At 42.4% G+C, this 553183-nt stretch overlaps 2 protein-coding genes and 2 long non-coding RNA genes across 9 annotated transcripts; 3 read left to right on the forward strand and 1 right to left on the reverse strand.

Annotated features, from left to right (window-relative positions):
• Positions 1-449: 449 nt before the first annotated feature.
• AKT3 (AKT serine/threonine kinase 3) lies at positions 450-265930 on the reverse strand. 2 transcript variants are annotated; one of them, XM_045008483.1, is made up of 14 exons: positions 265780-265930; positions 149418-149543; positions 118736-118847; positions 116103-116247; positions 105774-105905; positions 100215-100280; positions 96934-97002; positions 73479-73601; positions 72369-72497; positions 43990-44204; positions 21716-21803; positions 13602-13661; positions 6225-6327; positions 450-2671 (listed from the first exon to the last, which is right to left on the reverse strand). In XM_045008483.1, the coding sequence occupies exons 1-14, from the start codon at positions 265823-265825 to the stop codon at positions 2586-2588; spliced, it is 1500 nt and encodes a 499-aa protein (XP_044864418.1). In that variant the 5' UTR covers positions 265826-265930; the 3' UTR covers positions 450-2585. The 2 variants fall into 2 exon arrangements, with proteins under 2 accessions (XP_044864418.1, XP_044864419.1); XM_045008484.1 differs by lacking the exon at positions 13602-13661.
• On the forward strand, positions 55768-65054 carry LOC123365681. Of its 2 annotated transcripts, XR_006577695.1 has the most exons (4): positions 55768-56037; positions 56286-56425; positions 56851-56934; positions 64352-65054. It is a non-coding gene; the product is annotated as an uncharacterized LOC123365681 (long non-coding RNA). The 2 variants fall into 2 exon arrangements; XR_006577694.1 differs by having other exon boundaries at positions 55768-56425.
• A 27477-nt stretch (positions 265931-293407) lies between the features above and the next one.
• On the forward strand, positions 293408-299464 carry LOC123367388. 3 transcript variants are annotated; one of them, XR_006578434.1, is made up of 4 exons: positions 293408-293502; positions 294444-294523; positions 297310-297435; positions 297958-299464. It is a non-coding gene; the product is annotated as an uncharacterized LOC123367388 (long non-coding RNA). The 3 variants fall into 3 exon arrangements; XR_006578435.1 differs by lacking the exon at positions 293408-293502 and having other exon boundaries at positions 294371-294523; XR_006578436.1 differs by lacking the exons at positions 293408-293502; positions 294444-294523 and adding an exon at positions 297098-297158.
• A 98005-nt stretch (positions 299465-397469) lies between these two features.
• On the forward strand, positions 397470-405352 carry ZBTB18 (zinc finger and BTB domain containing 18). 2 transcript variants are annotated; one of them, XM_045011969.1, is made up of 3 exons: positions 397505-397570; positions 399677-399760; positions 401765-405352. In XM_045011969.1, the coding sequence occupies exons 2-3, from the start codon at positions 399748-399750 to the stop codon at positions 403345-403347; spliced, it is 1596 nt and encodes a 531-aa protein (XP_044867904.1). In that variant the 5' UTR covers positions 397505-397570; positions 399677-399747; the 3' UTR covers positions 403348-405352. The 2 variants fall into 2 exon arrangements, with proteins under 2 accessions (XP_044867905.1, XP_044867904.1); XM_045011970.1 differs by lacking the exon at positions 399677-399760 and having other exon boundaries at positions 397470-397570.
• Positions 405353-553183: the final 147831 nt, after the last annotated feature.

Consider the following 553183-nt stretch of genomic DNA (forward strand, 5'->3'; position numbering starts at 1 on the left):
GAGGCATATATTGGAGATATTTAAGCAACACAGTTTGTTTGCATCTATGAGGCATTTCTAGAGAACTATTCAATGTTCTATTTACTAATTAGTTCATTTAAATCATCACTATTTCAGTGTCAAAATTTTTAGAAAAAGGTGCAGAATGTGATGATGTATTAATTGTGCACCTTTCCCTCTGAAGTGCCATTCTCTAAAGATGAGTAGTGTTACAAGGTGATAGGATGAGATCATATGTGGTTAGTGCAGGGGTCGGCAACCTTTCAGCAGTACTATGCCGAGTCTTCATTTATTCACTCTGATTTAAGGTTTTGCATGCCGGTAATACATTTTTAATGTTTTTAGAAGGGCTCTTTCTAGAAGTCTGTAATATATAACTAAACTATTGTTGTATGTAAAGTAAATAAGGTTTTTAAAATGTTTAAGAAGCTTCATTTAAAATTAAATTAAAATGCTGAGCTCCCCAGACCGGTGGCCAGGACCCAGGCAGTGAGAGTGCCACTGAAAATCAGCTCGTGTGCCGCCTTTGGCACTTGTGCCATAGGTTGCCTACCCCTGGGTTAGTGCATACACAAAAAGATACACCTCTTATCTGTTGATTATTAAAGGTAAAACTTTGCTTAGGTAGAAACATGAAAAATTATCTGAATGAGTCTGTCTTAGCTGCCTTGCTAAAATGCCCATCTACCCCTTGACCACCTCAGCACATCCACTGCCAGCAGTGATCTTCATGCTAAGATATCTAAACTTTAAACAGCAAGAGGATAAGGCATCTGCATATGAACATTTCTTCTTTCAAAAGTCGTTTACCAAGTGATACAATTCTATCAATAATACTTTGTGATATCACATTCTACATGGGAGCTAACAAGGTACTTCAATAATAATCCCAGGGTTTTCTGATGTCATTAGCAAGGGCACATACTCACCCTTACTGCACTTCCTGGCAACTTTGGAATATCCCAACTCCTAGCACCAAAAGGTTTATTATTAAAATGATCCTTTATGAAGACCGAAGCTAAGGTTTGTACACATCCTGCTAAATACAGATCTTCAGAAATGAAAAGTCATTTTCCTTTCAGTGTGGTGTTTACCATGATGGTTTAAATTCAGTCAGTCAGTTATCATACTCATACTGCACATGCTGGGTTTCATTACCTACTTGGTTCAGGGCAAATGTTCCCATCAATCTACTGTTTACAGAATTATAATAAAGTGCTTTTCTTGCAATCATTGTGGTCTCAATTGTTTGTATTTTCTCCATATAAAACCAAAAATTTCTGTTGTGCTGCCAGGATTTTATATTACTTTAGTGGAGCACAGACATAGCATTTTTGACCTCTTGGCACATAGAGTTGGAATGTCCTCATCTACAGCACCGAAGAATTATATGACAGTATTTCATCCACAAAAGCCCAATTCTAAGTAATATGTACAATTTCAGAGCCTTGTTAAAATTTCCACATGGGAGAAAAAGTGCGTTATTCTCTTCAGCTTGTACAGTCCTTCCATATATTACAAAATAAACTGCTATAAGCCTGTTCTAAGATGTAGCAGCATTTGCAAATATGACACATACAATCCTTATCACTAAAAATAAATACTACCGCGGTATAACAAAAAATATATATATTCAGAGTTAAACACCTGGAGAAAAGCTAATTCACAAACTCAAAATAAAAACAAATATGGCAAACACCTGTTTACCTTGGTGCACAAATTTTGGTGAAAAGCAATACCATTATGCCTGTCTACATTCTTCAGCCATCTGAGGTGATGTATATCAAGAAAGACAGAGAAAAGCATGAGAAAGATGTTATCTGGTGCAAATTATAAGACCTTTAAACAACTTCAAATGCTGCTTTTATGCCTTCGTTTCTTGCATGTAGAATGTTCAATTCTCCATGATTGCACATGAATCTGGAAGTCTAAGTGGCAGGCTGGGTGAGCCCAGCCCTTCTGCTTCTTCTGTAGCATCCAACAGTAATTAAAAAATAATATATATATATATTTATATATATGAACAGTTACAAGTTCTTCTCTCAAATGTTTCCCAAACGCATTCCAGCCAGATGTTAATGACATAGACCTGCTTCAAGTAATGATATGCCTAACAAAAACCTTGCATATTTACATCACCACCCCCTATCTTTCTTTGTTCTGACCAGCACAAACAGCTGCAAGAAAACATTATAAACTCGTCTTTTTAGACTAATTACAATTCTGATTTGTCTTCTAGAAGAAATGAGAAAATGCATTAGGAACCAACATGTTTCTTTTAGCCCCCACTGTATACAATGGAGGATGTAAGTCGTCTGACTTCAAAAGATTTCAAAATTACTTCTTGACGTTGCTATTATACTGAGACAGTGGGAGCAGCAATGGGAGGAGACCTCAAACTGATACAAAATTTCATGCAAAAAACAAAAAGGCCTGTTGGAGAGGGAGGGAACTTTTCAATTTTGAATGACCTCTGAAAGTGCCCTGCAATCTTCATGGCTAGTACTGGTGGTGATGTTCAGGAATCGTTTTCAGTGATAAACCTAAGATGACAGTGGAGCAGAACAAAAAAAAAATAAAAAAAATTATTCTCGTCCACTTGCAGAGTAGGAAAACTGGGGGAAATGTGGTCGCCTCTCATTGTCCATGCAGTCCATACCATCTTCATCATCTGTGGGAGGGGAAAAGCATCATGTTTTAATTTATTCACCACAAAATTATTTTATTTTCTAAGTGTCTGTTAAATAACGTTATTTCAATGACTGTTGTATAAAATGGGTCTAATTTAAGTAATAACAGATAAAAATTATGCAGTTTACATAGGCTTGTGCACACACAGTAGAAATGGCAGTGGTTTTGAGGGGGACTTTTCTTATGTAAGTATATATTTATAGTTTATTTCTTTTATATATGTATGTATTACTTCAGAATAGCACCTGATAATTCCAAGCACCTTTGCAACTGTCTACAACAGCCAACATGTGCCAGTTACAGACCGGTCAATATGGGCGATGGAAAGATGGGGAAGAAAACTCTCTGCTGTCTTAAGGAGAAAACTGCTCTATTGGCTTAGGGAGCAAACTATTTCTCAAATTGATTGGGGAACTATATTTTTACAGTGATCAAATTTAAAGTTTCTTCTATTTTGAAAGATTTGCTATAGTTAAAAAGGAGACTGCTGTGAGAGCATGTAATAATCTCAAAATGGAAAAAATATTTAAAAAAGAGTGACCACTTCATGTAAGTTTCACATAGTATTTTTTTTTTTAATTGGAAAATAGTTACATTTAGCTTTACAACATTTCCTGGAATGCACACTAAATTCTTAGGTTTTTTTATGTATATAATTTATCTTCAGAGACTCCAATTTAAATTGTTCTCCTCAATTGACATACTTATGTCTTCATATATTTCAGGCAAAGAATCTATAATTAATGCAACTTTGAGTAATCAAGTACTCAGAAGTGAATAAATGTGGAGGTAATAATGAATACTTAATTCTGCCCCATTGTGCTTATGCTTTCAAATATACTCTCCTTTTATATTTAAGTTTAAACTAGCACACTATATACTTTTTTTATATCACCATACTTAACTTAAGTTATAGGATGTATTTAAAATAATAAATCTGATTTTTATTTTAATAGCCTCGCTAATTTCCCTGAGCATTTCACAGTCACAGTCACAATCACCATCCTGGTCAGGTGGTTGATAGTATATCCTTACTGCTATATTCTTATGATTAGAGCATGGAATTACTATCCATAGATATTCTGTAGTACCTTTTGGTTCACTTAAAATTTTTACTTCATTTGATTCTACACTTTCCTTCACATATAGTGCTACTCCCATCAGCATGGTCTATTCTGTCTTTCCAATATATTTTGTACCCTGGTATTACTGTGTCATAAAATCATAGACTATCAGGGTTGGAAGGGACCTCAGGAGGTCATCTAGTCCAATCCTCAGATGGATTTTTACCCCAGTTCCCTAAATGGCCCCCTCAAGGATTGAACTCACAACCCTGGGTTTAGCAGGCCAATGCTCAAACCACTGAGCTATCCCTCTTCGCCCATCCTAGTGATTATCCTCATTCCACCAAGTTTCTGTGATGCCTATTATATCAATATCCTCATTTAAAACGAAGCACACTAGTTCACCCATCTTGTTATTTAGACTTCTAGCATTGGTATATAAACACTTTCAAAACTCCAAATAAGGACCATCTTAGAATCATAGAAAATTAGGATTGGAAGAGACCTCAGGAGGTCATCTAGTCCAACCCCCTGCTCAAAGCAGGACCAACTAAATCATCCCAGCCAGGGCTTTGTCAAGCCAGGCCTTAAAAACCTCTAAGGATGGAGATTCCACCACCTCCCTAGGTAACCCATTCCAGTGCTTCACCACCATCGTAGTGAAATAGTGTTTCCTAATATCCAACCTAAACCTCCCCCACTGAAATTTGAGACCATTGTTCCTTGTTCTTCTCATGGCCCAGATGTAATGTAGGAATGCTTACATCATACCCTCCAGCTCTGTTGACAATATAGCAGAGAAAAGGAAGTGAGACCATACAAAAGGGTGGTTGGTTCAGACACTTGAGTTACATGCTGAACCTGAGCTGCTTTTTGGGCCAGTAGGGCTACCGCAATTCAGCAAAAATGCTAGCAGTCTCTAGACTCCTCTAACATCGTGCAGGAGAACTGGCAAAGTACCAGTAAGCTTTTAGTCACCTAACCACACTCCTGACCTGTGCTCTGTGCAGCTGAATTTCAATTTTTTAAAAAAATTTAAAAAATTCAATTGATTTCATCTGAGTGAAAGCTAAAGCAGTTTAAAATGCAGGGCTCTCTCAAACTATGTACAGTCTTCAAACTGGGATAATCTTAAACTTGGAACTGTCTCAAACTCTAGGCCATTTAACTTAAAACATTCATGAAATTGATGATCAGCCCAGAATTAAATTCAAAGCTGAAGCACTTCATAATGCCCAAACTTTCTTTACCACACCTGCTTTACCCTGACAAAATATAGTCCATTTCTCCTGAAGTGTAAAGTTCATAGCTTCAAAATACTCAGCCCATTTTCTCTAAACTGAACTAAATTTAAAATATTATCAGTTTTTTAAAGTTATGCATATACAAAAATTCTCATTCAAATACATGGAGAAGATGGGGGGTTATTTTATTTTAAAAAAATATGCAGAACTCAAACAGCTTCTAAAAACCCCCACTTCTAGACTGGCACACCACGCCCAGAAAATCTGAGTCAAAAAGGAATGTGTTTGAGAAAGTTATAAGCCACCAAAACAGGGGGGCAAACTAAAGGAACTCAGCCTTAAGTATAGTGTGTGCTGCCTTCATATGCTATAATTATATACATACTTTTTTGTTACGCAAAAGGTAATAAAAACCAATACCTTTTTAGACAGGAAATCTATCTAAAATATTGACCACTGGGGTTTGGAATATTGTTTCCCATGTGATAACTTTTTATTATTATTATTATTAAATACAAGTTAGAATGATCAGATATAGATTTATAGATGTGTAGATAAACAGGATAAATGCAATGTGTATGAAGAGTGAAACTCGCCCAAGTGCAGGCGGCCTGCACAAGGTGCAATGCACCACTTAAATTAAATTAATAATGGCATTAAGGGTTCTTGTGCATGGAGCCTGGCATGAGGCCTCTGCACTGGAGTGAATTTAATCTAAAACAAATAAATCAGGCTGTCTAGATAGGAGATATCTGTTCTCTGTGGCAACATGTGCTCTTTTCTGGCCTTGCTTCAGAAAGGTATTTAAGTATGTGCCTACCATCTTTAAACATGTGAATTGTTTCATTGGAGTCAATGGGAGTATACATATATATGCTTGAAATCTAGCATGTGCTTAAGTACTTTGATGATTTGGGGCCTTTATTAGCAAACAAACGATGCTTAGAAATTGGCATTTGCTTCATTAAATAATCTATGGAATTGTGAGGTTGTTCAGAAATCTCATGGGCTAAAAATATGTAACCTTACTACGCTTACTGTAAGGAGTCTTGTGCCATACAGAACTACTCTTAGATGGTTCCACATTAAGTTCCACTAAAAGGGGTGAGAACACTTTCCCCATTAGAACGAGTAACCTATTTCATATCAGTTTTTGTAGTATATGTACATATTGATAATCTATCTTCTCAACTGTAGTTATACAGTGCTTTTCAGGCTTACTTACATTTTTCAGGTGGAGTAATTGTAATTGTCTGAGCTGTAAATTCTTCATCAAAATATCTGGTGTCTGTCTCAGATGTCACTTGAGGTTTAAAAGGAGGTACAAGCTGACGGGAACAAATAAACAAGAGGAGTCATGTTAATATACCTGAATTCAACCAAATTATTGTCAGGAGTAGACATTCCTGCCTTGAGTCCAGCCTTGAGTGCAGGGGACTGGACTATATGACCTGTTGAGGTCTCTTCCAGTCCTACATTTCTCTGATTCTATAAAGATCTCATGTAGCTCAGTGGTTAGACCAAAAGGAGGATCATGGATTGAATGACAGTTGAGTTCCTAACAGCTAGTATGACAGGCATGTCATTAGACTTGTGTGTGTCAGAGATGATAGTTTAGAAACTAGGTAAGATCAAGAGCACAAAACCAAAATGACTTTTCTTAGATAAATTGCACTTTAGAAAGATAATTAACTAGAAACTCTGAATGGGATGTTTAGGGCAGATAAAAATTAATGATATATATTTTTTAATTTAAGGTTGACTTTTTAAATTTAAATAGGTTGTTATAATTTAAAAATAAAACAGTATGTTAAGGTCTAAACTTACTATTATATATTAAAATCACTTAAATTAATTTTATAAAAAATTAAGCAGCACATTTGTTGCCAAGTTTTAAAGAAAGTAAAACCACTGAACTGATGGAAGTTACTACTAAGCACTAGAATTTGCTGAAGTGCCAAACCAGCTTTTGACAGTAGTATCCTCTTTTGCAGATGTAAAGAGAATATTTTCTTCATTTTAGTTTATTTACCGCGTTCAGTCCAACACTAATTCATTCAAAGTTTAGAAACTGACAGGGAACTAAAAAGGCAGGAAAGCTTGTTTTCCTTTCCTAATCTATGAATAAAAACTAGGTGTGAGAACAAGATCTACTAGTTCTAAAATCTTAAAAGACATGGCAAACAAAAAAACTGGCAGGACAGTTCACTAACTACAGCTAATACTTCCTTTGTTTAATTAATCCTTTAGTTTTAAATGCAAAGCATGTTTTGTTAACTTATCCATCTAGCACTAAAAGGTAGTTTTATGTAACTGATAAAAATTGTCTTAGGCATTTTAATTACCATCCAAACAGAGCTTGACACAAATCACAAGTAAAACATTAATCATCTAGTAAATAAGAAATGCATTATTCAGCATTTTCTAAAGTACGTACAAACATTAAGAATCTGAATAAGTATAAATTAAACTATATAACTGCTTAAATAAATGTGTAAAGATATAGTATATCCTCCTAATTACCAAAAAAAGACATTCCAAACTTAGTGTAAAGATTAGATTTAGTTGCAAATGAACATGTTTTAATGATTCCCAACCAATGAGAATCAACCTTTTTCTATAGGAACATAACTAAAAAGCACAAATGCAAAACAAGATTAAAATCAGTGATTAAAATCAAGCTTTCCTGGTTGCTGATTTCAATCATTTTGATTTAAATTAATCCACCCGGATGAGATTCTCATTCACTGAAAAACCAACATTAGAGCACTCATCTTACAAAGGTTTACACGTGTGCTTACCTTATACTCTGAGTAGTTGCAATCAAGTCAATAGGACAACTCAAAGTATGTAAAGGTAAGCTTGTGTGCAAGTCTTTGCAGGACAGGGCTAGTGTTTGTCATGAACTGTTTCTAAAAAATAATATGAACATGTACATTTTAAATGTCAAAAAGGTCAATTCATGTTTAGGTCAGCTTCGTGAACACAACATTTCTGGACTTTTTTCCCCACCATTTTCACAGTATTTTTTTAAGTGCAAAGATGAACTGTCATGGTTAAAAAAAACTGCTCCAGTTCACTGGTTTGTTAGTGCATGTGGACTACACACTGCCATGAAATTGGCCTGATCAATGGATGACAGAAGACATCAGAGGTCCATCAGGAATTTCAACAGAAGATAGGTCAGGGCAACACAAATGTGTAAGCTTCAGGAAGATCATCACCTTGGGGTGAAAAATGCAAGAGTAGGATTTTCACATAGGGTGCAAAGTTTTCACTATATCTTTAAGCAAAACTTGGAGACGCAAAATTGTAAACACACTCCCAGCTCTAAACTTGACTAAATGCTGAATAGCAGCAAAAATAGCAAATTTGTGTGAGAATTTCACAACACTGCTTGCCTTCAGTCAAGAAGATAATCCATTTCTAAGTGTTCATGATGCTTGCACATGTTTGGTCTATCACATATTAGAAAGTTGACCATGATAATAACCTTAGTCCCTTCAAATGAATTTAAGAGTCTTCTTAAAATCAATCTCCATTTCCATCCCACCCTTTACTACTAATATGCACACTCCTTACTAGATGATGCTGATATCAGATCCATTTAATTTTTTGAGCCTATTCTAATCCAATTTCATCCACCCAATAAGTGCTTCAGAACAACATGTATATTGTACTTGCCTTCCACATTACATGCATCAAGTCCCTTAACATGGCCTGTGCCAGACAATATTAAACTTTGGGTAACCTAGTTCCCAGTTTTGAACATACATTTTTGCTGTAGCTGCACAATGCTTAATAAGATGATTTTACAATCAAACAACTAAGTGAATGTCACTAGAGTGACTGGAATCTCTTTAAAAACTTCAGAAGCTGCTCATTGCTTACATGACAGTGTTATGGTTTAAAGCAAAGGATTTTTGCACCTCTCTCAAGTGGTTAAAGATAATCCGAAATGCATTTCTTTTCTCTTTTTAAAGAGAGACAAAAAACTGACTTCCCCAATCTTTAGCAGATTAGATAAACAAGTCTAGGCATAAATTGGTTCTAAGATGTATTTTTAAATAAATCTATTTGTTTTAAATGGGTTCTTCCTCCATTTATCTGCAAAGTCTTGCATTCAGGTTCCAAGGTTTCAGAGTTTTCACTGCTACTATGGAAGGCAACTACCACAACATAAAGGCAGCAGCTCCCTATCCTGCTTTTGATATTAGTCTTACAAGCCACTTTTGAAGGAGAAACAGAGTCAACATTTACAAATAGATGCATTTTTAATTTGGAGTCTCAACCTATATTGTGTTAATGATCTGGGACCTGTATGCCATCTTTTAAATTTATTCAATTTCTAAAAGGCACCTCTGTTCAACTTAAAATATACCAAGTTCCACATAATGTTATTTAATGTATTCAGAGACATAGAATAGTATCTGCATATTCTCAACTCAAACTCAAATCTGAAGTTAGCAGTTTCAGTGTCTTTCTTATATCAGAGGCCAAATCCTGGTCCCACTGAAGCCAATCGATTTACACTCTGAGGCCAGGATTTAGCTCTCTATCTCACCTTGACTTTGAAACATTATCACCAAAGAATTCACTTGTCAATTTACTCTACAACACACAGAACAAAACTACAATGTAACACTATAGCAAAAATATTGGCAAACTATTCTACACAGATCTCTAAGCAGTACAGATGTTGGAGGAAAAACTAAGCCTTCACACCTTAATCAATGGAGACTGTATAATCCTATCATATCTATACTGTGTAACCAGAATGATAATGTAACTATGTTCTAAGTAACTAGCCGTGTTGGGAACGTTTTTTGAACAGCATGCTGTCCCGATTAGACCTCTAACTGCCAACGCTTCACCTTTAGTTCTAAACACCTCTATACTCTTTTCTAGAAAGGAGGGAATTATTCAGACTGTGGTAAAATCCATGAATAGTGCATTGAAAAAAAACCCCACAAAACCAACCACACACACAAGTGAATTCCAACTGTTTTCATATCCAACTCTTGAAAATTCTATGCAGATGTTTTCATTCACCCAAGAATGTTTTAACTGACTGCTGTTAACCTGAAAGTTGTGCTAGTAAGAGGAAAATATCTTTAATACACTGTATAAACACCACAAAGACACAAAAGGATAACAGAATGCCACACAAACATTTTTAGTAATTGGAACAGATTCTGCTGTAAGTTATATCTGTGTAATTCCATTAATCCTTTGACACAAATTTCTAATTGGATGGTCTGTTTCTTTAAGCATGTTTTCCTGCTCTTGGTTACATACCTATATCTATAATTTGACCAAAATTTTCACCCAAAATCTATGGGTGGCATTGACGAAGGTGCTTAGGAGTTGTAGCGCTGAGCATCACAGTGTCTAACTTTTACACGCCTAGAAAATCCAGGAACCATTCTGGGATCCACAAAGCCAAGTCAAACACCTCGGCTCCCTGCACAATGAATGGGGAAAGAGAGGTGCCAAAAAAACATGATTCACGAAAGCCAGCACACTAGGCAGGGAGCTGCCTAAAATAGCCAGTGGGAGTTTCCAACCAGAGGGGTGTATGCTAAGCCCTACCCCATCTCTCAGAGATAGGCGCCAATGTCCAGGCTGCAGAGTGGCATTTATCTCCAAAAAATGGGTACCTGCCTCCTGTAGTTAGAGGGAGTAGACACGGAAAGTGTTTCTTGTGGGAATGAGTTAAGCACCTAACTCACAAGGTGATGGCAGTGCCCATCCTATAACTTTTAGCCCAGTGGTTGGAACACTCACCTTGGAGGTTGAAGACCCAGATTCAATTCCCTCCTTTCTGCCAAAGAGGAAGAAACAATTTTTACAGAGGTCTCCCACCTCTCAGGAGGGTGCCCTAACCACTGGGCTGTCCCACTCTCTCTCTGGTCCAATGACTGTCTCACGGGGCCAGAGAGAGAGTAGGAATGACTCTGTAGTCCAGTGGTTAAGGCCTGACTCCATGTCCAGTCCCCCTGTTCCAATCACTCTTTCATTATTTATCCACATTGGAACAGCTTCAAAAGGAGAGAGGCTGAGGGAGCCCCACCTCAGAATATCCCGTAGCTCAGTGGTTAGAGCACCCTCCTAAGAGGCAAGGGACCCCTGTTCAAATTCTTTGTCCCCCTCTGGCAAAGAAGGGGGAATTGAACCTGGGTCTCCCACATCCCAGGTGAGTGCTCTAATCAGTGGGCTAAAAGTTATAAGGTGGGTACCACTACAAGTGGAACCTGAACTAATAGGTGTCCTTTGAGCATATGTACTGAACCAGACCCCTAAGAGGCTGCAGGCAGTTGCACACCTATCTTCTTTCTCCTGGTTTGTGAATTTCTCTGGGGCTTAGACAGGAGACAGGCATTCAGATGCCTAGAGTGAGGTAGCAGCACACATGCCCAGGAGCAGAAACAAAGATGCCTACAGTCTATGGCAAGTGTTTTGTGGATTGCAATGAAGCCAAACTGGGATTTAGGTGCCTATTGCAATGAAGCCAAACTGGGATTTAGGTGCCTATGTCTGGGGTTTAGGCACTGAAATACTTTAGTGGATCCCACCCTATGTGACTAAAACATTCTTTCACCTACATATACTACTTAAAGGTGCTATGAAAATTATAATTTTACAAAAACGTGATTTTCATTTAACTTTATTTGATTGGAAAATATTATACCACAACAAAGGATTTTTAAATTAATATACTTAGTCATCTTATTATTACCTATTTAAAAGATAAATACAGATCTAAACTTGGAGTCAGAAAGAGAATTTATCCCTCAAATATAAACTAATCTACATACAACTTAAAAGGAAGTTGTTCATTTTTTTAAACCACAATATGCACATCCCTTTATTTACAAAAACACACACACATTTCCCAGCATTCTCCCCACCACCCCCCATTTAATTCTGCAACACAGCCAGTCTCAGACAGGAGGACAAACTAATAAGGACTTGCTGATACAAAAGTTCCCAAGCAATGTGCCCACCTATAAAATGGTCATAAGATTCCAGAACAAGTTGTACCTGTAAAACATTCCAGTTTTTTGGTCTTCTCAGGTTAAACTTTTCAACAATGCAGAGAGCAGGCCACCCATCATGGTTTGAAATCAAATGATCTGTTCCACCCGCAATTCAACAGCCATCACTATATTATCATTTTCCAAGAATCTGTTATGTTTTTCCACAAATTATATAAGCAACTTAGGTAGTACTAAATATACAGCAGACTGCACCCTATTTAGCAATCCCAGTACATATCTACAGTAGAACAGAGTGCTCAACTCATGGGAAAAAATCATTCAAGATATGACCTTTATGAGGGGAATGTTATCCTGACCTCAGCTGGGGGTGGCAGAGATGACAACATAGGAACATTTCTTATCGCTAAATACTGTGGCCCTATAGTAATTGTTAGTGAGCAACAAAATAACAAAGAGGCAGGAAATGATCACAGAAAGTAATAAAAATAAAGAGCAAAACACAACCCTTTAGTATATCAACCTACAGGTCCTTCTATAAAATTTGACTACAGCAGCAAGTGATGTGGGTCTGAACCAAAGCCCACTGAAGTCAGTAGCTCAAATGAAATATTCTCATTGACTTCAATGGGATCTGAATCAGGCCCTATGCAGACTTCATCTGTCTAAATGAGTGATGGTTCTTAGAATACTTTGAAAAATTGCTTGTTGGTTACAAAAGCAGAGTGTTGCATGAATCTTACGGCGCAGAAAGGTAAGAACAATAATCAGATGTCTTAAATACTGTTAAATATCAATTTTAGAGATGTTTCACAATAGAAAGGGAGTGGTGTCATCTAATCCCATCTGAAGAAAAAAAAACACTATTTTACATTAAGTAGTTAGGTGTGTCTCAGTAACATCCAGTGACTCAGTCTATGAAACTAAAAATTATGTCAATATTCCAGACAGTTGGGAAAATAAAACAAGAAAAACACACAAAACTCCAGGCTGTAACTGGAAGGGAAAAACTTGATATAAAATACTTTGTTGATGTTTTGGGATTAATTCTGATTACACAACCTTACATATTGCCTTTCACGATCAAGATATTCCACAGCAATTTACAGTGCAATAGGAGATGCTCGTAATGCAGAGACTGTGTAGAAAAATATGGCAGCCCCATCACCTTATGTGTGTGTATATAATATCTATATATTCACATACATCAATACAAAAAAAGCTACGAAAAAGAGAAAATGGGACCTAAGATTGAGATATACAAATACATGTGACACACAGTGCACAGGAGTGTCTCTCCATTCCTTTCATATTTTTTCCATTAGCAGTATCATTTATGTAATCATGACTACAAGTATAAATGCATTTATGCTTCAGTCATGATTGTATAAAATTATGCACCAGTCCTTTTGATCTATTCAGCCTATTCATGCACACACAACTGTGCCTCAATTATTTTTTCAAAACACCAAATCAACCTCCTGATCTGCAATCCCATGCACACTTCATAAAAATCTTCCCTGGACCATTGTAAACAAAATGTTGTGGCTATTTTCAAATCATACCACCCAATTTTAGAGGAAGAACCTCTACAAAAAATTTACCGGCTTCTGTAGAATTCTTGTCAAGAAATGAGGAACCGGCACATGGAGCTTCGGCACCACCTCCAGAAGAAAATGAGAGAAATGTAGTAAGAAATCCTTTCCTAACACCTTTCCCATAACGCGGAAGCATAAAAAGTGGTATAAATCATTTACATAAATCAAGACACAGAGGGATATTGTATTATGACTGCAAATTTATGGGATTAGAGGCATATGCTTGAAACCGACTTTGTAAGTGATGTCACCAGTGCTCAAGTTGGACCAGGTCACACCACAAAGTCTCCGTACTTTTTGAGGCTGCCATCTTGTTCTTTAGAATCTACACTTTCATTTAAAAACAAAAAAGTAAGTCTCCAGTGCTTACAGATGTTAAGAAATCCTTAAACATATGAACCAAGAATAACTGCTGCAGAGATGGCTATCTGAGTTTGTAGAAAGCCTGAAACAACAATTCCAGGAGATGTGAACTGCCCCATTCATCTCAAATGGGTTTTAGCTCAGAAGCTCAATCATGAGGACGTAAGTGTCCACACTGTTAACTATTACACTCCTGATTACAGCATTTAAGAAAGGACAATCATATTATGAAGATTTCCATAGTCTACAGTGAGTAACATTTCAATTTGGTGCCACAAATGGTGCTTGGGTGATCCCACCACATCTTGCTCCACCCTTCTGATCTGTGAAACCAAAAGTCTGGAGGGAAAGAGCTGAGCACAACAAGGGACCCAAGCCTACATCTGAACCAGCAGTTATGGTAGGAACTAAAGAGCCAGGTGGCCTTGTCCCATGGTTGCTGCTCCTCCCTCTGCTCCAGGCTCCCTCAGGCTCAGACAGAAAACACAGCACCAGTTACACTGAGATGACATGTTTCAGCCCTTTCTTCATAACCTAGGAAGACTGGAAATACTTTTTTTAAATTGAAGTTTAGAGTGTGACTTCACCACGTGCCTCTGGCAGCCAATGTCCAAGGCATGTGTCTATTGTGCCTATGCCTTAACGCAATCCCAGATCATGTGTTCCTTTATCCCACATAGAGGGAATCGCACCTGGAGAGCCCAAGAGAACCTGCAAGATCAAATTCTGAACATCTGCACAATCCCTTGTGAATGACATCTCCTTTTGGCATCCAAAGTAGGTGAAACTTTGGACAGTACCACCCCTTTTTTCCCCTCTCAGCTCAAGATCTGGATGCTACCCATCATTCATGAACAATAAGGGCAAATACAGTATCTCACTGTGTGCAATTATATAAAGAGATTTTATACCAGTCCAAGGCTTTTCATGCTTTCTAGATAATGTATCTCCACTGTACAAGTAGTTCAACATAGTAGAAAATATTCCATATAATCCAAAAGTTAATCAATCAAATGATAATCATTATGTCTTGGAAACTCCTGACCACCATTTTAGTTACTTACAAATGGCTGAACATATTACGGAGTAGATATACTGCACCAACGCTGAAACTACCAAACTAAAAAAATGAAGAAGCTGATTCTGACTTTGCCTCAAAGTTCACATAAAAAGGAATTTACCCTGAAACTGGCATGAACTGAACATCACATTAAGACCCTGATCATGTACTTATGTATGTGTTTATATCTAAGCATATCAGTAATTCCACTGAAATCAATAGGACTCTACAGATGCTTAAAGTTAAGCAAATACATACTGTTTGCAGGATCAGGGCCAAAACAATTTTCATTTCATACTGATGAAAAATATGGTAGCACAACACTAATGGTTAAATATGTCATTTAACTGCGTAATTCCCAGTGAAGGGTGAATAGCCACACCTCTTAATTCTTTAACACTTCTCCTCAATGTATTATCCAACCGAAATAAATTATGGCCAAAATGTCAAACCTGGATGACTGAAATTTGGCTCCTAAATCCATATTCAGGCACCTAAATAAAGTTTAGCCTGAATATCCATGTATTTAGATGCCTACATTTAGGATCTACATGCAGATTTAGGAGTCAAACTTCAATAAACAGAGGGCAGAGCCTCAGCTGGTATAAACTGTCTTACTTCCAATGGAGTGAAGACAATTTATACCAGCTCAATTTATACACCAAATTTGAAAATGCTGACCAATATTCATAACATACTGTTGGGGGTTAAATCATGGATACATGTCTCTACAGCTATATTGACAACTACAAATACACACAGAGATTTTTATTATCTCTATCATGGTTGTTCTGCAGACCTTCCATGAGCATCATATAAATATAATAAGAAACTGAACAATGAAAACCAATATCTGTGTTAATTCATTAGGGATGACCATTTATAACCTACTCATAATTACATTTTAGTATGACACTGTTTTTTCCCAATTCCTGACAACAAAATTACTGTACACTCGTTGCTCTTTACAGATATGAATTATAACATGGGAAGTATAATTTTCACTTTGACCACAGTGTGTATGTTTTAAAAGTATATAATATAACACATAACTTTAAAATATACACACCATTACAACTCACTAGAAATATCATCATATGTTGTACCTTAAAAGCTACCATCTAGTTTACTGTACACAGAGTCTTAATACAAGTCAAAGGATGTGTCAATTTTAAGGTTCTTTCTAGTTATAAAAATCAAGTCTTGGAATGTTATTGTAATTTACATTGTAATGCCCAGAAATCACATGTTGGGCCATCCTATCAAACTTTACTGGAGATCTATATCATTGATCCTATAAAATGGCTACTTTGCAGCATTCAACAGAATAAATCACATGCTGATAATAAATTTAGGTGTGATTTCAGGAGACTGATTTGTGAATTACTTAAAGCAGATGGAAAAAATCCTGAATCAATTGTGTAAAGAAAATGGGGAGAGCATGCCACTAGAAATACTAACATTCACTCTCTTTATATCATAAGTGTGCTCATCCATAACTTTTGAAAATACGTCTCACAACTCTCATATGTAGTCGCCATTTACAAAACAGTTTGGACTAACTGATCAATGAAGATTCCAAACAATTTAGGTATGTAATGTTCTCACACAAATTGGAACTCATTAGCCAAATCATTGTACATAGCAATACACCAATACATTTTAAAAGGGACACTGTCAAAGTTGGTAGTTCCAAAATCTGACCTACCTTTTTGCTGTTTTTCCTTACATATGTCTGCAAAGACTGTGTAGTTCTCTTGTGTTCTTTCCAAAACAATTTTTCCAATGCTCCTTCAAAAAGTAAATAAATGCTAACAGCTCAATACCTATCTGAGCAAGCTTTCAATAACAAAACAGTGTATGAATGCAATGGAGGGAAAGTGTTTTGGTAAAGAACAAGATTTCACATTAAAGTTTCCAATAGATTATCATAGTGATATTTTAACATTTTGAAAAATATATGTCAGTGTGTCCTTTAAAATGTTTTGTTTTGTTTTTTTAAACAGCTGATATAATGGGCAAAAAGTGATTGGAACCTCCATAACTAATTAAAACCAACATCCATAAGAATCCAAAATGCTTTTTGTGGTTTCTTTATGTCATGTAAATTCAGTCAGCTGGCATTATTTTGCTAATAAGTAGGTTTTGTGCATATAATTTAAATACCATTGGAAATCCAATGAAAAGATCAGACTGGTTAACCATTTTCTGATCCTTTTACTACTTTGCACAGAAGCAACAAAAAAGAGAATTGAGAAGATCTATTTTGCAATGTTTATGATGATGTTGCAGGCAACTACACTGAAGTATGATTCCCAAACAGGAATTGCCTAAAGAGAGCTGTGGGAATTCTCCCACTTCAACCTCCCTTCCTTAAACCCTGATTCAGCAAAGCCTTTAAGTATGTATTAAGCAATGAGAGTTCAGCACATGCTTAAGTGCTCTCTTGAATCAGGGGCCCCAGAACAACATTTGACAATTTAAAAATTAAATTTTCTCTAGCCTGAATAAAAGTATATATACTCCAAAAAAAGTCTTAAAGGAGTTAGAGAAAATTCAACATTCAATTATACCTAAAAAGAAGACTAAGATAAGACTTTGTCAACCTATTCAGTTTCTCAGTCTCATACACAATAATTAAAAAAAAATGCAGTAATCAACTCTATCAGGATTGAGATGATCATAAAGTGCCTGGCAAGGTCATTCTCTTTCCTTTGCCTTCATGATTTTTTTCGGCCAAAAAATAGATACATCGGAACAAAATGTACAATTATTATTCAATTTTCATTTCAGAACAAGGACTTTCTCTGCTCTTGCCTACTTTATAGCACATTATTATTATTCAGTTAATGTCAACAAACTGATCCAATTAAACAGCGGTATCAGACAGCCACTCATTCATTTGCATCTGTTGGTCAGCCAGAGCTACTAACTGTTGTCATGAAACATTTATAAACTTTAGGTTTTAGGTTAAATAATCTTGTTTCTAGTAACAATAGATTGAAGTTGGGTGAACAACAAGAGATGCACATTTTTCTAATAAAAATGGCAAGTTAGCTGTACGAGAGTGTAGTGCACACATATACAAAAGCAGGTGCTTTTTTGTTTTCCACTAGCCCAAAAATGAGGAAGCGGTCATACATTTAGGATAAACCCTTCCAGTACAACCAGTAAGAGAGTGCTGCAGTAAAACAAACACATTTTATATGTTTAGGATTCTGTTTTTCCCCGGCATCATCGTGCCTAACACATCCATCACATGCAGGTATTGTAACTAAGGGGATCCTCTTAATTGTTCAGTTAAGCAATTTTCATTTCTCATATCAGCACGTCTAATTTCTCAATGCAGTCATGGAAATGGTAAACAGTGATTAGGATCACTCCTATTTTAAGACCCTACTGAGGGCCCAATCCAACTCCCAGGGGCAGCAGCCGCTAGCACCCACCACAATGGAAATATTGTGGGGTCTGAGCTACGTTTCCACCCTGGCCCCCGCGTTTCATTCTTAAGCAAGTTGTTTCATGCACTCAGGCAGGGCGGGAGTGAGTCTCAGAGGGGCTGGAGTGGCTGTAGCAGCATCCAAGATCAGGCCTGGGAGCCTCAGCTCCCCTCATTCCCCATGTAGAGCACCACCTCACACTCCCCTTACTACTCCTAACACCTCAATTCCCCCTGCAGGGCACCTACCCTGCTCCCCTTCCTAGGGTGACCAGATGTCCCGATTTTAATAGGGACAGTCCCGATTTTTGGGTCTTTTTCTTATATAGGCTCCTATTACCTCCCACCCCCATCCTGATTTTTCACATTTGCTGTCTTGTCACCCTACCCCTTCCTGGCCTTAACACACATGACTTCCCTCACTCTACAAGCAGGGCATCCACCCTGACTTACACAGACACCTGACTTCTTCCCACTCTCCCCATTTCCCATGCCTAGTTTGGTGCTTCATACATTTAGGTTTTACTATGCATCTCCACCCACCCAATCCCCATTCAAAGCAAGCTTCCACCACCTCTGAATCAAAACACTTGCAGTGATTTCAGTGGGTGCAGGATCAGATCCTGATTGAGAAGCACTGTTTCATTGACTTGCAAGGAACTGAAGCACATGCTTAAAGTTAAGTACATGCATAACTGCATGTCTGGATCAGGGCCAGAGTGCTCGGCGCCATGCAGAATCAAGTCCATTGTCCTTAAATCTGATTCTTCTTTTTTCTTGTTTAGTTGAGAAAGATGCTTGAAGTTAGTTTGGCAGCATTTTTCCCTTGTTTCCCACTCAGAGCGCCCTTGTATTTATGCCTTTATATATTTTGCAACCCAAATAGTTTTAACTTAAATGTTAAAAACACAATTCCCTTGAGGGTCCGCCCTATTACATTTTCTCTGGTATATTTTTAACTATACTCTTGCAGGGGCAACCAAAATTTCCCTTAGAAGTGAAGGAGATTTTGTTTTAAATACCTGAGCACATTACATCACTTGATAAATTTATTTGTTCTAATTATCATTCTAAAGGTTCTTGCAATATTATGGTTGACTGACAGTAACATCATGGTTAAGGTTCTGTCAGATAACATTTAGGTTTAGATATTCTTGTGGCAGCAAATAACTTGCAATCAGCTTTGCAGAAATATGCATTTGTAACATAAAAATGGTAAACAACAAACCAAAACTGCCAAGCCATCACAAAATAGGGGGGAAAGAGCTCTATATTATAGTAACCCATGAAAAGAGACATAGCGAGATACAGCACAATGTTAGTCTTAATATCACACAGGTTTCTTTATCAGGTTTTCTTGTTTGCCAAAGAAATACCACACCAATCACAAATTCGAGTTTTCAAATTCTCACATACCAACAAGTGAAAAATATGTCACAGCAGCACAATCGCCACCCTGCACTTGAGCAGTTTGTCTGAGTTGGCTGGCTGGCTGGGAGAAGAAGGCGGCAATGCTTTCTGGCTTGGGGGAGGAGGGAAAACGTAAATCTGCTGGAAAGAGCAGTCCGCGTGGTAAATGACTCACTACATAGGAATGTGGGGTTTAAAAGGTCAGTTGGGCCTGGCCCCTCCCTCTTTACTCAGAACACACCTCCTTGTGGCGGTTGTTCAGTGCAGGTACTCCATAAATTAAGGCTCAAAAGAACCAAAAAAAATGGCTTGGAAAAGGAATTGAGGAGAGGTGCTTGGTAACTGAGGAAGCCGGGGGCAGTTGGGAGCTCCTATGACTGGTACAGCAGGGAGCCAACTTCCCCATCCTTATAGTCCACCTTAACCCCTCCTATGAGGGGGCGTGGTCGGTAAGGTCCTGGCAACGGAATTGCTGGAGGGACCTGGATAAATAGGAAGGAGCTGTGGAAGCCCCCTATTCTCCCGGAATTGGCTGGAATTGGTAAGGTCCCGGCAGTAAATCTGCTGGAGAGACATAAATTTTGCACCTGCACTGTACACATTTTTATCTGCCAGGTTAGTCCCAGACATCTGTCAATAATAAAGCTGCGGCCTGATTAAACCCATATCTAATGTCTCCTGTCATTCTTTCGGCATAGCCGGACAAACATGTTCTGTCCCTGCATGTGTTTTTGATCCTTCATTTAAGCAAAAACAAATAGGAAAGACAAATGTAACTTATAAAAGATATGACTTATTTGACAGGTAGATCAGTTGGCAGGAATGCCAAATGATCCTGTTAGAATACCAGGGACCTATAACAATACATAAGTTACCCCAAATACTACAAAAATGTCTGAATCTACAGAGACAGTTTATAAAACAGCTTAAATCAAACTCAGTTTCACTTTTAGAGGGAAAATAAACTAACCATCTTCTTTCCAGAAATCACCTGAGAAATGTCCAGGATCACAGTAACAGGCATAGAATTATACACAGTGAGCCAAATTAACTCACTAGAGTAAACATGCGCAATGTCATTGACATTAATGGGGTTGTACCACTTACATCATGAGTCATTTTGGCTCAGTATTTTGATACCACACTAGTTTTGTTAGACTCTCTTTTACAACCCATCTCAAAGAAAGGCTTCTGCTGGGTACCAAGACATCAGAAAATGCCTACTTGCTATGTATCCTATTTGAGAAGGATTCAATATTTAAATGATGACAGTCTTTTTCAAATAAAAAACAAATAAATTTTTTTTAAAGTTTAATAATTAAAATGGTCCATTTTTGAATACAGTTTCTGCTAACAACATAATGTGGTCCTAAAAAAGGAAACAATGATACATAATATAACTACTGACGCCACATAAATATGTATAATTAAATAATACTTCTTTGCCGGTGTATGGAGTTGAAAGAAAATGAGAGTCAATTCAGAAACACAGTGTTCACACTTTCTCACACATCATCACTGACTTTTTTTTCCTCCACTACCTCTTCATTTTTTGGTTAAAGTTATAGGCCAAAAGGGGGAAGGGGGAGGGGAGACTTAAACATTTAAACAATTAAACGAAAATCTTAAGTGATTCTAGTTTCTTTTTGGCACACTTTGGTTTTAGAATATTTCCAAGTTATTAGTAGTATATTAAAACTATAAATAATTAAATTGGCTATTAGTATACTATAATATCAAAAAGTGGCAAAGTAATTTATGTATAATTTTAGAAACTAGAAGTTCAGTAATAGTTTCAATTGATTATCGCGCAGAAACCAGACTATTCCATGCCATATAAAGACCTACCTTTTTATCATATACATCTTGCCAGTTTACTCCAACAAAGAAACTGTGCCGCATAATTTCTTTTGCATCATCTGGGCCTCCACCAAGGCTAAGGAGAGAAAAAAAGATTACACATTATACAAATGTTGTTCTTAAAATGAGACTCATTTACCATAATTGTTGGGAGATTAGCAGTTTGGTCATGAATATTTAGATACAATTCTGTCCCTTTTATGTAGGAAATGCTACATTCAGGTGACCACGACAATGGAGGTGATGATAAAGGTATTTGAGACAGTGCTCCATTTGACAGATAGGCTATTTGGTTATTCCCACTGAACTGTTCATTACAGTATATGTCAAGCTTCATCCACAAATCACCAACTCTATAACTGAGCTTACTTTAATTTTAATGAAAGGCTAAGGAGTCTGACAGTACTGAAAAAAAATCACTATACAAATTTGCAGGGGAAATGCCAGGCACCAAAATGAATCAATAACAATTCATGCATTATTTATGTATTTTTATACAGTGCCCATTGCTGTAGCATCAGGATGTTGTAACAATTAACCATTTACCATAAAATAGTCAGAATATGAGATAATTAAGCACAATTAAGCATTGTAGCCTGCTGAGGAGGTTATTTAAAGGCTGCTCTTTATATCCACACTACTCATCGTGACCTGAAGCTTGCCAAACCCAGACTCTGGCAAACCATCAGGAGTGAGTTCCCCGAGTAGAGCCCTCGAATAAGAATACCTAGCCAGTGGTCTAAAACAATGAAGTTATGGGAGCCACCAACAAAAGCAAACCACCTGTTCTGAACTGAGGCAATGGGATTGTGAAGGGACATGCCCTCACTCTGGCTGAGAGGAGACTAAGGAGCTCTTCTGGGCCTATTCAACACCAATGAGGTGCATCTGCAAGGCTTGTCCTGCCCGGTCCGACTGGGGGGAGCTTAAAAGGGAAAACCTGCCACAGGAAGGGGCGGTGAACAGGAAGAGAGCTGCCCCACTTCAGAAAGCTGAGACAGGCCCCAAGAGGGAGATAGCGGGCCTCACTACTCCCAAACTTCATGACCCAGCCTCAAAGCAGTATGCCCCAAGAGGAGGGGCTGGTGGTAGACTCCATTTTAGAGTAAGCCTAAAGGGCTGATCCAGGAAAACTGCCTGATATCCAGGTCACCCTTGCCTCTCCATTTTCATACAGACTCCTCTCTCTCATAAGGGAAGTAAGAGGGGAGCGGACTTTTCTTTTGTTTGTTTGCTTGAAGAACCACTCCCACCCTACCCTTGAACGTCAACCGACAGGGGAGGAAGACATTATAAAGGACCGGAAGCGGGGTCTGGAGAGATCTTAAGAGAGCCCAAGCCCTGCCCCCCACAAATGGCGGAGAATGCAGGCATAACCACATCTGATGCAAGCGGTTAAAAAAAGAGGAAATTGAGCTCAGCTGGTCCATGCAAGATGGAACAAGAGCGGTGGTATAAGTAATTAGCAGAATGCAGCAGCAAGCTGCTCAGCAATAGCATTTCCCAACAGCAATTGCTGCAGCAGTGGATCACTCAGCAGCAAGTTCAGACCACACAACAACAAGAGCTGCTGAGGAAACTGATGGCCCAGAAGCAGGAGTTTCAAAAGAAGGTGATGCAGCAGACAGTGCCAGCCCTATGCCCCCAGGGAATTCCAGCAGGTCATGCGTCCACCAAGGGTGTTCCCTTGTCAGTATCAGTAAAGCTAACCAATATCAGGCCAGACGATAACCCTGAAGATTTCCTACTTACATTTGAGAGGGTGGCACTAGCAGCCTAGTGGCCCCTGATCAATGGGATTTGATCCTAGCCCCATACTTGACAGATCATTGGAAGTGGTCAGGCAGATCGAGCCAGTGAATTATGTGAAAAGATTACCAGGGAGGAGGAAAGAAACCAAGATCTATAATGTAAATCTTCTTAAACCCTGGACATTTTGGATGGCCCCCCTGATAACTTCCTCTCCGATGAAACCTGAATTATGGCCCTTAAGTACCCAGCAGCCAACAACTGCCAACAGTACTGGGTGGCGAGGGGCTCTCCCCTGCACAAAGGATGCTGCTCCTCCAATTTGATCAAGGCTTTCGCAATAATATTGTCCACCCACCCAGGGAGAACGCACTTGGTCCAACATCATCGAGAGACCACCCCATGCCAGTTGGTCAGGGAGAGCCCTAGACCATTGCCACAGAGAATGTGGGACACAGTCTGAGAGGAAGTGCGAGCAATGCTGGAGATGGGAGTAATTGTGGAATCCAAAACTGAATGGAGGAACCCCATGATTCTTGTTCCCAAACTAGATGGTTCAGTTCAGTTTTGCACTGACTTTAGAAAGGTTAATTCCATCTCAAAATTCTACACCAACCCAATGCCAAGGGTAGAGGAGTTACTACAGTAGATGAGATTGGCAAAACACTAAAGCACTATCAACTTAACAAAAGGGTATTGGCAGATCCCTTCATCCCCTTCCTCACAAGAGAAAACACCTCTCTCTATCCCTTTAGCGCACTTCCAATTCAAGACTATGCCTTTTCCATGGAGGTTTTCCCACAGCTTATGAATAGGATCCTCAGCCCCCCACCATCAATATGCTGCAGCCTACATACACAACATCGTAGTCTATAGTTCTACCTGGGAAGACCATCTACAGCACTTAAAGGTGGTATTAAAAGCCCTAAAGGATGCAGGACTCACAGTGTAAGTTAGCCATAGATGAAGTAACCTATTTGGGGTACAACATATGAAACAAGTAGTCAGCAAGGTACAGGCCCTAACAGCGTGTCCCATTCCCCAAGTGAAGAGGCAAATAAGGTGTTTTCTCGAGCTGGCAGGATATTACTGGAGGTTTATCTCCAGTTTTGCCTCAGTTGTGGCCCCCCTTATGGACCTCATAAAAGGCAACAACACTAAGACAATTCAGTGGGATGAGGAATGCAAGGACGCTTTTAGCAAACTAAAACCACAACTATGCCGGCTGCCCATGCTCTCCAGTCCTGATTTTTCCTGGAAGTTCACACTGCACACAGATGCTTTGGGCTCAATGCCATACTCTCACATGACTTCAGAAAACACCCAGTGCTAACCTTCCTAGAGAAAAGGCTTACTCAATTATTGAAAAGGAGGCATTAGTGATTAAATGGGTTATGGACTCCCTCAGGTATTACCTGTTGGGTAGCCCCTTATCACTGGTCACAGATCCCCTATGCTGGATCCACTCCATGAAAGAAACAAACCCATGCATGATGAAATGGTACCTTGCGCTACAACCATACACCTGTTCAACACCAATGAGGCACACCTGCAAGGCTTGTTCTGCCCGGAGTAGGGGGAGCTTAAAAGAGAAAACCTGCCACAGGAAAGGGCAGTGAACAGGAAGAAGGCTGCCTTGCCTCAGACAGCAGAGATAGGCCTGCCAAGAGGGAAACAGCAGCAGGGCTCACTGCTCCCAAAGCTGCACAACCCACTTTTGAAGCAGTCTGTCCCAAGAGGTGGGGCTGGACGTAGACCCCTTTTTATACTAAGCCCAAAGGGGTGACCCAGGAAGACTGCCTGATATCCAGGTCACCCTTGCCTCTCGTTGTTTTCCTACAGACTCCCTCTCTTGTAAGGGCGGGAGAGGATTTTTCTCATTTGTTTGCTCAAAGGTCCCCCCTTCTGCGTCCGCGGTGGTAGGGGAAACATTATAAAGGACTGGAAGCAGGGTCTGGAGGGGCGTGAGGGAGCCCCGGCCCCCCACAGGGTCACAAGAAAAGTTTTAGGTAATTGGGTCCTGGCCCATCAGAAACTTAAAGGACAGTAAGTGTTATCTTGATTTTCATCTAAAGGTAAACAGATAGCCAATGCAGACTACAGAAGACCCATGTAATATGCTCATAATGACTCTACTAGGTAAGTTTGCACAAGTTGAAATCCAACTTCTCTTCAAAAGTTCCTCCAAGTGGAGCACATTGATCCTCGCCTGGTCTCCAGACCAGAACACTGCAATGTGGTGAGTTTCACATCCGGCCACCACTGCTCTCTGAAGTTCTAGACGTAGTAAAGTACTGGCTCGAATATGACCTCAGGACTGTGGACCATAATGGCAAAAGGCTAGCATACGCTCCAAAAGAGAGGATGCAGAAAGGGAAAGGTAATAATAATTGTTCATTATTTGTCCCCATGTCCTGAAATATACAGAAATGATGGCCAAACAGGGGACTTTGGATTATACAGCATACTAACTATAATTTCTTTTTGAGAAAATCAGCTGTCAGTCAAAGAACAAGCATAATATGTTACACTCTCTAATTTATGAGTACACAATATTGATATTATCCAGCAACATAGATATAGTAGAACCTCAGAAGAACACCTCGGAATGGCAGTTGTTCGTAACTCTAAACAAAACGTTATGGTTCTTTCAAAAGTTTACAATTGAACATTGACTTAATGCAGCTTTGAAACTCTACTAAGCAGAAGAAAAATGCTGGTTTTAATCATCTTAATTTAAATGAAACAAGCACAAAAACAGTTTCCTTCCCTTGCCGATCTTTTTTTTTTTTTTAAATGTTCCCCCTTATTTTAGTAATTTACATTTAACACAGCACTGTACTGTATTTGCTTTTTTTATTTGTGTCTGCTGCTGCTGATTGCGTACTTCTGGTTCCAAATGAGGTGTGTGGTTGACTGGTCAGTTCGTAACTCTGGTATTCATAACTCTCAAGTTCTACTGTAAATCATGCCAAAATGAGCGGGATCCATACAACCATTTTTAGTAGTGGTCTGTTTGTGTTTTATACTGACAGCACAGCAGATAAGCAGTTAGAATATACGGTCAAGTGACTGATGTACAGGTGTTAGATGGAAAACAGAAAGTTATGTTTCTTTGAGAATTTGCACATTCAGTCTCTGTTACAGGAAGAGACTGCAAGAAACATGAATTAGTGAAAATTGCACAGTGAGGCATATAACCAATTGGTGCCTCTTATATCCACTAATACATGAATTCTTCAGCACAGAAAAGACACACTAAGGCAGTCCTGTCCCACTCCTCCCTGGTCCCTCAGATAAGACAAGAAACGGTTCTTGACACACATACTATAGAGCAGAGGCTCTCAAACAGTGGTCCGCGAGCTCCATTCAGGTGGTCCGCGGATAGTTCCCTCTAAGGTGCGCACCTGGGTGGCCACACTTGAGAGAATGAAAGGCCACCCCCCTAATTAGTGGAGCCACGCCTGATTTGGGACAAATTTGGGATATGCAGAGCTGCGGCGTCCTGAGAAGGAAGTGACTTTCTCCAGCTCCAGGGCTGTGGCTGCTGAGGAGAGACTGCCCTCCTTCCCAGCCTCAGCTCTGTGGCTGCTGTGGCGGGGGAGAGACACCCCACTTCTTCCCAGTCCCAGCTCGGGGGCTGCTCCGGCAGGGGACAGAGGGCACATCCATCGCATTAGAAACGTAAGACTACTGATATTAAAATATGAGTTGTGTGCTTTTATTTGTAGAACAAAAAACGTTAATTATTATCAAGGTTTTTTTTTTTTTAAAAAGCGCTTTTATCCAAAACGCTTTACAATAGTTAGCTAATAGTACAAACAACATTTGGAAAGATCATTAAGTGGTCCGCCGAGACCCTCAGCAATTTTCAAGTGGTTCACAAAAAAACAGTTTGAGAACCACTGCAAAGTGTGCACCAACAAGAGGACAATAGAGTTCAGTTCTATCTAAGGGTATGTCTACACTACGAAATTAGGTCGAATTTATAGAAGTCGATTTTTTAGAAATCGTTTTTATACAGTCAATTGTGTGTGTCCCCACACGAAATGCTCTACGTGCATTAAGTCGGTGGACTGCGTCCACAGTACCGAGGCTAGCGTCGACTTCCAGGGCGTTGCACTGTGGGTAGCTGTGGTTAGCTATCCACAGTTCCCGCAGTCTCCGCTGCCTATTGGAATTCTGGTATCAGAGGGGTAGCCGTGTTAGTCTGGTTCTGTAAAAGCAGCAAAGAATCCTGTGGCACCTTATAGACTAACAGACGTTTTGCAGCATGAGCTTTCGTGGGTGAATACCCACTTCTTCGGATGCAAGTAGTAGAAATTTCCAGGGGCAGGTATATATAAGCAAGCAAGAAGCAAGCTAGAGATAACGAGGTTAGATCAATCAGGGAGGATGAGGCCCTGTTCTAGCAGTTGAGGTGTGAAAACCAAGGGCGGAGAAACTGGTTCTGTAATTGGCAAACCATTCACAGTCGTTGTTTAATCCTGAGCTGATGGTGTCAAATTTGCAGATGAACTGGAGCTCAGCAGTTTCTCTTTGAAGTCTGGTTCTAAAGTTTTTTTGCTGCAGGATGGCCACCTTAAGATCTGCTACTGTGTGGCCAGGGAGGTTGAAGTGTTCTCCTACAGGTTTTTGTATATTGCCATTCCTAATGTCTGATTTGTGTCCATTTATCCTTTTCCTTAGGCCTTGTCTACACTACAAGACTATTTCGAATCAACTTAGTTCGAATTTGTGGATTCGACCTTATGAAGTCGAATTTGTGTATCCATACTAAATACACTAATTCGAATTTCTGAGTCCACATTCACGGGGCCAGCGTCGACTTTGGAAGCGGTGCACTGTGGGAAGCTATCCCACAGTTCCCACACTCCCCGCTGCCCATTGGAATGCTGGGTAGAGCCCCCAATGCCTGCTGGGGGAAAAAATGTGCCGAGGGTGGTTTTGGGTAACTGTCATTATTGAACCGTCACTCCCGCCCTCTCTCCCTGAAAGCGCCGGCGGGAAATCTGTTCGCGCCCTTCTCTTGTCAGTTACAGCGCGTACGCCACAGCACTGCGAGCATGGAGCCCGCTGCGATCATCGCTGCACTTATGGCCGTTGTCAACTCCTCGCACCTTATCGTCCACCTCTTCCACAGTCAGCTGCTGAGAAATCGGGCTAGGAGGCTCCGGCAGCGCGGTGAGGACAGGAATTCACAGAGTGGCGCAGACCTCTCACAAAGCAGGTTACGCCGCGCCGTGGAGATCATGGTGGCAATGGGTCAAGTTCATGGTGTGGAACGGCGATTCTGGGCCCGGGAAACAAGCACGGACTGGTGGGACCGCATAGTGCTGCAGGTCTGGGATGAATCACAGTGGCTGCGAAACTTCAGGATGCGTAAGGGCACTTTCCTTGAACTCTGTGACTTGCTGGCCCCTGCCCTGAAGCGCCAGGACACACGGATGCGAGCAGCCCTGACTGTGCAGAAGCGAGTGGCCATAGCCCTCTGGAAACTTGCAACGCCAGACAGCTACCGGTCAGTAGCGAACCACTTTGGCGTGGGCAAATCTACCGTGGGGGTTGCTGTGATGCAAGTAGCCCACGCAATCGTTGAGCAACTGCTCTCAAAGGTAGTGACTCTCGGAAACGTCCAGGACATCATAGATGGCTTCGCCGCGATGGGATTCCCAAACTGCGGTGGGGCTATAGATGGGACTCACATCCCTATCCTGGCACCAGCCCACCAGGCCAGCGAGTACATTAACCGAAAGGGCTACTTTTCAATGGTGCTGCAAGCACTGGTGGACCATAGGGGACGTTTTACCAACATCTTCGTCGGGTGGGCGGGCAAGGTTCATGACGCGCGTGTGTTCAGGAACTCTGGTCTGTTTAGACGCCTCCAGGCAGGAACTTTCTTCCCGGACCACAAAATAACGGTTGGGGATGTGCAGATGCCTACAGTGATCCTCGGGGACCCAGCCTACCCGCTAATGCCCTGGCTCATGAAGCCCTATACAGGCGCTTTGGACAGTGAGAAGGAACTCTTCAACTACCGGCTGAGCAAGTGCAGAATGGTGGTGGAGTGTGCTTTCGGACGTCTTAAGGGGAGGTGGCGGAGCTTACTGACTCGCTCGGACATCAGCGAAAAGAATATCCCCGTAGTTATTGCTGCTTGCTGTGTGCTCCACAATGTCTGTGAGAGCAAGGGCGAGACCTTTTTGGCCGGATGGGAGGTTGAGGCAAAACGCCTGGCTGCTGTTTACGCTCAGCCAGACACCCGTGCCGAAAAACTATCCCAGCGGGAAGCGCTGTGTATCCGGGAGGCTTTGAAAGCAAGTTTCCTCAGAGAGCAGGGTAACCGATGACTCTACACTTGATTTTAAGAGAAGCTGATCCTGGGCCTGTGTCTCTATGTGTTGAGTGAGATCTGCAGTTACATACCCCGTTCTCCAAGTTTCCCCCACTTCCAAAACACGTTTTTAAACAAATTAAATGGAACACTTATTTTTAATAAATCTTTCCTTTACTTTGCATTTCTGTTCAGGGTTTGAAACATGGACGCATACTGTGCTGGGTACGGTGTGCACTGATGTACAGACCGCTTGTACAATACAGGACGGACAGCCTCCTGCTCCTACATAGGTCTCTGGGGTGGGGGACGGTTTCAAGTGGTTGTGCATGTAGGGGTGGGTTTGCAGGAAGGGGCGAGTGGTGCCGTCTTTGCATAGGGATTTGGATGCAGGCTCTGGGCTGTGGGTTTGGGCGTAGGAAGGGGTGAGGGGTGTGGGGGAAGGGTGAGTATCTGTCCGTGGATGAGGGCTCTTGTTGGGGCTCAGGGCAGCGGAGAGGATCGCGCCTACGGTGGAAGTGCATGGTAAGGGCAGCATGCCTTAACATTAGGGGGTGGCAGGCGCTAGGACCGTGGACAAGCGTACACATCACAGAATGACCCGGGGCAGCATACACCACACAGAGGGACCCTGGTGACTACTGAATGCAGTCTGTGTGTGACCTGCAGTTGATCCTGCCCCCGATAGTCTGTACCCTGCTAATGTAGGCTATCCCGTGCAATTATAAATCCCCTGCCCCCCCCCCAACATACACAGTCTTCTGACACGAAAGACGTGACGGAAAGAGTGAACAACAGCAAACAGCTTTTATTAATCTGCTACATAGTGGGGTGATGAAACTTGGATTTGGGACTGGGTGATCCTGTAAGGGAAGCGCTTCTAAACAGTTATAGCGTCAGAGGTGTGTGGAACATTAGCGCTCAGCTGTGGTGCAGTGACAGTTCTCACGGCCCCTACCGCCCCTCCGTCTTGTAATTTTCGGTGAGGGGGGGACAGGACTTCTTGGCGTTGGAGGGTGGTTGCAGATACAGTGCAGGGGGGCTCTCTCCTCCTGCCTGCGGTCCTGCAGCACATCAACAAGGCGCCAGAGCGTGTCCGTTTGCTCCCTCATTAGCCCAAGCAGCGTTTGAGTCGCCTGATGGTCTTCCTGCCGCCACCTATCCTCCCGTTCGATGTGTGTGCGATGCTGTTGACATAGGCTCTCCCTCCACTGTCTCTGCTCTGCCGCCTCGGCTCTGGAGCAGGCCATCAGTTCCGCGAACATCTCTTCCCGAGTCTTTTTCTTTCGCCGCCTAATCTGAGCCAGCCTCTGCGAGGGGGATGCCGGGGCAGTCCGGGAAAGAGCAGAAGCTGTGTGATGGGAAACAGTAAATGATTTCCTTGAACAGATACATGTTTGCGAACAGTGAACACAGTCTAGTCAGTTTCTCTGAACAAGACCATACAGGGCACCAAGTCTCACGAGATCTCAGGAAAAGTTCGAGATTTCGGAATACGCTCTCATTGGCGGCGCCATTGCACAGGAGAGCGGACAAGCGGGGAGATACAGCATAATCCGTCTTGCAGACAGTCCTGGTAAGCCTTAAAGTAGATCATGCTTATCAGTTAGTGGATAGCTGTGCTCTCCTGCTAAAGGCAATCTGGAAAGCAGAAAGGCTGAGCCTTTTCCAGCCCCTCCCGCCAGTGCACGGGAAAGATCAATGTCTGCTTGTTCTCTGTGGCCTCCAGCACGTGGCTGTTAAGCGAGGGTCGTTGTTATGCAACCTAATTGTAAACCGTTAACAATAGTAACAATACACTAATTGCCCGACTTAGATGCAGCCTGTCCAGACCGACATCACCCTGAGGCGGGTCACTCGCAGTCAGAGAGAGCGGATGCTACTGGAAGCCCTGCACAGACCAGGACCATATGCAGCAATGCTGGTGGAGGCGATGATTCCTCTCTACATTAGGATCTCCTGGCGCGGAAGAGTGTGCTTCCATGGAGCACCGAATAAGGCACCTCTCCCCAGGAACCTCCTGCGGAGGCTTTTCGAGCTGCTCTCTGAGAGCTTTGTTGAACTGTCCCAAGAGGATTATTGTTCAATCCCTATATGTGTGGACCTACTATTTATATAGTTTGACATGTAAAATTTTGTATATAGTATTTCTATTTTTCTATACCCGTTTTTTAAAAAATAAAAGTTTCCATGTTTATAGCACTTATCGCCTGATCCTTCCCCTGATTCTGAGTCCGGGTTAACGGGCGGGGAGGGTTGGTAGGGGATCTCTGTGAGGGTGATGAAGAGATCCTGGCTGTCAGGGCAAGCGGTATTGTGTTCGCTGTCGCCTGCGCCGTCCTCCACAAACCCTTCCTCATCTTCCCCATCGGCGAACATCGCCGAGGAACTGTCCAGGTACACTATGCCATCCTCAGAGTCCACGGTCACTGGTGGGGCAGTGGTGGCAGACCCACCGAGAATGGCATGCAGTGCCTCGTAGAAGCGGCATGTCTGGGGCTGTGCTCCGGAGCGTCCGTTTGCCGCTCTGACTTTTTGGTAGCCTTGTCTCAGGTCCTTGACTTTCACACGGCACTGCATCACATCCCGGCTGTATCCTTTCTCTATCATTGCTTTAGAGACCTTCTCGAAGGTCTTTGCATTCCGCTTGCTGGAGCGCAGCGCCGAGAGCACAGACTCCTCGCCCCACACAGCGATCAGATCCAGGACTTCCCGGTCTGTCCATGCTGGGGACCTCTTTCTATTCTTGGATTGGCCGGACTCCTCTGCTGGAGAGCTCTGCATCGTTGCAGGTGCTGCGGAGCTCGCCCCGATGTCCAGCCAGGACGTCAGATTCAAAGTGCCCAGACAGGAAAAGGAATTCAAATTTTCCCGGGTCATTTCCTGTGTGGCTGGTCAGAGAATCCAAGCTCAGACTGCTGTCCAGAGCGTCAACAGAGTGGTGCACTGTGGGATAGCTCCCGGAGCTACTAAGTTCGATTAGCGTCCACACCTAGCCTAATTCGAGCTAGCCATGTCGAATTTAGTGCTACTCCACCTGTCGAGGTGGAGTACCAAATTCGAACTAAAGAGCCCTCTAGTTCGAATTAAATGGCTTCCTGGTGTGGACGGTTGAGCGGTTAGTTCGAATTAACGCTGATAAATTCGAATTAAAGTCCTAGTGTAGACCAGGCCTTAGAGACTGTCCAGTTTGGCCGATGTACATAGCAGAGGGGCATTGCTGGCATATGATGGCATATATTATATTGGTGGACGTGCAGGTGAATGAACCGGTGATGGTGTGGCTGATCTGGTTAGGTCCTGTGATGGTTTTGCTGGTGTAGATATGTGGGCAGAGTTGGCATCGAGGTTTGTTGCATGGGTTGGTTCCTGAGCTAGAGTTACTATGGTGCGGTGTGCAGTTGCTGGTGAGAATATGCTTCAGGTTGGCAGGTTGTCTGTGGGCGAGGACTGGCCTGCCACCCAAGGCCTGTGAAAGTGAAGGATCATTGTCCAGGATGGGTTGTAGATCCCTGATGATGCGTTGGAGGGGTTCAAGCTGGGGACTGTATGTGATGGCCAGTGGAGTCCTGTTGGTTTCTTTCTTGGGTTTGTCTTGCAGTAGGCGGCTTCTGGGTATACGTCTGGCTCTGCTGATCTGTTTCCTTATTTCCTCGTCTGGGTACTGTAGTCTTGAGAATGCTTGGTGGAGATTTTCTAGGTGTTGGTCTCTGTCTGCGGGGTTAGAGCAGATACGGTTGTACCTCAGTGCTTGGCTGTAGACAATGGATCTTGTGGTGTGTCCGGGATGAAAGCTGGAGGCATGAAGGTAGGCATAGCGGTCGGTAGGTTTTTGGTATAGGGTGGTGTTAATGTGACCATCACTTATTTGCACCGTGGTGTCTAGGAAGTGGACCTCCCATGTAGATTGGTCCAGGCTGAGGTTGATGGTGGGGTGGAAGCTGTTGAAATCGTGGTGGAATTTTTCCAGAGTCTCCTTCCCATGGGTCCAGATGATGAAGATGTCATCAATGTAGCGTAGGTAGAGAAGGGGCATGAGTGGACGGGAGCTGAGGAAGCGTTGTTCCAGATCGGCCATAAAAATATTGGCATATTGTGGGGCCATGCGGGTGCCCATAGCGGTGCCACTGATCTGGAGATCTATATTGTCATTAAATTTGAAATAGTTGTGTGTGAGGATAAAGGTACAGAGCTCAGCAACCAGTTGTGCTGTGGCATCATCAGGGATACTGTTCCTGACAGCTTGTATTCCATCAGCATGTGGGATGTTTGTGTAGAGAGCCTCTACATCCATGGTGGCTAGGATGGTGTTTTCTGGAAGGTCACCAATGCATTGTAGTTTCCTCAGGAAATCAGTGGTGTCACGGAGATAGCTGGGAGTACTGGTAACATAGGGTCTTAGTAGAGAGTCTACATATCCAGACAGTCCTTCAGTGAGAGTTCCAATGCCCGAGATGATGGGGCGTCCAGGATTTCCGGGTTTGTGGATCTTGGGTGGTAGGTAGAATAACCCTGGTCGGGGCTCTAAGGGTATGTTGATTTGTTCCGGTGTTAGTGTAGGGAGTGTCCTGAGTAGATGGTGCAGTTTCTTAGTGTATTCCTCAGTGGGATCTGAGGGAAGTAGCCTGTAAAATTTGGTATTGGAGAGTTGTCTGGCGGCCTCCTTTTGGTAGTCAGACCTGTTCATGATGACAACAGCACCTCCTTTATCAGCCTCTTTGATTATAATGTCAGGATGGTTTCTGAGGCTGTGGATGGCATTGCGTTCTGCACGACTTAGGTTGTGAGGCAAGCAATGTTGTTTTTCCACAATTTCTGCCTGTGCACGTCAGCGGAAGCATTCAATGTATAGGTCCAGACTGTCATTTTGACCCTCAGGAGGAGTCCATGTGGAGTTCTTCTTCTTGTGCTGTTGGTGGGAGGGTAACTGTGTATCAGTGCGCTGTTCAGTGTTGTCCTGGAAGTATTCTTTGAGTCGGAGACGACTCCACCAGCTCAGGATTAAACAAAGACTGTGAATGGCTTGCCAATTACAGAACCAGTTTCTCCGCCCTTGGTTTTCACACCTCAACTGCTAGAACAGGGCCTCATCCTCCCTGATTGATCTAACCTCGTTATCTCTAGCTTGCTTCTTGCTTGCTTATATATACCTGCCCCTGGAAATTTCTACTACTTGCATCCGAAGAAGTGAGTATTCACCCACGAAAGCTCATGCTGCAAAACGTCTGTTAGTCTATAAGGTGCCACAGGATTCTTTGCTGCTTTTATTGGAATTCTGGGTTGAGATCCCAATGCCTGATGGGGCAAAAACAGTGTTTCAGGTGGTTCTGGGTACATGTCATCAGGCCCCCCTCTCCCTCCCTTCGTAAAAGCAATGGCTGACAATCATTTCACGCCTTTTTTCCTGGGTTACCTGAGCAGATGCCATACCACGGCAAGCATGGAGCCCACTCAGCTCACCGTCACCGTACGTCTCCTGGGTGCTGACAGACATGGGACTGCATTGCTACACAGCAGCAGCTCATTGCCTTTTGGCAGCAGACGGTGCATTAAGATTGGTAGCCATCGTCGTCGTACTCCTGGGTGTTCTTTTAGCCGACCTCGGTGAGGTCAGTCAGGGACGCCTGCGCAGACAGGGGAGCGACTCAACCAGGTCACTCCCATCTTCTGCCAAGCACCCAGGAGATGACGATGGCTAGCAGTCGTACTGCACCGTCTTCTGGCGAGCAGCCAGAAGATGATGATGGCTAACAACTGTAATGCAGCATCTTCTGCTGAGCACCCCTTTTGTTGATTTTAATTCCCTGTAAGCCATGTCGTCAGTCACCCCTCCCTCTGTCAGAGCAATGGCAGACAATTGTTTCGCACCTTTTTTCAGCGCAGATGCCATAGCACTGGGATCATAGAGCCCACTCAGATCACCGCGGCAATTATGAGCACTGTAAACACCACGTGCATTATCCTAGAGTATATGCAGAACCAGAAGCTGCAAAAGCAAAACCAGGCGAGGAGGCGACGCGGTGACGAGAGTCACGAGGACATAGACTTCTTACAAAGTACGGGCCGGGCAATGTGCCCCGGCAATGTGCACATCATTCTGATGAGCTCTGCATGAGCTCTGCATGGTCACCTGTGCTGATCAGCTCGCCACGCTGGCCAAACAGGAAATGAAATTCAAAAGTTCACGGGCCTTTTCCTGTCTACCTGGTCAGTGCATCTGAGCTGAGAGCTCTGTCCAGAGGGGTCACAATGGAGCACTCTGGAATAGCTCCGGAAGGCCAATACTGTTGAATTTTATCCACACTGCCCCAAATTTGACCTGGCAAGGCCAATTTCAGCACTAATCCCCTTGTTGGAGGTGGAGTAAAGAAATCGATTTAAAGAGCCCTTTAAGTAAAAAAAAAGGGCTTCGTCACGTGAACAGGTCCAGGGTTAAATCGAGGTAACGCTGCTAAATTCGACCGAAAACTGTAGTGTAGACCAGGCCTTAGTGCTATAATGACCATCTCAAACCAGACTGGTGGGGATTGAGAAATACATTTGGAAGTATTCCAACACCATTTTCTCAGGTCTCTTTTTGGAAAAGGTTATTGTCTATAACTGGCATGACTGTTTACGTCACGAGAGTGCATTTAACAAAGGCTAAACCAGATTTTAAGTAAAAATTCGAAACTTTTTTTTTATTTTATCCAAACCTATTCAACTAAATAGCAATCAGTAAACCCAACTCATTGTCAAATCCATCCTCGGTTCCATTAAGAGTTTTTGATTTAAAAAGGGCTGGTGATTATCACATCACTTCCTAGTGGACAAAAACCCTTTTTAAAAATGACACTGTTACTAGTCTTGTTTTGTTTGGATTCACTGAGGACTGAACTATTCTCTCATTCCCAGAAGTGGTCATTCTAAGTCTAAAGTGAGGCAATTCAAAGACAAATTTAGGGCAAATCTATGAATCTGGACCCTCCACCTCAAGGGAACACAAAGACAGTGAAGTATTCACTCCACAGGTATGTCTACATCGCAGTAAAAAAAAACCTGGCTAGCCCAGATCAGCTGACTTGCATGCACAAGGCTTGGGCTGTGAGGCTATAAAACTGCAGTATAGAGGTTCGGATTTTTGCTGAAGGCAAGGCTCTGAGACCCTGCAGGTAGGGAGGGTCTCAAAGCCCAGACTCCAGCCCAAGCCGAATGTCTACACTACAATTTTATAGTCCTACAGCCCAAACTCAAGCCAGCTGACCCTAGCCAGCTGCAGCTCTGCCATGGGTCTTTTATCATAGTGTAGACGTACCCCAAGAGACAAGTGTCAATCAAGGTCCAGTGCCCTTGGACGATAGTAGAAGAGAAGCCTACACTGTCACTGCCTTTTTTTTTTTAAATAGATAAATTCCGTTTTCAGCATGTCAGCAGTCTACCAACTTTCGAAAGGAAGGAAATGTTCCTTCCCTCCCCCCAATATATTCTCTCTGTCTCCTTCCTCTGAAGTATTCAAGATGGCCACAGCTGGAGATTGGATACAGGATGGAATGAGCCTATGCTCTGAGGTGGTATTGAGAAGTCACTGTCCCAGGTACTTGGCTGCTGAGCTTTGCTTTCATGCCAGGGCCTAACCAATTACCATATTCAGAGTTGGGAAGGAATTTCCTCTGGGTCAGATTGGCAGGGACCTTGGGACCTTTTCACCTACTTCTGCATGGGGCGCAAGTCTCTTGCTAGGATTATCTGGGTATATCTCACTTAATTCCCTGCCACTGAGGGGTCTCAGGCATTAGTGCACCTCGGTCCCTCCAGCTCTTTACCTGTGGCACACAGTATTTTAGTTTCCTGAGGGCTGCAATACTTTGGTCTAGTTCTGATTGTTGGGCTTGGTGTGGAGGTGGCTGAGTGGTGTTTAGTGGCCTGTTATAGACCAGAGGTCAGATTGGATGATCTGGCCATTTTGGACTTGAACTCTTATAATTCTATAATAAATAAAGATAAGAAAATAACCAAGAATAAAAAGGACAAATGTCAAACCTTAGTAAAGAAGGTGACATAAACAGGGAGTGTGTTTCATCAGGTAGATTAGACAATAAAATAAAAGCCCAGAGCAGTCTTTCAAACCATCTGTGTTCCTCTTTAAGGCTTGTTATTTCAGTGTGCTCAAAGAACAATAATTCCCACAAACAAAACAAACTGGTCTTATATTGCCAGAAATTGAAACGGAAAAATCCAAGCCTGGGCCATCACCTTAGCCACTGGGGCGTGGAGTACTTATTCTAACACATCATTCCCTTTTTGTTTCCCAAGCAATTATTCAGAGTTTCCTGCCTCTCTACTAAGGAACCTGATTGGCCTGCAGTCACCAGCCTGGCCTCTCAATATCTTTCGTGATCATCTGTGCAAAGAGAAGCCAAACTGCAGTTAACTTCCTCCCTATGTGTCAGTGGCTGGCATCCGCACCCGAAACAAAGTTGGTTGGTAAATATGGCTCTATCATAAATACTACTATCTGCAAAGAAGAATTACAGGGAACTATTTTTTTCCAACTCTAAAAGTTAATATTTTTGAAAGAACACCATGCTTGGAGATTAAAAAGCATCAGATGTTGCTACACGAACAAATATTTATTTTAGTCCAAGAAGGTATACTCTAAACCAGTGGGTCTCAAACTTTTTTACTGGCTACCACTTTCACACAGCAAGCCTCTGAGTGCAACCCCCCTAGTAAATTAACACACTTTTTAATATATTTAATACCATTATAAATGCTGGGGATAAGCAGGGTTTGGGGTGGAAGTTGACAGCTCGCGACCCCCCATGTAATAACCTCGCGACCCCCTGAGGGGTCCCGACCCCCAGTTTGAGAACCCCTGCTCTAAACTGAATTACATACTTAAATGCTACGTTAATTTACTGAATTAAATACTTATTTAAAAATAAGAGACAAAAATAAGGAGATATCCTCCCAGCTACCATACAGCCTCACTCTGCAATCCATTCAAATTCAACGTATCTATGCATAAATGCTATATTTTCATTTTTTCATATCACCAACCACATAACGGAATCACATTAAAACAACTAAAATCTAGGTAGGTATACTTAACACACACACAACATGGAAAGAGATTTTTTTTTTAAAAAAAAATATTGAGCAGTTTAGCCTGGATTAACTACTCCAGGCAGTAATGTTTCACAAACGTACACAGAAAATACTAAGTTACCCTACATGCTACTTGGAATGGAATACATGCTACCACCACATACATGTCTCAGATCAAACATACCTTACTATGACTTAGAGTTCATACTACCACGAGATATAAAGCAGAGATATTTTCACATGTTCCCTCAGACATACTTATCTAAGGTGTTAATGATGAAAAAAGGTTAAAAAAAATGTGTGGAGTGAAAATGTTTTCTTTTTAATCTCCACAGAAAATTCAAGAGTCTTTTTCAAATCTATAGCTTGCCCACATTAGCAACTGGAAGAATGTTTAAGCTGATCAAAGTAGCCCTCCATTAACATCTCAGACATAGGCCTTGTATAATTATGACTTTGGTCTAAAGCTATTTATTTGGCTCTACTCTTTTTATTGTATTTGTATCTATTGCTTTCTTCTAGGTAGAACAAGGACTCCCCAATTCCCTTCCATGACTGCAATAAGCTAAAACTGTCCCTGGCACTTGGATAACATAACATAACATTAGTAGTATTTGGCCTGGGCCTTTAGTTTAAAAATTCCTTCTGGTTACTCTGCTGCTGTATCCTTTATAAATCTTTGCACACTAGCTGAAACTTCAGATTTGATTCTGCTTCTTGAATTTCTTTTATTAAATTTAGAAAGGGGTGGGAGCAAATGAGTAAGAATTAATTTAATATGTATGTGATAATTTATCAGCAGATGATTGACAAATTAAAATGCAATCATCCTCCAACCCAAACTGGATTTTCTTTTGCTTTGGGCAAGGCTAACAATAGTGTAAACCTAATCACACAAGCCTTAAGAGCTCAAAATGATAACCTCAAGTAGATCCCACACATGGCTATCCGGAGGCAAAATAAATACTTCTGAACTCTAACCTAACTTTTCTAGGTCAGTCCATTTCTCATTCATATGATCACTATTAATAAATTAAATATATTTCCCTTTCCATTCTATTTTTACGCTGCTCAAGTATTAATATAGAGTCTTCCTTTGTGTGATGATTTTGAAATGCTAAGAGAGGTTAGAGAGGATACAAAAGCAGAAAGTGCAGTAATAATGGGTGATTTAAACTATCCTCATATTGACTACCTAGTCACCTTGGCATGATGCAGAGAGAAAATTTCTAGACGCTATAAATGACTGCTTGTTGGAGCAGCTAGTCCTAGAATCCACAAGGGGAGAGGCAATATTTGATTTAGTCCTAAGTGGAGCCCAGGTTCAAGAGGTAACTATAGCTGAACCTCTTGATAGTGGTAGTGCCCATAATGTAATTAAATTTAGCATCCTTGTAGCAGTGAAAATACCAAAAAAGCCCACCATGGTAACATTTAACTTTAAAAGGGAAACCTCACAAAAATGAAGACTCGCTAGACAGAAATTAAAAGGACTGTCATAAAGGTTAAATTCCTGTAAACAGCATGGGGAGTATTTAAAAACACCATAATCGAGACTAAGACGAAGTGTATACCCCAAATCAAAAAAGACAATAAGAGGACCAAAGAATGCCACCATCGCTAAACAGCCGAGTAATGACACCCATTAGAGGCAAAAAGGGTTCCTTCTAAATTGGAAGTCAAAACCTAGCGAGGATAATAGAAAGGAGTACAAACTCTGGCAAGTTAAGTGTAAAAGTATTAACAACATAGGCCAAGAAAGAATTTGAGGAGCAGCCTGCTAAAGATGCAAAAATTAATGGTAAGCGTTTTTTAAAGTACATCAGAAGCACAAAGTCTAACAAGCAGTCAGTGGTGCCACTAAATGACAAAGGTGCTAAAGGAGCACTCAAAGAAGACAAGGCCATTGCAGAGAAACTAAATGAATTCTTTGTATTGGTGTTGATTGCAGAGAATGTGGGGGAACTATCCACATCAGAGCTATTCTTTTTGGGAGACAAATCTGGAGTACTGTCCCACATTGATGTGTCAACAATACGAGGTTTTGGAACAAATTGATAAATTAAACAGTTATAAGTCACCAGGACCAGATGGTATTCACCCAAAAGTTCTGAAGGAACTCAAATACTAAATTGCAGAACTACTAACTACTACTAATTGTAGCATGTAACCTATTGCTGAAACAAGCCTGTCTACCCAATAACTGGAAGTTAGCTAATGTAATGCAAATTTTTAAAGAGGGTTCCAGAGGCGATCCTGGCAATTATTAGCCAGTCTATTAGAATTTGTTGACGGGGTCAACAGTCCTGTGGATAAAGGTGATCCTTTAGTACAATATACAATATTGTGAATAATATAGTGTACATGGATTTTTCAGAAAGCCTTTGACAAGGTCTGTCACAAAAGGCTCTTAAGGAAAGAAGTCATGGGATAACAGGGAAGATCCTCTCATGGATCCTAACTGGTTAAACTATAGGAAACAAAGGGTAGGAATAAATAATCAGTTTTCACAATGAAGAGGTAATCAGCACGGTCCCTCAAGGATCTGTATTGGGTCCTGCATTGTTTAGCATATTCATTAATGATCTGGAAAAGGGAATGAACCTATTCAAGATAGTTAAGTCCAAAGCTGACTGCATAGAGTTACAAAACAAGTGATAAGAGATTGGGGAACACTTCTAGTCATCTAGTCCAACCCCGTGCTCAAAGCAGGACCAATCCCCAACGAAATCATCCCAGCCAGGGCTTCGTCAAGCCTGACCTTAAAAACCTCTAAGGAAGGAGAGTCCACCACCTCCCTAGGTAACCCATTCCAGTGCTTCACCACTCTCCTTGTGAAAGAGTTCTTCCTAATATCCAACCTAAACCTCCCCCACTGCAACTTGAGACCATTACTCCTTGTTCTGACATCTGGTACCACTGAGAACAGTCTAGATCCATCCTCTTTGGAACCCCCTTTCAGGCAGTTGAAAGCAGCTATCAAATCCCCCCTCTTTCTTCTCTTCTGCAGAATAAACAATCCCAGTTCCCTCAGACTCTCCTCATAAATCATGTGCTCCAGCCCTCTAATCATTTTTGTTGCCCTCCGCTGGACTCTTTCCAATTTTTTCACGTCCTTCTTGTAGTGTGGGGCCCAAAACTGGACACGGTACTCGAGATGAGGCCTCACCAATGCCAAATAGAGCGGAATGATCATGTCCCTCGATCTGCTGGCAATGCCCCTACTTATACAGCCCAAAATGCCGTTAGCCTTCTTGGCAACAAGGGCACACTGTTGACTCATATCCAGCTTCTCATCCACTGTAACTCCTAGGTCCTTTTCTGCAGAACTAATACCTAGCCATTCGGTCCCTAGTCTGTAGCAGTGCATGGGATTCTTCTGTCCTAAGTGTAGGACTCTGCACTTGTCCTTGTTGAACCTCATCAGATTTCTTTTGGCCCAATCCTCCAATTTGTCTAGGTCCCGCTGTATCCTATCCCTACCCTCCAGCGTATCTACCACTCCTCCAAGTTTAGTGTCATCTGCAAACTTGCTGATGGTGCAGTCCACACCATCCTCTAGATCAATAATGAAGATATTGAACAAAAACAGCCCCAGGACCAACCCTTGGGGCACTCCACTTAATATCGGCTGCCAACTAGACATGGAGCCATTGATCGCTACCCTTTGAGCCCGACGATCTAGCCAGCTTTCTATCCACCTTATAGTCCATTCATCCAGCCCATACTTTAACTTGCTGGCAAGAATACTGTGGGAGACAGTATCAAAAGCTTTGCTAAAGTCAAGGAATAACACATCCACTGCTTTCCCCTCATCCACAGAGCCAGTTATCTCATCATAGAAGGCAATTAAGTTAGTTAGGCATGACTTGCCCTTGGTGAATCCATGCTGACTGTTCCTGATCACTTTCCTCTCCTCTAAGTGCTTCAGAATTGATTCCTTGGGGACCTTAAATCCCTCCTCCCTACACCGTTGTTTTATCCACGCATTGAGACCATGCAGTTCGGCCTGTCTTACTGGCCTTGGCACATGGAACTGGAAGCACTACAGAGAATGCCGCCATGGATGTCCTGAACTTTAATCTCTTACCTAGCAGCCTAAATTGGGCCTAAACGACCTCTCTCCTACTTTTCACTGTCATTGGTACCTATATGTGCCACAAGCATTGGCTTCACCTCAGCACCACCTGTATGTTTACCTAGATGTCTTGTGAAATCAGCTACCTTCGCACCCAGCAGACAAGTCACCATGCAGTTCTCCCACTCATCACAAACCCAACTATCTATATTTCTAATAATTGAAACCCTCACTACTATTGTCTGTCTATTCCCAGTAACTGGAGTGTCTGCCCCCAGAGGAATATCCTCAGTGTGAGAGGATATCATGACATGCGCTTAAAGGTGGGTCCCAACAATGGGATTGTTTCCCTCCGCTCAAGTTTGATGCTCTCCTGCCCCAAGAATTTTGTCCTCATTAACAGAACAGGGATGGTCAGTCAGGAGGAGGGACCGCTCTACTATGTCCCTAAAAGTCTCCTCTGTGCACCTCTCTGTCTCCTTTCGCTCCTCCAGTTCAGCCACTCTGGCCTCAGGAGCCTGTACTCTGTTTCTGAGGGCCATAAGTTGCTTGCACCACACATGCACATATGCCACCTGCCTATGAGGCAGGTAATCATGCATGTTGCACTCAGTGCAATAAACGGGGTAGCCTACACCCTGCTACTGGTCTTCTTGCCTGCATATTTACCCTTGGGACTTTTTTATTTAGCCTAAATTTATGGTATGTTTGTAACGTGTATTGGTTTTTCTTTATTCAATCAGTTGCTTTTCTAGGGGAATTGGTGACTATCTAATTGTCAAATCCTTGGGACTCTTCCCCCGCAGCCAAAATCTCCTTATCATGGTAGCTCACTCAGTTGTTATGCATTCTCTCTCTCTCTCTCTCTCTCCCACCAACCTGCCCAGGATAGCATTAGCCTAGACAATATTCAGCATAATCAGTTATTACACAGATATTACATTAATTTCATTTTTCTAATTTAATGAAGTTAAGATTTAAGATTATATCTCATTAGAGTTCTTTTACACTCACCGTTTATTTGGATCTTTTATCAGGAGACCTGAAAGTAATGACTTTGCATCTGACGAGAGAGTTCGAGGGAATTTTATGTCCTCCATTAGTATTAGTTCAAACAGTTTCTCATGATCCTGGTTGTAGAATGGTAATCTCCCACACATCATTTCATACATGACAACTCCCAGGCCCCACCAGTCCACTGCACGACCATAGTCATTGTCTTCTAATACCTAAAATTAAAAATTAAAAAACCCATGCATAAATCATATGGAGTTTCAAAAAGATCTTTTCAATCAGTTTAGATTTAAGGTTTTCATGTATTAACATAGGTAATAAAGGTAATAATTGGAGATATACCAATCTCCTAGAACTGGAAGGGACCTTGAAAGGTCATTTGAGTGCAGCCCTCTGCCTTCACTAGCAGGACCAATTTTTGCCCCAGATTCCTAAGTGGCCCCCTCAAGGATTGAACTCACAACCCTGGGTTTAGCAGGCCAATGCTCAAACCACTGAGCTATCCCTCCCTCCAACATATATCTTTCAACCTCGCCATGCTGTAATATGGGGCACAGATTCCCAAAACATTGGACACAGAGACACTGACCCTACAAAGTTTATTGCTTATTACAAAATTGAGCTCAACTAGTGCTGGTTGAAATTCTATTCATGCTAAATGGTGCTGTGACAGCACAACTGTCTGAGACAAACGGAACAGAGAAGGTTGTCATCAATGTGACCAGTGCATTTTTCCTTCCCCTGTTCTCTCCATTCCCCTATCATAGGGCCCTCCATTTCAGGAGAGGAAGGGAAGCTTGATCTACTGGCCATCAACCACCGCCGCTGTCTTTAGCGCCTCTCTGACTCCTGTCTTAGGCTTTTTCTCTTTCCGCCTCCCCAACTACCTCCTCTCATCACTTCGGCTCTCCAACTGCAGCAGGAGAGTCTAAGACTAACAAACATTTTAACACTCTTAAAGTATGCATAGCTTCCTAGCAGGCTGTTCATATGCTGGACCCCCAGCTACACTTCCTGCACAGTCCAAAGCACAGCATACCAGAACTGATTCTGGTGCATTGAAATATGCTTGTCTCCACTGTTTATGGCTCTAGAGGATTTCTTATGTCACAACCCTTCACCCCAATATCCCCAGAGAGAATGGAGATAAGCAACCTAGACAAGCTGATTTCAATACACCTTCATAATGAAATGGAGAAAGGTATCACAAAGGAACATGACCATAAAGAAGCCCTAAAAGCAATCCCGTTGAGGGGTACAATGTGTCTATACATATATACAGGCATCCTGAAAAGTGCTGATTTGTTCAAATTCCTTTAATGATTCATCTAAGAACCTTAAAAACTGTGTGACAAATAGAAGTTAATAATATGAATTCCTTCATATGAAAGACAGTAATTTTAAGAGCACAGGGCACAAATATTTACTCAGGACAGATACACTCAAGAGGCAAAATACAAAATGCAACTTTATTTTGTAAAGAATCTTTTAAATAAACGGTAACCCAAAATTTTATGAGTTCAATATAATGAATTATAGACCTGAATAATACATTCTAGAGATAATTTAAGAGACACAGGTAAAGGAAATAAGAGGTTTTCCTCTGTGACTTGATAACAAAGATGCAGAGATAGGGGAAGGCTGTTCCAAACAAAAGAAGCTGCTGAGGAAAAGGATTTCACAACGACAAAACTCTATTGAGTTGCCAAGAGTGGTCAGATAAATGAAGTGACCTGGAATGGAAGTAGAGAGACACAAGGCCCTGTAGGACAGTTATAGTCAATGCAGAGATACAGGGGAAAAAAGGTTTATTTAAAAAAAAGAGAAATCCAAATTTACTTGGGACCTTGGAATGAACAAGGAGCCAGTGTAACTGTTTGGGCATGGGGATGCACTTTTTTGTACTTGTGACAAAGCAGCCAGCAGCATCTGCACATGCTGGGGTCTGAAAGCCTAAGTCTTTTGGGAGAGGACAGAAAATGGAGTTGCAATAGCCAAGGTGAGAGGTGATGAAGATAAACAGAAATGGTTGGATTATATCAGTACTACTTTAAAAAACCTTTATGCAGTTGCTCTATTGTTGAATGCTGAAATTGAAAGGGAGCAAATCTGAAACAGATAAATGGAGAAAAGACAGTACCTACCTTTCATAACTGTTGTTCTTCAGGATGTGTTGCTCATGTCCATTCCAATAGGTGTGTGCGCGTGCCGTGTGCACGATTGTCACAAGTTTTTCCCCTAGCGGTGGAGCCCCCTGGAGTGGTGCCTTTGTGACTGTGTATATTGGTCCCTGCCAACCCCCCACCTGCGCAGTTCCTCTTTGCTGGAACACTCCGAAAGAGGGGAGGCGGGCGGGATTTGGAATGGACATGAGCAACATATCTTGAAGAACAACAGTTATGAAAGGCAGGTAAACATCTTTTCCTCTTCAAGTGATTGCTCATGTCCATTCCAATAGGTGACTGCCACGCAGTTTCAACGGAGGAGGGGTTGGAGTTCACCGAGTTGTTGATTGCAGTACTGCCCTGCCGAATGCCGCATTGTCCCTCGCCTGTTTAGTGATGGCGTAGTGCGACGTGAAGACCACGTTGCTGTCTTGCATATGTCCTGAATGGGGACTTGTGCAAGGAACGCAGCAGAACATGTCATCACTCTTGTGGAGTGTGCTGTCAATGCTGAGGCTGGGATCTTAGCCAGGTCTGTCTTCTAAGCTTCTCAGCACGTTCTGATGCAGGACGAGATGGGAAGTCCTTTCATCCTCTCAGCGATTGCAATAAAAAGCTGTGGTGACTTACAAAACAGCTTTGTGAGTTCAATGTAGAAGGCTAGACATCCAGGGAACGGAGTGTCAGCTCTTTGTTGCTGGCATGTGGTTTAGGAAAGAATACCAGTAGAATATGCCCTGGTTAACGTGAAACTGGGATACTATATTGGGTAGGAATGTTGGGTGACGGCATAGCTGCACCTTGTCAAAGACTGTGTAGTGGGGCTCAGAAGTCAGCGCTCTGAGCCCCTTCTGGCCAAGGTTATGGTCATCAGAAAGGCCACCTTCCAGGAAAGATAGGATATGGGGCAGGTGGCCAGAGGCTCGAAAAGGGGACCCATGAGTCTGGAAAGGACCAGATTAAAATCCCACTGAGGAACGGGCTGCCTCACCTGGGGGTAAAGCCTATCCAAGCCCTTAAACCAGCTCACCATGGGATTTGTAAAGACTGACCTGCCTGCCACACCCAGATGGAAGGTTTAGAGGGTAGAGGCTTGCTGCAGGGAGGTACTTTTCTGTAGGAACCAAATGGAGAAACACTTCCACTTTGCCAGGTATGTTGTGCGAGTGGAGGACTTCCTGTTCCACAACAGAACTTCCCTAACAGAGTCCGAGCACTGCAGTTCAAGTGTCCACCCACACCAGACTCGATCGATCCTCCCGCCCACCCTTCGAGGCTGGAGTCAACAGTGTTGGGACCGACGGACCAGCCTTCCGGTGTCTCGGTGTGGGATGCACCACACTGGAGTCCTGTCAGCAGTTCTTGACAGGGGAGCAGCATTGTTCTGCCTTCTTCTTCTTATGCAGCACCTGGGATTGTGATTGTGATGAGCCGGCCTTCCGCACAGGGAGCAGTGCTGATGCTCCTTATGCAGGTCCTCCCTCAGTGCTGAGATGTCCCACACCGAGGCCAGTGCGCTGTGAACTGAAGCTGCCGGTGCCGGCTCTTGAGTCAATTGGAGCCTGAGAGCGGACTCCATCAAAAGGAACTTGAGGCAATAGTCTCTCTCCCCCTCTTAGTTCTGGGCTTAAAGCCTCTGCAGATGGTGCACCTGTCTTGCAAATTACCCTCTCCCAGGCACTTCAGAATGCGGCATGTGGATCCCCTCTTGGCATAGGCTTACCACACCTAAGGCACGACTTGAACCCCTGGGGCTGCAGCATGCCCCGGCGACAGGGAAAAATATTTCCGGGGGAACACCCCCAACTTAAACTTACTAACAAACTAACTGACTAACTAACTAAGATAGTGAAGGATAACAACTATATACAGGGAAAACCACTAGGAAGAGTGGCTAAAGCAAGAGACCAGATGCTCTAACGACCATCACTGGCGGTAAGAAGGAACTGAACAGGCGCTGGGTTGGTAGGAACCTATATACACCGCCACAAAGGCGCCACTCCAGTGGGCTCTATAGCCGACCCCACAGGTACTGCTAGGGTAAAAACTTCAGATAATCATGCACACAAACCTATTTGAATTGACATGAGCAATCACTCAAAGAAGAATAGTATTTCACACAAACAAATTAGCTTGTGGAACTCATTGCCACAAACGATCACTGAGGCCAAGAGCTTAGCAGAATTCAAAAAAGAAGAGGACATATATGGATAATGAGAATATCCAGATGTATACTAGTCAGGATATTTTTAAAAGGAAAAAAAAATCAGAAGTGAAATAAACCCTCATACTTTAGGGCACAAGGCAATCTAACCTTTGAAAGGTAGGGAAAAGTTTCTTCCTATGACCAGGTTATTCCATAACTGTCTTCTAACAGAGCTTCTTGCACCTTCCTCTGAAGCATTTGATACTGGCCATGGTAAGAGACAGAACATAGACCAGGTGACCCACTGGTCTGGGTCAGTATGGCAATTCCAATGGCCCCATGTCAATGTATACGCTCGAATACTTAGTCTTCACTATCATTAAAGATTAGAAGTAGTATGATGAAAATGTATATTACTAAGGGCATGTATATAACTAAGATCAAGAATTGTAAGTTTTAACAAATTAACTCATGCTATTTATACATCAATTATATTTACTTATGCCAAAACACAGAGACTCATCAGATACTCTTTATTATATCAGAATTTGATATTTTCAAGGAAAAGGTGAGATTTTGGAGAGTGTAAAATTAAACTAATTTCCTGTATACATACATGTGACCAAATGAGCTAAAATTACTTCTGCTTTTTAAGATTAAATATTGTATGAGTAGGAGACTGTTGCAAGCGATTCGCTGAAAAACTGAATATCAATCTGTGATGTTTAGAATCTTTTAATCACCATTTTCTCTAACTTATTGGAAACGTAAATTTTTCACACATGCGGTCATTTCTACTGTTAGCATTTTTCTTGTAATGACAGCAAAATAAATAAAACAGTGACACAATGGTACCTATACTACACATAAGATGAGGTGTGGACTGAATGTATGAGTTAGAAAATGGCAATGGAGAAAAAAAAAGCTTTCATTTTCTGAACAAGGCATTATCACATGGCCAATAGCAGGAATGTACTGTATGTGGGGCTTTACCTAATAATAATAAAAAGTATGAGCAATCTTTTGCTGCATTCCCACAACAGCAACAAAACAGTACAAAGAAAGAGCCAAATGTGATTTTTAACTTCTTTTTACATAAAATAAAAAAAAGCATAAAAACTGGATTAACTGCCTCGCGAACCCGCTATCACCAGCCGGGTTCTCATCCCCAGCTGGCAAAACTGGCAACCCTTTATTTTTGTTTAAATACCTGGTTTACAGCCAACTAGAGAAGCAAGTGCATTCAAAGGTTTTAGTTTAGGAAAAAGAGCAATAAAAAATAATGGTAAATTATGGAAAATGTGTGTCAGTTTATCATAATATAAATTTAATAACATGTATAATTAAGTCATAGTAAACACATGAAATTAATTTTTTTCTTTACATCAGAAATATTATGTGCACAATTCTATCTTAAGAATTTTTCAGAATTTACAGAATGTGGAAAGTTAATGGCACTGGTTAGTGCTCAGTACCTCTTAGGATCAAATCTATATTAAGTGTATATGTACAAGAATGAGTGTCTGTGTAAGTATTTTCTCCTAATGCTATAGTATCTTTTTCAACCAACTCTTAAATCTTTTTTTTTCTTAAATTGAATGCATCTTAAGGTCAGGAATGCTTCAGCTCAATTGGCTATACACACCTTTTAGAGTTGCACAGCCTGTAAAGCTTAAAGGAGCATGACAAAAAGTTAAGTAGTTTACAAATGTCGTAAGAACAGTATTTAAGATTGTTCATGAGTACAGCACAGAACTGCAAAGAAACAGGAAGAAAATACAGAAATGATGACTATGCTGAATATATACTGAACAGCTGCATTTTCTTGAATCGGGGTGCCTATTTAAGTCATATACTTGGTGCTCCCCTCCCCCAAACAAAGTGTACACTACTCAAGCTAAATAAGTCATTCAAGTACACTTCTGTCTTTTCCTCAGGACTCTTTTATAGAAGGTTGCAAAAGTTCTAATGTCACCCCTCCTGTTCAAAGGGCATAAGAGCCTTCTAGAAGATTAGTAAAGAGGTGTGAGCTACAGTGTCTTTGATTTCAGTATGCAGATGAGAGCCAGCTCTACTTCATCAGATCAAGTCATTGTAGCTGGGGTTTACTTACCTAGTGTTTGATGGAGAAGCAAGCTGACTGGAGGTCAACTTGGATAAAACTGTGGGCTGTGGAAAGACTCAAGAAATGAGATATTATGGGCTCCCTTAAATGAGGGGGCATGGCTGTCATTCGTTATCATGGGTCACAACTTAAAAGATTATGTTGGGTTGCTTACCTACTCCTGTATGTCTAGACAGCAGCAAGAGCCATTTGAATTTGACTAGAAGATTATCAGTCTGATTCTCATTAAGGCCTTAAAGTGGCCATAAATTAAATTTACGATTAAATTGTGATTATTAAACTTTAACAGACCCTGGAATGACACTAAAATGTACAGTCTTATTTGTATCTAACACAGGGCATAGTATGGGTTGCACATGTGCTTTACCAAAGACCTGCACATGTTAAGGCGTACTATGGTGGACCAGGTTCCCACCCAGTAAGGACGCGGTTAAAGAGCTACTCTGTGCACAATCAGCACCAAACTGGTGCTTCTATGAGGACTGTCAAACCTGGAGAGGGGCAGCTCCTTATATGGTAGGATCGAAGCCCAGTGTGGGGTGGCACTCAGAGAGAAGCAGAGCTTGAACTCCTGGGCCCCACAAAGCAGGACTGCTTACCAGAATAGATCCTGAAGAACCTCTGCTGCCTGGATCCTCTGAAGAGATAAAGAGGACCATCTTTACTTTTTGGGGGGACGAGAGCATTATTTGTTTGTTTGTTTTTTAGAGCCCAGGGTGAATAGCCCAGCCTGCCCCCAGACACACGGGGTTAGGAACCCAATCGCCCCTGACAGAGACCGTTTATCTTCAATCTTGTGAGGAACAGTGGAGTTAGCCCAGACAGTTTTGTGGGCTGCAGGATTATTTTATTTGCCATTTCCATTTAGAACTGCTGGTATGCCCAGAAGGGCTTCATAAGACATACAGCTTAAGGATTGCACTTGGCACTTCGAATCAGGGCTACAGTGATGCCAGAAAAAAGATGTCGGGAATGAGAGAGGCACCCATCCCTACAGCAAGGGAATGCCCTACAGGTATATCCTACGACAAAATATTTGCTTCAAGAATATGCAGTTACTTAAGTGCTCTTACAGATGTTTTATGGACACTGGACAGTATTGTAATTTCAAACAGGGTTAAGCTATTGATTTGCATAACTTCAATTTTCACTGTGCTTAAAAGGCTAATAAACCTAATTATGTTATTATATAGATATAGCAAAATACCAGTACCAGCTAACAAAATTTAGTTAAATAGGTAGGCAGATATATTTCAGATCTGACTCAGATATCTGATACATAAAATGACTTTTTAAAGCAAAAATTCAAGAAAAAATAATTGTCCCATATTTATACTTTTATCATTTTAGACAGTAAATACATCATTAAATACAGTCCACACCCAAGGCTGTCAATCTCTAGAAAACCACTCTCACCTTTTCTCTATCCAGCTGCAATAGTGAGCCGATCAAATGTATTTAATGCTTTTAGTGAGTTCACCATCTGCTAACTGAGTGAGGTTTTAAGACAAATGCTATCAACCATTTACAGTAGTGACTGATTATGTGATGGGACACTGCTTTACATAACTGGGGTATAGTTTTCCAAAAACCCTTGCTACTGCCCTGGCATGGAAATAATGAACCAGAAAAGGATCTGAAGGCACCTTTCATAGAAAGGAGCATGTATCCGCACACAACCTAAGCACTGATTAATGTAGTGCTGTTGCTACTGCTTCTTGAGAGATTCAAGCCCCTACTGGCTTCTCAAAGTCTTCTTCCTGATTATAGGAGACAAGCTCATGCAATCCATAGTTTATTTAACATACGGTACCAAAAAGCAATCTGATGATTTTAACTTTTTTTTAAACTCTACTAATCTAAGACAAACACTCTTGTGACCATGAGAATGAAAGACTCCACATCCCATTGTCAGTCTCTTACAGACTGTTGTTCATAAGATGATTTATTTTTAAAGGCAATAGAAGAATCATTTTCACACTGTTGTGTGCATTAATCATTAATGTCATAAAAGATGACTTCTTGGGGTGCTGAACACCCTTGTCATTCAGTCTACTCACAGTCCCTCTCAACTCTCTAGAGATATGCATTATAAGACAATGCAGACCCTGACATATCTTATTGCTCAATCAATTCTGACAGAACAGATGGAAAAAGATTAAAACAACTAAACAAACTGTCTGCACACCTATGTTGTGAAAGAAAACTGAGAACTTGGATACACCAATTTACAGTTAATTCAGGAGGAAAAAACTGTTTTCAATTAACCTTACAGTTCAGGTGAATAGTATGCACCTAATAATTTTTACTAACACTTCACACATTCTTATCACTTCAGTTGTTGGTCTGTTAGCAAATATTCACCACCCATATATTTTTCAATAAAAGTTAAAAATATATTTGTTATAACTTTGTATGAATTGTGGCAACTGTTGCAGCAACAAGAAAGCACATAATTTAAAGCTCTGATCAACAGTGGTGATAACTATTTTATAAAACAGTCTCAGACACCTATCACTTACATAAAGTAAGAAAGTCACACGTACAGAAGGTTGTGGTGGTATCTGTCAGAACCTGCAGGGATAGAATCTGGGACCATGGGGGTTTTGGGCCATTAACATCTCTGCATCACCACAGGAGGACCCTGTGAGGATGGGCTCAGCAGGAAGTACCGCCCAATAGGACCTGAGTGGCAGCCCCTCACAGCCCACTGATGGGCTGGTACTAGTACTTAAACCAGGAACCCATGAATGGAGCTGCCTTAGCAACATACACTGCCTGCCCATTTCTGCTTGCGATAGACCCTAGATTCTGGCGTCTGATCCTTGTTTGTCCTCGACTGTGTTATTTGATTATCTGTAACCTGGAGCCTGACCTCAATCTCTTGGTAACCTGACCCTGCCTGATGCCCTCTCGGTTTGCCCTCTGGCCTGTTTCAGACTCTGACCTCCCAATATCCTGGCCCTGCCTGCCCCCAGATGATTGATTCTCAATCTGCCTCCTGGCCTGTCTCGGACTCTGACCTCCTCCTGGTATCTGATTCAGTCTGAATCCCAACTCCTGCTCAGTAGGTCTGACTGCCCATATGCTGGTTCTGACAGTGTCAATCAAATTATGAGTTGTGAGTTTAACTGTATCCAAAAAATGATAAATCTCCCAACTTTGTAGTTTGAAAAAACTGAATATTGACTTTATCTGGCCTGAGGAGTTGTTCGAGACTTTTCCAGTGTTCTTGCCGAACTGGGAGATAGGTATGTGGGATCTCAGTAAGAGAGGAGCCATTTTTCCCCATCTAGCCAGTTTTCTCAGGTATTTCTCCTCATTTTGAGATTAGCATTCATTGTTGCATGATTTGGCAGTCCTGCACAGGAGTTTTTCCTATTCACTTTTAGGAGTAAAGTTCCCCTTTTCTCCCTCCTTCTCGTTACGATATCTTAAAATACTTAATACACAGAATAAACTGGCTACTGTAAAACAGCAAACTTTTCATTTTTCATCCATTAAAAGACATGGAGCTTTTCCAAATACTGTCACAGTAAGAACTTACTGTGCTCTTACATGAGTTTAAAAAACCCCGTCAGAGCAAAAAACAATGAGATACCAACTTAAATCTGCAACTCCCTACAAGAAACAATAACTTCAACAGATTAAAAAAGGTGAATAATGTTAGGAATCTACACAGAAAAAAAAATCCCAATAAAAGACCACAGTACTGCAACAGCAGGGTTTGCCTACTCAAGAAAAATCAAATCCTCAGAGCTAATATGGAGACAATGGATAACAAAGTAAGAGGGAGATACATTCGTATTGTTGGATTACAAAATAATCTTCATGGAAGCAGGTGGGGTGACTGTGCAAATGGTTACTGGAGGCTTCAGATCCACAGAACCTATGATTCCTCCTTCAGTTTGATATCATTAGCTATTCCCCGATTAGGAAAATTGAGCAATTTATAGTCCTATTTGGAGTCTTAATAACACACACTTCCATCTATGAGATGCAAGACAAGCTGGAGAAATAATGAATACAGATACTTATGCAAGATTATTTTTCATGGTAATTCACCATTCTTGTTGAGAAGATGTAGCACCTTCGCCAGTGTCTTAAAAAAAAAAAAGGGAGAGGGGGATATTTTGGGCTTTTACTTATACCTTGTAGTTCTCAGAAAAACTAAGGACTGTTGGTGGAGGACACACTTACATTTTCATTATCACATGGACACTATTGAAAGCTGTACCTGGATGACAAAAGAGTTTGCCAGTCCTGATTAATTAAATTACTTAAAAGAACATTACCTTCATAAAAGCTTATCTTAATTTTATAGGAAACTGTCATATTTAATTGTTTTGGACAAAAATGTGGTTTATATTAGAAAACTGATCCCTACTTTGAAGTACTAGGTTGTACAAGATAGTTATAGACAGAATGTGGAACTGAAATGTCTTCTACTTTTGTTTTTTGATGTTTTTAGCATATTCGTTACATCTTTAAGAGGAAAGATGTCTGACACTGGGTGTGGACAATTAGGCTGCACGTCTGGTGAGATTAGCCAGACTGCATGAAGATTCAGAATTATTTACATTAGAACACTCGTATCTGGCCTAGGAAAAAGGCCGAGGGTAACTCTTCTTCTACTCTTGTAGGAGCTATTGAGTGTTCAAATGTACAAATATTTTCTCATGTCAATGCTGCGTGACCTTTTGATCTTGCTGCTGCTGTTTGCAAATAAGTGATGTTACTGATCTGTGTATCCTGCCTTGCCTAAATTTCATCATACTGACCTCAAGGCCCCTTGGTTTAATCCTAAAATGACAAAAATGCTGGCACTCAAATTATTAGCATTCATTTTATGACGCAGGTAGGTGCATGAGAAAGACCAATGTGGTCCACAATATTATAACAGAAAGGGGGGAAAGGATGAGTTGCTTGAAATTTTACAAGTACAAAATTTCAAGGAAAAATGGAATTTTTTCTATTTTCACATGCTTCAAAGTGAAAAATAACTTTGCAGCTTAAAATTTTGCTGTAAAGTGACTGGCAAACAGTTTCATGCAAATATAATTTTATATTCTTATTTATAACAGAAACATGAGAATCTCTTCACCTGCTGCTGAAATGAAGCTCAGTCTACAATAAACCAGCTCTTCAGCACCGCACTGCAACATCATTACATAGTATTTGTCTTACCTGCCTAACTATTATTGTGTTCCTATATATGATGTGACCAGATTATGCCTGTTAGTACCTTGGGAGACCTAGATAGTATGGAATGTATTTAAATTAGGAATAAATAATTTTAAAAAATCAATGTAAAATGAAGCAAAATTTAGGTAGGCAGAATACAACTACCTACATTTCAATTTGTCCAAGACAACAAGGCCAACACCTCTATGCTTATGAAAATTCCATGAGATCATTGATGACAAGTGGTCAGAACTTGGAGTTTCTGGTGTCATCCAGAAATTGCCACCTAACAGCAAAGTGCTCCCAGCCACCATGATAGGGCAGTGGTTCAGTATGGATTCAGAATAGTATGAGAGGTGTCATTCAACTAAATCACTAATGTCGTTTTCTATAGTTTTCTGAGTTTTCCTTGGAGGTTTCCTATTCAGGTACTCATTAGTCTAGTTGTTGCTTAGTTTATGAGATCAAATATACCGCATCCAGGGAAGTTTTGTAATAAATGATGTAGAAATGGAGGTTACTAACCTGTAACTGGAGGTTCTTCAAGATGTGTGGTCCATTTCTGTTCCCCACATTGGTACACATGAGCATCATGCACCTAAGACCAGAGATTTTAGATAAGCAGCATTTGTTGGTTTGCATACGCCCAGTTGTTCTCCTTTTGTTTTGAATCCAGGGCACAAGGGGCAGTGGACCGGTGCTTCTCCAGTTTCTTCCCCTACTGTGAATCCAGTTATCAGTTGCAACAGAGGGGATGGAGAGTGGGTAGTGGAAAACAGATAGGGACTGCACATCTCGAAGAACCACCAGTTACAAGTAAGTAACTTCAATTTTTAGTTTGAGTGATGGTCCCTATGTGTACTCCACACATGGGAGATTAGCAAGCAGTAGTCAACAGGAAGTGGGAGCGAGGATGCAGAAGTGATGGCTGACTGTAATACTGCTATCCCCACAACTGTATCTATAGTAGAAGATTAGACCAAAGCATAACGTCTTGTGAAGGTGCATAAGCAGCTCCAGATAGCTGCCCTACATAACTCTAATACAGGTATATCTCTCAGAGATGCATGCAGCTCTGATTGAATGGGCTCTCACCACCTCAGATGAACTAGTTGGTAACATAGGATAATGTAGCCAGAGATTCATTTAGAAAGTCTCTGAAAAGACATAGTTTGACCTCAATCTCTCTGCTATGACAAAAAAAGTCTAAGTGTCTTTCTAACTGCTTTTGTTCTTTGTAGATAAAAGGCCACTGCTATTCAGACAGCTAGATAATGAAGCCTTCTTACCTCATCAGAGGCATGTGTTTTTGGAAAAAACTATCAGTAAGTGGATGGTGTGACTTCTGTGAAATTCTGAAATTACTACAGGGATGAATTTCAGGTGGCAGAAAAGGGAGACCTTTATGGAATGTAATATATAGTGGGTCTGCCATGACTGCTCCCAGCTTACTGACCCATCTGGCTGATGCAATGATGATTAGGAAGACAACTTTAATCGTGAAAGGAATAAAGAACATGTGGCTAAAGGTTCAAAGGGAGGTTTGGTGAGATATGAAAGAATGGTGCAAAGGATCTAATAAGACCCTTCAGGAATCTAGTCATCCTGAGATGAGTGAAGCTGGTGTGTCATCGATGCAGGGGATGAAAAGCACTAATTGCTACTCAATGAACCTGTAGGGAAATAACAGCGAGGGTCTTAAGAGTAAATAGATTTTCTAGAATGGCAGGAATCCCAGTGGACTCTGAAGGTACCTGGCGTTGTTGGGCCCAAGAGGATAAACACTTCCACTTAACTGAATATCATCTCCTGGTAGAATCCTTCTTGCTTTGGTTGAGGATGGATTGAACTGCCCTGAAATATGAATTCTCTATATCTAATTGTGCAGTTCTGTGGTGAGAGCGTCAGCCATGAGGCTAACCCAAAGTATCTTGGTGTTACACTGGACCAGAATGTAAACTTTCAACGACACCTCAAGAACAACCATGATAAGGTGAGTTCTTGTGTCGTGCTTACCAGGAAATTGGCCAGAACATCATGGGGCTCCAGTCCACGGACCTTACGAACCGCAACAACTGCCTTGGTATATTTCTGTGGCTGAATACTGTGCGCCAGCATCATCTCACAGCAGTCACGCTAACCTCCTTGATACTCAATTCAATAACGCCATGCGCATAGTGTCAGGGACACTCAAATTGACTCTAGTTGACTGGCTCCCAGTCCTATCGCACATCCAGCCTCCACAGGTTAGAAGAGTTAACCAGATATCTCACTTTCTCAACCATGTCAATGCAAACATGAGGATCCCGTTGCTCAATGACCTACAGAACCCGCCAAAGATTAAAATCCCGCAAATCTCTATGGAACTGCATCAAGACCCTTATACTGAACTTCGATGCTGAGGCTCAATGCAGAGCCACATGGAGCGTTTCGACCACTCAAAACAAAACAGCTCGGTTGACCCTGTCGAGGAACCACCGGGTTTTGATTTATGTTGGAAAGACTGGTGCAGATTGAATCGTATCAGTACATCTCATAGGAGATGTGACAAACCCTCTTTAAATGGAAAATTATCCAAACACCTGTATGCAACTGTGGTTACCAGGCACAAATGATGGAGCACATCATATCTGAGTGTTCCCTTTGTTCTTTTGCCAGAGGCTTGAAGGGCATTCACCAGCTCACTGCTGTGGCAATGTGCTGGCTGTCAAATCCAGATATAAATTTGTAATTGTTGCTACCTACCCAAGCCATATGAAAGAAGAAGTCTACACCATCAAAATACCATGCCTTGAGTTGCAGTGGCTCTGGATTGAGATGCTTGATAGTGGTATTGTGTTGTGTTAGAAGGTCTGGAAATGGTCAGATGTTGACAGGCATATGGTTTGAAAGTCTCACTTGTTCCTTGCTCCAGAACCATCTCAGCTAGCTGGACACAACAAGGATGACCCAAGCCCTGTTTTGATAATACCACAGGTTCTGAAAATCTAATGAGATGAGAGGGAAGGCATACCTGAGATGATCCTTCCATGGTAGCATAAGGGCATCTCACTTTGAGCACCTGCCTAGAGCTGCTCTGGAGCCGTACAGGAGACATTTTTGGTTTGTCTCAGGGGTGAAAAGGTGCCAAGACAGCATTCCCCACTGATTAAAAGCCTTATTCAGGACCAAATTGTGAATCTCCCACTTGTAGTCCATGAAAAAATGTCTGCTAGGGAGTTCTGCACTCCTGGTAATTATGCTGCAGAAAGGGTTATATGATGTCTGAAACACCAATTCCAACTGTTGGCTGTCTCTACGCACAGAGGAAGGGATCTTGTTCCTCCTTGCTTGTTTATATAGGAGACAGGTTATCATATTGCCTTACATTAGTTGGATATGCCGGGATTGGCTGCAGGCCTGACGGACTGCTCTTAGTTCCAGTAAATGGCAATATATCCTGGACTCCCAAGGGGTCCAGTGGTCTTGTGCAATATGATCATCCATATGAGTTCCCCTGCCTAAGAGGGAGGCTTTGGTAATGACAGTCACCGCAGGTGAAGGCTGTTGTGTATTTGGTTGTCATGGTTTCTGTTCCTATGGCAACTGAGTTAGATTATTAGGGGATAGCCCAGCCGGTTTCGGCCGGTTGGGTGAGCTCTGTGTCTGTAAATAAAATGGTAGTTTTGTTAGCTGTCTGCTGTCTGGCCTCAAGTGATTTCTTCCTAAACCAGCTGCCCCCAAGGATATAACAAGTGGCGACGAGGGTGGGATTCCAGTGCTGCTCCAGTAACAGAAGGAAGTAGAAGTCAAGGTAAAGAACAAAAACAAAAAAGCTGCTTGTTTGCGCTGACTGTGAAAGTGAAACTAAAAATCATGGCTACTCTGACCAGGCCACTGGAACCTTTTGATGAGAATATAGAGCAGTGGCATGTGTATACTGAGCGTTTTGAGCTTTTTGTTATTGCAAATGACATTACAGAAGTGAAGAAGGTGCCAATATTCTTAAGTGTTGTAGGGGCTAAAACCTACTCCCTGCTAAGCCAGCGACTAAATCTTACAGTGACATTGTGGAAATCCTGCGGTCCCATTTTCCCCCCAAACCACTGGTAATTGCTGAAAGATATAGGTTCCACAAGAGAGACCAAAAGGAAGATGAAACAGTTGTACAATTTGTAGCAATTTTAAAAAAGCTAGCAGAACACTGTGAATTTAAGGAGATGTTAAATGATGCCCTGTGTGACAGGTTAGTGTGTGGCCTCTACAGTGAAGCTATACAGAAGCGCCTACTTACAGAGGCTCAGCTTACCTTACAGAAGGCTGTTGATATTGCTGTCTCCATGGAACTGGCTACAAGGGAGGCGCAATACATCAGTGCATCCTCTAGGGTGCAAAAAGTGTCACAGGAACTGACCCACAAAACTGTGCAGAGTCAAGAATGTTACCGCTGTTGTAAGCCAGGTCACCAGGCATCAGAATGCTGGTGTAAGGACCTGGTGTGTCGACACTGTGGCAAAAGGGGACACATTGAGTGTGCCTGTAAACAAAAGAAAAAGAGGCCTGTGGTCTGGCCGACAAAAAGAGGAATCCTGCATACCCTAGAGCAGACCAAGGATGATCAAAGTGACACCTCATCGCAAGAGGAAGTGCCACTGCATGTTTTGTCTTTGGCAATGGGCTCACATGAATACTGGGTAACCCCGTTGTTGGATGGCAAACCTATACGCATGGAACTGGACACTGGTGCAGCCGTCTCGCTGGTCTCCGAGACTGTGTATAAAGAAAAGCTACAGCATCTTCCACTTAAGGCAACAAAAACTGTTCTGAAGACGTATACGGGAGAAGCTGTGCCCATGTTGGGCACTATTGATGTTAAGGTGGAGCTCAACGGACAGGCTGCTAAATTGCCACTGTTTGTGGTGAGAGGTAACTACCCAGCCTTAATGGGTAGGTCTTGGCTTGGGAAGATTCAGCTGAACTGGGCAGAAGTGCACCGGATGACTAAAGAAGAAACCAGTCTAACCCCTATACTAAGGAAACATGCTGCTGTTTTTGGAGATGATTTGGGAAGTATGAAGGGAATCACTATGACATTGAACATTAAACCTGACAGTCCACCAAAATATCTGAAAGCCCAAACTGTGCCATATGCCATCAGGCCGAAAGTCGAAGCGGACCTGGAGCGCCTGGTCACCAATGGAGTCCTAATACCAGTTACCCATAGCTCATGGGCCACTCCTATCGTTCCAATAGTGAAGAAAGATGGCTCTCTCCGGATTTGCGGTGATTTTAAAGTCACTGTCAACCCAGTGTTGTGTGCAGAGCAATACCCGCTTCCCCGCATCGATGACCTCTTCGCAGGCCTGGCTGGGGGACAAAAGTTCAGTAAGATTGATCTGAGTCAAGCATATTTACAGATGCACGTCGATGAAAAGTCTCAAGAGCTGTTGACTATTGTGACTCATAAGGGGCTTTATCGATACTGTCGCCTACCCTTCGGAATAACGTCTGCTCCCGCCCTGTTCCAGAGGGCTATGGACCAGATCTTGTGTGGCTTGTCAGGAGTTCAGTGCTATTGAAGAGAAGGCAAAAGCTTGTATGTCATGTCAGGGTGTGAGGAATGCACCCCAGTGGGCACCCCTACACCCATGGGACTGGCCTGAAAACCCGTGGCAACGTATTCACATTGACTTCGCTGGCCCCCTTGAAGGAAGCATGTTCTTGGTGGCAGTAGATGCCCATTCTAAATGGCCAGAAGTCTCTATAATGCAGTCCACTACTGCAGAGAGTACTATCCAAAAACTACGAGGACTCTTTAGTCGTTTTGGTCTACCAGAACAACTTGTGAGCGACAACGGACCGCAGTTCATCTCTCAGGAGTTTCAAAATTTTATGAAGGCAAATGGGATACACCACATCACGTCAGCACCATATCATCCATCCACCAACGGATTAGCTGAAAGATTTGTGCAGACAATGAAACACGCTTTGAAATCAGCAAGGGGACAACACTCCATTCAAAAGCGTCTGGATACCTTCTTACTTTCCTACAGAAACACACCTCATGCTACGACCAAGGCATCTCCGGCCTTTCTAATGATGGGACGACAGCTGCGCACTTGCTTTGATCTGCTGAAACCTTCTGAACCCCGACAAATTGTGCAACATCAGCAGCAAAATCAAGTTATCAGACAGGCACCCAGAGCAAAAGAGCGAACCTTTAGCCCGGGACAGCCAGTTTTGGCTCGGAATTATACTTCCAGAGCTAAATGGGTCCCTGCCACAATCATCACTCAAACAGGACCTGTTTCCTACACAGTCCGGACTGCAGAGAATCTTACCTGGCGGCGACATGTAGATCAGCTATTGCCAGGTCATGCCAGTCCTCAGGACACATCTGCAGTTGAGTGGTCTGACTTCACCACTTCTGGTGAGACACCGAATCACAAATCACCTGTTTCTGACTGTTCTCCTCCATTACTGCCGGCGGCTGAGACACCCCTTTGCTCAGCACGAGCTGATACCACCTCCTCACCTGTTCGTGCTGCGGACCCAAAGCCCATGGTACTTTCGGGTGCAACAACACCAGGAGTTCGCCGTAATCCACCTAGAGACAGAAGGCCTCCTCATCGGCTGGATCTTTAGCTAGGGCGAACCCACGGTTATGGGGCAAAATAATCCCCAGGGTTTAGCTGGGAATGGAGGCAGTCTACCCTCCTTCTCTAGTCTATTGTGTGTTTTATTATGGGGATGTTCTTATTAGGGGGGGGGAGGAATATGTTGTGTATTTGGTTGTCATGGTTTTTGTTCCTATGGCAACTGAGTTAGATTATTAGGGGATAGCCCAGCCGGTTTCGGCCAGTTGGGTGAGTTCTGTGTCTGTAAATAAAATGGTAGTTTTGTTAGCTGTCTGGCCTCAAGTGATTTCTTCCTAAACCGGCTGCCCCCAAGGATATAACAAAGGCGTGAGCAAAAAAGTCCCTAATCAAACTTTTTCTGGCTTTGTCCACCAGATGAGAGGGGCCAGAACCTTGAACAAAATTATTACTTTGGCCCTGATGTTGACTTTTTCTAGCAAGCAGGCAGACTGAAGCCAGGTTTGGAAGCAATGGAGAAGAATCCTGGCAAATGGTGTCACATGTGTGCATGAGGTCACGCTGTCAAGGAAGGAAAAGCAAGTTCTGACTGAAGTCTGAGAGTGACCTGTTTTATGAGATCTCCCATGGCATGGAATCTCTTGATAGGAAGACAGGATCTTGCTGTAGTCAAGTGCAGGGTCACTCCTGTGAAATTTATGGACCTCAAGGGAGTCAAAATTGACTTTTTGTGGTTGACACAAATTCCCAGGGAAGGTAGTAGATGGAGCAGGAATCAGGCTGCAAACTGGACTGCCTTGTACATTCTGCCCATCACAAGCCAGTCGTTGAGGTGTGGGAAGACAGTAAATCCATTACTTCTCATTCAACAGCCATCACCGAAAAGACTTTTGTAAACACACAGGGGTTCCACAGCTAGCCCAAATGGAAGGACTGAATTGGCAATGGTCTTGACCAAGGAGGAGCCTGAAGAACCTTCTGTTCACCAAGTGAATATCTATGTGAACGTATGCATTTTTCATGCCAAGAAAATGAAGCATGTGCCCTCTTCCAGAGAGGGAATTATTGACATCAATGTAACCCCATGCAGAATTTTAATTTTCAGATGAATATATTTAGTCAGAATAGGTCAAAAATCAGTCTCCATCCCCAACACTTTTTGAGGATTAAGATGTGTGGGGAGTAGAATCCTTTCCCTTGATGTTCAGGTGGAATTCTTTCTATGGTTCCCCAGTAGAGAAGTAAGTCGTCTTCTTGTTGAAGAATTTCCTCATGAGATTGGTCCTTGAAAAGGAACTGGGAAGAGCTTTTTGAGTACGGATTGACAGAAACTCAATCAGATAGCTGCAGTGAATAATTTCCAAACACCAATCTTATAGCCCTCAAGTTGTGGGGAAACTGGGTACAGTGGCCTCAAAAAAAATTGAGGGGCTGATATTATGGCACTAATAAAGGGATGTGGGTCTTGACAGTCCCATCAAAAGAAATTATTTGGTTGTGGGGTAGAGTGAGGTGTGGCAGTGGATGGTGCAGGAACTGTGCACCTGTGCCTTTGAACCCTCAGTTGTGTGGTGGGAGTTGCCTACCCCTGACCTAAATCTTTAGGATCCCTGCCCGTGGACTCTCCAGACTTCAAAGGAGTTGGGGAGGGATCTCTTTTCTTCAAGGCAGCTTTGAAAGAAGGTGGTTTGTCTCTATGCTTGTAAGAGTACTCCTTATTCCCATGAGAAGCCTTCTCCTGAGGCCTGGAAGTCTTAGCTTCAACTCATGAGGTAGTGCTCAGAGTGGTGCTCCCTACTGATTGAGGCTGATGTACAGGGAGGTCTCCCCAGCCCGGATCTCACTGAGGTCTCACGGCCTCTTCCATCAGATGTTTTCTAAGTCTTAGCTCTCAACCCTCACAGGTTTTGGGAGGGAAGGAGCAGCAAATGCTGCACTTAGGTGAGATGTGAGCCTCACCTAGAGAATAAAATCAGCAGTAGTGTTCAGTGCTCACTGAAAATGAGCAAGGCAGGAAATGCAATTCTTGGACCCCAGAACTCTGGGAATAATCGTAGCCTTTCAGGGAGGATTTCCCCGGGGCATGGGTGGGGACACTTAACTAACCAATACTTAAGACTAAAAGAGTAAAAATAAAATACTAAAACTATTTACAATGTATTTACAGACTGAAGCAGTCGAAAGAGGAAACTGTGGACACAGAAGATTCTGACCCAGGCCATGTGGCAGTAAGAAGGAACTGGAGAGGCACCAGGACACATTGCCCCTCTTTGCCCTCAGAACAACGGACACTGCTTACTAAAAATATCTGGGTTTAGGCGCATGGGGCACATGCACACCCACATGTGGAATACATAGGGACCATCACTCAAAGAAGAATCTTTGTTTTTAAAATTAAATGAATATCAAAGTCTGTATTTTAAATGTTAAGTTATGGACCTACCAAACAAATGTAAGGACACGAAACATATTGGAGTAGATCCTCAGCTGGTGTAAATTGTCATTACTGTTGATTCCATTTTGTTCACTTATGCTATACAGGAGTTAATGCTGATTTGTGACAGCTTTAGCTTTGAATTTCAAGGGTTTTGTTGGTTTGACAAACAATTTACAGTTTACATATTTTACACATATGCCCACACAAACATATATACACATATGCATATTTAGTATTACAATATAGTGGAAACAATCTTTCCAGTTATACCTGAAATAAAATATTTTTTCATTCTAACACACCACCAATATCTCTAGCCAGTACGTTAAAGAAAAGCACTATAAGAAAATGCCTGATGTGAGAAAATGAAAGATTAATTTAAACATGGATCTCTGTAAAAGGAATAAAAATAAAATTTGCACTTTTTAAAATATTTGGCCAATAAAAAAATAATATATTATTCTTGGATAAGATAAAAATGTTGCATATACTTTTCTAAACAGAAACTGAATACTGATAAATTCATTTGTTTTCTTACAATCAAGTATTTTTTGCAATTCTATTTTGTTAGTTCTAACATGGAAATCAAATAAATTTTTATTTTTACACTATTACAGAAGTGCATTTCTCTAGGTTTCCAAAACCACCTTATTCAACCTTCCCCATCTGTCACCATCTGCTTCTTTTTAGCATGTACTTTTTGTGTGATCGCATAAGCATGTGAAAAATAACTAACATTCAGATGATTGTCTGCTGGTACATTTGAGGACTGGGCATAATAAAAGTGAACTGCCAAAACGTACTTAACACTTTTAATTTTGCTGGGTCTTGAGAGTGAGCTACATTTGATTTCCAAACTGTTTTACAGTTGGAAAGTTGATCAGGTATTGCTAACTCAACAGCAAAAGCCGAGACTCTAATAGCACCCATTAAAAAATTTATCTTCCATGAAGCCAGGCCAAATACAGATCTATGGTCCCAAGAGTTTACACATTTGACCTGATTGAATTTAACTTTGCACTGATGTTAGAAGGATGTGGTGGGGAGCTGGAAAGAGCCTATTTTGAACCCAGGGTAGATACAATCTAGGTCCTCCTTATATTCCCAGTGAGCAAGAAAACACAGCAGTCTAATACTGACAGTGGTGGAAGAAATCTCATGGGGAACTAGGAGGGGCAGAAGAGAGGAGGCAGAGCTCTGCCTGTTTCTTACCAGCCAATGGAGATGAGTAATATGGAAGAAGTATTTGGAAACACAACACAACTTTTTAAGAGTGTAGCAGATGCCTCCACCAAGCACAAAGCATTTGGAAGCTGCCAGGAATGCACCACGTTGGGATGGAGAAGATATGGGTTTCCAGAACTCTGTCTGTACCCATCAGCTAGGGCATATCCAGATAATGAGGATAAGCATACATTCCTGCTTGTAAATTCACTTGATATTACATTAATGGAAAATGAACACAAAAGAGATACAAACATAGACAAAGCAAGTTACACTTTTTGCAAGCAAAAAATGTTCTTCAGTATTCACACAGCTCTACCATTAACAGTCTTTGTTGCCATTTCTAGACCTTTAATATATCTGATATACATTGTAGATAACTGTTTATATCTGCATATGTTTTTGTTGACTTTTTCACCTTGCCGGGATTTCAGGTATGCTTTTCATGCTCTACCTCACCCACTACAGACCTCTCAGGCTGTCAAGTGAAAGCATTGTGAGCTCACAGGTACACTCATGCCAACATCCACAATTCTGAGATGCTGCATTCCTTCACTCTTTTTTTGGAAATCAATAGACGTGGACAGCATCTCACAGAAGAACTAAGCACCCCGCAGAAACAGGACTTATCATGGCTTCCCAATGATAACAAGTGGGAGTCTAGATGCACTGCCAGAGATATTGCCTGTTGCCCTCTACAACAGCATGAGCATGCTCACAGCCAGCGCTGCAAAGCCAAACTGGCCCCAAATTCAGTAAATGTTTCAGGTACAATCATTTTACAGATTTTGAAAATCCAATAAAATAATTTTACAGTTAACAATTCCAGGTCTAGAGTATTTCTTACAGCGAAGCAACCAGACTTGGACACATACTGCAAAGAAGGGCACATTATTATTCACTATGATATAATTTATTTTTCTATCCCTCATAAATGCAACCAAATATCCTATTTGCTTTATTTTTAAAATATTTGTTATGTTGAGGAAAAATAATGTGTGTGTGTCACTCATCTTCTGTTTTCAAACAGCAATTCCTGTCAGCATGCCAAAAAGAATTTTTTGTATACAGTCTACTATGGTATCCCTCCAGCTCTTACTTTTACCACACAGCAATCAAAAATATAAACCCAAAGTTCTTTGCACATTATTTTTCCCAACAGTTAGCACCATTACTATTCTGAAGGCTCCTTGTTAACTAATACATGTAAACCTTAAATTCAAAAACTATTTTCCCAAAATTTGTCCCCTCTTCCTCAAATTCATTTATCTTCCAATAATTCCAGGGCTGAACATTATTTACTATATTACTTATACAGTGCCAAAAATTTGCATAGCATTTTACAAAACAAATCAAGATTGCAAGATCATTGAGGCAATGACTCAATGTAAGTTAAGTTAAAAAGAACAGGAGTTGATCACAAAAGCAGAAGGAAGTTGGGGTGTACATATGGGCGTGCAGACAATGAGACCAGGCATTCACTTGGGTGAATACAGCCAATGTCTTCTGGGTTACATGGGTTTTTATTATGAAATATATATAAACCTACGGTTGATTTAAAAAACTTGTAACAAGTGACTTTTGAGAAAAAGTCTTAAAGGAGGATAGGATTAAGGAATGACAGCGTGTTATGAAATAAGTTCTGGGTGTAGAAGGAAATATGAAAGGTGGCACAAAGAGGACAGTCAGACAAGGAGCTTGGACTGAACAAAGAGGGCACCAGGGAGCAAAAGAAAACATGACCAGATGTAAGAAAAATTTAAGTTTTAGATGTGCTCAAAAGTGAAAATTAGGAGCCTGAATTTCAGAAGGGAAAGCAACAGAGACAATGAGAGGAGTCTGAACTGGGTTGAACTTGGACAGTGATGAGTGAAGCAGATGATTTTCACAGCAGAGTTTTGAATAGATGATTGATGTCTATCATAGTGGTCAGTAGAAAGAAGGTTGCTGTAGTTAAAGCATGAGATAATGAAGGCTTGTATAAGGGTTTTGTGCTGTGAACAGTGAAGAATAGGTGGATTTAAAAATATTGTAGCGATGAAATCAACAAAATTTAATGATCATTGCAGGAGGAGAGGAGGGGGTTAAAATGATACCAAAACTCCTAATCTGTGGGGTTGTCAACACTTATAGTGAAATTCAATGAGGGTGTAGAAGCAAATCTGGTTTGCAATGAAGTCTGCACATGCAGCAAAGCAATCAGAAGTTGGGGGTGGGTGGGATGAATCAGTCTGACAGATAAGGGGGCAAAGGAGCTGGGAAGAAAGGATGGAATTTTAGATGGAAATTGTGAATTGAATGGAAGAGAGCAAAGAAAGAGAAGGAATGAGAGGCAGGGAGACAAGTAAGAAATGTCAATGGATTAGAGGTAACAGAAGGAATATGAGCCAGAGATGGGGCAAGTGAGCAATACAGAGAAGGAGATAAGATAAGAGAGAATTCAGCAGAAGGCAGATCAGTGAGAGAGTAGTTCTTGTCAATGATATGGTCAAGGGAATGGCTTGTGTCTTGAGTAGAGAAATTGATCAAAGGCAGAAAGTCAGATGAGGGGGGTAATTAAGAGGAAATGTGGGTCATGAGTGCCATTAACATGAAGTTCTAAGTTCCCAAGGTGCAGAGGCTGGATGACTTTTCACTTATACAATGTTTAAAAGGCACACTGAAATTTAGTCCAATGTCATACGAGTTAAAAGCAGTTTCAGATATTATACCTGCATCTGAATTTTCCTGTCATTCTACACATTTTTTTCCAATCACATTTACTGATTTTCTAAAAGGCTTATTTATTTATTTATTTATGAAAGGCTTACATAAACACAGGAAACTAACTAACTTCATATGAGAAAGAGTGCAATCTCAGTAGAATTCCATTTGCATGGGTTTCCATGACCACGCAAATGACAACTCCCCTGAACTGATTCCCCAACTTTGCCTTAAATTATCACTGTGGTTTACAGATAACTTGCAACAGATGAAATAAGAGGAAAGATTACTAGAGTACCACTAGCAGATGTTCAGATTCAAGTCCAACAGTTTGCAAAATCAAGAATTTTTTTTTAAAATGTATAACATGGCTGTACAGAAAAGGAAGAAAAGTTTCATTCTGTCCACCATACTGCATTTGCACACTGAATAACTGTTCTGGATGATCAATACCCCGATCAATCCAAGCTGTCTCCATTTGAAAACAGAGGAGAGATTTTCTTTCTGTGAGGAATTTGCTGTTCACTTTGTTGATAAAATTACTCTGATTTGGACAGAGATGTCTGCATCCCTGGGTACAGGGCAATGTCTTGAAGGAACAAATAAAACATTTTCTTTCACTGAATTTTGACTACTGACACTCAAAGTTCTGGAAGTGTTGAAAACACTGAGTCACTACTTGTGCATGGGGCCATGTCCCTCTTGGCTGGTAAAGGCTAACAAAGAGATAATATGCCTGTTGGTGTTAAAAAAAAAATCTGTCAGATTCTTTGGTTCAACGTTTGGTGGCCTCAAAGAGACACTGGTAAGGCCTCTATTCAACAAATAACGACACAAAACTTTGCCAGTTACACAATCTCCCTCCTTCTTTTTGAGTAGTCAAACAGGTATGCTATCTGCAGTCTTCAGATTTCGTTGATCTCAGTCAGTCTTGTTTTAAAACAGGTTATGAGATAGACACCAGTGAGGGCTTTGATCACAGATTTCTTCCCATCCATGGATGAAGACAATGTACCTCATGTTGATTTTATTAAGATGACTAGTACCTTCAATACTGCTGGGCATGAGGTGGTACTGAGCTTTTTTTTGTGGTTCCTACCAGGAGTGGATAGAATTGTTCTTAAGTGGTTTGCTAATTTTTATATACAAGCACTCTCACTATGATTTAGGGCAACCGTTCATCCAATTCTAGGACACTCTCATGCAGAGTTCTACACAATTCTACTGTTTACCTTCTTGTTAAGATAAACTTGAAAACCAACCTGTGATGATGAGCAACTATGGAGAGACTTCATGAGCACCAATGAAGTTGCAACATGAATCACAGAATATCAGGGTTGGAAGGGACCTCAGGAGGTCATCTAGTCCAACCCCCTGCTCAAAGCAGGGCCAATCCCCAGACAGATTTTTGCCCCAGATCCCTAAGTGGCCCCCCCCAAGGATTGAACTCACAACCCTGGGGTTAGCAGACCAATGCTCAAACCACTGAGCTATCCCTCCCCCCATGGTCGCAATCACGGTCTTTTGTCTACAAAGATTAGGGTCCACAAAAGGAAAGTCAGGTACTTCATCCTGCATCTTCTGGGTGAAGCCAGAATTTAGCAGCCAGGAATATACCCCTTTAATTGTAATTGCAGATGCAACGGATTGTCATATCAAGACTGCAGACTTAGCCTCAAGGGATTGCTTTGTTAAGTCCAGACCTTTCTGAACCAAAGCCTTGAATATTTGTTAGTCAGTCACTGGCAGCATATCAATCACTGACAGCATCTTATCCCATAGATTTAATCCTATTCAGCCACCACAGCTTAATAATTAGTTATGCAAATAGCCAAAACAACTAAAAAGTACAATTTCCTGCCCAAATGGTCCAGTCTCTTGGACATCCTATCAGAGAATGAAGAATGAAAGGTCTTGTCAGCTCTTTGGTCTTTAACAAGTGAAACCATCAAGGAGCCTACCTGCTTTTCACAGTTGCAGGGTCTATGCTATGCAGTATGCTATCTCACAGAGGTAAATTCTTGAAGTATGTGTTTTACACCTTATTGCCTTTTGTAAACAACTGATGGTCTGCGGAAAACTGATAACATTCTTGTGACCCAAAGACCTCGATACCAACTGGCAGAGGGCACAGGTTTACATAAGAATACAGGGTGTCCTGGGTTCACCACAGATGTCATGCAAGGTCTCTAAAGAAAGCCTGTGGCACACTGCATCATAATCACTGTGAGAGGTATGTAAACACAATATGTACACATGATGAAAATAATATTCTCTAGGCCTTGTAGTTAAAAAGACAGGTCACTCAAGGCACGCTGTGTGCCTTGAGACAAAATTCTACAGACAGGAGATGAGACACACTTATCTATATTGTGTGTCTTCCAATAGAAGTCTATCAGCATACTGAATCAAATGCTAATGAAGAGCTTGCTTGCTGAGACTTCATAAGAAAATTAAAAGGAAGAGGTAAACAGAAGATAGGGAGGACAGCCCTGTTTTCAGGTGAAGATCAAAGTTCTGGTCTGCTATATCTGGGAGTGCAGAGAGATGTTCTGGTATCCTTCAGTCTGTAAAGACAGGCTGCCAGCAGGTTAGATCTTATAAAAGGGAAATCTCAGCCATCTTGGTTGAAAATGCTGGGGAAAGCGATCTTGTATGAGACCAGGAAGTCCTTGGGAGTTATGTTTAAGCTTTAGAAAGAGTATTATAATTGTGTTTTGTATGTAACCATTTGTTTCCAATATTCTCTCTTACTACCATTTGAATCTCTGATCTTTCAAAATATATTTATAGTGAAAACAAGAATAAGTGTATCTAAATACTGGGCATTAAGTGGAGTGGTGATCCTGAGTTAAAGCTAATAAGCTGGTATGTACTATTCCTTTGGGAGTAGCAAATCTGAAAGTTCTGCATGTGTTCAGTGGAACAGGGGCTGGGCTCTCAAGAGGGATGCTCAGAGGACTTGGGGGTTTGTGTATCATTAACCAGTACAAAGTGAGCAGGGCCTGCAGAAACCTGGAAGCTAGGGCTTGAGCTGCGGGAGGCTAGTGGAGTCCAGGAGTTGATCCACAGACAAGACTTCCAGCAAGCACAGACAAGACTTCCTCACACTAAGGGCACATGGTTGCGAGGTGCCTCACAACCCGGGGTACCCCTGGAAAAAATCATAGCTCTGTTTTTAGCCATGCCAGAATGTGGAAAGAAAGAATTTTTTTTTTTTTTGGTTCTTTTCTCAGAAACATAAAAAGGTCTGTATTTCTTAATCCTACTACACATTTTTCACACTGTAGGATCCTACTACACATTTTTCAGTTCAAGTCAATCCTTCTTCTGTGATACCATAATCATCTTCTGGTGAAGATTAAGCAGTGAAAGCAGCTAGGCGCCAAAGAAACAGAAGCCTGATTTCCCTGCAAATGTATCTAGGAATGAAAAATTAGCAATATTCTATATACCTAAAATGGGGATTACTGTGTAAACTAGTAATGTTTCTCAAAACAGAAGAAAAATTTAGGTATGACCACTATACATGTAATAAAGAAAGGATGCTGTTTTCAATTCTTGTATTGTAGATTATACTGGAGTTTTATTATATTTCAGACGATTTAGCTATATTTATAAACACCCAAATTTCATAAATTTGAAAATATGATTATTGGTAGATAAGGTTTCCCAACAGAAATAGTACAGTAATAGTAACAATAATCCAACCTATTGTCCATTCTTCACAACAGTTTTGATCACCCAAATAATATACACTGCAATTCAATGAAAGATAAAACATTTTATATTGTACAGAAAAAAGTATTCTAAATCATACCTCAGGAGCTAGGTATTCTGGTGTACCACAGAATGTTTTCATAGTAGCTGCATCTGTGATTCCTTCTTTGCAAAGTCCAAAATCTGTAATTTTTATGTGGCCATCTTTATCCAACATTAGATTTTCTAACTGCATATTAGAAAGAACACACACAATTAGTCCTTATGTAGTATATTAGCCTGATAAGAAATACTTGTCATCGAAAAAAACTTAACTAAGCTATATCTGCAAGGTAACAAATTGCACTGTAGTTTACTACTGTGTCATCAAGGAAGTGACTGTAGGCTCCACCAATAAACACCGTAAGAGTTTGCCCAATATACTTCTTTCCCACAGAACGAAAGCAAAAAACACTTTCTAAAAATTTCTAAGACTCACATAATTTCCAGAGGACCTACTGCAATCATCACAGAATTGTTTGTTCGGCAAAATTTTATGGTTCTTTATCTGTGCGTTACCTGCAGCTCAGGCTCATGGAAATAACCTTCAATTGCTACATTTTATTACATTTATTTATTACATTTTATTTACATTCTATTTTCAAATATTTAAGGAACCAGAATGAAAACAGGTACAATTTTTACTAGGAATTACCCCGGAGTAATGAATAACACTAGTTCTCCAAAAACTTCTTCTGTGTGCATAGAATTTGTTTGGACATTAAAAATAATTCAACAGATATATACAGCAAACAAGCAAAACATTGTTCTAAACTACTTTTCTAAATAGGAAACCTTAAATTTTCTCAGTAGAAAATGTGTTCTGAAAATGCTGATTCAACACTGGTGAACTACATGAATTCAAGTCAAATAATGAATCTCTAGCATTTTCCAAAGAGATATTAATTAGGACCCCATGTATTCTGTGATTCCACAACTACAGAAGAATGTGCATTAGAATTTTAGCTTTCTTTTTTTTCTTTTTTAATGTGTTTCTAGTCCTTGTGGTCTAATGTGTAGCATTTTAACTAAACACAACCTTCTCCCCCGCACACTCACATACACAGACTCTGCTTTTCTCAAAATGGTGTAACTTTATAATTACTTTGAGTTTGTCCCAATAGTCTTTGCAGAAACAAAAATTTGATTACTTGTGTTGGGTTATTTTTACCTTGAGATCACGGTACACAATCTTCCCGGAATGCAGATAGTCCAAAGCAGAGACAATTTCTGCACCATAGAAGCGTGTGCGGTCCTCAGAGAACACCCGCTCTCTCGACAAATGGAAAAACAGCTGCAGGGTAAACAGCAGGGACAGGATTGTAATAATTACTGATTTAGTGGGGGAAATTAACACAAACATAAAACACCTCTCATCACCATATTGTGATGATAGATAGTGTACTCTCAGTGGACACTCAGCACTCTTAGACAGCAGCTGGCTTATCTTTTCCAGGTTTCCAAGGGGGGAACGCGAGCTGTTAAATCAGCGTTTTAATCAATATACCAATCTTGTTTAAGGCATTCTGCTTGCTACCCATTTAACCTTCCGTTACCAGAGGAAAAAAGTATGCGACAGCATCATCCTGTACTTTCCCCTCCATCTCCTCCTCCCAAATTTTATTTTTTAGCTGTTCAGACATATCATTTAGACACCTGAACACGGATATTACTGTAAGATTTTTTTCTTTCTATTAATTGCCTGACTTACCTCTGAACTGAGAAGGTGTCTAGTCCTTAGCTGCATACTCACCAAACAAGTGAAGTATGACATTATGCAACCACAACATATTACAGTCTTTTACAAAAATGCCAGATAGTTATTTTATGGTTTGTAAAAGCAAACTTATAAATTGTGGTACAATTTTGGTACATAAAGTATACATTTACTCGATTTTATACTCTTCTTCTGTCCCCCTTTCAGCACTTCATAATTAAAATTTTACTCTGTAGACATTTCTTAAACTGAAAGTATTTAGTGAAAAAATTAGTCATTAAATGATACACATTATAAAACGCAAAGAAAATGTGTAGCATGAATCTGAAGTTCTGTAGCTATATAAGCCTCTTATGAATAAAAAATTATAAAATAACCCCTCCAAAAAAAACTTATAGCAGACTATGACTATTCATTCCATTCACTAGATATACCCCTTTTCTACTTTAGAGATGTTGGCAGATTCTTTAAACACAACTAATCTTCAAAATCCATTAGTTTCCATCTACAGGCTAGTTTTCTATTCTATATAAGACAGCTCATGGGGCTTGATATACACAGGCACCCTATTTTCTCCCCATAAATTATATTAAAAATACTAACAAGGAATAATGAACAACAGTCCTAAAAATATGGAAAACTTCACTGTTTGGAAACCATGTACTGGGCAAGAAAATCTACAGTAAAACTACATAGTGTTTTCATGCAGTGCTAAAAGAGAAGAAATAATTCCAAAACATAGGTCAAACACAAAAGAAACACATGATAATAGATTTAACTTATATATTACCAAAAGGCAGCTAAAAAAGTTTTAAATATTAAACATTAATACAGTGTTGGATATGAAAATTAAATTACTTTTTAAATGTTTTTGCAGTTATTTCAAGCTTGTAGATACTTCAACATATAAATTATACATTAAGCATCAATACAAACATTTTGGTCAACAACTGCCCTGCAATTATACTTGAACATCATTTTTATTTTTTAGTTTCAACCTGAAAAAATGCACTGTATTAAGCCAATATAGTAGTCTATATTTGTTGGTCCAGGTGCCTCATGGAAAATTTAGAAAATAGAATTAGGTACAATTTTGAGTCACAAGCATTATCTCATTTTCTGTGTAATCACCACCATCCTGTAAAAAAAATTATATATATTTGCATGAACACTGAAACTTTGTTTCCTAAGTATCTAATATGCTCCTGCTGCTTATTTCCTGCCTCACATAGCAATCTCCTTCTATGACATCACAATTACTGGCAGTGGGGAAAACGATATTAGAAACTGATAATCCTGGCACATAAGATACGGAATAAACAAAGAATTTATGAGCTAAGGAACTGAGTCTGTTTTCATACAATGTCCCTAATATTATAAAACAAGGGAGGAAAAATAAAATACCATGTATACAGTATTAGAGTAGTTTCTAAACAGAATTATTTATCAAAGGTTTCCATGCAGTGTTCACCAAATGCAGGTTAAAACTGAAATTTTCTAAAATAGTGTTAAAATATAAAAGTGAGAAACACTTAAGTATTATGTCCTAGTCATGATCTTCTTGTTTCACAGAAATGGAAACCAAGAATCATTCATCTTAAATTTTTTTAAAATACTCAAAGTAATATAAAATAATGTGATTTTATTTATTTTGCTTTATAAATCTACTAACTAGACACTCTGCAAATTTAACAAATATATACTCCATAAAAACTATGTAGCCCTCTCCTCTGGCATCTGGAAGAATGGTGAAAGAGAAGGAGATGTCTGGATGCCCCCGTATGAATGGCTGTGTACAAGAGAGAGTTACAAATTTTCCATCTTCAGACTGTCCCAGAAAAGCTTAGCAGTAAAACTCCTCAGAACATTCTGGGACCTCAGGGGCCCAGCAATTACAGAGCAGACAACAAAAATAGGTATACTATGATTCTCAATGCACTGAAAATAGAAAAGGTACTGATTTGAGCCGGCAGGAGTTGATAATCTATCTTGACAAAGTTTTTGATTATTTAGGGTTTGGTTTGATTTTTTTAAATCCCTTTATTGTAATTCTCATTCAAAATATCAAATCCATGGCCAAATTAATAGGGCTAGAAACTACTTGCAATAGGCCCATGGTTGCCACAGAAGATATGCGATCCCAAGTGAAGCTAATTCCAGTATCAGATCTGACAAGAGCTCTCAGTACACTCAGGTAGCAGTTCTAACAACTAGCAGCCTAGTCTGCACCAAAAGGTCCCATATTCATTTTATCCAAGGATGCATAAGGTAGACACACTTAAGTGAATCCATCTTTAAGAATCTTCTTGACCTGAGATTAGATAGAAAAAGACCAGTCATACCTTCTCTCTGGTACTTTCTAGACTCACAAAGGATCAAATATCCAACCAGACACAGTCGAGCCAATAAAGGATCACTCAGACAGGCTTCAGAAATAAATGCAAGGTCTGCCATCCTCTTTTATGATTAAATCAGGTCTTCGTAGCTATCAATTACGCTTTAAGCAATAGAAGCTTGTAGTTAAAACCACTGTTTGCCATTGACCCACACCCCTAAAAGAAGACCTCAGAAAAAATTAAGTGGTCAGCAGGTCAGGTAACAAGTGTCAACCACCTGGTCTACCAGTAAAAAAAGAATTTTCCCCCTACATAGTGTCATTATTTATTTGTACAACTGTAGAGCTTAGAAGCCCCAGACATAAACCAGGACCCCACTGTGACAGGTGCTGAACAAAGAACAAAAACACAGTTCCTGCCCCAAAGAGTTTACAATCTATGTATAAGACAAGAAACAATAGATGGATACAAACAGATGGGTGAGTAAAAAGGAACAAGACTATATTGTTCACCAAGGTAGGCATGGTCTCAGCACACCAGCAGCCTAACTGTTGTCAAGTTTGCCTCTCTTACCCCCTCACCAGTCAATTCAGGGATTCAAGATTTTCATCTATATAATGTTAAAATTCAGGCTTACATCTCCTTTTTCCATCCAAAAGCACAGTTAATTGTATACTAATTTATAATATAAATAAGATACAACAGAATCAATCAATCTTTTGGAAATAGGTACCTTAAACTAGACACTTATTCAGCAACTGACTGGCAGATTTTCTTGAAAATCCTTTAAAATGAGTCTTTGTTATAACCTAATTGAAATATATCAATTCACCTGACCAAAAAAATAGGGCAGGCCTTCTGGCTGAATAGTTGTCACCACATTCTTCCTTCTTCCATAATGCTAGATGGGTAGATAATTCAAAATGAATAATTTGCCTAACATCATCATCTTTGTAATTGTCTGTGAGGTAACAGTGATTTTTAGCAGATTAATTTATTAATCTCTGAATGACTTCTGCAGATAGTTCTTGGTTTGTACCTTGTCCCTAAGCACTCTGTTACAAATATTCAAAATATGGACGATTTTGATCATTTACATAATACTGGAAACAAATGTATGTTTCTGTGCCCTGAAGGGATGAACTTAGTTAAGAACTGGATTTCCGGTGCAAATATGTTAATTTTTTGCCAATATTCTGCAAAATACATTTAAAATTGGAAAGGTAGGTAACATTCCTATAGTAAACTCATTTACTAGAATGACAAAAATGTAAAGCCTACATATATATATATATACACACACACACACACATACACTGTATGACCACAGTCAATTTTTTATTAAAAATGTGAGCAAATATTCAAAGAAAAAATATGTTGCATCCATCCAGCTCTTGATGGCACTTTAAGTTTGGTAAATGAAGATCATGATGTTCTTAAATATTGTCAAAAATACACCCACATGTTATCGCAGATGACTTACTACAATAGAATATTATCTTCATTCACTGCTTCACCATAATATATTGTTAAAAGTTTAAGTAGTATTTTAGATACAGCTAAAAAGTTTCACAGTCTATTTAATACAAGTCTCAATTTCTATCATTATCATAAAATTAAAATACAACAGAACAAGTATTCTGAAGATGGCTAATCAAGCAATGAGAAACAATAACCTGTGTGACAGTGTTGATTATTATACCCACAAATGCACAGGGAGGCAGAAAGCGAGGCATTTTGAGGGAGCATTAATAAGTATTTCTGCACTCTCTGAACTGTATTAGTGGAATTATAAAATTTAAATTAATTAGGCCTGATATTCAGGCCCACTCCAGCAGAGAAAATCAATAGATAACTAGATGAACCTACCTAAAGGCAATCTCCAGATGGCAAAAAGCCAGCATAGAGGTTCACCCTGGCCCTGGTATAAGGGAAGGTCCCAGAAGAAAGGGAGTGGTACAAGGATGTTCCTATTTTGGGCTGCAAGAATGGTCCCCAAGGTATAACTTGGGTCATCTTTGAGGATGTTCTAAATTATGCCTGGAACTGGACCAGCCATCATAAAGCCACCTTTGTTCTCTATCCTGCTAGGCGTGCTCAGCATCTCTGTACCTTGCCAAGGATCTAGCCAATTTACTTTTAATTTTTAAATTAAAACATTCTTAAACTATGTACCTCGCAGAACATCATAATTGATTTTAAAAATCATGTGATTAACTAACCCACTAAATATAAATGCACAGTTCAGAACTTCGTTTCAAGTAGGTGGCCTCACCACAGTACTATATGAAAACAGAAATAAGCCATACTTGAAATAAATAAAAATCCTTCATTATAATTTTAAGATGTTTTACATCTACTTTTCTTTCAATGATTTCTAGGAAGGTTTTCTTTCTGTTACCCCTTTCCAAATTTCCCTAGGCTACACGCAATATGTTTAAGTTTATGTAACCCATACAATTTATTTTACTTGTCTGCATCATCTTTCAGTTACCACACCTGCACCTCAGCCTAGCGTCCCTACATCTTACAGCATGGCATCTGAACAGGTGGTGTTGATAGAGCAGGCCTGCTCTATCAACGTTACAGAAATTCCAATAAGCACCAGAAAAAAAATGAATAAGGCAAACCTACCTGAAAAAATGGACAAGGTTTTCCCACTGGTGTCATCAAAAATCAGTGGTACCCCAACATTCCTCAAGTACTCAACTACTTACTTGAACTAGGAGACCTGGGAATAGATAACGTTTTGGGTTTGGGATACCGATAGGTTCAGTAGATCTCTGAATCAAAATTGTCTGGACAACATTGGAACTATGAGGACTAGCTTGTCCAAGTCCTATTTGAATTTGCAGAGCACCCTGAGAATCAGAAGAGTTAGGGAATAAGCATACAACAGGTCTCCTGATCATGTTATCAGGAACACGTCAACTATGGATCCTGGGCTCATTCTACCTCTCAAGCAAAATCTCAGACACTTCTTGTTATAGTGAGTGATGAGGTCCATCTTCAGATTGCTCCAGTCCATGAAGATGTCCTCCAGTATCTTGTCTTTAATCTCCCACTTATAATTTGTGAGGAAGTGTCTGCTGGGGTTGTCCACAAAAGTGTTCTGCTGTCTAGGTAAGTGTACTGCCACCAGGGAAGCCAATGTTTCATGCACCAATTCCAGAGCCTGACAGCTTCCTGGCAGAATGGGAGAGATCTGGCTCCACCCTGTTTGTTGATATAAAACTTGGTGGTCATGTTGTCAGACATGATTTGCAGTGACTGCCCTTCTATCAGGGCAGGCCTTCCCTACAGCTCTGAGCTTTAGGAAAGCTATAGGATGTGCATTCTCTTCTCCCTTGGGGATCATAGACCCTTTATCTTTAATTTGTTCAAGTGGGTATCCCATCCTAACAAGGATGTGTCTGTATTCTGGGTGTCCCTGTCATCCAATACCACGAAGGGGACACCTCTGCAGGGATTCATTGGGTTTTTTTCCCACCATTTCAGTGAAGATAGAACCCAGGGTGGGATACCACAAGGCATATCCAGGTGATGTTTGGAGGATGTGTAAACCAGCTTGAAGCAAGCAGTGGAAGTGAACTCTGGCATGCAGTGTAACAAAAATGTAAAAGGCCATGTGACTGAGAAGTGTGGAGATATGACTTTTCATTGGTACATATGTTTCCCTCCATTGGAGAATTAGGGCGGACAGGTTCTTGAATCTGTCCTGAGGTAGGTAGGTCCGGTTGTGGAGGAGTCTAGGATTGGACCAATGAGTTCAATCCTCTGAACCTGAGTTAATGTTGATTTCTGTTTGTTGACTTTTAGGCCTAAAATCTGAAAGACTATGGTGCAGATTTCCTGCTGAGATTTCCCCCATATGAGCCAATTGTGCAAATAAGGATACATGTTGATGTTGCATCTTTCCGGAAAAGTTGCCACTACTGATAGCAACTTAGTAAATACACTTGGTATCATGGAGAATGCAAAGGAAAACACTCAATAATGATAGTGGTCCTGGTCCACTGTAAGCCTTAAGTACTTCTCGTTAGGCAGAATGATGGAGATGTGAAAGGATACATCCCAAAGGTTGAGAGAAGCAAACCAGTCTCCTGAGTCCAGAGTCAGGATCACTGATGTGAGGGTGACCACCCTGAACTTCAACTTATGAATGTGTTGAGGATTTAAGCATAAAAAATGGATCCCTTTTTCTTTGGAATAAGGGAATAGTTGCTGTAAAAGCCTTTTCCCCTGCATTGTGTAGTCTATCACTCAAAGAGAGAGGAGCATGAGGATCTCTTGATGTAAAAGATTATCTTAAGAAGGGTCCATTCAAAGGGATGGGAAAAGTGAGTTGGGTGTAGTCACCATCGAAATCTGGTGGAGTACCCATGTGTTAGTATCTCCTTTGGTTGGTAGTGATAAGGGACCAACGGTGCCTGAAGTGAGCTAAATGATTTCTGAAGGGAAGGACTGAAACGTCAGGAGTCACACACGAGACACATCTTGATCATCCCATCAAATCGAGTATTTCTAGGACTCTGAGGTTTGGTTGGTGTGAGTGGGTGGTTTCCTCCTGTGGAAGCACTGATGTTTCCTGGGTGGTCCCAACGTCCTTTGGTGACAGAAGGATGGCACAACTGTCTCTGTGAAGTATAAGGCTGTTTGATATATCTTTTCTTAGGAGCTGGTGTGTACACTCTGACGGAACGTGAGGTGGCTTATGAGTCCTTCAATATATGGAGTGCTCCATCCATCTTGGAACTGAATAATTCAACCCCTTCAAAGAACAGATCCTCCACTTTTGTTTGGACTTCTCTGGGGAACTTCAGTCCCAAAAGCCAAGATGACTGTTGCATAATGACTGCCACTGCCATAGATGTGGCAGCCTATCCACCACATCAACTGCTGTTTGCAGACTTAATCATAGAATCATAGAATCATAGAATTCAAGATCAGAAGGGACCAATATGATCATCTAGTCTGACCTCCTGCAAGATGCAGGTCACATAAGCCGATCCCCCCACTCCTTTAGCAAGCGACCCCTGCCCCATGCTTCGGAGGAAGGCGAAAAACCTCCAGGGCCACAGCCAATCTACCCTGGAGGAAAATTCCTTCCCGACCCCAAATATGGCGGTCAGCTGAACCCCGAGCATGCGGGCAAGACTCTCCAGCCATACCCTCTGGAAAAAGGTTAAGAATATCATATCATTGACCCATGTACTATTTACCAGTGCGGCACTTAATTAACCTATTGACTAAGCCCGGTATCCTATCATACCATCTCCTCCATAAACTTATCTAGCTTAATCTTAAAGTCATGGAGGTCCTTCGCCCCCACTGTTTCCCTCGGTAGGCTGTTCCAGTATTGCACTCCCCTGATAGTTAGAAACCTTCGTCTAATTTCAAGCCTAAATTTCCTGACTGACAATTTATATCCGTTTGTCCTCGTGTCCACATTAGCACTGAGCTGAAATAATTCCTCTCCTTCCCTGGTATTTATCCCTCTGATATATTTAAAGAGTGCAATCATATCTCCTCTTATCCTTCTTTTGGTTAGGGAAAACAAACCGAGCTCCTCAAGTCTCCTTTCATACGACAGGCCTTCCATTCCTCGGACCATTCTAGTGGCCCTTCTTTGTACCCGTTCCAGTTTGAATTCATCCTTCTTAAACATGGGAGACCAAAACTGCACACAATACTCCAGATGAGGTCTCACCAACGCCTTATATAACGGGACTAGCACCTCCTTATCCCTACTAGAAATACCTCGCCTAATGCATCCCAAGACCGCATTTGCTTTTTTAACGGCCACATCACATTGCCTGCTCATAGTCATCCTACGATCAACCAGGACTCCTAGGTCCTTCTCCTCCTCCGTTACTTGCAACTGGTGCGTCCCTAGCTTATAACTAAAATTCTTGTTAGTCATCCCTAAATGCATAACCTTACACTTCTCACTATTGAATTTCATCCTGTTACTAATACTCCAGTTTACAAGGTCATCCAAATCTCCCTGGAGGATATCCCGATCCTTTTCCGAATTGGCAATACCTCCCAACTTGGTGTCGTCCGCAAACTTTATCCGCCCACTCCTACCCTTGGTTCCCAGGTCAGCAATAAATAGATTGAATAAAATCGGACCCAAAACCGAACCTTGAGGAACTCCACTGGTAACCCCCCTCCAACCCAACAGTTCCCCCTTCAATACTACCCTCTGCAGTCTCCCCTTTAACCAGCTCCTTATCCACCTCTGGATTTTCATTTCAATCCCCATCTTTTCCAATTTAACCAGTAATTCCTCATGCGGTACCATATCAAACGCCTTACTGAAATCCAGATATATTAGATCCACCGCATTTCCCTTGTCTAAAAAATCTGTTACTTTCTCAAAGAAGGAGATCAGGTTGGTTTGGCACGATCTACCTTTCGTAAATCCATGCTGTAAACTATCCCAGTTGCCATCGGCCTCCTGCTCCGTAACCACTCTCTCTTTTAAAATTTTTTCCATGACTTTGCATACTACAGATGTTAAACTAACAGGCCTGTAGTTACCCGGGTCACTTTTTTTCCCCTTCTTGAATATAGGAACTACATTAGCTAATCTCCAGTCTAACGGTACAATCCCCGAATTTAGAGATTTATTAAAAATCATCGCCAACGGGCTAGCAATATCACTCGCTAATTCCCTTAATATTCTAGGGTGAAGATTATCCGGACCCCCCGATTTACTTCCGTTAAGCTGTTCCAGTTTGGTTTCCACCTCCGATACCGTAATGTCTACCCCCATATCCTCATTCCCATCGGTCCCTCTATCGCTATTCCTTAGCCCTTCATTAGCCTCATTGAAGACCGAGGCAAAATATTCGTTCAGATATTGTGCCATTCCAAGATTATCCCTAATCTCCACTCCGTTCAAAGTTTTAAGCGGTCCCACTTCTACTTTCTTGGTTTTCTTCCTATTTATATGGCTAAAAAACCTTTTGCTATTGGTTTTAATCCCCTTCGCTAGGTCCATCTCCACCCGTCGCTTTGCCTTTCTCACTGCTTCCCTACACCCTCTGACCTCAATAAGGTAGGTTTCTTTGCTGATCCCTCCCATTTTCCACTCCTGGTACGCTTTCTGTTTTTTCTTAATGACCCCTCTGAGACGCTTGCTCATCCAGCTCAGTCTAAAACTGCTACCTACGAGCCGTTTTCCCTTTCTCGGGATACATGCCTCTGACATCTCCTGCAACTTCAACCTGAAGTAACCCCAGGCGTCATCTGCCTTTAGATCCCTAAATATGTTAGTCCAGTCCACTTCCCTAACTAGTCGCCTTAGTTTAGTAAAGTTCGCCCTTTTGAAATCGTAAACCCTAGTCTCAGATGCAATATTGATTATCCTCTCATTTATTTTGAAACGAATTAGCTCATGATCACTCGAGCCAAGGTTGTCCCCTACAACTATTTCCTCAACAAGGTCCTCGTTACTTACCAAAACCAGATCTAAAATGGCATCCCCCCTGGATACTAGCTGGCCCTCGTTGACTAGCAATATAAGTTCCTCAGGACTCTCATTTGGCAGGTTACTACAAAGGCAAACAGTCTCTAACATATGTGGAACTCATACATGGCCAATATGGCCTGGTAATTGGATACACGGAACTGTAGGCTGGCCAAGGAGTAAAGCTTTTCAAACACATAAATCAGTCTCTCTGGCTCTTTCTCCTTTGGTGTGGGCCTGAATTGTTTTATCATTTCATTTGCCATTACAAGGGAGGATGGCAGAAGATGTATGTAAAAGAATTCCACACTTTGGAGGCACATGGTATTTACAATATGCCATACAAAAGATAGGGGATGCTGAAACAGATATCTGCCACAGAGTTTTGGCAGGATCCATAATAGCCTTGTTGACAGGGAGAGGGCTATTTTTACCACTGAGAGGCCTAGAGTATGTTCACTAACTTATGTGTCTGCTCCTGTACTTCATCAATAGGGATTTGGAGGGCCCCAGCCACCCTTTGTAATAGGTCTTGGAAACCCTTGCAGTCATCCAACTCTGGGGTCATTTGTGGCATTACAGCATCATCAGGGACAGGGAGGATGGCGTCACCCAGACTGGGAGGTTCCCCTCTAGGTCTGTTCTTTCATTTCTTCCTCTTCTACCTGTGATTGGAGCAGAGCCAGGAGGGGTGGTTGGGAGGTCTGTAGAGCCAATACTGTGGGTGAAATAACCTTCTGGCAGTGCTGTTTGTTCCCTCTGGCTAAAGTTGCTCTGAGCAAACCAGGATCCCCAGAAGGACCATGGGACATTGGCAGGTAACAGCCTGGAGACCAGGGGGTAGGGAACCATGGGTCACGGGTTTTGAGGCTCCCCATAGCTCTCTTGTGAAGTGTGCTGGACTCTCTATAGAATGTTGAGTAAAGATACTATTGGTATGGATCTTCCTCACTCTCCAACTCTAAAAGATGCTGAGAATAATGCAAAACTGAAATCCAGGGCCACGCTATAGTCCTTGATGTCTTAGGGACTGACAGTGCCACACCTGTGCATAGAGTGGGTGCCCCAGCATTGCTAAAATTGACATCAAGGAAGACTGCAATTTCAGATGTATCTGCAGCTCTATGGTGCCATAAGATGAGGTAGCGTGAACAGATGGGCTGGAACCAGATTTTCTTGGGGTGGCATGACAATGTCTGACATGAACAAGGAGGGAACCTTAGTGTGCAGCCCCAGCTGACCTGGCTCCAGTGCCAGGAGAATTGGGCATTGGGGCCTCAGAGACAGACAGCACCGGGGTTAGGCAGAGGTCTTTCCCAAAGGAGTGGATTTTGATGCCAGGCACTTTGATGCCATTGGGTTGGAATTGGCATGACAGTGAAATTCAGTGGGAACAATTCTAAGCCACGCAGTATTAGAGGATTTTTGGTGCCACGGGGAGGTATTCCTCTTAAAGGAAGCCTAGGTAAGTGACCTACCTATGGGGCTCCTGGTCCCTTGCAGTCTATCCAAAGAGGATGCTGTCTTCATATTTGTGGTCTGGGCTGCCACCACCAGGGCTCTTTAAGGCAGAGACCCTACACTTTCTCTCTTGGGCTCCAAAAGTCCCTGTATGGGGAGAGGGGGTGTCTAGCAAGCCCAGTTGAGAAGTGGGTCTCATGGACTCAGTCATCAGGGAGACTTGAAGGCGAGCCTGTCTCTCTTTGTCCTTCCTGGCACAAGAACTGAAGGACTTACAAACTGCATATTTACTGGGAATGTGCGAATCTCTAGCATGAGGGGCAGTGCTTGAATACAGAAGAACCGGATGACACCACACCGGCAACAAGTAAAATTCTAAGACACTAACGATTACAATCGTCAGATAACTATGTCTATATCTACTGACTGACTAAACTATAAAACAATTAAAGCTAAGAACTAGTATAGAAAGTCTGGCAGTCTCTCAGACAGTCAGGGCTCTGTCTCCAAACTTTTAGGCAGAGACACTGAATGGCTGTGTAATGAGGCGGCTGCCCCACACAGGCAGAAAAAAGGGTTAAAGCCGCCTTGGGGAGGTTGTGCAGAATCCAGCCTATTAGAAGAGGGCTTAATGAGCCAGCCAATAGGGGGAAGGCTTAGTAGAGCAGCCAATCAGAGCCAGGCTGGCCCATATAAAAAGGGCTGCTGAGTAGAACCAGGGGCAGTCTCTCCCTAGAGGCCAAGGAAGGAGGACTGGCTGCCCTGTAGGATGGTTGAGACAGCCTCACGGACAGAGCAAGGCTTGGCAGCATCAGGGGAGCCAGAGGGAGCTCCCAGCCTGACGTCTGCCAGACTGAAGTCCTGATACCAGGGCGGAAAAGGTGCTAGGGCTGCAAGGAAGTTGCCCAGGGAAACAGATGACGGAGCAGGAGGTGGTGCAATACGTGGCTGTCAGCTATAGGGTCCCTGGGCTGGGACCTGAAGTAGCAGGCGGGCCCGGGTCCCCCCTTCCATCCCTCCCACTTGCCACCAAAGGGGTGGACTGCAATTTGCCACTGAGGAGAGTGGCTAGACTAGAGACTGCAGTTTGCCACCGAGGCAAGTAGCTGGACTGAGGGCTGTCGAGTCCACCGGAAGGGGGTAGTGAACTGGGTGGGACACAGCGGGAGGGCTGTGTCCAGAAGAGGATGCCGCGATCTGGGAAGCAACGTGGGTCCTAGAAGTGCAGGCGAGAGTGACGAAATAAGAGCTAATTCCCAGGATGGCCAGCAGGAAGCACCACGGTGGTGAGTCCTGCCCAATTACATGCAGACAGTGCGCTTCACCCTTATATGCCCTCAGCACAGCTCACAAGATCTATGGGGCACATAAGCACCATCAGTACAATGTGCATATGGCTAATCACTGAAAAAAAGAATGTGGAATTATTTGATAACTATTTTAATTTTTATGATCTCTCAAGCTATAGTCTGCACCTCAGGAAACAAGTAACTTTTGTTTTAGATTGTAAGCAATCTGAGGCAGGGATTGTCATTTACAACATGTAGAGATGGTTGAAAATGGGATAAAACCCAGGAGCTTACAAATAAAAGCAGCAACTGTATACAGTTGTTTTTTTTCCCTCAAGTTAAGTTGTAATTCCTTTCAATTAAGTCTTGCCTAGAAACATTAATATCACCTGCTCTGATACAGCAAACCACTTGGTTCTTCCTTATCTCCTGAATCAAAATAAGAGCTATGACAAAAGAGAAAAAATGCAAAATATGGCAGAAATACTGTAAGTGTTTCAGTGTTGAGAAAACCATCTGGTTAGTTTTAAAATCAGATTTTACTGCGTTATAAATACATAGGTAACAACCAATTAATAAGTCTTATATTGAAGTCTAAATCTGAAAATATACTAAAACTATAAAAATTGAGAAATTAATAGGCATATTCAGAGTATTCTCCAGGAGAAGTTACATAGTATAATCTTTGCATTACTGCAAATTTCTGAGCTTTACTGCCAAATAATAAAAATTAGAGATAGGAAACATCTATTCAATTATATGGTATATTCCCCTGCCAGTAAAAGGTTGTTCCTGCAGTAGAGTTTATAGCGTTTTGGGTAGCAGATGATCACTGAGTGCATTCTGCTATACAAGACAATGTATGTAATATGTTGTGATACTAATTTATTGTATCAAACTACAGCCACACCAATTGCTGGTGCCTTTTGGTGGCAGGTGTCCAGTGCATGTGATAGTTCAATAGAGGGGTCTGGTTTCCTGATAAACTGGAATTGGGAGTGGATTAAGCACCTCCTAAAAAAGGTGAAGAATAGAACTGGGGCTCTGAATGATTGGTACAATGAGGGGAAAAAAACCTTTCCCGCTGCCTTAACCCTTGTACCATGTGATGGTGTTTTGGTCCCAGCAACAGTGCGGGGCCTAGGTATAATAGAGGGTGGGGTTGCCAGCAGGCAGCTCTCCACCAGGTAGAAGCAGGGCTGGATTTACATCTTGTGCCCCCAGGCACAGGATCTTTAGCGCCCCCCTGCCAACAGCTGAACTTCATGTTTTCTGTAAAATATGAAACTTTTAACCCACTTTTAACTTTTAGGCACCCCTTGGCACGTGCCTACTGTGCCTAACTGGAAATCTGGCTCTGGGTGAAATGGATTTCAAAGGAAGGATGCCTTCAACTGGACAAGTATTTCCAGATCTATTTCCAGGTTTGACACTTATTAAAGTTACAGCCTAGTTAAACCACAGTTAAACCAACAGTCTTGCCTGTCCTCCTTATGTTTCTGGAACTAATGCTATCTCTAACACCTTTATATAATATGTACAATATTTTTTAAATTTCTGTAAAAAAAAGTGATATATGTAATCAAAAACAGAAAGACTGAAGGATTCCTCATCTGGTATCTAACCTTCTGATCTAAACCGCTCAATTGCTCCCTCTGGCCCCGCTACACCATATTCTTGAGCCTCCCTTACACTTTAAGTTCTTAGTCATTAGGACAAATTCCTAATTCAAATTCAAAATCCTAGTGTTCACTTATGATTATGGAGTTATGACAGCTACTAATTTGGCAAATATGCATCACAGGAGAATATTCTTAAAGTGAGAGAAGAGGGAGAAGCCTGTCCAGCATTCAAGCAGAATATCAGGATATATTTCAAAGAAACAGACCCTAAAGGGCAAGCTGCAGAAACTGGCACCCATGGGCTGCACATAAGGCTACCGAAATGCAGAGTTCCTTTAGTTCTAGTGAAGAAGGAACCAGCAAACCTGCAAAGAGGCCTCATTAAACTCACTGAAACCAACACAGAGTGAATCAGAATTCCATTAGCGCTGAGAAAACCTTCAGGTAAATAGAGGATTTGCATTGACCCAAAACCACTGAACAGAGCATTGAGAAATCACTACCCATTACCAATGACTGAGGACACACTATTCAATTTATCCATGGCAAATGTGTTATCAAGAATGAGTTCTGGCAAGTGGAGCTAGGAACTGCAAAGTATGAATGCCTCTAGGCATCAGTCTGGCCCCAGAGGTCTTCCAGAGTAAACTGAACTAGGCCTCATCCGACAGACTGACAGGCATAAAGACTGTAGCTGATGACATTCTTATTGTAGGAGAAGAACATGACTAAAAAGAGGCAATCCAGGACCATGATACCAAGCTGCAGTAACTCATAAACTAGTGCCATGAGTGGAATATTGGGTTGAATGCACACAAGCTGAAGATGAGGAGAACTGAGATCCCCTATGTCAGACATCTGTTGACCTCTGAGGGACTCCAGCCAGTCTCCAAGAAACTGACAAACATTAAGGAAATGCCCTGGCCAAAGGAAGTGACGGGAGTCCAACAATTTATATTAATGGCCAACTGTCTACACAGATTCAGTGCACACCGATAAGAAGTCTGTGAGACCTTGAGACAGTTAACACACAATTATGCAGTGTGGGAATGGTGAGAGACTCATAAAGCAGCATTTGAAAAAGAGTTAAGAAAATCATAAGCAAGGTACCAGTCCTGAAGTACTACAGCCCTGCAGAGCAGCTAGAGCTTCAGCGTGATGTCTCAGCAGGAGACCTAAGAGCAACAAAGTCAGCAGCCCACAGAATTTGCTATTAGAGCCCTGACAGACACAGAAAGAGGGTATGCACAGAGAGAAAAGGATCCACAAGCTGTGGTATGGAATGCCAACAGTCAGGGGTGAAAGTAACTTAAAGGACTTACCACTACGCCAGAGTCCTGAGTGGGGCGTGGCCTCAACCGGAAGAGGCAGGGCCTTTAAATCACCCTGGAGCTACCAGCTGCACAGGCAGCTGGGAGCCCTGGGGTGAATTAAAGGGCCCGGGACTCCAGCCGCCGTGGAGCTCTGGGCCCTTTAAATCACCGCAGGAGCCCTGCCACCCGCTACCCTGGGGCAGCAGGGCTCGGGCTAGGGCTGGGGTAGCGGCGGCAGGGCTCCGGCGGTGATTTAAAGAGCCCAGGGCTCCGGCTGCTGCGGGGAGCCCGGGCCCTTTAAATCGCCTCCGAAGCCCTGCCGCCGCTAGGGTAGCGGTAGCAGGGCTCTGGCCACTGCAGGGAGCCCGGGGCCCTTTAAAGCGCCACCGGCACTCCGGCAGGAGGGCTCGGGCGGCGTTTTAAAGGCCCAGGGCTCCCCGTAGGGGCTGGAGCTCCAGGACCTTTAAATTCCTGCCCAAGCCCAGCTGCCAGAGCTACGGCGGTGATTTAAAGGGCCCGGGGCTCCCCGAAACGGCTGGAGCACTGGGCCCTTTAAATCACCACTGGGGAAGCCGGTCCTGTCTGGCAAAGCGTACCAGCAAGAGCTTACTTTCACCTCTGCCAACAGTTCACCTTTGGGCATAACATAGTTGTGCACTCTGATCAGAAGCTATGAAGTCATTGCTGAGAGCACCCAAGTGACAACAACACATTATGCGTACATCAACCTGCTGGAGTCTATAAAGTATTGTACAAGAAAATCACTACTGACAGCGAATATGCTGAGTGAGGTATACCTTCCAGAGCACAACACTGATGGCTTTGTGGAACAGGAGATAGTCTATCAATATGCTACAATACCTTCACATTTCAGATGGGAGGACCCAGGCAAACCAACAAAACACTGAATAGGGCGGAGTGCTACAGGAACTAAAACAGTTCATACTCCAAGGCTGGCCAGATGCCAAGGAGCAAGTACCGCAGGTGAGGGTTGAACTGTGTGTGCAAGACACAATTTTTTTTTTAAAGGAAACTGAGCAAATTTAAGAACAAACATCATGAGACTGATACATGCTTCACACCTGAAAAAGGAAGCATAGTTAAGATGAGCCAGGAAGTGTATCTACTAGTCAGGAATTAATGCCCAATTCTGAGCAGAGCATACACAGAGCACTGCAAGTTGTACAACAAATAAAGTAATCAACAGAAAGCAACTACAGCCTCACAAAATCCCAGCTCAACCCTGGGAAAAAGTTAGTTCCTGTTATTAAAAGTTATGTTGTCAAAGTAGGTTACTACTCCAATTTCTGGGAGGTGGACTACCTGGAAAAAACTCAGGCCAGAAGTGTCATCAGGAAACTACAGACGCATTTTACAAGGTATGGCAAACCTGACCTACTATGCTCAGACAATGGGTCACAATACATTACATCCCCCCAAAAAAACCAAAAAAACCCCACCAAGTTGGCAGTCAAAGCCAAGAGACTGATGCCAAAGGCAAAACAGACAGGAAGGGATCATTCTACCTGTCAACATTCAAGTATCACAATAAACCCTCCCAGGGACTAGAGAGTAGCCCAGGACAGAGACTGATGAGTCAGAGAACCAAGACTCTGCTTCCAAGGAAGGACTGTCTGCTGCAGCCCAGCAGAGAAACAAAGGACAGTACACTAAAACAGTTAAGAGAATGCCAAGCTAAGTGGGCATCCCACTACATCAAAGGAGCCAAGGATCTGAGGCCACATAGAGGTGAGCAAGTCTACAGTCCAACCTTCAAATAGCCACACAAAGCAATGGCACAAGGTAACAGTTCAAGCTGCAATGGAACACAGGTCAAATAAGGTAGGTACAGATTCAGAACAGTGGCAGAGACAAAACTGAAGACAACTGCGGTGTAGTGGTGGACAAGAAGGCAAGGACCAGGAAGACACAAGAAGAACCTCAGCTATCCTGGCCTGACACAGGAGAGTTGGAAGAAATGAGGTATATGAGCAATACAGAGGACCAACAGGACACCAACCGACAGAATAAAGGCAGCAACAGGATGGTTGCAGTGCCCCACCAACAGTGATAACACAAACAAGAAGTAGGAGACTGGTTCAAAGACCAGCACAACTGAAGAATTATGAGGCCTAAGAGGCAGCAGTAGGATGGCTGTAAAGGCCATATCTCTGAGGCCTTGTCTACACTACAAGACTATTTCGAATCTACTTAAGTCGAATTTGTGGATTCGACCTTATGAAGTCGAATTTGTGTATCCACAGTAAATACACTAATTCGAATTTCCGAGTCCACATTAACAGGGCCGGCATCGACTTTCGAAGCGGTGCACTGTGGGAAGCTATCCCACAGTTCCCGCAGTCCCCGCTGCCCATTGGAATGCTGGGTAGAGCTCCCAATGCCTGCTGGGGGAAAAAATGTGTCGAGGGTGGTTTTGGGTAACTGTCGTCATCGAACCGTCAATCACGCCCTCCCTCCATGAAAGCGCCGGCGGGAAATCTGTTCGCGCACTTTTCTGGTCGGTTACAGCGCGGACGCCACAGCACTGCGAGCATGGAGCCCGCTGCGATCATCGCTGCACTTATGGCCGTTGTCAACTCCTCGCACCTTATCGTCCACCTCTTCCACAGTCAGCTGCGGAGAAATCGGGCGAGGAGGCTCCGGCAGCGCGGTGAGGAGAGTGGCGCAGACCTCTCAGAAAGCAGGGTACGCCGCGCAGTGGAGATCATGGTGGCAATGGGTCAAGTTCATGGTATGGAACGGCGATTCTGGGCCCGGGAAACAAGCAAGGACTGGTGGGACCGCATAGTGCTGCAGGTCTGGGATGAATCACAGTGGCTGCGAAACTTCAGGATGCATAAGGGCACTTTCCTTGAACTCTGTGACTTGCTGGCCCCTGCCCTGAAGCGCCAGGACACACGGATGCGAGCAGCCCTGAGTGTGCAGAAGCGAGTGGCCATAGCCCTCTGGAAACTTGCAACGCCAGACAGCTACCGGTCAGTAGCGAACCACTTTGGCGTGGGCAAATCTACTGTGGGGGTTGTTGTGATTCAAGTAGCCCACGCAATCGTTGAGCAACTGCTCTCAAAGGTAGTGACTCTGGGAAACGTCCAGGTCGTCATAGATGGCTTCGCCGCGATGGGATTCCCAAACTGCGGTGGGGCTATAGATGGGACTCACATCCCTATCCTGGCACCAGCCCACCAGGCCAGCCAGTATATTAACCGAAAGGGCTACTTTTCAATGGTGCTGCAAGCACTGGTGGACCATAGGGGACGTTTTACCAACATCTTCATCGGGTGGGCGGGCAAGGTTCATGACGCGCGTGTGTTCAGGAACTCTGGTCTGTTTAGACGCCTCCAGGCAGGAACTTTCTTCCCGGACCACAAAATAACGGTTGGGGATGTGCAGATGCCTACAGTGATCCTCGGGGACCCAGCCTACCCGCTAATGCCCTGGCTCATGAAGCCCTATACAGGCGCCTTGGACAGTGAGAAGGAACTCTTCAACTACCGGCTGAGCAAGTGCAGAATGGTGGTGGAGTGTGCTTTCGGACGTCTTAAGGGGAGATGGCGGAGCTTACTGACTCGCTCGGACATCAGCGAAAAGAATATCCCCGTAGTTATTGCTGCTTGCTGTGTGCTCCACAATCTCTGTGAGAGCAAGGGCGAGACCTTTTTGGCCAGATGGGAGGTTGAGGCAAATCGCCTGGCTGCTGTTTACGCTCAGCCAGACACCCGTGCCGAAAGAATATCCCAGCGGGAAGCGCTGTGTATCCGGGAGGCTTTGAAAGCAAGTTTCCTCGGGAGAGCAGGGTAACCTATGACTCTCCACTTGATTTTAAGAGAAGCTGATCCTGGGCCTGTGTCTCTATGTGTTGAGTGAGATCTGCGGTTACATACCCCGTTCTCCAAGTTTCCCCCACTTCCAAAACACGTTTTAAAACAAATTAAACGGAACAGTTATTGTTAATAAATCTTTCTTTTACTTTGCATTTCTGTTCAGGGTTTGAAACATGGACGCATACTGTGCTGGGTACGGTGTGCACTGATGTACAGACCGCTTGTACAATACAGGATGGACAGCCTCCTGCTCCTACATAGGTCTCTGGGGTGGGGGACGGTTTCAAGTAGTTGTGCATGTAGGGGTGGGTTTGCAGGAAGGGGCGAGTGGTGCCGTCTTTGGATAGGGATTTGGATGCAGGCTCTGGGCTGTGGGTTTGGGCGTAGGAAGGGGTGAGGGGTGTGGGGGAAGGGTGAGTATCTGTCCGTGGATGAGGGCTCTTGTTGGGGCTCAGGGCAGCGGAGAGGATCGCGCCTACGGTGGAAGTGCATGGTAAGGGCAGCATGCCTTAACATTAGGGGGTGGCAGGCGCTAGGACCGTGGACAAGCGTACACATCACAGAATGACCCGGGGCAGCATACACCACACAGAGTGACCCTGGTGACTACTGACTGCAGTCTGTGTGTGCCCTGCAGTTGATCCTGCCCCCGATAGTCTGTACCCTGCTAATGTAGGCTATCCCGTGCAATTATAAATCCCCTGCCCCCCCCCCCCCCTACATACACAGTCTTCTGACACGAAAGACGTGACGGAAAGAGTGAACAACAGCAAACAGCTTTTATTAATCTACTACATAGTGGGGTGATGAAACTTGGATTTGGGACTGGGTGATCCTGTAAGGGAAGCGCTTCTACACAGTTATAGCGTCAGAGGTGTGTGGTACATTAGCGCTCAGCTGTGGTGCAGTGACAGTTCTCACGGCCCCTACCGCCCCTCCGTCTTGTAATTTTCGGTGAGGGGGGGACAGGACTTCTTGGCGTTGGAGGGTGGTTGCAGATACAGTGCAGGGGGGCTCTCTCCTCCTGCCTGCGGTCCTGCAGAACATCAACAAGGCGCCGGAGCGTGTCCGTTTGCTCCCTCATTAGCCCAAGCAGCGTTTGAGTCGCCTGCTGGTCTTCCTGCCGCCACCTGTCCTCCCGTTCGCTGTGTGAGCGCTGCTGCTGAGAGAGGGTCTCCCTCCACTGGCTCTGCTGGGCCGCCTCGGCTCTGGAGCAGGCCATCAGTTCAGCGAACATCTCGTCCCGAGTCTTTTTCTTTCGCCGCCTAATCTGAGCCGGCCTCTGCGAGGGGGATGCCGGGGCAGTCCGGGAAAGAGCAGAAGCTGTGTGATGGGAAACAGTAAGTGATTTCCTTGAACAGATACATGTTTGCGAACAGTGAACACAGTCTAGTCAGTTTCTCTGAACAAGACCATACAGGGCACCAAGTTCCACGAGATCTCAGGACAAGTTCGAGATTTCGGAATACGCTCTCATTGGCGGCGCCATTGCACAGGAGAGCGGACAAGCGGGGAGAGACAGCTGAATCCGTCTTGCAGACAGTCCTGGTAAGCCTTAAAGTAGATAATGCTTATCAGTTAGTGGATAGCTGTGCTCTCCTGCTAAAGGCAATCTGGAAAGCAGAAAGGCTGAGCCTTTTCCAGCCCCTCCCGCCAGTGCACGGGAAAGATCAATGTATGCTTGTTCTCTGTGGCCTCCAGCACGTGGCTGTTAAGCGAGGGTCGTTGTTATGCAACCTAATTTTAAACCATTAACAATAGTAACAATACACTAATTGCCCTACTTAGATGCAGCCTGTCCAGAACGACATCACCCTGAGGCGGGTCACTCGGAGTCAGAGAGAGCGGATGCTAAGGGAAGCCCTGCACAGACCAGGACCATATGCAGCAATGCTGGTGGAGGCGATGATTCCTCTCTACATTAGGATGTCCTGGCGCGGAAGAGTGTGCTTCCACGGAGCACCCAATAAGGCACCTCTCCCCAGGAACCTCCTGCGGAGGCTTTTCAAGCAGCTCTCTGAGAGCTTTGTTGAACTGTCCCAAGAGGATTATTGTTCAATCCCTATATGTGTGGACCTACTATTTATATAGTTTGACATTTAAAATTTTTTATATAGTATTTCTATTTTTTCTATACCTGTTTTTTAAAAAATAAATGTTTCCATGTTTATAGCACTTACCGCCTGATCCTTCCCCTGATTCTGAGTCCGGGTTAACGGGCGGGGACGGTTGTTAGGGGATCTCTGTGAGGGTGATGAAGAGATCCTGGCTGTCAGGGCAAGCGGTATTGTGTTCGCTGTCGCCTGCGCCGTCCTCCACAAACCCTTCCTCATCTTCCCCATCGGTGAACATCGAGGAGGAACTGTCCAGGTACACTATGCCATCCTCAGAGTCCACGGTCACTGGTGGGGCAGTGGTGGCAGACCCACCGAGAATGGCATACAGTGCCTCGTAGAAGCGGCATGTCTGGGGCTGTGCTCCGGAGCGTCCATTTGCCGCTCTGACTTTTTGGTAACCTTGTCTCAGGTCCTTGACTTTCACGCGGCACTGCATCGCATCCCGGCTGTATCCTTTGTCTATCATGGCTTTGGAGACCTTCTCAAAGGTGTTTGCATTCCGCTTGTTGGAGCGCAGCTCCGAGAGCACAGACTCCTCGCCCCACACAGCGATCAGATCCATGACTTCCCGGTCAGTCCATGCTGGGGACCTCTTTCTATTCTTGGATTGCCCGGACTCCTCTGCTGGAGAGCTCTGCATCGTTGCAGGTGCTGGGGAGCTCGCCCCGATGTCCAACCAGGACGTCAGATTCAAAGTGCCCAGACAGGAAAAGGAATTCAAATTTTCCCGGGTCGTTTCCTGTGTGGCTGGTCAGAGCATCCAAGCTCCGACTGCTGTCCAGAGCGTCAACAGAGTGGTGCAGTGTGGGATAGCTCCCGGAGCTACTAAGTTCGATTAGCATCCACACCTAGCCTAATTCGAGCTAGCCATGTCGAATTTAGTGCTACTCCACCTGTCGGGGTGGAGTACCAAATTCGAACTAAAGAGCCCTCTAGTTCGAATTAAATGGCTTCCTGGTGTGGACGGTTGAGCGGTTAGTTCGAATTAACGCTGCTAAATTCGTCTTAAAGTCCTAGTGTAGACCAGGCCTAAGGTTGGGTTATGTACTAGTAACCTCTGGCCCCAGCAATTCGAACGCTTGTACAAAAGACACAACTACAATTGTTAAAAGGAAAGATGTAGCAACCTGCATGGAACTTGGAGGGAGGAGTACAGGCTGCAGGAGGGAAGAGTCTCTAGTAGGCAGTAGGCATGCACATGGCTAGCCTGCTAGCTATAAAGCTAAACTTATTTCTTTGTCATGCACTGAAACTTTAAAATACGACAAACTAGATTTTCAAAAATCAAAGCACACTTTTGAAAATCTGGCCCTAAACTTTTTATAGGTAGTTTCCTATTTTAAGAAAATTCCATCAAACACAAATAAAAAATTCAGGACAAAGTACATCTTTAAAAAATACTACCTAATGGCAATAATACCAGTGTAAATGCATTTTTTTTCTTTGACTCACCTCTCCCCCATTAACATACTCCATCACAAAACACAAACGATCCTTTGTCTGGAAGGAATATTTCAAAGACTTAAAGAGAAGAAAAAACAAAAAAACAAAAAATTATCTTCACATATTAACCTGATTTCTAGTAATTAGAATGGTAACAAAAATTTAATTGTATCTTGTTAAACAGACAAATCTGATTGCTGGAATGTATCATCACTGTTTCCTACTTCTCTATCTGAAGCACTCTACTATGAGAGCCATTGACAAGAAAAGTCTACACTTTTTGCTCACTCAGCACAGTGTACATTAATAAGATAATTATTTTTTACTATGTTGCCATTAAAAATAAGCATAGTTTTCTACTGGCATTTCTAATCCTACTACGAAAGGAAATGTCTTCCTCACTTCCAAATGTGTGGTATTAGCCACACATCTTTCACCACCATACTCTCCTCATTCTAATACCACCCCAAACCCACTTTTTCTATGGTACCCATAAGAAGAAAGATTATAATATTGTGGGAGGAGGGGAGCAAGGAGGAACCTTCAATGGGATCCCTATGTCTGTCTGTCTTATCTTCAAAGCAGATACTACCTTTATTTTAATGTACTGTACAATGCTGAACATTTTTTCAGTGCCAAATTAGGAATACATAAAATTATATAACTTTTAAAAATTATTAACATTTATTATTCATATAATTTAAAATCTTGACTTCCCAAGGTTTGAATGGCTCATGATGGGCCAAAGTCATTCTTGGTGTAAATCTACTGACTATAAATCCATTACAGATATGCATTTGGCCCAATTATTTGAAATGCAGTGTAGAAAGATTCAATGTAATTATGAAAGGATAGATCATGACTTAACAACGTACCTAGAGTAAGTAGAGCTGCACGTTGTTGTGCTGTCCCTAGAGTAGCCCAGGAGGGAGACTGTGGCTAAGGGAGTCAACTGCCCTGCTGTTCTCCCGGCTGCTCTGGGAAGGGAGAAAACTGTGCTGGATCTATACCTGGTACAGCATATAGCTCCCAGACATACCAGCTATGTGACCAGTGGTTTGAGGAGCAAGGCCAAGGCTTTGCCCACTCCCCACCCCATGTACCCATATGCGTCATATGCGCCTTTGTGCTACTAGGCAAGCTGAGCACAATTTGGCCCAAAATGTCTACTTGGTCTGCCAAGTATAGCTATAATGTCAGCCTCAGCCTCCATAAAATAGCTTTTAAAACAGCAAAATGAACAAGTCATCACAATAGGACATTATGCTATATACAGAGTTTATGATGAAATTGAATATCTGAATTATATATACGACTTTGAAGGAGAAAATTAGTACTTTTTAAAGGGGGAAACTAAGAAATTATATCAATGTATGTAGCAGAAGCACTATCTATTCCCTGAAGAACAAAGTTAATTTCAGCTTATCTTCCCCCTTCCTATTTATCTTTACTTAAAAGAAGCTGGTCACAAATTTTTTGACTAAATTTTTTCATTGGAAACTACCGTTTCATCAAAACCAAACTTTTTTGTTTTGACAAATTTCCTGTTTCAATTTAAAAACAAACAAACAAAAAAAAACCCTGAAATTGCTAGTGCCCCATTCTCTGCATTTTCAAATCTGAAGTTCAATTTTTCATTGTGAAATCACTTCATTTCAAAATTTAATGTATAGTAAGAATAGTTTACAAATTAAAAAGGTCACAATCAAAATGAAACATTTTGAAATTAATTAAACAAAATGTTTTCACTGAACCTATCCAATATTTCTTTCAGATATTTGGTTCACAACAATTTTCAGGATTGACCTGTCATCCCAGTTGGGACTAGGAAAACTTTTTGAAATCTCAAAAATTCCTGCAGAAAGGGAAAACCACTTCCTGACCAGCTTGAGAAGAACTATAAGAGGGGCTGGCTTGGGAAACTCCAGGAAGACCTCATCTATATGAAGGCAGAGTTCAAGAACCAGAGTTACAGGATTGACTTGAAGCCGAAGAGGAGGAGTTTTCTATTTACTTTCTGTTTAATACCAAATAATAATTTTGTTAATTTATTTAATCTTTCTTGTTACAAATACTAACATTTTAGGAAATAACCTTCCAGACATCAAGTGTAGGTTTCTTTTATCTTGAGTGAATAAACAAATTTACAACTGGTAAATGATCATATCACTAATATTTGTTCAACACCATAAGCATGGAAGGCACTTTAAGAGATGATGAATCTACCTTCACATGTTCTAGATTAAGAAATGGGCTATGGTAGACATATTCTTGCCTATCTTGATACTCTGAAATTTAAGAAACTTCTGAAGTTCTCATATCTCCCGATATACTTTTTTAACAATGTTTTAATATATCTAGTTTAATATAAATCCAAAAAACCTTTTATCATCCATATATCCACTGCTGTCTAAATGGTTGTTTATAAATGTGTATATATAGTTTATCATGCTCATATTATAATTAGCCTTATTTTAAAAAATAAGATATAAAAATCTGTAATAGTCTCCAGATTAAAGTTACAACCCACTAAGCATTGTTTTTTTAACATAGTAGAAGACCAGAATAAAACTGTTTGTTTTTCTTAATTTTCTGAAAATGTGACATCAATATATTTTTGGGTAAATTGAGAGTAAGTAGGGATTTAACTTAGTTTTATGTTGGGAAACTGGTTTTCTTAACTGTAGACTAACCTTAATTTGCAGTGAACCTCAAATGCATTTAATCTGTCATTCTATTTCCTTTATTTTGTTAATACATAATAAAAATGGTGAATACATATTATTGTCCATATTACATATTTTAAAACATTTAATCAGCACACAGTACACAAAGATACTGAACTATTGTTATTATACGTTATGTTTGCCAGACACAAACGTGTGTTTCAGTATCTTCCCTTCAATTTCTAACCATTTAAAATCCACTTTCTTCTAATTAGTCTCTTGACAGTGTGTAAAAAATTCTACAACTTAATTTTTATTTTAATGGATAAAAGAATCCACAAAATATGCAACATTTTAATTTTACAACTAACTTTTTTTTGCTTTCATATAATTTAAGCTCTATTAAACTATTAGATCCTTTAGTATTTCTAAACCGCAAACCTTAAATGCATTTTCCAAACTCTAATATAGTTTACCATAAACTCAAGATATTTGCCACCCTAATTCACATGAGTTATACAAAGTTTTAAAATGTGTTTATTTACAATTTTTTCCCAGTAATTGTATATCCCTCAGGTTAAAAATTACCCGTTTAAAAAATTATTCTGTATTCCCAATACTTACCGTTAAAAAAGGGTGTCTAGTGTTTTTTAATACTCTGCTTTCTGTAAGAGTGTGAGCCACTTCATCCTGAATAATAAAGGGTTCAACATGAATTGAGAGATGAAAATTATATTTAATTTATAAGTCTAATTTCACTACTTCAGGCAAGACAAAGATACAAAATCTTAAAATGAGATAGCACATTCAGTTTTGATAATTGCTATTTCTTTTCAAAGAATTCTATCATTCAAATATATTCTAAAAACACAGGGAGAAAATTAAGCATAGCTCCTAATGTGGAAAAAGATGAATTAACACACCCTGTATTTGAGTCCCTATTTTTTCTAGTGCTAATGGATGAACTATTATACCACTTTCTGTATAAGAGGAAATTATTAAGGAATTGATGGTTTAAAAATACAGACAACTTATGGTCATACATAGCAGTTGTGATGTGAAGCATCTAGTATTACACATGTTACAATTTACTCATAATTAGAGTAGCAATGAATCTCTAAATAATAATTCAGTGTTTTAAAATAATTTAACTCAATAACATCAAAAACATAAGTCTGATTTGCAGTTCACAAAGAAAATTCATTAGAATAACCCCTTTATCTGCATTATCTTAAAAAGGGTAGGAGGGTCAGCAACTTACTGTGTGGGTTGCCTAGCAACTGCTGAATATCATAGTGAATGGAAGATTAGTTTGGTGTGAATCAGAAGTATCAGCAATAACAATAAGCAAATGCATTTGTTCAAAGTATACTTTTAAAATAATGATAGAAATAATGAAAATGTAATACTATTGCAAGGTACATATTAATTAATCTAAACTATGAAGAAAAGAAACCCTTAAGATACAAATTAACCAAAGATGCCAGGAGTTATGAATTATACTGAAAAGAAGACTGTCAAAATAAAAAGAAGACGGTCAAAATGAGAAGTTAAAAATAACAGCAACAAAAAGTTAGTGGTTAAAACTGTATGGTGTCATTTAGTGTATGAAAATGAATAGCACTGAAATGTTGGGCGAATGTAACACAACCACATACAAGAGGAAGCCATTAAAACAGTTTAGTGGAGGAACTATGAGGATTTTCTAGCATATTTGTAGAAGTTTATGGAAATTTTTTTTGATAAAGAACTAGAAAAGGCAATGTCAAGTAACTTTTTAGAACTCTACTTCATATGCTATGTAAATATTCCTCTCACCCTTTTTACTATCTGATAGTCTGAGAGTAGATTTAGTATCCATGAAAACAACAAAAATTCCTCTCTCTTCACTTCATTATCATTTTTCCGGAAAGCATTTGATGATATATCAGAATATTTCTGGCCCCAGCAATTCACACTTGGATCTTAACACATGGATTGGCCCTAACTCGTTACAAATTTTTCATGTTTTTCCTGTTCAGTTAATTTAATAAAACATCTCAATACTGCCCTAAACCTTAAATAAATGTTAACATCAAGTTTACATCTGCTTTGACTCCTTTCCCAAAAAGTCTAAGATACAATTTGAGTCCCTTGCTGATGAGGTCACAAGCAGCTTCCGTATCCATACAAAGAGAAGATGAAGTGAGGCACAAATAATTCTATCATGGGGGGAGGGGGGGAGGTCCTCCTTTTCAGCATGGAAACAAACTACTTACGTTGTCACCAATAGGATGACTATCAAATGCCCCTTGATTTTCATGGTGAAAAGAAACTACAGTGAAGCACAACATTTACCTATTATTTAAGATTTATGGAGCTGCTGAAACATTTTAGAGAACTTAACATTCAAATAACAAAAGTAAATAAAATGACAATACAATTCTGCTCTGAACAGTAACTATGTAAAAATATCACCCTCAGATTCAACAGATCTGCTGTCAGTTTTTACTACATCATACATGTTTACTTTTAGTTACTGAATAAGGCCTCCCATCCTGCAAATACTTAAAACATGTGCATAACATTACTCATATTAGGTCAATGGAACCACACACAAAAGCAAAATTAAACACATATTTAAGTGTTTGTAGGATCAGGGCCTAAGATTTTAGTACACTTTACTCTTGGTACCTCTGCAGAGGTCACACAGCTATGAGTATGAAAGGAGGGATCTATTCCCACTTGCACAAAAAATACTGACAGAACCACTGACAGAATTATTTGTTTAAGTTCCAGTCAGTTATACCTATGCAAACCCATTATAGGTAGGACTGTGCAGGTTTATTCAAGGGCCTATTTTGGCCTGCAGAACCTTTATTACTGGTGATGTGGGGAAAAGGACTGAGGCTTGATTTCTCAAGTTGAGTGCACAGAACTAAAAGTTAGAAAAAAAAACTGTATTACTTGTAAACTGAGCACATTTCAAAACAGCAAAGATTTTAAAAAATAGGAGCATTAAGTCATTTAGATATCTGCCTGAGTTTCAGAAGTGGTGAGCACCAACCAGCCCCCATTGGATGTCAGTGGGAACCTAATATAAGGAATCTCTGACACACAAGCAAACATGGAATCCCACAATGCCATTTGAGACACCTTTGGTAAGAATACTAAAAAAAATCAAGTAATTCTATTCTGATCTTGCTTCCTCACTCCTGGTGTTCAATTCTGGCACGATTTTCATAGCTGTCACATCACAAGCTTTAGACAGAGATTAATGCTTTATTTAATTTGAAAGCTAGGATTCCCAGCTGCTTTAAGTAGCATACAGCATTAGAAAGGGATTTTCAAAAGCACTAAGCATTGGCCAAATTCTGCTCCCATTGATTTCAATGAAACCTGAGTTAGACCAACATGGAATGCTGCTGTAAACCCCATTCCTGAGCAAATAAGAAACTAAGAGGAAGATCCTCAGATTGTGTAAATTGACACTGGAGCACCAGTTGAGGATGTGCCTCTTAGTTTATAGTTTTAGTGATTCTCAAAAATAATGCCAGAATTTACATGGGGGGGGAAAGAAACAAATTAAATTAAATGCAAAGTTTAGGTCCAATATAGTTCACTGTGCTTGAGGTGGAAACAAATGTGTACAAATGAAAGGCTGGGAACCACCAAAGATTGATACATTTTGTTTATAAGCTCAATTTTTCATGAGTTATAGGGCATTAAAAGCTGTCAATGATCCCATCGGCCCAAGATTTAATAATACTGGTAGCAAGTTCCGAACAAATGCAATGTTTGATCTGTCACCGAAATTGAACTGGGCAAATGCCATACAACCTTCCCATACACAGGTCTGCCTTTACATCTCAAACCTGAACCATAACACACCTACTGTTACAATCATGGTTTTCTCTAGTGCATATTATACCAAGCTGTAAGTAGATTATGTGATGTACTTAAATGAAGACTAGGTTGACACTGAAGAACTTATTTTAACTTGTGCCCTTAAGTATCAATTTAAACACTGTGCTCTAGAGGTTAAATGCTATCATTTATAAATCTCTGTGGATGTACTTGATGTTAGCGTGCCAATCAACTGTGCCTACTAGCCTGTCATATTTTTGCATGTGGTGGGAAGGGAAAGAGAATCTACCACACTCTTTCTGAAAACCCAAGTATATCCCCCCATTCTAAACTTCACCAAGATCTCACATCATCACTACCACCCTATCAACCATGGAAAACTGAACACCACTGCCTCCAAAGTTATAAACAGTAATCTAGCGAGGTCAAAGTTCAGAGATTAAGGAATGTGTTGCTTCCTCAGACATTAAAACTCCTTGGTTAGCATGGGTGAGACCAAACTAAACAAAAAATAAATAAATTTAAAAAAAAAGAAAAATCAAATCTGGATCTCTGGCACTATCCTAATGAGCAAGTTTCTGAATCTCTGAAGTAAACAGAGTAACTTCATTGACCCCAACAGAATTACTTTAGATTTTCACTAGTTTAATGGAGAGCAGAACCTGCTACACAGAAATAGAAAATATAAGTATGTTAAGAAATGTTATTTTAACTTTATTTTAAATTCAGTGTTACTGCAGCAGCCATCAGTGTGAACAAGGGAAGCCAAAATATTGGTTTTGTCTAACTGATATAAAAGCCACCCCAACTATGGCATCTTTACACTGGGTAAAAGGGCAAGAAAATGGCATAAAGAGGCTCTAAAGGCCCTGCATGCAGCCAGGTAAGGATTCTCTCAGCACAGGAACTAAGAAAGATATCCATAAGACTGTCTCTTGAGGATCCCTACACAAGCACTAATAAAAGGGCCATGTTGAGAACAAAGGTGTTGGGGGTAGGGCTGCTCTGAGAAGCACTTCCACCCACAGAACAACCAGCCACTCAGCCGCTGTACACCCACAGGGCTGTCTAAATTGCACTGAGAGCTGCTCTAGCCCTTGGAGCTGTCCAGAATCAGGAAGGCACAAAGGTAGCTTAAAACCACCATAGCTCCCATCCCCCTTGGCTGCAAGTTCTGGCATAGCACAGTTCATCCCACAATTATATTTAAAAGCAAAAATGTATAGAGTGATATTTTAAAAACGAAATATATAAAATGCATGAGAAAAATCCCATTAGAATTTTATGGTTATCAGTTTTGCCAACCCCAGGCCTCAAATATCATGAGCCAGACCAACAAAATCATCAGATTGGGGTTCTTTGGATTTGCCTCCTGACATTCAGAGTTCAGAGTTCAAATTTTTAAACTTTTCCACATGACAAGAAATTTACTTTTTTTTTTTTTTTTTTTAAGATGAAAGATAAAATTCTCACATAATAATCTGACACCAGCAGCTGAGGTTTTCATAAACCACCAAATATTGCAACGGTCACAATAAATTACTGGGCACAATACAGGGGTAACCAGGTGAAATTTAAGGGCCTGTGTTACACAGGAGATCACATTAAATGATTTAACAATGCCTCTGGCCTTGAACTCTTTGAGTCTAAGGCTATGGCTACACTACAGCTTCTCCCGCTGACATAGCTACCGCCGCTCACAGGGACTGGAGTAATTTAGCCAATGGGAGAGCTCTCTCCCATCAGCTTAGAGCAACTACACAGAGTTTACAGTGACAGCCTAAGAATCAAATCACAACAGTTGGCAATACCAGGCTAATCAAACACTAAGTTTAAACTATTTGATCCTGCCCCTTTAACATCAGCCCTACAGGCTTAAACTTCAGATTTTTCCTGTCCCACAGGAATGGAAAGTTTTAAATTCTTTATCCCATGAGCAAGGCAGGGAATAAAATTTAAGCTATATTTAATTGCTCCACTTCACGCAAATTACTCTGAGAATGATCCCAGTTTACTTTTAAATAATCTTTTCCTGTAAGCCTACAGTACTTCCCACAGTACATCTTCTTCTTATTTAAACCTGGCTTGCACAATCTTTCTGATGCTTTCCTAAACATAGATCCAGACGACCACAGCAAGGATCATCCAAATGCTTTCTGTTCATTAGATTGGTAAGGCAATGGAAAAAGGCTCATGAAGTACAAATGTTAAGAGAACTTAGATCCCTTTAGAAACTTATAGTTACCATCAGAAACCACTGGTGTTTTGCCTGTTATGTATGGAATTTCCCACCCAAAGGAATATTTGAGCAGGGAAAATATTAAAATATAAGCTTACCTTTGCAATAATAACTTCTTTTTTCAAAATCTTCATCGCATAATATTTTCCACTTGCCTTCTCTCGGACCAAAATAACTTTGCCAAAAGTGCCTTTCCCCAGTAGTTTTAAATAGTCAAAATCATTCATTGTCTGGATGGAGGAAAAATCAAGAATAGGATTGTACTATGCAGATACTATATATATGCACATTTGGTGCACTGCCACTACCAAACAGTACCACTGACAGCAAGTTAAGACCAAGTTATACAAACAGTTGATTTCCACAATCAAATTCAGAATAGTGAAGAACATTTTAGTTTAAGGCTTCAACTATACCTTTAATGCATTTATTAATATAATTATTTAAGTTTATATTCTCTAGAAAAACCCCAAATAATATAAAATAAGTGATTTTATATAATCATATGTAATGATTCTTAGCAACAGCACATGCAGAACAAATTAGTCTGAAATTCATGGATTCTGCCAGTTTAAGAAAGATTATCAACTCTAGCAGAACAAAGGGAGTGAAAGAAATATGGCCACTCACAAGCTTCCTTTAACATCAGGCTGCTGCTAGGTCTGGACTGACGGGGTTTTTTTTTTGTTTTTTTTTAAACATACATGATCCACTAACTGCAATACAATGCCAGTAACAGACCTTGCAGCTTAGCACCAGCTGTTGGCTTATTTAAGTCTTTGGGTATAGAGTTTACTGCTTGATTGTTTTCAGAACCAACCTGGTGTTTATGTTTGCATTTTTATTTTCTTTCACTTAACTGAACTACTGCAAAATGGATTCCAAGAAATCAAAATATTAGCAGAAAACAGATCTGGAAACCTTCATATCTATCAATATAAGCAGGCAGGGTAAGGAGGCTGATGAATCTGGTGAGTCTACCATCGCTCACTCCTTTTTTAGGTGATGGGTTTAGTTATCCTGAGGGAAACATTCTGAAGCCTCTTGACCTCTCTAAAAGCAGTTTTGAAGTTACAGAAGGCACAAATAAAGGGTGTCAAGATATTATGAACACTGAATACAGACTGAAAACATGAAAATAGAAACTGCAAATTTAAAAACTATATAAAATACTATAGTTTAAGAAAGTCTCTCTAAAAAAATTAAAAATCTGGAAAATTAGGAACCCAGAAATCACCAACTGTTAAAAATCCAGGAGTGTTTAGAAGGGGCTGAGCCAGAGAAAGGCATTTAGGAGCTGCAAGTAACAACATAATCCATTAAATCTGATCTTGTCAGTGAAAGGGTGCTCCTCATTCCTGGGATTTAATGATAATTCTCCCCAACTTGGCTACTCTCATCACATTTCCATGCCTAGTTATTTTTGCTCACACCTAATAAAGACCGTGTGTGCGCATGAGCATACACGTGTGTACACACACCCACAAATACCCCCTTCTTATGAAGGAAAAAAGATTGCTTGTACAGGCAACTAGGCCTCCCATCTGTCACCCATCTCAAATGATAATGATGCACTAGGCTGCTTTTCCACATACATGCCTTGCTAATGGTTCATCTACACTGGCAACGTGGCAGAGCTTTAACGTGGTTTGTGTGGTCACAGCGCAGCTCTAAAAAAACCACTTCCCCGAGAGGCGTGGCTCCCAGCGCTGAGACACCATCTAAAATGGCACTTTACAGCGCTGCAACTTGCTGCGCTCAGGAGGATGTTTTTTCACACACCCAAGTGAGAAAGTTGCAGCGCTGTAAATTGCCAGTGTAGACAAGCCATAAGTGTCACACATTCGGGGGGAGGGGAGAGAAGAGATGGAGAGACTATCCCTTAAAATAACCTTTGGTCCCATGTAATGTGTACTCAGCTAAGAGTCAGAATACTATGGGTTCTGGTCTCACCTCTTTTGCTGATTGGTGTTAACATTTCTATGCACTGTGTTCTTTACTGATCAAGGTCTCATATCCCTACCCTAGGGACAGGAAACTATCAATTCCCCACAGTTTACAAATAAGGTAATTGAGATGTTGCACATGGCCACTTCAGGCAGATGTGGAAAAAGAACCCAGGTCTCCAAGACAAAAGCAATGCAAAAATGCATCCACTTAGCCATGATGCCTTTTGGAATGAGTTTGCAAAACCTACATGCTTGACTGTGATGTCTCTAACCACTAGATCACACTCTGCTGCCAGAACCACAAACAAAACTCAAGAATCCCAATATCCAACATCCCACTGCTGTCTTACCTACAGCTGTGTAATCCACTGGCCAAGCATGTGTTATTTCCCTCTCTAGGGGCTGATACACATACAAAATAAAAGCCTATTCATGTATGTATCATTCACGCCTTTCGTTTAAGTGACAGAGATCTGTGTTGTGGCTCTGAAGCTCCTGGTTCAAATCCTGCTGACGATCCATGAGGGAAAAGACAGTATGTGACTATGTAATTAAAGTCTGTTAATAATGCATGTGCACAAGGGGCATAACTCAAAGTTGCATCAACAAAGTTAATCCTGGCATTCCATAGTACTTGGCTTTGCAACTTTAATGCTCAATGTAGAATTTTTGAAGCTAAAATATAAAAAGATACGGGACCACCACTTAAATTAGCACTTATGGGATGACTAAATACCTCATGACATTGCTAATGAGCTACACAGCCTGTTGCTGTAGGTCTCCAGTCTGAATCCAGCCCAACTCAGTGGTACTTAAAATTTGTTCCCATCTAATGTATGTTTTGTGGCTCCTGTATGACTATTTTAGTGAATCACATTTCCTGTCTGACAAACTATCATGCTTTGCACTACTTGGTAGATTCAGTAGAGATGCTCAGAAATGTGTGGACCATGGAGAACAAAATATCCCTGTAATCCTTAGAAAGAAGCATTATTTATCAAGGCCAAAACAGACCACTGTGATCATCTCATCTGACCGCCTGTATAACATGGGCCACAGAATTTACCTGAATTAATTCCTGTTAGAACTAAAGCATATATTTTAGAAAAATGTCTAGTCTTGATTTAAAGTTTTCCAGTGATGGAGAATCCACCATAACACTTGGTAAATTGTTCCAATGGTCAATTACCTTCACTGTTAAAAATGTGTCCATTAATTCTAGTCTGAATTTGTCTAGCTTCAACTTCCACCCACTGGATCGTGTTGTACCTTTGTCTGATGACTGAAGAGTCCATTATCAAATTCCTGTTCCCCATGAAGGTACTTACAGACTGTGATCAAGTTACCCCTTACCTTCTTTTTGTTAAACTAAATAGATTGAGCTCCTTGAATCTATCACTATAAGGCAGTTTTTCTAATTCTTTATTCATTCTCATGGTTCTTCTCTGAAACCTCTCCTCTTTATCAACATCCTTCTTGGACTACATTCTTTGTTCCTAGATGTATATCTTTACATTTGGCAATATTAAAACACTTGTGTGTTTGCGCCCTGCCTCCCAGGCAATCCAGAATGTTCCCTATCAATGACTTGTCCCCTTCATTATTTAGCACTCCCCAAATTTGTGTCATCTGCAAACTATCAGTGATGATTTTACATTTTCTTCCAGGTCACTGACAAAAAATGTTAAATAGCATAGGGCCAAGACCCAATCCCTGTGGAACACCATAGAAATACACACACTCAAAGATTCCCCCATTTATAATTATATTTTGAGACCTTTCAGTTAGACCGTTTTTAATTCATTTAAGTGAATATTAATTTTGTATCATCATAGATTTTTAATCAAAATGTCACGCAGTACTAAGTCAAATGCCTTCAAGAAGTCTAAGGATATTACACCAATACTATCACCTTTATTGTTGAAAAATCTGCCAGCAGATAAATAGAGGGTTTCATTTTCCATGACTGTCTATGCCTTTTACTTGCCCTAAATCTACACAACTGTGTTTAAAGATGAAGTTTATGATTTTAGGTAAACTGTTTGAAAATTTGATAATTAAATAATTTGTATAAAATGCCACATCTGGAACTGCACAAAACCTGAGATCTATGGGCAAGTGACTAAATATGTTTGCTGATTTAGCACAGGAAACTCAGAGGCATAAAAAAGAGAAGTCAAAAATTGCTAGTGGCTGGGGCAAAAAGAGCTGTGAAGGTCTTTCCAGCTAAAGCAAAGATAATTGATAATGGTGACCTCCAGAAGTTTAAACAATTTGATCATTCAAAGAAGTTTTTAGAACAAAAGAGAAGGAAGAGGATTAACAGGTAGAGATCATCTCAAAAAGGACCTAATCAAGAATGCTTCTTTTACTCGGTTTTAAATTTATATGATGATTTTCTTACAAAAATCTTTAACCAGTTTAAAGTTTTAGTGAAGGCTTAGCACAGTGGTTCTCAAACTGTGGGTCAGAACCCCAAAGTGGGTTCGCCAGGGCTGGCATTAGACTTGCTGTCGCCACTTGTGGGGAGCCACTCGAGGTGAGCACCGCCTGGATCAGGACACCTGGCAGCCTAAGGTCCCTGTAAGCTGCGCAGATGCATAGCCTTCTTAGTGAAACCCGCCCAGAGGCCTGCCACAATCGGGGGAGGGGCGCCCCTCTCCTGGTCCCAACCTCCCCTAGCCCCAACACTACCATGGCCAGGGCGCCCTTATCCCGGTCCCAACCAAGCTGCAGCGGCCCTCCCCAGGCCCGAACCCAACCCCGTCCCAGACCTGCCAGGGGATGGGTGCCTATCTTGAGGTCCCAGCTCCGGAGTTACTGCAGCAAGGAGAGGCACCTCTCTCCCCTAGCCCAGATGCTGCTCGAGGGAGTCCTCTCTCCCCGTCGTAGCCTTGGAGCACCCCTCCTGCACCCCAAAACACTCATCCCTGGTCCACCCCAGAGCCCGCACCCCAAGCCAGAGCCCTCACACTCCTTCACCCCAACCCTCTGTCTCAGCCCTGAGCCTCTCATCCCCAGCCCTACCGCAGAGCCTGCACCCTTAGCCGGAGCCCTCACACCCCTGCACCCCAACCCTCTGCCTCAGCCCCCTCCCACACTCCAAAGCCGTTGGCCCCACCCCCACCACGTGAATTTGTTATGTGATGTGTCACACATCACCTCCATATGGTACGCACAACAAAATTCATTCCAAACATGGGTGGGAAAAATGAGAGGGAATACTGCTGGCAACCCTGTCAGAAATGCTGGTTTCTAGATCTTTCCGGTTGGTAAAGTGCTGGAAAACACAGCTTTTACTGTAGCTAATTTTCTCTGTTCTATGTTCCGGTCTGCATATAATAAAGCATAATTACATTGTGGTTGACACATGGAACTTTTAAGCAGATGCTTGTAGAACACTTCTAAATTACAACTATGCTGTTGCAAACAGGTCCACCATGTAATGTGTGACCACAAGTGTGTGGTGACCACATGGAAGATGTTAATACATATCTTCAGCAAAAGACTAGTCTTCTCTAAAGTCCTGTGTTTTTTACAAATACAAAAGAACACAAAAATGAACAAAAAATGTATAAACTAAATAAAATGAAAAACTCACCCTGTAGCAACAGCTCCTGTTCCATGGGGCTGGGCCCAGCTCCCCGCTCCAGGCATAATGGGGCGGAAGGGGTGAAAATTTGAGTGAGTTGCGTTGCAACCTGGCAGGCCCGGTCCTACAGGACAGGTGCCTCTACTGCAGGGTGAGTTCAGGATGGCTCTCCCTGCAATCTGCACCTCCCAGGGCCTCCGACTTTCTAGGGGCAGGATCCAAACCATCCCCCAGAGCTTCTCACCACACACACAGATAAAACAAATTAAACAAAACAACATGAAATCCCCCCACCCGCTAAATGAAAAACTATAAAAAATAAAAAGAATTTCATGGGGCTCCAGTGTTCTAAAGGCATCAATTTTTAACAGTGATAGTAATTAATCATTGGAGTCATGGTGCATTCTCCATCACTGACAAATTTTAAATCAAGATGGGATGTGTTATACAGAAGGTCATTCTAGATCATCACAATGGTTCCTTCTGGGGCCCTGGAATGTATTCATCGCCCCACAAGTCACAATTAGAATTCTGGCAGAACAAGCCAGGTCATCTGCTCTGTTTTAACAGTCTTAGGGTATGGCTACACTTGCAAGTTGCAGCGCTGGTGGAGGCTTTCCAGCGCTGCAATTAGTAAGTGGCCACACCTGCAGGGCACTTCCAGCGCTGTAACTCCCTGGCTGCAGCGCTGGCCGTACACCTGGCTCAGCATGGGGAATAAGGATTGCAGCGCTGGTGCTGCAGCGCTGGTCATCAAGTGTGGCCACACACCAGCGCTGTTATTGGCCTCCAGGGTATAAGGATGTATCCCAGAATGCTTTTAACTAAATTACTCCCTTTGTTTTGTTATGCAGCCTCTCTTTGTTTTGTTGTGAACCTCCGGTACCAGAGCTGCTCTACCGGAGCTGTTTGCTGTGATCAATCTGTGAACAATCAAATGAGATCTCCTCCTCCCTGCGTGATTCACAGGGGTTGAGTGTTTGCTTTTTGCTTGACCAGCAGCGAGAAAAGGAGTCAGCAGCTGCTTATCTGGTCTGCAGGCTTTTGCAGTTAAAGAATAAGGGGTTGGGTTTTGTTGTCAACTCCGCTGGGCTCCGAACACTGCTTCATACAGCTCCTGTTTGCAGTCATCAATCTGTAACTACTGTCAACAATGAAATGAGATAACCCCCTGCCTGTCTCATTCACAGGGGTTGAGTGTTTGCTTTGCTTGAGAGAAACGGGGGGAGGGGGCAGAGGGGGGAAAGAGAGTATGTTGGATGCAGGCTGTTTGCAGTTAACAGTAAGGGGGTGGGAAAATTTTCTGATTTTGCACAGTGTCAGTTCCAAAAATCCACTCTCTCTTTCCCCCCTCCCCCCCGGTCCCTGTCACACTGCCCCACACCCCCCTCTTTTGAAAAGCACGTTACTGCCACTTGAATGCTGGGATAGCTGCCCACAATGCACCTCTCAGTACAGCGCTGCAAATGCTGCAAATGTGGCCACACAGCAGCGCTGGTAGCTGTCAGTGTGGCCACACTCCAGCGCTGGCCCTGCACAGCTGGACGACCAGCGCTGCAAACTACCAGCGCTGCAACTTGCAAGTGTAGCCATACCCTTATAAACAAACATGCAGCAAACAACTTTCTTGATCTTTTCTGTGTTAAAGTAGTGAAAACTGCCTGCCTGAGAATGGCCTGGAGATATGATTCTTGCAGAGTGAAAAGCACAAGAAATCCCCATTCAACAGAACAGTGGCTTGGTCAGGGTTGGGCAGAATCCTTTGTATCTTAACCTATAAGGCTGGCCATTCACTCCCTGGGGGATGGGACAACCGCTTGATTAACAAAGGGCAGTTGATCATCTACTCTGTGAGCCTGAAGAAGGAAAGTGAAAGCATTTTATGCCATACTACTTCTAAAAGTCAGAAATCTGTGCGACCAGCCAAAGCCGCCGTAAAAGGGATCATCTCTTCCCTCAGAATCATCACCAGACTGGGGTGAGTACAGTCTTGTCAAAGTCCATTCAGAAAGTTAGCACAGCATCAATGAAGAAGGGAATACTTTGGTCTAGATGAACACAGTTATAGCTATGAAAGGAAGGGCAGAAAGCCAGTCGTATTGTAAGAATCTGTAATCTAATATCTCCACAAATGAAACTAAAATCAGTGCTATCATGGATCTAGTTTACACACATGCCGCATCAAAGCAGATATTACAAAGGGAAGCAATAGCCTTGGAGGATTCTGAGTATGGCGTAACAGCAGGCCATGGTCATAGACCTAGTGGTGGAGACAAAAGTATCTTCCAGTTCTCTTCCTGAGTTTACCAGAGGGCTTAGAGATGGCAAACAGTGCAGAGTAACACAGTGAGGCCTGCCAAGGAATACAACGGGTGGATGTTGGGAGACTGAAGAAGCACCCCTCAACCAGAGGAATGAAAGAACTGAGACTACTAAAAACTTTGATGGGGTAAAGGGGCAAATACCCATTCACCTGAGGGTTTTAGGGAATTAAGACTCTTGAGGGGCTTCCATCTATTAGATGAGGTTCTCTTCTCTTGTCCCTCCCCCTCACCTTCTATTTCTCCAGTGTTCTGGTCTTATTTTTTTTTCTTACTTCTTACTCATTCTGCATCCTGAAGAACTAATTTATGAGGTAAGGGTAAGATGGAGAGAGCAGAGCTGCAGGTTCCATACTTCCGTTGTTGGAAGCCAAAATAACTAAGAAAGGTTCACATAGTTAATCCTTGTGTAGAGCTGACTGACTCCACTACTGGTGTTTTATTTGAAGGATGAGAAAGAGAATAGGTTTTACAACAAGTTGTGAAAAACTCATAAGAACATACTCTGTGCATAAAGGAACCAATTCCATTCCTATTTAAATCAACAGGAGTTTTGCCATTGATTTCAATGAGAGCAAGATCCTGCCCATAAAGAAAAAGTGCATACAGGAACAAAAACAATCTTCAGATCCTAATCTAGCATACTATATTTCAGGATTCTAGTGATGGTATTAGCATTTTATAGCTACAATATACATTAAGCTTTTAAAAGTTATTTATGAAAAGCACCACCTTTGATTTACAGAAGTACCCAGACTGAAGATGATGGAGCCACTTCTATCAAAATTAAATCATGTACTCAAAAGATCACTTTATTTACAGACTCAATTTACTACATTTCTAGAGCAGAGTAGTCCCATTTCTGTGTATTTGTTTCTTAATATGATTATGTTCTTATACTCATAAGTGTACCATATGGAGCAGGCAAAAGCAAAATTCATTGGGCTTAGATGTAGAATCCTGTGACAAAGCATCAACAAACCCTTGATGTTAAACAAACCCATATAGAAAATAAATGACAGAATAGATGGATTATATGGTTATAAATTGTGGTTCTGAGTATAACAACAACTATAAGAGCTTCACAAAATCATATGTCTAGACTGATTTCTAACCAGTCAATACTATCTTTTTTTCCTATAGAGAAGTCTTTAATAAAAGAAGCAAGAAAAAATATTCAGAATGATTAACATTATTATAGTATTCAGGACTGCTGGCTGCTGACTCTATGTACATACAGGGAAAGTGACGACACACCCTGTATTAAGGTTACTTCAAATTTTTCATTTAAAAAAAAATTCTTGAAACCTTCTTTGAATTTTGGGAGGGAAATAGCCATAGGGTCATGGACGTGCCCTTTACTGCCCTCAAAAAACTCTATTCAGATACAGCTGAGTTATTAGATATCAAAAATCACCATTTCCCATCTGAGGTTAGTTTTGTACAGCTTGCTTTAGACTTGCTGCCAAAATCCTTCAACGTTCTGTAGCACTGTACATGCCCTCATCTCAGGCATCTCACTTCAAATTTCACAGAGAGCTCATGGTCTCAATAGGACACAGAAAAAAATTAATCTGCCTCTTCCTACACCCTCCTACCCCTTTTGGCTTATGGAAAAATGCACTGCACGGTGACACAGGGAGACCATGAGTTCCAAATGCACTTCTTATGAACTGTGTTAATAATTCTGTACCGCTGACAACACTTATTGATATGCAATGTCTTATACTCCACTGAGAAGATACATAAACTGGGAATAATACTCAGATCTCTAGCCAGGCAGACCCAAATCCCTTCAATTTAGCCACATTGCCTATCAGAAAGACCCTGCCATATCTTTGGGCATGCTGTTTGTAAAAGAGTGCTAAATCATGTATAGGTAACCCACTGCTGGTTCATTGTGTTATATCTCCACCTCTAGTGGCTGGTTGACATAGGACTCTTCCTGTTAACTAATGTAGTCTGTCCTGGAGCATAACTAGTAGAAGTACGTGCTGCGATGCTAAAAGCTCAGGATTCAAACCTTCCTGATGATGCATGCTGAAGAGATTGTTACAGCTGCACATAACAGGACCTGGGTTTTGCCATATTAAAAACTAGAGCACAGATATTTTGCTTTCTGTGAAAGACAAAAGTCATTAAGAGCCAAATCCTGCTTACTGTTCTCGTGCAAATAATACATTTCTTTAAATGGGACTATTTGCATGAGAAAGGCAAATAGTTTTCCTTTAGGACAACTCCTATTTCCAAATTTCTAGAAAAGTAAAAAAACTAAAAGGGAAAATGTGAAAATGTATAATGGATTAGTTGACAATTTTTTAAACCCTGGTAAAGGCGTCAGTTGCCTGAAAGAGTGAACTACGGGCTCAAAGAGTGAGTTATATTAAAATAACGAAACCAGAGACATTGAGCTTTAATAAAAGAATCGTATACTTCCATGCTTTATGGTAAACAAACTTTTCTATAAATAATTGTCTTTGCATATTGCTTCTATACAAATACACAACTATACACAAGCTATTTACATATTAAGGAACCTTATCAGTCATCTCTGTATCCTGTTACCTTTCTTTTATGATGAGTTGTGGAAGCATCCATCTCCTCCTCTCCTATATTGTCTATCTGTGATGTTGGACTACAGTTCATTCTCTCCTCTTCTTGCCTCTGAAGCCTGTCTGCTACAGCTTGGATGGCTTCTGTCCATTCTTCCCTATCAAGAATAAACCAAAATTCCTATTAATAAAAACTAACAAGACTTGACCCCTTCTGTCAAATATTTTCTAATGAATGCACACATAGTAGTAGTATTTTACCTGCAAAGTTATTATGCTAGATAATAAAGGAACTACTGAAGTAATTTGCTTCAATTTACTCCCATATACTACATAGTCTGGCAACTGGTACATGATCTAGAGCATGTACCAGTTGCCAGACTATGTAGTATATGGGAGTAAATTGAAGCAAATTACTTCAGTAGTTCCTTTATTATCTAGCATAATAACTTTGCAGGTAAAATACTACTACTATGTGTGCATAGTAGATTATATCACAATAATTATGTGTGTTTGATTTTGTAAATACTTTAATAGCAAATTAAATATCTTAATGAGTCAAAGTATAGCTCAGGGTTTAGGGTAGACAGTATTCTGCAATCCTTATACAGTCTATGTTTCTTGATGGGCTTTTTAAAGGAATATCACTAAGAAACAAGAATTGCACAGTATAAGGCAATGTTGGGCTTTTAAAACAATCTAACTACATTTAAATGTATATATATGTATATATATATATATATATAAAACAAGACTGAAAGGAAAACTTGTAGCTATGCAATTTCTAAAATAATGCCAAACCATGGTATTAATCTCCACTGGAAGAGGGCACTAAGAAACAACAAGGATCACAATACAGCTAAGTAATGATACACCTCTACCCCGATATAACACTGTCCTCGGGAGACAAAAAAAATCTTACCACATTATAGGTGAAACCGCGTTATATCAAACTTGCTTTGATCCGCCGGAGTGCACAGCCCCGCCCCCCTGGAGCGCTGCTTTTCCGCGTTATATCCAAATTCGTGTTATATCAAGTCGCGTTCTACTGGGGTAGAGGTGTACTTACATGGCATCTCATCTCATGTCTCCTATACACTTGTCTTGCAAATGAAAAGTTTATTCTTATACTTAAATAAATGTATATACATCTACTCTAACAAGGAATTGTAATTACAACTAAAGAAATAGTCATACGATATTGCATTTTCTGACAAAACAAAAGATATACTGGAATGAAAAGAAATTCAGAGATACTGAGAGAAGAAAATGTGTTTCAAATTTGGTTTATGTTGCTGAAGATGTAACACTTCAGAGACATGTCATGACACAACTTTGGATAAGCTGAGCACATTCTTTCCCTTCAGTTATATAAAGTTCTTATCGTATACTTGATATGAATTAGGAATATTTTACAAAGGCTAATATGTAAATTCTTAAAATAATCGCACACAAATAATCATAGAATCATAGACTATCAGGGTTGGAAGGGACCTCAGGAGGTTATCTAGTCCAACCCCCTGCTCAAAGCAGGACCAATTCCCAACTAAATCATCCCAACCAGGGCTTTGTCAAGCCTGACCTTCAAAACCTCTAAGGAAGGAGAGGCCACCACCTCCCTAGGTAACCCATTCCAGTGCTTCACCACCCTCCGCATGAAAAAGTTCTTCCTAATATCCAACCTAAACCTCTCGCACTGCAACTTGCGACCATTACTCCTTGTTCTGACATCAGGATCACTGAGAACAGTCTAGATCCATCCTCTTTGGAACCCCCTTTCAGGTAGTTGAAAGCAGCTATCAAATCCCCCCTCTTTCTTCTCTTCTGCAGAATAAACAATCCCAGTTCCCTCAGCCTCTCCTCATAAGTCATGTGCTCCAGCCCCCTAATCATTTTTGTTGCCCTTCGCTGGACTCTTTCCAATTTTTCCACATCCTTCCTGTAGTGTGGGGCCCAAAACTGGACACAGTACTCCAGATGAGGCCTCACCAATGTTGAATAGAGGGGAATGATCACATCCCTCGATCTGCTGGCAATGCCCCTACTTATACAGCCCAAAATGCCGTTAGCCTTCTTGGCAACAAGGGCACACTATTGACTTATATCCAGCTTCTCGTCCACTGTAACCCCTAGGTCCTTTTCTGCAGAACTGCTGCCTAGCCATTCGGTCCCTAGTCTGTAAGAGTGAATGGGATTCTTCCGTCCTAAGTGCAGGACTCTGCACTTGTCCTTGTTGAACCTCATCAGATTTCTTTTGGCCCAATCCTCTAATTTGTCTAGGTCCCTCTGTATCCTATCCCTACCCTCCAGCGTATCTACCACTCCTCCCAGTTTAGTGTCATCTGCAAACTTGCTGAGAGTGCAGTCCACGCCAACCTCCAGATCATTAATGAAGATACTGAACAAAACCAGCCCCAGGACCGACTCTTGGGGCACTCCGCTTGAAACGGGCTGCCAACTAGACATGGAGCCGTTGATCACTACCCGTTGAGCCCGATGATCTATCCAGCTTTCTATCCACCTTATAGTCCATTCATCCAGCCCATACTACTTTAACTTGCCAGTAATCAAAATCAAGACTTGTGCCATACTGGTAGATGTGCTGAAACTTCTGCCCAAAAATTTTGAAGACATAACATTCCTCACCGTTCCTCTGGAGTGTCTACATGAAATGTCCTCTCTATGACAGTTGTCCACTGAAGACATCTAATAATAAATGTATTTGGCTTCGGTCGCTCTGTTTTCATTAGCTGGCATTCTAGAAAGATATAAAGGACATTTTTTTTCTTATAAGTATTGCTATTATAATATGGGAAGAGCAAATAAAATTGTTTAGTTACATTATTCATAGTTTATATACACATCCAGTATTTATAAGAAGCCATGGAATGAATTACCCAATGCCTAGCTGAACTTGGGGCATGGATGAAAGCTAGTTAGTTGCAGGCAAGATTGAGATAATATTTGTGGGCTGGAGGAAACATCCAGAAGAGTTGATGGAATTTTATCAGTGTCTCTCATACAGAGAGAGTGATCTCTATTTGTAAAACAGGTGTGCAACTTGAGGGTGGTGTTAGATCTTGGACTGCTCAAGGATGCTAAGGTAGTGCTTGTAGCTAAAGGCACCCTTTTCCATCTGCACCTGGCAAGATGAATGTGCTCTTTTTTCTACAATGCAAACCAAGCCACAATTATTCATGCTGTTGTCACTTTAAGATTAGATTGCTGTAGTGTGCTCTCCATGGGGATACACCTTAGGACCATTCAGAAGCTGAAGCTAACAGAATGTTGCAGACAGCTTATAAAGAGCATATTATGATCTGCACAGTCTTCTAATAAGCTTCCAGGTGGAATTCAAGGTGTTGGTTTTAATATATAAAACCCTAAATGGTCTGTGAGAGACTAGCTTCTTTCCCCTGCTATTCTGACACAGTTAAGATTAGCAGAGGGGCTCAACATGGAGCTCCCTCAATATAACGAAGAGGGAGCTGCTGGCAGGACATTCTCTGTGAGTGGTCCTATGTTTTGCAGCTTTCTCCCCCAATTCTGCCAGAGCCATATTTTTTACCTTTCAAGCATATTGTAAAGCCCATATTTTTTTTTCAGTTTGTTAAAGCAGCTGAGATTGCTGAGAGTTGAGGTGCATATATTTATGCTGTAATTTTAAAATGCATAAGATAGTTACCCAGACCACTAGATAGGAAATATCAAGGTATTTTTAAAAACTGAATACATTAAACATAATAAAATAAATATTTGCAATATTGTACATATGAACATACATTAATTCACAAAACTATATTCACAAACATATATTCCTATACAATGAATGGTAAGTAGAAGTTTGCTTTTTCAAGTACATTTTTGAGAGAAGAGAGTTATGTTTAAGTTAAATTCTTCAAAATTTCTTAGGGAAGGAGTAAGTTCATCCAGATCTTCCCATATATAACTGAAAATCAAGACAAAATAGATAAGGCATTTCAGAGAACGAGCTACACGACAGTTACCTTTTCCATAACTGGTGTTCTTTGAGATGTGTTGCTCATGTCTATTGAACAATAGGTGTGCATGCTCGCCACGTGCATCGGTGCCGGAAGTTTTTCCCCTAGCAGTACCCGTAGGATAGCGCCCTAGCGACCCCTGGAGTGGCGCCTCCATGGCGCGGTATAAGGGGTGCTGCGTGCTCCCCCCACCCTCAGATCCTTCTTGCCAGACAACTCCAACAGAGGGGAAGGAGGGTGGGATGTGGAATAGACAGGAGCAACACATCTCGAAGAACACCAGTTACGGAAAAAGTAACTGTCTTTTCTTCTTCAAGTGATTGCTCATGTGTATTCCACAATAGGTGATTCTAAGCTGTATCTGTTGGAGGTGGGTAGGAGTTCACAAATTCTCAGAACGGCGCACAGCCCTGCCGAACCCAGCGTCATCCCTGGTCTGGGAGACGATCGCATAATGCGAGGTGAACATGTGAACTGAAGACCACGTGGCAGCCCTACAAATGTCCTGAATGGGGACATGGGCCAAAAAGGCAGCTGACAAGGCCTGCACCCGAGTCCAGCCGGGTCATAACAGGTACGGATGCACGAGGTGATCCAGTTGGAGAGCTGCCGTGTGGAGATCGGCCAACCTTTCAGGTGCTCAGCCGAGGAGATGAACAGTTGTGAGGACTTTCTGAATGGCTTAGTCCGCTCCAGGTAGAAAGCCAGATCTCATCTCAAATCTAGCGTGTGGAGGCGGCACTCCTCACTGGACACATGGAGCTTGGGGCAGAGGACTGGCAGAAAAATGTCCTGACCCATGTGAGAGGTGGAGACCACTTTCGGGAGGAACGAAGGGTGTGGGCAGAGCTGGACCTTATCTTTATGAAACACCATGTACAGCTGCTCAGAGGTCAGGGCCCTGAGCTCCAAGACCCGCCTAACCGACGTGATGGCAACCAGGAAGGCTACCTTCCATGAGAGGTGTGACCAGGAGCACATGGGCTCAACCAGGGACCCCATGAGACAGGCCAACACCAGGTTTAGGTCCCACTGCGGGAAAGGGGGCCTAACATACGGGAAGAGGCGATCCAACCCCTTAAGGAATCAGCCAGTAATAGCATGGGAGAATACCATGTGGCCCTGCACCAGCGGATGGAAGGCCGATATGGCCGCCAGGTGCACCTTGACTGACGAGGGCACCAAGCCCTGGGCTCTAAGGTGAAGGAGGTAGTCCAGAATAAGATGGATCGGGGTGGCCACTGGGAAAACGCCGCTCGTCCGCCCATCTGGAAAACTTTGCCAAGTAGGCTCGGTGAGTGGAGGGCTGCCTGCTTTCTAGGAGGACACACTGAACCCTGTCCAAGCATGTCCTTTCCTCCCTACTTAACCATTGAGCAGCCACCCCGTGAGGTGGAGTGGTCCTGGGAGAGCAGGTCCAGGCAGGACGACAACGGCCACAGTGGGGCAACCGCCAGGTCCGTGAGGGTCCCGTACCAATGCTGCCTGGGCCATGCTTGGGAAATCAGAAGGACCCTGGCCTTGTCTGTCTTTATCTTTTCCACGACCTTGTCGATCAGCGGGAACAAGGGAAAGGCATAGACAAACTTGCCTGACCAGAACAGGAGGAAGGTATCGGAGATAGCGCCTCGTCCCAGCCTCCCCCAGAGCAGAACTGGGGACAGCGACGGTTCTGCCGAGTCGCGAACAGGTCCACCTGGGGAGTTCCCCACACTTGGAAAAGTCTGTGCACCACCTCTGGGTGGAGAGACCACTCGTGCTGAGAGGAGACGTCCCTGCTCAAGCAATCTGCCCGTGCATTCCGGGTTCCCAACAAATGGAAGGCCTGTAGGCTGATGTCGTGGGCTATAGAAAAGTCCCACAGCCTGAGGGCTTCATGGTAGAGGGTAGAGGATCGGGCCCCACCTTGCCTGTTGATGTACAACATTGAGGCCGTGTTGTCCGTGAGGACCTTGACCACCCAGCCCGCCAGGTGCAAGCAGAAGGCCATGCAAGCCAGCCATGCTGCCTTGACTCCTTGATGTTTACGTGGAGGGTCAGATCCTGAGCCGACCACATACCTTGTGTCTGAACGTTTCCCACATGGGCCCTCCATCCCAGGTCCGACGCATCGGACACCAGCTCCAGCAACAGGACCCTGCCCCTGAACGGGACCCACTGGAGCATTGTTCTTGGGGAGGACCACCAGCATAGGGAGGTGATCACTGGCTCGGGTACCGTGAAGACTTTGTCCATCCTGTCCCTGGCCTGGGAGAACTCTGAGGCCAACCAGAACTGGAGGGGCCTCATCCTGAATCTGGAGTAATGGACCACAAACGTGTACGCCGACATGTGACCCAAGAGCTGGAAGCATGCTCTGGCTGTTGTCACTGGAAATCTTGTGACCATGTCAATGAGACCGTTCAGGGTCTCGAACCTGTCCAGTGGGAGGGAGGCTCTGGCCCACGAGGCATTCAGGACCACCCCAATAAACTCTATGCGTTGAACTGGGACTAACGTGGACTTTGTGTTGTTTACCAACAGGCCCAAAGTGGTTAACATGGACAGAAGGAGTGCCACGTGATCCTGCACTTGTGACCAGGAGCTGCCCTTGACCAACCAGTCGTCCAGATAGGGGAAGATCTGGACCCCCCGGCGCCTGAGGTAGGCCGCCGCCACTGATGTACATTTCATGAATACCCTGGGGGCAGTGGACAGACAAAACGGGAGGACCATAAATTGGTAGTGTTCCTGCCCCACCGTGAAACGGCAGACGCGTCTGTGCCCCTCAAATATATGAATGTAGAAGTACGTGTCCTGCAGATCGAGGGTGGTGTACCAGTCCCTGGAATTCAGGGAGGGGATGATGGAGGCCAGGGAGACCATGTGGAACTTGAGCTTCACCACATATTGGTTCAGGCCTCGCAGGTCCAAGGGGGGCCTGAGCCCCCCTTCGGGATAAGGAAATAGCAGGAGTAGTACGCCCTTGCCTTTGAACTCTCCGGATACCACTTCCTAGGCCCAGGAGCTGCCCCACCTTCTGCTTGAGCAGAGACTTGTGTGAGGGGTCCCCCAGGAGGGACTGGGGCAAGGGATGGTTGAGTGGGGAGGAAGTAAACTGGAGGGTGTAGCCCCAGGAGATGGTGTTGAGGACCCATCAGTCCAAGGTCAGCTGCGACCACTCCGGGAGGAAAGCACACAACCGATTGGAGAAGGGAAGCTTTATTGAGGGTGGATCCCTGATGACAACTGGCAGGGCGCTTCCAGGCGTCCTGTCAAAACCACCCCACTTGCTTGCCCTTGGAGGACCCAGGCTGGGGGGTAGGCTGAGACTGCCTCTGTAGGCACCTCTTATAGTCCTGCAACTTCTTATAAGTGGTCTCATATTTTGAGTGGGTGGGCTGAGCAGGAGTCTGCTGCGACTAGAACTCAGGTTTAGCCAGAGCCGGAACATAGAGACCCAGAGTCTGGAGAGTCATGCGGGAGTCTTTCAAGCCATGTAGCTTTGTGTCCGTTTGTTCCATAAACAGAGCTTTGCGGTCAAATGAGAGGTCCTGCAGGGAGGTCTGCACCTCGCTGGACAGCCCAGAGAGCAGGAGCCACGACACCCTTCTCATGGACACCGCGGAGGCCATGGACCACGCGGCCATGTCTGCTGCATCCGAAGCCACCTGCAGGGTTGCCTTGGCAGCCACTGTATCCTCCTCCACCAGCACTTTGAACTCCTTCCTGTCCTGAGGCCAGCACGATACTTTGTGTGTCCACAGGCACCAGAGGGTCCACCACCTGGTCAGTCTTTGGGCATGGTGCTGAGGATATACGTCCCACCGACTCCTTCGTCGGAGGTCTGGAGAGGGAGGCTGATGGTCCTTCTGAGGCTCTGGCCACTGAAAGCTGCATGGGGGGCCCCGGTGCCCACTGCATCTGTTGTGGCACCGGTGGAGCCGGCTGTTCGGCCTGGCCCATCGATGGATGACTACGAAGGGAGGCTGGGAGGACATACGACCTGCCGCTGACCGGGAGGAGCGGCAGCACCAGGAGCGATGCTGACCATGGGATGGCGATCCCGACGTGGAGGACTAGTATTGTTGGTAAGAGCTGCTCCGCAATCAGCTCTGGCGGGCAGACCCGTGACGGTGATACGCCGGTGATCAACGCCCAGGGCTGCAGCGATGGTGCCATGGCGGGGTCCTGGAGTGGTACGCCAAATGGGAACTACGTCTATGTTCGTGCCATGATGAACTGCGATTGCCCCTCCAAGATGAGGACCTTTGGCGACGTCTGCCTCAGTCCCATCAGTGTTTGCTCCTCAAGACAGAGTGGTGCCAAGAGTCTCAGTCAGACGGAACCCAACCAGACAGCCTGGTGGGCGTCAAGGGCGATCCACGTGGACTTTGCCCTGAATGGTTGCTGGGAGGCAAACAGCATCAAGAATGTTCCCTCGACTGAGACCGCTACCAAGCCAGGGGTGACTGCGGAGATCCCAGCGGTGGCTTGCCTCTGGAGCGCAGGGCCGACATCGGCAGTGCTCCTGGTATCGGCATGGACCAAACATCCCAGGTTGCCTGCAGGGCCTCTGGTGTGGAGGGCATCCAGACATCTGGGAAGGCCTGCTCCGAATGGGCCGGGCTACTCCACTTGACTTGCGTTGGAAGCCTAGAGGCTGGTGGGGATCGAGGACTGCCCAACCTGGGTCTAGCCTCTGTCCCGGGTTTACTCAGGTGCCGCAGCGAAGGCGGCCTCTTCCTATCCTTCTTGGCATGCCCGACTAGTTGATGGCACCGAAGGGTTGCTGCGCACCAACACCACAGTGCCCGGTGCCGACTCGGAGTGGCGCACCAGAGCTGGGGTCAGCGCCGACTCCATCAGAATAGCCCGGATCCTAATGTCCCTTTCTCTCTTTGTCCGAGGCTTGCATTGATCGCTGAGATGGGTTTCCCCCTAACAGCATAGACAGTCTGCATGCGGATCACTCACTGGCATAGATCACCTACAAGTGTTGCATAACTTAAAACCCGGGGCACGGAGCATGCCCCAGCCCTCTAGCTAAAACTAAACAACTAACTAACTACAGGTACCATACACTGAACGAACAAGCAGTTTTGGGGACGAGCTACAGCAAAGCTGGAGCAGAGCAGTTCCGAAGCACCTTCAATGGCAGCAAGAAGGAACTGAGGGCGGGGGGAATACACAGCACCCCTTATGGAGGCGCCACTCCAGGGGTCGCTGGGGCACTCCCCTATGGGTACTGCTAGGGGAAAAACTTCCAGCACCGGTGCACGGTGGCGAGCACACCTATTGTGGAATACACATGAGCAATCACTCAAAGACGAATAAGAAATTCCACAGAAAAATTACATAAAGATCATATTCTTAAGGACTCATAATTCAGGAAATATAAGTTAACTCTTTACCTTTGCACCTAAGCATTAAGTTTTTAATATGTAATCGCACACTATTTTTCAAACAACAACAAAAACATTTCTACGACTGTAGAGACACATCTTTTTAAAATGTTGTATATATATTAAAATGTTGTGGTCAATGTTCAGTTAAGTTTATTGACTGAGGTCAAAATCTCAAGAACTGATAATCATGTGCAATTTCCATTGACTTCAAAGCTGGATGGTGTTGTGCACTGACTCAAGATTTAGCCTTTAAATCCTTTACAATAATAAATCTTTTTCCCGCACATTTTTAAATTATTTTTTCAGCACTCATTCATGTTCTATACATTTAGAGATATATTTTCTCCAGTTGCAAACACATATTAATATAATAAATTACTATTCAGGCAGGGTTGGAGTTCACTCTATGTCTTAAAAAGCACTGTTCATAATCTATAGTGCTATACAAATGTTTATTATTATTAAGAATAATAATACATTTCATTTTTGACTTCTTACTAGGCTCTGCAATTAGCAAACAGTAGTTTGGAAGTAATTGTCATTACAGTTGGTCAATATTGGAACGATTTTCATTAGAAGTGCATTTGCCAAAATTTTTAATTTCAAAGAAAAATATTGGAAAATCAAAATTCAGAAATTTTGACCAGCTCTGGTTCTAATACTCTCCAAACATATGTAGAACTCTTATTTAAAACTAAATTTTAAGAGTCTAATTTAATGTCTTTTCTTCAAAAAAGGAAAACAGTTTTAGAAAAGCAGAGTAACAACACACTTCAAAAATCAATATTTTACCCATATTTCTCAAGCAAGTGAAAGCACTAAAGTTTATTGGCATCTGGCATACACACACACCTCATAAGCTATCGTATGCACATTTACTTGGGTAAGCAACATTCCTACTATGATTCAAAAATGAATAATGGCTCATTTGTTGACCTCTCCTTTTACTGACAGCTAATGAAAAATATGTGTAAAGATGAATGAGCGAGTACTATAATATAGAGTATTACAATTCTTTTCTACTAGCTACTGAAAAACTGCATTACACTTACAAAGAAAAAATAGTTTGGAAAGTGAAGTAAAAAGCACAGAGGAATAAGTGAAGCTGGCTACCAAGAGCTGGCTCAGGATGTTCAAGCAATAGTTGGGTCACTACCAAGAGAAGAGAACAAGCCGCCATAATGTCTTCAAATTTGCTACTATACATAAACAAATGTAATTAAAAGGCTGAATCTCAATTCAAAACAGTTGGAAGTATAAATTATCATTCAAAAAGATGAGTAAGCCAGTAAACAGACTCAACTTTGTGTTCTTGTATGCTAGCCATCTATAATTTAGAATTACAAATTTTAATCCTAAATCCTTCAGTGACGTTAGGATTCAAGATCAACCATGAAAGTTTTCTGACCTTTTAAACCTAGGCAGGATACAACATCTCAGTGGAGACTATATGTTCAAAAGACTACAATACTAAATGAACAACAGAAATTGGCAATACAGTTTTAGAAAAAAATTTATCTTTTCAGGCCATTTCTGATCTTTTATCTAAGATGGGGCAAAAATAAAGAGAATTTTAAAAATACAAAGGACCTTTCTGAATGATTGAACTTATCTCCTTAAAATGAAAAGATGATGTAAAATGCCAAAGGTTAACTTTATTCATTATGGCTACAAAACGTTTGACACCTTCCGAATTATTAGGTAAACTACCATTTTCAAATAAAATGATGCTGCTATCTAAATTAGATAGGTTAGTTAAACTCTCCTGAGCAACTCTAACTACAAGCTGTATTTCAAAATGTTCTGTTTACTTTACACCATTCAGAACCACAGATGACAAAGTTTGCTTGAAGCTGTAATTACTCTGTAAAACTGGGAAGCCAATTAGAGGGCCTGAAACCTGCCAGTTCAAAAAAAAAAAAAAAAGGCAGATCATCTGTTCAGATTTTATTAAAAAGTTTAGTCTGAATTCTATAACTTTAACCATTTAATCACCAGTTTTCTTCTCAATTACATTAATTCACCATAAAAGCTAAAAAGAACACTAAATGGTCATCATGATTATTTCATGTATACAAAGTTACGACAGCAACACAATTTGTTGATGTGGCTAGACAAGAGTACTGATCACGTATTAAGCAATAAATATATACACACACACACAAACACACACAAGAACTCTTGCTAACTTGATCAGAAGGCTCCCAGCAGCAGATGCAAGAGATGACTTCTGCTATGGAGTGGGGAAACTTGAACACAAAAGGTAATTTCCCGAGATTACAGCATGATATGAAAGAAAATACATACAGTTATTATTAATATTATTGTACAGAGAGTAGGCATTACAACTTATTGATCAAGAGAAGTAACCTTTGCCATTGCACAGCAGACACAAACAGGTTAATTATATTCCACACTACAGAATAAAAAGTGCCTTGATGTAGTTGGTCATGCTCCAAATTCTATTACTTCTGATCCCCCAGGAGGTACTGTGCTGGCACCCACTGATGATTTATCATTGCATGCTCTCATTCAATAAGGGAGGGTGCAAACACTGGCGCCTCACATGCCAGTGGTAGGATTTTTTTTTTTAAAAATGAGAGAGAGAAGATTATATTAAACACACAAATAAATCTGACAATTTATTTGGTTAATTTAGTGCTCATGAAACAGAGGTATTCATAGCAATAACCTGAGCCAGATATAATACAGTCCCCAGAGCTCTTCTTATGCATCTCAACCCTGACATGCCATCCTCAAACCATTTCAGCCATAGGCCCCTCTTCAGCAGAAACTGAAAACTACAGTATGCCAAGCTGGTGAAGGTTATATGAGATAGACAAATGTCCATTAGCTTTAAGGATGAGACAAGCAACCCATTTTAATTGGTGACCCATGTCAAGATTGGAACCCAAGTCTCTGAAGCTAAATGATACCATACTAATTGCATACCTAGCATTCACATGCTATTATGAAAAAATCCCCAAAAGAGAATCAGACCCTAGAATACTAACTGTGGACCACTGAGAGCAAATCCTTTCTAAAGCTCTTTAGTGCCATACAATACAGCTGGAAGGAAATACAATTCTTCTCCTCCCCACCCGCTCAAACTCCCAAAAAAGAAGTACTATTGTGTGCTTGTGTGATGTTAATACCATGTTCATATATACAATGGAGAAATAGTTTATGCTAGTAGAAATATCCTTTCCCATTGTCCATCTCCACTTCCCCTACAATATTGGTAAATTAATTGGTACTTTAGCTTACCTAACAAACAAATGTTAGCTATATACATTAGACCTGAGTAGGAACTACCATAATTTACTTGTGCACAGTGTACTCATAGTTATAATAGGGGCCATCACTCAAAGAAGACCCTTAGTGCACTCATAGTCAGGTACAAATGCATATAACTTGGAAGGGAAAACCCATAAAAGAAACGTAGATAACTGCTGTTCTTTGAGAAATGTCTCTGTGCATCCCCACGTGTGGAATATGGTACTCCCTGGTGTTGATGCAAGGAACCTCTACCAAAACTCTGTCTGTTGGGGTGCACAATGCCCCCAAGTGATATTGATGGCTGAGATCTGAGTATATATAAAGGGAGCGGAGTCCCTACCAATCTCCGTTCATTCTCCTGAATCACTGAGACCCAAAGCGTGACAGGAAGTCTGAAAAAGAGAAGATGAGTGGAAAATGTGAATGCACAGAGGAGACTCCTGAAGAACAACAATTACCAGTAAGTTCCTTCCTTTCTTCTTCCAGGACCTCTGTGCATTCCCACTTGAGAGAAGGTAGCAAGCTGTACCACTTGTAAAGGTCAAAAAGCGAGCACTCCCTGCTTGAACATGGCATCTGAACAAGAGGCAAAGTTTAGAGGCTTAAGGGTATGGATGGGTACAAGAGGCATAATATTTAACACAGGTATGAACTGAATTTTTATGTGCCTTTCTGCATCTCTCCATTGTGGGTATCTATCATAGATATGCCACAGAGGAAGCTGTGGCTCGTGTAGAATGGACTCTAATTCCATTTGGAAGGGACATTTGCTTTAGCATAACACAAGCAAATGCAGGAAGTGTCTCTCAGTGACTAGAATGTGGATAGTAAGGTCTAGTTGTTGGAGCAGGTATCAGGCCTCGTGGTTAGAGCAGTGACCAGGATGTGGGCAGTGGGGTCTAGTGGTTAGAGCAGGCACCAGTAGCTAGGGTCAGAACCAAAGTCAGAGGCTAGATCCCAGAGCCAAGCATCAGAGCTGGAATCAGGAGTCAGAACCCAGTGTCAGAACCAGGTTACCCAGAGTTACACAAGGCAGGGGCAGGGCTGGGAAGAAGCAGGCACAGGCTAAAACAGCTATGGTTGAATGCTTTGAGCAGCTGCTGAACTGCTGCTGCTGGGCTTAAGAGTCAGTCTGACTCTTCCAACCAATCAGGAGGTATAGCCAACTAGGTATTAGCTTTCCAAGGACTACATTTAAATCTCTCACTGGTGTAGGTTCTTTATCAGAAGGAAAAGCATGGATTTGTCCCTTGAGAAACCTAGTTGATGTGGTGTGGAAAAACCCTGGATGACAGGCTGAAATAGCAGTTTGGCGTATGTTCTAGTATGCAATAGAGGCCAGCCTCCAGCCTGAATGTTTCCACTTTTATTTTTAGTCCTGCAGTCCAAGTCCCACAACCCCAAGTCAGCTGACCTGGGCCCTGAGACTAGGTGCCAGGGATTTTTTTAATTGCAGTGTAGACATACCTACAGGGGGCAGACTCCAGCCATAAGCCTTTACCAACTGTTGAGCATAAAAATGTCCATAACACTATTGTGCTGCAGGTTTTCTGGATAGGACAGGATCTCAATTACTCTTGCACCACAACTAAGGTCAGGACCCATTAGAAGCCAATCATCCAGACCTCCAGGTACCTGGATGGGAAATTAAGATGAGAATTTTCTCTGCTGCTTAGGATAGGAAGTCTATAGATTGGAGTAGGTGGTACGAAGGCTCCCAAGGGAGCTGTAACAAATTGGTGTAAAAGTGTTGTCTTGACCACACCAATGCTATCCACAGACTTTTTATCCTGTCCCTTTGGATCTTCTGTATACCCTAAGAGTATGGGCAGGAGTGCATATGGAAAGTCACTGGACTAGTGCAATAGGACGGTATTGGTGAGGCTTTGTCCTTGCCCACTCTGGATCACAGTAGGTTGTGTTTAGTGTTCTCTCTAGTGACAAACAGACCTATTTCAGGAGTTCCTCACCTGCTGAACAAGTGCTGAGCCACCATCTCATTCAAAGACCAAACAGTCTGCTTGGATACTATGTATTCTTGGCACGTGTAGGGCTACAGGTTGTACATAATGGTGGATGCCCCAGTGCCAGAGTTTTATCACTTTCTGGCAAAATATGGGGGAATAAGTACCCCCTTTTTGGTTCAGATAATGCATGTCAGTAATGTTATTGGTTAGGATCTGAACTATTTTCACTGAGACAAAGGGCAGGAATGATCTTAGTGTCAGTGTATGACCCAAAGTTCCTGGGCGTTAAAATGAAGTATGGAGTCTTGCAAATTCAACAAACCCTGCATTTGTGACTCCTGAAAGTGAGCTCCCTAGCCAACCATGGGCGCATCTGCTGAGACCATCAGTGCCTGGAGCCGAGGGCTGAACTGTACTCCCCTACTAGTGCATTCTCTCTGTACTTCAACCAAGAGAATTTCTGTAGCACCCCTGGTGGAATGGTCACATGCCTCTGTAGCCTGTCCATGTTTGGGGTGTATACTTGTGCCAGCCAGTGCTGTAAAGGTCTTATGGGGAGTCTTGTATGAAGTGTCACAAACAAGTCCCATGAAAAACCCTGTCCTTTGGCATGGTTGATTGTGTTGGGTGTACAGAACTGTAGCAAGGTGTGGGGAACCTTTTCGGTCCATCTCAATTTTACCATCTCATCCCACTGACATCTTTGTCCCTGTAACCAAATAGATACTCCACACAACTTTGTACGATGCATGTTGTGGCTTGCACTACAGGACACATTAAGGGCCATGGTTGATCTGCTTGGTTGAGTTACTTGGATCTATCATGATTGGCACTAGCATACTATGCTGATGACTCCCAGGTGTCAACATCAATATTGCACTGTTTCAACTCATGCTTCAGTGAGTCCTTGAATTGTTTCTTCTCACCACCTCATGCGCAGTTACCCACTTTCAATTCACCATACAGCAACTGCTTTGGCATTCTGGTGTCATCCATCCTCAACACATGACCAGCCCAGCATAATGGTGATGCAATGAGTATGGCTTCGATCCCGGTGGAGTGGCTGCATTCCAGAACAATCAAAAGGTCAAAGGGAAGAACTCTATATGCAGAACAACAGGTATTTCTCATTCCGGTCTGCATCCCTCTTTGTCCACAGTCTATTTGAGAGGTGGTCATGCTCTTTGATTTTTTACACAGCTGCTGTATGCATCAGGGAATTAGCACTAAGATGTTAGATGAAGTAAAAAAAAAAAAAAGAAAAAAAAGTTCTGAGTATTGATCAGGTACATCCTATTGCCCCTGCCCCTCTCTAGCTGGATCAAACAGCCCCCTATGGATAGGCCAGGAAATACTACCCTTTGGTTTCAACTTAAGGATGTCAAATAAAGGATCCCAATTTTCAACTGGAGTCTCAGCAGCACCAAGCTAGAGTGGGAAAACAATCCTGTTCAACAGTTCCAGGAACTGTTGATGTGGTGAGGAAACCACTGAAGTCACAATGTTCTCATCTGGTGACATTTCATAGATTGGGATGTCATCCACTGGGATGTCATCGGCACCATCATCTATGTCTGTGTAAACACACCCCAAGTATATCTGGGATTGTGAGACTTCAGTTTTCTAGAGATTGTCAGTATGGTGGCAAAGCAGGTGGCAGAGCCAATGAGGGTGGGAGTATCGGTAGTGCTAGTGCTTTAGGTGGGAACATTGATTGAATAGGTGGCAGTGTAAGCAGATCCAAGGCCAAAGGAGCAGGCGGGGGGGCCAGGTAGGATGCCAACAGGGACAAGTATTGTGCCAGTGGGATTGGACATTATGGCAGAAGATAAGACTGTGATGCTGAAAGCAAAGTTGATGGACCCAGGAGTGGCAAGTATGCTAGTGCCAATCATGATAGATCCAAGTAACTCAACCAAGCAGATCAACCATGGCCCTTAATGTGTCCTGTAGTGCAAGCCACAACATGCATCGTACAAAGTTGTGTGGAGTATCTATTTGGTTACAGGGACAAAGATGTCAGTGGGATGAGATGGTAAAATTGAGATGGACCGAAAAGGTTCCCCACACCTTTTCTTCAAAAGGGTTGATAATGGATCCTGAAAATCAAAGGCAAGGTTTGGTTCCAAAAGCAGAGACGCCATGGTCCAATGTAGTGGGTGATCCTCTTGTCTTGGCAATGCCAGAGACATAAATGGGATGCGCCCTGGACAATGAGCTCTCTTGTGTTGCCCAGGTGTTTAGGAGGGTCAAGGTGCCTTCCCGGGAAGTGATGTCTTTTCTTTTCTGATTGTCTCATTCAAGTTGATGCGTGATTCTTCTCTTCAATGCTCCGATGCTGGAGTGCCCAATGCCAATGAGGAGTGAGAAATACATGGTGCCACATCCTTTTTAGTACAGTGAACGTGGAGCACTGTGAGCCTTGAGAAGCTGTTGCCAATTATTTTTGGTACCAAGAAGGATTCTTGAGATTGCAAAGGTGTGGAAAATGGCAACTGAGGTAAGGGTTTTGAAGAGCCGGTGCTAGAGCCTTTCTTGGATGTCGGTGTCAAAAGTGGTGCTGACATGGAAGTTCGGTCATGAGGCTTAGACCATTTATTTGGCTTTGGTACTGAAGCAGATCTTTGAGGGCCATGTTATCAGCCTGGTCAACCAGTGACATGGCTGGAGGTTTTAGCACTCCACTAGTTAGATGCACTCTCAGTGTAAGGTGCTGGTCTCAGTGGATTCTAAATATAAACGGCTTACAGACTGAGCACTGTATTCAGGTGTGGGCCTCACCCAAATACATCCCTCAGTGAATGAGTCAAACCCCCATTTGTACTAAAAAAAATGAGAAGATTAAAACATCTTATGTTCTTTTTACATGCTTTCTTGGTTTTATACATTTGCCTCATATTTTTGAGATTTTTCAACAACAAAGAGGGCTTGAATTTTTTTTAAATTAAAGCTGGCATTCTCAGGTATTCACATGACTCCAAGGGCTCAAGCATTGGGGAAAACACCAAATATCATGAGACTCGCAAAAAAAAAAAAATCATGAGAGTTGGGAACACTGCAATACCTTTTGGAAAATGGGACCTAAAAACCCCAAACTACAGAATGCTCAGTTAAGGTCTCAATATATATCCCTGGGAAAAAATGTTTTTACAAGAAACAACAAATGACAAACTTATGAAAACCAAAAACTGCACAGTAAAGAGAGCATTTCCCATACAAGATACCTACAGACCTTAAATGTTCCTTTGAGGGTAGGCAATAGAGAGGTGCTGTGATGTTCCCATTCTCTATCACCAGACCAGTTTAGGACTCCTATTCATATGCACCAATGGGATCCTCAGTGTGGCCTTTGTAGCAAAACTAATATGGAAAACTAATATGGAAAGCAATGATCATACTAGACCTATTTTGCTATCTCTTCTTGTTTCAGTTGCACAGGCACAACAGAAGATCAAGCAACATATCAGGTATTTCCTAAAAGTAGGAGCTATGCTGACTCACAACTAGACAGTGCCTCACTTTACAAAGCCAAAGGCAAACTAAAACCTTTTTATTTTTAAGTTACAGAACTTGTTCTTGCTGCCACTGGATCACAATGGAAATAATGCAAAAACATCAGGCTAATGTCTCCCTTTCCCATCATTTTTCTCCTCAAAAAATTTATAAAGAAAGGTAATTTTGAGTGGCCTTGTATCTTAGGGGTGTATTGACAAAATGAATCCAAATTTGTACCACAAACGTTATCCCAGTCCCTGAAGAGGTATGCCAGTTTTACAGCTGATCTAATTATTCAAGTGCATTTTAGAGAGATTTTAAAATTGGTCTTCAAACTTCGTTGCAACCTTACCTATGGAATTGCTAGCATATAACAGCATGTCTAATGATCAGTTCCCTTAGACCTAAATTAAGCCTGTTGCTTAAAAAAAAAAAATTCACATCATTCCTTTATTGGGAATTCAAAAGACGACAAAAAGTTCACTGCTAGAACCTTTAGTTTCTTATCTTTTCAATATCTTAAAATCATATCAATGATGAAAAGTACCCTATGACCTACTGTAAGTTTAAAATTTAAGAAAAGCAACACCACGTCTCTATTTAGAAGGTAGTAAGCACTTTCATAATTAATTCCTAATCCTTCTACATTATTTAGAGGGAAAACTGTCATTAAAAGGTATCTGAAACTCTCATTATTAGAACGTATCTTCACCTTAACCATCTTTTTTAAAGACAAGAAAAAGCTCCACTGCAGAGTGCCTTGCAAGCACAAACTTTCAAGGTATCAAAGGTAAATTCCACTTGCTCTCACTTTTGGCCAAAACTCAAAGGTTCCTGTGAAGGGATGTATTTCTCCCCAATTACTCTTTAGATAAAACAGAGGATGAAGGCAGAGAGCCAGTTTTCAAGGATATCTAGTTACGAACATGCTGTGTGATTACTCGCATAGTCATTGCATGTGCAAAAGGTAATTTTTATCAGTGGGTCCCTGAAAGAGCACAAAGCACTTATGGCAGCCAAAGGGTGCAGTAGTTTACACAAAGTGACATTACAATAAGCTTTCATTTTTGTTTACACAACACTGGATCTGTTAATAATGATAAGCCACTGATATTCTGTGAAAAAAGCATCTTCTCATTCGCTCTTTGCTAGCCAGGTACTTCTCTCTCCTCTTTCCTCCTGTCAGCATGGTGGTAAAGTAAAACTTTTTGGTATCATGATGTATGTACCCCATTATACAGGACAGCCAGAGTGCCTTGTTTTGTATGGAAAACAGTGGTTTTCTAAAAATAGGAGGCTTCTCCAATATAAAATGAGAATTTAGGACCTTGCCGACATATTGAAGTTGCACTGGTTTAACAAAAAACATTATTAAACTAATTTTATTAAATCAATTCAAAACCCTGTATGAACATAGTTCCACTGTTTTAAAATGGTTTAGCTTGCGCCTGTAAATTTACCAATGCAAACTAAACCAACATATACCAGGCTGACATAAAATTAAGTATGTCCACAAAGGGTTTTCCAGCAGTTTAAATCAGTTCTTTAAAAAAAAACCCACACCTTTAGTTAAACTGGTATAACTTTTTGTGTTGGCCTATGTCTCAGAGCTTGGGAATTAACTGAAGGAAAAGGTCCTATAAGTCCATGGGCTTCTAAACTGGCCTCTAAACCAAACACAAGCCTGTTTGGTTTAAAACACATTGGCCCTTACAACCAGAGTGCTTTTGTGGGGGCAGAAGTGGTGGTGGTGGTGTTCACCCTCCTCATTAGTAAGGGAGGTCCCAATCAATAAATGGGACTGATCCATCTGGTACAAATGTTGCCCATAAAGAGTTTTATGGTGTGAAGGCCAGCGCTTTTCCAACTTTGCCCTGTGCTGCCGCCACTAAAGCTGTGGATGGGGTCTAATGAATCCCTACCACCTAACCCAAATCCTCCTCACCTTTCTTCCCTCCCACTATGAACTGCAGTGCTCGGCAGCAATATCCTCCCTCCTCGCCATTCTGGGAGCAGCACTGCCTTATGTTGCCATGATTGCACATGTGTTCCTGGATCCCTTCTGCTCAGGCCACCCTGTCCTTCCCTGGCAAGAAGCAGCTACTGCTCAGCTAAACACCTGGGTTCCTTGCTCGGGGGTGAGTGGCAGCTTTTTCTCCTCACATACTTCAAGCGTGCTTCCCCTCCATAAACTTATCAAGCTCAGTCATGAAGCCAGTTAGGTTTTTTGCACCCACTGCTCCTCTTGGAAGGCCGTTCCTCTAAAATTTCTAACCGTCAGTCTAATTTCAAGCCTAAACATGTTGATGGCCAGTTTATATCCAATGTGGACACACGAACAAATGGGGCTTAACTTAAATAACTCCTCTCCCTTTCTGGTATTTACCCCTCTAATGTATTTATATAGAGCAATCATATCTTCCTTCAGCCTTCTTTTGATTAGGCTAAACAAGCCAAGCTTGATAAGAGTATTGAGCCAAACAGAGGACTGACAGATTACAGAGCCTAGAAGAGGCTGTGAGACCCTGCTGCAAGAGGATGAAACAGCGTAAGGCATGGGATTTTTGTCCCAGACACCAAAAATAAAAATAATGCACCAGGAAGGTGGTTTAACTAGGCCACAACATTATTCATTTAACATATTCCAAAAACTATCCAGCAATAACTCTTCCAGTGCAATGTGGTCATCCTTACATAATCCATATCAACCAAGAGAAGGCTGCCCTTAGCCCAAACCCTATTCAAATCTTTAACCAGGTTGCAACATCAATGCTGTGATGCTACTGGCTTCCCTTCATACAAGGATTAAGGGTATGGAGAAAAGGAGATGGTCCATCTCTATGCCAGACAATATGAGCCTCAACCCCATCACCCACATTGTTGAAGGTATGCCTTCAGATGATCCCACTTCCAGTTAATCAGGGAACTGGATCTGTTGTAATAACTGAGACCTAGCAGGTCCAATTGTGAGCTCAACTGTGGAAAAGCAGGTGAGAGTTTATAAACTGTTACAGTCACCTAAAATAACATATGCTGACAGAAAAGGGTACAGACAGAAAGAGACTGAATTAGTCCAGAAACAAGGACTACGGATACAGTCAAAGGACTGTGTTGAAATCATGCCTGATAAACAAGAGGAGAACAGAATCAGAGAGCTTGTATCTTCCACAAACAGAAGCTGGCCCAATAAAAGATATTACCTCATTCAGTCTCTCTGATATCCTGGGACCAACACGGCTACAACAACACGGCAAACAAAACCGGGGTGTCAAAAATTAGGCCTAATTAGTTAATAGAATAATAATTCATCTCCCACTTTTGGGCTCCTTAAAAAGGAATATTTGGGGGGAGGGAACAAATGGGGAACAGATTCCTGGGGGAAAGGCAGACAGGCTTCTGCTTCACTCTAGAAACTGTCCTTTGTTCATGAGCCCTGAAGTTCAACATATTGAAATGTCAGGCCATCACCGCTGCACCAATGAAGACACAAGCCTAATTACTCTGTCTTCCCTTCCTTCCTGTATTCCTTTCTGTCCCTCCTATTTCTCCTCTCCTCTCTCTTTCTCAGCTTTTTATCTGATCCTGAGACCAAATGCAGCACACAGCATCACTACAACAAAGTGTAGTGTCCCAAAGTGTTTATAATCTAACCTAACCTCCCTACCCTGCCCAGGCAGCTAAGAGGAAAGCAAAACAAAACAAAACAAAACCACCAGCCAGCTGGTCCAGGCCAATCTGGCAATGAGGGAAAAATTAATTCCAAGCTTCAAAAAGTCAACTACCATGATGCCTTCAGCAAGGTCCAAAATCCTGGTCCTGCTCTAATTCTAAGGAGTAGAAGGAGGGAGCTGTTGTTCCCGGGTGCAAAACAGTGCCCTGGGCACAGGAAAGGGCTTATAAGCCTTCTCATTCAGTGCACAGGGGCCAATGGGCTTCTACTGCATCCTTCAGTCCAGTGTATCAGCTGGGAAGACATTCTTCCCCCAGCTGTCCTATCTTCAAGATCACAAGGAAGCTGATGTCCCATGATGGTGGGCATGGGGGGGGGGATCATTAAAGGAGAACCATGGCTTTCTTTCCCCCACTGACCCAGACAAAGCCATCCCATCGTCGCAACTAGAGCACTTATTGTGAACCCCGTGCTGCACAAGGGAAGCACTACTGCTATACTTATTGTGTGTAATAAATTAGACCATAAGTGGAGGGTGTTGTCAGAGTGCTACCGGTGTGGTGCTCTGCTCTCTCCAATGTTGATATTACTTGGCTGCATGCGTGTGTTCCCTCTGTGTGCTGCCCCAGCTCTGCGCAGATAGCTGACACAGCAGACCCGACGAGAACCCCCAATAACCACAGAGTCTAGTAAGATGCAAAGTCACGTTGACTAGGTTTATTGTGACCTCGGACACAATGGCAGTTCCCTGTAGGTTTCTTAGCCTAATTTAGGGCACACTACAAAAAAGTGCCTCTTGCACTTTTGGTTGCAATAAGGGAGGGGATCAGGGGGTTCCCTAGATCGAGGTTTGCTGCCATGTTGGATTGCGATTTTTTTTATTTACTTCCCTGCGATTACAGCGCAGTTCCTGTTTCCTAATGTGCTTTGTGAACTGTTTTATTTTTTTTTATTTGATTTACCAATTTAGTGAGAGTATTGTTTGCTACTCTTTCCTTCTGTGCACTTACTTGTCCCGTTCTGACAGGCACCAGTTTAGGTTCCGGTTTAAGTTTAACTGGAACCCGGCTTTTATCATAAGGTGATGGTTGCAATGCAGTGGACCCCGTTTCATCTTTTAATTTTACTAGGGCCACCTTTTTTCATTTTTGTCCCCATTCTTCAGGCACAGCGTAGCTACTTGAAGCCTGCTGTTTACCACCAATATTTATAACAGGGGACGGCACATGTATTTTTTGTAGGTTTCTTACAGCTGTTTTTAGTGTTTTACGCTGTTCCTGTACTGGTTGTTTTTGGGCTGCTTGCCACCTTGCAAGGGGGAGGGGGGGAGCATTTTAGGGCTGTGTAGCTTTTTTTGATTTTTTTTTTAACTTTTTCTTTGTTACTGTTACTTGCTTGGCCAGCATGCCAGCATGCTGTTTAAGCCATTTTACTGCCATAGACATGAGTTGCAAAATTTTTGCTTTTTTACTTTTATTACTATTTTTTAGAGCCTTGGTTTTTACCATTGCTTTACATATGCCAGTCCATATTTCCCCACTCTCTTTTTTAAATTTATATGGACCCCCCCCTTACTGGCAATCCAGCGGGTCCAAGAGTTATCAAACTCTGTGGGGATCATAAGGGAGGGGATCAGGGGGTTCCCTAGATCGAGGTTTGCTGCCATGTTGGATTGCGATTTTTACCACGGCAGGTTTGCTTACTCACCAGATCAGCGGTCGGGGTCACCAGTGTTGTTGAAGTGTTACCGGTGTGGTGCTCTGCTCTCTCCAATATTGATATTACTTGACTGCGTGCGTGTGTTCCCTCTGTGTGCTGCCCCAGCTCTGCGCAGATAGCTGACACAGCAGACCTGACGGAAACCCCCAATAACCACAGAGTCTAGTAAAATGCAAAGTCACGTCGACTAGGTTTATTGCAACCTCGGACACAATGGAAGTTCCCTGTAGGTTTCTTAGCCTAATTTAGGGCATACTACAAAAAAGTGCCTCTGGGCAATGGACTTAGCTTAGTCAGTGGCGAAACTTTCCACTGCCCCTCGGCTGGACAAAAACACCGCCCCAGGGATGCATTCTTATACACAGATACAAACAAGTTACACATCACACCTGACGTATTGAGGTGCAACCTTTCTACGTAGCAAGGTACAACCCCTCTACGTAGCAAGGCGCCGCCTCTTACCTTGTACATGTTGGTTCGATCAAAACAACTCTATCATATTACCCTTTTGCCCCTGTCATTGGGATGGGTCTGTTCCTTGTTATCTGTATGGAATGTGCAAGTATGTGAATGTTTTGCTCTCTAGTGTTTAGTACCTTTTAGGTACGTATCTTCTTGCAGCATCAGCCCTTTCCTTGCCAGCTTCTGTGAGCAGGGCCTGCCTCTAGCTTACAGCTTAACTTTGCTTTATGCTGGCAAAGTCTTGACCATTACTTTAGTTTAGGCCTCAGACCTCATACCGGGCCTCTAATACCAAGGTTTATATCTTAGGGCCTCCTCTTACTACAGAGGGATGCTGTTTGAACTCAACAGATCTGTACATGCATTCAGCAGGTATTCAAGAAGTGCAAAAATTAAGTGGCAGATGTGATCTCTTGGGCTAAGCCAACCGTGTCACACTTATCTATAGTTATCAAGGTTTTGGTTGAGTTCTCCTTCATAGTTTATTGAAATGAGATCTCATAATATTTATTTACAGATACAGGATTCAGGTGGATCCTTACCCTCCGCTGCCTCCCCCAACATTTATTTAGGAGGTTTATTGGATTCCTCTTCATACATTTGACAAATTTAATATGGACTTCTTTCTAACAGGGCAATTTTTCTGGGCATGTAGTCAGTCCCACCCCCTTTTTTCTTATAATTCCAAAGCTCCTTTGCTGAAGTCTTAAAAGAAGAGTGTGACCTTAAACATCTTTGTATTCACAGCCTTCACACGGTTCTAATAATCTTTGTACACAATATAACTTGTGAGGTATCATTTGAAAACTAATAACTCATTTAACATCAATATTCTTGTGTGCAGTATGAACATGTTATGTATTAAGAGTTATGGATGTATGCTGGAATTATTATCAAAGTATGTTAAATCCAAATATGTCAGGAGGAGTTGGTAAACAGGTCTGCCCTAGATAAAGGAATGATGATTTGCTTCTCTGCCCAGCCTGATCATCAGGCAGAGACAACGAAGGTCCAATTTTACATATCAGATAGCTTTGTTTATCAAGCAAACAAGTGGGGGAGGAGACAGCATGGCCTCGACACCCAGCAGAAGAGAGGAGTTTATTTTTAAGGAGTTTTATCTGGGTTTACTTTTCAAAGAATACATTGCAAAGGTTTACTGGTCTATAAAGGGGAAGGGGGCTGAACCTCACGTGATAAGCAACTGAAACAACTGATTGTATACAATATTACTATATTATAAAAGTATATAGAGTGTGGTCTTCTCTGAAAGCTAATGACACACTGGTGATTAATATCATGGTGAAATGTATAGATTAATACTATATGAGGAAATATGGATACTTAATGATATTAGGCTTTAAAGTCTGTGGCCAAACAAGGAGAAACAGATTCCCTCCCAGACAGGAGAAAAGGCAGCTATTTATCTGTCTCTTATGTAAATTAAGCATAGTGGAATCAAAACAATGAAAGCCCCATTTACATACAGGAAGATGGGAAGCCAACAGGAAGGGAAAAGACAGTATGAGGTCATCCTGTCTCTTGAACTAAAGTAACTGAACTTTGAAAGATACAAGAAAAGACAGAAGACATCTTTGGCATCCATCATTAGACAGACAAAAGAGGCCAGAGCTCTTTGAAGCTGAGAAAGATGGGGCCTTTAACCAAGAGCTGGTGGAAGTCACCGGAAACCGAATACAGGTGAGAAACCTGCTTAGGCAAAGATCTTTCATCTAGAAAAACAAGGAAAGCCAGCACCTTGTACTTCCATGAAAGGTCCTAACTAAGGGAAAGTCAGCCATGTGTGGGAAACAGAATGACTGGTGAGAAACCATCTTAATCTAGTACAGTACAGGCTTTGGTCAAGTTTTAGACTTTTAGATGCATGTTTTCACTTTTATTTGCTTATAACCCTTTCTAACTTTCTCTCTCATACTTTAATTCACTTAAAAGCCTATCTTCTTTTGTCAATAAACTTGTTTTACTGTTAGTATAAACCAATTCAGTACTGTGTTTATATGGAAGGGTATACCCTAGTTAAGGTTATAAGCTGTGATGTGCTTCTGTGTCTTTGGAGGAACAAATGAACCTTATTATTTCTCTTAACTGTTCAGGAGAAGAATAGACATTAAAGAGAACATAGTTTTGGGAAAATTCAGGACTGGGAGTGTGCTGGGGTTGTAACTCAGGCTTGCTGGTTGTAATAACTAAGGCTGATGGGCTGGTGGAATCAGAATTGCTGGACCAGGGCTGCCAGTGTACACGGACACTCAAGACATGGCCTGCAGGCTTATTGCTGGCTGAACATTTCAGGCGGGAAGTTACAGTAGCAAAGCTTTGTGGGGCACTCAGGGTTATAGGGTAAGAGATGACAACCCCTCACTGGTCTGGATTGCACCCTGAACACGGTGACAGAGAGATTTAGATGCGTGTCTCCACTGTCTTTACATTTTCAAACTAAATACTGTAGCTGTGGGTCAGAGGGGAGAGGTTTAAGCTAACTGTAAGCCATTTTAAGCAGTCCCCCATGTTTCCTCTAAATCATCCTGAGAAAAGTAACACCACTGAAATACTCTGTCCTGTGACAGAAAAGATATGAACAACAAAACTTAGGGCATTACTATTTAGACTCCTGCCCAAAAAAGAAATGATGAATCAAAGTCTTATCAATGTAAATATACCTAGCCTTGTCCGAAATGAGGGCCTTGCATAGAAAAATGCAGGTTCTGTTCCCTCAACATTTTCCTTCAGTTACCATAGAGTAGATAGAAAGTATTCACTGTGCAGGGTTACGGATAGAATAATTTACTGCTGTGTTTTTAATAATTTTGGAAGATATTAGGAATAAAACCACAGAAAGAGTGCCCACATGTCTGGGAAACAAAGGGCTTATCTAGACAGAGCAACAATGCTGTGATAAATGAAGGGGCGGGGGGGGGTAGCTCCCTTTTATGGACACCCAGCCAGACAGTTAGCTACAAAATCCCTGTTAGTAGCTGTTCTCTACTTGCTTTACCTGTAAAAGGTTAAAAAAGCCAATAGGTAAAAGGAAGGTAGTGGGCACCTGACCAAAAGGCCCAATGGGGGGGCTAGAACTTTTTTAAATTGGGAAAAAAATTTCCCTTTGACTGACTCTTCTGTTGTTCTCCAGAGAGAGGGGCCAGCAGAGACAGGGCTGGAGCTATGCTGTAAAAAGCTGTGGGCCAGGTATGAAAAATCACCAGCTCATACCTAGAAACTACTCATTTGAAACCCGCAGATATGTAAGTAGATCAGGAAATGTCTAGGAAGACGCGATTAGGTTTCTCTCTTTTATTTCTTTGTGGCTTGTGGACTCCTCTGTGCTAACCCCCAAATGCTTTTGTTTTGCTTGTAACCATTAAGCTGGACCTCAAGAAAACCATTCCTGATGCTTAATTATTATATTTACTCTTTTTAAAACTAGCAATACCCTAAGTTCCAGATGTATTTTCTTTCGATAAAATTTACCTTTTTGAAAAACAGGATTGGGTTTTTGTGTCCTAAGAGGTTTGTGCATTCTCCTGTTCTGTTCATTCACTCTGAAGCATCTAGCATTGGCCACTGTAAGATACTGGGCTAGTTTGACCATTGGTCTGATCCAGTATGGTCATTCCTATGTTTGTGCATATCTTATTTAATTAGCTGGTGGCAACAGCTGATTTCCTTTGTTTTCTTTCTCAGCTCTTTCCCGGAGGGGGTTGAAAGGGCTTGAGAGTACCCCACAGGGAGGAATTCCCAAGTGTGCCTTCCTGGGTCCTTAGCCGGCACAAAGTATTTTCTCTCCGCTTTCTTGGAGATGGGGGCCAAGGAAGCTGGGGTTTGCCACAGGGTAGTCGAGATATTGGCTACCCCCTGGTGGAGAGGCAGGGCGACCCAGCCAGGTGCCGAGGACGAAAGCACATTAAAAAGAGAATCAGATGGCTCCTCCATCTCCTCAGCCCAGAGCTGGAGATTGGACGCCACCCGCTTAAGGAGCTCCTGGTGAGCCTTGAAGTCCTCCTGTGGGACGGGTGGCAGTGCCGTTATGGCCTCCTCCGATGCCAGCGAGGGGACTGGCACGATGCCTAGGGCGTCGGTGGGTACCGGTGAGTCGATGCCCAGGTCTGAGTCCGGGTGCGGTGCCGTCAGCTTGAGACTCGTTGACTTTTCCCTCTGCCGAGGAGGGGAGGCCAAAGGAGCCTGGGACGCTCCAGCCACCGAGCGAGATCTCGCCTGGCCGGGCATCTGAGGCCACGGTGCTCAATGATACCACTGCCCCTGCCATGGTGTTCCATGCCACTGACCGACTTGGAGGCCGGGTGGCACAGTTTGTTCTCGCTGAGCCGCACAACTTGAAGATGGGCGACTGGGTGCCGATGCTGAGGTCACCATCGACTGTATGGTACCAAAGGAGCAGCGAGAGCGACAGTGCCTACGACGGTGCCGTCCACGTGACCGGGACCTCGACAATGAAGATTGGTACCCATCCAAGGTGCTGCTCCTGTACTCGCCCCAGCGGCCGGAGCTACGACACTTCGGTGCCAGAGAATCTCGAGAGGAGTCCCGCATGCGATGTCTGGTAGAGCGGGAACTCGAATCGGAGCGTCTACGTCGGGATCAGCTCCGGTAGCTGTCTGGCGTTTTCCCCAACCACTGGGAGCCCTCCAGCTCGAATGATATTGCAGGCAGGACTGAATCTCCATTAGGCGAAACTTAAAGAAGATGATGACCTGGAGTCACTCCCATTTATGTCCTGGCGCCCCCGACTGACATCACCGAGACCGGCCAGGAGCACCCATTTCTGCCCAGGCGCCCCCGACTGACCTCACCGAGGTTGACCAGGAGCAACCAGGAGACAGCAGCAGACAGTGGAATACGGCTGCTAACCATCTTTGCTAACTTGCAACGGCAAGGAGCTGCTGCTGTGTAGTAATGCAGTACTGCATCTGTCAGCAGCACCCAGGAGACTTACAGTGACAGTGAGCTGAGCAGGCTCCATGCTTGCCATGGTATGTCGTCTGCACGGGTAACCCAGGAAAAAAGGCGAGAAAGGATTTTTTGCCATTGCTTTCACGGAGGGAGGGGGACCTGACGACATGTACCCAGAACTACCCGCGACAATGTTTTTGCCCCATCAGGCATTGGGAGCTCAACCCAGTATTCCAATGGGGGGCGGAGACTGTGGGAACTGTGGGATAGCTACCACAGTGCAACGCTCCAAAAGTCGACGCTAGCCTCGGTACTGTGGACGCACACCGCTGACTTAATACACTTAGTGGGGACACACACAATTGACTGTATCAAATCGATTTCTACAAAATTGACTTCTATTAAATCGACCTAATTTCGAATTGTAGACATATCCTATGAGAAGTAACTTACTGACCTTTTATTAGGAATAAACATGCTACATTGCTAGAGGCTGCAAACCTGCAGCACCTCAGGAACTTTCCAATCAGAGGCCATTATACCAATTATTAAAGCTTACCAGGTGCTGTAAATGAGATAGAATGCACCTAGATGCTGTTTTCATTGACTTGTATAGACTTTTTTGGGGGGGGTGGGGGTGGGGAGGGAGGTGAGTTTAATTCAAATTGTTAACCTCCCCTAATTAAGTAGTGAACAAAAAAAAAAGTATATTCCTTTGCCAATTTACTGTGTGACAGCAACTTGCATTATGATTTTAAATCTTTCATATACAATGTTATTTTTATGTTTATAGTTAATGTCAGCTGCTACTCTGAGGGCAGTCTGTATACTTAATCCTCACTCAAACTCTCACTCAAACTTATTTTTATGTTCTGCAGCCACATCATGCATTTTTCCTCCAAGTATATTTCTGTTTCTGGTACATGGCTGTAAGGCAAATAACATCTAATGATTTATGAAATCGTTCTATTTTATTTAACCACAGACCAATGGCAGAGGATTCAAGTTTCTCAGACACTAAAAAATTTACCTGAATTTTACCTTTATGCTTTTCTTAAAATGTATTACCAGATTCTTTATTAGGCAAAAACGTATCCTTCCTCTATTCTTACAGACACTCTTAATCAACAATAATTTATGTTAAGAGTATCCAAATGATTCCCCTCCAAAACAGAAAAATGTATCTTGCTTACCAAAAATGTCCTCTCTTCAAGTATCACAGTCCACAGATCCATGATAACAGGTCTTCAGCCTGCATGGCACAAGGGAGGCACAAGAAGATCTGTCCATCCTTGGCAGGAAAGGAAAGCCACTCCAATCTGAACAGCCCACCAATTTGAGATGATTTCCACAGCCAGAAAAATACCAGTGACCAGAACTAATGATTACACATTATAGGAGCTATAATATATGTATTTAAAAATACATAGTATAAATGTACATAGTATATAGAATTTATACATAGTATAAATTCCACTACAGCGCATATAGGAGTACAAACTAATGTAATTAGTCAACAGATCCTAGGCCCTACATGGGTTAGATCTGTGGGCCACGCTATTTGAAGAACAGAAAATTTCTGGTAAACTAGAAACAAATTTTCCTATTCTCCGTCACATCAAGGTCCACAGGTAAGAAAAGGTACAGAGAAGGGCAACAAAAATTATTACAGGCATGGAATAGCTTCCATATGAGGAGAGATTAAAAACACTGGGACTCTTCAGTTTAAAAAAGACACAACTAAGAGGAGATATGATAGAGATCTATAAAATCATGAATGGTGTTGAGAAAGTAAGTGTTATTTACCCCTTCACATAACACAAGAACTAGGGGTCACCCAATGAAATTAATAGGCAGCAGGTTTAAATCAAACATAAGGAAGTACTTCTTCACACAACCCACAGGCAACATGTGGAACTGGTTGCCAGAGCATGTAGAGAACCAGCATGGCTTCTCCTGTCAATCTCTATTCCAGGTTTGGCAAGGGAGACCAAGACGACCCTTGCATCAAATACAATGATTTTGATAGCCCTAGTACCTCCTTATACAGGAAACATAAATTGCTGCCCTGACATTTGATGAGAGGCATAAAACAGGCTTTACAATACCAGGGCTTCCTTCATGGCTTGTCCACCATCATGTCACATCTCCAAGATATCAATACGTCGTCTTCTTTCTTCTCGTGCACAATACTGATTTCTACCCTTCAGATGTTAATGGAAATCCAAGACGCTAAACATAAGCATGTCCAAAAGGTAACACCTTATTTTCCTCACCCATGTTCTTAGAACTCTTCAATGGTTACTTGTGTATGTCAGAATCCAGTACAAAGTATTTTACCCTAGTTCCAAGGTGCTCCAATGAACTACTGCAACTACAATTACCAAACAGAACTTCTACTGTATTCTCCATGTTCCTTTGATACTAGGCTTCTTTCTATTTACCATCCTCATCTCTCCAGAGTAGTAGGAAGTTTCTTTTACAGATTGCTCCCACATGAAGTAACTTCCCTGCACACAGCCAATTCCCTAACTTTTCAAATCAAATATCAAGAGGCATTTTTTCTGCAACATATAACTTCTTAACCCTCTCTTTAATGTAACAATGAAATGCTACTCTCTGATCCTTCTACTGTTCCCATAGCCATTCTTTCTGAAACTTGGCCACAGGATCTCTCTTCACTGCTCTCCTACCTGAACTACAGATGCTATATGATATACTGTAATCTATATAAATTCCTATTAGTATGAGTTAACTAATAGACTGTGCACTGTATCAGCCCATACCAGTTTTCTTTTCTAACAGGATAGCTTGACAAGTATTACAATAACTGAACTTTATAATTTGTGGATCTGTATGACTGTTAACAGTGTGGGCCATCTCAAAATGCCCTGTTGTGACCAAGTGCGGTACTACAGGTGTACCTTGCCTATGGGTGTCAGTAAGTTCACATTCACAGATTGACGCAATGAGGAGCCAAAACAAACAAATCAAAATAAATGTGTCTCCTTTAATAAACCAGCATCAAAGGAGTACTTGGAATAATAAGGGCCCTAAACTCAGTACCCTGGTTCAGAGATCCCAAACTTAAGTCCAAAAACAAGGCCTCTGAGCCTGGTCGGGCTACTCTTCTAGAACTGGAGAGAGTTCATCACACCTTGCAACCTGGATGGCTTTTAGTCCCTTCTCTCCTGTTCAGCTTCCTGTTTCTGTTCAAACAGGCCAAGCCTTAGGGCTGACCAGACAGCCTCCTTAAATATACCCAGGCTGTTTTGGCTGAGAGTTCCTGGCTGTCTCGTAAAAGGGCAGAACACTCCTTCACAAAGGGTGTAGAATATGGATGAGATTTTCAAAAAAAGCCTAATAAGATTTGGGTACCTAACTCCTGTATGGTCCTTTGAAAATTCTGTCCAAACTCTAATTCTTATAGATCTACAAATTACAAGGCTTAGTTATCATATTATTTTTCAAGTTAACTTGCAATAGGATTTGGGTGTCTAACTCCCTTAGGCTCTTTTGAAAACCCCAGCCTTTGTCCACACAATATCTTTGTTCAGTTTAGTCCCTCAAGTACTTCCATTTTTGTGGCAAACACCATAGGCCATATGTCTTCATTTGTAAACACCTTTCTATTATCCCCACCTTCTGGGGATGAACTGAATCTAAAAGGTTACCTTTTAAACAAGTTCTATAAAAAATGGAAATCAAGATAGCTCCATTTTATCCGCCGGATGCATATTTCACAGCCTTGCTAATACATGTAAATTGTTTGATTGCTTGGAACTACTGATTACCCTGTGTGGCGAGCTGATTACCTGATTATCTAAGAGACTAATCCTTTAGCTTGATTTTGTGCCATTTGACAGTCTGGATAATTTTCTAATTACTTTGGGTTTTCAAGTGATTTTATAGATATTACTGGGGAAAGGTGGGAATGTCTTCCTATAGGTAACATTTTCCCACAAATGTACATTTTATGACAGTCACTTGTCTAATTTGTTGTTGTTCATTATCTGTAACCTTAACTAAGAAACTTTAATTAGAAAAGCCTCAAAACCTAATATTTGATAAAACTTTAGTGGTATTTCCAAAGGTGTTGTTTAGAGTTTGACTTCAGCCACAGTGGAACAACGTTGACCCACAGCATCAAACTTTTAGGTTTGACAGTGAATTTCTAAATTACACATATAAAGTGTAATGTAGTAGGTATTTATCAATATGCTAAGAGTTAACATTTTAAATTGATTGATAATGTATGTCCTTCCCTCTTTATATAAACACACTACCATGGGATCTAAAATATTTTAATACAGTCAATATATTTAATATAAGTAATATATATAATTATGTGCAAAGAATTAAACAAATTTATAGTGATTTAAATACTGTAGGTATAACAGATGCTGAAGAGAGACTCACTTGCTACAGAAAAGTTGTTGAGGGGATATGGTAGATCCACATCTTGGGGCTTCTCCTTATACCCTATGAAAGAACCATCTGTCTTCAACAGGAAGTATCTTGGCCGCCAATTTTTGATATATTCTCCTATATGAGAAAAATATGCATTAATACTAAAGAAAAGAAAGACTTTGATATGGGATGTTACAGTGCTGTATCCGTGCCCAACATTAACAGTGTCAGAATTTGCTTGAACAATTTTCTTCATTTAAAAGAGAAAAATGTCACACTTTTATAATTAATTACACCTTATGTCTCCAGAGATTCATTCAACAATACACACAGAGTTGTGGGCAAAGAGAAACCTTACACATAGATCACATACATTATTTTAAAAACACTGATATCCTAGATACTGTTCCCAAAGTGCAATGAACAATAAAGAAACAGCATGCGCTGTTTATTACATTGTGGTAAAATCCAGGGCCAAGAAGGTAAAAATGGACCTTCTCTCTTGTAAGAATTGTTGATTACAAATCAGCTTCCCAAAATTTATCTACCATGAAAAGACACAATGCAAAATCCAGTGTAAGAATAAGAATAAAACAGAGGCTCATAAAATTGTCCAATTACATATATGGACAGAGGAAAGTACATATACTGTATAAAATCTTATTGAGATCAAAGAGCTGTTAAAAATTGCTTTTAAATTTAACACATGCTTTGAAAAGATAATCAAATGCAGTTTAAAAGGAACTGGACAGATGCGCTGGTTACTAGAAGTGCTGTAAACCACAAGCCCTCAGACACTAAATCATATCTTCCACTGATGTGTGCTGAACATTTTCCACAAAGAATGTAAATCAATCTCAAGATCTCCCTATTAACCAGCTAAATGTGCACTTGATACAGCCAGAGAAGTAAGCAAAATCTAACACATACAGTTGTGATAGTAAAGGAGACAATCAACAAGAAGTACATCCGTTTTTTCATAATGCAAGTTTAAGAACTTCACTAACTATTGAAATGGTAGCCTGCTCCTTCACAGAAGTGTGGGTAAGAAAATAGTGAAACTAGTATGCCAAGCAGAAGATGTTGTGTAATTAACTTCTATCTTCTGAAAAATTACTAATGCAAGCTATTTACATGCATTACTAGATTAAAATATGGAAAACCAATCTTCTCCAATAAATCAAAATGGTCTGAATCAAGAACTTTGAAATCAGAAAAGTGACTGGTTTCAAAACTTTTTATGATGAATTTTGGAGAAATGTTTTATCTAGATGATCTATGCAATGATATTTCAGGAATAAAGGCAATGTCTTCATCCAAATAATTCACAAATCTGCTGTAGCGGTCAACCAGTAATGATGTATTGTCTACTATGAACAAAACCTCCTGCAACACTTCTTTATCTCTGGGTCTTTAAAGAGTTTCGTGAATACGCTTGTATATTATATGTAACATGGGAATTGATTTAAGTGCTAAACAGCATGATTTTGCCTTAAGTTTCAGCCCCAATATAGTAGCCCACAATGATAGCCAGATGCAGAACATGTCGTTCCAAAAGGAATATACAATACAGCACAACTTCTCAGGTCTCTTGCACCATGGATATCTTTCTTTAAAATACATTAACTCTGCCTGGTTCCTACAGATGAATCATACCCAAATTTGCTTTTTCAGGATGTTGTTTCCCCCACAAAAAGAAGTTAATATAATTTTTGCACACAGATACATTGAAGGGTGTGCCTTCTCTTGGACTGATCAATATTGCTCTAACAAAACTGTCCTGGATAAAGGCTATTGAAAATGGAGTGGGTTTAGGTAAATATATTTATGGGCAGGTTTTTGTTTATATTGTAATTTTTACAATTTTTCTGGGATACCATGCCCAGAAAAATGGATGGATGCCCACACTTGCACTTCAGAAATCTGAAGAATAAAATAAATAACATACTGGTTAACATTTCACTGAATTGCTGAAATAGCTTAATAGTTATCAAGATACACTCATTTTCCTCTGCTTAATTTATAAAATGCTCCCTTATAAAAATAATTATGCTCCCTTCTGCATAATCCAACTTTTTAAAGATTAAAAACAGTTTTCAGTCTAGGTTTCTTAAAAAGAGATCAGTGTTCACATGAAGCCGAAATTCTCACCATAAGAAACACTCATATACTACATATCTCAGGGATATTTGGAAAGGAGGCCAACTCTCTGACTTCCAAATGACCTATCAGCATTTCAACTTTAAGTTTTTATATTTTTCAGCAATAAAAATATGTGCATATGTAAACATCATTTAAAGTCTGTTATATTTCTAAAGAAGAAGCTAATATTAAATTTGAAGTCATAGTAAGAATATACTTTTCAGAATGGAACATATGTTTACCAAAGTACCTTAAACATAAAAGAACTGCAAAAGACGTACCGGTACATTTGAAAGTTTGTATATTCAAGTGTTAAGATTAGAGTAAAGGATTTTGTGAGAAAAGAGAAGTCCACACGGACTAACCAGCAGAAAAGATGGCCTGACAATTTAATGAATTACAGTCTTTGAGGTAGTTAAAATAGCAGTATTTTTCCTATAGAGAACTATTCAGTTTGTACCCAGCTTCCTGCTGGGTTAATGTAAGCTAAATTATTATTTTGCTTAAATGTATGCCCTTCTAAATTGAAAAACATGTTCTCCTAGAATCTGCTTACTAGACTTGGAAGAGATATCTAATTTTACACATTGCACTGAAGTAAACCAAGTTATTCATGCATCTTTTTAACTCTGATCAAAGTATTTAAAGCTATTACAGAATAATGGCACTTTCACATACAAGGAAAATTCTGTAACCTAGGAGTCAGCTTCAGCTTCTTCGCTGCTCTAGCAATATTTACCAGGGTGTTCCCCAAAATTGGGAATTGATATGGCAACAGAAATTCTGATTCACATGAAAATAAAAGTCTGGATCTTTGACAAAGGCAAAAAAAAAAGTTGAGGTAGCTATACAAGGAATATGGTAATATTGAGTACGTCAACACTGGAATAGAAGACTGCTGTGTAGACATTTGGGCTCAGGCTGTGGGGTCCAAGGGTTCGGGCTGCAGCCTGAGCCTGAATGTCTGCACAGCAATTTTACAGCCCCGCAGCCCAAGTCCTGTGAGCTGAGACAGGCTAGCCCCCAGGTGTTTAATTGCTGCCTTCACGTACCACAGGGTCATGAGAATGAAATCTGAATTGCTCTTCACCTGATATTCTTTGGTTGTTATTGCTACCCAATGTACAGTAACTCCTCACTTTAAGTCGTCCCGGTTAACACTGTTTCCTTGTTACATTGCTGATCAATTAGGGAACATGCTCATTTAAAGTTGTGCAATGCTCCACTCTTACATTGTTTGTCTGCCTGCTTTCTCCACAGCTGGCAGCCTCCGGCCCCCAACACCTCTGGCCCCCGCCGGCAGACCCCACAGATCAGCGCCTTCCCGCTTCCCCCCCCCTCCCCACCTGTGGCAATCAGCTGGCTTGCAGCATTTGGGAGGCAGGGGGGAGGAGCGAGGACTCGGCGCACAGCTTCCCCTCCCTCCCTTGCCTCCCGAACGCCACAAGCCAGCTGATTGTCCCGGGCAGGAGGCTGGGGGGAGGAGGGAGAGCCTGCATGCCCAGCCCTCGCTCCTCCTCCATCCTTCCTGCCCCCTAAACACCGCAAGCTAGCTGACTGCCCCAGGCAGCAGGGAGGGGGGAGGAGCGAGGACTCGGTGTGCCCCCCATCCCACCTCCTGCCGGCAGCAATCAGCTGGCTTGCAGCATTTAGAAGGGAGGGGAGGGAAGGGGGAGGACCGAGGATGCAGCATGAGAAGTAAAGGGGGAGGAGGTGGGGGAGGAAGAGGCAGGTCAAGGATGGGGGCTTGGATGAAGGGGGGGAGTGGGCAGGCTGAGGGTTGAGCCCACCCCTGGTGCTTGCTGAGTAAGGGAAGCTGCCACTGCTGTGCAACGTGTTTCTCCTAGCCAACAGCACCTTCAGCCTCCTTGCCTGCCTCATCTCCAGTGCCAGTGGGCTGTGCCTGTGTGGGGTAAGGCAGGGGCACCTCCCAACTATAGTACTGTACAGTATGTTTGTAAACACACAGTATGTGCACTAATCCCCCCCGCAGCATAGTATTAAATTGCTTGTTTAAAATTGTTTAAAATGTATATAATGCCTTTTGTCTGGCAAAAAAAAAAATTCCCTCGAACCTAACTCCCCCCCCACCATTTACATTAATTCTTATGGGGAAACTGGATTCGCTTAACATCGTTTCACTTAAAGTCGCATTTTTCAGGAACATAACTACAACATTAAGTGAGGAGTTACTGTATTAAGTGCAACCCCAATGAAAGGGGTTTTATACGGCCATTTCTTATGCAAGCAGATAGCAACGGTGACTTGCCTTCAGATTTTTTATTCTGATAAGGAGTTTGTTGTAATGATGTAATGCTTGTAATTTTGATACTTTGGTGAGAGGAGTCTTCAGTTTGCTCATGCGCACATAAAATGAATCTCTTAAAGTCAGTTATGTCTTTAAATTTATCTCAGGTCTCTAACTATGTCTTCAAACACAGACTTCACCTGACACTTTATCGTTCCTTTTACTATTAACATCCATTTGTAATCTTAAGAAAATGAGAATTCAGCACTCCTTTTGAGAATTACTAATTCAAAAATACCCAACCAATTTTATTGCTGAAGAATCACAGTAATTATTAAGACAAATTGGTCATTTTTGCAGTAGATAATTTAACCTGTTTTATTTAACAGAGTTTGATACTTTTGAATATAAAAAGGACTTCTGGAGATGTCAGGAAAACATTTTTAAGATACAGAGCTGACAGGCAACGGAAGGAAGCCTTTGAGTTCAATAACTTGCTTCCCAGAAAGGAGCAACAGCTGCCACACAGACACAAGTGAGATTTAAAAAAAAAAAAAATAGCAAGCAGAGAACACCAGAAATCTGCCTCAAATATTTCCTTATCAATTTACCAAAATGGTTTTAAAAGAAAGAACATTGTGGGGTGAACGATTGTTTGAGATTTTTTGTTTGGCAGGGTACTGGGAAAGGAGGAGAGGAGGGAAAAACCGTTTTGTTTTTTTAAGGGAGAAGTGTACAGGTTTTCTATTTTAAAATAGACTACAATCTCTCTCATGTCCAGATAAACAAATAGAGGGACAAAAATAACAATGTAACCTTAGAGTAAAGACTAGGAAAATGGGGCAAACAAAAACTGTTCAAAAGAAAACAAGGCTAAACCATATTACTATACAAGTTATTAAAATGAAGCAAGATCATGAGTGATGCCAGGTCAAGCAAGACATCAAAAATACTGCTTTCTGTTTTTAAATTGAATTTACTTACCTTGGCCCTCTGAGGGCAGTGTTACCTAACACATCATAAGAAGCATGAGAAGTGACTTTTTACCTAAGATGACAGTTATTAAATTTACAATGGTTTTATTAAATATTTACCCTTTGTGATTTATTATCATATGGAAATTGCAATGTAATCTGAAGCAACTGTTAAAAAAATTGAGATTGAAAGAAATGAAAAGCATATCTTCCCTTAGCATCAAGTGTATGCTGTTTAATATAATAGATTATTATAGATGCACGCACACACAAAAATTTACTTTAAGGAGAGCCAAATTTTGGCAATAAATGTTTAGATCCTATCCTTTGTCTTTTATATAGTAAGGCAACCCATATTTGAATAAAAATGCATGTTTCCAAGAAGCCACTGATAATACTAAATGACATTTTGAGTATATCTATATAAAGACTTGGAAAATTCAATTGTCTATTCACCAGTGGCAAGTGGGAAGAGGATATATGCCTACAATTTATGCAGTACTTAAGCCTTCTTTACGAAGTTTCCAGCCTGGGAGTGAAGATAAATGACAACTGAACGTAAACTGAGGCAATGTTGCTTTTCTGAGGCTACAGACAGTTCCAGTCCACCTAATGTTCCTCCAAGCTTAAAGTACCATCACAGTATAATTAACAAGATTGATCAATTTTACCACTGCTGTTCAGAACCCTCTGGGCAGAAACTATCAAGAACTTTGAGAGAGACCTTCCTTCTCCTTGCAGCAACCAGAAGGCACAAAAGGGAGGAGAAGGCAGAAATCATCTTCTTTCCAACAGGACATGGTCAGAGACCAAAATTAAGGGGTTGACTGAGTCACCCAGGAAAATCCCGTAACAGCACTCTAGTTGACATCGCAGCATATTTCCCAGGAGCTGGAGGTGAGTAGAAGAGCTGGGCTTCTTACCGGGGCACTGTTCCTGGATCTCGCTAATGGGGTCCCATACCTTCATCTTTTGTACATACCTCTAGCTAGAATTCCTCCCACCCCATTTATGTAGTAGGAGACTATATAGGATCTGCAGGATGCCAGACATCTTTGAAATGAAAGTGGGAGCGTAAGCAGGGGTAGGACCCTCCTACGCCAGGACATTTCACCACCCTATGGCCAGCCAGAGTAAGATAGGAGTCAAATGGCTTCTTACTCCCTATGGTAATTATTTAAACCTTTGTCTTGCCTGGGCTTCTTGAGCCTCTTGCTCTATTTTAGCTAGAAAGATTAATCCTCCAACTGGTAGAAAACTGGTAAATTTTCCAAGCTCTTTTGCAGACTGCCAAGCCAGTCGAACAGTCTTCAAAACAATAAAAAAAGGCTATTTACCTTACAGTAATTGGAGTTCTTTGAGATGTGCGGTCCCTGTATGTATACCATTGTGGGTGAGCATGCACTCTATATGCCTGAAAACGGAAGATTATTCATTAGCAGTGTGCATGGGTCTGTGCCTGCATCTCCTTTTGCTTTGGATCAAGAGCATAAGGGGCAACACAGACCAACATCCTCTCCAGTCCTTTCTCTAACACAAGTCACCTTAGGAAAGGATCTGAAGCAGAGGGGAAGGAGGGTGGTATACGAATAGGAACACACATTTTGAAGAACTCCAGTTTTTGTGAAGTACTTACTTACCTTGAGCAATGCTTTCTATGTGCATTCTATGTGGGTGTCTCACAAGCTTTACTCATTGAGGAAGATAGTACAAGGAACCACTAGGGTTGCCAATGTTCTGATTTCTGAAAATCAGACACCCCGCACCCCATCTCTCCTCTTCCCGAGGCCCCATCCCTGCCCCCAAGTCCCCACCCCCTGCTCACTCCTCGCCTGTTCCCCGTCGCTCACAGCTTTCCCTGACTCCTCATTGCAAAGTCTGCCAAGCTCTCTGCTGCTTTAATGTACATCCCTCCACACTTGAATTGTGACATAAGAATGACGGAGAAACAAATTCAGGCCTGGCATTAACAGACTATCCATCCCTAGGCGTTAACAGTCTTAGGCCCTCTTCTTATCACAGGTCTGAATTTGGCCTCTTTGCTTTAAGCGGAGGCCTAACAAGCAGATTCTCGTCCCACCAGCACCTTTCTAAACCCTGGGCAACTCCAGCATGAGCAGCAAGGGACATACAAACCCCAACTCCAGCAGGCTGCCTGGGAGCACAGGTCAGAAGAATGCTGTGGCCGCATGGGAGCAGCCAGGCAGCACCGCTGGTGAGATAGGACATGGCCATCCTGCACGGCAGCCTCCCACCTCCCCTTGCACTGCCTGCCCAGCAGCCCCCTTCGCCGCCTGCTCGAGCCCTTCCCACGCTGGAGCTGCCTGAGAGGGCAGCCAGAGGAAGCGCTGGCTGGCAGGGCAGCTCTTGTCCCTTCCCTCCTGGAGAACATTCCATGCCTGCTGGGAGCGCCTTACCCCACTTCCCATGAGTCCCCACACACTATCCTCTGCCGCAAACCGTGCTCCTCAAAGGGGCCGCTGGTGCATGCGTGTTGCCTTGGGAGCTGCCTCTTCAGGGCCGGGTGACAGGCTGCCACTCCTCTCCCTCCTTACCCCACACCTGCAGTGACCGAACATTGCCAGGTCCCCTTTTCCACCCAACTTTCCAGTTGAAAACCAGACACCTGACAACCCTAGGAACCATGCTGCACCACAGACTACAGGACCCCTGTGCCTAAAGATGCACCTGATGAAGAAGATTGTACTAAGGCCTAAAGTCTATAAAGGTATGCACAAAGCCCCATGTTGCTGTTCTACAGGAGAGAAGCAACCAAGCAACCCTGGAGAGAAGCAACCAACGTAACAGTAGACAATAATGAAGAAGCAGAGTGGGGAAGGAAGCAGTGTCCCCAGACCTGAAGAACAACTCTGTGTAGCTTAAAAGTTTGTACCTTCTACCAATAGAAGTTAGACCAATAAAAGATATTACCTCACCTAACTTTTCTTTCTGATATCCTGGGACCAACACAACTACAACAACACCGCAAACAATTATATATGACGATGAATGTTGAGATTCAAAAACTTAAAGCTTTATAACCATTAAAACAGTCAACATCATGTCAAAATACACAATGTAAATATTCTTAAGTTAAACTCCAGTAAGCTATTTCTTTATTTTGCCTACCTGTAATTTTCAATCATCATCCATGGAAATATTTTTTCATCTGTTTGTGTGGTAAAAGAAACATTTACCACTAAAAATTATATAAATTCCAAGCCTAACTCTGAGTCTGATCCAATATGGCAATTCCTGTGGCCTTAAATACTTTTGTGTCCTAGTATTTTAATTTACTTTTTTTAAAAGAAAATTACTTAATGGTAATTCTTGTTCTCAGAATGCTTGTAACAAACAGGCAAAAACCCTTTAGCTAAATACCATATCCAATGAATTCCCTTGCTGATCTTTTTGCTCATTCTAAACAAATGTCTTCCCCATTTTAAATTATTGGACTGAATCTCTGTCCTATGACCTGTACATTTAGTACTATTATGGATTCTGGTCATTGTTCAACTCTTTCCTTCCTGTTGCAGTAAACTCTCAATTTTTTTAAATATAAAAATATGGGAAAATATTAAGAATAAATATTCAACAAGAAAAGCGAGAGATTGCCCTATACAAATGCAATATCAGTCTCTAACTTAGCAGGTCTGGACTCAGTTTTTAAAAATGCATTTGCTTAAATGTGCACCTAACGTACTCACACAAAACTACTGATGCGCCATTGTAAGTCAAGGATTTGCACTCACAGGTTACCATAATGCAGATCCTCAACATGAGCATGCACAAGATTATCTTGCCAATTTAAACATTACTCTTATTCCCCCTTAACTCTTGAATGCTTCAGGATGACATGTAGCCAAATCAAATTCAATGGAACTACTCATATGTGTGAAGTTACTCACTTGCATACATGTTTACAGGTTCAGGTACAAATTTGGGTCCTGATCTTATAACAGTAAATGTTTAAAGTGGCAAGATTTTCTTCCTGATAGCTCAAACTGGACACAGAAAAGGTCAGTTCTGAATTTGGTCAGGATGTCTCTAACTCTTCATAATTGTGGCTTGAATTTTTAAAAGCAAGTTCATAATGTTATCCAGCACAATTTGTGGCTAATTATCAATATGAGAGTGCAGGGACACATCTTTTAACTAATTTGAGATGAAAAAGCAGGTCTTTGAATCAACTCCCTTGCTGACAGTCTCGAGGAAATATATCTTGAAATATATATTTTAAAATAAACTGTTTTTATTATTGGAAACTCTTGATGGATAAAGAATAACGTATTGCTGCCTAGAGCAACCTGGTCTTTATTATCTATAACTGTAATATCTAGATCACCCTGATTATATTTCTTGTTTCTCTTGAGATGAGCAAATTTACATTCCAATTCAGTAATAAGCCTAGCTTACTCTCCACTTCCTATGTCTGTTCTCACAAATTCCATAATTATATACTTGCATACTACAAAGTTTTAGTGCAAAATTCTGCTCTCAGATATGACTGCACCAACCAATTAGATGGAAGACCAGTTTAAACAACCATGATCTTTCTGGCACTATAGAACACAGAAGAACATGGAATAAAACCCGTCAAGAAGAAATGCCAACCCAACTAACAAAAAGAAGATGACTCACCATTTGCAAAACTACTGACCTCTGCCAGGACACAGATGTAGAAAGCAATACTTGGTGGGAGGCAGTCACACCTGAATTCTCAATTAAATTCCAACTGAAATAATAATTTCAAATTATGCCAAGACGACTGAAATGCTGTCTCCAAGGATAAAAAAGAAGACATTCAATGCTCTCAACGGTTTGTTTTCTTAGATCAGTAAACTTTAAGAAAATGTCTTTACCAGATTTAAAACTGGCATCTTTCTTTTTCCTATGAAGACAGAGAATAAGATTTCTGCTAAGCTCATTCACGTAATATTCCAGTCATTCAGTGACTAACCAAAAATCTTTGTTGTATCCTGATCGAAAAAGGTTAGAAAAGCAGTCTGAAGTACATAGACTAGGGTGAGCAGAGAGCAAGTGTGAAAAATCGTGATGGGGATAGGGGAGTAATAGGAGCCTATACAAGAAAAAGACCCAAAAATCGGAACTGTCCCTATAAAATCAGGACATCTGGTCACCCTAACATAGACACAGCCATGGAGCACTTCAAACTACTATTTCCATTTACCATTCTTAAGGCAATATCTTTATCCCATCAAAATAACCCAACTACCAGAACAGTAAAACTTAACTCTTCTATGCAGTGTAGTTGTAGCTGTGTTGGTCCAAATATATTAGAGAGAAAAAATGTGTGAGGTATGACTTTCATTGGACTAACTTCTGCTGCTGAGAGAGACAAGCCTTGAAGCTTACACAGACCTGAAGAAGAGAGTTCTGTGTAAGCTCGAAAGCTTGTCTCTCTCGGCAAAAGAATAAGGTCCAATAAAAGTTATTACCTCACCCATCTTGTCTCTCTAAACTTATTCTTAATATTTAAGAGGGGAAAGTCTGTGGATTTAACTTTCCACTTCCATAATCTAAAGTAAGAAGTCACCTGACAAATAGGAAAAGATTACATTTACACTTAACCCTTTCGGGACTGCTTTAGTCCTTTTCAATATGTCTGTACCCCTTTTCCTGTCAAAATTTTTCATACGTTTACTTCTTTCAAGTGAACCTGGAAACTCATAATAAACAAAACAAGCCCCCCTTCCCAAAAGGGGATATTAGAGGGGAGGGGAGAAAGTATGATTGATGCCAGTGGTTTAAAATCTGGTTTATATGCAACTGTCAATACATAGGAAAAAAATGAAAGGAAGTTAGCTGATGCTCTTCAGGAGTGGACCAGCCTTTCACCACTGGAGAAGATTCAAAATATGATCAAGTTGCAAGAGAAAATTAGTCTGCTAATCTAAGACTAGCCCTTAGTGTTTATTTGTCTAGTTTTATATAATTTTAGACAATTTCTAACTGGCATTTTCTGCACAGGAAAGGCCCAAGTTGCGATAGCAGGGGTGTGCAACATATCACTTTTGAGATACTTGAACAAAGCTACATAAGAGAGCTTACATAGCGCCTGCCTACACATTTCTTGGGATCAAAATAATTTTATTACTCTATTTCCATAAGTGCTAAATTTACCAAAAACTTAAAAATAGCAAAGAAAACTTAATTTCTCTCTCAGAAACGTTCCTTTTAGAAAAACAACAATGGAGGAAGGGGAAATATTAAACTCCTGAACTAATTAACAAAACTAAAGGAGGAGGTGGGGGACAATGATAATTAGTATGTACCCTCCCCCTAACCAAACCTCCAAATACACTCATTCTGTATATGCACACACAACAGCAGCATCATAAACCGTCTCAAGTTCTTGCCATTATTCAGTTCGACATCTGCACATGTTTATGCGTCTCTCCAAACAACCTCTTGAACACCCTGCTGGAGCTGTCATTTTTTTCTTCTCCCTATCTGGCAGATGGCAAGTCAACAATCGGCATCAACAGCAGCCGAATATCTCCCCCCTCCAGCCTACCCCCCCCCCAAACAGACACAATAATAACTTCTTTGTGCTTCCCCACAATGCAGCTGCTTAAACCATTTCGCTACAAGGCTGCTTTGCCTTAATAAAAAAAAATCCCTTCTGTCAAGTCTAAAAAGCAGCATAATGTTAAGCAAGCTAAAGCCACAGCACAGCTGCAAACGGGCAGACACATTGACAGCTCCTCCCTTAACAAAGCCCTGTGAATTGAAGGGGGTTCATCTGAGGCTCACACAGTAATTAGTATAAAAAAGTCCGACAGCCTCTATTATGCTAAGGAAAAAAAACTGGACAGAACTGGGCTGCTGTTTTGCGTCAAGAGTTCTGCTGCAAAGTAGATAAATCATGTTGGGTTTTTTTCCCCCTCTCTTTTTAAAGACAGTAATAAGGAGGATGAGAGAAGCTAATTTGAAAACTTGGACACAGTAATTGTACCATATGGTGAGCATTTATCCCTTCTGAAATACACGCTAACAGTCACTTACATGCACAGTGCTTTGTTTTACAGTTGTTATTCTCTCTACCATATTCATAAAATGGATCTGAATATCCGATACTCCAGAGAAGTTGTGTGTAATTAGCAACAAAACTGCCTGGGCTTATTATACTGGCCTAGCATACCAATCTAGTATACTGCAAAACAACTGCCTCCCTTCCTTTCCTCCCCTCCCTCCAAGAATGAAGTAGTGTCCACTTCAAGGTTTTATCTTCAACTCAAGCTAGTCAGATATCAAAATAAGAAATTATTTCTCTAAACTTTGTCATGACACTTTCATATATTGCTTCTTGAAACAGCTGGTTCTAGAACACATGAGGGGAGGTTAGTCTCATTATAATCCTATGTTACACAAAGAAGTTGGTTCAAGAAACAAGTATAATTCAGCCACTAGATAAAAATAACCACAAAATAATTAAGTTTAACCATCCTCAGGGGAGGAACTGTACCAAAAACTTCCATGGTGACATTAAGCTTAAGAAAGGGCAATTTAAAAAAGAAAGAACTCAGTTAAAGAGATCCTAAGAAAAAGTGAGGAAATTGAAATCTTTATTTTCTACCTGGATGATATTAAAACATACCGTACCATAATAGACTCACAGAAGATATGCACACAGCTGAACAAAAAAGGAAGAGGGAATATCAGAATTATTTAAAAAAAAATAAACTGTGGTTGAATGGCAAGGTTCAGAAATTATTCAAGTCAAACAGTATCTTTCAGAAAATGGAAATCCAATCCCGGAAAGGAACATAAACCAAGCATGCAAAATGTAAGGTAGCAATTTGGAGGTCTAAAACAGATTTTTGAGGAGCAAATAACCAAACACATATAAACAAAAATAAATTAAGGCGAACAACATGAGAGAATCAGTCCATCTGCTAGACACCAGGACATAAAGGCTACAACTGAGAATTAGGGTATTGTAGAGAAACTAAATGATTTCTTTGCACCAGTCTTCATTACAGAAGATAGTGAGGAGAAACCTACTGTGAACGATCACTTTTCAGGTAACAAAGACAAGGTACTGTCAGTGACCGTGGTATCAAAAGATGAAATACTGGAACAAAGTGATAAAGAGCAAACATGGATAGTATGTAGCCAAGATTTCTAAAGACATTTAAGAATGAAGTCGTTGAACAAACAAAAATTTCATAAAAGATTGCATAATCACCTTCTATTGTTGGATTAGAGGGTGGCAAATTTCATACTTACGATTAAAAAAAGAGGCTAAGGGTGATTCAAGGAATTGCAGGCCAGTGATTTTTACTTCAGTGCCACGAAAACTGTTCAAAGCCATAATTAAAAACAGAATTAGAAAGCGTATTAGGTCAATCTACATGAGATAGACAAACCAGCACTGCTTCTGAATAACATGCCTATCTTAACTACTGAAATTCTTTGAGTACCTCAACAAAATAATGAATTAAAAAAAAACAATTAGCTGACTATCTATCAGCTAAACGATTCCAGTAAGAGTTACTAAGGAAACTTGGTAGTTCGGGGGGTGGGGTGGAGGCAGAGGGATTAGAAACTAGCTGAAAGAAAGGAAACAGAATAGGATTATGTAGTCAATTTTCAATATGGGGTGCCACAAGATTCTATATTAGGAACAGTTTTGCTTAATAAATACATTAATGACCCAGAAAAATGTGAGGTGGAAAAACTATTTATGTTTGTCTAGAATATGAGGAATTTCAGAGGGCCCTAACAAGTTAATAAAATGGGCAGAAAAATAGCAGATGAAATCTAAGATGGAGAAATGCAAAGTAATGCCCATAAAAAGGAATAATTTACAGGAACTCAGACTGTCATGAGTCTTAAATTAACTATAACTATTCTGGACTGCTCTACAAAATCTTCTGCTCAACATGTGCCTTTGGGGAAAAGGAAACAAAATATTAGGGTATATAAAGAATGGGATGTAAAGTAATACTGAAACATTACAATGCCATTATATACAGATAAATATATGCCTTAATTTGGAATACTATGTTAGTTCTGGTCAAACTTTCTCAACAAGATGTAAAAGTAGTAGAGGGGATTCAGAGACAAGACAAAGGAATCAAGAGGCTTCGATATGAAGAGAGAATGAATGGATCAGGACTATTTAAGTTATAGAGAAGATGAAGAAGAAGGTATATGATAATGACATACAAAATAACAAATTGTATAGAGAAGATAAAGGATAACAGGTGACACCAAAAAGGAGAGGACAAGAGCAAGAGGGACTTCACTGAAAATGAAAGACAAGAAGTTTTTAAAAACACAAAAAGAAAATACATTTTAGACAGACCATATTTATTCTCTGGAAGTCACTGCCACAAAATATCATTGACACCAGGGGTCTCAAACTCAAATGACCACGAGGGCCACATTAGGGCTAGTTCATTGGCCCGAGGGCCGCATCACTGACGCACACCCCCTTTCTGCCCCCAGCCCTGCCCCCACTCCACCCCTTCCATGAGGCCCCGCCTCTTCCCACCCCTTCCCTGCCCCCATTCCAACCCCTTTCCTGAAGTCCCCACCCCAACTCCACCCCCTCCCTGCCCCCAGAGGGTGCATGAGGGGTGTGGCGGGGGCTCAGAGCAGGAAGTTGAGGTGCAGCAGGGGGTTGGGGTGCAGGCAGGGGGCTCAGGGTGCAGAAGGGGAGTGGGATGCAGCAGGGGGCTCAGGGCAAGGGGTTGGGGTGTGGGGTGCAGCAGGGGGCTCAGGGCAGGGAGTTGGGGTGCAGGAGAGGTGTAGGGTGCGGCAGGGGATTGGGGTGCAGCAGGGGGCTGAGGTTCAGGCAGGGGGCTCAGGGCAGGGAGCTGGGGTGCAGCAGGGGGTTGAGGTTCAGGCAGGGGGCTCAGGGCAGGGAGCTGGGGTGCAGCAGGGGGGCTAAGGGCAGGGGACTGGGGTGCAGCAGGGGGCTCAGGGCAGAGGGTTGGGGTGTGGGGTGCAGCAGGGGGTTCAGGGCAGGGAGTTGCGGTGCAGGAGATGTGTAGGGTGCGGCAGGGGGCTCAGGGCAGGGGGTTGGCATTCAGGCAGGGGGCTCAGGGCAGGGAGATGGGGTGCAGCAGGGGGTTGGGGTGCAGGCAGGGGGCTTAGGGCAGGGGATTGGGATGCAGCAGGGGGCTCCGTGCAGCAGGGGTTGAGGTGCGGGCAGGAGTTGGGGGGCAGGGGGCAGGAGGGCTTCAGGCTCTAGGGTGGCAGCAGTGCACACCAGGACCGGGGCAGGCTGCCGGCCCTGGACCCACTCCACTCCAGGAAGTAGGGGGACACAGGGCTCTGCACGCTGCTTGCTGCGCCTCCAGGTACCTCCCCCGAAGCTCCTATTGGCCATGGTTCCCCATTCCCGCCAATGGGAGCTGCAGGGGGGCAGTGCTGGAAGCCCGGGCAACACACAGACCAAGCCCTCTGCTTCCCCCTCCCGCCGCAGGGACGTGATGCCAGCCGCTTCAGGAAGCGGTGCGGGGCTCAAGGCGGGCAATCCCGTGGGTGTAGTTTGCCCACCCCTGGCCTGGAGGTAGGCCGGGAGGGGCGGGCACGGGCCGCAGGAAATAACCTCGCAGGCCGCGTGTTTGAGACCCCTGATTTACACCAAAAGCTTGTTAGGGGTCAATAAAAGATAAGACATTTATATGGATTATGAGAACATCTACAGTTATATTAGATAGGATTTTTTTTTTAAATATGGATTATAAATCCTTATGCATCAGGATATAAATCAGCCTAAAAGGTTTAGATTTTCAGAAGACCACAAGAGTAAGTATCCAAGTGCTCAGCACCCACAACTGGGACCAGATTTTCAAAAGTGCACAATTACAAGCATCCAGCTCTGTAATACTGATGGTCAAATTTTCCAAAAAAAGATCAGCAGCCACCATACCGAAATCTTCTGAAAAACTGAACCCTTATTTAAGGTACCTAAATGCGAGCTGAGCTCTTTTGAAAACCTGGCCTCAAATGTGTGTGAGCATTCTCTTTTTTAACATCTGGACCTAATTGTTACAGCTTAGGACACTAAAAATCATGGTCTTAATAAAGACACTGGATTTATGACTTATTACAACAAGAGGTAACTGACTAGCCCCCTTTTTTCCTATGACTACAGCATGTTAACAGGCCACTTCACCTTGAATGGTCCCTTAGAACATGTGCTAATTCCTTACCTTACACTATCTGTTTGATCTTGTATTAACCTGTGACACTCTGAGAACCCTTCCCAGATCTAAAAGCTTGTCTCTCTCACTAACAGAAGCTGATCCAATAAAACAGTGGTTCTCAAACTTCAGTAATCCAAGGACCAAATTTCGATTTGAAGTTTTGCTGTTGACCCCCAAGCCCCACCCCCACTTCACCCCTTACCCCAAGGCCCCACCTCCACCTCTTCCTACCCCTGCTCCACACTTGACCTTCCTCTTCCCTGCCTCTTTTGACCCACTCCCCTCAAGCACCCCGTCCCCCCTCATCCCCCTCCCTCCCAGCACCTCCTGCACTTTGGGGAACAGCTGTTCCCCAGAGCGCAGGAGACGCTGGGGAGGGAGGGAGGAGCTGAGGGAGGGAGTGGGAGGAGTGGATCAGCACAGTGGCAGGCCCTGGACATGATTCCAGACCCTCCCCCAAGTGCACCCCATCCTTGCTCCTCCCCCTCCCTCCCAGAGCCTCCTGCAGGTCAGGAAACAGCTGTTCCACTGCGTACAGGAGGCGCTGGGAGGGAGGAAGATGAGTTGAGGGAGGGAGGGGAAAGAGTTCATCAGTGGGCCCACAGATCCCCTGGAATTCCTCGTGGACCCCCAGGGGTCCGCGGATCCCAGTTTGAGAAATGCTGCAATAAAAGATATTATCTAGCCCACTTTGTCACAGATTCGGCTATGTCTACAATACAGCAGCTACAGTGGCACTAATGCACCTACATTGCTGTAGCGCTTCTGGTGAAGATGCTCAAAGCCAAAAGTACAGAGTTCTTCTGTTGGCTTAGTAACTCCTGCTTCTGGAAGAGGCAGTAGTTATATCGGCAGGAAAAGCTCTCCTGCCAACACAGTGCTGTCCACACCAGCGTTTACATTGGTATAACTTGCGTCGCTCACAGGTGTGGATTATTCACACCCATCAGTGACATAAGTTACATCGAAGTAATTTGTAGTGTAAACATAGCCTTAGGAAGAAACTTCCCTTATGGGCAGGTTAATTAAGTGTCCACTAACAGGGTTTCTTTCACTTTCTTCTGAACAATCTGATACTGGCCATTGTAACGGACAGGATAGCAGATTAGGTGGGCCACTGGTCTTATCTAGTATGGCATCTCTTGCAATTGTATGTTCAGCCACAAATGACCATTGTTTTGAAACAACAAAAATAGTCATTTTAACTAGAGTTTTTAAATTCAGCTACACCTCAAAGAAAAGATGCCAACATAATTCTGCATCACCGTTGCTAATGACCCATCAAAGGATATTACTGTACACTGTAGCATATAAATGACAAACCTTAACACCCCTTACTGCAATTTTATATCTGATACAGGCAAATGAACTCTCTTCTAATAATATTCAGTTTTGATATACATGTATAGATTAAAGGTATGTCTAAACAGCATCTGGAAGATGTGATTTCTCAGCTCAGAAAGGCACACATGCTAGCTCTGCTCCAACTAGCAAGTAAAAATAGCAGTCTGGCTGTGGCAACATGGGCAGTAGCTAGGCATCCTCGTACAATCCCGCCTAACCCCAGGTATGTACTTGCATGGCTAGCTCAAGCAGCCACCTGTGCTGCCATGGCCACACTGCTATTTTTAGCATGACAGCTCAAGCAGAGCTAGCACGAGTATGTCTAGTGAAGCTGGGAATTATACCTCCTGTAGATATACAAATAGACGAAACCACATAGAAACTTTAAAGGTTTGTATAATTTACCAAGTGCTCATGGAGAGCTGTAGGCTAAACCCTGTACTTGAAAACCCCTTGGATATCTTCAAAATAATTTGAAGTAAAATACTTTAACATCTACTTCTGAAGCACAAACCAAGAGTCAACCATGTCAACTAATTTTGCCATTCAAAAAAGAATTTTTGAACATCAGGAAGCCAAAAAACTGATTTTTCTTTAGGTTGACTTAGCATTGTAACACTAAATACAATGCTATAAAGAGCACCAAGAAAGTTAATGATGTCAATAATATATTTTCTTCAGCTTACATAAAAAGATCTTAACTAAATAAAGCTCAAATGTCCTTAAAAACACTTCAGTATTTTTAGATTAAATACTTTGTCAGTTCTTAAATATTTGTATTTGATTGCTAATGATCAAGTCAGAATGAGAATCACAAAACAATTTTAAAGAATATCATTTAGTGTTACCTTTTGTAATCTGTTTTTTAAGAATAGAAGTGTCAAGGTCAATAAATATTTACTTAGCTGAGATAATAAAGTTGTCTTACCTGTAATTTTGACCAGTCAGACCCAGCAGTCTAGAATTCATTAAGTGTTTCCATCCGCCTCCATTTTTGTAACTAGTGTACAAACATTAGCCAGTTTCCAGTCATAACTTGAAATTTTTTAAAATAGCTTTATACAACCCTATCTGCAGAATTTCTGTCATTGATAGGCCTTTTAAGTTGCATGACCCGCATCACAAAATTTTAATTTACATAGCCTAGTGCAACAACCTAAGAGAAACTTTTGTCCCTGATTTTCTGATTTGCACATACTCCATACAATACTAACCTATGTGTATCTTGTGCTTTTTCTCCACTAACAGAAAACCCAAGATTTTTTTCCTACTTTCTAAGTACAAGTTGGTAATTACTGGGTGTCTAGTACACTCCTGATGTAAAAGACAATTTTAGAACTTATCTGATTGTCTTAAAAATCTGCAGTCATATTATTCAATATTCTGAAATTTCACATCATAAGAAACATTTTTCCCATTAATTCTAAAATTGGCACTTCTGAGATTTTAGCTAATGATCCTTAGTATAACTTACTGAAGAATGCTATTTGTGACACCACAAGATAAGTTACAACATAAAATTGTAAATCTTTTACTAGTTTATTCTAATAATTAGTGAACAAAACACTACTGATTTAATATAAAAGGTTTTGTTTAAATATGAAAACAGCAAAGTTTGCTGATTAATAAAACACAAAAATGGAACCAACATACAAAACTGATTTTAGAATCCTTGAGTAATTCTGTACCAGTGGTGTCACAAAAGATGTCACATCTGAACAGGCCGTGGTCTGCTGAAGGTTCGGAAATGTCCAATTTAATTGCTTTTACAGATCCAGACTAACACGGCTACCCCTCTGATACAATTTAATTAAAATATTTATTAAAAGTAGCCATGTATTCTTTCCACTTCAGCGAGTTTCAGAATGCTTCTGAGAAGCATGGGTGCAACTTCCTTTTTGGGGGGAAAAAAAAAAAAGCAACACTGGTCTAAATTAAATGAAAACTAAATGTCTTCTTCTAAAATGTAGAATAGGATGTATAGGATGTGGGGAAATCTAGATTATACTTACAGTCTAATAAAAGCATGAACAACAATGCTTACAGAACCTTAATGAAACATCCATATTTTCTGATTGCTTTTAATAACCTCCAAACGATAATTTCCTCAGAGCACTAAAAACTGCTGACAAAAACACCAGCATATTAGCACAGCACTACAAGATGGGTAGGAGGGAATGAATTTCTACATACTAGTTGTATTCTTAAATTAACCTTTTAACTTCAAGGAAAAATACCAATTATTGAATAATATTTTCACTGTGTGTCTAACCTATGAAAGCTCTTTGTAAATCATCTGAACGCTACCATCTGAATTTTCTGGAACAGAATACCAGAAAAGCCTAATACTTATTAGCGAATGGGTCGTTGATATTTTAAAAATACCAAGAAATCTTAACAATAATGGCCTAAATCCTCTGGGTCCAACTAAAATGTACTCAGGCATAGATTTGCAGGGGGCCTTAGAGGGGGTTAGTCTCTGCATTCCCCCAATCGTGTGGGCAGTTAGGCTTCCGTAATTTACACCTAGGGATAAACTCAGGGAAAATTACACTCTTTTTCCTTCTTATGCCAGTCCAGATCCTAGGAGCCTTCTAAAGCAGTGCAGTGCTGTACAGCAAGAAGGGATCAGCATCTCAGAGGTGCTTGCTGCACTCCTAAACATTAATCTGTAGTATTAAGAGAACTTGAACAGTAGATGATGCATGATCCAGGTGGCTGCCTTAACTGGTCTCCAAAAATGATCATTCATCTTTTCAGCTCATAAAACTATTTACTATTATTTCCAGTGTAGTGTACTTTCAAAGCACCTGGGTCTTCTCTGCCTGAAATGAAACAAGATTTCCTGACTAGAACTTTTATCCATTTGGAAAGAATTCATTCAGAAGCAGTGCAGCTTCATTTTTTCCGCCCTCAAGGGCCATCATGCAGGCTAAAATGGCATTCCAAGGCCCTGAAATCCCAAACTCCTTTAAGTGATTGGTATCACTCTACTAACATTATGGAAAGTAGTTTCTTGAAGTTTCTAGAACTGGAATTAAAAAAAATAATTCTATAATCTTAATTCAGTCAGAAACAGGTTCTCTCTGCCACAAAATAAGGAACCTTCCCAAAAATGATTATTTTAGTGAAGAAAAAAAATCAAACGCAGATCTTCAAAGAACAGGGCTTGCACTTCTTTCGTGCTTTTCTAATTATGCTGATGAGGAAAGATGGGAAAGGAGTCCAGGAGAGCTGGCTGTATTTTAAAGAAGACTTATTGAGGGCGCAGGAACAAACCATCCCGATATGCAGAAAGAATAGCAAATATGGCAGGCGACCAGCTTGGCTTAACAGAGAAAATTTCAGTGAGCTTAAACACAAAAAGAAAGCTTACAAGAAGTGGAAACTTGGACAGATGACTTAGGAGGAGTATAAAAATATTGGTCGAGCATGCAGGGATGTAATCAGGAAAGCCAAAGCACAACTGGAGTTGCAGCTAGCAAGGGATGTGAAGGGTAACAAGATGGGTTTCTACCGATACGTTAGCAACAAGGTAGTGGTCAGGGAAAGTGTGGGACCCTTACTGAACGGTGGAGGCAACCTAATGACAGATGATGTGGAAAAAGCTGAAGTACTCAAATGTTTTTTTTGCCTCAGTCTTCACAGACAAGGTCAGCTCCCAGACTGCTGCACTGGGTAGCACACTATGGGGAGGAGGTGAGCAGCCCTCAGTGGTGAAAGAACAGTTAAGGACTATTTAGAAAAGCTGGACATGCACAAGACCATGGGGCCGGATCTAATGCATCCGAGAGTGCTGAGGGAGTTGGTTGATGTGACTGCAGAATCATTGGCCATTATCTTTGAAAACACGTGGCAATCGGAGGAGGTCCCGGGCGATTGGAAAAAGGCTAATGTAACGCCCAGCTTTAAAAAAGGGAAGAAGGAGAATCTGGGGAACTACAGACCAGTCAGCCTCACCTCAGTCCCTGGAAAAATCATGGAGCAGATCCTCAAGGAATCCATTTTGAAGCATTTGGAGGAGAGGAAGGTGATCAGGAACAGTCAACATGGATTCACCAGGGGCAAGTTATGCCTAACCAACCTGATTGCCTTCTATAATAAGATAACTGGCACTGCAGATATGGGGAAAGCGGTGGACATGATATATCTTGACTTTAGCAAAGCTTTTGATACGGCCTTCCACAGTATTTTTGCCAGCAAGTTAAAAAACTATGGATTGCATAAATGGACTATAAGGTAGATAGAAAGGTGACAAGATCGTCAGGCTCAACGGGTAGCAATCAATGGCTTGATGTCTAGTTGGCAGCCGGTATCAAGTGGAGTGGCCCATGGGTCTGTCCTGGTGCCGATTTTGTTCAACGTCTTCATTAATTATCTGGATGATGGGATGGATTGCACCCTCAGCAAGTTCGCAGTGCGGGGAGGGGGAATGTAGATAGGCTGGAGGGTAGGAATAGAGTCCAGAGTGACCTAGACAAAGTGGACGATTGGGCTAAAAGAAATCTGATGAGGTTCAACAAGGACAAGTGCAGAGTCCTGCACTTAGGATGGAAGAATCCCATGCACTGCTACAGACTGGGGACTGACTGGCTAAGTGGCAGTTCTGCAGAAAAGGACCTGGGGATTACAGTGAATAAGAGGCTGGATATGAGTGATTATTCCCCCCTATTCAGCACTGGTGAGGCCACACCTGGAGTATTGCATCATTTCCCCCCCCCCACACACACACACACTACAAAAAGGTTGTGGACAAATTGGAGAGATTCCAGCGAAGGGCAACGAAAATCATTAGGGGGCTGGGGCATTTGACTTATGAAGAGAGGCTGAGTGAACTGGGCTTATTTAGTCTGCAGAAGAGAAGAGTGAGGGGGGATTTGATAGCATCCTTCAACTACGGGGGGTTCCAAAGAGGATGGAGCTAGGCTGTTCTCAGTGGTGGCAGATGACAGAACAAGGAGCAATGCTCTCAAGTTTCAGTCGGGGAGGTTTAGGTTGGATATTAGGAAACACTATTTCACTAGGAGGGTTATGAAGCACTAGAATGGGTTTCCTAGGGAAGTAGTGGAATCTCCTTCCCTAGAGGTATTTACGGTCAGTCTTGACAAAGCCCTGGCTGGGATGATTTAGTTGGGGATTGGTCCTGCTTTGAGCAGGAGGTTGGACTAGATGACCTCCTGAGGTCCCTTCCAATCCTGATATTCTATGATTCTATGATTGGTGCCAGGGTCACAGGAAGCTATCTCCGAGATACCACTGACTTCCTGAGGAAACTACAATCCTTTGGTGATCTTCTAGAAAACACCATCCTAGCACCTATGGATGTAGAACCCTCTACATCAACATTCCACACAAACATGGACTACAAGCCATCAGGAATAGCATCCCGGATACCATCACAGCAAACCTGGTGGCTGAATGTTGTGACTTTGTCCTCACCCACAACTATTTCAGATTTGGGGACAATTTATACCTTCAAATCAGTGGGACTGCTAGGGGTACCTGCATGGCACCTCAGTAAGACAACATTTTTATGGCTGACTTAGAACAATGCTTCCTCAGCTCTCGTCCCCTTACGCCCCTACTCTACTTGTGCTACATTGATGACATCATCATCATCTGGACCCATGGGAAGGAGGTTCTTGAGGAATTCCACCAAGATTTCAACGATTTCCACCCTGCCATCAACCTCAGCCTGGACCAGTCCACACGAGAGGTCCACTTCCTAGACACTACAGTGCTAAAAAAGATGGTCACATAAATACCACCCTATACCGGAAACCTACTGACCGCTATACTTACCTACATGCCTCCAGCTTTCATCCAGATCACATCACATGATCCATTGTCTACAGCCAAGCTCTAAGATACAACCGCTTTTGCTCCAATCCCTCAGACAGAGACAAATACCTACAGAATCTCTATCAAGTATTCTTAAAACTGCAATATCAACCTGGTGAAGTGAAGAAACAAACTGACAGAGCCAGAAGGGTACCGAGAAGTCACCTACTACAAGACAGGCCCAACAAAGAAGGTAACAGAACACCACTAGCTGTGACCTACAGCCCACAACTAAAACCTCTCCAGCACATCATCAAGGATCTACAACCTATCCTGAAGGACGATCCCTCACTCTCACAGACCTTGGGAGACAGGCCAGTCCTCGCCTACAGACAGCCCTCCAACTTCAACAAATACTCACCAGCAACCACACAACAAAAACACCAACCCAGGAACCAAACCCTGCTACAAACCCCGGTACCAAATTTGTCCACATATCTATTCAAGGGACACCATCATAGGACCTAACCACATCAGCCACACCATCCAGGGCTAGTTCACCTACACATCTACCAATGTGATATATGCCATCATGTGCCAGCAATGCCCCTCTGCTATGTACACTGCCAAACTGGACAGTGTCTACGCAAAAGAATAAATGGATACAAATCTGACATCAGGAATCATAACATTCAAAAATCAGTAGGAGAACACTTCAGTCTCTCTGGTCACTCAATAACAGACCTAAAAGTGGCAATTCTTCAACAAAAAAACTTCAAAAACAGACTCCAACGTGAAGCTGCAGAACTGGAATTAATTTGCAAACTGGGTACCATAAGATTAGGCCTGAATAAAGACTGGGAGTGGTTGGGTCATTACAAAACCTAAACTTAATTTCCCCAATACTAATTTCTCCCTATTGTTACTCACAGTTTCTTGTCAACTGTCTGTAATGGGCCACTTTCTTACCACTTCAAAAGTTATTTTTCCTCCCTTGGTAGCTTGCTGTTAATTGATTTATCTCGTTAGACTGACCTCACACTTGGTAAAGCAACCCCCATCCTTTCCATTTATACCTGCTCCTCTATTTTTCACATCATACATCTGATGAAGTGGGCTCTAGCCCATGAAAGCTTATATCCAAATAAATCTTTTAGTCTCTAAGGTGCCACAAGGACTCCTTGTTGTTTTTGAAGTGTCCTACAGTTTCTCCCCTGAGGGCAGGATGGTTTGATGCTGGCAAGGGACATAAGCTCACTGATTCCCAGCCCCATTTTTAAAAAGTAGTAAACAAACACTTCCTCCATTTCTCCTCCTGCTGCCCAGGCTTCTCATCCACTGTCTACTGCTTCCAGCAAGGCCCACATTACACTCATCTGATCTTGACAGAAGCCATATGAATAGAAGAGGAGATGAAGTCAAGACAACACAATGTACAGTGATCTGCTTGACATCCTCATTCAGCCTCTCTTTCGGCAAGTCTGTGGTTGCACAGGTGCTAACACTGCACTGTTGACCCATAGAACATATCCAGCAAGAAAAGCGAGGTGTGCAGACACTGTACCTTCCTTTAAATGCCTGGTTTTGGAAGAAAGGCCAAAATGCCCATCCAAATAACGTATGGAGTATATGGGAGGCAAAGTGTTGAGGGTACAGAGACTGTAGAGTGCTGAATTCAATGCAAAGGATTGGCTAATAACCTAGGAAATGTCATGGTTCTAAGACTTTAACTTAAAAGGTGTTACTTTTACTAATAATATTTAACATTTTTAATGCCATGACTTATTAAAGGTGAAGGACAACCTTGATTTTTAATGTTTCATTCAAAAGATATGATTCTGATTAAGTCCTAGACAAAAAACATTAAACTTTCAGAAATTCAGTTCAGATTCTGATAAATATCCGAGTTTGGTTACTATTTTGAACCTTTTCAGTATGCAAAATTAGACAGGAGACTTTGGACGATTTATTCGTCAATTCATAGACTTTTAAAGCCAGAAGAGATTTTATATTTACATCCAGATCACTTATTCAACATTTGTATAGTGCTGGGTGTAGATCTGATCTCTGTAGAACTCCAATATAACCTTCTGCCTATTAGTCAAAAAAAATTGTTAAAAATACCTTTTAGCATGCCATTTTGGTATTTCTGCCCCCAGTCATGTAAAAATATAAAATAATTAAGTAACAAAGTGAATCCAACACAGCCTCCAAAGCTGTCTAGTGCTTTACCAAAGATTTCAAGATCTTATTCTTTGGATTAAATCAAATCATGTGACCCATCTTTAACACATTGGACATTAACACAATTTCAAAGATAACAAAGATTTTCAGAGTTCAAGCATAATTAATTCAAAATACCCACTGAAAATATAAAAGAAAAAACATCTTCAAATATTCAACAAATAGCATCATGCCATAACTATTGTTATCTGCTACTGCCAATCAGTATTGTTATGGTTGTACAAAGACTCCTGTGCACCAGACTGTCGCTAATTATGTATATTCAAGTGATTAGCAAGCACTTGTTGCCTCGTTCACACCACCCTCCAAACAGCAGCCTTTGAGAGGAGAATAGACTGCAAATTTATTGAGAGAACACTGTTAATCCTTTGGGGAGAATGTAAATGTAAACAGGACTACTCTACATCAAGGTGCTTTGACAACAACAATCATCTGCATAAACACATGCTCAACAACAAACAGGTGTTCTATTTCACAACTAGCACCGATTTGATGCTTTCAAGTAAGCATTATGCACAAACTGTTAGAAGTACTTTGAAACCAGCTGCAATTACTATAATTAGCTGTTTTCCTGCACTTTGTTCCCCACCCCCACCCCTACCTGTTCAGTATTGTGCTGGCTGCAATCTGTAATCTCAAAGTAAAACCAAGGTTCCAAGCCCTTGTTTTGAGACTACCATCCTCAGCAAGTTCATATTTACCATTAAAGCACTACCAGTAGTAACAAGATGCTTTGCATTAAATAGTTTAACATTCTTATCAGTGTTCGGTCACAAGTACGACACTTATTGTCAGGAATAGGAAAACAAGGACAACTGCAAAGTAACAACACTATAAACATAGTAAGCTTTCCGTGGTCAGGATTTACTTTTATATCATCATTAATCTGTCCTGGAAATGAAAAGACAAAGCACCTAGTCTTACCAAACAATGGGTAGAAGAATCATAGGGTTAGAAGGAACCATAAGGGTCATCTGCTCCAGTGGCTCTCAATCTTTCCAGACAGCTGTACCCCTTTTGAGAGTCTGATTTCTCTTGTTTACCACAAGTTTCACCTCACTTAAACTACTTGTTACAAAAAATCAGACATAAAAATACAAGTGTCACAGCACACTATTTGAAAAATTGCTTACTCTCTCATTTTACCATACAATTATAAAATATACCAATTGGAATATAAATATTGTGCTCGGGAAAACAGCATCAGGCCCCACTGACTTGAATTCATTCAAATTGGTCAGAAGATCTCAGACGTGTTCTTTACTTATCCCAATCTGCATCCCCTCCCCTTTATTGTCTATGGTAACTTTGCTAGTTTTCTGGTCACGTTATTTTTTGAGAGAAGACTGAAGCAAAGTAGGCATTGTGCAGCTCTGCCTTCCTATCATCTTCCACTACCAGATCACCTTTCTCTACTGAGCGGCAGCCCCATACCATTCTTGATCTTTCTTTTTTGTCTGACATAACAGAAGAACCCCTTCTTGTTGTCTCCAACATTCCTTGCCAGCTATAAAACTAATTCTTTGTCTTGGCTTTACTGACTTTGTCCCTACACACTCGCGCTATTCCCATATATACTTTCTTGGTGACATGCCCCTCCTTCCATTTCCTTTCTGTATCCCTTTTGATTTTTAGATAGCTAGAAATCTCCTTGTGTAGTCACACTGCCTCCTGTGGCTCTACTTATCTTTCCTCTGCATTGAAATAGCTTGATGTGGAGCCTCTAGTATTGCATCTTTTAGGAACTGCCAGCTCCCTTCGACTTCTTTTCTTCCTAAATGGTCTTTCTATGGAACCTTGCCTACTATTTCTCGGAGTTGGTTGAAATCTGCCTTTCTGAAGTCCAATGACCTTATTTTGTTTTTTCGCATGCCTTCCTTTCCATAGGATCTTTAATTCTATCAGATCATGGTCACTTCTCTCCCAAGTTCCCAATCACATTCGCAACTAATTCATCCCTGTTGGTCAAAACCAGATCCAAAATGGAAGACCTTCCTAGAGTTGTTTTCGCAACTTTCTGAATCAGAAAGTCATCCCCTACACATGGTAAGAATTTGCAGGACACATTATATTTTGTTGTAATAGTCTTCCAACAGATATCAAGAAAGTTAAAATCCCCTATTAACACTAGTTCATGTGTGTTAGCTAATCTTGTTATGTGCTTGTAGAATGACTCATCCATTTCCTCCTCCCGATCTGGTGGTCTATAACAGACCTCCACCCTTACATTGCTACTGTTCTTTTCCCTTTTTATCCTCATCCAGAGAGTCTCACTAGGTCTGTCACTGACTTCCCTCTTGGACTTTGGAGCAAGTTTACACATTCTTGACAACCAGTGCAACACCTGATTTACCGCCCCCCCCAACCTATCATTTTTGAACAAGCTATATCCCTCAATGCTGGTACTCCAATCATGGGAGCTGTCCCACCAAGTCTGTGTAATGCCAATTAAGTCATAATTTTCTTCATATACCATGACTTCCAGTTCATCCTGCTTATTCCCCATACTCCTTGAATTTGTATGCAGGCATTGACGGCATTTTGCAGATTGCCCTGTTGCTTTTCTTCTTTCTATTGTAATTCAGTTTTGATTTCTAGTCCCTTCTTCAGAAATTAGCCCCTTTCCCTTGTCTTCATCACTTGAGCAGATGTGCATTGGCTGGATTTTTGTCACCATCCCCCATAAGACCTAGTTTAAACCTCTCATTATTAGGTTAGCCAGATGCCCAAAGATGCTCTTCCCAATATTTGATAGATGAAGAACACTCCAGCACAGCAATCCTCTGTCCTGGACTAATCAGCCCGTTGTCGAAGAAGCCAGAGCCCTCTCACCAACACCATGTGCATATCCACACATTTACTTCCATGATTCAACAGTCGCTGCCTGGGCCTTTTTCTTCAACAGGAAGCATAGTAAGAGTTTTATTGACAGATAGCCACCATTCTCAATATGTATATGATTAAAAATAAAAAAAATCTTCTCTCTTTTGATTCAGTCTTAGTTGGAATCTGTATGTGCTTCTTTTTGTTTGGTGGATCTATAGTGTGTATATTCCCACCTACCATTCTTTTAATTATTAAACAACACATCAAGATGGCACACCTTTCCTGTTTTTCACCTCTCCTCTTTGTACTGACACAGCTGTTTGTTTTCAGGCCTCTTACTCAATTAACAGTTTCAAAGATGTTCCTGGTGCATTTGTGTGGGTGAGTTCAACAGGAACAACTGAATATCTATTGTGCTCTTCTCCACAAATTCAAATTTAAAAAGCACTAATAATTATAGCCAGGGCTGGTAGCATCACCTATTATTAGGGTTACCTGACACTTCCTATTATAAGACCCTCTTTTCAGTTGCTTATAACTTCACCAAAAACTTAATTTTGGCTGAAATTTTCCATGAGGGGTATCTGCCTAGGCTAAATATTAAATTATCATTGAAATTACAGTGAATATCGTTCAGCTATTCTTGAGAAAGAGATTAGGAAAAATACATATTTTTTGCCCATATGAAAATCTGGCAATCTTTTCTCTGAACAGCCTCCATGCTTTGGAGAAGGGACCTGAAAGTTGTCGGGGTGTGCCTTTTGCCATTATCATGAAAATCCACCAAATCTCACCAAGTTATTAATCAAAAGAACATAAGAACGGCTACACTGGGTTAAACCAAAGGTCCATCAAACCAAATATCCTGTCCAATGCCAGATGCTTCAAGAGCGAATGAACTGAACAAGGCAATTAACAAGTAATCCATCCCCTCATCCACTCTCAGCATAGGACCATTGCATCCCTGGACCATCTTGCCTAACACCCATTGTTGGCCCTAACCTCCATGAACTTACCTAATTCTTTTTTGAACCCAGTTATACTTTTGGCATTCATAACCTCCCCTGGTAACGAGTTCCACAGGTTGACTGTGCATTGTATGAAGTACTTCCTTATATGTTTGTTTGAAACCTACTGCCTATTAATTTTATTGGGTGATTCCTGATTCATGTGTTAAGGGGTAAATAACACTTATTCACTTTCTCCACAGTGTGATTCTATAGACCTCTTAGTCATCTCTTTTCCAAGCTGAAAAGTCCCAGTCTTTTTAATCTCTCTTCATATGGAAGCTGTTCCATACCCCTAATCATATTTGTTGCCCTTCTCTTTTCCAGTACTAATATTTTTTGATACGGGGTGACCAAAACTGGACAAAGTAATCAAATTGTGAGCATATCATGGATTAATATAGTGGCATTAAGATATTTTGTCTTATTATCTATCCATTTCCTAATGATTGGAAAGCTAATGTTAGCTTTTTTTAATGCTGCTGCACTTTGAGCAGATGTTTTCAGAGATCCACAATGACTCCACAATCCCCTTCTTGAGTGTGATGCTAATAGGCTGACTGTGCATTGTATGAAGTATTTCCTTATATTTTTTTTTTAAACCTACTGCCTATTAATTTTATTGGGTGAGGTCAACAGGAACAACTGAATATCTATTGTGCTCTTCTCCACAAAGTCAAATTTAAAAAGAACTAATAATTATAGCCAGGGCTGGTAGGCATCACCTTAATAATAGATGATGCTACCAAAAATAAAGGGAAATCATGCCTTCCAAAACAGATGAGCAACATTCACATAAAGAATCAGACACATCAGAAAAGGGCAGACAAATAAACAGCGACAAGTTTTTAAAGTGCTTGTACACAAATTCTAGAAGTCTAAATAATAAGATGGGTGAACTAGAGTGCCTCGTGATAAAGGAGGATATTGGTATAATAGGCATCACAGAAACCTGGTGGACTGAGGACAATCAATGGGACACAATCATACCAGGGTACAAAATATATCAGAAGGACAGAACAGGTCATGCGAGGGGGGGAGTGGCACTATATGTGAAAGAAAATGTAGAATCAAATGAAGTAAAAATCTTACGTGAATCCACATGTTCCATAGGATCTCTATGGATAGTAATTTCATGCTCTAATAAGAATATGACATTAGGGATCTATTATCGACCACCTGACCAGAACAGTGATAGTGATGATGTAAGGGAAATTAGAGAGGCTATCAAAATTAAGAACTAAATAATAGTGGGGGATTTCAATAATCCCCATATTGACTGGGAACATGTCACCTCAGGACGAAATGCAGAGACAAAATTTCTCGATACTTTAAATGACTGCTTCTTGGAGCAGCTGGTACGGGAACCCACAAGGGGAGAGGCAACTCTAGATTTAGTCCTGAGTGGAGCGCAAGAGCTGGTCTAAGAGGTAACTGTAACAGGACCGCTTGGAAATAGTGACCATAGTATAACAACATTTAACATCCCTGTGGTGGGAAGAATATCTCAACAGCCCAACACTGTGGCAACTAAAATGATTAGGGGTTTGGAACGGGTCCCATATGAGGAGAGATTAAAGAGGCTAGGACTCTTCAGCTTGGAAAAGAGGAGACTAAGGGGGGATATGATAGAGGTGTATAAAATCATCAGTGATGAGGAGAAAGTAGATAAGGAAAAGTTATTTACTTATTCCCATAATACAAGAACAAGGGGTCACCAAATGAAATGAATGGGCAGCAGGTTTTAAACAAATAAAAGAAAGTTCTTCTTCACACAGCGCACAGTCAACTTGTGGAACTCCTTGCCTGAGGAGGTTGTGAAGGCTAGGACTATAACAGCGTTTAAAAGAGAACTGGATAAATTCATGGAGGTTCTGTCCATAAATGGCTATTAGCCAGGATGGGTAAGGAATGGTGTCCCTAGCCTCTGTTTGTCAGAGGGTGGAGATGGATGGCAGGAGAGAGCTCACTTGATCATTACATGTTAAGTTCACTCCCTCTGGGGCACCTGGCATTGGCCACTGTCGGTAGACAGGATACTGGGCTAGATGGACCTCTGGTCTGACCCAGTACGGCCGTTCTTATAATTATCCAGTGGCTCCATTGATTTTTTGGGAGGTTTTTTGCTTCTGATGTATTTTTAAAAAAAAATTGCTGTTAGTACTGTATGTCTTTTTTTGTTAGTTGCTCTTCACCATTTTTTTGTTTTGTTTTTTTTTGCCTAACTATACTTTTACACTTGACTTGCCAGAGTTTACGCTCCTTTCTATTTTCCTTAATAGGATCTGACATCCCATTTTTAAAGGATGACTTTTTGCCTCTAACCACTTCTTTTAGTTTGTTGTTTAGCTTGGTGGCACTTTTTTGGTCCTCTTACTGTGTTTTTTTAATTAGTAGTATATATTTAGTTTGACCCTCTATTTTATGGGTTTTTTCATAGAATCACAGGACTGGAAGGAACCTCAAGAGGTCACCTAGTCCAGGCCCCTGTGCTCACGGCAGGACTAAGTATTATCTAGACCATCCCTGACAAGTGTTTGTCTAACCTGCTCTTAAAAATCTCCAATAATGGAGATTCCACAACCTCCCTAGGCAATTTATTTCAGGGTTTTAAAAAGTGTCAATGCAGCTTGCTGGCATTTCAGTTTTGTGACTGTACCTTTTAATTTCCATTGAACTAGCTCTCTCATTTTTGTGTAGCTCCCCTTTCTGAAGTTAAATGCTACTGTGGTGGGCTTCTCTGGTATTTTCCCCTCACACAACAATGTTAAATTTAATTACATTATGGTCACTATTACCAAGCAATTCATCTATATTCATTTCTTGGAGCAGATCCTGTGCTCCACTTAGGACAAAATCAAGACTTGCCTCTCCTTATGGGTTCCAGGAATTGCTGTTCCAAAAAGCAGTCATTAATGATGTCTAAAAACTTTATCTCAGCTTCCTGTCCTGAGGCAACATGTACCCAGTCAATATAGGAACCATTATTCTTGAGTTTTCTATTCTTATAGCCTCTCTAAACTCCTAGAACATTTCACAAGCACTAGCCTGGTCAGGTGCTCAATTGTATATTCCTACTGCTATAGATTTTACTGTATTTGACTCCATGCTTTCTTTCACATATAGTGCCACTCCCCTACGAGCATGACCTAATCTATCATTCCTATATATTTTGTACCCTGGTATTACTGTGTCCCATTATCATCATTCCACCAAATTTCTGTGGTGCCTGTTACATCAATAACCTCACTTAATAGCAGGCACTCAAGTTCGCCTATCTCAGTCTTTGAAAGACTGCAGTTCACACATGCTCAGTAGAGAATTGCTGAGCTTGCTTAACAGCTAAAATCTCTGAACATTGTCCTCACTGAGCATGCTCAAACCTCTCACCGCTCCTAATGCTGACTGGACTACATGCACTATCCCCACAGAGCAACTGGGCATGTACCAGAGTCACAGGGGCAAAGCCAAACTTTCCCTGTAACGGCTGCTCCAGGTTAGAGAGAGTCCATGTGCTAGAACCAAGAGCAAGGAGACCAGGGGCGGCTCTACGTTTTTGGCCGCCCCAAGCAGTCATGCCCGGGAGACGCCCCGGAGCCGCGGGAGCAGCGGACCTCCCGCGGGCATGACTGTGGAGGGTCCGCTGGTCGCGCGGCTCGGCTGGACCTCCGGACGGTTGGCTGGTCCGGCGGCTCCACTGGAGCTGCCGCAGGCATGCCTGCGGGAGGTCCAGCCGAGCCGCGGGACCAGCCAACCGTCCGCAGTCATGCCTGCGGGAGGTCCACTGGAGCCGCGGGACGAGTGCCCCCTCCGCAGTCATGCCTGCGGCAGGTCCGGTCGTCCCGGGGCTCCGGTGGACCTCCTGCAGGCATGACTGCGGCAGGTCCGCCGGCCCAGCCTGCCGCCCCCCCGGGAAAGGGCCACCCCACGCGCGTGCTTGGCGCGCTGGGGTCTAGAGCCGGCCCTGAAGGAGACTCTCTCTTGTGATCTCAAGAACTAAACCAACCCTTCTTGCTTGTACCAAAGCAGCATGAGGGAGGAAGCGGTCTGATTCAAATGCAGCGGGGGCAGTAGCCAGACCTGGTGGTAGAGAAAGGAGTGGGATGAATCTGGTGAGACTGGGACTTACGGGGTAAGGGGAAGATATACTGGGACTGTCTGGGCAAGGAGACTGGGACTGGGTCAAAGGTGAAAAGAGGTAACTGGGAGTCAGTTTGCTTGGGGTTGAGCAGGACATTTAGATTGGACAAGGGAGGGGGAACTCAGACTGTCTGGATAAGGAAACTAATGTCTCTTCTCTATGCTTTTCACCTCTTCTTCAGGGGAAAAAAATTGCAAAATTCTCAGATCATCATTCCTTTGGTCGCATGAGGCCTAACCAGTGACAGAAATGAGCTACCTCAAGCTGATCTTCCTTCCTAGCCAAGATTTGCAAGTCTGTCACCTCCTTTTGTTATCTGTCTTAGAAACACTGTACACCATTTTAACCTAGTGGTTAGCAAGACAAGAGTGGTAGGGAACAGACTGGGAGTGGGGAGAAGGAGATTGATCTGATAAGGACCTGGACTACAAGGGGGGAGAGGGAATAAGACTGGCTGGGCAAAGAGACTGGGACAAAGGAGCTAGAGAACAGGGTTGGGATTTTTGGGGAGGAGAGGGGCTTAGTAGGGAGAGAGGCTGTGGTTGGATGAGCAGCCCCAAGAGGAAGACTAAGGGCATGGCTACACTTGCAGATGTAGAGCGCTGTGAGTTAAACCCACCTTCGGAGAGCGCAGTAGGGAAAGCGCTGCAGTCTGTCCATACTGACAGCTGCAAGCGCACTTGCAGCAGCATTGGGAACGGTACATTATGGGCAGCTATCCGACAGGGTACCTCTTCCCATTCTGGCGCTGTGGCTTGTGGGAAGGAGGCGTGGAGTGTGGGGCATTCTGGGTCCTGTCCCAACGCCCCATTATGCATCGGTTTGCATCCCAGCATTCCCTTTGCTTCCATCCACATTTAGCGCCATCTTTCAACATTTTTTGTACTGCGCGCTCTGTCTTCTCTTTCAGTCTGCGGGAATGTAGCCCGAACTGCTGAGGAGTATGCTGACGAGTCTCGCCAGCACGTCACATTTGGCAAGCAAGTTATTCCTTTTGATCCGAAGTGACAGTGAGAGCTCCAATGATGATATCGACTCAAGTAACAGATAAGACAAGTCTGCTTGTGGCATTCACGGACATGCTCACCACTGTGGAATGCTGCTCAGGAAACAAGCACTGAGTGGTGGGATCACATCGTCATGCAACTCTGGGATGACAAGCAGGGGCTGCAGACCTTTCGGTGGAGAAAAGCCACTTGCATGGGACCGTGTGAGGAGCTTGCCCCCATCCTGCGGCGCAAGGACACAAGATTGAGAGATGCCCTAACGGGGGAGAAATGGGTGGCTATTACAATCTGGAAGCTGGCAACTCCAGACAGCTACCAATCGGTCGCTAACCGGTTTGGAGTGGGAAAGTCAACCGTTGGAACCATGTTGATGCAAGTTTGCAGGGCCATTAATTGCATCCTGCTCAGAAGAACCGTGACTCTGGGTAACGTGCAAGAGATTGTGGCTGGCTTTGCACAAATGGGTTTCCCTAACTACGGAGGGGCAATAGATGGCACGCATATTCCAATTCTGGCACCAGCGACCTAGCCTCCAAGAACGTTAATCGGAAGGGGTATTTCTCAATAGTTCTTCAGGTGCTTGTGGATCACCGTGGATGTTATCATTGACATTAACACAGGCTGGCCCGAAAAGGTGCATGACGCACACATCTTTCGGAACACTGGCCTGTTCAGGAAGCTGCAAGCCGTGACTTTTTTTCCCAGATCAGAAGATCACCGTAGGGGAAGTCGAAATGCCCATTTTGATCCTTGGAGAACCTGCTTACCCTTTAATGCCATGGCTGATGAAACCCTACACAGGGAGCCTTGACAGCAGCAAGGAGTGGGGGAGGAATAGCTCAGTGGTTTGAGCATTGGCCTACTAAACCGAGGGTTGTGAGCTCAATCCTGGAGGGAGCTACTTAGGGATCTGGAGCAAAATCAGTCGTGCTAGTGAAGGCAGGGAGCTGGACTTGATGACCTTTCAGGGTCTCTTCCAGTTCTATGAGATAGGTATATCTCCATATATTATTTATTTTAGCAGGCTGAGCCAGTGCAGAATGACTGTGGAGTGTGCTTTTGGCCATTTAAAGGGCCACTGGCGCTCTCTGTATGGGAAGCTGGACCTGGCCGAAGACAGCATCTCCGCAGTTATATCCACATGCTGTACACTCCATAACATTTGTGAAGGGACGGGTGAAAGATTCACTCAGGTATGAAACTCAGAGGTTCAACACCTGGAGGCTGAATTTGAACAGCCAGAGAACAGGGCTATTAGAGGGGCCCAGCGCGGGGCTGCAAGGATTAGGGATGCCTTGAGGGAGCAATTTGAGGCTGAAAGCCACCAGTAACGTCTGGTGCCCTGCATGGGAGTGAAGTGCAGTGGTTCCAATGTTAGTAGGAATCTGTGTTTGCTACGCTGACTTGCAGTGCTATTTCTTTCCTGGACTAAGGTATCTTTTACTTTATGCAATAATAAAGAATGTTTTCAAAGCCAAAAAATCCATTTATTAAAAAGAAAATGCATTTATTAAAGAGAGACAACTGCTTAGGAAACAGATAGGGCAAGGGGGTGGGGAATGGTACAATCACAGATTTGCGTATGTCCTGTCTGGAGTGCTGTGCAATGAGTGCTGCACTTCAGGATGGCTATACTGCATGGTGATGGGGGTTAAGTGCAGTGGGTAAGGGTGGTAATTTTAAGGGCTGGGTGGTGAAGCTACAGGTGTTGGAGGCAGCTGGTGGCAGTAAGAACCCGGATGTTGGGGAAAGTGGGTGGGAGGTGACATGGGGGCACAAGGGAAAGAGTTTTGGGACAGGGGCTGCCGAGGGCCGGGGGGCGCAGTAGTGCCCTGCCTGCATTGCTACGTGTGCCTGTATCGAGTCCGCTTGGTGCTCCATGTTGCTTAGCAGCCGCTCCATGCTTTGGTGCCGGTGATCTGCATTCTGCTGGCGGACCCTCCTTTCACTCTCTCGCCACTCCTGCACTTTTTGATTTTCATTGCATGAAGTAATGCAGCATTCAAGTAACATGTCTTCCTTGCTTCTACGTGGCCTCTTTCTGATTCTTTGGAGTCTTTCAGCCAGTGATAACACGGACAGCTGAGAACTCAAGGTTTCATCTGTAAAGGCAAAATGCAACACTTAACAGAAGCAGCATTGTTCATACCAGACAGAGCAATGATTCCCCCATACTTAAGAGCAAGCACAGTCTACACAATAGCGTAATTTTCCCATCCTAAAGCAAGCGCACATAACGCACAGGAGCCCCAAAATGGTGAGTAAGCACAGGGTCAAGCGTGACTGATTGTTTCACGGCCATACTGTCCTCTGGGTTTCTGTGCCTTCGAGACAGCCAACAGTGGCAGGGGGCACCTATACTGAACACTGTCCCCACATTTTCCAGAGGAGTTCATCTTGGAAGATATCTCGCTGGGAAGCAAGGGAGGGTCTTCTACTGCAATGCGGCTTCTGCCCTGGCCCATATGCAGCTTGCTTGTGTGCAACAATGGTCTCCCGCCCCTCACGGCACAGTGGCGCAGACAAGTTAGCCTGGCTGGGACAAGGACCACAGTGGCTCTCCCAAGAAACATGCGTAAGCGCATGCCCAAGTTCTGGATGAAACCTTTAAAGAGATCACTGAGGCTGATTATCGCGATGTGAGAGAGCATATCAACACCCTATTCCACATCTAGGCATGCATGCAGCCCTAACCCTCCTCGCCCCAAGAGCCTGCACCTAAAAACTTCCTTCCCAAAATAAAAGTGGCTTACCGGGAACCTCCTCTGGTGTTTGTCCTTCCCCAAGCACCGGCTGCCGCGAGTGGCTACCTTCCTCCTGGCTTGAGAACAGCTCTTGGCTGCATGTATCTAGGGATTCCGGGGTGTCTTCCTCTGCCTCAGCACCCTCACTCCCACTTTGCTCCTCCTCCTCCTGCCTTGTTGCACTGGGCTCTGAAGGGTCTATGGTGGTCCCCAGAGTGCAGGTGGGGTCGCCACCAAGTATCGCGTCCAGCTCTTTATAGAAATGGCAGGTTGCGGGGGCAGCACCAGAGCGGCGGTTTGCCTCATGGGCTTTGTCGTAGGCATTCCGCAGCTCCTTCACTTTAATCCTGCACTGCAGTGCATCCCGGTCACGGCCCCTTTCCATCAAGTCCCTTGATATCTGCCCCAAGGTATTGTAATTCCTACGTCTGGAGCGCAGCTGGAACTGGACAGCTTCCTTCTCCCAAACACTGATGAGGTCCATCAGCTTGCCATTGCTCCATGCTGGGGCTTGCCTGGGGCATGGAGGCATGGTCACCTGGAAAGATTCGCTGATAGCATTCCACGCCTGGCTGAGCAAACAGGAAGGGGATTTTCAAAATTCCCAGAGAATTTAAAGGACGGGTCTGATGGTTGGTCACCTGAGGGCAGGGCAGTAGAGTTCAAAGTGATGACCAGGGTGGCTAGCACAGGCATTGTGGGACACTTCTGGAGGCTGATCAGAGCGCACTACAGGACCAAGGCCTCCACACTGGCACCGCAGCGCTCCAGTGGGGGCTCAGCAAACGTTATTCCACTCGCTGAGATGGAGTACCAGCAGCGCTGTATCTGCGGAGTCAGAGCGCTCTATGTGCCTTCCCAGTGTGGACGGATAGTGAGCTAGTGCGCCCAGGGCTCCTTTATTGCGCTGTAACTCGCAAGTTTAGCCAAGGCCTAAGACTAGGATTCAATGGGAGAAAGAGGAGACACAGATCAAACAAGGAACCAGGAGGGGGGAACTGGGACCAGTTGCGGAGATAGGGACTTGGACAGCAAGACCAGGAGGGAGACTAGGACTGTCTGTGCAAGGGTACTTGGATGAGAAGCCTGAGGAGTGGAGCTCGGAACTGGGACAAGGAGACAGGAGACAGAGTGGAGAAGAAACAGGACTGGGAAAGGAATAGACTGGAAGGGACTGGCCAGAAGAGGTCAAGCTTCGAGAGAATGGGCAGAAGTGTCTGAACTCTCTAGAGAACACTCCCCGCCACAGCCTGAAATAAAATCCAAGATTCCTGAGTCTCACCACTCCTCTGCTATATAATCCACGGGACAAGTGTCTCTCTCATTACCCTTTAGTGCTGATCCACACAGAGGATGAAAATCTACTACTGATATCAGTTACTCCATTAGTTCACGTAGCAGAGGTTCATAGATCAATCTAAAGCATTGAACCTTGTTGATGACCCAGCTGAGTGTCAACATGAGTTTTCGTTTTTCAGTTAGCTTTTTTTAAAAGCAAATGAATTAGACACAAAAAACTATATCAAAAGAACATTACTGAGGTTGCAAAGTCAAGTACTCAAAAGTTAGGAAACGGTTGCCTATGATACCTTAAGATCTCAATGTTCTGTGGAAAGGAGTATTTGTCAAGAGGTAGGAGGACTTCTCCAGGGTTCTATTCCGAACTCTCTCACACACCTTGTAATCCCGAGTGAATCACAATTTCTCTATCTCAGTTACTTCATTGTAAAATGCATCAGAGTTGAGACATTTAATAGTGAATTGAAAAGGAAAAAAAAAAGGATTCTCCCTTTACTGCTTCATACATTATAAAAGTTCCCACACAAACTCTCTCAAAAAAATGTTTTTCTTGTTTCTTTCCATTAGAAATGTCAGGACCTGATGCCCCTCTTTTTGCTGAAGGACTCTAGAAAACTGGAGTGGAATGATTGGGAAGGTGATATTACACTGGACTGAAACATGAGCTTCAACTTTTCTGCGGCTTATTCATATATGAGCACCACCTCCCGCTCTTCAGAGTCCTGCAGCAAAAAAAAAAAAAAGAAATTAGATCATGGTATTCCTAAATGCTTTTAAAAAAAAAAAAATCACAAATCTTTTTGTGTTGGAAATAAAGGTAAGGAGGAACACAAAAGTGTACAGCCAAAAATTTTCCTTGCAGTACACCAGTAAAGAAACATCAGATACTTTGAGAAAATTGTTAGATAATTACAAAGCAGTTAAGACCTACAAAGACCTATACATATGCTTCAGTTGGCTACAATGGGACTACTACTTACCGTGCATAAACACGTGCCTAAATCTTTGCAAGATCAGTATGAAAGCATTCCCAGCAAAATGTATTGAAATAGATGAAGTTTAAAATAAACCAGACATTGAAAAAACTAACCAAAGGAAACGAAGAAGCCAGGGCCCCTAGGCAAAAAGAAATTAACATACATTTAACATAAGACTATGTTACTATTTTACAAAGTCTGTCAACACAAATTTTAATATTTTTAAAAACAAGATGCATTTAGAATCCCTCTCCCATGAACATACTATTTATATTATTACAATTTTTTGTTGAGCTCTGATGAAATATGTGTTTTTTATAGGAATAAGTTGGATGGCTGTGGAGAAGGCCACAGCACAGGTAAAATAAATATACCAGACCGATGTTCTAAAGGCCATTGTACATTTTTCTATGAATATGCATATAAAGCATGACTTACAGCGACATAATACAGGAATGATCCAGGACTGATTGCTGTCACCTGTAGGGCTTTCCCGCAGGAAGACAGGGAAATTTTAGTACTGAAGAGGTACCTCTTTCCAAATCTTGCATCTGCAGCTCTGTCAAAATCCTGTATCTGGTGGTTGGGACTATGTGCACCTGACAGCAAGAGGGTACCTCTCTCAAACTCTTGTGTCTTGCAAGAGGTGCCCCATATTTTCCTTCTTCCCCTCCCCCACAAAAAATAATATGCCTGGAGAGAGCCATCCTATGTTCATGCATACTCTTCAAAGAGTGTCTTGGTGAAACCAATCTAGTGGTTTGTTTTACAGATAGCAATGACTAAGGCTAAGATTATGTCTCGGAGGTCACAGATTCCGTGACTTCCAGAGACCTCCGTGACATTTTCTGCTTCAGCCCCAGGGTGGCGGGGCTGAAGCTGTCAGCCGGCAGGGGGATCCCAGAGTTCCCAGCCACCTGGGGCAACAGGGGGACCCAGGGACTCCAAGCTGCTGGCCCTGCAGCTCTGAGCTGCTTCGAACGCTGGGGGGGACCCCAAATCTGTCAGCCAGAGCGGCACAGGTGCTGGACCCTTCCCCCTCCCTACCCTCTCATCCCACTGCCCCCTCCCGCAGCAGGGCTTGGGCTCTCATTCCCCCATCAGTCCATTTTGCCACTGTTATTTTTCGTATAAGTCAGGGACAGGTCATGGGCGTCCATGAATTTTTGTTTATTGCCCATGACCTTTGTGTGACTTATACTAGTAATAACAGTGACAAAATCTTAACCTTAGCAATGACTAGTGGCTGGAAGTATTGCCAGGGGGGGAGGGGGAAGGAGGGGAGTGTAGTACACAAGAATATTTAAATCACAAAATATACTTTTTAAAATGTTTTGTTAAACAAGGACATGATACAATTAAACAATCTAACACATTTATCACTATGGCTAATTAAATGAAATTGCTTATGTCAGAATATCCAGAGCAAAGAAAATGCATTGTAATGGAGATTAGAGTTCCCTGTGCTGCTGTAACTGAAGTACAATAAATCTTTTAAGCAGCCTTTGTAGTACTCACATTCACTTCTCTAATTCAGAGTGAAACAGTTGCTCTCCTTACATCCTGTTCTTATGTGGCTTTCAGGGCAGTGTATGAGTATGATGTCACCCTGGTGCTGCCTGAGAACAGAAAGTACCAGGAAGTGTCAAACCTTCTCAATCTGCATGGGAGCTAGCACGCAGACAAGGGTTGTAAAACTGGTTGTAAAAATTACAAATAAGATTTTAAAGCAAAATTTGAATTTTTGATTTCTAAGGCATTGTTAGTAATATCTAATGGGGAAAGTGTTGGATTTTTTTTTTATTTTTGTAATTTGTAATTTTAATTGAACAGCTGATTTCCAGCTTACCCCTACTGTCTTAATTTAAGATGACAAAACAGCTGAAATATAAAAAGCTGACCTCTAACAAAAGCAGTAAACATCTGTCAATGTTAAGATTCCAAAACACTTTACATATATATATATACTTTCTGTCCATTTCCCTCTTGACACAAAACAGCTATAGTTTCAGATTACATCTGTAGTCATCACATAAAATAGCGAACTACATTTATTACCTTGAGAAGTTAAAAAGAACCAGGAAACAATGAATGAGCTCATCAGTGAAAAAAATGTTTCTTTTCACAAATTAGAGGCTTTTTAAAAAAAACTTTTACTTAAAAAAAATTTGCTTCCTGAAGTGCTACTCAGTCTCTCCATTATGTAATAGTTCTTTTGGAAACAGTCAGCTACCTTGACAACTGGGATGTTTTGCCAGTGTGGCTTTGTCTAAATCCTAAAGCAGTACTTGGTTATGCATTAAGCCCAGTGGCTGTCTGTGATCTGAATGCCAATTAAGAGTGCCGCGGTCCCTGTCATCTGACAAGCCCGAGACTAAAAGGTCTATCTGAGGTCAAACTGTCTGGACTACTTTCATAATCTTAGATTGGGAAATGCAGACCACAATGCATTCTATTCCTTAAAAGTATGACAGTGAGGAAAAAGAGCACCTGATGTAAAATCTTCATTACATGATATGTAAGTAGGAGAAACAAATTCTTCAAATTTTATTTCTGTTTTGATTTCTTAACATAATTTTCTGAATTACAAATGAAGATTTCACCCCCTAGTGGAGAGGTGGAGATGAGAACAATCTCTATATTTCTAGTACTTAAAAAGAGAACACACAATAGATGTTTCCAAAACTCTAATATACATACATAAAATAAAATACAGACAGCATCCTTGAAAAAGACAGACAATTAATACTGATATAATGGGATCTGTCCTATTTCCCACATATTTTTATACTAAGGCCACCACTTGCACTCACTTAGTCAAGTATCTACAACCACTACTACTTCGATTTCATATATTATAGGGGGGAAAAGTCAAATGTTTTAAGTATTCGTTTTGAAACGGACCAAGTTACTTTTCCAACAGTTTGTTTGCTCAGCAATGCTGAGCTGCTTCAAATTCCTTTTTCAGGCATTTACAATAGAACTCTGAAAATGACAGCAATTTGATATATGATCCCTCAATTTTAACTTTTGAAATAACTTCTACTTTTGGACAGAAACATCAATTTCTACACGTTACACATAGTATCAACTTATTTTCTACTATTTTATTTTTGTTTAGTGCCAATTAACTAACTCATTCTCTTTATGTTTGTGCAAGTATATTGTCCTAGGCAGCATAGGTCAATTTATTCTTGAACTACATAGCTGAAGTTGCAAGGTTATACAACATTACAATCAAAGAAGCTACTGTTTAAATGTCTATTTTAAGGACCTCTGAGAGAGATTATTAACTGCTTATTTAGGGTATAATTCTTTTAAAAAATCAGCATGGGAAATCTAAACTCAAATGTTCTATTCTGCACTCCTTACATCAGTGGTCCCCAATGTGGTGCCCGTCAGGGCATTTATGTGTGCCGCCTAGTGCCCAGCAGGGGACCTGCCGGGGACAGAGAACTCAGGCTGCAGGCGCGATGTTCTCTGTTCCCGGCAGGTGCGGGGCCTGCCTAGTTCCCAGCAGGGGAGAGAAGCTGCGGCCCCACGCCTGCCGGGGACAAAGAACTCTGGAGCTGCAGGCGCTGGTGTTCTCGGTCCCTGGCAGGTGCGGGGCCCATCTAGTGCCCAGCAGAGAAGAGAATCTGGGGCCCCGCGCCTGCTGGGGACAGAGTACTCCAGGGCTGTGGGCACCGGTGTTCTCTGTCCTCGTGGCTTTTCTCCGGCTTTTCTCTACTCTCTGGATTCATATATTATATAATATTAAATATGTTTTTTTGTATTATTTAATGTACAAATACAAAATAAGCCTTGTAAAATTGTTGGCGCCACCACGCTCTTCTGAAAACATGAATGTTCTACTGGTCACAAAAAGGTTGGGGACCACTGTCTTACATTAATTCCATTGACATGAGAGAGGATGCTCTGCTTTCCTCACTTACATAATTTTCCCCTTGCTGCAGTTTTTCAATTGACATATGCAGAAAGAGTACAATATCAAGATTAAACTTCTAGTGGATTCTTAGGTGGAATTATGCCTTAATTTTGTATCAGTCTGTATGTAGCGTATAGAATTACAAGAGATGAGACAAAGAGCTGTGAGTTTTGTGGGGCGGAGGGGTTCGATCTTGTTTTATATGCTGTAGCTCAATTAATTCCTTTTAAATGTATGTGGTTATTCATTAATGTTTGTTGTGATATTCATCCAACTCAGTTTACTACAGAGCAGCTATTAGAATGTGTCGGAGTAACTCACTGCTGAAATATTCTTGGCATTTTAAAGTAAGATTGTTTTTAGATATATACACAAACTAAAGCATGAATAACATATTTAAGAAGAACTGTTGAAACCAAGGCCAGGTGTACACTAGACAAGGTTTGCCAATGTAACTATACTGGCACACTCTCCTAGTGTGGATGAAGCTTATATGAGCAAAAAACGAGCTTTTGTTGATATACTTTATACGAGTTCCCTAAGTCAAATGAGTTATACTGGCAAAAGTGCTTTTATATGAGCACAAGTGTGTCTATACCAGAGTTTCTGCTAACATAAAACGTCATAAAAAAAAAGTACTCCTCTAACTAATATTACTATACCAGCAGAAATTTCTAATGTAGACCTGGTCTAAGAAATGGATACATCTCATTCTACTGTCAAATGGCGTCACTTTTTCATTTAATAGTTGATTTCAGTAAGTTATTAAATTAGCTCCCCCAATTCCCTGAATCCGGTTCCGTGCTTTATATTCCTCCTGTCCCCTGAATCTGTTTTGCACCCTCCATATCCCGTGAGTCTTCTGTTCCACACAAATAATGTTTTTCAATTTATCTTGTGTCTTATTCCAATATAACTAATCCACTATGGAAGCAATATAACTATTTCAGAACGAGTTATTCCACTGTAAGTTTACATCATTCCAGTTTTGAGTTAACTATACCACATCAGGTACTCCTGCCAATGCTATCACATACTGTACTGCTTCACATGTCAATTGGGAGAGCACTGCAAATCCACGGATATCTGCAGACCATTTTTGTAGATTGCGCATCGGACGTGGATACAAATTTTGGTCTGTCAGGTTACTTATGTGCTCTCCAATGCTGTGATGTTCCCCCTCTACCAATGAACTGTAGCAAATTACAAAAATGCAAAAGACAAAAACAAGACTTCCAGTAACGTTCCCAGTACTTGTGAATACATCAAGGTGCTGGACTGGATTTTTTGCCCAAGAGCCCCACAGAACCATGACATATGTTAGCTAGATTGACCATGGCCTGCAATAAAGCAGGCATCTTTGAAAACCTGACCAGGAGGAAGTTCCCCGGGATAACCAAGATCTTTTTACTCTGTGTTTGTGCCTAGCACAATGGGGTCCTGATCCATGACAAGTACTCCTAGCTGCTACTACAATACATATAAATTAATAATAATCTCTTCAGCACACTTTACAGCCAGAAAGAGCCCCAGTTGGAAACAGACCTTCTCTCCCCTCAAATCAGAGTGACCATACTGCAGAAAGGATCTCATCCACTAAGTATTATGTGCTGTTTATAGGAATCTGGAAACTTTTCTTTCAGGTACCAGGGGAGATGTCTGTTGGCCTCATGAATGGGTCCCCCCACAGAGGGCAAAAGAAGCCCAGACCAAGGGATCTCAAAGTGTGGGTCCCCATTTTTGATGGGGGTTGCCAGGAGGTCCACGGGCAAAGGGAGGCTGAAGCCCCAGCCAGCCCACCACTCCGCTGGCAGCTGCAGCGGCTGGAGGCTGAAGGTCCAGCCAGCGTGCCTCTCTGCCAGCAGCTACCACGGCTGGGAGCTGAGGGCTGAAGCCCCAGCCAGCCTGCCACTCTGAGTGGCTGGGGGGTTGGGGACTGAAGCCCCAGCCAGCCTGAAGCTCCCCTGGGGGTTGAGGGCTGAAGCCCCAGCCAGCCCGCATATCCAGAGGCAGCTGAAGACCCAGCCCACAGCTCTGCAGAGGCCTCAGGGTTGAAGCCTGCGCCTAAGGCCCCCTCGGCAGGACTTCAAGCCCAAGCAGTTTAGTTTGGCATCGCCCCTTGTGCCTGCGGTCCTGCGATTGCCCCGCTTTCCACCAGCTGCAGGCCCCTTGCACCAGTTCCTGTACGGAGGTACTTCCTGTACTCAGGCACCTGTGTTTACTTGACAGCCTGTCTCAGCACATGTTGTGTTGAAACCATTTTGAAAAGTTGCTGTATAAGTAATTTTAACAATGGACCGTTTTCTGAAGAAAAGTGAAGGAAAGGGGTGTAGTGAAAAGGAGTCAATTGCCACGTGCAACAGAAGAAGGGCGCATGAGGATTCAAACAGCAGTTAAAAGCCAAGAAACCGCAAATATGATCCATAATATTTGGAATATGGATTTACATGGACTGTTTTTCAGGAAGATCCATGAACACGGTGTGTGGTATGTGGCGAAATTCTGGCAAAGGAGTGGTTAAAACCATGTAAAATGTTGTGGCACTTGCAGATATGGCACAGTTCTCTTCAAACAAAACCACTTGACTTTTTTCAGTGAAAGCTGGGAGTGCTAAAGGCCCAGAAAACAATACTGAGAATGGCAGCCAAAGCAAATGAGAAAGCCCTTGAGGCATCTTTTGCTGTGTCGTAATGGATAGTAAAACTGGGATATCACACACTACTGAAGAAACTTTTTTCTACCATGTGCCATGAAAGTGTTTTCGATTATAGTGGGGCAAGGTGCATTAACTCAACTTGATTCGATTCCCATCTCTAACAATACTATTGCCAGGCGCATTCGCATTATGGCAAATGACATGACTTAACAAGTGATTGCCAAAATCAAGCAAAGTCCCTTTTTTTTTCATTCAGCTTGATGAAACAACAAATGTGTCGGGTGCCGCTCAGATATGGACATACGTAAAATTTGAGAATGATAAAAAACTCCAAGAGGAATTTTTGTTTGGCAGACCATTATCACGGTGTGCTACAGGGGAATAGCTCTTTTCATTTTTTGATGCTTTTGTCTCCGATTCTGGCTTGGAATGTCAGCGCTGTGTAGGAACTTGCAGTGACAGTGCTCGTGCAATGACTGGAAAAAACAGCAGGCTAGTCACCCGAGTGCAGGCTATTGCATCACAAGCAGTTTGGACTCACTGTACTATACACAGGCAAGCCCTAGTTGCAAAAAAAATAAAAATAAATAAAAAATAAATAAATAAAAAAATGCCACCCGTTCTAGAACAAGTTCTCGATGAAGCTGTTCGTATAGTCAACTTCATCAAGAGTAGCACAAGAAGTGTACATTTGTTTGGAGTTTTGTGTGATGAGATGGGAGCTGAGCACCATCAGTTACTTTACCACACAGAAGTTCTACTTCTAGGACATTCTGTGCCAAAAAATTAAAAATTCTGCACCAAAAAAAATAAAACTATGCACACAATATTTTCACATTCTGCAAATTTTATTTGTCAAATACATGTGGAGGCTCCAGCATGGCATTGGGGAGCACAGGCCACTGGCTGCACGGAGGTGGGAGATCACTGTGCAGCTCCCCCTACCCCTCGAGACACAGACACATCGGTGAGGCTGCACCCAACCCTGACACAGTGCGAGGACCGGGCCTGCACCTGAAACACCTCAGGGCCCTGCCCTTCCATGCCAGGTGCACCAGGTGTGTGCAGGCAGGCTCAGTAAGGCAGGATCCAAGTGTGGAGGGGCTTAGTGCGGGGGGGAGGGAATCCAGGTGTGGGCTGAGAGGGTTCTAGGGGGGGAGGCGCAATCAAGGTGCAGGCAGCTCAGTGTGGGGAGGGGATCTGGATGCACAGATGGCTTGTTGGGGGGTTCTGGGTGCAATGATAATGGGACTCTGCAGGGGGTCCAGGTGAAAGTGGTTCAGGCTCAGCGGGAGCATCTGGGTGGGGAGGAGATAGAGCTCGGCAGGAAGTCTGGGTTTGGGGCTCAGTGGGGTGAGGATCCAGGTGAAACTGGTTGGGGCTCAGTGGGGTGGAGATGCTGGTGGCTCGTCGGAGTGGTCTAGGTGCAGGGGGAGCAGGGCTCATCAAGGGGTTTCTGAATGCAGGAGGGCCTGGGTGAGGCTTGGCGGGAGGGTCTGGGTATGATGGGGTCTGGATGCACGGGGGATTGGACAGATGGGGAAGCAGCTCCCTATACAAGGAGCAATGGGTGCGATGGCGGGGGAGGGAGTTTGCACAGCTTCCTGCAGTCAGGTGAGAAATCTGGGGGTGGGTCTGACCAGGCCCTGTATGCCATGCAGGCGAAGAGGAAGTCCCGTCTTCCTCAGACCAGCCTGGACTAGCAGCTGAGACCAGCACAGGGTAGGAGTCACCAGCCAAGTGTTCCCCAGTCCCACCTCCTGCCCCACAGTGATTTACCTCTTTGTTTGGTTGATGACAACATACTGCCAGGGATGGTCGCATGATCACTCGTCGCTTCCCTTTGCTTCCCCATCAGAAAGTTTTTTTGTTTTTTTTTTAAGGAAAGCAAAGAAATCAGTGGGGGACAAATTCTGCGCATGCGCAATGGTGCGGAATTCCACCAGGGATAAAATTGTCTTGGGGAAAGGTTCTCAATCATTTGTTTGAGCTCAGAGAGGAAGTGAGAATTTTTCTTTCTGACAAAATTCACCCCCTGCCTGAAAAGTTTGCAGATAACCAACTGCTTGCTTTGCTGGCTTACCTGGCAGACGTTTATTAACATCTAAATGTGTTGAACACCTCACTTCAAGTACGAGAAGCTTCTGTCTTTTCTCTCACTGAGAAAATAGATAGTTGGATCAAGAAACTTTCCTTGTGGCATGCTCACATGGACAATGGCAGTTTTGAGGCGTTTTTCTTACTGGATGACTTTTTGGATGAAAATGCCTTGCCAAAATGTGAGTTGCAACCCATTAACATCAACAACCTGAAAAGCCTTAAACTGCAGTTTTGGGAGTACTTCCTTGAAAAGGATCAGAAAACAGAGGCGTGGATTAGAAATCCCTTTAATGCAGAAGCAGCTGCAAGTGCTCTTATGTCACTTACAGTGAAAGACACACTAATGGACCTTTCCTGTGATGAGACGTTGATGCTGAGATTTTCTGAACAAGCTCTTGCTAACTTCTGGATTTCTGTGCGAGAAGAATATCCTGAGCTGTCATCTGCAGCTTTGAAAGCCCTCATGCCATTTACATCTACCTACCTGTGTGAAGCCAGCTTTTCAGCACTGACTTTACTGAAAAACTAATACAGGTCCTGTCTCACTGCTGAAGAAGACCTCCATCTTTACCTCAGTCACACAGAGTCCCACTAAAAGGATTTGTGTTCATCAATGCAAGCTCACCCTTCACATTAGGTGCATATTTATTTTTTACTACTGGATATAAAGATTGTCTTGTGATTATATTGGGAATTAAAATATGTAGTGGCTACTTTTCATTGATATGGCCTTGTAATGCATTAAAAAAAAACTATTCTGAATAACACAGGGCACTGGGGTCGTGCAGTAATTTTTCTTGTCAGAAGGGGGTCATGGTGCAATGAACCTTGAAAAACGCTGGCCCAGAGGAATGGAGGGAAGAATTTCATTCTGGAGGACAAGAATAAGAGAAAGATGTGCAGGGAACAACCCAAGAAATTGTCAAGGGGGTGCAAAGACCACCTGGAAAGAAAAAGACATGCAGGAAAATGTTAGACATGATGCACAAGCAAAAAGTTAACTGGAGAACACTGCTGCACTGTGCTCACTTATAATACCCAAACCTAACCCTACAGTGCAGCCTGCCGAGAACACAGGAGATACCGGGAGCTCCCTTTACTCCCCAAACTGCAAGGAACAGATAGTTCCTATACCATTCCATCCCTCAAGGCAACAAGAACAGTTGCAATCCCACCTACACATTTTGGTGACTACCTATACAAATGTGGTCACTCTGCAGTTTGACTATTTTTGCCCCAATTTAGTTGGTTTTAAGTTTGCACTGTCTTGTGTATCAAATCAAATAGTGAGGATCTCTGCCTTGCGATCACAGATGCTCTGCAAAACATCACCTACAGCACAAGAAAGATCTCTTTCAAAAGGCTCCAAACCTTGTCATGATATATTACCACCTTCCTTTCAGTCTTCCAAATCCACACTCCAATTATACCCTGATTAGCTGCAGAATAACTTTGAACAGCCTTTTTTCCTATCCAAGTGTCCAGTAAAAGCATCATCAAGGCAGGGAAGAAGAGGTAAAGTTGAATCTCCCAAAACAGCTGGAACCAAAACATTATTGACCACAGTGATTTTGGGAGCAAAAGTTCCATTTTTCATTGCATAAAATGGGGGGTGAATTTCTAAAGATCCTGACATCACAGACCATTCTAGACTACCTCACATTAATATCACAGAATTTATCGGCAATCAATGAGGACTTGCATGACAATAGAGCAGGGGTAGGCAAACTACGGTCCACGGGCCGGATCCTGCCAGCAAACTGTTTTAAACTGGCCCGCAAGCTCTAGCCGGGGCACCGGGTTGGGGGACAGACCCCGCAGCTCCCGGAAGCCGCGGCATGGCCCCAATCCGAGGATCGAATCCACACCTCTGAGCCAGAGAAGGGACATGCCCACTGCTTTCGGGAGCCACTTGAGAAAGTGCCGCTCGGAGCCTGTACCCGAGCCTCTCCCCACACCCTAACCCTCTGCCCCAGCCCTGATCCTCCTCCCGCTCTCCAAACCCCTTGATCCCAGCACAGAGCGTCCTCTCATCCCCAGTCTCACCCCAGAGCCCACAACCCCAGCTGGAACCTGCACCCCTGCCTCAGCCCTGATCCCCCTCCAAACCCCTCGGTCCCAGCCCAGATCACCCTCCTACATCCCAAATTCCTCATCCCCAGCCTCACCCCAGAGCCCGCACCCCCAGCCAGAGCCCACATCCCAACCCCAATTTTGTGAGCATTCATGGCCCGCCATGCAATTTCTATTCCCCGATGTGGCCCTCAGGCCAAAAAGTTTGCCCACCCCTGCCATAGAGGAATAATCCTTTTTGTTCATGAACACTGAGGTGCGGTAGGTGGGGGAGATAATTTACAGAAATGCAGAACCCATCAATGGCCCCTATACAATCTGGGAACCCCAAGCATTCAAAGCTATTCAACCTCCTGTATACTGCCAAGCTTTATGACCCGTGGCAGCAGCAACGTCTCAATAGCAAGAGCACCTTCTTGACAACATACAACTAACTAGCTATTAACAAAAAGGTAGCAATCAGATGCGGCCAGTTTCCAAATGGTGATAGCCACATATCCTTGTGGATGGGGACTCAGGTTGGTAGGCCTGTGATGCAGCTCCAGGGTGAGCACTGCACAAATTTCCAGTGAACTGACCTTCCATATCCTGAAATTCTACAACAACTGCTGGTCAACTCATGTCTGCAGCAATATCCTGTCCTACTAATCAATGGTGGTTGGTCAGGCACTGAAGAAGCATTCCATTGCGTGAAGCTGGTCCAGGAAAATATCATGCAGAAGTAACTGCCAGGTTTCATCCTCCTCCTTCTCCAGAATCCACACAGCATCCTGGTGGTTATGGTGACGGGTAATCTTCCATCTCCTTCAAGGTCACTCCTGCCTGTGAAATTGCCATTCCACATGGAATACTCTGTTCATATTAGCAGTGGTAAGGATCACAAATGCTTTCCTCCATACTGTCAAAAAGCAGCATGAAAACTTTTTGGAAACTGAAACAGTGTGAAAATGGAACTGACTAGAGAAAACCTGATAAATTATGGGATGTTAGGGTCAAACTCACATGATTCTTTTCATAAGACCCAGAACTGTAGCAGGTTTTGGTACATACACCAAATCCATCATAATAAATAATCTATAATATGTATTGAGCCTAGCAATGGATCATTGCCCACTGGGATACCTATCCAAAATGGTGCACTTATTTAAAAAAAGCATAGTGTTGTCTAGATGTTATGATTCACAAAAGTAGCAGCATAAGCCATTTTAGACAAAGCAGTTTAGATGCACTCTTTCAATTAAATTATACCTGTCTTTAGGGCAGGGGAAAAAAACGATCGCAACCTTATGTTGAAAAGCTTTCCCACGCAGATACGGCATTCCAGGATCTCTATGCTTCCTAGCCAGGGAGTGAGAACACTTCCTTCTTCTGCCTCCAGTCTCACTCCCCAGCCATCTTGCACCTTTTATTTATCTTACTGCTCAAAGAGACCCCTAGTTAACCCTTTTCCTGTCTCCATGACATTTATATTATAAAGCTGCTTATAATATAGTTTTGTAATTTCCCATTTAAACCAACATCAATCCCCACTTCAAGATCACACACTGAAAGGCATTTTCTATCAAGACCAAAAATAATTAGAGAATTTGTAGGCCAATCAATTTTGGAAATATGAGCAGCCAAATGGGCATAGTCGGCTGAGCACAATCCTTTCAGCCATTGGGAGGCAATGAAGATAACTGACCCTTTCTCCCTTTTGTCACAAATCCTAGCGAGTGCACCCACCTGGCCTTTAAGCAGAACTGCTGTGAGAGGTATCCAAGTTTCTATGTTCTGGATCCCTAGGGTGTTTCAAGCTCCTGGATCCTAAAAAGAGTCCACCCACTGCCCCAATCTCTGGGTCCATAGGAACATACTCATTCTGCAGACCTAACTGGTATCCCCCTCAGAGTGTTGGAGCCAACTGTCCAGATGCCCAGCCCCTCTTGGCACAACACTGATGGTTCAGATGCCCCCATACTTAAAGACACCCCTCTTTCAGAACTCCACCTCCCAAAGATGTGACACTTCTGGTTCCAATTTCCTGTGCACTCTCTTGATTCTTCCTTACAATTAGTCTGGTTAAGCTCAAGATACATTCTAACAGTTTCAGATACCTTTTAAGGACAGTTTTTCCCTCTAAATAATGGAAAAGACTAGTGATTAACTTCAGTACCAAGAAAACTGATTGAAAACTATAGTAAAGAACAGAACTATTAGACACAACAGGTGAACATGGTATGTTGAGGAAAAGTCAACACAGGTTTTGTAAAGGGAAATCATGCCTCACCTGGCAGCATTTTTATCATTAATAACAATAAAATTAATCACATATTGGAGGGGAAAAGAACCCTTAAAATGACTGAAAAATAATAGAGATGACCTCTTAAAAGGTATTAGAAAACTTAACGAATATTTTTAGAATGAAGAAAAACTGTTCTGCCTCTGAAGAATTCTTTGTAGTAGTAAAGCAAGTACCACAACATAGGAAAGGAACAACTGCACGTTGTCATGGTGAGTTTAGAAACAATCACTAAAAGGGTCTCTGGGATCTCATAGCCAGTAGTATAGTTTTGTACTGAACTATGCTTCCATTGAGAGGAGGGGAACCCCTAAATAACTATTATTCCCATATCCACCCAGCTATTGTAACAACAAAGTCCATTTGTCCTTAATTAAATTTAAGATCTTAAACAATTCTTGGGGGGAAAGGGAGAAGTAAGTACTTCAAAATGGCTTGTCAAATGCATAATTCTTACTACAAAATATATTTTCCTAACCTTTTTTTTTTCACTCTGGAAAGATCAACTTAAAGGAATGAGATGTGTTTTCTGGCAATTTGTATTAAGATTCTGCATAGCACTTATATGTATTAGTTGCAGAAAAAAATAGGGTATGGTAAAAATAAAGGGAGTGACCCTTGAGAACATTGTTTTGTGAGAAACCTGGACCTGGACTTTTATAACTGGAATGGTTTTACTACTGAATTCAATGCCACTTTACACTGTAAAAAATAATACTCCCAAATTTTACACTGAAACTCTTTGGCTGATACCAATTGTAAAAACAACCCTCTACCCACAGAGCTGGCACATACAAGTAATATTAATCTTCCTAGAGTTACCAATAGATACAAGCAGATCAACACTCTTGGGTTCAACCAGCAAAGAATGACCAAGAGGGAATACAGAAAAACTTAGAAATTATACTTTTTTAAAGTCAGTCAGATGTAGATTATCTAAAATACTAATTCGCTCGGTCAAGATTTGCACTACTACTATGGCTAGTCATGGCTAGAGCTGCTCAAAATTCAGAATTTCCTGTTCACATTTTGAAATTTGGTTTTGGTTCAATTTGAAATAAAAACAAATATTTTCAAATTTTCCTGATAATCTTAAATTCTGGGGGGAAAAAAGGTTTTGGAAACTGTTTGTTTCAGAATTCTGAAATTTCATTTTCAATTTATTTATTTTTCATTTCTATTTTTTTTATTTCATTATTTCATAACATTTCAGCAGAAATCAGTGCAACTAGGTTTCCAATGGAAGTTGTAGAAACCCAATCACTGGAGGCTTTCTAGAACAGGATGGACACATATCTGTCAGGGATGGTCTAGTTTTACTTGGTTCTGCCTCACTGCATAGGGCTGGACTTGATGGCTTCTTGAGGCCCCTTCCAGCCCTACATTTCTATGATTCTATAATATGCACTGTGTCAAACTATTTCAAACTTACAACACAAAAAAGAGACACTTTGATCTAAAACAAATGATAAAATATTTCAATCAGTACTAAACAGCTGCTCTTAATTGAAAAAATACTAAAAATAGAACATTTCAACTACTATGTCATATTATGACGCCAGCAGCAGTAACGCACTGCTCCTACGGACATATTAGTTAATAATGTAAAAATAAACAATATAAAAGGAAAAAATAAAATTTGAAATGAAATTTCAAAATCCAAAAAAATAAGTTTTCCAATATGAAAACTTTGTGATTTCAATTTTTACCCTGCTTGAATGTTCACCAAAATTGACATTTTCTTAAATGTTTCAATTCTAACAAGAACAGCATTTTTCCACTGAAAAACATTTTGATGAAAATTTCTAACCAACTCTAGTCATGGCCAAGGGAGGGTCACTTACAAGCGTGACCAAAACTGGACAACTTTTGCATGGGACAATTCCAATGTAATTAAAGCTAGAGCCCTACGCAGATGAAAAAATGTGGATCCGCATCCGATCTGCACCTTGTATCCAACCCGCAATCCACACTCCGTCTTATCTGTATCCACACCCGCAGCATCATGCTATCTCACAGTGCCTCTCAGGAGGAGCGTCTATGTGCAGGTATCAAGTATCAGAGGGGTAGCCGTGTTAGTCTGGATCTGTAAAAGCAGCAAAGAATCCTGTGGCACCTTATAGACTAACAGACGTTTTGCAGCATGAGCTTTCGTGGGTGAATACCCACTTCTTCAGATGCAAGCGAAGAATCCGAAGAAATGGGTATTCACCCACGAAAGCTCATGCTGCAAAACGTCTGTTAGTCTATAAGGTGCCACAGGATTCTTTGCTATGTGCAGGTATGTGTATGTACTGTATAAGAAAGCTATACAGCTTAATAAATGTGGACATTATTATTATTATTGCTATTGTTATTCTGAACATCAATCTTATTATACACAGGTATCAGAATAAATAGCTTTTTACATTAAAAATAATAAATGTCAAGTCATTAATGCTCAAAATCACACACACAACTATAAAATAAAAAAGTCTGCTGCCTATTTAGCTTGTAATTTATAAAGTCATCACACTTAGAGCTCAGCAATCCCAGTTTCTTTGCATCAGCCACTGTTCTCCCTTTGGAAGCCTGCCAGGGGAATACTATCACAGGGCTACAGTGCTTAATTTTTGTGGGGGCTTGGCACCTTTCGGCTTGGCAGGTCATCCTTCTATAGGGGGCTGTGAGGGGGGAAGCAAGGAGCAATAACAAGCGCTCCATGACACCAGGTCAATTTCCCATATAGGCACAGGAAGGGGGTGCAGAGGTGAGGGGCACAGGAGGGAGGTGAAAGTGCTCTCCAGCCACCTAGCCAATGCTTAATTTTTGCCAGGGATGAGCCACAGCGTCTCTCAGCTTGGTAGGTCATCCTCCACACCCCACCCCCACCCCGAGGGGACTGTGAGGGAGGGAGTGGAGCAATGACAGCAGGAACTCCATGACTCTAGGTCAGTTTCCGCAGGTGGATGCAGGAGGGGGGTGCAGGTGCTAGGGGTGAAGGGGACACAGTCAGGGGTTGGGGACACAGTGAACACAATGTTCCAGGTACAGATGGATCAGAGCAACAAAGAGTCAGGAATTTTATCCACATGCTTAAATCAGGTTGTTTTATTTATGCAACCCAAAACCGCATTTGCATTTTTGCAGGCTTATCCCATTGCAAACCATGTCTAATTTGTTGTCCGTCACCTATCATAGATCTCCTTCAGCATTACTGCTACCCTCATTTCTTCCACCAATTTAGTATGTCCATTTCATATAATTTCTCTCCATGTGTATTTGCCTGAATTTTTTTAAAAGTTGAATCTCATTTTACTATCTTCCCATCTTTATCATCTCTCTAAATGATCCTTTGTATTAATAAGTTGCTAAGAGAGAACTTATTAGCAAATTATCCCTCCCCCCTATGAACAAAACAACAACAGGAATTCTGATATGTGGTCAAGTTCCAGAACCAAACAGTAGCCACTGCCTAGTTTCTTTGTTCAACACAGGTTACACAATATTTTCTAGAGCTGTATCTAACAGATTAATTTTAAGATTTAGTACATCAATTTTAGTCCAGAAAGGAAAGGGAACATAACTATGTAGATTTAATTTCATTTTGATTTCTCTGTGTAAATGCAACAATCAGATTGCCTTCATAGTATTTAAGAATGAAAAGGCTGTTGAGAGGGTTGTGTGGGGTTGTCTGTTACACATGTTGAAAAGTGAATGTGAATATGCTTATATAAAATGCATTTTAAATCTTAGATCTAATTTCCATGCACACTGAACCTAATTTTTTCATAACACAAACCAGTAAATCAAAATAATCTTTAATTTACAGAGAGGAACTTTTTAATGTTGTCCAAACTCAATTCTCCTTTTTCCCTTAATTTCTGTATGAGAAAATAAGAGTATTGAAGAGCAGCCATATCTCATTCAAAGCAATCTTCTACAGGAAGCATTGATTGAAGCATGACACCCCAGGAGCAGTCACCTTATTAAGCAAGGTGAACCCTCAGAGTCTGATCTAACTTTCTTGGAAAATAATGGACGTTTTTCCAATTATTTTAGTGGAAGCTGAATCAAGCACTTAATGAGACAACAGTAATCCTCAGGAGCCTTTGCCTCACTCAGAGTGTACACCTTGCATGTAACAGGGCATCCTGGTAGTACCAAACCAAAATGATTCTATATTATAGAATATTTAACCTATATTTTAAGAAAGCTTTTGAAATTCCATTAAAACACACTAGTTGTGCAATCATAGAATCATAGAATCTCAGGGTTGGAAGGAACCTCAGGAGGTCATCTAGTCCAACCCCCTGCTCAAAGCAGGACCAATCCCCAACTAAATCATCCCAGCCAGGGCTTTGTCAAGCCTGACCTTAAAAACCTCTAAGGAAGTGTCGGATTGTTTTGCATAAGAGTGTGGGAAACTGACATGCAAGTCTCAAGGATGAGGCTCGTTCTTATCTGCTGGGAGGCAATAACAGAGGCGGGGAGTGCTTATCCGACGTGACTCGTATCGAGTGATGATAGTGTCGGGAGCTTGAGCCCAGAGGCGAACGGCCAGGAGCCTGAGCCCAGAGGCGGGCGGCTGGGAGCCGCAGGGGAGAGTGCCGGGAAGCCTGGGCGTCCAACAGAGACGCGGTGAGCGGCTGGGAGCCGCAGGGGAGAGTGCCGGAGAAGCCCTCGGGCGTCCAACAGAGACGCGCGCCTGAGCTCAGGGGCGAGCGTCCGAAAAGAGAGGCGCACCCAAGCTCAGATATGAGTACCGCTGTATCAGCTGAAGAAAAGATAACATAGAAGTTTTATTTGCACATTATGAACCGACAAAGGGAAAAGATCTTCCCTGCTGCACTGATTCACTTATTAAGAAGAGAGGGGGAGTTGTGGAGGCTTCTCCCGACCGGCCTTCGGGCACAGGACGAGGAGGTGCTCCGCTGGAAGCGAGCCCTGGACGGGAAGACGTTGGAGTGCACGGCGCAGGTAGAGGCTCGTGCCGTGGCCCCGGAGGTCGTTCGGACCTACAAGCAAGTAAGTTGTTTTGGCAGGAGCCCGGAGAAGGCTGGCTGGTTTGAGCCTGGGACAGTGCTGGGAAAACCATTATGCTTCTCCGGTATGAGCAGCAATAGCTGACACAGGATTCACAGATTAAAAGAAGCCAAGCAGGGAAGGAAAAGGAACAGCATGAGTTAACTAAGCAAGCTAAAGATAAGACTTGGCGAACAGCCCAGACTAAAGAGAGCGTGACTGGGCCCAAAAAAGTTAATGAGAGCTGACCCTGGTGAAGAAACAAAGAATTACACACTGGCAGGACGAAATTTGTGGGACTTATGTTTGGAACTGTGGTATTAATTGAATTTTGGGGTTTATTCTACAGGCTGCGCCCTGTGTTTTGGATAAATCCTTCAGTATGTATAGCCCACCCTAATTGAATTGTAAATGATATGTCCTTATTTTATTGAGGCTGAGAAAGCATTGCCGTGGGAGCTAGTATGTTTGAATTTTTGAATGGCCAGCTGATGGCCATTCGGAGTGATTTTGAGCACCAGGATAGCCCACTGCCCTTACAAATATATTAGGAGTACCATCTGATCTGGAGTTGTAAAAATATATTTAGACATTGTTTAAGTAAAAGTGTAAATATTTGCAGTGCCCCTCCCCAGCATGTAAACCGGTTGAGTTGGGGGGTGAGGGCTTTTACATACCGAACCCTGCCGGGTTCATGGGGAGGATGATTGTGGAATTAATTGCCCCAGCTTTTTAGAGTTTAATTGTTTGTTGTTTTTCAAGTTTGAGAAAACTCAGCCAAAGGGTTTGTTGAGTATTCTCAAGGGGGGAGTTGTGTGTTATTTAGGCATAAATTTAGGTAATTTGGGAGAATGGCTTTGAATTTATGTGACCCTAAGAATTTTTATGTAAAGTGCCTTTGTTAGTCTATTTAGACTTTTTGTTAATTTTGTGTTATGTGCTGATTATTGGCCGTTGTAGACTGCTTGATATTAGATGTGGCCTATATTATAATAGACAGCGTATTTGGAAAGGAAAACAGGATCGGGCCCAAGCGGACAGGCAACAGATAAGGCTTGGAAAGCTGGCTGAAAAACTCTTGAGGGCGTAGCGAGACTAAAAGTTTAACTCTATGGTTGCCAGAGGGAATAAAGGTTGAATTTTGTAAAAATGCTTAGAGAAAAGTTTTTGGTGTTTTGAAATGTTTGTAAATAAATTTAGGCAAGAAATTAGTTTGCAATTGTTTGGCCATGAATATTTTGTTGCATTAGTTGAAGATTGTATATTGTGCTATGTAATTGTAATTGTATTAGGCTAAGGGCATATAAGTGGTGCTGGTTTTTTTTTTTTTTTAGTGTTTAAAATTAGAAGCTAATAGTAAGAAATTTTAAGCTGTGATTAGCTTTGAATTTTAGGAGTAAGCTAGGAAGCAATTGTATTAATGTAAATGATTTACCTGATGAAGTAATTTTTTTGTTTTGCCTGCTAGCTATATAGGGTTTTGGTATATTTTAAGTAATGATTAATTGCCCAGAAGGGGTAGTTTTGTTTTTGTTTTTTAGATATTAAAGAAAATTGGTGTTAGCTGTATAGCATTTAATGTACCATGTAATTATTTATGAATTGCATGGTTATGGATAAGCCTTATAGATTGAGGAAGTATTATTTGGCTTTTAGTTTTGTTTTGTTTAATTGGTTATTGTTATTTTTTTATGTGTTTTTGGAATAGAGGGGAGAATTTCCCTATGCTGCCTTGGTGGAAAATTACAGCTGCGTGATTACGAGAACAGAGGGATGAGATAATGTTGTTATGAGAAAGTAGGGAACTGCCAGAGCGAGGCAAAGGCCAGGTGGCCTAACTGGATCAGATACGGTGCATGGGAAATGGGATGACAGTAAGCCAGGTGGATTCCGGCGAAGTGGGTCCGGCCTTGGCTGATTTTGGCGCAGAGTGCCATAAATACAATGGCGTTCTGCTTGCTGCCCCATGTTGCTGCAGTGGAAGCCCTTATTGGAAACCTGCTTTGTGGGTGTTTGCACATTGGCAGAACCCTCCTGGCCCCTTGGGCCACTTGCGTTACCTGGAGGAGGGATGTTTAGGTAAAAGTAGGGCACTGCGGAAGATATTGTTACGGTTTAGTTAGGCAGCTGGTGTTTAGATTTGCTTTTAGTTTTGCTGTGTAATAGATTGTAGTAATGTGATGCTATAAGTAGAAAATGTTTTGCTGTGCCTTCCTTTTTTTTATTATGAGAAAAGGGGGGAAGTGTCGGATTGTTTTGCATAAGAGTGTGGGAAACTGACATGCAAGTCTCAAGGATGAGGCTCGTTCTTATCTGCTGGGAGGCAATAACAGGATAATAAATTAAAAATCTGTCTAGGATGATGTTACCCAATGAAGTTACAGCTGCTGCCTGTGTGTATTTTATTAACCAATTAGCAATTGCTTGATTGCTTGCTTTAAGTGTATAAAGATGTATGCTGGGGAGAAATAAAATGACTTTGCTATCCAATCATACTGACTGTTGAGCATATGTCCAGGTCCGCCTGCGATGCGACAAGGAAGGAGATTCCACCACCTCCCTAGGTAACCCATTCCAGTGCTTCACCACCCTACTAGTGAAAAAGTTTTTCCTAATGTCCAACCTAAACCTCCCCCTCTGCAACTTGAGACCATTACTCTTTGTTCTGTCATCTTCTACCACTGAGAACAGTCTAGATCCATCCTCTTTGGAACCCCCTTTCAGGTAGTTGAAAGTAGCTATCAAATCCCCCCTCATTCTTCTCTTCTGCAGGCTAAACAATCCCAGTTCCCTCAGCCTCTCCTCATAAGTCATGTGCTCCAGCCCCCTAATCATTTTTGTGGCCCTCCACTGGACTCTCTCCAATTTATCCACATCCTTCTTGTAGTGTGGGGCCCAAAACTGGACACAGTACTCCAAATGAGGCCTCACCAGTGCTGAATAGAGGGGAATGATCACATCCCTCGATCTGCTGGAAATGCCCCTACTTATACAACCCAAAATGCCATTAGCCTTCTTGGCAACAAGGGCACACTGTTGACTCATATTCAGCTTTTCGTCCACCGTAACCCCTAGGTCCCTTTCTGCAGAACTGCTGCCCAGCCATTCGATCCCTAGTCTATAGCAGTGCATGGGATTCTTCCATCCTAAATGCAGGACTCTGCACTTGTCCTTGTTGAACCTCATCATATTTCTTTTGGCCCAATCCTCTAATTTGTCTAGGTCCCTCTGTATCCTATCCCTACCCTCCAGCGTATCAGCCACTCCTCCCAGTTTAGTGTCATCTGCAAACTTGCTAAGGGTGCAGTCCACATCATCCTCCAGATCGTTAATGAAGATATTGAACAAAACCGGCCCCAGCACCGACCCTTGGGGCACTCCACTTGATACCGGCTGCCAACTAGACATGGAACCATTGATCACTACCCGTTGAGCCCGACCATCTAGCCAGTTTTCTATCCACCTTACCGTCCATTCATCCAGCCCAGACTTCTTTAACTTGCTGGCAAGAATACTGTGGGAGACTATATCAAAAGCTTTGCTAAAGTCCAGAAATAGCACATCCACTGCTTTCCCCTCATCCACAGAGCCGGTTATCTCATCATAGAAGGCAATTAGGTTAGTCAGGCATGACTTGCCCTTGGTGAATCCATGCTGACTGTTCCTGATCACTTTCCCCTCCTTTAAGTGGTTCAGAATTGATTCCCTGAGGACCTGTTCCATGATTTTTCCAGGGACTGAGGTGAGACTGACTGGCCTGTAGTTCCCTGGATCTTCCTTCTTCCCTTTTTTAAAGATGGGCACTACATTAGCTTTTTTCCAGTCATCCGGGACCTCCCCCGATCGCCATGATTTTTCAAAGATAATGGCCAATGGCTCTGCAATCTCATCGGCCAACTCCTTTAGTACCCTCGGATGCAGCGCATCCGGCCCCATGGACTTGTGCTCGTCCAGCTTTTCTAAATATCTTATCACTGTGTTAAAACTCAAAGAATCAGGAAATACCTGCATTAAGGGTGCATATGCCATTTTAATTTTACCTCTTGGACATACACATTATAAGGTCTTAAATTATATGAAGACATATTAGTTCTCGTATATATATTTACTACAAACTTCTCAGGTGCATTTGGAAAAGTGACTAAGGGAATGAGACATGATAACCAATGCACATATTTTTATATTTTTATGTTGGTAGTACAACTCATAATTAAGGTTGGTCACCACTTTGCATTATAAGACCCTACTTTCAGTTGCTTATAAAACAGCCAAACGTTAAGCGTTTTGACTGAAATTTTCTGTGCCAAGTGTCTGCCTCGGGTTGAATGTTTTAATGAAAATCTCAACTAAAAAAGGTCAACCATATTTGAGAATGAGATGAGAAAAAGATGCACGGTTTTGACCATGTTAAAAAGGTTTTATGACACCTTTGTTGAAAATCTCTAGTGACTTTGAAACGAAATCTGCAAGGGGAGTCACCCTGGTGTCATACACTTGCCATCCTAGTGAAAATCCACCCAAATTTGACCAAGTTAAAAACCTCCACAAAATCTCACTTTGCAACAGCCCAGTAAACACTTGAACAAGTTGGCAAGAAAACTCTCCAAAAATGTAATTGATACTGAGTATGCTCTATTCCAGAGATGCAGGGGCTGAACAGGACTTTTCCTGCTATTGCGTTTACCATCAGGGGCTGCAGTAGTGCCAGGCACAGGAACCGACAGCAAAGAGAGTGTTTCTCTTCTGCTATTAATCCGCACCCACCACCACTGGTGGTGCCCAGGCAGCACAGAGAAGGAGCAAGCAGCCTGACTGGCATGCAGAGGAGCGAGGAATAAGGTGGGGGAACAAGACTGCAAGAGCCGGAAGGCAGGGGGAAGCAGATGCAGAGGGAAGAAGAGGGCCTGGTAGGTATATATAGGTGCAATGGAGAAGGGAAGCAGGAGCCAAAATGGTACAATGGCTAGTAGGGGCACCATTCAGATGGACAGGGGGCTGCTGCCCCCTGTGTGATCCTGGGGAGCCTTAGCCAAGCTGAAGGCCAAGCTATAGTCCAGATTCCCTGGATTGCAAGTGAACTACATGTCCTCCAACCTGAGCACAGAGGACAGGCTGCAGTTGGTGCTCCCAACAGATCCCAGGGTTGCTTCAGAGCCCCACACTCACATGACAGCCATGACTGGCCTGAGGTGCTGTCAGTCACCGAAGCTCTGATTTGGAGGGAACTTCCCCTGCCAAAGCTTGTGAACCTGTGGCAGGGAGCACCAAATCAAGGTGAGCAGGAAGCAAGACACCTGAAGGGAGTAGGACATGGAACAGAGAACTCCCACCCCCCCCATCCCACCCCCCCAACATCTCTCACTACAGACACAGGCCATGGACATGTGATTGAAGGGAGGGAGAGCTGCTTAGTGGTCATGCTGCCAGGTGATTTGGGGGCAGCACGGTGTGGGGGAGCAGTGCAGGTGGGGTTGGGGAAAGTAGGGGGGTGGGAAGATGCTGCCAGGTGGGGGAGAATGCTGGGTAGGGAGTGCTGCCAGCTAATTTGGGGGTGAGTAAGGAGGTATGGGGCACTGCTGGGAGGCATAGGAAAATCATAACAAATGCTCCCCAAATAAACTGCTTTTTGTAATTTGACCTTCAAAAAATTCCAACAGCTTACAGGGGCCTAAATAGCCCTGGAGCCCCACTGAAAGTTGCCTCTCTACTGAAATCCCAAATGGGACCCCCATGGATAGGTACAGAAGACAAAGATGATGGAATGGAGAGATTCAAAAGAGCATAAGAGGACAGAGGTAAGAACCAGAGGATATGGGGAAGGGCATCGAAAGGTACAGAGGAGCAACTGGCCAAGAACTGGAACCGAATGGTAGATAGCAACAGAGGAGGTGGAAAGTAGGAGTTGGGGGCGAGGGAGGTGGATAGGAGCAGAGGAGGACTCGAGCAAAAGGCAGGTAATGGGGGAGAAGTGGAGAGGAGAGGGGGACAGGATTTGGGGTAAGGGATAAGGCAGCGGGGGACAGAGGCAGTTTGGGGGAACAGGACCAAACCGGTCTATTACCACTAGAGTACACTCTCCTCTAGAACCTGGAATTGAGCCCAGGAGTTCTCAAGTCTTTACATTCTTCCACTGTCAGCAAATAGCTGTGAAATCCATTGGCAAAATGTGTGTGTATTATTCCCACACTGAAGCTAAAGACCTTTTACTGTTACCAGTTCTCAGTTAGCTCAAGTGGCAGAATCTATGTTGTGGATATAAAGGTCCAAACCCTGTTGCTGATCCATACTGTGGGTTGATATGGTTCCACATGATAATTTTTTTAAAAAAATTGGGAGACTAAATCCAAAAAACGTACATTAAAACCCTTGAGGTTGCAAAATCAAGCGCTCAAAAGTTAGGAAATGCCAGAGTTAAGGTTGTCTATGCAACCTTAACCTGGCTCTGTTGTGTGTAATAAACTGATCACATACTATCTTTACCATAGGAACGGTCCCTCATTCAGTGAATGGGTAGTTACTCAATATTTATTTTTAGCCTTCTTATTCAGTGTGTGGCCCCAGGCTTTATTTAATACACACTATTCAAAACATGCATAAATACTCTGTATTTAAGAAATCATATGTGGTCATGTAACAAAAGACTTTCGTGCACATGCCCTAGAAGCAGTTAGGACTTTACTTTTACAAAATGACATCTCTGATATTGAATTTCCCATTTTGTATAACTATTTACACTGTTTTTAGTTTGTGTTTCTGGTTTTGAATATTCACTAATTGTTGGAGAAGTGTCATATTAAAATGTTTTATTTATTTATTTTTAAGTCACTCCCACGACAGAAATCACAACAGCAACTATAATGCAAGTGCAAGTGCTCACTACTAGAATCAGTAACCAAGCATTTTGCAGACCCAACCGTTATTGTAACAGCACATGCACCATCTGTAATACATCAGATTATCTTGCACAATGTGGAAATATTCAGGTAAATCAATATTTACTGATTTACTACAATTCTAAATTTTTTCCAAGACTGCATCTGCTGCTGTAGAATGCAGCACACACAACAGTAGAATATAAAAGCTAATTTATGTTCTGGACATGTGCTATACAGAACTTGCAAACACATTAATCATTTTTTTCAAACATAGGAAATCGATTATTCATCAATAAAAACAACCATATGCCAAGTTTCATGTTTTAACATTTGGATGTTTGGAATTATTTCAATACTGCAAATTGCAAGATCTTGTTTAGAAAATAAAACAAAGTAAAAAAAATTGGGCTTTGGGGTATTTTTTGTTTTCTATTAACTTAAAGATAGCTAACCTGTTTTTATTTTAAAAAAAAAATAAAATTTATTGTTGAACTGGGACGAGACAAACGGAGTTTCAGCTATAAAATTAACATTTCTGACAAAATTATGAGCAATTGAAAATAAATTTAGAATTGACTGCCTTAAGCTTTATTATCATTCCTAATTATAGGAGAGCTGTGAGTCTGCTTTGTTTTTCAGGTTTGTTTGGTTTTTTTAAATAATCTGTCGCTGTCTTTGCACATTTATTACATGAATGAATGGGTTACATGCACTCTTAGTGAACTTACTTACAATTTTCTGTTACTCCTATACTTTAACTGAATAAATGTGCTTAGTAAATGAATAATTTGGGTATATGGCAATTTTTACTAGACTTTCCCAATATATGAAGACTAAATTACGAACACTGAACATCAAACCTTAAAAATGTTATGTTGAAATTATTTTTAAAACTTTAGAAGCTGAAGCAAAACTTTACATACAGTATCCTACTTTTTACGTGATTTTTTTTATTAGATGTATGAATCACTCATGGTTCCCTTCTGTGATTTATATGGTCAACAAATAATAATGTACATAGTCACCAGAAACAATGTTTATACCGTGTGTTTTCTATATAATATACACTTTCTATTGCCCCCTCAAACTATTGTTTTCATCGTTTGATCAATTTAACAGGCAGTTTTGGAGCAGTAAGATATTTGGGGAAGGAAGGAATGTGTCAAAATGGTCTCTTTTATCTGGCTGATGCATAATCAATGATCCACCCTCCACAGATGGCTATGAAAGCATCCAAAAATGCTTAGATGCGAGAGTTCATCATGTGCCATAAAATGCTTTTTTTTTTTCCTTATTTTTTTTTAATTAGACTTTTAACATACACACACTCTCACACCCTCCTCCCTGATCACCAGTCCCTTCGGGGCTTAAGGGATTTTTGAGAATAAATAAGCAGATATATGTGAATAATCAGAGTACTGACCTCATCACATCTGCCACTACTATTTATGCATAGTAAGATAAGTGTACTATTGCTGATATTTCAGATGCAAATCCTCCGAAAATTATACACACCTAGTTCTAAGCAACAAAGCTAAAAGAAACCAGACAAATGGTTCATATGTGCATTCTATCAAGTGTATTAGATTTTAAATAGCTATGTTTACCGTCCCCCCCATCTCGCCACATGTAGTGTCAACAGGTACTTAATTACTTTATGATATGGAAAGACAAAATAATCTAAACAGAAAATGAGATAAAAGATTTTTGGCCTTAACCCAAGAATGCAGATAAACAATCAATAGTATTATAGCGCAAAATAATTACATAGCTGTAATAACAAATCTCCTTGTTGGATCAAAATTAGTATCCATTTCCGCAAAACCTACTTCCCTTGTCTATGATTATGCTAACTCTGTATGATTTGTTTGTATCTAGATAAAACAAAATTTAGAATGGCTTAATTAAAAAACAAAAGTGATTCTGGATTTTAAATTATTTATACTTTTGTCCATGCTTATGCGCTTAACACTCCAACGACACTCCCAAAAAGTAATGGAACACTCAGATCAACACTGCACTGTTGGGTTTTTTTTGTCTGGGAAACAGGGCTATGGAAAACTTAGCACTCATTTAAAAAAAAAAACCACTTGTTGCTATTCATTCCTCAGAATAAGTCATAAAAAACTGGGCATTCCCAAAAGCTTCTAAAGGGAGCAAAATAAACATTGTAGTACATTAGTATTTCATTGGTGAAGATTTGAATACTTTCTTGGATCAAGGAGTCTGACAGGAATCGCAGGAAGAAAAAGGAAGTGTCATACGGGGAACTACACACACACAAAGCAAGGATCATGTTAAGACTTATTAAGACATGTTAAGGGGAGAAGAACAAAGGAAATAAAAGATTTAACTATGTAAGAAAGCAAACCAATGAGGGCAGAGAATATACTAACACCCCTGTCTTGATAAAACCAGCACTCCCAACATCTGTTTTATCATCATATTTTATATCTCCACTAATCCTGCAGTTACAAAACTTCGTAATTTCCTTCTACCTGTCAAATAGTCCACTTCCCCCTCCCAGGCAGTAGTAAGACTGTCTTTTCTCTCTCTAGCAACTCAGACTGATTCTCTTTCCCATGTACGAAAAGCCTGAACTCATTCCCATCACTCAAGTGAGAAAACAGTCATTACTCCTTCTACTCACAGCATACAAACCCTTCAGCTCTTAGCCCTTGGCCTACCGCACTGGACCCAGACTTCTACAATGCAATTTTAAAGTACTGTCAATGTTAAGTTCTGTGATATCCTAGCATTCATATATGAAATCAATGAGAAATCATTAAAAAAGTGGTCTCTTCTTTAAAATTAAAATGAAGTTAATTGCTCATTTTTATAATTAATAAAAATCTTGTTTAATACTTCTCCATTTACGACACTGAAATTTAATTGATAAGTTAATTTGCAGCAAAATTTAGATCCAGCTGACCACAGAATCCAATGCCCTAATTACTCCTTGTCCTATTTACTGCAAGACCTTCACCTTCCTTTTCCTCTGAAAAGGAAGCAATGGTATTAAGTACTTTCTCCCACTTTTCCTTTTCTCATTATTGTGTAAAACACATTGTTTGCTTCCTTGTTTGTGTACCAATGTATCAAGTTGGCACTCATTGTCACTGGCCTTTAGTCACTCGCCCTGCAGCAATACAGCCAGTTTTTTTAGAAAAATTGAAAGAATGGGCTTTTTTGTTTCATTTAATTTTTGACATTAACTCCAATTTTCAACAATTTAAAATTAGGTCAGACATTTAACAGTTTCCCTTTTATTATGAGAGAAAACAGTTCCCTCTGTTCAAATATCACCTTTCTATACCTCCTGGCCTTGTTTCACAATTCCTGAAGTACAACAGAATCATTACAATTCTGGAGCCGGGGAAGCAAGCTACTGAAATTCAAGCAGGGGTAATTCTATACTTAAAGCTAAGATTTCATCATGGTTATTTTTAGCAAAAGTCACGGGCGATAAACAAAAATTCACGGAAGCCATGACCTGTCTGTGATGCTGCAGCTCTATGGTTTCCCCCACCACTCTGGTGGCTGGGAGCTGTGGGGTTCCCCCTCTACCCACAGCAGCTGGAAGCTGCAGGGTGACCACATTTCCCGAAGAGAAAACGGGACACCCCAAGCCACTTACCTGAGGCATCCACCTCCCTCCGCGCAAGGCTATCACCCATTGCTGGAACCCTGAGGAGGGCTCCCTCAGGAGTCTGTCACCTGTTGCTGGAACCTTGCAGGGGGCCCCCTTTCCCTGTCGTCACCTGTCACTGGAACCCTGCCAGGGCCCTGCTGGCTGCCAGGACCAGAGTCCTGCAGCCCTTGAGGATGAAGCAGAGAATGTCACAGGGGTCCCTGGAAGTCACAGATTCCGTGACTTCCATGACCTCCGTGACATAAATGTAGCCTTATCTATACTCCTTACACATTCAGAACACTACTTTTGAGCAACTCTCTGTGGCAGTGCAGAGGTGGGATTTGTGGCTGCCTGGGCCTGCAGCATAATCAGCATGTCTGCGGACTACACAGATTAACTGTCCTAACTCCCCACATAACTTATGCATAAGATTCTGCAGAGACCACAGCAGGCATGACCTTAAATATTTTGCCAGCAGAGCAGAAGACATTTTTGGTGTCCCTGCACTTACCCTGAAACAACTAAACTACAAACAAGAAGCCAGACAATAACAGACCAAAACAACTCAAGCCAAGTAGCATAACATTACACTGCCGCCTGGGAGTTGATGCCCAAACACCCAGATTGTCTGCTCCTAGAATCAGCCTGGCCACTAACACACGGGCTGCAACAGCAACTACAGAATGGATGGATGAGCAGCCTATCTGCATACTGGCTCCAGATTGAAGTAAAAAGAATATCACACCAACCTACCACCTCAAAGCAGATCTCTGTACAAACACAATTTACTACAATTTTGGGGACTGAATAAGAATTTAGTCGAATATTATTTCTAATCTAGTTTTTATTAAATACATATTCTTATAAAAGTCATTTATTAAGGTTTAATATATTGTTTAAATTGAGGGGAGCAATGTGCATTTTCCCCCTATATCCCAAAGGAATCATCATTACTATTATAGAGAAGATACAGCTAAACACTCAGTAGCAAATATCAAGTTTTACTTAAAAGGTCAAAATGCAATTGATTTTAATTAATGTTCTAGTCTACTCAGAGTAGAATCAGATGTATGACAAAGAAAGCTGAACTACATGTTTCAGAAAAATCATGGCAAATCTTATCTAGGCATGGCAATATTACAGCATACTAATATTTACTTTTTCATATTTCCATTAAAATACAAGGAATTAAATTCCACATACAATCAAAAATAAGAGTAGTTAAAAGTGTAGTAACAAAGAACTGCTATTAGAAGAAGTGAAAAATGGGAAGTCTATATTTAACTTGGTGCTCAGTCATTAGAAAGGTGCCCCATAACGACCATATGTTACTCAAATATGTTATCACACCTACAATTTCATCATATGTCTCCCAAGAAATTAATTAGTTCTAACTTTTTCAACTTTGACAAAAATGTCTGCAGTAAGTCAGATTACTAGCTGTTACAAACATTTCAAAATTCAAAGCTTTCTTAAGCTTTTAGTTAACCTTTTAACTACTATCATTGAATAACATTTAGAAGGCAGATGTTCCCTTTTTTGCACAAGTATATTTTATTTTTTATATAAATAAAAATTAGATTTATATTATATTTTTCAAATACAAAAAACTTAAAAAAGAAAGAGTGATCACTTTATACATGACAAAAAGAAAAGTGCCTTACCTGGAATTCTCTCTCAAAGGAATGAATTCTAATATGACCACACAGTGTGATCACACACAAGATTCAGAAGCTGAATAGCAATATAGGATCCTCCAGTGAATCATTTGATCTTAAAGAGCCCCAACAATGTCAACTTTTAACTGCCAGTTTCTTTTCAGACAAGGAACGAAAAAGAATGTAATTCCACCTCTCCAGGGTAGTAAATGGGGTGGTATATGGATATACTACCTACAATATTTTGGAACCAATAAAATGCAACAAAAAAAGTCAGAACAGCATGCCAAAAAACCATAAGTTAAGTGGGAAATGAAAAATGTTGATTTATCCAGCAATGGTAGCACAGTACTGTCCGACCTATTAAATATCAGTCGTGTGCACACCATTATATTTTCCATTATGCTATTTGTAATAAACCTGAAAAAAATGTAGTCCGAAACATTTCTCAGCTCCAGGGTGGATAAAAAACAATTATTATAAATAAATAAATAAATTTCGGATTTTTTTTTTTAATTTAAATCCAATTTTTTTGATAAAATGCTTTTTGAGGAAAAAACCTATCTAAAGATAGTTTTAATTAAAATACATTATAGCTCAAAGATATCTCATCATGGAATAGAGATTATAAATTCTAATTCTATTGTATGAGACAATATATTCATGTAATATTTAAGAAAAAAGTTTTATAAATGAGTTCCGTGGATTAGGGACCCAATCTTATGGGGTTCCAGGAACTTCTGTATAGATTATTTAGGTTAACCTTTCTATCTTCCCAATGGACACGGTATCTTCTAGACTGAGCACTATAAGAGATGCTTAGTTTTGCAGTTCTCAAACCGTGGATTTGTCTCTCCAGAGATAGAATCATAGAATATCAGGGTTGGAAGGGACCTCAGGAGATCATATAGTCCAACCCCTGCTCAAAGCAGGACCAATCGCCCATTTTTGCCCCAGGCCCTAAATGGCCCCCTCAAGGATTGAGCTCACAACCCAGGGTTTAGCAGGCCAATGCGCAAACCACTGAGCTATCCCTCCTTATTAACAGGAAAAAGGGGGTTTAAAATAAACAAACAAATAATATATGGAGGTGAGAAACAACAGACTTCAACCCTATTGTCCCTCTGCAAAATTGTGTACACAGAGTCAATCCCTTATTTCTCTCTAAAAGTGCAAAGTTTCAAAAAGTTCAATGAATAAAAGATTGTTGGGGGCGGACTATATCTGGACAAGGAGAAGAAGTCTGGAGATAAATGTGAGAAGGGAAGGACAGGCAATAGAAACAAAAGTGAAACTATTTGAGCAGCATATTCCAGAAGTCTTGAGTGTAGCCTTCTGAGTTTCTGAGTGTAGCCTTCATTGATTTGAGATCTACCATACCATACTCTCACTAGAATGAAAAACCTATAATGGCAGCAGGCTGTAAAAGAGACCCAGCTTGGGAATATTTTAATGAAGTTCCTCTACCTGTGGGTAAGACAGGCATGTGTGCAAAATGCAAACAGTGCAACAAAGAAACGCAAGACCTGATTGCCCGAATGAAACAACATCATGAGAAGTGTTCCTTCTCAGGAAGAAGCTGCGCTGATGATGATGAAAGGAACATGTTTGAACATTCAGGATCTTCAGGTTGGTAAACTTTTTTATTTCCTACTTCTTTCTTAAAGACTGCCTGTCTTCCTTCTGGACTATTCTTGCATTCTCATGTTTGAGCAAAGAATATAGTTGTTACTCTATGGTACTATCATTTTAGATGCAGAAATAGGCAGATCTTCCTTTTACAATTTCACCTTCGAAGTAGTACTAGTGTCAGTGAATGCAATGAGTAATACTAAATGAGAAATAACTGCACTGACTTATTTCGTTTAGGAAAATCCATCCTCAACACAGGATTCTGAAGACTATCCACTTTCAAGATCACCATCATTTTCTATAGTTTCAGAGTTATCTGCCAATGATAGTGTTTCAGTCACATCATGTATATCACATAGTCACAGTAGATCACCTGTAGCAAGAAAAAAAATCTCTATCATCCAGAAACAACCATAGATAAGTTTGTGATAAGAACCAGCAGATTACAAAAAGAGGTAATTGATGAAAAAACTGCCCGGTTTGCTTATGCAACAAACTCTTCTTTCTGTAGGATTGAGAACCCACACTTCATTAACATGGTTCAGTCATTAAGACCAGGATACAGTCCACCCAACAGAGCAGATGTCGCAGGCAAATTGCTGGATAAAGTGTATGAAAGAGAAATTGAGCAGTGTGCAAAAAGGTCTAGAGGGTAAAATTGTTGACCTGTGTCTTGATGGGTGGAGCAATATCCACAATGATGCTGTTGTATGTGCTTGTGTGACAACAGAAGAAGGGAATGTCTTCCTTACAGAAACAATTAATACATCAGGAAATGTGCACACAGCAGAATACTTACAAGAAGTAGCAGTAAAAGCTATAACAAACTGTGAAAAAAATATTCAAATGTCTAGTAGGCAGCTTGGTCACAGACAATGCTGCAAATGTATCCAAGATGAGAAGAAATTATTTAGAAGAGAGTCCCAAGCTAATAACATACAGTTGCTGTGCTCACTTGATGCACCTCCTAGCCAAAGACTTCAGTGTTCCAGAAGTAAAGGCTAATGTTGTTGAAATTGCAAATTACTTCCATAACAACCACTTTGTAGTAGCTGCTCTGAAAAAAGTAGGAGGAACCAAGCTCTCTCTCCCACAAGATGTGCAATGGAACTCAGTAGTGGACTGTTTTGAGAACTATATCGTGAAAAAATAGATGGCACTGTCACAGCCAAAGTTCTCAACACTGGGCTTAAGAGAAATGTTGAACACATGGATTTTTCACAACCCTGAGAGACATAGCTATACTGCTGAAAGCTCCTAGTATACACCAGTCCATACTCAAGAGTCTCAAGGTGGAACAGATTGTTTAGCATAAGTAGTTAACACATATTTCAAGGAATAGCCAAGGTGAAGTGGCCTGTTAACACCTCTCCAGTCATAGGGGGGAAATGGAAAGAAGCGGAAAAATTAAAATAAGGGCAGCTGGGTAGGAAGGGGTTAGTGGGCTATAGACTGTTGTAAAAAGCCATAAATCCAGTGTCTCTATTCAGTCCATAATTTTTAGTATTCAGCAAAGTTGTGAATTTATGCTCTCAGATTCATCTTGTGAAGGTGTTTTGATATCCAGTGTGAGTTCATTCAAGCACATAGTGATTGTCTGGTTTCACCCACATAGCTGTTATTGGAATGTATACCATATGTTGTGATAGGCAGGTGTAGCACCCATGGATCCTGAAAAGGTATGTTGGTCATTGTAGCAGTGGAGATACCTATAAAGGTTTTGCATCTGTTATCGCAACATGTGGTGTACCTCATTCAGTGCACTAAATGCCCCAACAACAACAATGTAGGTATGACATTCCACGATGCAATCCAGACCAATGAGGGGCTATCACGCCAGCCATGAAAACCTGGGTGCCTCACAAAGATTTGCTGCTGTAGCTCTGTAGTGAGGCGGCCTGGCTCCCGGCCACACCTGAGAGGGAGGAGCCAGAACAGCCGCCACAGTGGGCGGAGCCACCACCGCCTGTCCCCGCCCCCCCCAGAAGTCAAGGGGCGGGACAGGAAGTATAAAGGCCCAGCCCCAGCGCTCAGTTGCACCCCGGCGGCCGGAGAGGACAGACGCTCCTGACCGAGCTCCTGCTGGACCGAGCCTTCCCAGAGCCCGGTACCCGGAGGAGGACTGGCCGAGCCTTCCCCGAGCCCGGTACCCGGAGGAGGACTGGCCGAGCCTTCCCCGAGCCCGGTACCCCGAGGAGCTGCCCGAGCGTCCCACCGACCCGAGCCCTGAGGAGCAGCCCGAGCTAGCCAGCCCTCAGCACACCGAGGAGCCCATGGTGTGGGACCCAGCGCCGGATCCCAGAGATGAGCAGGTACCCATGGAGGGGGAGATGGAAAGTAGCCCGGGGGTAGCTGACCCCAGTCTGGCTACAGCAGACTTCGAGCCGATGTCGGTGTGTTGCGGTCAGGACCCCACCGACACAGCAGCAGACTAACTGCTGCTGTTAGGGCCCCGGGCTGGGACACAGTGGAGTGGGTGGGCCTGTGTCCCCCCTGCCACCCCCGCTCACGGGTGGTAGTCTCCCCCTCACACCAGAGCTCAGACCCAGAGGTCTGGACTCACCTATTGTTGCTGCTCAGCTCCTGCTTCAAGGACCTGAGCCCCTGAACTATTGTTGCTGCTCAGCTCCTGCTTCAAGGACCTGAGCCCCTGAACTATTGTTGCTGCTCAGCTCCTGCTTCAAGGATCTGAGCCCCTAGAACTGCTGTTTGTTGCCCGCCCTGACTGAGGGCTTGGGCTTCATTGACTGTTTGGTTTTGCTCAGCCCCTGCCTGAGGGTCTGAGCCCTTGGACCTTCGGAGACTGACCTGCTGATTTAGGCCGTGTAGTGACGCGGCCTGGCTCCCGGACGCACCTGAGACGGCCGAGCCCCTACACCGGACCCTTACAAGCTCCCACATGGGCCACTCACAAACAACCTTCCAGCATGCAGCTCACACCCTGAACATGTGTGTTTAGCTGCAGCCTGCCAGCCACACATCAGTTACACTCTGACTTCTACTAGCATTGGTTACCGCTTGCAGGGTGATCCCAACACACTCCCCATATTAGATTTCACCCCAAAATATTCAGACAGTCCAGATATATTAGGTCAGTTGCCCTGCTAAGGGGATCAATATACAACAGTTCACTATCCTAACTAGAGTTGACAATACCGAATTAGTTTTGATTAAAGAATAAAACAAGTTTATTTAACTACAAGCAGATAGGTTTTAAGTAAGTACAAGTATAAGGCATTAAAGTCACAAGAGAAATACTGTAAAGATAAAATGCTTCCTAGTATTAAAACTAGACTTGGTTCAAGATGAAATCCCTTATCATATGTTTCAGTAACATTGCTGATCAAGTCCTTAAGACAGGATCTGCTCCCAAAGTCCAAAGGCTGTTTCTTTTATTTTCTTAGATGAAAGAGAGAGTGATGGATAGGGAGAGAAAACTTTGGGGTGTTTTGCCCCTCACTTTTATAATTCAGTCACCTTTTGAAAATACTTTTGCCTGAGGGCTATCCCTAGATCAGGGGATAGGGGTGTGAGGGCTCTGGCTGGAGGTGTGGGCTCTGGGGTGAAGGAGGGTGCTCTGGGCTGGGATCGAGGGGTTTGGAGGGTGGGAGGGGGATCAGGGCTGGGGCAGGGGCTTGGGGAATGGGAGGGGCTCAGCGGTGCAGGCTCTGGGTGGCGTTTACCTGAAGCGGCTCCCAGAAGCAGCGGCATGTCCCCACTCTGGCTCCTACACAGAGGCGTGGCCAGGCAGCTGTGTGCTACCCCGTCCACAGGCACTTCCCCTGCACTTCCCGGCCAATGGGAGCTGTGGGGGCGGCGCTTGGGGCAGGGGCAATGTGCAGAGCCCACTGGCTGCCCCTATGTGTAGGAGCCAGAGGGGGGACATGCCGCTACTTCCGGGATCTGTGCAGAGCTGCGGCACATGTGCGCGGAGCGGTCCTCTACCCCGCTCCCCGGCTGGATTGTCCTTTGCCCTAAAGGAACTAGAACTGCTCCTGATTCTTTCAATCTATGGCAACTTGAAAGCTCTCCAGGGCCCTTCTTTGTCTGTCTCTGCTATGTCCACAGTGCCACTCCTGCCCTACCAGCAAAATGGTTTCCCTGTGAGTACTGGAATGTCTTGGCAAGTCAAAGGCAAGGCTAGCATTATATTTCACTTATCCTTTGAAGGAGCCTAGGAAGTCCCTCCCCCCCATAACAACTGTGCTGCTGAAGGCCACAATATTGATACTTTTTAACCATCTCTGGAATGCTACTATTACAGCCCCCTTCCTTCAGAAAACTTAAGACTTACGAGGAAGGAGCTAAGAGTAAAAAATGTTAAGATACCTGCAGTACTGTTATTAAAATGTTGCACTGTTTACAGTGGATCAAAGGACCAGTTTGGGGTGGAGTTCAGTTCCTTTCCAGGATGACGTAGGTTAGTAGTTACGTATTTCTTCTTTAACAGCAGGCCGTCATTTGGATAACACAGCTATGTTCAAGGTACTGGAATTGAAATGAGAAGAGGCTTTTCCAGTCCTCTGGAGGACACCCAGCCACCTATGACAGAGAGATGTTTCTGCTAATGGTCACCCCTCCACATATTGCTGGGTGGAGGGATTTAGTGAGCTACGCAGCTGGACCAAACATTTGCCCTGCCATTAAGCCTGAAGAACAAGCTTGAATTTCTGCTAGACGAAGAATGTGCTGAATTTTGTGTACAGGCTTGGGAGGCAATTCAAGAGGAAGCTGACTGTATTCCTAGCTAGCAGATGGACTTCCCAGGGAAGAATCACAGAAAACTTCCACCCACCCCCTAAATTCCACTGCATTACCAAAAAGTCCAGCCCGTGTCCAGCAAACAACCAATCGATTCCCTTTCCCGGACCTAGGCAGGCCTGCACACAAGAAACCAACCACCCCTGCCCCACGTCCATGTGGCTCTCATTCATATAGGGTTGGAAATGCAAAGGAGATAAGAAGGGAGGCTGTTGGATCTTTGTATAACCATAAGTGTCAAAAATGGTTCTTTCGCCAATCAGGCCCTTTCAGAACCAATCCTGCCCTCCCCCCTCCCTCCATCTACACACCCAAGGACCATCACTGCCAGAGTGCTAGCCAAGAAATGCCCAGACACCAGGGCATACTGACAGGTCATTTGCAATGAGGTATAGCGTCCTCTAAATGCTTTACAGAGTTCACGGGATTTCAATAAAATCACTGATTTACAGCAATGTCCTGCTTGGGGACCATGTCAGGATAGAGTGGGGGAATGGGAGGCACAGAGGGGCACCAACTTCAGGCATGTATTAATGTCATCTCTTGCTCCAGTAATGTGGGGGGAAGTTATTATGATTTACCAGCCTCAGATTCTAGTTTCTGCAGCAGCTTGGTGTCCTCCTCAGGCTCGGGGCAGGGGGAGGGGGAAGCTTCGTCAACTGGGTCTGTCCAGTAGAGATGTAGAATCACATATGCTTACCCTCTGTTTCTCCTGGGGCTTCCTTTGAGGTCCGTGTAGCCTCCTCGCCCTGCCCCTGATTGGCATCCAGTCACACAACGAGGCCAGCAGGGTTGAGGAGGGGATCGAGAGGCTTTTCAGGCTCCATACTCACAGCCCTGAGGAGTGCTCAGTCCACCTCCTCATAGCATGGGCATGTGCTAGGTACCCTCCCAGAGAGATTATTGGCATCCTTTACCCTCCAGTACAGAAGCCTGAGATACTTCATATGCTCCCAGCTCTGGGACTAAGTCCAGTGAATGCCCACCTCCTCCAACTTCCATGAAACTTCCTGGCATGGGTGCATATTCTTGCTGCTGCAGGCGAAGTCATGGAGGACAGTGTACTTTGAATCACAGCTTGATCAGCACGCAAGCGTGCTCCAGAGATGGGGCAGCAGCCCTTGGAACATGATCCATGATCGCTGTGCTGATCAACAGCATTTACAGAAGAACTGATATGAAGTGCTCAGCAAAGGTCATTACTACCACTGGCAACGGGGGGCCAGGGACCTTTATACCTTTGGATAAGAATCAGGCAGCAAAGGGTCAATGCATTGTGGAAATAGCCTTGGAGGACTATAGATACCTGTGACCTGGTACAGACCCTTTACTCCATCCACGCTGCACTGCAGAACAGTTATGGGGCCATGAAATAGAGGAGGCATGTACATATCCACACCCTTTCTGAGTGCTAGCTTTCATGCTGTGGACTCTCCTTCAGGAATTTGCTTCAGATGTGGCCAACAGGGGGGTTATGGCAGAACAATGCACGTGTAGCCATGTACAGTCACAAGTGCAGACAGTCTAAGAGTACGAAGACAAGTGACATGAAGAATGAGGTTTATGGATACAATCACATATGTACAATGTGTACACATATATACAACTGCAAATTTTTCTGATAATTATAAATATATTAAGTGCCAGCTACTTCCACCTGCCCCTCCAGTAATTATTAATAGTCTGATTTCTGTAGGAGGACCTGGAGGGAAGATTTACAGGACAACTGGACAGTTGGTTTGCATACTTATAATGTTTTTCCATGGGAGTTCTAACTTAATGTAAAAATCATTTCAAGTCCCCTTCTGCCATTCATATGGTCACCAAAAATAAAAACCAAAACCACAATCTAGTTTCCATTTCTGCAATCAATGAGACTTCACACAGGTAATGTGAGTAAAGAATACGGTCTTTGTGATCCACACTTTTATTGCCACCTCTTAAACTATATGCTCAAGTACATAATACTTCCTGGTAATTTTAATGTTTTCAACAATTCGTTTTAAAAATATATTCATTTCTTAGATCATGTTTCTTATTATACAGTTGATCAAACAAAATATTACATGCCAATTACTGCAAAACGTGAAGCAATCACTTTGTAATGTTTTGTATTATATTCTTATTCCCAAATGTAAAGGAACAAAGTAGATCTAAGTAATGTTCATTTTGAAAAACTAAATACAAAAAACATTTCAAACATAAGAAACACAATCCATGAGGAAAAATACGGCCATAATTCAGATATGAAAAAAACCTCACCATGAGAAAAACTTAGAAAATATTGAGCATCAAATCAAGCCCTCTAATGCCAGTAAGCCATATTTGTAGTCCACACATAATCCATATAATAGTTGTTCATAAATTTACATATATAAAGAACTCCATATGGCTGCTCTGCATATCACCAGTATGGGAACTAATCTAATGCTGTCTACAACTGCTGATGCACCTCTGACTGAAAGAGATTTAACAAGACCTTTTACCCCCCTGGTATTTGTTAACCTTCTAGCTCAATGAGTTTTCTTCATAATGTATACATGTTCCAATAGTATGGTGCTGTATTTCAACAGATCACCTCTCACTCAGACTATCTGTTCTCTGCAATTTGACTTTACTAAACACTAAAAAAGTGTTCTCTAATTAGTTCGCTTTAAAATTCAATTAAAACCAAAATCAGGGTCTTTGGTTCATCACCCAGGTTACAGAAACAGACTGCCTCATTATTAAGTAAAAACAATAGTTCATAATATCATGGATATTACCACGGTAATATCAGGGTGACAAGTTAAAATCTCTGTTTTTGGTAAAAACTGCTTACTTTCCGCAAACATACAGATTACATTCTCTTTAGCGTGGGCCAACTAGGGTTGGTAAAAAAAATCCAATTTGTTCGGTGAACACCAAGCATTGTATCTGTTTGTGCATGTACTGCCATCCTTCACAGGCAAACAGGGAGTCTCATCATTCTCATGCTTCATCAGACATACTGCTGTTACTATTGGATCTAGGTTGTCAGGTGCATTTGATGAGCATTAAGATGTAGCGTTTGTGGTCTACAACATTATGCTCCTAGGGAACATAAATAAACTATCCAGAAGTTGTATTATTCTATTTGAAGAAAAGGTATATAGTGATGTTTCCACAAGCATATAGAGGAAAGTTTTGCTAGAGTCATCCATGTGTTCTCCTAAATAGTGGAGCAATATGAAACACTTTACTAAAAGTTCCCAAACTGCCCCAGTTAAATTCTCCAGATGTAATTTCTTTTGTGGCAATCAGACTTCACTTGTTATTTCATATCCTAATCAAAAGGGAAAAAAACAAAATAATTTGCTTACTGAAGACACTATCAGCTTTTTTCTTTAAAAAAAAAACTGTCTTTTTAGCCCTCTTCCTCTCCCACTTTCTATTCCATTTAAATAGCTAATGACATCAAAAAGCAGCTGTACTGCATTCAATCAGAGACAGAAAAACAACTGTATTAGATCTTGCCAGAGTTAATATAAAAAGTTTATAGTTAATTAAAATTCTTCGGATAGTGTTATGAATATTTTAAATGATGATCATTTTTGGGTGTAGTATTTATCATCAAAGTAATAGATACCTTTCTTTTTATAATTTTAATCTAAAAATATTCTGGTGCTTTATACAAAGTGAAGAAAACAGCCAAAAAGGTTTGGTTGCCTGTTTTGCACCTGCACTCTTCCATTCCAAAAATGTTACTCATAATAACAGTCTCTTGAGGGCAGAGGTAAATAATTTTCAGAGACTAGATCTCTAACATAGTTTAAGAGTCTCCGGTGGATGATTTTTCTCTCTCTCTCCTTCTTTAAAATACATGATGTGATAAAAAAGCATGTACCATGAATAAACTTAGAGGAGATGACATGACTGATGCCCTTGACTCTGAAATTATACATTTCTGTCCTCTCTGCCAAGAAGGTGAGAAGGGAAACACTTTCTAAATGCTTTAGTACAGGAGGTATATTTCTAAACCACCTGTTTGAAGTGGTAACAGCCAAGAAGAAATGAGGATAAAATAAACATTCACCTCTTGTTTTATGGAATTCTGGACCAGCAGATTCACCATGTGTGTTTGAGATGTTAAAGGAGGATATGAATTGATCTATTTCTTGCCAAAATTCCATGGTTCCAGATAAACTAAGCAGCTAAAAGAAATGCAGGATAGAACTACCCTGACAAAACAAAGAGGACTATCTACCTCCTATACCTCTTGCAGTATTTCATCCCAGAAAGAAGAAAAAGAAAGTTGAACTTATCCCTTAGAACGTTCAAGGGATTTCACCCAATAACTTAAATCTCTCTGGAAAAAAGGCGGTTTCTTGTTGATCTTATATTTTTTTTAAAAGGAAAACATATAGAATATTAAAAACACAGATGTTTATCATTAATATATTTTTCAGGGACCTAGACAAAATTAGGAATATCTGCACCAGTACTAGAATTAATACCTTTAAAGGCTAATATAAGTCCTTCTTAATAGGTCTTCCTTTGAAAGATAACACCTGGTATAAAGCAGAGACCAGTCCTGACAGCAAAAAAAAAGATTTGGTAGTGTTTGGTAATTATTTGATAAATAATTGAAGATCAACACAAGTTACTGACTTTTCCAGTTTTTCCTCTGCCTAGGAGCAGGCAGCAGGCTGTCATTTTGGCAGCAGTTCTCCCTCTTCAGCCCCTCACCCTTTTCCATTTTTTTTCCTCCCTTCAGAAATAAAATCTCAGTGGGTTTTTCAGGCACTAGAAACTATAGGTTCCCATTTAATCTCAGTTCAAGCAAGAACATAAACTGAATTCTGGAAAAGTTTTAATTTACTTTCACAGCTTATATAATTGAATGGCTACAAAGCGCAATCTGCAAACTACTGCTTCAAATTCTGAAACTGTTGATAGGAAATCTCTACAGTTTCTATGAGAGATACCTAAGACAAGCCTAGGCTGAGTGAGAAGAAGGTAGGATTTTAAGAACCAAGATTTCAGCAAGAAGATAAGTACCTTATGGATGCCTGTGGATGAGACTTATTTTGAAGTTCAATGGTAAATCTCATACCTACACTACTAAAAATTAATACCATGTAAAATCCAACAAAGGGAGAGATACTAGATTCCTTTAGGTTGGTAAGGTAAAGGAAATACATACCTATACCTATCTCATAGAACTGGAAGGGACCCCGAAAGGTCATCGAGTCCAGCCCCCTGCCTTCACTAGCAGGACCAAGTACTGATTTTTGCCCCAGATCCCTAGAGTGGCCCCTCAACCCTGCATTTGGCAGGCCAATGCTCAAACCACTGAGCTATACAATTCTTAAAATTTTAAAGACAACAAGAGCCAAGAGGGACAAAGATCATAGCAACTAGAATCTTTTTCTTCCAAAAACCTGAGCCCAGTTACACAAGTCAGGAGAAAAGAAATTGTCGCAACATAGTAGGATTTTGATGTCAAAAAACTAACCACTATGATAGTATTTTCTGCCAAACAAAATTCACTATATTAGGAAAACGTATGTCATCCAGGTTATCAAAATCCATCAAATGAAGAGATGGACAACTGACAATCAAATCAATTCACAGTTAGTTCAACTGCTTCCAAGCTATCTTCTATCTCAATGTTTTGGAAAGTCATCCAAAGCTGAGCTTAAGTGGTAAATTCAATATTTGTCTGTGCTAACACTGGACAAGCCATTAAAGGAGAGTACAAAGAAGGTTGTCTGGTTGGACATTGCATTCCAAATGATTATTCCATATGATAGATGGCAATAATTCCAGGGAAAGTACAGGCAATAGTTCTGAGTAGAATAGAAACTGAGTAACATGCCCAAGAGGAAGGGCTAAACAGAAATGATTATTTTAACCACACTGCCAATTCTCAACCCCTACCTCATACTAGGTAAAAATGAGGAAAATCAGGTCAAGGGCAAGGACAAACCAGAATGGACAAAAAGCAGTATTGCAGAACAGAAAAGTGAAGCTAGCAGCACTCCCATTTTAGTGCAGGAATAATTCAGTTAAAGATCTGGCAAAAACTCAACATAATTGCAGTATGTTGACCTACACAACCTGGTTCATGGGAGTTGGACATCTATAACCAACAAATCAAGGATCCTGGTTAATTCCACTCTCTTTGGTCAACCCATTAAACCTAATTTACTGGGGACATTCGTTCAACTGTGTAATAATCTTCAGTCAATGTTTGGTAAAATGAACCCACCTGGGGGCGGTCAGCACTTTTAGGTAGGAGACTGACTAGCGAGAGTCTTCTGTGGGCTTTTAGTCAAAATACTGAAAGACACAAAGAAGAAGTATACCAAATATAAAATTAATTTAAAGCGCAATCACCAAATTTATGACCAGAATCCAGTATTTTTCAGGTGAATCTCTGTATGTTAAGTTTTCCTTACATTCAAATTTTGTCTAAAACAATCAAGCTGAGCTCTTAAAATCCTGCTTCTTGAAAGTATGCTTTTACTTTTCCACCCATTTGAAATAAGCCAATATTTTTAATTATCATCCTATCATTGTTTTCTCTGAGCACATTGTAACAATACATGACTACTCCTTCCAAGTTGCTGAGTGCAACTCAGATCATGTGAATTATGTATTTTTAGCATTTAATCAGTGCACATCAAAAACAAAAGCATTTATTCAGAAAAAATATCTAGCAGTGGATGTGAGACCATAGTTCATTAAAAGTAAAAAACTACTAGTTAATATCTAACCTGAAAAAGAAGTGTACCACAAAAATGGGTTTCCACTTCACTTACTTGAATTTACATAGTTTACAATTTGTGTCCTTGATTTCAAGGGAGACTTTTTTATGTATTTCAAACACACACTATTTCCAGGCCCAACGTAAATCTATTCCACACTGCACTAAATCCAGAGGAATGATAATTACTCATAACATAAAAGAACTGAATGGGAAAGAGAAGTGAAGATCATCCAGTTTTTACTGCAAGAAAAAGCAGTTTCTTACCAGTACAGTAACTGTTATTCTTCAGGATACACTGTGCATACATACAATTCCTCTGTAGGTGTATGTGCAGCCAATGCACGTGAGTCAGAGACTTTGCCAGCCATTCCAACAAGCAGCACATGCACCACCATTCATCCGCACACACAGAGCCAAAGGTTAAAGGGGCATGTCTGCTCCCTCCCTCTTTGGTCCTTTGCACCATCAGTTAGCTAAAACCCAAAGTAGCAGAGAAGGTGGAAGAGTCATGGAAGGTATATGTGCACAAAACATATCAAAGAACAGGTAAGCAACAGTTTCTCTCTCCTTGGAGTGATTGCACATACAATTCCTCTATATGCGACTCACTAACAGTTTCCTTTTTCAGGTGGTGGGACTTCAAACAAAGTGAGACTGCAACAATGACTTGACAAAGATAGCAGTGTCTCGGAAAGCTTGAGTAATAGCATCAAGTCTGGACTATGTCACTGCTTTACAAATGACTAAACGGATATTAAATGGACTCTCACTGAACTGACAGTATTTCAGATGCAGTAGATAGTCCAGCATGTGGCTAATGTCTGTGCTATCTGGTGATTACTGGTGTGATTATACTCAGATTGAAAACCTTTTTCATTTTGCTTTGTACATGGCTTTAGTGGAATCCTTTCAGCTGTTCACCAAACTAGTCTGGATACCTCAGGAGCAGACTCCTCATTGCTCAAGTGAAGAGATTGTAGGATGGGGTTACTCCTGGGGGAATTCTGCACCACTGCGCAATGGAAAATTTGCATAGAATTAATGTTCTGTGCTGAATTTTTTGTTCCCCCTTGTAGCAGGATGGTCCCCTGCTCCTGTCCTGAAGGGCTTAAAACAGCCCAGAAGAGGGCTGGGCTGGGCAAGATAAAACCCTGGCTGATTGGGGGAAGTGGCTGCAGCTGGGGCCATGCCCCAAACTGAGCAACAGGGCCTTATAAGAAGGCCAGAGAAGCCAGGAGAAAAAAAGTCTTCCTCTGCCAGTAGAGGGAGAAGGGCCTGGCTGCAGGAAGCTAAAGACAGAGTACCTGAGTGAAGCAGGGCTGGGGACAGGCTGAGGAGCTGGGGAGCTCTAGCCTGGAAAGCCCTAGGCTGCGACCTAGCAGAAGGCCAAGGGGTACTAGGGGCTGCAGAGGGCAACCTAGAGGTAGGCCAAGGCAGCAGGTCCAAACCCTCCTTGCCAGTGATGAGTAGGCTGATACTGCAGTCTGCCCCAGAGTGTGGGGCTAGACGATGACTGGCAGTAGCCATACACTGAGGTGAGGTGGGAATAGAGGGTGGCGGTTTCCCAGGGAGGGGAGACCCTGAGAGAAAGGGGTTACTGCCAGGGGGCAGCACCCCATGTAAAGGGGCACCGGGTCCAGGGAGGGACACGGGGGCCAGAGGACAGGCGGATCACCAGCCTGCAGAGGGCGCTCCGGAGCTGGAATGAGCTAATTCCCTGAAATCACCAGCAGGAGGCGCCACAGGGGTGAATCCACTCCTCTACACCCCTCCTCACAGAAATGAACTGCAGAGCTGCTGGTCACTACTAGGGGCTACTGGATCCAGCAGCTTCCCAGCTCACAAATAGAAGACACTACCAGGAGAAGGGGGAGGAGGAGGAGGAGCTGGAGGGTTCCCAGCAGCTGCAGTTCCCCACATGCCCTGAAGGAAGGAGGCAGCGTGCAGGAAATTCCATACAAGCCCAGGACCCATCATCAGGCTATTCCTCCCTCTGGATCCCTGGGCTCTGGGGGACAAGGGATGCAGGTGTCTGAACCAGAGGATGCCCATGGCTGGGCTCTGGAGGGGGAGGGATGTGAGTATCTGGCCCCCCAGATGGGCTTTGGGTGGGGGGGAGGGTGCAGAGAAACAGGAACTGGGTTGTTGTAGGGGTTTCTTTAACTCTCTATTCCTGAGGGAATTTTGTTGTTGTTTTCTGTATAGCCAAAATAATTGAAACTGGTGTGATCATGTAGTGTTATTTTGACAAATAAAATATGCAGCATTTTAAAATATTGTGTACAGAATTTTTAATGTTTTGGCACAGCATTCCCCCAGGAATAATGGGATGCAATGATTTGTCTTGGTTTTGAGACAAGAGATCCTCATCCACAGGTAGAGTAATGAGTGGTCAAATTGAGAAGTGATGCAGGTCCATGTATCGGCCAGGCAGCTACATGTATCGGCCAGGCAGCTACAATGCAGTAATTCAGGCGGCCCTATCTTTTTGTATCTACCTGATCATCCTTGGAATCAGAGGGACTGGAGGAAATTATTCAGCCAAGGAAGAAGAAAGGCATCTGTCAGGGAACCCTGGCTGTGACCTCCCCGGAACAGATTCTCCTACATTTGTTGCTCAGGTTGGTTACAAAGAGATTTATCATCAAGTATATCACCACTGATGCAAGATTTGCTGTAGAATGTCCCTCTATTGACCACTTGTGATGATCAATGACATTCCCTGCTGAGGGGATCTATATTATTGTTCCTCACTTGTGGAAGGTGAAAAGCATTTGGCAAGACAATGTTCTTTATACAAAAATTCCACAAGTAGATCACTTCTTCATGTGGCTGAGATGACACAGCCCCCACTTGCTTGCTCAGATAAAACACAGCAGTGTTGTTGTCGATGAGAACTTGAACCACCTGCCCCAATAGTGGAAACCAACGTTTCACTTGCCTGGCAAACAGCTCAAAGTTCCAGCACATTTATATGAGACACAACTCCATGAGGCATCTACAGTCCTTGAGTGTGAAGTTGACCCAGACACACCCGCTAATCTTTGGTGGACACATTTGTTACAAGAGTTGTAGTTGGTTCTGGTAGTAAGGAACACCTCTGCATACAATCTGAGGGTCTAATCACCAATTCACAGACTGAAGCAATTGTGCAGGCACACAAAAATCAGCATGTCTAGCAAATACCTGCTTGGGCAATATATCAAGTGAAGCCAAGCCTGCAGACCTCTGAGGTAAAATCTAGAAGGCTGAGTCACATACATATACAAGGCCATGTACCCCAATGGCTGTACATATGAACATACTGTTTATAGATTCATAGACTTAAGGTCAGAAGGGACCATTATGGTCATCTAGTCTGACCTCCTGCACAACTCAGGCCACAGAATCTTACCCACCCCCTCCTGTAACAAACCCCTAACCTATGTCTGAGTTACTGAAGTCCTCAAATCATGGTTTAAAGACCTCAAGGTGCAGAGAATCCACCAGCAAGTGACCATGCCCCATGCTGCAGAGGAAGGTGAAAAACCTCCAGGGCCTCTGCCAATCTTCCCTGGAGGAAAATTCCTTCTCGACCCCAAATATGGCGATCAGTTAAACCCTGAGCATGTGGGCAAGACTCACCAGCCAGCACCCAGCAAAAGACGGTTACTCACCGTAGTAACTGTTGTTCTTCGAGATGTGTTGCTCCTATCCATTCCATGTAGGTGTGCGCGCCGCGCGTGCACGGCTCTTCGGAACATTTTTACCCTAGCAACTCCGGCGGGCCGGCTGGGCGCCCCCTGGAGTGGCGCCGCCATGGCGCTGGATATATACCCCAGCCGGCCCGTCCGCTCCTCAGTTCCTTCTTGCCGGCTACTCCGACAGTGGGGAAGGAGGGCGGATCTGGAATGGATAGGAGCAACACATCTCGAAGAACAACAGTTACTACGGTGAGTAACCGTCTTTTCTTCTTCGAGTGATTGCTCCTATGCATTCCATGTAGGTGATTCCCAAGCCTTACCTAGGCAGTGAGGTCGGAGTGAGACGTGGCAGAGTGTAAGACTGCTGAGCCGAAGGCTGCATCGTCTCGAGATTGCTGCACCAACGCGTAGTGAGAAGCGAAGGTGTGGACAGAAGACCAGGTGGCCGCTCTACAGATGTCCTGGATGGGGACATGGGCCAGGAAGGCGGCCGACGAGGCTTGCGCTCTCGTCGAGTGAGCGGTGAGGCGGCATGGTGGCACGTGAGCAAGCTCGTAGCATGTCCGGATACACGCCGTGACCTAGGAGGAAATCCGCTGCGAGGAGACCGGCTCGCCTCTCATGCAATCAGCAACCGCTACAAACAGCTGGGTCGAACGCCGGAAGGGCTTCGTCCGCTCGATATAAAAAGCGAGGGCCCTGCGGACGTCCAGGGTGTGAAGCTGTTGCTCCCGAGGTGAGGCGTGCGGCTTCGGGCAGAAGACCGGAAGGAAGATCTCTTGATTGACATGGAAGGCCGAGACTACTTTTGGAAGGAAGGCCAGGTGTGGGCGAAGTTGTACCTTGTCTGCATGGAAGACCGTGTAAGGTGGACCAACCGTTAGGGCACGAAGCTCGGACACTCGTCTTGCTGAAGTTATAGCGACGAGGAAGGCCGTCTTCCATGACAGGTAGAGGAGGGAGCATGTGGCCAAAGGTTCGAAGGGGGCTCCCATAAGCTTGGTCAGAACCAGGTTTAAATCCCAGGCCGGGGTAGGACGCCGTATGGGCGGGTACAACCGGTCCAGGCCCTTCAGGAAGCGGGAAACGATCTGGCCGGAGAAGATGGATCGGCCATCTATTGATGGGCGAAAGGCAGATATGGCCGCCAGGTGTACCTTTAAGGAGGAGACCGCGAGACCCTGCTCCTTAAGGTACCAGAGGTAGTCCAGGATTGTAGAAAGAGGGACTACGAAGGGATTGAGGCCTCGTTGATCACACCAGACGGCAAAGCGCTTCCATTTCGCGAGATAGGTGGAGCGAGTGGAAGGCTTTCTGCTTTCCAGCAGGACTCGCTGTACTGCCGCGGAACAGGCTCTCTCCGCCTGGGTCAGCCACGTAGGTACCAAGCTGTGAGATGGAGGGACTGCAGGTCCGGGTGGCGGAGCCTGCCGAAGTCCTGTGTGATGAGGTCCGGCCACACTGGGAGGGGAATGGGCTCCCGAACGGAGAGCTCGAGCAGCAGGGTGTACCAATGCTGCCTCGGCCAGGCCGGAGTGATGAGTATTAGGCGGGCTTGGTCCCTCCAAAGTTTGAGCAGCACTCGGTGGACGAGCAGGAACGGAGGGAAGGCGTAAAGGAGGTGATCTGTCCAGGAGTACAGGAAGGCGTCCGACAGGGAGCCCGGAGAGCGACCCTGATAGGAACAGAACTGGTGGCACTTCCTGTTCTCCTTGGAGGCAAACAGGTCGACCTGGGGAAAGCCCCACTGTTGGAAAATCGTGTGTACCACGTCCGGACGAAGGGACCACTCGTGGGCGAGGAAAGACCTGCTGAGGTGGTCCGCTAGCGTGTTCTGTACTCCTGGGAGAAAGGACGCTTCTAGGTGAATCGAGTGGGTCACGCAGAAGTTCCACAGGAGCATCGCTTCCTTGCAGAGGAGGGAGGAGCGGGCTCCGCCCTGCTTGTTCACGTAGAACATTGCCGTCGTGTTGTCCGTGAACACCGCGACGCAGCAGCCTTGCAGGCGGGTGCGGAAGGTTTGACATGCTAGACGGATCGCTCTTAGCTCCCGGATGTTGATGTTAAGAGCGAGCTCTTGGGGTGACCAAAGACCTTGGGTGTGAAGGTCGCCCAGATGAGCCCCCCACCCCAGCGCTGAGGCATCCGTAGTCAACGTGATGGATGGGCGAGAAGGGTGGAACGGGACTCCTGCACACACCACCTCTGGGTCCAGCCACCAGCTGAGTGACTCGAGGGTGGGCTTCGTGACCGTGACCACCATGTCGATGGGGTCGCAATGTGGGCAGTACACCGACGCCAGCCAGGACTGGAACGGGCGAAGGTGGAGTCTCGCGTACGCAGTGACATACGTACAGGACGCCATGTGGCCCAGGAGGCGGAGGCAGGACCGAACCGTTGTCGTGGGAAAGGTGAGGAGGTCTCGGATGATGGAGACCATCGTCTGGTGCCGCGATCGCGGGAGGCAGGCACTGGCCAAATTGGAGTCGAGCACCGCTCCAATGAACTCCACCCGCTGAGACGGAGTTAAGGTGGACTTCTCGGCGTTGATGAGAAGACCGAGGTGTCGGAATAGAGACAGTATTTCTGTCATCTGGTCCGTTACCAGCCGCTGGGACGTCCCGCGAACCAGCCAATCTTCGAGATATGGATAAACGTGGATATGACGACGGCGGAGGGCTGCGGCGACCACTGCCATGCACTTGGTAAAAACTCTCGGCGCGGTGGATAGGCCGAATGGCAGCACTGCGAACTGGTAGTGCGCGTTGTTGACTACAAAGCGCAGGTAGCGTCGATGAGGAGGATAAATTGCGACGTGGAAGTATGCGTCCTTCATGTCGAGGGCGGCAAACCAGTCTCCCAGATCCAGGGAGGGAATGATGGTCCCCAGGGTGACCATGCGAAACTTGAGCTTGAGCAGGTACTTGTTGAGCTCGCGGAGGTCCAGTATTGGACGTAGACCTCCTTTCGCTTTGGGGATGAGAAAATATCGGGAATAGAATCCCCTGCCCCGCATGTCGTGAGGCACCTCCTCTATGGCACCCACGCTCAACAGAGTCTCGACCTCTTGTAAGAGGAATTGCTCGTGAGAGGGGTCCCTGAAGAGGGACGGGGAAGGCGGGTGGGAAGGAGGGGGCGAAACAAATTGAAGGCGGTAACCAGACTGGATTGTTCGAAGCACCCAGTTGTCCGTTGTTACTCTGGACCACGCCGAAAAGAAATGGGAAAGGCGGTTGTAAAATAAAAGGGGAGGATCCGGTGCAGAGACTGATGGGCCGTCCTCGGGCGTCCCATCAAAACGCCTGCTTGGGGCCCTGGGGGGCCTTGGAAGACGGATGGGTTTGGTTACGCCGGTTGCCCGATGGTCTACGGCGATTCAGGCCTGGCCGTCAGCTGTTATAGGGACGGGACCTGGGCTGATTAAACCGGTAGGGTTGCTGCCTGAACGACCTGCGCTGGGTTGCAGGTGTATGCATCCCCAGAGTGCAGATGGCTATGCGACCGTCCTTCAGGGTCTGGATTCTGGAATCAGTCTTTTCAGAAAACAGACCCTGGGTATCGAAGGGCAGGTCCTGCAGGGTGTACTGCACCTCGGGCGGCAGTGTGGAGGATTGTAACCACGAGATGCGCCTCATGGTCACTCCTGAGGCCAGGGTTCTTGCTCCCGAGTCCGCCGAGTCGAGAGCGGCTTGGATGGAGGACCTGGAAGACTTTTTGCCCTCTTCCAACAACGCCGTGAACTCCTGGCGGGAGGCTGTTGGGATCAGCTCTGCGAATTTCGCCAGGGACACCATGATGTCAAAGGTGTACCTGGCGAGGGCCATCTGGTTGGCGATCCGGAGCTGGAGACCGCCTGCAGAGTAGACCTTGCGGCCCAACAAATCCATGCGCCTCGCCTCCCTGGACTTTGGCGCTGGGGCGGGCTGGCCATGTCTCTCCCTGTCTTTGACCGACTGTACAACCAACGAGTCTGGGGTAGGATGAGTATACAAGTACTCGTACCCCGTGGGGGGGACGGAGTACTTCCTTTCGACCCCGCGGGCGGTGGGAGGAACGGACGCCGGTGACTGCCAGATGGTAGTGGCGTTTTTCTGGATGGTGCGGATGAACGGCAAGGCCACCCGCACCGGAGCCTCCGCTCCAATCACATTTGTCACTGGGTCTTCGTCTTCCGTCACCTCCGCCACGGGGAGGTCGATAGCCCTCGCCACCCGGCGAAGAAGGTCCTGATGGGCCCGCAAGTCAATTGGTGGAGGGTCTGTTGTAGCAGCCCCGGCCACCGCCTCATCCGGTGAAGACGACGAGGATAGGCCTTGAACCACTGCCTCCGCGGGTGGTTCTTCTAAGGCGTGGGTAGCTGACTCGGGCCGAGGATGTCCCTGGGGATCAGGTGGCAATTGATCCGAACCTGGTGGAGAAGGGGGCGGCCTGCTGACTGTGGCCTCCGGTACCCTGTGTTCGGAGGTGGGGGCCCTGGGAGGGAAAGACATCCCTTGAGTATCGTATTGGGCCCAGGGGACCCAGAAGCCCCACTGCTGCGCCCCCTGGGCTTGACCTTGCGGGGCAGCGGGAAGATGAGCATCGCTGCCAGTCCCCGAAGCGACCGACGAGTGTCGAGATGGCCACGGGGGTGCAGAGGCGCTGATGGACTGCGCCGTTGAGGTCAGCCATTTGTCTCCGGACGGTGCCGATGATCGGTGCCGGTCGTCGCGGTGCCGAGATGGCGAACGAGACCATCGAGCGCCTCGGTGCCGGGAGCTCGACCGGTGCCGGGAGTTCGACCGGGATCTCGACCGGCGGTGCCGGGAGCGGCTCCGGGAGTCACGGTGCCGGGACCGGTGCCGGGAATCGGACCTTCGTCGGTGCCGACGGGAAGGCGATCGGGACCGGGAGCGTCTCCGGAAGCGCGACCGGTACCGCGATGTTGAGCGGTACTGGGACTGCGACCGGCGTCGAGAAGGCGACCGGTACCGCGATGGTGAGCGGTGTCGGGATCTCAAGCGGTGCGACGGTGACCGGCGTTGGGACCGGGAGCGGGACCGGGACCTGGAGCGCCGTCTACTTCGTCCATCCAGTGCAGGGGGCCGCATCATAGCCGGCTTACCCGCTGACACAACAGCCCGCACCGGCGGTGCCGGGGGCCGGAGGCTCGGTGCCTCTGTGAGCTCGATGAGCTCCCTCGCCGTCGAGAAAGTCTTGGGCGTGGATGGCAGCTGCAGCTCAACCGCGGTCGGTGCCGGGGAGCAGGGTGGTGCCAGACTCGACGGCCCTTGCGGCGCCGGAGTCAACGGCACAGTGCACGCCCTGTGCACGGCCACAGCCGGTACCGGAAGCGGTGGAGGTGGCTGGGCGATAGGACCCTCAGCATGGGTCTTTGCAGCTGTTTTCCCCGGCTTACGCTTCCTTGATGGTGAGAGGGAGCGGTGCCGGGTCGTCGGTGCCGCTTGCGGAGGACGAGGAGCCTCGGTGCCGGAGTGGCTCGGGGCTGCCAGTGCGCTGCGCGCCGATGAAGACTTCGGTGCCAGCGCGGTCGGTGCCAGGGTCGGGAGCGTTGCCTCCATGAGGAGCTGTTTTAGGCGACTGTCCCGCTCCTTACGTGTCCTGGGCTTAAAGGCAGCACAGATAGGGCACTTATCCGTACGGTGAGTCTCTCCGAGGCAGCGCAGGCAGGAGTCGTGCGGATCACCGACAGGCATGTGCCGCTAGCAAGACGCGCAGGGCTTAAAGCCCGGTGCCTTGGGCATGAGCCCGCACCGGTTGCGGAAAAAGGGGGGGTAACCCCTCCTTATTCCCTTATACCTAAACTATACTAACTAACTAAATCAACTATCTAACAGTAACTACTGAAACAACTATATACAGACAAAATTAGCGAACGCTAGGGTTGTGGAGGACAGAGAGCACTCCACTGTTCCAACTGGCCATCACGGGCGGTAAGAAGGAACTGAGGAGCGGACGGGCCGGCTGGGGTATATATCCAGCGCCATGGCGGCGCCACTCCAGGGGGCGCCCAGCCGGCCCGCCGGAGTTGCTAGGGTAAAAATGTTCCGAAGAGCCGTGCACGTGCGGCGCGCACACCTACATGGAATGCATAGGAGCAATCACTCGAAGGAGAAAGAATTCTCTGTAGTAACTCAGATCCCACTCCATCTAACAACCCATCATAGACCATTGGGCTTATTTACCTGCTAATAATCTAAGATCAATTAATTGCCAAAATTAGGCTATCCCATCGTACCATCCCCTCCATAAACTTATCAAGCTTAGTCTTGAAGCCAGATACGTCTTTTGCCCCCACTACTCCCCTTAGAAGGCTGTTCCAGAACTTCACTCCTCTAAGGGCTAGAAACCTTCATCTAATTTCAAGTCTAAACTTCCTAGTGTCAAGTTTATATCCATTTGTTCTTGTGGCCACACTGGTACTAAGCTTAAATAATTCCTCTCCCTCCCTGATATTTATCCCTCTGATATATTTATAAAGAGCAGTCATATCTCCCCATAGCCTTCTTTTGGTCAGGCTAAACAAGCCAAGCTCTATCTTAGCACCTGGCAGACAGCATACCCTTCTGTTCTCCGGATCAGCTCTAGTTACAGGCCTGTCTATTCTTCTAAGTAAGGAGTCCCCAATCATGTAGACCTGCCTTTTCCTGGTGACAGTGCAATTCTCCGGTCTATCCCCTGTTCCCTCTGGCTTCAAGTCCTCTCGATTTCTATTGTCCCTTGCAATCCTCCGCAACCCATCCTGTATCCTCCCGGAACTCATATTTGGTGTTGTCTCCACTGACTCTTCGCCTCTTCCTATAGGACTAGCTGATCTTCTCTTCTTCCCTGCCCTCTCACCTTCAGCGACCACCTGCTGTGCCCCTTCTTCATTTTCCAACTCTGCAAACCTGTTCCTGAGTTCTATTTCTTCTTCACTGGCCCGTCTTTTCTTCTGCCTGGTTCTCTTAGTCACATTCTTTCACCGTCCACTTTCCTCACTCAGCAGTCTCCCCTCAGAATTCTTTGGTCCTGCTTCCATCTGCAAGTCTGAGCTTTTCCCTTCAGCCTCCTCATATCTTTGCTCCATCATCCGCTCAAACCCCCTTCTAAACTCGACCAGAGTGTCCACCTGCATCTCCAGTCCTCGGATCTTTTCTTCCATCAGCTCTATTAGGCGGCACTTCATGCAGACAAAACTTTTCAGATACTCCCTCCAGGATCATATACATGCCGCAGCTTCCACATCCAGTCATCCTCATTGTGTCTGTCACTGCTGCCTCTGTATCGGTCATAGCCTTCCCACCTAAAAACTTCTCCTCCAACAGAAGTCCCACTGAAACTCCCCTGTTTACAGCTCTGTTTGCTGGCTTCTGTACCACTGCAGCTGTTGTCCGTGGCTTGGACCTGAGGCTCTCAGACAGAGACTATGGACTGGAACATGTCTGTCAGTGAAGGTGTATAGGAGAGGTGTGTCCCATTTCATGATTAAAGCATTACCCAGGGAGCAAGGACCCAATCATGCTCTGGATCAGAACTGAGAACAGTTGCCATTCTGTGTTGTTGCAAAGAAGTCTATAGTTGGGAACCCCCAGTGTTTGAATACATTTTGTAATACTCGTAGGTCTAATTCCCTCTCATAATCCTGGGAATATTTTCTGCTTAATACATCTGCCGTGGTGTTTTGGCATCCTGGCAGGTAGGAGGCTGAGATGTCGATATTGTGACTGATGCTCCAGTTCCAGAATAGCATGGCTTCTGTCCACAGGCAGTGTGAACATGCCCCCCCACCCCCGCCCCCTTGCCTGTTGATATAGAACATGCATGTAATATTTTCGGTGAGGATCTTTATGGTCTTGTCCTTGATTGTAGGCAGGACATAGGAGCATGCATTGTGAACGGCACATAGTTCCAGTAGGTTCATATGTAGGAGGGATTCTGATGGGAACCAACAGCCCCGGATAGTTGGGAGAGTTCAGATGTGCTCTCCAATCTAGTAGTGAAGCGTCCATCATGATTATCACTGTTGAACCCAGAGAGATGTAACCAGGATGGATACCTCATAACTAGTGCTGTGGTTATAGACCACGCTGCAGTGTCCGCAGAGTCTAGTGCAGCCGGCAATGTTGTTCTGTCAAGAAGATGTCCTTCAGAGATGATGGCCCTAAACTGTTCTCTTCTCTTCCGGTGTGAGTTTAATAAAATTTGACAATTTTGAATAGTTTGTGTGGTTGTATTTGGCAAATACCTCATAGTTGGCGATTCTGAGATGTAACGTCACCGAGGAGTAGGTCTTATGACCAAAGAAATTTAGCCTCTTCCGAACTCTATCATATGGTGTGGTTTTGGGATGTTGTTGCCTACCTGTTCATTTACTGCGTCCACGACCAAGGAGTTTGGTGCAGGGTATGAGAAAAAGAACGCCATTCCCTTGGCAGGCATATAGTATGTTTTGGTCAGACCTTTTGCACATAGGTGGAATTGTTCCCAGGGTCTGCCAAATTGATTTTGCCAGTTCCATGATTGCATCATTCATTGGTAAAGCGATTTTGGAGGAGGCTGAGGTCTATAAGACATCAAATAGTTTACGTTGTGATTCTGGCACTTCCTCCAGTAAAATGTCCAATGAGTCCTCCACCCTCTTAAAAAGTCCTGAAATTGCTTCAAGTCATCCCCCGTGCTGGGAGGTGAGGGCCCGATGGTTTCATCAGGGGGAGAGGATGAGAAATTGGCTACCGATGTCATCTCCTAGTCCAAAATCTCCTCCTCCTCTTTGACCACCTCTTCTGGGGACTCAGAGGGTCCAGTATGACCTCTTGTACAACACTGGCCACAGAACTCCCCCAAAATAATTCCTAGAGCATATCTTTCCGAAAAACATCCAATATTGATTTAAAAACGGTCAGTGACAGAGAATTCACCATTTACTCTTGGTAAACTGTTACAATGGTTAATTACTCTCACTGCTAAAAATGTATGCCTTTTTTCCAGTCTGAAATTTGTTCCACTTTAACTTCCATGCATTAGATCACATTATACCTTCCTCTCCTAGACTGAAGAACCCATTAGCAAATTCTTGTTCCCCATGTTGCATTTGGCTGTGTTAAAATCTGTTTTGTTTCCAGATGCTCCGCTCACCAAGTAATCCAGATTGCTCTGTATGATTTCCCGGTCCTCAGTTATTTACTATTCTACTAATCTTTGTGTGCACAAATTTTATCAGTAGTCATTTTATATATGCACCGTATATACTCGATCATAAGCCGGTTCGTTTATAAGCCAACCTCCCCCACCCGCCCCAAGATGGATAAGTAAAAATGGAAATTTTTTATGACACGTTCATAATTCAGGGGTCAGCAAACTTTGGCTCCTGGGCCACCAGGATAAGCCACTTGCAGGCCGAGATGGTTTGCTTAGCTCGAGTGTCTGCAGGCACGGAGGTAAACCTAAGTAAACAAAGTGTCCCGATGTGCCAGCTGCTTTACCCTGATGGGCCAGGACAGCAACTGGTGGGGAATTTTGGGGGGGGGGGGGGAATAGGGAGAAGCTAGGAGTCAGGGGAGTAACCCCTGTGGCCACCCCCCACATGACCCCACCCCTAGCCCAGGACCCCCAACACACTCCCCATCCCGTCCCTTCTCACCTTATCTGGGGAGGGCCAGGGGAAGATGTCTCTGGCCTGGCTGGAGCTGCTCCGGCAGGCTGGGCAGCGCGGCCACAGCCTGCTCCGGCAGACCAGACCAGGCGGCGCGGCTGCAGCATGTTCCAGCAAGCAGCGTGCTCTGGCGGGCCGGGCGGCGCAGCCACAGCCTGCTCTGGGGGGCGGGGCCGAGCGGCACAGCTACAGCCTGCCAGCCCTGGAGCTGCAGCTGCTTCAGAGGCTGGAGGGAAGCAGCATGGCAGAAGCAGAGAGACTCTGGCCCTGCCTCTTCCCTTCTGGCTCTGCTGGCTGTGCTGCCTCTCCTTGCTCCCTCTGTTGGGGGGAGGGGGAAGTTGTGTCCCACCTCTCCCTCTCTATACACGTTCATAAGCTGACCCCCTTCTCTCGTGCTTCCCTTTTTTACTAAAAAAAATTTGGCTTATGAACGAGTACATACGGTACTTCCAGATCATTGATGAACGAAGTAGTAGGTTGTCAGCTCCTATCTGGGCCAGTCACTAGAGGGAGACAAGATATACATTCTGCATACACAAATTTGCTGACAGCAGAGGAATGATGAGACTCAAAAATCCCTGGTTCTATTCAAGTTTCAGAGAGAAGTGTACTCTCTACTGGTGTGATGTCATGGCATGAATCCTTAGGGGATGTCTGTCTCACTGTGGATGAAGTGCACTCATTTCCATGGTGAGGAAAACCACATTCTTGTAGCTGTGCTAAAACACAGGACAAGGGGAATGGCAGTACCAGTCCAGAAGCATGCGGCTCCTATCCTTTAGAGGATGGCCATCTCCCAAGCATTAAAGATCTCTGAGCAACCAGTCTGTGGTTGGCAGGTCCATTGTGGCTGCTGTGATGATGGGTGTTGGTCAGGCAATACATACATTGCTGCACCCACGTGAGGTTTAAATAGCCGATGACCATGTTACTGCAGGCTCTGAGCAGCTGGGGACCAAAACTGTGATAGAGCCAGAGATTGGGCACATTTGTGCCCATAATCTGACTCACAATCATTGATACTTTCTGAATCAACACAGAAGTATATTACTCACTCCACTGGGATGCAGGCCTTGGTAAATCCAGCTGGGTTGATGAATAAAAACAAGTTACTGGGGCATGTGTATACCATGCACTACTTGGGTAGCTATTCCAACTTCTGCTACAAGCAAACAAACATATAAGGGACTTTTGTGTTTGAAATGAAGGTGAACTAGAGGGAACAATCAATTTCCAACTCAAGATACATCTCTACTGTAGACAAACCAGTAGTATCAGTAGTATACAGCACAGCATATGCCTCTGGAAGCCCCTTACAACTCTGGAGGCAATTGTTCCAAGGTTCAGTCCCCTCCATTTCCAACCCCTCAGCCTTCAAAAATAGCTATAGGAGCACCTCTGTTGTGCATACTCTCACAAATACTTATTCATGGAATTAGTTATAATGGTTTTACCTTCCACAAACACTTTTGTAAAAAAAAAAAAAAAAAAACCTTGCTTACCTGAATATTCATAAACAAACAAAAGGCAGTTCAAACTCCAACAAAGCAAAGAGGTGGATTTTATTCAGAATACTAGTTTGTGCAGTGTTTCTGCGGTATTCATCAAGTATTGATGGTGGGACTATGATAGAGAGGGAAGAGGTGCGAGGGGGAGGGATAGCTCAGTGGTTTGAGCATGGGCCTGGGTTGTGAGTTCAATCCTTGAAGGGACCATTTAGGGATCTGGGGTAAAAATCTGTCTGGGGATTGGTCCTGCTTTGAGCAGGGGGTTGGACTAGATGACCTGAGGTCCCTTCCAACCCTGATATTCTAGGATTCTATGACTGGAAGTCAAGAGACCTGGGTTCTATTCCAGGCTCTGCCCTTGACTTGTTTTATGACATTTGTCAAGTCAATTTCCCCCCCTCCATGCCTTCATTTCCCCCTCTGTAAATTGGGGATGTTACCTCCATTGTAAAGCACTTTGAGATTTAGAGATGAAAAACACTGTAAGAGTTAGGCTTTGCTGCTGTTATTATCTTACTGTATTTCTTCTCTCTTTACTCATCGTCCTCATTAACATATGGCAACTCTACCACTATTTAATAATTTTTGCTATTAAATACAGATTAGAATAAAAAATTAAACCAGATGAAACAAAACAAACTTATCAGGAGACACTCAGAATTAAGTACTATTAGCTGAGACAATTAGAAAAAAGAATTTTGTTTCTACTTTGTGTAACAGATGTTCAAGATAGTCTATTTAAATTTCTCTTTGTTAGAGGTGTGTTAATCTACTCAAATAATTCAGACAATCTGCAAACAAGATATCTGACAGGTTGTGAACAACAGTCAATTAGTAGCATAACTTCTGAAACTATTTTTTCAAAGACATCCTCCTCCCCCCAAAAAATACCAAACTAGGTCTTTAACGTACATTTCCAAAATTAAAATCTCTTTGGCCTTTGCATAATTTCAAAGCCTTGCCTAACAAATTCTTCAATACTTTTCCAGGTTTCATAGTGAAAGTACAGAACACTGAGAAGGCAGTAAACCAGTTGTATCTGAGATAACAAATTCAATTAATATTTTGAATCAATGGGTTTATTCCAATAATTCATCTTTGACAGTAGATACAGCAGGAAGTTTTTCCACACAGCTATAAACTTAAAATCTGATGGCATGTAAACTGCTCATTTAAATTTTTAAAACTGCACAGCGTTAGTATTAATCTCAGAATTAGTGATCTTTGCAATACTGAATCGATCACTGGATAAATTAACAGTTATTCAATATTAATTTCTATCCCATAAGCTCTCATTGTTAGAAATATTAAACACACTGTCTTCCAGAAGACCATTATTTAAGAATATCTAGCATTGTAGTGCTATGGCATCGTGACAGACTTTTTTTTATGTAAAGGAAGAAAAAGAGGGGGGGAAAAAACAGTATCATTACAATACACACATTACAAAACAACTCTCTCATTACCAGAAAACTTCTCCAGGCTCCAAGGAAGTATGAAGGAGTATCTATCATTCATCCCATGTTGGTTTTGTTAAATTATAAGCATGGATATATATTGAAATACTGCCTTCAGAAAAAAAATAAAAAATGCATGAAAACAATCAAGGTAAATCCTCACTCCTAGTAAGAGAAAAGCTTAAGGATTTCTCTAGTGATAGGAATATACAAAAGAATTAATTCTGCTAACCAAAACACAAAGGCACTGATGCCCTCAAGATCGCACACACTTCAAGGAAAGACATTATTACGGCTGTCAATTAATTTCAGTTAACTCACATGATGAATCACAATTAATTTTTTTTAGTTAAATATTGCAGTTTTAATCGCACTGTTAAACACTAGAATACCAATTGCAATTTATTAAATATTTTTTATTTTTTCTACATTTTCATATATATTGTATTCTGTGTTGTAATTGAAGTCAAAGTGTATATTATTTTTATTACAAATATTTGCACTGTAAAAATGGTAAACAAAAGAAATAGTATTTTTCAATTCACCTCATACAATGCAATCTCTGTCTGTAGTGCAATCTCTGTCGTGAAAGTGCAACTTACAAATGTAGATTTTTTTTGTATTATATAACTACACTCAAAAACAAAACAATGCAAAACTTCAGAGCTTACAAGTCCACTCAGTCCTACTTCTTGTTCAGCCAATCGCTCAGACAAACAAGTTTGTTTACATTTACAGGAGATAATGCTGCCCACTTCTTATTTACAATGTCACCAGAAAGTGAGAACAGGCATTTGCATGGGACTTTTGTAGCCAGCATTGCAAGGTATTTACGTGCCAGATATGCTAAACATTCATATGCCCTTTCATGCTTCAACCACCATCCCAAAGGACATGATTCCATGCTGATAACGCTCATTAAAAATAATGCATTAAATTTGTGACTGAACTCCTTGGGGGAGAATTGTATGTCCCCCTGCTCTGTTTTATCCACATTCTGCCATATATTTCAAGTTATAGCAGTCTCGGACGATGACCCAGCAAATGATGTTCATTTTAAGAACACTTTCACTGCAGATTTCACAAAATGCAAAGAAGGTACTAACGTGAGATTTCTAAAGATAGCTACAGCACTCGACCCAAGGTTTAAGAATCTGAAGTGCCCTCCAAAATCTAAGAGGGACGAAGATGCTTTCAGAAGTCTTGAAAGAACAACACTCCGATGTGGAAGCTACAGAACTCGAACCACCAAAAAAGAAAATCAACCTTCTGCTAGTGACATCTGACTCAGATAATAAAAATGAACATGCGTCAGTCCACACTGCTTTGGACTGTTATCAAGCAGAACCCGTCATCAGCAAGGATGCATGTCCTCTGGAATGGTGGCTGAAGCATGAAGGGACATATGAGTCTTTAATGGATATGGCATATAAGTATCTTGCGCCAGCTACAACAGTGCCATTAAACGCCTGTTCTCGCTTTCAGGTGACATTGTAAATAAGAAGAGAGCAGCATTATCTCCCATAAATGTAAACAAACTTGTTTGTCTGAGTGATTGGCTGAACAAGAAGTAGGACTGAGTGGGCTTGCAGGCTCTAAAATTTTACATTGTTTTGTTTTTGAATGCAGTTATTTATTTATTTTTTTTTACATAATTCTACATTTGTAAGTTCAACTTTCATGATCAAGAGATTGCACTACAGTACTTGTTTTAGGTGAAACGAAAAATACTATTTCTTTTGTTTTTTTACTGTGCAAATACCTGTAATCAAAAATAAATATAAAGTGAGCACTGTAAATTTTGTATTCTGTGTTGTAATTGAAATCAATATATTTGAAAATGTAGAAAACATCCAAAATATTTAACTAAATGGTATTCTATTATTGTTTAACAGTGCAATTACTCATGCGATTAATCATGATTATTTTAATCGTGTAATTAATCATAATTATATTTAAAAAATTGTGAGAAATTAGGTACCCTCCAATAATGAAACCACAAACACATAATCAAGATAAAGTAAGGAGTGCAAAGGACTGGGCCACTTAACTCAAAAGAGTAAGCACACTTTACTTGGTCTCTTCATTTTGAATCAAAGGAAGGATGATCCAGTGGTTAGGGCACTAACCTAAAACTTAGAAAACCTAGATTCAAGCGCCATCACAGACTGCCTGTGACATCTTGGGTAAATCACAATAAACTGAGGCATAGGGAGACCATCTACGAAATGGGCATAACAGTACTTTCCTACCTCACCAGGGTGTTGTGCGGAAAAATACACTGAGTATCATGAGGTGCTCAGATACTATGGCATAATATGACCCATACAAACAGAAGACAGAAGTAGTAAAAAATGCATAGTAAAAACATGGACAGAATGCCATATCAAAAATACAGAACTGCCTGGCATATTATTTTGAATGGAAAAAAGTCGACTTGGCTCTTATTGCCAACATGCCTCTTGAAAGATTAACACTAAGGCTCAAAGTCAAAGAAATGTTGACCTTACACGCTTGGGAAACAGGATGACCTAATATCACAGTTTCAAACTAAATACATACATACGCACACTTTCAAATCTAGTTTGTGAGTTGTCTCACTGGGATGGATAGAATTTTTTTAAAATTCATGAAATTTATTTTAAAGTTTGAATTTTATTGATCCTCCCAGGTAAAGTTACTGGTTTCAGAAATTTAAAATAAAAAACCTTTTCTATTTAAGAAAATTCAACACACTGGAATCTAGTGGCACTAACGAGGTTTATTAATTGATTAAAGACTATACTGACACTTCATAACTATGTTCTATTTTGCACTTAAAGCATGAATTCAACCTCGTTATGTATGAAAAAATACAGTGCATCCTCCTCAAACTCTACACACTTTACTCCTTGGAGACAGAATGAATTTTCTGAGAACTTAAACTAGCTAACAAATTTACCTTATGGGTTAAAATTAATTTAAAAAGGATTCTTAAAAAATGGAAATTTAGCATCTGTGATAGGGTTTTTTTTGTTGTTTTTGTCCCAAATATGTTTTAATAATGGGATAATAGAGACTCTTAAAACTTTCCATATACTTAAATTAAATAAAAGCTTGTGAATGAGTTATACCTGAAGAAATTAAGTTGCAATTAACCAGTTATTATGACTATTGGAGGGTACAGACAGGGTCAAGTTAATACTTCAGCTAACTAACTTTCAGGTAAATTTATCTGAACAGACTATATACCACCACACACTTCTATACTGATATAATTGCACCCACACTATTGATTGTGCCTGTTAAATGTGCTGTTTTTTTAGCTGATACAGTTAATTTGGTGTAAAAAACCTCTGTGTAGTGCAAGCCCTCAGTCTGCCACTTAAAAGGACAGTTCAGCGTAACCAAAACACAAACACTAAAAAATGGAAATCAAATATTAACACATTATCCAAATCACTTCCGAAGTATTTTGCAATATAAAATCATTTAAAAAATTATTCCAGGATCAGGGCTTGGATCCAGAAACTTCATATCTAGTCCAAACCTCTTCCATTTCAGGTACAGGAGTAAATGATGGAGGGAAAGAAAGCTGTTATCCTGTGTCCAGATCACCCAGGCAGGGAGACAACACACATTACCAATGGCTTGCACAGGTAGTTGTCAAACAGCACTGGAACATAAGGCATGAAGGATTATTGGTTTCTATTCCTGGCTCTGTGATTAAACTGTCTCTGAGTTACAGACACTGCTGGGAAATGTAACACACCCTGATTGCATAGTCTGCAGGAAATGAACCTGGGACCCATTGAGCTGTAGGACCAGAAATCACAGCATGGAGGCAGCAGTTGAATAATAAACTTCTGGTTGTGGTTTAGCCACTAGAGAGTGACAGAGCCACACTGTTAGTATGAATTACAAAAGTACCTAATTTAGCAAGTTCCTTCTGAAAAGCTGTGGGGGTAAAGCAGGTAAGAGCTGTATTATAAGCCTGTTTCTATTCCCAGCTCTGACTAAAGTAACCTTCTGACAGGTCTCATTATCTTATCTTGGAATGGATGGACACAAGTTACTTCCCAAGGTACCAGTACGTGGCCTTGACTCATAATAAGAGTTATGAGGAACACAGAAATATTAACAGCAGTCAACAGAAGAGGAAGGACTAGAACTCAAGTTTCTGTGCTTCCAGTTTAGTGCTCTTTCCCTAAATTACAGGGCATTGTGGGGCAGAGGGGAAAGTCTCTCACTCATTTGGTTTTCCCCAAGTCCTGGGAAGACTGAAGTTTTTCCATCAAGTAACTTCCCACAGCAAAGGCAACATCATTTGCAATAAGTTTCCAACAGTTTGCAACATTGGGTTTATTTGTGAAGTGACACTACTTTGAGAGAGAGGATAAACCTCATAATAGGATAGAGAGGATATGCTGCACTTAAACTATAAGTTACTCAGTGTGTTGAGTATCTGGGTTAGATCTGGAGTGCTTAGAGAACAGTTTCAATTCTCCATAAATCCCTTTGGACCAACCAGAGTTACTCAGAATTCAACTGCAGTACCTACCACCACAATTATCAGGTAGTTTCCTTTAAATCAGCATTTTCAAAAGTGCAGAAGACATATAAATGAAGATGGGTAAACCTTTAGCAACACATGGCAGAACTGGGGAGGGAGAGAAGGCACAACTCGTTTTGCTTTCTTGAATGGGGACTGATCTTTGAAAAGTTTGGGAAACTTCTTTAATTTGACTGAAATTTTCAAAATTTTCCATCTGAGATGAATTCCACAATGTCTGGAGAAAGTAAGTAGCTATTCCAGTCTGACCGTGTTACACAATTTCAGAGAACAAGCATATGCTCTCACAGTCGCAAAATATATAGAGAGCTATTGAGGAACAAAAACAGATAAAAGCTATAATCTCCTGAGCCAAGAGAAACAGATTCATTAGATGTAACCAATCTTTTCTCAGAGCCTTCAAAAAGAGCAACCAAAACATATGACCTCTTATCCTCAAACATAATTCAAGGGTATATTGTTAGTGCTCTCCTTCACACACAGAATTGACAGGTTTTCCTTTTTGTTCTCTGGGCACTATAGCCAAATTAAAATTAAGGGAGGTCTGATTCAAATGGAATTTGGTAACTAACTTTGGTAATAAGTGCCGTACTATTTTGACTCATTCATGATAAAGTTTCAGGCAGGGAAGTCTAAATAAAATGGAGTATCTTTCCAATCACCCTCTTGGCTGATCAGAAAGCATACTTAAGTTGCAAAAGTGAGATGCCACTCACACTAGATTCTCCAAATGTTCAAAATAGAATCATGCATGCTCTGCTTGGGTTGGCTCCTCTTTTGGAGGATCTTGGATGCCTCACAGAGCTCCTTAGGCTCTGCTCCCACTTTGTGGGACTCAGATGCTCCACTGGGCTCTGTGGAGCTTCTCAGGCTTGGCTACCCCTTGGTTTTCTTCCCTCTTGCTTGTTGTCTCCATGTCTCTGATCAGGGAAAAAATAAGTGATTATATTTTCATAAGCATCATCTACTCGGAGTGCCAAAATGAGAGTTCATTTACAGTAAACAGTGCAGATCTACACTAACAGACTAGTCCAGGGATCGGCAACCTTTGGCACACTGCCCGTCAGGGAAATCTGCTGGTGGGTCGGGATGGCCGCCGCTTCCCGCAGCCCCCATTAGCCTGGAACGGAGAACCGCAGCCAGTGGGAGCTGCAATCAGCTGAACCTACAGACGCTGCAGGTAAACAAACCGTCCCGGCCCACCAGCAGATTTCCCTGATGGGCCGTGTGCCAAAGGTTGCCGATCCCTGGGCTAGTCTATAATTTAGTAACCTTAATTCTGGCATTTCTAATTTTTGACTGCTTGATTTTACAGACTTAACATAGTTTTTTTTATATGCAATTTCCTAGATTTAAAAAAAAAATCAAACTGAAAAAAACAAAAATTTGATCCTGTGGAACTATATATACTCACATCAGTAGAGTTAAAAAAAAGGTTACTAGCCTTGTGCAATAACTGATTCTTCAAGATGTCTGTCCCTATAGGTGCTCCAGTTCAGGTGCAAATGTGCCTCTTGAGCCCCCAGAGATTTTCCATTAGTGTCTTTTCGGCCCACACATGTGCTCTATGCCACGTAGTGCCACACTCCGAGCATATATAAGGCTGCATGGGTGAACCTCCCTCAGTACCTTCTTTATCCAATGTTCAACAAGAATAGTCCGAAGTACAGGGAAAAGGTAGGTAGTGGAGCACCCAGAGGGACATACATCTCAAAGAACCAGTTACAACCTGAATAACCTTTTGTTCTTCAAATAGCGTTCCTACGGTGCTCCATTTCTGAGCAGTATCCTCAAAGGGAGAAGGGAGCTTCTAAATCAAGTCCAAGACTGAAGACAGTACAGAAAAAACAAGTGCAGCATCAGATCTGACGCTGTGAATCAAGTCGCACAGTGTTTAGAAAAGGTATGCACTGAAGCCCATGTAGCATATCTCAGGCACTGGAATGTTTTTGAGTAATGCTGTGAAAGTTGCTTAAGATCTGATAGAGTGTGCTATAATCGGCTGGGGAGGCAACACATCAACTGAACCATAGCAAACAGTAATACCCCCAGAGATCCATCTCAGCAGTCTCTGTGAAGAGACTGTGAACTCTATATTTCTGAGATGGAGGCAAAAGTCTAGATAATTTCCAAAACTGCTGGGTCCTATCCAGATAAAAGGCCAATGCCAATTATATATCTTATATATGAAGGGAAGTCTTCCAATGAGATTGATGTGGTTTAGGAAAAAATATCCATAGATGAATAGGCTGATTAAGAAGGAAATCTGACAGCACCTGGTCGTAGGGAGACCATGTTCTTGAAAATATTGTAAAGGGGGGGAGGTGTCTGCCATCAAGTCTCCAACTTCTCCAACCCTGCAGGCTGATGTGATAGCTACTAGAAAGGCTGTCTTCATAGAAAAGTGAAGCTAGGAGCAGGAAGCCACAAATTCAAATAGAGTCCCATAAGGTATCTAAATACCAAGCTGAGATTCCCAAGGCAGAATAGGATCCTTAACCTGGGGTAGAGAGTCCCCAGACTCTTAATAAATCTCAAGGAGATAGAATGCACAAAAACAGAAGAGGAATGAAAAGCTGATATCACAGCAAGATGAACCTTAATCAAGCTAATTGATAAACCCAATTTTTTTTAATCCATCAGATAATCCAAGATGGCTGAAGGCAGAAAAGGTTCATGCACAAGGTGGTGATGGTGACACTAGTGGTTGAATCTCTTCCATCTCTAAGGTAAGTAATTTGAATTAACTCCCCTATAGTGTTTAGTAATACTTGTACTTCTGTTCAGCAGGTGGATTCTAATCCCATGAACCACCTAGGAACCATGCTTGGAGGTGGAGGATCCCATGTTGGGGTGAAGAACATGATCCACATCCTCTGAGAGAAGAAGAGGAACTGTCGAAAGCTTGAGCACCGATTGGACAAATAAGTAAAACAGGTAAGGATACTATGCTTGCCTTGGCCAGGTCAGTACTATGAGGATAATCCTGGTCCTGTTTTGCCTGATCTAATTCTAAGAGTGATGAACAAGAGGTGTGGGAGGGAATGCATAGAACAGGAAGTAGAAAGGTGTCTCTCAAAGAGATAACCTACTCATCCTCTTAAGCAGAGTAAGGAGCATTTTCTGATACTAGAAGTGACAAATAGGTCCACCTATAGAAGTCCTCACCTCTGGCATATCTCATGAAGGAACTGAGAGTCCAACACCCATTCAGAGTCCTGGGAGAAGTGCCTGCTGAGCCTATTGGCTGTGACATTCTGGACTCCAGTAAGGTAAACAGCTGAGGTCTGAATCTGATGGTCTATACACCAGTTCCATAAATTTTTATCTTCAGTGCACTTGCTCCTCCCTGTTTGTTGATCTAGAACATGCAAGCCACATTGTCAGTAATGATTCTAACTGATTTGCCCTTGATAAGGGGCAGGAACTGAAGGCAAGCATTTTTGACTACCCTGAGTTCCAGCAAGTCGATAAGGAGACTACTTTTCTGAGGTGAGCATCTGCCTGAGTTGTGTGAGTGTGTACAGGTGTGCTTCCCACCTTAACAGTGATGCATCCATTGTCTCAGTTATTTTTGGAGCTGGGCAGATGAAAGGAACACCTAGGCAGAAATTGTGTTGATATTTCCACCAACCCAGGGACTTCTTCACCTAGAGGGGAACTATAACCTGTTTGTCCAAGCCACCTCCGGTTAAGAAACAGGTCCTCCTGAACCAGCCCTGAAAAGTGGCAGAGGTGTAATCTTGCATGCTCAGTCACAAAGGTGCAAGCTCCCATATAATCCAGGAGCTGCAAACAGTTCCTTACTGTACTACAGGGGCTTCCTTGAATTGTCCTGACCAGATTCAACAAAGTTATGAATCTGTCTATGAATCAGGGAAGGCAGGCCCTGGCTGCCAAAAAAATCCAACTATCCCCCCTATAAATTGTATTCTCTGTACAGGGGCTAACTTGGACTGCTTTATGTTCAGCTGCAGACCCAACTCTGGGAAGAGGGAGAGAACTGTCTAGATGGAAGTTAGTACTTCTTTGTAGGATTGGCCCTTGAGTAGCCAGTCATTGAGATACAGAAGACTAAGATTGCTTCCAGAAAGTAAGCAGTTACTACCACTAAAACCTTAGAATATACCATGGGGTCAAAGAGAGGCCGAAGGGAAGTACCCGGTATTAAAAATGATGCTGGCCAACGGTGAAGTGCAGATATCTCTTGTGTGCAGGATGTATCACTACATGGAAACAGGCATCCTGTAGATCGAGGGCCAAAAAACAATCTCATATCGCTAGAGAAGGCATTACCGCTGCTAGAGTCACCATCCAGAACTTCTGTGCATTTACAAAGTTGTTCAGTTGTCTTAGATCTAAGATCAGCCTCCACCCTTTGTTCTTTGGCATGAGAAAATACTTTGAGTAAAACTTTCCTCCCGTGAGGAAATGAGACTGTCCCTATTCCTACTAAACAAAGGAGGGCTCGTACTTCTTCACTCAGTATAGTCTTCTGAGAGGGGTCCTTGAAAAGGAATGAGAGGCATAAAGTGCAAGATGTAGCCCTATGTTATAACCTCCATTACCCACTTGTCTGTTATACACTGCCAGACCTGTTGGAAATGGGAAAGGCAGTCTCTAAAAGTGGGGAGGTGGGCAAAGGGTTGCAATTTGCAAACTAGAGTGAGGAAGTCATCAAGCCCTCGACCAATGTGCCAAAATTGCTGTTTTGATTATGACTGGGTACTGGCTGAAGGAGGATGGGAACCTCTTTTCCTCTGGGATCTCTTTCTTTTTCTAGCAGATTCAGTGATTTTGTCAAAACCAGATAACTGAGCCAGGCATGATCTCTGAGCAATCTGAGACTTACTAAATCTAAACTTGTTTGTGGGGTGTGTATACCCAAAGACCTCAGTATAGCCCCGGATGTCCTTCAGCATGTGCAGGGACTCATCCATAGTTCTCGGAAGAGCTTCTGACCATCAAATGGGAAGTCCTCAACTGTATTTTGAACCTCTCTTGGGAATCCCGACAATTGGGGCCACAATGCCCTGCATATGACAAATGCTGTGAGGATGGATCTAACAGCAGTGTCTGTGGCAACCAAGGACACTAGGAGAGAGGTTCTGGATAATAACTGACTCTATTTAATGATGGCCTGGAAGTTTTCTCTATGTTCCTATGGAAGATATTCAATATAGGTAATTCGTGTAGTCATACTTGGCCATGATCACCTCATAGTTTTTTATCCAAAATTGAAGGGACACGGATAAGTAGGTGTTTCATCCAAAAAGGTCCAACCTTTTCTGGTCTACATGTTTACAGCATCCGCCACCAGGAAATTAGATGGGGAGGGATAGCTCAGTGGTTTGAGCATTGGCCTGCTAAACCCAGGGTTGTGAGTTCAATCCTTGAGGAAGCCACTTAGGGATCTGGGGCAAAAATTGGTCCTGCTACTGAAGGCAGGGGGCTGGACTAGATGACCTTTCAAGGTCCCTTCCAGTTCTAGGAGATTGGTATATCTCCAATTATTAGAACACAATAATTCTAAGTCCCTGGTGGGGACGTATTTCTTGACAGCCTATTTACAAGTTAGCAATACGATGGCAAGAATTGGCTACACAGTCTTTGCTAGATCCAGGAATGCTTCATTAATGGGTAGAGCAACCTGAGTGTGTGTTGCCAAGTGAAAAATGTCCAGGAGCTTGTGAGACGAGTCTAACCTGCTCAAACAATATCTGGAGGGTGTCGGACATCTTTTCAAGGTCCTGGAATTGACAAAAATTGTCAGCCTTCAACTGTGGAGGCATGATTACCTCGTCTGGAGACAAAGACGAAACAGAGGTTTGATGGGCAGCCTCTTTGGGAACTGCGACCAGTGGGAGCTGCGGGGGTGGTTCCTGCAGGTAGAAGCAGCACACAGAGCTGCCTGGCCATGCCTCCACCTAGGAGCTGAGTGAGGGGGATGCTGACACTTCTGGGGAGCCCCCCCAGGTAAGCACCATCCAGAGCCCGCCTCACCCTGTCCCATATCCCAACCTCCTGCCCCCTCTCACACCCAAACTCTGCTGCGTGGGGGGGGGGGTGCAGGGGTCCGAGACTGCCCCAGCAGCAGCCGGTGCACCTGGCACAGGGTCTGCCTGAGCTTCCCCTGAGCCAGGTGCACCAGCCACTGCAGAAGTCAAGGAAAGTTACGGAATCAGTGCCTTCTATGACAAACTCACAGCCTTAACTATAAACACTAAGCTGAGTAAACAACTACAAAATATGCTGAGACATGCACAAGGCAGAAAAACTACAGCTTTATCTCAGGCCAAGGAAGTAGAGAAGGAATTGAGGGCGGTTTACCTGTGAAGCCCTCTACACCTTGAGGCACAGCACGAGGTTGTATAGTGTGTGCTTGCAGGCTGAATGGACACAGATAACAGACAATCTCCTATCAAAGGCTCAAGAGGTGCATGTGCACATGACGTGGAGCACCCACAGTGACACTACTTGAAGAAGACCTTCTAGATCCACAACACAGACCTCTGCCACTTGAATAAACAGAATAACCTACTTCCGGAGCTCTCACTCCCGCACCTGCAAATATCTCTGCACAGCAATTAATGCTGCCCCAAATCAATTCTGTCCCCTCAGGCACTCATCAATTCTGCCCCCACATTAGAAGGGATTTTCTCCAGGCAGGGCTGAAATCCATCAGGGATATGAAAGTTCTCTCATCTTTGCAAGACTGGCTCCTGTCCAGGCTGAAATCCTGTGACATGCAATCATTACAGGAAGATAAGGCACACACTTTGTCACTGGGTTTCACAGCTGTTTGCTGGCTGCAGAAAAATGCGGAGAATCAGCAATCCTGGGTTCTATTCCAATTTCTGAGGGGAGTATATCTAGTGGTTACACAGACCTTTCTGCCCCAGCCCGCCCATCCTATCACTGTTCCTGTCCCAGTTCCTCCCCCTCCTGCTGCTTCATGTCCACAGTTGTAACATTCCCTACCTCAGCTCCATGCCCAGGCCCCATATGCCCTAGCTCGTCAGCCACCCTCAGTCCCAGTTTTCCACATCCCAGTCTCCCCATTACCACCTAGCTCCTCATCACAGCTCCTCATTTTCAGGCTGTTTCCTCTTTCCCCTCTTCATTGCATGGGCAATGGCACAGGAAGCATTAACGGCAGAGGAGAGAGTCTCTCCCTACTCACAGTTCCAGTTTTTGGCAACTGGACAAGCAATACAGGAAAAGTCCTGCTCAGCCCCTGAAAACCTGGGATGAAGCATTCTCAGTACAAAAGAAATCTTTGGAGAATATAACTCTCAAAACTCAAAGTATCTGCAGTTTACGCGTGCTCAGCAATTTTGTTCACTTAATTTGGATGAATTATCACAGAAACGGCAAAAGGCACATCCCTGACACAAGGATGACCTCTTCCCAACTTCTGAGACCCTGCTCCTGAAAATGTAGGCAGTACAGCTTCTCAATTCAATGGCTATAAAAAAAAATTATGTTGAGGTTTCCCTGAGACCTCTTCCACTTTTTTTAGATTTAACTTACTCTTTCAGTGCCTGGAAACCTTCTCACATTTAAACCCTTCCAATACCAATGCTAAACTGCTGGGTGCGATCTTTGGCAGTAAAGCTACACATTCACAGCAGCACTATGTTGAGATGCCCTCCAAGGCTTCTTTTCCCTGAACTTTCTGAGAACTCAGTTCAACTCCAGATTTTGTCACTCAGATTTTTATTTGGCATACAGCAAAGCTATGTTGAGTTGATCAGACTCAAGGAGTACTGGATGGGTACAGGGCATACCACACATCCAAAGTTACACAGAAACCTCCTTTACATACATTTACAAATTACATTTTCTATCCATTGCATTACACGTTTTGGGGGTAGCGTGGTTACTTCGTAGGAATCAAACCCTATATAGCATACTCTGTCTATGCACTGTCCGTGTATGACTTAATCTTTACTTCATCTTTCATTTCAGGCTTATCTTGTCCATTGTAAATGATTCCCTGGATATTCCCCCTTAGGCAAACATTCTGTGTTAGCTTACTTGCTATATACCTCTCTTAATTAGCACAGACATTCTGCTTCCAGCCTGGCTGATCCATTTACCTCGCTAACCTTGTCTCCCAAGAAATGAGGCCTCACCCATGTCTAATTACTCATGTCAAGCAAGGCCTAAAACATATTTTTCTCTAACATGTTCTGAGAAGAGAGAAACCATTTTTACTGGAATATTCAAAAAAAAATTTAAGTGAGACAAACACTCAGCATGGAAAATTTCAGTCCAAATGGTTGAAGTTTGCTGAAGTTACAAGCAACTGAAAGCAGAGTCTCATAATGGAGAGCACTGGGCCACCTAACTATAGGCATCGCTATCTATGCTGTCTCTAAACAAGAACAAAAAGTCTCACATTGTTCCAAAATAAATTAAAACGAAGGGAAAAAAATAGGCCGTCAAAATGTCTTTATTTACAAAAGAGGAAAGAAATATTAACCAAATTATCAGAAAAATGCCAATTAAAGAGGCCTTGCTTCAAAAAATAATCACCAGAAATAATTTTTTTTGCTGATTTCAGATTCTTAAATACTCAGTAAAATATTAAATTTCATTTTTCATATCCTAGTCCTTTTCTGATCCCAACAGTCAATAAAAAACATACCATGCATTTACAGATTCAATGCCATAGTTCATGAGACTTCAAAAATTATGGTGGAGGCTTCCTGCTGTGTAATTAACAGTCAATCAGCTTGTCAAATTCATTCCTCCTAAGCGTATAGTAACTTACCTTTAAAGTCATATTACGAATAAAATTCTCAAAACAAAAAGGCAAATATCTACATTAAGCAACCAATTTCTGAGGGAAATTCAGAATGTAAAGTATTAATTACTGTGAGAACCAAACAAATTATCTTGTGTGTTCCAGACCTGAAAATATGCCATGTTAGACAAGATTCAGTTTACCACATCTTTACCCGTAGTACATATTATACATTCCAGAATACAGTTTCTATAAGATCAGAGGTTCTCAAACTGTGGTCCAAGCTCCATTCAGGTGGTCTGCGGATAGTTCCCTCTAAGGTGCACACCTGGGCAGCCGCACACAAGAGAATGAAGGGCCACCCACCTAATTAGTGGAGCCGTGTAGGTGTGGCTCCACTAATTAGGTGTCTGGATCCTGGAGAAGACGCACATGTAAGGTGAGATGGCGGCCTTGAGGGGAAATAGGGGGTAGATGGGAGGGGGCGGTGGGGTGAAAAGAGGGGGTGGGGGGAATTTGGGACATGCAGGACTGCAGCGGCCAGAGACAGAAGCAACTTTCCCCACCTCCAGGGCTGCGGCTGCCGGGGAGAGACGGCCCTCCTTCCCAGCCTCAGCTCTGTGGCTGCTGTGGTGGGGGAGAGAGGTCACATCCATCGCATTAGAAAGGTAAGACTGCTGATATTAAAGTACGAGTTGTGTGCTTTTATCTGTAGAATAAAACAACATTAAGCTTTTTTTATATAGCGCTTTTATCCAATGCGCTTTACAATAGCTAGCTAATGGTACAAAAAACATTTGGAAAGATTAAATGGTGCGCCGAGACCCTCCGCAGTTTTCAAGTGGTCCACGAAAAAAAGAGTTTGAGAACCACTGTATAGGAGGAGGTTTAGGATTTTTTTTTTCAGCTTTTCCTGGTTTCAGTGACATTTAATGAAAATATGAGGTCACTATGCCAAATGACAGTCTTTCTCTCTGCACGCCATGCTATTTAGACAACCCATCTCATTGCTAAAATTAAAAGGTTATTCAGCACACAATATTCTTGGATTTAACTAGATTATGGAGCCATGATCCAGACAACCTTCTTGCAGTAAGAAGAGATGAGTCTCATTTGGAACTGTGTCTAGTTAAGGGCATGCCCAAAATATAGCAGTATATATCATGGGGAAATCTTGTTGCAAAGTATTACAAAGGTGATAACATATGATACAGCTATCCAACATTTCTAGTTTCCCACTTCAAGTAAAAAGCAAGTCCTCTTATTCTGAAACGGAACTAAATGAAGGAGTCAAATACAAAAATACTCATTCAGTTTACAGCTTTTTAATTAGCCTAGCTATATACTTTAGTCCATTGTTGCCGCTTGGTCAAAATATATAAACAAACGTGAGACACCACCAATAAAGGGAAGTTACTCCTCTGATTTACATATAATTATGCTATAAAGAAGCAGATACTGAAATACAAAAGAGCCCAAGCAAGCTAGTATTCCTAACCAGACAGAAAGAGATCTCTTTCTGATTATACCAATATCAGCTCCCCGAGTTCTTTCAGCACCAATTCAGATATTCTTATTTTGTAGTCTCCCCTACTTATACAAACTGGAGGACTGTGAGCATAAGCTGTTGAGTTTCATATTCATACTGGATAAACAAAGTCTTAATTTGATTCCTTAAGACACTTTAAACAAAAGGATGTTCTTTTATCTTAAGAGTTTCCAAATGGTCTTGTTCTTGAAAAATCACTGCTAGGATAACCTAAAGGTATTTAAACAATTAGAAGCCAAAACTGTTTCTGTTATCAGCAAATTATTTTACTGTTCTTCGGTTTTTTCTTCTTGCTACTTTTTTCAGTTGTGCTTTATCTGCGCTGTAGTTTTGCCAGATAAACAGTCATTACATTTGTTGTAAATAAGAAAATACTCACAATATAAAATAGGAAAAATGTTTTTAAGAAACCTTACTATAGTCATTAAAAAGGAAGTCATGGAGCAATACTACTTATGTGTCTTCTTTACTATCACTTGACTCGAATGCAGTGGGTCTCGAACTGTGGGTCAGGACCCCAAAGTGGCTTAAACTTGCTGGGGCCCTGGGCTTCAACCCTGGGCAGCAGGGTTCAGGTTACAGGCCCCCTACCTGGGGCTAAACCCATTGGGCTTTAACTTTGCCCTCCCTTCCCGTGTGGGCAGATGGGCTCGGGCTTTGGCCCTACCACCTGGGATACAGGGGCCTGAGCAGACTCAGGCTTCCGTCACCCCTCCTGGGTCATGTAATAATTGTGGTTGTTAGAAGGGGGTGCGGTACAATGAAGTCTGAGAACCCCTACTCTAATGTGTATTTTCTTCCAAGTGAGATAAAAGAACTTATGGGCTGTAAGCTTTGATTTTAACTGGAAGCTGCCACAGATTTGTGTAAACTGTGGCAGAGAGCAAAGACGCCAAAGTCAAGCTTAGGAAACGTTTTTAAAACTACACACTTTGATACTACAAATAACTAAAAACTTGGGAGTGATCTAAATATCCCCAAGCATGAATTAGTTCCCACCCTACTCAACCTGGTTACGTACATACATACACTAGTACCCATGTACACAACACAATAAAGATCTTTAACAACATATTCAGCATGGGAGCAGAAAAGAATTTTTGTGATGGAAAAGTTAAGCTTTGGACAAATCAGTCCATCCTCTCCTAAAGTGACTCCTTTGGGTTAGTTACAAAATGAAATTTGTAACTGCTAACAGCTACCAATTAAGTTATAACTACTTAAAAAGGGATCAGACAAAAAAAAAAACTAAGTATCAGCTTTAAATGGTCAGTTATACTTTAACTAATACGTGTGCTGAATTTAATTTATAAAACAAAAAAATTACTGAGATTAAATTAAACAGAAGCACATCTAAACATTTTTAAAGGCATTGTTTTCACATGCACTACCAATCAACTAAATGCCTAATCTTGCTATGGGCACATTTTAATACTAAGAAAATAATTTTAAACTGACCTCCAAGACAGAGATATTTCTTCACAGATTAGCAAAAGTTAAAAAGTAAACTTTATAAAAAAAAGTTTCTTAAAAATGCAAATGGCACAGCTCTAAATCAAAGATCAAGCACACTAACAGTCCTCAATCTGTGACATCACTCAATGACATTATAAACAGTCAACCCAAAAGCTAAATTTAATTCAATTAATACAAAATTGCTCTTTATTTTGGAAAACATTTGTAACTTTATTCCCATAGGCCCCAGTTCAGCACATGCTTGATCATTCAAATAGTCCCATTGACTTTTGCAGGACTCCTCACATATATACTACTAAGCACGTGCCTAACTGTTTGCATGATCAAGGTGTCAGTGCCCATGTAGTCTGGATTGTCGCATTAACAGAGAGAGAGGATACTTGCTATTAACTGGGAAAGAACATTACAGCAAAGTATTAGTCTTTTCATATTCCCAGCTGCAAAATATGGTTATTGAGAGCATGCTAGACTTTAGAAGAATTTTCTGTTTATATTTGGAACTTACCCCTCTTCTGAACCCAGCCTTCTTTCACAATGGTAACATCGCTCATGATGGCTCCACTCTGAGCCCTCAATTCAGAGAAAAGTTCTGTTGAATTATCAGCTTGAACGTTTGGCTTCTCTTCTGCTGCCTTTCCCAATCTCTACTGAGGAGTCAGCCTGGAAGGAAGTATTAGAGAAGGAATGAAAAGAGTTAAATTCTAACAGCTAAGTCTTTACAAATGTCTCTCATTGATTGACACATATTGAAAAAAAGGGCCTGTTAAAACAATTTTTGAATAGCACTATAAAGAAAGTACTTCTCTGGTCTTATGGCAGGTTTCAACAGCAAACAGAACTTAACTAAAATACAGTTGTTGCAAACAATGTTAAATAAACTATTATTACCTACACCAACTGTAGAATATAGAGTTCTGCCCATGTTTGGAAAGCAATTAACGGACACTGTCAATGGTTGGACCTACAGCACCTTTCCCTGTTTTCAGATGTTATCAGTGTCCATGTAATTCATAAGTGGTTCTATTTTTAAACTTTCAGTGCTCTTATGTTCTGTTTTTTATTTATTTAAAATACAGTGCCAAATGCACAGCACTCATGAAAAACGGCAAGAACACACATATACATTAGAAGAAAACTTATTTAAAGAAATATTTCAGTCTGAAGCCAATTAGGGATTATAAATGAGAAGTTACTTTTCCATGATTGCTGAAGTCTGTTTTTAACTGATTTGTAATTTTAACAAATATAAGGTTATAGAAATATTTCCATACCTTACCCAATCCAAACCCCTAAACACTTCGAAATTGAAGTAATTAGCAGAATCATATTGTCTACAAAACACCTCTTCTGTTAAAAAAAACATATAAAAAGCCTCTTAAGAGTTGTTGTTAGCACTCCCCCCCCCCCAAAAAAGGTATAATTTTAGGGCATGCAGAAGTACATATCTTCCCACAACTGTCAACCCAGTTTTTAGATGGTAGGGTAGAACTGAGCCTTATATACATAAGTGTCACTGTCAGAAGCCACACGTTTCCTCCTAAACACCTCCCTCCACAAGCCTGCACCACATTACAAGAGAGAGACTAAATCAAGGAGGGGGGAGAAAAGGAGGATTGCATAGAATATCAACTTCTCTGATAGTAGAGAGACATGCATGCGCATACCCCGCACACACAGGAGACAAAGGCTCTGGCACTGGGGGGAGCAGGTGGGGATAGAGACACTTTTTATTTATATATTTTTGTTTTATAAAACATTACTATCATTCACACTTAGTATAGAAACTAAGTGAATGTAAATGTGTGATAGACCCGTACATTGCACTGCTGCTCAGAGCCAGTTGGGAAAGTGAAGGGGGACAATATTTTCTGTGCAACCAGCAATGTGTCCCTTCCAATGTTTGGTTCAAAATTATACCACTGTAAATAACTTACATATACAACTGTAAATAACTTACATATACAGTTTCATGTTATTTATTATTTGATTTTTATTTCCTTTGTATAGATGCTGGAGGAAAGGTTATGTTTGAATCGATATTGTGCTGTAAAAAAATAAATTCTAGGTAATAATTGGAGATATACCAATCTCCTAGAACTGGAAGGGACCTTGAAAGGTCACTGAGTTGAGTCCAGCCCGCTGCCTTCACTAGCAGGACCAATTTTTGCCCCAGATTCCTAAGCCCCCTCAAGGTATTGAACTCACAACCCTGGGTTTAGCAGGCCAATGCTCAAACCACTGAGCTATCCCTCCCCCCATAATGACAAATATATCAGAGCTATCCCTCTGTCATAATGACAAATATATTTTCCTTACATATTAATTTATGACATGATAATATATAAATATCAAGTGTATTTAGTTTAACATTTTATGTTTTTCATATATTGTTTTTCAGAAATATACAGGTGGATTTTTGTTTTTTAATTTTCTTTCGTTCAGATACTACAATCATTGCTACACACTATAAGGCCCAAATCCTGCAAACTCTTACAATTGTGCTTAAATCTAACCATCTATACAAAAGCACTGGATCCCATATACTCTAGAAAAACACCTAAAACAGAAAGATTTTGTTTGGTTTGTTTGCACTCTTGCGGATGGCTTTATTTAACTGTAAGAACTTTCTTTAAGGTCAAAACAACAGATTCTCATCAGCTGACTCAAGGCTTTTAGATGCTGTTCTTTAATGTTCATATCTTTAAGCATTTAGGTTTCATTTTAGGTATTATTTAGGGTGATGAAGGGGATATATAGTTTTGCATTTCTGCAGCATTAACCTTAGTACACAAAGTTTATTAGTGATTTTCCTAGGTTATTTTATGATTTTGTACATGGCTCATGAGAGTTTTAATTTGTGCAATTCAGATTAGAGTTTTAAACTACTGTCTGAGAGAAGTGAAAAAACTATGAAGACATAACATTGTACATACAAAAAATATTTTTCAGGAAAACTCTGACTCCAGTTTCACTCTCACAGGAGACTTCCATCTATTCTTTAAGAAGACTGAGAAGCCATTATTATTACTACAATAAATAACAGTCACAGTAATATATCTTCTCATACGACATCTCCATTATTGGAGGTTTGCAACCATGGCAGCCTATTCTGTAAACCCCTCTGCTCATCTCTTTGTGAGCCAAAAGTCCTTTTGATCCACCCAAGATACCATACTGTCCATCCAAGATCTCTTTTTTTCCCTTCCTCTTTTTGTTCAGCCATAAACTTTCCCCTTCAGGGCCTGCAAACATGCATCACCCGCTGACCTACTTAAAAAAAATGTGCCCTGCAAATCAAACCTTTCTTTTCTTAAGATCTCTAACTAGTATTTGCTGAGTTCTTATCTCCAATACTTTTTTCATCTGTTCCATGGTTTATCAATATTTTCAGAATTCTTGTATAACCACATAATTTGAAGGACTGTAGTTTATTGATTGTTTGAATGTTCACACTTCATAGCCGTAATTTAACACAGACCATACGAAAGTTTTTAACAGTCAGAATTTAGTTGTGAGATATGTGTCCCTTCTCAAACGTTTATTCTTCCAGAATATCTCTTTCGCTCTTGCTATTCTGGTGCTGACTTCAGGATCCAATCTCCCATCTTCTGTAATGATGCTTCCTCAGTAGCAATAATTTCTTACTTGCTGTATGGCTGTGTCATTTATTGGAATCTTGCATCTCTTCCCAGGATCCTTGCATACCACCATAGTTTTTGTCTTCTCCATATTCAACTCTAGACCATATTCTTCGCAATATTCATCTGTAATCTCTACGAATTTCAACTGACTACCTTCTGAATCAGCCAACAGCGCTGTGTCATTTGCACAGCAAATGTTATTAACCTATTTTCCATTCATCTTAAACCTTCCTCTATTTCTTCTATTAATTTAATCAAACACACACTATAAACATTGAATAAAGTCACTGACATTATACAACGCTGTCTCTCATTCCTTTTGATCTCTACTCAATTTTCATTTGCATCTCCCATTATAATTGCCTTGATTCCAATATAATTGTTTATTACTCAGAGTTCGTATCCATCAGTCCCAACAGCTCTAATATGTTGAGCACTCTGTAGTGGCAGATTCTTTCAAATACCTTTTGAGGTCAATAAAACACAAATATCATAGAATCACAGGACTGAAAGAGACCATGATAGGTCATCTAGTTCAGTCCCCTGAACTCATGGCAGAATTAAGTATTCTATACAGGTGTTTGTCTAACCTGCTCTTTAAAATCTCCAATGACGGAGATTCCACAATCTCTCTAGACAATTTATTCCAGTGCTTAGCCATCCTGATAGTCAGCAAGGTTTTCCTAATGTCCAACCTAAACCATTCTTGCTACAATTTAAGACCATTGCTTCTTGTCCTATCCTCAGAGGTTAAGAATAACAATTATTTTCCCTTCTCCTTGTAAAGGCCTCTTAGGTACTTGAAAACGTATGTACCCCCCAGTCTTCTCTTCTCCAGTCTAAACAAACCCAATTTTTTTCAATCTTTTCTAGACCATTTTTGTTAGTCTTCTCTGAACTTTCTCCAATTTGTCCACATCTTTCCTGAAATGTGCCACCCAGAACTGAACATAATACTCCATTTGAGGCCTAAGCAGTACGGAGTAGAGTGGAAGAATTAGTTCTCATGTCTTGCTTACAACACTCCTGCTAATACATCTCAGGCTGTGGCTACACTTAGCGCTTCAAAGCGCTGCCGCGGCAGCGCTTTGAAGCGCTAAGTGTAGTCAAAGCGCCAGCACTGGGAGAGAGCTCTCCCAGCGCTGTCCGTACTCCACCTCCCTGTGGGGAATAACGGACAGCGCTGGGAGCCGCGCTCCCAGCGCTGGGGCTTTGACCACACTGGCGCTTTGCAGCGCCGCAATTTGCAGCGCTGGAGAAGGGTGTGTTTTCACACCCTGCTGCAGCGCTGCAAATTTGTAAGTGTAGCCAAGCCCTCAGAATGATGTTTGACTTTTTGCAACAGTGTTACACTGTGATCCACTATGACCACCAGGTCCCTTTCTGCGCTACTCCTTCCTGGGCAGTCATTTCTCATTTTGTATGGGTGCAATTGATTGTTCCTTCCTAAATGGAGTACTTTGATACATATCACTTCGTTCTCTTTATCCAATTATTCAGACTATTTCTATTTCTCATTCAGACATTATTAATCTGCATTTATTCTTCGTCATTTTATTTAGTCTTCCATATTCCCCTTTTTCTGTTATCCATCTTTGTGCTTTTACTTTCCTTCTTTCATCCATCAGAAAAATGATTTCATCTGCTATCCATGGGTTTTTCTTACCTATTAACTTCCTCAAAGTGTATGCCTGTGGGATCTCCCCCACCTAAGTACCTTACAGTACTTCAACCAACAGAACTGAAATATACAAAATGAACTGGATGAGAAGATAAGTGACTGAATTATCTCCAGCATTACAATATTACTTAAGAATTACCTGGACTGTTTATGGGACCCTGACCACGGTGGATTTGATTTAAATCACTAGTCAGGAAGACTCAATTTAATCATGGATTGCTACATAAAAGTGAATTCTTGTTGGCTGTTATAACCTTAATACATATTCTTCACAACTCAAAGATAGATGTAGGTTTCATTTTTTGAAGGTACACACTACACATTTTTAAATGATTTATTGAAAACTTTTCAGATTAGTTTTACAGCTATATCAGAAAATGAATGATTGTTTGGTTATTTCATTTACCAAAGGTAATTGAAGCAGATAATTATGAAGTCATTGGGAGGTGAAGCATCTCCAGTTCAACAGGTTAATCATTAATATTTGGAGGATTTTCTTGCCATGCTGTATTAGGAGGAGAACATCACTAGACAGACATTTAAATTGTTTATTTAACTAAAACAACAGTGTTATGTACTCTAGATTTTTTTTTCCTTCGACAGCAAACATATAATATTTTAACAAAACAAGCATATGAATTTTTAAATTTAGTTAAACAGTCAAGTTTTTTTAAATCAGGTTTGTTTTTGTTAAAATTGTTTTTTTTATTAAAATAGTTAAATGAAATATTTTTTAAAAATTAAATCGACTACGTCAGCCAGGTCAACATGAGAAATAAAAAATATTGGCTTCTGCAGCTAACTCAGTCACCTTCACCTGGAAAAGAAAAACAAGCTTTCCTGCTTTTTCAGGTCCCAAACAATTTCTCAATTTGAAATGAATTAGTCCAAAGGAAGAGAATATTCTTTCTACACTGGCAGAAGAAGCTACTGCTGTTAAAAGTGAGATTATCACTTCAACAGTCTCTGAATACAAGTGCCTAAGTGACTTTCACCAGTTCACTGGTGTGACTTTCTTTAAAACATCAGCAAACATCTATATCTTGAATGGTTCACCCTACGCTCTGAAGTTTATTATAGTTGGCATTATAGAGGGATGATTGCTGGATGTCCATGTCATAGCCAACTCCTCCTCGTCAGCAGTTAAAGTTTGGTACCAAGAATTGAGAATATTTGCAAGAAAATGAGCTGGAGATAGTGCTTTTCCCATTTGTTTTTTGGGTTTCTTTTTTATTTTTTTAATACTTTTAATTTAATTCTGTCATTGCATATTTCTCTTTTTAAGATCTCACTCAGTTCCTTTCAAATTTCAACAGCATCAGCAATAAAACAGCTATTTCCCTGCATTTTGTTCAAGGGTACAGAAATAGGCTTCAGGTACTCAGCATGTGTTCAACATTTCTCTTAAGTCCAATGTTGAGAACTTTGGCTGTGATAGTGCCATCTATTTTTTTCACAATTTTGTTCAAAAACTGTGATCAGATTAGGCCAATTCTTGATATAGTGCTCAAAACAGTCCACTACTGAGTTCCATCGCACGTCTTGTGGGAGAGTTAGCTTGGTTCCTCCCACTTTTTTCAAAGCAGCTGCTGCAAAGTGGTTGTTACGGAAGTATTTTGTAATTTCAGCAATGTAATTATTTATTTCTGGAGTCTTTGGTTAGGAGGTGCATCAAATGTGCACTGCAACCATATGTTATTAGCTTGGGACTCTCTTCACTCTCTTCTAAATCATTTCTTCTCATCTTGGACACTATTGCAGCATTTTCTGTGACGAAGCTGCATACTAGATATTTGAATTTTTTTTCACAGTTGGTTATAGCTTTTACTGCTACTTCTTGAAAATATTCTGTGCATTTCCTGATGTATCAATTGTTTCTGTAAAGACGATGTTCCCTTTTTCTGTTGTCAGACAAGCAAATGCCCTGTCACCCAATCCCAGCTTCTGGCAAACAGAGGCTAGGGCACCATTCCTGCCCATCCTGGCTAATAGATTCATGGAAGATAGGTCCATCAATGGCTATCTAGCTCCCTTTTGAACCCCGTTATAGTACTGGCCTTCACAACACCGTCTGTCTGGCAAGGAGTTCCAGAGGTTGACAATGTGTAGCGTGAAAAAATACTTTCTTGTGTTTGTTTTAAACCTGCTACCTATTAATTTCATTTGGTGGCTCCTTGTTCTTGTATTATGAGAAGGAGTAAATAACACTTCCTTATTTACTTTCTCTATACCACTCATGATTTTATAGACCACTATCATATCCCCCTAGTAGCCTCTTTTCCAAGCTGAAAAGTCCTAGTCTTATTACTCTCGCCTCATACGGAAGCTATTCTATACCCCTAATCATTTTTCTTGCCTTTTTCTGAACCTTTTCCAATTCCAATACATCTTTTTTGAGATGGAGAGACCACATCTGCACGCAGTATTCAAAGTGTGGGCGTACCATGGATTTATATACAGGCAATATGATATTTTCTTATTACCTATCCCTTTCTTGATGATTCCCAACATTCTGTTCGCTTTTTTGACTGCCGCTGCACATTGAGTGGATGATTTCAGAGAACTAACCACAAAGACTCCAAGATTTCTTTCTTGAGTGGTAACAGCTAATTTAGACTCCATCATTGTATATGTATAGTTAGGATTATGTTTTCCAATGTGCATTACTTTGCATTTATCAACATTAAATTTCATCTGCCATTTTGTTGCCCACTCACCCAGTTTTATGAGATCCTTTTGTAGCTCTTTGCAGTCTGCCGGGGACTTAACTATCTTGAGTAGTTTTGTATCATCTGCAAATTTTGCAACCTGACTGTTTGCCCCTTTTTCCAGATCGTTTATTAATATGTTAAATAGGACTGGGCCCAGCACAGATCCCTGGGCGACACCACTATTTACCACTCTCCATTTTGAAAAATGACCATTTATTCCTACCCTTTGTTTCCTATCCTTTTACCAGTTATCAATCCATGAGAGGACCTTCCCTCTTATCCCATGGCAGCTTACTTTGCTTAAGAGTCTTTCTGAAAATCTAAATACACTATATACACTGGATCTCCTTTGTCCGCATGCTTGTTGACCCCCTCAGAGAATTCTAGTAGACTGGGGAGGCGTGATTTCCCTTTACGAAAACCATGTTAACTATTTCCCAACAAATTATGTTCATTTATGTGTCTGACCATTTTGTTCTTTACAATAGTTTCAACCAATTTGCCTGGTACTGAAGTGAGGCTTACTGGCCTGTAGTTACCAGGGTCACCTATGGAGCCCTTTTTTAAAAGGTGAATAGTCTTCAGAATCCTGTATGTTGAGGATGGATTCTCCTAAACAAAATAAGTCAATGCAGTTATTTATTACTACCATACAGCTCATTTAGTACTACTCATTGCATTCACTGACACTCAGTACTACATTAAAGGTGAAATTGTAAAAGGAACATCTGCCTTTTTCAGCTATTTATTTTTTATCACAAATGCATCAAAAATGATAGTACCATAGAGTAACAACTATATTTTTTGCTCAAACATGAGAATTCAAGAATAGTCTTTTGTTTCTACTGCCTGTCCCTCCCTTCTCACATATATCTCCAGACTTCTTCTCCTTGTCCAGATCTATTCCACCCCCAAAAATCTTCTATTCACTGAACTTTTTGAAACTTTGCACTTTTAGAGAGAGGTAAGGGATTGACTCTGTGTACACAAATTTGCAGAGGGACAATAGGGCTGAGGTCTGTTATTTCTCACTGCTACGTATTATTTATTTAAAAACATTTTTGCAGTTAAAAAGCATGTTATCTCTGGAGACACAAATCCACAGTTTAAGAACTGCAAAACAGCAACTTTGATGGTATCTTCTAGACTGAGCACTGAGTCCCATTGGGTAGATAGAAAGATTAACCTAAATAATCTATACAGAAGACCCTGGAACCCCATAAGATTGGGTCCCTAATCCATGAACTATTGGAACTCATTTACAAAACTTTTCTGAAACATTACATGAATATATTATCTCATACTATAGAATTAGAATTTATAATCCCTAGTCCATGATAAGATATCTTTGAGCTATAGTGTATCTTTAGATAGCTTTTTTCCTCAAAAAGCATTTTATCAAAATAATCCGATTTCTTTTTATTTTTTTAAATAATTGATTTTTATCCACCCTGACTATAATCTTTAGTCCTGGATACAACAATTGTTAATAACTTTGCTTACCAAAAGTAAACTCTTCAAACAAATCATAATATGTGAAGTTAGAGGAGATAGTAAATAAGTTAATATTGAGCTACAGAAATTAAAATAAACGTACAGTCAGATCAAATTTCAATGGGGCTATTTTAAGATTTGTAACTTTAAACCCCATTTATTAAATTTTGTTGAAACTTTGTGAAAACATTTTACTTCACTCTAAAACTAAGTCTGTAAAACACTGATTAGATTTTCAAGAGTTACTCGGTACCAGGGATATCAAAATTGATCTTATTGTGAAACTTCATTTAAAATGTACCTGTTCAGAAACACACTCTCTCTCTAATATGCAATGAGGGGCTTTTAGGACAACACAGATTTCATTAGAGACAAGTAGGATGCAATGTGTTATTTACAAGTAAGAGCCTCATCTATACTAGAACTTCACCTATTTCAAGAGACCCAATAATAATGTTCCATTTTGTAGCATAGACAGGACCTTAACTTTGTTCCCAAACAACACTGTAATTTGGTCAGTCAACAACACTGATGTTCCCCAACACATTTGAAGTTCCAGAGTAGTGATACTGAGAGGATCAAATGTGCATAGTCACCTGTAGTCACTTTCACTGTTCCCAGTACATTAATTTTCCCATTTTTGTAGGTCTGTCTTACAGCAAGAGATGAGAAAAAAGCTTTTTACGGTGTTTGGGACAGGAAACCTTAATTTTACCAACGCTGACAGAGACTGAGGGTTGACTAAACTTCAATTTTAAATATTCTGAGTGGGATGAGGGAGTGATAAAAGCTTGAAAAGGAGTGTGGTGCTGGCAACAAGACAATATATTAGGGAGTATATTGAATATAAAATAATACAAGAAAATAGGAGCTAAAATACAATATATACAAAATAATAAGTATAACAGGGCAAAATTTAGGTAAAAAAATATTTTCTTCCTAGGATATTAAAGTTTCCCCAAGCCCCATTAAAACAAGCAAAAAATCATAGTTTAATTTACAGTTAGAAAAAAACAAAGTACTATATTTTTATCATATTTCTTAAGGAAATGCATCTTTCCTAGAAGTACTATTTTAAATGAAAGAGACGATAGAGCAGGTGCTTGCTGATCTAGGGGCATGTTTTAAAATACAATTTCCTCTTATTCACAAAAAGTTGCAATGGCAGACAAAAATACTTGAAAGTCATGAAGGTAAGTATCAGAGGGGTAGCCATGTTAGTCTGGATCTGTAAAAGCAGCAAAGCGTCCTGTGGCACCTTATAGACTAACAGACGTATTGGAGCATGAGCTTTCGTGGGTGAATACCCACTTCGTCGGATGAGCTTTCGTGGGTGAATACCCACTTCGTCGGATGCATCCGACGAAGTGGGTATTCACCCATGAAAGCTCATGCTCCAATACGTCTGTTAGTCTATAAGGTGCCACAGGACGCTTTGCTGCTCATGAAGGTAAGATGGCTTGCAGCAAGAAGAAACGTAAAGGACAAATATTAACTTTAGCCATAACCGATATAACCCAAACATTTCTTTGTATATATTGTCAATGATACTCAAAACATAACAAATATTGGGAATTTTAAATTGCAATGACAGTACCATAGTAGCTAGCATCCTAGAAAGTAAGTTTATCTAACAAAGCAAGCAAACTCAGTGCATGAAGGAACTAGAGTTAAAGATCTCTTGCAGGCCAACTGCCGCCTAAAAAGGAAGAATTTACCTTATATTCTACTGCTGGAAAATATATCAGAATGGATTGGGTTGTTTCTCCCTGCAACAGCAAGAACTTTTACAGACAACCTCCTCCGGTGCTGTACTAGCAAATCATGCACATGATGTATCATATGCACACTCAGGAACCTATTCTTTGATACATTTGAAAATACAAGTCCAACATTTAACCCCAGCCAGGTAAGTAATTTTTAAATCATATAAAAAAGGATTCTACTTTGGAACCAATTATGATAACATTTCCCCTCTCTGCTCTGGGATGCTATGAAACCAGTATTAAGGGGTTACATTCAGCTATTCCACATACAACGAAAACTAACATTTCATTTTTTTAAATTAAGTTTCTAGCCCTTATAATTGCAAAGACATACTTCCCAAACATGAATTAAGTGTCAACTGATGCAGTGCTGTCTTAAGAATGAACCACACAGACAGTGCTAGAGCCTCTGGTGACAGAGGTTTCTCAAGCTGAAGATGAATGAAAACTGACCAGTGTCTTTTTAGCTTTCATTACTACTATTCTCAACTCTCAGAACAGTGAAACTGACAAAAATCAGGTCAATTATACTTTGCTGCTGCATAGGAACAATAAGAGCAGCTACAAACATAAGCACTGAAACTATTCACCAAAAAGAGAACTTAAAAATAGAGTCTGGGAAGAGCAAAGAAGCTTCCATGGGCCACTGTAGCAGTCTGGTACCTCTAAAAGTTATGATGGAGTGTGCTCTTTCTCCCTTCTAGAAATAAGAGAGGTTAGGGAGCTTCAAATTTATCAGACACCTAATAAGCAGAACGCTACAAAACATGGAAGTACCAAACAAGATCCCAGGAAAGGGACAGCATCCTGGTAGGAATCCCAGCATCCTCCCCTTTCCCAACAGGAAGGGATAGCTGGAGAAGAAAAGGGAAACAATGTTGCCAGCGCGAACAAAACAATTTTGGCCCCTTCTGCAGGTACTCTCACAGGGTACGTCTACACTACCCGCCGGATCGGCGGGTAGCAATCGATCTATCAGGGATTGATTTATCATGTGTAACTTATACACAATAAATCAATCCCCGATCGCTCTCCCGTCGACTGCTGAACTCCAGCTCGGTGAGAGGCAGAAACAAAGTTGACGGGGGAGCCGCAGCAATCGACCCCGCGTTCTGAGGACGCGAGGTAAGTCAAACTAAGATATGTCGACTTACGCAACTTCAGCTACAAGAATAGCGTAGTTGAAGTCGATGTATCTTAGGTCGATTCCCCCCCCCAGTGTAGACCAGGCCACAAAAACATAAGCTCCTACCCTCAAACAATTTTGAGCAGACACACAGAGATTCAAGGCGAGACTCACAAAAGGGACTTGGACATTACAATGCTGAACCTAATTTTAGGCACTCTACTGCATAATAGAATCCACAGCCCAACGCTAGGCACCCAGGCTCCCTGTACAATGAACAGTGAGTTAGACACTTAAGGTGCCTATGCCCTTTGCCCTATGCCCTATGCCCTTTCTCATAAACGAACAATAAAAACGGTGGTGGTGCTCCCCTTATAAACTTCAGCCTAGTGGTTACAGCATCAAGCAGGATGTGAGGGAGACAGATTAAATCCTCCCCTCTGCCTGTTTTAGAGCAGGAATTTTAACCCATGCCTTTCAGGAGAATGCCCTGATTCTAGGGAACATCTCTTACAATCTCTCCTGTTGAAGCAATTGCAGTTTGTATACATATTTATCTGACCAGATAAGAGTGAGAATGAAGCCAGGAATTGTACAAAATTGATAAAAGAAACAATCTATGGCAAACAGAGATTAGGACAATAAGAAGTTTTGGTTTTGAGATTTTTTTTAAATGTATAACAGACACAAAAAGGATCCTAACACAGAAACTGATCCATTACTAAGTGAAAATGGTAGAACTGTCAATACTAATGCAGAAGAGATGCAAGTGTTCAATAAATATTTCTGTTCTGTATTTGAGGGGAGGAAAGATGACTTAATTATATCTGATGATGAAAAACATTTTCCATTCCAATAGTAACTCAGGAGAAGGTTAAACAGCAGAAATAAGCAGGTCTGGATAACGTGCATCCAAGAGTTTTAACAGAGTTGGCCAAGAAGCTTGCTGGATGATTAATCATAGAAATGTAGGCCTAGAAGGGACCTTGAAAGATCATCTAGCCCATCTCCCAATGCTGAGGCAGGACCAAGTATCTCTAGACAGTGATGAGCTGCCAAAATCTTAACAACGGGTTCCCTATAAAAAGTTCTGATTTAACAACGGGTTCCCTATAAAAAGTTCTGATTTAAGGGATGTGCGACAGCATGTATTTTTTGTACCAATAGGGTTACCATACGTCCATATTTTCCCAGGAGGTGATTAAGAACCGAAAAGCCTGACATGTCCAGGAAAATACAGATGTATTTTAACCCTACCTAAAGTTCTTTTTTAAAAAGATGGGGCTGAACTAGAAATGAGCTCCGTTTCACATGTGTGGGTGGTGATCAGGGACAGTCTCAATTTTTGGGTCTTTTTCTTATATAGGCTCCTATTACCCTTACCCCGTCCCGATTTTTCACACTTGCTGTCTGGTCACTCTAGGGTGTGCACATGTGTGGGTCCCAGCTGCTCCCTGCCCCCCCCCCCTCATTAAAGCAGGTGTGCAGGGTTACTGCCCTGGGAACTGCAGGGCACCAGTGGATGTGGGGCTGGCTGCAGATAGGGGCGTGGGGCAGGGCTAGCTGGAGGCAGGGAGTGACACGGGCTGGCTGTGGGCAGGTGATGCAGACGGGCGGGCTGCGGGTGGCTGTGGGCAGGGGGTGGCTGCGGGCGGCTGTGGGCAGGGGGTGGCTGCAGGCAGGGGGTGGCTGTGGCAGGGGCTGCAGGCAGGGGGTGGCTGCAGGCAGGGGGTGCAGGCAGAGGCTGGCTGCGGGCAGAGGGTGGCTGCGGGCAGAGGGTGGCTGCGGGCAGAGGGTGGCTGCGGGCAGAGGGTGGCTGCGGGTGGCTGGGGGCAGGGGCTGGCTGGGGGCAGGGGGTGGGGCAGAGGGCGGCTGTGGGCAGGGGGTGGCTGCGAGCAGAGGGCAGCTGTGGGCAGGGGCTGGCTGCGGGTGGCTGTGGGCAGGGGGTGGGGCAGAGGGCGGCTGTGGGCAGGGGCTGGCTGGGGGCAGGGGCTGGCTGGGGGTGGCTGTGGGCAGGGGGTGGGGCAGGGGGCGGCTGTGGGCAGGGGGTGGGGCAGGGGGCGGCTGTGGGCAGGGGGCGGGGCAGGGGGCGGCTGTGGGATCCGGGGGGCAGGCGCTGGCTGGGGGCTGCGGCTGGCTGCGGTGGCTGTGGGCAGGGGGTGGCTGCGGGTGGCTGTGGGCAGGGGGTGGGGCAGAGGGCGGCTGTGGGCAGGGGCTGGATGGGGGCAGGGGCTGGCTGGGGGTGGCTGTGGGCAGGGGGTGGGGCAGGGGGCGGCTGTGGGCAGGGGGTGGCTGTGGGCAGGGGGTGGCTGTGGGTGGCTGGGGGCAGGGGCTGGCTGCGGTGGCTGTGGGCAGGGGGTGGCTGTGGGTGGCTGGGGGTGGCTGGGGGCAGGGGCTGGCTGGGGGCGGCTGGGGCTGGCTGTGGGCAGGGGCTGGCTGGGGCAGGGGGTGGCTGTGGGTGGCTGGGGGCAGGGGGTGGCTGGGGGCAGGGGCTGGCTGCGGGGGCTGTGGGCAGGGGGTGCCGGCGGGTGGCTGTGGGCAGGGGGTGGGGCAGAGGGCGGCGGTGGGCAGGGGCTGGCTGGGGGCAGGGGCTGGCTGGGGGGGGCTGTGGGCAGGGGGTGGGGCAGGGGGCGGCTGTGGGCAGGGGGTGGGGCAGGGGGCGGCTGTGGGCAGGGGCTGGCTGGGGGCAGGGGGTGGCTGTGGGTGGCTGGGGGCAGGGGCTGGCTGGGGGCAGGGGCTGGCTGCGGTGGCTGGGGGCGGCTGGGGCTGGCTGGGGGTTAGGGGGTGGCAGGGGGCGGCTGTGGGCAGGGGGCGGCTGGGGCTGGCTGTGGCAGGGGCTGGCTGCGGGCAGGGAAGGTGGGGGAGGGGCGCAGACACTCACACGGGGGGGGGGGGCTGGGAGCAGTAGGAGGCAGCGGGGAACTCACCAGGGCCAGAGGTCCAAAGAGCAGGAGCAGCAACAGGGCCAGGAGGCAGCTCACATGGCTCTCGCAGCACAGCGCAGCGTCCCCCGGCGGCCGGGAGGAGGAATTACAGGCTTCCCAGGCAGAGCCCATCAAAGCTTCCCTCGCAGGGAAGCTAGTTAACAAGCGATTCTAAAACCGCTTCTAAATTTAACAACGGGTTCGCGCGAACCGGTGCGAACCGGCTCCATCTCACCCCTGTCTCTAGACCAGTGGTCCCCAACCTTTTCTGTGGAGTGGGCACCGGATGACTAGCTGCCGAGGACCATGGCCACCGGACAAGCAGCCACCGAAATGCCGCCGAACTTTGGCGGGATTTCGGCAGTAGCGCTTCTTGACGTTGCCACTTCTGAGCAGCATTTCGGCGGCTGCTTGTCCAGCGGCCACTAGGCGGGCGCACATGGATGCCCCGGCGGGTGCCATGGTGCTCGCGGGCACCGCATTGGGGACCCCTGCTCTAGACCATCCCTGACAGGTGTCTAATCTGTTGTTAAAAACCTTCACTGATAGGTTACCAAGGCAAGGTGGTGGAATTCCTATTCCAGCACTTAACTACCCTGTTAGTTGGAAAGTTCTTCCCAATATCCAACCTAAATCTCCCTTACTTCAGATTAAACCAATTACTTCTTGTCTTATCTTCAGTGAACATGGAGAATGACTTATCAAGAAGACAGTGATCAATGTATCTGAAGACTTATCAGGTCTCCCCTTCGATCTTCGTTTCTCAAGACTAAACATAGATTTTAAAAAAACTGGGTTTCTTCAGAAGTCAGGTTTTCAAAATATTTTATCATTTGTGTTGCTCTCTTCTGGACTCTCTCCAATTTGCCTCATATTTCTTAAAATGTGGTGCCCAAATCTGGACACAATAGTGCACCTGGGAGCTCACCAGTGGCTCCATGCTAGCTGTGGCCTCAGCGTCAACGCACATTGAGACTATGCTGCTGGGGGAACTGTGGCAGAAGTATAGGAGGCGCTCTCAAAGCATAGAGATATTGAGTTCCCCTACTTTCCCTTCACATAGCACTAATCTAACACAGCCCTCTAAACCAGTGAGTCAATTGCAAACTAAAGACTAGATTCAGCAGTACACTTTCGTTGCTCTGTTCTTCTCTGATGACGCAAAATATCTGTAAAGCCAGTTAATCCGGCTGCTATGATCTGACTGCTCTGGTTGTTTTGTTGTTTAAAGTCTTAAAAACCTTTAGTCTTATTTTTTTTTATTTAAAGTTGATACTACATATTTTCCCATCTTTAGAAATATTGCATTGTAGCATGGAGTTTCTAGTTCAGTGTTTGTGCATGATATTTTTAAAAACTAAAAAAATTCACACACGAAAACTGTGCTAATATTGAGTTAAGGTTGAGAGTACTTATAAGTAATACCAGTGTAAAAAATATTATAAGGATGTACTAATTCTTCCAAAACCAAGTAATACAAATCCACGAAATTCAGAGCTTAGGTTACAATTAAAAGAAATCCTAACAAGTTACGGTAATAAATGCACCATTAAGCAACTTAGACAACCTTAACTCTGGCCTGTAGTTATATCATGAAGAGAAAAAACACGAAAAAAATCTAACACGTCTGTAAAATCTTAACTGGCACCACAAAATGCTCAAATATTACATGTGACTTGGGGAATACATTTTAAGAAATACTGTTTAATGTGCTCATAAATAAGTTTTCAATATCATTAAAAATGAAAGAAATCATCAGTTACTAAGCTCAAATAATTATGAACAATTTTTTTTCAATTCAAACTCTACAGTAACTAAAATATAGCAGCAAAACCCTGCAAATCTAGAAAGGTGATGGTACCTCCTATAGAAATGGAGACAAATTATGAAAGGAACTAAGGCTCCAGAGCCAGGCAGCCTTGCTATAGTAATGAATGTGGCCTTGTAATAATTGCCTCGTTTATATGAGTTTAATGATGCCCTCAAAATCTCTAAATTCTTCTATCATTCAACTAACCCAGAAGGAGAGAGATACCAAAACCAGACAAAGGTCCATATCTATATCTTCTTCATATCAAAAATATTAAATTATAAGTTGTGTGCATCCACTATCATTTAGAATTCTAATCAAAACAACTAGAGATGTTGTCCATCATAATTAGCTAGGACAAGAAAGGCCATGATGCAGGGGACACGGTGGCACAGGATGTAGCTATTTAATTTAGTATACATGTCTAATGAAAGCAACTCAAATGATACAATATCGAGAGAGATTCCGGGTGGCCGAGTGCTCTAAGGCAGTGGTCTCCAAACTTTTTTGATCGCGCACCCCATCAGTAAAAATTTTTTGGCTAGGAGCACCTGGCTCCTAGCCAAACTGTCGAGGGAGGAGGGAAAAAAAGCGGTGCTGCTCCGGCGCTGCTCCTCCTGTTGCGCACCCCGAAGGATCCTCTTGCGCACCCCCGCGCACATCCCACTTTGGAGACCACTGCTCTAAGGAACCAGATGCAAGGCTCTGTCTTGCCCTCACTCGGACGGAACAGCCAATAGCCCACTGGTTAGGGCACTTATCTGGGAGGTGGAGGAACCAAGTTCAAGTCCCTACTCCAATTATTATTTGTACAGGGTAAATTTGAACCTGGGTCTCCCACCCAGGCTATATCTCATAAGAGATGGGGAAGAAGGGCACCACCACCACCTGTTCCACAAGTTGTTTGGGGGGGGAGGGATAGCTCACTGGTTTGAGCATTGGCCTGCTAAACTCAGGCCTGTGAGTTCAATCCTTGAGGGGCCCACTTAGCAATCTGGGGCAAAATCAGTACTTGGTCCTGATAGTGAAGACAGAGGCTGGACTCGATGACCTTTAGGGGTCCCTTCCAGTTCTATGAGACAGGTATATCTCCATATATTTTTATATTAAAGCATAGGACTGAGTAGATAAGCTCTTAAACAAAAAAAAAAGTAAAAGTAATCCAGAACTTTGCTTATAACTAAACATTTGCAGAATAGATTACATCTTTTGTTGTGATCTGTACAGTCTCCATGGGGTTAAATGGTTTAAACACCACCATTACTCAACAAAAGGGACCAGGAAGAGGGGTATTACTGATTAATTCATTTCTGAAGCTAATAAAAAATTGATTACACAGGACAAAGGTAATATGAGTAATATAAGCTAGCACATATCACTATAAAATACCGATCTTTTAGTATGTATAACTTAAGACACTTAAATTAATCTTTAAATTCCTTCCCATTAGTCTTCTATCCTCTGTAGTTTATAAAATTAACCTAACAATTTTATACTCTTTTGTAATAAGCATTATATATATTTTTATTTTCATTTAAAATTTGCAGCAAAAGCCATAAAATATTTCAGAATATTAGTATTAATCTATTTTTTAAAAGCTTTATCTCATGGTTAAAAAAAGGATTTACTTGAAGCTATGTGGTACATGGAAAGGCAGCAGTGTCTCCCTCTTACACTGGGGAAAGAGGTACACTGAGAAAGATAAATGGGTTATTGTGATTCCCGGATTGCTCCAAATGCACCCAGATGTCTGATGTGTGTCTCGTATTAACAAAAAATAATTCTAGCTTCATTAAATTTGCAAAAATAAACCAAGAAATGCATCAAGAATGCAGCAATTAAGAAAATATGTAACAATGTAATATTAGCAAAATATACTCTACATGAATGCTCTTTTTTAATTAGTTTTTGTTTGAAAAATTTTACTGGTAACTATAAATCTGCATTTCTGGTCCATATTAATAATGAAAAAAACAAGTTGTTCCTACTGACTGATTAACACACAGGGCTATAGATAAAGTAATTTGAACTGACCAACTCTGTTCTTATTTACCAAAGAAACAAAAACTCATTACATACATGAAGACATGGAAACCTTTAAAAATTAGTGGATCCTTCTACCGGCTTTTAAGAATCTTAAGGATGTCTCTTTTACCTTCTCTTTTCCCAGGTGAAATAGCTTTAACATGCCTCCATTTTTTCAAGTTCTTCCCCCTCTCAATACAATGTCAAACATTTACTGACAAATGCTATTTTAAATATTAAACTGCCAGTTTACCAAAAAAAAATACAAAATAAAACAGAGTCTTGGAAATGTAACAAAGGGAAAACATTAAGTAGTTTCTCTTTTTAACTGAAACTAAACAAATATCCTTAAATTAACAAAATTTAAAACTAGATGTCAAAGAAGAAAAGGCACCAGGAGATTAAACCTAGTAGTGGTATTACTTTATTTAAATAAAGTGAGTCATTTCATTCATTTTACTAGCGATAAGTATCAGAACTATGCTCAGCATTCTCTACTGAGAATTTTAAATTGCATGTAATATAGTTAGCATACTATAAATTAAAATTGGAACACCAATTTGTCATTTTTAATACAGATAAAGTTTTGTTTTAAAAAGGCCTAGTAATGACTCATAATAGCAAAGCAAAATAAATTTTAAGGCAAAGATTTAGCATTTTCAAGATTGGATGCCTAAAATCAGGAATCTAAATCCATATTTAGGCACTTAAGTGGACTGATTTTAAATGCATCCAGAAATTCCCATTAATCTGGATTTTAATAAGTTATCAAGCACACAAGAAGCACACTTGACCTCACCATTCTGCTTCACCCCTTTCTCTTCTCCCAAGCCCTCTCTGCTGTCTACTTAGGCTCTGATCCTGCACACACGCATATGTAAACGTGTGTGTGAGTGAGTAGTCCAACTGAACTCTCATACGAAAGTTCATACATGTGCATTTTACTTTTCTGGAACTTGATTATCTAACCAGGCATAAAGAACCTACTATCCTGTTGCCGCTATACAGATTAAAAAGTAAAATCCAAGGGTCTGTGAGCCATTATGAATAATAAAATGAAGTACAGGAAAATATTCAGATCAAATTTAATTTTTTTTCAAAATACTTTATTTCAGACTGAGAAGTACAATAAAACTTTCACCAAGAGATTACATTCTGCATTCTCAAAGTTGTATTTATTAATTTGGGGGATATGGTGCAATGATACTTAATAAGAGTATACAACTCTGGAAATATAACTTAGAGGTCCCATCCCTCACAGCATCCAAAAATTGCCAGAACTTTAATTTGGTAACATTGAACCATGCTCTAACTTCTCAGCTAAATCCATCTAATAGCTCCTATTTATTATAATTTTCTTCAAAAATCGGGGATCCTTTTAAAGAGCTACACTCAACTTGCATATTTCCCAAGGATTTGGTGGATTCTCTAATCACTTGAAAGTCTCTAAATCAACACTGTATATCTTTCTAAAAAGTATGCTAGAGCTCAAATAAGTTAGGGGCTTGAGGGTAAGGATCCTTGGCTTGTGTTCCACAAGAGGTCAGATTTAAATGATCATCAGGGTCTCTTCTGGCCTTTAAATCTATTGATGTCCTTATACTCTATTATTAACTGCTTTTTAATGGCATTTGTCTTAATTTTGGTTATACTTTTGTTTACAGATTTTAAATTTGTCCAACATTTAACCATCAACTCATTCTAATATTCATACTTTAACCTCCAATTTTTCCCCTCAAAAACCAAAAAATTATATATTAAAAAATTATACTTTTCAAAGAAAAAAGAATTAGAATTCAATAGACATTTTGCTTGTTGGTAAAGGGAAACTCTGCCTTCTCAAAAATTGTTAGTCTACAGTGTTCAGAAATTTAGACTTTCAATTTGAGGATTACTGAGTTATGGTATTAAACTACCCCTGAAAGAAAATTTGGCACACTTATTCATTAAACATTCAACACCAACCGAAGTTAATGGAAAGACCTTTATTAATTTCAGTGGACCTGGATCAGGCGGTTTGCCTCAGTGCTACAAATAATGGCGCATACAAGTAACTTCACCTACATAAGTACATAGTCCAATTAAAGTTAAAATATATAAAGTGAGTAAAATTATGCTGATACATGGGCCTACAGGAATGGGGCCTCAGTACGTAAGAACAGCCATGCTGGGTCAGACCAAAGGTCTATCTAGCCCAGTATCCTGTCTTCTGACAGTGGCCAATGCCAGGTGCCCCAGAGGGAATGAACAGAACAGGTAATCATCAAGTGATCCATCCCCTGTCGCTCATTCCCAGCTTCTGGCAAACAGAGGCTAGGGACACCATCCTTGCCCAGCCTAATAGCAATTGATAGACCTACTCTCTATGAACTTATCTAGTTCTTTTTTGAACCCTGCTATAGTCTTGGCCTTCACAGTATCCTCTGGCAAAAAGTTCCGCAGTTGACTGTGCGTTGTGTAAATACTTCATTTTGTTTGTTTTAAACCTACTGCCTATTAATTTCATTTGGTGGCCCCTAGTTCTTGTGTTATGAGGAATAAATAGCACTTCCTTATTTACTTTCTCTATAGCAGTCATGCTTTTATAGACCTCAATCATATCCCCACTGAGGCCTTGGCTACACTGGCACTTTACAGAGCTGCAACTTTCTCGCTCAGGGGTGCGAAAAAACACACCCCTGAGCGCAGCAAGTTACAGCGCTGCAAAGCGCCAGTGTAAACATGGCTCCCAGCGCTGTAAGCTAATCCCCATGGGGAGGTGGAGTACCTGCAGCGCTGGGAGAGCTCTCTCCCAGCGCTAGCGCCGCGACCACACTCGCACTTCAAAGCACTGCTGCGGGAGTGCTCCCGCGGCAGCGCTGTATGGCTGCAAGTGTAGCCATACCCTCAGTTGTCTCTTTTCCAACATGAAAAGTCCCAGTCTTATTAAGTTCTCCTCATATGGAAACCGTTGTGAGCATACCATGGATTTATGTAGAGGCAATATGATATTTTCTCTTTTATTATCTATCCCTTTCTTAATGATTCCCAACATTCTGTTTGCTTTTTTGACTGCTGCTGCATATTGAGTGTGTAAGTTTTCAAATTCCCATACTTCTCTGTAAATCTAGTTACTATGGTCACCAACTCAAAAAACATAGGACTGTTACTACTTGTTTTCAACCACAGTTTCTAACCCTGAACAGGCGCGTGCACAAGGGTTGGGAAGAAGCAGTGGCACAGGCCTCCTCTATGATCGGCAGGGGACCCAAGAACTCCTCTGTCCCTGGGGCTGCAGCGGGGAGCGCAGACCTTCGCCAGCCCTAGGGGAGAAGAGCTCACTCACTCTCCCCACCGCAGCCCAGGAGCAGGAAGAGTTCTGTGCCCCTCGCTGGGGACCCGGAACTGGAGGAGTTTGCTCTCCTCCTCCCCCCACAGCCCCAGGGACAGAGAAGTTCTGCGTCCCCCACTAGGGCCCTGGTGAAGGTGGAGCTCACTTTCCCTGCTGCAGCCCCAGGTGAGAGGAGTTCTAGACCCCCCAGCCTAGGCCCTGGAGGAGCTCTCTGCACCCCCTCCCCTTTTTCTACTATGGTATTTCCTCCTAACATGCAGTGTGCAAACTCAGTGAGGTTACACACATATCCCCATAATGTGTGGTTATGGATGTACGTGTGTCTATTTGATTTGCACACATTCCCCCCCCCATAATGTTAAGGAGCTTGTATCCAAGGTGGATTAAAGGTACATTTAGTTGAAATGGTGAATATACTGTTATTTATTTGCATATGATCTATGTGAGTGTGTTGATATGGTTTAATGTCTATAATGTGTGTGTTTAATGTGCCTTCCCAAAAGTGATAAAATATAAATTCCTGAGCATGCCCCTGAAGATCAGTACCTGACCATTAAAATAAAAGGGGATACATGAAAAATAAATAGGGGGGACTGTACTTAAATAAAATGAACCACTATCTATTCTAAACAGAAAAGTGTGTTAATGGTACTAAGAAATTGAAAAGAAATTGAGCCTACACAAATTTTGAGTATCTTAAGTGCTGAAACTAGCAGAGGCAGATTTACAATGAAACACACAGTGCCCTGGCCTGGGGCCACCAGCCAAGCACCATCCAGCACCCCCTGCCGGGGGGGAGGGGGCCGCTGTGGGGGCAGAAAATGTGGAGAAGAGCAGGGAAGGAGCCATTTAAGAGTGTGCTCGAGGTGCGGTGTGCGGTGCGTTTTCCCAGCTGGCGAGCCAGGCTCCCGGGACTCCTGCTGCAGGCTGGCGCTGGCAGCCCTGTGTGCCACAGCAGGCAGGCAAGGGGAAGGCTGGGGGCATGCTATAGGGAAGGCGTGCGTGCGTGCTCCCCTAATGGGGCGTCCGTCTGTGCCTGTCCTGCTGCCCTGCTCCTCTGGACACCAGGCAGAGCAGGTGCAGTCCCTGGCGTGCACTGCTGCTGGCGGCCCCCTGGAAAAAGGCCAAGGGAAGGGAGCGGCAGGCCAGGGGGTCTCCGCTCTCACATGCTGCCGCCACCGTCACAGCTCCCTTTGGCAGCGGCAAGGACGCATTCACCAGCCAGCCAGGTAAGGTAACCCAGCAGCCGCAACTGGAACTGCCTCAGCCTCGATCTCCGCCGCGCAGTATCCCCCACCCCCACCCCACACACACACACCCGGCCCACATCCTCAGCCCTCACTCCTGCACCCCCCCCATCCCCACCTGTGCCCTGAGCAGCAAACGGGAGCTCCTGCACTTTCCCACCCCCACCTGCACCCCTCGCACCAAACAGAAGCTGCCCCAGGTAAACACTCAACACCCCAACCCCCTGCCCCAGCCCTGAGCCCTTCCAACACCCTAACTTGTGGCCAGACCCTGCACCCCAATTATTTTTACCTTTTTTTTTTTAATAAAGCACTCTTATCCAAAGCACTTTACAATAGTTAGCTAACGGTACAAACAATATTTGGAAAGATCATTAAGTGGTCTGCCGAGACCCTTAGCAATTTTCACGTGTTCTGTGAAAAACAAAGTTGACTACAAAAACAATCAAGATCCCTCACTTTATTTTCATTTACTTCCTATTACTTATAATATAGGCAGAGGATGAAGAAAAAAAGAATGTAGTACAGGGATGAGGGAGATAAGAAACAATATTCTTTTTCTTGGCTGGGTCTTGAGGGGGCCCCCAAAAATGAAGCTGAGCACAGGGCCCCACTAACTCTAAATCTGTCACTGGAAACTGGTATACTCTTTTCTCACTCTAATTTCTTTTTAACAATATCCAACCCCTGTTCTTAAGATGTTTAACTTCTCCTCAGATTTGTGGTGCACCTACTAATTATTAACTACAGGGACTGATGACTTTGCTCAACAAAACCTGCTTGAAATCCATTTCCATACCTCAAAAATTCAACTATAGCGAAAATACTGAAATTGAGTCTATGAGGTCCATGAAATCAGGCTGCCATGCTGAGTCAGTATGCTGTCATAATTATGTAGTATTTTTGTTTTCTTTCCTGTTATATATTTAGGGTTTCCTCAAGTTTAAACTACTCTCATACATTTTCTCTTCAGAATAAACAGATTCCTTTAGTCACCTCCTTAAAACTGTTCCACAGAATGCAGTAAGCCAGCACTTAAAAGGAGGTTTTCACAGTATAAGAAGTTATAACATTTTGCCTGCAGTTTTCTGTTTTCTTGCTTTCATTAGATTTTGACACCTAAAATAACTCCCCTCCACCTAACTTATCTTTTTGTCTATTACTTTAAGTGCAGTCCCAATCTTCATGTATCACATCAATCTGTTACAAAAGAAGTGACTGATATCAAAACTTTATCAATGAAAACTTGTGATGCTGTGAATGTGTTTAGTACAGATCAAAAGGAAAATGTGTTAGTTGAGACAAAAGTTTTGTTAAACACAGAATTGTAAACAGTAAACAAAATTAAGCCAGGAATGTTCCAAAATAAAACATAATGGAATATCTAAAACAATGAAGGGTATGTATATTTCATATGGAGATTTTAACTATATGAAATTTTAATATTTAAGCCTGCTCAGTCATCTTAGGAATCTACATGTTCTATTATTTCCCTTTACAAGTCGTCTTATAACAAAAACCAAAAACCCAATTGTTTTAGACAGAATGTTTAATTTAGTCTGAGGAAAAACTAATCTTGAGTTTTAATATACACTAACATCCTCAAAAGTGCAACTGCAGTATCATTCATTACACTTTCACAGAATATCAGCTAATTTAGAATCTATCTATACTAGAAACGGAAATATGTTTCAAGACTTTGTTACAACACAGCTCTCTTCCAACACAGTTACAGGATGTTTCCATTGTCCCATGTTTTTAGTGAGTTGCTTTGTTTTGGTTTTAAGTTTAGTAATAGTTTTTAGAAGCACGTTAAAGCCTTGGATGATTGCAAGAGATGTTAGGTCCCTTCTGTATTGCAAAACAGAACTGTACTTTAACTGTGTACTTTGGATTTGCATCATGGATGGGAACAGTCAAACTGGATTAAAGCAACCGATATTTTTGTTATGTTAATCATGGCACAAAGTAAACAAGGTTTCCAAGTTACTTTTAATGGGAATCACTGCATTAGTGTACTGGTATCATAACAATAGCTTCTAAAAATGAAACATTTTAAAAAGTTATTTTAAAACTATTTATAACGTTTATTGGGAACAGGAGAGATTATTAGCTATTTACCCATTTAAATCATTAAGACTTGTACCCAAGAAATGAGAGAGAACTTTGCAAACTGTTTCCTGATACACGTTTTCTAGGCATTTTGAAGGCACTATTTGTCTGGGGATGGGGGCGTGTTTTGTTTTGTTTTTTAAGAGTAACAACTACAGAAGCACTCAGTTTGAAATTGCTTTCGTAAATCAATATATAGTTTCTTATAAACCTGCTCACAGAAGCTTAAATTATAAACAGTTCAACTCTAGAGACGTTTTCATGTTCATCTTAATACAGTCCCTTTTCACAATAAAATTTGTTTTAGTTTCAAAAGCAATATAACTTTTCTAAGAGGAACTAGAGTTTGTATCATAGTTCCAATCCAAACAAAATAAATCAAAACCTGCTGAGAGACTACCAGCTTCCTACAGACAAAATGTAACAACTGCAACAAAACATTCCTGATTTCTTAATTTGGTTTTGTGTCAAACAAAAGTATATACTAAAACACTGAGATACTAACTTTCCATACAGCTATATAAAAGTTAGTAGAATCTACTCAAGGTAACATTAATACCAACCTAGTTATAACAAACAGAGATGAACCAGGGAAGAAAACACCTACAACAAAAGATTATTACTAGTCTGTGTAAAAATCTGCAAACGTTATGCACTGATATGAGAGAGAGAATTTGGACTAACCAAATTATCACACATACACACACACACACCCCTCTCAAAGAAAATCATTTAGCTCTGTAAAGTTTTCCTTTGAATTTCCATGTTTGTCTCCTCCAACCAGCTCTCACACACACACACACACATTCTATAATTAACAGCCCAATCCAATTAAAGATATTGGGGTCAATTTAAAACTCCCAGCAGGAAAACAAGAAGACCTACAAACAGAATATCCTTAATGAATATACTTTCAAAAAATCAAAAGCAACTTTCTTCTTTTGTATGCACACTTTCTTACTTCAGTCCTGACTGCCCTAAACTGTGTTATGCATGTGGAGCCATACAAAAGTAAAATACAATGCATGTGGAGCTATACAAAGTAAAAAGCAAAGCACTTTGTTAAAAGTTTAGCTTGTTCATTTTTATGCTACTTGTTTGTAGGCAGGTAAGAGGTTTTTTTAATATATACAAAATATGCACCAACTATGGTTGCTAAATTCAAGCAGCCCTATAAACAAAGTTACAGTAAGTCAGAAGCAAGTACCTGCAGAACAAACTGCTATAAGAAGTATCAATACTGGCTAATAGTTTACGGGATATCTACATCCGAACTTTGAGAATAAATGTCTCTGTCATAAGAAGTTTACTTTAACTAAAGTAGATCTTAAAGATTTATTTTTGCAGAATAAATTAAAATAGCCACTCAACTAGTAATTATATTTAGGAATGTTATGTTATCCAGAAGTGTTAAAACCATTTATCATCCACTTAGCTTTACATTTAAATTTTAAGATAACAAAAGTCCTGTTTTAAAACCACTCATTTTAATTAAGGTACAAGGAAGAAAAAAAACTGTTAGAAGTGATGTAAAATGTCTGTTTATTGCCCAGAAGTAAACTGAGAATTGCAATTCACATATAGCAATTAAACACTCTATAAACCCCCTGTCTGTCACCAGTAGTTACTTCATGACAATATAATCTAAATATATGATACTTCTGTGATCCAAAAACTTTCATTCAAAAGCAATTAACCCTCAAATAGCCAAAGTATCATATACCTATATACATTGCAGTTTGTATTGTCAGAATAAATTACACTTTGTTTACAGAAGCTAATAACTAACCCTGCAGACAATAAACCCTCACATTACTAGGTCAGGCCTTTTTATTCAACTGTGCTGCCTATAATTCTATGCAAGTCCTTGAAATCACAACCGAGAGCAATGCACCAACTAACAACAGTTCACTTCAACGTCAACTTTTGGATGTGCAAGACAGCCACCATAATGGCTGATCCAGCAGGACTGATGCGCAGGAGGAGGTTGGTTTGTTTACTTGCTTGCCAGAGCCGCCAGCAGCAGCAGCACCACTTGAGCAATGCAATGCCACGAACAGACCATCCTTCCACATTTCTATTCTTAGCACAAGCGCAACTTCCAAGCTGATAAAAAATTTACTACTAACAACACAGACTTCTACGTTGCAATTACCTCAAATCCACTGCCAGGCGAGGGGGAGGGGGGGGACCAAGGAAGGCGATGGGGTGGGTCGTGGGGGGAGGGGTTTCGGCGTGGGAACTAGCCCCGTGCACCTCCCCCCGCCCCGCCATCACCTCGGCGATGCAGTAACCTGCGGTGCCAGGACAGGCCGCCCCGCCCGCGACAGCGTCCCCTGCCCGGCTCGGGGCGGCGGCCGGTCAGAGCCCCCCCCCGGGCCGGCGCCGCTGGGACCAGTCTCGGGGGGTGTCTGGGGCTGAGGGGGAGGAGCTGGGCGCTGATGCAGCCTCCTCCCCACCCAGACAGGGACGGTCTGGCTAGGCCACAGGCGCCCCCTCCCCGGCTCCCCGCGGGCTGCCTGCGCGCCCGGCTGCGGCCCCGTCACCCCAGCTGCCCCCAGACCCGGCTGTTACCTGCGGCGGCGGCGGCGGCGACGCTGCGGGGCGGGCGGCGGCGGCGGGAGGGGGATCCCCGCTCCCCCTGCCCGGTCCCCCCGCCGGGCTCGGTCCCTCGCGGCCGGTGTCTCCGCGGGGGGAGGGAGGCGGCTCCGGCCCCGGCTACATGGAGCGAGCGTCGCCGCTACACAGGAAGGCGCCCGGCCGGGCAGCGCGGCCGCAGCATCCGCGGGGTCAGGGCGGCGGCGGCTCCTCGCTCCGGCTCGCTCGCTCGCCCCGGGGCCCCCGCTCGCGGCTCCGCCCGCCGCCTCCGCCGGGCTCGTTATTGACTTTCGGGAAAACTCCCGACGTCACTGGCTCCCCCCGAGTGTCTCCCCCTCCGTCCGCGGCGGCGGCGGCGGCATCCCCCCGCTCTCGCGAGAAGCGCTGCACCGGCGGGGGGGAGGGGGTCTGCCAGACAGAGGGGGGAGGAGAAGGAGGGGGAGCCAGACAGAGCGCGGGGGGGGGGGTTTGACGGAGACAGCCCGACCCACCCACCGGCCAGACAGACAGGCAGCCCGGAGAGGCTGGCTGAGGGGAAGGAAGGGCCAGAGGCCGGGAGGGCTGGAGAGGAAAGGAGCTAGGCAGAGAGGGAGATGGAGGGGATGAGGAGAGGCAGGCGGAGGGAAGAGGGATGGAAACTCATCACCTGGGAAGGGTTCTGGGGCTGGAAGAAGTTCACCTAGGTTTCAGTTTTCCTTTTCAGGCATGTGTGGCTAAGGTTACCCAGCCAGAAAGTGGTGAACGTTTCCGTAGCTTTTGGATTTTTGTACCAACACGCCCTATGTAAGGATAATAACCATCCCCCTGCTGCTATCTCTACACTTTATGGTTAAGCCCTTTTGTTTTCAGATTTTATTTTGTTTACAAGTTCTCAGCTATTTGTTCAGGTTTATTACAAAAATTTTGAAAAAAAATAATTAACCTCACACTTTTCTGGGTAAATATCAAGGTAACTATCTCTCTCTTCTCCAGATCTTGTTTTTCCTTTTTAAACTTTCAAAATAAAGTTTTGTTTATTTTCCTTATGTTCTGAAAGGAAAGCAGATAGTTTTTCATTTTCAACCCATTTTAGCCTGAAAAATAATTCACCAATCTTTATTTGCTTTGATGTACAGATAGTTATCAGCATATCTGTAAAGCTGATAATGTGTGTGTGTAGTGGGTGTGGGATTGACAATAGTAATATATCAGTGCTCAAGTCATTCCGTTACTTTTGCCCTTGCTCCCCACTCCTGTGAAGGAAATAGCAACTTGGTTGTGGAGCTGCCATCTCTCTTGGAGCAGGCCTAGAAGTGGAAGAGATGGAAGAAGCAGAGTGAGGAGGTGGCACCCTCATCTCCATCTCTTCTGCTTCAGGGCCCACTCCAGAAGAAGAGGTGGTTGCCCAGTAACCTAGGTGGCCCAGATGATCAAACTGTCCTCTCGCCTGCAAGAGCATGAAGCCAGATCTGGGGAGTTCTGGCATTTCTGAAATTCAGGTGAAAACCAAATAATGGCTTCTGTAATGGCAGCTGGTTTAAAAAAAAATGGTAAAAATGGTAAAAACTGAAAACAAAGGGCCTTTGTTAGGGTATAGTAACTGTTCCCTGTACTACCACCCCTCTGAGGTGGAATGTGAGCTCTTTGGAACAGGGACTTTGTTTATGATCTGTAAAATACGGAGTACATTTATATCCCTCTTTAATAACAGCTCTACTTTTTCCAATAGTGTTATTTGCCCGTTTTCTCTCTCTATTGTAATTTAAATGAAAATTCTTCTATAAAAATTGTGTAGTTTATAGCGCACAAGAGCTATCTAATCTGGACATGTTTTCAGTTTTATTTCATTTTCTTTAAACACTTGTCTTCCCCTGACAACTGATGGCACAGTTGGCTCTGTACAAACTTCGAAGAATGGAGCAGTAATACCACAAGGGAAAATGTTAAAACTCGCTCTAGCTGAGATATCTATAGAATATCTCAAATCTGTATCTTTAAAAAAAATCATTTTTAGCTCCTTGCTTAATTTCTCCAGTGTTCACATATATATTTTATCCTCATAGATGTCTAAGAAAGATCAAGAATTTTTTCCACTTAAAGTTCTCCTTGATCGTTGACTGAAAAAACTATAAACTTTTGCTTCTCAGATCTTGATCCTGCAATACATAAGAATCACTCGTTCAAGTTAGTATCTAGTCCCATTGACTAAAAGACTATATGTCAGCAGACTGCTGCTTCATTAAAATACATTTTTTGGCAATATACTGCTATCTTTTGATTTTTATCAGTTTAATGTTTTGCATAATATGTATGCAGTTTTATTTGTGCTGAAGTACATCCATGTACAGTGACATGTATAAGGATCTATTATCACTCCAAAAGGAAAAAGATGTTGATTGATCAAACTAAAACTTTTCAGTGTTTCTTTACCCAAACATTTGTTCTAAAAGTGACCTGCAAAGACAATATTTATTTATGGGAAACAGTGGGTTATGTTTCAGAGTAGTTATGTTGTTTCTTTTCCTTGCTACTCCACTGCCTTTAAAACAATAATTGAAATTGCAGGTCCTTGTTTCCTTCTTTTGCTGGAGGACCTGGTGAGATCTCTGAAAGACTTAAATAATCACATGGGGCTGTAACCAAGATTCAGCTCTCTGTCTCTTCAGTTGTGAAGGAGAAAAGCAAAAATTACTCCCTACATTAATTAATAGATACTGTTCTAGAAAAGCATACACCATATATTGCTACCTTCTTCAGTTCCTACAGTGAGGGACTTCCCCTTTTTCAGTAGCTCCTCAATGAGATGAGTAGACTGTGTCATCAGTCACTATTTCTGTGGCACACTGCTATTCTGTTTGTTGTAGAGTAACTGCAAAAGAACCCAAAACTTGAGCATAGGCAGAGGTGAAAGCAAGCCGGTCCGGTCTGATATGGAGTACCGGCAAGAGCCAGTACACCGTCCTGAACCGCACCAGCTTCCACTGCTGGGATGGAAAGGGCTCTGGGCTGCCCGTGGCGGCTGAGATTTAAAGGGCTGAGAGCTCCCCGCCACTGCAGGCAGCCCAGAGCCCTTTGAATCCTGGCTGCGGCTGGGATTTAAAGGGCTCAGAGCTCCCCGGGGCTGCAGGCAGCCCAGAGCCCTTTGAATTCTGGCCGCAGCTCTGGCGGCTGGGCTGGGGCCAGGATTTAAAGGGCTCGGGGCTCTCCTCAGCGGAAGAGCTCTGGGCCCTTTAAATCCCAGCCCCACAAAGCTCGGGGTTCCCCCTGGCAGCCAGAGCCCCGGGGAGGGCTCCCAGCCACCTCTGCAGCTGGGAGGCCCTGATTGATTTAAAGGCCCTGGGTCTCCCAGCCACAGCTGGTGCCCCAGGGCCTTTACATCTTGAGAGGCCACACCTCTTCTGGATGAGGCCACGCCCCCCTCAGGACTCCGGCAGTACTGGTAAATCCTGTAAATTACTTTCACTCCTGGGCATAGGCAATAACTAGTAGACTAGCTGTCACCCTGCACCTTCCTAGATGCATGCTTTGTTTGATACTAGTGTCACTGGCTCACTAATATAGCTCTTTTATTCCTCTAATCTTCCTCTTAGGACACTTATGTAGCAGGGTGGCTTGCCCAGAGGCTGGAAAGCCTGGGACTAAGGCAGCCCCAATTACAAGATGAGTACCACCTGAGAGGAATCAAGGACTCCAATATAAAAGATAGCAGGAAGGTGGTGAGTATGATGTCAGGGTGTGAGTATAGGGTAAGAGGGCTGAGCTTTAGCAAGAGAGGGCTGGGGCTGGGGCTGGTTTCAGGCAGAGTTTATGATTTTCGGACTTTGCTGAGAACAGTTTGGATTATTTTGTGATTAAGGTAGTGTGAACTTTATATGACATTAAAGTAGCCTGAGAAATGGGTGCTAAGAGTCACAATAGAGACTATCTAAAGTACTTAAGTAAAAAGTCTATGAGTAGGGGCTAATAGGGACAGAGTGCCTCTAAATCACTCCTGGACATAAAGGGGTACTCAACAAGCGGCCACCGTGCTATAACCCTTGCTTGGGAATATTCAGCAATCTTTTCTGCTTTACTTAATTTGATTTTGAGGGCTGTACAGATGTCTTCACAACCTACTGATTGACCATAACTACAATTTCTGGCTTTGAAAAACTACTAAATTTGTATTTAACCAGAGTAAATATACCATAAACATTAACAATAGCTTTCAGTATTGCTTCTACTTATTTTTTTCACAGGGAAAGGCTAATTTTATGAGACCGGAGCACTGCTTCCCTTCCTGATTACAATCTGGCTCCCCAAACTGTTCTCTGATTTTGATCCTTCTCTCTTGGAGAGCCAGTCAGCAGCCCTTCAAAACACCTGAAGTTTCAAATAAGCAATATGTGTGGAGCTTCTATCTTGGAATTCAAGCCTTTGTGTCTCAGTGCATCCAGTATGTTCTTTTTGGTCTTTGTCCCAAGACAAACTCCATCAAATAGTGTTAAAATAAATTATCTCATATCATACAATTTCAAGGTAATAAGGACCCTTCTGCACAGTTGCAAGTATTCAAAGGCCAAACTTTTTCAGTGAAATCCTTGTCCCATTTAAGTTAATGGCATTTGATATCAATAGAATCAGAAAGTCACCTTATGTTTCTACTAAGTAGATATGCCTTACTTTCAAATACTAATCTCTGCCACTTGCAATGAAAAATGCCACACTAGTAAAATAGATACATTGTATCTTAGTTTATTTCTCTTATTTTTTAAAAGCTGTCTATTTTCATTACTTTCTTTAATTTTGTTAATGGCTACTTTGTATAAATAACCTAGAAGATCCAACATGAAACCACATTTACTTTATATTTTAAAATTAAAAACCAAAAATGCTGCAGTAATGACACTTTCATTATTGATGAGGAAAACATTTTTCTTCTTTAATGAGAAGTACTTTGTTATATTTAATTACATTAACTTACACATTTCTGAAAAAATGACCATGGGCTAAAATTGCTTGTATTTACTTTGAGCCTAAATGTGAATTTGTTTGGTAAGATTCCATTAGAATATTCTTGCTCTATCCCAAGGAGGGAAAGGGGTTGTTCATGAGTTAACACCTTCTGAAAAATGTACCATTTTGTATTTAGATAACTATCTTTAAAAAATTCAGATTCATCATGGATTTAGGGCTAGATCTACAAAATAACTTAGTTGCCTAATTGCTACTTTTGGCATCTGTGAGATCTAAATCCTTACTCAACTGCTGCCTGACTCTGTGCCTGAAGTCCCTAGGCATCTGATTTTCCACTATTAGAGTCCCCTAGATATCCATGTTTCTGCCAGTTAACATACACACAGCTGCCTCAATTTGGGTTTTTGGGTGCCTATTTCACCCATAAGCCCCAGTGGGATCCTTAGAGGTGCTGCTCCATCTGTTTCACCCGTGGGGCCCAGCCCAGTAGACAATCTCAAAACATGTAACCCCACACAAAACAGCCAGAGGAGAATGTGGAGCTTGTGCCCCCCCCCCCCCCGGCCTTTTAGCTCCATGGCTAGAGCACTCACCTGGGACATGGGCTCACAGGGGACTGGAACCAGGGTCTTTCTCTGACTCAATGCATATTTTAATTATTTATGTACAGTGGAACAGCTTCAACAGGAGAGATTGAGTGAGACTTGCCCTTGAATACCCCATAGCCCAATGGTTAAGGCACTCTTGCAAGGTAGGAGACCAGAGGCGGCTCCAGGCACCAGCACGCCAAGCGCGTGCTTGTGGCGGCAAGCCACTGGGAGCGCTCTGCCGGTCACCGCAAGGGCGGCAGGCAGGCTGCCTTCGGCGGCATGCCTGCGGAGGGTCCGCTGGTCCCGCAAGAGGTCCACCGAAGCCACGGGACCAGTGGACCCTCCGCAGGCAAGCCGCCGAAGGCAGCCTGCCTGCCGTGCTTGGGGCGGCAAAATGCCTAGAGCCGCCCCTGTAGGAGACCAATGTTAAAATTCCTTTTCTACATCAGACAGAAGGGGGATGAGGGAATTGAATCCTGGGTATCCCACATTGTGGGTGAGTGCCCCCAAACAGTGGGCTAAGAGTTATAAGGAGGGCTGCTCCTCCTGGCATTTCTTGCAAAAAATAATTGAGGCACCTAACTCCAGGAGAGGGTTCACAGATGAGACTCCTAAGCAGAGATAGGTACCTGCCTCTGGCCTGGACCTAGACCATACACCTGTCCTTGACATTTCTTTCAGGCTAGTTTAGGGACTCCCTGCTCAGTATGCTGGCATTTCTGGATCCCATTCTTAGACACCCAACTCTGCTCGTACAGAGGGAACCAGGGCACCAAACTCAACACTGTGGATTGATCCGGGTGACAGGGTGCCTAAAATGTGCTACACTGCTGAACATTGTAAAACCTAAGTCCTTTTTTGGATCTCACACTTAATCCCCAACAAGTACCCTTGGCATGTTTGAATACTTCATTTGGAAATAGCAAAGTTCATAAGTCTTGCTAAGGGTCTGACCATGCAAAGCTTTACATACATAAGTAAGCCTTATTTGCATGAATAATTGTTCTACAAGTAGTCTCACTGAACTCAGTGGGCCTGATTGTAATCTATTTTTTTTATTTGTGTGGATTGTGAAGTGTGTAGTTCAGCAAAGATTTACTATGCAATAGTTTACAGAAACTGTATTTCTCATTAATTAATAAAAAAAAATTTCATTTGGGGCCAGATTATGCCACCATTATTTTGATTGGTATTACCCTGCTCCATTATTTAAGTGGGATTTCTCATGTAGTAAGGTATTACTCAATATATGTTTTGTAGAAATAAGCCCCTTGATTAATAACTATTTTAGTGATATATCTACTTTAGAAATAATATGGCTGTAGTGTGCCTACTGTGAAAATTTAATAACGATGACATAGCTTCTGAAGTAACATTATTTTCAGATTAGCTGCTCAAACTTAGTGTACATATTAATGATATATGGGGAAGAGAAGCATGATATTAATCAAAAGATTAATTGTATGAGGATAGCATAACTGTATGGAAATTACAGATCTTGTTGGTGAACAAATTGCTATAGCTGATCAAATTTTTTGCAAGTGGGATAAGGACAATAGGTCTATATGCTAACTCCCTAAGAGTGGGAAGCTGTGATGTTACACATTACACAAATAGGGACATGGAAGTATCTGAAGAGAACCCATTCATTGTCATCCATATTGGAAACACCAATATGTCTGAGACAAAGATAAAAATGATCATTTATAACTTCAGAAACCTGGACCAGAAGCTAAAGGAGAAAACTGTGGCAGGTAATCTCTTTGGAATTTTTGCCTGTACTGAGAGACAAAGATGGAAGGTCTCTTTCTGTTCAATTTAATACATTTGTGGAGTACTGAGATCCATATATACATTAATCCTGACAGTAAACAGGTGGCTTAGAATGTGGTATAGAGAGGAGAGGGTTGTGTCTGCAGAGCATTGGTCCTCTCGTAGCAAGAAGGGGCTGTGCAGATTGCATGGACTCCACTTCATCCTCATTCCCTTTCATTGCTGGGAGACTAATGATGTCAGTTAGGAGGATTTTAAACTAAAATAGTGAGGATTGTAAAAAAGGTAAAGGGGCAAAGTGCCTAATCAGGAAATGTTGACAAGGTATTAAAAAGGAAAGTTAGGAAAATACATCTAAAATAGCTCTACGCTATTATTAGCAGCTTGGGGAAATAAATAGGAATAACTCAATATTTTCATGCATGAACACATTTAAAAGGACAGGGTTAACTTAAAATGTAGTCATTTTAAAAATGAATACATAGTAGCTCAAATTACTATTCTTACCCTTGAGTTCCCCATGCCAGGTTATGTGGTTTAACAATCACATATGACTAGTTTCCCTATTGTGATATGAAAGACCCACACCGGTAACAGGGGGAAATGACTGGCAAGTGAAGTAGTGATATTCACGATACACTAAGTGCTGCCAATTGCATAAACTGAAAAAAAAAAGATCAAATCACTTTCAATTATAGGGGCTACTTGCAAAAACAATGCTTAAACTTTTTTAGACAAATATGATTTGTTTGTGTAATTAGATGGCACCATAGATATAGTGAGTCTGATCCTGTGAGGTGTTAAATGTCCTCAACTTCCATTGGGCTGTGACTCTGAATCCTCTTTCTTGTTACATACACACAAATTCTTCTCCTCATGATAACTAGATTCTTAGGGATAAGAATGAGCTTATTTGTAGGGTGAAGGAACATAGAGTGGGTACCAATTTCACCTCATCAGACACCCACCATGCATTGAGAGATAACAGGTGGGTTGGTGTGTTCAGGTGGATTTTACAGTCTTTCTCTGTCACTTTGATTTCTATCTGGTTCTGTCTTTCTTTCCTTCACCCCTCCCATCTCTGCTTCTCATTAACCTCAGTGCCTGTTCCCTGTGTCACGGGGCAATGTGTTCCCACTGCAGTTACTATGCTTTCCTCAGCTTTCTCCTCCCTCTCCCACAGCTACCCATTCAAATGACTACTCACAACTGCAATGGAACCTTTCAATGCCAACCTCCTCCTCCTTCTCCTCTTAAAAGGGGGCATTATCCATCGTGTTCTGCATGTTGGCAGTAACAACCACAGCACACATAATAAGCATTTATTTATTTTAGACCAACAACATGTAAGCACTCTACAAACATGTAGGAAGGTGAGGTCCCTGCCCCAAATTTGTTACAGAAAAACAGTAGAGGAACTAATGTTATTTTGTGTACCTTGTTACTGTAATTAGTTTAGCTATGCTGAGCACCATAGGATTCGTGGATTAACGTCAGTTATTTTTACAGCACTTATATTATTTGGTGTTTTATCATTTATATATGTAATGGCTTATTTATTATTATTTCAGTATTACTCAAAGCCCTCAATAAAAGTTGGGGCCTTTTGTACTAATTGTATGCTAATACTGAACAAACACATAGAAAGACATGTTACCTGCCCAGATAAGTTTAGTCTAATTTGAAACAAGACAAAACAATTGTGTGTGACAAACAATGGGAGGAGAGGGAGGAAAAGAGTAATGACAATATGATCACACAGTTATATAGGTTAGCTATATCCATAACTTGATGTAAATATCCTCTAAAGTTCTTGAAAATTTTTCCTCAAAGTGAGCACATAAATTGGCTCCACGGTCAACAGATTTATCTGAGGAAGGTCAGTCTACTACAGAAGCAACCCCCCAATCCAATCCAATAACAGTCTTTTTTCTTGTGTTCTCTATCCACCTTTAATGTTCCCCCTCCGTCCCTCTCTCTCTCTCTAAGGCCTGGTCTACACTACGCGTTTAACCCGGTTTTAGGAGCGTTAAACCGATTTAACGCCACACCCGTCCACACTAAGAGGCCCTTTATATCGATATAAAGGGCTCTTTAAACCGGTTTCTGTACTCCTCCCTAACGAGAGGAGTAGCGCTAATATCGGTATTACCATATCGGTGTAGGGTTAGTGTGGCCGCAAATCAACGGTATTGGCCTCCGGGCGGTATCCCACAGTGCACCACTGACCGCTCTGGACAGCAATCTGAACTCGGATGCAGTGGCCAGGTAGACAGGAAAAGCCCCGCAAACTTTTGAATATCATTTCCTGTTTGCCCAGCGTGGAGCTCCAATCAGCCCGGGTGGCGATGCAGTCCGAAATCAAAATCCAAAAAGAGCTCCAGCATGGACCGTACGGATGTGATCGCTGTATGGGCAGGCAAATCTGTTCTATCAGAGCTCCGTTACAGAAGACGAAATTCCAAAGCATTTTTAAAAAATCTCCAGACAGACGCCATAGCAGGGACTCAGCGCACTGCTGCGTGACAAGCGTAATGGAAAGCCAAAGAATCAAATGGACGCTCATGGAGGGAGGGGGGACTGAGGACTCAAGCTATCCCACAGTTCCTGCAGTCTCCGAAAAGCATTTGCATTCTTGGCTGAGCTCCAAATGCCTGTAGGGTCAAACACATTGTCCGCGGTGGTTCAGGGCATAGCTCGTCAATTTACAGCCCCCACCTACCTCCAGAAGTAAAAGGGAAAAAAATTATCTCTTGACTCTTCTAAATGTCACCCTATGTCTACTGAATGCTGCTGGTACACGCGATGCTGCGGCACTCAATTGCAGTATCCTCTTTGCCCCTCACTGGTGGTAGATGGTGCAATATGACTGGTAACCGTCCTCATCATCAGCCTTGTGGCAGATGGTGCTGCACAATAGGACTGGTACCTGTCCTCATCATCAGCCCGTGAGTGCTCCTGGCTGGCCTCAGGTGAGGTCGGCCGGGGGCGCCTGGGTAAAAAACTCCTGGTCATTCCTAGTAGATGGTACAGAATGGCTGGTAACCATCTTCATCGTAGCAATAGGGGGCTGAGCTCCATCAGCCCCCGCCCTTCATGTGTAAAGAAAAGATTCTGTACTGCCTGGACTATCATAGCAGCTGGAGGCTGCCTTCCCCTCATTTTTTTCTCACTAACAAGTCACTGTTTCTTATTCCTGCATTCTTTATTCTTCATCACACAAATGGGGGGACACTGCAACGGTAGCCCAGGAAGGCTGGGGGAGGAGGGAATCAACAGGTGGGGTTGTTGCAGGGGCACCCCCTGTGAATGGCATGCAGCTCATCATTTCGGCGGGATCTGACATGGAGGGGCTGTGCTCTCTGGTTCTCTGATACACTGCTTCTCTAGTACACTTGCGCGAAATGATTGTCTGCCGTTGCTTTCCTGGAGGAAGGAATGAGTGACGTCATTTACCCAGAACCACCCGCGATTTTTGCCCCATCAGGCTCTGGGATCTCAACCCAGAATTCCAAGGGGCAGGGGAGACTGCGGGAACTATGGGATAGCTACGGAATAGCTACCCACAGTGCAACGCTCCAGAAATCAATGCTAGCCTCGGACCGTGGACGCACACCACCGAATTAATGTGCTTAGTGTGGCCGCGTGCACTCGATTTTATACAATCTGTTTTACTAAACCGGTTTATGTAAAATCGGAATAATCCCGTAGTGTAGACGTACCCTAACTCTCTCTCTCTCTTTAAGGAATTAAATGCAAAGCAATTGGCAACAAAATCTTTGTTGTGGAATATAATAGCACAACAACCAGCATAAAGTGATTTCTAATTAAGCACCTCATAAGAGGGCCTGATCTTTCTCCCCTGAAGGTGGTGGGGAAAATGCCAACTGATTTAAATGGGAAAGGATCTAGCCCATAATGCATGAGCACAAGCAAGGAGATTAGGTTACGAGGCAGGGGGAACAGGTGGGAATCTTACTGAATGTCCTATGCTTAGAGGCTTTGTTGGTTACGTGTCCCCAGTTCTGAGAAAGGCATAGGTATCCAGAGAGAAGGAAAGGAGCATATGAAGAGAGAGGCGGCTGCTGCTGAAGATAAAAGAAGCCAGCTCCTGCCAACTGTAGGCCAGACCGTCCCCTTGGCATATATAAATAATCTTTCCCATCTTCTTTAGCAAATAATTAGAGAATCTGAAGGTGAGTGAACCTTATCCTTTGAATAGCCCTTACTTCAGCACATGACTGCCCTGTCAGTACTCTCTTTTCCTCCCAGCAGCCATACAGTCTCCTTTATGTAACTTGCTTGCATCAGTCACTTGGATTATAGCCCTCATTATTCTGGACCCTTAGAGGTGTGGGAAAGATCTTTTAGGCTTAGCCATAAAAGTGGTTGAGTAGCTGCTCCTGGAATGCTCTCTATGCTGCTTCCCTAATTTTGCCTCTGACCTGCCTTATGTCAGAAAGTGCCTGCATTTCCTGAGAACTAAAATGTGAACTGAAATTAAAGAAAAGTAACATTTAGACTACTACCACAGATTGGGTTTATACCAGCAAGGACTTTTGCAGGTCTGATAAATGTAGTTTGGTTAATAATCTGGTATAACCACACATTAAAATCTTAACAATAACATTGCATTAACAATTTTCAAAACTATGGGCTAGATTCACTTGAAGGCTTCAGTTCATTTGCACCAGTTTTGCTGACTAAGATGGATTTACAGCTGCTTTGCTTCATCTGGGCAATGCAAAGCATCCAGAGAATACTGGTGAATCTGGCCTTTTATATACATATGTTTTGCAGAATAATCCAATGTGAAACACGAGAAATATTTAAAATGAGATTTTCTGCCAAATTGAGTACTGAGCTGTCCAGTCCAAACTTTTTTGATAACAGAAATTTTATCAATTATGAACCTCTTATATCTTTCTTTACCCTGTGCTTGGGGAGTTGAGGGGAAGGGAAAGAGTATCAGCAAAGACTAGCAACTTGTAACTCAGTACAAGAGACAAAAGTATAATATTCACCCATCCTCCAGTAATGCCAAGATTTGAACACGGTGCTCCTGAGCAGATGGTTTAACAGACTAAAGCATTAGTTTGCTGATCCTCTGTGCTTGCTAATTAATTCTTCAGTTTACTAGGATTTAAGATGATTGTTAAAAACAAGGCTTCCCTTAAAATAAACTTTAGGTAAATGTTGGAAAATGATAGTGGAGATTATAATGATTATAAGAAGCATTTGTGTGTCATCTTTTAGAAATGACATTAATCAGTTGACCTGTCTTACCTGCTATCCTCATGTGTTTCAGATTTTCTTCGAAGAAGAATTCTGTTTTGTTTTCCTAGTTAATTAATCCTCTAACTTCTTGTTGATACTGTTGGGTCAAGATTATCCCCTTGAATTCAGTGGGAGTGCCGTATGCATAGCCAAGGGAAAAACGTAGTCCTATGTTTTCAAATTTTACTTCCCCCCGACCTCTCTCTCTTCAGTTGTTCTAAGATTGCTTGTTATATGCTTATTTTTGCAATTTTCATATAATGGTTTATATTATATTACACCAAAATGGAAATATTATGGAGAAAATATTATGAAAAAACATATTTTAAAAACAACATTTTCTGTGAAAAGAAGGTCTTTACTCACCAAAACAAACAGTTATGAATTCTGAAGACAAAGGTCCATTTTTTCTAAGTGCTTACATGATCCCCATTATTATACTAATGGCCTGATCTGATGCTCATTGAACTCGGTGGAAAAATTTCCCATTGATTTCAATGGACTTTGAATTAGGTCCTATCTGAGTCTTTCTCTCCATTTTGTTGAGGAGGGCTGGATGGATTCAGTTAGTTCTCACTACTTGGCCTTGTTGCAAACAGAGGTTGCTGTGGAGTGATACAAGTTGTTTTTGTTGGTTTTTTTCCCCCTCTAGTTTTGTTTACGAAATTGTTTTCTTAGTTATAGCCAAGTCTACCGCTGGATGATTAGTTATATCTTCTTTCATTTGACCAACATGTCTGAATTAAGAGTTCCATTGCATCTCCATAATTGTTGATTTCATCACAAATATTATTGAGTTGTTTGTTTTTGTTTAAAAAAAACAAAAATTTGTAGATAATTTATACCTTATCATTATTTAGGCTATCCATCTGGTAAACCAAGAAGATGCTATTACTGCACAGTGAAAGAGTGGACTCTTTAGTAAACCTTCAGTATTTTTTTGCACCAGTCTTAAGTTAATTATAAAATGTAATTTTCTGATCCAAAATAAATGGAAAAAATTATGAAATAACAAAATCCTTAATATACCCTTAAAGAATCCACTTCTGAGGTCACTTACAATATTTTTAGGCTGTCAAGTGATTTAAAAAATTGCACGATTAATCGCATTGTTAAACAATAATAGAATACCATTTATTTAAATAGTTTTGGATGTTGTTTTTTACATTTTCAAATATATTGATTTCAATTTCAATACAGAATACAAAGTGTACAGTGCTCACTTTATTTTTTATTACAGATATTTGCACTGTAAAAAACAAAAGAAATAGCATTTTTCAATTCACCTAATACAAGTACTGTAGCACGATCTCTTTATCATGAAAGTTGAACTTGCAAATGTAGAATTATGTAAAAAAAACTGTTTTAAAAAACAAAACAATGTAAAACTTGAGAGCCTACGAGTCCACCCAGTCTTATTTCTTGTTCAGCCACCTAGCTCTATGGGGTTTAAATTGCTGCCCTTGATTGATTACTCCTTGGTTGATTACCCCATGTTTTAATTGATCTCTGTCTAGAAATTCTTCCTGATGTTCACCCTACATTTTCCTTTTCTGAATGTCATTCCATTGCTCTTAGTTATACTCTCTACAGCACCCAAAAGTTTCTCTCTTGCTATTTACAACCTTCATATATTTGTAGACTGTATCCCGTCCCCTTGCATGTTAGTTATCCTTCAGTCCCTCCGGCCTCCTAATCCTTTCTGTTGTCCTTTTTTGACTCTTGTTAGTTCAATAGGTCTAGTACTTAGGTTGCCAGAAATGAATTCAGCATTCCATATGTGGTCAAATAGAAAAAGACTATTACCTCTTGGCTCAGTGACATTATGTCTATGCAACACAAAATGACATTTGCTTTTTTGTTGTCAATTCCATTACAAATTCATGTTGGACTCACAAGTTGTTGTCCATTATTACCAGGAGGTTTCTTTCAGTGACACTACTTTCATGTTTCTCTCTCTCATCATATCTTCCATGAATTTTATTAACATTCTTGTAATGGGATGTACCAGGAAACCCCGAGCAGTTGGTCTGGGGCCACCTAAGTAAATCTAAGGTCCCAAACTTATTTTCCCCAAACCAGAGAGGATATCTATTATTTGGAGATATTTATACCCCGGAACTCAAGAATTTTTTTCTTAATTTTACCACTAATGATATGGAATCCAACCTGTGATTTACTTCACACAAACCCTACTGGCACCTCTGTTAACCTCTAGAAAGATCAGTGCTTCTAAGTTAAACTACTAAAAAGGATCTAATTCTTATATTGTCTATATCTTGCTTTTGATGTACAAGCCATCTCCCTTTTCTGAAATCAGATAGCCCCACTTCCCATAACTGTGAGTTAGGATAACAGAAACCACCAGACCTGAATGGCTAACCCACAGGTTAGGCTCAAATGTCTATCCTCATACTCTGAACATAATGAAATGGAGAAACTCCTGTTCAGCTGTCTGTCTGGAGTTCCTCTCCTAGAGACTCACAAACTGACCCTGTAATCACCTATGTACATGCATAATTTTATGCGCTGTGAGAAGTCTCTTTGAAGTGAGATTCTTAGTGTGTCAAGTTAAGCATATGTATAAGTCTTTGCAGGATCAGGATCACAAGGATTTGTTATTGATTTTCCTAATTTCCTGGGAGCAATAATAGTTTTCTGGGAAGCTTCTGAAACCTTTTCCAGTTCCAATGGAAATCTGATCTATTTTATAAACTAGAAAGGATATTATTGTCTTGAGAGATTTCTCCAGAAAATCCCAAAACAGTTTGTACATAATGTTCCAAAAGTACTTTATTTTTGTGGCAAAAAACTCCAAGTCCTTGTTGGGTGGTTAAGCATCTGTGGTCGGTAGTGTTGCCTAATAGCAAGAGGCTGAAGGGCAAGTGATAGGGGAACTTGGTCTCTCCCTGCTCCCTGGCCCTGTGATTGGCAGGTTGGATATGTGGCCTGGGGTGGCTCCAAGCCTGCTCTCTGGGTCACTTGCTAGCATGGCCTGTGCCCCTCCAAAGTCACCTCAGCATCTGCTTATGGACTCACCAAATACGGGGGGAGGAGTCTCCTTGGCAGTGGCCTGGAAGCTCTTCTCCATCAGTTGTGGTCCGCCGTCCCCTGTCTCCATAGGGGCCTGCAGTGGTTCGGTAGCAGGGTCTGGTCTGGTCAGCATGGAGCTCCAGTAGCCTCTCTGCAGGAGCTAAAAGCATAGGACTTCACCCTTGTTTTAACTGACCTGGATCACTACCTTTTGAGCGCTGGTTCCATTGTGAGCATGCCCACCAGGTGTGGCTGGGTGGGCCTCTGGATCCCAGAGTAGCTCGCTAACCATTGGTTCCCCATCACAGTCCTTCACAAAAATGTCACTGAAATATCAAAAAGTGTCAAAAACTCAACAAATGAGGGGTCTCCAAGCCACTCTTAATAGGGTGAAAATTCTGTGACCCTTCTAAGGCCAAGAAGAAGAATATAGCAGTAACCCAGGGCTGCTGTCAGAGTCTTCATTTAGGCATACTTGCACTAGCTCTTTGATATGTTCTCTCAATGTGTAGTTTTTATTCTATTTTTAAGGAGCCATTTGTCAAAGAAGCTGATGTATGTTCGTCTCATTTCCGTCAGAAAATCTTATAATTCTCCTCTTTTTGCAGCAATCAGTTGTTGTTTTTTTGTGTTGTCCAGTTATAATGAAAGTTCTTTTTAATTGCATTTTGGCCTGATTATGCTTATCTTATACTAAACTTTTGTGTCTTCTAGGCCAGAAATATGTCCTTGTACCTTGTTAACGGTTCCTGGTGATGAAGTACCTAGAGAATTTCTTGTTGATTAAATTCACTCTTCCTTTCCAATTTCCCAGATCAGGTGCCCAAAACAGTTATTACACTGAAGAAATATTTTTAGTAATGCTGTTTGTTCTCAGTTCCTCAGGTGCAGATTAATTTCCTCTGGTGACATCTCTACCACTGATTTGTTTCCCTTTAATTATTATAATAATTTGTATATTTTTCTGTTTTCAGAAGGGCCCACAATGTTGGTTTTTATGAGCACAATAACCTAATTTAGACCACAATTCTGTTGAGGATCTTCATACAATTTAAGAATTATACTCATTATACTTGCTAATTCTAATGTTACATCCGTGTATTTCCATTGACTAAATCAGGACTTACCTCAATGAACACCGGTGTGAGATCAGAATCAGCCCCTTTATGTTTACATTTGATGTAAAATAACTAAGAAAAACAATATATGTGAGGAGGGAAGAATTTATTTCTCTAAAATTTCCATCCCTTATTAGATTAGTTCTCTGGGATTATGGTAGAAAGGCCAAGCTAACAAATCCTCCCACAGGAATGGAATGCTTTCATTTTGAAATTTTAGAATATTAGAGTGATTGCTCAAGTTTAACTTATAAATGGATGTTAACTTTTTAGTTATGTTAGTAGATTGAAAGGTGCTGCATTGACACCTGTGAAAAGTAATTTATCCACAGAATAGGAATATCCTTGATCCAGCAGAACAAGCTTTTCCATACTGCTCCACCAGTATGCCTGAGCCCTGAAATGGAGGGTTGACATCTAATCACAAGAGGGTAGCCCTGTCTCCCTGTCCTTTCATTTGTTGGCCTCTTTGCCAAGATCGCCAACAAGGATGCCAATTGCTACCAGTTATGGTGATATTTTTTGTAACGAGACCACTAAATCATTTTACAAAGGTCAATAAGCAACCATATTATGAAAATAACTTTTGATTACTAACAACCAGGGCTGGGTTTGATGCTTAAAAGTCAAAGCCCCTGCAATCCAAGACCAATTGCCTGAACTAAGCTATCTAGTGCCCTTTAACCTATGTTTGTGCCGGAGTAAATTAACTATAGACAGTGTCTCCTAAAGGATAGAAAGAACACCACTCTCTCAAATGAGGAAGCTAACACCAAAGCGAGTGCAATGTGTGAATTTTCAGGACAAATGACCAAAAGCTTTCCTGTCAGAGTACAAAAGCTGTTGCCAAGAGGAAGAAAGGTTGGATGAGAGGAGCAAGATCAGCAATGTATATTTCTAAGAGTCTTCCAGATTGCTCAGAGCTCTGCAAGAAGCAGAAGTAGATATTATTCTACTCATCTGATAACCTTCAAAGACCTATTCTCCAGAGATCCCCCATTCACTAGTTTCCATCCCATTGCTCTTATTCCTGCTGCTGTAACCTAACTATCTTCCTGAGGCTAAAGTTAATTTATACTACAGTCCTATGCTGGTGTTATGTATATCTGGGGAGCAGCACTCAGTTAGTTACTATAATGATTTTTGACATGTTTAACTTGCATTTTTCTTGGCATCTCATTCATAAATCACACAGTCTTTAACTTCTGTGACCTAGATATTGAAATGTATTGAATATTATTCAAACTCTGCTTCTTTCCCAAATTCAGAATTGAATTTTTTCCATTGGCTTTTAAATATTTTACCCTTTCAAGAATAGTTCTCTCATGCATGGTTGAACTGAAGAAGCTTATGTAAAATTTTGGTTTATTTAATAACTATTTCTATATTTCAGGGTTTCCTGTTTCAGTACCTTGGAGAGCATCTAATTCTATTCTGCCTTAAATTCACAGTAGAGTACATTAATCTGACATTGATCTTGCTTTTTATATTTTTAGGGGGTTCAATAAGCATAATAATTTTGGAACATATTTTGAGATCCATCACTAAAAAACATAAAAAAATACTGTGGAAGCATTATGCATGATATCATCAGTCTTTAAAACTGAAGGATAATCCAGTGACTGCAACCTTTTCAGTCATATGTGCCTGAAATAGTACTCTAATGATAAATGTACATTGCTACTTTTTGGTACGGAATTGGGGTACGTGGGTGTGTTTTGATCCTATTGTAAGCCAGTGTGGGTTCCTCAAGTGAACAACAGGATTCTTTCCAGAGAATTCTAGATGCAATCCATCTATGCTGGGCTTCTGCAGTTGTAAAACTGGTTGAAGGCACCAGAAATGGAAATTTTGCCCACAGGATATGGCACTTGCAGAAGCAAAAAGGTGTCACACTCCCTCCATCTCAGGGAGTTAATGCAATCTCAAAAGTGGGTGTTATCTGACTAAGGAGAGTGAATCTCCATAGTAGGTGGAAGATATTCTTGCTTAGAGCATCTTTTGAGCCATCTTTGTGGCTCCTATGGAATCCAAATACAAGTTTTACCTAAGGTTCTGAGATCCAGCCTGGTGCAAGGAGATGTAACTTAAGGTTTGCCTACACAGGAAGGTTAAAGTTCTATAAACTGAGATGTGAAATTCAACCACCATAGTTATACCAGTATAATCCCCATGTGGACACTAAGATAATCTTTTTCCAGTTTAATTTATGATGCTTTGGAAGGGGTTTAAGTTAAACAAACAACAACAAAAAAGCCACGTGTGTTCTGGAATAAGGGTGTCCACATAGGGCGTTATAGTGGTATAAACATAGTGGTTTAACTATACTGGTATAATTATACTGGTAAAACTTTCCCATGTAGACAATCCCTTAGACTTTCCTGGACCAGCTTGAGTGATGCTAGCCCTTGAACACTTAAAATTAGATATTTGTAAGTAGCATGTTGACACTGTGTAGAAAAGCTCCATGAATTATAAGAAATATGTCAAATGTATTTTATGTAATTTCCATGTAACTTTCATTAAAATCAGTGGGTGGTCTAGAATAGAAGGAATTGGCACAGCAACATTAAAATGAAAAGATTGTTGAAGGACAGAGTCATGGGAAAAAGTTTGTTGGCTTGCATCCACTTCTTTTTTAAAGAAGGAATTCCACAATAATAATTTCCAATTAAAACGGATTCCTTTTTAAATTAAATAAAAAATAGGTTTCCAGGGGCAAGCTGATAAAACCAAGTGAGCATGTCAGTGTTAGTGCCATTCTTCAAAAAAAGCATACCACTTTATTCAGCTATTAAACATTTATAACTTATGAAAGGGAAATAAAAAATACATTTGTTGGGGCTATTGAAATTTACCATTACTGGAAATCTTAAAATGGTTTTGAATCCATTGTCAGGGATAGTTTTCCTGTGATAATTTCTCCACTAAAAGTGTTCTGGAAACAATAAGCAAAGACATCTACAGAAAAATGCTCAGTCTATGTTAATTATTCCTCTTCTGTCTCATTATCTAGCAATCCCAAGTAATGAGACTGTTCACCTACTCAGTAGCCAATGTTTTTACATTATAAAAAAATAAGAAGGATGACATTTAATGTGATGTAATATTCCCCCAAGTGGATAAGCAGGCAGATTTTGCTTCATGTTTCTATTAATGTTTAGATGCCCATTTCCCCTCAATATGTAGTGTAATGTCTCTTGCTTTCCTTTTATACTTTTGGTCTCCTTTCTTATAAGTTTCTTTTGCACTTAATTTCTTTTATTTTTTAGATGAGCATTTCTAAAATTTACATTTTAAATGTGCCCTACTTCTTTTTACAAATTATATTTAAAATTTCTTTTTTCAGGCTGGCACGCCTTATCCAGACCATTTGTTAATTAGAACAGCTTCATGATTTGTGATTATTGATGAAAAAATTACCTTTAGGAATAATTTCTAGGGTTGAAAGTGTTGCATGTTTAGGTGTGGTTCATGCATTTTTCAGGGGGTAGGAGAGAAGGGAAGGGGGGGCCAGGAAACAGCATTTGTGGACATCAAACCCTTCTACAAAACAGCACTGACATGCATTAAGGGGAGGGATGCTATTAGATTACATCCTGGCCCAAAAAAATATTGTCACTAAGATGGAGAAAAAATGGTAGAGGAAAGGATAAATTCAGACATGATGATAGTGGAATTGGGATTGTTGGGACAGGGAGAAACAGAAATGTTTTTCATTTTAGGGTAGTCTGTGTTACATTTACATTAGCCAGCCAGTTACAGGGTGTAACTGTGAATCTTTTAGTTTAACTGAATATCTCAGTACAAAGTCCTCAATGAGTACATATTTTATTTTAGTGGATTTCAGATTTCTGTTAGTAGAACAGAGAATTTATAATGTTGCTTTACTCAAATACACTTATTTAAATAGTTTCCGTGAATATACATAAATGCATTTAATTCTCATTGCAAACCCTTTTATTTTTCCATTCATATCCATAACCATGTATCAGAAAGAAATGTGAATTCCATATTTTTTAATACTACCTGCATTAAAAAGCATCTTTGAAAAGATCTATCACACAGGTGTGTTACTTGTTTTAGTGGACACACTGAAATACATTGAGAAATAGCTTGGCAAACAGTTCTTTCACAATGTTTTCTACCAGCAAAGATACAGATGAGATCACAAGAAGGATTACCGCACTGCTGAGCTAGTGATCCCCTCTCATCTTAAACAATCACTTATATGATGTCATCCCTGCTGCTACTAGAGGAGATGTTGAAATGCTCCTTTAAAATAAGAACACTAATCTTCACCAATGATGTAAGCATAACTATCCAAACAGATGAGTAAAAAGCATGCTTTATTTTGATTAATACAGCGCTGTCAATGTTGAAATGTAGAGTTCTTTTAAATCTATTATTTATTCGTTATAAATTAAAATTTTAAAATGAGAAAACATGATCGATGTAAAGAAACTAGACTAAACAGCCTAATCCAAAAGAAGCAAGGATTTAGCAGAAATTGCAATATCGTTGAAGTTCAGCTGTGTGAAGAAAACTGCCTCCCAGTGGGTACAAAGTGGCACAATAGCTACAGTCTACACATTATCAGAGTGAGCTGAATTGAGCTGATGTGTGTATTCACTGTTTCATGGATTAACTACGCTTTCCCATGAACTACAAAAGAAAGCTTGAAATCTGGGACATTTGTCATCCAGGATGGGGTCTACTCAGGACACAAGATACCCAGAACCTATTCTGGGACTGTTCCAGTCTTTTGAGACATGTGGTCATTCTAATCCTTCCTGTTTATGTTGTGAATGCACATGCAGTGAAGCTTAATCTCTGTAATAGCAAACATGCATTACTATGCAGGCATTCCCAAACAGCTACATTCTACAGTTTGGGAAAAAAAGAAATGAGTGTTGTTTTGGGTCATCTATTCAGTTCTATAACAAGCAGCTAACTTGCAGCAGTGCGGTATGCACATATTCAGTGGTTTCTCTCCAGCCGTGAGCTTTTCCCTACAAAAGATTTTAGATTTAAAACTCCATAGTACAAATTTCCATGCTTTTCTTTCCTATTTTAATTATTCGTACTGCAGTTTTTTCTCCCACTTTTAAAGTCACAGTACATCTTAAATTCCACCAAAACATAAAAATAAAAATGAAGTTTGTTCCCTTCTGCATAGTTATTGTTTCTTTTGAACATTCTACCTTTAAAAAAAACCCAACATTTTCAGGTTATTTGCTGAATATTTAGTGTGTGTGGTTAGGCTCTCTAAAAGTATATTTTATTATTATTTTTCAAGTATAACTAATGCATCCAGTTATAACTAGTGAATCATAATATAACTATTATTCACTGCCAGTAGCGCACACAAAGTGCAGTTTTACTCTGAAGAGGGATGCTGTAAAAATATGATGGACTCCTCTGTTTATTGTCTCTCTATAACTTCATTTCAAGTGTATTCCATTTAGAAGTTTAAAAATATCTTTTCTAACAGCTAGCTATAAAATAAAATATATGGAGATATATCTATCTCATAGAAATGGAAAGGACCCTGAAAGGTCATTGAGTCCAGCCCCCTGCCTTCACTAGCAGGACCAAGTACTGATTTTGCTCCAGATTCCTAAGTGGCCCCCTCAAGAACTGAACTCACAACCCTCAGTTTAGCAAGCCAATGCTCAAACCACTGAGCTATCCTCCCATATAAATGCTACTTGGGATCTTAGAGTCAAGTTGAGTTCTTTCCATATCTCATATCATCACCAGGAATAAAGGTTCTGCAGATAAAATTTAGGCCTTCAGTTACACCTGCACAATCCAATAGTCTTCATGGGCCTGATCCAATCCCACTACATGAATGGAAAGATCCTACTGACAACAATGGGCTTTGGAACAGGCCCCATGTAAAGTTCTCAGAATAATAGAACTGTACAGGTGTAAATGATTATGGCCGAATAAACAGATCTATTAATGAGCTGCATTGGCTCTGCAGTTTGAACAGGAGCAGTAAAGAATAACTTTTGACATTAAAGCAAGTAGACATGATGGGATACGTTAAAGGAGAAAAACTATTGAGTAAGAAATTGATTTCTCCACTCCCTCTTTTCCCCTCTCCTGTTTCTGTAATTGGTCTCTTCCCGCCTTACCTCTTTACCTAGTCTTCTCCACATTGGTGAGCGGGAGTTATTGGGGGGTGTGTGTGTAATAATTTATTGATTTTTTTTCTCTCCTCTCCCATAATGCATAGGTAAGTGGAGCTCCAGAATTCATTACAGGGATATTCTCACCTTTCACTTGAGAATAGGAGGGAAGGGAATCAACAGGGGAAAGTGCACGTTGACAGACAGGCGCATGCTAAAGATAGCAGTGTAGCTGCATAGGCACAAGAAACAGCTCAAGCTAGCCACCTGAGCATCGGGTTGGGTGGGTTTGTACTCGGGACTCTAGCCTAGCCACTGCCCATGTCACTGTGACCACACTTCCCATTTTTAGCATGCTAGCTCTAGCAGAGCTACTGCATGTCTGTCTACCCACACTGGGAACTATGCTCCCAGCTGCAGTGTAGGTATACCCTAAGGATCTTCTTTCCCCACCCAAGTATCTGTGGGAGATAGAAGCTCCAAGGGAAGACTACCAATATAATTGCTCTCTCTCTCTCTCTCTCTCTGTGACCTAATTTCTCCACCTGCAAATTGGAGATAATGATGCTTATCCATCTTTGTAAAGCACTTTGAAATTGATGAATGAAAGGTGCTCTTTAACTACTAGAGGATAAATTCACAAAAGGACTTAAGGTATGTCTATACTGCATTGTAATTGCCCAGGGCAGCGAGTCTCAGAGCCCAGGTCTGCAGACTTGGGTTCATGCAATGGCACTAAAAACAGCTGTGTAGGTGTTGTTGCTTAGGCTCTGAAGCTCACCCTCCTCTCTGGGTTTCAGAGCCTGGTCTCCAGCCTTAATATCTATACAGCTGTTTTTAGCACCTTAGTATTAGCCTGAGTCTGTAGACCCGGGGCTCTGAGACTCACTGCTACAGTTTTAAAACGCAGTTGAGAAAACTCCCAAATGCCTAAGGCCAACATTTAGCAGCCACTGAGATCCTCAAAACCACTGTTCATCTGTTGCCTAACTCTGGAGTGCCTAAAGTCCCCATGACACCTAAGCTTTTGTCAGTAAGCATATTCATAGCCATATGGGCACCTAGCTTCAGGGACTACCAACTATGATGTTTTCTTGCCTTCTGCTACCTGAGTATACATATAATAGGCGGTGTTGTCTACTATTGACTGCTAATGTATAAACTTTACAATGTTTGAGCTATGAAAATACAACTTTCTTTTCAAGAATGATCTGATGGTATTTACTCTGTTTTCCCGAACAGTAATAATTGAACAGGTAGATATTACAATGATGGATGCCTTATAAATAGAACTAAGAATAATAATAGAGTGCTGAATTGAGAATTCCAAAATACTGTTTAATACACAATTGCAAAACACTCTGTTCAAAATCTGTGGAATAAAGAAAATACTGGAGGTGGTAAAAAAAATTTCAGATGAAAAATTTTCATCCAAAATGGCTTCTTTTCAAAATCAGAAATGTTGTGAAAAATGGTTGTTTTTTTAAATGTTGCAGTTCTCCAATGAAAGTGGAGCATGAATAATTTAGAACATTTTTATGTTTAAGGGTTTTTTTTTCTTTTTCAGTTTGTTTTATTTATTTTTACTTCTTCCTTATTCCTCCCCCCCACACACACATACTTTTCAGTGACAAAAACATAGAAAAGGGGAAAATTTATAATTTCAAAAATGAAAAAAATTAATAAATTAAAAGGAATTAAGGGAGAAATAATTAAGGTACAGTTAAGAAATAGAATCTTCCATGAAATAATGTATATCTGAGAACCATGAGCCTACGCAGAAATTTTCAAAAGTGGCTGTTAAAATGTTATTTTTAATTTAACAGTCTATCACTGTTAATTTACCTTTAATATGCACATAAAAATGACTTGCCAAATTGTTTTGGGTTTCATGTGTGTCTTTCTATTGCAGGTTGTACAAATGTAAAAGAAAATTACAAATGACTTTGTGTATGCTGGGTGCAGATTACTGGTGCTCACAAAGAGAGGATTATTACTTGAAGTGGAGAATGGGGGTTATTCTGTTGATAATGCACTACAGTAACCTCTGTTCATTCCTTTCATTCCTTTGAAGAAGCTCAAAATATGGCCATGCACTTTAACATCCCATGCCAAGAGAGAGACTGTAACAGCCACAGGCATCCCACACCTGCTGCCCGCTAAGTCACTGATCAGCAGTACTGAGTGGCCTTTATAAGCAAAGGCTCAGACAATCCTTTTCCTGGCTTAACCATGACCAGGAAGCACACCAAATCTTTTTCCATTTTATCCATTTAAGACACTACTGTCACTTAATGGAGAGTCCTTGGTGTACTGTTGTGCTGAGGTTTCTACAATTTGATTTTTCTAGATTTTATAATTCATGCCAAAATAGTAAACTCTACAATATTGAATTTTATAGATTAAGTAAGCAAAATTTATCTCTCTGAAGCTATGGTACATCTATTTGAAATGGGATATTTTAGGGATGAATTCTCTCACAATGACATCTAATTACTTCATAGCGTGAGAAGAGAATTAGTCTCACTGTTTGTTTTTTGAAACATTTATTTCCTGGATAGGGCTTTAGCTTTACATATAATGAATGTCTCAGTACAGCTTGATATCAAACTAAATTCTTCTACATTCTTTATGCACAGATCTTGAAGTCTTCACTCAGTTATGACTTGGCCCTGGTCTACACACAGCCCCTGGTTCGAACTAGGGTACGCGAATTCTGCTACATGAATAACGTAGCTGAATTCGAACTACCCTAGTTCGAATGACTTACCGTCCAGACGCCGCGGAAGCGAACTCCGCGGCTCCAAGGTCGACTCCGGCAACACCTCCTGCCGCGGTGGAGTACCGGAGTCGACCGCAGCGCTTCCGGAGTTCGAACTATCGCGTCTAGATCAGACGCGATAGTTCGAACTCCGAGAAGTCGAACTCGCCGCGTCGACCCGGCGGGTAAGTATAGACGTGGCCTCAGACAAAATTCCCATTGATGTCAATGTTGGTGTTGCCTTTAGGATTTGTTCCTTAGTTCTTAGCTAGAATACACAACTGATTTGTAAAGACAACCATGGTATGTAAGCTCATGTAATTAGAGCATACTTGTCCAATGTAACTATAATGGTCCACATCCTCACCTAGTACAAGTTAGTGTAGTTCTGTTGAAATCAGTGGTGCTATGTAAATAAATTAAATGAGTGTTAAAGTTGCAAAGTCAAGCACTCAAAATTGGGAAATGCCAGACTTAAGGCTGTCTGTACAACCTTAATTTGGTATGAATTATGATACATCTTTAATAATGTGAGCAGTTGAGAAAACTCCCAAATTTTTCCTACAGGCCCCCAGTGCATAAATAGTTACTGAATGTTTCTTTTATCTTCAGTCAATGTTTACTGCACACTTTCCAAACCTTGCACTGAATACAAAATAATTGATTTCCACCCGGGTGTTCTTATGGTGCTCTCACCACAATATCTGAATGCCTCACAAACACTGATGAATGTATCTTTACAAGACAGCTGTGAGAATAGGTGGCTTTATTATTCCCATTTTACAGATTGGAAACTGTGGCACAGAGCGAGTACCAGCTAAAATTGTCAGGTGTCCATTAAATTTGGGTGCCCTACTTGAAACTTCTAGGCCTTGATTTTTAGAGTACAGATAATTTTTACAGCACTATATATGTTCAAAGCACAACTCCAATAGACTTCAGTTACAGTGGTGAGAGCTCACAACTTACTGCTGCAAATTTCAACCCAGCTGTCCCACCAAGAAAACAAGAAACACACAATTAGGGAACAACCATGAAATTTTTATTTAAGTGAGTTGCCCAGCATCACACAGGAACTTTGTGGCAAAGGTAGGGACACATTCCAATTCTCCAGGGCAGCATTCAACTGCCTTAACCAAGAGATCCTCCCTTCTCTTCCTGAAATCCTTTGTCTCATTCATTAGTCAGCTTCCAAATGCACTCCACACCCGTGGCCCCACAGAGACGTGGGAACTCCTTGTCAACCTCCTTCTGGCACCAGCCAAGATGGCCATCTGTCATACCAGGAGGAAGAAGTTGGACAGGGGGTACTGTGAAGCTTATTTCTGGTCCCTCATCCAATCATACCTCTGAGCTGAGTCCATTGACTTCTTAGATGCCTTTGAGGAGTGGTGGGTACTGTCAGAGTTCTCTGCTTAGTGTCCTCCTCTGGCTCCCTCATATTTAACCTTTGATCTCTCTCCTGCTCCTGCTTTCTTCTTTGTTGTCCCCAGTACTCAATTGTGGCCTGGGCTTAGTGGTTCCTTCATCTTAGTTAAGGGAGTGGGCCTTTAGTCTTGGGCAGGCCTAGACCCATCTGTTCCAGTCCTATAAATAGGACTCACCTTCCAACTTTTGCATAAAATTATGCAGGGGTCCTAAATAGAAGAGTCTCCTTCACTACACATTGCTGATACATTCTCAGAGTACCATCCATCCTGTGAACTAATTAAGCAGGTCCTGGGGGGAAAAATAGCAGATGATCATGTAATTAAAGACTGTATTATAATGCCTATATATGAGGGAGTGCTTGACTTTGCAACCTTAACAGTCTTAATGTAATGTTTATGTAATTTCTTCATTAAAAAACTGAATAAAAAGTAATTCCATCACATGGAACCATATTCAGGTCAGAATAGATGATCACAGATCACTCTCCTGGCCTTAAAATCTATCAATATTGGGGCATCAGCTGCATTTGAACCTTCAAATCTGAAGTACAGACCTCTTATCACTTGAACTACTGGAGTACACCTCTACTCCGATATAACGTGACCTGATATAACACGAATTCGGATATAACGCGGTAAAGCAGTGCTCCGGGGGGGAGGGGAATGGGGCTGCACACTCCGGCGGATCAAAGCAAGTTCGATATAACGCGGTTTCACCTATAATGCGGTAAGATTTTTTGGCTCCCGAGGACAGCGTTATATCAGGGTAGAGGTGTATCTGGTAGCAGTAATAAGCTGTTATGCTCTAGAAGGACCAGCCACTAGAGGGTGATGAAATGCAAGAGGGTTTCACAGCTATTTGCTGACAGCAAATATATTTAAAGACTCGGAACTCCTGGGTTCAATTCCACCTTCTGGAGGGGCGTGTAATCTAGTGGTTATAGATATTTCTGCCTCTGTCCCCATAGCCCATCTGCTCCCATCCCCCTCTCTCCCTCTTTTCCTCTCCCCCCTCTGCACCTGTCCTCACCCACATCCCTCATGTCCTGCCCTCCTCCCCTATATCCATGCCTATATAGCCCCCAATCCCTCCCCTCTGCTTCTATCCAGCCACTCCTCCTGGTTCCTGTCCCCTACACACTCTGCTGCCCCCTCAATGGCTCCTGCCTCCCTCTACTTCTCCCCCTTTCTGGCTACTGACCTGCCTCTCCCACTGCTTTTCACCATCTATGGCTCCTGCAACTCCCTTTCTCCATGTTACCCACAGTCCCACTCCATTCCTCACCTGTTTGAATTCTACATCAGGCCGCCTCCTCCACAGGCTGCCTGGGCCCAGCAGGTGGAGCATTGGAGCACAGAAGAGACAGGTTCTCTGTTCTCAGTTCTGCTGTCCAGAACCACAGCAGCCTGGAGCAGCAATTGCAAACATAGTCCCGCTCAGCTCCTGCATCCCTGGGCAGAAGCATGCTCAATTGCTCTGTGGGGATGGCACATATGCAGTCCAGTTGCAGGTAGGAGCTGTGAGCAAAGCATGAAACATGCTCAGTGCAGACAGAATCTTCAGAGAATTTGGCTGCCAAACTCTATCAAGTCTCCACTGAGCATGTGCAGAGATATTTTTTGAAAGGCTCATAACTTGGCCAAATTTGAGTGTTTTTTTCACAGCAACAGCAAAAGGCAAATCCCTGACACCAGGGTGAACCCCCTGCCAAGTCTCAAGTCGGTACTCCAAAGGGTGAGGGTGCTAGAGCTTCTAAAAATATTCTTACAACTCATTTAACATGGGCAAAACTATTTTTATCTAATCTTGTTCTTTGCTGTGGCTGAACTGATGCTGCTGAAACGTTAAAAAGAAAATCAGCCTGAGGCCAACATCCATCATGGAAAACTTCAGCCCAAGAGGTTAAAGTTTGGCAAAGTTATAAGCAACTGAGAACATGGTCTTGTAATAGAAAATACTGAACAATCAACTATTGGTGGTGCAGGTAGTTGTTTATAATCTAGATAGAATGAGAGAGATACACTTTATATATGAGAACAGGGTTACTGGGGATTACAAACAAGTGTTAAAATGTCATGTTCACTGTGTCCTTCCCACTGTGTTTGTGTGTGTTTGCACATCCATCCATCCCTCCCCGTCCCTGACTAGACACCAGCTAGATGGAAAGGAATTTCTGGATATGGGGGGCCAGTATGGAAAAGGAGATCCCACTATGGAAAAGATTGTGTTAGAACATGGATTATAGACTAAAATGTATCTGTTCTAAATCTTCTTTTGTATGCGTCACAAGTTGATATCTAGATTATTCAGTTAACTGCTCTGAGGGCAGCAAGGTATTGCAGTTCACCCTCCAATTTTCTAACTGTGCACTCCTCCATCACACATTTACATCTGCAGGGGTAACCCACAGTCAAATTGTGAAGATTGGGCTTAGCCGAACTTCTTTATTGTGGTAGCCACTCTGACTCTTTCTGTCAGCAGCCTGTTAAGCCTCTTTCAGGGTCCACATCCCAGGTTGCAAACAGGTGGGTGTAAATTAGAGCATCTGAGGTTCATCAGCATGCCTATCTCTCTGTCCCAGAGTTGTTACCACTCTGTGAGGACCTCTTGTCAGCCCTGGTATGCTGTTGTTCATTTGAGATTGGCAGTGGATCACCAGCACTGGATATGAGTGCATGAACGGCCTCCAAGGATGTCATAAATTCTGTCATGCCAAATCAACAGAAACTGCAGGTGTAGGTGTTTTCTTCTGGAGGCAGGCAGATCATCTTGGGGAAGTGTGATTTGCTTATTTGTATCTACTGGAACAATAGTCAACCTTGTGTGCACCAGGTTGTTTTCATCCACCGTAGCTCTCCATGCAGTTTTAAAGGCGATGGCATCTCGCCAAACTTTTGGGGGCACTATATGAGCCAACACATATAAATTAGATGTTAATGTGTGGCTGATATGAATGACTGCATTCAGCTCCAAATCAATGAGATGCATATGCCAACTTCTGCCCCAAATTGCTACCCAATATTCCACTGGAGTGAACACAAGTCTCAGGACAGAGGTTTATAGAATATTTGCCTCTGCTCCCCAGCAAGTACCCTCTAACTTCTGAATCAAAACTGTGTGGGAGGTGTTGTTCTTTACGTGTTCTTGATGGGATTGGTATGTTAGACTATGGTCCAATTTGACTCCTAAATAAGTGACAATTGTCTAGAAAGACAATGGGTGATCCTCAACACTTACTGGATGGGGTTGTTTGGCCTGGGTGTTGTTCAGGTGAAAGTCTGTGGCCACTGTCTTAGACTCCCTTAATGTAAAGTCTCAGCTGACAAAGGTAACTGACCAGAGCATTCGTGTCCTGGCTGAGTGACCCTTCAATATTGAGTAGATCATTACCCACATCAATGAGACAGATGTCATCTTACATGTACATACTTAATGGCCTTAGTTGTTGGTAGTCTGTAAGTATATATGTTGAAAAGGACAAGTGCTAAAATAGATCCTTGAGGGAGTCCGTTACGGAGACACCTAAGCCAGCTGACTTTGTCTCCAACTTGTAAGAAGTTCTGATTTGTTGTCATTTCCGTGATGAACTACACCATGGGCTTACAGGGAATAGTGTGCAACTACATGGCAGTCAGTCGCACATGCCCAACAGTGTCATGTGCAGCTGACAGATCCATCAGAATGGCGCCAACTTTATTGACCCCATCAAATGGCTTCTTTGATGTCTTGTGTTAGGTGAAAGACTTAATCTTAGGTACACTGTCCATATATGAAGTCAGCCTGAACAAAGTGCAGTTGTGGTTCAGTAACCTCATTGATGCACATTAGAATCAGTCTCTCCATAAGCATCTACGTGACACAAAGAAAAGAGATCGGTTGATAGCTCTTAGAATTGTCCAGCAGTTTTCCTGGTTTTGGAATGGCTATGACTTTTGCCCTGTGCCAGATTTTTGGGATGCAGTTGTCCTGGAAACATTAGTTAAGGAACTGAAGCAGCCAGCATTTGGCTTTTGGGCCTAGATAAAAATAGGAACTCCATATGGATATAATCCAGGCCTGGAGACTTTCCTGTTTTCATAAGCTTTATGGCCTGGTCCAGCTCTTTGTCTGAAAAAGGAAACATCAGGTTTAAATCCACACTAGGAGACTGCTACCCCTATGTAACCTCAGTTTTCACTGCCCAGCTAAAAGACTTATCCAAGTCTGTATATGGCCTTTAACCACTAGCTGGGATGCAAGATCATTTGCAGTGACTGGAAACTCCATTTTGCCAACGCTGGAATCTCCAGAAAGTCTCTTGATGATCTGCCAGGCTTTCTGGCTAGAACGAGTGAAGTCTATCTTTGTAACTGTCACTCTCCGTTGATTGGGTCTGGTCTGATCTAGCATTGAATGAGTTCCTTGCTCTTATTAACGGTTTTCTGTTTGTTACCAGCAGATTTGAATTTCTGGTAGAGCTTAATTGTCTCTGACTACCACCCAGGGATATACTGTTGGTGATAGCCTCTAGGGATTTATTTCTTAGCAGCTCCCTGAACTAATTTGCAGAAAATTTGGGAGGGATCATTTATATTAGCTGGACATATTAAGCCCAACTCAGCCAGTTCGTTGACAGACGTATCTAGTTCTGATTGAAAGACGTCCCACTGAGCCTTCCGAAAATTCCACCAGGCCTTCCATAAGCTGTTTGTTGTTGATATCCACATGCCTGTGGTGATCAAAGATGACCAACGCTGAAACTTTGGGAAAGCTTCAAGCACCTTATGCTCTATGACCACTGGCTGCAGTTGTCCGGAAGGTGAAAAAGTGATGTCAGGTGAAGAGCCTGTTGCCCATCTGCTACTATGGAACCTTGGTATTTGCTTTGGGTCATAGAGGAGTTGTAGGTCAACAAATGATGGGCACTCCATTAGAATCTCTCCATCTGCATTGTTTTCCAGGTATCGCCAATTGATAAGACAGCAATTTAAGTTGCCACAGTCATTGGAAAGGCCTGGGAAAGTGGGCAGAGCAGAGGTTAGCCAGTTAACTGATTGATGTCTACAAGCCTCAATCAGCATAAGCTCATTCACCTTTATTGCCTGCCAATCTAGGATGTCATGTGGGCCAGATGTTGATATGGTGACAGTGAACAGCTCTTCTCTAACATAAAATGCTGCTTGTGATAGTGAGGAGCCATGACATCGTAGCCTGGAACTGAAAGTTGCACATTGGTGGTGGAGTGTGTCTCCTAAAGCAAGATTGCACACGCTTCAAGGTTTGTAGCTAGATGGAGGAGGGTATACCTTTTCACAGCGTATATTCCCTCAACACTGAAATGCAGCAGCTTGAGAACTGGCACCAAGCCCTAGGATTTGCCTCAGGTTTGCCTGAAAGGACTTCTCTTGGCGCATGGCTCTTTTGGCTTGATTGTCACTTAAAACATAAACCTTTCTGCTGCATTTTGTCTACTTTTGTTTTGCTGCATGCTACTAAATAGTTTCAGTTAAAAAAATATCACAGGCCAGGTCCTCAGCAGGCATAAATTTGCATAGCTCCATTGGAGTCAATCAAGTTATGCCAATTTACACCTGCTGAGGACTTGGTCTGTCATATTTGACAAACAGACATTTTAGAAAAGGTGCGAACTGTCAGAGTGATCAAGTGGAGCAAGAGAGAATAGGGTTAACTTGACTCCCTGCTGGTGCTTGTAAACCTTTTATGAGAGCTCTGAGTCTGAAGGTGGTTCTTACCCTTTTATATACTAATTTCCAATGACAGGATTTGAAGTAAGGCCTCTGTTTTGAAAAAGGGGCTTCTTGTATTTCATTTCTTCATTCAGAAAAAAGTAGACAATGAAGAATTTCCCTATATTTTGATTATAATGTCTCTCCATAAATAGGTTATTTAAGTAAAATGAGTTCAATATAAGATGCTAGCATGATTGAGGCCAATGCAAAACCACAAAGGGCCATAGTCTGCCCTTGGATGGTCTTTTGCATTTAATGGGAGCATCATAGTTGTACCTCTATGGGCAGAATTCAGCAGCAAAGATGAAATTCTGGTCACATAAGTGACGTATATGTAAGAAGATTTTGCCCAGGGGACCTAGGCAATGACTCGGTGTGTGTGTGGAATTTTTACCCACAACACAAAAGGGCATCTGCACAGGGATCCTGTACACAGGGATGGATTTACGCCTTATGTGCCCCTAAGCACAGCATCTTCAGTGCCCCCATGCCTACAGCTGACTTTCATTTTGCACACAGTTTTAGAGAGGTAAGGTGCCCCTAGAATGCTGGCACCCCATGGCACATGCCTACTGTGCCTAATTGGAAATCCAGCCCTACCTGTATACCTGATTTGTGACGACTATCACATGTTATGAACCTATAGGCTGTATTATTTATGCAGCAATCAAAACACTGTGCCTCACTGATCGTTAAGTAGGGTTTCTGGTCAGTGGGTAGTACAGTGTAACTTATTGGCTGAGAGTGTGGCATGGGTGTTGCCAATCTGCAAACTTCCCTCTAATCCCCCAGAGAGCTGCTATATAGCAATGCAAGGAGTTATGAGCTTCCCCCTGCACAAGGTCTGTGCAGCCTTGCCAGCACCAACCATATGGAGAAACCTGACATTTCAAATCAATTTCTGGCCTAGCTTGTCTGCAGAGTGGCTCAGGATCTGGCCATAAGACAGTATGTTCTGTGTGCCTGTAAAGCTCCTTCAAAATGGAATGGCATTGATAATAAAGGAAAGACTCACTGAAGATTAAGGAGTTGCTCCACTCCCCAAAAAGCTATTGTTTTCATGAATATAACTGTGCTATTATTTTTCCTGTAGTAGAGCTATGCAAATTTAGGCTGTAAAGAAGACATTTGTTTGGCCTGCATTAATTTCTTGCAAATTGATTCTGAAGTTGAAACATCTTAAAAATTGCTTTCACTGCATCATTGCCCTTTTCTCTGCACCTGCATCACAACAACATTTCCTGTTGTAGCCCGCCTGCCCCTTTCAACAGAGACCTACAGAAACATATGCAGAAAATACATAAAAACTCCACTGTAACAACAGGTGTTCAACCAGTATTTCACTAAAATAAAACCAAATGACTCCTTAGCAACTTGGCTTGTAAACAGCAAAAGAGCTACCTGCGTTTGTGTTCTAACAGCATCTTTGTGAGAAAATGAGCCTTTCCTACTGACCTGGTTTGGTACATTCACTACTCCCAATTCCAATCTCTCAGGTTCTTCCCATGAACTCTAGCCTTTGGTGTCTTCCTGTCTGCTTGTCACTGATCTCCCAGAGCATTTATTGGCCAGAATCTGGAGTTGTAAAGATAAGGACTCTCTTTCGGCCTTGACAGTGCTTTCCCTTCTTTCTAGAGAGTACCTCTTCTGACAGCTTCGAGCCATAGACTAAATCATTCTGGCTTGGTCATACGTGCTCTTTTTCTTAATGACATACCGTTCTGAGAGAGGATCTCAAACTATGGTTATTAAGTGCAATGATTTTGAACAAAGCAAACCACTGTACAGGGGTCACCATTAAAGAATTTGCATTCACCAAGCGTGACCACATCACAGTACCTGAAATATTATAGTTATTTCCTATTCTGCGGAAAGCCATTGTCTATGTTGAGCTACCAACAGTGTACTAATTCTTGGCAAATGACATGATTGATTTTTTAAAATGGAAAACACAGTAGTATATGTTGAGACACATTAAGGTAACTACAAGCTGTAAAAGTAATGGCAAAAGCCTCATGCTCCAGATTATAGGGTTTGCAAGTATTTTTTTCCTTTTGCTTTTAATTGTTTACATTATTGTTTTTGAATTTGGTGCTTTAGTATAAAAATGTTTAGTACCTGTTGCAAAGGACAAAATATTGAAATTATTTACAATTAATAGGACAATTACCAGAATTAGAGTGTTTTAAAAAATCATATCAGAGCTTTTCCTTCTTTCTCTGAGGTTGAAATTCATCCCCGTATAGAGGAACAGCACAAGTTCTACATACCACTTAAACACAATTGATGCCATGAAAAGAAGAAGTAAAATATGGCTTTTGCCAGCCCTCTGCATAGGGATAAATTTATCCACAATGCATAATTATATACCATTTGGAAAGGCACTAATAATTTAGGCCTGTCTTTAGAAAGTTATTTGGAATTGAACAGTTTTGATGGCAGAATTTTTGTGGTCTTTCATGGGCTCAGTTGTCTCACAGCATATGTTTCATTTAGGAGATAAAATATTTCCCCTCATTGTATCTGGGAAGCTTGGATTTTAGTTGGTTCAGCAATTCACATAGAATAGGATACTGGACATAGGCAAACTCTTGTCTTTTTGCCATTATATAGAAATTGGCTCTCATCTTTGCTTCTCTGCTTAATTAAATTGATGGTAGACAGAAAGAATAGGTGGAATAGGTAACTGTACTCCAAGGCTAAATGACAGCCTGTAAGCGTCCGCTGTTGGGGTTGCCCCTCTCTGGGGCGGCTGAGAGCCAGGCTGCCTCACTGCACGAGTCCGGTGAGTGGACGGATAAGCCTGGTGATGTAGGAAACAGTCAGGGGCTCAGGCCTTCCGGGGAGGGCTGAGCAAACAGTTCAGTATTTTAGGCCCGGGCCCTAGGTCAGGGCGGGGCAGCAAACAACAGTTCAGGGCTCAGACCCTCAGGCAGGGGCTGAGCAAACAGTTCAGTATTTAAGCCCAGGCCCTAGGTCCTGAGAGTCAGGGTGAGGGGGAGACTGTCACCCGTGAGTGGGGTGGCAGGGGGGATGCAGGCCCGCCCACTCCTCTGCGTCCCAGCCCGGGGCCCTAACAGTGGCAGGCAGCCTGCTGCTGTGTCAGTGGGGATCCTGGCCGCAACACACTGACATTGGCTCTGGGTGTGCTGCAGCCAGACTAGGGTCAGCTGCCCCTGGGCTACTTCCAACCTCCCCCTCTACCAGTACCTGCGTCTCAGCGACATCTTCCACGGTGTTCAACACCATGGGCTCCTCAGGATACTGAGCGAGCGGTAAACTGGGCAGCTCCTCTGGGTCCCTTTGTACCGGTCGGCTTACAGGCAGCAGGAGTCTTCCCAGTGGGAGCTAGGGCATCAGTGTCTGGCCTCTCCGGGGGCCAGGCAGCTTCTGAGCCCTGGGGTTGGGCTTTTATACTTCCTGCCCTGCGCCTTGACCTCTGGGGGGTGGCGCAGGCTCCAGCGACTCCCATCCATGAGTCCGCAGGGGCTCATCCCTCTCTGGGGTGGCTGGGAGCCAGGCCGCCTCACTACACAGCCTTTCAATATTTATGCAGAAATTTGCCCATCTCTTGCTTGGATTGGCCAGCTGGCCATGTGACAAGAAGTACTAGATTCTAGCTATGACTGCTTTCTCACAGCTAGTTCTATTGTTGTCCATGAGTGACTACAGGTAGAACCCAACAGAGCTGTGCTTCTACCATCACCTATTCCTCTTACAGTCTAGAGTGTTTTTCATTCAGAGCCAACACGTACAAAAATTCTTGCCTTTGTGCCACAAAGAATATGTAGCAAATATTGTTGATCAGATGATGTCATGCATCTTTGATTAGTTGCTGAATTACTGAAGTGAATGCACACTGTATATCTTGAGCTCTTTTAGGGTTAGCAGCTTTAGAGATGCCCATTCAGAATAATTATTTAGAAAGAGGGATCTGTAGATGGTTACAAAATAGTATTAAAAAATTCCTGTTCTTCATAAATCTTCACTCTTCTTCTTTGATAGCTATATCTTAAGCATTTCCCTATAATTCTGAAACACATGACTATATGAATCCACTAGTTCATAGCAATTCAGCTACCTCATTTTTTTAGACACATGGTGCTGAGCACATTAGTGAGTCTCAAAAATGGCAGCAACAATAAAGAAAAATCAAATAGGACAGAGGTAAGGCATTAGGGGGTCACATCTTCTGCTGCTATAATTCAGTGTAGCTACACTGATTTACTCCAGTTAGGATCTGCCCTTAATGTAGATATGAGAACTTGCTGGGCTAGGAATAAAGACACCAAGTATTTGTAGTTGCAAGCAGGGACAGAAAAATGAGTTATATATTAGCAGCAGCAGGAGCTCATCAGAGTTTCAGGGCAACTGTACCTGTAGTCCCCCTCTGTAGTACCTGGAGGGCACCTGCTTAAACAGAGATGACGTGTGCCTGCTGATGGTGGGGGGACAGAGTGAGAGCAGCCAGCTTCCGCAGTGTTACTGAGCGTGTTCAGTCTGTGTGAGCATGCTCAGTACAAGCCAAGCAGCAGATCTTGGGGGGTCATGTGACCCTGCATGCCCCTCCCCACGCATCACATCTGCATTTAAAGGTTTCTGGCTCCCAGATATCACCTCTTCTGAGCAGAGAACCTCATCTCTCTCCCTCCTGACCAGGGGTTTTAAGTCTGCCCAGATCCCTGGATTGCACTGTGATATCCCCAGCAAGCCAGACAGCCTAAACAGGCCAGCACATGCACTTTGCTTTCCCTCCAAAGGCTTTGCCCGCAGTTTTAAGTTATCATACAGTTCCCTCTAAGCAAGCACACTTATTCTTAAGGTAAATTCATTGCAGAGTAAACATATTAAAACAATAAAAGAACCTAAACACATGCTAAACACCTTCCCAGGGGTCACCCCAATGCCAGCCTAGGACTCTACTAGGTTTCAGTCCTTCAAAACCCACAACTGGATTTTCCCCGTGGCTACAAATTCGTATCCATCTTAGATCCAGAATGAGAACAAACACTGGGCAGATCAGTCATTCCTTTATACAGCTCAGGCCTTTGCTCTTGGCCTTCAGTAACAGGTAATCAGCAGACAAAGACCCTCTGCTCAGCATGTTGCTTCAAAAGGCTTGCTTTCTGCATAACCGGACTTGGGTAATTTGCATTCACATCTCCCTAGGGAATCCTCAGGCAATCCACTTAGCACTCATTGTCCCAAAGGTCCATACTCGTCTAGCACATTTTCAGTATGGTCATTTGAACTCTCAGGTCTCATATCTATCACATTTCCCACCTAGAGAGGTTACATATAATCATGGCCCACAATAATTGATAAACTTAATACAATAAGGTTTTTCGAGGATATTGTAGGAAATTGCCATGTCAGTCACAGCTCTATGCCTTGATTTTTGTATATTTTATGTCTCCTGCAGATACATTTCTAAATGTTTTAGGGAAATTGCAAATGATTGGTTCCTTTATAGCTGAGCTTGTGCACTTGTACCATTGTCTGATACAGGCTTGAGTTAAAATAGAGCAATTGTGAACTCTGCACTTGTAGTGCTTACCATTTTCAGCCTGTTATCCTGAGGGGTTTCCCAAGTGCTCTCTGTAGTGCAACCTCTCTCACTGGAAATCATAAGTACTGGAAAATGTGTTTCTCTTTTCTCTGCTCCTTCTTTGCTGAGGACTTGATTTTGCCATCCTTGCTCATGTCAAGTGGTACATTATTCTATGAGTAGTTCAATTTAAGTCAAAGTAAACCAGTAAGGTACTACTCATTGAGAGTAAGGGTTGCAGAATCTGGGCCTAAATAAATGGAAATAGGATTAGAAAGTGTGTGGTACCTATACCACAGTGCTCTCATTGTGGTGCTACTTCCTGCAAAAGAAGAATCATTTGCAGTCTTTATGCCGGCAGCCTGACTCCCCATGATCTGAAATTGAATAACTCATGTAAAACTGTGGAATGCTGGAAAAGCCGCACAGGGGCACCCAACAGACTATAACGTATTTGGGAAGTTCAAACTAAACCATTGTTTTTGTTAAGGACATAAGTTACAGTCAACAGCATTCAAACCATAGCACATCCACTGATCACTAACTTATGGTTGAGGGAGGAGTTCACGCTGGACCAACTGTGAATAAAAAAGAACATTTACTCTAAAATGAAATTGGCTGTTTTCATTTGTTTACTTTGCTTTATTTAATATATATATATACTGTAAATATTTAACTATATGTAGCAGGTCAGTCTGATAGCCAGCTGGCCTAGTGGTCAGGCAGTTGCTATGCCATTCTTTCTGGCCTGATCATTCTTGAGGGGGACCCCAGCTGGGTCATAGGTAGCAGGCCCCAATTCCCCTGTGGGTCTCTTCCATGTGTAGGGTTCTGTGATGGCAGAGGATGAGGGAGCAAGGTAGGGGGACCCAAGTCTCCCATTCCACCAGGTCCCAATTCAGGTCCCTAGAGGGGCATTATAATATCTGGACGGGTTCACCCCCCAAGTTATGCTCCTCCCAGGTGTCTTCCTACCAGGCTGTGGCACCTCTTTTGGGGGCATGGTCACAGGTTCAGGAATATCTATTTAGTCTGTCAATGGAACAATGTCTGTTCTTCACAGTCTCTTGTAGGTTTTCATCTCCCAAAGAGCTTAATCATGATAAATCTGAATCACTGCTTCTAGAGTAAAGACTGTAAAGTGCAACTGAAGCACCACGTTAAGGTTTTATGTAAGACTTTGCATGGTTCCTCTCTACGGAAGGGAATTTCACTTTGTAGGTATATAATATGCATTGCAAATTAATTACTGTAATGAATATCTTTAATGTAATGTTTCTAATTCAACTATTTGTAACATATGGATTAATGCAAACCGTATTGCTCACTACTATTCACATACATTTTCTTATATAGACAATAGCAGCAGTATGTCAATTAATATGATTAGAAATAGTTTTTTGTTCCATGCAGGATGGCAGAACACACCTAGAGGAGAAAGGTAACCTTTCCTCTGATTTGCTGACACAATCTATGTGCTTCTTTCACACAGGTGTGATCTTTCTCCCATTGGTTTCAATTATAAAGTATAATATTCAGGTACATTGTTTCTTAGGACAATCTCTTCCCTCTGCAACCTCAGCATATGGTCTTCTGTTTTTGTAATTCCACTGGATATTTAGCAATGTGAAAAAGCTTTCTGGATTAGTATCTATAATGTCTGAACATATGAACTACTGGTGAAAACTACAGGTGTGTTCTGGGAGGAAGGAAAGATCTGACCCTCATCTGTTATTCTCTACCACTTTAGTGAAATGAGAGATTCAGTTGGAATTAATAATACCCAAGTGGATAGACAGAAATCACGAACTAGCCTTTTGAACCTTGGCCTGAACAACAGAGCACTGATGGCTCAAGGCATTAGTTCTTTTCAGTGACCTTCCAACAACAGTTCTGCTTGAAATCAATTCCCAACTTGCAATTTTGCACTTTAGCTGTAACTGATATAAAATACCAAGTACCATCACTGAGCTTACTCATGCTTGCAATGTTGCTTTTATTTGCAATGACTGAAACCCCCTGAAGTTCTCCTATTTTGTCTATAACAGGACATAGTATAATGGTAAGTATTCATGTTGCTAAGGATAGTCACAGAAAAGATGTACCACAAAGGATAAGGTAGTATATGCTGGCCCTCACTGCTCCATCCATGTGCCTCAGTTATTTTTGGTTGCACCATCTCTATGGGTGAAAGGATAGTTCACAGCTAAGAGTACCAACAAAAGGATTCCAAATTGTAGTGATGCATTTTTAATGTGGACACTTGTCCAATAGGAAATGCAGTAGAATCGCCAGCACATTTTACAGTAGCTTGTGAATAGTCATCTGATAGCAGGAAAGGGATGCTGCTATATAATCAGTAAATAAGTAGGTGAATTTCTGTCTACGCTATGGAGATTTTGGAAGACAAATCTGCTGCAAAGCTTCTTTCCCAACTAGAGCTGTATACTTTTATTTTATTTTTTTAGAAAATGTCTATCATTTCATATCAGTCCCTTGTGCATCTCAGAATTTTTTTTCAAAAATATCCACAAATTAGTCACGTTCTTATGAAAAAAAAGTTTCCGTTTGATGTTTTTAGTTTTTTAGTCACCTCACAAAGTTATGCAGCTGGGACCTCATCACTCAAAGTTTATGTCTATGCCCAACTGCTCAACCACTTTAGGTTTAATCTGTGAGGGCACAAAAAGTATACAGTATATGTAAAAGCATGTATATGATGTATGTAACATGTTTTAACAATGTTAAGAAAACAGGAAGTGGGAGGAATATATATATATAAATTTCCTCCCACTTCCACTGTTTTTTTTAAAAGTACATGTAATTTAAAAAGAAATTCATACAGGTGGGTGTTTGCGACAAAGGCAGTTAGCCAGTTTTCCACTCCTCCTCTCTCTCTGCCTTTCCTAACAGCTGTTTTTCTCCCCTCTTCTACTGTCCAACAGTCTCAGGAACAAAAGTGCCATGAAAACTCTTAACAACTCACTGTAATTTTTGGATGGAAGAAATTGAATTAATTAAAACATTTAAAGCAAAAGCGAAGGGTTAAAAGAGCACTTCATTTCCTGGTGACTAAACAGGAAGTTCCCCTCGCAAAAAAAGCTGTGAAAGGGAGCTCAAACAGCCCTTCACTTTTGCCTGAAAAGGTGTGTTCTTTCTAAAGGTTTTATTTCTCTACAGGAAAAATGCTTTTCAATCAATCCTGAGGGCTGTTTGAGTTCCCCTTCCTACTGCAATTTTAGAAGGAGGCATTCCCTGCCTGGTCATTCAGGGGCCTAGAAGTGGCATTATACAGCTCCTGGTTGCTACCTCACCAGGCAAAACCAGAAAAATACAAAGTCACTTTGAAGGAATAGGAACATCTTACAGTTCTCAAACACAATTGGCCATATTAAGTCCCATTTGCACTACTCCATTAGCAATTTAAAGCTGCTGAAGCTGGAGTAGGAGAATCCCCTGATGGTATAAAACTTGGTACTCCTCTAATTTGGGGAGTCCAGGGATGGGGTGAGGGCAGGGCCAATGTGTGCTGTGTTCCACCAATCCTAGGCAAGTGGAAGGACCCCATGGAACAATTCCGCCCACTTTAGTTAGAGCAGACCTGTGGGTGCAGTAACCTGTGTGGGGGCCATTTTCACTCCAGACTCACCACAGAGTTAGGATAAATAGAAAGGTAGAGTGAGGGGCAACTGAGAATCAAACTCATTGTAGCCAAAAATGGATCGTTTTCCACAAATCACCTTGGATATTTTAATTCTCTATGGAAAAGGCTTGATAAAAATTCTTAATTCTCCAGACTAGCATTTTTAATAAGGCATGCTGGGCCTAATCTATGGCCCAGTGAAGTCAGTGGAAAGCCTCCCATTGACTTCACTGGGCATTGGATTGAACCTCCTGTGAGGATGGCAATAAAGAGATAAAATGTGTGTGGCGGGGAGTCAGGAGTTGAAGAAGAAAAAGTGCTTGTATTAGCCCGGTCCTTCCCCTAAAGTGGCAGCTGCAAGGCATGGCTTTTTCTGGCATTTTGATTTAGTCTTCTAAAAGTTAAACTGGGAGTGGTTCAATATTGCACATTTCATTTTTATAAAAGAAAGTGAGTTAAAATTATCTGCTGAGGATCAAAATGGGTGATGAAAGGACAGCCATGTTTCTGGGGATAAGGAGAGGGTGCCGAGAATGCAAGAAACCTTAAAGAAGAGAGGGGCATGGCTTAGGAAAAAATGAACAAACAACTTTATTCAGAATAGAAGAAAAATATTATAACATTTGTCCAATTATTTTCTCATCATTTTAGGAACTACTTTTTACAGTGGAAGAAGCCATTGCTTTACCTTTCTCCTCCAAAACTGCTTTTCATTTTTTAAAATGAAATGTAAAATGAATGACCCATACGCTAGCAATATGATATGACAGGAGGTGAAATTTTCACCCCCATTCTGGGCCTTTTACACCAAGTGGTGTAAAGGGGCTCTAGAAGCTCTGTGTCTTGCTGGTGCCACATCATCCAAGTAGCACTCTCCTTGAGTGCCGAAACTGAGGAAGACAGCCATAAAGCTGCCCTGCAAGGACCTCCTTACAAGCCCTGGCATAGGGAATTGGAGGGGCAGGTTTGTGGGTAGGGGCTCAGCATTCCATGCTGGGGAGACACTGGGCAGCACTGTTATCCACAGGGCAGCCCGGGCAGGCTACCATAACTTAGATAGGCCTCACGGCTATCTAAGTTATGCCAGGGACCTCTTTAGCGCCTAGAGCAACCAGGATTGGGAGGGCTCAAAGATGGTTTATAGCCACCTTAACTCCACACTCCCCCTGGGTTGGGAGTTCTTGCTGTGCCTTTAAGTGTTGCAGCACAGCCTCTTGCCCGGGGCGTGCATTAGTAGGTTATGGGTATACTTCTCAGCTGATTGAAGGCACTTGGGCAATGCACTTGAAGCAAGAACCAATAACCTACAAATGTGTATCCAGTCATGGCTTATTGCTGTATTACATTTACACCACATTGTATAAAACTAAACAAAAATAATGTAATATCATATTCATCTTAGGATATTGCATTTATAATAAAGAGGAAAAGTTAGCTCTACCAGGCTTAAATCACATATATTATTATTTCACCCCAGTTCACTTCTGCACTGTGCTTTATATTGTATTGTTTGAAATTGGTTTGTGTTCTGTTTTTGGAAATGCTACAAAATGGTGCATATAAATATACTGATGCAAATGAGAAGAAATTGCCAAAGGTCACCCTGAGTTGACAGGTGATGGACTCTAATTGGGTAGTAAGTCCAAATTCAACAATAGGATGGGAGACTTTGTCAGAGAGATGAGACACCTGTTCCAGGGCTCTTGGTATGCTTTGGAATTCTTGCCCAGAGACTCTGAACCGGTGTGGTTCCCATTTAGCAGGACCGCACCTGATATCAGCAGAGCTGACTTTGTGGGATTGGACCTGATAGCACTGGAACTTACTTCATGGGTTCAGACTTGGTATCAGCCAACCTGGTGGTGTTGATTTCACTGAACTACGACCTGGCAGTAGAAGACTTGAGTGGAATATGGGAGGGTGGACTTCACTGGACTGCAGCAGATAGGCTGAAGAGAACGACCTCCTGGCACCCATGTAGCATGCAGAGAGCTGTGTATGGTAGTGTAAATATAATATTTTTGGTGTAAGAATTGGATTGGATGCGAGGGCTATTTTTTCTAGCACCCTGTCCCTAAAAGGGGTGTGTAAACGGGTCGACTCACCCCTGCGGCGCCTCCTACTGGTTGCTCTGGGAAGTTAGCTCAGTCCAGCCCTGGAGCACCCTCTGCAGGCTGGTGATCCACCTGTCCTTAGGCCCCCCGTGTCCCTCCCTGGACCCAGTGCCCTTTTACATGGGGTGCTGCCCCCGAGCAGTAACCCCTTTCTCTCTGGGTCTCCCCTTCTGTCTCAGGGAACCCCCACCCTCTATCCCTACCTTGCCTCAGTATTTGGCTACTGCCAGTCATTGTCTAGCCCCACACTCTGGGGCAGACTGCAGTATCAGCCTACTCATCACTGGCAAGGAGGGTTTGGACCTGCTGCTTTGTCCTACCCCTGGGCTGCCCTCTGCAACCCACAGTACCTGTTGGCCCACTGCTAGGCCGCAGCCTGGGGCTTTCTAGGCTGGAGCTCCCCAGCTCCTCAGCCTTCCCCAGCCCTGCTGCACTCAGGTATCTAGTCTCAAGCTCCTAAGCAGCCAGGCCAGTCTCTCTCTGCCTTCAGAGAGAGACTGCCTGGACTCCTGGCTCATAGCCTTCTATGGGGGCCAGCTGTGGCCTGATTGGGGTGTGGCCCAGCTGCAGCTACTTCCCCAATCAGCCCAGCTTGAGAGTAGCAGCTCTCAAGCCCTGCCAAGCTGCTTTCAAACCCCTTCAAACCCCAGAGCAGGGAATCCACCCTGCTCCCGCTCTGCCTGCTTGGGCTGCTCTGCTGGCTGGAGCATTCCCCCTTCTCTGGCTGCCTTGCTGGTTGGAGCTCCTTCTCCCTTCCTGGGCTGCTACTGCTGCTGCTGGCTGGAGGACTCCTTCCCTGGACTGCTGCTGCCACTACTGCTGAGCAAGTGAATGAGGGTGGTGGGGGGGCCTTGCTGGCGAGCCCCCACTCCCCCATCTCTGGAGGGAGAAGCCAGGACCCCACCACCACCACTACAGCTACCACCTGTGGGGGGTCCTTCCTGCCTGGCCACCAGGGCTGCTGGAGGAGGAGCTGCTGCTGCTACTGCTGCTGGAGCTGTGTTTGTCCTGGGGAGCTGCTGGAGCCTGGAGTAGGAGGAGGAAAGGGACTGAGAAGGCCACCGGCTGCTGGGGAGCGCACAGAACTCTGAAGACCACTGTGGAGGGGGCCTTAAAGACTGAGTAACTCTCTAACTGTGCTCTAGTGGTGGGGGTTTAGACTGTGTTTGTGGGGGCACAGGGGGTGTGGCGTGGAGCCTGCCCCCCGGTCCATCTGTGTCCCCCCCTCCAGCCCCCACCACCACCGCTGCCCCCTCCACCACCCCTGCAGGCCCCTTACCATCTGCCTCAGTTCCTGCCTCTGGGACTCAGCTGCTCGCCTGGCCTGCCACACCCTATTGCCACCGTTTGGGCCTCTAGCAGCAGCCAGCCAGCCATTGACCGTGCACAAGTGCTTGTGGGTGCACGCACCCCCACCTTCCCCTGGACTGACCCCTTCCCCTCTGCAACAGGCCCCCTGGCTTTGCCCCTTGTTGCCTGCTCTGTTTGCCCCTTGTGGCCCCTCCTCCCCCGGCACCCAGCTTCAGTTTGTTTGCCAGCCCCGCCCATCTCCATTTGCAGCTTTGTTTGTCCTGCCCCAGCCCTGAAGCCAGCCCCTTGGTCCCTCTGCCCCACTCCCAGCCTGGTTGCTCCCCTCCCTCCGCGGCCCCTTGCCCTGATTAGCCCCTCCCCTCGTGCGCCCATAGCCCCATCAGTGCGCTTGTGCCTCTCCCCTGTTTAAGTTTGCCCCTCTTGCACTGCACCCCCCATTGCTCTTGTTTCCCCTCCCCTCCCCTAGTGCAGCTAGAGGAGCCGGATTTCAATCCTCTGTCGATACCTGACACCCCCCCCCCAAGTCCTTGGTAGTCCCCGTATCTGCCCCCCCCCGCGTTTTGGCACCCTCCTCCCTGCCCACAGCCTAGCAGGGAGGAGTGGGTGACCTGTTCTTCTCCCCTGCCCCCTTTCTCCGGTGTTTGCCCTCCCTCCTGACTCAGCATGGCGGGAGACGCGGCGGGTGGGACCCCTGGGACAACGCCTGTCCCCCCTCCCCCGCCTGCTCCCCTCAAAACCCCCCCAGTCTCGACCTCAACCGCCGCTGCCGGACCATCTGCCACCGCTCCCGCTGAGGCGCCGGCAGCAGCGACCGACGGGGTGCCCTCTGCTGCTGCCACGTCCCTCGCCCCTTCCGCCTCTGGGGGAGCCCCCCCCCAGCCGGCGGAAAGGGCCAGGGCAAAAAGAAGGGAAAAGGCCCCACTAGGAAGACTAAGCCCTCCATGGCGGAGCCTGCCACCGCTGCCGCGGCCCCGCCACCGGCCGCGGCGTCCCTCCCCGCTGTCCCCTCCACCAGCTCTGCGGGTGCCCCTCCCTCAGCCCCCAGAGCATACGCCCAGGTGGCGGCGGCCCCCCCGCCCGCTGCTACATCATCTCCCCCGACTGCCGCCTCCGCTACCATCTACAGCGGCCGGGGCCCCTTCCCCACCTTGACCCGGAAGCACGGCGTCCGTTGCCTCCTGGTGCCCGCCTCGCCCCACGTGGAGACCTACGTGCAGGCGCTGGCGAGGGTGGTGGGGCCCACGGCCATCGTGGCGGCCTCCAAAATGTACGGCAAGGTGATCTTCTTCCTTGCCTCGGAGGCCGCTGCCCAGGAGGCGGTGGAGAAGGGCCTGGCGGTGGGGGCCGTGTTCGTCCCCCTCGAGCCGCTGGAGGACCTGGGTGTCCGAGTGGTCCTGACCTCCGTCCCTCCCTTCCTGCCCAATGTCGCCCTGTTACCCGCCCTCTCTACTCTGGGGAAGCCCATCTCCGTGGTGAGCCCTCTTCCCTTGGGCTGCAAGGACCCCGCCCTCTGTCACGTCCTCTCGTTCCGCCGGCAGGTGCAGCTTCAACTGCCGCCGGCGGCGCATGGCGGAGAGGCGCTTGAGGGGTCTTTCCTGGTCCCATACCAGGGGGCCCATTACCGGGTGCACTACTCAACGGGGGAGGCCCAGTGTTACCTCTGCCAGGCGACGGGGCACGTTCGGAGGGACTGCCCCTTGGCCCGGCATGGGGGAGCACCCGGGACCCCTGAGCCCCGGCAGGGTGCCGGCCCCGTCATCGCCGGCGCCCCTGGCCGCCCAGTGCCCAGAGTCGCCCCTCCTCCTCCTCAGCCCATCACTGCTCCCGCTCGGGCCTCAGGGGTCCGTCCTCCAGTGCGCCCAGACGAGCGGGAGTGCCCTGCCTCTGCTGCTTGCACTCTGGTGGGGCCTGTGGAGGATGGTGCGGCAGGGGTACTGCCGGGCGTGGCAGGGGGCTCTCCCCAGGGGGACTCTTCCCTCCCTCCTGCTGTCCCACCAGTGACTCTCCAAGCCCCCATGCTGTCGTCCCTGCCCCCTGACCCACTCCCTGTCGACCAGCCCGCAGGCGATGCCATGGAGGGCTGGACCCGGGTACAGGGTAAGCAGGGCAAGTGGAAGGCTCGGACTCCGCTTGTGCCATCTGATGCGGAAGCCCCCCGTAAGACCAGGAAGTGGGCTGCAGACACCGAGCCTTCCACCATGCCCACGGGGTTGACCCATCTGCCAATGATGGCTAGGGAAGACGTGGCAGCACCGGAAGGTACCACCATCCCTCCTCCGCAGTCCCTCCCTGCGGAGGCCTCCGCTGCAGCCCCTCCTGTTCCCTTGCCGCCTATACCCCTGCAATGCCCGAGGTGAGCGTCGCCTCGGGCGCGAGTGGGGAGGACCCAGGGGTGGGGGGAGGTGAGCTCCCCTCCATCTTCGTGGAAATCGAGGCCCTGGGTCTGACCCCGGTCACCCCGGGGGAGGACGACCCTCTGCTAATGGGCCTTGACCTAGCTGACCTCACCCCAGCTTCCCCTTCCCCATGCTCCACCGTCCCTCCTGTTGTGTCCGCTCCCGCCTCCGAGGGTCCCCTGGACCCCTTGACCTGCCCGGCTGCGGACGGCACCCTGCTGCTGGCCGCCGAACCTGTTGAGGCAATGGTCGGTGCCTCGTGGCCGGGAGAAGGGCTACCAGGGGTGTCCCTCGGTGGTGCGGGGCAATCGAGTTCCTTCCCGGGCGGGGGCCCCCCTGAGGGTTCTGCATCTCCCCGCGCCGAGGCTGCTCTAGCTGCCATTGAGCCCGAGCCCGGTGTCGCTGGGGACCCCCTCCCTACCCCTCAAACCCCTGTACCTGGCCGCGAGGAGCCGCTTACTGATGGTTCAGCTCCTGCGGCCCAGGGTCCCGTCTCTGCCCCCTCCACCTCCCACGATGTTATTGCCGCCCCTGGAGCTGTCTCCTTCCCTTTCCCGGAGGATGACTCCCAGGGAGCGGCCTTTGAGTTTCACAGTCCCGACCCACTAGGGGCTGCACTCTTCCCTCCGCCGCCCCCCACTGAGCCAGGGTCCGCCCCTTGCTTGTCCGTCCCAATAGGCCACGGGGCTGCGCCAGAGGCCCCGCTGGTGAATCACCGGAGGCCAGTGACCCCACCCCCCCATGTGCTGAGAGAGGAGTTGCAGGAGTTCCTGGAGGACGTCCGGGGCTCCCGCAACAAGATCCCGCTTGCTCTCCAGTGCTGGGGGGACTTCCACAAGATCCTCCTGGCCACGAGGGCCCTCCTGGGGCAGGGCAAGAGGACCGGGAAGCAGGGTGCCGCGGCTTACCATCGGGTACGCAAATTCCGTGACTCCTTGCTCACCTTCGGGGAGGGCCACGGCTTGCTGCGTGGCCCACCGGGGGCCGTGAGTGCCCCTGCCGACGAGGATCCCCCCCAGCCCTCCTCATGGCACTCGTCACCTTTGCCACACTGAACACCCGGAGCTGTAGGGTGGGTTTCCGCAGGAGCCAGGTGCTCTCCTTCCTTCGGGAGGGGGGGTACTCTGTGGTGTTCCTGCAGGAGACCCACACGGATCCGGCCGCCGAAGCTAGCTGGCGACTGGAGTGGGGGGACGGGGTCTACTTCAGCCATCTCACGACCCGTCGGGCTGGAGTGGCTACCCTGTTCTCCCCCGACCTACGGCCTGAGGTGCTGGGGGTCGCCGAGGCTGTGCCGGGCCGCCTGCTGCACCTCCGGGTCCGCATGGAGGGGCTCGTGGTCAACCTCGTCAACGTCTATGCCCCGACATCGGCCCCGGAGCGGCTGCGGTTCTATCAGCAGGCGTCTGACTTCCTCGGCTCCTTGGACCCTCGTGAGTGCCTGGTCCTGGGCGGGGACTTCAACACCGTCCTAGAGGAGCGGGACCGCTCGGGGACCGAGCAGTGCCCGGCCACCATGGACGTCCTCCGGGAGATTGTCACCCATCACTCCCTGGTGGACGTCTGGCGCGACCACCACCCGGACGATGTCTCCACGTTCACCTATGTCCGGGTGGAAGCCCATCGGTCGTGCCGCTCCCGGTTGGACCGCATCTATTTGTCACGTTTCCATCTCTCACGGGCCCAGACCTCCAGCATCCAGCCAGCCCCTTTTTCGGACCACCACCTCGTCACCGTGACGGCCTCTCTCAGTGCGGAGAGGCCGGGGCCGGCCTATTGGCACTTTAACAACAGCTTGCTGGAGGATGGGGGCTTCGTAGCGTCCTTCCGGGAGTTCTGGCTGGCCTGGCAAGGACTTTCCCTCGGCGCGGCGGTGGTGGGATGTGGGGAAGGTGCGCGTCCGGCTCTTCTGCCGCGACTACACCCGGGGCACCAGCCGACGGAGGGATGCGGCGATAGGGCAGTTGGAGCGGAAGGTCTTTGAGCTGGAGAGGCGTCTGGCCACCAGCCCCGAGGACCCATCCCTTTGCGGAGCGTGCCGGGAGAAGTGGGAGGAGCTCCGGGTCCTCGAGGACCATCGGGCCCGGGGCGCCTTTGTTCGATCCCGCATCCGCCTCCTTCGGGAGATGGATCGCGGCTCCCGCTTCTTCTACGCCCTGGAGAAACGGAGGGGGGCCAAGAAGCACGTCACCTGCCTTCTGGCGGAGGACGGCTCCCCCCTCACGGATCCGGCAGAGATGTGCGAGAGGGCCCGGACCTTCTACGCACGCCTTTTCTCCCCGGATCCGACCGATTCTGCCGCTTGCAGAGTGCTCTGGGACGGGCTCCCGATGGTCAGCGCGGGCAACCGGGACCGGCTAGAGCTGCCTCTCTCTCTGGCCGAGTTCTCGGAAGCCCTCTGCCGCATGCCCACCAACAAGTCTCCGGGCATGGACGGGCTGACCGTGGAGTTCTACCGCATGTTCTGGGACGTCCTCGGCCCGGACCTGGTCAGCATCTGGGCCGAGTCCTTGCGGAGCGGGGTCCTCCCTCTCTCGTGCAGGCGAGCCGTGCTCGCCTTACTGCCGCATCCCTCTCCGCCGGAGAACTGGCAAGGTTTGCAGGGCAGGGTGGCGGAGCGGCTACGGAAATGGACAGGACTCCTCCGGTGCCTTTCCCTCCGAGGGAGGGCTCTGGTGCTCAATCAACTGGTCCTGTCCATGCTCTGGTACCGGCTCAACACCCTGGTCCCGGCCCCAGGGTTCCTGACCGACCTCCGGAAGGTGGTTCTGGAGTTCTTTTGGCCAGGACTGCACTGGGTCCCTGCAGGGGTGCTCCACCTGCCCCTGGAGGAGGGAGGGCAGGGCCTGAAGTGCCTGCGCACTCAGGTCCATGTCTTCCACCTCCAGGCACTGCAGAGGCTCCTTTATGGTGCGGGTAGTCTGGCATGGAGAGCCCTGGCGCACGCCTTCCTGCGCCGCTTCCGAGGGCTCCGATACAACCGGCAGCTCCTTTATCTCGACCCGAGGGGCCTTCCGCGAAACCTCTCCGGGCTGCCAGTCTTCTACCAGGACCTCCTCCGGACCTGGAAGCTGTTCTCTGCGACCAGGTCCGTGGCGGCCACCGAGGGGGCAGACCTCCTCGCGGAGCCCCTGCTACACAACCCCCAGCTCCGTGTGCAGGTGGCGGAGTCCCCCGCGGTGTGCCAGAGGTTGGTCCTGGCAGAAGCCATCAGGGTCGGAGACCTCCTGGACTACGACCGGGGAGACTGGCTGGATCCCCTGACGCTCGCTCGGCGGATGGGGCTCTCCAGATCTTGTACTCCCCGGCTCATACTACAAGAGGTGAAGGCCGCTTTGCCGCCCGCTGCTCGGGCTTACCTCGACCGGGTCCTGCGTGAGGGCACGCCCCGCCCACCCCCTACCCCGAGCCCTCCGGACCTCTTCATCGGGCCCCTGCCCCGTGGACCCGAACGGCCCCCCCGCCCCTTCACCGCCAGCCGGCTGCACGATCTGCAGCCGGTCCGTTTCCAAACCACGCCAAGGAAGCAGCTCTACGCGCTCGTGCTCCACACCCTTCACTTCCTCACCCTCGTGTCCCGCCCTGACACCAAGTGGCGGGACCTCCTGCCACCTCTGGAGGGTGAGGAGCCCCGGTGGGCCAGCCTGTACTCCACCTTGATCCCGAGGCCCGTCGGGGACATCAGTTGGCGGCTCCTCCATGGGGCCGTGAGCACGGGCGTGTACTTGGCGCGGTTTACCCCTGTCCCAGACACCTGCCCCTTCTGCAGCGTGAGGGAGACCCTGGCGCACATTTACGTTGAGTGCACCAGGCTGCAGCCCCTATACCGGCTCCTCACCAATCTCCTATTGCGTTTCTGGCTGCACTTTCCCCCCCACCTCCTTCTCAATGCACTCCCTATCCGTGGCCCCACGAAGTCGCGGGACCTCCTGGTCAACCTCCTCCTTGCCCTGGCAAAAATGGCCATCTACGTGACCAGGGAGAGGCGGTTGGCCAATGGGGACTCCTGCGACTGTGGGGCTTGTTTCCGATCCTTAGTCCGTTCACGTATCCGGGCGGAGTTCCTCTGGGCGGCGTCCGCTGGCTCCCTTGACGCCTTCGAGGAGCTGTGGGCGCTGTCCGGGGTTCTCTGCTCGGTGTCCCCATCAGGCTCCCTTCTTATGACCCTTTGACCGCACTCCTGTCCCTGTTCTTTTATTAGTTGTCCCCCGCAATTAGTGGGTTTCTGAGGCCCTGTGGAACCTCCCCTTAGGCTGGGGGGGATCCGTTAGCATGGGGCGGGCTTTGCCCGCCCCGTTTCCCGGAAACCCAATAGATACAGGGTGGAACTCTGCTGAAAGGGTCAGATGGACTTAGCTCTAGTGAGCAGGATATGGTGCTCCTGGGAGATTCTCCACCAATGGGGCTTGTGCAAGCCATGTGTATGCATGTGTGCATGTTGGATTCTAACAAAAGATTTAGTAAAATGCTCCATCTTAGAACAGCTCCCTGCTCTGTGAGTGTAATACCCACATGAGCACCCCTGAATATAACTAGATTCATGAGAGAGTTTAAGGTGGGTGGAGATTGTTTTGTGACTAAGACTTCTGGCCCTAACAAACTTAACTGGGACTGGGGGGACAGCCACTCCCATTCCACACTGTTTGGGTCTTGCTAATTTTGTTTTATTATGTAAATAAATATTTACCTGTTTTTTCTCAAACAAATGTTATTTCTGGTTTCATATTCCCGAGGACTGCTAGGCACCTGTCAGTAGGGAGAAACACCTGTAAAAGTGATGAGGGGATTTAAGTGTAAAGTGCCTAAAACCAGGGAGAGAGTAAGGTTTTAGGTGGGAGCTCAAGACTATAATTTTATAATCAGCACGCCGAGACAATATTTGAACCTGACCTTTACTGCTGCTAATGACACGTGGTAAAAGGACAACATAATAAAGATAGTAACAACAATTTAAAAAATGCTTTTGGAGACTGACAACTTGTTCTTCTAAGTCCTGTTCCATGCAGTTTGAAATGGGCTAAAATGAAAAAGCTTCCCTGAAAATAGAGATTTAAATGGAGATGCCAACCTAGGCTTTGGCCCAATCCTGCAAGCCTTCCTCCCATAAGTGGTTTCACTGAAGTCGGTAGGTCAGCTGGCATGAGTGAGACTTGCAGAATTGGGTCCCTTATTTTTACTATTGTTTTACAGTCTGATCTTTTATTATTATTTATTTATTTTTACGGTTCTACCCAGGAGCTTCAATCAAGGTCAAGACCTCAATGTGCTAGGCACAGTACGGCATAACAGAAACTGCCTGCCTCACAGAATTTACAGTGTAAATACAGACAAGGCATAGCAAGTTTCTATAGTATGTGCTAGAGGGGTTGGCAGAGGGGGAAGAAAAGGATATCATCAAGAGAAACGTAAGATTATGTATACTTGGTATGTGCATAATTTGTAGCTTTAAGGATTTATTTTTAAATAATGAATCATTGACGTCAATGGGAATTTTGTCTGGGTAACTACTGCAGGATTACAATCCGTCAATTCAGTGTGTAGTTTAGGAGTACTCTTGGGTTCCTCACTGATGCTGAGCTCAGGGCCGCCCAGAGGATTCAGGGGGCCTGGGGTCTTCGGCGGCAGGGGCCCCCCGCCGCCAAATTGCCGTCAAAGACCCAGAGCGGAAGAAGCTCCGGGGGGCCTGGGATCCACGAGAGTTTTCTGGGGCCTCCAGAGTGAGTGAAGGACCCCGCTCCAGGGTCCCTGAAAAACTCTCGTGGGGGCCCCTGCGGGGCCTGAGGGAAATTGCCCCACTTGCCCCCTCCTCTGGGCGGCCCTGGCTGAGCTCTCAGATCACAATGGTCTTGAGTAAAGATTTCTACCATCTCTGGGTGGCTAAGAGACTCCATCCCATTCTGGCAGTTGAAGATCTGGCCTCATTTCTTCATGCCACCTCTCAGCTGGACTACAGCTACACAATATAGCTGGATATCAGACCTGCAGCACTTAGGAAACTCCAGCTAATACAAAACACTGCAGCACATCTCCTCAGCAACACAGGCTACCATAAGCACATCACACCAGTCTTTGCTTGCTACACTGGCTACCCATAAAATTTTGAATCAAGTTTAAGTACTCGGTCCTCCTCTTCAAAGTGCCCTATGGTGAGGACCAGGATACCTGAAAGATGATTTAAAGCTCTGGGATGAAGACTGTGGTTGATAGCATCACTTCTCTGGTACATTGGAACTCTCAACAATAAAAATAAAGCTCTTTTGTGCAGGAGACAGGTCCTTCTCGAGGGGTTGTCCAAGACTGTGTAATGCAGTGGTTCTCAACCAGGGGTACGTGAACCCTTGGGGGCACGGAGAGGTCTTCCCGGGTGTACATAACTCATCTAGATATTTGCCCAGTTTTACAACAGGCTACATAAAAAGCACTAGCAAAGTCAGTACAAACTAAAATTTCATACAATGACTTGTTTCTACTGCTCTATATACTGTAAACTGAAATGTAAGTATTTATTTTCCAATTGACTTATTTTATAATTATATGGTAGAAATGAGAACGTAAGCAATTTTTCAGTAACAGTGTGCTGTGACACTTCTGTATTTTTATGTCTGATTTTGTAAACAAGTAGAATTTAAGTGAGGTGAAACTTGGGGGAAACTCAAGACAAATCAGACTCCTGAAAGGGGTACAGTAGTCTGGAAAGGTTGAGAGCCACTGATGTAATGGACTCCCCAGGAACTAAGGACTATCGTAAACCTGCTCCAAGAGCAAGGTGCATTTCTTTGACTTTGCCTTCCCTAATACAAACATATTGCAACAGGTATGTTTAATGAAACACCACCACCAACTACCTATCAAAACAAGACACTCTACTCCATGCGCTTCTCCCTCTAGGGAAAGGTGAGAGAACAAACAACATGTGCCAGGTGTGTAGTCACGTACTACAGGAAGGTGCTCAGACTCTACAGTGATGAGCATGGCATAAAAACCTATATAGAATAGAACAGACTAGTTTCTCATTAGAGAACTGTCTATCTGCCTGTCAATTCAAAGTTACCTAAAATATTTATATAAAACATTTCTCCATACTTTCATTATATTTTTAACCATCTCAAAGAAATGACCATACAGAACAGAGAGAGATTCAGCTTTTGATTCACTGTAAACCATGTAGAACTTATGAAACTTTTAAAATAATATTTGTTTATCATGACAGCCAAAGAAAAAGATTGAAGGGGTCTGCAAAGTTTCACATCTCAAAGTTCTCTCCTAGTCCATCTCACTTAACAGCTGAGCCCCACTTTCATGTAGCAGGGACTCCTTGTCATGCAAATTAGGAGGCACGATTGGGTCTACAGTTTTTCATTTTGTGTGTTCTATTTCCCTCTCTATTAACTGCCTCTCTCGCTCCCTCCACCTCCTCCCGATTAACTGACTCGTTTTTTTTTAATTTGTACCTTCCTTTGATAATGAGCTGTCAGTTCTGTTGATTCCAATAGTTGCAGATTGAGTTTATGCAAACCATTTGCTGGCTCCCTGCACAGCACAATGTCTCTACAGTGACACACTGCTGTCTGTTGTAGGCATGAGTAATTCCAACATGGCAGCAGGGAGCTCAGATAAATACACAGACAACACCTCCAACATAATGGGCCCACTACTGCAAGATACCAAGTACCTCATGTGAGGTGCCGAGTGCATATAACTTGCACTTAGGTCAGTTAGAGTTGAAGGCACCTGATACCTCACAGGAAGTGAGGCTTGAACACCAATGATATGATGAGACATCACAGATTGAAAGGGTACGATTTAAGGGCCAGATTCTGTCCCCTTCAATCACTCTGTGAATACTCCTATTGATTTTACTGTGACCGCTGACTAAGTAAGTTCCATCTGAATGGGTGAAGATCATCCCTACGCAAGGGGCCAGCACTATGCACTATTTAAATCTTACTTACGTTCTATTTTGTGGGCTTAAGTGGTATCTGAGTTGTGCATAGACCTTGTGCTGGTCCTCCCCATGGGGATGAATTTACCCAAGAGGAGTAAGGGTAGCAGAAATTGGCGTATAATTCTTACTGAGGCAAAACTCTTATTTAAGTCAGTGAGCCAATGTGAACCCAAACCTCCCACTGAATTCAGCGAACATTGCAGAGGCTCAGCACCTCTCATAATGTGGCCCACTGAATTAAATGGGAGAATTCTCTTGCCATGCAGTGAATAAAAACTGAGTAAATAACCTGAGGATTCGGTGCTGTGATTTTTTTAGTTAACATCTTTAGCAGCACATAGAACAAGATCCCATATGTCCTCCCTATTAATTTAGAAAGTTAAACCTACTAATCAGTAGACCAATCATTAGATAAATTAATAGCAAATCACATAATACTTACATAAGGCCTGATTCTCCTCTGATTTACCTCATTTTACACCAATGTAACTCCACTGACTTCCATACAGTTAGTTCTGATTTACATTGGTATAAATGAGATCAGAATCAGGCCCACAGTTCTTTAACCAGTTCAACATAGCAATATTTGGACAATTTTATTTGTAGCCATTAAGACTATTTGCAGCCTGCATAGCCTGACTTTTTTTTCCTCCTGTTCATTTCTCTGCAGCTACATAATCTACAGGAAAAAATATCTTCTCATTAATACTGAACTTGCTATCATGATGCATGATTTAATCTGATCAAAATAATTTTGACTGAATGTACATTGACAGACAAAGTTGTGTTTACAGATAGATGGATGGATAGATGTAAAGCGATTGTAGTGATTTAGCATTGATTCTGTCTCAAAAAATTGTGAAATAGAATCTACCAGCTAAAACTAATGAGCACAAAACTACATTGATTTGGCCCAGGGTGGACAAATAGAACATCTGGCATATTTGGCACCAATGACACAGCTGGCATTGTTGGAACCGTTTCTGCAGAAGGTACAGATGCAGAAATGGGAGAATTGGTACAAACAGTGCAGATGGAACAGTTGGAACAGATGACAGTGGGCAGAGCTGGCGATGCTGGCACAGGTGTCATAACCTCAACAGCTGGCACAAGTTGTGACAATCCTGGGATTTCTTAGTGCAAGGCACATGTTCATTTTGGCTTTGGCTGCAGAGAGATAAGAGCATTTTATAATTAGTAAATGTGCCATTTAAAAAAGAACTTTCCCCCCCCCTCCTTAAGGACATCCACCTCCAACTGTTAAAGCTTGGAATGTAGAGCATTTTTGCAAATTATAATTTCCCAGAGAAAGCCACAATTGATAACTACAGATTTAATAAGAAGGTAATTAGACATTTTTATTCTAATACAGACAATAATCATGAATAGGATTTCTTCATAAGAGGTTTTTAAAAAAAACATGGTCAGATCTGTAGCCTGATCGTGGAGATTAAAACATGCTTTGTCTTAAAGCCAAAGCTTGTTTACCACCAGATTGGTGGGTTATATTTTCCTAAAGTGCAATGCTTCACAACAAAATGAGTTTGCTGTAAACCATGTACAGAACAGCACTGGATGAGCTCGTACAGAAATGGTTAACTGTTTGGCCAAAAAGGAACTGTCTTAAAGCAAGACTAAACAATGGAGAAACCACTATGTCCCCTTTCCTTAGCAATGTGGCTTTGTTAAATGTTATGGAAAATATCACCATTCAGAATCTGATTTTGATCAGAGAAAGCAAATGCTTCTCTCTCCTTAAAGCCCCTGCTGTGTAAGTGGCTATAATAAGGTAAGATTCCTTGAGCCCTCTGAAGAGATGAGCAAAGAAATCAACTTGCTTGCTAAAGATTTAGAATAGAAATTAGTACCTGCTTTTATTTAGGATATTAAATGTGTGTGGTTAGTAAACTGATTAGTCAGAGAGCAATACTGAGCTCAAAGGTCTGTTCCTGGCCTGTAACCTATCTCACAGGAGTGTCCCAGTTGTCTTCAATGGAATGATATGCATGAATAGCGATTATTTGTATGAATTAGGGCTTGCAAGATGGGGGTCCTATTCTGAGCAGACATACACACTACAGAGAGCTTACCTGTTGTATACTTTTCTGATGCAGCTTTTGTCATCTAGCTTACATAAAAGCTTACATAGCTCACCAACCTCATTTCATTGTACAATAGAACCCTTGGCTAGTAATTTTTAGTAAAGTAAAGGAATTGAAAAGAGGATGAAGGAAAAGGGGAAATACCAGGACACGCTAGCAACAATAACTCTGAAATGAAAAATATTTAACAATTTTGAAAAGCAGCAACCACTGCATAATATGTTGCTGCTAGAGGAATGTCTTGGTTACTCAGCAACATCAAGCAGTTTCTCTTGGCTTCTTCCTCGGCAGAGTCACCCATACACAGTCCTACCAAACTATTAGTTAGTCACCATATTTCATTTCAGTCTAGTCCCTCACAATGCAAGCAATGTGTCTAGTGATTGAGGCAGAGAACTGGAAGCCTGGCCTCTGGAGTTAAGTCCTAGCTGTGCAAATCCCAACAGTTCCGTGCCTCAGTTTCTTTAAGCTGTAAAACGGGGATAATATATACCCACACTAGAGGATTCCTGGGAAGCTTAATTAATGAATGTTTGTAAATTGCTTGAGATGACCCCACAGAAGTGCAACAAGGAAGAATTTCAGTTTGACTGAACAAATATAGTTAATTTATTTGAATTTTAACTACACGTTCAATTAAAAATCAAGGGCCAGACCCTTAGCTGGTGTAAACTTACACAGCTCCATTAATTTCAGTATTCGAGTTTTTCCCAGCTGAATGTGGGAATTGTTTTAGAACAATGTATTTTTAAAATTGAATTGTCAACAATGACTGCATCTTTCCTGTTTCCTGCAATCTGATATGCAACCTAATTTAGAGCCTGACTCAGTAAAGGGCTGAAAGTCTTCTGTGGGGTACTCAGCACCTCACAGAATTGATCCCTGATTGGTCACAGGAATTGCACTTCACATCTCAGTCTGTTTTATAACTTACTTCAGCTAGCTCCTTAATAACAAAATAGTCATATGCTTTAATTTTCATAAATACCTTAATATGCTGTCAGTAGCCACAAACCACAGAAAGCCTGGGCAGAACAAGGGAGAGCATTATTCCTCCAGGCTACAGTGCCAATGGCAGATGTCCTTTGTTTGGGTGAGTGGGCTAAACATTACAAACCTTCCCTACATCTGATCATTCTCCTTCATATTGGGTTGGACAACTATCAATTCAAAGACATTAGTCATTACTCTCCAGTCAGTACCTAATCCACGTAAATGATTAATCCATGAGACAAAATAACTAGTGGCATTATAGAATTTAGCATTACAGGAAAGGGGCAAAGAATTAGCCCGGGATATTAATTGACTCACTGCCCTCTTTGCTCCCAAGTACTGCAAGATTTCTTTTCTTCTTCTTTTTATTCTTTTTTTTAGTTTAATCACTAAGAACATAAGAACATAATAACATAAGAAAGGCCGTACCGGGTCAGACCAAAGGTCCATCTAGCCCAGTATCTGTCTACCGACAGTGGCCAATGCCAGGTGCCCCAGAGGGAGTGAACCTAACAGGCAATGATCAAGTGATATCTCTCCTCCCATCCATCTCCATCCTCTGACGAACAGAGGCTAGGGACACCATTCTTACCCATCCTAGCTAATAGCCATTTATGAACTTAGCCACCATGAATTTATCCAGTCCCCTTTTAAACATTGTTATAGTCCTAGCCTTCACAACCTCCTCAGGTAAGGAGTTCCACAAGTTGACTGTGCGCTGCGTGAAGAAGAACTTCCTTTTATTTGTTTTAAACCTGCTGCCTATTAATTTCATTTGGTGACCCCTAGTTCTTGTATTATGGGAATAAGTAAATAACTTTTCCTTATCCACTTTCTCAACATCACTCATGATTTTATATACCTCTATCATATCCCCCCTTAGTCTCCTCTTTTCCAAGCTGAAGAGTCCTAGCCTCTTTAATCTTTCCTCGTATGGGACCCTCTCTAAACCCCTAATCATTTTAGTTGCCCTTTTCTGAACCTTTTCTAGTGCTAGAATAATTTACTGCATTTTATGAATGATTTGAGTTTTATCTCTTATTTAATATCTATCCAGGCACACAGCACTCTCTAATTTACTGGTGTCTCATGCAAATATTCCTTTCACTCTCTTAGCATCAAGATTTTACGATGTGCTTTAATCCCACCCTTCAAACAGTTGCTGTACATTCTGACTCACTGCTGTCCCTGGAGAACTATTGAATTGTATGTGATATTTCATCTGGCTGGCAACTGGGGGTTGGCAACTAATCCCTCAGACATATCTCCACAGTCACACCCCTGAGTAAAAATTCTGTAGGCCTTGAGAGGAGCTTGCTACTCCATACATGTTCAACAAAATACACTAGTTCACGCTTTAAAATGAGATGAAATTAGGATCAAGTGAAAATTTACTTTTCTCTCCCTTGTGTTCAGTGACCATAGGAATGTAGTGTACACTGCAAGCCTACTTAGGGAAGACAGCACCTATCATTTTATTTTAAAAAGTTTGCCATATTTGTACTGTTTTTCCAAAATGTTGTTCAATAGAGGTTGAGTGCATGGGTAAAATTCAGCCCTGTGCAGAAAAACAGCACAAGGCCTATGTGCCATTTATATCTCACTTAAACCCTCAAAATATGGGTTAAATGGAATGTAAGTAGTGCCTGTGACTGGTGCTGGCTCTCTGTGCAACGACTGAGTTTCTCCCATTGCCTCATAAATGAGCCCTATTAAGAATTTTCAAATGTTGGCACGTAGAAATTTAAGGATAACATTTGCTCTTACATCAATATTCTGAAACTAAGGATCAGTTCTTTGGCTGGTATAAATTGTCAGAGCTCAATTAAAATCGATGTAGCTATGCTGATTTCCATCTACTGAGATCTGGCCCCATACGTGGACATGCCATCTCCATCAAATTATGATTTGGAAGCATATGCAGCACCTTCCCAGAAGTGAGCACCATGATGCAGCAGATTAAGCACACAGCTACTATGACAGCAGGCACAAGTTGGTTCTTCGTGCCTGTAAAAGTCATTTGTATGCTCATTCACGCCATGCCACCAGCCTTGATGCCCCTTTCATTTCCTTTTCCCACTCCCATTTCCATTCCGCCCACTGCCTCCTATGCATGCAATGCCATCCCAATACCTGTTTAGTTCCTGTGGTTAGGGCACTAACCTAGGATTAAGAAACTTGCATACCACTTCCTGCTTTACCACAGACATCCTGTGTGCAGGGCCGGCTCTACAGTTTTCGCTGCCCCAAGCAGCGCGCCGAATTGCCGTCGTGGACAGCGGGGGCAGTCCGTGTGCCCTTAGGGCGGCAGGTGCGTTTCCGCGGCGGCAGCAATTCTGCGGCAGCTTCTATGTTTAGCTGAAGCCCCCGCTGACAGCTAAACATAGAAGCTGCTGCTGAATTGCTGCCACTGCGGAAACGCACCTGCCGCCCTAAGGGCACACGGACTGCCCCCGCCGTCCACGACGGCAATTCGGCGCGCTGCTTGGGGGCAGAACAACAGGGACTGCCGCCCCTTGCAGATTGCCGCCCCAAGCACCAGCTTGGAATGCTGGTGCCTGGAGCCGGCCCTGCCTGTGTGACCTTGGTCAAGTTACTTAGTCTTTCTGTGCTTCAGTTCTCAGTCAGTAAAATGGGGATAATAGCACTTTCCTACTCCATAGGGGTGTGGTGAGTAAAATACATTGAAGACTGAGAAGCGCTCAGATACTACAATAATAGGGACCATTTAATTACATAAGACAGAAAGATAGATACATAGGTAATTGCCATGTCACTCAACTTCACTCACTCAGTTTCTCCCATTTCTTCTGTTTCCTACTAGAAATGAGTTATTTCCAATAAAACCCCACCCATAAAACTTGAATGAAACCATCAAGATGGCTCTGTGCCTACATTTGTGTAAGCTTATTACTGTAGCCCGTGCCTTTCCTCAATGCCCCCTATTTGGTGACTCTCACTGTTTATATCATGCCTAAAATTATGATGTAAACTCTTTGGGAAAGTCTCTGGATACAGTCTGTAAAACATCCACCATTGTGAGTCACAATGTAAGTATTCTATACTACTTCCATTAATTAATAATATGCAACCAGAGTCACAGAAATTGTTTGTGCAACTATAAACGTAACTTGTCTGAAACTCTGTCCCCATAAGTATGGAATGTGTCTAGCTACCTGAGTGAATTTTTAAATAGATTTCTATTATTTAAAATGATGAGCATTAAATTTACTGCACAGCATATTGTTTAGGATGGAATTTTCTGCTTCATTTAGCAGCCTGTGTTACTTGCTGTATCAGATAATTACTTAACTTTTGTGTATGTTGTGTAGGCCTTAAAATCAATTGAATTTTGTAAAGAGATGATTTAAGGCATTTAGGGCCTGATCCAAAGCTCTTTGTAATCAGTGGAACTCTCTCTGTTGAGTTCAATGGGCTTTCAATCAGGCCATTATTCATTTGTCAAGATTATTTAATCCCCAAATCCTCTCTCCAGTACTCAGCCTGGCTTCTTAGACAGTGCACTGGGAATCTCCTTAGGGACTGGGGAGGGGGAAAGGGAAACAGCTCTGTGATTGTTATTCTAAGCTCAGAGCTGGAGTCATTTCTGTGATACCTGTGCTTCCCCTCCACAGAAATAGGGAGAGGGGCCAATGTAGTTATGAATTACCCACCTTTGGCCCGATCCCAAATCTATGCAGAACCATGCTATGCAGGAAACCCCCATAGATCCGAGCTCCATGGAACACCAGGGGCGTGCACCCTGACAGAGAATTCCCACATTCTGCAACTCCCCTTGTTGAAGAACCCCAGCTCTTTCACTGTAGGCAGTACCCATAGGGTTGAGATGTGAGGGGATTTGTTCCTATATGCACGTCCTAGGTAACCAGTGTGGACCTCCAGCAAAGCACTCATGTATGTGTGTAGTTTTAAGCACCAGAGTAGTTCCACTGGAATCAGTGTTTAAAGTTACACAAATGCTAATGCTAATTCTGATGCCTTTCCAGCAAGTAATATTTTCTTCCATAAATAGCCCCATTGGCTTCAATGACACTATTCGTGGAGTAAGGTACTTGTTAAATCTAGTATGAGAATCTGGCTACTAAGTGCTGTCCTGGACCAGGGCCTAACACCTGTACATTTGCCTTGGAGAGTAAAAAAAAAAGGGATGATATATAGACCCAGGTAAGAGTCATCTGACTGTATTGTCTGTTTTTTTCTTGCTACTTAGGGGACTCCTGACATGACGTAGGGTGACTGAGAACATGTGTATCATTGCCACTCCTCCTTTGTGATTTACCCTGTTTTATGTAGTGGAATGCTGTAAGATTTTTTTCATTCTAGACTGGATCTTCTTTCAGATTCAAATCTAAAACTTCAGAAACTAGCCTGTCTACATGCACAAAGGGGGTCTCACTCCTCATGCCCTGACTACTTGAAGCATTACTTTTGTTCCTAACAGCCCGAATCACTTTTCGTAGGTTACAAAAATTTTGGTTTCAATTTTGGCTTTTTGAACTCCTTTTAAGAATGTGTTACTTTCCACATCGTTTATGGTCATTGCTCTCTGCCCTTTTTACTGCATGACTGACACAGAATCTAAACTGGCTAGGTGAGCAGCAAAGTTCCTGTGTTTGCTCTTTCTATCAGATATGAAAGGTTGCATTGTATTTACTTTCCAGCTTTGGAAAAAAACTTACAAGGTCTTTCCTCATCATACTCAATAGAGGGATCTTCTCCCTTGAGAGGGAAAAGATGGTACCACATAAGTATCCAACACTGAAAGGGGTAGTGCGTAGCATGAAAAAAGCCTATGATGCTTGTTTCCTCTCATCATCTTAGTCTTTACTTTTCTTTCTGATTCCCAGTACATCAGACTCTTGGATGGAGCACAATTTATGGGGATTTCGGGCATTAATATTGGTGAAATATGTTTAATTCAGCTCCATAGTCAGCAATCTACAAAGGTCTGCTCCCTTTGCACATTAGGTGTCTCCAGCTTCCAACAGGTTTCTATATTCTTTTGTTTGTTAATTTCAACATTCTCATAAAAGCAGGGAAAGTTTGGATACTACGTAAACGATGGAAATGAACTCTCGGGGACAGGAACTGTCTTACTATATGTTTGTATGGTGCCTAGCATAATGGGGTCACAATCTTGTTCGGGACGTGTCTCTAGATGATACTATGGTAAAAACAATAACAATAATAAATAAAAGATGGAATTGTGTTTCAACATCAGAGTAAAGATGTGTTTTAATTAGAATGCCTACGCTCAGAACTAACAATTGAGGTGTGCCTTAAATTAAAAGGTTAGGGTTTTTTTTTACTGTTTTAATTTGAATGGCTAGAATTTTGCATCAGAGGGAGTATGGTCTAGTGATAAAAGTAGAATACTGGGAATTGGGACTCTTGGGTTCTATTCCTACTCTGACACTGGTTTTCTGAAAGACTTTAGGGAAATCTCTCTGTGGTCCATCGTCCTATACACTGAAGTATTATTTCTTAGCCGGTAAGCTCTTTAAGGTCAGGGAGCCCCTGTTCACATGGATTTATGCAACATCCAGCTTAAAATGGGGCCCTTCTGTAATACCTGTTACACAATTATTAGTAGCAATAATAATTGCATATTGCTGACATTGGTGTGTCCTTAGCACATGAATTCAATATTCTTTCATCATTAGAAAAATATTCAAAATTACCCTGTTGTCTTTCAACTGAAATTGTTTTGTAACTGTAACCAGCATAAAATATTAGGTTTGATGGAAAATACAGGGGGGAAAATCTGTGTAACACTGATGGAATCTAGTAAAATCAGTAGCAAGGGTTCTGGAGCTCTTTCCCCCACACCCGAAAGAAAATGTGTGTGTTGTGGACCTTGGTGCCTGCAAATCAACTTCTTTATTTTATTGAGCACAATGAAAAAGAAAACGACTTTTCCAGCAAGAAAAGTTCCATAATATAAAAAGCAAGGCATGAAACAGTGAATGTTTTCCACTAACCTTTATGGGTTTCCTACCAGGAATGGGTGCAAAAAAGGGAGTCTGATTCTCCTCTCCAATCAGTGGGAGCTGAGAGCACTCAGAGTTTCACAGGATCAAACCCAAAAGTTAGAGCTTTATGAAACCAAAGGTTACACAAGGAATTCTAGCAAGCATTTGAATAAGAAGAAAAAAACAGCTGCCTCTTAAGTGGAAAAAAAGTTTCACAAAGGGACCCAACACCAGCAACTGACAGAGGAAGATCTTTCTAATCCCATTCACCAGCTGGCCAGTGCTCACTCATGTAATGTCTTTCACATAGGAATGAAAATGAGTAAGAGTCTTGTTTAAGGTCAAAGCTTTCTGATACTGAAACCTAGCTGAATTTAAAAAGAACTTGTTACTCTCCCCAGCGGTCATACATAAAAGACTGATCCTGAAAACCTGACCCATGCAAGTAAGGATTGCAGGTTGGGCTTACCATACCGATTGGTAATTGTGTAATCAGACAAACCAATTTACTTTTATCATAAGCACTTGCTAATCAGTATCCATGTTGGTTCCTGAGGTTGAGTAGGTAGGTTTGGGATCTCATCACGGAGATCAGCATCCAGAGGCAGGAACAGGACTGTGGGAATAGGGGACAAATTAATGAAAAAAGCCAGCATTTATGGTCTAATTCAGTGTTCTTCAGTGGTGGCTCCCATCGATCCTATATATGTTTCCCTGAGTTCCCTCTAAGCTGAGTGGCCACACAGCAGGCTATAAATAGCTGTGCAGCAGCTCTAAAGGGCCACGCAGCAGGGACCTGGAGAGGAGAGAGGTCAGGGTTGGGCGGGAACTGGGGAGAGGAGCAAGTTGGGGCTTGCAGGGCTGCTGTGGGCCTCTCCTCCAGCCCCGGAGCTCCCGTGCTGTCGGCGGGGGGAGAGAGGGTCCCTTCCCCCCGGAGCTCCTGTGCTGTCAGCAGGGGGAGAGAGGGCCCCTTCCCTCAGAGCTCCTGTGCTGCCTGCCAGAATGGGAGAAAGGGCCCCTTCCCCGAGCTAGCTGCTGCCAGCAGGAAGAGGGCTGGGGGGAGTCCTCTGGCCCCAGCCCTGGGGCAGCCTGCCTTCAGCCCAAACTCCTCATCCCCGGCCCCACCCCAGAGCCCGCACCACCAGCCAGAGCCCTCACCCATCCCCTGCATCCCAACCCTCTGCCCCAGTCCTGAGCACCCTCCTGTACCCTGAGCCCCTCATTCTGGCCCCACCCCGTAGCCCTCATCCCTCCACACCCAAACCCTTCATCCCCAGCTCCACCCTAGAGCCCTCACCCCAAGCCAGAGCCTGAACCCCGCACCCTACCCTGGGTCACCTCTCACACTCTGAACCCATTGGCCCCACCCATGTGACTCTCATTTAATTCATAAAGAGGGCTTTGCAGCCAGGGCTTCTCGGTGCTGAACTGGGAACCCGTTCCCAGGTTGTTACTGATGAAAAGTTAATATAGAACTCAACATACCATTTGTAATCAGTTTTTCATTGACATATATTTATCTACTGGACTTCACACCTATATCAGTTCAGATGTTACCATATGTTGCTACAACAAATACTCTTTATAGAAAATCAGAGTACATAGTTCTCAAACATTAATATACAGTACCTGCTGGTTGGTGGACAATATATACTACAAGGGGCTCGCATTGGCTTGTGCATATGGCATATTGGCTAGAAGATGAAATATTGCTTTCTGTGCAAACATTTTGAGCTCTAACCAATTAGAAATCCCATCGTTGTGTTTGTCTCTTTAGAAATCAAACTGAAAAATGTAGGGTTGTAAGTAATGGAGAATTGGCTGCTTGCACGCAGGAAAAAAGGGGATGAATAAAATGTCACATTGATTATTTTTATCCCAGTAAAGTATGTGAAATTATTTACAAAAGCCAAATTTTGCCCTTTTGAAAGTAAAGTACATAAGTTGAAAATCTGGGTGGTTCTCTCCAGGCTACCAGGAAAGCAAAACATGGACTGTATAGCTGCCCTTTGAATCTGTATTGAATCTTGCAGATCTTTATTTGCAGATCTGGCTGTGGCTGGTGTTTCTAAATTTGTGCTCCTGCCAAATATAGGGCCAGACTCTTGTCTTGGTTACGCTGGTGTAAATCTGGAGCAATCCTATTGATATCAATATACCTGGTGGAAATGAGAGCAGAATTTGGATCCCCTCTCAATTTATCCCTAACCTCTACCCATATATGGGTCTCTCTATCTATGCTATTTTGTGATCTATACACCCCATGCCCTCAGTTATGGGAACGTAGCTCCCACTGACTTCAGTGGCAGCTGCATCCCTGTAACCTGGGGCAGAATTAGGCCCTAAAGCAGGGGTGGCCAAATCATGGCTCGCAAGCCGCATGCAGCTCTTTTACAGTTTCAGTGAGGCTCATGGAGCCCCCGCCCCATTCTCCACCTACAAGACTGGGAGGTGGGGAGCTCAGGGCTTCTCCTTCAGCAGGTGCAGGGCTGAAGCCCTGAGCCCCAGCAGGCACCTCCCACGGGGCTAAAACCTCAAGACCCCCCTCCCTGAAGGGCAGAAGTCCCTAGCCCCACCACCCTACTGCAGGGCAGAAGTCCCAAGTCCCGCCAAGTGCACCTGGCTCTCAAACTTCTGAAGATTGTTGTACGTGGCTCAGAGGGTGAGTAAGTTTGGCTACCACTGGCCTATAGGCTCGATTCTCCTCCCTTGTACACAGGTTTTTCACTAGTGTAAGTCTATTCACGTCAGTGTAATCACAACAATGTGAGAGCTGAAACATTGCCCAAACCCTTGTCAATACAGAATAAGAATTCCTCTCCAGACATAATATTAAACCTATGCACTAAAGGTCATTAGCAGGGGTTTAAATTCAATGCACAAATTCACACTTTTAGAGCTGTCCCTGAGTTTTCATTCTGTCCCAAGCAAAATCGTCCTGCTTTACAAGTAGGCCAGCTGAGTCCATGTTAAACTGGGGAGTTTTGCTCTCTCCCACTTCAGCTCTTTAGCCAATAGGCTGCCTAGAGGTTCTGGTGGAGGGAAGTACCTTGAGACTCTGTTTCCCACTCTGCCACCCAGCCAGGGGCTCAGCAGCAGCAGCTGCTATAGCAATGGCACACACGGAGAGAGGGCTGGACCTAGGGTTGCCACCCCTTCAGGATTGTCCTGGAGTCTCCAGGAATTAAAGATTATGTCATGTGATAACTCCAGGAATATGTCCAACCAAAACTGGCAACCTTAGTTGGACCTGCTCAACAGGAGCATTTAGCTTCACTGGCACTCAGCTCCCGCAGAAAGGCCAGGCTACTGGTCAGCTCTACATATGCAACACAGGAACATCTATTGGAAAACATAGCCATTCAGGTCACATACAGGCAGGTCAGTTAGTGGAAGGGTTATAGATGTGTTTTAAATGGCAGAATCTCTTTCACCTGGGCTGTTCAGTTATTAGCTGGAGCACAGAAATGAAAATTTTAAAAAGAGTAAGGTCTAGAGCAGTAGCCTTTTTTCCCCTGCACTCCGAGCATGGGGGACTTGAAGTACAGTGAAGATACCATTCAAGCCTGGAGGACATAGCCTAGCTTCAGTTAACTGGAAGTTTTGATTAGCTGGAATTTGGTTTCATGGGTTTGTACTGTACATGCTCACCGGGGGAGGAGGGATTAAATAATTAAGGAGAAAGGGATCCAAAGGTTTACCCTTATTTCTCCTCTGCTTTCTTCTTTTGCTTTGTTCTTTACCCCTGTCCTTAAAACTCCCTCTGGTTTCCCCTCCTTTGTCCTTCTCCATGCTCAGGGGAGGTGGCTAATGATGGCTTTTGAGCCTTAAACTTTCCACTGCAAAGTCCACTTTCTACTTGTCTGTAAATATGGCTCTCAGTCTCTCTTCTCTCTTTATAAAACACAATGGTATCTTACAGGAATGGTCCATGGAACTCTAGTAGCACAGTCATAAGTTCTGAGGTTGGAAGATCGTAATATATATTTATATAAAGTTAGGTTGATGCCTATCTGTTTCCATAAATACAAGTGACAGCAAGAGAAGGAGCCAGGCTCAGTATCAGCTACTTACAAAGGAGGCAGACCAAACCCATTAGATTTTTCAGGAAAGGGGCTTATTCCCTGCAAGGCCCATGAGCTCTGCTGCTGCCACAGTAAGAAACTGGAGGGCAGTGCATTAAGAAAACTGAAAAAGAGGTGATAGCTAGATGGAAAAGTATCAATCTAAGCACACAAGGCCAGATTCTGATACCCTTACTCACATTGGCCAGCACCTTTCTCCACAGCTAGTTCCCCTGATTTCAATGAGCCCACTCCTGGAATAAGGTAGTATTCAGAGTATCAGAGTCTGATCCACGAGAAACATGTAGCACACGTGTTACTATTCATGTAAACCTGCACCAAAAGCCATGTTTCCATATGTACTTGTAAGAAAGAGTTATTTTTATTTATTCCCATTCTATTTAGCACTTAAACAATGCTGTTCGTCTTGAGGGCCCTTTGGTTGGGGGACAGGGATGGGAGTCAGGTAACTTGGTTTCTCTTAACATCATTGCCAATGACAGGCTGTGGGACTTTGGTCAAGTCACTTAACCCTTCCACGTCTCCATTTCACCATCTGTAAAATAGGGAGAATGATTCTTACCCTCTGCAGTGCTAGTAGGCATGAAAAGTAGTATAAATAAATACACTAAATGTGTGTTACTCAAGACCCTCAGATGAAAGGCCCATGTTTGGTATTATTCTTATTGCTTACAAACATTAACCCAGGTATTAACAGAGACAAAAAGGGTAGATATTCTTTTCCACAATTTTTTTTATTATGGCGGAAGTGTGGCCCTTGGTTCCCAGTTAACTCTATTCATTCCCACTTCACTCCATTTTATTCTGTTATATTGGGCTATCAATTACTGGAAGTCATGCTTCGAATGCCATACTGATTACTCCACAGCTATCGAAGGTCTTGTTACTGCTTGGCATCAGACGAAGAAAGGCTGCCCTACATACTTCCTGCTGATGCTGCTGATTCCCCTGAGAAGGTCAGGACTGTTATGAATTGCAAGATAACATCAGAATCCTTAGCAATCGGCACAGGTAAGTGGTATAGACAGTAGTTGTTTTTCTATAGAATATTTATTATGACTATTTTAGAGCAAGAAGTTGATATCCCACTAATATAAAATGATTTGGTGGCGTGGATTCTGTATTGTAATTCAGATTTTGGATACCAGTCTCCTAAATGTGCTTTGTTGCTCCCTCCTTCCTGTATCTTCAAAATGTACTAGAGGGAAAAGACCAAAAGGTGAAGCTTACAGTATTGTAATAACTCAAGCCTGTTCCCCTTACTTCTGAATAGAAAATGGATTTGCTTATTCAGTCACTTAAAATAACAGCCAAGATATTGAAAAGGTTTCTTAATTTTGCTCTGGCAAATCTATGCATAATCTACATTTTTAAAGAAAATCGTATCAGTGAATTTAGCCCTAGTGAAAATGAAGGGTTAATAGCACTGGCTTGAACCTGTGCAGCCTTTCATACACAACTCTGCCAATGCTCCTCAGTCCTGACCTGCAAACCCGCTACTATTCCAGTCTGGGATCTCTCTTGAGCAGAGACGGCCAATTGTACTAAATTGGTGTGGTTATTTTGTGCTATACGCAAATAAGGGTTCACAGGAGGCCCCATTTGAACTTGTACATAAGAATGACCATACTGGGTCAGACCATGGGCAGTGGGTGAAGCTTGCTGTCGGGGAGGCTAGCTCCCCATCCCGCCTCTTCTGCCTGCGGCCCCACCCACACTTCACCTCTGTTCTGCTCCAGGCCCTGCCCCTGCACTGCCCCAGGCCCCGCCCCTTCCCCCGCTCGGCTCCCTCCCCAATCTCCACGTGCATCTTTCCTCTCCTTCCCCCCACCTCCCCGCTTGTCCCCCACCCCCCACTGCTGCTCGCTGCATGCATCCCTCCTCTCCTCCCCTCTCCCTGTTTGGGAGGGATGCAGCAAGCAGCGGTAGGGGTGCTGAGCGAGGAGGAGAGTAGGAACCGGCGAGCAGCAGTTGGGACTTCTGGAGAGGGGGCGGAGTGCTGGGGAGGACCACTCAGGCAGCGGCGGGCAGAGAATGCTGAGCTTTTATGTGCACCATGCAGGTTCCCGGGCAGCTGAGGAGGCGGTATCTGCTATTCAGCTTCCCGGGTTCATCAGTAATCTCTCTGGGGAGTCCAAGGGACCTGGGAAGCTGAGTAGCAGATACCGTCTCCTCAGCTGCTCAGGAACCTGCATGGCACATAATAAATAAGCAATAACTTCTGGCGGAAGCCCTCTCCCAGCAGGAAGGGGAAAAGGTGGGGCCACCACGGCCCAGTCATCCAGTGGCAGGTGCAGTGGCAGCTGCGCCAGGGGAGGCTTAGCCTGCCCTGGCCCATTATACCTGCTGTGCATGGGTCAGACCAATGGCCCATCTAGCCCAGTATCCTGTCTTCTGACAGCGACCAATGCCAGGTGCTTCAGAGGGATTGAACAGAACAGGCAATCCTCAACTGATCCTTCCCCTGTCATCCACTCCCAGCTTCTGGCAAACAGAGGCCAGGGACACTCAGAGCATGGTGTTGCATCACTGACCATCCTGGCTTATAGCCATTGATGGATCTATCCTCCAGGAACTTATCTAGTTTTTTTTAACCCTGTTATAGTTTTGGCCTTCACAACATCCCCTGGCAATGAGTTCGGTTGACTGTGTGTTGTGTGAAGAAGAACTTCCTTTTGTTTGTTTTAAGCCACCTGCCTATTAATTTCATTGGGTGAGCCCTGGTTCTTGAGTTATGTGAAGGAGTAAATAGCACTTCTTTATTCACTTTCTCCACACAAGTCAAGATTTTATAGACCTCTATCATATCTCCTCTTAGTTATCTCTTTTCCAAACTGAAAAGTCCCCATTTTTTTAATCTCTCCTTTTATGGAAGCTGTTCCATACACCTAATCATATTTGTTGCCCTTTTCCTACGTTTTCAATTCTAAGACATCTTTTTTGAGATGGGGTGACCAGATCTGCACCCAATATTCAACATGTAGGCGTACCATGGATTTATAGGTATTATGATATTTTATGTCTTATTATCTATCCCTTTCCTAATGGTTTCTAACATTCTGTTAGTTTTTTTGACTGCCGCTGCACACTGAGTGAACTGAGTGCACATTGAGTGACACAACTTTCCAGAAGTGAACGATTAGTTATCTCACTAAGGGCCTGATCCTACAGTCCTTATTTATGCTGGTAGTTCTTACTCATCTGAGTAAAGTAGTTGAGGTTAATGGTACTACTTGCGTGAGTAAGGGTTGCAAGAGCAGGTCCTAATTGCTGCTTATCATTGTTATTAAAATCTCTGTCAAAACCCATTGTGAAGACTTTGGCCAAGGAGACTAACCCTATTTTTGAGGCACTTATATGATTTTCATTACCACAGTATCTATCATTAACTGAAACACTGGGCTTTTGTTGCTGAAAATAAAGACAATATTATCAAAGCTACTACAGAAATACATAGTAAATAAACAGTTTTTTTCATATACTGTTTGTCCACCCACAGTTGCAACTATGTCCCTCCAAACATATAATCAAATGTGTTGTTGCAGTACCCCAGATACTTCAAATATTGTAGTGCAGCCATGTCAAAACAAAAGAAAAATATAAATGTTCAGTCTTTATACTGAAAAACTACTGACATGACATGCTAATTCATTAAAAAATTCTCATTCATCAAAGAATTCATTTTTTGTCTGAACAGGCTGAATAAACAGTTTCTTACTAATTTAATTCTGGCAGCCTTTCCAGCTACAAGTGGCTACACTTCATTTAGCAGCTCAAATGACTCCTTAAATATTAAGAACTAGTTGGGTATATATAAAGGCGTTTAAATGATTATCTCTTCTCTTTATGGCTAACTATTCCACTGTAAACTTTTTCTTGTTTTCTTTCTATTTTAGTTCATGACATTGAAGTCTTGCATTTACTTGATGAACATCTGGACTGGATTCTTTCTTTTTCTTCCACTGTCAGTGAAAGGCTGCCATGGCATGAAGCATTTGATGGAATCAGCACTAGATTGTGTACACTTCAAGAAAGGTCACTGTGTAGTACAGTCTTGGAACGGTGAGCAGCCTCCAGCAATCATGTTTGCCACAGAGCATGCACTTGCAAAAATAAAGGAAAACTTGTAATATTTTTAAAACGTTGAACGTTATAGATTCTTTTGTACTGTTTTCTTTTTCAGCTGGCATTTATTAAAGTATAAATGCAGAATCAGCCCACAGTAGGACCTAGAATATGGCAATAATAACTAATGACTACACAGGGTAGTTAAAAATGAAAAATTAAAAGTAGATGCACCTATTTATTATTAAGCCACTAAAATGGCCCATTATCCTCAAGTTCAGTTCTTTCCTTATCACCTCTGCTTATTATCATCATTCAGTGTCTGGCTAATCATCTCCCTCCCACTGAATATTGACATGATTTTGCTCAGTCTGACTATATACTTTCAGTATCGTCCAGCAAAGGCTAGTACATTTTTACAGAGCCCTTTCTCTGTAACTGTGTAGTAAATATGTATCTTCATTTGTAAACTTCATGAAAATGCACTTCTGCTCTGAAGTGCCTCCAGTAAAATGGCACCATCTTACTCCTCACTCATGAGATCTGTTCCTTGTATATATTCAGCCATATTACCTATTTTAGTGAATTAAAAATAAGTGTTTACTACTTGTCATGTGGATCAGTGCTGCAGACTTAGAACAATTATGGAAGAGGGAGCTGGATTTTATTCCTTTTCATGCATCATTAACAGAAGTATTAACTGCTAAATTCCATTTCCAGGGCCTAATTCTTTCTATATTTATACCTGTGCCACTCCACTGAATACGATGGGGTAGCACAGGGAAAAGTGAGTGAAGAACTTGGTCCATGTGATCTTTATTATTTGTGATTATATGGCAGCCAGAAAGAATCCAGCTTCTCTTTCAGATCCCAGGCTCAGTCTGCAAGATTGGCAGATAGAAAAAACATCTTTTTGTGTGTGAACCAAGTACATTTTATCTGGAGAAACAAATATAGAATCCCACAATTCCATTTTTACAGTCAATTTTCATAGTCGGAGCACCTCTGATGGCTTGTTAGAATACTAACTAATGGACAAAGAACTCTTTCCCCCTACCTCCCCAAGTACAACTTTTATGGAGCAGGATCACAACCTTATTTCGTCCTCACAGTTCCGGATTCGGGCCACATGCTAATTGGAAATATACCGGCATAAACGAGATAAATTAACAAAAGAAATCCAGGTTATAATTTCAAGAATTAAATCTCGTTTCTACTAAATTAGTTGCATAAATAAAGTTCTACCACTTCTAAAACTCTACCAATTGTCCCTATTGCATAAACTGTCTGTGCCCTTACACATTTAAACTGAATGAACTCAGGCTGCCAGTGAACATTTTGCATTTTTATAAGCCAACAATTTTACACATATTTTTCATTTTTTAAAAGGGAATCCTTTCCCTTCCCAATTTACTGTTCACCAAAAAGAAAAAAAGAACCCTCTAGCTATAGTAAGCATGCCCCGAACTTACATGTCCCCTTGCACCTCCAATACATGGGAATTAGTCGGTTAGTCAGAGAGTACTTTAAAAATAACCCAAACTAACAAGTAAGGGCCTTGAGTCATGGAATTTGTCTTGACTTTTAGTTGTATGTTTTCATATGAAAGCCTAGGAACTGTTTTATGAGAGAGTCTTTTGATATTGATGATTGACTTTTTTTTTTTGTCTTGTTTTTTAGTGGCTGGAGAGAGGTTCTAACAGGTTTAATAAAAATACTGCTTTTGGTCTGTTTGGAAAGGGCTTGAGCCACAAACAAACCATATAGAAAAGGCAGCTTAAAAATATTCAGCTATTTTTCTCCATTATGTGTTCATTGATGTTAGATGGGGAGCCCACAGGACTGCTTTTGGTCTTGTGATCTGTAACAAAGTCTAAAAGAGGGAAGTTAGTCTATGTGCCAAGAAAGGTAAAGAGAACTTTAGAGCAGTTAGTTAGCCAAGGGAGGGGGAGTACAATAAATCCTACTCATTGAAATTATTCATATACTATTCAAGGCTGGAACTAAGCTTTAGATTTCCCTCCTTAAAGAATCATGGCACAGCACTACAGTGTAGGGGATGTGGGAAAAGCAAAGGCATGGGGAAAGAAAGATTTTACCTGCCTATTTTCAGACACTGCTTTCTTCAGGGACCATAAAAGGAAGAGGAAAATGCATCTGACATTCTTTATGGGATCTGCAAACGTCAGGTGATCAAACTTTTAAAGTATTTGTTTTTATAAACAATACTTGTTCTGCGAGGCATGTTGAGAGTGCCTGGGAGGGTTAGGGCAGGTAGCAGAAAAGGTGTCTGTGTATATAACCCACTGTCAACCATTTCAGAACTTGAAAACTGGGTCCTGTTATTGGAAGGGACAGGATGAGAGAAAGCACTATTTATTCCTTTGCATCCCCTTCACTGTGTTCTCCCCAACCCCTGACTCTATTCTCTTCCCTATTCAAGCAGGCCCAGCTCCTCTTTATTTTATCACGCCCAACTTGCTTCAAATCCCACTTTATTTCTTGCTCCTACCTGTATCCATGTTTGAGCCCACCACCTGTTCTTGTCAATCTCTATTCACATCCCCAGCTTTCGGCCTCCTATCTCTCCCTTCAATCTCTTTGTTCCCCCTTTCTCAATCTCTGTCTCTTCTTTCTCCCTGCACACATCTAACCATCTCTCCCATCTCTCACTCTCTTGCTCTGGGGCTAGGTGGTGGTGAAAGAAGAGGCACTTCTGCTTGCATTTCTCAGCTATTCAGGGAGAATAGATGGGGCATTCAGTGGGAGTCAGTGCACTTAGTGTTAGAGCATATTGCTGACTGTCAATAGATCTGGATTCCATTTGCAGTTCTGATGCTGACTTGCTGTGTGACCTAGGGTAAGTCACATTGCACCTGAACGTGTTTCCATCAATGATTTTAATGGGAGTAAAATCAAATACTTGATTGCACTGGGCCTCAGTTTCCCCACTTGCAGAATAGAGATAATAATAGATCTGCAATGATCCCACAAGTTTTGATGTGTGAGTGGATCCTGCATCCACATGGTGGAGCCCTACAGATGAGCTATGGTGAGTTGTGAAGCTTATTAATTGTGGACTGCTTGAGATCTTCATTTGGAAGGAGCTAGGTACATACAAACTAAAAGCTCTTAAAAATGTACTCAACCCCCAAAAGTTTCTCTGAAGGTTCAGGAAGATAGTGCTGTACCAATTTGCACTCAGTTCACATTCTGAAGGTTTTCTTTCTACGTTGCCTCTTATCAAAGGGGGAACCAATTCCTTACCAAATGTCTGCATTATGGTATAAAATTGGATTAGAACAGAAAAAAGCAAAGTTCTATATCTCAAATGATATCACTTTAAAGAATGGCACTCCCAATTTTTTCAGCAAAACAAAGAAGTCCTTGTCAGGCGTGGTGGGCACCACTTCCCCTGCAGCTGGCACTGGAGGTGGAATAGCTTTCTTTGCCAGTTGTGGACTACTTCACAGATGTCCTTTTGTTCCCCTTTCACACTAGCCACAATTTCCTCTTAAACTTTAATCCTCTTGCCGTTTGCTAATGTATGCAAATATATGCCAAAAAAATCAAGTGTGAGATATGAGACCAAGTTTTTGCGGTGGGGGAGGGGAGGAGGGAGGTAGCGGGGGAGGTAGCAAATTACTTTATTAGTAAAATGTTTTAAAATCCAAACTGTTTTGAAAAATATGTGAAAGTGATGAGTGAAGCTTTTTTCTTTATCATTTGTGCTGGCTTGTGAGAGCAGAGAAACACAATTTTCTATATTGCAAAATTTATTTTAGCAGTACTCTTAAAATAAGACGGAAGAGAAAATAGCTTGTTTGGGGCAATGTATGCAAAATTTCAGCCATATTTTTGACTAAAAGTCCCTCTAAAAGATTTATTGTGTAATTCTTTAGAACATCTATCTTGAATCCTTTCAAGCTGATGCCATGAATTTACCTGACTTTCACCTACCTTCTCAAGTTGCATGAGGAGCTGCTTCAAGGGGGTCAAGAACAAAGTTAACTAGTCTTGTGAAGAAGATTATGTGTGTGTGATATATGAATATGTTCAATGAGAGACAAAGGCAAGATTGAGGAGCTGAGCACTAAAGGAGACCCGAGAACTTAGAAAAGAAAGGTGGAAATGTTATTTATTGCTCTAACAGCATGAGAAATTTTTCAGTGCTATTGTCAGTATGTGGCCCCCAGTGACTTGGAAACAGGCCTGGGAGCTGGGAGACGTTGGTACTATTGCTGGCTCTGCTGCTGTCTTTCCTTGGATAACTCATTTATTCTCTCTGTGCTTCAGTTTCTCAATCTGTAAAATGAGGAGATGGATACCCACTTTTGAGATCTGTGGATGAAAAGTGCTAACTACAATTATATTAAAGCTCGGGAAAGAAGAGGAAAGGCAACTATCACAGCTTCTACTGCACAGCTCCAAGCTCGCACTTGCCACCTGCCTAAAGGAAATTTGCTTGTAACCTCTATAGCATGCTGGGCCAGATTCACCACTGGCACAAGTGGGCACAATTCAATAGCCTTCAGTGAAGTTGTGCCCATTTAACCCAGTGTTGAACTTGGTTTCCTGCTATGAATGTGAAAACATGTTCACTGAATATACTCCCAGAAAGGAAGTTCTTGGGAAGGGAGGCTTCTCCCACAGATCATGTGTGCATTTTGTTCGTTGTTCTCTTATTCACTTTTGTCATCCCCCACTTTCTCTCTGTCCTCCCGCCCTTTCATTCTTCTCTATTCTGGCCACCTCATCTCTCCTCCTCCTTCAATTATTTTCCATTTGTTCCCCCATCACCAAAGGTCCAGACTTTTTCTCCACAGCCTTTCTATATCAGACAAACCCACCCAAACCTACCTTGTGATCCTGAAAGACTAAGTAACCCATTACAAAAATGAGCAAATTCCTAAAACTTTGAGTACCACCAAACTGAGAGAGGGAGTTTAAAAGATCATGGGTAAGTTGGTTGTTTTGTTCATTTTGGTGGGTTCAAACTGGAATGCACATGGATGAGTTGTACCAAATGATTCAGGGCATTTCTTCATAAATGAGGAGATAGATGCATGAGTGGAGAATGAAGTGTGCGTCTAATAAAGCAGTAAAAGGGCAATGCTATTGTAATCCACTGGCTGCCATATGTTACATATCTCCTTTGGTTCCCAATTCAGAAGTTCTCAAGTCTGTTACATTCTCTATTAGACTATCTGGCTCTTTTGCTCAAACTGTGAAGGTTCATATTTTCACCTGTGGAAATCCTTGGTTCAATCCCTGGGGCCAGCTTAGTTGGTGGCTGTCACACAAGTGGAGGCTTGTCTAGGATTCAAACTGCTGCTGCCTCACACATTCAGGGGAAGTTTCCTCTGTCCAGAGGAAATATGAAACCCGCTGGTTGATGTGTTTTAAATATCTTCCTCTGTGCTTGATGCATGGATGGTGTGAGTCTGTTAAAGCTCTCCACCAGAGAGTTTGACTCTTGAGATTACATTGTAGAGATTCATGCTCTTACAGCTGAAGATCCCCAGTTCAATCCCTGGTTTGTTAACCAAGATGGTGGCCATCACACTACAATCAGGTGATGGAGCAACAGAACGTTTATCGTTGTGTATGATTATGTGAGAAATAAGCCCAAGTATTATTTGGGCTTTAGACATACTAGATCAATAGGTCTCTATGCCTGTAATGAACTGGATAGAAAACTCATACAATCAAGTGCAAACTGACCATTCCTGACCATAGAGGGGGAGGTTTAGGTTGGATATTAGGAAAAACTTTTTCACTAGTAGGGTGGTGAAGAACTGGAATGGGTTACCTAGGGAGGTGGTGGAATCTCCTTCCTTAGAGGTTTTTAAGGTCAGGCTTGACAAAGCCATGGCTGGGATGACTTAGTTGGGTTTGGTCCTGCTTTGAGCAGGGGGTTGGACTAGATGACCTCCTGAGGTCCCTTCCAACCCTGAGAATCTATGATTCTATGATAGATGACATCAGGGACAGGAGGGGAATGTCAAGGCTGGATTTTTGGGTTTACAAGAATTAAGAACTCCAAAAGTAAGACCAAGATGGATATTTGGTGTCGAGTGTATAGTTACTATACCTATACAAGTCAACATGTTCCCCTGTAACCACTTCTGCAGTATAATGCTTTGGTTTACTTCTATATACAATGTTGTATGCAAACTCCACAAACCCAGACAAAACTATCATAATGTTGTACAGACTTGCTAAAACTAAAACACTATGGAAGTCCATCCTATCCTGAAACTTAGGCCATGGCTCCTGGTCTGCAAAAAGTAGTACTATTGCAGATGCTGATGCCTTCATGGAGTCACAATGAAGTTAACTGAAGCCATTGTAGGTGTGAGGGTCCACACAAAGGCATCTGTTTTCAGGATCATGGCTTTATTTAAGACCTCCATATACAAATATAACTCATATTGATTCTAACTACTGATGGACTGAAGCTACAGAATTCCAATAAGGATTTCTTACAGAAGTATTTGGATCAGGTTTTGACCGAAGCTGAGTTCTAAAGTTTTGTCTACGCTACAGAAAACACTGGGAGAATGGAGCAGGTTTCAACCACTGTTTTCTAAAACAGACAGGAGCACAGCTGGTCTTCTTTGAAGCTTGCAGCTAAACTGTGTTCAGCACCAGTTCAGTTGATGTTCCAAAAGTTGTCACCTGACCCCTGTAGAATATTTTAAAAACTTTTTTTGGCTGATAAGTATTTCAATTTTGTTTTTTTGCTGAGAGAACCTGATTTTTTTTTCCAGCAGGAAGGCAAATCATTTTACAATACTGCCAAATATAACAAACATCTACAGATGGGTTGGTCTGCAGCTGGAGGCTTTAACTTTGTAGTATTTATTTGAAATATCAAAGCCAGCAGTGCAAGGCTAAAACATAGTGGGCACAATTCACAATGTTTTGGCTCTTCAGCAAATAGCAGTTGAACTCCCCCCCCCCCCACTTCTTTTGCTGAAATGGAATTTATGCAGATGTGCTTTGCACTAAATTCATTAACAATTACATCCTGGTGCAGTTTTCACATTTTTGTAAGGGATCTGCATAAGCACTAATTAGGTCTAAAACAATGTTACTGTGCAAATTACAGTGCTGATTGTTCCAGTAGTCTTACATTCTGCATCTGCTTTACAATGATGATAATATAGGTGCATGCAGTACAAATGGCAGCTTGTTACATTTAGCCGAACTATTTATTTAAAATATAGCATTGAATTGATAATGCAGTCGTTTAAATTTCACAGGGCACTTTTAGGTAAAGTTGTAAAGTGAAATAAATAATAATGATGATAAGGTGCAAAAACTAATTGGTATTTCATTAGCAAGGAGGAATCCTGTAAAGCAGCTAAATGTTCCATTTGGCTACAGGAACAAATGGGGTGTAGATGAATTATAGCAGCTTTATAAAGATTGCTTTACAACTAAAATAGAAAGAGAGTGAACAGCTCAAAAATATTGCTTCAGACCATGGAGACCCAACCACTGACTTCTTTATTCTACTTCAGTTTCCAGATATTATATAGCACTAGAGGATCATTTGGAAAATAGTGTGTTTTCAGGCATCTGAAGAGACATTTTAGCATAGAGCCTTGATCTGCATTCCTTCTATAATGCCCCAAACAGTGTTAATAGAGCATTAAGGTTTAAATCCTCAAAAGTCAGGGAGACAAATTCTGCCTTACAGCGTACAGTCTTGCAATACATTTCACTTCAGTGGGTGTTGCAAGAACACAGAGGACAGAATTTGGCCTAGGAAGTTCATAATGGGAACCCACCTGTGTTTATGCAGTAACCGATTAACCAGCCCAAATTTACTTTTAAAAGTACTTGCTCAGAAAGATTCCTTTGTCTCTCCAGCTACAAATTTACTCTGGCTTCTATCTAGTCCAAGGATACGCGCTATGGTATTATAGTACCTAAGCCCTCCCCTTTCTTAGGGATCCTGGCAATGATGCCAAGAGGTGGGGAAGGCATAGTGATCATGCTCAACGAGTCTACCAACATTTGGGAAGATATGTCAAAGGAGTTTTGTGGTCATAAGGCATCTTTGCAGCAGAACTCCATTGCAAAATGAAATTGGGGAGAAGAGTGAGGCCTTCTGGGTTGAAGATACTCCTTCAAATACTTACCAGGGAATGAAAGATCTCATATTTGCAATGGGACCCAGACAGCTGTGATAGGAGAATAGGGCCAGTTGAAAACATCTTGTATTTCCTGATAACTATATGAGGGAGCGTCTTCAGCCCAAGGGAGCTGTCTCTGATGAATGGAGCAGGAGTTATTCCCTTCCCTCTCCAAACTGGTCCACCAGAGCAATTGGACAGTTGGTGCACCTACTCCAACTAAAGATCAGTAGTTGTTCTCATTCTTTGTTTTCCAACTGTGCACTGCCTTGAAGATATTTGTTAAGGTAGCCATTGGCCCTGTTCTTGTAGTAACCAACATCATGATTCTATGTTGGCCTTTGTGTTCAAAATTTTCATACACTTACTATCAGTAGACCACTGCACTTTAAAGATTTACTGTATGTGGTGACATCTTTCTCACCTGCAGTTATTAAGCTACTCGATTTTACAAAATAAACTCTCCTTTTGATCTCACTATGTTTGACGCTGTGTCATTGGCTGACAAGGACATTGTACTCTTTCCTACACCAAAGGAATTGGGTCAATCTGCAATTGTGTTCAGTGGCACAAGCTGTCAGAGTTGGGGAGAGTCACTTTATTGTAGAATAGTCACAAAATAAATGCAGTGTGATAGCTTGAAATTGCATTATGATGTCTGCAGTATGATGGTGCAACTTTGTGACTCAGTATTAGCATTCACTGGGCACCCTGCCATGGTGCAACCACTGTATGATAAGAAAATTACTGGGTCCTGATGGAAAGTTTGAATAGCCACAATCTGACGCAGTATACTCAACCACTGAAAGTTCTTGAGAGCAGAAAGACTAACTTGAAATGGGCCAGAACTGGAACCTCATTTTGGATGCATGCAAAATCTCTCTAGAACAGAGGGCAAAACTTCATTACCATTGAACCATAGCTCTGGAACCCTAGTCTAAATCTACTCCAGATTCTTACCCTGTCTTCCCAGACCATCTCTAACTTAATATGACAGCACTATTCCATCCACTGCATTTTTCAATATTAATCCTGAAATTAATAACTCACCTTTAGCATTAATTTTACACAAAGATAATCCAAGGAAAACATTTGAATAATAATAATAGAAAGGACAACCTTGTTAGTGATTAAAATATACATTTTTGAAGGATTTAAACTGAAATAGTATTCTTAAGGTCAAGTAAAACACTGCTCATTCATGGCTCCCTTATGTCATTAAGAACCCACTGCTCTCTTCTATATCTGAGCAGGCATGAGCACTGATAACGCTCCAGCTCATGAACAGCTAAACTGGTATTGTGCTTATGGACCATGGATAATGTTTTCAAAAGTATGTAAGTGATCTGTCTAAGTCTCATTTTCAAAAGTGACCTTCAAGCTTAAATCCTATTGTAGCAATGTTGGGAAGTTTTCCCCGGTTCCTTGAATAAACCCAGTTGTTAGCATCACACAATGACAGATAGTAGATAGTACGGGATACAACTACTATGTCCTGAAAGTGATATAAAAATGTTGGTCTCCAGATCACATGCAATACAACCAACCTTCTGTCAGCACATCCTGGATTCTGCCATCCTGAGGAGTCAGAGTTGACACTTGGAATGGTATGTTTTAATTCACCCACTTGTTCTCAGTGTTTTTCGTTGCCCAGCAGGAGTGAACCCAGAGTTCAGTGAGAACCCTAAAGTAGGCCATCAAGTGACCTAGATTACAGCAGGGGGAGATGGGTTTCTATTTCTGTTTCTCCTGGCCTATCTGGTCACGGTAGTTGTTTGAAGATTTAGCTTCAGGGCAGGATGTATCCAGGATGAAATCTGCTGTGAGGAGTAGAAGATGCATTAGGAAGAGCAAAAATGCCTAGAGAGGGAAGGGGAGAAGATGGGGGTAAATAAAACTATTGGGCCTGAGGAATAACTGGAATACAAAAAAAAATCAGTTGAAATCCAATCCTTCCTTATGTTTGTGGCTTACCATGTCAGTTGGCATATTAACATTAGCATATGGGTTGCTCTTATGTGAGTTACTGCATACAGTATGTTATGTTCAGGCCTAAAGTATGTAATTCTTTGGGATTAATGTTGGCAGATCTCAGTGTGCAGTGTACAGTAAATGTTCATAAGTTGTATGTATTTTAGGTTTTTCTATGGTGCTCATCACTGCAGTATTTGAGCACCTCACCTCGCAAACATTCTCACGACACCCCTGTGAGGTAGGGAAGTGTTATCCTCATTTTACAGCTACAGAATTGAGGTAGAGAGAGATTGGCTTGTCTGAGGTCACCCAGGAAGTTTGCAACAGAGCAGAGAACAGACCACAGATCTCCTGAGTCCCTATCCAATTAACTGCAAGAACAGTCCTTCCTCTATAAGTGATGATTCTTGTCTAGTATAGGAGTTCATTACAGTATTGCAGGAAATGTGGGTTTAGGTGTGAGCTAGTGGCCAGGAACCTAACTCTAGCATTTTCTATTGTATGCTTCCTATGGGTCTTGGAATTAATGTCAGGTAAATGCCATGCTTTGTTTTTACATGAAACTCATATCATACTTGCAAGATTCATTGGAGGTGTCATTCTTGGGAAGATTTATGAGCTCAAGTGATTTGAACCAGACAATACTTCCTCTTTGTGATCCTCCAGCTCCTCTGGTTTCATGTCATCCTTGTATCACCATAAGATTACCCTCATATTTTATCTTTTTACCAATCAGACCAGTTTTGCCCCATACAAGTAACTTTCCTTTCAGAGCAACTAAGTGAACAAATCTGAGCTTAGTTACTCATGGTGGATGTTTCTGCAGGTGGCTGGGAAAGCCTGCATATTCTTTCAGCTACTGGCTGTTAATAGTGCTGTGTACATTTGACTCTTTCATGTATGCATCTAGATGGAAAAAGAGCTGTGGGATTTTGCTTTCTCCACAGGTCCAATGTTAGATTTCCATACAGTTATCGGTGCTCATGCTGCTCCCTTGGGATTTGAATATTGGTCCCTTCTCCCTATCCTCTTCCTCACTAGCCTCCACCCCCAGTTGATATGGGTACCTCGTAAAGTGGCAGATTTAAACTCAGTAGAGGTCTTGAGGGGTGGAAACTATTCAGTAACTAGTCTGTGCTTGAAGTAAAAATAACAGGGTGGAGGGGAATTATAAAAAAACCTGATTGGATTAAAAGTAATAAGACTTGTTTCAACTGAAATTTAAAGGTAACTTCATGTGCTCGATGGAGAGGAAGAATTCTGGTTGTGTTCAGTTCCACAATGTGTTTACTCACCCACACAGATTCTAATGAACAATATTGGTTTACAAGCCTCACGCCATCAGAACAAAATCATTGGCTCAGCATATCCTGAGGGTGTGACACTTGCTCATCAGTAGTTGATAAGGAATTATTTTGGGGACATTCTATGGCCTGTGTTAATGGTTTCTTCTGGCCTTGAAATCTATGAAAAATGCTGTTTGCCCACTTGGTTGGGATGAGGAACTTTTTCAATGGGTAAGTAAAATATTTGTTTCATCTTCATGTTATAGGTAGGATGGTAGATTTTTGTGCCTGGAAAATGTATAATAGTTTTTCAAAGCTGCTCTTACTAGTGGCCCAAGGAAACAGGGTCCTTATTAAAAAAAACCTTACCTTTTCATGGCTGTTGCAAGACAGCCCAGTAAGTATGAAACATGAAGACAACTTAATAGCGACAGCTGTGGAGAGAAGAGGAAAAATCATTCTTGTTAACAGGAAAAGGCAAACCAACTTTAAAGAGAAATTGTTGAAATTAATATGAAAAATAGAAATTAAGACTTCTGGAGCTGTAGGATCCAATTCTGGGCCATGTTCCAGACCCTTTAAAGCCAATGGGACCAGCTGGGAGCTCCATCAGTGGAGCATATTTTCCTTTGTGGTATGAATGGCCATATGCCACTTACCCTCATAGCCCCTAGTGTGGAGATAAAGTGGAAATGGGAAGTGAAGTGTATCCGGATCATTCTCTGTTCTGGCTGTTCTCATCTGCTGGACAGCTCCATGGGGAGCCACGGGCAGCAGTCACAAGTCAAAGTAGTCTCTAGAGATACTCTAGTCTAGCCTATGCTGGGGTCTGATCTGATTGCTGACCACCTCTCGAATCTCCGCAACACACAGATGGCACACAGCCACCTTTCTCCCCAGCCCCTGGGCTACAACTCAAAAGTTGTGCCACTCAGGAAGGACTGCTCAGGATTTGGGCTGTAATATCTGAGGGAGAGAATAAGACAGTTAAACACAAATAGCCAAATCAGTAGCATTATAGAAACTAAGCAGAAAATAGTCATATTGGTTTGTAGTTTGAGGACTAATTTGAACAATGTGAATTGATCACAACCAGAAGGGATCTCTTGAAGATTGTAATGGGCATAATAACATTATCATGCTATTTGGCAATCTTCTCACTCCCCCACAATATTTTGACTTTGGCAGGCCATTTGTTTATTTGAACGTGCACCAGTTCACTGCTCTTTTGACAGAGTCCATATTCTGGTATCTTCTAGGTATAACAATTGGTAAGGAAGTTGCTTTGTTCTCTAGCCTACTATTTACAAGAAATTGTGTTAATTCTTTTAATGATAACACACATTCATAGATTTATTTTTCTTGTTTAGACTCCAACTGCACTTGTCCACTCCCTCTGCCCCTTTACCACATGTATATTATGACTATGTTCAAAGTGGTTTGAAGAGAGATTTCAGGATTATTTTAACTACAAGCTGAAAATGGTACTGGCACTTAATTCTCAGCCATGAGGCCTTCCTTTGGAACTATCTACAAAGGAAAAAGTAGTTTAGATTTTTTTAAAGCTATTTCTGCTGAGAAAACACATTGTGCCATTCACCTATACCAAGAGAGCCAATTATGCCACTAATGACTGACATCAAGAGTATGTTGACAAGGGCCAGCTTTTAAGTCAATGGCACATCAGGTAGCTCTGACTTATCCTTTAAACATAACAAAGGAAAGTTACTCTGCCCCTGGAAAATGAAAGTGTTTGTATGCGGGTTAATGGGTGTTATAAAACCCACCCAAAGCCTATGAACAGCCTAGGTGAATGTCAGGCACTGTAAAGGCTAGATTTTCCCTGCCGCTGTATTGGGGATATATAGCGAGTGCAGAACAAATACCCATGAAAATGGGGTGAGGCTTGCATACAGAGTGGAGAGGTGACCACACTTAATGTTTCCCTTATGACAGCATACAAGGGCACAACCTAGTTCTCCCTAGGGCTAACTCTTGCTTCCCCTTCCCTTCTATCTTGAAGGCTTGTGTTAAGGGGAGGCTATAAAAAAGGCTGCTGTAGAGAAAGGATGAGGATAATATCTGGGGATCTTTTGTTTGTTACTCATTATACCTTGTTTGGTTTATGTTTATGAAGGGTCTCTACAGGCAAACATATCTTCCTGCCTGTTCCTGTGGTTTATTTCTGCTCAGTCATCCCAACCTCGTGTACCCCAGAACTGGAGGAAGTCCCTGGGCATGTCAAACTCAGCTTTGAGGCTCTGCTGGCAACTGGAATGTATGGCTGGCTGGGGGTGGTGATGGAGCTAGGGTGCTGCTGCTCTAAGGAACTAGAAACTTTTGCTGCCCATTTCAAGCTCCATGCAACTCTAATCCCGTGTGGACAGCCAAAATATGGCTTTATGGTTTATGTATTTTCAGAGGAAGTGCAAAAGTTTCCAGCTGGGCACCAGTTCTTTCAATCCCATGGCAAGAGGCACCTCATCTCCCTCCCCAAAAGGCTCACTTCACTATCACCGCTGCAATCTTTTCCAACTGGCTTTCAAAATGGAAAACTTACATTGCCACTGAGGAGGCAGCTCTCGATAAAAGACTGCCACATGCAACCACACAACTCACACTTCCCTCTGGCAACCTCCGAGGAAGTAGGAATGGTGCAGTTATAGTGCAGGAGACAATGACACACATTCTGCAGTAAAGGGGTGTCCTGGAAGCCAAGCTGTCCCTGTTTACCCATTAAATTTGAAAGGGAGCTGGGCTGCAGATGGGGCCTTAAAACCCCCACCGCTTTTCAAAGCAAGTTTACCCCTTTGTCAAAGAGCTGATCTAGGACTAAGCATTGCTCAGTGACACAGTAGATGAAGGACAGAATACTGACACCCTGTATAGCTGAGACAGGATTACCAATCTTTTTAGAAAAGCATCATTGTTTGACAATGGAGAAAGAGAAACAGCAGTGCCAGAAATGTGTGCACGCACAGAGAAAAGCAGAAATGCCAACTACTGAAGTGTATGCTTGAGCTCTCCAGGGATCTGCTAGGAGGGAGCTCCTTGTTACAATTTTGCCATCGATCTGAGGAGAAAGGTTGAGGTGATTTCCCTGCTCCTGTTAGAGTTCACCACCTCTCTGGGTACTGCTAAACCATAGAGGTGAGTTTGCAATGCGACATGGCAACAAAAAAGGCTAATTGGATTTGAGGCTACAAAGGCACATTATAAAGCAGAGTGCTAATAATCCCTGTCTATGATTCTGGTGTGACTGAACTAGGACTATTTTGTTCAGTTCTGGGCATTTAATTGAGTCCAAGATATTGATAAACTGGAAAAAATGTGGAGAAGAGCCCAAAAATGACCAGAGTCTGAAGGGATTTTGGAGGGAAGATTAAAAGAGCAAAATAGGCAATGTTTAACTGACAACTGAATTTGGAGTGTAAGACTACTAACATTTGATGGATGTAAAGGACAAGAAGGGAGAGGAATTATTTAGTTGATAGACTGGGATGTAACTAGGACTAGTGAAAGGAAACTAAGAGAAAACATTTAAACTGAATGCCAAGAAAATATTCTTATTTGTGGGCGGACAGTAATGAGGTTTGGGTTTAAACCTGAGTCTGACCCCTCCTCTCTTGCAAGGTTTCAGAGCCCAGGGTCCAGTCCAATCCTGGACAGCTACCCTGCTATTTTTAGTCCTGTGAGCTGAAGTCAACTGAGATGGGCTCAGAGCCACAGGTCTTTCATTGAAGTGTAGACATGCCTTTAATGTCCCCAGTGGTCTCCCACGGTAATTGGTGGAAGCCTCATCACTTGGGACTTTTAAAACTAAACTGGACAAAGCACTAGAAAATGTACTGTATGGGACAATCTTGCCCCAATGGTGAAATGGACATGGACTTAGAGATCGAAAAGAGATCGAATTGATGTGTTAAATCATCAATTTGTATGTATACTTGGTAGAATTTGATTTTTTCTTATAATTTCAACAAACAATATCAATGTTTATTTTAAAACTTTTTTTAGATTTCAGTTTCAGTTTTACCAGTTGTTCAGAATTATGGGCTTTAAGCCCTGTTTTAGCTTTTTACCTATTTAAATTTTCATAGTTTCAGGAAACAATGGAAGGGGTCAGACTATTATTTATTGACAGTGGACTTTTAGATTTAAAAAGTTATAGCTTTATAAACCATTAAAATACATTGTTGACATCACATGTCAAAATATACATTAAATTAACAAATCATATCTGTGTTTACTGTTCATTTACTAGTTCGTTTGTACCGAGTCTAATTCAAAAGGTTGAAATCACTGGATTTTGACTCTTATAGTTCTCAAGCCGCATTTTTCTTACTTCGCCTGCCTATAAATTTTGATTCTCAGTGTAAATATGTTTTCTTCGCTTTGTGTTTATATGATGAACTAGATGCTTATCGACATTTACTGATAAAAATCTAATCCTTCCAAGCCTCTTCACATGATTCTAATGGTAGAAAACCCTATTAGGCAATGGTAAATTAGCAATCAGACTTCTAATATAATTCTCTACTCCCTGTTTCCACATTAAAAAAATTAAAATGACGAAGTTGGGTAATTAAAAATAACTTCACTCATTCTGTGTGTGTGTACACACCGAACCAGGCAAAATGTATATATATGTAGAGCCGGGCAAAACATTTTAACCAAAAATCTTCTCAGTGAAAAATATAGATTCCAGTTGATCGAAACGTTTCATGAATTTGTACCAAATTTGCCAAATTGTTTCCACCAACAAAAATCAAAACACTTCATTTTGACATTTTCAAAATGAAATGCTTTGATGTTTTGATTCAAAATGACTGTTTTGAAATGTACTTCAATTTTATTTAAAATTAAAATACTCTTTAAAGAACAAATGAGATGGAAACAATTGATTTTTCAGTATACACAGCTCTAATTGCATGGTCACTGATTGTGGTATTATGGAATTGCACAATACCATAATGCCATCACAAGATTTTGGGGCTCTCTACCTTGCTACAGTGTCAAACCTATGGATTTGCCAAAGTACAGTTGTCTTCATCTTGCCAAAGAAGGAACATATTTGCCTTCTAATTTTCTTTTTTTAAAGGGAAACTAAATGCAGAAAACTTTTATTGATGCAGTGCTAAGGTTGCAAATCTGAACCTGGAAAAGTCAGCAGTTGCAAAGGCAAAGTGCAACAACTTCACTTGCTTCCATTGGTTGTACTGTGTATTAAAGAAGGCCTTTCTCCTGCCATGAGACACAGATGCATGGAGCCCCATTAAAAGTGCCCACAGAGTTCACTGGAAGATGGAAACTCTAGAAACATATAAATTTGTAAGATCATTTTTCTGGCATCTGAACTGAAGATTAGTAGTTAGCTTAATTTGAATCCCCCCCCCAAGTCTTTATGTTAAAAGTTGGTTCAGTTTAAAGTGAGAAAGGAAAAAGAAATGAAGTTTTTAATAGATTTCCCCTCTTTTCTCTTCTTTCCTAAGAGAGGCATAAAAAGAAGCCTCCATATTCCTTTCCCACATGCTGTCCTGAATTTCTCTCATTCTTTCCTCAATGTTTTAGTTTTTCTTGGAATGCCTGTATGTGCCAGATGACAGTGAGTTACAGTGCTAATTGCTTTATTCTTCAATAAGGACATTTACTATACCAAACTCCTACAATACTTATGTGTAAATTAAAATTTGGCCTTAGAACAACCCTACCTTTGACAGTCTTCTTTTAACAATTAAAAAACCCTCTTCCTTGAATGTAGCTAGCTTTTGTACCCTAAAAAGCTTTGAGGGATAGCTCAGTGGTTTGAGCATTGGCCTGCTAAACCCAGGGTTATGAATTCCATCCTTGAGGGGGCCATCTAGGGAACTGGGGTAAAAATCTCTCTGGGGATTGGTCCTGCTTTGAGTAGGGGGTTGGACCAGATGACCTCCTGAGGTCCCTTCCAACCCTGATATTCTATGAGTCTTGCGTGGTTTCTCAGTTTTAGGTGCATAATGCAAAAGCAGCTAGTATCACATAGGGAAAGAAGTCTAATAAATCACCAAATTACCCTGTTCGTTCAATAAAAGTACATTCCATTCTATTCCATAGTCAAGAATTAGGAGTCCCACATATAAATTTCTTTTTTTTTAATTAACAGAGTGCTATTCAAACAGACAAGCTGAAGTCTTAAACAAATGTTTATCAACCTGCCAGCTATGTTGGACAGGGATGCAGCTGCATGATAATAAAGATGTGCCATGGAGAGGAACAGGGCAATCTACCACTTATTTCTTTTTGCCCAGAGAAGAAATAATCATTTTAGTTATACTTTGCTCACTTGCAACAGTAAAAACAAAATGATGCCGCAGAAGAAAACTGTCATGTTACTCCCCTTCCATCTGTCCTGTACTACACACCCACATAACCCGTCATTCTACAAATTAATCTTTCACACATTTTTAACAAAAAAAGTGTTAATGTTATAGAAGAGAAAATAAGGTAAACAAAGAGCTGTGTAAAAAGACATTAAAATTAAAATATGGTGGCAGTTATGGATTTTCTTAATTGAAAAGGAGAGTACATATTCACACAAAATCAATGCCAATGGCATGTAAATTAAAGCTCCATTAGGGTAGCCTTGATATAGGCACTATCATTTTTGATATATCTGTGCTTTAAAATATATGGATAAATGTTCTTCAATTATATTTCCCCTTGTGACTTTATACTATTTTAAGTAATATTTTTCATTCAAAATCGAATCTCTTCACCCTATGCGCCCCCATTAATGTTTTCCCCTATGATTGGAGGGCCTCATATACAGAAGAACTACTGTGGTTCCACTGACTCTCTTCTTTAGGGTTAATCTGCACCCATCATCATAGTATTTAACTGCTGCATGGAGGGGGATGTAGGACAGGAGGACACAACTTTAGGAAGCTGCATAGGGCAGAAGGGATGCAACTCCCAGTGTGACATGGAACCCAGAGCCACTGGGAAGGGGAGAGTGGGGGCCAGGGCCAATGAATCTGCTACTTTAAGGGTGGAGATGAAAGTGCAATGGCTACAGTAGCCCCAGGGCAGAAGAGCAGTTGTACCGCTGCTCTGTAGTGTGCATTCCTCTCCTGGTTGGGAGGAGATTTATATGAATGTAACCCTTACTCCACTAGAGCAGTGCTCTAGCTGATGTCTATGAGGGCTCTGGGTTTTTGGAGTGGTATTGACCTGGTTTAAGAACTCATCTATTCACTGGCAACTGGAGCATCAGTTATTACAAGTGTTATTACATAGTGCTTCCAGCTCTTGTGGGGCCGTGCCTACAATGGTGTCACAAAGCCGCCCAGAATAAGCTACGGCATAGCTTACACAGTGCTCTAAGGAATGATAAGAACTTTAGTGCAAGAAATTAGGGGGGTAAATTTATTAGTGAAAGGGAAAAAGAAGGAAAAGCAATACTTTATAAAGCAATCAGTTCATCAAGATCTCAAACTTGACTATTCCTCCTTCATCCCTGAGGACTCTAAAGGTGACCCTGGAAGTCTTGCCAAAGCATAGATTTACAACTAATAGTTCTGAGGGCTCTATTTTTCTTTGGGTCCTATGTACAGCCAATGGGTGGGGCTGGAAGGTACAGACACAATAGCATGGTTCTGATGGAAAGCAAAAGCTCAGTACTTAGTGACAGGGTGTATCTGGCCGTTGTGGCTCCCTACATGATGCCCCAGGGTCCTACTACACCGAACCCCAGGAAGCAGTGAAGTTATAGGAGAGAAGAAACGAAGGTTGGTCCTGTGTGCCTGCCTAGAGAGGCCTCATGGAAGCAGCCAGTTAGAATCCAGCAGGCTCAGATAAAAGGAACTGCAGGATCTTAGTTCCTGGCTGGGACTAGAGAAGTGAAGAAGGGGACACCTCTCTGGCCAAAGAAACTGTCAAGTAGTCAGAGTTTATGGCCGGCTGAATTTACATAGCTGGGACTGCAGAGAAAGAAGGAACTGAGGACACTGGCCCTGAGAGAAGGCTGGAGATAAGAGGGGCCTTGTAGGAAGAGGCCATGGGAAATTTCAGCGACAGATGAGAATAAGCAGTACATAGATGCTGTGTACAGGATCCCTGGGTTGGAACCCACAGTAGTGGGTGGGACAAGGTTTCCCGACCAGCCACAGGTAAAGTGGCCTTATTTGGGAGGATTGATCCAAAGTAGGCAGGTCACTCCACTCCTCACAGAAGTTAAAATACTGCTCATTCTCAGTAGGTGTGGCAGAACTTCTGAGGACTATTTCAGCAGATCGGATTAAGCCATAGCAGGCAGCTTGTGCTATGGCCTCCTTCACAATCTTTTCCTTTTCTCCTTTCCCATAGGGGAGGGCCAGAGGGTTGGGTGAAGGGCCAGTAGGATGTGGATGGGGTGATGCCACAGAGCTCTCTCTGTTATGTTGCATTCTTCTCTTGATTGAGAGAGAGGAAGGGCTGAGTGAGATAAAAAAAACACCTTCCTTTGACTTGGGAAAAGAGAAAAGCAACAAACTTCAAGAACAAATACGGACAATGTCTCTAAGCACTTTGTACTGGTGCAGAGAGCTTCACTCGAATCCAGGCTGCACTCAGAGTGGACCTTACTTCTGAAAGTGCTACTAAAGTGAAGGTTACATTAGTATACATAAATAGACGACTTTCTACTTTATTTCTTTTCTCCCACATTTCTTCTTATCCAGCTTATTTTCTCATTTGTTGCTCTCACTCTTTTTCTTTCTCCTTAGCTTTGCTCTCCACCCCAACATCTTCCATTTGTATTTTTTCCCTCGATAAAATTGTGGTTCCTAGTCTTTTTCTTTCTTTGCCCTAGAGAAATGAGCACAGGGTTTTGAAGCCACCTAGCTCTAGCGCTGACTTGCTGTGTGGGCTCGGGCAAGTTCCTTCACCTCTCTGCCTCTGATCTCCCATCTGAAAAACAGGGATGATAAATACCAACCTCAAAGGGTGGTTGGTTGTGAAAGTTCATTAGTGAGTGTCTGAATAGCACGTTAAATATCTAAACCACTATTAAAGGATCTTCTGCATGAGGAGCACTTGGAGCTGCCATAAAGACACTATCTGAACCTGATGATTAATGAGCCCATAGCCACACTTTGCTGTTGAAGTTAATGTTGCTTCCTGAGGGCAACATGCCTGATGAGAAAATTCACAGCAGTCCATATACCATATTGATTTGAAATGCTACTGTAAATTTTAATTGTCTTTTCAATCATTAAAATCTTCTGAAAATTAAAATAGCTTATGCACTTATGCAGCAAATTTACTTACCAAGAAGGTGATCGCCAGCTAATGCTAGAAGCGTCAACAGTGAATCACCGCTGGCAGCTCTAGGTCATCTTCGTTTTAGCTGTGTCTGTTAATTCATTTCCACAGTTTTTCTTCTGTTAGTTTTGTGCCACATATTCATTTACAGCTGTTCTCAAACCTGAGCAGTTGGTTTAATTTACCCTGGCTATCTTCTGAAAATTCAAAAGTCTTTAACATGTTATAAAGATTTAATTTGAGGAACTGTGTTTTAAAACAAATCTGTAGAATCACTGACTATCAAGGTTGGAAGGGACCTCGGGAGATCATCTAGTCCAACCCCCTGCTCAAAGCAGGACCAATCCCCAGAGAGATTTTTACCCCAGTTCCCTAAATGGCCCCCTCAAGGATTGAATTTACAACCCTGGGTTTAGCAGGCCAATGCTCAAACCACTGAACTCTTCCTCCCGTAAGTATTCCATAAAGATAGACACAGCATCACAATGACTCTCTTTATTGTGACAGTCCTTAATATCATTATAACAACTAGCCATGGCACTTATATAACCCTCATTACCATAGTATTTGAGCACTTCCCAATCTTTAATGTATTTATCCTCAAAACAACCCTGGTGAGATAGGGAATTATTGTTACCATCTTACAGACATGGAACTGAGGAACAAAAAGACCAAGTGAAGGAAGTCTGTTGCAGAAATGAGAATTGAACCTGGGTCTCCCAAGTTCCAGACCTAATTTATCATCTGTTCATATGCCATCACAAAAAAAAAAAAAAAAGATTTTGGCCAGAGCATAAAAAAATTAAGTACTGTTTTCATGACCATGACATTGTTATTAACTATTGTATATAAAGCTATCTAAACAGAGAGTGGGGAAGGCTAAGTGGGGAAGGAGAGAATAGGGAAAACAAGATGGTGGAATTGTGACATTTTACAAGTGAATTTAAATAAAGGACTCTCATTCAAGCCTAGTGACTACTTGTTCTTGTCAGTTAAAATACAACGCTGACAGCATGTGTCCTGTCATGTAAGTCAGGCCAAGTCTACACTAAAAAGTTAAATTGACCCAACTAGGTCGCTCAGGAGTGTGAAAAATCCATAGTGACATAGATAAGCCGACCTAACCCCTGATTTAGATGGCACTAGGTCAATGGAAGAATTCTTCTGTCAACCTAGCTGCTGCTTCTCGGGAAGGTGGATGAGTGTAGTGATGGGAGAACTCCTCCTGTCACTGTCGTGAGTGGCTAGACTGTACTGCTCTGGCTTGCCGTTGTAGAGGTTTAAGTGTGGATATAGCCTCAGTTTGCAGACAGGACTTTTCCTTGAACAGCTCTTCACTTCTTGAACCTGCCTTCTGTTTCAGGGGCAGAAAGTAGGTGAAAATGGTATTCCTGGAAAATCTCAGGGAGAAACAAAACAAATCTTTCCGTGCCTCTTTTCTTTAATGGTATGGGTTTGCTGGTTCATCTTTGGTCTTGTTGCATATTAGAAATAGCGCTCATGGTGATAGAATGTTTTCACAATAAACTGTTTCACAGAAATCAAATGCCTCAGCTTTACTTCAGTTTTTAATCACCTGCGAAAACAATTTATTTCCTCATATATTTCTCCTAAGTGATCATTCTCTTAGGTAAGCATAACTTACAATTGTAATATCTCTTTTCTGAAGAAAGTTAGATGTCCAGGCTTGTACAGTCAGTCCCTTTATCAGTTCTTTATCATTCTCTAAGGGCTTTGTGGTTATCTTAAGAAGCAGGAAAGGGAGGCGTAGCACAGCTGTACTGAGCTGAAGTACTTCAGAACGGAATGTTTTTCCATGCTCTTTTTAAGTGTTACGGATTGAAGCTATCAGAATAATAAATAAATAAAAAGATCTGAATCAAAATCCTGATCAGATACCAGAAGCCTCCTTATGGTCTTAGGAGTTTAATTTCCATTTAAACAACAATAAATACAGGCATAAAGGTTTAAGATAAATTATGTAAGCCCTTTAGCCATAGCCATTACATTCTGCCACAAAAATGAGCTGCTGTTCTCACTTTGTTTTATGGGCTCAGTGTAGCCTGTTGTTATTGTAGCTGCCAAATAAAAACCAGAAAGCCATGCAAATGAAAATATAATATTTTATGCTTATATAGTCTCAGGATAAACAACCATGTGCAATTTTACAATTTTTTTTCCAGTTTGCACTGTCATGCCTCAACCTTCAGGGGACTTTGACTATGGAAGGAGAAGCCTTCTCCTCTTTGGCAGCTTCTGTTTGGCTCCCTCAATCTCCTTTGGCTCGACACAGCTACCCTCTAATGGGCTGAGAGAATTGTTCTACAGTTTTCAGCTTCAACTTTGTCAGAGACGTATCTTTAGGGTGACCAGATGTCCCAATATTATTGGGACTGCCCCAATATTAGGGACTTTGTCTTATATATGCAACTATACCCTCCCCTTGAAAAAAAAGTGTTTTGATTTTTCACACTTGCTATCTGGTCACCCTACTTGTGTTTCTCTGCCAGTTGTAACTTTCTAGAGTTATGAAGAAAAGAGGGATTATGGGTCTTTTCATAGAATGAAAATACTGTTGATTTAAAAGTACATATGCTCCCCAGGATATGCAAACCCGACTTACGCAAATCCGTACTTACGGAAAAAGTTCCGTAAGCGGTTTTTTTTGCGTAATTGTCCGGTATACGATCCCAACTTAATGCAAAATTTGACTTATGCAAGGCGTTCCGGAACGGAATGCTTGCGTAAGTCGGAGAGTGTCTGTAATATATTTGCAGCATTCAAATACTTCCAGACCTCACTGTCTACCAACTAGCACAAATATCCTGTGATTTCTTTGGAGACGGGTTCCCATGAGATTTGCAGCACTCAATGAATGTGCGGGGAGGAAAATCAGATTGGGTTACCTCAAAAGAGAACTGCAACTGCAGAAGAGTAACCAAGGCATATGATGCCATATTCAATATACCTGGGACAAAATGCATAACATCATGTGTTAATATGTGCAAGTAACACTGATTGTGTGGCCTGGAGGAAAAGGATGCAACAAGGAATTGAACTAGGGGCATCATCTCATCCATGAGATATGGAAAATAGTAATGTATAATGGGCATGAGTTAAGGTACTTCAACCTAATTGCAGCAGAGAGCAGCTAATACGACAAAGAATAGGAGCTTTTGCTGACAGTTTAATTGAACCCAGAGTACTAACACATGGTTTTTACTTCATAACCCGTGCCCTCAGATCACATGGCTACACTCCCCTTTGCCATGTACCTTCCTTTCCTTTTGCACAGCTGTTGCCTGGTCTATATATATTTTGTAACAATAGCCACTACATTTTATATTTTATGCTTCACAGTGGGAGCTATGTTGGAATTCTGGCGCCCACTTTTGTGCATAGAGTTTTACGTTTTTTTTCCTCCTTCCACACCTTTTACACAAGATGATAACATATGGCCTTGGGTGATTAAATGATTTAGTCAATGAACTGAGCAGAAAGAACAGGCTGATTGGAAGAAGACAGCTTCTGTTTAGGCACAAATGTCTTTGTAATCAACAATAAGAGGAAAGGAAATACAGAAAAAGCACAAGAAAATTTAATTGGGTTTTGTTTAAATATTGTATGCCTTAAAAAGTGAAATAGTAGTGTAGCCACAATAAATTAATTATAATTTCTGTAGTATGCCCTCCATTAAACGGAACAAGAGGCAGATGTACACAGATGTGTGCACCAAATATATAGAGACCAAACGAAAAAATAAGTTAATGGTAGTTCTTTCTTTCTGTAAAGCTAGGTCTGACTTTCTTTTGACTTTTAAACAATCATTCCTGCAGAGCTTAATGTTCAGCCTACTAAATGAAAAGCACTTCATGCTTTTGTACTTTTTAATAATGAAGCAAATCACAATACGCATCAGGTAGATATGCAGCCTCAAAGGGAAATGGAAGATTTACCCAAAATTATGTTGATCAGGCTGGAAACTAGCATCATTCCTGTAGGCCAAGATAAAATATTTTTGTATTGGTTCTGGTGGTTCTGAGTTATCCTTACAGTAGAACCCCTCTTTTACAAACTAATTGGGGACTGAGTTCATAAAAACCACAAAGTTCATAAAATTTAACATCTCAAAATTACAGGAAGTACAGTGCCCCAGTTGCAGTATGGTACACTGCATCACTTTCCCCCTTGTCCTTCAAACTATTATAAAGCAATTTACAATGCACTGAAGGCATCAGCACATGTAAGGATGTCAACTTGTTCTTCATCAACATCACTTTCATTATGGGATTTTCCTCCCTCCTGTCACAGGGTACTCACTCACCATGGGTGGTGCCTCCTTATGGCTGCTTTGAGGAATAACTTTCTTCCAGGTCTGACGCCTCCCCTTGTGGTCTCTCAACGCATTGTCTTCTCTCTTACTCTCCGGCTCCTCTCTTGCTCCAAGAGCAGTAGTTTCCATTTTGTGATGCAGCCCGCTGGCCAATTCAATATGTGGTTTTCCCTTGCAGGGTATATAATCTCACTGGATCCATCAGTGGCTGGCAGGAAAACTCAGGCCTGCTCACTACTCTGGGTTCCAGCCCTGGAAGTTTACAACACGCCACCAATGTCTGCTCAGTCCCCAACCTTGCTACTCTCTCCCTGGGCTGCTTCTTACTCCGCCTCCCACAAGCTTTCTTTTCCACTTGTCTGCTGGGTACACCCTTCCCTCAGGGCCAGGCTCCCAGGGTCCTACTCTTTCCCTGGGTTCCCTCCTTCCATCTCTAATGCATAGATAGCTCAGCCCACACCTGCTCAGCTGAGCTCCATCTTCGAAACAGGGGTTGCTTCTCCAGCCTAATCCCCCTATCTCACTAATTGGCCCTTTTTCAGCTTCCCTCACTTTTTCAGGGCTGGTGTGGAGTGAACACCCCATCACACACCCACACGGTGGGAAAATGTTTTGTATAACTGGTCCTTTATAAGATTGGTGTTCATAAAATCAAGGTTTGGTTGTATTTGGTGAAAGTGACATTAATATTCAGAGATGAATTGTGCTAGACTCCAGTTTTCAAGTCTCCAGCCATTCAGTCTTGAGATGACTCCATTATTCTAGATAACCATTTTGCTCATCACGCTACGGTACTTGATCCCATGCATAAAGAATGGGTCATTTATCTCAAAAGCTGTCCCCACATAGAGTAGCAGCTGTTATTTAAAGACTTGCAAGTCTGTACACCAGAAAAGTGTAGCAGAACTGGGAGAAGGTACACCAGCCCGTCATCAATCATAAATATTGGTCTTTATGAGTAATCACATGGGTGCTGGTACTGGTCATGGTAGTGGAGAAACTTTATCTCATGGTGCTGCTATTCCCCCATATTATACCATGTGAAAGGAGAGAGAAATTTCTGACCAGTATGCTGAGATGAGCTCTTAACTGAGCACATCCTGATGACTTATCCAGCATAGCTAAAGCTGATAAGAATTACTGATCCATTCAGACTGGCACAATATACTATACATCAGGGGTTCTCAAACTGGAGGTCGGGACCCCTCAGGGGGTCACGAGGTCATTACATGGGGGGTCGCGAGCTGTCAAGCTCCACCCCAAACCCCGCTTGCCTCCAGCATTTATAATGGTGCTAAATATACAAAAAAGTGTGTTTAATTTATTGGGGGGGTTGCACTCAGAGGCTTGTGATGTGAATGGGGTTGCCAGTAAAAAAGTTTGAGACCCACTGCTATACATGTAGCCAATTCATGCAGTTCAAAGACTGCATTATATTACCTCGGAGATCCTCCAACAATGATTCCCCAGAGAGACAATTCAGTTCCATAGTGACATCACTTCACCATCATGCTTGAGGTTGGATTCAGAAAATATTTAACTTTTAATTTTTCTGAAAATCAAACTGTCATCAATTAACTTTTGTTGTGGCTCAGAATAAAAATGTATGATTGTCAGCAGCACCAGTCCTAACTTTCATTCTCTGGGATCAGAAAACAGAGAGACTCTGCTGTCACCTCTAATTCCATTTTACTACAAACATTTCTAAAATAGCTTTCACTATACTGAGGTGCCTGTTTCTGCTTTCCTTCTTAATCAAACCAGCAGCAATACCTCATTGGTAACTGAGTCTCATTGGACTGAGATGATCCATACAACATAGATACTAGACAACTGGTCTCCGGTGGGTGGTTTCAGTCCATTGTTTATTCTTTTCTAAGAGCAAAGTAGAGGGAATAAATGGTAACTATGGTACCTCACAACACACCTAGACAACAGATTCAGGGGCTTCTGCAAAAGAAAATAACAAAGTCCATGAAGTATCCACAGGTACCAGGGATTGTCAGAGGGCACTATCAACTACAGAATTGTGTTACAATTAGAAGAAAAGATTAAAAACTGTAGAACAGAGAGTACAAGCAAAATGTGCTAACTGATCACACAATTTTAAAACATTTTAAAATTACTTACAGGTTTGGCCCTCAGTCTTGTGTTTTTACCCTAGATTTTTTGTGACTCAACATTACCCTCTTTGTACCCACCTTTAGAACAGAATTTGATCTTGTACAGTCTAGCGCTGTATACTCAAGCTATTTCAAAGCCCTTAGCAAAGTAATGAATTAAATCTGGGTATTACACTAAGTGCAGGGAAACATGGCAGCTACAATACAACATGCTCAGCAATAGTTCATCATCCACAGCCTTTGAAGTTGGAAGCAGATCTTTTTTATGTTGAGAAGTAATGGTGAGCCATGTGGAGGTTCACCATTCCTCTTTTCAAAACATGACACGGGGTCTCCAACTTCGATCAGAGACAAAGAGGATCTTGGATTTAATGAATTATTAGAAGGACAGGACCTTTAACAGAGCTGGAACCCCTCCCACGGTACTACACTGCAGCATCAGCACTGGTTATGAGCCAAAGGCCTTCAGGCTTACTTGTTGCCTGGAGGATACAAACTAAAGTCAGCAGGCAAAAAGGTGCAAGAGCTTTCGCCTGAGTTGCACCAAAACTGTAGTATATTCTCCCAAATAGTATTTGTGCAATAAATGGGATTAATTTCTTATTTTATAATAAATTGAAAACATTCCTATTTTCTCTGGCTTATGAATGTTCTTAGTTTAAATTTTGTGATTTTGTATAGTACCTTGGGATGCCTGACATGAACAGTGCTTTATAAATGTACATAGGAGCCAGATGTATTGCCAGATGTTTATGTCCCTTTACAGCAAATCTTCCCAACCCTTTCCAGCTGAACAACTCCTGTTTATATTTAAAATTTTGTACAGAGGCTCAATTAGTCCATTGGCTTCAAATGAATTACTCACATCAGTTAAATTACACATATATAAGGATTAGGAAGATAAGGCCTTAGTGCACTAGACAGACAACTGAAGATATAACATACATCAAGAAGGAAAATGGGGAGGAAGGACATGGGTTTCAGCCATGACGATATGGTTACTCACTTCAGGCATACATATTGGCAATTCAAATGTATGTACATGCATGTGTTTACGTAAAATATAGTTTAAATATATCTGTGTAAATACATGTAAAATATATTTAAAATATATAATATAAAAATAAATGTAAATCCATTTTTAGCAAATGCTTTTGAAATTAATTTTTAATGTTATTTAAATTAGTTTTAAGAGTTATATGAATTAGGTGAGGGTGCAGGCTTAGCAAAAAGATTTTGGAAAGGCATTCCAGACATAGGAGACAGGTACTAATTTTTGTCAAGAGATGAAAGCGTGTCCGAGAGGAATTGATGGGGTGAGGTGAGGGAGAAGAGACTAGGTTTGAGCTGTTGGGCCTTGAAGACAGGGATGCAATGCATAACACAATGTGGAGTCCGTGGCACGATTGAAAAAAGGGACAAGTTACATAGTTGACACAATATGTAAGTAAGATTTTGGTGGCAGCAGTTCGGATGGGCTGGAAGGGTTTGAGATTAGTATAAAAAATCCAAGGAGTCTGCAGTAGTCAAGATGGAAGGTAAGATGTGTATGAGCAATCTGCCCACGAGAAACTAAAGAATAGGGTGGATTTTTGTAATGGTTGAGGAGGAAAGAGAAACAGGATTATTACAAGATGGGCACCTGGACTCCAGATGCTACATAATATGCAAAGTGATGCTGTCAAATAAACTAGCCAAAATAGGACTTGGTGTACCTTTATTATAATGCTGTAAGTTAGCGAAGTGTGCTTTCCAGATCAAATAATTATACAAAAATATATATAAAAAGAGAGATATTTTCATTCCATTTTGGATTCACATAATATAGCTGTTTCCCTTTTGATTCTTGTTCTATTGTTACTTTTGTGCACTTTTTTGTCAACATAAATTCATACTGGAGTTATATGCTATCTTTTAACCTGAAATGGTGGGGAAAAAGATCACACACACACGCCCCACAAACTACTCCTTTGCTAAGAACACATTATCGTTGAAAGATGCATACACATAGTGAGGGTTTATGGTGAATGTGAGCAGGGCCTGTTACCACAATTGTGGTAGTCTTGGTGATTTCCAACTTGTCTTGGCAACTGTCCCGTGTTTACCAAAGTCCTCAGCTGTTCAAGTCTGTCTGCTGCTGCCTTTGTTATACATATTCTAACCCACCACAAAGCTGCATGGAGCTGTCATACCAAGCCTTGTCCTTGTTGCTGTGGCCCAACAGCAGGCCTGAACAATCCCTACACCCCACACTGTTTTCACTCCCCATTGAGCCTGGACAGCACCAAAGTCCCTGGCCTCACTTCTAGTGGTCGTTCTTGCCATAGAGGAAAGCATACACTTTGCCAGTGGATTAACTGTTTGCTTAAACAATAGTAGAATTTTGGAGACTGGAAATCCTGAGTTCTGTCCCTGGGTCTGGGAAGGATGTTTGATCAAACAGAGGAAGAACAACCCAGGCCCATAGATTTGATATATTCTGTCTCAAAGGCAACTTGGCTGAGTAAGAGATCTCTTATGTCACAAACTTGGGTTCAATTCTAAATTCCGCCTTAAGTGACCTTGGACAATCTCTTGTATAATGTATTTATAAAATGTGATAGGCTAATAGTTGCCAGCCTTTTAAGTTAAGGTATAAGGCCTTGGTCAGTAACTTGGGCTATGAGGTACATAGAAACATGAATATCAATTAGGAGAGGAGGGACCAGAATTTATGCTCTCCGGGCTCCTAGCTCAGTGCATGTCCCCCTAGGTTACAGGGCTGGTATGTATTGGTGCACCCCTTCCTGTTCACACTGCTCTGTCCCACTGTGGGGGAGGCAGGCCCCACCCCTTGCTGCTGATCTGAGCGGCTCCCATTCAGCTGGGGAGCTGGGAGCACCACGGTGCACTGCAGTGGTGCAGGCCAGACAGCCACCCTGCCCCGAGGCAGAGGGTCACAGTGGGGCAGGTCCATGAGCTGCCCCTGCCCTTGCCCCTCATCTGGATACCACCCTCCAGTCCTACACTGTCCCACAGTGCACTACGCCTGGCCCCGCTCCTTCAGCCCCAGAGTGAGGCTGGGGGGGGTGGGGGGACAGCACTGGTAACGAAGCCCGGCTCCCTCCCGGCACGAAGAACCCCGCCCCATCTCTCGCTCCGCCCCTTCCCTGCGCGCCGGGAACAACCCTTCCTTCCGCCTTTGCGCCGAGAGCCCCGCCCTCTTTCTTCTGATTGGTCAGAGGTGAAGGCCTTTCGTCTTCCTTCACTGGGCGGCAGTCCTTGTCTGTCAACACCTGTTTGCCTCTCCGATTGGAGGAGAGGGCGGAGTGGGCAGGCTAGCCTGTCAGTCAGTTACGGAGAGGGAGGGGTGGGGAACATCTGGGTGCCGCAGCCCTGGCCCGTCTGTGCCGCTGCTGCCGCCGCCGTGCGTGCGCCCGGCTCCCCCCCCCCGCCCTTCCCCGACCCCCCCCCGCCCGGCTGGCCCCGGGCTCCGCGCTGTCTCTGGCGGCTGGTGCCATGGGGAGCCGCTGAGCGTGGGGCCCGCTTCGCTCCGCCGGCTGCCCCGCTCCTCAGCTGCCAGCGGGGGGGAGGGGAGGGGTGGGGAGCGGGCGGCGCAGCCGGGCGGGGGGAGGACGAGAGCCCGAAGCAGCAAGTGAGTGAAGAGGCGCCGGGGCAGCGGCGGCAGGAGGCGGAGGGAGCCCGGGGACTTAGGGCCGCTCCGGAGTGTGTGAGTCCCGCTCTCCTCACCTCCCTCCCCAGGCGCTGTGAATGGGGCTGGCACCGGGGGGGGGGCTCAAGTTGAAGAGGAAGGGGGGGGCAGCAGGTGGGGGGTAGGGAGTGACATGGGGCAGGCGATGTAGCGGGGCTAGGCTTGGGGGCAGGCGGGGCGAGTGGGGCTGGGGGCTGTGGGGATGGGAGCAGGTGGGGCTGGGCTGGGGCCGCTGGCCATGGGGGCAGGTGGCGCAGTGGGGCTAAGGGGCGCTGGGGGCCAGGTGGGGCTGGGCTGGGGGGCAGGCGGTGCAGCGAGGAACGAGTCCCTTGTGTGTGGTGGGAGCAGAGTTAGTTGATGTCCCTGGGCTCTGGGGTGTCCGCGCAGCTGTACAGAGGGGGGAGCGCAGCAGCCCCACGCCACAGACTCGCTGCTCAGCGCTTCTGGTTACTTTTGTTTTGTTGCTGCTGCTGCTGTGACCTAGGTCTGTTTTTCCTGCACGTTTGGCTGCTTCCTTCCCTCGGCTCTGAGCGCTGCCGCTGCTTCTGTTTTTTGTCTCTTTGCTTTGTATGTCCTGTTTTGTCCAGTGCACGTTATACATGTACACACAAGGGAGCAGAGTTAGAGGTGCTTTTATCTGCAACCTTTCGCAACACTTTCTGAGAAGCAGGGGGAAATATTTTTTTTATAAATAATAGTGACAGATTCTCCCCTAACCCTTGGTAACTGACTGGTCCTAGTATTGTATAGTAACCGAGGAGGTGCTGTAATTAGTTGGTAGCTGATGAGGGGAAGATGTGGTGAAGCACTGCTGAGAAGTTGATTTCATGAGCATCTTATCTTGAGTCTGGTTCATGTGATAAAGAAAGTTACCCTGACAACTTGCTCTGTCCTGTTTGACTTCTTTGATTTTGATGATTGATCACCACATCCCATTTTAGATCTCCACATGGGAATTCATTACCTAAGACCATTGCTTTTTCAGTCTGATAGGAGGCCACAGTCTTTCCTCCTACCCTTTGAATGTGTATGTATGCAGAGATGCATTTGACATTCACAGATGTCAGCACAGTGAACACAGCATAAGTGTGTCCAGCTTAGGTTGCAGAACTGTTTTGTCAGCCTTTCAAAATATCAGAACTGAACTTAAGAGCTTTTTACAACAAACGTATTAGACATATATTTGACAACTTCACAAGAATATTACAAAATGGACTATAAAAGGTTTTGGAATGGGGCAGAGGGGAGATAAGATCACATTTCTAGGTACAAAATGCACAACAGTGCAATTTAAGCTATTTCTTGCATTCCTGATCTTTAATTTTATTTCACTGTTATGAAATAATATAGTCTTAAGGGTTTCTCAAAGAAAAGTCCAACTTCAGTGTTGCATGATATTTATGCATCAGAATAATAATGACAGTCTAAGGAAACATACAGAAATGATCTACAGTATAAGTAGTGGCTAAACATGAGTAAAATAACGCTTTAGCAAGGCTGACAGCCTTGGTCAAGGCATATATTTAGATTGTTAGGTTACTATCTCTGCTGTTTACCCCCTCCTCCCCCCCCCCCAAAAAGTTAAAGGTAATGATGTTGAAGTGGTGGACTATAAATTGAGTTCAATAGATTTAGTTAAAAATGTCATCTTTGTAACTGAACCTCTGGGTTCAATAAAAAATGAATCAGTGTGGATTTCCTGGATAGCCCTGTAGCTTGAGTATGCTGTCAATATATAAAGCAGTCCACCATCTTTAGACAGAAGTGTTGCTATCCCATAAATACAGTAGAGCCCCATATGTTTAGGATTTTCAATTTTTTTTCTGTTAGAAAGTTTGAAAAAAAGAGACTTTGAAGTATTTTGTTTATACTAACAGAAGAGAAAAGTTCTCCTAAGAAAAAGCTGGTGGCAGGAGTGTAGAGGAGTAGCATATGGCATTAAAAGGAGCACAGCTGGAGGTAGCATTTCCATCTGAACATGATGTCAGAGCAGCTGACAGCCTGCCATCCCTCAGCCTTTTATTCTAACACACAGACAGGGAGTTAGTGTGTGCAGATCTGTGTGTGGAGAAGGTATCTCATTCCTCTCTAACATCATCTCCACTTTGCATCTGTCTCTCTTAGTCTGCTTTTTTTCCACCGATCTAACAGACCTGGAGCCAGCAAGACTCAGAGGAAAGGACTTAATCAGGTTTATGTGTACTAAAGGTAGGAGTAGTAATAGATTAGATACAGCATATTTCTGTTTTGATGTTTATTTAATTTCAGAAAAATCACATTACTTTTCTAACCAAGTTTAGGGATAATATATGAAATTGAGTATTAAATGGATGTGTACTTTCTGCAGTTGAAAAGCTTAGGATGTAGCATGAGAGTATGTGTTCCTGCGCATGTTATCAGAAGAAACTTATATATTCTCATTTTAGAGCATAGAGATAACAAGTTTCCTCATCATTTCTGACCAAAATTGAGAAGATTTTAGTTGCAGACAGTATGAGGATTCTGGTTTCTATTTTGTATTATTTTTTTTAAGGGTGATAAAGCAAAAATATGTTTTGGAATGAAATATGAAAACGTATATAAAAATAATGCCAGTTTAAATGTTCTGTGAATTCTACCATTACACTTCATGTTTAAAGATCCATCAGCCTAGAACTACAAAAGCATACAGCTGTACTGTCTGAAAGATAGAAATCAGTTGTGTGTTTCAAAACTTTTGTCCCCAGGAGAATAGCTTGACTGGTTTCCTCTTTTTTTTTTCTCAGATGCATATTTGAGATCTTTTATTTCAGCATAACAACAATTATTTGAGGGAGTTTTTGTGTTCGCGACTAATTTAGAACTTGTAGATTTGAGCTGCCTGAATTGGCCAGACAGCTGTAATCGCACTCCTCTATTCTTAATCTCTTTATCTGGGCAGCAGCTGCCATATGGCCACAGTCAGCTGGATCAGATGTTTATAAGCTTCCTTCTTCGTCCCTCTCTGTCCTTTCAGCCTCCTAATTTGATCACAGCTACCTTGTGAGCTGCCCTCCAATCTTTATTTTTAGCCCTCTTAAGGATTAGGATTGATGTTGGCTGTTGGGCACTTAAAGTGATTGTATTGTAAATCTTCTTGCTTTATTCTAGCAATGGTATTTTACAGAATATATTTCAGGTTGGGTTGTAAGTTTTAATAAATCTTGGATTGTGAGGGATAATTATTTTTCAGTAATCCATGCCAACCCAAAAATGCACAATCTGTGTTTAAATGGTTTCATAGAACTTTGCTTTTAGTCACAGAAGAGGGGAAATAGATTAGCCTTTTTTTTTTTTTAAATTGAAATTTTACATTCTAGCTGAGTTTTGACTCTTGCACTTCCTTGACTTTCTCCTCAAGGAAGGTGAATAGGAAAACAATGCCTTTGGAAAAATAGTATCTGGAATAATTGACACAGCCATGCTGAAACACTTTCTTTTAGTTTGGTATTGCAAACTGTAGGGAAAAAGCATCTTTTAAAAGCCTCTCTCTACAAAGAAGAAAAGTCTTCTTGTATAATCAACACTTGTTTTCATTTTAGTCTATAGCTTTCTTCAGAAGTTTTACCTATTAATATAGACTATTTTGCTCTCATATTGCATGGGGAAAGTTTAAAACCTTAAAAGTATGTCAACATAAGTGTGATGATTTTTTCTTCTTTAAATTTCTAAAATCTTTGCTTTTGCTGTTTGCGATCCCTTACGTATGTTATACCTGTAGATTTTAAGGTAGGAACATCTGTCTTCACGCAGTAAGCTCTCTTGTTGTTGTTACAATTTGACTTTGTCGAGAAAGTTGCTTAATTCTCAAAATACACTTTATTTTCTTTGCTGTGAAAATCCAACTTTTAAACCTACAGTATTTTGAGTCTATTTTAAATCTACTGTTTTAAGTAGCTTAAAAAGGATCACTGAACAGACTTAAGGAACAACAATGATACTTTTAAAAATAATTAGTGATTGCTTTACCTAAATTCTTATCAAAAGCAGTTGTGGTCTGCTGTAGTCTAGTCATAAAAATAACTTTAGTGTGTTTTGTGGGGTGTTAATCATTGTGTGTGTTTTGTAGTTGTGGTATAGTTGTCACTTGATTAAAATCCAGGGAATTAAATAATAGTTTCTAGAGCATAATTGTACATGTAGATTTGCTATATTTCTACCTATATTTAATTAAAAAAATCTTTTTGCTTATAGGTTATGAAGACAATATGGAGTTTCCTGATCATAGTAGACATTTGCTACAGTGTCTGAGTGAGCAGAGACATCAGGGTTTTCTTTGTGATTGCACAGTCTTGGTAGGAGATGCCCAGTTCCGAGCTCACAGAGCTGTACTGGCTTCATGCAGCATGTATTTCCACCTCTTTTACAAGGACCAGCTGGACAAAAGGGACATTGTTCATCTGAACAGCGACATTGTTACAGCCCCAGCTTTCGCTCTCCTGCTTGAATTCATGTATGAAGGGAAACTCCAGTTCAAAGACTTGCCCATTGAAGACGTGCTAGCAGCTGCCAGTTATCTCCACATGTATGACATTGTCAAAGTCTGCAAAAAGAAGCTGAAAGAGAAAGCCACCACAGAGGCAGACAGTACAAAAAAGGAAGAAGATGCCTCAAGTTGTTCGGACAAAGTGGAGAGTCTCTCCGATGGCAGCAGCCACATAGCAGGAGATTTACCCAGTGATGAAGATGAAGGAGAAGATGAAAAATTGAACATTCTGCCTAGCAAAAGGGACTTGGCGGCTGAGCCTGGGAACATGTGGATGAGATTGCCCTCAGACTCAGCAGGCATTCCCCAGACTGGCGGAGAGGCAGAGACACACGCAACAGCAGCTGGAAAAACAGTAGCCAGCCCCTGCAGCTCAACAGAGTCTTTGTCCCAGAGGTCTGTCACCTCCATGAGGGATTCAGCAGATGTTGACTGTGTGCTGGACCTGTCTGTCAAGTCCAGCCTTTCAGGAGTAGAAAATCTGAACAGTTCTTATTTCTCTTCACAGGACATACTTAGAAACAACCTGGTTCAGGTGAAGGTGGAGAAAGAGGCTTCCTGTGATGAAAGTGATGTTGGCACTAATGACTATGACATGGAACATAGCACTGTGAAAGAAAGTGTGAGCACTAATAACAGGGTACATTATGAGCCAGCCCATCTGGCTCCTATGAGGGAAGATTCTGTCTTAAGGGAGCTAGATAGAGAGGACAAAGCAAGCGATGATGAAATGATAACTCCTGAGAATGAGCGAGTCCAAGTGGAAGGAAACATGGACAGCAGTTTGCTCCCTTATGTGTCAAATATACTTAGCCCTGCTGGCCAAATTTTTATGTGTCCTCTCTGCAACAAAGTCTTTCCTAGTCCCCACATTCTGCAGATCCATTTAAGCACGCACTTTCGAGAGCAGGATGGGATCCGCAGCAAGCCTGCTACTGATGTCAATGTCCCGACCTGTTCCTTGTGTGGTAAGACTTTTTCTTGCATGTACACCTTGAAACGTCATGAGAGGACTCATTCAGGTGAAAAGCCCTACACTTGCACCCAGTGTGGGAAGAGCTTCCAGTATTCCCACAACCTGAGCCGCCATGCTGTGGTTCACACCCGGGAGAAGCCACATGCTTGTAAGTGGTGTGAACGCAGGTTCACGCAGTCTGGAGACCTTTACAGACACATTCGGAAGTTTCACTGTGAGTTGGTGAACTCGTTGTCTGTCAAAAGTGAAGCACTGAGCTTACCTACTGTCAGAGACTGGACCTTAGAAGATAGCTCACAAGAACTTTGGAAATAATTTTTTATATATATAAATAATATATATATAAATATCTATATAGTTGTGGTACAGTCTAAAAGCAATCTTGTTTCCTTGATCTGAAAGTTTGGCTATTAGCTTGTTTTTGCACTTTAAGGCAGCATGAACATTTCACTAATTTAGCACTCTGAGAAAATGAACTTTAGAAATAATATGACAAAATAATAAACTACAGAGGATTTTTTTTTGCCCCTCTTTTTGGAATATAAGCCAGTAAATACTTCGCTGTTAAAGGAAATCTCGAATTGTAAAAAGATTTTACATTGCTTTATTCTCTTCCACCCCTCAAACACTGCATTATTTTAAGACCCAAATGTTTTTCATTATTTTTAAAATATGAATGTAGAAATCCCCTTCAGTTTTATTAGTTCCTTTACATTTCTAAAATTGTATGAGTCCTTTCTAACTGTTGGAAACCTGAATGCTTTTAGACCCAAATGGGAAATTTCTGAAATGCTGGATTATCTATTTTTAAACAAGCAGTTGACTTAAAACTTATTATGGCAACTTCTGGATTTCTGACAGTTCCCACTGGAAAAAATAATTCTGAAAGTACACTGGGATCACTGGGACTCTGTTCAGTCTGTGAAGGTTTGCTTGGGATGAAAACGGATATTGCAGCTTCAGCAGTGATGAACTGTGTGTTTAAAAATGTGAATTACTGTTATTGTATACTGTAATTGATTACATGGGCTGGGGGGGTGTCAAAGAACTTGGCAGGTTGTGTTGATGCTCTTAGTTGAGTTTTGAAAAGTAAATATTAACGCTACAGAAATGCATGAGTTTCAGTATATTTTTGTCTTTGTTTGCATTGTATAACTTTAATGAGTGAGTTTAAAATTATTTAATTTCCTTAGGAAAAAACACCACTGAAAAAAACTGGTGTTATGAAGAACATAAATGCACTGTTTTTATTTTATATAATTTAAATTTACTTTCCCACTGTCTTTAAGTTGAATAAAACTTAAGCTACAAGTTGATAATTTAGCAACATAAGAGGAAGATATTAATGTTTACAAACAGGCTTAAAGATTTGCATGTGCTGTGTGCATTTATTAAAAGAAAACCTAATTGCACAAAATCCACGCCAGCTCAAACTTTAGATGCATACATTTACCCAGATGAGCATTTTTAGAATTCCTGCTGCACAAATTAACAATAAGTCATTCTTATTCTTCTCTCCCCCCCCCCCCCCACCTTTTGAAAAGATTCTAGGGACTGAAAAAGCCCCAGGCTGAAAGGACTAGAAAGCTTTGATTGACATGGGGAAAGGCGGGGGGGGGCAGGGTGGTTAGTGGACTCTGTGTATCCAAGCAGCAGAGACTGCAGCCTGATGTGTGGTTTTAATGACCAACACACAGGTCAAAAGCATTTTGCACAGTGTTTGTTTTCCTGTCTTGCACTTACAAATAAGGTCTATGGGAGTAGCATGGAAAACGTTTGCTGTTTTTCCTTCTTTTTCTGCTTTTGTTTAAAATTTGAACGCCTTAACTACTGTAAACATAGCCTATTTTTGTGCTTAAGATACTGAATGGAAAACTCCATTGTGTATTGCTGGACTGTTTTGGAAATATTTGGTCAAATGTGTGTTAAGTTGGCTGTACCCTGTAATGGCATTTAAAACAAAACAAAAAAAAAGCTGTGAAAATGGCCTTGGAGCATTATCTTTAGTTACTTGAATAGTTTCTAGGTTTTAAAAATACATTCTTTTATTAATTTAGAAAAGACAATCAGTGTCTGAGAAAAATGGATTTTCTCTTGGATTTTTTTGTGGTCCTCATGAGTGATTGCTTATTTTCTTTTATTAGTTTCACATTCTTCTTTTGTTCTAAAACTTAGACTGACATCTAGCTTTGACAATCATAGTATGTTTTATTTTCCTGAGGGGGGAATAACTTATAATGCTGTTTAGTTTTGTACTATTGGTGTGTTGGTGAATTTTTAAACTGTGTGCTAACTGCAATAAATTATATGAACTGAGAAATCAATTCCCTTGTCTTTTTTTTCCCCCTCTTTTAAATTATAACTATGGAGTATTTTTTATATTGTGTAACTTTATTACTTTTGTACAGACTTCTATTGCTAACTGTGTATGGAATATGTTTTCGGTATGCTTTTAAGCACTCTGTTGCTAACATGCATATATATTTACCTCTCTCATTTAACATTTAAAAAATTAAATGCTTGTGATTTGAAAGCATTCATCTGTGTGTAGCGCTCTATCATTCTGTAGAGGGGAAAATACATTTTCTTCAGAGACCTGTGTACAAACATCCTATTAATTTCCTAGGGATCGCTAATGTTTCCTAACACTGTAAATCTCTAACAAAACAGAAGTGAGTGTTGTTCTTATGTTTTAAATTTACCCTAAATAGATCTGTCGGACTTGTTCTTTAGTATTCAAGTTTCTAATAGAAAATTAGAGGAGAAAGGAAAAACTTAATTTGAAGCACTGCTTGACTATAAACTGGCATCCTAGGCAATAGAATTATTAGGCATTTAAAATGTCCTGTATTCCAAAATATTGGCTGTACTCCAATCTACTCTGGGTTACTATAAGAAAATGGTAATCATCCCTCATCCGCCTGGTCTGTCTGTAAATTTCACCTACTGTACAAACCAGGTTATTTTAAATATGCCTGGGATACCTCTGACCCTGAACTATTCATTCTTGTAACAGGGTAGTCCTGAAATGTGTTTCCAAATCTGTCCTATCCTGCTCTGAACAGAACTACGACTGTAAAGTCTAGTGGGAATGTAAGGATAGAACTGTGGAATCTGGAACAGGAAAAGGTGAGAATTTGAGAAAAATCTTGTGAAGTAAAAGTAAAGATTCATTAGCACCATCATCTAAACAGGTTTAGCTTCCATATAGCCTTGACCAAGTGAGTTTCATCACCTAATATACAGAAAAATTTATAGATAAATACCTGAACCGTGCAAATTTCTGCATCCAGAGTAACTTGTACTGCGCTGTAAGGATCTTTCCACAAACATTTTCATTAAATCCCTTACTAAAGTCTCAAGAGCATTATTGTTCTTTGTGGTCTATGTATTAATAAAGTGAAGTATTTCAAGCTAATTCCTCATACATTCTTAATGTTAAATTTAGAAATGTAAACATCTGTTAAATATATACAAAGCCTGCTTAGCAACAAATTCTTACTACAGTCATAACTTTCAAATTATATAACCTTAATACTTGGTTAAATAATATAAGAGAGTGGAGAAAGGGAAGGTTAATATTGTAGCTATTAGGTTTGAAATCCACATAACTGATTAGCATTAGATGTGGTTTTGGACAGGCTTGCCATATGTTCCCAAGGGCCACGGGATTTTAAGAGCAGAGGATTCACAAATCCAGCAATACTTCATTTAGAATCTTTGAAAGAGAATTCTTGTCCAAATGGGTAACCTTAATCATAACTTCACCCCTAAAGATAAAAGCACTTGGTAAGAACATGCTTCATCATTTTGGCTTGTAGTTAGTTGGTGTGTGTAAATAGACAACGCATGCTCAATCATGGCCACTGAATTGCTGCTTCTTGAAAAGAGGAGGCAAGTACACTTGTATCTTTCATCTCTCCATAGATTTAAAGAAGTGACGTCTGAAAACTTTGTAACTATTTTTTTACATTGTCTCTAAATACATTTTAAGCTTGAGAATCTATTCTAGATAGCTTTGGGGAGTGTTGCTTACAGAAATCAAAACACTTGTGCATATTATGGTCTAATACTGGTTGATAAACTGAAATTTCGGTCTCTGTATCTATTATGATAGCCTTATGGGTTCAATAGTCTCTTTCTGACCAGTGATGGTCATTGGTATTGAAGAGGGAATGTCTCTGTGATCTAAAACCACACTGGGACTGTACCACATAATTGCATTTTTAAACCAGTCCCACCAATGGTGAATTGGCTCTTAATTTGACAGTATTAAAACTCTATTGAAAGCTTATGGCTTCAATTATTATAATACTAATATATCTTAATATGATAGATTTGATAAAACAATTTTAAAATATTTACTTGAGAATGTATATTACTCTTACAGGCCTTCTGTTAATACAAAATTATTTTCACCTGAAACATGTAAATTTAAGATTGAAATGGCTCAGAATTTAAAACAAAATATAACTTGTCTTTCAGCAAAGGAATCTGCATTATTTACCCCATTCTATAAAGGGGCAGGGAGAACATCTAACAGATGTTTCACAGTCCTGCTGAACACTGATGTAAGACAATTCATATTTCAAAATCTAAATTAACCTTTTATTTGTAACTTAAAATAATAAAATTTTTTTAGCAGCTTGTCATTCTTTCCAGCAGCTGCACTTGTTAACCTGTTTGGGTAGCATGTTGTGGTTTTCTTTTCTTCTCTTCGTAAACTACCCTATCTGTTTTACCTGTAAGGCTGATTGATAATGTGACCTGTTAAAAATACTTGGGTTCAGATGTTTTTTAAAATTAAAACAAATCCCTTCTATAATAATCATTCAAGCATTCTAACTTTTTAAATGGACTTATCAAACCTAACTTTAAAAATATTATTTCTTTGGTTAGTGCAGAAACCTACGCACAACGCTTTCTGAAAGCTACCTATACTCTGGTATGTCACAGAATTTTTTGCAACATTAATGTATAGTGTTGGACACATTTGAATTCTATGGTAGAGGATTTGATTTTAAAAAATTACATTTAAGCTCTGGTAATATTGATAGAATATAAACTATAATTTTTTAAACCACTGTAAGTAAGCTTCAAGCCTGTAAATGGTCTAAAAATATTATGTAATATTTTTAAACTGTTTGCATGCTTGAGGTGTGTACAATCTTAAATTATTTTTACAGGTTTGAAGTTAATGTTTTACATGATTGATGGAAAATTGTTATCAAATTTTCTAGCGTAGATGTACTCTTCAAATTTGGGGGCACGGCTAAGTTTTGTGGTTTCATTTTTAGATTTTTAATTCAAAACTAGTGTACATAATTTTTCTTGTTGCAAATATTTAGTGTGGTGTAGTTTATGCTAGTGAATAAATCTATAAATTATGACAAGTACTTACATATATGGTAGCTTAGACTTTTTTAATTTTTAAAGCAGCAAACACTAATTTTTTTTTAAAGAAGAGAAACCAAAAAACTAATATTTTAGACTTCCTAATAATGCTTTATCTTAGATATCACAATTTAATTTTTGCGGCATTTCAACTTTCAATGTCAAGTTAAATTAGATCATTTAAATATAGTTAATCTGATTTTTAAAATAATTTTAATTTTATGCACAGTAAAGTTTTTTTTTTCAGAATTCCATTTGTACAAATTCCTTTGGGTAAAACTAAGGTGGTAATACGTTTTCGCCAAATGAAAACAGTCATATGAAAAAATGCTGCATGTTCAAACCCTAGAGCTAGACACTCATTCTAGAGTGATAAAATCCAGATAAACCTTTTACAGGGTCTTAACTGATGACAGATTATGTGTTTTCAGAAAGATTATCCTTTTTTATTATTGTGGGTTAAAAATGCATTACTGACGTCTTAAAAAATCTAAATATTTTCTAAACTAATGATACAGAAGCATGTCCTATGTCTGTCAAAACCTTTGTGTCAAGGAAAAACAAGTTTGAGACATCTCTGTAAAACAAAGCAGTAATAAGGCAAACTATGATGTGGGTATAACTGTCACATAGTGGCTGTAAATACTAAATACATATTTCAAATTATATGTTTTTCAGAAATAGGAATTGTCTTTCAGCCATGCTGTTTGTCGTAATAGAATTCCGCAATTTGCTTAATTCTAGAGTAGTATAATTCAAATACATTGTATGCTGCTAAGTTTAAGAATGATTTTTATTTTACTTTCAATTGTCTTTAATTATAAATCAGCCACATCACTAGTAGGAAGCATTATTATAATATTGCAGATTTTACACTGAAATTTAATTATCTGATTCATATATTATATATAACATTAAGCATGTTTGGTTTTGGGAGTCAAAACGAGCTCATTTAAGTGAAAAATTTTACAATAGTCACACAGATCTTGTTGCATCTTCTATCTGTAACAGCAGAGTTTTTATGATTGTGTCAAGTTTTCCATGATACAACCTTACTTTTTAAGGTTTTATAATCTGTCCATAACATCTTACTCTGAAATATAGTGTAGTGTATATATTGACCTGGAAGTGAAGTTTTTATTCTATTTAGGGTTTTGAGAAGCCTCTGACTGAGTGCTGCCCAAAAAGAAAGAAAGAAAGGAAAAAAAAAGCTGGTTAGTTTTTAGAATATTTTAATGTACTCAAGTGGTTTTGTATTTCTTAAATGGAAAGTTTTCATTCTTGTATTTTGGTGGGGAATTTTTGTTTAGAAACAGCAGTGCATTTGCATCAAATTGGAGGAGTTTTAGAACACACATTTTGTGCTCATATGTGACAGCCAGATTGACATGATATTCTGTAATGGTTGCTTGCAGTTGTTGCGGTCCCTGGAGGTAATCTGTGTACTAAAAAGGGTTTTTATGATATGTACAGTACATGCAATAATATGGATTTACACAGTAAATTTTTAATCATTAGAGTCCAGTGCATGAAACCCTTTTTAAATTTAGTAAAATATTTTGAGTAAATTATATGGATATCATGACTTCTAGAGAGGATTTTTTTAAAATTAACATGAAGTGGTGTTGCAGAGATACCATAATAGGGGCATTAAAATAACTTATAAAAATGTTAAACAGCTTTGTGCTTTCTGTATAATTTATATTTGGGTGAATTAAAAAAAAATCTTTCACAACTGTCCTAAAAGTATAGTTTTCTGAATTTCTGTTTACAGCTATTTGAAATATAAAACAGCCTTAATTTTAAATTTCTGGCTTATTTTTTCCAGTTTGTCTTTCAATTTTAGCACAAAACATACTTTTTATACATTTTTGGTTTTGATCCCAATGTGCATTTACACTTTTAAATATGCACTTATTCTATAAATATGATTTCCTTGGGACTGCTTGAAGTTTATCATGTAAATTAGATGTGATTTATGTTTTAAATATATTTGCCAGATCATAATGCTTCCTAAGGATTCATGTTAAGATAATTTTGGAAATACATACTGATATGGAATGTGTAGTTAAAATCTTTATGAAGCATTTTTTGTGTATAGGCAGCAGCTACTGTGACTTCATATTTTTAGCTATTTCCCTCTGGTTTAAAAAAAGCCCAACCTAGTTGGCATTGTGTATCCAGTATCTTACTTTAATTCCTAGATTTTCAGGCATTGTAGTCCACGAAAGCTTATGCTCAAATAAATTTGTTAGTCTCTAAGGTGCCACAAGTACTCCTGTTCTTTTTGCGGACACAGACTAACACGACTGCTACTCCGAAACCTGTCATAAAATATTGAAAATACCGTGACCTTATTAATCTTTCAATATTTACAAATGGCTAATTTGACTTTGAGAACTAATATACTAAGTTTCAAACAGGAGGGAATCTTTAGACCATTTTAAAATATCTGGGACAAATTTATATTCGTATGTCCTTACATTAACATTAGGGGTGTGTATTAGTGCAACTGTAATGCTTAGCTTCCTGGACAGTTAGGTTAAATGCTGGACAGTTAGGTCCATATACCCACAACAGATGCTGAGTAACTCCTTGCAGGTTGCCTTAAGGATTTTCTTAATGCTAGTTTTCACTGCAAATAGATTAATCTCCTTATAGATAATGGATAGTGCTTACAATGGCTACAGGTTTATAAACTGGGTAGATTACAATGCAAAACTTTACTTCCCTTTTTTATTAGTTTGGTAGAAAGCAAAATCAGGAAAGGTATTTCCTTATTTTAAAGAATGAAAAGTTCATTAATCTTTTTTAGTTTTTTAAAGGCAAAAATTATATGAAATTATATTTTAGTCTTAGGAAATATTGATTATCCTGAATTTGTGTAAAAAATAGATGAATTTTAGACATGTTAGTGGGGAGGCCTGTTCAGACCTATCATCAATAGTTCAAAATGGGACTAAATTAGGAAATATAAAACTCTTAACCTGCATACTAATTCTAAATATTCCCTTGTATCTTTTTTTTTTAAGCATGTAACTTGGGCAGTTGGATTTGGGAGGAGAGGGTGGTGTTACCGTATCATGTAGCAATTACTCTATGGCTTTTTTGATATTTCAACTGAGCATTGTTTTATTTGAGTGATGGTTCAAGGCAAGTACTAGAGTAATTTGTGTGTGTAAACTGAAAGGCTCACTGTCATTTTACAAATATGGCTTCTAAAGATGAATATCTTGTAGTGAAAAATATGTGAATCAAAAAAATGACAGCAGGTTTGTAGGCATGTCTGTTATGGAATGATTTAAAATGACTGAAGTGATTCTGCCTGGAAATGAATCAGATAACATTCTGATAATGTACAGTGGTTCAAACCTACAATTGTTAAAATAACCACACTTGTTCACACATAGTAAATAATGAAGATGTAAATATTCCTAACCTCCCTCAACTGCAGCACTTAAACTTTACAAACATAATCGCTGGCTTTGAAAATATTATATTCTGAACTAATTGTACAACTAAAGCTTAGTACAATGGGATCCTTGACTAAGAGCTCCGTGGTGCTACAGTAATACAAATAATTTCTAATACACAGTAAATTAAGGGCTTGATTCTGCAACACTTATTTATGTGGATTGTTAGCATGAGAATGAGAAGAGTTGTAGCATTTGAGACCGAACTGGCTTGAGCTGCACTTATTTAATTAGTAAGACGTACATTAGACAAATAGTGCTGTTCCTCATTTCCCTTTTCCTCTGTTTAAGAAACATATTCAGAACTCCCTCCATCCTGGAGCACTGCCACTTACTGTACTTGTACAGCCGTATACCATAGTGGCATTTTCCCTAAAAATCTTCACGGACTAACAGACATGTTAGCACCAAGACTGCTTGAATTAAAAGTAAGTAGTTCTGTTCATAAAACATAGTTTTGTGTGGCCACACTGGTAGTGTCAAATCAGGGCATAAATATCGTATGTCAGAATCTAGAACAGAGATGATGACTTTTAGAGACATCAGTTTATATGCATTTGGAAGATGATACTAACATTTGGTATCACAGGCTCACCTTCTGAAACACTTGTTACTTGCTTTTATATAGAGGAAGTGCAATCCATGCTTTGTCTCCCATCCAAAGTGACCCAGTTTGATGAGGGTGAAAGAGAATGCTGTAGTTAAAGGTCAATTGTTTTAAATAAAGGAAAAAATAAACACATTAAAGTATGAGGGAAAATTTATAGAAAGATCGGAGGGAAAACAGATGTGAATAAAGAAAAGATGCATCAGGATATAGAAATGGGAAGTAGGAAGAGAAAAGAAAACTAGTGTTTTCTTAATGTAACAGTTTAATCTGATTTAGTACAAAAAGCATTCTAAATTTTTTTTTCAGCTTTTGAGAGGGAAGTGTAGGTATCCCCCATTAGCCCCTTTGGATTCCTATTGATTGCTGTCTGTCACCACCCACCCTGTGGTTTTAGGAAAGTGTTAACTTTTCAAAGTATTTTTTTTTAAGTGCTGGGTAGCATATTGCTCTAAAATGGAAAACCTCAGCCCTATTCCTCCTTCAAATATTAAGCACTTTTCATCCTTTGATCTCAAAAGTGTTTTACAAAGGAGGGTAAGTATCATTATCCCCCTTTTATGAACATCTGAGGCACAAGTGAAGTGTCTTTTCCCCCAAGGTCCCTTCTAGAACCTGGGACTAGAACTCAGGTCTCCTGTGACTCCTAGTTCTATGAACTGCAGCAGCAGCCTGATGGCTGATAAAGCTAGAAAAAGATGCAATGCTTTGAAAACCAGTGAGTAATGAAATTATTGAAGAAGGATGAGTAAAACTTGAAGCTAAAGCTGTGTTTGTCCTGTGGTTAGGTAAAGAGGATTTGCTATGTATCAGTCTTCTGTTTGTTTTATGTTTTGCCCTTCATCAACCAGACCTTATACTTAGTGTTTGGTGCTTGCTTTTCTAGCGTCGCTCTTGGCCTTTCTACTGCAGGCTAACTTGAGATGAATGTGCTTTAAAAATGATTTTGGGGAAGTGGAAATAATTTTAAAATCAGATGGATAGCTCCAGAAGCATTTAGTCCAAGTAAAAGTGAAAGTTATGATTCCTTGAGCTATGCAGACCAGGATCTCTGGGTAGGATTTTCAGTGCCTAAAGATAGGCAACAAGTAGGATTTTCAAAAGCACCAAAGCAGGTTAAGTCCCTAACTCCCTATTTTTAAAAATCCCACTCTAAATAGCTATGCTTAAGCACCTGAATACCCCTGAAAATCTTCCTCGGTGTTCACCTTTGTAATTACAAAGGTGAAGAAAGGGCTCAAATCTGCAACTTTTTTACAACTCAGTTTTGTAGTTGTTAATGCTGTGTATATCTCCTCCTCATCCCCTACTGAGAGGTAATTGGCATTGGGTGGAAATAGAAACACCAGTGAACTAATTAACCTCCCTCTCCCCCGACACACTCACCCAACCCATTTGTACCATGCTGGGGAAGATGTGCAGCACTGTATTACACGAAGCACGATCTGTTGAAAAGGGCCACAGCACGTGGAAATGTGCAGCAGTTTTTTCCGTGCCCTTTGCCATTTGAGTCAAAGCCTGGATTTCCACACATATTTAGCTGATAACCTCTCCCTACCTAAAATCCATGCTGATTGTAGGATCATAGCCTTAGTAAGTTTAGTCTCGGGTAGTGAATATAGTACTTTGACTCTCCTAATTTGTTCCATCATCTCAAACCATACCCATTTTCTGGAGCTTGTACGCTTAGTGCATGGGACCATTTTTTGTGCTGTGTGATGTTGCAACAACACGCCAATGAGGTGGTTTGAGATTGTTTCACACAATTTGAAAATAGGTTTTGTATTGCTGCACTCTTTAGTGCACAAGGCATGAGAGCATGTGATCCTGGGCTTGTCAAAAATCTTGCTGGCATAGACTCCTTCTGGAAGAAATGCGTACATCAAGTGTTAAACATTGTGAGTTATGTATGATATGGGACAAGTACTGCTTAGAGAAAACTCTTGAAACTCAGCTTGTGAACAGTGGCCTATTTTTATTATAAACACTTCAAATAATTAAGACTGTACAGCAGAACAATTAAGATAGGTACAGAAACGAAAGATATTGGGAAATGGTTTGGACTTCTTTGGAAAATGTTGAGGTTTGGGAGGAAAAACTGATATATTTTGATTCAGAAGGGCCACCATGGTGCTTCATTGAAATTGTAGTTCAGGTGTCTCACTCCTATTCTCTCTAAGTTGGGCTCTCGGTTAGACTACTTTTCCCATGATGCACCACAGTCTCCCCTCTTGCTGGAGGGAGTGGGTGTATCATAGGAGATGGTTTAGTTGGGTAGCCTGGCTCATAGACGAGAATGGGAGCATAAGGTACCATGGCAGCATTTCAGAATTTGAAATATTTCAGTTTTCATCCAAAGATCAAAAGTTTTTGTTTTCCAGGTGCTTGGGCTTTTGATGAAAAAACAAATGTTGCGGCAGAAGCCACAAACTTTTAGTAAAAATGTCATTTAATTGAAAACTCGGTTTTCTGTCAGACAGTTTTGATGGAAACGTTTCAACCATTCCTAATAAACTTAAGCAGCCACATGACCTGATTTATGTAACTTCCCCTGTTCTTACCCCATTGTTCTTTGCTGCTGCTCATTGTGTCTAATTTAACATTGAGGCACTGTGATGCTGCAAACAGTTATGCACAGGAGTAACGCTACTCGTGTGAGTAGTCATATCAGAGTCAATGGGACTACCTACTCGCATGAGTCAATTTACTCAGGTGTGTGGGTTCAAGATTAGGACCTTAGATTGTAGAGTCTTTGGAGAGAGGAATTAGTCTTTTATTCCTTTTGTACTATCTGTCTGTAAAGCACCTAGCATGTATTTGGGTACTGTTACATAATGATGTCTGTGAGATTTCAGGCTCCTGCCATCCATCCTCTTTGGGTCTTTGTACACATTTCTGTGAGGCAACCAATTTCATAAAAACATCAGAACCGTAATCTGTTTTCCTCTCTTCTTTGTTGCTTAATGGATGACTCAACCTTCTTTTGTGATTACATAGCTTTAATTTGTAGTTTTTAGGATAGTGATCATTCCTCTTATTATTTATTTTTGGTTAAATATTCTTATTTGTTGATTATTTAATAGTTTGTTTGGGTAAAGATTAAAAAAAAAATCAGCTTGGTGCCATAGACTGAGTCCAAAAGAAATTAACTGCTCCATTGCACATATTGGAGTGGAGAGTTTACTGAGGACTGAGTCCTGCTAATAGACTGGCAGTCTTATAAAAGAGTTTAAAGATTCCATATAACTATATTCTGCATCAGTTTTAAATGAACTCTCCATTTTATATGAAGTGTTTTGTGCTTTGAAACACTGACAAGTTTTCACTTACATTTATACATTAAATATGATTTTAAATTACAAATTTTGGCAGGGGGGAGGGGTTTGCTTCCTCTTCCTTCACCCCTTTTTTCCCCCATGGTGTTTGTAGGGGAAACAGGGTGAGAGACTACATCAGATTACTTTAGTGCCTATTATGACCTAGGCGTGGCCAAGGAGTCTGTGAATAAGGCTTGTCCTCAATACACAGCATTAATAAACACTTTCAATCAGCTGTCAAGTGCCACTAAGGAAGGAACAAATAGTTATAAAGAAAAAATGAAGGGGAGATGGTTAAATTTAAACAGAAAAAAAAATCACTGAAGCATAATTGTTAATCATTGTAGATGATACAATTTTTCAATAACTGTGTTTAAAACTTGGAGTTCTAGCTCACAAAGGCTATTTTGCTGGCCTACTCTATTTGATCATAGTTTAATTGGAAAACAGCTGAAATAAGAAATTAAATATTTCTTGACAAAAAGGTAATGTTGATGTAAGGTTTTTTTTTAAAGTACTAATTGCAAACGAAGCAGGATTCCTATTTTGGGGAAGCTAGCTTTTACGGATTTACTGCTACTAACTGTAAATGTAAAGGAAAATGTACAAAGCATATGAGGTACTGTAAATCATAATGAACTGAGAATGGGGTAATAGATGACATTTTAAAAACTGAAAATATAAAAAATTAAGTATTGTCTGATTCCTGGGATAAAGTTATATGATGCATAGCACCTCCAGTCTGTCTGGACCAAGGCAGTTTTTTTTTTTTAAACATTACTTCTTGGCAAACTAGATATGCAAATGCCGGAATACACTAAAACCACATTTAATTGGACCCACTTGCCAACTTCTTGAACACAGCTTGGATTATTTCACTGGAGGCTGCTTCTGTTAAAAGATGGGGGAGGAGGAAGTGGCATATTGACAAGGCTTCAGATTTTTTTTTTCCCCACTAGCAGTACAATTCTGCTATGAGCCAAGTTTGGAAGTATTTTACTATGTTTAATAATAATGATTATTAAAAATATTGTAAACATATGCATTTAAGTGGAATGCAATGGGAATAAAATCATGTCATGAATTGAGCTTTGGATTAATTTTCACTTTTCTTTTTTAGTGTAGCTGCCTTCCACAATAACGGAAACCCTACAGAACTATGTAACATATTTAAAGAGAGGGGACATGTATTACTTTTGAGGGCTAAATGAGCTAATAGCCTAAAAATATTTTCTTATTTGTGAAATTCCCATCTCTGCCTAGCAGTCAATTATAATGTAAAACATAAAGAATTAAAATTAGAGAGTCTAAGGATCTCTCAGAAAATTCAAACATGGATATTGGATGCTGTATTTATGCTATATTATCTCAGTGAGAAATAGAAACCACAAAAAGTTACTTCTGTAATTATATCAGTACTGCGAACAATTAACTATAAGTTTAATTCCATTCCATTCCAAGTTTAACACCCTTTCTTTGCTATACAGCTTAGATCCTAACATTTTTAGGAGAGGGACTGCCTTTGTTCTGCTTGTACAGCATCTACCAGAAAGGGGTCCTTCCTGGTCCATGACTAGGGCCCCTAGGTATATCAGTAAGACTAATAATGAGCATGTCAATAAATTCCTGGATGATAGCCAGAGACAAATCGAATTTACTTAAACTGTAAGCTCTTTGGGGTTTTTTGTTATGTGTTTGGACAGTGCCTAGCATGATGGGGCACTGACAACTAATTATTGAGTACTAGTATCCTTTTGGCCTCTGTGAATAGTCATCCCTAAACTATGAAAACAATGTCCAAACCATTGTCATGTTTCTAATGTGTAAGCACAGGTCCAACCTGGGTTCTTTCTCGTGAGCCACTACCCTATTTGTTTGTGAACCTTAACAAAGGTGCCATCCCAACTGGGTCTCATGGCGCATGTGATTGTTTTCATTGAACTCAACACACTAGGTACAAACCTTATGATTTTCTCACATTCCAACTTGAGTTGCTTAGCAATTGTGCAGCACTCTGTTATGAGCAAGACTTTTTCTGTTTGTTTTGTGCTGCTTCTCCATTGTGATGTTTTGTCCTGCAGTACCAGAATAATAGTTTGCAGTGAGAAGCAATGAAAGAAAACATTTATTTGTACGTGCTATGCAGGATGTTGTCTCAAATTTCTCTCTATTCTCCTATAATATTTGTGTCAGTCTTAACTTTATGAAAGTGTTCCCTATTTGATGTCTTCATGTGGTTTTTACCCTCATTTGAAATTTGCTGCAGCATGTTGGATGTGTAAAGGTTACTTAAGGACATCAGCACAGCATTCCTTGAAGCACTGAGCATGCAGTCATTGGGCGATTCAGCCACACCTGCCCTACCACATTTCAATGTCATTTGTCATCTATAACCTCTTAAATGTCACTTTCTCAAAGGCCTAAAACGTTTTCACTATCAACAAAGATCTGGAAAAATAATCTTGAATAACAGTGTCACTAATTAGGGATGAAGTGTCACTTAGATAGTAAACATCTATTTTCAGGTACTTAGTATTTTTTTCAGAAGCTTCTAATTGGGCTCATGTTCTTCACCCATGTTCATATTAACCCAAAGCAAACTTTCAAGAGGAAATTTTTACTGTAGAGGTTTTATTGTACAGGGTTTTGAGTCAGAGAAGGGAAGAGGAATTTCTTCAGCTTTAGAAAAAAAATTGTGATTCTTTTTTTTTTCCACATGAATAACTGAAGTGGTGTGTATTTAAAACTTGCTTAGATCTGAACTCTGACCATCTCAAGGAGTTCGGGGTGTACAAATCTGAGATTTCAGTTTAGCCCATTATGAACACAACAGCCATTTTCAAAATTCAGATCAGGGTGCAGAAGATTTTTAACATCCATAAAAATCAACAGTGTTTGGATTCAGGGCCTTGATAGGGATCTACACCTATTGCGTCCCATTATCATAGTTTATAAGCACCTCACAATCTGTAATGTTTATCCTCAGTACATCCCCGTGAGGCTGTTAAATTCTATTGACTCTGTTTTACAGGGATCTGACACATCTAGGCCTGGTCTACGCTTTAATTTGTTTTTGTTTAATGCTGGCATGGCTATATTGGTTGGAAGTGTGGGGAAAAAATCACACCTCTAGCCAACTTAATTTTGCCAGCAAAAGCCCTGGTGTACTGGTATTCTGGCCAAAAAGCCCTTTTGCCAATAAGCTCATTTAGTTCACAGATCTGGTATAAGCTATACCAGCAAAAACATTCCTTTGGTGATATAAACTGTCTCCACTAGGAAGTTTTGACGGTATAGCTACAGTGGCGAACCCATTCTAGTGTAGACCAGGCCAGGGAGACCAAATGACTTTTTCCAAGGTCATGCACAAAATCTATGGCAGAGCAAGAAACGGATCCTGGTCTCTGGGGTCTCAGTCTAGTGTCCTAAGCACAGGACCATCCTTCCTCTTCTCATCTCTGCTAATGTTGAAAAATTGCATCCAATCTGTGTCTTATATCTTAATGCTCAATGATCAGTACAAGGGAGGGAGTCGAATCTGCCAACACCAATAGAAAATAGCTTTTGGAATGCAAGCTTCAACCTGCTCAGCCAAGAGACCACTATAATCCATGCTCAGTAAAAATGAATACTACTTATTTTAATTATTTGTTTAAAAAAAATTAAAATAGCTTTTCACTTGAGGTGTACACATTATGGTGCTGGAGAGACTGATATAGGTGGGAAGTTTAAGAGCTAAATATGTATAGGATGGCTAACAGGAAAGATGTTAGTCTACAAACATTTGAAAGGTATAAACAGCCAAGAGGGAGAAGATTTTAAGGGTATTATAAGGAAGAATTATTTAGGAGTAATGGGCTCAAGTTACAAAAGACAAATTTTACACTGACTATCTGGATTCATTTCCTGAAAGTGAGATCTGTAGAATCCAGAATAGAAAACCCCTTTCCCTGGGACACTTTAAATATGACTGGGCATAGCTCTATATGTACTATGGAGAACAAGCTTGTATTGGAGAGAGTGATGAGCTATCCATTCCCTTAACCTAGGTTACCTCTTTATGGCTAGATGGAAGATGAGTCCTGAAACTTTTTACTGGGGTCATGCTATAAAAAGGCTGAAAACCACTGAAGTAGATAACCTGATGGGTTCTGCCCATCTCTAATGTCTGTGATGCTTCTACAAGTGGCACAGTAGTCAGTTGGAGTGAAGTCAGAAATAGAGCTGGGTGAAATTTTTCACATGAAACTTCTTTGGTGAAAAATGCAGATTCAGCAACACACAAATATTTCATGAATTTGTTGATTTTGCCCAGTTGTTTCAGTTAAAAAAAAATCAGAAGAAAAATGAGGTTTTTGTTTGGACATTTTTTAAATGCAACATTTCAATTTTCCTATTCAAAATTTATTTATTTTAAAATTTCTTTAGATTTTATTTTAGAAACCAATTGTTTCAAATCAGTAGAAATTAAAACAAAACCTTTTGATTTTTTTTGTCCAAAGAACATTTTTTGACTTTTCATTTAGTTGAAAATACTGAAAAATTTCATTTTTCGTTCTACTTGCAACTATTGTTTTTCAATTTTTCTGAATGGACTGAAAAATTCATCATTTGCCCAGCTCTAATCAAGAGTGGGCCGGTGAAAGGTCTATATAATTCCAATATAAGTGGCATTTGCAAAGCTGCTTTATGGGTTGGGAACCTGATCTTCAAGAGCCAGTCTGATCACTGCTTTCACCCAAGACATTTTGTAAGTGTTAGCTCCAAATCCACACCGTAGCTGTCTCTAAGAGCAGCTTCTTCATGTTTTAGTGCATATACTGACAACAGAACACTTCGTTCCTGGGGAACAGGCGCACCAGAAAGCGCAGCTTTTAAAATGGGGATCTGCCACTAAAGCAACTTAAATAAAGATCAGGAGAACTTGTGGCATCTTACAGACTAACACATTTATTTGAGCATGATAAATAAATAAAGATGTCTTTGCTGCAACAGAGACAGTACGATTTCCGTGGCTGTTTCAGCCGTCTCTGCTACAGCAACTGCAGCACAGGCACTCTTTTAGCCTTAATGGGAGATAGAATGATGAGTCACTGTGTTCTCTCCTGTGGAGTCAATTAATGTTCATTTTTGTTTACCTATGTGTAAATGTGAAATAAGTCCCTTAGGCTCAGAAATGTGTTTTGCAACTTATGCAAAGGAATGTATAACAATTTCAATGTTAAATCCACTGAGTTTAACAGCAAAATGATGATGTTCCACCCAAATTCAATCTAAAATATGATTATTCAAGCAGGTTCTTTATGGCTCCCAGAGAGTCATTGATAATAAATTCTTCTGGCCACAGTGTACCCTTGTTGACCCCTACAAATCCCATTATCTTCAGTGGGGCTGCACAGGTGTGAATGAGGACAGAATTTGGTTTTGCTATTAGAATTTGAGATAACAATTCTCTTTGCTGTGCATAAGCCAGAACAGAATCCAGCTCACTCGCCCCAAGCTGCGTTGGCTTTGCAATGTTAACAGCCGTAAAAACCTGTTGTCCTTAATTAAGCAGATACGACTTTTAATACACACAAGAAGCCAATCAGTTGAGTAAGATGGGTGCCATTTTTACTCAGTTGGCTTTCAGAGTAGAATCACACTTTAAAGTAGTGTCTGAATTGACCTACTTCTACTTGCAATCAACATAAAATCATTTTTACAGTAAATGCAAGTAAAGTAATAAGTGGAATGCCTGGATTGCCCTGATATGCACTATTAATATATACTGTATCAGACTGTCCTAATTAGCAATTGTCGAAAGTTCGTCTAACTTCATGATAAATACCTCTTATATTTCAGGAGCATGACATGCAAGAGGCTAAAATTATTTAAAAAATTTTTTGCAGTGTGATTACACTCTTCTGCATGGGCAGCAACCAACTTTTGTTGATTTTTAAATGAGCTGTGATGTGGGTTAATGGCAAACTGGGTTGCAAACATTGCAGGGGAATATTTGTTTATATTTTAAAAAAATCATAGAAATGCTTTAAGTGTTAAGGTTTTCTTTTTTAATATAACTACATTTGAGGCCAAATTTCTCTTGATAGTACACCTCTACCTCGATATAATGTTGTCCTTGGGAGCCAAAAAAATCTTACCGCGTTATAGGTGAAACCGTGTTATATTGAACTTGCTTTGATCCATCGGAGTGAGCAGCCCTCCCCCCCCACCCACCCAGAGCACTGCTTTACCGCGTTATATCGGGTGGCGTTATATCGAGGTAGAGGTGTATTCCTTTAGCTCCCATATTACTATTAGAGCTTGTCAAAAAGCATTTGTTGAATCAAAATTTGAAGCAGATTTAGAAAAGTATGTACAGCTTTCAGGAGCTGGGCCGCTGCAGTAAAGTGAGATTTCTGTGAATCAATATGTTACAGTAGTCTGATAAATTGATATTCAGACAAAGATGTTTGAGACATGGAAAGACGTCTATACAATGACAGATGGAAAAGATGAGGACTGTTTAATTTAGAGGGGAGAGCAAGAAATCAGGGCACAATAGCAGTATATAATATAGCGAATGGTATAGCAAAGAAAAATTGGGATGCTCTAGTTCATTCTATCATAGGCATCTAATGCTATGGAAAGGCCATAATACATTTTTATATATCTATATATAATATGATGAAAAAACTCCTTGTTATAGCATATTTAATTTACCTATGAATCTCCCTGTCAGAAGATACCAATGAGTGAACCGTGTTTAAAAAAAAAAAGAATTAGACATTTAATGTATAATGAGATTATCTACAATTACAGTAGAATACAAAATTAAATGGGACATAAATCCTACTTTAGGACAAAAGCCAAGGAATAATTCCTGGGAATAATCCCCTGTGGTCAGGTTATTCCAAAACTGTCCAGTACTGGATTCTTGTTCCTTGCATGTTAGCAGGTGCTATTTGTCCCTCTGCCTGAATCAGGATAGTGGATTAGATGGACTGTTGGTCTGATCTATATTCCTAGAAACTACTATTAAATTCTATAATTGTATCTACCAAATCCTTATGTGTTTGGAAACAACCACTTTTAGCTTGGCACAAAGGAAATTGGACGCAGAACTCTTAAAATTCACAGTGGAGTGGGAGAGGTAGCTAATTCCAAGTACGATGTGCTGAAAAGGAACCCTAGGGGGTGAGTGTACACACAATGACAAATTAACTCCGAAACAACCCTTGTGGCCTGAAGGTTGCATTTGGTGTGTGGCTTTCAAGGGGGCTACAGAAACACAGTGCCAATTACATGATGAACAAATCTGGTATTTAATTCAGTGGCCACAGGATTGTACTTTCCACGTCAGTTTGGCCACTACCCTTCATCAGCTTTGTGACTAATGTTAACTGGTCAATCATGCTGTGCTGTATTGACATTCAAGGTGGTTAGCAGCCAGTGTAGGTCTAGTGCACGAGCTGCTAGTTTCAAATGTTTTTAAACAATGCTACAATAATTCTTAATTTCTTTAGAAGGCTGTTAGAGATCTATGCTCCGACTAGCTGCAAGTGACTGAAAAGGTAAGACAATCCTTTCTCCTCCTTGCTCGCAGGAGCTGTGGTAGGACAAATTATTTTTCTTATGAAAAATGTCATGTGGCAACAAACGTACATTCAGGTACCAAACTGCAGCAAATTTATGGTACGGTCCCTACATGTAATCTATATTCTAATTAATACTCTGCATAGTATAATCAACAGAAATCTTCTGGCAGTCATAGTCTGGTTTAAAAAATGTTCAGCTGAGAGGTTTTTCGAGCCTCTCCAAAGATCAGGGTAATTAAGCAAAGCTGCTGGAGGGGGTTCCCCTTGCAGCTTCTTTAATACTGGAAAGGGAGAGCGGTGCTTGAAAACCCAGGCAACCTCTGGCATCCTCACTCTGCAGTGGAAGGCTCTTTGGAACAGAAAGGAAAGAATCTTTCCTTTTTTTCTGCTGCTGTTGAGCTGGTCTCTCTCCCGTTGTCTGAGAGCCAGAGCTGCAAGCCTATCCTGCATCCCTTGTATCTAACATACTGTCCATTCTAGAGCAAATGCAAGGGAGGCAGTGGGACTGTTCAACTTGTAATGAGGCGCTCCAACAAACTCAAAAGTAGATGAGTACAGGTATCTTTATAATATGCTGTGGGGGAGGAGGAAGGAAGCACTCTGGCCCTGCTTGCTTGTGCTAATTGATAACTTCTGCTGCAGCTATTCACACTTTAAAAAAATGCAACAAGTATATTTATTTATAAGCAAAGAATAAAAACCTAACAGCTTCATCAGAGTGTCAAGCTAGAATGAAACTGTATTTAGAATGCTTTATGAAGGCAAAGGCTGCAGTTGCTCAGAGTTGGAAACCATTTACCTGGAAACCTAGATATATTCACAGAGTTGTAAAAAAAAATTTTTTTTAAATAAAACATTATATTGTTGTGATGCACTGCATGACAGTAGGACCTTGTGGATAGAGACCTGGGATTCAGGAAACCAGAGGGCCACTGGCCTGCCGGGTGAATTTAGCTAATTACTTAACTTTTCTGTGCCTCAGTTTTCCTATCTGTAAAATGGGGATAATGATACTTGCCTCCTTTGTAACATGCTTCCAGATCGACTAATGGAATAGCACTACATAAGAATGAGGTAGTATAAAATTGTATTTGTTACTTGAGCCTAACTCTCAACAGGTTGTTTGGATTTTTTTGTGCCCAGGCTGACAGATCAGGTTCATGTTGGCACCATTTGAGCTGCCTTTTTTTCTGCTTCCTTTAAGGTTAGATATCAGTTTCTTTTGTTGGAGCCCACCCTGGTGGGAAATTTTGTCTTTTGTTTAACAGGTACATACTGAGAGAGGTTTCTTGTTTTGGAACAGGGTCGAAAATAAAACAAGAATCACAAACAAGATATCACTGTGAAAAGCAGAGCTAGCTAGGCTATAGGCTCCAATAAGACAGAGAGAACTGGTTAAGCAGGATGAAACCTGTATATATATCTGAAAGTTCTTGGCCTCAATTGCTGTTCCCATCTCTCTTTTTAAGCAAACCAACTACGTGTGTGTCTCTCTCTCTCTCTCTCTCTCTCTTCAGACCCAGAAAGTTTCTTTTTGCATTGTAGGAAAACTGGGATCCTTTGTTCTTCTGAATAATCCCCTTGTGTTGAAGTCCAGTTATCCATTAGGGCCCGAGTGCTGCAATTGACTATGTGGGAGTGCAGGGGTGTACATGTGTGCAGCCAATTCCAGGATCGGGGTGTCCATCTTTTAAAACCAACTTAAGGTTGCCCGATTTTATTTATATATATATAATATATTTGTCCTAGCCTTTGCATGCAAAATCCTCTTTGCTAGTTCTCTGCCTCATTCATAACCATTAATTTTATGTATCCTTAAATAGCATTTTCAAGATGGGCCTTTGTCTATCCTAATGACCTTTCTGGAACATCTTTCATGATGCATGATGCAAAGCTAGGCAAACTTTGCCCCAAAGCCCACAAGTGTAAGTTAAAAATAGATAAATAACATAAAAGGTTACTATGCACACAATTCTAAATTGAATATTCAGCCATAGTCCTCTCTCACACACACACTCTCTCTCTCTCTCTCTCTCTCACACACACACACACACACACACACACACACACACACACACACACACACACACATATATTCCGTAGACAGCTCTGAAACACTCCAATGTAAAAATTATTGCATGAGTAAGGATGATAAATTATATCCCAATTCTTGAAGAAAAATTGAGAGAAGTGTTAAGTGGCTACTAGAGATGGACCTGAACCAAAGCCCAGATCCAAACTAACCTGCATTTCAAGCAACACACAGTCTGGGGTTCTCTCTCTAGTGAGGACTAACCATCTTTCTTTTGAAGGTTCTATTTATTGTTAAAAAATGTGGTTCAATATATCTTCCTGGTGTAACTCCACTGAAATCAATGGAGTCGTACCAAGGATGACTTTGGCCTATTGTAGCGAAAGCTTTCTTGGTAGTTGCTGTGATATTAGTTAATAAAACTGCACTCATACCATCTTGGACTGTTATCTTGTCCAGTCTCATCATCTAAACAGAATTAGGTCTGATCAGGATTTACATGGCAGACTTCCCACAACAATTTACATAGGTGGTGCAGAAGGTGATGTGGGCAAATCAGTAGCTGATACTCCACATGAGTCAGTACTGAAACAATGTCCAGTTTGTTGTTTGGAGTGGTGATGTGCTCTCTATGGGCAGTGTCCTCTCTGAGATATGGGACCAACGCTATGGCCACTTATGGTGATTAAAGATCACATATCTGCTACAAAGGCACTTTGCTTTCAGGACATACTCAGAGCATGTTGAGAATAATTTCAGAATTCATGACTCTTGTATCTAAAACTGTGATTGTGTCCACTCTTGACATAATACTTCATTGTAGTTAGTGTCCTTCTTGAAAAATTTCCAGGTGAAGATGGGTGTCCCGCACTATGGCTCTGCACTCTGGTCAACCCAAATCTTGGTTCCTTTCTCCTGCTTCTATTAATTTTTTTTCTTACTTAGTCCTGCTTTTCTTTTAGGGAATGACCCAGCAATCCTTGCATGGATGATAATCCCATTGATTTCCAGCCCGTGCAAAGACTTCAAGGATCGACCTTTACACACCTTTCCAGCTTAGTTTCTTCTAATTTTTCATTCATCTTTTTGTAACTTTTCTAGGTCTCCTAACTCTTTTTCTCTCTTTAATCTCTTCCTTCTCTTCCCTTAGCCTGTCTCTTCACTGTATTCTGACTTTACCACCATTTCGTCTTTGTAGCCTATTTCTGTAATAACCTCTGACACACTTCTCTTCATATATCTGAAGAAGAAACCCTTTTAAAAAAAAACAAACCCTTTACTCCAGAAAATTTTGATTTTCAAGTTGTTAAATCAGTGCAATAATGGGCAAGCAATAGAAATCTGGGTCTTTCCACATTTTTACAATATTTAAAATGGTGGACTCCATGATTTTCAGTGGCTGTGATCATTACTTCCTTGCTAATCTCAGTGTTGGTCACCTATTCCATGGGATAAAAACAGCATATGATGGAATTCTTATATCTTTTATGGACCTATTTTGGTTACTTTGAGCATCAAGTCATAGCAGAACATGTCACTGGATTTGCAGGTGATCCTGATGCTTGTCCTTACCATTCAGGCTGTAGATGTAGCAAGACAGCCACAGTCTTGTAGCAAAGAGGCTTACTTCTGTATAGCTTGTTGCTGTTTAATTTCATCAAACAGCAAACCCTTTGTCCTGCTCTAGCTCCTTACTGATTAAAAACTTATATTAAAAAAACCTGGGTTTTTTAAACACTGGAAAAAAGTCATAGTTCCTCAGCACTGGAGGTTCCCCAAAAAAGTACTAATTAAGAGGCAAAGAGAATACATTTGTCCAACCAATGAGAGACTTGATATTGTATCTAAAAGGAAACTTAGAAACTGTTAGCAAATAATAGAATGCTTGGACATTCCATTCTAATGTTCTAAATATCATCTGCATAATAGCAGCGTTTAGTTATTTAGCTCACCTCTAGCTGCTGCTGTTTTTCGTGGTTTCACATATACAATATAATTTAAATATATTTTATGCATAGCACAGTACTAAAGCTGAAAGGTTTGGCCAGTCATAATCAATTGAATGTTTGTGGAATGTGAACACTAAAAGTAATGTGAACACAACCTAACCAAATTCACCTATATATCTGAATTAATATTTGTAGAACATTTGTTTTGCTAGTTTGGCCCGATTCTAGACAGCACAGCTTTCTGATGAATACAACTTTGTCACTAACTGGAAGTAGTAATCTTGCTCTATCCATTAGTTACTGTATATACAGCTTGTATATATAATATTTATATTTTCCCCTAAGTTGTGAAATATATAAAAGTATAATTTCACTAACTGAGAGCTCATCATTCAGATGACAAGGTGCAATCAATAAATCATGCAGCACTTGTGGTTATTCTGCATGTCAACTCATATTTCCATGTCGCTGTCCCGACTGTTACTGAGTGTTTGTGTTGTTGTACCTTTCCACCTCCTCAGCGTTGATTTAGGAGTTATTATTCTGGGCTCATAGTAACTGTAAAAAAAGCAAGTTCCAAGTGTCTCTGCCAAAAGGAGGAAATGAAATGAGCAAGTCAACAGACAATTCCACTTGTCAAACACCACTTGCCTCCATCTATGACTTTGTTGAGGAAACCTGTGTTTGGGCAAGTTGCATGAAGTAAACAGATTGCCTTCTTAGTAGGATAACCTCAGTACCCAATAAAGAATCTTGGTCCCAGCAGTTGTGGTCCTCAAATGAATGAAATGGAAAAACCAAGGCTACTTTTAAAACTTACAAATTGTAAGCCTCTGAATAATGCATTGCAACATCCAGACTGGCTATGTGGGAAAAAAAAAGTTTTTTAATGGACAACCAGACGGATAAGGATGGTATTATAAGAAGAGTTTGACATACCAAAAAAAAAGTACTTGCACACTTTTGAGATTGACTGTCAAATCATTTCACATCTGTACCTAAAGCAAACAGACATAATGCTAACAGCTTGCTACAACTCAAAAATGCCACCCACTAATCAGTCCACCTGTGGAATTATCAGTCCATCTTGCAAGCCGCATACCCGACTGCCAAGAAGCTTGACAAGAAAATGTATATTAAAATGTTGAGTAAGACTGGAAATACAATGTGGTGTAGTATAAACAGAATGCACTTGGTGTATGGAAAGTGAATATGCCTTTTAATTCAACTTCTGAGTACAGATGATGACCCAACACTGTTTGCTCCTGCCTTTGCCAATTGTGAATGACTAAGATGCTTCACTGACTGGAAGGCATACACACTTCCCCTGTGTGATGGCTTCTCACTCTGTTTTGTAAAATAATTCTCTCAGTTACTTTTTGCATGCAGAGGTAATTAACAATTGCTGGAATTATAAGCATTTGCAGGATCATCCTCAACAAAAATGTACCAAGAAATAAATATCTCCTATGTAATGGATGCATCCTTCAGTGTAGGACAAAAATGTTTTATTGAGAGTGTGCAGTCCATGAGCATAATTCCTTGAGACTAAATTACACTGGTTACAGCACCAGATAGCCCGGTACTATTTAACATGCTGGCAAAATGATCATTTCACTCTTTTTATCCCCCAAAAGAATGTAAAACACTGAGACATTAGAGGAGCAAGTTTTCTGGGACTCTGAGATGGGAAAAGAAGGGATGGGGGATGTGCTATGAAGGGTAATTATTATGTACAACACAGGATCAGACGGTTGTGCAGTCTGTGGTGTTGCAGGAGATACTGTGGAACGATTAGATTCTTTAGATACTATTTTCTATATGTTCCAACCTCCATTTCCACACAGTAGCTGTTTTCTGTATCTGTGAGTACGAAATGCTATTTTAACATCTGTTCTTTTAAGGCTATTTGCTCTGGGAAGGCAGTGTGTTTTGCCATAAATTTAGGTCATTAATTTGTATCTGTTCTTTGTTTATTTAAGAAACAGGACAAAAGGGCAGCTGCTGAAACATTTGGCTGTGCCGAGGGGTAGTGGGCTCAACATGCTGGAGTTCTGCACACGACCAGCTTGAGTTTGTATCTACAGCTACAGGACAGAACTTTATGGAAACACTTTGCCAAGCCATGTGGTGCTCTGCTCTCCTTTGCACCAGTACCCTTTTAATTATCTGATTCAGGGAGGGGGACGTTTTGGAAAAGTGTTGATGGCATAACAGAAACCTAGAAATCTGTATGCAAACAGGTTTTTAAAAGGTGATTTTTATAAGGCAATGATTTTTTACTGCATTGATTTAAGTGCTGCAATTGGCCAGCACATCTAACATTCTCCAAGTAAATATGACCTATATAATTAGGCATTTATAAACAGAAGCACAATAATACCTAGTAAATTGATTGTTAACAGCATTTAATGCTCTTAAATTGGCCACTAAGTGCAGAATAATTTCTAGGGTGGTATTGATATTATAAAGCATTACAGAGGTTTTATTTATTATCTTAAATGTAATGGTGTAAATTAGGTGTGTTTGAAAAGGTCATTTTTTGCCGCATGATTCTGTGACTTCTAGCCAATTTAATCAAACCTGATAGAAAATCATGAGTATTTCCAAATGTTTTTCTCATACAACCACATATATTTTAAAATGTAGCACATTAATATCACTGTGTGAAACCCAAGCCCCCAATTAAAGTTAAAAACAAATGACCTAATCCTGTAAACACTTAACTCACCATATAGTTCCTACTTATGGGGCAGAATCTGACACATTTATTCCAACTGAGTAGTGTTTTGTTCCATAAGTACCATTGAAACTATTTGTAGAGTAAGGTACTGTACTATTCAACATGAGAACAAGTATCAGAATGTCTCTCTACAAGTCCCAGTAGGTCCAGTCCTACTCCCAGTAGGGAGTAGGCAATGGGAATTTTGCAGGTGGTTTCAGTGGAAGCAGGGTTAGGCACATTGAGTATAAAGATTGTATCAGTGGTCCTCAGACCCATTACTAGGCATATTCCATATATACTTTATAGACACTAGTCTCTCTAGAAAAAACGGTTTAAAGGTGGCTATTGAAGGGTTAGATGGTCAAAAATATTTTGTAAGTGGTCTTCAGGATGCCACCTGAGTTTGACAAAGTGGTCCTCTGGCCTTTGCTGGGTCTTTTGAAGGTACACTAAATTTAAACATTTCAGGGGATTAGCCATCCTTATGGGGGGTGAATGATAGTTACTGAATCCAAGATCCTTAAAGGTAGTTAGGCATCTAAATCACATGGAAATCAATGGGAGTTAGATACCTAAATACCACTGAAGATCTGGGCCCAAGTCATGAAATGCTGAAGAGCATGTCATTATAGAAAATCCTAGAGGAACTATATAATAGGTATGAAACAATTAAGGTTTTATAGAAATTGTTCTTAAAACTGACAGCATTTGTATTTTATCGAATACAGGTATAGATAGCCATTGTATAGAATGTGTGTTCCTTCCTATTGATGGTATAGAGAATGATGCCCCCCTGTTAATATTCTGTAAGTGGGTTTAAAAATTCTGCAGAATAGTTGTTATTCTCCTCTTAAGTTCTATAAGACTTTTCCATAAGAATGTGATTGCTCTATCCTCAGAGGTATGAAATTCAGACGCCCCCCAACCAAATTAATAACTCCTGGAAATGGGCTTGGCAAATATGTTGCAATTTATCAGGTCTGTAGATAATACACAGGACTCAGATACCAAAATAAGAATCTGACACACAGATTGAAACCACTCCCACATGCAGGCAAAATAGCTGCCGCTCTATGGTATTTGGGGGCTGGCCAGCGCACAGGGCCTGTGAGGAGCAGCAGACTGTGAAAGACTGAAGCAGAGCAAGAGGCAGATTTAGGGGTTGTAGGCGAATGGGGGGGCAGGAAAGAGGGGTGAGAAGGGAAAAAGAGGAGAGGGGGTTCAGATCAGAGACAGCAGGGGAAGGGTGGGATGTGAAGGGGGCTCTGAAGCAGGGGGAGGAGTGGAATGGAGGAGGGAGCCCAAACCACTGGGACGCAGGTGAGGAATTGGGGGAGGGAGTCCTGCCCAGTCTTGGGCAGAGAAAGGGGCGGAATGGAAAGTTTTGCTTCTTGCAAAAGGCTAAACCAAACCCCTATTGTTTTCACAGTGCTATTATTGCTTATATGAATGATTGATATAATTTTAAAGTTCTTTAGTATATAAATCTGCAACTCATCAACCCTAAAACATAAGTTCTATGTAGGAGTCTGAATCATAATGCATTAATTAAGCCAGTGGTTCTGAAGCTTTTTATCATCCAGCCTTTCTCTTATCAAAGGAAATAAGGATGGGAGAGAGAGTCAAGACAGTGATGTGATGTCAGTGGCACTTTTTTAGAGATGAGGCGAGCTCTCCATATGAGTACAGGGAGGCATGTACATTTCCGTGTGCATTAAAGGTTGACTTTGCAACCTAACGTGTTCGTTTTCTCTCACTGGCAGAGGAGAGAGGGTAGTTAAAAGATTAAAAAAACATCAAATCAGATGTTTAAATGATTTGTGGTGGCTTGACTCATGATTTTTGATCTCTTGAGGCTGGCAATACTGTTTAAACAGAATTTTCACAGGCGGCCACTAATTGTGTCTTCCTCATTTTCTGGGTTCTCAACTTGAGACCCTGGGGTCTGATTTGCAGAAATGCTGAGCACTCACAGCTGCAACTGAAGTCAATGGAAGCTGTGCTTTGAACATAAAAAATGATATGTAATGGTAAGCACTCTGAAAAAATCAGGCCCTAGGTGTCTGAAATTGGGCACTCAAAAATACTGTGCCTCTGTTCCCCATCTGTAATATGTGGATAATACTACTTCCTTACTTCAGTGGGATGTTGTAAAGATAAATCAATTAATGTGTGTGAAGCACTCAGATACTATAGTGATAACTGTCATAGAAAAGCCAATGAAGAAATTAATATTTCTGTCACCAGAGCAGGGTTTGAATACTGTGCCACACATTCAGGAATAGAGAGAAAACAAAATGTTGAAGAGCTGCTCACTCAGTGACCACTGGCCATCCTGTGCACTGAATGAGGCAGGGGTCCTGTGGAAAAAATAATATGTAATATGTGATGAAATTTAATGTTGATAAGTGCAAAGTAATGCACATTGGAAAACCTAATCCTAACTATACATATACAATGATGGGGTGTAAATTAGCTATTATCACTCAAGAAAGAGATCATTGTGGATAGTTCTCTGAAATCATCAACTCAATGTGCAGCTGCAGTCAAAAAAGCGAACAGAACGTTGGGAATCATCAAGAAAGGGATAGAAGACAGAAAATATATTGCCTCTATATAAATCCATGGTACACCCACACCTTGAATACTGCGTGCAGATGTGGTCACCCCATCTCAAAAAAGATATATTGGAATTTGAAAAGGTTCAGAAAAGGGCAACAAAAATGATTAGGGGTATAGAACGGCTTCCGTATGAGGAGAGATTAATAAGACTGGGACTTTGCAGCTTGGAAAAGAGGTGACTATGGGGGGATATGATAGAGGTCTATAAAATCATGAGTGGTATAGAGAAAGTAAATAAGGAAGTGGTATTTACTCCTTCTCATAATACAAGAACCAAGGGGCCACCAAATTAAATTAATAGGTATCAGGTTTAAAACAAACACTTGAAAGTATTTTTTCACGCAACGCACTGTCAACCTCTGGAACTCCTTGCCAGAGGGTGTTGTGAAGGCCAATACTATAACGGGGTTGAAAAGGGAGCTAGATAGATTCATGGAAGATTGGTCCATCAATGGCTATTAGCCAGGATGGGCAGGAATCGTGTCCCTAGCCTCTGTTTGCCAGAAGCTGGGATTGGGTGACAGGGCATGGATCGCTTGGTGATAACCTGTCTGTTCATTCCCTTTGGGGCACCTGGCATTGGCCACTGTCAGAGGACAGGATACTAGGCTTGATGGACCTTTGGTCTGACCCAGTATGGCTGTTCTTATGATCGTCATACTAAGACTGTATCATGATGCAATATGCACAAGGGTGCTGAATTAAGGTTGTGCAAGCCACCTTAATTCTGGCATTTCCTAACTTTTGAATGCTTGACTTTGCAAGCTTAATATTCTTTCGGTGTAGTTTCTTGTGTGTGGTTATATATCTATAGATATAATTACATTCTTTATTTGAATTTTTTCCTAACCCATAATTGCCAATACAAGAGAGAAGCTGAATCTTGTATACTATTAAAAAGAAATGATTTAGCAACCTAGCTGTATTAAGTGTTTTCCTGAGCCCAGTGGAGTTGGGGCCCCCAGCTGTGTTTTGTTGCTGTGAACAACAGAGCGAATATACCTGCAAGAACCTGTCCCCCTCACCTCATCCCTAAGACATGAATGGTAAAGAGGAAATGCAAAGTGAGGGTTTGGCTACACTTGCAGGTGTGCAGCGCTGGGAGTTAAAGCTGTCTTCGTACAGCTGTGTAGGGAAAGCGCTGGAGTGTGGCCACACTGACAGCTACCAGTGCAGCAGTGTGGCCACATTTGCAGCATTTGCAGCAGTGTTGGGAGTGGTGCATTATGGGCAGCTATCCCACAGAGAACCTCATCCCATTTTGGCGCCATTTTGGCGCTGTGGGTTGTGGGAAAGGGGCGGAGGGTGTGGGTCATTCTGCTTCCTGTCCCAGCGCCCCGTGATGCATCGCTTCACATCCCAGCAATCCCTGTTTTTCCGTCCACGTTTGGCGCCATCTTGATTCTCTCAATGGTTTCTGTGCAGCGTGATTTCTGTGGGAAATGGAGCCCGAATTGCTGAGGAGTATGCTGACAAGGCTCGCCAGCACATCACGTTTGGCAGTTGAGCTATTCCTTAAGATACAAAGTGATGAGGAGTCTGATGATGATAGCGAGTCGCCTGACACGTATGACACTAAATTGCTTCTGGCATTCACAGAAATGCTCAGCACCGTGGAACGCCGCTTTTGGGCTCGGGAAACAAGCACTGAGTGGTGGGATCACATTGTCATGCAAGTCTGGGATGATGAGCAGTGGCTGCAGAACTTTCGGATGAGAAAAGCCACTTTCATGGGACTGTGTGCTGAGCTCGCCCCCACCCTGCGGCACAAGGACATGAGATTGAGAGCTGCCCTGACGGTGGAGAAGCAGGTGGCTATTGCAATCTGGAAGCTGGCAACTCCAGACAGCTACCGATCGGTCGGGAACCAGTTTGGAGTGGGAAAGTCGACTGTTGGAATCGTGTTGATGCAAGTTTGCAGGGCCATTAATCGCATCCTGCTAAGAAGAACCGTGACTCTGGGGAACGTGCAGGACATTGTGGATGGCTTTGCACAAATGGGTTTCCCTAACTGTGGAGGGGCGATAGATGGGACGCATATTCCTATTCTGGCACCACCCCACCTAGCATCCGAGTACGTTAATCAGAAGGGGTATTTCTCTATGGTTCTCCAGGCGCTTGTGGATCACCGTGGGCGTTTCATTGACATTAACACAGGCTGGCCTGGAAAGGTGCATGATGTACGCATCTTTCGGAACAGTGGCCTGTTCAGGAAGATGCAGGCCGGGACTTTTTTCCCAGACCGGAAGATCACAGTAGGGGACGTTGAAATGCCCATTGTGATCCTTGGAGACCCTGCTTACCCGTTAATGCCATGGCTCATGAAACTGTATACAGGGAAGTTTGACAGGAGCAAGGACTGGTTCAACTACAGGCTGAGCCGGTGCCAAATGACTGTGGAGTGTGCTTTTGGCTGTTTAAAGGCGCGCTGGTGATCTCTGTATGGGAAGCTAGACTTGGGGGGGAAAGCAGCATCCCCGCTGTTATATCCGCGTGCTGTACCCTCCATAATATTTGGGAAGGGAAGGGTGAAAGATTCAGTCAGGCATGGACCTCCGAGGTTCAACACCTGGAGGCTGAATTTGCACAGCCAGAGAGCAGGGCTACTAGAGAGGCCCAGCAAAAGGCTGCAAGGATTAGGGATGCCTTGAGGGAGGAATTTGAGGCTGAAAACCAACAGTAATGTTTGGTGCCTTGCACGGGAGTGAAGTGCAGTGGTTACAATGTTAGTAGGAATCTGTGTTTCCTAAGCTGATTTGCAGTGCCTGTTTCTTTCCTGGGCTAAGAATTCATTTATTGAAAAGAAAATAACTTTATTGACAGACACACAACATTTTGGGAACCTAAAAGGGCAGGGGGGTGGGGTGGGGAACTGTACAGTCAAAGGTTTGAATATGTCCTGGCTGGAGTGCTGTGCAATGACTGCTGCACTTCAGGATGCCTATACTGCATGGTGATGGGGGTTGAGTGCAGAGGGTAAGGGTCGTAGTTCTCAGGGCTGGTTGGTGAACGTACAGGTGTTGGAGGCAGCTGGTGGTGGTAAGAACCTGGATGCTGGGGAAGGGGGTTTTGAGCTGACATTGGGGCACAAGGGAAAGAGCTTTGGGACGGGGGGGGCGGCGTGGTAGTGCTCTGCCTGCATGGCTACAAGCGCCTGGATAGAGTCCGCTTGGCGCGCCAGGATGCTTATCAGCTGCTTTGTGCTTTTCTTCCTGGCCGCTGCATTTTTCTGGCGGATCCTGCTTTCCATTTCCCTCCAGTCCTGCACTTTTTGATTCTCTCTGGCAGAGTGATCCATAACTGCTTGCAGCAGGTCTTCTTTGCTTTTTCGCGGCTTCTTCCGGAGGTTTTGGAGTCTTTGAGTTGTTGATAACACGGGCAGCCGAGAACTCAAGGTTGCTTGTGGAAAGGCAAAAAAGGCAACACTTAACAGAGGCAGCATTGTTTATATCTCAGACAGTTATTCCCACACAGTGAAGGAGTAACATTCTTCACAATAGCATAATTTTCCCATACCAAAGAGAGCGCACATAACCCACAGGAGCCCCAAAATGGTGAGTAAGGGGGACTGATTGCTTCAGGGCTGTACTGGGGTTTCTGTGCGTTGGGGAAAGCAAACAGCTGCAGGGGGCACCTACACTGAACACTCTTCCAACATTTCCCACAGGAGTTGATCCTGGAAGATATCTTGCTGCTGCGGGTCACCTGGGAAGAGCGGGAGGTTCTTCTACAGCAATGCGGATTCCGCCCTGGCACCTATGCAGCTTGCCTGTGTGCAGCAATGGTCCCCCCATCCCTCGCGGCACAGTGGCGCGGACGCGTTAGCCTGACTGGGACAAGGACCACGGTGGCTCTCCCAATAAACTTGCGCAAGCGCATTGCCCACGCTCTGACTGAAACTTTTGAAGAGATTACCGAGGCCGATTACCGCGACGTGATAGACCACATCAATGTGCTATTCCACATTTAGGCATGCATGCATGCATGCATGCATGCAGAACCCTCCCTCCTCTCCCGAAAAATTTCCATCCTGAAAATAAAAAGCCGCTTACCAGGAACCCGCTCCTCTGTCTTCCACCAAGTACCGGCTGCTGCGACTGGCTACCTTCCTCCTGGCTTGAGAAGAGCTCCTGGCTGCATGCCTCCTGGGACTCCGGGGTGTCTCCCCCCACCCGAGTACCCTCACTCTCAGTTTCCTCCTCCCCCCAACCCCCGCTCTGAAGTGTCCATCGTGGTCCTCGGATTGGCGGTGGGGTCATCCCCAAGTATCGTGTCCAGCTCTTTGTAAAATGGCAGGTCGTGGGGGCAGCACTGGAGCAGTGGTTTCCCTCGTGGGCTTTACATTAGGCATTCCGCAGCTCCTTCACTTTAACCCTGCACTGCAGCGCGTCCCGGTCATGGCCCCTTTCCAGCATGGCCTTTGATACCTGCCCAAAGGTATTGTAATTCCTACGGCTGAAGCGCAGCTGGGACTGCACAGCTTCCTCCCCCAAAACACTGATGAGGTCCAGCAACTCACCATTGCTCCATGCTAGGGCTCGTTTGGTGCGTGGAGGCATGGTCACCTGGAAAGATTCACTGATTGCACTCCACACCTGGCTGAGCAAACAGGAAGGGGATTTTTAAAATTCCCGGGGAATTTAAAGGGCGGGTCACCTGAGGCCAGGGCAGTAGAGTTCGAACTGATGAGCAGAGTGGCTGAACAGGCATTCTGGGATACCTCCGAATACCTCTGGAGGCCAATAACAGCGCTTTTGGTGGCCACACTGGCGGAGCAGCGCTGCATCACCAGCGCTGCAGTCGTTATTCCCCAGGCCGAGGTGGAGTACAGCCAGCGCTGTAGCCAGGGAGATACAGCGCTGTATGTGCCTTGCAAGTGTGGACAGTGAGTGAGTTGCAGCGCTGTAAAGCCACCACCAGCGCGGCAACTCTCCAGGGTAGCCAAGTCCTAAGGGGAAAAAAACCAAGGAATGTCTGTAAACACTGAAAGTCAGTACAGTAAGCACTCATCTAGCTGTAATGTAAGATTAAAGCACGAAATATTTAATACACCTCTGATTATGAGCATCCGCAAGGGGAGACGGTCAAAGAAAGAATCATTTGATAGGTCTTCAAATTCTGCAGGAAAAAAAACAGTCTAGGTGTTGCAAAGATTCTTTCACAGTTACTCCTCAACACTCACAGCTGCTGGTGGCCTTGTAATGTGAAAACACAGGTTCCCCATTAGACCTTGGGCAGACCAGTTATATGAAAATGTGCATAATAAGTGGTGCAAAGTCACCAGAACGCTGTGAAAAAGATAAAATTAGCTTTGTACTCCTCTCACTTTGGATAGCTCTTGCTGAACATATGTTGAGAACCGAAGATCAGCATTTGAAAGTAAATAACAGCAAAACTTCCTAAGTGCTGCAGATGCATTTTTTTGCCTGTTCAGGTGATTTGATGAAACAGAGCAAGAGAGACAGTCAGAAAGAAAAAAATGCATGAAAAGGCCAGGAAGACCCATTTAAAAAATAGGTAACTATTTGTAATTAGGGCTTGTAAGAATTGTGTATTATTTGGGGAGAGGAGGTAGCAGAAAATGTAGTGGTATTTTCTTAGTATAATTTTTGCACAGAAAAATCACGTATGTGTTTAAAAACAGTACAACATATTGAAAATTTCAGCTATTCTGTCTTTTTATGACTTAAAGGCTAAATCCTGCAGATTTTGCTCATTTCTTACTTAGGTAGTGTTGCTATGGTCTTGTGGATGGAAGGAGGTCTCTTAAAAAATCAGTTAAATGCTTTATAGATTAGAACCAGGACTTTGAAGTGGATCCAGAGTCCAATGGAAAATAAATGGAGTGCATGGAGTACTTGGCTTATGTGCTCATCTTGTTCAAGAGATGGGCTGCTGTGTTGTGAAATAGTCAGAGCTGCTTTGTGGCTTTCACAGTCAGCCCCAGGTAGAATGAGGAACAAGACATGACCTACACATGGATCACAGTGGCTAGTTCCTCACTCACCAGCAATGTGTGCAATTTTAGGCTTGCTGAAGATGGGGGCCAAAAGGCAGTTCACTCTCCTAGCTTAGTATTTGTTTATTTATCACATAGAAGGTGGCAAAGGGATCTGCTGGTTAGAGCAGGAGACCTGGCTTCTATTCCTGACTCACTGGACAAGTCACTGTAAGAATTTTGTGCCTTAGTTTTTCCCTCTGCAAATAGGTACAAGCACTTTGAGACTTCCAGATGAAAGTGCTATAGCCGTGTAAGGCATTGCTATTTATTTCTTATAACATACATCCTGGCCTGTGTCATTATAGCACTGGGGGAAAAGACCAAAGTAATATTTATATTCCAATTCTAGTTGCACTTTAGTGACTCGCTTAAAAAGATTTCCTTCAGTTTAAACCCCACTATCCCTTCTCAATCACTGAGACTCAAGTGTCTGGAAAGGTTACTTATTATTTGCCATTATGTGTACTCAAAATTCAGTGTTTCTTTGGCTAGAAAGCTTAAAACTGTCTAGTTTGATACATTTTTAAAGGTAGAAAGGTTATTTAATAGTAATATAAACTGATTTTAATAAACTCTTTGTGTAATCCAGATTGTAAAACCACTTCTGAAGGGGTGAGATGTTTGGAAAAATATACCATCTGTTTTCTTTTCTTAGTGTTCTGAGTTACATCCAACAACCTTGGGAGATTATGCTGTATTGGATATTTTATTACTATTGTTGTTTAATCAATTTTATTTGTTTGCATGTGATTATATAGACTATGATTCTTTACTCCTTGTATACACACAAGGGCCACTGAAGCCAATGGGAATTCAGGCTGTGTTGGGAATATGAACTTGGGCTGCTAGTTAATTTATTTTTTAAACTAGTATATTTTTTTCACCCTCGAAAGTTCACAACAGGGAAGAAGGAGTGTCAGGTTTCAGTCTCATATGTTCTGTAATTCCACATTCTGTAGCAATGCCCACGATGCTGGAATAATTTGAAACAAAATGACAATCTTTCCAAGTTTTGTAGAGTAAATGCTTAGAATTGATAAAAGTTTTGAAATGCAAATGTCAAAATTCTTTAGAACAGCATGTGATTAATTCTGAAAGTACTGAAAATGTTTGGTGGTGTATATAATTAGAGATGGGGATAGAGATAAAATACCCACAGGTACCAAAGTTAGTCGAGATTCTGGAACCTCAGTCTGCAAAACTCGTATTTAAAATGAGCAGAATGAATCATCTAAGAGATTTCTCATCTTGTCATTTAACAAGGGTCCCAGCATTGATATCTCCCCTACAATATTCATAATCATCTCAAGTAAGGCCCTGATCCTGCAATGAGCTTTGCATGGGCTGAAACCTGTACCTGTGTGGAACCCCACTGAAATGAATGAGATTTAGTACAGGCACAGGGGACTGTCTGCATGGAACTCATTGCAGGATCAGGGCCTTACTGTCTAAACTGCAGTTAGCGTTCTGACATTACTACATGAATTGTCACATTCACAATTTTAATATACAGTGTAGAGGCCTATTCTTGCAGTTCTTATTATCGTAGTAACTCCATTTAAGTCCATGGGACTTCTCCCATGTGTATGGACTGTAGACAGGGGCTGTACCAAACCCATGTGAAAACAGGGGCTCTGTTTTCATCTCTCACAATGCAATGTTTATTGCTGACTCATATATTCCACTAAAGTTCAATTTTATGTTTGATGGAATTATGAATATCTTTGGGGCAAGGAGACAGCTAGATGTGATCTCTAGAGGCCAGGCTATTGTGCTGGGAAGGCGTGAGTTTCAGTCCCGACCTTTATGTGTCATTGTTTGCTCACTAAGTTTACGGAGACCAGAGGTCTTGTGACTTGCAGCTCTCTTGTAACAGAAGGTGAACTTTGTGTCACTCAGCAGTGATACCCACTGTCTTATCAAGCAGTGTATTTAAGGCCAGTATATAAAGAAAGGGGAGTTTATATAAGGAGGGGAAATAAAGCCTTCATGAGGATGCAGATTTGGCCCAGATTCCTTGCTGCCCAATACCCGAACCAATTTAATCCATAACAACTAGAAGGCCATCGTCTGGCAATGGTGGGGCCTGCCCAGAAAGTTTAGTGCTGGATTGGTGCAGTGTTAGAGGGAGTGGCCAGAAATAGAGTTAAAAAAAAACAAGGGATCACAAGAGGCTCACAATATATGTAGCCATATGTTATTGTTATTAACTCCCATGGGGCTCCATATGGGTGCTTCTGGTTTTAACAAAATATTCCAATAGATCTCTTTACAGCAGCATCTATTCTAAAGAGAATCAACGTTTTCTCTGTAAAGTGCTTGAATAAAAAATGCTATATAAGTGCTAATTTAATATTATTAGCTACAAAAAATAGCTTAAATGAATTCTATTGTAGGCTGAAATGCTTATTCAAAGACTTTTGTGATTCTGCCATATTCTGCAGTAGGGTATAAGGAGACTCGTAACTTGATTTAAAAACAAATAATTTTTAAACAGAAACTCCTGGTTTTAAAGAAAATCATTTAAAATGTTTTATAAGGATTCTTCTGCTCTCATGTTGTTTATAGGGGCATTTTCAGTGGTGGAGAAACTGACCATCTGATTATACAGGGTAACAGTGAAAATGACACACAGTGCTGTCAAATGCACAAAATAAGAAAACCGAACAAATAAAGGGAAATACTTTGCTTTTGCTAGCAAAATCAGATGGAGTCATCTTAATTATTACTTGTAACTACAAAAGTACTCATTTTCAAGTTCACGATGGCCCTTTAATTCTAGATTTGCATGTTTCTTGTTCTACAAAAGGGGACAGGATTTGTCCAAAAAGGGTGCCGTTAGCACAGCACATTACTTATTTCTATTCTATCATCTGCAAATATCACTTCAGTAAAGACATTTTCAGGAGCATAAGTTATTCCTGATCTTAATTAAATTGTGGATAATTTAAATTAATATAAAAGATCCTTTGGGGGGCTGTATATTATAATTTCAATTACACAATGAATATTTGATATCTATATTTGGCATATAATGAGGATTAAAATGATATTCCCCAAACAGAGGTTTAATAACAACATAAACTACTGAAGACTTCATTAAAGGGAGTAAGGGACTAGAAATGAGATTTAAAGGTGGCCAAGGGGAAAATTTGAAACTTCCAAAATCCTTTTTAATACAAATAGCCACATTTAAAAAAAATAAAGATGAATTGATCTAGGACTGACTCAAACTGCTAAAAAAACCACCTGCCTCTGAAATTGAGCTGTTACTGAATTAAATCCTTGTATGTAAATACCATATCACATTACAAAGATTAGTATGTTCAAAATCAAGATCCAGATCTGATTTCTGCAGCTCAGTCCAACTCTGCATTGAAATATTTCAATGAGCTCTTTGGCCTAGGGCTACACAGCAAAATCAGGAAGTGTGTTTGTGAGGGCTACCATCTTTGCCAATATCCAGGATTGAATTGGGAACCTCCAGAACTGTACATATAAATTACTAAAGCTTTAACCTCAAGTTGAGTGCTATAATGGACTCATGGTTTCTGTAACTCAGGCACAGAACAGGCCATGTACCATGCACTGACTTGTGGTTTATATGCTTACCTGCTCCTGTGCCAGGCCAGCGCCCAGGTGTAAATTAGATCAGCCTACGTTTAGCCTTCAGCCAATAGTCCCACAGGGATATTTAGCATCTAAGGATTGGTTGGGCACAGGAAAGTCCCGGTCATGGCCTCTACAGCTCTTGAATTTCCTTATGTATATCAAAACCTTACTACTTCACAGAAGGTAAATAATGTTCCTTAGGTTAAAAAAGTACCACATATATTTTGTTTAAACCACATATACCATAATCCACATAAACGCCATGAAAAAACTGGGCTTCATTAGTCATAACACACAGCTCAATACCTTGGTATTCTTCAGGAGAACCTAATCTTCTGTTCCAGTGTGTCAATAAAGAATACAGAAGGACAAAGATTTTTTAAAATGTGTGCCTGACTTTAGGCTCCTAGATCCATTCTTAACATTGGGCATCCATTTTTGAAATTCTCGGTCAAGACTGACAAGGATATTTACCTATTTCAAAGGAGAAAAATGTTCACTGGCAAACTAAGGACTTAGTCCTGTGACAGGATCTATACCAGTGGATCCATACGTCCTCTTGGAGTACCAGTGAAGTCAAGGGGATTCTGTGCAGGCATAACTTTCCCCCTGCATGGACCCCTTTCCAGGATCAGCACTTAAATCTGTGGATTTAACATGTAAAGTTTTGCCCAATTGTAAAGAATTATTCCCAAATCCAAATTTATTCAAGGTAGGTGGTATATTGCTCCACAGCATTTTGGGAAGAAGGTTCACTTGACTAAGAGGCTAAATATCTTTGTGTGTGTTGATATACGTACTTTTAAACAATCATTTGTTTGGCACTTTGGAGAATGTCAGCATTTGAGGGTAGAATATAGTGTTAAAAGTCCAATAGAAATTGGCTATGTACCTGTTAACTGTAGTGTAGTGGCTTCATTGCAGCTCAGAGTTCTAATTGTCTTCTGATTGTTTTTGTTTGACTTCTGCCTCTCTGATTTGTAGGTGCAGACTATGATGATGAATATATGTAAAATTATTTGCAAATATTCATTTTTGTCCTGGTTTTCCAATGTACTAACTTGGCATAAATATTGGCAGAAGTTGAATTAATCCTCCAAGGATCCTTGTCTAGCTCTCCATCCTGAGTCCTAATCTCTATAATGTGTCATCAGGTCTGTTCTTTAATTTCAAGATGGAATGTAATTCATTTCCTTATTATTTTTTCCTTCTTCCCTTTTTGCAAATATTGGCCTTAAAATGAGCATTGCCCCCTCTCTATTAACTTGTCTGCTGAATCTGTGTTCCATCTTAAACTGGGAGAGAATCTGTGAAGTAGCAGGAGTTTTGGACGTGAAGTGATATCTTTGCAGGTCCTTAATTCACCCTTCCAAATATCATAATTGCCAACAGAGGTCTTTTTTCCTTCTCATAATGTACAAAATGATCTGCCCTTTTATGATTGCCTTGAGAATATCCCACAAAGCTGACGGTGAGGGAGCAGATGCCTTATTCAATTCCAAATAGAAGGAAATCTGTTGTCTCAAATAATCCCTAAATTCAGACACTTTCAGCCAGCTATTATCAAGAGACAACATTTTAAGAGCAGATGTGTTATTAAGGCTGAGAAATGTTATGAGGACTTTGTGATCTGATAAATGAATTCAGTCTATCCAGCATTCCAACATTTGATCTTTTAATAAACTAAAAAACACAATATAATCTGTTTGGAGTGTGGGGGATAGATGAAAATGCTCCATCAGAAATGGACCTGGAATATCAGATCATCCTTAAAACTTTTTTGGAAAACACAGACAGTAGTGATTTTGGGCCACACATTCTCCAATAGAGTAACAATTTCTCCCAAGTAAGTGTCATCAGATCTCGTCTTTTCATATTAATCTTGCATTTATGTCATGTGGAAGTGTCATGTGCCTGTCACCAGTGAACTGGTTAATTTGGAAACAGCAGCATTTATCAGCTACTAAAATTGTGAGTCTGGTTCTGACCTCACAGTTGTATAATTATTAACTACAGTAAAGATACTCCTTTTTATGTGGTTGTGTAGAGGGAAAGGAATCAATGAGGCTGCATCCCAAAAGATTCTTCTCCTTAGGAGCATGTGGGTGGGAAGAGGACTGAAAGGCACAAGCAATAGGTGGAGCCAAGACTATACACTCCTATGCATCAGCCATTTGAGCTGCCTGGTTGTGTATACCTGGTTGCAGTAAATTATTCCACCTAGCAAAGCCAGGGAGCCTCCTGATGTTCTCCTGGGGCTGTTTATTATGGGCTGTCACTAGATGCCACAGTCTTGCCCTTAATTTGTGCCTTGTTCTACTGAAGGACATTAAGGTGCGTGAGTTGTCTGCACTGTTTATTGTTTATATTCTGTAGCACGTGCAACACTATTGCTGCTCCCCCTCATTTGGAAAGGTCCTTCTGCTATTAGGAAAATTTGAATGTCTAATATTTTACATCTGTCCTGTTAAGAAGTATTAGTTATACAAAGTAGTAATAACAAAGACACACAGTACATTCTCAGTGCTCTTGAATTATCTGTAAATCTATCCATGTTATGCCAACTCATGAAAAATTCTACTGTTAGAATTTACCTAATCTCATTGAGAGAGCTTTATAAAGGAGGGGAAGTATCATTAGTCTCAACTTACATATGGAGAAACTGAGGCCCAGAGGGCACACAATGAGGCAATGGCAGTCAGAAATAGAACACAATGCTGTATCCACTGGACTGAACTGCCTCTCTAAGAAGATAATATAGAGTATGTGATATCAACCCCTTTCTCTTCAGGTGTCTTGAGTTGGCCTGTGGGTACACCATAAGCATCCTCAGTGTGACATCTAGGAGCCCAAGAAATTAAAATCCCTATAGAAAAACTCACTTAGAAACCTCAGTGATAGGTACCATATCTATTTTGGCAGATAGTGGGTAAAGTTTTCAAAGATGCCTATGTCCCACTGACTTTCAATGGGACTTAGACACCTACATCACTTAGGCACCTTTGAAAAATGTCCCCTGTATTTCTATTTCAACACCTTCAGGGCTAGCTGCCATATTTTCGCTTGGCTTTGGCAAACAGTTGCAGATACTGGATTTGAAAAGGGACCCTGTGGAAAATGGAATGAATGGGATGGGGCCAGTAATAATCTCAGGCAACTGTAATTTCCAAAAGAATGTCTCCCGGCACCAGCACCTTTTTAGTATATCTGTATCTGCCACCATTGACAGAGAATCTGAGCTGCACTGGTAGCAGGAAACAAAGCCAAGTATTACTCAGACATGCCGTCTGGAGAAAAAAAAAATCTGTGATGTTTTTATTTTTGCTTAGCTTTGGTCATTCTGAGCTTTACCAATAACTAGAAAAATTTCCCCCAGTGAAAAATTCAAAGTTGAGTTTTAAACAAGGAATATTTCAGTTATTTAATTTCTGAGCTAAAATGAAATAGCATATAGAAAACCCTATTTTTCCTCACTCGGATGTATCAAATTTAAATTCAGAAACAGAGACATACAGTGATAAGTAAAGGGCTCTGGTGCATTTTGCAGGCAGCATCCAAGGACTCTTACAAGTTTCAGCTGCAGCCCAAAGCACAACCTGCCGACCATGCCATCAGAGGATAAAAATGAGAAATTATTAGGGTCACTGAACACTCAGTGAATTTCCACAGTGTTGTAGCCCAAAGTTTTTTAACAGCTCGGCTTTCGTAATTGTGATACAAGGAGAATGTTCACATTGTTCAGAGGGTTCCAAATGCCCCATTACCTGTGTAGTGAGATGGTTCAGTGCCTGTAGAACGAGCTACAAAGTAAAATTTGTAAAAATCTTTGTCTCAAGAGTGCGAGTGGGTCTTTCCTAGTATTTTCTGATTCTTCATCTAGGACTGTTTAATTGTTTCTGACTTTTTATTTAGTACATTAAAACTAAATGGTAATGCATGAGATCTTATGTGTTAGTATGTGTCTTAGACCGACATCAGGAAGGACAATAAGATAATGTTAGATGGTTCTTTACAGGGCCGTAGCAACAAAGAACGTGGCCCCCTCCGAACATATGTCCGGGGCCCCTTACAATGCAGAAACATTTTTTTTGCCACTTTTAAGGGCCCCCTTCCTTGAGGGGCCCCCTCCGGTCAGAGGGTACGGAGGGCGCTCGCTACGCCTCTGGTTCTTTATTTTGTATACAGAAAATGGACTGGCTGAATTTAACTTTATCCCAATTCTATTGCCTTTATTTTGTGTCTCCACTGTGTTGTTTATTTTGGGGGAATGGCAGCTAATGGTGGGTATTGGAGGAATCTTTGTGAAAACATTATGGTCTTTTGACCCCTGTGGGAATGTGAAATGGGGAGGGATATATATCTGGTTTGCAAGTAGAAGAGGCAAGAATTTGTTGTAGTTGACTAATAAAGGGCAGATGAATTGGAATAGGGTCTGTGATTGGGTAGGTGGCTCCTGTGGAGTGAGAGTGTAGTGCATACATTAGTGTGTACATGTGGTATATTATAGTGAGGGTATATGGATACTGAAAAACAAGAAAAAGGTCTGATGTAAAGTAGGAGTAGGCTTGGCAGAATATGTTTTTTTTTTTTTTTAATAATTTCAACAGATTGGTTTAATTTTAAGCTTTTTTCAGTTTTTATCAATTTAAATGTTTAAATGTGAGAAATGATGGGGGATGTGTGTCAGACAATAATTATCTAAGGACAATTTATGTTGAGATTCAAAAATTTAAAGCTTTATAACGATTAAAACACAAATTGTCAACATCGCATGTCAAAATATACAAAGTAAATAGCCTTAAATCAAATTCTAATAAGTTATCAAGCAGCATTTCTCTTACTTTGCCTATCTGTAAATTTTGATTATTATCAATGAAAATATCTTTTCCTTGGTTTGTGTATGTATAGAGAAATTGACATTTATTGACATTTCTTGATAAAATATCTGATCCTTCCAGCCTAACTATAAGGGTGTCTCAACCATACAGGGTGATCAGAGGTACATACAGGAGACAAAGTTAAGGATATTTGTGGAACCTTAACTCTAAATTTCCAATTTTTCAAACATTTATTTTTGAAAATTTTGCCTTCATTTTTAATCCCTATTTTGCAAACTATTTTTAATACAACCTCACTGTTCAAATAAGATTTTTTTCCCCTGAAGTAAAGAACTCCATAAATTAAGCTTATATCAAGGATTTTTCTAAAGTTTTTTGTTTATACTTGTTTTTATAAACTTCCTGCGTGAAAACTTGATTGTGAATGGAGACCATATTATTTTGTGGAAAGTGTGATGGGACCAAGTATTTTTCAAAGCTTTCCAGTTCTGTGCAGAGCTTATAAACTCTGCAGGAGTCTTTGTAATAGTTACAAGCACAGCAGGAGGCTCTGCTGTAATTCTTCTTAGAACCTTTGGCAGCAGACATTTTTAACCCTGTATGCCAATCAATTCCAATGCAGCCATTACTGTCTATACGATCCATGTTTCCCTGTATACGCTGCCAGCTGAAATATGAACTTTGTTATCCACAGTCAGTGGCTACAGGTTTTCAATGTAATACAATTTGCAAACTTTAAGACCTATGTGCATTTCTCAAAAATTCAAATGGCACTTCAAAATTAAACCACACTTTCCAAAAACAGTCAAAGACACCAGTCCTCATGAAAGCTGACATGATAAAACAAATTTGAAGTTTCTAGGCCAAGACATTTTTGAGCTAAGGTGTCAAAAGTTAGGAAATATCCACCATTTAAAAACATCCATATCTCCCAAAAGGCTTGGCTACTTAACACTTTAAAAACCTCACCTTCTCTCCCAGTAAAAACATATGCATATGATTATTCAGGTGACTCAATTTAGTTTTGAGAAAGTTAGAAGGAATAGAAATTGTACTTTAAATGGAAATCCAATCATAGCATTAATTATGGAGGAATTACCATCTTTCCACAGTAGTGTTCCATCTCTAGAGGTACATCTATCCCTTAAAAACAATTAGTTGAAAATTTGAATGAAATAAAATTCTGGAGGGAAACATTTTGGATAAACAGCTTTTTCTGTGCTTCCCCCCCTGCCACCGCCGCCCCATTTCTGTTTGAGATGTGGGAACTGGTATAAACTGATTGTGTCATCCAGCACCATACTGCTACATGCTACAGCAATTTATTTATTCCTTTCTTTTTAAGTGAAGTTAAGAAGTTTGCCTTCAAAAGATTCTACAGAAAATCATGTCTACATCACATCAAGTTAAAATTTTGAGCCATATTCTACTTTCATGTTTGCATAAAACTCCCACGTGAATAAGAGTTCTGTGCATATCATGCTGTATAATAAATAGCACTTAAAGCAGAACCTATGCAATACTTTCTTAGTCTTTTGGACTACGAATTTATCATGTGCGTTACAGAATATTGAGGTAATCAAATATCCAAGCTGCCTGTGCCTTTTTAATACCCAGAGACTACTGTTGAAGTGGCTCTTTACTAGAAAATGCTGCAAACTTTCCAGGGCTGTGATCTTCCCCTCCCCTTTCCCCAAACCAAAACAAAAGACACCGTATTCCTGTCTCAGCTGCATTCAGATATACAGATTTGCCCATTTTGCAAATTACATGCAACCGAGCTCACTCTTAGCTTGACTAGCACATCAATATCCTAATAGCTCTGTTGTCTTAAGTCTTGGAGGAGGAGAACAAACCTACAAAGTTTTATCTGGAGGGTGTATGTATATATATATATATATATATATATATATATATATACACACACACACACACACACTGCATTGTATATACACTGCATTGTAATGAACAGACTCTATTTGAGCCCTTGGGCTCTGAACCAAAAGTAGCAGATTTCACAATGCAGCTCTGCTGTTCCCAGCAGTGGAACATGTTGGAGCTCTGACTCTTCCTAATTTTCAGTCTCATTGGAGAGTCTTTTGTCTCCTTTCTCCTGTTTGAGTTCCCCCAAACATTTTTTAAACAAGACAATTAACAAATAATATAACACCTCACAAGTAAAAAGGTTCATATTTATATGCCATATAAATATCTGGAAACCCTTGTCATCTTTTGTCTCCTCAAGCCTCGGGGCATTCTGTGCTTAAGCTGGAGGAGGAGGGGGGATGGGGAGAAAATGAATAGATGGATTATTTAGGACTATAGCATTCCTTACTAGTTGCAAAGTCCAATATCCATGTAATGTTTATGGGAAGAGAACTGTGTGCAACCTTTTTACACTCTGGCATTTGTTGGCAGTAACCCCTGTAATTACAGATGCAAACTAGTTTCTATAAGCTATGAACTGTTGAAAATGGGGGGTTATAACTTTTTGAAATATTCCATTTGGGGCTGAAATTTTCTATGCTTGGTCTTGATCTAGGCCTGCATTCCATGTGAAATTCACCCTGCACAAAAGACCAGCACAAAATCAGGAATTAGGGCCTTAGTGGATAACTTTTCTAAATAATTAATTTTCCATCATGACCACCCTGCCATCCCCACATCACTATTTGGGAGGGGGCGGTCCTGGCTATATGGGACAGGGATTCCAGTATGCAAAAAGGTTAAGAACCACGGTCCCAAACTGTAAACAGGCAGCAGCTGAGTGCCTAATTTCATTCAACATTATATTTCTTCCACAACAGCAAAACCACTTTATGTGAATGCACATGGGTGCATGTAAATAAATGTTCCAGGGACACCCACTCCTTCCTGAGTGGTGCTTCTGAGGTGTGCTGGCCCATAAAACATTAAAGATGTCCCATAGAGCTGTTCTCTTTTACTTTGTGGCATTACCAATAAATCACAACATTGTTCCTACCCTTTATAATATTTCCATGGATGATTTTTACTTTCTTTAATGTTGTTTGAGGCAATTAAATAAGGTTTCAGCGAAGCTCCACTAAAATACATCTGTTCCTGGTTGCCACCCTTCGTCCACCTGATGCATTCTCCTAAGTAAATAACTAGCAGTTCTACCACTCTAATGAGGACATGAGGAGACAGCTCTTTAAAAGATTTTTGAATTTAGGCATTGTATTTAGGGGGAAAAGTTACTGAGTCTTGAGAAAAATTAGAAAAAACACTTAATTGAAAGCTAAAGTTCATCTATATGAGCATAGGCCAGCGAGTTCCAATTAAGAGAAATACTATCCATACAACTCTTCCAACAAGATATTGAATGATACCCTCAACCAATTAAATGAAAGATAGGAGCACATCATCATAATGCTCTCATTGGCTGACTTTATTCTAAGGGCAGGACACTTCAGTTCACAAATACTGAAAATTTATTGAGCATTGGGGTGTCCTGTATAGCACAATCTGTCCATTAATATTTCATAAAACATTTTTGGTTTCAGAATTTTTATTTGTGTTAACTATTTAATATGTGGAAGGCAACTCTGGTATGCCAAAAAAACTATCATATGTATCCAGAATTAAGCTAATTTATTTTTTAATTTTACTTAGAACTGGGTGAAAACAGTGACACTTTTTTGTGATGTACTACTCATTTATTGATCATTTTAATAATTTTTGTATCCTCAGAATTTTGTGGAATGAAAAATTTCAAGTGCCCAGTTTTTTTCCTACACATCAGCCTGTGTGAAATCCACTTCCTTGGCAAAATTTAATGTGAAATTTTGAGTTTGCAGGATACTGCTAGGATAATGGACCTGCTTTAGGAATAAATCAGAACTGTGTAATTGAATGAGGCTGTTTTCTGTAGGACCCCTGACCCATTTGTTTCAGAAGTAGGAAGGTAAGTAGTGAATGAGGTAGGAGATTGCAGAAAGAGAAGGGAAGGTCTCACGGTTAAAGCAGTGGAACACTGCCCTGGAGAATTAGATTACAACCCTACTTTTACTAGAGAGTTCCTTTGTGATGTTTTTACACTTGTGGCCCTAATCAGCAGCTGAGGATAGACAGTCACTTCCAGGTTAGGTTTCTGTCCCTTCTTTCAGGCTTCTTTTATTGTCTTCACAATGAAAGAAAGAAAGAAAGAAAAGTGTGCAAAACATAACATAAATAACAGTCTGGTTAGGATTCAGACTGGTGTCCTCCAGCCTCTAAGTAATTACCAGATAAGGCCCTTTTCAACCCACCGGGGAGGGTACTACACCCAGACTCTGCCAGCATGCTACCTTCTGCTTTAGTTGCTAGAAAGTATTTCCTCTCCCCAACCACAGCCATCCATTCTCCTTTATATTGTCCAGCTGAGAATGTGGGCCAACCATGAGGTGCTGATTTGCTGTTTCAGTTGATTCCCAGCACCTGTCTGCTGGGCTTCTTTCTGGAGCAGGGTCAGCTGCTCCCTGTTCCCACCCACCACCCTGGGCTATTAAGGGGCAGGTTGTCTTGTTACAATGCTGTTTAAGTCAATTAAACTAAACTTTTCCCAGGGGTCACTAATAGTGTGTTCCTTATTTTCTGGTTGCCCAACATGAGATTGTGGGGTTTGATTTGCAGAAGTGCTGAACGCTCACAGCTGCAGCTGAAGTCAGAGGGAGTCATGCTTAGAACATATACGGTGCTATATAATGCTAAGTACTAGGTATGGGGCAGAGCCAGGTTTTGTTATGGGTTGGGGGAAATGATGGGTCACTGATGGTACCATCTTCAATTATATCTATTGGCTTGCTAGTTTCATACATTATTGTGCCTGCTGCACTCTCTACCCAGGCACCATAGCCCTTGTCTTGGTCTGGTGCAGAGGGGAAGAGGCTGGAGAGTGAGAGGGGCAGCTAGGCTATATCTGAGTGAATGGTATAGTGATTATGGCACCTGGGGGTCATGATCGCATGCAAACCCATGCCCTATGTTGCAACGCCTAGAGCAGGAAGCCAGTCCTAGGGCCGGAGGGGTGGGGAGTGTCAAATTAAAGTTGCACAGGTAATTTTAATTCTAGCATTTCCTAACTTTTGTGTGCTTGACTTGCAACCTTAATAATGTTCTCTTCAAGAGAGTGTTTTTTGTGCACAATATAATTATATAAGCCGGTGTGCTTTGGTGGCTAAGGGAGGTAGATGTGTTATAGTGAAACCCTTATTTAATTGCCTCAGAAACTTAATAAAGTGACCAAAAAAGTAAAAAGGCAGCAAAGGGAGGAGAAGGTAAGAGACTATAAGAATCCTGATTCTACAGAAAGGATTTAGTGAGGCAGTGGTTAAACACTTACCAAGAGAAAAAGAAAAGAGGGGCCCAAACAAAAACCTCCATGTCCATATAACCCTGACCTTCGAGAGTTTGATACCTGATCTCTAGTCCAACTTTGTGACTCAGACTTATCTCTCCATCTCTGCAATGTAACTTGCTATTTGTCTCTAACTAGGACGATTTCTGAGTTCTACATGAGTCATCAGTAGGTTTTTATATAGAAAGCAAAGGAGATTCTTCCAGTCTCTCATCAAAAAATGCTGTGCTGCCAGGAAGGCACTTTTGGTTGTTATCCATCAAATGATTATAACTATGAATTGCCAGAAATACTTTGTCTGAAGAGCAAAAACCAATAGTATTTATCATGCCTTCCTTATATCAGCTGAATACATTGATTCCACTTTGCAATAACTGATATTAGACTTAGCAAACTGGCCCATGCCCAGGTGGATGTAATTTATGGAGTAGTTAATTTCCAAGTGTGATGATACTCAGGGGCTACGTGCCAGGCATGGGGAGGGTGTGTGACCACTGGGAATGGGTCTGAATAAGAACTCCTGTCAACAGTAAGTCCTTCTTTGTCCCTCCTTCCCCCTTCTGGGTACCACTCCTTCCAAGTCTGGTCATCTCAGTGAAAGCCACCTCCCCTTACAGTTAAGTCCAGTCTTTCCTCAGAAGAGCAAGCAGCACAGACAGGAGGGACAGGTGGCAAGTGCCTGTAGCAGTGGCGATGGAATGGGGGTGAGGGATTCCTGGTATATAGCCCAGAGCAGCTCTGTGCTGAACAGGTACTAACAGGTGAGTGGAAAGGCTGGATGCTTAGATGAAATGGCCTTTTTAGATCCACCTCAGTAAAGATCACAGGGAGAGGACACATGGTAGGAAGGGCATATTTTGAAGAGGAGCAGGAAGGAACTGTTTGAGAAGATGCCAGGGTAACAAGTATGTATAGGCGTCCAGTGCTCAGAACCGGTATGCTTTGTCCTTAGCAGTAACTAAGTAGGTCAGTTTGTTTCTTCAACTCTTCTTCCTTTTCTCACTCTCTGTTTGCGGGAGGTGATGGCAGCGGTGTTGGTAGTTAAACCCATTTTAACTGATTTCCGACACTTTATATGTGTGAACAAGAGAAGTCAAGGAGGGATACATGGGAAGAGCTAAAGCTGCTTTTATATTAACAGCTGGTGACAATCCTTTTTACACGGTGCATGTCAGATTTCTTAGACTAGGTGGAAAGGAGTGAGAGAGGAGCACAGTTATTTTAAAATTTTACATTATAAATGAATTACAGATATTTTTTGGAGATCATGGTCCAGCTTAGCAATTCTGCAAATGCAGGGGTTGATTCTGCACACACCTATGCAAGTTAGTATCTTTACCTACGTGAGTAGTTTCATTGAGTTCAAAGGCATTAATCTAATGCCTAAAATTACTCACATGCGTAAGTGGGTGTAGGTTTGGCTCTGTAGGGCATTGGTGGACTCAATGGATACCTTGAACTAAGTTTCTCCTCATAGTTTAAGATATTATTTTAAAAAGTATGAAGTATTACACCCAATTATTGTTGTATTATGGAATCAGTTCTGTTTGGTATATGTCACCTGTCTCTTACATGTATGTACACTATAGCTGAACATACTTATGGCACATGTAAAGGAAATACACTTATTTAAACAGGGAGAAAGTCTACAAATTAAATTGAATTAATAATGGGGCTGGACAGTTGATTTCACAAATTCCTTTATTGTTGCCATACTCTGTAGTTGACAAATCAGTCTTACCCTCTGATGACAACATTAGTTTGAGCCTCTTTAGGTTAAGATGGATGGGAGGAATTCTTGGCTCCCATTCCTACACTCCTTTTATCTGTAATAAATTGAAAGATGCATATTTCATCTGTTGTGTGCACAAATTTTTATTTCTCCTAAATCTAACAGTAACATTTTACATGGAATCTTCTTGGATGTCATTTTTTTCACTGTCTTTCAAGTTATCTGGTTATTTTCTATTATCTGGGCAACATTCGAGAAGGGTCTCTGCAGTGTTTCACATTTTAGTGATGCATCCTGTTGACATTTTTGGCAATCCCTTTTCCATTTTTTTAACTCTTACTTTTGTATTAAATGCATTGATTAATGAGGATATGCTTACCTATATTTAAATTCATTTGTGTATGTGTGTGTGTTTGGAGATGTTGACAGAGAATTGAAGGATAAGAGAGAAGCAAAGCACAGATTTTCTTTGCTTTTGATTGCAATAAAATTTTCGATGCCTCATGACCCCATCCGACTGGCTTTCGTGAACCCTTTCCTCAGGGGTTGCAACCCACCAATTGAGAAACACTGCCCTGGGCACAAAGGAATAACACACTTGTAAAAATGCTGTAGCGAACATATAATACTCTTAACAGTTGAGATGAGCATGAACCAGAGCACCAAAGCCCAAGTCCTCTCCAATCTCCAGTTGGGAGTTCAGATTTTGAGTAGGATCCAAAATGGAGGTTGGGCCTGTAACAGTAGTCACTAGAGTTAGAATATACTGATGGCCCCTGTCATGTGAGAGGCCACATGGGATTTTGCCACCCCAAGCATGGCAGGCAGGCTGCCTCTGGCGATTTGCCTGCAGAGGGTCCGCTGGTCCGCGGGACCGGCGGACCGTCCGCAGGCAAACCGCCGGAGGCAGCCTGTCTGCCGCCCTCGCGGCGCTGGCAGAGCACCCCCTGCTGCTTGCCGCCCCAAGCACGTGCTTGGCGTGCTGGGGCCTGGAGCCGCCCCTGGTGAGAGGGCTACTGACATTTGTCACTCTGATCCAGATAACTGAGGCCTAAGATAAAGCCTAGTTTCTTACCAACCCTCGTGTGTGTCAACCACGAACTACAGGGCCCACTTCTACTTAACACGGGTAATTTGGTATTTAATTATATTTTGTTACCTGTGTTTATGAATAAGTTGTTGATTGAAGTGCAGTTTTTATGCCCATTACTGGATTTGTATTTTATTTTTAAAATGTTCTTAGTGGGGAAGAAAGAATTCCAACAATAACAATGAAATAAATAAAATTCCATGACAGGTACAATACAAAGCCAATTCATAACTTAATAAAAGAATATGTTTGTATTTGTTCATTGCTTTACCTTGTACGAGAACGAAGAATACCGAAGATCCAAAGCAAGAGGCCTACATTTCTATTCTTACCTTTACCTATAGTCTTTGAATTCTGTTCTCTCACCTGTTCATAATGATTTTGTACTAATCACTACCATTAATGGAGAAATATGGGCTGTGTACTTGCCGGGTTAGTGCATCATGGAATAGAGCAGTTGTCACAAATTAGAGACAGGTCTGAAGAACTCTTGTGCAGGCTGCTGGTCAAAGCTGCCTAGGAAGTATAGTGCCATCTCTGTTGCAAAACCCAAAACTCGAGAGAGCTGACTGAAATCCATAAATCAAAGAAAGGACAGTGTGGTCAATGACAAGGGAGGAAGAAGTCACAGATGACATCTGCTATGTATTTTATCCAGAAAGATACCACAGAGGTTATGTGGAAAGCAGCATAGGTGACACAGCTCTGCATCCGAGGGGTAGCCGTGTTAGTCTGGATCTGTAAAAGCAGCAAAGAATCCTGTGGCACCTTATAGACTAACAGACATTTTGGAGCAGGAGCTTTCGTGGGTGAATACCCACTTCGTCAGAGGCAAGTCAGCTCTGCATATTACTCTCTTCAGTGGGGTAGTAGAGCATAAGAGACTGTGCAATGTCAGCTGTTATATTCCAGGGGTCGGCAACCTCTGGCACGCGGCTCACCAGGGTCAGCACCCTGGTGGGCCGGGCCAGTTTGTTTACCTGCCGCGTCGGCAGGTTTGGCCAATTGCGGCTCCCACTGGCTCCCAGCACATTCCTCGGCCTGCGCCGCTTCCCCCAGCCCCCATTGGCTTGGAGCAGTGAACCGCGGCCCGTGAGAGCCATGATCGGCTGAACCTGCCAACATGGCAGGTAAACAAACTGGCCCAGCCAGGGCTGGCTCTACTGTTCTTGCTGCCACAAGCAGTGCGCCGAATTGCTGCCGCGGAAACCGGGGGCAGTCCGTGTGCCGTTAGGGCGGCATGCGTGTTTCGGCGGCGGCGGCAATTCAGAGGCAGAATTCAGACGGAAGACAGAAGCTGTGCCGCCATGGACAGCTGAACATAGAAGCTGCCGCCGAATTGCCGCCGCCACAGAAACACACGTGCCGCACTAAAGGCACACGGACGGCAATTTGGCGCGCTGATTGGGGGCAAAAACACCCGGACTGCTGCCCCTTGCAGATTGCCGCCCCAAGCACCTGCTTGGGATGCTAGTGCCTGGACCCAGCCCTCGGCCCAGCCCGCCAGGGTGCTTACCCTGGTGAGCCACGTGCCAGAGGTTGCCAACCCCTGTTGTATTCAAACAGCATATCACCAAGCATCAGTAGAGCTAGTTTGGCTTTCAGGCTCCGATGGCTGCCTTCCTTTATGGGGGAAATCCACCTGTTGAACCAGCTCCTGCATATCACAGAACAGCCATGGCTGGGGATGGCCTATAGACAAAGCAATAATGCAGGGAAGCCTTTGTATCTGACACGTGACTGGGAGGCAGGTGTGTTGGCTCAGAATTTGCCACACAAAACTCATTTACTCTGACTTGTCATGGGGTGTCACCCAACAACCCAAGAGGAGGTTCCCCTCATAGTACTAGCAATGGGTGACCATTGCCTCGCTATGTGGGGGCACTGACAGATGTTCTCTTTATGGTTCAACATACTTTGAAGGCATTGCACTCTGGGTCAGATTCTGCTCTCAGTTAAATTAGAGTGAACCCACAGCAATATCATTGACTTCAACAGCATTACACGAGTGTAAATCTAGAGTAAATGACATTAGGGCCAGTTCATACAACCTAGGCAGCAAATCCAGGTGTGGGGTAGGAAGCTCTTCAAGGTTCCCCTCACAGTTTTCTGTACATTTTTCCATCCAAGTGGTAGATTTCCATTCCTGTGACCTTACCCTCAGACTGCCCACGCTTCACACCACTCCATAGCACTGAGCCCTGGTCATGTGAAACACCCTCCGCAGGTCTAGGGAAAAGGTGACAAGGTGGATACAGCTGATTTATGATTTACAGATATTTATTTCTAAGTATTTTTTTAAAAAAATCTGTATTTAAATTTTCACCGTTGCAGGAAATTGTGGGGATCAGATGATAGGTAGGATCAGACAATAATTATTTAATAACAGTAGATGCTAAGATTCAAATAGTTAAAGCTTTATACCTGTTAAAACACAAATTCTCAACATCACACGTCAAAATATACCAAGTAAACATTCTTAATTCGAAGTCTAAGAAGTTCTCAAGCAGCATTTTTCTTACTCTGCCTATCTGTAAATTTTTAGTTGTTATTGATAGAAACATTTCTTCTCCAGTTTGTGTGTGCACAGTAAAATCGACATTTACCATTAAAAATATAATCTGTCCAAGCCTAAATATAGTTTATCCCTAGACTGCCACTGATTTTCCACATCACTGGCCAAGCAACTGTTGGAGGGGGATGTCCATGAGCACACATGACAGCCTATAAGGAAACGCCTTCTTTTTATACTTACTTCTCCTGTCAGGAATGTCAGCAGCACTTTCACACAACATGCCAAACGTTAACCTGAATGTTTTCCTTAGTTACCAAGAGTAGGAATTCACATTGTCCTCAGCGAAGCACAGGGACTTTCTGTGATAATAACTAGGACAATAGGAAGGTATGTTTTCTTGACCCATTGCAGGAAATCCTGTCTGCCTTGCATGGAAATTCAACCTTTTCCTGGACTGTCTCCTGCTCAGTTCCAGTGCTTCAAGGGCCTGAATGAATGTGTTTTGAAGGAAAGCAGCATTTTTAAAGGACTCTTACGAAACCTAATTTGTTCACTGACTGTTTGGATCTGGGTTTCGTTAACTCTGGGCCTTGAGTACACTGAATTGCTGTCCAGTGATTAGACAGACAATTATCTCCCTTTTGGGAAATAGTCAGTGGTAGTCTGAACAAAATTGAATGGCGACCAACACAATGTTTAGAGTGATTCTAAACTGAAACACTTGAATATATATCTCTGTGATAGGGCTGGGGAGGGCCAAGGAAACGGCCTGGTTTTGTATATTTTTTTAAAAACACTGTGTTTAATACAGTAATTCAGAAAAGACTGTTGCACGACTGCGTCAAAATAAAAAATATGGGCTGTGCCTCGTGCCCCAGTGGAAATCACACTGATAATTCAAACACAGCTGTCCTGCTGTGCATTTGTATCAGTGGCCCTCCAGGATGGTGACATGTCATAATAGCAATCCTGTCTCAGAACAGAACTAATGAGAGAAACATCTGTCTCCCTGTTACTCTTTTTCCCACCCAGACAAATGGCACTTCTGATTCAGATTTTAGATTTGGGAAGCGCTCCCATATAAGCAGAAATACCTGTCTAAGCTTTATTCTCTCTCCTGTTAAGACTGTATAGACCATTTCTACTTAACACTACTGCCAGTGTTGATTAAAAATTTTAATCCAGAAAGTGACACAGTACTGCTGCAACATGAGTCCAGACCAAAGCTGTGTGAATACAGGTTGCTTTGTTTTTTAAAGGGAATATTCCTGTGAATAAAACCCACAGATTCGCTCTGCTCGCATTAGTGAGAATGTGTTTATGAAAGGAAAAGCAAACGGAAAAAAAAAACCCCAACCCTACTATGTAGCTCTCAAATTGAGGCAAATGTATTAGCCTCCCATGTCACTGATTAATCATGGCTGTGGTCAACCTTGTCACCCACTTACCCATTCCCTATCTTCCTTTTGTCCTTGTCATAATTTAGGCCCTGATCATGCAATGTGACCCACCAGTTCTGGTGCCCACCTAGGATGCTATATCATTACTAAGTAAATATTCACAAAAAGAGGAGCCGCAGAAAGTCTTCTACAGGCATTTTTAAAAAACTTTTTATGACTCTCACAATAGGTCTGTTGAATGGTGCATGGATAATTTGTGAACAGAAAAAGGTTGTCTTCCTGTTTAGGTCATTCATAGAAGCATTATCACTTGGTTTAGGCGATCAGTCATACAGTGCAAATAATGATTCGTCAGGACTCTGAGTAAATGGGTTGCAGACAATCCCTAGGGGAACCAAGGTTTGTTTTTTTTGTTTGTTTTCACAAATTGTTTGGCAGATAATTGTGAATAAGGAACATATCTGTAAACAGTGTGAACTGTGTGTGCATCGTTTATGGTCGTAAAAAGAGGGCTAAATTGGTCAGATAAATTATTTGTAATGAATAATCTGACCAGCTCCAATCCAGACTGTACCTTTCTTCTTTCCTTTTGAAAGATAGGGTGAAATCATCCCTGCAAACATTGTTACTGAAGTCGAGAGAGATTTTGCTCTTTTAAAATTAACTTCAACAGACAAATGTGTTCAGTAGGCACATGCAGCTCGCGCAAGAGGAGCACCTATTGCCTACATACTGACTCCAGGCAGCAATGCAACTACTGCAAGTATAAACATATCATTCTTCTCAGGGTCAGGCAGATACACTCCCTTTTTCTACCAGCATGAGTGAGTCTGTCTGTGTGTATGTTAGTGAGGGCCAAATTTAAAAACCTTCGCAAAATGAGAGAGATGCACAAAATGCCCTTGCACATTTTAAAAAAGGGGGGAGAGGGGGAAATCTCACACATGCCCTTGTAAATGCAGGTTTCTGCTGACATGGTGGGTGCACAACTAGTATGCATGCCCCCTCCCTACAACTTGGGCTTTAAAGCTTTGGTTCACAATGTGTAAAGAGTGACCGTACATAGTAAGGGTGTCCTTTCATCAAGGGTTTCCAGTGAGAATTTGCAAATGATGAAAGTGCAGTTCAGATAATAATATCAACAGATCTATCTATCTGTGGTACTTAGACAGCAACCATCCCCAGCACCATGCTATCTAGGAGAAGAACCACCATGAGGAAGAAATGTGAGCTTAATTAACATACGCTCAAGGGTACATTATTTAATAAAATTCAAAATATAAAAAGGTTTGTTTTCTCTCTTTGTCCTCTTCTTGTGGCTCCTTCCCTGTCTGCATCTCTTGACCTATTCTCCTTCCCCATCTGTCCTTTATCTTTCTCTCTAGCCTGTGTCTTTGCCCTCTCCCCTTTGCCCTTATCCCCCACCCCCCGCCTGGTTCTTTCTCCTTCCTCCAAGGTGCCTGTAACTACTTCCCAGAGTTATTTGGAAAACAAATATAACTGAAGTACATTGGAAGTTATTTTTCTGCTGCTTGACCTCTAGGGCTAGACAGTAAATGGGAAAGTAGGACAAGCAGGTACAATACCATGCCCTTCCACTCAGTACTGCGGTCTGACCAAAGATTCCCTTCCAGGCCCCTGGGACTTACAATTAGCACCTTCTGTTCCATTCGTCTTCCCCTTCTGCACCAGGGGAATAAAATAAAATGTTGGAAGTTGAATACATTAGGTCAAGATTTACTGCCCTTAATGCTTTGTGTATCTTTTATTTCTTACTCCTTGCTCTGTCTTTTAGGCTGCCTTTCCTTCTGGCCTAACCTCTCAGCCTCTCTGGCTCTCTTTCTCTCACCTCTCCCTGCTCTCCTTGCTGTTTACCTCCCACTTCTCTTGTCCTTCCCTTCCCTCACATGTTTCTGTCTCTGCCCACGTCTCTCATTTTGCAGTGTGGCCAGCTCTCACCGTTTTACTGCAAGTCTCCTTATGATATTTGGTGTTTTTTCTTTCAGCCCTAGCTGCTGGAATGAAGAGATTCAAAGAATTCAGCCTGCGCAGACACCCAAATGGTTCAAATCTGGCAAAGCTATAAGCAACTGAAACCAGGGTTTTATAATGGGAAGTACTGAGTGCCAGCAGCTCCAACTAAATTAAACTCTGTCCCTGTACTGTGTATGCACAGTAACATTTATATTCACATTTCTAACAGCTTTCTAAACTCTGCAATACACTGACAAACACTTCATGAAGCTATCATTCCTGTTTTTAACACCTGAACTTTAAAATGGCACATGGAGCATTTATAAGGCCAGGAAAAAAAAAAAAGCAAACATCCCAGCTTGAGTATGATGTGCTCTCTTTAGGCGTGATCCAAAACCCGTTAGAATCAATGGGAGTTTTTCCATCTATTTCAGTTGACTTTGGATCAGGCCACTTGGTGCCTTTTAAAATTACAGAGGAAAAATACCCTACAGAAATGCTATGTGCTAAGTTGCCCTTTGCGCCTGTAAGTGACAAAACTGAGGCGCTGTCAAATGATCTCTTTGGGCTAAGTATTTTAATTTACCATTAAATAATAATAAAAAAATCAAACTTCAAAAATTCTGCTCCTCTTCACATCTATACAGTATATTCTATTTAATGGCCTCATGTTAATTTTGTACTAGGATAGTAATCATAGTGTTGTTGTTAAAGTTGGCTGCTATTCCGACATCCATGTTTATAGTTGTACCATGCAATTTCATTCTGTCTCTAGCTATAAAAATAATAGCTGTTTTCAACTGAAATATGAAATTCAGATGGCTCTTAGGTCTCTGTGCTTAATTATATGGGTGTAACTCCAGGTATAACTGGGGTGTCAGATGAGTGTAACTGAAGGCAGAACTGGCACATTTTAATTTGAACTGCTGCCTATGAATGAAAAAACTTGATTTGTTTATGTTTAAATATGGTTATATTGCATCAACTAAAGCACTTTTTAAATTAACTTTTATTACATCCAGAGAGCAGACAAAGTTTTGCCTTCTGTACCGCTCCCTTGAGGGCTACAAAGATGTAGCCAAGTTCAAAATGCCGCCCTTTGAATCTATTAAAATCAGTGGGAAAATGCTAACAAAACCCAGGTTTCCTATAGAACTACCTTGGTCTCTGAGTGGATTCATTAGCAGAGATTTGCCAATTGCATGGAAGAAATGGATCTGATTTAGCGTTGTCTTCTGGTGAGAACTGAGCAGCTTCCTGTAAAGCATTTTTTTAAAAACACAATGAAAATCATCAACAAGCATGGCACTGAAACAACGTCAAGGGAATGACATAACCTGACAAAAACAGGGAAAAGTACAGTGAAGGGGCAAACATATGTCTTCTAAAACCTATGCACAATGGGGAGCCACCTTATCTGCTTCTGTAATGCGCCTTATTATGCCTAAGTAATGAATATTAGAAGATAAACAGTATGTTATATTTCCTCTTAAACTGTACATTCCCTTGCTGTGCAAATGAATATGAATCCTGTGTGACATGTCATTGTGCTATTTTGTTTTTCTGAAATTTATGATTCCATCCACCCTGAAAAGTACTATGCCGAGAGGGAAATGGAGTGTAAGCAATGGATACCTCTGCATGGACACTTGGCAACATCAAAGATTTGACTATCAATCATCCCAGCATTTCTGTGATCCTCCCAGCTCTGTGTTGAGCTCACAAAATCTGAGCACATTGCAGTGTTGCATTGCAATCTGATGTCTGGACAAAATACGCTCCTTTGGCCCTGTGTACTACACAAGTAACCTTAGTTATTACACTCCATTGTGACTACAGCTGGTAGAACTGTTAGTTGTGAACAATTTATTCATTGGCTTTGGCCCTTTTTTCTGTACATGTGTTATCTGCCAACATATTGTCAGTTTTACAGATTTGTTCGTTTTTTAGAATTCTTTGAACAGTATTTATGCACATAATTGGGTCAATGCATTTTCATAGCAAATACTCCTTAGGTTATGATTGTCAAATATGGGTGCCTCAAGTTAGGCTCTTGCATCCATGTTTATGTACTGAGGTAAGTGGCCTAATTTTTTCAAAAGTGCTGAGCTGCACACCAGATCCCATTAACAGGCCCGAATAAGTTCTACTATTTGTCAAGCAACTCCAAGTAACAAACCAACCTATACAACTTGTGATCTGCTTGTGTACCCCTCCTCTGTTGTTATTAGGGTATGTCCACACTACCTGCCGGATCGGCGGGTAGTGATCGATCTATCGGGGATCGATTTATCACGTCTCATCTAGACGCGATAAATCGATCCCCAAACGCACTCCCCGTTGACTCCAAAACTCCACCAGGGCGAGAGGCAGAAGCGGAGTCGACAGGGGAGCCACAGCCGTCGATCCCGCGCCATGAGGACGGGAGGTAAGTTGAAATAAGATACGTCGACTTCAGCTACACTATTCTCTTAGCTGAACTTGCATATCTTACATCAACCCTCCCCCCCCCCAGTGTAGACCAGGCCTTATTAATGCAGGGGCTGTATGGCAGTATAGGATCAGATGTAGCAGAGCTCCATTCCTTAGGCCCCTCCCTCCCCTTTCACTGAGTGTTGGTGGTATCCAGCCCATCAGTTGCTCTACCTCCTAGCCTTACATCAGGAGGGAGTTCTCCCACAAAGGGGAAATTACCCACTGATCATCTCTGACCACTTTCAGTCCACTCTGTGGTGCTTATGGAATGCACAGTGGACGTAGCAGATCAGATCATTGGGCCATTAGTGCGTAGCTGTCTCTAGTTAGCCTCCCACCCCAAAAACTGAGGCCTGTCTACACTAGGGTGGGGGGTTGAACTAAGGTACGCAACTTCAGCTAAGCAAATAGCGTAGCTGAAGTCGAACTACCTTAGTTCGAGTTACTTACCCGTCCAGACGCTGCAGGATCGAAGTCCGCGGCTCCCCCGTTGACTCCGCCACCGCCGTTCGCAGTGGTGGAGTTCCGGAGTCGACGGGAGCACGTTCGGAGTTTGAACTATCGCGTCTAGATTAGACGCGATAGTTCGAACTCCGAGAAGTTGAACGCTACGCGTCGACCCGGCAGGTAAGTATAGACCTACCCTGAGAGTTAAAATCAGTGACAATTTTTGAGAACATAGGGTCTAAAAATTGGATCCTGGTGTTAACTCCACTGACTTCATTGCTATTGCCTCCATGATGAGGGAGAGGGATAGCTCAGTGGTTTGACCATTGGCCTGCTAAACCCAGGGTTGTGAGTTTACTCCTTGAGGGGGCCACTTAGGAATCTGGGGCAAAAATCAGTACTTGGTCCTGTTAGTGAAGGCAGGGGGCTGGACTTGATGACCTTTCAAGGTCCCTTCCAGTTCTAGGAGATAGGTATATCTCCAATTATTATTTATGAATTGGACCCAGTGTGTGAGAGAACATAACTGACCAGAAATTACTTAGCTGGGGATCTGAGAAGGGTTGCAGCATTTTCTGACCTGTGGCCTGCATGTCAGTGAAGTGAAAAACGTGTCATGCCTGCAGTATACATTGCATGCTGGCCTTTTTCAGTTTTGTATGGACAGCCTAGCCTCCAGCCCCCCCCCTTTTTGATGCACCAGATGGGGAGGCATGAGACACTTTGTGTTTCTGCAGGGCTGAAGAGCAAATCTGTGCTTTCTAGCTACAACTAATGAAACTGATTTGATGAGCTGATTATTATTATGTATGATTATTTGCTAATCACTGACATGGGGTTTGGCACTATACTAAACACTGAGGTTAAGATATGATACTGGCCCCTAGACCAGTGGCTCTCAATCTTTCCAGATGACTATACCCCTTTCAGGAGTCTGATTTGTCTTGCATGCCCCCAAGTTACACCTCACATAAAAACTACTTGCTTACAAAATCAGAAATAAACATACAAAAGTGTCACAGCACATTATTACTGAAAAATTGCTTATTTCTCATTTTTACCATATACGGGACAAGCTTTGTTATCCAGCATGTTGGGGGAACAGAGGGTGAGGGTTAGTCAAAAATTCCGGTTAATTAAGAGTTATACTTACCAATGGAGGGAGTGAGTTTGGGTGTGAGAGGAGGCTCAGGGTTGGGGTGCAGGAGGGGTTTTGGGGTGCCGGATCCAGGTGGTGCTCACCTCAGGTGGCTCCCCGCAAGTGGCGACATGTCCTTGCTGCTCCTAGGCAGAGGCATGGCCAGGCGGCTCTGTGCGCTGCCTCCGCCCGCAGGTGCCACTCCTGCAGTTCCCATTGGCTGTGGTTCCCAGCCAATGGGAGCAGTAAAGCCAGTGCTCAGAGCCGGCTGGGGGCAGCACACGGAGCCCCCATGGTTGTTCTTCCACCTAAGAGCACCAGGGACATGTCACTGCTTCTGGGGAGCCATGCAGAGCCAGGTAGGGAGCCTGCCCGCCCCGCGCCAACCTGACTTTTAATGGCCTGGTCAGTGATGCTGACTGGAGCTGCCACGGGCCCTTATTGACCAGGCGTTCCGGTCAAAAACCAGACACCTGGCAACCCTATTGAAGATTTGTACTGGGAGGTGTCAGAAATGCTGGTTTCTAGAGCTTTCATTGGCAAAGTGCCAGATAACACAGCTTTTACTGTAATTATAAAATAAATCAATTGGAATATAAATATTCTTACACTTCAGTGTATAGTATATAGAGCAGTATAAACAAATCATTGTCTGTATGAAATTTTAGTTTGCACTGACTTCACTAGTGCATTTTATATAGCCTGTTGTAAAACAAGGCAAATATCTAGATGAGGTAATGTACCCCCTGGAAGACCTCTGCGTACCCCTGGTTGAGAACCAGTGCCCTAGACCTTACCATGTAAGTGTACACACAAAACAATACAGAAACAAACTTCTCTGCTTTATCAGAGCACTGCAGCTCTTCTAATCGGTGTATTACGTTATCTGAAGCACATTTATCTTTCTGCTGAAAGCCAGGGTCCCAATGGATATTCTGAAATTCTATGAGGGATTATTGTGGACAACTGTCTTGCGCCATAAGTCACGTAACTTCTGTGTGAACTCTGTCAAGCCTTTTTTACTGTCATTAGGAGGTCCCAAGAGAAAGCTGGTAAGTTTTCAGCCGTTTGTGGCATGTGACACAGCTACAGCTGCAAAGCAGGTGTTGTCATAATACCTACACTCCTTACTTCTTGGCACACCACTAGGGGACCATCCCCTCTTTGTTCAAATCCATCCTTAAAGGATATTTCTTCCACCAATCCTTGGGTACCAGAGTTAACACACCTAAGTCAGAAGCGCTGTTACCCCTACATTATGCAAGTGATCACTTGCGGTTTCAAATGTTGTTATCACTTGGGCAAAGTTTCTTTAATTTTTCCCCATATTTCCTCCCCTAAAATACAGAAAACTAGTTGGGCCTCTCCTGTGGGTACACAAGGACAGCCTTTTAAATGTTCTTGTTCGTTTCCACTGAAGATTCAAAAAGAGTAGAATTCTGTTGAATCTTCCATGTAGATTACATGGTTCTGCTCTCACTGAATCATCATGGACAATGATTAGGCAAGAACGATGGAATATTCCTTTTTATCAATTTCCTTGGGCTGACTTCTGTGTCCCCTAGGAAGGATTAGAGCAATGCCATGCCATGGAGCTCAGCCTCACAGTTTGAGATATCCTGCACTAGTGTGATTGCTCAGTGCTGGCATCTGGAACAAGCCACCTTGAATGACCACGTGCTTCTAGAGAGCAGCTATGGGATCCATTCCCACAATCAGACCCACACAAACTAAGCCTGGATTTGTAATAGGAATTTGTAAGCATGTGTTGCAATGCTGATGGCACGAAGAGATCTAGCAAAAACTGAGAATGAAGTATGAGAATTTTGCCCATAATATATTTATTCATCTATGTTTTTGAAAGCTATTTGAATATCTTTCCAGATTCTCTTGCCCCAAGCACCTGGTTCATGCAGATCCAAGGCTTTACCCCATCCTGGAGAATACTCAGCACCCAAATGTGTTCTTCAGCTCTGTCATTCTTCATTACAGCAGAAGAGGTAGCAAATAAAAGGCCAGATGCACAGATGAGTGGAGGATACTGCTACAAAAGAAAGCAACTCTCTTTGGACACAACAAACGCATGTGAACTTACTTGGCTCTTTGTAGTCCTGTTTCTTATAGTCTGTTCTCACAGCTATCCCAAATTAAAAAATATAAAGAATTCTTCTACCCCATCCACAGTCTTCCTTTTTGACTATCTATATTTGGTGTATTGAGAAGAGTGGGGCTGTAGAAAGAAGGAAGGAGTTGTAAGAAGCAAGGACAGTCTTACAATTAAGGCACAGGCCAGGGGAGCTGGATTCATTCAGAAGCTGAGATCTGAAAACATGTCACTTCCAGGACTCCTAACTGGCAAAAAAGTTGATATTTTTTGCCAGGCATGTTCTACTGATCTTTCTATGAGATAAATCTTCTTGTTTCTGAACAATAACAAAGGGCCAATTTGACATGAAAGTGCACTAAATTCTCCCTACACGCTAAGAATTAAAGATAGTGTAATGTGCTGCTAGCAATGAACTATTTGACATGAGGAAAGCCCGTCACTTATAGAGTTTTCAGAGAAACCCTGGAATATGCAGGACTGGCGGAAGGCGTTGCAAGTTTTTATGAGAAGGAGTGGGAGTAGGGGAGACTTCCAATGTTGGCATGCTCTGTGGGAACACTTCTAGACCACTTGTGCATCCCCACAATTCATAGTCGGTCTCGGTATTACTTTATAGTGTGGTGTGTGGGTGTGTTTTTTTTATTAGAGGAGTGGACAGAAATTACTGTTGTGGCTTTATATAAGGAAAACCATGTTACATTACTAATTATTACTATTATTGTTAATTATTTAAGAGTATGACACCAACAGTCTGCTAGGTGTGAAAAGTTCCTGTGAACAATGAATCCTGAGTCAGACAGATTTGCCAAGATTTTCAGACGTGACCAGTGGCTTTGAATGCCTCAAGTTTTGGGTGCCCATCATTTTCAGAGGGCAGATGTGTAGAACTTTTTGAAAAGCAGGTCCCTTCTAAAAGTCTCAAGTTGGGTACCCCACTCAACATCAACAGCAGCTTTTCAAAAGCTTGGCCATTGTGTGACTGCAGTGGTTTTGAAGAAGCTATCTCAGACTGGTGCAGCAGGAGGATGTTAAATAGCAGCTACTGAAGTTAGACATTTTAAAATCAGCAGGTCCAGATAACTTGCATCCAAGAGTTTTAAAATCAGTGACTGAGGACCGTTAATGTTGATTTTCAGTAAGTCTTGGAACACTTTGAAAGTTCCAGAAGACTGGAAGAAAGCTAATGTTGAGTCAATATTTTAAAAGGATAAACAAGACAACCTGAGTAATTATAGACCTGTCAGTATCACATCATTCTCGGTCAAGATAATGGAGCAGCTGATATGTGACTTGATTAATCAAGACTTAAAGGAGGGTAATATAATTAATGCCAATCAACAAGGATTTATGTAAAATAGATCCTGTCAAAGTAATTTTTTTGACGAAATTACAAGTTTGGTTGATAAAAGTAATAGTGTTGATGTAATATACTTAGACTTCTTCTGTAAGGGATTTTACTTGGTATTGCACAACATTTTGATTAAAAAACTAGATCTATATAAAATTTAACATGGCACACATTAAATGGATTAAAATATTGCTAACTGATAGATCTCAAAATGTAATAGTAAACAGAAAATAATCATCCATCAGGTGTGTTTCTCGTGGGATGCTACAGGTATCAGTTCTTGGCCCTATACTATTTAACCTTTTTATCAATGACCTGGAAGAAAACAAAATCATTACTAAAAGTTTGCAGATGACACAAAAACTAGGGGAGAGGTACATAATGAAGAGGACAGGTCACTGACACAGAGTGATCTGGATTATTTAGTAATCTGGGTGCAAGCAAACAACATGTGTTTTAATGTGGCTAAATGTATGCATATGGGAATAGGCCATATTTACAGAATGGGGACTCTATTCTTGGAAGCAGTGACTTGGAAAAAGATTTGGGAGCGGTGATGGATAATCAGTTGAACATGAGCTCCCAATGCGATGCTGTGGCCAAAAGGGCTAATGTGATCCTTGGATGCATAAACAGGTGAATCTCGATTAGGAGTAAAGAGGTTATTTTACCTCTGTAGTTGCATTGGTAAGATCGCTTCTGGAATCCTCTGTCCAGTTCTGCTGTCCACAATTCAAGAAGGATGTTGATAAATTGGAGAGGGTTCAGAGAAGAGCCACAAGAATTATTAAAGGATTAGAAAAATATGATTTAGACTCAAGGAGCTGAATCTATTTAATTTAACTAAGAATGTTAAGGAATGACTTGACCACAGTCTAAAAGTACCTATATGGGGAACAGATATTTGATAATGGGTTCTTCAGTCTGGCAGAGAAAGGTATAACATGATCTAATGGGTGGAAATTAAAGCTAGACAAATTCAGACTGGAAATAAGGTGTCAATTTTGTAACAGTGAGGGTAATTAACCATTGGAACAATTTACAAAGTGTTGTGGTGGACTCTATCACTGGACATCTTTAAATCAAGATTGGCTGTTTTTCTAGCAGATATGCTCTAGGAATTATTTGGGGGAATTAAGATAGTGTTTGTTATATAGGAGGTCAGATTAGATGCTCACAATAGTCCCTTCTGACCTTTGAATCTACAAATTTGCGAATTGTATGTTTGTCCTTGGTGGTAGCCCAGGAATCCCATCCTGGATTACGACTCCAACTTTAAGAGGTAGAACCAAGAGTAAGAGATCTAGCCTACAAACATCTCAACAATGGTTAGGCAGCTGGTGTGCTGTGGCCACTGCCTTTTGTGCTGACTAGTACTGTCTCATTCTTACCTTGTGCTCCCCATATCTGCTTATCATATTCACCTGTTGTCTTCTCTTATGCTTAGACTATATGCTCCTTGAGGCAAGGACCATTATTTTTTTGTTCTGTGTTTGTGCAGTGCCTAGCACAATGGGGTCTGCTCTGTGACTGGAAGCCCTAGGTGCTACTGCAATACCAATAAAGTAACTTAATAATATAGTTCCTTAAATCTAACCTATCTAGAATTCAGTCTTAGAAATGGTTTCCTTTTGAGATAGCCCCTCACCCCCAAAATAAAACACTTCCTGCTGCCAATGCTAATAAAATGTTAAGCCATCACTAAGCAGAGGTTATGTCTGCTTATTTTTCCAGGCTGTGCTGTAGTTGCCTTAGCTACAAAACTGAAATGGTTAAAAACTGAGAGATAAAAATTCATGCATACTTTAAGCAACTGCAGAAGGAAGTACCTATGGGTGAATAAGGAATTTTGTGACTTCAAAGGTGGCATATTTCAACATCAGCCAGTGGTGAAAGCTTCTGAAATGATAACTTGGAATGATGTGGTAATAATGTGGACCACCTTCCTCAGAAGTGTATCTCACAATTGAAAAGGTCAAACAAAGTTACTCTGCCTTAGAAGGAACTCGGGACAGAAGTTGGGAATTAAGAAAACCCCGGTGATCAACTTCTTTTCAGTTCATTTATTTAAAACATTAAGGCAGAATACAAAATATTAGGAGGCTGTTGAGGCCACAGATGTTTGCAAAACAGTGAGAAAGACTAAAAGTGGCATAAACTGTAGATGGATGGGTATTTTTTGTAAAGGTGTATGAAGCAGAAAAGATTTGCAGGTTCAGCTTGGATCAATACTTCAAAGACAACATGTTTATCTGAAACTTGGTTTAACTTCCTTCCACCAGCAGAACCCGGATGGCAGAAAATCCTCCTGCTCTCAGCATGCCCAGGTGCAAGTTGTCTTCAACCTCCTCTCTGTTAGGGAATTGGTGGATGCAACCTAGAAAGTGAACAGGGATAATCAGAGAGGGTCAGAACCAAGAGACTTGGAAATGTTCTTGTTTGGCACACAGGGTTCCTGAGTGAGTGAGCCAACATTCCTGTAGGGGTTCCTGCTCCTTACTGGCCCTCCTCTTGCTCACCCCAAAATACAAGTGTTGTGTCTTAAAGGCATAATCACATCCTAAATAAATGTACTGCAGCTCAATACTTTGACAGCCAGGATCTGAATGTTGTAAAGAAGTATTTGGATAGGAAGGTAAATATAATGGAGTTTGAGGCAGCCTACAGCCAAGGGGCAGCAGGCATTATACCAGAGAAGTTCTCAGACTGGAGAGCCCTCTAATGAGTGAGTGGAGTAAAGCATTCCTCCCCCAGGAAAAGCGGAGTGTATGCAGGGATTAACAGAAGGTTACTATGGGAAAACCCGTTGGAACAAAGTAGCAGTTTTCCATTCTCTCTTACCTACAGCTACGGCCAATGGCACAAGAATGGGATGGGAGTTATCCATAAATAGTCTGGCTGCTGTTTGTCAGAGACAACGGCTGAAATGTTCTTTCACAATTGCTACTTTAGCATGTACTAAAAATGACAAAGCCATCCAAATGAAATGGCCCCGCTGAGAACCTTCATTCCAAATCACAGCAATAAAACCACGGGTGGGTGGTCTTCATCACCGGTTGGCCTCATTATCATTTCATTGTATTTATATGGCCTACTGCTCTATGGAACTCCCCAGTATTTTAAAGCATTTAATTCACGGGGGCGGTTTGACATTCATATTTATATGCCCTTGTTGTATTCTCCTATTCTTGGGATCGAAGCCTTTTGTGAAATGGTGTGAGGAAGATGTGTATTCAGATCTTGGCCCAATGACTTGGCTATTGTAATGAAACAATTGAGAACATTGAGAATTCAAACATCCTGGACCCAATCCTGTTCCCACTGATGTTGACAGTTTTGGCAGTGTCTTCAATGAGAGCAGGACCAAGGCCCGTAAAAGAAAGACAACTGTATGATATATACTTTTTTTTTCCTTCAAGAGGTTTTGTTCCTTCCTTATATAAGAAACATATTGGTTATGGTTTTATTGATAGAAATCAATTTTAAAGAAGTAGGTCTCAATCATACTATAGAAGTTAATGGCAAAGCTCCTATTGACTTCAACAGCAGCAGGATCAAATCCTAAAGATATTTTTCATTAATGCTGAAAATGCATCACCTTAATATACCATTTTCAAGGAAAATGGTATCGCCATGCAGCTCAACGACAGAGCAAAAATGAGCTTGGAAAATAATAGCACATTCCACAAACCCACAATCTTTTGTGTAACAAATACAATGGAGATATAACACTTGATAGAATAGTAAAGATGATTGACACATGAAGTATTATTTTTAATTTCTTTGTGTTTTGTTTTATAGTCAATGTACCATCTTTCCGAGGTAGAGGAAAGCTGTTACTTGCAGGATGCTGCTGCTGTTCAATAGAAGCTCAAAACTGTGGTATAATTTAATCCAAATTAAGAAGGGCAAGATTCTGATCCCTTTACTCATGATGAAGAGTGCCTTACTCCACACATAGTTCCATTGACTTCAGTCATTATGCAGATCTTATTCAGACCAAACTCCATACATTTCAATGGCATTTAGCTGAACTAAGGACTGAGTAAATTTTTTTTTTAAATTGTAATTACTTTTAAAATATTAAAAAGATAATTATCCAAGGCTCATTAGTGCTGTAGCATTGTTAATAATACAATAAAATCCCAGCAGCATTAAGTAATCACATCAACAGAAACTCAGCCAAGCAACCAGCTACAGATACGCTTTTCCATCCCTTTACCATTGTGGGAAGCGTCCTCTCCAAATCCCCTGTCAAACAGCTGGGTTTTGCAGCATTGTAGTAGGTCACAAAATTGGGGCTATTTTGGACAAAAGGATGGATCGAGGTCCAGGGTCATGGTTTTCTTGCGAAGAATACCCTGGCCATTTCTTCAATGGCAAAAACTGAATGACTTCAGAATCTGATTCAATGAAATTAGAAAGTTTCAGAATTAGTATTTTTTCACAACTTATTTCAAATGTCCAAATGCTCCGTTTTATGAAAAACCTCTGAAATTTTGCAATTTCACTAAAAATAGGACCCTTTCAGAGTGAAAATGGGTTAATTTTCCCTAAAAAGGGATCCTACTTTTGAGGAAACATTTTCAAATTTTAGAACTTACTAAATTCCATTTGGACAAAGATCAATTCCACATCAAAGCAATTGAGAATTTGAAATTTTTTATGTTTCAATATGGTATTGGCTTTGTCATGGAGATGCTGTGAAATTTGAATTTATAAAATAGCCAAACTGCAAAATGAGTATGAAATTACAAACCTCTTTTCATGAACATGTTTTCCTCGATTTCATATATTAAGATAACATTTTCTTAGAGGAAATAGAAATAAAGCCCACCCATGCTGCAATGCTACAGGGTACTGGTATTTGTCCTTAGAATGTAACTTAAATCTTACTCCGAAAGCCCTTTTACAGGGGAAATTTATTTTATTCAGAGACTCCCACCTTATTCACTGTTTTTAGGGTAGATTCTCAGAAATTTGAGAAATCAGCAGAACCAATTGCTGCAATAGAATTGTGAAAATTCTGGGTTGGTAGCAGTAGAGTTTTTGGAACCCACAGACTCAGTGGGAATGAGGAAGGTACACCAAATCCACCTGCATAGAGATGTAAGCTGCTGGTGCTTCTGGAGCAATGGACACCTCACAGCGTAAGCTTTCCCTATGAGCCCCAATAACATTCCAGACCAGGTCCTGGGCCTTTCTATGGATCTTGGCACCACTCTTGTTTCATTTCAATAGCTTCCTGAGGATTCCATAGGAGATTTCTTAGCTACAGCCACCCCGCTTTGAGCCTATGGTTTAGGGAGAGTTCCAAAGTGCTGCTGTGCTGTCTCATTCCCCCATTGCCGGAATTGCCCTTTGGGGACTGTTGCACCTACACCTAAATTAGAGGGGTTGAACTGGCCCCCAGTCACTCTAGGCACCTGCAAAGATGATACAAAGCTAGTTTTATGTTTCCCATCCTCCCATCCACATCAGGTCCTAAGCTTAGTGGAACTCAGCCAGATGGGAGAATCTGTCCCCACCCTCTGCTGTACTGACAGGAGGGACAGGGAAAGACATCAGCCTGATGCATTCTGTGCTGACTTATTCCAGCTTGTGCCTGAAATAAGTTAGGCATGGCAAGTGCATAGGGATTCTCTCATTTTGTGGGGCAACATATACAGAGCTGTCTTGCTCTGAGGCTATACCCCTGTTCTCAGAACTCTGGGCTACACTGCTGATTTTTCCCAGTTTTGCTCAGGCCAGACATATAAAGGAGCAGTTGCTGCTCATGTCTGCATGTGTTGTTGCCCAGTGAGGAGTTCAGGATCTGTCTTGGCAAAGGACAAGGGCCTAAAATCTTCAGGTACAACTCCATGGAAAATAAATGAAAAAAAAATATGAATCAAATTTTAAATACATGTGTTTAAAATTTTCTCACAATCATAGTTGGAACTGGGGGAAAGCACCATTTATTTATGCTTGTGTGATTTAGAAAGAGTGACATGAGATTTTTTCCAAATTTTCTTTACAAATAAAAAACATTACCCTTGGACAGAGAATCAGTGTGGCAAAGGACAGGGTTCTCAGAAATTACGAGTACCTGAAATACAGGGACTCCTAAAACAAATTTAGCTTTATAAACTTTTAGTGTGAATGGAAAGACTGTGGAAGAGTGCTAGTCTCACAAGCCATTGGAGACTGAATTCCTTACTTTATCACCAGAACAGATACAGGGCAGGCAATGAGAATGTATGCTTCCCCCATCTGCTTTACCAATATGTCAGTACTGACCTGCAGGGTCCACCTCTAGGATAGAGTTCAGGGGAGAGCTCAGCCTTCATGCTCATTCAGTCCTTGGCCTCTCTGCTGAGGCTGCCAACAGAAATGGTGATTAATGCCAAATGAGATGGTGGTTTTTGTGGCATGGGCTCTTGCCCACTAGAAACTGGACAAAGGTTCAGCTGTAGAGATGTCATTTCTTCAACCACAGGTGTAATGTTCCCTGCATATCATTATGTATGACAAATGAATAATGTATTTGTACCTTTATGATACCTCATAGGATTAAAATCATGCACAGGAATAGATCCGATAAATTTTCCATACAGTGGGACAAACTCTGACCTCACTTGTATCCAGTGCAACCTCAGAAGCTAATCCAGTATGCAAGGTGGGGTCATGTGACACCGCAATAGAATTGGTTAAACTCTTCTTTTGTGTTTGTGAATGACGAACCAACCTGAATTTCTTCTGATATAGTCATTATTCCTAGCTATTTTCTTAATACTAGTAGCTGGACAGATAATTTTCATCCTGTGGTTTATTTCTGAGCTATTCAATTTGTCTATTCACTGTTTAAGATTCAATATTCATGGTATGCGACTGGTTACCTAAGTCACATGGTGTTGTTTCTGCTTCCCAGTTGGCTATCTGAAACTTTTTAAACCGGAAAATAGGAAATAGAGAACACGTTTGTTAGCGCACAAATGCTTGTGCATACATGTGAATATGAGCATTCTTACACTGCATAACCAAACACTCCCCCTAACAGTCAAGCAAACAAAAACATTTTAATCTAACAACTCTCAAGAGGGCACAACCATGGATGAGCTGAACAGTAGTTTGGAATTCAAACAAATACAGTATTCACCAATCCTGTTTTGCAGTAGTGGGTTAGCTCGGCTCTGGATCATTGTCCATATCAGATGGATATTTCCAGTAAGAGCATCTTTTTGAGACTATACCAGCATATATTATATATATATATATTATTAATGATAAATAGAGTGATTCGCTGATGGACTCCTTAGTATTTAAATTGGGACTTCTGGTAAAGGATCAGTAATTTGTTTACTATTCTTATGAGCAAGGTGTGCTATTATCACAGCAGTGAAACAAGTGAACGTTAGGCTGGACTATGCCACAATATGGGACCTGATCCAGCACAGCACTTAAGCACAGGAATAACTTTAAACATGTCCTACTGAATGCAACTGGACAACTCACATTTCAAGTTGCACATGTACTCAACAGCTTTGCCAGATTGGGACCAGGAGACACTATCACGATGAAAATAATAGTAATTAATAACCTGGAAAAGAAAATAGAAATCTTACCGTTTCTTTGTGATTTAACAACTATTCCTGGAAAAGAGACTCACCAGCCACTACACCTGAGTAATTAACATCCTGGCTTGATTCATACAAGACTCTAGGAGCACAAGATTGCAAAAAAGATTGTTAAAAAGAACCCAAGAAAGAATGATTCTGAAAGGAAGATTGAACATGAAAGATTGTTATAAATCATGTGCAGAGACTGCCTATAGACTGCAGGGAAAATCAAACAAACGTTTTCCTAATTACAAAAAGGAAAAAGAAAAATAAAAAGCACGGAGCACCAGCATGCCACCACTTTGATTTGTTTTAGTTCATTTAGTTAGGTTTAGCTTTTGATGTAAGCAGGTTATATCACAGTGTATCACTGAGTTCAATACTGTGTTATATGTAAGGAACAGATACTGGCTCTGGCCAAAAGGCTGTGGGTAAAAGCCCATGTGTTGTATGCTGAAAAACAAAACCAATTTTTAAATATTTGTTAGTTTCTTTTCATTATTGTTGGAACTGTCACTCAAGGATCCTACTTTTATTAGGAAATCTTTTACTGGGGTTGTAAGTGCCTGACCCTGCTATCAGCCAGATCCTGCCCTGTATTGCACTCAGTGGGGAATACGGCTACTGTGTGCATCAGCATAGCTGCAGGTCCCGATTTCCATCTCACACTCGAGAGTACTAGGGCCTAGTGAATGTTGTCCTGTGCTCTACATCCCTAAGAGGGCCTGGGCTGCCCAGTAGAGAGTATGGAGACAGTCCAGGCCCCCATGCACTTTTTAAATGTGTCCGGGTGACCTATGACAAGTTCCCCTCAATGCACACCTGACTTGAGCCACCCTGGCCTGTGCCAACTGTGGAAAGCACCACACAGCCACCACCACACCACTCTCTCTCAGCCAGAGCTACTGCACCAGGTGCAGGCAGGCTACATGGGCAAGGCACTTTTCTTTACTTTCGTCAAAAGTCTCAAATGAAGAATACAACTAACCTACTAATTTCAAAGCATATTTATAATTGTGCCAAGAAGCAGAGTCCCACGTCTCCTAGCACAGCAAAAATGTTACTTGCCAAAAAGGCTCTAAATCTAAGAGCCCAGTGAGCAGCCCCTCTTTATCTGACAGGGACGTGAGAATGGATGCACTGGTATACAGCACGCATAAAATGTAATTATTAGATGTTAGAAGTTACATTTTTGTTTCAAAGGCTTAATTTTATAATTGAAAGGGACACACCAGGCCATCTGTGTATATCAGCACTTCTTGGAAGGACAGAGGCACTTGGCTTCACCCTGTGCTTCACTAACCACTAACAATAGCCTGCCATGTCTTATTACTGAAATGTAGACTTACATGGTTGTGCTTTCAGCACATCTAGTCCTACTGGATCAAATTCAGCACTAGGTGTAAATGGGTGCAATTCCACCGGCTTCAATTAGAATTGCGTTTACTGATGCCACTGGTGAATTTGGCTCATTGTCTTCTTATATTAAATTCATACATACCCAAACACCAAGAAATATTTTATTATCCACAAAACTTTCAATTTCTACACTATTCTTACATTTTGAGGATCTTCTCTTAGGCCCAGACAATGTTCTTGGAAGAGACTCCAGGGCTGTATTAAACCTAGGCTACCAGAAACATCAACAAGAAGCAGCTTTGGAGCTTAAATGTTATTGGACTTAAACTCAGCAGTAGAAATTCATTTCTCAGTACTGCTCCCATTAAAAGTAGGCAAGTTGAGTACTGTAATAGTTAGGTTGTCTGAAAAAAATCTTCATTATTCTTGTACCATATTCTAACCATGGTATTATATTTCATCCTGGAAAGAACATTCATGGCTAAGTTTTAGCCCTCTGATTTATAATGGAAACACTGATAGATCTAGATCCATTTGCAGATGCTATTTCAGCAATGGGAAAAACAGCATCCTCATTTTTTATTTTAAATATCAGTACAATTTGGTATTGGTTTCATGAGGCATTTGGATGGGCCTTTATTCACAAATGAATAAAAATTAGTAAAGTCCTCGGAATCAAAGGTAAGCCAAAACTGGCACCCAGAAGCACAAGGCAACCCAGAGAGCCCATCTGCAGCCAAACCATGCAGCAGACCCAGACACAGCTTAAAGGCTGGCAACAAGACCGCCTGCAGAATCTGCCAAGGAGCCAGATGCTGTTGCTTCCAAAGCTTGGCATGGGGGTCTCTGATTGCCATCCAACAAAGAGGAAAAAGAGGGATGATATAACATGGTGGGATAAAACACATCCCACCTCAACCTTTTTTTATTGCTCATTGAAAATTTTGTGGAAGATAGTACTGGAAACCATAGCATTGTTTTTGGAAATACATATATTAGCCACAACAATACCCTTGCCAAATGGCAAATGTAGTAGGGATTTAAATGTATATCCTGTTTAAAAAATTAAATCTTCATACCTTATGTTTCTGGTATGTATGTCTTTGTATCTTTTGTTAACTGTTATAATGGAAACCACTGAAATGAACACAGAATGGCAGAAAGGTATGAGTTTTTTTGCAATAATTTTTCAAAATTCCCTATCTGCCTAGCTGCCTAGATCAGCTATATCTTAGTGATGACTGCTGAATATGAAGAAGCAAGTAAAGTGTATGGAAATAAACAAGGGAATTGTAAATTAAGATGTATGCAGAGAAGGGCATTATAAAGAAGGGTGTGTATAGAGACATTATACAGATATGGGGGAAGGTCTGCTACGCCAATGTGTTACACAGTTTTATGCTCGTGTAACTCAATTGATTTCATTGGCACTGCATCTGAGGAAAATTGGTGTAACACAGTGGAGCATCTAGTCCAGCAAATGCACAATGGAGTGAGAGTACTGTATAGTATTGTAGTGCAAGTGTGGAAGAAAAAGCACTGTGTAGCAGAATGTATATAGAGAAAGAAGTGTAGCATGTACATAAAGAAATAGGAATGCTGTAAAGGGTAGTGTTCCTAAAGACGTAAGGCATTGCTTGGTTATGTTAAAGAGTAAGTACATTGTAAAATACGGAGCATGCAAAGAAGACTGTTGTAAAGGAAGATGTACAGCATATAAAGAAGTAAGGTTATTAGTAAGTAGTGTACTGATAATGTAGTAAGAATGTTTGCTGATGCACATCCCATATTGGGTTTTATAAGGACACTTTCATGATTTGCAGATATATTTGTATTTAAAGCTGTGGAATCAAAAGTAAACAATTCTATTAGATGAAATTAGCTGTAAGTAGTGAATTTGTTGCTATTGTGAAACCCCCATTGTTTGGAACTGATAATCAGAATTGTGTGCTGGAAACTAGAAATGTGAAACAGATTCCGGGGGCATATCTGATACTGTTATTCTCACCTTTGCCACTAGTTTTTGAAATTGTTCCTCTTCCACTCTGTAACCAGGCATCTAGGGCTAATAGTTAGGAAGGCTTATTTTTGAATCATTGCTGTTTATTTTTGGAGCTGCCAATTTTTAGGTGGATAGTTGTGACTAGAACATTATTTATTCTAACATAGTTGGTTCCTTTCCCTTTCTATACGTCTGTTCTTAGGAGACAAATGAATTACATATTACAGCTAGGCATATTTTATAAAGCATATAATTATGGTGTGGAGCAAGTAGTAAGTTTGCCCAACACTCTCCATTTTAAGACCTTGTTTTATATTGCCTATGACTTAGCCAAATATAACCATTCAGGCTGAAATTTTCACTGGTGGGCATGAGTGGTGGGTGAAGCCCCTGTTCAGGCAGGCTAGCCTGCCAGCCCCACCCCTTCCACCTGCCAGGTCGACATAGAAGATAACAGCCTTCTACTTCTACCAGTTATTTTGTTAGCTCAAATGGTAGAGGACTCTGCAGTGGATCTAAAAACCCCAACCCTGCTGATGACCAGTGTGGGAGGGGGGAGTCCATACAGTACCAACATGGTTACATTTTTGGTTTTTTTTTCATTTAAGTTTAAAAACCAGAAAATTACAGCCAAAATTCTAAATTAAAACAATATTAAGGTTGAAAAGTCAAGCATTCAATAACCTCAACTGCCTGAATCATGAGACCATCCTTTCTCTTTTTGCAGTTTCCTGCCTGATTCACCACACACTTTCTGACTTCTACTATGAATCATTCTGAGGTCCTAACAACAGCAGCCTCTTTGCAACCCTGATTCATCTCCAGAGCACCATCCAGCCTGTGCACTGAATGAGGAGGGGGCCTGTGGAAAAATTAGTCTGGATCATGTAATGTCTGCATCATAATGTGTACAGACAATAGGGTTGAATTAAGGTTGTACAACCTTAATGCTGGCATTTCCTAACTTTTGAGTGCTTCACTTTGCAACCTTAATGTTCTCTTAATAGTTTTTTAAATGTAATATAGCTATCGCTGCCATGAGGTTTCCTCTGGCTCATAATACAAGGTGACTTATGAGCAGTTCAGGAAAGAGGGCATTGAAACTAAACATTTTCACCATTGTCCTTTGTGAATTCATAAAAATCATACAACAATACAGAGCATGCTATAAATACATGACAAAGTTCTGAGCTGAGCTAATGAAACAGTTTTTATTAAAATGCACTCTTTTCCTAGACTTTCATTTAAAAGGGAAAATGGAACAATCAAAGTGATAGCTGAACAGTAAGGCAACCTGCTGCATATGCAAACGAATGATTCAACACAAGATCAACACAGCAAACTGAGTGGCTAAATGTTCCTACTGATGAATGTGTTACTGTGTGCTCTAGAGAAGCTAGTAGACAGAGTTCACTAGCCTGATATCAGGTGTGTGCTTTGCAGTGTCTCTTGTTGCAGAGAAAAGGATGTAATTGATATAATGGTTATTCTGGGCTAGATTCTCTAGCCCACTACAGCCCTTTCTGCTGTTTTGGCAAAGCAAGTGGGCTGGAAACTGGCTGGATCTCCCCAGATGATAATTTCCTGAGCATGAGGGAGTCTTTAGCTGGTGTAGAACCACGTAGTTTGCTCCTACTGCAGTCCCCAACCTGGTTCTGACATAGCAAGTGTGTTAGGAGAACTACAGCGGTCTGGCTAGTTTGAGCTGCTGGGTGTAGAGTAAAGCAGACTCCATGCTGTTGTTGACTATTCTAGAACCACAACTGGAATCAGGGCCAGAGCTAGGGCTGGCACAAAGTCATCCTGAGAATCAGGGAGCCAGCATCAGCTCTTTGTAACTCACTTCCTTTGCTGAACCCAGTGGTGACTTGAGATAACTTGAGTACTGTGTCCAGTTTTGGGCCCCACACTACAAGAAGGATGTGCATAAATTGGAGATAGTCCAGCGGAGGGCAACAGAAATGATTAGGGGGCTGGAGCACATGACTTATGAGGAGAGGCTGAAGGAACTGAGATTGTTTAGCCTGCAGAAGAGAAGAATGAGGGGGGATTTGATAGCTGCTTTCAACTACCTGAAAGGGGGTTCCAAAGAGGATGGATCTAGACTGTTTTCAGTGGTAGAAGATGACAGAACAAGGAGTAATGGTCTCAAGTTGCAGAGGGGGAGGTTTAGGTTGGACAATAGGAAAAACTTTTTCACTAGTAGGGTGGTGAAGAACTGGAATGGGTTACCTAGGGAGGTGGTGGAATCTCCTTCCTTAGAGGTTTTTAAGGTCAGGCTTGACAAAGCCCTGGCTGGGATGATTTAGTTGGGTTTGGTCCTGCTTTGAGCAGGGGGTTGGACTAGATGACCTCCTGAGGTCCCTTCCAACCCTGAGATTCTATGATTCTATGAACAGAGAATCTGTTCTAAGGCCATAAGGGACCACTGTGATTACCCAGTCTGACCTCCTGTATAATACAGATCATAGAATGTCTCTGAATTATTTCCTGTTTGAACTAGAACAGTGGCTCTTAACCTTTCCAGACTACTGTACCCTTTTAAGGAGTCTGATTTGTCGTATGTACCTGCAAGTTTCCTCTCACTTAAAAACTACTTGCTTACAAAATCACACATAAAAATACAAAAGTGTCACAGCACACTATTACTGAAAAATTGCTTACTTTCTTATTGATACCATATAATTGTAAAATAAATTAATTGGAATATAAATATTGTACTTCTGTTTCAGTGTATAGTATATAGAGCAGTATAAACAAGTGATTGTATGAAATTTTAGTTTGTACTAAAAGCTAGTGCTTTTTGTGTTGGCTGTGGTAAAACTAGACAAATATCTAGATGATATTTCATCTAGAAGACCTCCGCATACCCCCAGGGATACGTGTGTTCCTAGTTGAGAACCACTGACCAGGAGGGTATCCTTTAGAAAAACATCCTGTCTTGATTGTAAAATTGCCATCGATGAAGAATCCACTACGACCCTTGGTAAATTGTTCCAATGATTAATTACCATTACTGGTAAAAATTTGCACCTTATTTCCAGTCTGTATTTGTCTGTGTAAGGGGGCTGTTGGCCTCTTACTGAAACTAGCCCCTGTTATGGCGAGAGTGAGGGTCAAGCCCCCCAAAGATCCTGGGCCCAGCCTTATTGGGGTTACAGGGACTCCTCTGCATGGGAGAGAGGCAGTAGAGTCCTCTAGCTCAGGCAGGCATATGGGTAAAGGGAGTTGGGATGGGGACACAGATCCTTTCAAAATCTGATTCCACTGGGGTATCAGAGAAGCCAGGCAAATTCCCCACAATAGCAAGACCATTCCTCCACTTACATAATGTTTCAACTTCTAGCCATTAGATCTTGTAGTTTTTTCTGCTAGACTAAAGAGCCGGTTATCAAATTTCCATTCCCCATACAGGTACTTAAAAACTGTAATCAAGTCACACCTTAACCTTCTCTTTGTTAAGATAAATAGATTGAGTGCGGCAAGTCTGTCATTAGGTAACATGTTTTCCAATCCTTTCATCACTCTTGTAGCTCTTCTCTAAACCCGCTCCAATTTATCAACATTGATGTGTGGACACCAGAATTGGACACTATTTCACTAGCGGTCACAATATATTACCTCATTATTTGGCATTAACCTCCCAACACCCACCTTGTTTATGCAACCAAGGAACACATTCTCCCTTACAGTGTTGCACTGGGAGCTCATGTTCTGTTGATTGTACACCACGACCCCTCTGCCTCCCACCCCCCAAGCCCTTTTCAGAGTCACTGCTTCCCAAGGTACAGTCCACCATCCTGTAAGTATGGACTATATTCTTTGATCCCAGATGAATATATTTACCTTAGAATGCATAATGGTTTTTTGCACCCAAACTTACTAAGTGATCCAGATTGCTCTCTATCAGTGACCTGTCCTCTTCATTAATTACCATTTCCCAATCATTGTGTCATGTGCAAACTTTATCAGTGATGATTTTATGTTTTCTTATAGATCACTGATAAAAATGTTAGATAGCATAAGAGTATTTACCAGTCCCTGCAGGACCCCATTAGAAACACACCCACTCAATGATGATTTCCCATTTACGCTTTGAGACCTGTCAGTTAGCCAGTTTTTCATCCATTTAATGTGTATCGTGTTAATTTTGTAGTCTTCTAGTTTTTTAATCAAAATGTAGTAGGGTACCAAGTCAAATGCCTTACAGAAGTCTAAGCATATTACATCAGCATTATTACCTTCATCAACTAAATTTATAATCTCATTTAAAAAGATATCAAGTTAGTTTGACAGGATCTATCTTCTATAAACCCATCCTGATTGGCATTAATTATATTACCCTCCTTTAATTCTTTATTAATCAAGTGCCATATCAGTTCCATTATTTTGTCCGGGATTGATGTCAGACAGACTAGCCTATAATTACCTGGGCTGTCACATTTACCCTTTTCAAATATTGATGCAACATTAGCTTCTATATTCAGGCTGCTGGACACACAAAAACTCTGTAGTTCTCCATGGTTCTCCAGTGTCCCATCTGAAGAACATTCCCTATGCTGTCTAAAGGCATCACAGAGCTCTTATACCACTGTCTTGCACCTTCCTTCCTAATTTATATCATTGCAAAGTGGATATAAAAATATACCATGTGGGATTGGTGGTGGTTTATACCCAGGTCAAACTTCTCTGTAAATCCTGACCTAGATCAAGGGTTACACTATACCTTCTGAAAACTGACTGGTTTATTGCAGCCAATGCAACAAGGTGCTGAGCATCTTCACCTCCCACTGACAACAGTGGGAATTTTGCCTGAGTAAACACTAAGTAAACAGTGAGTAAGGGCCTCAGGCTTCATCCCAATGAGAGATGAGGGTTCTCAGCACCTCTCAGGCCTGATCCCAAGGTGAGCTTACAATGCGCTAAATTGTGCCTGCCCTCAGTGACAACCAGGCAACTCCTCTGATGGTGTTTGCTGACAGCAGAATTTGGCCCATTGTGTTTCTTCTCATTTGACGATAATATCCATTTCTTTGATCCAAAACCCAGGAAAACTGCCCTCTAACAATAATTTATGTACTTTCTAAGAGACATATGCTCTGTTTTGTCAGCATGAAGGCCCCATAAATGTATTAGTACTGGATCTTTAACCCTTAGACTGTTCTGTTAGACCGGAGACTTTTTAATGCCACAAGGAAAAACAAATAAAAATAGGAGCTTCCACTTTATCGGTGCAGAGCTGATATGGCAATAGCTCACTGGATTAGATCAGATCAGACTTGACAAGCTTGCTCCTCTGTTGGGATCACAGCTTGAGTGTGGGCTTGTTGTGTCGGAATGGGCCTACTGTACCCAAACAGCTGAGCTTACTCCAGCTTTCAAAGGAACATTTTATACTCATTATACATGCAGCATAATTTCAAAATATGTCCCTAGCACTAGAATGCAGGAGGAGGACATTAAAAGTTAGAAAGTGGTGGAGAAGACACAATGGAAATGAGTCATTCAGAGCTCCAAGATAACCATTCGAGGCCTACCCAAAGTGGACTGTTACAAATTATCATAAACAAGGAGAGAAGGGCTGCTTGATGCATTGATAACAAAGAGAGGGGTTTATGAGTGTATGTACATTTTAAAAGTGGATAGAAGCAAAAGATAAGCTACAAATCCCAGGTTTCAAATAGTTATGATCTAAGTACAGAATTAATCACTGCCACAACTAAGAGATCATACATTCTGGAATGTCATGAGCCATCCATGATTTGTGTCATTGCAGAGGATGATAAATCACTGCTAAAGACATAACAACCAACATCATCACTGCTACATAACAGATCATGATGCATCAAGATCTTTTCTGAAATATTATTTACAGTTAGCAGGGGTTTGGAATGGCAAAGCAGAAACTGATATTAATCTTCTCTGTACTATGCCGGCCATGTCCTGAGAAAAGCACGGTATCTATGACTTTCAGTGGTTATATCCAGTATATCCAAAAGGGATTAAGTATATATATTTCCAGATGGAAAAAGGGGAGGGGAAAGAGGTAATTAAAACCTCATTAATCAGACAATTGTGAACTCTTTTATTATATTTAGAAGCTGTTTTAATTGTAATGATGTACGGTTTGTATTCCCTATTGCAACTGTGGAGAGAGAATTTATTAATATACCTGGGAGAGGGAGAGCCCAATGCTTTTCAGAGAATTTCTAATGGTTTGGAAAAAAACTCAGAACTTCTTCTGGTTCTTCCATAGCCACAGGGTCTTATAGACGTTTTATCTGTGTCTTGTTTTTTTAACTTACCTCTCTCCTGAAAACCAGGCCCATTTGTTCTACTTACAAATATAATCACAGGCGAAACCTGATAATTTTAATGACTTTTTTCCTGACAAAAATAGAATTTTGGGTGAAAACTTTTGTTGAAAATTCTGAAAATTTCTACTAACTTTGTGTATGTCTCTCTCCAAATGCTTCTCCTTTCTTCATCAATCCAGAAAAAAGATTTATGAGGCTCAAGGATCACTGACTCATTCCTCCTCCTTTTATGAAAGGTGTGTCTGATTTGGTTCACATCATTCAACAAGTAGGATTAATAGTTCCATTTTAAAAAAACACTGAGATGGGTATAGAAGGCCGGTGGGTAGGAAAAAACTTATTGCTACAAAGAAATCTCTATCTACCTTCGACAACAAGAAAAAATTAAAGCTTTAGAACGTCCTCCAAAGAATCATCCTACCTTGTCTTTGTAGGACTATTATCCAGCCACAGGCCATCCAAAAGACACAAGCAAAGTGCCTTTCAGTTTTATATTGGTTACTCATCCTGTGCTTGTCTCATGATGTGAAGTTGAACCCTCTCACAGATTTTAATTGAGTTAATTCATTGTCAGCCCCCTTCAAGCCTTTTGTGAAGTGCCTTCCAATGCATACATTTTTCTGGCTAGGTGTGTGTGTGGGTGGAGGGTGACACTTTCACAACATGCGGGAAGCACACCACATACCTGTACACTTCAAATGCTTCAGTCAGTTACATTTTGCGTGAATGTTTTTGCTACTTAATGACCAGCCAAAGAATTTACTAGCTGATGATTGGAATCCATACAAGGATTCTCCAGATTTTCTATCCTCCTTCTTAATTGGATATTATCCCTCATTAATGATGCTGTCGAGCCTGTAGACTACTAATTGTCTGTGCTTCCTCACTGTTTTCCCCCAAATGATCAGCCTTTTGTTCAAGTTCACAAAGTTTAATTTCTGTTCCACTCACCAAAATGTGGAGAGCATCCAACTTTTGTTCCATTCTAAGAAGGGCTGAGCACACAGAGCCTGGACTCATCTCCCTGAACTGTTTTTTAGGATAAGCTGAAGTTCCAAAGACTCCTGCTTACTTTAGTATTATTCACCAATTTGCAGCTGCTGGAATCTATTTCTACTTTTCAAGTTGCCAGAGAGCCTGCTGTGCCTACAGACATTTGCAAAGAGTCCCACGTCTGATACTAGGTAGGGGTAATCCATAAGAGCTGGTTCAGAGCTGTTTGAACCTTTTGATAAACCGAGGAAGGGTTTACATTTGCCATATTTCATCTCCTCTTATCTGTTGGAAAGCTTAAATTCTTTCAAAGAAAACCATTTGCAGGTTTTCCATGGAAAATCCCCAGGAAAAAGTATCTTAAACTCCTGCCAATTGAGATTGTGCCACATAAGCCGAGTGGCATATCACTTATCAGCCAGTAGCTGCCATCTTGCCCCACCACGTCAGGATATTTTGGGTCAGTTTATTTAAAGAATTAAAACTGCTAGAGAATTTGGCAACATCGTTATTTTGGGTGTGGTAGCTTGTTTTGACCGAAGGCCTACTTGGTTTCTGTAGTAATATGTTGTTGTTATTGTCCCTCTTGTTACCATGGTGATGTGAGTTACCTAGATGGAACTAGAGGATACTTACAGCTCATGTAGCTATCATATACTGCTAGGACAGTTCGCATTGTAATCCTAGTCGTTGGTTCAGAAGTTCCTATAATAAGGAAACTGTTTACTATATGATACTGGTGCTGTGTCTCAATTACATTATATAACAATGTAGGAAAAGGGTGGATACTCTCCTACTTGCATCTCTTTCTGCATTTCTGCCTTGTTACGTGAGCCTGTACTGGTTTTTACAAACTGGTCTTGTATTTTGAAAACTGTGGGTAAAATACTGGCCCCATTGAAGTCAATGGTAATTTTGCCATAGATTTTAGTGGAGCCAGCATTTCACCCTTAATTTTTGCTATCAGTGGGATGACTCCCAGATGCCTGGAATCAAGGTTTGCTAATACCTTGTCTGTGTGTTTGATTATATATATTTATACTATTTCTCTTCGTGCAAATTGGCAGTCGGGAAGTTTAGGCTTGAAATTAGACGAAGGTTTCTAACCATCAGGGGAGTGAAATTCTGGAACAGCCTACCGAGGGAAACAGTGGGGGCGAAGGACCTCTCTGGCTTTAAGTTTAAGCTTGATAAGTTTATGGAGGGAATGGTTTGATAGGATAACACTATTTAGTCAATAGGTCAATAACGTGCCGCCACTGGTAATTAGTACCGAGGGTCAATGTTGGGATATTGAAAGTCTTTTTCCCGAGTGTCTGGCTGGAGAGTCTTGCCCGCATGCTCGGGGTTCAGCTGATCGCCATATTTGGGGTCGGGAAGGAATTTTCCTCCAGGGTAGATTGGCAGTGGCCCTGGAGGTTTTTCGCCTTCCTCCGCAGCATGGGGCAGGGGTCGCTTGCTGGAGGATTACCTGCTACTTGAAGTCTTTAAACCAGGATTTGGGGACTGCAACAGCTGAGTCAAGGGAGAGAATTATTTCAAGAGTGGGTGGGTCAGCTTTTGTGGCCTGCATTTTGCGGGAGGTCAGACTAGATGATCATAATGGTCCCTTCTGATCTTAAGTTCTATGATTCTATGATTCTTCCTGATAACGCATATGTGTCTGCAGTTACAGCTATAAAGAATTTTTAATGCCTACAATAAATATAGTGGTAGAAAGATACATATTTTGCTAATTTGCAGAGAATGTGGATGTCTCTCCAGACCAATAGATTGCTACTGTAGAGGAGCTTGTCATTTTCCAGCAATAAGATGACTTAAGACCAGCTCTTGGAGAAAACATCTATACCAGGCATAAATGAGCGATTAGTGAACCAGAACTAACTATAGAAAACAATACTTTATTGTTAGCCAAATTGAATCCGCTATAGCAGAAGCTAAAATAATTGTGCAAGGAACTAGAGATGAGTAGGCATGTTGCAATACTCCAAGAAGGCCTTATTATTGGAGTTTAATGTACCCACCCTATACACACTCACATCTTATATCATTTGAAAGCTTATATTACGTATGTTTAGAGGAGGTATGATGTGGAACTGCCAAGTGATGGTATAAGCCTGTAGGCGAGGTGAAACAATGGTACCCAAAATGAGAAAGTCTCATTTTTTTGCATAGTTCCAGAAATATTGCACCATGACTATGACTACAGTTTTTACTCTTTAAATAAATTTCAACACCTTAATGTGCTGTTTATGGGTCAAAGCTACCCAACAACAATGTATTAAAAGATTGTTAATGGTTTTGCATGAGCAAGTATTTCTTCCTCTTTAGCGTGTGGCAAAAATGGCAAATATCAACATTTCGCGATCTATGAACATGAAATGTTTTCACATTGCATATTCTGAATTGTCAGAGTATCTCACAAGTGATTATAATAGTTTTCTATCTTTTCAGCTTGACATTTGCTGACCAGATTAGTCTCGTATTGAAGGTTGTGCACCAGTAGCAGTAGATTATGTGCCCACAGTTTGTACTATAGAAGGGGAAGATATAAATGTATGTGAATTCCTAATGTAATGCTTCTCCATTTGTAAGCTTTTGTACTTTGTGATGGGATGTACAAACCCCACACAGAGCCACAGAGGGTTAAGAAATTACTTTGGGTCCAGCCAGCCTCACCCCCACCTTTAGCAAATGCTCCACTTGGTGGAGGAATTAAAAGATAGAGAAACACACAGTTCATCTGGTGGCAAACCTGGAAGAAAGCAGACCTGCAACCTGTGGCTCCAGCAGCACAGAGCAGAGGGAAGGGCAAAATCTCTAAGATAACTGCACCGAAAGATCCCTCCCTGATGGAAGGGAGGACCCACCTCAGAAACAGTCAGAGAGGGAAGCATTCCCTTCTCCCCCACATATGGCCCCTGGACATACAATCCCCCGGCCAGTCATGGCTCATCAGGGCCGCCCAGAGGGGGGGGGGCAAAGGGGGCAATTTGCCCCGGGCCCCGGGTTCCGCAGGGGCCCCCAAGAGAACAGCGGAGGCTCCCGCCTCCGCCCCTCTCCTGGAGCCTCAGCGCATCAAGCGCCGAGTCTCCGCCGGGGCCCCTGAGCCCCGCCCCCTCAGAGCCACGTGGTGAGGGGGCGGGGCTGGGAGCTCCGCTCCCTCCGCTCGGCGTGGAGCTCCCAGCCCCGCCCCCTCACCACGCGGCTCTGAGCGGGATGGAGCTCAGGCCCCGCCAGCCACACGCTGCCGCTGTTCCGGCGAGGCGCTGAGACTCTGGGTGAGGAGGGAGCCGGGGGTAAGAGGCTGGGGCCGGGGCTGGGGGGAAGCGGGACCCGCCGCCGAAGCGCAGCCCGGTCTTTGGCGGCGGGGGGCCCCTTCCGTTCCGGGACCCGCCGCCGAAGTGCCCCGAAGACCCGCGGCGGGGACCCCCCCCGCCGAATTACCGCCGAAGACCGGGCTGCACTTCAGCGGCGGGTCCCGCTTCGGCAGTAATTCAGCGGCGGGGGGGGCCCCCGCCGCGGGTCTTTGGGGCACTTCGGCGGCGGGTCCCGGAACGGAAGGGCCCCCCGCCGCCAAAGACCCCAGGCCCCCGGAATCCTCTGGGCGGCCCTGTGGCTCATAGCCTTGACCAATAGGCCACGCTTCCTGGCCAACCTCACCTTCCTCCCTTGAGTGAGGACCTTTACATACATACAATGTAGCATCTAGTCTGTCTGGTAGAAGGTTTTAATTTTGCCTATGCATACAGAAGCCTTTGAAATATTCTAGAAACTAGAATATTCAGTGACACTTATGCATAGGTCAATATTCGTGTTAGAGATGACACCACACAGCTTCATGATGAGCTTCAGTCACAGTGCTCACTAAACAAAAATGGCAATTTTGATACTAATATATAGATCTAATTTATATTTAATTTAGCACAAGTCTGTATGCTTGTGCAGAATGAAAAACGATGGTAGTGGTAGTAGTAATACTTACAGTATACTTTAGGAATTTTACCTCTCCAGGGAAGTTACAGCTTAAGAAGACAGGGAAGATACAAGCCCCTTAAAGCTTACATCAAAGAGAAAAAGACTCTCCACAAACTTTGAAAAATGTGTTATTTGTCAAGAAAAACAAAAGAATGCAAAACTGTCAAAAGCCACCAGTGCTGGACAGAATTCTGTGATGCTGGCAGTAGAAGCCAGGAGAGATGAATTGTACTGACGGCTACTGGATGAGATTTCTAGTTTAGATGATGTGCCACCAGTACTCTATCCCAGGGGTCGCTTTCAGAAATACACAAGCAAGTCACATTTGGCACATATCAGAGTCGTATTGAAACCAGGAAAGAAAACAGACTGAATCTGATCAGAGAGCATCACATTCACCTGCTTCTGTAGCTACCAGAGCAAGCACATCCTCCAGCAACTGGTCCTGTTGCATTGTTTGCTTGAGAAAAATACACAAGAAAAACAAGAAAGTTTATAAAACAGAAACATTTGAGAGATCAACCAATCTAAGGAGGCAGCACTTCAATGAGGAGATGGCACACAGAATAGCTGTGAAAGACTTGATTGCTAAGGATGCAGTTTATCACTCAACATGCCTTTCTTCCTAGTTGAGTAAGACAAATCCTAAAGCAAAACCATCTAGTTACACTGTAACCATACAGTCCCTACATAACACTGCATTTTATCAACTGATTGAAGAGGTGGCCAGGGGTGGCCAACCTGTGGCTCTGGAGCCACATGTGGCTCTTCAGAAGTTAATATGCGGCTCCTTGTATAGACACAGACTCTGGGGCTGGAACTACAGGCGCCAACTTTCCAAGGTGCCGGGGGGGTGCTCACTGCTCAACCCCTGGCTCTGCCACAGGTCCTGTCCAAACTCCACCCCTTCCCGCCCCCCTCCCCTGAACCTGCTGTGCCCTCACTCCTCCCCCGCCCCCCCCAGAGCCTCCTGCATGCCACGAAACAGCTGATTGGGAGGTGCAGGGAGGGAGGAGGAAGGCACTGATCGGTGGGGCTGCTGGTGGAGGGGAGGCGCTGGGAGCGGGGTGGGGGGAGCTGATGGAGGGCTGCTGACGTATTACTGTGGCTCTTTGGCAATATACATTGTTAAATTCTTTCTCCTTCTCAGGCTTGGGTTGGTCACCCCTGAGATAGACAATGGTCTGATGTACAGCAAGAAGGCTTGTATCCTGTCCAAGCTGCTACTTCCCTCAGATGTAGAAACTGCAAACTATTCCAGTAGCAAATTACAGGAAAGGTTAGAAAAACACTGTAGTTCTGCAATTTCATTCCATGCACAGCATGCACAAGGCAAGTCTACCATTGTTCTATGCAGTGCAATAGCATTATCTAATGCTATCTAAGCTGCTAGTAAACTGAAGCATGAATTTAAGATATCCAAATGTTTTCTGGATGTTCTGGCAAGTGAGCTTGATGAACAGCTTTCCAATGAACAAGTGGTTTTGTATAACACTGCTTCAAACCTTCGATATAAAACAGCCAAAAATGAAAGCCTCAGAATATTACCCAAAGCCAGGTGATTGTAGTTTAGATAGGTGAGCTATTTTTGTGACCCCGTTGGTGCAGGAGTTTGTTCTTTGGTTAATAGATAGTATGTAACAATTCCCAAATTATCACACTACTGCACATAAGTCTTGAGTCACAGCCACACTGTGAGTTTGGATCTCACAATTTAATTGACATACTTCTTGGATTCTGCATCAGTTATGATGAGCTGAGACGGTTCATCACGAATGCTGCAAAAACTGAAGTAGAAAGACTCCAGTGAGGTTTGTTCATTCCAGATGGAATCATACCACTTCATGCTGGTGGAGATCTCATTCATGCAAAAGATAATATAGACATCAATGTAGAGACCATTGATGGAAAGAATACCTTCTGTTCAATGGATAAAGTGGAATTTCAAGAACAGTCTGCAGATAGACCAGCAACTTGTAAAATTCCACAGTGAATATATGATTCAATATGCACCTAAGAGTGTAGGAGCCACAGCCAGCACAAACAATCCTTCTTGCTGGAGGTGACGTAGCAAAGTCTATCACCTGTAAAGGTGCTGAAGAAGCCCAAGATTTATACAGTACTCAAGAGGAAGCAGGTACAAGGATGTTTCTGTATGCTGTATGTGCCACTATCCTACCTCATCTTAAAGTAGACATCATAAGCTTTCAAATGATGTATGCTGTGTGTGTTTGTGCATGTGCAGAGAGGGTACATTAAGTTGACCAAATTACCATTGTCTGCTGCTCACATGTATGTCCAAGCTATTAATTCATTAACAGTTTATTCTCCAGACCTGCAAAGATTGGTTGACAAGATGGTGGTAAATGGAGAATCGTTCATGCATCTAGTAGACACCATGTACCCTACTACCCTCTATTATTTAAAAGTCAAACCGCCACTGTGGACGTATCCTGTGTTAGGCACCTTTTACTAGTGTGGCCTCTGAACTTACTTGGGAGTGTTCCAGTTGGGAAGATCCTGTATGCTGCAATCTAGCCTTAGAGATCACAATCCCATGATGCCTTGGGGAAAGAGTGAGAGACTTCCTCTTCCAGGTAGTGCAGGGAGAACAGGTGGCAGGCTCTATTTTGGGGATATTGCTGGTGTGGAGCTCTGTCCCTACCAGGATCTGCTGCTACTAAGCCAGAAGCTGCTGCTGAGAGCTTGCAGGGGCTTTGATTGAGCAGGGCTCTTCAGAGGTGGTTGGTGGCTTCACTGGACCCAGGGCAGAGACTGTTGCTGTGTTTAGAGCTGACTGAGGTGGGCCTGCAGTGAAGGAACAGCAAGTAACCCCCACTCTTGTTTGGGAAAGTACTTGCAAGGGAAGAGGCACAGCAGAAAGACTGAGTCTGAGGGAGAGGCAGAGTGATCTTCCCACCGAACCAGGACCCAGAGCTGCTGACCTTTGGTGGGACCAGCTCCAATCATCAAAGGGGTTGTGCAGCTTGTTGCCTTGGCTGGACTGATACACAGAACCAACAGGGGGCTGTCTCCAGTTGCAGATCTTCAAGCACGCCCATGCAAGCGTCTAGGTCTCTGAAATCCAGAGGAGTGGACACTCCGGGGTGGGGTAAATGGTGACAGTGTAAATGCCAGTTCCATAAGTTTCATGTATTACTGTATACTATATTTGTTAATTGATTTTATTCAACTGCCCCTGTGGATTTAAATTAGTAGTGACATTTAATCTTAGTCAGTTATACCCTCTTTAATTGTTAAGTAGGAGAAGACGTAATCAACACACTAAACCAGTGAATTACATCTGGATCTGTTCTCTTTTCTACCCACCATTCCTCGGCTCCATTTCTTTGTCCTAAAATATCTTAATTTGTTCCTCTTGCCATTAGACCTGAACAATGTTCCTTGGAACTTTTCTCTCCTGGATTTATTGCTGACTAACATTAAGTTAGAAAGTGTTATAAAATTGAATCTACTCATCCATTCCCACTTTATCTTAGTCCTTCATTTCATACTTCTAAAGGTCTGTTTGCTCAGTTAGCTAGTCACCCAAATTGTCACTGTTAGGCTGAAAATACCTTGATGGCTTTAGCAATTTTCTTTGATTCAGAATTGGACATCACAAAATTTTCTGAAATGAAATACTTTAAACACTGAAGGTCACATTGACCTCTTAGTCACATCAGTGCAACTTCAATGGGATTTCAGAGAAAAAAATTAACCCAGAGGTTAAGATCAGTGGAGACCACATGGCTTTTAGAAACTGTAGCATAATATTTGACCCATTTTTGTCCTCCAAACACAATATAACATCTGTTCTCAGTACTTTTGATTACCACTTTATAAATATTGCTAAAAAAGAACTGCACTGGTAATTCATGCTCCATCTACTTCCAAAATTTATTATGGCCTAATATTATTATTAATCTGTGTAAAGATCTATTATGGAATCTTTACACAGATTAAAACTTCTGCGGAAGGCTATCTTTGAAGGTCTGGCACAGGGTGAGCTGTGCCTTTAAGTGGGATTTCAGCCCGGGATCTAACTTGTGCTGGACCTCCAAAACCTGCTGGGAGAGGAGTGGGAATAAAAATCAAACCACTTTCTCAGCATGCGGGCACTGCTGGAGAAAGTAGCAGCCTGTGGGTGAGAAGTTGACTCAAGGTCCAGATAGTTCCCATACTGAGTTCCCAGTTGAAAGGAAGCTGGGAGCGGAGTTTGTAGCAGTCAGGAAAGGAGGGCTAAAAGGTAGGTGAGCCTGACAAGCAAGAGCTGGGAGTAGGCCTGGGAAGGGTAAAGTAGAGCAGAATATTGGAGCTGACAGCTGCTTTGCTGCATGGAGTCTGGGGCTGGTGCCTTGGCACCTGGATGTATTGAGTAGAAATCCCTGCAGACAAGGGGCAAAGGGACCATTTGAAACCCCTGCAGCCAAGGACTTGTTTTGTTTGGACTCTTGTTTTGCTCTGGAAGGAGAAGACTTTTGGTATAGCCTGAGAACTAAGTCACTCTCCCACTAGAAGGAGACTGCAGACCAGTACTTGGAATTTGAGGCAGCACCTTCACCTGATTATGGAAAAGTAAGCTGTACCCTCGGAGATCCTCACCAAACCAACCACTTCCAGTACTGCTCTCCAGTTCTTGATCACTATATTGGCTACTGTTGAAGTCCTAGATCAGTAAATATCACTCTGTTTACTTAAATGAAATAAAAAACTTGTGTCCATTTATTTTAGAGATCAGCTTGCACCTTCAGCTCCGGTCTGTTGGAGTCTCCCATCAATTGGTATGAAATTTCTGAACTGATTGTACATCTCATATCAAGAATTTCCTACACATTTCAATTTGTCGCATTGATCCAAAACTGCTAGTACATCCACAGCATTTCTGAACAAGTTGGAGCCAGTGGTACCTTTCACATCACCCAAGAGTAGGGCTGCAGCATTCTCAAAGCAAATTCGGTCGGCATGCAGAAATATGGATAAATATTCCATCTGAAGGAAGGCTGTCAGGATCTTAGATGGTATGGGGACAGGTGCCCTAGAAATACCAGGGAGATTAGGCAAAGAGAGATGCCAGTGACGACTATTGACTTTACTGAGAACTAAAGGGTTAACAGTGGCCAGTTCAAACAACATTATTCATTGTCTACCATCCAGTATGTACTTACAGAGTCTATCTTCAGTGCTATTGCTGACCGGCAATGTTACTGGTGCAAGGCAGAAGAAACTTGTATGGTGAAATAGTGTCAAATTGTCTCACCTGTTTGAAAGCTGGATTTGGAAACCATCAAAGCTTGTGCCTCTGCTCCTATTAGAATCATAGAATCATAGAATATCAGGGTTGGAAGGGATCTCGGGAGGTCATCTAGTTCAACCCTCTGCTCAAAGCAGGACCAATCCCCAATTAAATCATCCCAGCCAGGGCTTTGTCAAGTCTGATCTTAAAAACTAATCCTTCAGAGGATAAGTCTGGCCCAAGAGGCAAGGTGCAGGGCAGAGTATACCCTTTTCTGTGAAATAATGAGGAGAGGGAGGTACCATTCATTCAAACAAACAAATAAAAACCAAACACTATGGTTGTTGGCTGACCAGATAGCAAGTACAAGGAGAAAATACTTGTGTGCTACCACACTGGCACAGCTGCCAATGTGTGGCAGCTGATCCATCTGCAAAGCACACATCTTGCCAGGGCTTTGACTCAGAGTAGACTAAGAAAAAAAGTGTGTGTGTGTGTGTGTGTGTGTGTGTGTGTGTTTTGAAATCCACAGCATAGGGAGGGGACATCCCCCCTCACACACACCATACGTCTCAGGTTTCTCTCTATCCCCTCTGGTGTCTGTGTTGTTGAATGCTGATGAGACAATAGTTGGTCCAGCTCTAGGCTGTCATTTTCAGGTAACTTCCTTGGATACTGAACAACACTTGACCTTGACTTTTTTGGTGGGGTGCCAGGAAGCTGAGCTTCCCAGCATGTATTTTGGTGCTGCTACCTCTGTTGCTCAGACAGTTCAGGCTCTTCAATCATGTATCAGATTTGTTGTTTTATATTAGAAATGTATATACAAAAGAACCTCAAGGAGGAAGGGAGGGAGGGCTGTACTCTACCAGAATTCTGATTCTTCACTGTCAGCCAAGCAGAGGATCCAAAATCCAACAATGAGCTCCCTGCTCCAGCAGAAAAACATTTATAACCTCTCCAAGCAGAACTCTGGCAGAGTAATATAAACTGTGAGCGCCACAAGCTAATGACCTTGAAAGTATCCATTTATCTCAGCCTTTCCCCCCAGCATGAGATGCCACCAAAAATGTAAGAGTTGTTTTTGTTTGTTTTTGGTTTTTGTTTTAAGCAGAAAGAATGAATAGTCAGAGAAGGCACACAACATGGATGTTGTTAACTTTCACCTCACAGACTGGCATCCTGTGCTGGAATCCCAATGGAAACCAACGGCCAAGAGTAATAGTTCCTCATGCATCAAATCCAACTACTCTGGGTCTGCTGTCCTGTGGAGAGAGGGCATTACAGCTCTGCTTTTATTACCTAGCTGTGCTTCACGCTGGTTGCTCCTCCATTAATCTTCATAAATACACAATATTTAAATCTAACAAAGCTATTCCTTTGAGCCAGTGGTTGACATCATCTACCAAAGGCAGCTCAGAGCTCTGCATGATGTGACAACCCTGAACTAAATTAAAATCCAAGGAAACAAATCAGGATGCCCCTTGAACACACAACTAGTACACAGTATACAATATTTCCTCGGGGACGAGGGTGGCTCTCTGCAGAATTGCATTTTGCAAAAATCAATATCTGTTTTCCATTACCTTTGCCTCTGTCCTATCAACCTTGTGTTTGCAGCTGCATGGAAGCCAGTAGTTGGCACAGCAGGATGCTCCCTTACTTACAGAGTATACAACGTGGGTGTAATAAAGTTCCTTTCCATTTCCTTTGGCATTCAATACATTCTGTTTAAAGTGAAAAGCAAATTCATAATCTGTATAAACAAGACAATTTACAGGCAGGCAGAAATGCCATTAAAAACAGTCATTGCACTTCTAGAAACAGAAAACACCTTGGCATGTTAGGTTGCATTCTGAATATTTTAGTCCTCAGTGCAGATGGGCTAGAACCAAATCACTATAGCTGAATCCTCCCATATTTTGGGGGCTGACATTTGGAATCTGAATCGACATATTGTTGTTGCTCTGCTGCCACTCCATAAACTAGTGGGGCAGACAACCCCAGCCCTTCATGCACAGCCCTGTTACTTGGGTTGTGTGCTGGGACTAGGATTTGGGCCTAATAGAGAATGTACCCAAGGGCGCCAGAACCTTTGTAGAAGTGAGGGGGCCAAGGCCAAAGTGCCCTCTCCCTCTCTGCGGCTGGCTGCTCCAGCAGTGAACCAGCTGCCCTTTCTTCTGGCACCACAGCAGCCTTTGGTGGGCAAAAGGTGTAATTGCAGCGCCTCCCCAGAAGAATCTATTATTCTGCTGGGAAAAAATAATCTATGTAGGACATGAATTCTGCGCTTATGGTTCTTTTGTTAAAAATGGGGAGCATGACCCCCTGTATCCTCTGGCTCCAGTGGTGGTGCTGTCACTTTCTCAGCTGCAGAAATAAACATCAGCTTGTGTTTGAACTTTCAGAGTATAGGTAATGTACATCCTTGCTAACTGAACCAGAGGATAAAATCCAGCCTAAGGAATTCGTGGCTGCACTCTTGGGTTTGATGTGTTTATAAGAGATGGGTTTGTGCTGAAGTGGTCCATGATAGTCATCCTTTGATTCATTACCAGCAAGATTGAGAGTCACTAGTGACATGAAGACAAAGTTAAAAGAAAAAAACCCTTTTGCATTATCATTACATTCTTTGCTCATCCAAAACTCCCTATTGTTTTCTAGCTAGTGTCATTAGTGCTGGAAGTTTCGAGTGTGCAAGGAATACAGGATTGGGGTATTATCTATACAAGACCAACACGAATTGGAATTTGGAGTGTTTCCCTGACAGTGCAAAGCACAAGAACTTTATTCTTTTGGGGGATTGTACAAGCCTAATCATAATTATATCATACAAAATGTAATTTTAATGGGTGCCCTACTTATGGGGAAATATACACCTAAATCATTAAAAGTCCTGGCATTTCTCCTTATTTCGGTAAATCAAGCCCTATATTCTTGAAATGTTGCCTGCATTCAAAGTCTTGGTTTGAACTAGGGAATTCAGTCCATCTGAATTGTACAGACCTTCAATAATTTTTTAGTCATTCTCACTAGATTTCTGTTGGATTAAATTACAAACAAGGCCATACTACAGGGGTAAAAAGACAAGGGTCTCATACCTCTCAGGAAAGTGCCCCAACCACTGAGCTGTGGATATTCTGATGCAGGATTCCCTCTATCTCTCCTGCTGAAGTTGTTCCACTGTGAATAAATAATGAAGGAGATTGGAACAGAGAACTAGACCCTGGGTCTTCTACATCCCAGGTGAGTGCCCAAACCACTGGACTATAAGTCATTCTTATTGTCTATCTGGCCCAATGTCTATTTAAGTGTTTATCCACAATGGAACAGTTACTGGGCCATTGTTTATGCATGTGTGTGAGAGAGCGAGGTCTGGGACCCCTGTTCAAATCCTTTCTCTTCCACTGGCAGAGAGGGGGGAATGGAACCTGAATCACCAACATCCCACACAAGGGCTTTAACCACTGGGCTAAAAGTTATGACATGGGCATCACCATCATCACCTTGTTACAAAAAGACATAGGTGCCTAACTCCAAAGAGGGGTTCCCGGCTGTGAATCGCAAGCAGAAATAGGTGCCTTCCTGCAGCCGGGACTTAGGCGCCTATCTCCAGGAAAGGGACAGGAGTTAGCACACGCTCCCCTTGTTAGCATCTCTGATGGGCTAGCTTAGGCAGCTCCCCACCTACTGTTCTGGCTTTTGTGAATCCCATTCTGAGGTGCCTATCTATCCCTATTCATTATATAAAGATATTAGGCGCCAAACTCAGGCTTTGTGAATCACAGTGTTGTTCCTCTAATTTTCTAGGCACCTGTGTCACAGCCCCTAACTCCTTTTGAGCATTCAGGCCTTAAGCACTTTCTTAAACATCCATCATTATTCAACAAATTATTTAAGGGGACTATTTGCCAATTAAGATACTACTCGTCATGAATAAGGGTATCAGAATCTGGCCTGATAAAAATACTTGTATGATACATATATACGATTCTTTCTTAAAAAACAAAAATCCTTCACAAAAATGTAAATGTCAAAGTCTTTTTAAAGTGTGCTCTCACAGTGAGTAATACACCGGAACTGATTTATATATATAATATATGTCTGTATGAAAAGCATTTGCAGCGTGTTCTAAAAATAAAAGACATTTCAGAGCTTTTTGGGCAAAGAAACCATTGCATACTTTTCTATTTTATTTCCCTTAAAATTAATAGAATTAATTAAAATCCAGCCCTCTGCTGATGTACAGTCTGTGAGGCAATGAATCACAGCTTCTTATGCAAATACCTTTGGTCTAGTTCCTAGACTCCCCAGCTTTGCATTCAGAATATCATAGTGGACAACGTAGAGCTGTGTGGAAGTAGTGAACATTTTTTGGGTGCAATTCTGCACAAAAGTTATCACCCTTTTGTTTCGGTGATGTCATTTTTGGAGCCATGTCAGGATAATCGTTATTTTTCTCATTGAAACATTGTGACAATGTCAAAAGCTGTCTTTTAATCAAGATTTCTTGCTTGCAATATTTCAAGCAGATCTGGAGAAGCCTAGCCTGCTGCTAGCCTGCTGCACACTAGCCTGCTGCAACACAGACCCAAGTCTGGTCCATGCCCCCAAAGCTGCAGACTTTAACCAAAAACTGCTCAGCAGGTCACCTATCTTCAGCACCCAGACACCCAGTTCCCAATAGGATCCAAACCCCAAATAAATCCATTTTACTCTGTATAACACTTATACAGGGTAAACTCATACATTTTCCGCCCTCTATAACACTGATAGAGAGATATGCACAGCTGTTTGCTCCCCTAGGTATTAATCACTTACTCTGGGTTTACTAATAAACAAAAGTGATTTTATTAAGTATAAAAAGTAGGATTTAAGTAGTTTCAAGTAATAACAGGCAGAACAAAGTAAGTCACAAAGCAAAATAAAGCAAAAACACGCAAGTCTAAGCCTAATACGTTAAGAAACTGTTTACAGGTAAAATCTCACCCTCAGAGATGTCCCAATAAGCTTCTTTCACAGACTAGACTCCTTCCTAGTCTGGGCACAATCCTTTCCTCTGGTACAGTCCTTGCTAGTTCCAGCTCAGGTGGTAAGTAGGGGATTTCTCATGACTGGCAGCCCCCTTTGTTCTGTTCCACTCCCTTTTATAGCTTTGGCCAAAGGTGGGAATCTTTTGTCTCTCTGGGAAAAGTACCAGATTTAAGATGGATTTCAACATCATGTGACATTGTCACATGTCCCGTGAGACCCCCCCCAGCCTCCATTCTTCCTTGGATGGCTGACATAAACACAGGAAGGCTTGCAAGTAAACAGAGCCATTTACAACCAATTGTCATAGTCAATGGGAGCCATCAAGATTCTAAACCATCATCAATGACCCACACTTTGCAAATTACAATAGGACCCCAGAGTTATACTTTATATTTCTAGCTTCAGATACAAGAATGATACATACATACAAATAGGAGGAATATATTCAGTAGGTTATAACCTTTGTTATGATACCTTACAAGAGACCTTTTGCATAAAGCATATTCCAGTTACATCATATTCACACTCATAAGCCTATTTCCATAAAACATATGGAGTGCAACGTCACACACATCCTTCCTCATCTCTCCTGGTCTGTGTGCATGTTATCAATTCACTTGTTTGTCAAGCCCATCATTTACACTTTGATCCTGCATTACTTTACTCACTCCAGTAATCTCTTTGATTTCATTGCAATCAATGAACAATGCTTACGCATATGCTTAAAGTTAAGCGCATGCTTAAGTGCTTTGCTGATTAGAGATGAACTTAAGCATGTGCCTAAGTACTTTACTGAATAAGGGCCTAAGAGCTTGCAAGATCAGGACCTTAGATTATATTTTCCTCAGTCCAGGGACATATCTTCTGTGTGTTCTCTGTAAAATGCCTAGCACGCTTGTGAGGCCTCTAAAATAAATAGTAATTATGCTGAGCCTGATTGTCTTCTGGCTTGTATTAGCATAAATCAGAAGTAAATTTATAGAAGTTAATAGAATTAAACTGGTGTAAATTAGAAAGGAATCAAAACCAATGTCTTGACCTTTTCCTAGTTCTATGAAGAAAATAATATAAACATGCAACCTCCAGCAATAACGTAGCAAACAATGAACAACGAGTAAACCAGCCACACCGCACATATACCAACATATAATACCACACAGTACCATGCCTGCACAATAGCAAATCTATGTCACATCATGCAGTAAGTCAGTCTCAACACAGCAAACCTACACGTTTTGTATGGATGAGGGACGCGCCAAAGGTTTGGAGTTTGCTTTGGATAAGCATCCAAAAGTTCATATATCTTTATGAATGTCAAATATTTTATGACTCCTTACTTTTATTTGTAGCAACTATAGTTCACCCCAATCATGTAGGAAGAGCAATGCTACTTTTGGTTGAAATATATTTTCAACCACACATCAGTAAAATGTAAATAAATATAAGATGCACATGTAAATTTGAAGGTTAAAAAAGCATAGGCTTTATTCTGAGAATTTGCAGACGCTCATCATCTCTGAGGATCAGGCCCAGTGGCCCCTTTTCACTGTCCTCACTCAGACAAGATTCTGAATAAAGTCAGTAATGGTTGTTCTTTTTTATTATACTTAAAACATTTAATTTTCTATTAGTGAGTTGTTCTTCTTTGCAATTCGATGTGATGATTATATTTTAATATTACCCTAGTGCTGTCCTTTGGAAACCTCTTTAGGGACATTGGTTGCACAGCGTGTTGATCACTAAGCCAAAATGTTCTGGCTAAATACAGATATTTAGGTCATGGAGTTTCGCGCCTATCTTTAAGCACCCAAATTTGAAAAATTCAACCTTAGTATTGCATCTCCATAGTACTGGGTTTAAAACATACTGCCATAGCCTCCATGTGAAATGTGTCCAGAGGTCTTTTTCCATCCCTAGCTGACAAATGCCCATGTCACAGAGCCACGCTGTTTGGTTTAGTTGCTTATATTTGCTAAGAAATAGTCCAGGACTCGTATAGCAATTTAGAACTGAGGCTCATTCCTCGAGCTGTGTGAGGAAGCTTGCACATTGCCTGACCACATTATATCTGCCTCTAGGCAGTGTTATCACTCCTTCTTTTCCATATGCTTAAACAGAATTTTTACAAAAATAAATGAAATACATATGTACATTATGCAGAGTGTTCTTGAGCCTCGCTATATTTGCATTTGCAGGCTATGTATCAAGTATGTAGACCACTGACACTCCATCTTTAACTATTAGAGTTAAGTGGAGTCAAACTGAGCCACAAAAGGATAAAATATTCAGGGCCTGATTCTCATTTACACTGAGGACCCTTTACACCATCTCTGGCACTGAAAAGTAGCCATCAAGTGAGTGTCAATGTAACTTAAGCCCACTTTAAGGCCCCTTTACATTGCCAGAGCACTGTAAAATAGCCTTAGTGTAAATGAGAATCAGGCTTTAGAATACAAACACAGGCATGTAACCATAGATAAAGCATAGTTAATATCACAATACTTCCTACAATAGTTAACAAGATTCTCATGTTTCCACAAGCATTACCACAATAACGAGTGCTGAAGAAAGACGGTATAGCAGTTTCCCAGGAAATATACAAAGAACATCCCCACTTAAAAACAAGGAAATCTATAGAGGTTTGGGGAACATGATTCCTTTGGATTAATATAGCTCTTTAAAACTATGGATACAGCACTGAGTTGCTCTAGGGCTGGGCACATTACCAGTTAACATGATACACAATAAAATAGGTAAAGTTTCAAAAGGCTACAATGTATGAGCAGCAGTTTTGACTTACCTGAGTTGGCTCCCAGCGCAAGCTCAGATTTAAACCATCTGTGTCCGTGTGCCTATCTGTGTCTCCCTGTGTTTAATTTTATTGGCCATATTTTCCTAGGGTAACTGATGTGTCATAGTCAGGACTGTTATAATTTTCAATACAAAAGAGCAATCTGATACTTTTAGTTTGAATGACATTTATTTTACCCCAAGAGAATAAGAAAGAACAAAAGTAAAGATTCAGGAAAAGAATGCAGTGGGCCCAAAAGGGCGGGGGGGAAAACAGTGGTTTCATGTCCTCTTGCAAACCCCCATATTCTGGGGCTGTCTAGGGGCTGCTTTGACCTTGACCCAGGTTAGAATCACATAACCACTGGATTTTCATCCCCCTGACCCCAGAGGAGGGACAAGATGGCTCTAAGTGACATGCCCCAGGGCACAGACGGAGTCATTTTCAGAGCCAGGGTGAAAACTAGAATTCTTGGCCTACAACCCTCAGCACAGATCACTAGTTCATGCCTCTCACTAACAGCTTTTTGCCAGAAACTGGGAATGGGCGACGGGGGATGGATCACTTGATGATTTCATGTTCTGTTCATTCCCTCTGGGGCACCTGGTATTGGCCACTGTTGGAAGCCAGGAGACTGGGCTAGATGGACCTTTGGTCTGACCCAGTATGGCCATTCTTATGTTCACTTACATTTTTTAAAAATGTATTGTGTGTGGGGGACTTATCATTCATCTTGGAGTCTTCAATATCGCTTGGCCAGACTATTTTAAACATTCGTTGCTATTCCCCTGACTACCAATTCTGTTGGCTGGAGCTTGGGTATTCTGGAAGCTTGGGTAGAAGAGTAAAACTCTGCATGTTGAATATCTCCCTTGTAAAGGATGCAAAATCTACTGGGAACAGGAGGGGACAAGAAAGACTGACGACATTAGTGGATGCCAAAAGTATGAATTCCAGTTGCAAAGCTAACTCCCTTCCAAAATGGAGGGCCCAACACGCTTTGCATTTAGCTAGAGCTGAATCTAGTCTTGCCTGCTTCATTGAGATTTGGCAGCCTGCAGCTCTTCATTGTTGTGAATGCTCATCCAGACAGGGGTGCCAAGAACCAAACTGTAGTTCTCAAAAGCTCTGCACACTAGCCCCTTAGGGTATGTCTCCACTGCAATTAAAAACCGGCAGCTGGTCCATGCCAGCTGACTTGGGCTTTCAGGGCTGTTTCACTGCAATGTAGATTTCTGGGCTTGTGCTGCAGCCCAAGCTCTGGGACCCTCCCACTCGACAGGGTCCTGGAGCCCCAGCCCCAGCTTCAGCCAGGAAGCCTACATGGCAATGCAAGCCCTGCAGCCTGGGCAATGCAAGCCCTGCAGCCTGGGCAATGCAAGTCCCAAGTCGGCTGGCATGAGCCAGCCGCAGGTTTTTAATTGAAGTATAGACATGCCCTCAAGGTCTGGCTCATCCTCCTGAGGTCCCTTCCAACTCTGATATTCTATGATCCTGATCTCTTGGGGCACCATTTTTAGCTGGGGGAGATTCATCTCTGAAGACACCACTCTCATGAGGGACCTATTAAAGCTCAATTTATTCATATTAATAAATTGCCTCTATCAGAATAACAGAAAACTAAGAGTAAATAGGAAAAGTATGATATTTGATTCTTAATCCTCCCCATTGGACTTACTGAAGGGGTCTCTGAAGAACAGGCAATAATTTTAAATGCTCTGGGTCCAGTCTTGCTTCTGTTGAAGTCAGTGGGAAAATTCCCATTGGCTTCAACAGGGTTTGCATGGGGCTCCGTATGTACTGCAACACTGAGGCAAAATGGGGAGGCTAAGTACCGAGTGTTGAGCACAGTTCTGCACTCTCTGGGGAGAGAAGGAGTTGCATGTTAAAGCCAAATATTTCTTTCTTTCTTTGTATGACTGCAATGCCTAACATTATTTTTAAAGCTGTTTTAGGTTTTAGACTTATAGACTTTATATTAGTCTAAATCTAGGGCCAATTTTGGTTTTGCTGTACAATATACAGGCCAAATCCTGCTTCTCTTATTAAGATGAGTAGCCACATAGACTTCAGGGCAAAGGGACTCTTCACATGAAGAAGGTGAGATAGATTTGTCCCTGCCTCTTTAGCAATATTTACAGGACAGTCCATTGTAGTCTATCCTGCTATGCTGTTGTTAGAACATATATGGGTGTTTCCTCATGTCCTTAAGTTTTAAAGCCTGTATTACACCGTGCATTTATGATTGGGGATACCTAAGCATGCAAGAGTCAAAATGAATTGAGTCTAGAATTATATTTTAGCTAACAAGGGAGTGACAGAAGGTCCTTTCTCAGAAGGTCCTACACTGAAGGTGCTGTCTACATTAGGGTGTGTTTGAAACTGTGTTTTTAACATCAAGGCTGTTCCCTTGTGTGGACAGATGCTCCTCCTACTAAGCACAGATGGGGGACAGGTGTGGCCTATATGAGGTTGCACTGCCATCACACACATCAATAGTCTCTGCTCCAAATACTAACCTCCAACACTGTCATGTATTTAGGGCATTCCCTGTGCAGGTGCAGGAGGTGGGGAGAGTGCACATGAAGCCTTTCTCGCCTTGTGCTCCTGTACACGTGTCAGACACAACTGCAGTCCTTATACTCCCCTGCGCTTTAAGGCCTATGTGAGGTTAGCTCTGTTGCCAATGCTGCACACCCTAGGAAGGACAGGGAAGGAATAGAGCCATAGACCTGGTGTCCCTCATGAGCTGGCTCTCTGTGTGGGCGGGAGGCCCCACATACTTGCACCTTGTCAAAAGGTGGCACTGTGGCCATGCACCCCTGTGCTGCTGGTACAAGGCCAGCTCTTTCAAATGATGCAAATTAGGGTGGCTCCATTGACATCAGTGAGGAATTAGCCCTCAGTATTAATGTTTAAATCGTTTACTGTTTAATGTTTAATGTTTAAATCCATTTACTGTGGATATTGTATCATAGCACAACACTGGAGATCTGTTTTTTTCAAACCCATTTTACATTTTTTTAATTGGATCAAACAGAATACTTGTGAAATCCCTTTTCTCCCCCACAAACACACACACATACACCTCAGAGGGAAATTAAAATTATGCTGCGACTGAATCCAACCATATGCCCCACGCCAGAAGAAACATCCTTGTACCCCCAAAGTGCTGCATATGCTAACTGAGTCATAAAGCTCCACTCTTCCCTTAGATCACATTGCAACATGACTTGAGGAGTTGCGGAGAGCTATCAGTAGGTCCTTGATGCATCGCCTCCTTCCTGAGTTCTAGCTGGCAGAAATCGGCTGTGTTCTGCAGTTCCGTCTGCTCAGTGACTCACTGCTGTGTCTGGGGCACACTATGCACTGCAGCTTTATGCTGATTCCAGACTCACTGCTGTGTCTGGACCCCTCCTAGCTGCAAGTCCTGGATCCCACGAATCCCAGCTTTCTGCTTAAACCCTCCATTGTCCACTGCACTTAGGGTGACCAGACAGCAAATGTGAAAAATCGGGACAGGGGGTGGGGGTAATAGGAGCCTATATAAGAAAAAGACCCAAAAATCGGGACTGTCCCTATAAAATCGAGACATCTGGTCACCCTAACTGCACTAGTAGTCCTGGTATTTGAAGAAATTGCATTCAGCGCCATTGATAATAAATAACAATTCACAGATTTGTATTAAAACATTTATATATTAAAGATATTTACAGAAATAAAAGGGCAAGGGAAGTACAGTACGTGACCTAAAACTGATGACTTGTTTTCTGTGTCCTGCCTAGCCCCAGACCTAGATTAGACCCTCGCAGCCCATAAACCCTTTTGGGGCTAGGCATATGGGAGGAGCCTCCACCACAGTACGGACAAGCCCCTCCTACCACAGGAGGTTGGAAACTTTCTGGTTAGAGCCGGTTGGGAATTTTCCATCATTTTTGTCAAAAATGTTCCTTTTTCAATTGAGAAAATGGAATTGGAATATTTTGTTTTGTTGAAATGACCCAAAACCATTAGTTTTGAATCAGTTCAATATTAAACTTAATTTCTCTACAGCAGCACATTGCCCCATGGGAGTTGTACTTCATTCCCCCCATCTCGTCTATGGCCTGGGCTTCCTGGAAGACTATACCTCCCATAATGCAATGTGCACTCCCCTCCCTTCCCATAATACAATGTGCACTCCCTTTTAACTAAGCTGCATGGTGCACCGTGGGAATCACATTACTCTGGATATATATGGGAGATATAATCCAGCCAGGAAGCCTGACCCTGCTCCTCTATGGCATTGTGCCACAATGGGGAAATAATGCTTTTCAGGTCACTTCAACAAATCGAAACAACACATTTCAATTTGTGGAATTGTTGTAATGTTTCATTTTGATTGCAAATGATAATATGCAATGTTTCATCATTTCCAAATTTAAATTTTTTTGAATATTTTGTTCTGCAAAAAAATGTCAGTGTTCCAACTTTTTGTCGTGATTTGGGACCAAAAAAAAAAGAAGAAAGTTGAAGTATCAGAATTTCCCTGAGGATGGGAATGGAAATTGTATGGCAGGCCATGAAGGCTCACAAAATTGGGAGTTGGGGTGCAGGCTCTGGGGTGGGGCCAGAGATGAGGAGTTCAGGGTGCAGGAGGGGGCTCCGGGCTGGGACAGGGGGTTGGGATGCAGGAGGGGGTCGGGGTGCAGGCTCTGGGCGGCGCTTACCTCAAGCAGCTCCCAGAAGCAGCATCATGACCCCCGTCCAGTTCCTATGCAGAGGTGCAGCCAAGTGGCTCTGCACACTGCCCGGTCCACAGACGCTTGGGGTGGGGGCAGCATGTGGAGCCCCATGGCTGCCCCTACACATAGGAGCCAGAGAGGGGACATGCTGCTACTTCTGGGAACTGCGTGGAGTGAGGCATGCTCCAGATCCTGCTCCCCGGCAGAAGCTTGAGGACCGGATTAAAACGTCTGGAGGGCCGGATGCGGCCCCCAGGCCGTAGTTTGCCCACCCCAGCTCTACTGCCAGTAGCTGCCAGAGGAGCTGCAGTGACAGGATAGAAAAGGAGAGCACAGCTCCACAGAGGTGGGTGTCCCGTCCTGTGATGTCACAGTGTTCTGCCCATTTCTGTTGACTGCAGGGCCTGGCTGTTGACAGGTACGTTCAGGAAAGGTAGAAGTTCATTGTCTCATTGAATGTTGGGTGGGAGTCATGAATCAAGGAGTGCTCTGGCATAACAGGGAATTTGGTGGGTTTGTTTTAAAGTGAGGGACCATAGTAACGGGGGAGGGTCAGCAGCTAGATACACAGTGGCTATGGTTAGGAGGTTCTGTAAAGAAAAAAAATGAACAAAACATGTACCTAAGACATTTTGTTTCTTTATTACCCATTTAGTACTGTCTGTCTGTATTGTCTTCTGAGACAATAAGCTCTTTGGTGGAAGGACTGTCCTTTCCTATATGTTTGGATAGTGTCTAGCACATTGTGGGCACTAATGCAAGTGAAGAGTAATGAAATAATATATTGGTTTCCCATTTCCTTTTTTAATTGTGTCTCTTTTCCCCCTTTTTTTGTGTACTTTCAGTTTGTTCGTTATTCTTTCTTTTTACATTGTGTGTTTTGTCTGTGCCTACTATTTGTCCTGTCTCTTTAGTCTCTCCTCTCTCTCTCCCTAATTCTCCTTCTCTCATCATCTACTCCCTTTTTTGGGTTCAGCCATTCTGGCTTCGCTTCCTTCTGCACTGTCTCAATTTCTGTACTTTCTCCATGCCTTTCCTTTTCCCTCCCTTTTCTCTGCTTCTCTCCTATGTCTCGTCTGTTCACGGATCCAGAACACCTTGTGCCAACCTGCATCTGTAACGGCTTGAAATGATAAGGCTAAACTGCTGCTCATCTAAAAACGGGTGCTTGTGTCAATTTCAAGCTGCTTGAAGCCAGCTCTGGCTTCCTTTTCAACTGCAGCACAAGCAGGTCCATGGGATCAGCCAGTCCGTCATGTTCAGAACTCTCCCAGCTCACTTTCTCTGCCCTAGCAGGTGTCAAACATGGTTGTTCAATCCAGGTTAACCACGGCTTCTTTGCAATAAAACAGCCGGTTTTAAAATGGTAAAATCAAGCTTCCTCCACACTGTAGTTTCTGTACTTTCTATTTGTCCACACAGGCATTTTTTTTAAGCAGAGAAGGTGATGCCAGTACTACTGGGTTCTAGTCTCATTTGTGACTTGCTGTACAATCCACATAACTTCTGCTCCTTAGTTTATTATCTGTAAAATGGGGATACATTTCCTCCTAGGGAGGTAGTGAAGCTTAAATATGTGTAGAGTGCTTCACGATCCTATGCATGGAAAGTATTATGATCTTGATTATTAATTGCAACAGTAGGCACTGGAAACAGTGGATATTGATGCCTGTCATGTGATGTGGGTATGAACTTTTTTGTCATCTTGACTCATTTTACCAGCACTCCTGTGCGCCACACCTTGATTCCAATAATGAGGTTAATTTAGTAATCAAAATTACTGGCATCCAGGGACTGCCTTGCGTAGACATGAATGACTGATTTTCAGTCAGGCTTTAAGGGGCTTCCCTTTTAACGTGCACAATTTTGCACTTTTTGTTTTGCAGTCAGAATTATTTATGGGTGTGATTTTGGCCAGTTGGAGGGCTAAGTACATGATTTGTGAGAACAGCCAGGTACTTAAACATCTTTATGTGCTAAATTCAGACTTGTGGGTGCAAAAAAAGAAACGAAGTCATGAAAATCTGGCACTTCTTGTAAGAATAGAGCTTTGTCCTCATGATAGAGTGTACTCCCCATGCAAGGCCTGAAAGGGTTAAAGTGGCCAGGTGGGCCAATTAACTGCCTAGGCTGCACTTGGAGGAGGAGCCAGGGAACAAGGACTAATTAGAGACAAGGCTCAGCTGGACAGGATCAGGAGGGACCTGTATAAAGCCCAGGAGCTGGGAGCAGATAGGGGCTGCAAAGAGAGAAACATGCAGTCACTGTCAGGGTGAGAATGCAAAGTAGGAAGTCTCCCATAGATACAGCATTACGATTTGGGACTGTATAGACCTTGACTGTTTGTTTAGGGCAGTGGTTCTCAAACTTTTGTACTGGTGACCCCTTTCACATAGCAAGCCTCTGAGTGCTTATAAATTAAAAACACTTTTTAATATATTTACCACCATTATAAATGCTGGAGGCAAAGAGGGGTTTGGAGTGGAGGCTAACAGCTCTCAACTCCCACATAATAACCTCACGACCCACTGAGGGGTCCCGACCCTCAGTTTGAGAACCCCTGGTTTAGGGTCTGTGGGCTGGAACCCCATGTAGAGGTGGGCCTGGGTTCCCCTATCAGCCAGTGGGGATGTGGTATTGTTAAAGGGCAGTGAATGGGAAGACTGCCTGGGACAGTCCTGAGAAACTTTGATACCCTTGGAAGGGGAAGACTACAGTGAGCTGGCCAGAGGGTGAAGCCACAAAGCAGGAGCAGCTGAGTCCTGAAAGAGTGAGAAACAGAGAGTGACGGAGTGCAACTGCAGGAAGGGGTGTCAGCTTAGCAGAGCTAATCCCCAGATGCAGCCAGAAGGAGGTGCTCCACTGGTGAGTAGAGCACCCTGGGACAGTCCTTTATCAAAATTTCCCCTTCTCCACACTGCTGTGTAGTGTTGCTGTGCACCAGTTGGCTGCTGCTGCTCTCCGGCACAAAGATGGCGGCTTTTCACTGGGATTGCCCGGTACAAAGCCTCATAAGCATCTATGCCTTGTGCCCTTTACTACAAAATCTGCTTCAAAATTCTACAGCACAAGCTATAACCTCCTCTTTCATATGCTACTATGGCAGTTTACAACACAAAAAGAGTCTCACATAGACGATCTGTTGCCTGAGGAAACGTGAGAACGGTCAAGGCATAACTAAAGTAATACGTAAGCAAATGCAACAAAGGAAGGTCCTGATATAGGAAAACATTTAACCATGTGCTAATATCCATCCCTATTCAGGACAACAGTTAAGCACACACATAATTAAAGCATGTGATTTAGTGCTGTCTGACTAAGGATGATTTCCTGAATCAGGGACTAAAGGATAGATTTTAAAAGGTATTTAGGTGTTGCGTGGAAGATAGGCATGTAAATAGATTTTAAAATCTGGCCCTAAATTACTAAAATTGGTTGCTAGTCTAAACCTTCTGGGGACATCTGGAAACTTGGTATTTTATAATCTTCCAATTCTTCACTAAACTCGCACAAACTTTTCATCTGAAATCTGTCTGTGCTGCCCCGTCGCCCCAGCCCCAGCATTACTGCACAGCCAAGGCTTCCTCAGAAGCAGAGCTGAGCCTGGAGGCTGAACGGGGTTGATGATGGAGCTGGTCTGGGGGTGGAGCAGGGCTGGAAGCATGGTGCTCCCTTCCGACCTGATGTGGGGGCTGGCCTGGCCCTATCATGTGACCCCGCACGTTTCTCCATGCCTCCCTAGGTGGACGTGCCCCAGTTTGGGGACCACTGCTTTAGTTTTATTTTCAGACATTCTTACCCTAGAACACGGGTTCTCAAACTGGGAGTCATGACCCCCTGGGGGGTCGTGAGCTGTGAGCCTCCACCCCGAGCCCCATTTCACCTCCAGCATTTATAATAGTGTTAAATATTTAAAAAGTGCTTTAATTTATAAGGGGAGGGGGGTTGCACTCAGAGGCTTGCTGTGTGAAATGGGTCACCACTACAAAAGTTTGAAGACCACTGCCCTAGAACTCTGTGAAGTCATTTTAAAAGGATTTCCCGTCACCTGTCCCTTAGCATACTTACTTGCCATTGCCTCAGAAAGACAGAAGGAACAAGCAGAGTGCATCATTTTGTTCTGTCCATAGTGGATTTCCCCCACAACTACTTTATGTTAAAAAACAGTGAATTAAAAATAAACAGAATGTAGCAACTGCTAGGTCTCACATCACTCCTGGAAGTACCATTGCTGGAAAGGATATCACAAGACATAGTGATGCAAAAGTAAGGGAGGTGTCAATTGATTTGTAAAAATCTACAGAATCATAAATGTCAATGGTGTCACCCTTTGCAGTGGGGTAGGGAGGACTCATTGCCCCCTTTCCTTTCCCACCCCAGCTCCTCAGGTTGGTGGAAGGTTTGATAATACATCATCAGAAATGAGTCAAGTTGGGTATCAGTCAAAAGCCCTTTCTCCCACGAACACAATGGTATCAACCATGACAAACCCAGAACAATAATGCAGCTATACATTCAAGAAAACGTTTAAAAATCAATGTTTTTAATTACACTTTAATACAGACATGCAACCCTTGCAAAGTTAAATTGTGGCTGTTGTCTGACAGTGCAGTGTTATAAGTTAATGCTCAGAACATGGTACCTGGTTAATTTTTTTAATGTTGCAGATTACTATAAATGGAAGGAGCGCTCCAAGTTGATTTGCTGTCATCAGCAAAAAAGAGGCAGTTCAGTGGTATTGATTATCACCTTTGTTTATTATGCCAAGAGTTGTAATGAGGCACTGTTTAAGACATCAGCATCCACCAGAAATTACTGGAATCCATTTGCAAATGGTATTGACATAGTTACGGAATGTTACATTACATAACATAATTACAATCCCAAAGTTCTTCCTTTTTACTTGGTCTTGATCATTTTAGCCCTCAATGGGGAGATGAAGAATACTAGCTAGTAACTGAATCTTTGAAGAATACCACTGAGGAGGATATGGTTAAACACAATGCTCAGTGGCACATTACATGCTGTAAGATGTCCACCAAACTGAATTTGGCAAAACTGGAGAGGAAGTACACCATGCATCAGAAAAAAGTTGAAGATGCCAGGACAAGTGCCATCTTGGGAGAGACATGCCTTATACTGGATCCCATGGCATTCATTTCTAGAAGAAGGCCTGCTTCTTTTGTGGTAAGATGGAAACCTGAAGGCATCCATTAAGCACAGTTTCAACACATGACACAGGTGAGAACCCATATGAAGCAATTACTCTTTGTGAAAATATTACACATGTAACCCTTCTGCCAATGGCCTTCACAGCAACAGAGGTGATTATCTACAGTTTGCCTTGTTTTGACTCAAGCCCCTACTCAGAAATCTGGGAACCTACGTCCACTCTGAGTGCCTTTGATAGGCAAATCTGCAAGTATATTCAACAGAGGTTTTAAACAAAAGAACTTTATTGGGGAAAGGACAGGGTGAATTGGGGGCACACTTTGCAATATAACACTTTCTACAACCTACTACCTCAGGGAGCACAAGTCACAGTCCTGAACAATTGGATCCTGAGTGGCTGATGCAGTTTTTCCACCTCCCAGACCCTCCTCACCATGTGGCTCCCCAGCTTCCCACTCACAGTTTGTGGTTCTAGGAAAATCAGGGTCCTCATTTCTTATGTAGCTCTGGGGCTCTGTCCTGCTATAATGATTTCAGCAGCTAGGCTGGGGAGAGTCTTTAGGCCAGTGTAGACTGATGCTAAAACTCCTGTGCTCCCACCATAGTTCACACAACTGCTCTCAGCCTGCTATTTTCATGTTGGAGGCTAAGGGCTTGGCTACACTTACAAGTTGCAGCACTGGGAGTTACAGCGCTGGTCATGCAGCTGTGTAGGGCCAGCGCTGGAGTGTGGCCACACTGACAGCTACCAGCGCTGCAGTGTGGCCACACTTGCAGCACTTTCCAGCGCTGTATTGAGAGGTGCATTGTGGGCAGCTATCCCACAGAGCACCTCGTCCCGTTTTGGCGCCGTTTTGGCGCTGAGTATTGTGGGAAGGGGAAGGAAGTGTGTGGGTCATTCCGCTTCCTGTTCCAACGCCCCGTGGTGCATCGCTTCACATCCCAGCATTCTGTCTTTCTGGCAACGTTTGGCGCCATTGTGAGTGTCTTTCTGCTCTGTGTGTGAATCGCGATTTCTGTGGGAAATGGAGCCCGAGCTGCTAAGGACTGTGCTGTTGAGTGTCGCCAGCACAACACGTTTGGCAGTCGAGCTATTCCTTCAGCTCCAAAGTGACAGTGAGGAGTCTGACGATGATATCGATATGGATTTGCCTGCCGCGTGTGACACTACAGTGCTTGTGGCATTCACGGAAATGCTCAGCACCGTTGAACGCCGCTTTTGGGCTCGGGAAACAAGCACTGACTGGTGGGATCACATCGTCATGGAAGTCTGGGATGACGAGCAGTGGCTGCAGAACTTTCGTATGAGAAAAGCCACTTTCATGGGACTGTATGGTGAGCTTGCCCCCACCCTGCGGCACAAGGACACAAGATTGAGAGCTGCCCTGACAGTGGAAAGGCGGGTGGCTATTGCAATCTGGAAGCTGGCAACTCCAGACAGCTACCGGTCGGTCGGGAACCAGTTTGGAGTGGGAAAGTCGACCGTTGGAATCGTTTTGATGCAAGTTTGCAAGGCAATTAATCGCATCCTGCTAAGAAAGACTGTGACTCTGGGGAGCGTGCAGGACATTGTGGATGGCTTTGCACAAATGGGTTTCCCTAACTGTGGAGGGGCAATAGATGGGACGCATATTCCTATTCTGGCCCCCCCCCCACCTGGCATCAGAGTACGTTAATCGTAAGGGGTATTTCTCTATGGTTCTCCAGGCGCTTGTGGATCACCGTGGGCGTTTCATTGACATTTACACAGGCTGGCCTGGAAAGGTGCATGATGCACGCATCTTTCGGAACAGTGGCCTGTTCAGGAAGATGCAGGCAGGGACTTTTTTCCCAGACAGGAAGATCACAGTAGGGGACGTCGAAATGCCCATTGTGATACTTGGAGACCCCGCTTACCCGTTACTGCCTTGGCTCATGAAACCCTATACAGGGAAGCTTGACAGGAGCAAGGACTGGTTCAACTACAGGCTGAGCCGGTGCCGAATGACTGTGGAGTGTGCTTTTGGGCGTTTAAAAGCCCGCTGGCGTTCCTTGTATGGGAAGCTAGACTTGGGGGTTATATCCACTTGCTGTACCCTCCATAATATTTGTGAAGGGAAGGGTGAAACATTCAGTCAGGCATGGACCACCGAGGTTCAAGTCCTGGAGGCTGAATATGCACAGCCAGAGAGCAGGGCTAATAGAGAGGCCCAGCACAGGGCTACAAGGATTAGGGATGCCTTGAGGGAAGAATTTGAGGCTGAAAGCCAACAGAAATGTTTGCTGCCTTGCATGGGAGTGAATTGCACTGTTTACACTGTTATTCTATTATCCCTAAAATGATTTGCAGTGCCTCTTTCTTTACTGGGCTAAGGTATCTTTCACTATCTGCTATAATAAAGACTGTTTTCAAAGCCAAGAATTGTTTTATTGAAAAGAAAAAAACTTCCTTGACAGACAGAAACACAACATTTCATGAACACAAGAGGGCAGGGGTGTGGGTTGGTGAACTGCACAGTCACAAGTTTGCATACGTCCTGTCTGGAGTGCTGTGCAATGAATCCTGCACTTCAGGGTGCATAAACTGCATGGTGATGGGGGTTGAGTGCAGAGGGTAAGGGTTGTAGTTAGCAGGGCTGGTTGGTGAACGTACAAGTGTTGGAGGCAGCTGGTGGTGGTAAGAACCTGGATGCTGGGGAAGGGGGGTTTGAACTGACATTGGTGCACAAGGCAAAAAGCTTTGGGACAGGGGGGGGGGGGGAGTAGCATGGTAGTGCTCTGCTTGCATGGCAACGAGTGACTCGATAGAGTCCGCTTGGCGCGACAGGATGCTTAGCAGCTTCTCTGTGCTTTTCCTCTTGGCCACTGCATTTCTCTTGCGGATCCTGCTTTCCTTGTCTCTCCACTTCTGCAAGTTTTTACTCTCTCTAGCAGAGTGAGCAATAACAGTCCTCAGCATGTCTTCCTTGCTCTTTCGGGGATTTTTTCTCAAATTCTGCAGCTTCTGTGCTGTGGTACATCTGGTCAGTCCAGCAGTCAAGGTCACTTTAGAAAAAAAGAATTGACAACATTTAACAGGGAAGCATTGTGTTCATTATCTCAAGACTGAAATTCCCACACACTGAAGGAGTTCTTAGTCCTCACTTTAGCATTCTTTTACCACACACATAACACAGCAGAAGCCACAAAATGGTGAGTGAGGGGTGCTTATAGAGGGAGAAGTGGGGCTTGAGTGATAGAGGGGTGCTGGTTGCTTTGGGTAAGCTTCAGTGATAGAGGGTTTGAGTGAAGATGCAGCTACAGGGGTGATCTTCACTATCTCCCTATCTCTATCACTAGCTTCACTAAAGAGTCTCCCAACATTTTTCACAGGAGTTAATCCTGGAAGATATCTCCTTGCTGCGAGTCACTAGGGAACAGCGGGAGGCTCTTCTACAGCAATGTGGATTCCGCCCTGGACCCTATGCGGGTTGCCTGTGTTCAGCGATGGTCCCCCCCCCCTCGCGGCACAGTGGCGCGGACGCGTTAGCCTGACTGGGACAAGGACAACAGTGGCTCTCCCTATAAACCTGCGCAGGCATATTGCCCACGCTCTGGCTGAAACTTTTGCTGAGATAACTGCAGACGATTACCGCGACGTGATAGACCACATCAATGGGCTATTCCACATCTAGGCTGGCATGCATACAGCCTGAACCCTCCTTCCTCTCCAGAAACATTTCCACCCAGAAAATAAAAGCCGCTTACCGGTAACCCGCTGCTCTGCTTGTCCTTCTGCAACTGCTGGCTGCTGCGATTGGGTACTTTCCTCCTGGCTTGAGAAGAGCTCCTGGCTGCATGCCTCAAGGGACTCTGGGGTGTCTTCTGGGGTGTCACTCGCGTATTCCTCCCCCCCCCGCCTCCGCCTCCGCCTCCTGTCCCCCACCCGGCTCAGAAGTGTCCATCGTGGTCCTGGGATTGGCAGTGGGGTCACCCCCAAGTATCGCGTCCATCTCCCTGTAAAAATGGCAGGTCGTGGGGGCAGCTCCGGATCGGCGATTACCCTCGCGGGCTTTGTAATAGGCACTCCGCAGCTCTTTAACTTTCACCCTGCATTGTAGTGCGTCCCGATCATGGCCCCTATCCAGCATGGACCTTGATACCTGCTCAAAGATATCGTAATTCCTACGGCTGGAGCGCAGCTGGGACTGCACAGCTTCCTCCCCCCAAACACTAATGAGGTCCTGCAATTCGCCAGTGCTCCATGCTGGGGCTCATTTGCCGCGTGGAGGCATGGTCACCTGTAAAGATTAACTGATTGGACTCCACACACACCTGGCTGCAGCAAACAGGAAGGAGATTTTTAAAATTCCCGGGGCATTTAAAGGGCGGGTCACCTGAGGCAAGAGCAGTAGAGTGCAAACTGATGAGCAGAGTGGCTGAACAGGAATTCTGGGATAACTCCTTATTCCCTGGAGGACAATTAAAGCGCTGGTGAGTGTCCACACCTGCTGAGCAGCGCTGGATCACCAGCGCTGCACTCCTTATACCCCAACCCTGACGGGTTTTCAGCCAGCGCTGCAACCAGGGAGTTGCAGCGCTGGTTGTGCCCTGCAAGTGTGGACGGGGTGTAATTGCAGCGCTGGAAAGCCTCCACCAGCGCTGCAACTTGTAAGTGTAGCCAAGCCCTAAGGGTGTATCCAATTCCTGCTTTGTTCTGTCCACTGCTGTCCTGCTAGTGTTGGAGGTGAACCCAACTCCCTCTTTGCTCTACCTGCTGACCAGGTAACCAGAACTGTTCTTAGGCTCTGTTTTATGTTTGCCACAGACGAAATGACTGGCACTGATGCTGAGCCAACTGCAGCTCACAGCTCAGTTCTTTTAGGTACTTTTCCTTGTGTTCCTAAGAACACAAGGAACCTAAGAACCCAGCCAGCATCCCTACCACCCAAAAAGGTATTTCCAGCAGAAAGGCAAGAATGTGCAGTGTCTCTCCTCTCAAACTCTGGTTCTGGGCAGACCCTCTTTCCCAACCTCGGCAAACATTAGTCTTCATTAGGGTAACCCTCCAAACCCAGTCATTGTCCAGGCTTTTCCCAGGCAGTTCCCAACAAGGTAATCTTTGAAATATCAGCCTCAAGTACAAAATTTAGCCAAATTATACCCCAAACTATTCACAGTTGGTATGTAAATGAGGTACTGCCGTACTCAGTTGACTCCCTTTGCTCTCCAGCAGATGACAGCAAAGAACACAGTTGCCGTGTAAATGAGGTAATGCATCACTCAGTCAACTCCCTTTGCTGTCCAGCAGATGCCAACAGAGAGCTTACTCGGTTACCTTACTTCTCTTGTAGGCTTCAGGCCAGAGAGCTTACATTTGGCAAGTATAGTTAAGTGTGCTGCATTAACCCAAAATACTCCCAAGCATACAACATTGCATATCACATCGAATGCCACACCAAGAAATGTATGTAATGTGTTGCATCAAAAGGTAAAAGCAACAAAAACTGATTTTACTACTGCAAACTGTGTGATCCAAGCAGACTACATAAATTGCCTTGCAGAGGAATGGGATGGGAAAGCGATGGCAATGGCCAATGCAGAGTCTAAGTACAGAGAAATATATACTTTGAACAGGGTTGAAAAGGAACAAATGCTTAGCAGAAGGGCTCTTAGAGCACTTATTGAAGATGAACTGGGGGATATGGATGTAGTTTTAGCAATCCTATCCACAGAAATGAATCACAGCACAGATCCTTAAAAGCTGCAAAAGACATGGTGCTATCGAAAGCCGAAGAAATTGCTGATATCGACAGTTATATGAAGACTGTTTGCAGCTGCTAAATTTTTATGGAAAAATATTTTGTCCTGAAGTACGTGGGTGCTTCAGGATTCCATAGTTGATGTCAAACCTGAAAAAAATAATACAACTGACCCTGTACTACTTCTTTAAATGGTGCATCAGAGATCACAATGACTTCAGCACTAGCTCTTTCACAGTTTTTCCTGACAAACCCAGAACTCCATTGAACTTTGAACAAAACATTAAGCAGAGGGGGCATGGATCAGCATTCATGTCACTCCCCGTCAGTACCCGGCCCAAGCCGGGGAAGCTAATGATCAAATGATCAAAGCTAATGATCAATGGATCAAATTCGGTGATGAATCCTGGTCATGTGCCACCTGAGGCATGTTGTGCATACGCTAAGAAGAAGGAAAAAAGCCAAGAAGGGACAATTTTAAAGCTACGGATGAGTTTACTTGCACAGGCAACTCGTTCACACATGATGGAACAGAGCTCATTAATGGCATGACAAAAGCAGTCTTCAGTGATGAGATAGATAACTATGTCAGTCAAATTGGCACTTTGGGTCATTACTTGCATGAAGCCTTCAAAACTCAAAGAATTATCCAAGGCTTTGTCAATCTATGGGATTCAGTAAAGAAGAACAGACTAAAGCTGGGCTCGAATGCAATGAAGAAAGTCAGAGTGAAAGTAGAAGGAACTATTACAGAGCTAACTGCAGACAGGTCATTGTTTGCTCACCTCCTGGTTGTATCCAGGTTTCAGCATAATGTAGATGTTATATCCTTGGGGGGAGCCGGTTTAGGAAGAAATCAGTTGAGGCCAGACAGCAGACAGCTAACAAAACCACCATTTTATTTACAGAGACAGAGAGCTCACTCAGCCGGCTGAAGCTGGCTGAGCTAACCCATAATAATCTAACTCAGTTGCCATAGCAACAAAAACCATGACAACCAAATACACAACATATTCCTCCCCCCCTAATAAAAACATCCCCTAAATAAAACACACACTAGACTAGAGAAGGAGGGTAGACTGCCTCCATTCCCGGCTAACCCCTGGGGATTATTTTGCCCCATAACCGTGGGTTCGCCCTAGCTAAAGATCCAGCCAATGAGGAGGCCTTCTGTCTCTAGGTGGATTACGGCGAACTTCTGGTGTTATTGCACCCGAAAGCACTAGGGGCTCAGGGTCCGCAGCACGAACGGGTGAGGAGGTGGTATCAGCTCGTGCTGGGCAAAGGGGTATCTCAGCCGCCGGCAGTAATGGAGGAGAACAGTCAGGAACAGGTGACTTGTGATTCGGTGCCTCACCAGAAGAGGTGAAGTCAGACCCCTCAACTGCAGATGGGTCCTGAGGACTGGCATGACCTGGCAACAGCTGATCTACATGTCGCCGCCAGGTAAGATTCTCTGCAGTCCGGACTGTGTAGGAAACAGGTCCTGTTTGAGTAATGACTGTGGCCGGGACCCATTTAGCTCTGGAAGTATAATTCCGAGCCAAAACTGGCTGTCCCGGGCTAAAGGTTCGGTCTTTTGCTCTGGGTGCCCGTCTGATGACTTGATATTGCTGCTGATGTTGCACAATTTGTCGGGGTTCAGAAGGTTTCAGCAGATCAAAGCAAGTGCGCAGCTGTCGTCCCATCATTAGAAAGGCCGGAGATGCGTGGGTCGTAACATGAGGTGTGTTTCTGTAGGAAAGTAAAAAGGTATCCAGACGCTTTTGAATGGAGTGTTGTCCCCTTGCTGATTTCAAAGCGTTTTTCATTGTCTGCACAAATCTTTCAGCTAATCCGTTGGTGGACGGATGATATGGTGCTGACGTGATGTGGTGTATCCCATTTGCCTTCATAAAATTTTGAAACTCCTGAGAAACGAACTGCGGTCCGTTGTCGCTCACAAGTTGTTCTGGCAGACCAAAACGACTAAAGAGTCCTCGTAGTTTTTGGATAGTACTCTCTGCAGAAGTGGACTGCATTATAGAGACTTCTGGCCATTTAGAATGGGCATCTATTGCCACCAAGAACATGCTTCCTTCAAGGGGGCCAGCAAAGTCAACGTGAATACGTTGCCACGGGTTTTCAGGCCAGTCCCATGGATGTAGGGGTGCCCACTGGGGTGCATTCCTCACACCCTGACATGACATACAAGCTTTTGCCTTCTCTTCAATAGCACTGTCCAATCCAGGCCACCAAAAATAGCTTCGTGCAATTTCCTTCATGCGCACTATTCCACAGTGACCGGAATGTAGCTGTTCTAACATCTGTGATCTCAGTGGTGGTGGAATAATGACACGTCTCCCCCACAACAAACAACCAGATTGGACCGATAACTCCGTCCGCTTGGACATGTAGGGAACAAGGTCGGATGAGACCGGAGAGGTTTGTCGAGATTTTCCATGCATCACCAGGTCCATAACTTGGGACAATACTGGGTCAACGCGAGTTGCCTTCTTTATCTGAGTAGCAGTGATGGGTGTATTCTCTACCTGTTCAAAGTAGAAGATTTCCTTTTGGGCACTATCTTGATGTTTGACCGGCAAAGGCAACCTTGAGAGGCCATCTGCATTGCCGTGCAGAGTGGATTTCCGATATTTGATTTCATATGTGTGTGCTGAAAGTAACAATGCCCAACGTTGCATACGACTAGCAGCTAATGGGGGAATGCCTGTGTAGGGTCCAAAAATTGATGTCAGAGGTCGATGGTCTGTGAGAAGAGTAAACTTTCGCCCAAACAGGTACTGATGAAACTTCCGAATTCCAAAAACAATTCCTAATGCCTCACGTTCGATTTGGGCGTAGTTAGTTTCTGCTTTGCTTAGAGTGCGTGAAGCAAAAGCAATAGGTCTCTCTTCTCCTGAAGGCATAATATGTGACACGACTGCTCCCACTCCATAAGGGGAGGCGTCGCAGGCCAATTGCAGTGGTAAGGATGGATCAAAGTGCGTTAGAACTTCAGAATTTAGCAGTGCATCCTTAGCTTTGTTAAATGCAACATCACAGGCTTCAGTCCACTTCCAGGCCTTTTTCTGCCCAAGGAGCTCATGAAGTTGTTTTAGCAGTGTGGCTAACTGTGAGATGAACTTTCCATAATAGTTCAGGAGTCCTAGAAACGAGCGCAGCTGGCTTACATTTCGAGGTGGGGGAGCCTCCACAATAGCTTTAACTTTTGCAGGGGCCTTATGAAGACCTGCAGAATCAATTATGTGTCCCAAATATTCAACAGAGGGCTTGAAGAATTCACACTTGTCTTTGCGAACTCGTAGGCCATACTCTTCCAGTCTTTGTAGGGTAGCCTCTAAATTCTTTAAGTGATCCTCTTCATTTCTTCCAGTGACCAGGATATCATCCAGATAGCACTGAACTCCTGACAAGCCACACAAGATCTGGTCCATAGCCCTCTGGAACAGGGCAGGAGCAGATGTTATTCTGAAGGGTAGGCGACAGTATCGATAAAGCCCCTTATGAGTCGCAATAGTCAACAGCTCTTGGGACTTTTCATCGACGTGCATCTGTAAATATGCTTGACTCAGATCAATCTTACTGAACTTTTGTCCCCCAGCCAGGCCTGCGAAGAGGTCATCGATGCGGGGAAGCGGGTATTGCTCTGCACACAACACTGGGTTGACAGTGACTTTAAAATCACCGCAAATCCGGAGAGAGACATCTTTCTTCACGATTGGAACGATAGGAGTGGCCCATGAGCTATGGGTAACTGGTATTAGGACTCCATTGGTGACCAGGCGCTCCAGGTCTGCTTCAACTTTTGGCCTGATGGCATATGGCACAGTTTGGGCTTTCAGATATTTTGGTGGACTGTCAGGTTTAATGTTCAATGTCACAGTGATTCCCTTCATACTTCCCAAATCATCTCCAAAAACAGCAGCATGTTTCCTTAGTATAGGGGTTAGACTGGTTTCTTCTTTAGTCATCCGGTGCACTTCTGCCCAGTTCAGTTGAATCTTCCCAAGCCAAGACCTACCCATTAGGGCTGGGTAGTTACCTCTCACCACAAACAGTGGCAATTTAGCAGCCTGTCCATTGAGCTCCACCTTAACATCAATAGTGCCCAACATGGGCACAGCTTCTCCCGTATACGTCTTCAGAACAGTTTTTGTTGCCTTAAGCGGAAGATGCTGTAGCTTTTCTTTATACACAGTCTCTGAGACCAGCGAGACGGCTGCACCGGTGTCCAATTCCATGCGTATAGGTTTGCCATCCAATAACGGGGTTACCCAGTATTCATGTGAGCCCATTGCCAAAGACAAAACATGCAGTAGCACTTCCTCTTGCGATGAGGTGTCACCTTGATCATCCTGGGTCTGCTCTAGGGTATGCAGGGTTCCTCTTTTTGTCGGCCAGACCACAGGCCTCTTTTTCTTTTGTTTACAGGCACACTCAATGTGTCCCTTTTTGCCACAGTGTCGACACACCAGGTCCTTACACCAGCATTCTGATGCCTGGTGACCCGGCTTACCACAGCGGTAACATTCTTGACTCTGCACCGTTTTGTGGGTCGGTTCTTGTGACACTTTTTGCACCCTAGGGGATGCACCGATGTATTGCGCCTCCCTTGTAGCCAGTTCCATGGAGACAGCAATATCAACAGCCTTCTGTAAGGTAAGCTGAGCCTCTATCAGTAGGCGCTTCTGTATAGCTTCACTGTAGAGGCCACACACTAACCTGTCACGCAGGGCATCATTTAACATTTCTTTAAATTCACAGTGTTCTGCTAGCTTTTTTAAAATGGCTACAAATTGTACAACTGTTTCATCTTCCTTTTGGTCTCTTTTGTGGAACCAATATCTTTCAGCAATTACCAGTGGTTTGGGGGAAAAATGGGACCCCAGGATTTCCACAATGTCACTGTAAGATTTAGTTGCTGGCTTAACAGGGTGTAGTAAGCTGCGTAGCAGGGAGTAGGTTTTAGCCCCTACAACACTTAAGAATATTGGCACCTTCTTCGCTTCTGTAATGTAATTTGCAATAAAAAAAAAGCTCAAAACGCTCAGTATACACATGCCACTGCTCTATATTCTCATCAAAAGGTTCCAGTGGCCTGGTCAGAGTAGCCATGATTTTAGTTTCACTTTCACAGTCAGTGCAAACAAGCAGCTTTTTTGTTTGTTTGTTCTTTACCTTGACTTCTACTTCCTTCTGTTACTGGAGCAGCACCGGAATCTCACCCTCGTCGCCACTTGTTATATCCTTGGGGGGAGCCGGTTTAGGAAGAAATCAGTTGAGGCCAGACAGCAGACAGCTAACAAAACCACCATTTTATTTACAGAGACAGAGAGCTCACTCAGCCGGCTGAAGCTGGCTGAGCTAACCCATAATAATCTAACTCAGTTGCCATAGCAACAAAAACCATGACAACCAAATACACAACAGTAGATCTATGTGAGACTTCGGAAAGTACAAGTTCTCCATGGTACCACGATTGATGTTCGAATGTGATGGAACAGTGCATATGTGCCAGAAGAAAAGCAAATAAATGCACATCTTGCATGGCCTTCCTAAGCCAGCACCTACTGACAATGTGACCAGTATCTTACATCACAGAGGCCTTTTAGTGAAGCAATCATAGATGTTATGGCTGAGATATAAGCACTTGACAAACCAGAAACTGTTAACATCTGACGAGATTTAGCTGAATGTTTCAGTATGAGGCTACAGAAAATATACTGGACCTACGATGAAGTCCACTTCTTGTTGTCACATGTGCAGAGGGAGCGATTAAAAATATTACCTGAAAGAAGCGACTCCATGGTATTGAACCTGTCCAATACAAATCACTGCCTTTGAATGTCTCCAATATCACAGTGAAGATGCTACTGTCTAATACTCGCACAAAGGATGAGTTCGCTGCAAAAACACTCCACCATGCAAAGAATTGCTCAAAGAATGTTGTCATCACATGGCATAATGAAGTTGCTGCCTTGCACTGTTCAGTGGAGTTTCTTTGTCATTCCCTTGAGGAGGCTGACCCTACAGTTATCTTGCACGCCATCAATGACACAGGGAAGTGATGCTAAACTCCAGATTTTTGCACAAGATACAGATGTTCTAGTGTTCTCTGTGAGATGTTAACCAAGACTTCCACAAGATTCTGTTTTTGTGCCTGCTGCTGAGGAACAGAATCACTGCAGATCCCTCAGAGATGTGTTCCTATCACTCGGACCATTAAAAGCCACTGTACTGACAGGTTTCCATGCCCTTTCAGGATGTGACACTACTGGAAGGTTGGCTGGAAAGTCTTAGTGGAAGTCATTTGATTCAGCTTCTGAAAACTTTCCTCATTCTGGGGATGCTCAGAATGGCTGAGACAGTCACTGATGATGTCATCAATGCTCTGGAGGTTGAGTTTAGCATTTGAAGACCAACATTATGACACTTGCAGAGCTACATTGATGGATGTTTTCCAAGAAGCAGACAAATGGAGAAAAATTGCCACTGACAAGGGGTGCATTTATACCTGCTATCAAGAGGGCAAATTATCAAGCAATGGAATGGCTCCAGGATGGCTAAACATATCCAAAATTACCCTCCCCTACTGGGCATGGATGGATCTTGAAGGTTGGACTGATCATATCATGTGTGACATACCATGTGCTCCCAAATCAATCCTTCAGCTAATCAACTGCTCGTGTGCCAAAACGATATGCTCACCACCTTGCAAATGTTTGGCTAGCAGCCTGCCTTGTACGTAGATGTGTGAGTGCAGCACAGACAAGGATCAATGTGATGTGTCTAGGGGTGCCCTAGACACAGATACTGATGATGACTTTGATGAATAAATGTTTTCAGTCCCACATGTCAAGGCTAACTTCCCTAGGATTACCAAAGCTCAACTTCCTTTTTATGTAAGCAATGCATCCCTGTGTTATGGTATAATTTTAAACATTTTTTGAATTTATATCTACATAATTGTTCTACATTTGTCAATGTTTGGTACCATTGTACTGAGCAGTGGTGTGATTTAACAGGGTAGAATAATCAGATGAGTCATTGAAGAACAATACACGCTGCTCCCTCACTTCCATAGGCTAAATATCCTCCCCTACAGCACTCCCAGTTCCTGTAAGGACTGCAGCATTATATTATAGCAGACACAGGAACCAGGCCTATGTCTCTTCATTGACAGTGCTAACTACTGAAAGCCACTAGACTAGTCCAGATGTGACATTGTGTTGCACCGGGTAAAATCAACTATGTTTAATATTTCTATAGCACCAAGAGTACTTCTGTTGTCAGGATATTTTTACTTACACCAGTCTTATTACTGAAAACAAAATAATATGATTTTTCTTTGTTTTATGATGCCTTGATATGAAGAAGGCCATTTCTGAAATATATTGAACAATCCTGCTAGGATAGTTTACTTTTCTCCTTTCCCACAGGGATGAGAAATAGGGACTTCCCAACTGCAAAATATTTTAAAACCCACCCTTTTTCAAAGAGGCAAAAACTAAACACATCTTACTATCACAATCTTCTTAATGGGAGAGGGTCAGTACTCTTTAAAGGTAAAGGGCACTCTCAGTAAAACCATCTTCTTCTTGAACTACTGGTTAGTAGGAATTATACCATTGAACTGACTTTGAAATTCAGCGCCTAGATTCTATGGGGATTGGTGGTATATAAACCTCTAAGAGTAGGTAGATTGATAAAAATATTAGATAGACTGAAGGAAATACAGTATTTCTCAGCATACTTACTATTCCTTCCAGACACTGAATAGATTTTGAGGCTATACACTAAGACAAGGGTATTCAGGACTTCAGTACAGTGTGGCTGTGCTAAAAGAAATATATAGACTTCAGATCTAAGACGAAAAAAATCCTCACTGCTAACTGATTTCTTCTAACCGTTAGAAAACAATTGACAAAAATTAAATTTCCTTAGTAATTTCCATTTACATCTTGAGAAGAACTGAAAAACTTCATCAGTCTCTTCTTCAAACAGGAAAGGAGTAACCAATAAAATCACAATTGAAGGCAGGTCTCGCAATAAAAATATTTGGTTGCTGATTTGTTGGTTGCCAACATTCCAATGAAGAAAAGAGTGACAAAAATGACTTAAGAGATCCCCAAATGCGTGAGAAAGTAGTCTATCGAGGGACATATTTAGATTTCTCTGTTGTAGTTACACATTAGTCAAGCAGCATTTCAAAGAAAGATGTGCTGAAATTTCAACTACTATGAGGAGTAATAGGGAACATAGTCACTGAATACATGATGAAGCCACTTTTAAAGGGGGGCCTTCATTCAGATAATGTATTCATATAGCATGTTATCCTGGTTTGGCTAAGGAAGTTCTACCTTATCCAGTGTCATCTACCCTAGAGAAAGATCTCCTCTGACTTTTTGGAAAGAGTGGATAATGGCCAAATGGGAAAGACTTTGTATGTTATTATTATTTATTTGTATTGTGTTAATGCCAAGAAGCCTCAGTCATGGATGAGGACCCCATTGTGCTAGGAAATGTACAAACAGAGAACAAAAAGTCCCTTCCCCAACGAGTTTACAGTCTCAGTAGAAGACAAGAGACAATAGCTGGGAACAGACATACAGAGGGGAGCACAAAGAAACAAAGCAATACTGGTCAGCATGAAAAGCAGTGGCCCCAGAGCACCAGATGTCTAGCCACTGTCAAGTTTTTTTGGTATCTCATCAGAGGAGAGTTTTAGTGAGGGAATGTTATGAAATTTGGAAATATACAGTGAAACAAAGAAACAGGCAGAATGCCTGGGATCCTTCAGAATACCAAACAAAACAAAAGTTCCAAGAAGGGAGAAGGTGGGAATCCATGGTCAATCTCACCAACTGATGAAGAATTTTTAACAATGCTTGGATACCCTGGGACATTTGAAGGCTCAAATGTTACTCCAAACATGATACTTGGAGGAACTGGACTGCCTGGCACAGGAAGAACTAAGGTCTAAGGTAAGATAAACCTGGTACCAGATTGACCCCCCTCATCTGGCAAAATCCACGGTTGCAGGCCCAAAAGGGATGGGGGGAAAGGAAGGTTCGGCATGCAGAAGGTTCCTCAAATCATTACTCCTGCCAGGTTTGCCCCCTCTTTGGTGGACTGAAGAACTGGTTGCACTGCCAGCACCTGTAGATTCCCCACAATCCCACAGAAGGCCTAAGGCTGAATTTATTTTTTGGAGTATTTCCTAAAGGGCTTGGGGAAGTTACACCTCTTCCCTTGGCCCCTCCCCCACCCTTTGTTCATGGCACTGCCTCATGTGCAGGTCCCTGGACTTGCTGAGCTCCATCTGCAAAGTCAAGGGCAAGGGTTACAGTGCTGTAAAGGACACACTGTCCCCTTCCAGCTCAGCCAGGGCAGCTCCACACACAGAGGGGCCCCTCTACACAATGATCTGGGGAGCAGGATTTTCAGAGTTTGGACACTCCTGATTTTGACTGAGTTTGTGCAGGATCTGAAGGGACAATCTGGCCCTGAGCGTACATGTGAATATGGCTTAATGCCTTCCCACCCTCTCCCTGCACCACAACTCTGTCTCACATTCTTTCTCTCTCTCTCTTTCCAAACAAGTGTGAAGATTTTGCTCCCCTCTTGTCCCTTGGCCACAAAATATCTGGCTGCTGCTGGGCAGCTGGCAGACACAAAATCAAACACCTGTGTGCAAGATATGTGCAGCTGTATGGGTGACACATGATCCATCTGCAATGCATATCACATGCCACTGCCAGTTGCTTTACTCAGGGTGCGTTGGAAAAGGATCCATTAGAAGAAAATAAGGCCACAGCTGAATTTTAAATGCAACGTTTTCCTTCTAATTGATATTCTCCTATCTCCTTTTTCACATCGTGTTTCTTTTCTTCACACAGTGGCAGTGATGATGCTAAAAGCTGATTATAAGCTTGGGCCAAGTCACACCAGCATTTGGCGGCTTAATCCAAGTATTGACTATCTGACTGAAATATTTGTAAGTTCCTGATTAGTAGGGTCACTTACTTGGCTCTCGGCATTATGGGGAGACCAGTGGCTACCCAGCGGCTCATTTCTAATTGGCATGGAAATTCTTCACTTATAGAATGACCTAGGTCCTCTTTGCTGTATACTGCATTGTATTTCCCAAAAGCACTCAAGGGGTTTACTGTTCTCTTGATTTGCCTTCCTTTTTTATTTCTGTCAGAATAAGTTTGGTGACAAGTGTTTGGTGCTAACAAGCAGCACACAAGTTGTCAAGGAAGAACAGAATATTTTACACACATTGGGCCTGATCCTTTTCCCATTGAAAAGAATGGCAAAACTCCTATGGATTTCAAAGGGAGCAGGATGAGGCCCTTCAAAAATTTAAACTGGTTGAGGTGGGATGGGCGAGGGAGAAACAAAATATAGCTCTTCTGAATTAATTCCTGGAGCATCTCACCAGCTGGAAATCCAGACCTGCAAGATTTGCAGGGTTTTCATGCTTTCCAGCCTGACAATATTTCCACAGTAAGTGCAACAGTATTTGAACACAATCCTGTTCCCAGAAAGGCAATAGCAAAATGTCTATTGACTTCAATGAGAGCAGGAGCAGGTAATCTAATACGTTTTATCTATTAATTGGTCATCTAAACTAGCTATGGAGATATTTATATAGTGCTCATAATCATATCCACGCCATTCCATTTGCACAGCATGTTCCAAGATGCTAAAAAGAATTGGAAGAAAGAGGAAAAAACAAGTTACGGTTTTGAAAAACATATACAGTTGAAAAGCAAATTTTAAAAAACCTCACAAGCATGAATCAGGGAGTTGTCACCTACGTTAGTTTGGACCCATGCAATTCCAGGGTTCCACTGAAGTCATCAAAGCTTCCTGCAATGGAGCAGAGAAACCTCACACCAGCAGAAAAGGAGTTAAAGAAAGCCTATAGGCCCGGCCAGCTCCACCCTGCCACACTTGCAGCCAATGTCAGGCCTGGAGGCAGAAGAAAAGGAGAGCCCGTGGCTCAGTTCTGGGCTGACTGGTGAAAGGGCAGAAGGTAGCTCTGCCTCTCTGCATTAGAGGAGCATTATTACAAGCCTGACACTGGGACAGCTGTCGGGGGGAAGGAGAAGCACTGTGTCCCTGGCTGAGGGAGACTCGTGTGTGCCCAGTAGAGAATGAACTTTATTATTTGACTTTAAGGATGTTGGGGGCTAGGCCACTCCAATCTTACATCAGCCCCCACCCAGAGGGACCTGAGGCCACAGCAGAATGCTGCACAAGATCCACAAGGAGGCTCTATTCCAAGTGAGCCGCTACAGACTGTCTGCACTGTAGGGGCTGGCCCTAGACTGAAGAGACATAGGTAGGAAGTAGCAAGGGCAGTGGACTTTCACTGTCTGCCAGAAGGACCCTTGTGGTGTTGCTTCCCATGAGGCCCTGAGCTGGGACTGGCTGGAGCCGGTCCTGGTTCCCCCTACCATACCCCGTTATGTGCTGAGACCCGCATGCGAATGGAGACCAGATGATTCCTGGTCTAAGGTCAGGAACCAGGCACCTCTGCTGTCTGGTCAGAGATGCAAGGGGCCAGAAGCATGGTGTGCTAACTGCTAAGCTGCCTGGTCCGCTATCACACTTCCATTAACTTCAGTGGGACAAGATCAGAAACCCTATAAAGTCCTGAAAGCCTGAAGTCATAAGGTTGCATGGGTTTAACTGAGGACTGGATCTTGCTCATTGTACTTGCTAGTCGTCTATCTCTGGTTCTCAGCCAGCGGTATACTTATCCCTGGGGGCATGCAGAGGTCTTCCGGGGGTACATCAACTCATCTAGATATTTACCTAGTTTTACAACAGGTTACAAAAAAAGCTCTAGTGAAGTCAGTACAAACTGAAATTTCATACAGGCAAGGATTTGTTTATACTGCTCTATAGACTATACACTGAAATGTAAGTACAATATTTATATTCCAATCTATTTTATAATTATATGGTAAAAATGAGAGTTAGCAATTTTTCAGTAATAGTGTGCTGGGACACTTGTATTTTTATGTCTGATTTTCTAAGCAAATACTTTAAGTGAGGTGAAACTTGGGGGTACGCATGAAAAATCAGACTCCTGAAAAGGGGTGCAGTTGTCTGGAAAGGTTGAGAGCCACTGGACTAACTAACTCCATTGCAGAGTATGACCTAAGAATTGTGATACACCATCACTTTGATAGCATCCTCTCTATAACAGGAGCTTAGAGGCAAACACTCTGGGAAGTCCAAACACTAAGCTCTCGAGGTCTAACCTTCATCTATATAAATGCAAACCCTCATGCACATCTAGCAAATCAAGGAGGATACTTTGCTGGGGCTGGCAAAAAAGAAAATGTGTACGTACCTATGTATAAATCTTAGTGATTTGTTACACAGGGCACTGGTATTTTAATTACAGTGTTGATTAACCCTGCTTGGACCACGTCTAGATGGTAATTAAAAGACCACGGGCTGCCAGTAGCCTGGCCCTGCTGCTGCTACACCAGCAATGATAGTACAATGGTAGGGGATTTTATTCAGAGAAATGTTAGCATAGACACAGCCATTTAGCTGCAGCAGAAGAGATTGCATGTCTCCATTAACACATTCTCTGAACCACACACCAAATGCCAGCGTAAATAAGGACAATGGGGTTCTTGCAAGAGTAAGTTCCATTGTACCTAAGTGCTGCAGAATTGTTCCCTTAAGCAGCCATACTAGTAGATGCTAAGTCGCCTCCTTTCATGTATCGCCCCATTGTCTTTTGTAGAAATATACCAATAATACTGGAACTTTACATTTTACCTCCCCCTCTGATCTAAGATTGAACAACTTCCTTATGCTCTCAGTTGAAAACGTCTTCCCCTTGTTTCTTCTGCTGCAGCTGGATTAATTCATTTTTTTTAAATCTGTAGCTGAGCTCCAAAACATTTCCCCCTTATTTTCAAATATTTTCCCCATTGTGCCATGTTGCTTGAACGTCATCTCTGTAGCTCCCACGTCAGCGCTTTGCGCTTGAAGTATTGTTTTTTTTTGCTCTCATGCAGAGTGTAATTTTCACCTGCTATTGAAAATTCAGAATTGGGAGGGTTTTAATTCCAAAAGGTTTTGATTTCTCAATAAAAAAGTGAAAATGAAACTCGGCAGGATTGCAGCAAACATGTTGCAAATGAGCCAGTTGCATGAGGCAGGAAGGAAGAGGCGAGTTAGAAAAAAGGGGAGTAACAAAGACCCACTCAAAGAAAAATCCTATAGAAGTCACCAGAAAATTATATCCTTTCTGTAGGTGTTTTGAACCATCCCATAGGATTTAATAGAAAATCGTGTCACTGCCACAGAATTCTGTAGGAAGGCTCAAAAGAAAAGATGTCATTCTCTGTTAAATTTTACTGGCCAAATCCTTCATTGGTGTAAATCAGCATAGCTCCATTTACTTCCATGCAGTTACACCAATTTACACGAACTGAGCATCTGGACCCAGAGGTTTTTGGAGTAACTTCTATAGAATCCTATCCAGTTTCTATAGATCCTTATTAGTTTTATCCCTATTAAATTCTAGAGGACTTTTCCATAAGGGTTAATTGAGTTGGTTTCAAAAATGAATAAAAAGATGTTTAAAAAGGCAGCCAATGACTGAAAGTTAAACAGAGGTCTGTTTTACCTATTATTTCTAATAAAATAGTCAACATTAAATATTGATAGGCTGTTTGCTAGACTCTCACTTATCTGGGAAGCTTCACTGGAAGAGGGACATTCTTCTAGACCTTATTAAACCTTATTGGCTATATTCTGGCTTGAGCTCACACTGCCATGAGCAGGCTGCCCCAGACCTTGGCTAGCTTGTCATCTCAACAGAACCAGAAGGAACTGAAACTTTAATTAAAGTACATTTTCGGAAATACATTGTTTAATCAAATATATAGCTGAAGGTAACTTCTCCCCATTCTGTCTCTTGTCCTCTTCTGTACACCATTTTATATTTCAGGTGCCCCGTTCTGTGTCTTTTGCCCAACAATTTCTGTTCCCTTTCCACCCCCCAGCCTCTGCACTATTCTCCAACCACTGTTAAGTTTAAAATCAGTTATGCTCCAAATTGTAATGTGCAAATATTTTTAGCAGGTATTTTTCTAACATCACTTGCAGGTGATACTGATCAATAGCAAAGATATAGTCTCCCATTTTGATAAACTCTATAGGCATCCATGTTTTTATAACGTTGTCTTTCAGTGGTTTCTGATGACATTATTAACCATTAGCAGGAACTAGCTTAAATGTTTTATTATTCTCACCAGAACTGAGATGCAATTATATTGCTGCGGACAAAATCTTGCCATGCTGTATACTCCTTTGTGTTCCTATTGGCACTAATGGGTTTGCAGGGAGCTCTGGTTCAGCAAACACATGCCCAAGTCTGTGGCTATTCAGCAAAAGCACTTGATGAATATAGCCACATGTTGAAATACCACTGAAGTCAATTGGACTCAAGCATGTGCCTAAAATTCTTTGTGTGCTAAGAGTTTTGCTGAATAGGGATAGACAATATTGGTGTATTTAATACTTACAGTTCCTCTCCTGCTGCTGTGTACATAATGCTTGTCTTTTCCTCCCCTCTCAGCACTGTTCTGCCTCTCTCTGCTGCTGCTCCTCTATCTCTCCCTTCTCTTCACCCATTGGAGCTGCTCCGAATCATTCTGCTGTACCCTGCATATCTCTCCTCTTTATTAGCAGCTTTCACTTTGTATTTTCTATTAAGAAGATGACCAGAAACTGAGAGTTTTAACATATTTGGCTCTAGATGCTTTATTTATTTAAAACATTAAAGGTTTTAATAGTAGCTTAATCATCAAAAGTACATTAATGTTTAATATTTAAACATCTTTCACCTAGAAGATCCATGTCAGATGCCTGGAGTAAGCAGTAAAAACACTTTGGTACCATTGAATATTTTTAACCCTTCACAGTCTGGGTCTCCAGCTTAGCCAATATCATTTTCAAAGCAAATCAATAAATTGTTTGGTGGCCATTCATCTTTTGCATCAGCACAGAAAATGCAAATGGTAGAAATACTAGACTAGCCATGAGTTGGCAACTTCAGATCATAGTCCAGATTCCTTAAGGCCTTTTGAGATCAAGGATATGAAAATGTTATGCAAATGAGTTGCCCTTTAAATGTATCCTCAGAAAAAATGCAATAGCCTATAACAGAACAGTTGGCTTGACATTTAATCACCAATACAGAGAGTTGAATTTCAAAGAATAGCCTTTCACAAACAAATGGCGTCAACTTCCCTGGATTTTCAAGATCCTCAAATTTATTATTCCAGTAAGGTTACTTGCCTTAAAACTAGACAGTGGCTTCAACTGTAGACCCCAAACTACAGTATTGACAGTAGATGTTACATTTTCCATGTACATTTTAATTTTTCAATTCAAAATAATTTTTCATTTAAAATTGTGCTTCAATTTTATTTTTTTTAAAATAGGTAGTAACCCATCAACAATGAAGAAAAACACTTTACTTTGGGTCAAACAAAATCGTTAGTTGAACAAGCTGAAAAAAAAATTGTTTCAGGTTGCTCTGAACACATCTTTTCAATTTTTCAGTTTGGCCAGTGAACTGAAAAATCAGTTCTTTGGACACCACTAGTTGGAAGCACATTGGATTTAGTGAGCTCCTTTCTAGTGGCTTGAATCACTCAGTAGTGACCCAGCTAGCCAATCCACATGACTGATGGTGTTCTTCAAACAGCTTCCGTGCCTTTACAGGGTCTGTTTGTTACAGCGCTCCCAACTCCTCTGCAGTGAGCAAGGAGTGCTACTAGTGATCTGCACCTGCCACCTCTGCCTGAACACAGACTGAGCTAGTAGGGAGTAGTTAGCACACGTGCCCTTCCCCTCCTTCTCTAGACCTAGCACTGTCCCACACCACAGACAGGGAAATAACCGATAAAGTTGCACAACTGGAAGTGCCTCTTGAATATGGTGAGTCCTTGGATCCTGAGTCCTTGGATCTTTTGGATCAATGATTAATATGTCTGTTTTAAACATTTTATCCTTTGCGTCAGTCAACAGTTCTCTTTTATTATCTACAGGCCTTACGCAAGTACATATTTGCTACATCCATTCACTTTCTGGAATTCTGAGACAATCCAAGCCTCCCACAGATTCAAGACTCAAATGGCACAATTATTCTGTGCTCATGTGTCTTCCCTGGATTTTCAGAATTGTCAGACAAATAAATTTACAAGATTTATTCTGTCAAAAGGAAAATATGGGCTTAAGAAAACTGCAAACAACCAAAACTACCATCTGAAATAAACAAATAAAATACTGTTGCAGATCCTCTCCTTGACAAGGCCATAGTAGAGTAGCTGACACTTGCAAAAGATCACAAGAGACTCTCTTTTTGTTCTGTGTTTGTACAGTGCCTAGCACAATGAGGTCTCAGTCCATGCCTGGGGCTCCTAGGCACTAACGTAATACGAATAAATAAAAAGATTTAAATTGTTATCAGTGTAAGTATATGTGCCGTGGTCATGCTCCCAGGAATGCATCCAATTAAACTTCTCTGTTCTTTGAATAATTGCAACTCAACTACTGGAGAATGTTAAAGATGAAAAGACAAAGGATGAAGAGGAATCCAGATAAGAATTCTTAAGAGGAATAGAAACCTCCACTGAAAATTCTGCTTACTTGGTGCATTTTTATGTGAAACAGTTCAAGAATAAAATAGTTATTAAAAAGTATGCAGGGATGAGGGGATTTTGCAATTCAAAGTTTAAAATTAGGATTACTGGATGGATAAACACTATCCATTACACTTTAGGAGATTCCTGTTCTTTTTTATTTCATAGAATCATAGATTATTAGGGTTGGAAGGGACCTCAGGAGATCATCTAGTCTAGCCCCCTGCTCAAAGCAGGACCAATCCCCAAATGCCCCCCTTAAAGATTGAACTCTCAACCCTAGGTTTAGGAAGCCAATGCTCAAACCACTGAGCTATCCCTCCACCCTAAACATTTATTATGTTTTACTTCATTAAGTGAAGCACATTAGCATGATCAATGGTGCTTTCTTGAGATTTGCCATTTAGAGATAATCATAGAATAGGCACTGTGAAGTTTAATAGGTATTATAACTGGCACTCTTCCCAAAGTAACGGTTGTGCAATGCTTTCTAAAGTGCTGTCTTCCTCTGCTGTGAATGCCTATCAACTTCCCTTCAGAATAACCTTTGATTTTGACCCAATGAAAGCAGGATGAAGAGAATCCCCCCCACCCCCAGAAGACCTAAAACACAATGGCTGGATGGCACTAACAGACCCCTGACCTCACAGGCCTTCTACCCCATAATGTGCCAGATTCGGCTCAGGAAAGAGCATCACTGGGGTGTATAACCCTTTCAGTAGCCTCTGTGTTATCCACCTGATGGCAGGAGAACTAATCTTCCCAAAATGGCTGACAGTCTTGGTAATATCATCTAAAGGCTAATTTGGCTTTGGATTTCCCCCAGTTCCTGCCCCCCATATACCTTATGAGACTTTTTCCTTATATTTCCCCCTGTGCAATACTGCATCTGCTCTGTGGAATTAATGAGCTGCTCTATCAAATGACCTGAACAAGTCTGGTGCTGCACATTTGGTGTTCCTAAGCCTAGTTCCACCCAGCTCTAAGCCCTTGGTACTTGCCTACTTCCTTCTCACTTATTAGAGAGTCTCTGATATCTGTAAGCTTTCTGGGCCAATACAAATAAGAGGTATTTATATTTTCTTCTCTGTGGATCCAGTTCTGCCAAGTATTGTATCTCAACTCCCACTATTGTCAACAGGCCAGACACTACTCTGATTTACACCAGCTGTGGATCTGTTCCAATGGAAGTTGAGAAAGCACACTACTTATATTGTAAACTTTTTGGAGGAGAAATCATCTTTTTGTTCTGTTTTGCGCAGTGCCCAACACAATAGGGTCCTGTTACAAGACTGGAGCTCCTAGGTGCTACCTCAATACAAATAGATGATAATTAATAATTCTCAGGATTCACTCAACACCTTGTAGATCAGGCCCTGTATGCATTAGAGTTTGCTTCACCTGTCTTTTCTGTCATTTTCCCCTCTTGCTCCTTCCTAAAAGCATCTTCTGTGTGAAGCCTAGCAAAGCGCTTTCTGTGAGATCAGGGGAAGGGATGCAAGGGATGCTTCAGACCAGAATATTAACCCCTAAATAATTGGATGTTAACCCCTAAATAATTGGAAAAGCTTTTTATAACACACTTAGGCCAAATTCTCAGTACTCTCAATTCAGTACTCTAAACTGAATCAAAGAAAGCTTTTCATGCATAGGACTGGACACTTTAAGGGAGATTTCTCAATTGTCATATATTTCCATGTCAGTTGAATACCAACATATCAATACTCATGTGACCTTTTCAGCGAGAAGTGTATGACCAGTTTTGTGCCCTGTTTGGATTCCTTCTAGTTTAGGATGAGCTTTCTTTGTACGTGGAACCCAGGAAAATAGCAAACCATGGAGGAGAAGGGGAAACATCCTCGCTGGGTGCTCTTGCTGAGCTGAAAACTGAGTGTTTTACTCCTTTCTGGCATTGTATTGATCCAATATACAAAAATGGATTTAAAGCCCATTTCTCCCAGGCTGCTTTCTTGCAGGCAGATAATACCATGCGGTGGAGCATAGACTTGTCATGAAAGTTTCAATATGAACAATATTTAAATCAAGATATTTTAAATATATTATTTGCCAAAGGGCTTCACCTGGAAGCATACATCGATCCTAAGGGACGACTCTCTTGCTTCTACAGGTTCTAAAATGGAATTATGTTAATATTTTAGACTCCCGGGCTGTCTGTGACCCCACTGTTCAATGATTTCTGCTCCCAGTCTTTGGCTCGTGTTCCAGTTCTCCGATCCAGACTTTGCAGTTTGGGCCCATCTCTAATGCAGACAACTTGGTTAGGTGTCATTTTTTAATTGCTTAGAGCATCCGTTACTGTTTTTCCCTTGAAGTACACTATATATACGAGTCCTACTCCTAATGTGAAATATGTATTGTGTGTGGCAAATACAGTAATAATAAAACAAAGCATATGCTAGTGAGACACTTGTAATAGGTCCACAGAGCCCCATTAGACTATTAGGCTCAGATATTGAGCAGATCTCTTATTCGTGCACATGCAAATCTTGTGTGTAGAAGTTTTAAAGCTGGCTGAACATTTTGCTTATATGGTATGAGATGGAAATAAGCAAGTGGATTTTTTTTCTAACTTTTTTATGTTAACTTGTCAGACTAATCAGAATTTGTCCTGAGCTCCTCTATCATGATTCTCATTGACCCTTTGCTGGTGACAGTTAATGTGACTGACCGTAGTCAGATCAACGCTGCAGTTCATTCTTCCTTTTAGGTCAATGAGAACTGAATGAAGTCCTTTCCCTGCCTGCCTAAGTTCAAATGCCAGCATGGTTTAGATCTGGAAACCCACCAGATAAAACATGGAACAAAAGTTCTCTATGGCAGGACTACTCCGTGTTCCAAAGTATGTTTTTATGTTTGTTGGCAAACAGATCCAACACCAACAACAATAACAACACTGTTTTCTAGCTACTGTAGCTACTTCATTTCTTCACATTTGTTCCAGGGCTGCACTGGACAGATGAATAATGTAGGACAGGAGTCTAGCCCAAATTATGACCTTCTGTTCAGAGTGCACATAAGGAGATAAAAAGGGTGGTTTGTTTGTCTGAACTTTTAGCTTGCTTATTTGTTTATTTAATTAATTTATTTATTTTAAATCTAGCATGGTCTCACTGACATAAAAAGAGTACTTTTATAATGTCTGACTACAGCCCTCTAGCGATGTAAGAAACAAGGCTATACTTCCATCACTGGGGCTGCTATGCCATCTGGCGCTCAAACAGGGTATACACTTTAGTTTTTCCTCTTAACAAGTTTAACAAGCCAGTGCAAGATTGACTAACAAGTATTATGTTCTTGATTGCTAACTTTGTTTTTTGTTTTTTTAAGTATATTATGTTCTGGCCTCAAGACTTTTTTTATTTTTTAAAATTTCCTCCCCTGGTTCAATTAACTTTTTTGTGCCCAGATTCTCATGCTTTCCTACCACAATGTCTATAGCTTTCAATGCGCTTCCCTGGAAATAAGATATTGCTGCTTATTGAAGAACTGTATGTGAATATAAGTGATTTTATTTAAAATACAGACATAGGACCCGATCCTGTGAAATGCTGAGTGCTGTTAGCTCCCATTGATGTAAGACTGTGAACTGTTAAGCAAGCACCGGGACTGTTTTACTTTGGATCTGGTACAGCGCTAGTACGTTGTTGGAAGTGGCAAGAAATTAATAATACATTAAATTATAAAACCTTTTGGGCCAGGGATTCTGTCTTCTCTAGGTTTGTACAACACAATGGGGCTCTGATCTTGACTGGAGCTGGTAGGCACTAGAATATAAATAATAATGGCAGTTGAGTGTGCTGGCACCTGCGAGATCAGGCCGTTAGCATTTAAGGTCATTGACAATGAGGGCAGACTCTCAGTTGATATAAAGGGGTATCACTCCATCAAAACTACACCAATGTACACCAGCTGAGAATCTGGGCCTATGTATTTTAATCGCTTGCCAGAGGATATGTGACATTAATGCCCAGTTTTGAAAATTCTGATGCCTATGGTATTTTTCTGCAGCTTCCAAAATACTCCTGTTGAATTTGTACTTACACAGCTGTCCGCACTTCAAAAGTTTCAAATATAATGACTCAGCCAATACCCCCCGCCCCCCAAAAAATTCATTGTAGAACATTCACTCTGCGCAGCTGTTTTGGGAAATTCTAGAACTTTTTTTGTTAGACTGAGGTTTGAGTGATAAAGGAGGCTCTTAACACTGCTCTCCATTCATTAAATGCCTCAGTGTCTCTCCCACTCTGTTATATTTTGGATGCACCCCGTCTCTGGGTGCAGCTGCTGCCTTGGGCTACTCTACAAAGTAGCAGCAGAGCAAAAGTGAAGAGGTTTCAAGTGCACATGCAAATGGACTGTTTATCCTACTCACACTGTTGTGGGCCTCTCCCTGAGCTCTACTCCCACTGTGGCTATAACGGGGTTTAGAACACACAATGTAAGGTACATTTGGAAGAAAACGTACATGACTGGTGGCTTTTACAGTTATTTTTTTCCACATGAGACAGCAGTATAGCCAGAGTGCTATTATACATCCTTTTCATTTTGGATGGGAATGAATAGTTCTAACTACCCATGTATTTAAAGTGCCTGGATAAGCCTGATATGCATCTACCTTGGCACTCACAAATGAACAGCTGGAAAATTTTCCCTTTGCTGCCCGCAGTCTATCTGTCCTCCCACTCTACGGGACACATTGTAAGTTCCAGGACTGTTGCCCTTCAGCAGCAGTGGGATGCACTGAAAGGTGACCTGAAAAGGTAAAATAAGGTGACCTGAAAAGGTAAAATAAGTGTTTATGTAATGGCCAGTGGGGGTGCTGAGATAATGTTATAACTGCTACACTCCCTTTTTCCTGTACTTCACCGTACTGCTGCTGAAGCAGAAACCAGACTTGTCTTGTCAAAAGGGTATTACTTAGAGTTCAACCTTAGCCATGATATGCAAAACCAGAATGTGTGTCAGTAACACACCCCACTCAGCTTCAGAGAAAGATACAATTGCTTAGTAAGCAAAACAAACTTTTGTCTCTCATACATACACTGTAAACAGTATTTGAAATACTTAGGCAATAAACCTATTGGTATTCTTTACACAGATGTCCCTATTTTGCTGCTGTTACATGTGTTTGACAAAACAACTACACATTTCTATTTTGGTTCACGCTACCGGACACATTCCCTTCTGATCTCACAGAGGAGTGTGTGTGTATGTGTGTGAGTGTGAGTGTGAGAGAGAGAGAGAGAGAGAGAGAGAGATTTGGATTCTCCGGAGCCTGATGAGAATGGCAGCCTCTCAGTCCCCTCCAAACACTCTAGAATCTCCTCAGCAAAACAGCCTGAAAGTCTTTCTGGCTAATTCCATTCCCCAAGCCAATAGCTGACTGTCTTCTTGGCGTCCAGTGGAATCAAGACTCTGTAGTCTGTATCCAAAGAGGTACATCTATTGGGACACATCCTCTGGTCCTGTGTTAATCAGCTGCTGAGTCCACAGGACTGTCTCCAACGCCCGTATTTATAACCTTTTCCCCACTGAACTCCAATTGGTTCAGAACTCAATGGTGAATGGGGGGCGGTGGGAAGTGCAAGAGTGCTTGCCCTCAATGGAAACCCTCTCAGTAGCTTCAAAACAGCTACTGAGCATACGTAGTAACTGCCCCGCACTATTTCTGAGTAGTTCTAGGCTCTTTTAGCTAAGTTGCCTTGCCCTGTTCTCTGCACATGTGCGGAGACCAGTTTGCACTGAATCCTCTGTATGTCTCCTTCCCACTGCTTCTCTCCCTTTCTTTAGACTGCAGTATACGCAGGCAGGTTACATTTTATGCTCTTTTTTAAAATTTCTTTATCGCGTATAAAAGACTGAATGAATTGTGTGTTTTGGGTTAGTTTGCGGGGAAGATGGGGAGACTTACTATTTCACATTAGGAATTTGTCTTATCTGCCTATTTTTCCTGGAAGACTCTAGTGGTGACTGGAGAACGTGTGGGATTATTACATCACAAGGATCAAGTGAGTGAAATCTGAGTGAGAGAAGTGATTTTTTTGGGGGGGGTCAAACTCTTTGCAGTTTTGGTTTTGTTTCTTGTTTTTGTTTAAACCTGCATAACTCAAACAGTTGAGAGAGAAGAAACATTGTTCACAGATTCCAAGGCCAGACGAGACCATTGTGATCATCTCATACAACCTCCTTTATAACCCAGGCCATAAAACTTCCACAAAATAACCCTTGAGCATATCCTTTAGGAAAACATTGAATTTTGATTGAAAAATGGTCAGTGATGGAGAGACCACCACAACTCTTGGTAAACTGTTCTAACGGTTAATTACTCTTAGTTAAAAATTTATGCCTTATTTCCAGTCTGAATTTGCCTAACTTCAAGTTCCAGCCATTGGATCATGTTACACCTTTCTCTGCAAGACTGAAGAGTCCATTAAGTATCTGCGGGGGGGGGGGGGAAATATATAAAGTAGACTGTAACCAAGTCACCCCTTAACTTTTTCTTTGTTAAGCTAAATAGTTAGACTCAAGGAGCTCAATCACTGTAAGGCTTGTTTTCTAATCCCTTAATCATTCCCATGGTGGTTCTCTGAACCTTCTGCAATTTATCCACATCCTTCTTGACTTGTGGGCAGCAGAACTGGACACAATTTCAGCAGCAGTCACACCAGTGCCAAATAACTTCTCTACTCCTACTCCAGACTCCCCAGTTTATGCATCCTAAGCTTGCATTAGTCTTTTGGCCACAGCATCAACTGAAAGCTGATGTTCAGCTGACTATACACCATGACCCTCAAATGAAGGAAGCAGTGACTCTGAAATAGAAGAGCCCCTCTTCTGTAAGTATGGTCTCATGGGTGACACATGAATTGCCAGCTGGGGGAGGCTAGCCCCCAGCCCCACCCCTTCCACCCAAGGTCCCACCTCTTCTGCACCCCCCGCCCATTGCGGCTGCCAATCCCTGCCCCAGGCTAGTGCCCCCGGAGCACCGGGAGGGCACATCACCAGCCCCCCCCCCCGAACCCCAGAGCTCCACACAGGGGAAGCTACAGAGCAAGCCTGGGGGTGGACCATGGGTGGGCCATGCCTGGCTGTTTGGGAAAGCACAGCCTCCCCCAGCCTATGATACCCACCATCCATGTATGGCCTACATTCTTTGTTCCTTGATGTATACGTTTACACTTAGCCATATTAAAATGCATATTGTTTGCTTGCACCCAGTTTACCAAGTGATCCAGATCGCTCTGTATCAGTGGCTTCTCTTCATTATGTAGCACTCCCCCAATTTTTGTGTCATCTCCAAACTTTATCAGTGATGATTTTATGTTTTCTTCCAGGTCATTGATAAAAATGTTAAATAATGTAGGGATAAGAACCAATCCCTGCTGGACCCCACTGGACATGTACTTGCTCAATGATGATTCCCTCTTTACAATTACGTTTTGAGACCTGTCAATTTTTAATCCATTTAATGTGTGCCATGTTCATTTTAATTCATTCTAGTTTTTTAATTAAAATGGTGTGATACCAAGTCAAACACCTTACAGAAGTCTAAGTATATTACATCAACACTATTACCTTTATCAAGCAAATTTGTAATCTCAAAAAACAACAGAAAGTTAGTTTGACAGGATCTATTTTCCATAAACCCATAACGATTTGTTTTAATTACCCTTCTTTAATTTTGTACTAGTAAAGTCCTGTATCAGCAGGTCCATTATCTTGCGCAGGATCAAGGGCCATCTGAGAGGCCTACGATTATCCAGCAGGTCACTTAACCTTTAAAAAACTTGGCACAATGTTAGCTTTCCTCTGGAACTTCCCCAAGACTTACTGAAAATCAACATTAATGGTCTAGTGAGCTCCTCAGACACTTCTTTTAAATGTCCTGGATGCAAGTTATCTGGAGCCGTTGATTTAAAAATGTCTGACTTCAGTAGTTTCTGTGTAATATCCTCCAGCAATACTAGTGGAATGAAAAAAGGTTATCATCACCATACGATGAGATTACCTATTTTCTCCCCAAATACAGAACAGAAATATACCCCTGACCCTTCAATTAAGTGCTATGCAAGCCCACAGTCCATATCGGATACCTCAAACAAGTACTCTAAGACATGACTCAACATTCTTGATATTTATAAAGTGAAAAACAAATGTGCAGGGGGAAACTACTCTTTTTCTATATTTTGAGAAAAATAAAAAAAGCCTTATAAGCCTTCTCTATATCATAAAGAAGCAAACCAGGGCACAGATGGACTCCAGACATTATTGGTAGAAGCAGCCAAAACTGGGACTGCTGCACGGCAGAGGAGGGGGTAAAGTGGGTCCTAGCTGGGGCTACCCCTCCCTCTCAGCATTCTCCTGGATCAAGAACTGTGCAGTGGAGGGGCCCCTACTCTGGGGATAGTCAGACATAATGGTGCCTCCTTCCCTACCCTTCCACCTAGCCTTGGGAAAAAGCTGCAGTGAGGAGCCAGCCAGAGATGTCTGCAGCCCTTAGGGTCAGAAGCAGCCACTCAGAACTTTCTACAGTTTTAACTGGACTTTCTCTACCCTGTGCTGGTTGGCTGTTTGCTCCAACCCTCCCCTGCTCCCTCCCCCTGGTCTCTTCACCTCAGTTTCACTCCCTGTACTCCCTTTCCCTTCCCCTTTCTTTCTATTTAGTTGATTCCCCTTCCTAACTAAACCCACCTTTAAAAAAATCATGGCGTTAACATGATATTTACTGCCATCACACTGTTCACAGAATCGTAGGACTGGAAGGGACCTTGAGAGGTCTTCTAGTCCATTCCCCTGTGCTCAAGGCAGGACTAAGTATTATCTAGACCATCCCTGACAGGTGTTTGTCTAACCTGTTATTAAAACCTCCAATGATGGAGATTCCCCAATCTTCCTAGTCAATTTATTCCAGTGCTTAACCACCCTGACAGGAACTTTTTCCTAATGTCCAACCTAAACCTCCCTTGCTGCAATTTTGTCCTATCCTCAGCGGCTAAGGTGAACAATCTTTCACGCTCCTCCTTGTGACAACCTTTTATGTACTTGAATACTTATCATGTTCCCTGCTCCCCCCTCAAATCTTCTCTTCTCCAGACTAAACAAACCCATTTTTTTTTCAATCTTTTCTCATGGATCATGTTTTCTAGACCTTTAATCGTTTTTGTTGCTCTTCTCTGGACATTCTCCAATTTGTCCACATCTTTCCTAAAATGTGGTGCCCAGAACTGGACACAATATTCCAGTAGAGGCTGTATCAGTGTGGAGTAGATTGGAAGAATTACTTCTCATGCCTTGCTTACAACACTCCTGCTAATACATCTCAGATTGATGTTTGCCTTTTTTGGGGGTGAGATGGGGGCAACAGTTCATAGGATCATAGAATATTAGGGTTGGAAGAGACCTCAGGAGGTCATCTAGTCCAACCCCTGCTCAAAAGCAGGACCAATTCCCAACTAAATCATCCCAGCCAGGGCTTCGTCAAGCCTAAAAACCTCTAAGGATGGAGATTCCACCACCTCCCTAGGTAACCCATTCCAGTGCTTCACCACTCTCCTAGTGAAATAGTGTTTCCTAATATCCAACCTAAACCTCCCCCACTGCAACTTAAGACTTTTGCTTCTTGTTCTGTTACACTATTGACTCATATTTAGCTTGTGATCCACTATGACCTCTCAGATCTCTTTCCACCGTACTCCTTAGGCAGTCATTTCCCATCTTGTATGTCTGCGACTGATTGTTTCTTCCCAAGTGGAGTACTTTGCATTTGTCCTTATTGATTTTCATCCTATTTGCTTCAGACTTTTTCTCCAGTTTGTCCAGATGTAGCGGGGTGGTCACCCCACTCCAGCCCTGAGGGGGTTAAAGCAGCCCTGGAGAGTGCTGCAGCTGGAAAAGGTAGGCTGATGGGGAAAGCAGCCACAGCTGTGGCCAGCTTAATCAGGGCCCAGCTGATCATTATAAGAGGGCTGTGGGCCAGAACCTAGAACACACACACACTCTCTCTCTTGCTTCTTGAGAGAGAAGGACCTGGCTGCCTGGGAGCTGAGAAGGATACCTGAGGTGGAGCAGTGCTGGGAAAGGGCAGAGGGTGCTGGGGAGGTCCAGCCAGGAAAAAACCCAGGCTGCGGCCTTGCTAAAAGGGCCAAATAGGTACTGGGGTTGCAGAGGGGCAGCCCAGAGACAGGCAAAGGCAGCAGGTCCTAACCTCCTTGCCGATGATGAGTGGTTTACAGACTGCAGTCAGCCCCAGGGACCGGGGGCTAGATGATGACTGGCAGTAGCCACTGAGGCAAGGTGGGTTTAGAGGGTTGGGGGGTTCCCCTGGGAGGGGAGACCCAGAGCGAGGGTGTGGTGGGCAGAACCCCTGGGCAAAGGGCACCGGGGTCTGGGAGGGACACAGGGCCAGTGGCAGGCAAGACACCAGCCTGCAGAGGGTGCTCTGGGCTGGAAAGAGCTAATTCCCGAGATGGCCAGCAGGAGGCTCCATGCTGGTGAGTCGCCCTGCCACACCAGATCATTTTGAATATTAATCGTATCCTCCAAAACGCCATCCCAACTTGGTATTATCCTTAAACTTTATAAGGGTACTGTACCATTATCTAAATCATCAAGATATTGAACAAAACTGGACCCAGTGTAACTGGACTTAGTTACACACACTCTGATAGTGTGTTCTGCTCCTTTCCCCACCCTGTGTCCATCTTGTCTACTAAGACTGTAAACTCTCCAGGGCAGGGGCTGTCTGCTACTGTTTGTGTAGTGCCTAACACAATGGGCCCTATTCTTGCTACGGTAGTAAACGTGACTAGTAATAACAATAATCCCATTTTTCCTGTTTGAAGGTCACTTTTAAAAGGAAAAAAGAAGAGCTGAGATAGGTGAATGAAAAGTAGACTCATTCCTGCCTGCAGCCATTACAGTATTCCAGTGACTGCTCCCGCACAGTGTAGTAAATAAATAAGTCTACGAAATCTAAGTGTTGCAGAGAAAAGAATATTCCTATTATGCCTAAGTTAGAGAGAAGCGCTGGACTCAGAGTTCCTGCCCAGCAGTCAGTTATGACTATAATGTCAGCATTCATATCATGAGCTACCTGAACATCTATTTTCAATGTGACAGCAGGACTCTTCCTAAGCCTGAAAACTGCCAGTATTATAGCAAGATTGCTCCATATTCAGTCAGAGCAAGAATGCTATTCTTGCCTGATTTAGCCAAAAGAAATCCTGAATAAAACATCTCAGTAGGATTATCTCCAAGAACTATTTCTATCTGTGTATGGATGACACATTGCAGGTGGATGACAGGGCATCCCAGACAGGGCAATGCAGGTAAACTGTGCAGAGCCCTGCCCCTCTGTGATTCAGAAGTAAAGTTTGCAGGCTCTTCAGTGTGAACCTTGCCCCTTCTGGAGGCCACTGCTCTCAATGAAGTCAAGGAGAGGAAACTGGCACTCCAGAACTAGTGGTTGGACTGGATCTAGCAGCCACCAGTGGGAGTGAACTGTCTAGGGGAGCGGGCACTGTGGCAGCCAGATGTGTGGAGGGAAGAAGAGAAGCAGCAGGCTGGGCAGTATATGCAGGGAAGTGGTGAGCCGAGCACCAGGAAAGAGAAGGATCTAGTAAGATTGTCTCAAGCTTGGGGGGGATCTGGACAGAGCCTAGGAACTCTTGTCTTGAGGGTAAGGGAATGCCAGCAGCAGCTTAAGCTTGTCTGTAGGATTCCTGGGTGCACGCCCCAGCTATCAAGCAGGGCTGTCGAAGGTGATTTACCCTGCAGTGACTCCTCTTGCCAGCAAGGGCCTCTGCGGGTATTGACACCGAGGACAGGGAGCCTGTGCCCGGCACTCTCACTGCTCTATCTGCTTCAGCTCAGCTGGCTTGGAGCAGCAAGGGAGGGGACGCGGGAGCAGGGACCAGCTGCACGCAGGAGGCACAGGGGCTCAAGAGACAGAATGGAACTGAGTTGGGGAGCTGGCTGGTGGGCAGGGCTCTAAATGGAAAGGGCTGGACACAGTGAAGGGAAAAGGCTGAAGAGGGAACAGGCTTGTCCCCACAATCACTTCTCCCTTGTGCTCCGTGTTCCTTGCTCCCCAGCTGCAGTGCGTCTGGATCGCTCTCCAGTGGCATAATGGGTCATTTTTTTGGGTGCCTCCCATCTCCGCTGCAGGCCCAGAAACAAGCTTGCCCACCCTGAGGCCAGTCCAGGTAAGGGCTCTCCCAGCGGTGTGGGGGTTAGTTAGGGTGCTGGCACTCTGAGAAGCTGACACACGTGGCTGTTGTCTCCAGTGCTTGTGAAGGTGGGGCCCAAGATCATTTGCTATGATTAAAGTGGGGCCGGATGGTAGGAAGCCGGTGAACCATTGGTCTAGGTGGTGAGAAGCACGTGCGAGGTACAGAGGCGACTCAGACAAGGCGGAAGATGTAATGACGAGTAACAGCAGTTGGTATGATTAACTTGTTAAAAAACCCACACTTCATTAGACAGCACAATACATGCAAATGCTCTCCTAATGCCACTCTTCTAGGTAAGCAATTTGTTTAGTTGCTGCAGGGACCTTCTAAATAAAAGGGGAGAGAGCCCAGAAAACAGTCTCTTTATTAAGCAAGGGTTCTTGCTCTGAAACATTTTGAAAACCTATTGGCAGTATTATTAAGTGTAATATAGTAGCCATCTGCAGGGTGTAAATACTAAGAAAGGAGAGGAATTGTTTAGGACGGTCTAAAGGGGTGTAACCCAGATTATTTTTATTACAATAGCACCTAGAGACCGCAAAGAAGAAGAGGGCTACATTGTGCTAGGCACTGTACCTGCCGATAATAAGAAACTACTCCTGGGCCAAAGAGCTTACAATTGGGAGAGAAAAGACAAAGTGTGGGAGAGAGGCATTATTATTATCCCCATTTTTACAGCTAGGGAACTGAGACACAGATTAAATGACTTCCCCAAGGTCACATAGGCGGTCTGTGGCAAAGCAGGAAAATCAATCCAGATCTCCCAAGTTCCAATCTAGTGCCTTAATCACAAGATTAATGGAATAAAAATGACAAAAGAAAATCAGGTTTTGGGAACAAATTTTTAATAGATACAAGTCTAGTTAATCGCCCAAGAGAAGTGAAAATCTCATTATGTGAATCCTGTAAAACTGAACTGGAGAAAAAAACTTGAGCATACTCTATAAGGAGCAATGCTGCCCTGTTAGGGGAATGACACTGTCAGTGTCTATTTTATGTCTAAGGTCTACGATTCATTCCATGATGCTGTGGGAAGGCGTATGCTGCATCTGTTCAGTCACTGATTGCATAGCAGCATTATCCATGTCTTGTAAGCTTTGCTAGAGTTCTCCCGTAACATTACTTTAAATAATGAACTGTACCCTGATCCATGAGCTGGGTTAGGTTATACAGAGTTATGTGACACAAAGCCACATTGATATCTTTGGCCATATTATTTTATGCACAATTGCCCACGTGCAGCACAAAAATGCTTTTTACCAAGCTCCTTATTTTACTCTTGACGTTCTTGCATTTACATTGATATGTACTGAACAGCTAGTACCAAACTACTTTTCTAAGTATTTATATTACTATAATGTATTTAGTTTCAAAAATCAATACTGGCACCCATACACCAGATTCTTATTTATGGTATGAACATTTCAACGATCTGGCCCTTAAGTCTGGGACTGTCTCCTAACATCTGTGAACCAGTTATTTGAAGAGGGAGAGTGGCCCTAGTAATGTAGCATGGTGCAGTAGACAGGACACTGACACAGGAGTCAGGAGACCTAAATTGTAGTCCTAGTTTTGGGTGACCTTTTAACAAGTCCCTGAGCTGTAGCTTCCTCATCTGCAGATTGCTTAGCCTGCTTTGTAAAGTACACTGTGAGCTGAGAGACTATTATTAAATAGAGATCTGGATGGACATTGATGTTGAAAGGGAGCCTTTAGAAAAGTCTTCGGGCAATATTACACAATATTATGAACCACTTCAGCCTTTGGGCAATACATTACTTCTAGCGTCCCTAGAACCAATCAATATTTGCATCTTTATTCTGCATTTAATCCAGCCCTTCATTTCTGTGAACATAGAAGTTAGAGAGAAATTCCCCTCCTACAACGTTGAGAAAAAACTTCGATGTCTCTATAGAGGGCAGGGCTCGTCCCTCTCCAGGGAGGCAGGGAACCACACCACCTCGCTACTTTCCAGTTGTTGATGGGGAATTAGCCTGGCCGCGAGGGTCTCACACCGTGGCAGCAATGGAGGCAAACACAGACAGTTATCTGTGTTTATCCCATGGTCGGTGGGCAATAGTGAGTCAAGGGCTCAGGTCCTCAGGCAGGAGCTGAGAACAGTTTATACAATTAGCAGGCCCAGGCCCTAGGTCAGGGCGTGGCAAGAGAGAGTCAATGGCTCAGGCCCTCGGGCAGGGGCTGACAAAGGCAGGTAACCAACCAGCCCAGGCTCTCGGCTCAGAGGGGCCTGGGATAGGGGGAGACTGACACCCACAAATTGGGTGGCAGGGGAGACGCAGGCCCACCCACTCCGCTGCGTCCCAGCCTGGGGCCCTAGCAGCGGCAGAAGACCTGCTACTGTGTCAGTGGGAATCCTGACTGCAACACACTGACATAGGCTCTGGCCGTGCTGCAGCCAGCCTTGGGTCAGCTGTCCCCGGGCTACTTCCAGACTTCCCCTCTGGAAGTACCTGGGTCCAGATGGTGTCCTCCGGGGGGTCAAGCACCATGGGGTCCTCTGGGTAATTGGCAAGGGGCAGGCTGGGCAGCTCCTCTGGGCTCCGATCGGCATCGGGTGTCGGCAGGTCAGGCCAGTCCTCGGGTCCGCCATAGGTCGCCGGGGTCTCCCAACCGGGAGCTAGGCTGGAGGCGTCCGGCCTTTCCGGCGACTGCTCCTCGAGTGAGCGCTGGGGTTGGGCTTTTATACTTCCTGTCCTGCACCTTGACCTCTGGGGAGCGGGTGCAGGACTCACTGGCTCTGCCCACTCTGGTGTTGGAAGAAGCTTGTCCCTCTCCGGGGCAGTGGGGAACCACACCGCCTCGCTACAGTGTCCTTAACATCTTTGTTTTGGTATTCACATAGTCTTCAACCAGTACACATGACTGTGGTCAGCGGTAGATTGGAATGGCAAACTAAAGATGTGATGGGAGCAGCTGGGACAAATGTGGAGCATTAAAAAAACAAACAATCAGGCTCTTCCCTTAGAATCTTTTAGGTACAGAAAGTGAATCGGACACACTCCATTTACTAAGACATTCCAGTGCAGCTCACAAGGGGAGCTGTCTGTGTGCTCTCAAGTGCTGCTCTGTAAATGTTGACAATCTCTTAGTTTAAACGAGAGCTCTTACAGTCTAATTTGAGTGTTTGTTTTGTTCACTCCTCAATAAAAGTAGTGTCATTGGGAGAAGAATGTCTGTGTATGTTTGATGTTTTTTTCTTTTTTTAACCAAACAATGCAGCACCAAGCCACAATACAACTCACATTGCCAGTAAATCACCTTTGTTGTTATCTGTGTCAGTTCTACCTCCCAAGTGGCTGTTTTAATTTTCCGTGGGAATTTCGTGATGCACATTTGTTTTATTTTGCTAATCTTCCATTTTTGATCAGACTCCTAGACATTTTGCAATCTAATGAAAAGCACTTCAAGAGTGAGAAGTTCTTGACAAGATGAATTTCCTCTTCAAGGAGATAACTCCCAGCCACCAACACTTTACAAAATAAAACCACACACAGATCTCTGAATTCAGAGCTGAATTGCATCCAGCTCTAGGGTAGAACATGGTAGCAGTTTAAGAGTGCAGAACACTACATGAGAACCCAGGACAGGAGGCAGAATAAGGCCTTTTGCATTTTAATCAGCAAGAGGAATTTAAGAAGGCAGAATGTAATTACCCAACTTGGAATTTGGCCAGGACACTGGGGTTCACATCCTCCTGCAAGAAGTGCCATGGTATCTTTAAAGGCCACAGGTGGTCATGACCTTGACTTTACACCTCATTTGAAACAGTCCAATAAAATAAAGGCCTGTGTGTAGTCTCCATCAGGAAATTTTCCTAACCCCAAGGCTCATGATGTAAATCACAGACCATCTGTGCCCCAGGATTGCCCTCTCTGTATTCCTGGATTACAGAAACAAGAGACAATAATTGGATCTCCAAGCTAAAAGGGCACAGGGCCACTTCAGCGCTAGTTCCTTAATACAATTCTGGGAGGACACAAGAAAAGATTTCAGGGGCATTTTTAAACTGTCAGATAATCAATACTGAGGCAGAGTAGCAATTGTGGGGGTCACAGTTAAACGGATGAGGTGTCAAGTCACGTTTGACCTATTTCAGATCATAAGCATCATTTCTGCTCCAGTTATTTTTTTAAAAGATTCTTTTGGATGCTGTTATTGCTGGAGAACAAGAGGTAAAAATCACATTCTGCTGATGAGATGTTAAAGCCGCTCTGTCAGAAGTTAACACAATTTTACTCTCCTTTAATGTTCCTCTGATAAAGAAAAAATTAGCAATTCTCAAAACCCATTGCTGCAACTGTGTTTAAATCACAGGGCTTCTACAGCCCTGTCCTGGGTTTGATGCACTCATAAATATGCCTATGCATGTGATAGTTTCAGGCCAATGCCAAATGCATATACCCCCCCCTCTCTCTCATCTGGCTTCATATTGTGAACAGGGTGGATGCTGAAACTGGTAATATTCTTATTCTCTGAGATACCTAGCTTCTGTTTATTGTCCATTTCAGTATGCCAGCTGTTTACGA

This window comes from Mauremys mutica, chromosome 3 (genome assembly GCF_020497125.1).
Source record: "Mauremys mutica isolate MM-2020 ecotype Southern chromosome 3, ASM2049712v1, whole genome shotgun sequence".
Classification (NCBI taxonomy): Eukaryota; Metazoa; Chordata; order Testudines; family Geoemydidae; genus Mauremys; species Mauremys mutica.

Excerpts from the sequence above, each read along its gene's own strand:
- AKT3 (XM_045008483.1), bottom strand. The coding sequence starts at position 265,825 with ATGAGCGATGTTACCATTGTGAAAGAAGGCTGGGTTCAGAAGAGGG. Across the intron at positions 73,602-96,933 it reads AGTATGTTAATGGGGGAGAG|CTGTTTTTCCATTTGTCGAG; the intron begins GTGAGTCAAAGA and ends TTTACCCTGCAG. Across the intron at positions 72,498-73,478 it reads TTGTGTACCGTGATCTCAAG|TTAGAAAATCTAATGTTGGA; the intron begins GTAAAAATAACC and ends TCTAATATGCAG.